General features: G+C 38.1%; 6 protein-coding genes, 3 non-coding genes and 1 pseudogene across 27 annotated transcripts; 6 read left to right on the top strand and 4 right to left on the bottom strand.

Annotated features, from left to right (window-relative positions):
- Positions 1-271: 271 nt before the first annotated feature.
- On the bottom strand, positions 272-999 carry LOC100458600 (dnaJ homolog subfamily B member 6-like; annotated as a pseudogene).
- Positions 1000-11263: 10264 nt separating this feature from the next.
- Positions 11264-11389, top strand: LOC112131457 (U4atac minor spliceosomal RNA). Its single transcript, XR_002913525.2, has one exon. It is a non-coding gene; the product is annotated as a U4atac minor spliceosomal RNA (small nuclear RNA).
- A 1716-nt stretch (positions 11390-13105) lies between these two features.
- IL23R (interleukin 23 receptor) lies at positions 13106-137030 on the bottom strand. 3 transcript variants are annotated; one of them, XR_008514362.1, is made up of 12 exons: positions 136743-137030; positions 108016-108114; positions 106578-106874; positions 93280-93403; positions 75197-75357; positions 71758-71903; positions 59165-59321; positions 42273-42362; positions 38773-38875; positions 23080-23170; positions 18447-18549; positions 13106-13218 (listed from the first exon to the last, which is right to left on the bottom strand). XR_008514362.1 is itself a non-coding variant. In XM_002810718.5 (11 exons), the coding sequence occupies exons 2-11, from the start codon at positions 108083-108085 to the stop codon at positions 19896-19898; spliced, it is 1890 nt and encodes a 629-aa protein (XP_002810764.1). In that variant the 5' UTR covers positions 108086-108114; positions 109643-109730; the 3' UTR covers positions 19063-19895. The 3 variants fall into 3 exon arrangements, 1 of the variants encoding a protein (XP_002810764.1); XR_008514361.1 differs by having other exon boundaries at positions 13106-13284; XM_002810718.5 differs by lacking the exons at positions 13106-13218; positions 18447-18549; positions 136743-137030 and adding exons at positions 19063-20546; positions 109643-109730.
- Positions 79875-79978, bottom strand: LOC112131109 (U6 spliceosomal RNA). Its single transcript, XR_002913261.1, has one exon. It is a non-coding gene; the product is annotated as a U6 spliceosomal RNA (small nuclear RNA).
- A 3856-nt stretch (positions 137031-140886) lies between the features above and the next one.
- Positions 140887-189646, top strand: C1H1orf141 (chromosome 1 C1orf141 homolog). Of its 7 annotated transcripts, none has more exons than XM_054533322.1 (10): positions 140887-140974; positions 144678-144763; positions 148618-148709; positions 149982-150139; positions 165718-165830; positions 169596-169663; positions 178765-178909; positions 185827-185896; positions 186728-186914; positions 188546-189646. In XM_054533322.1, exons 3-10 carry the CDS (start codon positions 148635-148637, stop codon positions 189143-189145), a joined length of 1416 nt encoding a protein of 471 aa, XP_054389297.1. In that variant the 5' UTR covers positions 140887-140974; positions 144678-144763; positions 148618-148634; the 3' UTR covers positions 189146-189646. The 7 variants fall into 7 exon arrangements, with proteins under 7 accessions (XP_054389297.1, XP_024088705.2, XP_054389329.1 ...); XM_054533333.1 differs by having other exon boundaries at positions 140906-140974; positions 178804-178909; XM_054533327.1 differs by having other exon boundaries at positions 140912-140986.
- Positions 179369-179503, top strand: LOC112131372 (small nucleolar RNA SNORA31). The gene has a single exon (XR_002913455.1). It is a non-coding gene; the product is annotated as a small nucleolar RNA SNORA31 (small nucleolar RNA).
- A 32140-nt stretch (positions 189647-221786) lies between the features above and the next one.
- Positions 221787-276614, top strand: SLC35D1 (solute carrier family 35 member D1). Of its 2 annotated transcripts, XM_024243811.3 has the most exons (13): positions 221787-222400; positions 223245-223278; positions 223376-223462; positions 224148-224215; positions 225720-225791; positions 226382-226450; positions 228871-228973; positions 233920-234012; positions 254618-254685; positions 255749-255827; positions 267040-267122; positions 271774-271906; positions 272204-274907. In XM_024243811.3, exons 1-12 carry the CDS (start codon positions 222198-222200, stop codon positions 271880-271882), a joined length of 1068 nt encoding a protein of 355 aa, XP_024099579.1. In that variant the 5' UTR covers positions 221787-222197; the 3' UTR covers positions 271883-271906; positions 272204-274907.
- Positions 276615-288543: 11929 nt separating this feature from the next.
- Positions 288544-350413, bottom strand: MIER1 (MIER1 transcriptional regulator). 10 transcript variants are annotated; one of them, XM_024246368.3, is made up of 16 exons: positions 350132-350247; positions 348987-349087; positions 346281-346354; positions 336075-336099; positions 335905-335941; positions 329901-330046; positions 317977-318138; positions 317216-317348; positions 316462-316526; positions 312941-313013; positions 305189-305340; positions 304404-304485; positions 303174-303268; positions 299453-299580; positions 294285-294424; positions 288544-291634 (listed from the first exon to the last, which is right to left on the bottom strand). In XM_024246368.3, exons 1-16 carry the CDS (start codon positions 350196-350198, stop codon positions 291306-291308), a joined length of 1809 nt encoding a protein of 602 aa, XP_024102136.1. In that variant the 5' UTR covers positions 350199-350247; the 3' UTR covers positions 288544-291305. The 10 variants fall into 10 exon arrangements, with proteins under 10 accessions (XP_024102136.1, XP_054389380.1, XP_054389370.1 ...); XM_054533405.2 differs by lacking the exons at positions 335905-335941; positions 350132-350247 and adding an exon at positions 349693-349828; XM_054533395.2 differs by lacking the exons at positions 335905-335941; positions 350132-350247 and adding an exon at positions 349693-349828 and having other exon boundaries at positions 346281-346357.
- Positions 350396-464084, top strand: DNAI4 (dynein axonemal intermediate chain 4). The gene is given in 18 exon segments (XM_024246372.3): positions 350396-350474; positions 350477-350564; positions 369819-369993; positions 381788-381972; positions 383751-383863; positions 399966-400122; positions 406963-407102; positions 416208-416363; positions 430752-430946; positions 438716-438918; positions 441597-441683; positions 443461-443612; positions 445090-445247; positions 445533-445654; positions 451310-451408; positions 452172-452398; positions 454456-454612; positions 462786-464084. Coding segments are annotated over 18 exon segments (2544 nt in total). The 3' UTR covers positions 462837-464084.
- A 10236-nt stretch (positions 464085-474320) lies between these two features.
- INSL5 (insulin like 5) lies at positions 474321-477795 on the top strand. The gene is made up of 2 exons (XM_002810722.4): positions 474321-474550; positions 477290-477795. Exons 1-2 carry the CDS (start codon positions 474376-474378, stop codon positions 477520-477522), a joined length of 408 nt encoding a protein of 135 aa, XP_002810768.1. The 5' UTR covers positions 474321-474375; the 3' UTR covers positions 477523-477795.
- The last annotated feature ends 3730 nt before the right edge of the window (positions 477796-481525 follow it).

Consider the following 481525-nt stretch of genomic DNA (forward strand, 5'->3'; position numbering starts at 1 on the left):
CCCAAAGTGCTGGGATTACAGGTGTAAGCCACTGCACCTGGCCTACAATAATTTTAAAGACAAAAAAAAAAAAAAATGGTCCTATTATGGGTCCCAACAATAAACTCAAAAGCCTGTGAGAAATAGAGGTTCCGATTCGCTGTTTATGAATACTTGAGGTGCTATTATTCTGAAAGGCAAGTTCCCTTGAAATCTACAAAAAAAAAGTTTCTGTTAATTCTCAGATGGTTCTTGTTATAGTTTAACATTTCTGTTAAGTGGGTGCCTTGAATTACTTGTTATCCAAGTGCAGCAGCTGCTCCTTAACATTCATTGTTAAAGACAGTAACTGGCCGTCTTCTTCAACTTCTACTCTTCCTTGACCATTCTTGATAATTCTCTTTATTGTGATTTTTCTGCCATTAACCTTTTTAGTAGAAGTGTTATCGATTTGAAGTTGCCCATCCCACTACCAACAAATGATGTGGAAGAAAATGAAGTGAGGCCCCTGTGACCTAGTGACCCAAATGAAGTATTAATAAATCCTATATCAAAACAAGAAAATCCACTTCTAAAAGATGGAAATCCACTGAATGTGGAGAAAAACTACCCCGACCCTTGGCTTCTGCTTCCACGGGGACCCCTTTGATTCTGAAACAAGTCCTCGAAAGAGTTCTTCAAAGAAGTCAAATGAAAGTGGGTCCCTTCCACCAAAAAATTCCCTGAAGACATCATCTGGGTTACAGAATGTGAAGCCAAACTCAAAAGGACTGTCAAAACGACTTCCACCTCCTCCTCCACCATTTAATCCTTCTTTGCCATATTTGTCATAGACGTCCCGTTTTTTAGCATCTGACAACACCTCACACACCTCAGCTACTTGTTTGAATTTTCTCTCTGCTTTTTATTCTCAGGATTTTCATCTGGTTGCCACTTCAGTGCCAGTTTCTGGTGTGCCTTTTTAATATCCTCGGGTGAGGCCTCTCTCCACACTCCTAGAATTTCATAGTAATCCACCATGATTTTGTTTGTTTGAGACAGAGTCTCGTTCTGTCACCCAGGCTGGAGTGCAGTAGCACCATCTTGGCTCACTGCAACCTTGCATCTGGGGTTCAAGACATTCTCCTGTCTCAGCCTCCTGAGTAGCTGGGATTACAGGCCTGTGCCACTATGCCCAGCTAATTTTTATATTTTTGGTAGAGATGGGGTTTCAGCACGTTGGCCAGGCTGGTCTTGAACTCCTGACCTCAGGTGTTCCACTTGCCTCGACCTCCCAAAATGCTGGGATTATAGGCATGAGCCGCCATGCCCAGCCTAACCCATCATGCTTTAAGAGATTGCTGGAACAGGTCTGAGGATGGAGGTGGCTTACGGCAGATGGGAGGCAGGGGCAGCGGCCAGGATCTCCTCCTGGCTCTGGCACTGCTGCGCTGGTGGTGGTGACTACTTGTGCTTTCCTCTCAAGCCTAGTTTTTTTTTTTTTTTTAAATTATTTATTTTTTATTTTTTAAATTTTTTAAATTTTACTTTAAGTTCTGGGATACATGTGTAGAACGTGCAGGTTTGTTATATAGGTATACATGTGCCACAGTGGTTTACTGCACCTATCAACCTATGCTCTCCCTCCCCTTGTCCCTGACCCCCTGACAGGCCTCGGTGTGTGGTGTTCCCCTTCCTGTGTCCATGTGTTCTCATTGTTCAACTTCCACTTATGAGTGAGAACATGCAGTGTTTGGTTTTCTGTTCCTGCATTAGTTTGCTGAGAATGATGGCTTCCAGCTTCATCCATGTCCCTGCAAAGGACATTAGCTCATTCTTTTTAATGGCTGCATGGTATTACATGGCGTATATGTGCCACATTTTCTTTATCCAGTCTATAATTGATGGGTATTTGTGTTGGTTCCAAGTCTTTGCTATTGTAAATAGGGTTGCAATAAACATACATGTGCATGTGTCTTTATAGTAGAATGATTTATAATCCTTTAGGTATATACCCAGTAATGGGATTGCTGGGTCAAATGGTATTCTGGTTCTAGATCCTTGAGGAATCACCACACTGTCTTCCACAATGGTTGAACTAATTTACACTCCCACCAACAGTGTAAAAGCGTTCCTATTTCTCCACAGCCTCACCAGCATCTCTTGTTTCCTGACTTTTTAATGATCACCACTCTAACTGGCATGAGATGGTATCTCATTGTGGTTTTGATTTGTGTTTCTCTAATGACCAGTGATGATGAGCTTCTTTTCATATGTTTGTTGGCTGCATAAATGTCTTCTTTTGCAAAGTGTCTGTTCATATCCTTCACCCACTTTTTGATGGGGTTGTTTGTTTTTTTCTTGTAAATTTGTTTAAGTTCCTTGTAGATTCTGGATATTAGACCTTTGTCAGATGGGTAGCTTGCAAAAATTTTCTCCCATTCTGTAGGTTGCCTGTTCACTCTGATGATAGTTTTTTTGCTGTGCAGAAGCTCTTTAGTTTGATTAGATTCCATTTGTCAATGTCGGCTTTTTTTGCCATTGTTTTTGGTGTTTTCATCATGAAGTCTTTGCACATGCCTATGTCCCGAATGATATTGCCTAGGTTTTCTTCTAGGGTTTTTATGCTTTTGAGTTTTACATTTAAGTCTTTAATCCATCTTGAGTTAATTTTTGTATAAGGTGTAAGGAAGGGATCCAGTTTCAGTTTTCTGCATATGGCTAGCCAGTTTTCCCAGCACCATTTATTAAACAGGGAGTCCTTTCCCCATTGCTTTTTTTGTCAGGTTTGTCAAAGATCAGATGATTGTAGATGTGTGGTGTTATTTCTGAGGTCTCTGTTCTGTTCCATTGGTCTATGTATCTGTTTTGGTACCAGTACCATGCTGTTTTGGTTACTGTAGCCTTGTAGTATAGTTTGAAGTCAGGTACCGTGATGGCTCCAGCTTTGTTCTTTTTGCTTATGATTGTCTTGGCTATTCAGGCTCTTTTTTGGTTCCATATGAAATTTAAAGTAGCTTTTTCTAATTCTGTGAAGAAAGTCACTGGTAGCTTGATGGGAATAGCATTGAATCTATAAATTACTTTGGGCAGTATGGCCATTTTCACGATATTGATTCTTCCTATCCACGAGCATGGAATGTTTTTCCATTTGTTTGTGTCCTCTCTGATTTCCCTGAGCAATGGTTTGTAGTTCTTGAAGAGGTCCTTCATGTCCCTTGTAAATCATATTCCCACATATTTTATTGGCTTTGTAGCAATTGTGAATGGAAGTTCACTCATGATTTGGCTCTCTGCTTGTCTATCGTTGGTGTATAGGAATGCTTGTGATTTTTGCACATTGATTTTGTATCCTGAGAGTTTGCTGAAGTTGCTTATCAGCGTAAAGAGTTTTTGGGCTGAGCTGATGGGGTTTTCTAATATACAATCATATCGTCTGCAGTCAGAGACAAGCTGACTTCCTCTCTTCCTATTTGAACACCCTTTATTTCTTTCTCTTGCCTAATTGCCCTGGCCAGAACTTCCAATACTATGTTTAATAGGAGTGGAGAGAGAGGGCATCCTTGTCTTGTGCCAGTTTAAAGGGAATGATTTCAGCTTTTGCCCATTCATTATGATATTGGCTATGGGTTTGTCATAAATAGCTCTTATCATCTTCTCAAGCCTGGTTTTTAAACAATTTATTACTGCTGAATCTCAGCATGTTTCACAGATATGTCTTTCGTAATTCGTCTATTACACGCACCTGCTGACCTTAATATACTCTTGAGTACAACTGCTGTATTCTTGGGATTATTTCTTACCACCAAGAAGGAGCCTCTAGTCTTTCGCAACAATTTAAAGACACAAGTTAAATACCAGTCCCCATCCCTTGAGGAATTCATAGTACAGCACAGACACATAGGGTGCGAGTGAGGTGAATACATTCAAAACCAGCTCCACCACTTATGACCTAAGTGGTGCTGGGCAAGAAAAAGCATCTCTGTGACTCAATTTCCTCAGTGTAAAATGGTGATAATAATATCTACCTCACAGGTTGTTTGGAAGATTAAGTTAAATAATGTGTGGGAAGACCCCAATATGAATTCATCGCAGATACATTTTCTTTGTGCACTTGAGATTTAGTTTCTGTCGAGTTTGTGTGTTCGTGGTTATGACACCCCTAAAGGCTATTCACAGCAGGAGATGTGGGAGCTGACACTTAAGTCATTTCTTCCCCAGTTTATGACAAGGTTACCTGGTTTCCACTCAAACACAGATAAAGGTGCTTTCTCTTTTACATGCTACACCACATCAAACTTAGTATCGTGCAAAAGAGTTTTGCTTACACAGTCATAGAAAAGGAAATTTGCATCAGTTTGCTTGAACATTTTGGTTAGCCATACTTTACTCACATTCTGAAACTCAGTCATGTAATTCAGAGGGGTTTTTCTCTTCTTAGATGATTTGCAGTATATTTATCCAGGAATAATTGCTGAGATGCAAAGATGACAATTATAAGCATTTATACAAGTAAAAGTATTAGAATTTTAGTTCTACTTTAGACTTCCAAATAGGATGCACAATGAGTTGATAAGGCAATCTAGTGGTTCTTCACAGGTTTCTAATATTTAGGGTGTTTTCTTCAAGCTAAATTGCATTTATTGCCAATTCTTCCCTCTGCCATTGCAAAGAGGGTGATGTAGGGAGGAATTGTCAGGATAGCAAGAGGTTTAACTCCAGTAACAATTTACTGAAAATAACATCAAATATTTATTTCCACTGTAGTACCTACCCAATTTCAGATAATTTAGTGTACAAGATAAAACAAACACCATTAGTTGTTGCTAATCATTATTAAAAGAAAATAACGTGAGTTCTAAAAGCCTAAAAATACAAAGCTTTTTTTCTTTTCTTTTTCTTTTTTCTTTTTTTAATTTTGGAGAGTTGTATTAGCTAGGGTTCTCAATTGAAAATAATAGAAGCCCAACTCTAAGTAGCTAAGGAAGAAAGAAGGCTGTATTATAAAGTTTCTCATGGGTCATGAGTCATGAATATGATTGAACCTTATTAACAATTAGAGCAAGGGATTCTAATGCGTTCAGGGTTCTCATTTCATCTCTCCTCTGTCCTTTTCTGTGGATTGTTTATTATTCTTCTTATTCTGCATCTATGGGCCATCTTCCTTTCATTCTGGCCACATGGAGAGAAACAAGACTGACAGCTTCTGAACTTGCCACCTAACACTCTGTCACTGGAAGGAGTCTGTCTCTTTCGCAGGCCTAATTGCAAAATTCCTAGGGAAAGCCTTTGATTGGCCCAGCTTGGATCAGGTGTATACTTCACACCAATCAACTGCTGCTAGCTAATCAGAGTGATACTGAAGCAACATGTGGACAGGAGGAAAAGAGCAGGTCCTAGAAGATGAAAACTGGCAAGACAATAGATGACCGCTGTTACGGACAGAATTGTGTACCCCAGAATCCATATGTTGAAGCCTCAAGTCCCAATGTGACTGTATTTGGTGATAGGGCCTTAAGGGAAGTAACTAAGATAAGGGCGGGGACCTAATTCGATAGGATCAATGTCCTTATACAAAGAGAATGAGACAGCAGAAATATTTCTCTCTCCTTCTCTCTGCATGAGCCTAAGGGAAGGCTATATGACATGGTAAAGAAGATGGTCATCCACAAGCCAGAAAGAGAGGTCTCACCAGACACCAACCCTGCCAGCACCTTAAACTTAGACTCCTAGCCTCCAAAACTGTGAGAAAATAAATTTATATTGTTTAAGACAACCAGTCTGTGGTATTTTGTTATGGCAGCCTGAGCAGACTACTATAACCACCATAGGCATGTACTCCATCCATTCTCTGAAAAAATAATTTCTGATTACCTATTACATCCATTAGGATCAATTCAATTACAAATAGCAGAACCTGCAAGAACAGTGATATTAGAACATTACTCTCAGGTAAAAGAAGTTAAGGAAAGTGATCCAAGGCAGCTCCTCAAAATCATCAGAGATGTGGGCTTTTCTGTCTTCTGCTCACCGTACTCAGCACACAACTTCTATCTTCCAGGTCACCTTATTGTCTCAGATAGGGGCTGGAGCTCTAGATGTCATGCTCACTTCCCAGTCAGCAGGAAGGAGGAAGAGGGAGGAAAATATTCTCCATTTGTCTGTCACCGCTGTTTAATAAGACAGCTTGGAAATCCCTCTAACAGTTTCTGTGTATATCTCATTGGACAGAATTCAGTCACATGACCACACCTAGCTGCAAGGGAGGCTAGAAATGTATCTTTTTACTGAGAGAACTGCTATCATCAATGACATAGGGGTTCTGTTAGGAAGTAAGAATTTGAGAACGGAAGTTGAACAGACCATTAGCAGGCTCTGCCACAGTTACTATGAGCCAGACACTGTGGTAAATGCTGTATTAGTCCATTTTCACGCTGCTGATAAAGACATACCCAAGACTGGGCAATTTACAAAATAAAGAGATTTAATGGACTTACAGTTCCATATGGCTGGGGAGGCCTCACAGTCATGGTGGAAGGCAAGGAGGGGCAAGTCACATCTTACATGGATGGGGGCAGGCAACGAGAGAGAGCTCATGCAGGGAAAGTCCCATTTTTGAAACCATCAGATCTTGTGAGACTTATTATCATGAGAACCACATGGGAAAGACCTGCTCCATGATTCAATTACCTCCCACCAGGTTCCTCCCACAACACATGAGAATTCAAGATGAGATTTGGGTGGGGACACAGCCAAATCAATCAAATGCCAATTACAGCTTCATTCAGAAAATTAGCAGGCTAGAAAAAAACAAAATTTAATAGCATTTAAAACAATAATAAATAAAATTACCCCCTGTGGATTATCTCTAGCTAACTATATCAAGTAAAATCATCTGTGATTTATAATTGAAGTGACACATTATGCCAAACTTCCTACCAGCAGTTTATGATGATGATGATGATGATTATTAAGATATTTGGCTGGGCATATTGGCTCATGCCTGTAATCCTAGCACTTTGGGAGGCCAAGGTGGGCAGATTACTCGAGCCCTGGAGTTCAAGGTCAGTCTGGACAACATGTTGAAACCCCGTCTGTACAAAAAATTAGCCAGGCCTGGTGGCATGCGCCTGTAGTCCCAGCTGCTCAGGGGATACTGAGGCAGGAGGATTACCCGAGCTTGGGAAGTGGAGGAAGTCAAGGCTGCAGTGAGCCAAGATCGTGCCACTGCTCTCCAGCCTGGGCAGCAGAGTGAGACCCTATCTCAAAAAAAAAAAAGACATTTAATTAATATTCTGTAAGTTGATTGCACCTGTTTGTTTGCTCATTTTCTTTAACATGCTACACCCTTTGTCTGCCCCATTATCAGCCAGAGAGCTATCTAATTAGTGTGGTGGCTAAAAATATCTCCCCCCAGAGAAATGAAGGATAGTGTTTGCCCACTGAGGTGTTATTAACTCTGCCACATGAATCTATCTGAAGAAACAGTTTCAGTCAACAGCAAAGAAGACGGTTGAAAATGACTGTCATTTCAATGACTCCAATAACTATTGGAATGGTCCTAGAAAATAAAACAAAGCTACATAAATGAAAATAAAAACACATAATTTTACATTATGTCGTTGCTTTCTTGTCAATTATAGAGTGGCAGTTTAGAGAAAAACAACAATGGTGATGATAAAATAATGGAGTGTTGAGGAAGAGCCTCAGAAAACACATTGAAGTCTGAAAGCTCTTTGCCTTCGTGAAGTACTGTTTTCTGTCTTGTGAGAAGTAGATGGAATGAATAGATTGGGCCATTATCTATTGTTCATTCATTCAGTCAACAAATATTTATTGAGCACCTACTATGTGCCAGGCACTGTTCTAAGCATTAAAGGTTTATAGGGAACAGAGTAGACACAATTCCCGTCCTTCTGGATCTTACATTGTAGTGACTGACAGACAATGAACAAGATTAATGAGTAAGATGTGTAGTATGTTCAATTTTAGATGGTGGTGAGTGTTGTGAAGAAAAGCAAAGCAGAGGAGACTAGAATGCATGGGGGTGGAGGTTTGTTGTTTACATGGAGTGTCTGGGGAGGGCTGAATAGGAGGCAACAGGAATTCCGAGAGGTAGCGTGCTAGTGAACAATTCAGAAGGGAACAGCAGGAGCAAAGACCCTGGGGTGCTTACAACGTTTCCAGTGTCTGGAGCTGAGTGATTACAGTGGAGGATCCTGGGACAGAAGAGGTAAATCAGGTGGGGCCTCCTAGGTCATTGTAGTGACTCAGACTCCTGTCGTGTGTGGGATGGAAAGCCACTGACAGATTTGGAGCAGACAAGTGTGGTTGTAGCAGGATCATCTGGCTATGAAGACAGACCTTTGGGAGGCTTTTGTAATAACTAAGGCAAGAGATGACTGTAGTTTGAGCTAGGCAGTTGAGATGAGGTGGTAAGAAGCGATTCAATTTCTGAATATATTTTGAAGGTAGGATGGATAGGGTTTCCTGATGGAGTAGATGTGAGGAATGAAAGAAAAAAGTCAAGGAAGGCACCAAGATTTTTGGGCAACTAGAAAAATGGCAACACTATTTACTGAGATGGGACATCTGTGAGAAGAGAAAGCTTGGGTCTTAAATACCTTGATGATAGACAAATGAAGATGCTAGTAGACAGTTGAATCTGAAGTTGAGTCTTGAGTTCAAAATAGATGTTGGGTTAGCCTGTTCTTATAACATGTAGATTGTGTTTAAAGCCACAAGAATGGACAAGATCACCAAGGGAGAAACCAAGGCCTTCACTGTGGGGCCTTCAACATTTAGGTGGCAAAGAGACTAGAAGAAACCAGAGAAGTAGACTGAGAATGAGTGGTCAGAGTAAGAGGTCAGGGGTGTGTGGTGTTCTTGGTGGAAGAAGTGTTTCAAGGGGGAGAGAGTCAACTCAAATTTTCTCAAGCAAGGTACACCAAGATCAGTATCCCTGTCCCAGAAAGTAGGACAAGGAGAGAACATGAAACTCCAGTGATTGTCCAACATCACATACTTGGCATGTAGTAAATTTGAAATTCAAAAGCCCAGATTGTGGCTAGGCATGGTGGCTGACACCTGTAATCCCAGCACTTTGGGAGATCAAGGAAGGAGGATTGCATGAAGCTAGGAGGTCAAGACCAGCCTGGGCAACATAGCGAGATAACACCTCTACAAAAAACAAAAAAATCAGCCAGGCATGTTTTGTGCACCTATAGACATAGTTATTCAGGAGGCTGAGGCAAGAACATCACTTGAGCCCTAGAGTTCGAGGATGCAGTGAGCCATGATTGCACCACTGCACTCCAGCCTGGGCGACAGAGCAAGACCCTGCCTCTAAAACAAAACCAAACCCAAAATCCCCTCCGATTGTTTGACCTTAATCCAAGCTCTTAAAAGGAAAAAATAAAAGAAAGTTTAGTCTACCTATTTGTAATATCAGTTACATTTGTAGTTCCACATGCTTTTCTGATTTTTTTTCTAACTGAAGATTTCTACTTCTTAGTAAAACAAAAGCAACAAAATGGAAAAGACAATGTAAGAGTTTTAATAAGTGCCTCAAAAACTATCATTTCATTAAAGCAATGAAGATGGGTTGAATCTATTAATATCATTTATTGTGTTTGCAAAGTGCTTCTGTTTTTTTGTTCTTTGTTTTTCTTACATTAGAATTGCTTTTCTTCATTGCTCTGGGCTTCAGCAGCCTCCCTCCTGTTCTTCAAAGGGTTCTGCATGGGCTGCCTCTATTCAATCAAATGGAATCTCCAAAGTAACACATTGAATGGGATGTGCAACGAATACTAAAAAAAGAATGAATCTGCAAATACTTAGCAGCTGGCAGTTTCTTAAAATCCTAATCTCTTCATTTGGTGAAATACAAGTGATTTCCAATTTTAGCAACTAAGATAAAATAAATCTTCTATATTGAACCGCAAAGTAAAATAAATGCTAAACTTTGTTTAAATGTAGATAAGACTGGGTGCAGTAATCTCAGCACTTTGGGAGGCTGAGGTAGGAGGATTTCTTGAGTCTAAGAGTTTGAGACCGACCTGGGCAACATGGAGAAACCCCATCTCTACAAAAAATATATTTTAAAAATCTAGATAAGAAGAGATTTGCAATAAGTATCACAGCAACCGATATCAAATGAATATCAAATTTTGCATATTTACTATGAGATCCTGAACACTAAAATGAAAGATCAGGAGTATGACAGAAATTTAGGGTTGTGCTATTTAATAGTTGGACAAAAACACTTCTGCACTACCTAAGTGTGCATGCTTTTAGAGTTTTCTAGTCCTGTTTCCTCACCTCTTTTTCACTCTACTTAGTCCACTGACATTTTCTGCCTCTCCTCTCAGGTACCTAGTATTCCTATTCTCACTGTATCAAAATTCCCCCAGTGCCTACTTCATGCTAAGCACTCTGCCAGTGCTTTCTTCTTTTCTTTTTTTTCTTGACACAGGATCTTGCTCTGTTGCACAGGCTGAAGTGCAGTGACCCATCTCAGCTCACTGCAACCTCTGCCTCCCAGGCTGAAGCAGTCCCCCCACCTCAGCCTCCTGAGTAGCTGGGACTATAGGCACACACCACCACACCCGGCTAATTTTTTGAAGAGATTGGGTTTTGCCATGTTGCCCAGGCTGGTCTCAATGTACTGAGCTCAAGTGATCCACTGGCCTTGGCCTCCCATAATGCTGGGATTACAGGTGTGAGCCACCGTGACCAGCCTGCCAGTGTTTCCAAATATTATTTAATTTAATGTTCTCAACGAATGGCCAGAGGAAGATATTAATAGGATCTTTTTTAAGGAAAAGGAAACTGAATCCTCCTGGTTAAGGGTTTGCTGGAAACCACATAGCCAGGATCTGAGAAAGGTGGATTCTTTTTATTTATTTATTTTTGAGACAGAGTTTTGCTCTGTTGCATAGGCTGGAGTGCAATGATGCCATCTCGGCTCACTGCAAACTCTGCCTCCCCGGTTCAAACGATTCTCCTGCCTCATCCTCCCAAGTAGCTGGGATTACAGGCGTGTGCCTCCATGCCCAACTAATTTTTTGTATTTGTAGTAGAGACAGAGTTTCACCATGTTGGCCAGACTGCTCTCAAACTCCTCACCTCAGGTGATCTGCCCGCCTCAGCCCCACAAAGTACTGGGATTACAGGTGTGAGCTACCACATCCAGCCAGAAAGGTAGATTCTAATCTGATCTGTGTCTTCTAATGCCCACTGTTCTCCCATTGCTTAATATCACCATATGTTAGGCTGTTCTTGCATTGCTATAAAGAAATATCTAACCATCCTTTTCTTGGAGTTGCACTACTGTCTAATGAGTGCATAATGAGGGCAGTATTGCTAATGCCTATACAATGCACCTGCATCAACTAGAACTTCGCTTTAACTTGGTACAATTTTTGGAAAAATGAAAAACCTCTTTTCCATGAAATTGAAAAAAAATGTTTTTGAAAAGAAAAAAAAAAAGAAATACCTGAGGCTGGGTAATTTATAAAGAAAGGAGGTTTAATTGGCTCACAGTTCTGCAGGCTATACATGAAGCATGGCACTGGTAGCTGCTTTGCTTCTGGTGAAGCTTTGGGCTGCTTACAATCATGGTGGAAGGTGAAGCAGGAGCAGGCATCTCACGTAGGGAGAGCAGAAGAGAAGAGCAAGAGAGAGAGAAGGGAAAGGTGCCACACACTTTTAAACAACCAGCTCTCTTGAGAACTCACTTACTACAAAAGAGATGGTGCTAAGTCATTCCTGAGAGATCTGCCCCTGTGATCCAGTCACCTGTCACCAGGCCCCACCTCCATCCAATACTGGGGATTACAATTCAACATAAGATTAGATGGGGACAACATTCAGACTATATTACACCACTACATGTTCTAGCGTAAATACATATTTTACTAATGTTAAATCAAATGTATAATAGATCCTGTACTAGGCCCAACAGACAAAACCAAACTGGAGTCAGTCATGCTGAAGTTCCACACTAACCTGCTGAAACTAAGATCTTTATCTGACCTTTCAACAAATCTGGACACAGAGATAACAGCCAAATCCCTAAACAGGCAAGTTTTCGCCAGAATGATAAGAAAGTTCCTTAAATCAACCTCCTCTGCTCAGCTCATCAGAACACTCACTCTGTTTTATAGTATGAGGTGTTGCCCGATTCTAGAATTGCAAATAAAAGACAATTAAAATTTTTAAAAAATATTTTTTAAATTCTTTATTCTTTTTAATAGTGATAGGGTCTTACTATATTGCCCAGGCTGGCCTTGAATTCCCAAGCTCAAGCAATACTCCCACCTCAGCCTCCCAAAGTTTTGGGATTACAGGCGTGAGCCACAGCACCTGACCTCAGTTAAGATCTTTTTTTTTTTTTTGAGATGGAGTCTCGCTCTGTTGCCCAGGCTGGAGTGCAATGGTGCGATTTTGGCCTACTTCAACCTCCACCTCCTAGGTTCAAGCAATTCTCTTGCCTCAGCCTCCTGAGTAGCTGGGATTACAGGCACGTGCCACCATTCCCAGCTAATTTTTGTATTTTTAGTAGAGAAGGGGTTTCAGCATGTTGGCCAGGCTGGTCTCGAACTCCCGGCCTCAGGTGATCCACCTACCTTGACCTCCCAAAGTGCTGGAATTACAGGTGTGAGCCACAGCGCCCAGCCCCACATAAGATCTTTAAACTAAATTTGTTGTGATTTTGTCTTTTGACACTAAACATGATACCCAGTCTAGAAGTCATAAAAAAAAATGGCAACAGATTGACTGCATACAACTTTAAAACTTTTGTTTGGCAAAAGAGAACATGAAGATAAAAAAATAACACACAGGCTGGGAAAACGTATTTAGAACATATATAACAGAAAAGATTTATATTAAGCACTCCTGCAAATGACTAAGACTATAACCAACAACTCAGTAGAAAAATCACCAAAGAATATAACAAAGGTGAACCAAAAAACAAGAAATACAAAAAAGCAATAAACAAATAAAATATTCAACCTCATCTTCTAAAAAAATGCAAACAAGATATCCATCAGGTTGGCAAACATTTTACCTACTAATAATATTGGCAAACTCTTTTTAGAGAAATAATTGGTAATACTTACCAAAATCTAATTTTTTTTTTTTTGAGACAGGGTCTTGGTATATTGTGAAGCTGGTGTTGGACTCCTGGGCTCAAGCAGTCCTCCTACTTCAGCCTCCCAAGTAGCTGGGATCACAGGTGCACACCACCACACCTGGCTGCAAAATGTAAATGATTTTATCTTCCTTTCTTTCTCTTGACCCAGCAATTCCACGTTTAGGTATCTGTCCCCAACAACCCAACACACAAAATTCTTATATGTGTATAAACATATGTACAAGAGGAATTATTAAAGGAATAGGTATACTAGTGAAAAATTGGAAATAAACTAAATGTTCATTAATAGATTAGGTAAATACGTTATTGAAATTTATTCTATAGATTATTAGGGCAATTGTTTAAAAGAATAAGGTAAAGCTACATATAATGACATGTGAAGATTTCTGAGACATATTGTTAGGTTAAAAATAGCATGTCATAGAACAATATCATATTTTATCATTTAAATAAAAATACTGGGAAAAACCTCATAACTTGTTGAGAGTCATTACCTTTGATGATGGGGTAGGAGTGGGAAAAAGAGGGGTGAAAAGGAACTGCCACTTTTCACTCCATTTACACTGGTATTCCTTTGATTTTTAAAAAGTGTGTTTTCATGAATTACTGTGTAGTTTAGAAATAAAAATGCATTCCCTTTATTTTACTGTTGTATTCTTTCTCTCTTGCTCTCCTCTAATACAATTCTCAGGCAGGATGTGAACAAAAAGAAAACAGTAACGTTTATTGACTTCCGTATCTCACACTTGTGTTCCAGTGTTTGGCTATTTATGATTTCCTTCCTGTGCTCTGACAGTCTCTAATTTTAGGTATGACTTTATGGTTAGAAACAGCATTTTGTTTCGCTTGAATTTTTAAATCAACAATCTCAGGAGAAAGAGGTTATGCTTCGGTAACACTGTTGTTTAGGGTTTTTTTCCCCCGTCTCATAAAACTAGCCCAGAATGCTTTTACTACCCCAGACAAAAATGGACCATTTAAGTTCCTAATCTGTTGCTAAATGCTAATTATGAGAATTAGATAATAACTTGCATTCCTGAAAATAAGCATAATGGGAATGCATCTTCGGGAAATTGATGGGAATTCTGGATATAAAAGGTGCAGTGCAGTTATCTTAAGTTGAAAAGTGAAATTAGCAAAGTGGCTAAGAAAGCCTTAACATAAAACATTAATTGGGGTTTAATGATGTAATCTTAGCAGTGGGAAAGACACATAATAACATTCTATCAAACCTTTGTTAGACTTTCTTGTAATTTTGTCTTAACTATAGCATCGAACAAAGTTGTGTACAATTCATTTTATGAATCAGAATCCATTTTTTTATATTGTTTTCATTCTTTTACCCGAGAGAGATTCATAAGTTGTTTTTAATCACTTCTTTTATTTTAAACCAATAGTGTCTGCCATATGGGTAATATTTCCCATTAAAACATTATCTTCTATAACTGGTATAATTGCTTCATAAAGAGATAAACCACAGCATAATTCCACAGCCTTTGGGTTTATAAAATCTAATTATGTTCACAACACAGTATTTTATTCTTAGTGATCTTAAAAAGAACATAAACTTGAACAAAGCCCAGACATTTATGGTAAAGTAATTGGGAGAAGCAAGTTAATTATTGCAAATAGAACTGCCTCTACTAGCAGCCTCTGAGAGAAAGCCATTTTTGCAATCATTAATCTGAGTATAGGAAGGTTTGGTTCTAGTCCCCTGAGCCTGCGTTGACAGCCTGTGGCTGAAGTGCAGAGTAAGGTTCAGTCCTAAAGTACAGGCTTCTCAAGGTTGGTCCAGGGTCCCAGTCTCCTAAGTATAGAAGAGCAGAGCTCCTAGCCTCAGCTTTTCATGTTGCTTCAGAGGCAAGTGTGGAGAAGAGAGAGGGAGAGGCAGAGGGCACAGGTATGACCTCCAAGGTCTGTTTCAACAGGAGATTTGCTTTCATCCATTTTACATTTGAGGATTCTACAACAGATGGCTTTGCTTTTTTTTTTTTTTTTTTTTTGCAATGGAGTCTCGCTCTGTCGCCTAGGCTGGCGTGCAGTGGCACAATCTTGGCTCACTGCAACCTCCACCTCGTGGGTTCAAGTGATTCCCCTGCCTCAGTCTCCTCAGTAGCTGGGATTACAGGCAGGCACCGCCATGCCCAGATAATTTTTGTATTTTTAGTCGAGATTGGGTTGCACCATGTTGGCCAAGCTGGTCTCGAACTCCAGACCTCAAGTGATCTGCCCGCCTCAGCCTCCCAAAGTGTTGAAATTACAGGCGTGAGCCACTGTGCCTAGCCAACAGATTGCATTTGGAGAAAGAGAATCAATTGCTAAAATTTATCTTTGAAAACTTTTGCTCAATGCCATAGTCATGTGCTGTCTCTATGTCAAAGGGAGAATGACTAAATACATAAGAAATAGCCACTCAAGGGAACACACTGGAAGGCCAAACAGCAACCCACATTACCTGAGAACCACACCTTAAAAACTCATAAGCCTCTCTTCAATACTATTTATAACTAAAAAGAAATCCTAATTTTAGTCTGGGTGTAGTGGTTCATGCCTATAATTCCCAGTACTTTAAGAGGCCAAGATGGAAGGATTGCTTGAGCCCAAGAGTTTGAGTCCAGACCCGGTGAGACTCTGTCTCTACAAAAAATTTAAAATATAGCTGGGTATGGTGATGTGCACTTGCTACTCAGGAGGCTGGGATAGGAGAATCGCTTGGACCTGGGAGATTGAGGCTGTGGTGAGCTGTGATTGTGCACCAGCCTGGGTGACAGAGCAATACCCTGTTAAAAAAAAAAAAAGGAAAGAAATTCCAATTACACACACACACACACACATACACATACCTGCACACATACCAAGCAAACACCCCTAAACTGTACTTGACTTGCACCTCCTCCTGTGGTTTTTATGTAAGAAAAGGGAGGGAGAGGGAGAGAAAGATACTAGAGCAGGAGGAAACGATATTCCTTAATCAGCATTAGTGTTGTCCAGAACTATGACACTCCATTTTGCTTCAGCATTCCTAAGTATCAACCTGCCTTTCTTTGTGTTTCTCTTCCCTTCCTCCCTCTGATTGATACCTTGAGAGGCTTTTTCTGTCTTTTTCCTTCCTCTTTACCCATACCAAGAAGCAGGACATGCCCCTTTAGGAATCAGCGACTTAAAAGATTGTGAGACTCAGAGAAAGAAAGTTAATAATAGACACAAGAGCTAGATAGAAGGATGAAAAGGTATGCACTTGTCCTCAGAATCTGCAGAAAATTCTGGCTTAAGAAGGTAAAGATGGGAGGTGGGGTGTGGTCAGGGTGAGAGGTAATCAATGTCAAGTTGTACAGGAGGGAAAGAAGTAAAGACATTAGCCACTCAAGACTTTCTCTATAGAAGGATTTGTCAGTGGCAAGCTGGCTCTTACCTGAGACTCAGATGAACATCAGTATCACTTCCTGGGAGTGGTCTTTCCTGACCACCCAGTGTAAAGTGGCCACCGAGTTGCTATCCACCACATTATCCCATTTTACCTCTCTAGACAGCACTTATTATCTGACATTTTCCTTTATTTTTTTCTGTCTCTCTCCACCCCCTACCTCTGGCCTCTTCCCCACTAAAATGTAAGCTCCTTGGGGGCAATGACTTGTCCTAATTTACTGTCTGTCTCTTTCCCCTAGGATATAAGCCCCAAGCCTGCAGGGATTGACTGGTTTTGTTAAATCCATATCCTTCAAATGGCCTTGCACATATAACAGTAAGGGCATTCAATAGTTCAATGAATCCTTCTTGAATACAAGAAGTATAGAAAGAAACCCTTTCTCCCCTGCGAAGGTTGCATTGTGATAAAGCAGCTTGAATTTTTCCCCTGAGTTGGGACAAAGGCAGGTACATTGCTCCCATTGCAGGTATGTCTCAATTTCTAGTCCATTGGGACCAACAAGGGCTAATGGCAAAGATAAAATCAGAAGTGTCTCCTTTGTGCTGAATAGTGATGTGGGTAAGACACCCCAGAATGAGAAAGCGGCTTCCTTCCCACTCTAGGGGGCGAAAAGGAGGCACTCGCTGCAGTGGAAACATTTGCAGAAGATCAAACAATGCTGTAATCCTTTAAGCTTGATAAAAGCTTTTTTCATGTGTAATAGATTACAATTATGGTGAAACGTACTATAAAAATATTCTTCACATGTTACCAGATGTCTTCATCAGGTTTGCAAACATCAAAGATTTATCTTAGTCTTTTGTTATTTCAATCTCAAATGCTACCTCCTTCTTGGCTTCTTTATGATTCTCCTTTTGCAAAAGAATCAAGTAAAGGCATACGGCAATTTACAAGTCAAGATATTTAAGATTAGCGTTTCATTAGTGATTTAAAATATATTCCTTTCAGAATATGAAAAGTACAAAAAATATATACATATTTTAGGATAAACAGAATAGAGTTTATCTGGGGGATAACTATTCTTTTTTTTTTTTTTACACTATGTAAAAGTATCAGGGGATACTTTTTTTTACACTATGAATAGCAATACCCTTTTGGAGCAAAATGGCCTTAGTAAATGATAAAAAGTAAAATAAAGAGGATTGTCAGTGCAAAAAAAAAAAAGATAAATTTCTGATGAATTACTTACATGCTGGACATTAAGTAGTCTTGAGTGACCATATGATTTATTATCCAAATAAGGGATGCTTCTGAGAGTGAATAAGGGCAGTTACTGGTCATAATTAACAATGGGACAATGGACAGAAACCAGGGCAAACTGGGATATACAGTCAACCTCATTTCAGGGATACTTAATGACCATAAAATTGCTTTTAGATTTTTATAAAAAAAAAAAAAAGTAAAACAAAATAGCCTGCTCTTTTGCTAAAGACGTAGTAAGCAATGAGTCTTTTTAAAATTAACTGCTTGATTTTTCATAATAAAATTAAATGACTAAATATGAGTATAAATTCACAACTGTTGGAGGAGAAAAAGAAATTCAGTGGGTAATCTACCTATTTTAATGAATGAATGAATGAATATTTATTTATTTTTTAGAGATGGGGTCTCGCTCTGGCACATGATCATCGATCATAGCGCACTGCAGTGTCTAACTCTTGGGCTCAAGTGTTCCTTCTGCCTCAGCCTCCTGAGTAGCTAGGACTATAGGCATGAATTTACATGCCCTGCTCTACCCTATTTTAAACTGTTCTGATCATTCGAAAAGGTTGTCCTTGCCCATAAATATTAATCACAATAGTCTGCTGGGTAACATTTCTCAGCTTAAAATATGCATTTCACTTTCAAAGATCAACCACTTTTCCATATTGACCTCATTGGTAGATAGATTTAATCTCCTACCCCAGTCCTTATGGATTGTGGCCACAAGGAACACTGCTTGGGAGGCTTCTGAGGCCACTTGCACAGCTCAGCAGAAAGGCCTGTTCTGATTGGCTGGTGATATCTGCAGGAGACATGGGATATGGGGCAATGGTAGGTTCAGCAAGTATTTGCCATCAAAACAGGTACTGAACATATACCTGTTTTAACAATAATTTTCTAACGTATATCTGGTTTGTAACCAAAAAATTACATCTTGCTGATTCTGCATCTGTTACCTCTCATAGATTCTACTATAGTGTAAATAATATCCCAACTATGCCACAGGAAAACAAGGCCATCACTCTTGACTTAAGTGAAGACAGCAACTCATGATTCCACACATTATTGTTTCACAGCTCTGTTAGTCCCAAATCACACTAAGATCAAATCCCTAATACCTGAATGGAGAGTAGGGGAAAAAAATAATATAGCAAACGCCTAACTTCTCTTCTGTTTCTATTCTTCACTTACTTTGTCATTTGGGGCTATATTTTTATCTACTCAAGAGAATTTTAAGTGATAAAATGAAAATTAAACTTGCCTCTCCCTTTGCAAGCAAATATTAGTTATTCTTTTTTTTTTTTTTTTTTTTTTGAGACGGGGTTTTGCTCTTGTTGCCCAGGCTGGAGTGCAGTGGCACAATCTCAGCTCAATGCAACCTCTGCCTTCCTGGTTCAAGTGATTCTCCTGCCTCAGCCTCCCAAGTAGCTGGGATTACAAACACCTGCCACCATGCCCAGCTAATTTTTGTAATTTTAGTAGAGACAGGGTTTCAGCATGTTGGCCAGGCTGGACTCGAGCTCCTGCAGGTGATCCACCTACCTCAGCCTACCAAAGTGCTGGGATTACAAGCATGAGCCACCACGCCTGGCCTAATGATTCTATTTTAAAGGAAAATTTTCAGCATTTATTTTACTACCAGGTATTTTGCATTATTTACCCTTTCTGTACACAATAGAGAGCTGTTTTGCATCTTTCAATGAGGGAAAATAAAGAGGAAATAGTTGACTCTTTATAAAAAATATATGAGGCGTCCAAATAATGCTGTTTTTGTGCTTGTATGTGTGACCATGAGGCATGTTCCACCTTCGGAACCTTAATTCTCTAATTTTAAGAAATCAGGCAGAAGAATGGCTAAAATTAAAAGGGCGTGGAGCTCCTGGGAATTCTTACATGGGGATGGTAGGAGCACAGAAATGTCACTACTCTGGAAGCAAGATTGGTAGAACTGAAACATATGCTTATCATATGGCCCAGCAATCCCCTACCTAGGTATTCATCCAAGGAAAATGAAAACATGTGTCCACATGAAGATTTGTATGTGAATACGTTTTTTTCAAAAAGAGGCAGAATTCAATTTCTATTGCAGGGAAAACCCAAGTTCAGACTGCAAGGCAGCTTTCTCATATTGATTTTGACCACACGGCTCTACTTTTCCAAGAGTGAAATCCTATTGAAGTGGCTTTCCAAAATATTTTGTGGAAAATAAGTATTAATAGATGGCAACTCCTCATTCACGATCCCCAAACAGGAGACAAATTCATCAGGAAGCAGGGTCTGTTCTGGAATAGTTTCATTGGGTGAATCGTTTTCCAAAAGCATGGTGGTTTCCTCCTCTACTGAGTTTTGTATGTCAGGAGAACTGCATTCTCCTTGATTTAATATGAGGCTTAATTCTCCAAGAAATAGTGTGTTGCTTAGTGAATTCACACTTGAAACAGAAAAAGCAAAATTAGGATGCTTTTGTAACCTGGGATTATTTCCTGAGTCTAAGGAATCAACTGGTGATTTAAGTGTTAAGGAAGTAATTTCATTATTATTGCTGAGATGGCTTCCTCCAGGCAGAAAATTTGAAATTTGGGGTTTATATCCAGTGTTGAGATCAGGAATATATACAACTGTAGTATTGTCGAATAGCGAGTTTTGTAGGTAGTCTCTTGTCTCCAGGGGTCCGGTATTCTCCTTCTTGTAGTCTGTAGGCTTGTGTTCTGGGATAAAGATTTCTTTTATCTCTGTAATCATGGGATCAACATATAGGACCTGCTCACTGGAATTATTATTCATAAGTTCACTATTTTCCTAGGAAAAAAAGACATCATTTTATTTTACAAAAGACATTTAAAAGAACCAACTGGATAATTGAATGAGGATTGGAATTTTGCTTTCTTTCAACTTTCCTTTCTCCCTCCATTTTCTCATATTGTTTATCTTCCCATATGATTTCCTCCTTTTGTCTTTTGTTATCCTGCTTGCTTCCAAATCTTTATTAAATTTGCATGAGAAGACTGAAGAAAAGGAATAGTAAAAATAATCCACTTCTTAAGCACATTTCTCGGTTTAAAAGTTTTAAAGAGAAAAATTGAGTCTTACATATTAACTTATTACTTATTACTTAATTTTAGGGCCTTTTAAAAGTTGGTCTTCTGAGGCAAGAATATTAATATTAATATTTCTTGTTACAAGAAAATACTTTGTTGCTTAAATAAAAAAAGACTGGGGAGAATCCTATTTTGCTCACATACTGAGAATGAGTGTGTGACAAATGCTTGGTGTTGAGGTTCTAAAGGTGGATAAGGCCTGTAATCCCAGCACTTTGAGGCCAAGGCAGGCAGATCACTTGAGATCAGGAGTTCGAGACCAGCCTGGCCAACATGGTGAAACCCCGTGTCTACTAAAAATACAAAAATTAGCCAGGCATAGTAGTGCAAGCCTGTAATCCCAGCTACTCAGGAGGCTGAGGCAGGAGAATTGGTTGAGCCCGGGAGGCGGAGGTTGCAGTGAGCTGAGATCATGCCACTGCACTCTAGCCTGGGTGACAGAGCAAGACTCTGTCTCAAAACAAAAAACAGCAAATAAATAAATAAATAAATCTACTCACAATTCAGACATGTTCGTGATGATCAAGAGGGTGGGTGAAGGTTTTAGCCTGATGACTTTTCTGGGCAATAAATGGACTTCAGGCCTTCCAGCAGATGGCTGGCCTTCCTGGGCAAACTGTCACCCAACACAATTATAATATTATAGCCCCCTGTTATGGACTGAACATTTGTGTGCCCTCTCCCCAGCCCCCCTCACGTTGAAGCCAATGTGATGTTATTTGAAAGTGGAGCCTTTGGGTGGTAATTAGGTCATGAGGGTGGAGCCTTCATGAATGGGATTAGTGAAGAAGAGACAGGAAAGAGATGATCTCTCCCTCTGCCATGTGAGAGCCCTCGCTAGCAAGTGAATTGACTGGCTCCTTGATCATGGACTTCCCAGCCTCCAGCACTGTGACAAATCAATGTTTGTTGTTTAAGCCACCCAAGCAGACTAAGCATTCCTTAGTCTCTTGGGCAGAAAACAAAACCTTATCTGAGGGAAGCCCTAAGGTTTGCCTCTAATTCCAGGAGCCCAGAATAGGAAAGGAGTTTAGCAAAGAGGGAGATCTTGAATAAACAGACATGAAGTGTCATTCCAATTTTCTTCAGCCCCAGCCTCCTTAGGGATCTTGCCAGGTTTGGGCAAGAACAGCACATTGGGTATTGCTTCATCAAAAATCTTGACATAAGGAGTGGCTGGAGTAAAGCTGGAATGGTGAGTGGATCAGATCACAGAAGTCTTGTGTTACAGAACTCAGACTCTATTCCATTGACCAGTTGTTTTCAAACTTTGAAAAAGTATTTTATTTTTAGCCTAGAAACCCTTTGTTCAGATGACATGAAGTTGAGGAAAGAGTTAGCTAATAGGCTTACCAGAGCTTGAAACAGAGCCATTTCTATTTGTTTTACAAACACCTCATCTTCTTACCCAACATGCTGTTCTAACCCCCAGGGGTCCCCCTGACTTTGAATTCCCTCTGCTTCTCCCGAGCAGCTCCTCTCCTTTCAGTGTTCCCTCTCCACTCCCATCACATGTTTGGGCTCGTTTCTATCATTGCACTTACATCACTGCATTGCGAGGCTTGGATGATGTGTCTGTCCCTTGGACTGGGTTTTGAGCCCCTTGACAGCCAAGCCCGAGGGCCAGGGGTTATCAGGAACACACATAACTTGTTCCTTCCCTCCTTTATAATCAGTGATGTCCCTGTACCCTCAGGGGCTTCCTGGTGTGTGGCCTTCTCTTTGCCAGAATGGAAACCTAGCCCACCCCTGTGACACTATTGTTCACAGTTCTCTCATATTGCTTTTCTCAAATTCCACTGGGTTTAAAGAGTAAAATGATGCCCTTCTTGGGCTCCACCTGGCTCTCCATCTCATGTGAAACAGAAGCCCTTTGAGTCTTTGAGGCTTATTTCATTGAGCTTTTCTTCCCTACTCCCTTTGTTCCTGAAGACATCTACCAATTGTTTGGTCACCAGGTGACTCGTGCCCAAGGCCCACAATCTTCCACTTCACTTTTCTCTTTTGAACAAGTTTGTTTCTTTATTTCTTCTCTGTTTTCTTTCCCCCAACTCTATTGTCTTATCTCTTTTAAGTATGGTTTGAAACAGGTACAATTTTGTTTTTATACGTCTATATAATTATGTTAATATGTGTGCACATTTATTTATTTGAATGGAAATTCTATTCTAATTATTAGACTGCACTCTTGGTCTCAATTGCCACTCAGTTTTTGTTGGATAATGTTAGGTTACCTGTAGCATTTTCACAACATTGCTGTTTTTCATATTAGGAATATCTTCATAAAGCCACTTTGGTATTAACAATAAGATCCTTCTTTTAATCCTAAAAAACAAAAATGACACGTTTGAAGAAGCAGGCAATCATATAGGAGATTAGGAAGTCAACTAGAATAAAATGTATGTTAAAAATCAAATTGCCTAGGTCGGGCACAGTGGCTCATGCCTGTAATCCCAGCACTTTTGGAGGCTGAGGTGGGAGGATTGCTTGAGTCCAGGAGTTCGAGACCAGCCTGGGAAACATAGCAAGACTCTGTCTCTACAGAATATTAAAAAATTAGCTGGGTGTGGTGGTGCATGCCTGTGGTCCCAGCTACTTGAGAGGCTGAGGTGGAAAGATCGCTTGAGCCTGGGAGGTCAAGGCTGTAGTGAGCTATGAACGTGCCACTGCACTCACTCTGGGCAACAGAGTGAGACCCTGACTCAAAAAAAAATTAATTAAAAAAATCAAACTTCCTGATGCAGAAGCTAAAGTTTTCATCTCTTACTTAATGAAAATTAAGTGGGAAATTGTGTCATTATCTTTTCAGATTTTCCTCTCATCTCTATTGCTCTGCTTCTTTTCAATGAGCAGAAACATTTCAAAACACTCACACTAGATTCAAGATAAGTGGGAGAACCACCCTAGCAGTGAAACCATACACATGTAAAATAGAGCAAACTGTTATAACCAGAAGATTCCCATGTGGGAAAGTTTGAAAAACTTAAGGGATATTTTGTAGAACTTTCTAAGGTGACCATAACTACCGAATATTTAAAAAGAGAATGTTATGTAATAAAGCCCTAAAATTTAAGCTGTTCTGATTCTAGATTTTGTAATTATTTCAAATAGGGTTGTAATGATGGTTACAGCTCCAAACTTTCTTGATGTGGATGGAGAAGGAGGCTGGGGAACATGTCTTGCAGTTGTGTGGCATAGTGAGAACTGGTTTCTACCTAGACTGTGTGCTTATATTAAGGATCAGTGGGGTGGGGCTTTGGAAAGAAAAGGTACAAGTCATAAACATCCCACTTTTTCCCCCAAGCTATCTATTAGCACTGCCATTGTGTTTAAAAACACTCTCTGCATTGATAGTACAAATTGGTTTGGGCAAAAAGGTTGTACCAAGAACTTAGAAGAGACTAAGCTGATCTCAGACACCTTTTTACATATTAACAACGGATCTGTTAGCAACAGATCAGACTTATTTGTTTAAATTGGTTCTCTAAGGACCTGTACTAAATAACAACCAAAATGGCTGAGTGAACTTTGCTAGCCCAATTTGACCTTGGACTTTAGGGTAAAAATTATTTCTTTACTCATCTTTATACAATGTTTTATGATTCTGTTTTTTTGGTTGCTGTTGTTTTGTTTACTAATTCACACTCTCTTCTGTATTTAAAATTAGACCAAATTAGTAAATTCAGGCTATTGGAGTAAAGTTTTTATACAGCACACCAACACCGTGAGAATATATATATATACACACACATATATATGTGTGTGTATATATATATATATGTATATATTTACCCACTTTGGGTTTTATTATATTTAAAATGTTTTGGGCCAGGCACGTTGGCTCACACCTGTAATCCCAACACTTTGGGAGATGAAGACAGGCAGATCACTTGAAGCCAAGAGTTCAAGAGCAGCCTGGCCAACATGGTGAAATCCCGTCTCTACCAAAAATATAAAAATTAGTTGGGCATGGTGGTGTGTGCCTGTATTCCTAGCTACTTGGGAGGCTGAGGCATGAGAATCACTTGAACCCAGGAGGTGGAGGTTGCAGTGAGCCGAGATTGCACCACTGCACTCCAGCATGGACGATAGAGCGAGACTCTGTCTCAAAAAATAATAATAAATAAATAAATGAATAAATAAAATATTTTGCTTTCTGTTGCTCACTTCTGTTTCGGAACTAAGGCTTTTATAGATAATGAATAGTTGTATTAAATAAACGTATCTGTTCAAATGTAAAATAAATATATTGGAATTATCTCTTGTTTTATCTTTTTAAAAAGAGTACTTATTTAAATAATTAAATGAGCAAAGAATTGCCCTAATTTCTTGTTATGAACTGAAAATTAGTTTTTAGGTTATTCTTAGTTATGAACTTAGTGTTACTTAAACTTTTACACTAGGACATGTTTAAATAATAACACAAATATTGATTTTTTATGGGGCATTAATTTGAACATTAAAATATTTCAAGGGACTTTATAATCAAGTATATTTTAAAACAGCCTCAAATAAAATTCCATATTAGTTTGCCCTCCTCACAAGGGTATTAGGAATATGTTTATTAATGTGTAATTTAAATCTTGAAATATTAAGTTCTGAGCAAAAACCCTATGTAGATAAGAAATCATTAGTAGATTTTATAATAGCTCATTTAAAATCTTTCTACTGCATTTGATTATAAGTGTAAACGAAAGAAAGATTATTTCATGAAGCAAATGATGGCAAGAAGGAGAAACTCAGTGCCAATTTGGCAAAAAACATTCAAGTCAAAATTTGTGAGCAACTGGACACACCGGGGAACTGCCACACCAAACAACTCTAATCTATCAAGCAGCTTAGAAATACACAATGCATGAGTAAAATTTAGAAATCCAAGGGTCTTGCTTTTCTCAAAGTCCCATTTTAAATAACTAACCATAGATCTTTACTAATACCATCACTGGAGGGAAAAAACTGAAGGGGGCCAAGAGTAAGGGACTTTGGGGCTGAATGCTAAAACACTAAAACAATTGGTAAGGAATTGACAAATTTAAAAATTGTCACACTTCTCTTCACGCTGATTCAAGCTGATTTGTTTGGGTGGAATTCAAGTGTTAAAGCAAACTAAATATGGCCTGAGAAGGACTTCATACCTCTATATTTGAATCCCTGTGGATGAACTGTAACCTAGCTTAACAAGCAGACAAGAGCGAAAACCTGACTTAGGAGTATGTGCCTGTAACAATAACTGAGTCTTGGCCAATCCCAGTGGACCATACTTCAACCACTCATAGATGGCTAAATGTTCAAACTGTGTTCAAATAAGACAAATGCCAACCTGTAACCAACCAGCTGTTTCTGTACATCACTGCCAATTTCTGTATGTCACTTCTCTCTTTTTTTTTTTGTCTATAAATTTGTTCTGACAACAAGGCATCCCTAGAGTCTCTCTGAATCTGCTGTGATTCTGGGGCTGCCCAATTCACAAATTGTTCATTGCTCAATTAAACTCCTTTAAATTGGCTGAAGTTTTTCTTTTACTAGATGGTGTCAGAAGCGGGATATGAATTAGACCTTCTAACGACCCCCAGGAGCACTGAGTGAACAAGCAAGGAACCTGTTGGACCTACTTGTGTCCTTTGATCTCTCAGAGTGGCTGGGGATCATGGTAAGTTCTCTTTTGGATTTCAGAGCTCCACGGATTTGTGTTTTGAACTCTCCAAGTTTCTTTGAGCAAATTTCTGTTCCAAACTGGGTTCAGAAGTCACAACGGAAACTGGACTGGGTCCAGGATTGGATTTGATCAGTAATTAACAGGCTTGGATCCAATTAGAGGCCTCTTAGATTTGACTAGGTCAGAAAGAAACTGGTAGTAAATGGTAGTATTGCAGGGGTTGTAAAATTTGGCATTTGGAAATTCACAGGGATTTTTTGTTTTCTACACCTTTGTTTCATTTTTCTTGCACACTTAGGTAGGAAAAATCATTGGCTAAGTTCATCAAGGGAACCTGAAAGCAAAGCCAATATTTCAGGTAAAAAAGAGATCCTTAATTTCTGAAAAGCAGAGTTCCTTCCAGTTTATACATTAGGCTTGGGAGGCAGCAAAGTCTTACAGAAATAGCAAAATCTTACTAAAGATAACTTACAATGGAACGTTCCAAATGAACAACAACACACTGAAGTGCATTAAAAAAAAACTGGATGAGGTCTCCATCTGTTTTACATTCTTGGGAGCTTGACTTTGTAACCATGTGGTGGTACTTTTTCTTGGTCTCTGCCTTCAAGGGAACAGGAATTTTAGGGTTCATGTCACAGTTAGCTCAAAAAATTATGTTGAGTAGTTAAAAGCTTTTGCAAGCTCAAAATTAAGTACTCTAGAGTCCTTCTGGGAAGCACAATGGAGACTGCCCAGTACTGTAGCTCAGTAGCTAAAGTTTTTTACTTTCACAGTGGTGGCCTGGGTTCGATTCCTGGGTTAAAGAATGAGTCCTTTCTGGTTTGATACCTGTGGGAACTTTATCATTTGCTGATTCTCTTCCCTTCCATGAACTGTCTTGAATTTTCCTTTCTCTGAGCACCTGGGAGGTAAAGTTCAAAAGCCAGAAATATTGGCCACTTGGCATGGCTAAAGTTGGGTAACAAGAGATTTAAAAGGATTTTTTAAAGAACACTATAGTTAAGAGTCAGCTTAATTAAAAGTGGATATCCAAGCTATAGGTATATTTAAAAGGCCTTTATGTCTTTTCCTTTTTTTTTTTTTTTTTTTTTTTTGAGACGGAGTCTCGCTCTGTCACCCAGGCTGGAGTGCAGTGGCATGATCTCAGCTCACTGCAAGCTCTGCCTCCTGGGTTCACACCATTCTCCTGCCTCAGCCTCCCAAGTAGCTGGGACTACAGGTGCCCACCACCACACCTGGCTAATTTTTTGTATTTTTAGTAGAGATGGGGTTTCACCATGTTAGCCAGGATGGTCTTGATCTGCTGACCTCGTGATCTGCCTGCCTCGGTCTCCCAAAGTGCTGGAATTACAGACATGAGCCACTGCGCCTGGCCACCTTTATGTCTTTCCTTTTTGTGGATCTTGTTTTGCTGAAAAAGGTTTTTTCTTCTCAGTCGACTGAATTATTTTTCTCCATTTTGTCTTGTCACTCTTAAGGCACACATGAGCAGCCCTAAGATAACTTCTGATAGCCTAGGACTCCTTGGGAAAAATAAAGAAGGTGCCACTGATCCTGTTTTGGAAAAAACCCTCTGTTTTCCTCATGGAACCTCAAGAATTAAAAGCAAATAGATCTCTCTCAAAATCCATTTTGCCTTCCAGCTGTGCCTGCTTATTAGACCCCAGAAACTGCATGTTTTCCTAGCCATTTCTTGATGGGCTCCACCCCAAGGTCAATAATCCAATGAAGAAACTGGCAAATGAAAAATCCTACAACTACTGGATCTTATTCTCTGTGTAGTTATATATGTGTTGTATGTGTGATGTTTATATAAAAGAGCTCTAAGTAATTGGCTTAAAGAAAAATAAGTGCTTACATAAAACACTTTTGGAAGAAAAAATAAAAACTGTAATGTCTTAGTTCAAGTAACTTTAGTAATCTTTGGGAAATAAAAATGGCTTTAAAGATTATTGGTAAAATAAAGGCATTTTGTCTAAATTAGACAGGTCAGATATTAGGTTTACTAATGCTTTAAGGTCATAAACTGATTTGACTTTTGAAAATTGTTCAATTTACCTACCTTGGAGGCATTAGATTCTCAATAAGGCCTGGGGACATGTGAAATTAGCTATGCTCCCCTACCTATGCAAAAAAGGTTATAAAGAAAATAGATTTTATATAAGAAAGGAAGCTCTATGGTAAATTCTTGTCCTAAAGTAAAATAACTGGTTGCTTAAAAAGAGGGATGATTAGGACAAGTCAGAAAGTCGAAGCATGTCATAGATAGTGTGCATAAGTCATGAAAGGATACATGAAAGGAAATTTAGGCACCAAAATTAAAAGTTGCTAACAGTTGCCATTACAACATGTAATCGAGACTACTGAAAATAGATTTACATGCAAGGTGTGTAAGGAAACTAAAATGCGTTTTTACTAAAAGGTTATAAGAAGGCACAGGAATGTAAATTTTTGCCTAGGTTAGAAGGTTAAAAGATTGTTTTAAATTAGATTAAAATAAAGCTAAAGGCTTGAATACATTGTGGAAGGTTTATGAAAAGTTAATCTTATAAAAAGAAATTCTGTGTGGACATTGGCTAAAGATAAAGGGGTATTGTTAAGTTTTTCTGTAAATTAAAATTGCAATAAAAGCACAACATGTTTTTCTTAGAGCACTGATCTGCTTTTTAACAAAAATTTGTAAAGGGTTACAAAATGTTTACAAGAATCTCACCTCATGGTCAAACTGGTTAAGTATTATATTAAGTGTTTTAAACCTTTAACATATTTCATAGGCTTCCCAAAATGAAATTTCAGCTTCAAAATTGTCTTTCTAACCCCCAACTTTTGGATGCTACAGAGGGCCCTTGGAGCATCCAAAGGAGAGGTAAACAGGATTATCTGACATGTTTACTTACATGGGATTGTCAAAATAAAACCAATGTTTAATCTTCTTCAGGTTATATTTTAATGAATAATATTAATATATGTTCCAAAATTGTATAGGATTTCTAAAATTCTAATGTCTGAGTATATCCCTTCAATCATAATTAAGGTTATTATGTTAAGTTATCACAGACCACAGAGATAACCACATTTCCTTGTGAATTGTGTTTTTAAATATCACTATTTAAAGTCATTACATTAAGTTAATTACTTAATGCTAATGCAATTTCTGAAAACTTCACAAACACGCAAAATCCTAGAATATGGTACCTTTTAGAAAGTTCATGAAAGAATAAAAAGGACCCTAAAAAGCACTCTTGAATACAGGTTTCTAATAACTTTAAATTCGTATCATTTAGACTGGGTAAGAATCCCTAAAACTTTAATAAAAAGACTAACTGGTTTATAAAACTGCTAACCGAAGTAGAACAAAATTAATTAACTACCAAGAAAATACTCTGCCAGATTTTCATGCTAAATCAGCATGAAAAATCAGCATGCTAGAGAGCTGGCAAGATGGCTGAATAGGAACAGGTCTGGTCTGCAGCTCCCAGAGAGATTGACAGAGAAGGTGGGTTATTTCTACATTTCCATCTGAGGTACCAAGTTCATCTCATTGGGACTGGTTGAATAGTGGGTGCAGCCCATGGAGGGTGAGCCGAAGCAGGGTGGGGCATCGTCTCACCCAGGAAGCACAAGGGGTTGCGGGATTTCCCTTTCCTAGTCAAAAGAAGCCATGAGAGACTGTACAGGGAGGAATGGTACACTCTGGCCCAGATACTGTGCTTTTCCCACAGCCTTCACAACCAGCAGATCAGGAGATTCCCTCTGGTGCCTGGCTCAGTGGGTCCCACACCCATAGAGCCCAGCAAACTAAGATCCACTGGCTTGATTGGGAGAAACCAGCACAAAAAAGCTGAAATTTCCAAAAACCAGAATGCCTCTTTCCCTCCAAAGAATCACAACTCCTCGCCAGCAAGGGAACAAAACCGGATGGAGAATGAGCTTGATGAATTGACAGAAGTAAGCTTCAGAAGGTGGGTAATAACAAACTCCTCCAAGCTAAAGCAGCATGTTCTAACCCAATGCAAGGAAGCTAAGAACCTTGAAAAAAAGACGAATTGCTAACTAGAATAACCAGTGTAGAGAAGAACATAAATGACCTGATGGTGCTGAAAAACACAGCACAAGAACTTCGTGAAGTATACACAAGTATCAATAGCCGAGTCAATCAAGTGGAAGAAAGAATATCAGAGATTGAAGATTAACTCAATGAAATAAAGCAAGAAGACAAGATCAGAGAAAAAAGAATGAAAAGAATCAAAGCCTCCAAGAAATATGGGAATATGTAAAAAGACCAAATCTATGTTTGAATGGTATACCTAAAAGTGACAAGGAGAATGGAACCAAGTTGGAAAACACATTTCGGGATATTATCCGGGAGAACTTCCCCAACCTAGCAAAACAGGCCAACATTCAAATTCAGGAAATACAGAGAACACCACAAAGATATTCCTGGAGAACAGGAGCCCTAAGACACAAATCATCAGATTCACCGAGGTTGAAATGAAGGAAAAAATATTAAGGGCAGCCAGAGAAAAAAGTCTGGTTACCTACAAAGGGAAGCCCATCAAACTAAAAGCGGATGTCTCAGCAGAAACCCTACAAGCCAGAAGAGAGTGGGGGTCAATATTCGACATTCTTAAAGGAAAGAATTTTCAACCTAGAATTTCACATCCAGCCAGACTAAGCTTCGTAAGCGAAGGAGAAATAAAATCCTTTCCAGACAAGCAAATGCTGAGAGATTCTGTCACCAGCAGGCCTGCCTTACAAGAGCTCCTGAAGGAAGCACTAAACATGGAAAGGAACAACCGGTACCAGCCGCTGCAAAAACATACCAAATTGTAAAGACCATTGACACTGTGAAGAAACTCTATCAACTAATGCGCAAAATAACCAGCTAACATCATAATGACAGGATCAAATTCACAGATAACAATATTAACCTTAAATGTAAGTGGACTAGGCCGGGCACGGTGGCTCATGCCTGTAATCCCAGCACTTTGGGAGGCCAAGGTGGGTGGATCACCTGAGGTCAGGAGTTCGAGACCAACCTGACCAACATGGAGAAACTCCATCTCCACTAAAAATACAAAATTAGCCAGGCGTGGTGGCACATGCCTGTGATCCCAGCTACTAGGGAGGCTGAGGCAGGAGGATCCCTTGCACCTCAGAGGTGGAGGTTGCAGGGAGCCAAGATCATGCCATTGCACTCCAGTTTGGACAACAAGAGCGAAACTCCATCTCAAAAAAAAAAAAAAAAGTGAATGGGCTAAATGCCCCAGTTAAAAGACACAGACTGGCAAATTGGATAAAGAATAAGACCCATCAGTGTGCTGTATTCAGGAGACCCATCTCATGTGCAAAGACACACACAAATTAAAGAGATGAAGGAAGATTTACCAAGAAAATGGAAAGAAAAAAAAAAAAAAAAGCAGGGGTTGCAATCCTAGTCTCTGATAAAACAGACTTTAAACCAACAAAGATCAAAAGAGACAAAGAAGGCCATTACATAATGATAAAAGGATAAATGCAACAAGAAGAGCTAACTATCCTAAATATATATGCACCCAATACAGGAGCACCCAGATTTATAAAGTCAGTTCTTAGAGACCTACAAAGAGACTTAGACTCCCACACAATAATAGTGGGAGACTTTAACACCCTACTGTCAATATTAGACAGATCAGTGAGACAGAAAATTAACAAGGTTATCCAGGACTTGAACTCAGCTCTGGACAAAGTGGGACCTATAGACATCTACAGAACTGTCCACCCCAAATCAACAGAATATACATTCTTCTCAGCACTACATTGCACGTATTCTAAAATTGATCAGATAATTGGAAGTAAAACACTCCACAGCAAATGCAAAAGAATGGAAATCATAACAAACTGTCTCTCAGACCACAGTGAAATCAAATTAGAACTCAGGATTAAGAAACTCACTCAAAACTGCACAACTACATGGAAACTGAACAACCTGCTCCTGAGTGACTACTGGGTAAATAATGAAATGAAGGCAGAAATAAAGATGTTCTTTGAAACCAATGAGAACGAACACACAATGTACCAGAATCTCTGGGGCACATTTATAGCAGTGTGTAGAGGGAAATTTATAGCACTAAATACCCACATCACAAAGCTGGAAAGATCTAAAATTGACATCCTAACATCACAATTAAAAGAATTAGAGAAGCAAGAGCAAGCAAATTCAAAAGCTAGCAGAAGACAAGAAGTAACTAAGATCAGAGAAGCACTGAAGGAGATAGAGACACGAAAAACCCTTCAAAAAAATCAATGAATCCAGGAGCTGGTTTGAAAAGATCAACAAAATAGATAGGCTGTTAGCCAGACTAATAAAGAAGAAAAGAGAGAAGAATCAAATAGACGCAATAAAAAATGGTAAAGGAGATATCACCACCAATCCCACAGAAATATAAACTATCATCAGAGAATACTATAAACACCTCTATGCAAATAAACTAGAAAATCTAGAAGAAATGGATAAATTCCTGGACACATACACCCTCCCAAGACTAAACCAGGAAGAAGTCAAATCCCTGAATAGACCAAAAACAAGTTCTGAAATTGAGGCAGTAATTAATAGCCTACCAACCAAAAAAAGTCCAGGACCAAACGGATTCACAGCCACATTCCACGAGAGGTACAAAGAGGAGCTGGTACCATTCCTTCTGAAACTGTTCCAAACAGTAGAAAAAGAGGGAATACTCCCTAACTCATTTTATGAGGCCAGCATCATTCTGATACCAAAACCTGGCAGAGACACAACAAAAAAGAGAAAATTTTAGGCCAATATCCCTGATAAACATCGATGTGAAAATCCTCAATAAAATACTGGCAAACGGAATCCAGCAGCACATCGAGAAGCTTGTCCACCACAATCAAGTCGGCTTTATTCCTGGGATGCAAGGCTGGTTCAACATAGGCAAATCAATAAATGTGATCCATCACATAAACAGAACTAATGATGAAAACCACATGATAACCTGAATAGATGCAGAAAAGGCCTTTGACAAAATTCAACAGTCCTTCATGCTAAAAACTCTCAATGAACTAGGTATTGATGGAATGTATCTCAAAATAATAAGAGCTATTTATGACAAACCCACAGCCAATATCATACTGAATGGACAAAAACTGGAAGCATTCCCTTTGAAAACCAGCACAAGACAAGGATGCCCTCTCTCACCACTCCTATTCAACATAGTATTGGAAGTTCTGGCCAGGGCAGTCAGGCAAGAGAAAGAAATAAAGGGTATTCAATTAGGAAAAGAGGATGTCAAATTGTCTCTGCAGATGACATGATTGTATATTTAGAAAACCCCATCATCTCAGCCCAAAAACTCCTTACACTGATAAGCAACTTCAGCAAACTCTCAGCATACAAAATTAATGTGCAAAAATCACAAGCATTCCTATACACCAGTAACAGGCAAACAGTGAGCCAAATCATGAGTGAACTCCCATTCACAATTGCTACAAAGACAATAAAATAACTAGGAATACAACTTACAAAGGATGTGAAAGTCCTCTTCAAAAAGAACTACACACCTCTGCTCAAGGAAATAAGAGAGGACACAAACAAATGGAAAAACATTCCATGCTTGTGGGATAGGAAGAATCAATATCGTGAAAATGGCCATATTGCCCAAAGTAATTTATAGATTCAATGCTATCCCCATCAAGCTACCATTGACTTTCTTCACAGAATTGGAAAAAACTACTTTAAATTTCATATGGAACCAAAAAAGAGCCCACACAGCCAAGACAATTCTAAGCAAAAAGAGCAAACCTGGAGGCATCACGCTATCTGACTTCAAACTATACTACAAGGTTACAGTAACAAAAACAGCATGGTACTGGTACCAAAACAGATATGTAGACCAATGGAACAGAACAGAGACTGCAGAAATAACACCACACATCTACAACCATCTGATCTTTGACAAACTCGACAAAAACAAGCAATAGGGAAAGGATTCCCTATTTAATAAATGGTGTTGGGAAACCGGCTAGCCATATGCATAAGGCTGAAACTGGATCCCTTCCTGGCACCTTATACAAAAATTAACTCAAGATGGATTAAATACTTAAACATAAGACCTAAAACCATAAAAACCCTAGAAGAATACCTAGATAATGCCATTCAGGACATAGGCATGGGCAAAGACTTCATGATGAAAACACTAAAAACAATGGCAACAAAAGCCAAAATTGACAAATGGGATCTAATTAAACTAAAGAGCTTCTGCACAGCAAAAGAAACTATCATCAAAGTGAACAGGCAGCCTAGAGTATGGGAGAAAATTTTTGCAATCTACCCATCTGACAAAGGGCTAATATCCAGAATCTACAAGGAACTTAAACAAATTTACAAGAAAACAAACAAACAAACCCATCAAAAAGTGGATGAAGGATATGAACAGACACTTCTCAAAAGAAGACATTTATGCGGCCAACAAACATGCAAAAAAGCTCATCATCACTAGTCATTAGAGAAATGCAAATCAAAACCACAATGAGATACCATCTCATGCCAGTTAGAATGGCGATCATTAAAAAGTCAGGAAACAAGAGATGCTGGTGAGGCTGTGGAGAAATAGGAATGCTTTTACACTTTTGGTGGGAGTGTAAATGAGTTCAATCATTGTGGAAGACAGTGTGGCAATTCCTCAAGGATCTAGGATCAGAAATACCATTTGACACAGCAATCCCATTACTGGGTATATACCCAAAGGATTATAAATCATTCTACTATAAAGACACATGCACATGCATGTTTATTGCAGCACTGTTCACAATAGCAAAGATTTGGAACCAACCCAAATGCACATCAATGATAGATTGGATAAAGAAAATGTGGCACACATACATCATTGAATACTATGCAGCCATAAAAATGGATGAGTTCACGTCCTTTGCAGGGACATGGATGAATCTGGAAACCATCATTCTCAGCAAACTAACACAAGAACAGAAAACCAAACACCACATGTTCTCACTCATAAGTGGGAGCTGAACAATGAGAACACATGGACACAAGGAGGGGACCATCACACACTGGGGCCTGTCAGGGGGTAGGAGGCTGGGGGAGGGATAGCATTAGGAGAAATTCCTAATGTAGATGACGGGCTAATGGGTGCAGCAAACCACCATGGCACATGTATACCTATGTAATGAACCTGCATGTTCTGCACATGTACCCCAGAACTTAAAGTATAAGAAAAAAAAAAAAGAGAAATCAGCCAATACTAAAATTGCTTAGATACATAATTTGAATAAACTCCATGATCTAAGTCAAATTACCTATGATAACCCATCAGTTATCAGTGCTATGCACCTAAATTGGAGAAGCAACTGGTATTCAAGAGGACATAAGTCCATTTTTAAACATGGACTCATAGAGAACCAAGACAGCCACCTTGTCCTTCCAGAGTCCTTAAGGCTTTCATTATTAAAAGTTCTGCATTCCACGACTTGTAATGGAAAAGATAAAATGATCCAAATTAAATATGTTTGTGTGGTGACTTATAAACTACTAAAATAGCTATAAACAATATTTGGTTTGTCAAACCCATATTCCTGGGAAAACAATCAAAGCTTCAGGTACATTTGGCTACCTGATTGGACATTTAAATATTTATAAGGGATTTCATTCAATTGTCACTTTCAATGCATGTTTTCTGGTTGTATGAAAGCTTTCTCATGTAAGAAGACTGATGTTATAATAGTAGATTATTATGCTACAGTACGTTTTTACATGGTTAAAAAAAGCTGTTTATGGTTCACTGAGGACAATCAACCCCTTCACAATCTAGAACCCAAAGAATGAATCTTCTGAGAACATTAGAGAAAGACTGTCCTTGCCATCCACACTACAGCAAAACTTTGGGACCTTGAACTTTTGGTTTCAGAGGTCCCACAACTTTCATAATCTCACAACTGAGGAGGGTCCCTCCACACTCATTGGAACCCTTAAGGTAAAGCTAACCAGGACAGGTTCTCCCCAGAAGACAGCATCCTTAATGTGAACAGCTTATCCTAAAATCATGGATTAAGACTTCTCTACCATCATGAGACTCTTATCTTTGAATATTTTTTTTCTTGCTTATGCCTCTATGAACAATAGAAGTGAAAAGGGGGTCTGTTATGTGTATATTATGGGGTATATGTTTATTTGTGAAGGATCTTGCAGCCAGCCTTATACATGGATAATGTTATACTTTGATGGATAAAAGATGAAGGCCCAATGCAGGTAAGAAATCTTAAGGGTTCATATATTGCCTCATAGTCAGAAACAGAACATTGATTTATTCCTCTTAAGCCACATCATGGGCTAAAGAGAACATTGCCAGGAGGACTTCACTCTTCTAGAAGGGCATCATTTGTTAGGTCTTTTTTCCATAGTTTGAAGTAAAAGAGGCACTGATTAGAAATGTATCCCTCATGATAGGTTCTATAGCAAATTCTACTGTAAAGCCTATGGTTACACAAAAAACTTTAAATTCTCTTGTGAAAGTTACGTGAAATAATAGAATTGGCCAAACAGAAAAGTATTGCCTAAACAGCTGCTGGCACTTATGACGTATGGAGAAAACATCGGGTATTATAGTGATTCAGTTGTAGGGGATTAATGAAAAAAAATCACTTAGTTAAGTGAGTAGACTCTTCATCTAGCTCATTCTTTGATCTATCTGATTTTAGATGGTTTGGTTTGGTTTATGAGGACCCTGGGTAACGAACGTAACCCAAACGCTTAGTATTATTCTCCCAATAGTCCTAATAGTAATCTCCCTGGTATGCCGTATTCTCTCAAAGATTTTAAATGTTTATAAGCAGCCATCTCCAGAATGTCAGATGGTCTCTCTTCAACTGGAATAACAAGAGCTAAAAGAAATGTGTGACCATCGGGACACCATAACCTATGAATTACATGCTGAGAATAGAAACCCAAAATGATGGTAACTGAGAGTGGCACCGAGGCCCTAAGTTTTGGTCACACTCTCACCTAAGTGAGAACCTGATCAAAAAGGGGGACTTTTTTTTAAACAAAATTATGGGAGGCCATTGTTTGGGACTGAGCTCATGCACTAGACTCCAACAGACCAAACCAAACCACAATGGAGTTGTTCATGCTAAATGTGACATAGTCAAACTAAGACTTTAAGGAAACACATAGATCTTAGAACAGACCAGGTTTTGTTTCTCTCCTATAAACAGGATGTTCCAGCATAAGGAGGTACCTTCTACTCAGTCCTTGTTCCCACCTTACAGAACCCACTCTTCTACTGTTTCCCAGTGGGTTTAAAGACCATATAAGTACATTTACAATGGTGATAGTGACATCAATGACTAAAGTTTTGGTCAATCTGTCAAAATTGAGAAAATCACCAAAAGGGGGGAATTATTAAAGCAAACTAAATATGATCGGAGAAGGACTCCATACTTCTATATTCGAGTCCTTGTGGATGAACTGTAACCTAGCCTAATAGGCAGACAAGATTGAAAACCTAACTTAGTAGTATGTGCCTGTAACAATGGCTGAGTCTTGGCCAACCCCAGCAGCCATACTTCAACCACTCATAGACTGCTAAGTGTTCAAACTGTGTTCAAATAAGGCAAATGCCAACCCATAACCTATCCAGCTGTTTCTGTACCTCACTGCCAATTTCTATGTGTCACTTCTCTTTTTTTTTTTTGTCTATACATTTGCTCTGACCACAAGGCATCCCTGGAGTCTTTCTGAATCTGCTGTAATTCTGGGGGCTGCCCAATTTGTACGTTCATTGCTCAATTAAACTCCTTTAAATTTAATTTGGCTGAAGTTTTTCTTTTAACACAAGGCAATTTGTGACTTCACCACTCTCAAGAATCTAGGCACTGTAGGTAAATTTGAGGCACAATGGAAAAGGCCGTGAAGTAAAGGAGATAAATGGGCTTTGATATCAGCTGTGTTTGGACTCAGGGTTTAGTGTTCAGTGATTCTGGGCTGAGGACTTAGCCTCTTTAAGCCTCATTTAAGTCACCTGTAAAATAGGCCAGGAAGCTTTTCTGGCAGGGTCATTTTGAGGATTAAAGGAAAGACATTTGTAGAGAGTTTGGCATGGGTAAGTACTTATTAAACATTGTTCCTTTCATTTTCCTTTATCTGAATAAAAATGTTTACAGATTTTTCTAGTAAACAACTGAAATGACTAAATTTTGGTGATACATATACATGTAGTCTAAATCAGAAAACAGAAATTCTGCAAAAACCTACCCAGTTCGGAGTGATCTGTTAAATATTCCAATCAAAGAAAGAATTGACAACATAACAGCAAAGACGATCATTCCCAATAAAAGTCCAATGTCTTCTCTGTTGTCTAATGAAAGGAAAGAAAAATAATTTTAACCAAGCATTAGTCTTCATGTGATACCAGAATTACTATTCTCTTTACTGTGCTCAAAGCAAAGGTCTCAAAGGAGAAAGGGCGGGGGGAAGCAAAATTAGCCTTTACCTTGGGCCACAGAGTGACCGTTTTTCCAGAGTGCACAACTACCCCAGGAAACAACTTTTTTGTTTGAGAAAGTTGGGCTACATGTATCTGATGTCAGTGGGTTTTTAGAAGTGCATCTCTGGCAAATGTGGTCAGCTTGTGCATGCAAATTTCATATAAATTCTTAGTGGTGAACTTCATTTGGCTTGTCTGACACAGGTGAGAATTCCCAATTGCTGTAACAATGTCTAAAGCTGGTCACAATCATACTGATTTTTTTTTTTAACTTTTTGTGTGAGATAGAATGTGTGCAATTTGTCATCATTCTTCAAAATCTATTGCTCATGAAATTTTTCCTGCTGAGAAACGACATCCACTTTACTTAGAACAATATACGTGATAAGAAAGAAATCATACACTGACAAGTTAAGATAAAAATAAAAAATAAAAAAAGAAGGAAATCAAGATTGCCTTTATCTTGCACTCACACTTAGTTAAAAAACAATGCTGGTTGGGCACAGTGACTCACACCTGTAATCCCAGCACTTTGAGAGGCCGAGGTGGGAGGATCACTTGAGCTCAGAAGTTTGAGACCAACCCGGACAACAAAGTGAGAACCCCATCTCTACAAAAATTACAAAAATTAGCTGGGTGTGGTGGCATGTGCCTGTAGTCCCCACTACTTGGGAGGCCGAGGTAGGAACATGGCTTGAGCCTGGGAGGTGGAGGTTGCAGTGAGCTGAGATCGTGCTGCTGCACTCCAGCCTGGGTGACAGAGCCAGACTCTGTCTCAAAAACAAACAAACAAACAAATAAACAAACCAACAAAACCAATGCTTTTCTTGCATGTCGAAGTTGAGTTAATCTCCTAAAATATTTAAATAATTAATATAATTTATTGAACATATATTACCCACCAGGCTCATCATGCTTTCTCCCTGGTACATGAAAAAGCCCTATTTTCAAATATAGAAGATGGTTGAGACATTACTTATCACATTGGAATTTGTTCTAGAGCCATGTTGGGTATTGGCTTCCCTTCCATCCTCCTTCCTCACTCCCTCCCTTCCTCCAGCAAATGTTTATTGGGCACTTACCATGTGGCAGACACTGTGTTTGCCTCACCCTAGTTATTTCACATACTGGGGTCTCCGGGCTGCCCGGCCCTCTTCTAAAGCCAATCAGCAGGCAGGAGTCTGAGTAACTCTAGCTCACTGCAAAATCTTGATGGGATATGAAGTTAATGTTTTCCCAGGGCTAAACAGCTATTTCTGACTATTTCAAGCAACTAATGCGGGGTACTGGCTGCCACACATCCTTGGGCATTAATTAGTGCATGGAAGAGGATAGACAGCCCTCAAGTCAACACAGTGCTTGGCGAAGGGGTCTAAGCAGTAGAGCAGAATGACCAAGAGCGTGGCCTGATATACCTGGGTTTGAATTAAACTCTGCCTCTTATCAGCTCTGTGACCTTGGGGCATAATTATGAACTTGCTGAGTCTCAGGTTTTCTCTTTTGGAAAATAGAGATAATAATACTTATCTAACAGAGCTGCCATGAGTTCCTAACCTCCACTGTTCCCACAGAAATATCAAGGTGTAGGTGGGTCTGTGTAGGCATCTATAATTAGGGAACTGTACTGAACCTAAGCACTTGGCTTGTAATTGATTGATAATTCAGAGTGCCCTTACCTTGCTTCATGTTTCTTTTTCTTTTTCTTCTTTTTCCTCTTTTTTTTTTTTTTTTCTGAGACAGGGTCTTTCTCTGTTGCCCAGGTGGGAATGCAGTGGAGCTCACTGCAGCCTCTATCTCTGGTGCTCAATTGATCCGCCCGCCTCAGCCTCCCAAGTAGCTGGGACTACAGGTGCATGCCACCACACCCATCTAATTTTTGTATTTTTTGTAAAAACAGGGTTTTGCCATGTTGTGCAGGCTGGTCTCAAACTCCTGGACTCAAGCAATCTGCCTGCCTTGGCCTCCCAAAGTGCTGGGATTACAAGATGTGAGCCACCATGCCTACCCACTTCATGTTTCTTTATGACACTTCACCACCACCTGACTTTTCTTCTTGTTTTGTTTGCTGTTTTTCTGCCCTGTCTGGCTAGAATAGAAGCTCCATGAAGACAGATGCTTTGCTCATTGTTTTCACTGCTGATTCCCCAGTACCCAGAACAATGCCTCGCCCACAGGAGTTGCTTAACGAATATTAAATAAATGAAGGTGCAAAGAATAGCAATACAACCTGCAAAACTTCTTATACTATTCCTGCCTGATTTCTACACAAGGAGATAAATGGTCTGTCAGTGGTCAATGGTGAAATAGTCATGCCTAAAAGTTTTCAACTGAAAATTTCTATTTAGAGTTATGTTTACCCATTGTACAACCAGATCTCAATTTTTTTATGCCTAAAACATTTAGGCAAGCTCATCAATACAATAAAAGTCATGTTAACAACTAAAATGGGAGCTGGTTTGTATAAAAGAAAGAGCAGAGACTCCAGGATATTGAAAGAAAATGATTTGAATTTTAGTCTGTCACTTAGCAGCTCTATGACCTTGAAAAGGTTCCTCAACTACTCTAAGTTTCAGTTTCCTCATTATAAAATAGATGCATAACACTTATCTCATGGGTTGTTTTGAAGATTGAAGAAGATGTCTAGACAAGTCCTAGCACAAGATAGGTAAGTAATTTGTTTTGAAAGAAGTTTTTGTGTCTTGAGCCCTAGCAGCTATTAAAATAAAAATGTGGCCAGGTGCGGTAGCTCACGCCTGTAATCCCAGCACTTTGGGAGGCTGAAGTGGGTGGATCACCTGAGGTCAGGAGTTCAAGACCAGTCTGGCTAACATGGTGAAACCCGTCTCTACAAAAATGCAAAAATTAGCTGGGCATGATGGCGGATGCCTGTAATCCCAGCTACTCAGAAGGCTGAGACAGCAGAATCGCTTGAACCTGGGAGGCGGAGGTTGAAGTGAGCCGAGATCGCACCATTGCACTCCAGCCTGGGTGACAGAACAAGGCTTCGTCTCAAAAAATAAAAAAAATAAATAAAAATTTTAAAAAATGTATACAATCTATTGCAAAAGCCGGCAAAATCCACCTAAGCCACTTCTTACATTCAGTTTTAAGCAGATCTTTGTACTTTGTCTATTATTTTCCTATGGAAGGCATAAGGCATATCTTATTGTCCAGAAATTTAACACCTGATGTGATTTTTTCAGTATGATGGGTTAAAATGGGCAATTACTAAAAGACTACTCAAAAAGCCTAAGTTGCATTTTCTTACCAGAAGTAAGGTGTCCTGTAGAGATGGAAACAACTGTTAGCCCAGAATTCCATGTGTCATGTTGGAATGATTTTGATGTGACCTGGGGAACTTAAACCAAAAGGAAAGAGCATCAGTTTCTTACATTTTGCACTCTGCTTGCCAAATTTCCCAACAGAGTTTCTTCCCTTGTTTAGAGATGACTAAAGTAACCAATAACTTTAATGGGCTTGAAGGGTGGAATAAAAGCAATGGCTTTGAGTGTGTGTCTTTTCTTCTTTTTATTTAATTGGGTACATCTCAAAGGAGGAAACACTGCAAGGGCAATTATAATCTACCTAGGCTGTAAAACTTCAAGGTGTGTCCATTAATTTCATGAGGCTTCTAGGCAGCAAATACCAAGGAGCTTTATTTTACTCAGCCAGAAAAAATGCACGATAACTAATCTCTATTTGATTCCTTGCAATTGATGGAGCAATAAGGTTCAGATTTCCCTGAGGGTCTCCAAGATGTGTCACTTTTGCCTTTGCACAATCTTTGGGATGCTGTTCACCTTCTCCTGGCTTCTCACAAGAAACATAATTTTGGTTAGCAGGCACTTTGGTGTTGTAACACCTGGGTGGGATGTCACCAATGACTTCTCTCTGCTCTTTTCCCACTGGCAAAGATCCTGGCAGACTAGTCTAGTTATAAAAGCTGTCAGGAAACTGCTAATGAGTGCTTCTGACCAGGGTGGGGTGAGCAACCCTGGTACCTAACTTTCAGTCTGAACTCAAAGAGGTCCTGGTGCAGCCTTGCCGGTCTCCTCCTTCCTGATAATTAAAAGCTGACAGAAGTGGCTTCAAGGACACAATTCTCCCAACTGGCAGAAGATATTTCTGAAGATGGCTCTAAGTCTTGAATCCCTGAGACTGCTTCAAGCCCTATGTATTCCATCATTCTGATTTCAGTGCTCAAATTTTTCTTTTAAAAAAATTACTTTTGGGGGCAGGGAGAAATCACAACTTGAGGCTGAGATATCACAGACTTGTATAAGGAGCAATGTGGCCCATGTGACTGTCTTTGAGAAAAGGATCCTACATTTCCAATGAAAAGGTTCCTGTGGGGCTTCAGAAAGTTTTGAAAAAGGCTGGTCTGGCCAGATGCAGTGGCTCATGCCTGTAATCCCAGCACTTTGGGAGGCCGAGGCAGGTGGATCACTTGAGGCCAGAAGTTGAGACCAGCCTGGGCAACATGGTGAAACCCTGTTTCTACTAAAAATACAAAAATTAGCCAGGTGTGGTGGTGCATGCCTGTAATACCAGCTATTTGGGAGGCTGAGACGGGAGAATCACTTGAACCCGGGAGGTAGAGGCTGCAGTGAGTCTAGATCGCGCCATAGCACTCCAGCCTGGGTGACAGAGGGAGACTCCATTTCACAAAAAAAAAAAAAAAAGAAAAAAGAAAAAAGGCTGCTCTGGGTGCAGGCATAAGCATGAGGAGGGTAGTTTTCTGAGAACAATGGGTGAGGGATTTTAGAAGATGAAAACATCAGAAAAGCCAAAAGTTATTTCCTGTGTTTTTTGTCCTGGCTTCTCTACAGCAAGAGGAAAATGTTTCACCGGGAATTGTGACAAAACAGAAATTTTTTTTGGCTTCTCAATGCCTCGCTAAGTCTCTTTTGCTCCATGGGTATATGGTTCCACCAAACTCTGAGGGAACAAGGTTATGCCCTCATGGCCAACAGTCAGGTTTATTAATCTAAAGTGGTATCTTTACAGGCCAATGTTCATTCGCAGGGAGCTCAGGCAGGAGTCTGAATCTCCATTATTTTGAAATTTTAAGAATAAAAATACTGGCCAGTTGCAGTGGCTCATGCCTGTAATCCCAGCACTTTGGGATGCTGAGGGGGGTATCAGGAGTTCAAGACCAGCCTAGCCAATATGGTGAAACCCCGTCTCTACTAAAAGTACAAAAATTAGCCAGGCATGGTGGCAGGCGCCTGTAGTCCCAGCTACTCGGGAGGCTGAGGCAGGAGAATCACTTGAACCCAGGAGGCAGAAGTTGCAGTGAGCTGAGATCACGCCATTGCACTCTAGCCTGGGCCACAGAACAAGACTCCATCTCAAAAAAAAAAAAAAAAAGAGTAAAAATACTATATTAAAAGGTAACACAATTTTCAATTTAGCAAAATCATGGGCTTATAGCATATGCTGCTGTAGTATTTTTGTTTTCACTTTTATTATTTTAAAATTAGCATTTTTAATTTAAAAGTAATATATGGTGTTGTTGACTTTTAATACAGGTTAATGTAATTCTGTTGTATAAACTACAGGTGGTTATTTGGCAATGAAACTTCATTCAGTTATTAATTTGCATTATATAAAAACAATTTTCATATCCGACTAGGGTTTTATTAGCCCTAACACGGAATAAATACAATCTTCCTTTAGAGTCTATTTGTTATCATAGTTCCAAATCAAACAGGTGCATTAAATTAAAGTCATTTATAAAAGGTACTTAATTCTCAGAGGGAAATTTCACAAGGAATCAGTTATCTAAAATAAGACAATTTATAAACAAAATCGTCAGAGAAGAAATCAAGCCAATCTTAGGCATAGGACTGAAACAAAGCTATGTAGATTACATTCTTCATGGAATACTGCCACCACGTGGCTACGTCATTTCTTTTTAAATTATACTTAACATCTTTGACTGTAAAAGCGATAATTAAAGTACAGAAAAATTTTCAACAGGAGAAATTAAAAGGAGAAAAAAAGAACCATCCCTAATCCCATCCTTTTAATCCACCTGCTATTAGTGCTTTATGGTATTTGCAAGTATTTTAACATACAAAAGCATTCACAAGCACAGAATCTCACACACACACGTGCACACACACACACACAGCCTTTATGACTGGAAACTGTTGTTTATATCAGTTCTGTCATCAGTGCATTGCCTAATTTGCTAAAAAAAAAAAAAACCTCATTATATCTTATTGTATTTGGTGTTTGTGGTATTACGTCCATAATGAGACAGTTCCATCCTTGCAACAGAATATTAACTTATGCCTATTAATCTCACAGGACATACTTGAATATACTAAAAAAATCCAAATTATCTTTAATTTGGGAAGAATTTTTATATAACTTGTACACACTGGCATCAAACTTTAGTCTTACAAGAAGACAATGTGCCTGTGGAAATTTAGAGCAATCTCAAATGAGAAATATGGTTTCTTATTATTGGACAAAATTTAAAGCATCACAACTATATTTTTTGGCCTACCAAAACACCAGGCTAGTTTAATCAAATCCACTCAAAAGGACCTGGTTTTAGCAATAATGTATTCCATCTGTATCTTAAGGATGATGCCAAATCATCACCTCAGCTCTTCTTTCTACATCAACCATACTAGTCTATTTTCACACTGTTATGAAGACATAATCAAAACTGGAATTTTTTTTAAGACAGAATCTCCCCTGTTGCCCAGGCTGGAGTGCAGTGGCATGATCTTGGCTCACTGCAACTTCTGCCTCCTGGGTTCTAGCAATTCTCATGTCTGAACCTCCCAAGTAGCTGGGATTACAGGAGCATGCCACCATGCCTGGCTTTTTTTTTTTTTTTTTTTTTTTTGGTATTTTATTAGAGACAAGATTTCACCATATTGGTCAGGCTGGTCTCGAACTCCTGACCTCAGGTGATCCACCTGCTTCAGCCTCCCAAAACGCTGGGATTACAGGTGTGAGGCACCACACCTGGACAAAACTGGGAAATTTATAAAGAAGAGACTTTTAATTGACTCACAGTTCCATATGTTTGGGGAGGCCTCAGGAAACTTATAATCATGGTGATCGGGGAAACAGGCACGTCTTACATGACGACAGGCCAGAGAAGTGCCGAGCAAAGGGGGAAAAGCCCCTTATAAAACCATCATATCTCATGAGAACTTACTATCACAAGAACAGCATGAGTGTAACCGCCCCCACCATTCAATTACCTCCCACGACTCATGGGGATTATGGGAACTACAATTCAAGATGAGATTTGGGTGGTGACACAGCCAAACCGTATCATCAACCATGGGGCAAAGTATGTTTTGTCATCCTTTTAAAGTGACCATTTAATGAGTATTAATTATGTCGCAGGTAACATGCTAAACTTTACATGTTTTCTCTCATTTAATCCTCACAACAACCCAATCACACAGACAATATTATTATCCTCATTATACGGATAAGGAAACAAAAGAGTAGAAAGGATAAATAACTTGCTCAAAGTCACCTAGGTAGAGGGTGAAGAGTGGAAATTCCCATCCAGTTCTGACATGTAGTTTGTGCTGGTCACTGATCTCATTAAATTAATAACCTCACTTCCACAGCAGGATGGCTCAGGGTGGGCAGCAGAGTCAGCCCTGCAAGCAGCCTCTCCCAGGATGAGACTTAGCATTGCTCCACTGAGGACTCACCATGGTGTGCTGGGGCTGCCTGGCCTTGTGGGGCTCTGGACCCCACAAGCCCTACTGTGCTAACCCATTTAGCACTGATGCTTTAAATCTTCTAGCGTAGAGTTATTTTCTTCTTAAAACCGACTACTTTCCTTTATTACACAAGTAATACACGCTAGTTACAGGATGCTTGAAAAGTATAGAAGGGTATGGAGAAGATAATACAATTTTATATTTGTTTGCAAACTAGAAATTATTATTTAAAAAAATATGTTAACAGTCTTTTGTGTATGTCGGTAGCCTAGTGGAGATCATACTCTTTGTAAATGTTTTGTCTTACCTTTTTTATTCAATTTTTTTTTTTTTTTTTTTGAGACAGAGTCTCACACCATCACCCAGGCTAGAGTGCAGTGGTGTGATCTTGGCTCACTGTAACCTCTGCCCCCTGGGCTCAAGCTATCCTCCAGCCTCAGCCTCCTGAGTAGCTGGAATTACAGGTGCACACTACCACGCCCAGCTAATTTTTGTACTTTTAGTAGGGATGAGGTCTTGCCATGGTGGCTAGGCTGGTCTGAAATGCCTGACCTCAGGTGATCTGCCTGCCTCGGCCTCCCAAAGTGCTAGAATTACAGGCGTGAGCCACCACACCCGGCCTTATTCAATATTACTTAATAAAAATTTCCTCATTTTATTAAAAATTGTTCAAAACATCATGCTAGGGCTAGTTAGTATTTCATCATGTTTTACTGTATTTATTCAATCATACCCTATTGAGAAACTGTATAGCTTGGTGGTTTCAAACACCAACTGCAGACTCAAACAAAACTCAGTCCAAGTCCTGGCTCTACTAGATGGAGTTCCATGGCCCTGGGCAAATTGCTTAACCTCTCAGTGACTCAGTGTCTTCATTTGTAAAATTAGATAAAAGCAGTGAGGTCATGAGGTTTGATGAGACAGTTCATATCAAGCACTTAGTACCATGTTTTACACAAATAAAACCTTAATAAGCACTAATTATTGCTATTGTTGAACTTTTAGACTGGTTCCAAATTCTTACTATTATAATTAGGTTTTGGATGTATATCATTTTACATAAATTTCCTTCCACTGATTATTTCTTAAGGCCAGATCTCTACAAGAGGAATTACTGAGCCAAAGGGTATAGACATCTCTAAGGTTTCTTTATTTACTTTTGCGCTTGCCAATCTTGATGTCAAAGCCACACTAACAAAGGCCTGCATCATAAAGGCTTTGATTAGAGCAGACACATGGACTTTTCTGGACCTTTCAGGGGTTCTAGATATTCAAGAAAGAGGAGTCATATTAAAGGAGACAAAGGATGTGTTTTTTTAAATAATTGGAGATTTGCCCCCACCCTCCCTCCTATTTTTCTCAAAACCCAAATACCTCCTTTTTGCTTCTCTCTTTCAAATCTCCTTTTAATAATTCAGCTGTTTCACAGCATTTAAGTGCCATTTCTCCAAGCCAGGCCAGTTTAGCTCTGTGGTCAGAATTCAACATTATCGGGCCAAGGGTAAAGAGTTGAGTATGTCAATTAGCAAGGCAAAACTAATGCCAACATATCAAATAGGCACCAGAAGCCCAGGGCAGGGAAAACAATGTGTCAGAACAAACTCATTACCACACCTTGAAAAACAAGTCAAGCAATGAATCATTTAGTGGACTATAGTGTCAGTGGTGTATATAAGGGTAGCGGGGTACACACAGACATACTCAAGGGTTTATCTTCCTTCTTGTATTCTTGAGCTTTAGGTACTTGGTATGTAGGGAGAAGGTAAGAAATCTACATACGGCAGTCACATTGTTAAAAAGAAAGAATAAGAGGAGGAAAAGGCAAAAAGCAGTAGCCACCCAGGAAATTTTCCTAAATGACAAGGACCATACAGAGAAGGTCTGATGTCAAAGTGTAGCAAAACTCTATATGAAAGAATGGACAGCTTCCAAGTCTACACAGTGGTCAACAGATTCCTCAGAAGTACACCCTTGCTCTCCAGGCATAGCATCTTCCAATCTGAATAGTCTAGCGGACATTTGCCATGTTTTATTTGCCCAGCACTAGGATATACTTCCTTGTGGGCATCCTAAAAAAGCTGAGAGGTAGTAGGGCTACAAGCAAATGGCCTAAACCTCGCCAACCATATGCCCCCTCCCCTAACACCGAGGCTGTGAATGTGGACGGGGTGACACAGGGCTTCCAGAAACCACTTAGAATCCAATGTAGGCACCATAGCTGTATCCAGGGTACAGTGACAGTGGCACCAGGGCAGGCAGTGGCAGTGATCAGTGTCAGCTGCAGGGTCCTCGCCAGACTTTTCCTAGGCTGTGATTTTGGCTGTGGTTCTGGGTCCTGCTCTCACTTGGATCCTGTTCATGCCCATTTTGCCAGGCTTTCTACTGATTTTCAGCTACCTAATAATTCTCTTTCTGCTTAAGATAACCAGCCTTGATTTATTTTGCTTACACCTAATCATCCTGACTAGTAAAAACTGCAATTGGTGGTAGTGGTTGGGGAGGTGGGGAGATGTAGTAGGACAAATAATGGCATCATAAAGATGTCCGTGTCCTAATCCCTGGAATCTGTGAACAGGTTACTATAATATTATGAAGTACATATTTTGTCTTCATCCTGGTTTTCTGGCATTCAAGTCCTAAAATCCTTAGAATGCCCAAAGTGGTAACGGTGATTTTGTATGCTAATGAGTTGACTAGTGGCTGGCCGCCCCTATGTAGTTTCAGGATGGGGGTTGTTCAGAGGAAAGATCAAGGCACGATTAGAAGGTTGGGATTTTTCAACCCATCCCCAACCTCCAAGAGGGGAGAGGGGCTGAAGATTAAGTTGATCACCAATGGCCAATGATTTAATCAATCATGCTTACGTAATGAAGCCTCCAAAAAAACCCAAAGGCCTAAGTTCTAGGAGCTTCAGGATAGCTGAACACATGGAGGTTCCTGACAGGTGACGCACCTGGAAAGCTTATGGAAGCTCCATGCCCCTCCCCACATGCCTTGCCCACTGCATCTCTTCCATCTGGCTGTTCGACTGTATCCTTTGTAATGCTGTTTATCATAAACCAGTAATCATAAGTGTTTTCCCAAGTTCTGTGGGGCATCCTAACAAATTGATCAAATCTGAAAAAAAGATCATGGAAACAAACTCTAATTTATAGCCAATCAGATGGAAGTATAGGTAACCACCTATTACTTGAGACTGGCATCTGAGGTGGGAGTTGTAGGATCTGACACTGTCTAGGCAGATAGTGCCAGAGTGAATTTACTTAGAGGACACCCAGCTGGTGTCCCTCAAAGAATATGCCAGAGAATTTGCTGCCGAAGGTGAGAAATCCCCATACACATCTTGGTAATCAGAGGTCACAGAAGTCACCTGTGTTGTGAAAGTACTATATAGCAAGAGAAATTGAGTATGTTCTTTCTACTCAGTTACCTTATAAGGCAAAAGGGAATTGAGAGGAAGTGGCTGTCCTAGATTATATGGGTGGATCTGGTAAAATCACAAGAGTTCTTATAAGCAGAAGGGAGAAGGGTGAGAGTCAGAGAAAGATTGGAAGATGCTATGCTTCTGGCTTTGAAAACGAAGGTTGGAGCCATGAGCTGAGGAATGTAGGCAGCCTCTAGAATCTAGAAAAGGCAATGAAACTGATTCTGTCCTGTAGCCTCCAGAAGGAACATAACCCTATTGACACCCTGATTTCAGCTCAGTGGTTGTGATTTTGGATTTCTCACCTCCAGAACTAAAAGATAATAAATTCATGTTGTTTTAAGCTATCAAGTTTGTGATGATTTGTGACAGTAGTAATAGGAAACTAATATAGAAGATGATGACTTCAAGAAAAAGCATAATCATAGGCCAGGCATGGTGGCTCCTGCCTGTAAACCCAGCACTTTGGGATGCCAAGGTGGGCAGAGTGCTTGAGTCCAGGAGTTCAAGACCAACTTGGCAAACATGGTGAAACCCTGTCTCTACCAAAAAAAAAAAAAAGGAAGAAAAAAAATTAGCTGGGTAAGGTGGTGCATGCCTATAGTTCCAGGTGCTTGAAAGGCCAAGGTGAGAGGATTGTTTAAGCCCAGATCTTATGAGCTGAGATCACACCACTGCACTCCAGCCTAGGTGACAGAGAGAGACCCTGTCTAAAAAAGAAGGGAGGAAGGGAGGAAGGAAGGAAGGAAGGAAGGAAGGAAGGAAGGAAGGAAGGAAGGAAGGAAGGAAGGAAGGAAGGAAAAAGAAAGAAAGAAAGAAAGAAAGAAAGAAAGAAAGAAAGAAAGCTTTGTTCTGTAGTAATAGGTTGCAAACTTCAGGGAGATTATAGAACTCTTCTGAATTCTTTCCTATTCCACAGAAACTTGGTGGTTTATCAGAGGCAAGACCTGAAGAAAGTTAAATAAACCCAAATGAAAAGTCTAAAGTGATTAGAATTTCAAGAAACACTGTGTCTGTTTAACATGGGTTAGTAACCAAGAGTCTACAAGTTCAGAACCCATCTCTATGTGGACAATTCACAAATGTCTAATTACACATAATAAAATATTTGAAAAATACATTCTGTGTGCCATCATCTAATTTGCATTATATTTAATAGCACTGATATTTAGTTCCATTAACATAATATTTGCTTTTTCCCTTTCAGTCACTTAAAAACCTGAAAAATTAATGAGCATCTTCAAGGAGTCACTGGCAGTGCAACAACCAATACTGTTTTGTGAGAAGAAAGCAAAATGTTGTTTAATATCTTGCTCATACTTGCCTTCCTCTGGAAAACTGTCAAAAAAAAAAAGAGTAATATGAGTTCTCTGGGAAACTTTTCTATGGCAAGCAGCAATTCAAGCAAGTTAATTAGTCGTCATGAAATGAGACTGCTCTTCCCTCAGGCCTTTAACCTGTTATTAAAGGGATTATAGAACCTGTGTCTTTTCTTTGTTAAAAAGGGATCTATACTACAATGCAGAATTGAAAAAGATTCCTGGCTAGCCATTGTTGTTTCACCTTTTTTAAGTCAGTAGTAGCAAATTTAGACGACTGACTTATACATTTTCAGTGTTGGTTTTCTACAATGACAAATTGTCTTTTCCCCTTTGGGGCTCTTTCCGCACTGCTGAAAGACCCCAGGATAACAGTGGCTATCAAGGTTGGTGGATCAGAAGCTCTAACTTCAGCAGCTCTCAGTGGTTCTCATAATCTCAGCTGAAACCTCACATTCAGAGACAGGGTGAGTTCTAGGCAGAAGAGGGTCACGTGTGATGTGATGGTTAATTACGACAACAGTCCTGTATCCTGTGCTTTGGGGGGTTCCTGTAATGCCCAGGTGGGCTGGGGTGGTCAGTGACTCAGGAGAAATAGGAAACAGAGAGGTGACCATATAGTACTAGAGATGATGGCCTAAGATTCTCACATGCCCACTCTTTTCTGTCCCCCAAACCACTACTACTAAGGCGTTGGTGATACAGACAGCAAACAGGAAAATACTGAATAAATGAGGGTGGTTCCCTGGCAGAGGTCCCACCCTCAAGTTTGGAAACCCACAGCCCTAAATAGAAGCAAGCATTCTTGTTTTCGTGCCCAAAAGTTGCCTTTTGGCCCGCTATGCCCCGCTATCCTGTACCCACATAAACTCCAGACCCCAGGTTCCAGAAGCAGACAGAGAGATAAACAGAAGAGCAGAAGAATGGCAGAATGGCTCGGCAGGGAAGGAGAGAAGAAAAGGAGCATCTGAATGCCGAGAGAAGTTCCGCTGGGGATGATCGGAGAGGAGATTGGCCACTGGACAGCCAACTCCTGGGGAAGATCATCTTCCCGCTCTATCCCCCTTCCAGCTCCCTATCTATCCCACTGAGAGCCACCTCCACCACTCAATAAAACCCCCACATTCATCCTTCAAATCCATGTGTGACCTGATTCTTCCTGGACACTGGACAAGGACCTGGGTACCAAGAGGGCACTGAGCTGGTTAACAGTTAAGCTGTCTGCAGACAGCAAAGCTAAAATAGTACACTGTAACACATTCCCACTTGGGCTTTGGGAGTCACAGGCATCCACCCCTAGATGCTACTGTGGGGCTGGAGCCCCAAGGTGCTCACCTCAGCTCCTGCACCTGTCCATCTGTGTGCTCCCCCTCCCATAAGGGGTTTGAGCATGTGCCTTGGCAGAACAGATGAGCCACATGATATGCGACAGGAGTCAGGGAACTCTCCCATTTCAATGGCTTGGGCAATCATATCCACACCGCCTTTCTGTCCACATTTTCTGTCCATTCCCTATGTTGCCTTTTATGATGACACTTCCCTCTCTTTAAGAGTGTGTCTGACCTCTACAACAATGGTTCTTACACTTCACTGCAGAAGTATCACTTGGCAAAGCGCTCAGGAATCTCTACTTTAAGAAGCGCCCAAGCTTTCAGGCCAGGCACAGTGGCTCGTGCTTGTAATCCCAGCACTCTGGGAGGCCAAGGCAGGGGGATCATTTGAGGTCAGGAGTTCAAGACCAGCCTGGCCAACATGACGAAACCCTGTCTCTACTAAAAATACAAAAAAAATTAGCCAGGTGTGGTGGCACATGTCTGTAGTCCCAGCTACTTGAGAGGCTGAGGCAGGAGAATAGATTGAACCCAGGAGGCAGAGGTTGCAGTGATCTGAGATGGTGCACTACACTCTAGCCTGGGTGACAGAGCAAGACTGTATCAAAAAAAAAAAAAAAAAAAGTGCCCAAAAGTGCCCAAGCATTCTTAATGTAGATTGTCCGCAGACCCTACTATGAGAAAGAGTGCTTTCTAAACAGCAAATAACTAGCTGGTAAAGCACATGATGAATTGCCCATGATGGTCCTGTCTTGGCTAAGGCCGCCTTTTTTACCTATCCTTCATCCTCATCTCAGACTGCCCCTTCCTTACCTATTCTATCAGAAACCTCCTATAGTACTATGGTTTCATTCTCATCATCTACCCCTAATCTGCTTCCACATCTTGTATTCATGCCAAAGTAGCAGTAGTCAATAGCATCTTCTGGTTCTTTTCTCATGCGTTTGCATTTCCATAACAAACACTGCATTAGAAATGAAGCTCTGTTGGCATAGTTTTATTACTAGCTAATGTGTAGAGAATGATTTTGTTTCGCAGGCAGATGCAGGACCCTCCTAGGTCTCTTAGGAAGGAGACTAGCAGAGCTATAAATAACATGGGTGCTGGAATCCCATAGCCTGAGTTAGACCCTGGCTCTACTGTTTACCAGCCTCGTAATGTTTGACAAAACTGCTTGGGCCATATGGTTTCATCTGTGCAACTGGGATAATAATTATACTCCTTTTATAGAGCTGCAGTGATAAATAAAGAACAATTCATATGTAAAATGCTTATCAAAATGCCCAACACTTAGTAAGCATCCAATAAATGTTAGCTACTATTATTTATTATCCTGAAGTCACCCTGGGATTCAGTCTGTTAATTGGCCTCTTGCTATTATACCAGATAGAATAAATGGGTATTCTGGAGGATTGATTTTCTTTTTCAGTATAAGGCTTTGTTTGTCCTATTAAAGTCTAAATACTCTAAGTCAGAAAAAGAGAATAAGTCATTAAACTTGATTATAAGTGAGTTGGTTTGGTTCATTTCTGAGACCAGGTTTTTAACGGCCAAGCCAGGCACTATTCAGAGGGAAAGCAACAGAAAAGAATAAGAATGCTGAGGCTGCAGGACAAGCCATACCCACTTCAGGATTTGTCCTCTGGTCTTAGCTGGGCAGAATTTTGCAAACACATTGTATTGAGATGAATCAATTCAGTAATACACATGTCAGAGTTTTAGAGACTAACTCAGGAAAGTACTGCTTGGAAGAGGCGTTATTGCCTGGGCTGTGTTTCTTCATAAATAAACCTTTAAGCACTGAAAAAGTTTGGCTGGCCAAAAAACCTCATTATCAAACAAGTTGGTTAAATAAATAATTACAGAAATGATATCATTTTATTTTTTCAATTGTGAGGCAATTCATACTTCAGCTGTGAAGTCTGATTCTTACTGCTTTTATTTACATCTTTATGTATGATACAATGTAATTTATGTAATTATTATGCTTGATTTTTACTGTGTGTCTTCTCCAGAAGGAAACTTCTCCAAGGCAGGGAATTTTGTCTCCTTTGCTCACTGAGGTTCTGCAAGGATCTAAAAATGCCTGGCACATGGTAGAGGCTAAATGAGTATTTTGTGAATGACTGTCTTTTCATTAGGTCCCTTTTTAAAAAGCAATCAATATTAAAGATTCGATAAAAACCAGTTTGACAACATACATCAGCATCTTAAAAGGTGCTTAACTCTTGATGCAATAATTCTTCTTTAGAACTAAAGGAATAAAGACCATTTATATACAAAGCTATGCAAAGAAGTTTATTGATAATGGATAAAATGGAAATGACCTAGATGTTATTTAGGTAGGGAAATGCCTAAATAAATTATAGTACATACATAAACAAGAATGCCGTGCAGCCATGAAATCAGTTTTTAAAAACTTAACAGGGTAGATTAAGTAAGAAAATCAGGATATAAAATAGTATATATGTCATAGCCCCAACCATTAAAAAAATGCATAGGAAAAACTAGTATTAAATTAAATAAATGTAAATAGTGGCTGTTTTTAGGTTGCATACTATAATAAACTTACATTGCTTTTACACACAGAAAAAAAGGTACATTTTCAAAGAGATTTAACATGAGCACTTTCCCTAACACACTTTTACTGTTTCTCATGTAATGTGTCTTAGAAAGGAATTTGTACCAAGAGAACAGTCTATGGTTTCTCTTAGCTAACATGTTAAACTTTGATAAATCCAAGTTTTCAGGGATACTTAATTTTAATTGGTATTTTTGTCTCTTAAGTGATTTTTCTCCTTAGGAAACAGACTTTAAATTTAAACTGTGGTGTTCCACGTGGACACAGGAAGGGGAACATCACACTCTGGGGACTGTTGTGGGGTTGGGGGAGGGGGGAAGGATAGCATTAGGAGATATACCTAATGCTAAATGATGAGTTAATGGGTGCAGCACACTAGCATGGCACATGTATACACATGTAACTAACCTGCACATTGTGCACATGTACCCTAAAACTTAAAGTATAATCATAATTAAAGAAAAGACAAAAAAATTAAAAAAAATAAAAATAAATTTAAACTGTGGTGTTCCTATTTCCTTCTACCTGTAGCTTAAGACTTTTATCTTTATTTTACTTTATTTATTTAGAGACAGAGTCTCGCTCTGTCACCCAGGCTGGAGTGCAGTGGCATGATCTTGGCTCACTGCAACCTCCACCTCTCAAGTTCAAGAGATTCTCCTGCCTCAGCCTCCCTAGTAGCTAGGATTACAGGCACCTGCCACCACACCCAGCTAATTTTTGTATTTTTAGTAGAGACGGGGTTTCGCCATGTTGGCTAGGGTGGTCTCAAACTCCTGACCTTAGGTGATCCACCCGCCTTGGCCTCTTAAAGTGCTGGGATTACAGGCGTGAGCCACCACACCTGGCCAAGACTTTCATGTTTAAAGAAGAACATTTGTAGTCCTATACTTAGAATACTTAAGTAAGTTGCTCCTTTGCTTCCCTGAAATTAAAGAATGAAATTGCTGAGGGATGGTGGGGAAAATGCACAGTATTTTCACACTGGGATCAAGAGCCTCATACTCTACCAACTGAGCTAGCCAAGCAGTTCAATATTTTGAATAAGAAAAGTTTTGTTATAGTTTAGCTGTCATTACCCACCAGCAATGTGCTATTTAGCAAGTCATGCCCAGTTTCTGCTTTTGTAAAGTAGCGCTAATTACACTACCAAATGTGGTTGACATCATAATCAAACAAGCTTATACACAGTAGTACTTCGTAAATGATAAATGGTAGTTATCAATTTGCATAATCTTGCTAGGCAGTTATAGAGTTCATTAAAAAATAATGGGTTATCAACTAAATTCTACTATAAAATAGCATCTAAAGTCCACGAATTGTTAACAGTATCAACTTGACAGAATACCTTCAATTAAAAACTAACTTTTAAAAAAGAGAACTGATACTGAAAATAATCTCCTGGCTGGGTGCCATGGCTCACCCCTGTAATCCCAGCACTTTGGGAGGCCAAGGCGGGCGGATCACCTGAGGTCGAGAGTTCGAGACCAGCCTGCCCAACATGTAAACTCCGCCTCTATTAAAAATACAAAAATTAGGGTTTGAACTCCTAGGCTCAAGCAATCCACCTGCCTCCATTTCCCAATGTGCTGGGATTACAGGCATGAGCCACTGCACCTGGCCAAAGTATTTCTAAGATTTGGGCAGTAGGAGATACCAGAAGAGCTTTGCAGCAAGTCATGCTCTTTGCTCCCTCTACTAATTTGGCAGCCATCAATATTTATAATGTATGTCAAAGTGCCTTGAAAACATAAAACACAATTCCAGAATGTTATAATAATGATGCTATTCATACTGGGATTATAATAAAGTCCTTCAGTTCTGAAAAGAAAATGTTAAATCTAGTGTATAAGGTACCTACAGTAGGGAGACATCTTTAGGTTAATGGAGCCATTAGGAGTATTCTTACAATTACAATAGATTCATTTTATTATGTGCTTCAACTGAAGTCTATTTGGCTAAGATGTTATTGAATGGCATGAGTAAATGACTATAAAATTAAACTAATAATATTAGAAGTAGGAAAATATCTAAAGATAAACAATAAATCAGCTAAATCCTGTTGAGGAGAAGAGAATTATGTGTTTAGGAGTTTTAACTTTCTGATTGCTTTGCATATGGTAGATAATGTTTATTGATACGATTGTTTTCTGTCTCTTTTAGGAGAATATGTTCTTAATAATATTTTCTGAGATGGAGTCCCACTCTGTCGCCCAGGCTGGAGTGCAGTGGCGCGATCTCGGCTCACTGCAACCTCTGTCTCCTGGGTTCAAGCCATTTTCCTGCCTCAGACTCCAGAATAGCTGGGATTACAGGCATGTACCACCATGCCCAGCTAATTTTTGTATTTTCAGTAGAGATGGGATTTTGCCATGTTGGCCAGGCTGGTCTCAAACTCCTGGGCTCAAGTGATCCAACTGCCTCCGCCTCTGAAAGTGCTGGGATTACAGGCTTGAGCCACCACACCCAGATAATATTTTTCAAAACAAGTTCTTAGCTTATTGTATGGCTCACAATTGCCCAGGATGTCACCCAGGCTGGAGTTCAGTGGCGTGAACATGGCTCACTGCACTCTCGACTTCCCAGGTTCAAGTGATCCTCCTGCCTCAGTTAGCATGGTGGACCGCATCTGTAGTCTGAGCCACTTGGGAGGCTGAGGCAGGAGGATTGCTTGAGCCCAGGAGGTAGAGGCTTTAGTGAGCTATGATTGAAGCCTGTTTAGATCAATAATTCTTCCTGTAGTCCCCAAGTAGCTGGGACTATGGGCGTGGGCCACCATGCCTGGGTAACTTTAATTGTATTTTTGGTAGAGATGGGGTCTCCCTATCTTGCCCAGTCTGGTCTTGAACTCCTGGGCTCAAGCAATCTTTCTGCCTTGGCCTCCCAAAGTGCTGGGATTACAGGTATAAACCAGTGTACCCAGCCTCCCAGATGGTTTTTATGCCCAGGAATGTTTGAGAACCATTATATAAATTATAGTAAGCCTTAAGAAAATCAAAGCAAAATGACAATTTAAATGTTACCATCTGCCCTAGAATAGTTTTGTCAATTTTGGTCGAAGGGAAAGAGAAAAAAAAATATTTTGTAGCTTTATTTTGTTTTTGTTTTAAACTTATTTATTATCATCATTATTATTATTATTATTATTATTATTATTGAGACCAAGTCTCGTTCTCTTGCCCAGGCTGGAGTGCGGTGGTACAATCTCAGTTCACTGCAACCTCCACTTCTTGGGTTCAAGCAATTTTCCTGCCTCAGCCTTCCGAGTAGCTGAGATTACAGGCACCTGCCACCATGCCCAACTAATTTTCATATTTTTAGTAGAGACAGGGTTTCACCATGTCGGCCGAGGAGGTCTTGAAGTCCTGACCTAAGGTAATCCACCCGCCTTGGCCTCCCAAAGTGCTGGGATTACAGACATAAGCCACTGCACCTGGCTGTTTTAAACTTTGTAGGAAACAGGGTCTTTTTCTGTCCTCCAGGCTAGAGAGCAGTGGGATGATCATAGCTCACTGCAGCATCAAACTCCTGGGCTCACGCGATCCTACTACTTCAGCTTCCCAAGTAGCTGGGACTACAAATGCATTCTACCACCCAGGCTAATAATAATTATTATTTTTTTTGTACAGACTAGGGTCTCACTACGTTGCCCAGGCCAGTCTCAAACTCCTAGGCTCAAGCAATCTTCCTGCCTTGGCCTCTCAAAGTGCCGGAATTATAGGTGTGAGCCACTGTGCTCAGCAGAAAAGATATATAAAGAAAAGCCCAAGAGACTAAAATATATAAGTACACTCACCTGTTTCAGGTGTTTTATGAAAAAACGGTGAACTCCAAGGCTGCCAGTACCTTTTGCCTGTTTCTTGACATCTCACTTGAAATACGTACTTAATGTTTGGCTCCAAGTAGAATTCTGACTGTTGCACATATGTAAAATTGGTGTCAAATTCTTTAACCTAAAATGGATGGGTAACAATAATAAAATGTGGTGTGCTTTTAAAACAATTATTTTATTTAGCAGAAATGTATGGAACACCTACTATGTTCCAAGCTGTCTTCTAGGCTCTAGGAAAACAAAGTGTTCTTTATATAAAACATGGCTGTACATAATCAAATACTGTCTCAAACATTAAAACTGAAATACACACTGCTTTTTTTGAGATAGAGTCTCGCTCTATTGCCCAGGCTGGAGTGCAGTGGCTCGATCTCGGCTCACTGCAACCTCCGCCTCCCGGGTACAAGTGATTCTTCTGTCTCAGCCTCCCAAGTAACTGGGATTACAGTCATGCACTACAACACCTGGCTACTTTTTTGTATTTTTAGTAAAGACGGGATTTCATCATGTTGGCTAGGCTGGTCTTGAATTTTTGACCTCAAGTGATCCACCCGCCTTGGCCTCCCAAAGTGTTGGGATTACAGGCGTGAGCCACCGTGCCCAGCCCATACTGCTTTATGTTTGACAACTGTCTCAAATCTCCAGAAAGTCCAAATGTGACATTACATATATGTGTATATATATTTATTTATGTGTGTATATATATTTATTTATTTATGTGTGTGTGTGTGTATATATTTATTTTATTATTTTTTTTAGATAGGGTCCCACTCTGTTGCCCAGGCTGGACTGTGGAGTGCAGTGGCTTGATCACAGCTCACTGCAACCTCCACCTCCTCCTGGGCTGAAGTGATCCTCTTGCCTCAGCCTCCCAAGCAGCTGGGACTACAGGCATGCACTACCATGATTGGATAATTTTTTAATTTTTTTGTAGAGACAAGTTCTCATTATATTGCCCAGGCTGGTCTCCTGGGCACAAGTCATCCCTCTGCCTTGGCCTCCCAAAGTGTTGAGATTACAGGAGTGAGCCACCACACCCAGCCTTAATTTTGGAATATATTCTTAATTTTGGAATATATTCTTTTAATGGGGTGGGGAAATGGTAGCTGATAGCAATTGTCTGAATTCCCCTCTCCCCTGAGGCTGGATATTTAGATCAATAATTCTTCCTGAATGATGAAATAATTTTATTCGCTAATGGTGACTTTTAGAAAAAAATACCTATAAGCTAAGCTGTAAGTTGGTCCTCATTGCAGGTTATTGCAGATTCTACAAGGCCCAATAATACATATATATATATATACACACACACACACACACACACACACGTATATATATGTGTATATATGTATATATGTGTATATATATATGTGTCAGAGAAAAATTAAAATATTAAGAATGTTGAACTGAGAAATCCAATGGAGGATAAAGAAAATAGCTGAGGGATAAACGCAAAAATCTTTTTTTCCCTGGAGCACTACACCCTGCTATAAAACATAATGAAAAATGAGCCCCAAACAAACTGTTTCAGTTGGCAGAAAGAAACCAAGGCATTTGTACAGCATCTTCAGTATGTTCTAGTAACTGATTTACTGGAAAAAGTGAAGCATGATTGAAAGGCAGACATAAAATATGTCAATATGTCTAGAAATGCATTTATGCAACAACTAGGTGAAAGCAGTTATCAGATACTCATGAAAGAAAAATTTAGAACGATTGAGATTAAAAAAAAAAAGAATGAGGTATCAACCTCATTCAGGGATACTTCCATTTAAAACCCAACCTTAACATTAATCCTTAAAACTTGCAATGCACTGAAAATGTAAAATTCCTGAAAATATTTGTTTGGGGGATGTCATCTGCCCTAGAATAGTTTTGTCTATTGAGACATGTCTTATGGAAACTCTGAATGATATTTTTCAAACTCTGCATGAAAGATATCTTTCAGAGTTTCCATAAGCCACGTCTCTATTCATGGCCCTGGAAATTTTCTGCAATGTTAATATAACTGGAGAGTGTCTGAGGTCTCCTGGGATCTAGAGAAATTTTACTCACTGTGCCAAAGATTTGACTTTCAAATGTACTCTGCTTCATATTAGTGTCTCTTGTAAGGAAGCTGTTAGTCTCCAATATGTTTCCTGCCATTACATTTATAGATAATCCTCTTAAAGGAAAGAAATACCCGAAAGTATAGCCAGAATTCCGAAATAGTAAGAAGAATGTTATGGAACTGTTATCAGTTGTTTAAACCATGAGGCAAACCAGGTGGCTGCTTAGGGCCCTGCAAGTACAACATGATACCTCAGGATGATATCTTTGGAGGCTAAAATGAACATTGAAAGAGCTGGACTTAATTGAGTGCCTCTGTAAATAATATAATTTCAAGAGTGCAAGAAATTTTGAAATAAGTCCATTTCTACTTAGAGCCTCAACTCTGAAGGTTAGGGGTCATTGAAACGTAATGTTCTTCGGTTTGAGATCTCTTTTCTTACGTTAAATATAAGTTCCTGGGAACATCCTTGGGTGGAGGGAAGAAAAATCTCCAACCTAGTTAGAGTTCTATAATCCCTACCTTCCCCAACTATCAATATGGGACATGGCACTGGATGAGAGGGTCCTTGGTAACCCACCAGTGTCTAAACCCTTGGTTTCTCCCTTTACCCTACAACCTCCTCCTCTTTCTGCCCAAGTAATTTTTATCTAGTGTTTGGTAGAGGAGGGAAATGGGGTGGTGATGGAGAAACTTATTTGTGACTAATCATACATTTTTCCACATTTTCTGTCTTATACCAACCTTCAGACTTGGAAATGCCAAAGCCAAGGATTTGTCTTTGCTATCTGTATGCTGTTCTATCAGCCCTTTCAAGAAAAGAATAAATACTTGGTTTTGTGCAGCCTAAGTTAAGAATGGTTTTCTCATTTTTAAATGGTTGAAAGAAATTTTTTTTAAAAAAAGACTATTTCATGATGCATGGAAATTATGTGAAATTCAAATTTCAGTGTCCAAAAATGAAATTTTAATTGGAACAGACTATGCCCATTCATTTACATAATTGTCTATGACTGCTTTCACGCTACAAACACAGAGTTGAGTAGTTGAGACAGAAATCTTATGTTCTGCAAAGGCTAAAATGTTTACCATTTGGCCCTTGAATAAAAAGTTTGCTGAGACCCTGGTGTAGCTTAATTAGAGAAATGAGTCACCAACAGTCCACTTACTTGAACACATAGCTAAGATTTCCCTGCCTCTGTCACTAAAGCTGGACACCATTAGACAAATAATAATAATAATAGTAATAGCTAATGTTTCAAAATATTATCCACATGAACTTGACATTATAAAAATCAATGGAGATGCAAAAAATGATCATGGCACATCTCTGCCTTCCATGAGTTCACAGTTAAAGAGTAGAGAAATAGAAGTGTAAACAGGCAAGTATACACAATGTGGCAAATGCCCTGAAACAGAGTATACGGAAGTAGATGTGGATTGCCGTTCGCAACTGGGAGCTCAATTTTTGACATGAATTTGAGGGGCCTAGGACACAGCCCATAAAGATACCAACAAATAGTTAGAAATATAGGTCTGACTTTCGTGAGAGTTGGGAGGGCTCCAAGTTCTAGCCTACATACAGATGTAACTGAGGCCTTGGGAATAGGTGAAAGGAGTAAGAAAGAGAGGAGACAGTGAGATGGTAGGTATGAAGGGAATGTCAATGTTTAGGGAATTGGCAGAAAAAATAATTTACAAAGGAAAGGGCATCCAGAAATATTGATAGAAGACTAACACATTCTTGAAATGGGAAAACCAAGAGGATAGACATTTTCAGGACTAAGTGGTCAACAGTGTCAAATGCTAGAGTAGGATGAAGACTGCCAAGGTTCTTGGTCTTTGTTGTTTGGAAAGATGCTACCATCTTCTTCTCCTCACACAAACTGGTTCCAGCAGCAGGTGGAGAGTCTTGATGACATTTTGAGGTGGATTGCAATAATGCCCAGGTAATTTCCCTGCCCTATATCCTGGCTCTTTACCATGAGCCATTTGAACGTTCTCCAATTCTGGCTCTGGTTTGTCCATGTGGCTTGCTTTGAGCCAACAGACATTGGTGACCCTGATATAAGCAGAGGATTGAAAGACACTGGAGAGATTGGGCCTTAGGTACTCTTGCCCTCTGCCATCACCATAAGGACATGCCCAGGCTAGCCTGTTGATGGCAGAAAGAGGACCGGGAGACATGTAGAAGAGAGCTCATGCAAAGACATAGGAGTGAGCCAGCTGAGCTGCAAACACATGCCCAATCCCAGCAAAGCTCAACTTAGACCAGCTGGACCCCACTGACATTGAGAAATAAATGTTTATTGTTATATGTCCCTTCAGTTTTTGTGGCAGTTTGTTACACATTATTGTGTAGCAGGACGAGCCGCAGATGAAACCTCTCAGACACCGAGTTGTAGAAGGAAGGGCTTTATTCAGCTGGGAGCATTGGCAAGCTACTGCCTTAAAATCCGAGCTCCCCGAATGCACAATTTCTGTCCTTTTTAAGGGCTCACAACACTAAAGATTTCACATGAAAGGGTCGTGATTGATTTGAGCAAGCAGGCGGTACGTGACAGAGGCTGCATGCACCAGTGGTCAGAGAGAAGCAAAACAGGGCAGGGAGTTTCACAATGTTCTTCTATATAATGTCTGGAATCTATGAATAACATCAGTTTCTAAGTTATGAGTTGATTTTTAACTATTGGGTTTTGGCCAGGCAGGCCCAGGCCTGGTTTCGGGCCTGGTGCCGGGCTGCCTGTCTTTGCTTTTACTTCCTTGTTGTTTTTTCTTAAAACAGGTACTGAGTATAAAACAATATAAAACAATATGAGAGGGTCTCTCTCTTCCCTCAATTGTAGCAGTAGATAGCCGATATACCAATCCCTCTTATTTCATGTAAATAGGAGTATGTAATAGACTAGAAAAATGTTTAGAAAATAGAAAGGAATTATATTACCAGTGTCTCTGAATAAGTTTTCAGAAACCAACTGTTTTCTGGTTGAAACTCTTATTCTCTGCTCCCCCTGGTGGTGCTACATAGGCCATCTTGGTAACAGGTACATTTGAGCTCACTTTTCAAAACCTTCTCTTTGTCAGAAGTGGCAAATGGAACTGAAATAATATTTGTTATCTCATATGCTCTTCATAACAATCTTTTGTGATAGGTAGTATTAGCTCCATTACATAAATAGGGAAATAGAGTTTGAAAGAGGTCAAGCCAGATTTTTTTGAACTTACACCGTCAGTAACTAAGTGCCTCTCACAGACTCTACATCACTTTAAAGACCACATAAATATTTAGAAAATGAAAAGACAGGTTTCAAACCAACTTTGAAAAGCTAGTTATATTTTGTAATCAAGATTACATAGTAGGTGGTTTTTCTCCGAGATGTTTATTTTCTTTCTTTTTGTAGAGATGGGGGTCTCACTATATTGCCCAGGCTGCAGTGCAGTGGCTATTCCTGGCGGGATCATAGTGCATTACAGCCTCAAAACCCTGGCTCAAGTGATCTTCCTGCCTCAGTCTCTCAAGTAGCTGAATATAGGCTTGTACCACCTCTCCCAGCTGAGATTTATTTTCTTCTTGCTATCTCTGAGCCTTTACTAAAATCTGTATATGTTCCAACCTGGTCTAAGCTAGACTGCTAGGGAATTCAGAAGGGAGAGAGGAGAGGTGAATGAGGTGGGAGCAAGATGTTTGTAAATGTTCTCCCAGAGGCAGCTGTGTCTCCAGAGACAAAATCTGAAGCTTTGACCTGGAACCATCTTTCAAGAGATAACTAGAGTCATGTGTCACTTAACGACAGGGATACATTCTGAGAAATGCATCGTTAAGCGATTTCATCATTGTATGAACATCATAGATTGTAATTACACAAACCTGGGTGGTATAGCCTACTACACACCTAGGCTATATGGTATAGCCTATTGCTTCTAGGCTACAAACCTATAAAGCATGTTACTGTACTGAATCCTGCAGGCAATTGTAATATAAATCACTAGGTGACAGAAATTTTTCAGCTGCATGATAAGTTTATGGGACCACCATCATATATGCCATCCATCATTGCCTGAAACATGGACTGCTGCGTGGCACATATTCTCCTTGCCTCGTCAGCCTAATTCCCTTAGATACTTCACAGTCTGTATGTACCTTAGCTAAAGGGGCTGAAAAGCACCCTCAATACCATGACTTTCAGGTGGATTCCTTTGCTCTACTATCCCTGCTGCATGGCTTCCCTAGAGGCTAGAGAGTAACATTACTAGCTAGCCTTTAGTGAACAATTACACTATTCCAGGCTTGTAGCTAACTTCTTACATCATTGGATCTCCTTTCCCGCAACAAACACATGATATAAGTGCTTATCTTATCCCCATGTTATGTATGGGAATAATGAGGCACAGAGAAGATAAGAAACATGCTCAAGATTGCATGACTAGGCCAAGTGCAGTGGCTCACACCTGTAATCTCAGCATTTTGGGAGGCCGAGACAGGCAGATCACTTGGGATCAGAGATGGTGAAACCCCATCTCTACTAAAAATAGAAAAAGAAGCCAGACGTGGTGCCCGATGCCTGTAATCCCAGCTACTAGGGAGGCTGAGTCAGGAGAATCGCTTGAACCTGGGAAGTGGAGGTTGCAGTGAGCCAAGATCACGCCACTGCACTTCAGCCTGGGCAACACAGTGAGACTCTGTCTAAAAAGAAAAAAAAAAAAAAAAGATTGCATGACTCAGCCAGGAGCAGTGGCTCATGCCTGTAATACCAGCACTTTGGGAGGCTGAGGCGGGATGGTTGCTTGAGCTCAGCAGTTAGAGACCTTGACACTAGCCTGAGCAACATGACACAACCCTGTCTCTACAGAAAAATTTTTAAAATTTAGCTGGGCATGGTGGCACTCTCCTATGGTCAGCTACTTGGGAGACTGAGGCAGGAGGATTGCTTGAGTCCAGGAGGTCAAGGCTGCAGTGAGCTGAGATTGCACCACTGCGCTCCAGCCTGGGCAGTAGAGCAAGACCCTGTTTCAAAAGGAAAAAAAAGAAAAGATTGCATGACTAGAAAGTAGCAGAGCCAGGCTTTGAACTCTAGAGCCTGTGCTCTTGGCCACAAGGCTTTCCTGCCACTTTGAAGTAAACTCCCCACCTCCAGCAATATCTAATGGAGGCAATGTCACCACGGGGCTGAAGTGGTAGAAGAGACCTGTAATCTTTGGTATCCTCCCACTCCTCTTGACTCTGACTTTCCTGTCTTCCTACAGACATGCAGAGACAACACTTCATGCATGACCCAGATGAAATTGACAGTAGCAAATGTAAACAAAGCTTCATTCTGGCTGCAGTGACTTGGCTTGAATGACCTAGATAGAAATGGTAATTCACTTTTTCTGTGTTAGTGGTTGTGTTTAAAGGAAGCATGGTAGATTGAGAGAGTCATGAGTTTAAAAAAACTTTTTGAAAAAAATAATGGTGGAGGAGACAGAACCTGGCTTTGGATTGAAACCTGTCTTTTCATTTTCTAAATATTTATTTGGTCTTTAAAGTGATGTAGAGTCTGTGAGAGGCACTTAGTTACTGACGGTATAAGTTCAAAAAAATCTGGCTTGACCTCTTTCAAACTCTATTTCCCTATTTATATAATGGAGCTAATACTACCTATCACAAAGGATTGTTATGAAGAGCATATGAGATAATAAATATTCTTTCTATTCTATTTGCCACTTCTGATAAAGAGAAGGTTTTGAAAAGTGAGCTCAACGTACCTGTTACCAAGATGGCCTATGTAGCACCACCAGGGGGAGCAGAGAATAAGAGTTTCAACCAGAAAACAGTTGGTTTCTGAAAACTTATTCAGAGACACTGGTAATATAATTCCTTTATATTTTCTAAACATTTTTTCTAGTCTGTTACATACTCCTATTTACATGAAGTAAGAGGATTTGGTATCCTTTTTTTTTTTTTTTTTTTCTCTGGAGACAGAGTCTCACTCTGTCACCCAGGCTGGAGTGCAGTGGCTCCATCTTGGCTCGCTGCAACCTCCACCTCCCAGATTCAAGCGATTCTCCTGCCTCAGCCTTCTGAGTAGCTGGGATTACAGGCACACACCACCATGCTCGGCTAAATTTTTTGTATTTTCAGTAGAGACGGGGTTTTGCCATGATGGCCAGTCTGGTCTTCAATCCCTGAGCTCAGGTGATCCGCCTGCCTTGGCCTCCCAAAGTGCTGGGATTACAGGCATGAGCCACTGCAGCTGGCCTAAGAAACTCAGTATTCTTTAATATCATTCTATGACTGTGATACTATACAAGGACCCCAGGTGTCTTATTAGGATAAAACTCCATTAATTCAGAATCTAAGACTTGAGAATTGTACTTGTGTTGTTTCGAAATTTATCTAAATTCTGCATATGCAAAAGGAATTCAGCAGGATCTTCACTTGATTATCAATCAAATGATGCAGAACATGGATCCCATTTAAGTGTAATGCAAACGACCATAAAGTTCACATTTATGATTTGAGTGAACAAAGGTAAACAAGTTGACATAAGGAATTTATTCTTAATGAGTAATTTTTAGGGTATATAATAAAATTAGTATAGTTTTACCCTCATCTTCTTGATACTTTTAAGATATATTACTCTATAGCAAAACTGATATTCAGAATCAGTCTTAAACAGTAAAAGGATTTGGAATCATGCTTAGCACCAAAGAAAAATTAAGTTATGTTTAATGTATTTTAGTGTTAAATATATATCATTTTATTTAACTCTCTGAAAACTGGTAATTTCACAGCTGATACATAACTGTTAATTAAGAAAAGCCAGGCCAGGTGCTGTGGCTCATGCTTGTAATCCTAGCACTTTGGGAGGCTGACGAGAAAGCTAGGGGGAAGATTATTTGAGGCTAGTTCGAGACCAGCCTGGACAACATGGCAAGATCCTACAAAAAATAAAAATAAAAATAAATTAGCCAGGCACAGTGGTGAGTGACTGTAGTCCCAGCTATTTGGGAGGCTAAGGCGGGAGGATCACTTGAGCCCAAGAGTTTGTGGCTGCAGTGAGCTATGATTGCACCACTGAACTTCAGCCTGGGTGATGAAGTGAGAGCCTATCTCTAAAAAAAAAAAAACCTTAAAAAAGTATCTGAAGGAAAAAAAAACGGCCAGAAACTATTTCTTAATTAGTTGGACTAAATAGCAGTTTGTTACACTTAAAAATAATATATCAAAATTGGAACTTCTTCCTAAATCAGGCTAGTGTTCCTCCACAGTTGAAATTACTGAGTTTTTATTACATTGTTCCCAGGTACTGTTATCTGATATGACTTTATTAATGAACCTTGCAGCTATGCCTTTCTTAAGACACTAGATAATTTATCCTTGGCATTTAAGGATGGTTAGTTTGTTTCTCTAGACGTTCACTTTTTAAAACTCATCTTTACTCAGATTATCATCATTTTAAGCTCACCTAAGACTCAGGCCTATACTGGTAATAAATATTACACTCTGAACTATACACTTTTCACTTAAAAAGAAACATTCATAAATCTTAGTTCTCCTTTCCGAACAATTTTTGTTTCTCTGGATGCCTGTCAAATTTCAGCACAGAATACTTAAATTTTTTATCCATGATCACTGATATAAATTTCACCCTAGGAGACACTGAATTACAAATAGCTAATTAGATTCCTCTTAGTTGGAGCTTTGTCTGTTTAGCAACTAATAAAAGGCAAGTGGATCGTTTGAGGAAACAGCTCTCTGTTTGCAAGCATGCAATAATCATTATTAAAGCTAGAGTGGTTTTCCTAAGCGAATTAACACAGGAACAGAAAATCAAATACCACATGTTCTCACTTATGAGTGGGAGCTAAACACTGGGTACTGCATTAGTCTGTTTTCATGCTGTTGATAAAGACACACTGGAGACTGGGAATAAAAAGAGGTTTAATTGGACTTATAGCTCCATATGGCTGGAGAGGCCTCAGAATGATGGTGGGTGGTGAAAGGCACTACTTACATGGCAGCAGCAAGAGAAAATGTGGAAAAAGCAAAAGCGGAAACCCCTGATAAATGCATCAGATCTCATGAGACTTATTCAGTATCATGAGAATAGTACGGGAAAGACTGGCTCCCATGATTCAATTACCTCCCCTGGGTCCTTCCCACAACATGTGGGAATTCTGGGAGATACAATTCAAGTTGACATTTGGTGGGGGCACAGCCAAACCATGTCATTCCATCCCTGGCCCCTCCAAATTCATGTCCTCACATTTCAAAACCAACTATGCCTTCCCAATAGTCCCCCAAAGTCATAACTCATTTCAGCATTAACCCAAAAGTCCACAGTCCAAAGTCTCATCTGAGACAAGGCAAGTCCCTTCCACCTATGAGCCTATAAAATCAAAAGCAAGTTAGTTACTTCCTAGATACAATGAGGGTACAGGTATTGGGTAATACAGCCATTCCAAATGGGAGAAATTGGCCAAAACAAAGGGGTTACAGGGCCCATGCAAGTCCGAAATCCAGCAGAGTAACTTTAAAGCTCCCAAATGATCTTCTTTTATTCCATGTCTCTCATCCAGGTTATGCTGATAAAAGAGTTGGGTTCCCATGGTCTTGGGCAGCTCCACCCCTGTGACTTTGCAGGGTACAGTCTCCCTCCCAGCTGCTTTCATGGGCTGGCATTGAGTGTCTGCAACTTTTCCAGGTGCATGGTTCAAGCTGTTGGTGGATCTACCATTCTGGAATCTGGAGGATGGTGGCCCTCTTCTCACAGCTCCACTAGGCAATGCCCCACTAGGGACTCTGTGTGGAGGCTCAGACCCCACATTTTGCTTCCACACTGCCCTGCCAGAGGTTCTCCATGAGGGCCCCGCCTCTGCAGCAAACTTTCACCTGGCCATCCAGGCATTTCCATACATCTTCTGAAATCTAGGTGGAGGTTCCCAAACCTCAATTCTTGACTTCTGTGCACCCACAGGCTCAACACCATGTGGAAGCTGTCAAAGCTTGGGGCTTCCACCTTCTGAAGCCACAGCCCAAGCTGGATGTTGGCCCCTTTGAGCCATGGTTGGAGCAGCTGGGACACAGGGCATCAAGTCCCTAAGCTGCACACAGCACAGTGACCCTGGGCCCAGCCCATGAAACCACTTTTTTCTCCTGGGCCTCCAAGCCCGTGCTGAGAGGGGCTGCTGTGAAGGTCTCTGATATGGCCTGGAGATATTTCCCCCATGGTCCTGGGGATTAACATTAGGCTCCTTGCTACTTAGGCAAACTTCTGCAGCTGGCTTGAATTTCTCCCCAAAAAATGGGTTTTTCTTTTCTATTGCATAGTCAGGCCACAAATTTTCTGAACTTTTATGTTCTGTTTCCCTTTTAAAACTGAATGCCTTTAATAGTATCCAAATCACTTCTTGAATGCTTTGCTGCTTAGAAATTTCTTCTACCAGATACCCTAAATCATCTTTCGAGTTCAAAGTTTCACAAATCTCTAGGGCAGGGGCAAAATGCTGCCAGTCTCTTTGCTAAAACATAACAAGAGTCACCTTTCCTCCAGTTCCTAACAAGTTCCTCATCTCCATCTGAGACCACCTTAGCCTAGATTTTATTGTCCATATTGCTATCAGCATTTCGGGCAAAGCCATTCAACAAGTCTCCAGGAAGTTCCAAATTTCCCACATTTTCCTGTCTTCTTCTGAGCCCTTCAAACTGTTCCAATTTCTGCCTATTACCCAGTTCCAAAGTTGCTTCCACATTTTTGGGTATCTTTTAAGCAACGCCCCACTCTACTGGTACCAATTTACTGTATTAACCCATTTTCATGCTAATGATAAAGACATACCCAAGACTAGGAAGAAAAAGAGGTTTAATTGGACTTACAGTTCCACATGGCTGGTAAGGCTTCAGAATCATGGTGGGAGGCAAAAGGCTCTTCTCACGTAGTGGTGGCAAGAGAAAATGAGGAAGAAGCAAAAGCGGAAACCTCTGATAAACGCATCAGATCTCGTGAGACTTATTCACTACCACGAGAATAGCATGGGAAAGACTGGCCTCCATGATTCAATTACCTCCCCCTGGGTCCCTCCCACAACACGTGGGAATTCTGGGAGGCACAATTCAAGTTGAGATTTGGTGGGGATGCAGCCAAACCATATCAGGTACTCATGGACATAAAGATGGCAATAATAGACACTGGGGACCACACTAGAGTGCGGAGGAAGGTAGGACGGCAAGGGTTGAAACACTAATTATTGGTAACTATGCTCAGCACCTGGGTAACAGGATCAATCATACCCCAAACCTCAGTACCACGCGATATATCCAGGTAACAAACCTGCGCATGTGCCCCTGAATCTAAAATAAAAGTTGAAATTATTTTATAAAACAACAACTAAAGTGGCTTGAATATCATGCAAACAATCAGATTAAAAACATGTAAAATAGACATAATAAGTCCACTGTAGCCACTGATGGTTGGCTTTTAAGTCATTCATTCACATGCTAAAGAATAATGAAAGTTGAGCTTACATTCCAAGTTTGGTTTGTTGTAGCCTTGTATCTCATTTCACAGGAAACCTTTTCAATTGTTGTTTGACTATCCCAATAAATTATGGTCTTGGGCACCGTAGCATTTATAGTCTCAGCTCTGGAAATGATGGATGCAGAAGGTATCACTAGAAAAAAAAAAAAAAAAAAAAAAAAAAGACGTGGCTGTTTAAAACTTGCCTAGGGAGAAACTGGCATCTTTTCATCAATATCTAGACATGAAAAAGCTCAAAGTAAAGAAATAAAATATAATTCATGGTCTAATGAGCAATTAATGAACATTTTCTTATTCGCTAATTTGTTATATAGAAGAAAACTGCTTTTAAGGAAAATTCTATTCAGCCCATTCCCCATTAAAAAAAAAAAAAAAAAACTGAACTCTAATAGTCCTGTCTTTCCCCCACCTTCCACTCCCTTATCCTAACTAATAAAATTCCAGAGCCTAGCCTTGTTAACAAAAGAGTATAAAAATGAGATAAAGGAGCTATCCCCTCTTCCCTGCATCTGTTCAGGGAGAGATGATATGCACCCAAATTTAGTTCAGATGATCAGATTTGAAAAGATGTTAAATTGAGCCAGGTGTGGTGATGTGTGCCTGAAATTCCAACTACTCAGGAGGCTGAGATGGGAGGGTCACTTGAGCACAGGAGTTCAAGGTTGCAGTGAGCCATGATGGTGCAACTGTACTCCACCTTGGACGACAGAATGAGAGCTTGTCTCAAAAAAAAGAAAGAAAGAAAGACTGGGCATGGTGGCTCATGTCTGTATTCCCAGCATTTTGGGAGGCCGAGGCCGGCAGATCACTTAAGGTTGGGAGTTTGAGACCAGCCTGGCCGTCATGGCAAAACCCTGTCTCTACTAAAAATAGAAAAAATTAGCCCATTGTGGTGGTGCATGCCAATCCCAGCTACTCAGGAGGCTGAGGCAGGAGGATCGCTTGAACCCGGGAGGCAGAAGTTACGGTGAGCTGAGATCATGCCACTGCACTCTAGCCTGGGTGGCAGAGCGAGACTCTGTCAAAAAAGAAAGAAAGGAAGAGAAAGGAACGGAAGGGAGGAAGGAAGAGAGAAAGAAAGGAAGAGACAGAAAGAGAGAAAGAAAAAGAAAGAAAGAGAGAGAAAGAAAAAGAAAGAAAGAAAGATGGATGTTCAATTCAGATCTTTTATAACAATAATCTCCTTCTCTTGTGTATTAGGGAAACATGAATATTTATATCTATTGCTAACTTGTTTCGTTCTCCTTTAAAATAAATCTTCCTTCCTTGAAATTTTATTTGAAGAAAGCAGATCTCATAAGACTCTAAGGCTTTGTAAATTGTTGGCATGTTGTATAATAATAACCTTCAAATAAGGAACTGAAATTCTGATTGGTTATTTTATTAGTTGTTTTGTTACAGTAGGAGGTATATAGTTGGAATCTCTATGTTTCTAAACTGTGTAAATACTTGTAAGTTTGTTTTGTCTGAACAGAATAGAATCATTAACACTTTCCATTTCTCCCCTAAGGAACAATGAAAACCTATGAATTTGCTAGCTGTACTATTTAACAAAGAACTCAAGGGCCTGTAGGCATGGTTTTAGAGACCACTATTACAGGTTAATATTCTCTATGAATTAGTTTATTTTCATTTATTCTAGATTTATAAAGCTTTCTTTAAGAAAATTATTGTTTTACTACAATGACTATTATACTATTATTATCTAAAATTATGTGCAAAGGTAGATGATTTACAGAGAAAAATAAAAATTAAGGATTTGCTGTCTAGTAACACAGTCCTGTAATAAAATTTGGGGGGCTATATCTGGCGTAGAAGTAGCAGGAGCTTTAATTTAGTTAACAAGTTTACTGTACTCAACTTTTATCATCTGAATTCCATAGCTGATTTCCTTTTGCTAGTGCAAGCTTCTTGTATAAGAATCAGTATTCAGGCTGGACGCAGTGGCTCACACCTGTAATCCCAACACTTTGGGGAGGCCAAGGTGGGCAGATCATTTGAGGTCAGGAGTTCAAGACCAGCCTGGCCAACATAGTGAAACACCTGTCTCTACTAAAAATACAAAACTTAGCCAGGTGTTGTGGCAGACGCCTGTAATCCCAGTTACTTGGGAGGCTGAAGCACAAGAATCACTTGAATCCAAGAAGTGGAGGTTGCAGTGAGTTGAGATCATGCCACTGCACTCCAGCCTGGGTGACAGAGCAAGACTCTGCCCAACCCCAACCCCGAAAAAAAAAAAAAATCAGTATTGAGATTCTTGAGTCAAGGGCATGGATCCCTGGGGCTCTGAAATTGCTTAGGACCATTTTAAGCACCCTCAAGGGCATAAATTTCCCACCTCCTCCTGTCACCTACCTCCACCTCTGAGTTTGGCTTGGCCACTGTTACAGCAGCACAAGCATTCTAGGACCCTTTTGGCAAAAGAATTATTCTGAGGAGAAAGTAAAAATCTGTTTAGTCTTATGAGAAATGCAGATAGCACAGTAAGAATCACAGCATAAAGCAGGTCAGTGCAATCCAGATTTAAGTCTTTAGGTTTGAATGAGTTCATATTTTTGCAAACTGGCATTTATTATATAACACATACTTGAATATTTAGTTTGTTACACTAGACTCAGATGTTGAATTTTTATTCTTACTGATTAGGTTTCACGTATTTCCACCAGATCTTACATTTTAAAAAAGTATCGGGAAGTCGAGGCGGGCCGATAACGAGGTCAGGAGATTGACACCATCCTGGTTAACATGGTGAAACCCCGTCTCTACTAAAAATACAAAAAATTAGCCGGGCGAGGTGGCTGGCGCCTGTAGTCCCAGCTACCCGGGAGGCTGAGGCAGGAGAATGGAGTGAACCCGGGAGGCGGAGCTTGCAGTGAGCCGAGATCGCGCCACTGCACTCCAGCCTAGGGGACAGAGCGAGACTCCGTCTCAAAAAAAAAAAAAGTATCAATTTTATTATAGATGTCATATTTTTAAATTCTACTCGTATTGAAATAAAAGAGAGATTATAGCCTTTTAGCATCTTTCCAACACATATTTATCCATATTTATATAATGGGGAGAATTAATATTCAAAATGGCAGGCAGAAAGCACAGCACTTTCTGTACCTGAATTTATTTCGAAATCCTGACCTCAAGTGATCACCCACCTCGACCTCCCAAGATGCTGGGATTACAGGTGTGAGCCACTGGGCCCAGCCACATACAACAATTTAGAAATAAGACTGGAAGGATATACAACAAAATGGCAGCAGCACTACTCATCTCTAAGTTGCCTTGGGCAAGTAGAATTATGGGTAATTTCTGTTTCTTTTATCACGCTCTGCAGGAACTTTAGGGGAACTTCTTTCAGATCTAGACCTCATTTGACTAGGTCAGCACAAACTGGTTATTATTAAAGACATTACAGAATTTCTTATTCTTTACCTATATCATCCAGGTGAATTTGCAGTTGTTTTGACTCTTCCATGCCTAGTGCGTTTGCTGCTTGGACCCAAACCAAGTACTTCTTGCCACCTTGTAATGAATCAGTGGAGATGTTAATATAGCTTGAGGTGAGATACTGTTGCTCTTCTTCTGTCTCTAAACTTAAAAAAAAAAAAAAAAAGATAATCATAAATTGTATTTAGTTTGAATTAATTGGCTGGGCATGGTGGCTCACACCTGTAATCCTAGCACTTTGGGAGACCAAGGCAGAGGGTGGATCACCTGAGGTCAGGAGTTCGAGACCAGCCTGGCCAACATGGTGAAACCCTGTCTCTATTAAAAAAATACAAAAATTGGTGGCATGTGCCTGTAATCTCAGTTACTTGGGAGGCTGAGGCAGGAGAATTGCTGGAACCCGGGAGGAAGAGGCTGCAGTGAGCCAAGGACATGCCATTGCACTCCAGCCTGGGCAACAGAGTGAGACTCTGTCTCAAAAAAAAAAAAAAAAAGAAAAGAAAAAAAGTTTGAATTAATTATTCCAGATTTTTAAAATGTTACCTTTTTTAAAAAAATTAAAATTTATGGCTCACGCCTGTAATCCCAGCACTTTAGGAGGCCGAGGCAGGTGGATCACAAGGTCAGGAGATCGAGACTATCCTGGCTAACATGGTGAAACCCCATCTCTACCAAAAATGCAAAAAGAAATTAGCCGGGTGTGGTGGCGGACGCCTGTAGTCCCAGCTACTCAGGAGGCTGAGGCAGGAGAATGGCGTGAACCCAGGAGGCGGAGCTTGCAGTGAGCCAAGATCGCACCACTGCACTCCAGCATGGGCGACAGAGCGAGACTCCGTCTCAAAAACAAAAACAAAAACAAAAAATTGAAATTTAACTTTCTAAACAGTAGAGACAGGGTCTTGCTGTGTTGCTTAGGCTGGTCTCGAACTCCTGGACTCAAGCAATCTGTGCATTTCAGCCTTCTAAAGTGCTAGGATTACAGGCATGAGCCACTGTGCCTGGACAAAAACGCTAACTTTTTAAGCCTGCTTTCAAACATGCAACCTTTTATTGAAAAATATTTCAAAATTGATTTTATTTTCATAATTTTAAAAAATAAATTCAAATCTGACAAGGGCCACAGTATGACTTCAATGGGCCCTGAACACTTCTGCCTTCATGGACCCTTTCCTCCATTAAAAAAACAATGAGTGTATATATTATATAAATATATAAAATACACAAAAATATACACACATATACATAGATGTATACATATGCATGCCATATACATGCATATACATGAACATAACAGTTATTTTTCTCTTCTGATTTTAAGTAAAATTAAACATTTTCATGGACTCCTAAAATTATTGTGGGCCCTAGCCACCGTGCCTACTGTGCCTATTAGTGAAGTCAGCACTGGACATAGCTTGGAATAGCCAGAATAGCTGCCTTTGGAAAGGAGCACTGCATTTTGGTTCAGTGCAAGGACTGTGAAGTCAGACATTTCCATCAGGATATAGGGTGAGGATGGAGTGGTGGGGAGGAGTCAGGATGGGGTGAGAGATTGCGATGGGGTAGGGGAAGGCCAACCTCCTGGACAGAGACAACCAGCATGTTCTGAAACAAATACATGAAACATGACACTTCTGAGAAGGTTCAACAAGTGCAATAGCCTGGATCCTGAAAATGCAAGAAGAAACTTGTAGTGGAGCAGGCCTGTCAGAAGACCTTCCATGAGCTACTGATGGATCAGGACTGTATCACGTAAGTGATAAAAAGAGAGTGCATATAGTGAGATTCACACTATTTTGAGGGTCTCTGGGGCTGTCTAGCACCTTTACGGAGGATTGGTGGGAAATGAAAGTTGGTGGTAGTGGAAAAATCAAAAGGCTATACAATAATCCAGAATCGGATTATTAGTCTGAAGCAGGTAGAAGCCAATGGGGGTGGATATGAAGGATTTTGAGACAGGGTCTGGCTCTGTCACCCAGGTTGGTGTGCAGTGGGGCCATCTTGGCTCACTGCAACCTTGACCTCCTGGGCTCGAGTGATCCTCCCACCCCAGCCTCCTGAGTAGCCGGGACCACAGGCATGTACTACCATGCCCAATTAATTTTTGTATTTTGTGCAGAGATGGGGTTTTCCCATGATACTCAGGCTAGTCTCCAACTCTTGAACTCAAGCAATCTGCCCGTCTTGGCCTCCCAAAGTGCTGGGATTATAGGCATGAGCCACCTCGCCCAACCCATGAAGGATTTTGAGTGTAGAACTGACTGGACCTAATGACAGGTTTGATGAGGGGAAAGGGAGTCATGCACTGTGGAAGAGGATGGAAAAGATAAAGAGGAAAGATCTAGTTTAGAATAGGGGAGTAGAGAGGGCTATTAAGTATCATTTCAAAGCATATTTATCTAAGTATTTATAATTGAATGAGAATCTCCAAGTAGCCCAATAAACTTGGTAGAATTCCAAATGATATCTGTTAATGCCAGAGTTTCAAATTGTTTTCACTGGCTTTGGACAGAATGTTTGAGCCTCTGTTTTTAAATCTCTACCCCTAAATAATCACATGGTGTTTTTAGTGGATGAGGGTTGGAGGCAGTGGTGAAAGGAGTGCTGGAGAATGCTTCTTTGCTCCTCTGATTTCTGTGAAGAGATTTGATATTGTTTCCACCCTCATCCTCTCCAAATCTCATGTCGAAATGTAATCACCAGTGTTGGAGGTGAGGACTTGGGAGGCAGACCCTTCATGAATGGCTTGCTGCCCTCCTGGCAGTAATGAGTGACTTCTCGCTCTTGAGTTCAGGCAGATCTGGTTATTTTAGAGAGTGTGGCACATCCCCCCTCCCTCTGTCTTGTTCATGATCTTCCTGGACAGCCTGCAGAACTGTGAGCTGAAATAAAACTCTTTTCTTCATAAATTACTGAGCCTCAGGTATTTCTTTTCTTTTCTTTCTTTCTTTTTTTTTTTTTTTTAAATGACAGGGTCTCACTCTGTCACCCAGGCTGGAGTGCAGTGGTGTGACCACAGCTCACTGCAGTCTTGACCTCCCAGGCTCAGGAGATCCTCCCACCTCAGCCTCCTGAGTAGCTGGGACTACAGGCATGCACCACCACTCTCAGCTAATTTTTTGTGGAGACAGGGTTTCGCCACATTGCCCAGGCCAGCCTCGAGCTCTGAGCTCAAGTGACCCTCTTGCCTTGGCCTCCCAAAGTTCAGGGATTAGAGGTGTGAGCCACCACACCTGGTGTAGATATTTCTTTGTAGCAAGGCAAGAACGGACTAACACAGGAGTGTCCTCAAATCTCCTAGCCTCTTGTCCCACCCCTCGTTCACTCATTCTTCTGCAGAGATGAATAGGGCCCCCCTCAGACTCCAAAACACAACATAATCTGTAATCAGATTCATTTGTAACATGGAAGTATTTTCACTAGAATTTCCTCAGTTCCCATTTCTTGAGCCCTTCTTTGAACTACGTACTCCATTATTTCATGTTCTTAAGCTTCTCAGATTTTCTACCTCCTTAGTAACTACATCCAACTTATTCCCATTTAGTCTTTAGTCCTTTTATTGTGGTATTTGCCGTTACTTTTCCTTGAAACTGCTCTTTTAAAATGGTGTCCTTTACAAGGTGAAGTCCTTTGAATCCTCATTTAGGCATTTATCCCTCTTGATTGGTTATAATTCTCACTTCCCTTGCTACCCAAAGCCTGTCTTCTGGGTTAGAGGGCCTTCCTCTCTCACACCTGCTTAGTGACATGTCCCCCTCCAGCCTTCCACCTGGGTTTCTCTCCCTGCTCTCTGAGTTCACTCACATTGAAGGTCAGCCCTAGTGTGTTTGCCTTTTCCCTGACCCCTTTTTCTGGGCTCACTCCCTTCTCAGCTTCAACTGCTGTTTCACATGTGTGTCTCCCACATACCTGTGCCCTCACTGGGAGCTTCATTTGGATGTCTGACTGGAACCAGAACTATAGAAAACTAACAACTAAATTATCTTTCCATGCAAATCAGCACTTCTTGCCAGTATCTTCATTGTTGTCAAAGGCATGCAGTCCACCTTTCTCAGTTTGCCATTTTTAACAACTTTCTCTTTGTCACCTTTAAGAGCCAACCAATTACTAAAGAAGGTTAAGCATTTTTTTAAGCATTAAAATATTATTTTCTTATGTTATCTTTTTTCCCTGTTTTGATAGCTATGGCAATGGTCTAGGTCTTTATTACCTGTTTGGTGTATTACTTTCAGACTCCTAAGTTAATTGTATTACATCATGAAACTTAACTTGATATAGATATACTACTTTAGAAGGAAAATAACCTTGAAGTCTGAACAATGCTGGGAAGCCAAGTAGCCTACATTCTTGTTTTATTCTATTTTTTAGAGACAGGGTGTCACTCTGTCACCTAGGTTTGAGTGCAGTGGCACAATCATAGCTCACTGCAGCCTTGACTTCCTGGGCTCAAGTGATCCTCCCACCTCAGCCTCCTGAGTAGCTGGGATTGCAGGCATGTGCCACCAGGCCCAACTAATTTTTTTATTTAAAATAATTTTTTTTTTTTAAGAGATGCAGCCTCGCTATGTTGCCCAGGCTGGTCTCGAACTCTTGGCCTCAAGGGATCCTCCCACGTGAGGATTACAAGCATGGGCCACTGTGCTCAGCCATATACATTCTTATTTGTATCAAATGGAAATACTTCACAAATTTGCATGCCGTCCTTGATCAGGGGTCATGCCATCTTCTTTGCCTTGTTCCAATTATAGTGTTTGTGCTGTTGAGGCAGACTCTAACCTGATTTTTTAAATCTAATACCATCAACTGCCCTCTCTCTCAGGGGACTGCCTTGATTGGATTTGTGGAGAATATAGAGCTTAAAAATCACTGTCCCTCCACCAAGGCTCCACCAAGTCCTGTTACTACTATATATCTTTTCAGCAACTCCTAAATTTTTCTAGCCCCAAAATATCCCACCAGCATTAAACTTGCCAGCTACTTACATCTTTTGGAATCCAAGAAACATGCTTGCTGAGACGCAGAAAAAAGGAACCAGCCTTATGCTATTAATACCAAGCAATAAGCACATGTGTGCATCTAAGTACTATAGAAATTCTATATTTTATAAAATTTATATAAACTTATTGCTACTATCAGAACAAGACAACCTCAGCAAGTGGTCAAGGAATCTCTCTAAGGCTGATAGTCATTGGAGGGGTGAGGAGCAACTCCTCCTGTTCAGCTCAGGTTTTTCAGTTCCAGTGCATTTTTTCTGTGTTACCTCTTTCGTCATACCAGCGTGAGATCACTATGAACACCAGGAGAGGACTAGGAGGATATGTCATGGCGACTAAAATCACAGGGCTTGGGTTTTAGAGACAGACCTACCTTCAAATCCCAGCTCTGCCCCTTGATAAGTTGTAAGACTTGCAGCAAGTTACTTAAGCTCTATACAGTTCAGTTTACTCATCCTCAGTATAGGAATGATAACGTTGTTGTTATCATGAGTAAATGAAATAAGAAACAGAGTAGATGGCTTCCCACATAATGAAGGACTCATTAAACAACAATTATTCTGAATTAAGAGATACTGGCTGAGGCCAGGCATGGTGGCTCACACCTGTAATCCCAGCACTTTGGGAGGCTGAGGCAGGCAGATCACTTGAGGTCAGGAGTTTGAGACTAGCCTGGCCAACATGGTGAAACCCTGTCTCTACTAAAAATACAAAAATTAGCCAGGTGTGGTGGCGGGCACCTGTCCTCCCAGCTACTCAGGAGGCTGAGGATTGCCTGAGCCTAGGAGATGGAGGCTGCAGCGAGCCAACAATGCACCACTGCACTCCAGCCTGGATGACAAAGTGAGACTATGTGTCCATTTAAATAAAAAAAGAAGATATTTGTGGTATGTGACTTTGACACATTCTAAAGAATACAAATGACACTTTTAAAATTGCTATATTTCTTACCAGTAAAATTTCTCTTATATCACTGTATCTTAAGTTAAATTATGCCATTAAATTGAGATGTTTACATAGTTACCTTATATTCTTTCTGTAATAAGATGAAACGTAAATATCTTAACAGAGAACTTGTTATAAGGTATGTTAACCTCGCGCTAAGTAAGAATTCAAACGTGAAAACAAGAAAATGGCAACTATGTGTAAGTGGTAAGTAGGACATCTTTGAATATTTTCCAGTTAGAGAAAACCACATTATATGTTCTTCATTGGTTTGTGGCTAATTCTTTTACCACATATACTGAGACCACAAGTCAAAATGGAAATGTATTTTCAAACTGACAGTAACCATAGTTACTAAGTAATTTAATTCTGCTTTTAAAGTCTACCCCATATTAGCACCTAGACCACAAAGCACTGTTTTAATTGAAGAATCCAATAATAATGACTAATTACACCTTAGGGTTATTTTTATATAGAACTTGTGATATTGTGACATAATAAGAAATATATATTTGGTCTCTGTCTGGTTCCCAGCACACAGCTCTTAAAAGCCTTGGAATCTCCAAAGTGCTAATGAGATGACTGATGGCTGGGGGCTCCTGGATAGGCTCAGGGTAGGGGCTGGTTGCCAGGGGAACCAACAATGTGATGAGAAGATTGAAACTTTCAGTCCCCCAACCCCCTTGCCCTTTCACCCACCCCCATCTCCTGGGAAGAGAGAAGGGCTGAATGATCACCAATGGCCAATGATATGATAAATCGCGCTTATGTAATGAAGCCTCCATAAGAACCCAAAAGGACTGGGTTCAGGGAGCTTCCAGATATCTGAACACATGAGGATGCCTGCAGGGTGGTGTGCCCGCATGCCTTGCCCCATGCATCTCTTCCATCTGGCTGTTCATCTGTAGCCTTTGTTATATCCTTTATAACAAATGGATAAATATAAGTAAAGTGTTTTCCTGAGTTCTATGAGACACTCTAGCAAGTTAATCAAACCTGAGGAGTGTATCATGGAAACCCCAATTTTTAGCCAGTTGGTCAAAAGCACAGGTCATGACCTGGGGCTTGTGATTGGCATTTAAGATAGGGTTGAGTCTTGTGGGACTGAGCCTTTAGCCTGTGGGATCTGATGCTACCTCCAGGTAGACAGAGTCAGAATTCAATTAAATTAGAGGACATCTAGCTGATGTCTGCAGGAGAATTGATTGGTGTGTGAGGAAAATCTTCCCACATCTGGTGTCAGAAGTGCTGTTGAGAGTAGAAAGCAGAACAACACTTTGGTTTTTCCTCTGTCTTTTACATAACTGTATATTACAAAGTTTTTGAATATCTTATTTCCATTTCTTTTTTTCATGGGCTAATACATGACAGATGATTTGTTGAAGGGAGTTAGTATAATTCATATTTTTCTGATGTTCCCTGAGCACCTAGATGTAGTTGTAATTTATAGATTTTCAATAAACATTGCAGATTTATGTTGATAATGGTAGTGTCTTTCATTCATTTAATCACTCATTCAATAAATATTTATTTAACACTGACTATATTCCAAGTATATTTTTAGATATTGGGGCTACAATGAACAAAACAGATAAAGTCCCAACTGTCATGAAGCACACATTTTGGTGGAAACAAATAAATATAGAATCTGATCTATGTATGGTGAGAAATGTTCAGAAGAAAAATAAAGCGGAGTAAAAAGGTTAGGCAGTTCTGACAGTAGGGGTGGGTTTTAAGGTTTTTGTGTTTTAGAGAGATGAGGGAAGTCTTATCTGAGAGGGTGACATTAGGGCAATAAAGAAACCCTGTGGCTCTCTGGAGGAAGAGCATTCTAGGTAACATGCAAAGGCCCTGAGGCAGGACCTTGCTTGGCCTGTTCAAAGAGCAGCAAAGAGGTCAGTGAGGTTTTACTAGGAAAGGGATTAAAGACAAAATCAGAGAGTTTTGCAAGAGGGGAAAGTTTAGAAGACTTGTAAGGTCACATAGAGTCCTTGAGGGACTCTGGCTTTGATCTCTGAATGAAATGGGAGGTTCATGAGCATAAGGGTGACATGGCCTGAGGTGCATGTGAAAAGGATTACTGTGAAACCTCATGAGTAAGGGACTCTGGAGGAAGCGAGTGGACCAGTTAGAAGTTCTTGTACTCCCAAGTGAGCGATGATGTGGCTTGGATTGCAGTGTAGGTGGTGAGGTCATTTTAAAAGATAGAGCCGGAAGGTTTTGCTCATCAATTAGATGAAGGGCATAATAGAGAGGAATCCAGGAGGATCTACCTGATTTTGACCTGAAAAGTGCAAAGGATAGAGTTGCCATTACTGAAATGGAAAATGCAAGTCTGGGGAGAGGAAACTGGGTGTTTGGTTTTGAAAATGTTAACTTCAAGATACCTTGCATGACAGGTTAGAAACATGGCAGCTGTATTCAGTGGAGATATTTAGACACAGATATACATTGAGGAATTTTAAACCACAAATTTGAAGGCTATCCTTTAGGTAATGACTGTAGATAGAGATAATAAAAGGTCCTAGGTGTGAAAGTTGCACATACCAGGATGAAATCACTTTTGTCAGACCCAGACAAAATAGGGCAAGAAAGGCCTGAAGGAGAGGAGGCCCACGCTTACATGTCTGAGATAAGAACTGTTTCCAAGGACTTTCTAAAAACCTTTCATTCATCCCCTGCTTTGATAAAGTTTATCACTAGACATGCTTTAGGACTGCAGTAATCCAGATAAGATGTTCTTGGAAGACCGCTTACCCAGTAATACATCTCCACTAATTAATTGACAATCACTCTGGCTTTGAGCCTCTGGAACTAATGAACTCTGTTCCTAAATAGCTCACATATATTCCTTTTTGGTAATAAAAGCTTCCCTTTATCCTTTCCCTCACCAAATGCACTGCTGGCTTGCCATGTCATGCATTCTGTATTATAATCCTTATTTATATTCTCAAGTAAACCCAACATATTTGAAGATAATTTTCCCTAGTGTCTTTTTTTAGGCTGACAAAATATAGAGCTCTAGGTCACTATGAATTTATCTGAAATGAAGATGAATCAGCAAAAGAGACTGAGATAAAGCTTCCAGGAAGGTGGGAGGAGCAGCAAAAGAGAGTCCTGTCCTGGAAGCCAAAAGGAGGAAGTGAAGAGCTACATTAAATGCTCGGATAGTAAATGTTTCATAAGTAAGATAAAGACTGAGAATAAACCATTCAATTTGGCAATGGGGAAATCATCAGTGACTTTGATAGGAGCTGTTTCAGTGGAGTGGTGAGAACATAAAACATGACTAAACTAGATAAAAGAGAAGAGAGAAAATAGAGACAGACAGTACAGACAACTCTTTTGATTTTTTTCATAAAAACAAACAGAGAAATTGGGTGACAGAGGTCAGGAACAAAGGGAGGGTTATATTTTTCAAAGGGGCAAAGGCTACAGCATGCTTAAAAGCCAATGGGAATGATCCAGTAAAGACAGAGACAATGACAATGCAGAAGGAAGAGAGGAAAGTTTTGGAGCAGTGTCCTCCAGTTGGCAGGCAAGATAAGATCTAGTACCCAAGTGGAGAGCTGACCTTAGGGCAATGGTAATTCATCCATAGCAATAGCAGGAAAGATCAAGTATATGGGTACAGATGTCAACGCATTAGTCAATGAGGGAGGCTGTGGTATTTTTCATTGCTTCTGTTTTCTCAGGAAAGTAGGAAGCAGGTCTTCAATAGAGAGTGAGGAAGGGAAGATACTGGAGAGGAGAGATGACAGGAAAAGTGATGAAGTAATGACCTGGCTTAGCAAGACAGTGACCTGGCTAGTGAAATGTAGTAGGATTACTGTGTGGCTCTCTGAGCCCAGCTGAGGTTAGTAGTCATGAATATAAAGCAGTATCAGTCAGCAAGGTTCTGTTTGTGTCCAGCCACAATTAGCTCTCTGGGCTCATAATCAGTGAGGAAATGGATTCTAAAATATAAACTACATTTTGAGTCCTAAAGGAATTACTGAAACCTAACATAGCCTTAAAAATAGTATTTGGAATCACACCTAAGAACTCTTTCTGGTTATTAAAAATATGCACGTAGAGAAGATGTGGCAAAAACAAACAGGCCTTATGAATTGGCAGAGTAGGCCGCTGAATTTAAGGGCTCTAACATGATATTGCATCTGAAAACATTTGCCTTATTGGTCTTCCATGGTGCGTGAAAATCCCAACATTGGTGTTATTCTAAACTGTTTATGAGCTTGTCATGCACAGAGATGGTGTCTTTTTTTTTTTTAATATCTACAGTTTAACACAATTCCAGGAAACCATCAAATGCTAAATAAATATTTGCTAAGATGACTTGAATGGAACAGAATGCAGGGCTATCATTCATGCATTTTTATTCAACAAATATTTATGGAGTAGAATACACTGAGCCAGACATTACCAGTGTTTCCAAGATAAATAAAAAATATATTTACATGAAATTGCTGAAGATAGTGGGACCACAGTAGGGAGATGGTTATTAGCACAGGTGTTTTTTTTTTTTTTTTCCCCCATCATTACCCTTTCAAACAGCAAAGTACAAGAGGTAAAAGAAGGTATGTGAACAGTCAGGAGGCTCTGTCTGGTGAGGCCACCACAAAGGAGCTGGGAAGAAAGAAAGCTCTTGAAGCACAACAGACAAAATTCTACTTTACAACTTCACCCCAACGTGAGGAGGCCTGTGATGGCACCTATGTTGCCATAGGGGAAACACTGCCTTTCTGCAACTGGAGAAATGAGTAGGTGGTCTCAGGTAAAAAGCTTCTCTCTACGTGTGATTTTACTGGAAAACGGAACCACATGAGTTAGAAGTGAAACCTTGCACATGCTGATCTGTACCTAGTTGCCAATGTGGAAAATACCCTAATAACCGAATCTTTAGAAGAGCTTCTTTAAGCATACTACTACCTCGACCACAACATTCATTATAAGTCAGCTTTCTCCTTGAGGGAAAGATTTTTTTTTTTTGGTAGTTAGAGAAATTGACTTGCTCTTTTCTTTTCTCTTTTCTTTCTTTTTTTCTGAGACAGGATCTGGCTAAGTCGCCCAGGCTGGAGTACAGTGGCTCACTGCAACCGCTGCCTCCTGGGTTTAAGCCATCCTCCCAAATAGCTTGGACTCCAGGCACCCGCCAACACGCCTGGCTAATTTTTGTATTTTTTGTAGAAAGTTTTGTATTTTTTGTATTTTTCGCCATGTTGCCCAGGCTGGTCTCAAACTCCTGAGCTCAAGCAATCCACCTGCCTCAGCCTCCCAAAGTGCTGGGATTACAGGCATGAGCCACTGCGCCCAGCCCTCTTCTCTAATTTTTTTCAACTCATTAGTTTGTTTGTAACTAGTCAATAGATAAATAGGTGTTTGTTTCCTTTTCTGACCTGTCTATATTTATAAGCTAGTCCTTTGACTTTACTAGAGGAGAACATTCATTTTTATGCTAACCTTTTATATCTTTTATGTCCTCTTTAAAATGTAATAAAATCCCATTAATCTGGCCTCCATCAATTCAGAACTTGGTTAGGTTTATCAGAGTTTGGTTATAGTTTATTGTTGGATTTTAAGAAAGAAGATGGGAAAAATAATTTATAAAATATATATGACCTCATATTATTACTTAACTAGACAGTGAAAGGGAGATTCAGGAAATGTCTTCTAGTTATCAACTGGAATAATTACTCAACAAATATTTATTGAGCATTTACTATGTGTCAGGCCCCATTCTAGATTCAATCAACATAGCAATGAACAAATCAAACAAAAATCCTTGCCCACATTAAGCCTGCATTCCAGTTTGAATGAATAAATGTACTATTGACATATAAAAAATAAGTCTTTCTTATTAGAGCACACGCAACATCTCTTTCTAGATTTTTCCAAAATTACTGTATTACTTAAAAATATATGAATAAAATTATCTATAATATCCTATAAATAATAATTTTTATGGCTTTACATTAATATTTCCCTCAATAAAATCAGTCAGGTTTCTCTTGGGCCATAATATTATAATATCCTTTGCTATAGTCTGAATATTAGTGTACCCTCAAAATTTACATGTTGAAACTTAAACCCCAATGTAATAGTATTAAGAGGTGGGGCCTTTAGAAAGTGGTTAAGTCATGAGGGCTTTACCCTCATGAATCAATTTAGTGCCCCTATAAAAGAGGTTGAAGGGAGCTGCCTGGCCCCTTCTACTGTGTGAGAACATATAGAAGTCACCATCTACGAGGAACAGACCCTCGAAATCTGTTGACACTTGATCTGGGACTTCCTAGCCTCCAGAACTGTGAGCAATGAATTTCTGTTGTTTACAAATTACCCAGTCTAGGTATTTTGTTATAGTCGCCTGAAGGGACTAAGACACCATTTTGTGTTGTACTTAATTCTAAGCATTTCCTATATGCAAGTCACTTCCTATAATTTGCTTTTTTATAAGCTTTGTGGCATTAATTATCCTCATTTCACAGGAGGCTGAGGCTCAGCGAGGCTAAATAACTTTTCTAAGATTACACAGCTAGCAACTATGGCAGATACTGTTGGATAACGGTATCAAACTCCATTTACAATGCCCCTTCTGCCAGGTTCCCATCCAGACAGAGTAGACATGTGACACTGTTGTGGCCAACTCAATGTAAGTGGAAGTCCACTGGAGGAACTCCTTTGCTCTTTACCACTTTTCCTGCCTGGAACTTGGATAAGAAGCCTGGAGATACAGCATCTGAAGATTAAGGTCAACACACTGAAGATGGCAGAGTAGAAAGACGAAAAGAGCCTAGATCCCTGGGGTATTACTGAATTATCATGCCACCTGTTACTACATATAATTGTGACCTGATATAAATAAGGTCATGTCTATTTAAGTGACTGCACTTGAGTTTTTTTGTTTTGTTTTGTTTTGTTTTTGTTCTTTTGTTTTTTGAGATGGAGTCTCACTCTGTAGCCCAGGCTGGAGTGCAATGGCGTGAACTCAGCTCACTGCAACCTTCACTTCCCAGGTTCAAGCAATTCTCCTACCTCAGCCTCCCGAGTAGCTGGGATTACATGCCCTGCTAATTTTTGTATTTTTAGTAGAGATGGGATTTCACCATATTGGCCAGGATGGTCTTGAACTCCTGACCTCAAGTGATCCATCTGCCTCAGCCTCCCGAAGTGCTGGGATTACAAGCGTGTGCCACCGTGCCTGGCCTGCATTTGAGTTTTCTGATATTTGTATCATAAAAGACACCTGACAAGTTTCAGAACTGGAAATTAAATCTAAAACTCTAAAGCCCATGCTCTTCGCAATGAATATTTCTAAAAGCATTCTCTTTAGTAAACTCATTCTTAATACTTTCAGAGTGACTTTTTGAATACTGAGAACAATCTTAGTACTCATAACTACTACAAATATTCCTTACTTTATAAAGTGAATGTGTTCCTCAAAAGTCATGTGTAAATAAATTTAAACATACATAATTTTGAACACATTAAAGGATTTTAAAAGAAATATAAAATACATAGTTGTATAAAATATTCAGAAAATATTTTTATGATACTAAATAGGAAATTAGGTGGGGTTAGCAGGTTTAAAATTGTATCCAACAAATATATTTTTTCAAATCGTGGTTCATCTGTCCGGCATTTGCAATGCAGTTTTACTATCAGGAACCTCAGAAGGCAGGTAAGTCAGGCTTCAAAGAATTAACCTGCACCCACTAGGATGGCAATAACCAAGATAAAAACAAAGGTTGGCAAGAATGTGGATACTGGAGCCCTTACACACTGTTGGTGGGAATGAAAAATGGTGTGGCTGCTTTGGAAAACATTATGGCAGTTGAACAAAAGATTAAACATAGAGTTACCAAGAGACCCAGGAATTCTATTCCTAAATATATGCCCAAGAGAAATAAAAATATGTCTACACAAAACTTGTACACAAATATTAATAGAAGAATAATTCATAATAGCTGAAAAGTGGAAACAACCAAAAAGTTCATCAACCAAGGAAAAAATAAATAAAATGTGTTCCAAATAATGGAACATTATTAAAAAAAGGAATAAAGGGCCAGGCGCATTGGCTCATGCCTGTAATCCTAGCACTTTGGGAGGCCGAGGCAGGAGGGTTGCCTGAGCTCAGGAGTTCCATACCAGCCTGGGCAACATGGTGAAACCCCGTCTCTACTAACATAAAAAAAAATTAGCTGGGCATGGTAGCGTGCACCTGTAATCCCAGCTTCTCAGGAGGCTTAGACAGAAGAATCACTTGAACCCGGGAGGCAGAGGTTGTAGTGAGCCGAGATTGCACCATTGAACTCCAGCCTGGGCGACAGAGCAAGACTTCATCTCAAAAAAAAAAAAAAAAAAGAGAAAGGAATAAAGTATTGACACATGTTACACCGTAGATAACCTTGAAGACATTATACTAAATGAAAGAAGCCAGTCACAAAAGACCACATATTATATGATTCCTTTTATATGAAGTGTCCAGTGTAGGCAAATCCACAGAGACAGCAAATAGTGGTTGCCATGGACTGGGAAGATTGAGGAGAAATAGGAAGTGACTGCTCATGGATGTGATTTTTTTTTTTTTTTTGGCATGATGAAAATGTTCAATATTGATTGTAGTGATGGGTGGATGTGATTTTTTTGGGCGTGATGAAAATGTTCAATATTGATTGTAGTGATGGGTGCTAAAACTCAAGGAATGATATACTTTAAATAAGGTGAATTGTATGGTAGATGAATTATACTTAATAAAGGGTTATATTAAAAACAAAAGAAAGAATGAATTAACCAAACAACCAGGATAAGCAGTTCAGGAGATCCTTCCAGGTTCTGGGAGATAGTGAAGATCCTCAAGACCCTAGGCTCTCTCTGTCAATCTGGCACTGCCTGGTTTTTCTGTGTGCTTGAAGTGCAAAGTTTGCTGCCATACTGCCCTCACCTTCACATTCCTAGAGTTGACTTAGCAATGAGACTCTAGTTGTCTTGCTCTCATGACTTTTCTACTTTACCCTATAGGCAAGGGGTAGAGGTTTAGTCTCCAATGGTGTAGCCAGAGAGATCCCCGTTAGAATCCCTGCTCCTTTACTTCTTAGTCAAGTGACTTTGGAGAGGTAATGTGAGCTCCCCAAGCCATCCGTAAAATGGGAACAATAACAATAGTTCCCTCACAAGTTTAAGTTGAGAATTGAAGATGTCATGCACGTGAAGTACAGAGCACAGTACTTAGCATATTGCATCTCTTCAATCAATTCCACCCATCCTTGATATCAGAGTTTTCATCATCTCTTTGGTACCAGAATATGCCTCTGTTTAACTCTTGTTCAGAATGAAAGGTGTACACCTCTTGCCCATGGCATGCAGCTGGTAACTCTAGGCCTGGCAGTGTGTTCATAAAATCTGTCTAGTTTCTACATGGACTTTCTTGACTGAAGAGGTGTTTCTTTTTAGGTTTCTTTTTGATTAAGATCAAAATTATTCTGAGTATCCAACAAGTGGAGAGAGAGAGCAAGATTAGGTTATTCTCTTCCATAGAGACCAGGCTTGGTGGCTGGGAGAATTGCTTGAACCCAGGAGGCAGAGGTTGCAGTAAGCTGAGATTGTGCTACTGCACTCCAGCCTGGGCAACAGAGACCCTGGCTCAAAAACAAAAACAAAAACAAAAACAAAGCAAAACAAAAACCCTATAAATAAATAAAGATTTTTTTAAAAAAAGAAGGTTATTCCCTTCCATAATGATTAGAACTGAATAGAATATCTTAAATATGCCCTGCGATCTGGTCCTCCACACACCTTCAGCAGAAAATAAGACAGTCAGGCAACCTATGTTCAAATTCCACCTCTCCTTCTCTGTGGCTGTGTGGTCCTGGATACATTACCTGACCTCACTAAGTCTCAGTTCCCTTGTCTATACAAATGGGAAAAATAATTGTATGCATCTGTCTTAGTCTCTTTGAGCTGCTATACAAATAACTTAGACTAGGCAATTTATAAACAACAGAAATTTATTGTTTACAGTTCTGGAGGCTTGGAAGTCCAAGATCAAGGCATTGAGGGCTCACTCTGTGCTTTATAGATAGCACCTTCTGGCTGTGTCCTCACAGGGTAGAAGGGCAAACAAGCTCTCTTTCAGGCCTCTTATGGAAGGGCAATAATTCCATCCATGAGGGCTTTACCCTCATGACCTAATCTCACTTCAAAGGCCCCAACTCTTGTTACTATTGCATTGGGGGTTTGTTTCAACATATGAATTTTAGGAGGATATAAGCATTTCACTATCCCAGGGCTTCACATGGTTGTATAGGGTATTAAATGAGGCAGCATTTATAAAGCTCTTGGCCCAGTGCTTGGCAAACAGTAAGGGTCCAATAAATGCTTTAAAAAATGGTTTGTGAAATTTTTAAGAATTACTGACAGGAAAAAAAAAGCATACTTCAACAACACCACAGAAGGCTATTTTATTTTATATTTTATTTTATTATTTTATTTTATTTTATTTATTTTATTTTATTTTATTTTATTTTATTTATTTTATTTTTTGAGATGGAGTTTCCCTCTTGTTGCCCAGGCTGGAGTGCAATGGCACGATCTTGGCTCACTGCAAACTCCGTCTCCTGAGTTCAAGCAATTCTCCTGTCTCGGCCTCCCCAGTAGCTGGGATTACAAGTGTGTGCCACCACACCTGGCTAATTTTTGCATTTTTAGTAGAGACAGGGTTTCACCATGTTGGCCAGGCTCGTTTCAAATTCCTGATCTCAGGTGATCCACCCGCCTCGGCCTCCCAAAGTGCTGGGATTACAGGCAGGAGCCACCGCACCCAGCCGGCATCTTATTTTATTTTATTTATTATTATTTTTGAGATGGAGTCTCGCTGTTTCACCCAGGCTGGAGTGCAGTGGTGTGATCTCAGCTCACTGCAACCTCTGCCTCCTGGGTTCAAGCAATTCTCCCTGCTTCAGCCTCCTGAGTAGCTGGGATTACAGGCGCCCACCACCACGCCCAGCTAATTTTTGTATTTTTGGTAGAGTTGGGGTTTCACCATGTTGGCCAGGCTGATCTCGAACTCCTGACCTCGGGTGATCCACCAGCCTCAGTCTCCCAAAGTGCTGGGATTACAGGCATGAGCCACTGTGCCTGGCGTGGAATTTTATTTTTTAATAAACTAAACAAAACAAGAAACACGGATAAGGTGAGCAACTTGTCCTAGTTTGCCCACAACTTTCCAGGTTTTAAAACTGAAAATCCTTTGTCCTGAAAACCCCCTTAGTATGAGGCAAACAGGAAAGTTGATCAGCTATGTAGACACTAAATTTAAGATCTGAGGGTCATTATTAACAATACCGTCCATGAATTTAGTGGTAACATGGCATAATTATACACACTTTAAAAGCCAAATTCCACTTAATGAATTAGAACAAACCTGTGTGTTAGGTTTTATTTTTAGGCCCATTTAAAGATTAAAAATAATAGCAATTTGGGGAAATCAAGTTGTTGAAACCCTACAAGAAGAATAGAGCAGGGATTTAAGCAATAATTTATTATTTTATTTTATTTTTTGAGATGGAGTCTTGTTCTGTCGCCCAGGCTGGAGTGCAGTGGCGCAGTCTCGGCTCGCTGCAACCTCTGCCTCCCGGGTTCAAGCAATTCTCCTGCCTCAGCCTCCTGAGCAGCTGGAATTACAGGTGCCTGCCACAATGCCTGGCTAATTTTTGTATTTTTAGTAGAAACCAGGTTTCACCATGTTGGCCAGGCTGGTCTCAAACTCCTGACCTCAGGTTATTCGCCCACCTTGGCCTCCCAAAGTGTTGGGATTACAGGTGTGAGCCACTGGGCCCATCCTAAGCAATGGTTTAAAACTGCACTGGGCTGTACCACCATTAGGCCCCTGCTACCAGTTACCTACTAATGAATAAAAAGGACAGAAAGATCATAGAGCACTTTGCCTGCCAGAGTGAAAATATTAATGGCTTGAAAAGGGCTTTGCTAGTTTTGCTGATCATAAGTAGGAAATAAGGGATAAATCAGGGTATATATTTAATGTTTGAGGCTGATTTCTTGGATCTCTGCTGGAGGCAGAGCTCTGGCTGAACTGGGGTGGAACTGCTTATATGAAGCCGTGAGGAAGGGACCTACCTCTTCACATGCACCACGTATTTTGTGTCTATGTAGGTGAGCTTCCCAGCATTCCAGGTGCAAGTCATGTTGCCTGAATATTCATAAATGACACAGGTTACCTCATCAGGAATATCTGGCGGATCTGCAACAAAACATATCACTTAGGAGCTGCTGTAAGAAATATGAAGTTCTCTGGTCCCGAGACAAGACGGCCGAATAGGAACAGCTCCAGTCTACAGCTCCCAGCGTGAATGATGCAGAAGATGAACGATTTCTTCATTTCCAACTGAGGTACCAGGTTCATCTCACTGGGGATTGCCAGACAGTGGGTGCAGGACAGTGGGTGCAGTGCACTGAGTGTGAGCCGAAGCAGGGTGAGGCATCGCCTCACCCAGAAAGTGCAAGGGGTCAGAGAATTCCCTTTCCTAGCCAAGGAAAGGGGTGACAGATGGCACCTGGAAAATCAGGTCACTCCCACCCTAATACTGCACTTTTCCGACAGTCTTAGCAAATGGCACACCAGGAGATTATATCCTGCGCCTGGCTCGGAGGGTCCTATGCCCATCAAGCCTCACTCATTGCTAGCACAGCAGTCTGAGATCAAACTGCAAGGCGGCAGCGAGGCTGGGGGAGGGGTGCCCGCCATTGCTGAGGCTTGAGTAGGTAAACAAAGCAGCCAGGAAGCTTGAACTGGGTGGAGCCCACTGCAGCTCAAGGAGGCCTGTCTGCCTCTGTAGACTCCACCTATGGGGGCAGGGCATAGCCAAACAAAAGGCAGCAGAAACCTCTGCAGACTTAAATATCCCTGTCTGACAGCTTTAAAGAGAGTAGTGGTTCTCCCAGCACACAGCTTGAGATCTGAGAACAGACAGACTGCCTCCTCAAGTGGGTCCCTGACCCCTAAGTAGCCTAACTGGGAGGCACCCCCCAGTAGGGGCAGACTGACACCTCACATGGCCGGGTACTCCTCTGAGACAAAACTTCCAGAGGAACGATCAGGCAGCAACATTTGCTGTTCACCAATATTTGCTGTTCTGCAGCCTCCACTGCTGATACCCACGCAAACAGGGTCTGGAATGGACCTCTGGCAAACTCCAACAGACCTGCAGCTGAGGGTCCTGACTGTTAGAAGGGAAACTAACAAACAGAAAGGACATCCACACCAAAACCCCATCTGTACGTCACCATCATCAAAGACCAAAGGTAGATAAAACCACAAAGATGGGGAAAGAACAGAGCAGAAAAACTGAAAATTCTAAAAATCAGAGCGCCTCTCCTCCTCCAAAGGAATGCAGCTCCTCGCCAGCAATGGAACAAAGCTGGATGGAGAATGACTTTGACAAGTTGAGAGAAGAAGGCTTCAGACGATCAAACTTCTCTGAGCTAAAGGAGGAAGTTCGAACCCATGGCAAAGAAGTTAAAAACTTTGAAAAAAGATTAGACGAATGGCTAACTAGAATAACCAATGCAGAGAAGTCCTTAAAGGACCTGATGGAGCTGAAAACCATGGCACGAGAACTACGTGATGAATGCACAAGCCTCAGTAGCCGATTCGATAAACTGGAAGACAGAGTATCAGTGATGGAAGATGAAATGAATGAAATGAAGCAAGAAGAGAAGTTTAGAGGAAAAAGAATAAAAAGAAATGAACAAAGCCTCCAAGAAATATAGGACTATGTGAAAAGACCAAATCTATGTCTGATTGGTGTACCTGAAAGTGACGGGGAGAATGGAACCAAGTTGGAAAACACTCTGCAGGATATTATCCAGGAGAACTTCCTCAATCTAGCAAGACAGGCCAACATTCAGATTCAGGAAATACAGAGAACACCACAAAGATACTCCTCAAGAAGAGCAACTCCAAGACACATAATTGTCAGATTCACCAAAGTTGAAATGAAGGAAAAAATGTTAAGGGCAGCCAGAGAGAAAGGTCGGGTTACCCACAAAGGGAAGCCCATCAGACTAACAGCTGATCTCTTGGCAGAAACTCTACAAGCCAGAAGAGAGTGGGGGCCAATATTCAACATTCTTAAAGAAAAGAATTTTCAACCCAGAATTTCATATCCAGCCAAACTAAGCTTCATAAGTGAAGGAGAAATAAAATCCTTTCCAGACAAGCAAATGCTGAGAGATTTTGTCACCACCAGGCCTGCCTTACAAGAGCTCCTGAAGGAAGCACTAAACATGGAAAGGAACAACCGGTACCAGCCACTGCAAAAACATGCCAAATTGTAAAGACCATTGAGGCTAGGAAGAAACTGTATCAACTAATGAGCAAAATAACCAGTTAACATCATAATGACAGGATCAAATTCACACATAACAATATTAACCTTAAATGTAAATAGGCTAAATGCTCCAATTAAAAGACACAGACTGGCAAATTGGATAAAGGGTCAAGACCCATCAGTGTGCTGTATTCAGGAAACCCATTTCACATGCAGAGACACACATAGGCTCAAAATAAAGAGATGGAGGAAGATCTACCAAGCAAATAGAAAACAAAAAAAGGCAGGGGTCGCAATCCTGGTCTCTGATAAAACAGACTTTAAACCAACAAAGGTCAAAAGAGACAAAAAAGGCCATTACATAATGGCAAAGGGATCAATTCAATGACAAGAGCTAACTATCCTAAATATATATGCACCCAATACAGGAGCACCCAGATTCATAAAACAAGACCTTAGAGACCTACAAATAGACTTAGACTCCCAAACAATAATAATGGGAGACTTTAACACCCCACTGTCAACATTAGACAGATCAACGAGACAGAAAGTTAACAACGATATCCAGGAATTGAACTCAGCTCTGCAGCAAGCAGACCTGATAGACATCTACAGAACTCTCCACCCCAAATCAACACAATATACATTCTTCTCAGCACCACACCACACCTATTCCAAAATTGACCACATAGTCGGAAGTAAAACACTCCTCAGCAAATGTAAAGAAACAGAAATTATAACAAACTGTCTCTCAGACCACAGTGCAATCAAACTAGGACTCAGGATTAAGAAACTCACTCAAAACCGCTCAACTACGTGGAAACTGAACATCCTGCTCCTGAATGACTACTGGGTACATAACGAAATGAAGGCAGAAATAAAGATGTTCTTTGAAACCAATGAGAAAAAAGACACAACATACCAGAATCTCTGGGACACATTTAAGGCAGTGTGTAGAGGGAAATTTATAGCACTAAATGCCCACAAGAAAAAGCAGGAAAGATCTAAAATTTACAACCTAACATCACAATTAAAAGAACTAGGGAAGCAAGAACAAACACATTCAAAAGCTAGCAGAAGGCAAGAAATAACTAAGATCAGAGCAGAACTGAAGGAAATAGAGACACAAAAAACCCTTCAAAAAATCAATGAATCCAGAAGCTGTTTTTTTGAAAAGATCAACAAAATTGATAGACCACTAGCAAGACTAATAAAGAAGAAAAGAGAGAAGAATCAAATAGATGCAATAAAAAATGTTAAAGGGGATATCACCACCCATCCCACAGAAATACAAACTACCATCAGAGAATGCTATAAACACCTCTATGCAAATAAACTAGAAAATCTAGAAGAAATGGAGAAATTCCTGGATGCATACACCCTCCCAAGACTAAACCAGGAAGAAGTTGAATCTCTGAATAGACCAATAACAGGCTCTGAAATTGAGGCAATAATTAATAGCCTACCAACCAAAAAAAGTCCAGGACCAGACGGATTCACAGCCAAATTCTACCAGAGGTACAAGGAGGAGCTGGTACCATTCCTTCTGAAACTATTCCAGTCAATAGAAAAAGAGGGAATCCTCCCTAACTCATTTTATGAGACCAGCATCATCCTGATACCAAAGCCTGGCAGAGACACAACAAAAAAAGAGAATTTTAGACCAATATCTCTGATGAACATTGATGCAAAAATCCTCAATAAAATACTGGCAAACCGAATCCAGCAGCACATCAAAAAGCTTATCCATCATGATCAAGTGGGCTTCATCCCTGGAAGGCAAGGCTGGTTCAACATATGCAAATCAATAAACGTAATCCAGCATATAAACAGAACCAATGACAAAAACCACATGATTGTCTCAATAGATGCAGAAAAGGCCTTTGACAAAATTCAACAAGCTTCATGCTGAAAACTCTCAATAAATTAGGTATTGATGGGACATATCTCAAAATAATAAGAGCTATCTATGACAAACCGACAGCCAATATCATACTGAATGGGCAAAAACTGGAAGCATTCCCTTTGAAAACTGGCACAAGACAGGGATGCCCTCTCTCACCACTCTTATTCAACATAGTGTTGGAAGTTCTGGCCAGGGCAATCAGGCAGGTGAAGGAAATAAAGTTATTCAATTAGGAAAAGAGGAAGTCAAATTGTCCCTGTTTGCAGATGACATGACTGTATATCTAGAAAACTCCATTGTCTCAGCCCAAAATCTCCTTAAGCTGATAGGCAACTTCAGCAAAGTCTCAGGATACAAAATCAATGTGCAAAAATCACAAGCATCCTTATACACCAATAACAGACAAACGGAGAGCCAAATCAGGAGTGAACTCCCACTCACAATTGTTTCAAAGAGAATAAAATACCTAGGAATCCAACTTACAAGGGATGTGAAGGACCTCTTCAAGGAGAACTACAAACCATTGCACAATGAAATAAAAGAGGACACAAACAAATGGAAGAAAATTCGATGCTCATGGGTAGGAATAATCAATATCGTGAAAATGGCCATACTGCCCAAGGTAATTTATAGATTCAATGCCATCCCCATCAAGCTACCAATGACTTTCTTCACACAATTGGAAAACGCTACTTTAAAGTTCATATGGAACCAAAAAAGAACCCACATTGCCAAGTCAATCCTAAGCCAAAAGAACAAAGCTGGAGGCATCACACTACCTGACTTCAAACTATGCTACAAGGCTACGGTAACCAAAACAGCATAGTACTGGTACCAAAACAGAGATATCGACCAATGTAATAGAACAGAGCCCTCAGAAATAATGCCGCATATCTACAACTATCTGATCTTTGACAAACCTGACAAAAACAAGAAATGGGGAAAGGATTTCCTATTTAATAAATGGTGCTGGGAAAACTGGCTAGCCATATGCAGAAAGCTGAAACTGGATCCCTTCCTTACACCTTATACAAAAATTAATTCAAGATGGATTAAAGACTTAAATGTTAGACCTGAAACCATAAAAACCCTAGAAGAAAACCTAGGCAATACCATTCAGGACATAGGCATGGGCAAGGACTTCATGGCTAAAACACCAAAAGCAATGGCAACAAAAGCCAAAATTGACAAATGGGATCTTATTAAACTAAAGAGCTTCTGCACAGCCAAAGAAACTACCATCAGAGTGAACAGGCAACCTACAGAATGGGAGAAAATTTTCGCAACCTACTCATCTGACAAAGGGCTAATATCCAGAATCTACAATGAACTCAAACAAATTTACAAGAAAAAAACAAATAACCCCATCAAAAAGTGGGCAAAGGATATGACCAGACGCTTCTCAAAAGAAGACATTTATGCAGCCAAAAGACACATGAAAAAGTGCTCATCATCACTGGCCATCAGAGAAATGCAAATCAAAACCACAATGAGATACCATCTTACACCAGTTAGAATGGCGATCATTAAAAAGTCAGGAAACAACAGGTGCTGGAGAGGATGTGGAGAAATAGGAACACTTTTACACTGTTGGTGGGACTATAAACTAGTTCAACCATTGTGGAAGTCAGTGTGATGATTCCTCAGGGATCTAGAACTAGAAATACCATTTGACCGAGCCATCCCACTACTGGGTATATACCCAAAGGATTATAAATCATGCTGCTATAAAGACACATGCACATGTATGTTTATTGCAGCACTATTCACAATAGCAAAGACTTGGAACCAAGCCAAATGTCCAACAATGATAGACTGGATTAAGAAAATGTGGCACATATACACCATGGAATACTATGCAGCCATAAAAAATGATGAGTTCATGTCGTTTGTAGGGACATGGATGAAGCTGGAAACCATCATTCTCAGCAAACTATCGCACTGCATGTTCTCACTCATAGGTGGGAACTGAACAATGAGAATACATGGACACAGGAAGGGGAACATCACACACTGGGGCCAGTTGTGGGGTCGGGGGAGGGGGAGGGATAGCATTAGGAGATACACCTAATGTTAAATGACGAGTTAATAGGTGCAGCACACCAACATGGCACATGTATACATATGAAACAAGGCTGCACATTGTGCACATGTACCCTAAAACTTAAAGTATAATTTAAAAAAATTAAATAAATAAATAAATAAATAAATAAGCCACTGGCCAGAAAAGTTGTGATGCAATTATAAACATTGATTGCTTACCTTAATCATTAGCTTTACCTGATTAAACTTATCAACTTTTCACTGAAAAGGGAATTTATTTTAAATTAGTATGTCTCAACTTGTCTGAAAAGATAATAAATTTGTAATGGAAGAATAAAAAAAAGAAATATGAAGTTCTCTATAGTCAGTTGAGAAACTGACAATTTTATTTGAGAAATCAGGCCAATCAGTACTCAGCACCTCCCTGCTCCTCATTCCATCCCTACTACCTTACCTTGCAACCCACTTTACCATCAAATATCCATTCCTCTTCTTCTTATACTTGACTATATTATCCTAAATTCAGTCTCCCCCAGCTACTCCTGTATCTTTCTCTTTTTCTTAACAGCTAAACACTGTTAAAGAGCCTATTATTCTTCATTTCCCATATGCTTTTAAACCCAAAACAATTATAGTTCAGCCTCCACTATTACACCAAAACCACTGTTGCTAAGGTCATTGATGACTTTCTCTTCAACAGACCCCATCTCTGGTCATTTGTCATTGAGTTTGATCTCTGCAGCATTTGATATTTTGCTCACTCCCTCCTTGAAAGCTCTCTGTTTTAAAGCTGGGTGTGGTGGCTCACATCTGTAGTCTCAGCTACTTGAGAGGCTGAAGCTGGAGGGATCCCTGGAGCCTAGGAGTTTGAGGCTGCAGTGAACCTATGATCAAGACACTGCACTCCAGTCTGGGTGACACAGTAAGACCTTGTCTCAAAAACGAGACAAGAAAAGAAACCTCTTTGCCTTTGGCTCTTGCGAATGGGTTCTTTGTAGTTTTCTTCTACTACTCTGGCAGACTATCTTCTTCTCTTGCACATTTTCCACTACTCATTTTAAAAGTTTGGTGTTCACACATGCAATAAAATATTATTCAGCCTTAAAAAGGAAGGAAATTTTAACACATGCTACAATGTGGATGAAACTTGAAGACATTATATTAAGCGAAGTAAGCCAGACCCTAGAGGAAAAATATTGCATGAACCCTTACACAAGGTATCTGGAATAGTCAAACTCGTAGAAAGTAGAATGGCAGTTGCTGAGGTTTGGAGGAGAGGGAAGTGGATATTTGTTTAAAGGATACAGACTTTCCATTTGCAATAAGAGGGTTCTGGAGATAAATGGTGGTGATGGTTGTACAACAGTGTAAATGTACTTAGTGCCACTGAACTGTACACTTAACCATGGTAAAAATGGTACATTTTATGTTATGTATTTTACCACCGCCACAAGGTTTTTTAAAAGTTTGTTATTCATGCAACTCTATTTCAAGGCTCTTTTCCCGTCACTCCACTCAACTCATCCCACCCCGATTCCTGCCCAGCTCTTTCTCCAGGTGGCCATGTTATGGGGAACATTTTTATTTTTCATTGGCTAGCATCTTTCCCTCTTGAGAACTGACATCCCCTCCAGCCCCTCACTCCAATCTCACCCCCACCTCAACCCCAAGACCTGTCAATCAAGAGGCTCTCCACAGAAGTGTGCCTTTGAGGTAGGCTGACTAATAGGAGTGTGCCTTTGGGAATGAACATATGACTCAAGATGAACCAATCAGAATTCTCCAAGGCACTTTTTCTAAACCATTGTAAAAGAAGCACACTCTTTCCTCCTGAAACTGCTGTCTCTGAGTAGCATGCGAGCTGTAAGTTGCTGGTGGCCATCTTGCTGTCATTGTGAAACAGGCTTTTTCACAGTCTTTAGTCTATTTAAGAATGAAGCCAACACAGGGGAAAACAATACCTAGCAGACTGGAAAAGATGAGAGAGTTCTGATGACAGGAGTTTTGGGGGCCTCTAAAACCTATGAAACCCCAACAACTATAGAATGACACCTAGAATTTTCAGTTATATCATTCAATAGTGAATAAGATTAAGATTTTTTTAAGTATAGAAATATTGAGTGTTTGTTAAATATTCACTTTTCAGGTGTGGGTCTCTTAGTTCATCCCTACGTGTGAAATACTGCTGGGACACTTGACTGCTCAGAGAATGACAAGACAAATGGAAGGATAGGGGCTCATAAAGAATGAAAATACAGACATTTATGCATCTGAAGTTACATCCAAAGATTTATCTTAAGTACATATATGCTTTCACTTCACCTGCAAATTGCTTACCAAAAATATTGCTTGCAAAATAATAAGCAAATATTTTAAAAATTTTATTCTCACTGCAAATCAAGGCAGTACTAGATGTCATTTAAACCTATCAAATTAGCAAGGATTTTGAAAAATGATAGTACACAGTGTTGGAGTGGACTCATGGAAATCCTCTAACACACTTCTGTTGGAAGTACAAATTGGTACAGCCTTTATGGAGAGCACTTTACATATCACAATCTGTAAAAGCAGGTATAATATTTTGCAATTCAGCAATTATACATCTAAGAATGCATCCTTATTGAAATGTTCATAGATATATAAAATATTTGGCTTAAAGGGTGTTCCCTTAAAGTATTGTTCATAACAATGAAAAAATTGTAAACAAGCTCAATTTTCCAAAATAAGGTTAAATAAACTATAATACAGTCCTAAACACATCCAAAAGCAATGTTGAAGAAGACAGTTTAAGTACTTGGCCTTTGGAAGGAATTAAAAGTATATTTAGTGAAGTCATGATCATATGGCAAAGTGAAAAAAGCAGGTTGCAAAATGGTTCAATTAGTGGTTTCATTTAAGTGAGAGATTGAGAAAGACAGGGTCTGAAATTTCAAAGACATATTCCAAATTATTAAAGAGGGATTATGGTTACTAGTAAAGTTATGGTTTTATGGGAATGATAGGTATTTCTTTTTTGCTGGTCTACATTTTAAAAACTCTCTATATTGAATGCAATTTGATTTTATAATTAAAAAACTATTTTCATATATCGAAGGTCTAATATCCTTTTAAAAAAACCTGTATTCAAACAGTAAGAACACACTAAAAAGTACTTTACAACATTTTGGTGACTTGTAGCATTGAGTTACAATGGAGAGAAACTGGGCTCCAAGTAGGGTAAAATAAATCTTTGTTTTAATTGAGCCTTAAATGAAGTAGGTGGGGAAACATAAATTTAAATCATTTTGGAGTTTGAGTTGTCGTCCCTCATTGATTACAATGATTTGTGCTGGAGTTATTTCTTCCTCTGGTTTCAGATAGAGAGTGTCATTGATTTGGCTATCAGATCGTTTGGGCTGTGTTACTCCACAGCATCCTACATGAAGTGAATTCTCGGGGTTACAAATGTCTGGTGGTTAATTAACTTTGCAAAAGATCAAAAAGATGACTATACACACATGCAAATAAGTGTTTGTTAACATGAAGCAAGGTAAAGATGGGCCTGTGAGTATGGTTGTGATAATAACATCAAGTTGTTGTTAGGCCTCATTGCCAGGTTATTCAATATCCAAGAACAAAACCTGGCTATACAACTAGATACTAGAGAATACTCTGAGGTATACAAAAGAGGGCTTATGTTTTTGCTCTTTCCCGCCAATCCCACCCCTCCCCTATTATTGGGACACTCAGGAATCACAGGCCAGGTTTCTTGTTAATTCAGAGTCTAGCCAAGGATCCTTTTCTACTGAGAGCTTCTTGAAAACAGTCTGTGATTTCCTGTTCTTTGTACTTCTAGCATTTAACACATTTTTGGTGCATAGTAACCACTCAATAAAGTTTATTCCATGAATTGATTGGCTTGATTAAGATAATAACATGAAGGATTAAAATGGAGAGAGATGCAATGCTTCTGGCAAAGATCACTCTACAATTTCTTACTCAAGCAGGGCACAGGCCAGCCTAATTGTTCTGTAATCATACTTAATAGCAATGTTAGAAACAAATATTCAGAGGCTTTTATTGAATAACAAATGTGCTTTCATCATTGTAAATAAAGTCCAAAGGTTAAAATTTAAAAAGTCAAAGATACTTAAAATTTTAAACAAATGATTAAGTGGAAACATGACTGTTTGTGCATGGTTTAATTTGGTATTTTTAAATGAATAAAGACACCTTGTATTTTATCCCATGATTGGTGTGGCCTCATTAGAACAAATTTCCCATAATATGTGTGCATTTAATCTTAGATAAGAATCTAAGAAGTGTTTAGGATTGTGGCTAAAAATGGAAATTGTGATAATATGGTTTATATTTCACAAATTATACATTAAAGCACAGCACTTTAAAATATATTTGGATAGCTTTTCAAGGAAAGCAATGACTCATTTATCTTGTCTTTTACAATTTGTCTCTAGTCTAAAAAAATACATATAATCATTTTGTTCAAAGCAGTGATGATAAGTTGACATAATAAATCTCACATGACAAATATCCTGTGATCGAAGTGGTCCAGTGAAAGCAATGTGATTTCTAGAATGCCACAAAACCCTCAGAAACCCTTTTTTGACCTACTTAAATAGGAAGTTTTGTTTGCTAAGAATGTAGAGCTCAAGAAGACATTCAACTTGAATCCAGGGGTTTGAGTAAATTCTCACCTGGCAGTTACATTTTTACACTCATAACCAGAGGCCTTTGTAAGGAGTTACAATTCACAAACTCAAAAGTTAAATAAGTGGAAAGAGTGATGTTCTTTCTAAGCAGCCATCAGAAATAGAGAATGTATTTCCATTAGGCTGTCCTGGAAGAGGAACGAAGTCCATTCTCTTACCTTCTACATTGCCTGGTGTTGGGTTTGGGGATGGAGGCCCCCCAGCCAACACTTGGGAGGGCTTTTGGGAGTAATCAGTTATACAAACTGCAACACATGGAAGGTGGTGTTAAATAAAATGTATAGGAGACCATTGTTTTGGACTGAGCTCCTGCACTAGGCCCCCACATACCAAACCAAAATGAAGTCAGTCCTGTTAAGTGACATATAACCAAGCTGAAACTTTAAGGAAGCAGGTAAAACTCCCACAGACTAGTTTTTCCTGAAAACAGAAAATTCACAGCAACCACGTAGGAGCCCAGGCAACCTGAGCAGGGATGATAAGGAAACCCCCTCTGCTTTAACCATTACAAGGAAAATAACCTGAAGTAACAATGTTAACCAATCTGGTAGTTTTTATAAAAATTTCTATTTCTTGTTCCTACCTTACAAAAACCAACTGTTCTGTTATAATAGTAGAACCCAAACTAAGTATATAATTATACAAGCCAGCCCGTATCACTATAGTAACTTAAACACCTCCAGGACACTCAGAGCACATATCAGTTTTTTAGAACGAGATGCTGCCGATTCATGAATCACACATAAAAACCTATCAGATCTAAAAACTAAATTTGCTGAAATTTTGTTTTTTAACAGAGACAATGTTTATTTTGCTTCCTTTTTTTCCTCTGGCTTAAATTAACAACTAACCTTTTTCTGTAACTGTGAAAGTTGCTTATTTGCCCTCCAAAGAAATTGTATAGTCTCTCTACCCCACTCCCACCCCCAAAGGATAAATAGTAAAGTATTTAAGCTTGAGGTTTGGTTATGTTTCCTGAGGATGTGGACAAGCTAAGGAGATTTCTTACATCAGATAAGATGTCTGCCTGCGGTTTAATTTCCACAATTTAGGGCAAGTTTAGCAGCTTTAAGGCATCAGTTTAAGGTAGGTTTATTCTTTGACTCCAAAACCTATGACTTTCCTTCCTCAACTCACCTCTACAACTTTCTATAGTTCCTTCTCTTGAAAAGCTTGCAAGATCAGGTGCTCAGAGTTAAGTAGGACAATGGCCTCATTATAGAGCAAGGAAGCCTCTTACTTTCCAAGCAGCCACAATGGGGTCAGGTGGTAGTGGTGATATGGGTCTGCCCCCAGCTAAGTTGTAAAGGTGAAGAAGAAGCAAGAACTGAGGCTTGATTCTCAAAAATATGGAGGACGGGAACATGGCAAAGACACAAATTCCTTTATTTTTTACTGAAAATGGGTTCAAGTGCCATAGAGAATGAATATCTGAGTTAAAACAGTGCTGAACTTATTGATTTACACCCTTCATAATAGTAGAACCAAAACTAGGTATATAATTATACAAGCCAGTCCATATCACTATAGTGATTTAAACACCTCCAGGACACTCTAGAGCACAAATTGAATTTAGCGTATATTTTTAAGATTAACTTGATTAAACTTTTAGATAAATTAATAATTATTCCCTTCAAGGTGGGTTTTAAGAAAAAGAACAAAATTAATAGTTACAATAACAAACACAGTGATTCTAAATTGGAATAGTGAGATTAGGAACAGGATTGTAGAAGACTCTCCCTATGTTTTATGAGAACGATGCGTTTTTAAGGATTTGTGTACTGTTGTACTTTAAACTTTATCATACGCTTCCAAATAAATTATTGAAATTAAGTGCATAACACAGCCTGTATAATTAGCCTCCTTTTACAGGCGAGGAATTGAGGCTTAAGCAACTTGCCAAAGGTCACAAACCTAGGAGTACAGTGGGAGCACAAAACTGGTTTTGCAACTCTCCCTAAACCTTGGCCTCAAAATTTCTCAATGGGATCTGCTTCAAGGTTAATTATATTAGTTTAGAAAAATAAAACAAGAAGATTAAAAGAGCAACATTTTAAATCTAAGGGTGCTGGCCCTCACATGTGCAGTGTTTGTTCAGGGTAGAGGTGAAAAATTGTTTTTTGAATGTATTGGCAACGTTTTCAAATTTAGAGAGTACACATTAAAATTTTATATTTCTGTCTTCCTTTGAAGAGCCAAAAGATGTAGGAATACTGGGCACCTGTGATTACTGGATCTGGGCAATGGCTACAGTTCATATAGTTCACCAACCTGGCCCTGGAGACATTTGAGTTTGCAGCTCCTGTATGAAACTAATCTAAAAACTGAACTATACTATTTTGTCCCTATTTTTAGAGTAGTGTGGTAATGACCAGTTAATTGTTAGACTAGCTTTTGTTTGTATTTCAAATGTGCCCCAACACTTACATCCAGAAGAAATGTCTTTTCCACATATCAGTGTCTCTTGAAAATGTTTGGGACATTCAGCAGTGCAGTACATAGAAGCATGTGGTTCCAGAAAGTTTTTATACCAAAGCCGAGCTGTTGTTTTATTAATCCTTGTGATTTGAAATCTTTCTTTGATGCCATTTTTATAAAAATGAAGTTTCCTTGGTTGGCAGTTCTTAATTGCTGCTTGGCAATATATAGAGATATTCATACCCATCTTAAAAATTGTGGCTGGTTCTACCCAGATGTGGCCAGAGCAGTTTATATTTGTAATTCCTAGAAATAAATGGAAAAATAATAAATTACATGTAAAACATTAAATCAAGAGATTCAGAAGAATATGCTATTGCATTTTAAATTTATTATTTCTATTAATTAAATGATTCCATTGAAAACAGTTTTAGGACTAGATGTATCTTTTCATAAACTAGCCTATTACAGTGTGTTTCTGTTAGGCTTTTTTTTTTTTGAGACAGTCTCGCTCTGTCACCCAGGCTGGAGTGCAGTGTCGTGATCTTGGCTCACTGCAACATCTGCCTTCCAGGTTCAAGCGATTCTCCTGCCTTAGCCTCTTGAGTAGCTGGGATTACAGGTGAGCACCACCACGCCTGGCTAATATGGGGTTTCACCATGTTGGCCAGGCTGATCTTGAACTCCTGACCTCAGGTGATCCCCCCGCCTCGGCCTCCCAAAGTGCTGGGATTACAGGCATTAGCCACCTCGTCCGGCCTCTGTTATGCTTTTATTGATGTTCAGCACCATGACACAAGACTAGAGTCAGCCTGGAAGCTTCTCTAAGTGTCTAAAGAGCAAATATAATTAGCTCTCCTACTTTAAAGTAGAGAACCGAGAGATTATAAAGCTACAGTATTTTTCAAAGGTAAGATTAGAAATAACACTGGGCACTGTAGAATCTGAACCCCATTCTCTAGCTACTCAACCAATCTTTTGTTCTGTTTTAGATAAAGCCTACTTTTTTCAGTAAAGTTTGAATATAATGAATAAAATCATACTCTTGCCAGTGGCCCACATAGTTACTATGTGCCTGGCACGTAGTAACTATCAATAAGTGGTTTGTGAAATAGAATTGTATTCAAATGTTTGACAGGTTATTATATAACAGTTATAATAGTTTGACGACAGAACATGCCAACTCAAACTAATAAGCTCCTTTGTGGAAATATTCACATGTGAGTAAGAGGGCTGTCTAGAAGGGAAATTTGAGAAAGAAATCCTGCATTTGGAAGGCGATTGGGCCATTTTTATTTCATTCTATGTAATTTTTATGCACACATTTTTTCCAGTCTAATAATATTTGTATTCTTCAGAGATTCTAACATAACACCATGAAAATGATAATCACTCAATATTCCATTTGTTGAATGAAAGATAGCAATAGATACATAAAACACCATACCTCCATGACACCAGCTGAAGAGTATGTAAAGGGCTATTACTGCATCCCATTGAATAGTGACCTGATTCATGTCTAGAAGCAGGAAAAGACTGTTTCCCTCTGCAAAAAAAATAGGAAAAATGTTTAAATTGTAGTATTTTAGTAAAATAATAAAAAGCATAACATTTTTCCCCAAGAATTATTGTATTTGATGGGAACCTTTGATTAGGAAGACAGGAAGAAGGAAGGAAGGAAACAGAGCAAAGAAATGTTACTGGTATATTTAGGAGATATAACAAGAGATGGAGAAGTAAAGCCAATAAATGGAATTTTATACTCTTCAAAAGTCACTATGAATTAACTCAGTAGGGCATTTGATCCATTACAGTTCCCCTAATCTAGCCTTTCTCATCAGAAACCTCCTCCTCTGAGTTCACTTCTTCTTTTATTTTATGTTTTAAATTTTTTTAGAGACAAGGGCCGGGCTCTGTAGCCCAGGCTGGAGTGCAGTGGCATTATCATAGCTCACTGTAACCTCAAACTGCTGGGCTCAAGCGGTCCTCCCAACTCAGCCTCCCAAAGTGCTAGGATTACAAGCATGAAACACGGTGCCTGGGCTGAGCTAACTTCTGGTGATGAATTCTTCTCCCTGCCAAAGTTACGTACTTATCACACTCCAGAAATACTAGTCTTTGATGAGCTAAACTTGGGAAGAGCCAAAAATTTCAGAACTCCCGAGAAAATGGATTCAAAATGAAGAAAAGTGAAGTGAGATTAAGCAATATGTGCTCTCACCAGTTAGACTGTAAAAAGCGTTTCGTCTGGGGAGGCGTGGTGGCTCATGCCTGTAATCCCAGCACTTTGGGATGCAGAGGCCGGTGGATTGCTTGAGCCCAGGAGTTCGAGATCAGGCTGGGCAACATGGTGAAACCCCGTCCCTACTAAAAATACAAAAATTAGCCCAGCGTGGTGGCATGTGATGGTCATCCCAGCTACCCGGGAGGTGAAGGTTGCAGTGAACCATGATCACACCATTGCCCTCCAGCCTGGGCAACAGAGTGAGACCTTGTCCCCCGCACCCCCCAAAAAAGAGGAAAAAGCCTTTCATCTGTAGAGAACACAAAAGGAACACATTTTAGAAATTCCTAATAATACCGTTGTTAGTTTACAACTAGAGTTACATTATTCAATTAATCAGTTACATGAATTAACTCATTTACTCAACAATCAACATTATTCAGTTATTTTATCTGTTTAATAAAACCTGAGCTTTTTCTATAAAACAACAAGAGAATGCAATGCATGGCTCATCAAATCGCATAAAATATCTAGTAACATTTTAAAAAACTGGGGTCCCCCGGCTCAGAAATATAGGGATCCCTTTCATAATTTGTTAGCAATAGTAATTCTTCTCTTCATAAGCAACAGAAGCCCTAAAAATGTTCCTAGTTAGAAGTTAACTGATGGAAGTATGCAATAATTATTATTTAAGATGATGTGATGCCATATAATATTATAGATTCCCTTTTCATCAGTAACCACTGCATGGAATATCATGAGAACTTGCAAGAGAAAACAACTTGGCCCATGTATTTCTAAAAGGAAATACAGCTGTCTTTAAGTATTTGGATGATCGCTGCCTATTTACCTTTCAACCTGTTTGAAGCACATAATTCCACTTCAGAGCCAGGCTGCCACCCTTGTTGGCTGTGTCATGTCTTCTTTCCTCACTGCCTGCCTGTCAGCGCTCACTTTAGATTTTTACCTCTGAGGTCAATGGAAATGTCAGCAGAGCCCTGACCTACATTGCAGACTCTTGAAGAGGTACTCAAACTGTCCAATTTGAAATGACTGGCTCTCGTGTCACTATTTGGGGAAATCCAGATTACTGAAAGTGAACTATTTTGTCAGTACTTTTTTTTTTACAGCTTAATTTAAAATTGTCTCATCCAAGAGGCAGAACACTTATACATGTTTTCTTAAAAATGTCAAACATTTTGACACCAAAAATATGACGCTTAGTTTTAATTTACAACCAGCACTGTTATTAATTATGCACTTGTTTCTTTTTATAGTTTTCCAGCTTTGTTGAAATATAATTGATGAATAAAATTCTACAATTTGATGATATACAACATGATGATTTGATACACACATATTTTGTGAAATTATTATCCAATCAAGTTAGTTAATACATCTTTCATCTTATTTAGTTACTCTTTATTTTGCAGAGAGAACATTTAAGCAAATTTCAAGTATGCTGTATAATTCAGTATTGTTAACTATGGTCACCATACTGTATATTAGATCTCCTGAACTTACTCATCTTATAACTGCAAGTTTATGCCCTTTGACCAATAGCTTCCTTTCCCTCCACCACCCTCTAATCTTGGTAACCACCGTTCTATCATCTGTTTTTATGGGTTCAACTATTTCAGATTCCACATATAAGTGAGATCATGCAGGATTTGTCTTTCTCTGTCTGACTTAGTTAGCATAATGCCCTCAAGTTGCATCTATGTTACCGCAATGGCAGAATTTCCTTCTTTTTTATGGCTGCATAATATTCCTGTATAGCCCACAGTTTCTTTACCAATTATTCCACTGATTGATAGGCACTTACGTTATTTCCATGTTTGGGCTATTTTGACTAATGTTTCATGAACATGGGAAGGCAGATATCTCTCATGGTGCTGATTTCATTCTGTTGGGGGGCTATAGATCCAGAAGAGGGACTGCTGGATCCTAAGTTAGGTCTATTTTAATTTTTTAAATAAAATTATTTTTATTTCACACTGTTTTCCATGATAACTGTACCAATTTACATTCCTAACAGCAGTGTACAAGGCTGCCCTTTCTCTGTACCCTCATCAATACTTATATCTTGTCTTTTTATCATAGGCACCCCAAAAGGTGGGAAGTGATATCTAATTGTAGTTTTGTTTTTTGGTTTTGGTTGTTGTTTTTGTTTTTGTTTTGAGACAGAGTCTTGCTCTGTCGCCCAGGCTGGAGTGTAGCGGCATGATTACAGCTCACTGCAACCTCTGCCTCCTGGGCTCAAGTGATCCTCCCATTTCAGCTTCCTGAGTAGCTGGCACCACAGGCACATGCCATCACACCCAGCTAATTTTTTGTAGTTTTGGTAGAGATGGGTTCTCACCATGTTGCCCAAGCTAGTCTCGAACTCCTGAACTCAAGCAATCTGCCGGTCTTGGCATCCCAAAGTGCTGGGATTACAGGCGTGAGCCACCACGCCCAGCTCATTGTAGTTTTGATTTGTATTTATCTGATAATCAGTAGAGTACCTTTTCATATACTTATTGGCCATTTGTCCATCTTCCTTGAAAAAAAAATCTATTCAGGTCCAGAATCGCCTGACGACACATTTCTTAGAAGGTATCCCAGTCATTAAGCAACACATGATTCCAACACTGTGTGGAGAATTGATTGAAGATGAAGAGCCCAGTTAGGAGGCTATGGAAAATCAAGAGCTGATTTTTGTTTTATTTTATTTTATTTTATTTATTTTATTTTATTTTATTATTTTATTATTTTATTTTATTTTATTTTATTTTGAGACAGAGTTTTGCTCTGTTGCCCAGGCTGTAATGCAATGACACAATCTCGGCTCACTGCAGCCTCTGCCTCCCGGGTTCAAGCGATTCTCCTGCCTCAGCCTCCCAAGTAGCTGGGATTACACATGCGCCACCATATCCCGGTAAATTTTTTTGTATTTTGTAGGGATGGGGTTTCACCATGTTGGTCAGGCTAGTCTTGAACTCCTGACCCCAGGTGATCCTCCTGCCTTGGCCTCCCAAAGTGCTAGGATTACAGGCATGAGACGCTGCATCCCGTCTGGTTTTTTATATTTGTTGTAGAGATAGGGTTTCGCCATGTTGGCCAGGCTGGTCTCGAATTCCTGACGTCAAGTGATCTGCCCATCTCAGCCCCCCAAAATGCTGGGATTACAGGCGTGAGTCACCATGCTCAGCCCAAGAGCTGATTTTTAAATCAGATTTTCTGGCCTTTATTGTTTTTGTTTCTGCTATTGAGTCATTTGAGTTCCTTATGTATTTTGGATATTAACCTTTTATCTGATAAATGATTTGCAAATACTTTTTTTCCTTTCTGTAGGTTGTCTTTTTATTTTGTTGGTTGTTTTCTTTGCTGAGCTTTTTAGTTTGATATAGTCCCACTTATTTATTTTTGCTTTTGTTGCTTGTCTTTTCAGTGTCGTATCTAAAAATATTTTTACCCAGACCAGTGTCAAAGAGGTTTTTCCGTATGTTTTATTCTAGGAGTGTATTAGACTGTTCTTGTGTTACCATACAGGAATAACTGAGACTTGGTAATTTATAAAGAAAAGAGGCTTAATTGGCTTACAGTTCTATAGCCGGTGCAAGCATGGCACCAACATCTGCGCTTCTGGTGAGGCCTCAGTACGTTTACAATTATGGCAGAAGGTAAAGCAGGAGCAGGTGCATCACATGGAGAGAGCAGGAGCAAGAGGAGCAGGGGGAGGTGCCACACACTTTTAAACAACCAGATCTCACTTGAACTCTAAACAAGAACTCACTCTCATCATCAAGAGGATGGCACTAAGCCATTCATGCAGGATCCACCCACATGATCCAAACACTTCCCACTAGGCCTAACCTTCAGCACTGGGGATTACATTTCTTTTCTTTTCACTCTTTTTTTTTTTTTTTTTTTTTTTTGAGACAGAGTCTTGCTCTGTGGCCCAGGCTGGAGTGCAGCAGCATGATCTCGAGTCACTGCAACCTCTGCCTCCTGGGTTCAAACAATTCTCCTGCCTCAGCCTCCCAAGTAGCTGGGACTACACACACCTGCCAACACGCCTGGCTAATTTTTGTATTTTTTGTAGAGACGGTGTTTCATCATGTTGGCCAGGCTGGTCTCAAACTCCTGACCTCAAGTGATCTGCTCACTTTGGCCTCCCAAAGTGCTGGGATTACAGGCATGAGTCACCACACCTGGCCACATACATCTTTTGACTCATCCAAAGGATGGTATCTGCAGCAGCTGCTCTTTTCTTCTCAGTGTCAAGCACCTCATGGCTCATTCAGCTTTGTTGGAGAAAAGAGATTGAATCATCACCACTTCCTGTGAGGTGTGCATTAAAAGCCAATGTTGACTTATTTCCTAAGAGCTTCTTAGAGACTTTACAACGCCAGTAAGTGAAGGTAAATTCAAAACCTTCAACATACAACTCTAGCTCTTGAAGACTGCGTGCACACCTTTAAGGAGGTCAGTTTTCAGATTCTCAAATTCCATATGTGCTCTTTCCTAAATTTGATCTCCTCGAAAATGAGCCGGGGTTCACAGTAATCATTCTCTAAATTCATAGTGAATAGTATCCCTCCATCTCAAATCTCATATAGTTGCCTTGGGTGTAAATAGCTCCAGAATATCAAACAAATGGATAAATGGAAATACTGGTTTTAGGGAGGGCTCCTTGGATAATTAATCAAGGCATTTTAAACATCCAAGACTTTAAGCCTTTTCCTGTCATATAGATATATGTGAAGCTTACTAAAATATTTCTATTTCAACCAATGCTGGGATACTCAGAATTTTAGCCAATTCAGGGATATTTGAGCCCATTTTGGATCTCTGAATCTAGGATATCAGAAGGAATATGGGAGACTTATGGTTATCCTCTTGGACATATATGGGATTTTTTTTTTTTCTTTCTCTGTCTCCCAGGCTGGAGTGCAGTGGTGCGATCTCGGCTCACTGCAAACTCTGCCTCCCAGGTTCAAGCAATTCTCCTGCCTCAGCCTCCTGAGTAGCTGGGACTACAGGCATGTGCCACCATGCCCAGCTAATTTTTTATATTTTTAGTAGAGACAGGTTTCACCGTGTTAGCCAGGATGGTCTCAATCTCCTGACTTCGTGATCCGTCTACCTTGGCCTCCCAAAGTGCTGGGATTACAGGAGTGAGCCACTGTGCCAGGCCATAAATGGGATTTTTGATGAACCATTACTGTTTTTTTAAACATTGAATAAAATTTATATGTAAAATTTTACTTGATTTATTTCAGATTTGGTTAACTTTATTCAATAAGATAGTAAAAGGCTATTTTATCAAATCATATCATGGCATATCTGTTTCTGTAACAGCCTAGTCTTAGTTTTTTCATCTTTGAAATGTTCAATCACTCTATTATATTTAAAAGAAAGTAAGTTTATTTAGAGCTTTAAAAATATTTTGGGCCTGGCGCGGTGGCTCATGCCTGTAATCCCAGCACTTTGGTTGGCCGAGGCAGGTGGATCACAAGGTCAGGAGATCGAGACCATCCTGGCCAACATGGTGAAACTCCATCTCTACTAAAAATACAAAAATTAGCCGGGCATGGTGGCTCATGTCTGTAATCTCAGCTGCTTAGGAGGCTGAGGCAGAAGAATCGCTTGAACCAGGGAGTCGGAGGTTGCAGTGAGCCGAGATCGCGCCACAGCACTCCAGCCTGGCGACAGAGTAAGACTCCATCTCAAAAAAAAAAAAAAATATATATATATATATATATAGTATTTTAATTCTAAAATATGCAAGGGAGTACGTAGTTTGAAAATCTTCTTTTAAGAAGACTCACGGAAAACATTTGAAAGACCACTGCATTGAAGCTCAACTTTATAAGCCAAACAAAAACTATATGTAGAAAAAAGTACAACAAACTATTAATAGTAGTTTTCTTTGGATTATGGAATTATGATTTTTTTCTTCCTTTTGCTTTTCTATAACTTCCTATTTTTAGGAGGAGTATATTATATGTGATAATTTGTAAATAATTTAAAAAATACTGAACACATTAAAGACAAGAAAAACTTCAAGGAAAGGAACGTAAATAGAGGATTCTTCCTAGTCAATTCTAGAATATGAGACAGCTGCAGGGAATTACTGACTGGCCTACTGATGTACAGATTTCACTTAGGCAAATTCAACTGTGAGTGGAAGGGGAGAGAAAGATTTTATCCCATTAACTTCCCCTTCCCGCTTGTTCTGTCTGCTTCAAAATTGACCTAGAGCCTCAGTGACTCTAAGTAAAAAAGGCCATATCAGAAATGCAATGATAATAGTTATTGTTAACAGTGACACATTATTATTATTTATTAGTATTATTGTTTGGATGGAAAATTGGTATCAATTGCTATAAACAATAGCTGATGATAAGGCAAATAAGGTTTTATTGATTCACTCTTGCCAATCAATAAGAAAAAAATCTTATGAAGTCTTTCATAATGTCCTAAATACTTTTAGAGAATTTTTCAGATAAAGAATAGAGCTCTGCTAGCTGGGCGTGGTGGCACACACCTGTAGTCTTAGCTGCTTCTCAGGAGGCTGAGGCAGGAGTATTGCTTGAACCCAAGAGATAAAGGCTGCAGTGAGCTATGATCATGCCACTGCACTCCAGCCTAGGTGACAGAGCAAGATCTTGTCTCTTAAAAAAAAGAGGAACAAAAAAGAATAGAGTTCACATGATCAAGGTGCACACCCAACATTCTGTTTTGCAGATCTTCTCATTCACTTGGCCTTCACATATAATGTAAGTGTGCATTCTAATAGTGATTGTACGTTGTCCAAATTAACAAAGATATCAATAAGATAGTCTGGTTTACAAATCTATTCATACAAACAATTCTAAAACATGAGGATTTTCTCCAGAAAGATTTAGGGTGCCATCTATTCAAATGAAAGAGTGAGGATCCAACTGCATGGAAGCCAATGGTTTTCAGTGGTTTTTACAATTCCATTGGCAATTTGAAAAGCACTATTTAAACACCTCTCTCCAAACTTCAAGTGCATTCTCAGGTATTTTCTGTTTTTGTTTTTTGCTGGTGTATACAACAGTGACTAGATTGTGCTTTCAAGCAATCATTTTAATACTTTAGTACTCAACAATTGTCAGCTTCTCAAAGTCGTATTTCAATTTAGTGCTGAAAATAATGCAGGAATGAGCTTGAAAATTCAGTTCATGAGAACGTACCAGGCTGGGCACAGTGGCTCATGCCTGTAATCCGAACACTTTTGGAGGTCAAGGTGGGTGGATTGCTTGAGTCCAGGAATTTGAGACCAGCCTGGGTAACATGGTGAAACCTCATCTGTATTTTTTAAAAATAAATAAATAAATATTAAAAATTTAAAAACATACTAGTGAATAGCATCATCCAAGTTATACATTTTTATGAACAGTTACAGGAGAAAATTCAGTCCCTGCAGGTTTATGACAATCATGGGCAGGCCTGAGTCTTCTTCTGTAATTAATGTGTTGTACAGATTACTACAGCTCTGCCTGCTTTAGCGTCATCCTAATAAGTCATATCTAGAAAATCACATTTGTGATATGCTGTTTTATTTTTCGTGATACACATTAAAATAAGCATATGGCTATTAAATAAGAATGTTTATGTAGCATCTATCACAGGCACTATCATAGCATGCTGCAGCCTCAAACTCCTGGCCTCAAGGGATCCTCCAACCTCAGCATCCCAAGTAGGGACCACATGCATGCACCACTGCGTGAGAATTATTCTTTATCATTTTGGTCTATCCATCTTTGTCCTGACTTATATACTTGTATTAGTTTGTTCTCACACTGTTATAAAGAACTACCTGAGACTGGGTAATTTATGAAGAAAAGAGGTTTAATTGACTCAGTTCTGCAGGCTTAACAGGAAGCATGACTAGGAGGCCTCAGGAAACTTACAATTATGATGGAAGACAAAGGGGAAGCAAACACCTTTTTCACATGGTGGCAGGAGAGAGAGCGAGCAGGGGAAAGTGCCACACACTTTTAAACAATTAGATCTTCTGAGAACTCACTCACTATCACTGATAGTGATAGTATCACTATCAGGAGAACACCAAGGGTAAAATCTGCCCCCATGATCCAATTGTCTCCCACCAGGCCCCTCCTCCAATTTCACATGAGATTTAGGCTGGCACACAAATCCAAACCCTATCAATACTTATCTACTTTTGAGGTAGGAGATGGTACTTCACTCCAGAGGCAGGACTTGGACACCAGACCAAATTGAGGACTAGCTAAAACAGGTCCAAAGCAAAGTAGCTTTCCATAAGACACGCCCACCAGCATGCCATGTCAGTTTACCATTGCCATGGCAACACCTGGAAGTTACCACCCCTTTTCATGGCAACAACCTGTGAGTTGCCACGCTTTTCCTAAAAATTTCTGCATAATCTGCCCCTTAATTTGCATATGATTAAAATTGGTATAAATATAAGTTCAAAACTACCTCCGGGCACATTGCCTACGGAGTAGCCCTACTCCACAAGGAGCAGTATCTCTGCTGCTGCTGTCCACTTCTACTTCAATACAAGTTTCTAGTGAACACCTCCAGATCACCCTTGAGTTCTTTCCTGGGTGAAACCAAGAATCCTCCTGGGCTAAGCCCCGGTTTGGGGGCTCACCTGTCCTACATTACTTTTACAACATTCATTTATTCAAAAAATATTTCTTTTTTTTTTTTTTGACATGGAGTCTTGCTCTGTTGCCCAGGATGGAGTGCAGTGGCACAGTCTCGGCTCACTGCAAACTTAGCCTTCTGGGTTCAAGCTATTCTCCTGCCTCAGCCTCCCAGGTAGCTGGGATTACAGGCCCCTGCCATCATACCCAGCTAATTTTTGTATTTTTAGTAGAGACGGGGTTTCACCATGTTGGCCAGGCTGGTCTCCAACTCCTGCCTTCAGGTGATCCACCCACCTTGGCCTCCCAAAGTGCTGGGATTACAGTCATGAGCCACCGTGCCCAGACTCAGAAAATATTTCTTGAGTGTGTAATATGTTCCAATAATTATTCTAGCACTGAGGATAAAGGGGTAAACAAAACAGATAAAAGTTTGGTCCCCATGGAGTTTTCATTCTAGTCTGAGAAGAGAGACAGAAAGTAAAATACAGTATTAGATGGTGATAAGCAGTTGGAGAAAATTAAGTGGGAAAGGTAGACAGTAAGTTTAATATGCTCAGAGAAGATCACTCTGAAATACAATATTTGAGCAAAGATCTAATAGAAGCGAGGAAGCAGGCCATGGAGTTAATTTGGACAAGAGCATTTCAGACAGACAGGAGATGGTGAAGAGTAAGAAAAAGAGTTCAAGGATCAGTAAGGAGGCCGGTGTGGGAAGAACAAGAAGAGAACAGTAGCAGATGAATAAAAGGAAATGAGGGTCAGAGACGTAACTGCAGTGAAGAGTAGTGGACAGTTGTGTAGGGAAGCTCTTTTGATGGTTGAGATGGGAAGCTGTTGAAGGGTATTAAGCCAAGAAGTGAAAACAATTTTATTCTACAGATTCTGGCAAAAGTAACTAGAAAGGTTGGGTAAAGTGGCCATTAACTGAGATGGGTAAAACTTTAAAAGGAATATATTTCATAGAGGAATGGGGAAGGAAATGAAGAATTTGTTTTGGAACATGTTAAATTTGAAATACGGGGAGGGGCCAAGATGGCCAAATAAAAACAGCTCTGGTCTGCAGCTCCTAGCAAGACCAATGCAGAAGGTGGGTGATTTCTGCATTTCCAACTGAGGTACCCAGTTTTTCTCATTGGGATTGGTTATGCAGTGGGTGCGACCCATGAAGAGAGAGCAGAAGCAGGGTGGGGCGTTGCTTCAACTGGGAAGTGCATGGAGCAGAGGGACGTCCCTCCTCCAGCCAAGTGAAGCGGTAAGAGACTGTGCTACCTATCCGGGGTGCTACACTTTTCCCACGGATTTTTTGCAATCCACAGATCAGGAGATTCCCTCTTGAGCCTACACCATCAGGGCCCTGGGTTTCAGGCACAAAACTTTGCGGCTCTTTGAGCAGGAACTGAGCTGCAGGAGTTTGTTCATACTCCAGCAGTGCGTGGAATGCCAGTGAGACAGGAGAACCATTCACTCCCCTGGAAAGGGGGCTGAAGCCAGGGAGCCAAGCGGTCTCGCTCAGCAGGTCCCACTCCCATAGAGCCCAGCAAGCTAAAAACCACTGGCTTTAAATTCTCACTGCCATTTCAACAGTCTGGAGTCCGCCTTGGGATGATCAGTTTGGTGCGTGGAGGGGCAGCTGCCATTACTGTGGCTTTAGCAAGCGGTTTTCCCCTAACAGCCCTAAGGAGACTGGGAGGTTTGGACTAGACGGAATTCACCAAGGTGCAGCAAAGCGACTGTGGCCAGGCTGCTTCTCTAGATTCCTCCTCACTGGGCAGGGCATCTTTGCAGGAAATACAGCAGCTCCAGTCAGGGGCTTGTAGACAGAACTCTCATCTTCTCCCTGGGACAGAACACCTGGCGGGAGGGGGCAGCTGCAGTTGCAGTTTCAGCAGACTTAATCTTTCCTGTCTGCTGGCTCTGAAGAGAGTGGCGGATCCTGACAAAAGGGATTCTCCCAGCACAGAGCACCAGCTTTGCTGAAGGACAGACTGCCTCCTCAAGTGAATCCCTGACCCCTGTGCCTCCTGACTCAGAGAGACCTCCCAACGGGGGTCGACAGACACCTCATACAGGATAGCTCTGGCTGGCATCAGGCCAGTGCCCCTCTGGGACAAAACTTCCAGAGGAAGGAACAGGGAGCAATCTTTGCTGTTCTGCAGTCTCCACTGGTGATACCCAGGAGAACAGAGTCTGGAGTGGACCTCCAGCAAACTGCAGCAGACCTGCAGAAGAGGGATCTGACTGTTAGAAGAAAAACTAACAAACAGAAAACTACAACATCAACAAAAAAGATGCCCCCACAAAAACCCTATCCAAAGGTCATCAGCTTCAAAGATCAAAGGTAGATAAATCCATGAAGGTGAGGAAAAACCTGTGCAAAAACACTGACTATTCCAAAAGCCAGAAAGCCTCTTATCTTCCAAATTATCACAACACCTTTTCAGTAAGGGCGCAAAACTGAACAGAGCATGAGATGGACGAATTGACAGAAGTAGGCTTTAGAAGGTGGATAATAACAAACTGCCAAGATAAAGGAGCATGTTCTAACCCAGTGCAAAGAAGCTAAGAACCTTGATAAAAGTTTACAGGAGCTGCTAACTAGGATAACCAGTTTAGAGAGGAACATAAATAATGTGATGGAGCCAAAAAACACAGCATGAGAACTTAATGAAGCATACACAAGTATCAATAGCCGAATCAATCAAGTGAAAGAAAGAATATCGGAGTTTGAAGACCACCTTGCTGAAATAAGACACACAGACAAGCTTAGAGAAAAAAGAATGAAAAGGAATGAACAAAACCTCCAAAAAATATGGGACTATGTAAGAAGACCAAACCTATGATTGACTGGAGTACCTGAAAGAGATGGGGAGAATGGAACCAAGTTGGAAAACACATTTCAGGATTTTATCCAGGAGAACTTCCCCAACCTAGCAAGACAGGCCAACATTCACATTTAGGAAATACAGAGAGCACCACTAAGATACTCCATGAGAAGATCAATCCCAAGACACATAATCATCAGATTCTCCAAGGTCAAAATGAAGGAAAAACTGTTAAGGGCAGCCAGAGAGAAAGGCCGGGTCACCTACAAAGGGAAGCCCATCAGACTAATAGCAGATCTCTCAGCAGAAACTCTACAAGCCAGAAGAGAGTGGGGGCCAATATTCAACATTCTTAAAGAAAAGAATTTTCAACCCAGAATTTCATATCCAGCCAAACTAAGCTTCATAAGTAAAGGGGAAATCAAATCATTTCCAGACAAGCAAATGCTAAGGAATTTCGTTAACACCAGGCCTGCCTTACAAGAGCTCCTGAAGGAAGCACTGAATATGGAAAGAAAAAAACCAGTACCAGCCACTGCAAAAACATGCCAAAATATAAAGACCAATGACACTATAAAGAAACTGCATCAACTAACTTGCAAAATAACCAGCTATCATCATGATGACAGGATCAAATTCACACATAACAATATTAACCTTAAATGTAAATAGGCTAAATGCCCCAATTAAAAGACACAGACTGGCAAATTGGATAAAGAGTCAAGACCCATCGGTGTGCTGTATTCAGGAGACCCATCTCACATGCAAAGACACATTGGCTCAAAATAAAGGGATGGAGGAATATTTACCAAGCAAATGGAAAGCAAAAAAACAAAAACAAAAACAAAACTAGGGCTTGCAATCCTAGTTTCTAATAAAACAGACTTTAAACCAACAAAAATCAAAAAAGACAGAGAAGGGCATTACATAATGGTAAAGGGATCAATACAACAAGAAGAGCTAACTATCCTAAATATATATGCACCCACTATAGGAGCACCCAGATTCATAAAGCAAGTTCTTAGAGACTTACAGAGAGACTTAGACTCCCACACAATAATACTGGGAGACTTTAACACCCCACTGTCAATATTAGACAGATTAATGAGACAGAGAATTAACAAGGATATTCAGGACTTGAACTCAGCTCCAGATCAAGTGGACTTAATAGACATCTAAAGAACTCTCCATCCCAAATCAACAGAATATGCATTCTTCTCAGTGCCACATGACACATTCTAAAATAGACCACATAATTGGAAGTAAAACACTCCTCAGCAAGGCAAAAGAACTTAAATCATAACAAACAGTCTCTCAGACCACAGTGCAATCAAATTAGAACTCAGGATTAAGAAACTTACTCAAGGCCGGACGCAGTGGCTCACGCCTGTAATCCCAGCACTTTGGGAGAACGAGGAGGGCAGATCACGAGGTCAGGAGATTGAGACCATCCTGACTAACACGGTGAAACCCCATCTCCACTAAAAAATACAAAAAAATTAGCTGGGCGTGGTGGCAGGTGCCTGTAGTCCCAGCTACTCGGGAGGCTGAGGCAGGAGAATGGCGTGAACCTGAGAGGCGGAGCTTGCAGTGAGCCAAAACTGCACCACTGCACTCCAGCCTGGGTGACAGAGCGAGACTCCATCTCAAAAAAAAAGGAAAGAAACTCACTCAAAACCACACACTACGTGGAAACTGAACAACCTGCTCCTGAATGACTCTTGGGTAAATAACAAAATTGAGGCAGAAATTAAGAAGTTCTTTGAACCCAGTGAGAACAGAGAGACAATGTACCAGAATCTCTGGGGCACAGCTAAACCAGTGTTTAGAGGGAAATTTACAGGACTAAATGCCTACATCACAAAGCTGGAAAGATCTCAAATCATCACCCTAACATCACAATTAAAAGAACTAGAGAAGCAAGAGCAAACAAATTCAAAAGCTAGCAGAAGACAAGAAATAACTAAGATCAGAGCAGAACTGAAGGAGATAGAGACACGAAAAACCCTTCAAAAAATCAATGAATCCAGGAGCTGGTTTTCTGAAAAATTAACAAAATAGACCACTAGTCAGAGTAATAAAGAAGAAAAGAGAGAAGAGTCAAATAGACACAATAAAAAATGATAAAGGGAATATCACCACTGACCCCACAGAAATACAAACTACCATCAGAGAATACTATAAACACCTCTACGCAAACAAACTAGAAAATCTAGAAGAAATGGACACATTTCTGAACACATACACCTCCCAAGACTAAACTAGGAAGAAGTCAAATTCCTGAATAGACCAACAAGAAGTTCTGAAATTGAGGCAGTAACTAATAGGCTACCAACCAAAAAAAGCCCAGGACCAGATGGATTCACAGCCAAATTCTACCAGAGGTACAAAGAGGAGCTGCTACCATTCCTTCTGAAACTGCTCCAGACAATTGAAAAGGAGGAACTCCTCTCCAACTTCTTTTATGAGGCCAGCATCATCCTGATACCAAAACCTGGCAGAGACATAACAAAAAAAGAAAACCTCAGGCCAATATGCCTAATGAACATCAATGCGAAAATCCTCAATTAAATACTGGCAAACCGAATCCAGTAGCACATCAAAAAGCTTATCCACCACGATCAAGTTGGCTTCATCCCTGGGATGCTAGGCTGGTTCAATATACACAAATCAATAAATGTAACCCATCACATAAACAGAACCAATGAAAAGAACCACATGATTATCTCAATAGATGCGGAAAAGGCCTTTGATAAAATTCAACATCCCTTCATGTTAAAAACTCTCAGTAAACTAGGCATTGATGGAATATCTCAAAATATTAAGAGCTATTTATGACAACCCATAGCCAATACCATACTGAGTGAGTAAAAGCTGGAATAATTCCCCTGGAAACCGGCACAAGACAAGGATGCCCTCTCTCACCACTCCAATTCAACATAGTATTGGAAGTTCTGGCCAGGGAAATCAGGCAAGAGAAAGATATAAAAGTATTCAAATAGGAAGAGAGGAAGTCAAATTGTCTGTTTGCAGATGAAATGTTTGTATACTTAGAAAACCCCATCATCTCTGCCCAAAACCTCCTTAAGCTGATAACCAACTTCAGCAGTCTCAGGATACAAAATCAATAAAAATCACAAGCATTCCTACACACCAACAATAGACAAGCAGAGAGCCAAATCATAAATGAAGTCCCATTCACAATTGCTGCAAAGGTAATAAAATACCTAGGAATACAGCTTACAAGGGATATGAAGGACCTCTTCAAGGAGAACTGCAAACCACTGCTCAAGGAAATCAGAGAGAACACAAACAAATGGAAAAACATTCCATCCTCATGGATAGGAAGAATCAATATTGTGAAAATAACCATAGTGCCCAAAGTAATTTATAGATTCAAGGCTATTCCCATCAAACTACCATTTACATTCTTCGCAGAATTAGAAAAAACTACTTTAAATTTCATATGGAATCAAAAAAGAGCCCATATAGCCAAGACAATCCTAAGCAAAAAGAACAAAGCTGGAGGCATCACACTACCTGACTTCAAACTATACTACAAGGCTACAGTAAACAAAACAGCATGCTACTGCTACAAAAACAGACACATAGACATATAGACCAATGGAACAGAACAGAGACCTCAGAAATAACACCACACATCTACAACCATCTGATCTTCGACAAACGTGACAAAAATAAGCAATGGGGAAAGGATTCCCTATTTAATAAATGATGCTGGAAAAGTTGGCTAGCCATATGCAGAAAATTGAAACTGGACCCTTTCCTTACACCTTATACAAAAATTAACTCAAGATGGATTAAAGACTTAAAATATAAAACCTGAAACCATAAAAACCCTAGAAGAAAACCTAGGCAATACCATTCACGACATAGGCATGGGCAAAGACTTCATGATGAAAACACCCAAAGCAATTGCAACAAAAGTCAAAATTGACAAATGGGATCTAATTAAACTAAAGATCTTCTGTACATCAAAAGAAACTAGCATCAGAGTGAACAGGCAACCTACAGAATGGGAGAAAATTTTTGCAAGCTACCCATCTGACAAAGGTCTAATATCCAGAATCTACAAGGAACTTAAACAAATTTACAAGAAAAAATCAACCCCCTCAAAAAGTGGTCAAAGCCTATGAACAGACATTTCTCAAAAGAAGACATTTATGCAGCCAACAAACATGAAAAAAAGCACATCACCACTGATCTGTAGAGAAATGCAAATCAAAACCACGATGAGTTACCGTCACACACCAGTCAGAATGGTGATCATTAAAAAGTCAAGAAACAATAGATGCTGGTGAGGCTGTGGAGAAATAGGAATGCTTTCACACTTTTGGTGAGAATGTCAATTAGTTCAACCATCGTGGAAGACAGTGTGGCAATTCCTCAAGGATCTAGAGCCAGAAATACCATTTGACCCAGCATCTCATACTAGGTAGATACCCAAAAGAATAAAAATAATTCTACTATAAAGATACATGCACATACGTATGTTTATTGCAGCACTATTTATAACAGCAAAACATGGAACCAACCCAAATGCCCATCAATGATAGACTGGATAAAGAAAATGTGGTACATATACACCATGGAATACTTTGTGGCTTTAAATTCCATCTATATGCAGATGACACTCAAATTTCTATATCCAGCTTGGTCTCTTCTCTGAATTCCAGGTTCATATGACCCAACTGATTCAACAACTCTATCTGGATAACAGGCATTTCAAACTTTTTTTTTTTTTTAACTTTAAGTTCCAGGATACATGTGCAGAACGTGCAGCCATAAAAGAAAATGAGATCATGTCCTTTGCAGGGACATGGATGGAGCTGGAAGCCATCATTTTCAGCTAACTAACACAAGAACAGAAAACCAAACACCACGTGTTCTCACTCATAAGTGGGAGTTGAACAATGAGAACACATGGACACAGGGAGGGGAACAACACACACCGGGGCCTGTCAGAAGGTGGGGAGCAAGGGGAGGGAGAGCATTAGGGCAAATACCTAATGCATGCGGGGCTTAAAATCTAGATGACGGGTTGATAGTTGCAGCAAACCACCATGGCAAATGTATACCTATGTAATGAACCTGCACATCCTGCACATCTATCCTGGAACTTAAAGTAAAAAAAAAAAAAAAGTTCGAAATGCCTGTTATCCAGATAAGATGTTGAATTGGTTGGGTCCTATGACCCTGGAATTCAGAGGAGAGACCAAGCTGGATATAGAAATTTGAGTGTCATCTGCATATAGATGGTATTTAAAGCCACAAGCATGAACGGGATTACCAAGAAATTAGATATAGACTATAGATAGAAAAGGAAAGAAGTTCTAGGATTGAGCCCAGAAAATTCCTATGTAAAGATATCAGAAAAATAAACCTAGGCATTTCTTTTTCTTTTTAGCTGAGCAACTCAGAACCAAAGAAATTTTTCGACTAACTCTCCTTAAGAGGGTTACCAGAAAATTTTTGTATTTACAATTGGAAAAGTAGTTAACTGTATATACCATGAAACTATGGAATCTTGAGACTAAAATAGACCTTAACCTAAAGGATGATAAAATTCAACTTGTTGGTTCTTCAACAGCAAATACTTTGAACTTTAAAAAACTAGCTTACTGGGTCATTCATCCAATTTCAACTTACGGATTTAATTTTACTCAAATTATGGGAAATAATTGAAAAATGAACCTCCAGTATAAAGTAGGTAGCTTAGAGTACATATGGACATGTTCAGACAAAGGAGGAGGATCTAGTTCTAACTCAGGGATTTGGGCAGGGGGACCACTTTAATTCCACAAGTATTTATTGAGTGTCTATAACATGTAAGACACTTGACAGAGTACTTCGGGAAATACAAATGTGAATGAGACCCTGTCCTGTTCTTCAGAAAGATTACAACAGAAATAAAGGGGAAATAAGAGAAGCAAAATGCGATTAAGAGCCATGGAGAAGCCGAGACAGGTCACGGAGGTTCAAGCTGAAGTGTGGAATAACTGCAGCTAGGAACTCTAAAAAGCCCCTAGGTATCACTCTCCGCCTCCTGACTTGTCTTCTTTTTCACTGCAAATCTGCTTTCCCCACGGGGTGGCCAACAAGGCTAACAGCTCCCAGGTCTCACACTTCAGACTTTCTGCCACAAGAAAGAGTCCCCAATGCTCCCCCTCCAAGTACAAAATGCTAAGAAATGCACCCAGGGGCCCATTCAGCCTCTGGACTAACTGATGACAGGAAAGAGGATCTGATCGTGTAAAAAGAACCTGGTAAATTGTGTGGGAACCCTATGATTAGGAGTGAGTGGGCTGGGGTGGGAGGTATATCAGTTAGGTTATTATCACTACAATGTTCTATAACAAAGTGCCCCAACTAGTGGTTTAACACCACTATCATTCATTTTCACGAATCTGACGGTTGGCTAGGGCAGCCCTGCCAGGCAGTGATGACTAGAGTGGCTGTACTCCATTCTAGTGGAATGGTAGGTCTTAGGAACCCAGATCTCACTCCTCCTGGGCCCCTAAGCTAGACAGGGAACACAGGAGCCTCTGAAGTTTAGGCTCAGAGCCGTTCTAACACTGCTGCTATTGCCTGACCAAGCCATTGGGCAAAGAAAGTCACATGACTGGACACTAAGTCAAGGGGAAAGAAATACCTTCTGCCCACAGTGAAGCTATTGTTAGAGTTGGGGACAGGGAAGCAGGAAGGGTGGCACCAATCTTTTAATCTACCACAAGGGGTTAATGTGAGAACTAATTCTCAGAAGATAGTGAGAGACAGGACTAGCTGGATTTCCTAGGCCGACTAAGAATTCCTAAGCCTAGCTGTGGAAGGTGACCACACTCACCTTTAAACACGAGGCTTGTAACTCAGCTCACACCTGACCCATCAGGTAGTAAAGAGGGCTCACTATTATTTTTAGCCTAATACCTATTTAGGCTATTAGGCTATTTAGGCTATTAATTAGGCTAAATAGGTATTTAGCCTAATACCAATTAGGCTAAAAGCAGGAGGTAAAGAAATAGTCAAATCCTCTATCGCCTGAGAGCACAGGGGGAGGGACAGTGATTGAGATATAAACCCAGGAATTCAAGCGGGCAGGGGAAATCCCCTTTGGGTTCCCTCCCATTGTATGGGAGCTCTGTTTTCACTCTATTAAATCTTGCAACTGCACACTGTTCTGGTCCATGTTTGTTCTGGCTGGAGCTGAGCTTTCGCTCGCCGTCCACCACTTCTGATCGCCGTTGTCGCAGACCCACCACTGACTTCCACCCCTCCGGATCCGGCAGGGTGTCCACTGCGTTTCTGACCCAGCGAGGCACCCATCGCCGCTGTGGATCGGGCTAGAGGCTCGCCATTGTTCCTGCACGGCTAAGTGCCCAGGTTCATCCCAGTCGAGCCGAACACTAGTGGCTGGGTTCCACAGTTCTCTTCCGTGACCCACAGCTTCTAATAGAGCTATAACACTCACCGCATGGCTCAAGGTTCCATTCCTTAGAATCCATGAGGCCAAGAACCCCAGGTCAGAGAACAAAAAGCTTGCCACCATCTTGGGAGTGGCCTACCCCATCTTGGGAGCTCTAAGAACAAAGACCTGCCAGTAACAAAGGGATGTCGGGTAAACAAAGCAATAGGTATCCAATGTAGTATTATTACATTGGATACAAACACAGTAAAATGAAGTAGCTAGTAGATTTTATCAGTTCCAAAATGCTAGAGAGCAGTACGAAGAGAACTAGTTAGCCCCTACAATCTTTTCTTTTCTTTTTTTTTTGACAGAGTCTGCTCTGTCGCCCAGGCTGAAGTGCAGTGACATGCATGATCTCGGCTCACTGCAACCTCTGCTTCCCAAGTTTAAGCTATTATCCTGCCTCAGCCTCCTGAGTAGCTGGGATTACAGGTGCCCGCCAACACGCCAGGCTAATTTTTGTAGTTTTTAATAGAGACAGGCTTTCACCATGTTGGCCAGGCTGGTCTCGAACTCCCGACCTCAGGTGATACACCTGCCTCGGCCTCCCAAAGTGCTGGGATTACAGGTGTGAGCCACCACATCCAGCCAGAAAAGGTATTTCTATCCTTCTGTTGTGCTTATATTTGCAATAGTCCAAAGTTTTTTAAATTGTAACTGACAGAAATTCAACTCAAACTCACTATGTGAAAAAATGGGAATTAATGGAAGAAGAATGGGGCCTGTTATAGAATTGATGGAATTTCTGTGGGGAGAAGGTAACTTCAGGTATGTCAGGGAGAGAAATTTCAAACTTGACAGAACCAGCACTCACTCGTGCTTGCAACATCCACCTCTCATCTGCTTAAGTCTTCTGGGCCTCATCGTCTCCTCTAGGTGTTTGCCCCATGGAAGCCCAGGATTACAAACTTCTCACTCAAGAAAGAGTCCCTTCCTAGAAAAAAAAAAAAAATCTCAGAGAAGGACTCTGAATGTTCTGTCTTGGGGCCTGTACTCACCCTTTAGAACAATTCCTTTCCCTAGAGAACTGAAGTTCTGTGATTGACCAGAACAAGATCATGTGCCCATCCCCATGGACTGGGGTGGAGTGATGTACTATAACCAACAGTCCACCCACAACTACTTGGAAAGGGGGAAGAGCAATTTCTCCAAGAAGAAGGGTATAGCTGTTAGCAGATAATGGTGAAGACAGGGGAGATATTATGCACTGATAAATGTCTCTAGGCTTAGATTTACTTGTCTGGGCATGTTGAACATCTTGGTTTTTGTCTTCTCTGGGCATGTCTAAAGATCTGGTAGGGTTCATATTCTTGGATCTGATTACATGAAATACCTTGGAGTTTCCTTGCAAAGACTTGAATCCAAGGGAAGAGAATGCCATGGCACAGAAGCATGCCTTAAAGATAATGGGCCAGGATAAAAGGAGTAAGGATTATGGGTGTAGCACTATTTCTGTCTGTCTGTCTGTCTATCACTCATATTATTTATTGGACCAGTCCCCATGAATTCAGGCCTGAGTCCTAGAGTGAAGGGGGTTCAATAAAAATATGGGTAAATATTGAAGGCTGTTTCACAGCGATCTCTGTGAGACTCTAAAGGGCAACAGATCAGCAGTATTCATGACAACAGTTTCTGTGGTAACCTGAGACCACACCCCAGTGTAGAGATCTGCACCCTCAACATCAGGTACCAGCGGCATTAGCATAGACATCGACAGGCACTGTGGCGGTGGCAGACTTTGCAGGTCCACAAAATTATCACTTTTGACATTGCATGCACATGAGACATGATCACATGAAGCCGCAGTAGGAGAGGAATTGACTGGGCTCAGCTGAGAAGCTCTTTTGGCCTACATGATGTTGACTGGGGCTGCAGTCATCTGTTACTCAAATGGTCTGGAATATTCAAGATGGCTCATTCAAAGGCCTGGCAGTTCATGCTGACTGGCACCTGGGAAATCAGCTGGGGCTGTTGACCCTCAGTTTTTCTCCACATGGCTTCTCTGTGCCTTGGGCTACTCACAGCATATTGGTTGGTTTCCAAAAACAAATATCCCAAAAGGAGAGAAATTGGAAGCTGCAGATACCTGAAGCCCAACCTTAGAAACTACAAAATATCACTTCTGCCACATTCTATTGATTGAAACCAACCACAGAGCTAGCCCAGATTCAATGTGGGAATGGTTTCTACAAGAATATGTGATACTGGGAGGCATGGTTCATTAGGGGCCATTTTGTAAATGAGCCACCACAGCCAGACAATGCAGTTTTGTGACTCTTTTAATGATCCTGTTTTCCCCGTAGACTATCTAGGAAACATATTATTGTTAAAATGTTATTCACTCAGTTATGTATTCATTAATTCATTCAACAAATATTTAGTTATCTAATGTATGCCAAACACTGCACAATAGTGAAGATGTTAAAGTGAATATGACATGGTCACTGAAATGAACATAGACATGGGAACAAACAGCAACAATGCAATGGTATGAGGACCAGAAAAGAGGTGGGAAGAGGGTACAGGAGCACAGAAAACAGGCTTCTTTTGATAATTAAATTAGCTAATTTACACAAAATACTTAGTGTTAAGTTCATACTTAGTGTTAAGTATTCATCCTACCATATTAGGATATGGTAGACATTCAATATTTTATGTACATATTTGAGACAGGGTTTTGCTCTTGTTGCCCAGGCTGGAGGGCAGTGGTGCAATTTGGGCTCACTGCAACCTCCGTCTCCTGTGTTCAAGTAATCCTCCTGCCTCAGCCTCCTGAGTAGCTGGAAATTACAGGTGTCCGCCACCAAGCCTGGCTAATGTTTTGTATTTTTAGTAGAAATGGGGTTTCAGCATGTTGGCCAGGCTGTTCTTGAACTCCTGACCTCAGGTTATCCACCTGCCTTGGCCTCCCAAAGTGTTGGGATTATAGGTGTGAGCCACCACCCCCGGCCTTCTATACACCACATACCGGCATGTATGCTAATGCCGCTGGTACATGATGTTGAGGGTGCAGATCTCTACACTGGGGTGTGGTCTCAGGTTACCACAGAAACTGTTGTCATGAATACTGCTGATATGTTTAAATTCATATTTAAACAATTCAGTATTTCATTCTCAGCGACTAGGTGAAGAGTGAAAAAGGGGGCTGAGATGGAGCAAGTTTGGGAAGGAATATAAATTAACACGTAGACATGTTGAATTTGCAGTGCCTGTGGGACCCCCAGTGGAGATGTTTGGTAGCAATCACAAAATGAAACTGGAATTTCAGAGATAGATCAGAGTGAGAAATAGTAATCCAGGAATTATCAGTAAGTAGGTAATAACTTAAATTTTGGATATGGGTGAGATGATGTAGGGAAAGAGAATAGGTTGTGGGAAGATAGAAATCTGAAGGGAGAACCCTGGAGAATACCAGCATTTAAGAAGCTAGAAGAAAAAAAGAGCCCACATAGTTACAACCAAATCAGTCAGGAGAAATCAAAGGAATTATAGGAGGACTTTGACAGAGTATCAATCATTCTAGAATTAATGAAAACTTATCAATATTTAATTTCACATTTAGTTCAAAGATAATAATGGTATTTGACATTAACTTTCAATTAAATTTTGTTCATGGGGTTTTAAAATAAAACATTTTAAGTAGCTTAAGAAGACATGTGACTGTAATACAAGACGTGAATACAGAAGAATGGTTATAGTTATCAGCATGAATAATCCTTTTTGTCAACATTTGAATTAGGAAAACAACTCTTCTCTTACAAAATTTCTTTTTTAAAAAGGATCTTCCTGTTTCTATAAGGAATGCCAATATAAAAGAGACAAATCAGGCCCCAGTAACAGTGAAAAGTAAAGAGATATACAAAGTAAGAAAGTGGTTTAGGCATTAATTCAAGAGCTTCACTGCTCTGTAGTAATGATTTCATGAATCTAGAATAGGTGTCAAGATGGGCAGGATTTGAAGGAGAAGCCAAGTGTTGAAAGAAAGAATCATTCTGAAAACTCACCATATAGTAACAGTAGCTTCACCATCAACTGGAAAAGGGCACATTTGGGGAAAGTTGTTTTGCAGCTATTATCAATATTTGTCATCATTTCAAGTCATTATTATTTTTTATTTTATTTATTTGTTTTTTAGTTTCAAGCACCTAAACTTTGGTATGCTGCCATCAAGTGGTAGGAGGGTCTATAAAAGTAAGAGAATATAGTTTTCTCTGCATTTTACTCTTTTTGAAACTACTTATGAAATTGCATTTTATTCTATTCAAGCTGCACACACATACACACACAAACACACATTTACTTATTATTGATCCCTGTGGCATATTCTGCTGATATCCTGCCTAGATTCCCTCAGTCCATTCTCAAGGTCACCTACAGCTTCATAGAAAAATTTTTTACATGCAAGGGCATCTTACTTCAAGCACCTGTGTCTCTCTGCCTAAGGATGGTTTCTGGTCTCAGGAGTGTGCTCAGTCTACTTGTAGGGAAGGCTGGAAGTGCCAGAGACATAATGTCCCAGAAACAACCATCAATTCATGATAGATGGGATTTGCTGAATAAAAGCACTCCAGCCTCCTCACCCATTGAAGGGGCAGTTCTGCACTGTGTTCTACATTAGTTCCATCAACTCTTAGATGCTACTCTGAGAAATTGAGCCCCAGTTTCCCACAGCAGTGACCCACTAATTAATGCATTGACATTTCATCTTTCCTTGCTTCACTTCGTCACACTTTCTGGGATCACCTGCCAGATAAACTCCTTATGCTCAAAATCCTTGTTTTTGCTTGGTCTGCTTTTGAGAGAGCCAAAAATAAGACAATAGTATCCTTTGTCATGATATTTATATATTCATTATCAATTCACCTTTAATTTTACTTTCAAAGCAAAAATCCTCCCCAGCGCTATATTAAAAGCCATGCTACTTATTTTCAAACAGTCTAAAGATTTTTTTCTTAGCCGCTTGTAAAATGTGTCTTGAGTCACAGACAGGATATTTACCCTAAGTTTTCTTTGGGGAGCACATGCATAGCCTTTGATTTTGTTATGCTGTGAGAGGAAGTGGAAAGATCCTGGGCTTTGAAATGAAAAAAAAATTAATCTCTCACTATCTAAGAAAGTTGTCAAGTTATTTAATCTCTCTGAGAATCAGTGGTCTCATTTATGAAATAGGCATAGTTATACCTACCTCTTAAACCTACAGGGAAGATTAAGTAAGGTTATACTCTGAACACAAGGTCCAATTAAAGTGGTTTATTCTGTAATGAAATTTTGTAGACCAGGCCCGACACAGTGGCTTATGCCTATAATCCTAGCACTTTGGGAGGCCGAGGTGGGTGGATCACCTGAGGTCAGGAGTTCGAGACCAGCCTGGCCAACATGGTGAAACCCCGTCTCTATTAAAAACACACAAAAAAATTGGCCGGGCTTGGTGGCACACACCTGTGGTCCCAGCTACTTGTAAGGCTGAGACAGGAGAATCGCTTGAACCCAGGAGGCGGAGGTTGCAGTGAGCCGAGATCACACCATTGCACTCCAGCCTGGGCAACAAGAGTGAAACTCTTTCTCAAAAAATAAAAAATAAATAAATTTAAAAAAATTTCTGTGTTGCTGTATTTATAAAATACCTGTGAGAGCAAGCCAATGGGAGAGGCTTCAGCTCTGCATAACGCAAAAATGTTTCTGCCATTCCTTTAGGTAAAAGTGCCACAAAACTGGAATAAAGAGTAGAGAAGCATTTAAAATGGGATGGCTACAGAATTTTCTTTTATCCATTCTGAGTTTTTCCATTTTTCATTGGTTTATCTTTTACTTTTAAACTCACCAAATTATTGTTTTAGTCTTTAGCTTTATATAATTTGTAAAAATGTTCTTTTGAATTTAAAAAAAATTTAAATTTTTTATGTTTTACTTTTTTGAGACAGGATCTCACTTGGAACAGGAATTAAAAGAAATTTAAAAATGTGTAAGCAAAAACTCAATTGTATGTAAGAAAAACCAATTCCCCCTGAGGAAGAGAAAGAGCTGAAGTCCTTTAAAAATTGACTGCCTGTTTTTCTGTGGCTAGTGAGCCTTATCTCTCCCTTTCCCAGACATTGTGAAGACTCTGTTTCTCTAGCTGTGCAGCTGCAAGGTCGCTAAACAGATAATCTCAAGTCATAAAACATGTTGTTCCTTAAAAAGTAAGAAATAATGTAATGCATGTCTTAATTGAATAATGGTGTTTGTTTCTCGCTTCTGTAATATGCTTCCCCCTGCACAAATCTCCCCCCGCCCCATGAAATACTTAAAAGGTAGCTTAACTCTGTTGGGACTCAGTCCTTTGGATGTTGATCTGACTGGGTCGGTGCACGTAAATAATTAAATAATTCCTCCTCAACCCCTCGGTCTCTCTGATTCCTTAATTATCCCACTGCACACTCTGTCACCCAGGCTGGTGTGCAGTGGCATGATCTCGGCTCACTGCAGCCTCAACCTCTGGGGCTCAAAGGATCCTTCTACTGCAGCCTCCTGAATAGCTGGACTACAGATATGCATCACTACACCCAGATAATTCTTTTTTAATTTTTAGTATAGATGGGGTCTTGCTGTGTTGCCCAGGCTGGTCTTGATCTCCTGGCCTCAAATGATCCTCCCACCTCGGCTTACCAAAGTGATGGGATAATAGTCCTGAGTCCCTGGACCTGACTTGTAAAAACTTTTTTGAGCGCCCAATGGAAAGAAATTTCAAACTTTTTTTTTTTTTTTAAGAGGCTTTTGACTTTTCCAGTCTCACAAGAAGAAAAAAGTCTTTTGGCCATGTTGAAGTGTTTTAATAACTTCTTGGCTGCAAAAATAATACATTAACAGTTTCTACTATGAATTAGTCTGTGCATTTAGAAAATACAAAAGTATACAAAGTAGAAAAATATTTCGAAGACATACTTTACCACCCTAAGATAACTATCTTTTAAGGATGCTTTATTACAGATCTTTTTCTTTGAACAGAGACTCATACTTTGTCTTAAAAGAATCATTCTGTATATAAAGCTTTCTAACCTTATCATTTTTTCAATTAACACAATATCATACACATTTTCCTATGTTATTACGTATTTCTTCATACCACTTGTAATAATAGCTGTATCATATTTATCATCCCATGGCTAGACAAAAATTTTGACAAGAAAATCTAAAAATAGTAATTCAGATCATAGGCTTTGGAAAAAAATATAACTGGGTTTAAATTCTGAATCTGCCATTTACTAGATTAATGATCTTGATCAGAATATTTAATATCTCTAAATTCATTTTTTAATCTATAAAATGAAGAATAAATGAGACAATGTATGTGAAAATGCAATAGTTGACACATAATAAATCCAGTAAGTAAGAATTCAATAAATAGATGATAGATGTTATTATCCACTTTTAAATTTTTTACCATTATAAAAAATATTAAATAAAAATCATCGTTACAAATTTTGTTCATTTCTCTGACTAATTTCTAAATATTAATTTTTGGAAGTGAAATTGCTGAGTCAAAGATTAATGCATATTTGAAGGTTTTTATATAAATTGTAAATTCCCATCCTAACAATGTACTGTTCAACCAGTAGAGCATAGATGTGCATCTTTCTCTGTTCCTTTCCCCAGCTTGCCAAGATGATAAGAAAAAGATTATATTTTATTGGCTTAATGCACATGACTTCGACTATGTCATTGAACATCAAAGATATAATTAATGATCATTTGTAGGTATTCTTTTGTAAAGTGACTATATTCAGCATACATTCTTTTTCATTATGGTGTTTGTCCTTAGTGATTTGTAAAATTTTAAGATACTCTTTGTTTATACACATTTCCAAGTTTAACCTATTTTACATTTTTAATGACTTTTTTGACATACAGAAATTTTAAATATTTATGAAGTCTGATCTAACAATTTTTTACTTTAAATATTTTGCTTTTGCATGTATAGTAAGTGAAGCCTTGCAAGATGCTTAGTCCATTTTCTGTTGCTTGGAACAGAATATCTGAAAATGGGGAATTTATAAAGAAAAGGAATTATTTCTCACAGTTATGGAGACTGAGAAGTGCAAGGTTGAGGGGCCACATCTGGTGAGGGCCTTCTTGCTGCTGGGAGGTCTCTGCAGGGTCCCACGGTGGCATAGGGCATCACATGGTGAGGGGGTTACGCTTGCTCGCTTAGGTTTCTCTTCCTTTTCTTATAAAACCACCAGCCCCACTCCCGTGATAATCCATTAATCTGCTAAACCATAATTCGTTAATCCATTCATAAGGGCTCTGCCCTTATGACCCAAGAACCTTCTAAAGGCCCACTAAGCTGGGTCTTGCCTATAGGACAGCTACTGGAGAGGCTGAGGTAGAGGATGCCTTGAGTCCAGGAGTTTGAAACTAGCTTGGCCAACATAGCAAGACTTCATCTTTATTTAAAAAAATATAAATTAAGGCCTCGCCTCTCAATACTGTCACACTGGAGATTAAAGTTCAACATGACTTTCGGAGGGGACAAATATTCAAACTGTAGCAGATGCTTTACAAATGAATATGTTTACTGTTGTGATCTTTAAAAACATAAGTAAATATTAAGTTGTGGTCTTTAATAGAAGAAAAAGACTTATGGGGAAAAAGCCTAGGACTGAAGAAGTCAAATTTTTGTGAATATGAGTTTTCTTAGAACTTATAATCAAGTTCAGGTAGCAGTTTTTGAGCTATGTTGTGTGGATTGTGTGGTGTCAGGGAGAGTGCTGGAGGCATAGAAACATAATGAACGTTTCATGTACCTGCTTTTTGCTAGGCACTGTGCTTGGCCTAGCAAAAGTAAATGACTAGTAAATCATTTACTTCTCAGACCAGCCCTCTGAGATAGTTAAACTCTCCATTTTATGGTTTCCTTTCATTTGACAAATATTTGTTGAGCATATTATCAGTCTCTAGGCTTACTTCTATAGAAAAATAAATCAGACTGGTTTATACACAAAGAGAACTTACTGGATCATGTTAGCTGAAGAGGTCTAGAAGTAGCTGTAAGTTCAGTGATCACTTGACCCTGGGCTCAAATGATATTGCCCAGGTCCAGCTCTCAGTTTGCTTCCCCTGGATTGACTCCACTCTCAGGATCTTCACAGTGACTCCCATAGCATAAGGCTGAAATTGTCATACCAGGCAGACTAGAAGAGGAAGTCTTCTTCCCTGAAGGCTCAAAGTCCCGGAATAAAATTTTCTGGGCCCTGACTGGCCTCCCATTAGTCACCTGCTTCTCCCTGAGCCAGTCACTGTGGTCAGGGTGTTGTGATCTCATTGGCCTAACATAGATAACTTTCTCCATCCTTAGAACCAGGGGGCTGCAGAAGTTCTGAAGTCCCTGTGCTGAGGGAACGGCATGAAAAGACACAGATATAAAAAGCCCAAAACTTTGTAAAAATTCCCATTAAGTTACAAGGTAGTCACTTTCTGTACCATGGGTTTGCTGGAAAGACAATCAGAACTCAGTTCAACATAGAATGGGCTCAGATGGTAGAAGTTCTATATTCTATGCTGCATGGTTTTGACTGAATTTTGAAGGGAATGTCAAGCCTAGGAAGGAAACAAAGGGAGAAAAAAAAACACACACACAAACAAGAAAGAATCCCAGGGTACAATGATATTTACAATAGGCAGAGGAAGAAAAGTAGGAGAGAGTTGTGTAGTTGAAGCCAAGGGAAGGGAATGTTTCAAAGAGCCAGAAGTAAAACACGTCCAATTCAGAAGAATTGTCAAGTAACATAGGACCTGAAAGATGTCCATTGGATTCACAAATAAAAGAGACAGAAGGTAATTAAGTGACCAACCAGCACATTACCTAGAATAAGAGAGGTAATGGGCAGAAGTTATAACAGGTAGTGATCAGAGAGGACTTGTTAGAGCTTAATATTTCAGAGTTAGAGGATAATGAAGTAAAGATAGCTTTAATCTGGAAAGATAATGAGTTTTGAGGCAAAACTATTGGCTTAATGGATTTAATATGGAAAGGAACATTGAGAAAGTCCCCAAATCTGTAAAAGTGAGAAATGCCTGGGAATTTGTTAGTAAATATGTATGGGGAGATAGTTGTCATGAACCTCAGAAGAGGTAGCTTTTCCTAAGGAAGAAGAAACCTAAAGATGTGAAAGGAACATTAGGAATGGTGAAGAATACTGACACTTCTCCCAGGCTTCATGGTTTGTGTAGGGCAAGGGGAAAAAAAATGCTCTTTTCTCAAGAGAGGACAGAAGGCAGGGGTGGGGAATCACAGGATTTTTTCACCATTTGGGGATGATTCAGTACAAATTTTGATACTTTCTAAACCTAGTAGGTATATAGTAAAGAATTTATAGGAAAGACCCTCTTGCCCAAAGAAAAGAAAGTCTGGCCTTTGCCCTTGCCTTCTGAGATATAATCTCTGGGCCCTAGGAATGTTATGCCTGATAGAAAGAGCTTTATTTGCCTGGAGACCTTGAGTCATATGGGATAGTCTAACAATGTGATTTAGGATAGGGAGGTGGCCTCACATGCATAGTCTTAGAGTAGGGACTGGCCACTCCAGAAAGATCAACAATGTGATTTAAGGCAAGGGCTTGGGTCACGTGGTATCCGTCAACTTGGAGATAGAGATTAACCATGTGGTTAATCAACCGATTATGCCTGTGTGATGAAGCCCCACTACAAACTCTGAACACAATGATTGGGTGAGCTTCCCTGGGTGGCAGATCTCCATGTGTGCATTGTCATTCAACAATGCTAGGGAGTAACCTGTCCTGACTCCACAGGAAGAGGACAATAAAAGCTCCACATTTGTTATTTCAGGACTGACTCTGCCCTGTGAACTTCTTTCCTTGGCTAGTTGTAATCTGTAACCTTTCCCTGTAATAAACTATAACCCCAAATACAACAGCTTTCAGTGAGGTCTGTGAGTCTTTCTAGCAAATTATCGAAACTGAGGGTTCTATTCAGGGTTTTGACGGCCCCCTGAACTTGGTGTCAGAAGTAAGGGCACTTTTGGGGAATGTGCCTTCTAACTTTGTAGTTGGCCTACTTCAAAGGAAGTAGGAAAAAGTCTGCAGATTTTATTTTCTTTGCTTTCTTATAGTATACAGTTTATATTTTAAGAAATCGGTATACTTTTAAAATAAAACATTCATTAGGCTCCTTTACCCAGTATTTATCTATAATAGGTTCATGAACTCATTCAGTAAATACTGAATTTAACTGAGAGCAATTAAAGCAGTTAGGAAAAAATCCACTTGAATTCTTTTTTGTGTACATTTACCAAACATTTGTTATTAAAGAGAAAATACTTCTTACTTTGTGTTATATTAATAATTGTATTACTAATTATAAGATGCTGGGCAAATCACATAGTTTCTTTGAATTTCAGTCAGGTCTTTTCTAAAATCAAAGATAATACCCTTTCCATAGATACAAATTAAGGTTTAAGAATGAAAAGTAAAGGATGAAATTAGAACTATTTTAAAGTTGTAGCCTAGTACCTGATATGCAGAAGGTGTTCCATAAATATTAACTGAGATAATGATAATATTCTAAGAATTTCATAAGAATCATGTTTTACAAATTTTATTGACTGAAGATTAATGAGTAGCTAACGTTTCTGAACTCAATTCTTTACTTAAGAAGCTAATTTTCACCTCTGTGCAAGTTTTTGAGCTGAAGGTATTATAACAATCTTAGACAAATCACCACTATCAACTAGATTGCAGTTATCAATTCCATACAAATCATTGTTCCTGAATGTATATGGCATAAAAAATATAATAGAATCAAGCTTCCTTGGCCAGTCGTAGTGGCTACTCACATCTGTAATCCCAGCACTTTGGGAGAACAAGGCAAGAGGATCACTTGAGGCCAGAAGTTCAAGACTAGCCTGGGCAACATAGTGAGACCCCTGTCCTTACAAAAAAATAAAAATAAAAAAATTAGCCTGGCATAGTGGCATGAACCTGTAGTCCTAGCTACTAGGGAGACTGAGGTGAGAGAACCACTTGAGTACAGGAGATTGAGGCTGCAGTGGGCTATGATCACACCACTGTGCTCCAGTCTGAGCAACAGAAAAGAATCAAACTACCGTCTACTTTTAATTATTGTATTTTTGTTTTTTAAATATTTGAAATAAATTGATTTCAGTGTTTTCATGCATTGACTATTAATATCAATTTGTAGCCAAATTTGGATTGCTACGTAACTATACTTTTTTTTTTTTTTTTTTTTTTTTGCAGTTTTGCCATTGCCACTAGCACGGACTTGTGATGATTAATGCTGGTGTTTTTTTTCCTTTTCTTCTCACAGATGTTGAATGCTGTTTTTTAAAGCTTTTCCCCCTATTTTGATGCATCAGATAAGGTACATTCTTGGAATGATGAACACCCCCTGACTTAAAATTTAACCAATGTTGTGAAATTCCCCATCATTTTAAATTAAATACAAGCTGTTTTCAAGTCAGTCATTTTTAGATTATGGCTCTAAAAATAAATGATTACCATGGCCTTAGTGCATTTTCTGCTCACACAAGTGAGCAATAAGGACAAATGATTCCTTAGGATACAGTAAATACAGCAGAATTTATGTCAGTGTATCTCCATTATGTCTCATAAAAATGCTAAGTGGTATGTGTGTGTGCAGCCAAGTCTGCTATACAACTTGCGTAATACAGTGGTGATTTTACTAACCACACAGGAGGTTTCTTGGCTTTGGAAATAAGAATGGTTTTTTGTTGTTGTTGTTTTTAATATCATAAGCTATGAAAGCAATCTTCCATCAAATATTCAAATGTAAACTGTTGACTTGCATTCAGACCTGCAAGCTGTATGGTGGACTTTGTAAGCTTCTTTTTGAAATTCGATGTTTCCAGGAAAGCACAAAAGGAGAAAGGAGGTACAATAAGGGGAAACAAAGTCACTGTTCCCCAGTTCTTTTTACTTGATCTTCTTCCTTTACTTGACTTTCCTTCCACTACTTGAGCATAATCGGTTTTAATATCCGTAAGCATCTGGGGAGTCACCTGGGCTTTTAGTGACAAAAGTCTGTGGGCGAAGCCCCTCTGAGAAGAGAACTCTGCTCTCTTGGCCTTTCAGAGGTAGGCAGATCTCGGCAACCGGTTTCTATGGACCGAGGACGCGTTGCTAAGGGACTGAAGGGTGGGGGCGGGGCGCGTAACCCGCGGAGCCAGAAGAGGGAGGAAAGGAGATGAGGTTTGTTTCAGGGTGCGGAAGCGCTGGAAAAGCTGAAAATCAAAATTTGTACCAGGGTGGGAGGCGAAATAGGAAAAACATCGTTTTACGTAAACGGCCTTTCTGTCCCCGGAGTCGATGGGACGTTCTCCAGCGGGGCCTGGACGGGGAGAGTGTGGGTGAGGTCCGGCAAGTGTGGGGCCGCGGCGGGAGGCGGGCCCGGGGGGCTCTTCCAGGTTCGCTAAAGAACCTCCGCATCTTCTAAACTAAATATTAATGAACTTCCTCAATGTTGCCCTTAATTTTGCTTTCCCATGAAACGACCATAGGCATTGAACGTTTGAGTCGGGCTGCCTATGTTTCCAGCGAGATGGAGGCGCCTGGGGGAAGGTGACTCGGGCGGGGCAAGAGATGCGAGGGGCGCTGGGGGCCGCTTAATTGATACATTTCCAAATTGACGACTCCCAACCTCCTGGAATGGATGGTGGAAGCTGATTACCCCTGCGGTAATTGTGCTGGGATTTCGAGCTGGCTAATCAATTCTTCCAATCATTATCTGATTAGTCGCCCATAATAATACTCCACAGTCCACGTACATCATACTTTTACAATTCCTTAATAGTTTTTCATATAAACTTCCCTTCCAGGCCGGCGCGGTGGCTCACGCCTGTAATCCCAGCGCTTTGGGAGGCCAAGGCGGGCGGATCACTTGAGGTCAGGAGTTAGAGACCAGCCTGGCCACAGGGGCGAAAACCCGTCTCTACTAAAAATACAAAAATTAGCCAGGCATGGTGGTGGGCTCCTGTAGTCCCAGCTACTCGGGAGGCTGAGGCAGGAGAATCGCTTGAACCTGGGAGGCGGAGGTTGCAGTGAACTGAGATCGCAGCCACTGCACTACAGCCTGGGTGACAGAGTCAGTGAGACCGTCTCAAAAATAAAAATAAATAAATAAGGGACAAGAAAATTCATAATGCGGAACTAAGCACATAGGTCGGGTTTTTAAATTAGTTCTCAGTGCCTGGGCTGTACTAGCTTGCTGGGACTGCCATGACAAAACATCACAGACGGAGTGGCTAAACAACAGAAATTTGTTTTCTTACAGTTCTAGACACTAAAAGTTGGAAATGAAGGGGTGTGCAGGGTTGTTTTCCTCAGAGGCCTCACTCCTTGGCTTGGGATGGTGGCTGCCTTCTCACTGAATCTTCACAAAGACTTTCCTCTGTGTATCCTCGGTGTCCCAATCTCCTCTTCTTATATGACACCAGTCATACTGGCCAGAGGCCTACCCTAACAACCCCATTTTAACTTTACTCTTTAAATGCTGTATGACCAAATACAATCACAGTCTGAGATCCTGGGGCCTAGGACTTCAACATATGAATTTAGGGGCAACATAATTCAGCCTATAATATGGGCCATTTATCAACATTTTAGATTTAAAGAGAAAAGATTCCCCTAAGTCTATCCTTGGAATGTGAGATGGAGATAACTCAGCCAGCTATCTAATTATTGAGTACACATTAATCATTTAACAGATGAAGTGAATCCTTACTGTGATCTCAATAGTGGACTGGGTCAGATAAAAGTGTAAGCAGTGGCCTCGTCCTCAAGGAGCAAGCATTTGAACTGATAAAGCCACATAAGGGAAGTGAATTTTAATTTAAGCCTGCATTTTCTAGATAATTTCTCAGGCCTTTAGTTTGTGACTTTAGAGATTCTTAGTTTTCCTGAGTTGTTTAGAACTTGCTGAAGAACTCTCAGCTGAGCCTATTATATTGACGACACTGGGTTTTGTCATGTTTTGTTTGTTTGTTTTTAGTCCCAAAGGTGCTGTTAAAATAAAATTGTTCTCTTAAAATATTTAAGACATTTTTATTTTAGATATGACTTAGTCTCTGATATGCTAATAATATTGACCTACAATTTTTGTTGTGAGCAAGTCTTTGCAGTGAGGCCTGTAGATGATTCACTGTGAGAGTAATTGGGAATTCATTCTGCCCCAATTGGCATGGCCTCTATTTCATTGTGTTCTTTAAAAACAAACAAACAAACAACAGCAAAAAACTGTCACTACTGAGCTGGAAATTAAGAACATAAATCCAAGTTTCCTTTCAAAACAGTTTTACCAACTTTAGATTGGCAATAACCCCATTTTATAATAATTCACTCAACTTTTTATTTCATCTTCCAGTAAATCATTATGAAGTAACATCATTTATTACAGATAAACTAGGATTACTCTTCCTAAAAATTTATATTCAGAGACATCTCCAAATTAAATTGTAATTTTCAAATCCCCGTTAGATGTAAAACGCTTTGCCTGAGGCTGAGAGTCGGAGGTGGGTAAGTCAGTTTTTGCTTTAAATGAGCTTTCAACTCAGTGAGGAAGAGATCTGCCAAAGAGTAAACCTCTTTTTTTTTTTCTGAGATGGAGACTTGCTCGTCACCCAGGCTGGAGTGCAGTGGCACGATCACAGCTCAGTGCAACCTCTGCCACCTGGGTTCGGGTTATTCTCCTGCCTCAACCTCCAAAGTAGCTGGGATTACAGGCGTGCGCCACCATGCCCAGCTAATTTTTTTTTGTATTTTTAGTAGACACAGGGTTTCACCATGTTGGCCAGGCAAGTCTCGACTCCGGACTTGAAGTGATCCACCTGCTTCAGCTTCCCGAAGTGCTGGGATTACAGGCGTGAGCCACCACGCCCAGCGAGTAAACCTCTTAAAACCTGGTGTGGTGGCTCTTGCCTGTAATCCCAACTACTCAGGAGGCTGAGAGGCTAGAGGATTGCTTGAGGCCAGGAGCACACAACAAATAGACTGTCACCGAGACAAGGAATGAGATGACGCCAAGGAAAGTTTCATAGAAGAAGTAGTCATGACTGGGCACTGTAATCCCAGCACTTTGGGAGGCTGAGGTGGGCGGATCACAAGGTCAGGAGTTTGAGACCAGCCTGGCCAATATGGTGAAACCCCATCTCTACCAAAAATACAAAAATTAGCTGCGTGTGGTGGCGGGCACCTGTAATCCCAGCTACTCAGGAGGCTGAGGCAGGAGAATCGCTTGAACCTGGGAGGCGGAGGTTGCAGTGAGCCAAGATTGTGCCACTGCACTCCAGCCTAGACTGCGAGACTCCATCTCAAAAAAAAAAAAAAAAAAAAGAAGAGGTAGTCTTCATACTGTATTTGATAAAGAGTAGGCTTTTGACTGGAAGACATGTGGGAGAACATTCTGAGTAGAAGGAAATCCATGAGTGAAGGGTGTGCTTGGGAAAAGAGCAGAACGTGTCCAGGAAGTAAGAGTGGTAGAAAATGGTGGAACAGAAAGGGGTAGGATGAATAAACTAGAAAGGTGGGTTGAGCCAGATCCTGGACTATCTTTTCTTGAATGGTCTCATATGTCATCTGAAGAGTTTGGGTATTCTTCAGGTTATGAGAGCAAGCCAAGATTTGTGGGCAGGAACTGGTCCTGATCAGTGTCCTGTTTAAGAAAGACAGCTCTGATGGCATTGTGTTTGTTTGTTTTTTGATTTTTGAGAAAGAGTCTCGCTCTGTCACCTAGGCTGGAGTGCAGTAGTGTGATCTTGGCTCACTGCAACCTCCACCTCCCAGGTTCATGGGATTCTCCTGCCTCAGCCTCTAGAGTAGCTAGGATTACAAACATGCACCACCATGCCCGGCTAATTTTCTTTTCTTTTCTTTTTTTGTATTTTTCTTTTTTTAATAGATTTCATCATGTTGGCCAGCCTGGTCTCAAACTCCTGACCTCAAGTGATCTGCCTGCCTCAGCCTCCCAAAGTGCTGGGATTACAGGTATGAGCCACTGCGCCCAGCCCATTTAATATCGTCTTGATTCATTTTGCATTAAAAGATTAGTAGTTTATGCAAAGTAGTTGGGGAACACCATCATATTAGTACTGATGTTCCTTTGCTCTGAGCATTTATTTGAGGAGACACAAAATAGGCCCTTGATGAACTTATGAAATATAATGATGAAAGCAAGCAAGTTAATCTATAGTGTTTCCTCACCTCCACTTTTTCCCAGGGCCATTTATCCATTAGGCACCATTGGCACATTGCCAAAGACCGATGGGAGAAAATAATTTGCAAACTGAAAAAATTGTATTAGTTCCAAAATATGAAATTAATACTACAAAACTAGCATTCAGTCAATTTCATTAGCTGTCAAATTTAGTATTCATAAAACTGTTGTTGACCTTGAAAATAATTGGTTAGTTTTTCTCACTTCAAAAAAATTCATGATCTGCACAGTGATTTTCCAGAAATCATTCATAGCCAAATAAATTACTCTTAGCAAAATATTTTTAAAGCAAAAACATAAAAATTATTTCATGCTATGGTTAACTGTATATAGAAAAATACAGCTGTGTGTGCATGTGAGTGCGTGTGCGTGTGCGTGTGTGTGTGTGTATAATGGGGTGACATTTTGCCTCTTAAAATGTCCTATGTGGTATTGAAGACGGGGTGACTAAAAGTGAGAGGTGTAGGACACCTTACTCTAAAAATATCTGCTTTCTGTTCTTTCTCACAAGTGAGCAGCATTGTTTCAGCTGGCCCTCATGTAGTTTATACCTTCCCCAAACTGGGAAACTCATGCACCTCAATACATTGATTCTTCCAGTTATTTACCTGTGTCTTGCTGAAAAATAGAAATCTTTGTCTCCAGTAAAATAAACTTAGGTGGGGAATATGAGAGCCTTCTCCCTCCCCTTGAACTCGTATTATGTTTAAGGGAAACACAAAAGCTAAAACTCCTTGGAGAGTTTTAGTTTAGTTTAGTTTTACAAGAGGGACGTCTCTTGGGTCTGAAAAGAAAATATGTCCACATAATCATAATGTATATTCTCTTTCAAAATCTGTCCCCTATTGTCCTGTAAGAAACCCAGAAAGTCATCAGCATTCACATTATGCTAATATCTTTACCCTGTCAATGTGAAGTAAAATATAGAGACTAATCTCTAAAATCAAAATGTTTATTTGGGAGGAAATAATTGCAATTAGGGCATACACACAGAGCAGTAGTCTCCAGTATATTCTGAAGAACAAAGAATAGATTAGAGGTTTTATAAAACCAGGAAATGTTACAAATTGGCACTAGTGAGGTTTTGAGGCACTGACAAGATTGGTAAGTGAAGGCTGTGGGCAAAATTGGTTTAGAGTTGCCACAGGTCTTTTCAGTAGCTATTAGATACAACTGGTTTAGGTTACAGCAGTCAATTTCAGCTGCCAGACTTGCAGAAGGGCTGCATTTTTGGAGCGATGTTCTGTGCCCTGAGTGTTTTCTCTTACCCTGGCTTCTCACTGTGTTTTAGTTAGGTACCGCAAGAGTGACCCATTTGATATGATCAGCTTTCAGAATCCTGGATCTCTCCTTCCCCAGTGTGCAACCTGAGGTTGTGTGGTTCATCACAAGGCAGGCTATCTGCTTGCATCCCCATGGCCCAGAATTTCCTCTGTGTAATTTTTTTTAAAGAAATGGGGTCTTGCTCTGCCTGTCACCCAAGCTGGGGTGCAGTAGCATGATCATAGCTCACTGCAGCCTCAAACTCCTAGACTCAAATGATCCTTTTGATTCTCCCACCTCAGCCTCCCCAGCAGCTGGGACTATAGCTGCATGCTACTGTGCCTGGCTACTTTTTTTTTTTCTTCTGGAGATGAGGTCTTGTTATGTTGCCCAGAGTGGTCTCAAACTCCTAGGGTCAAGCAATCCTCCTGCATCAGCCTCCCAAGTAGCTGGGATTATAGGCATGCACCACCACACCCAGCATGTCTGTATAATTTCTTTATCACACTGGACTACATCATGTGATGGAGGGAAAATCTGGATGTAGTGATGTGATACAAGGCATGCTGGGATGGGATGTCACTCAGTGCATGAAGAATTCATACTCAGGGCAATGTATGGTGAAGGAAAAAAGAGTAAAAAAAAAAAAGCTGAAAGAAACCAATTACAAAATAATGTAAACTCTTGGCGTAGGATCCTGAATCTTTCTCCTTTCATGAACTGTTGTCTCCATGTGGCATTGCTGGAATAATATACAATATAGGAGAAATATCGTAGATTCTTTTGAGCTGGAAAGAACCTTAGTATTAACATTAATGTTCATTGAAAACATTGGTGATTCTGTGCTTTCTGTGAACCATGTAACTTTTACACTTAAATGCCACTGGAGCCCATTTAATTCAGTGAGCAAAAATATACTGACTGCATGGTCATCTACACATTTTTTTTTTCTTTTTGAGACAGAGTCTTACTCTGTCCCCCAGGCTGGAGCACAGTGCCGTGCCATCTTGGCTCACTGCAACCTCTGCCTCCTGGATTCAAGCGATCCCTCCTCAGCCTCCCAAATTGCTGGGATTACAAGCATGTGGCACCACGCACAGCTAATTTTTGTATTTTTAGTAGAGACAGGGTTTCAGTATGTTGGCCAGGCTGGTCTTGAACTCCTGACCTCAAGGGATCTGCCCACCTCGGCCTCCCAAAGTGCTGGGATTACAGGCATGAGCCACTGTGCCTGACCCATCTACTCAATTTTTAAAATAAATAAATAAATAAAGGGAGTTTTGGGTTGATATTCCTGGATTCTTGCCTCCACTCTGCCCTATTTCTATTACACTAATAGGGTACTCTGTGGCCTTCAGTTTTCTCATCTGAAGACGTAATAAATTAGACCAGGTTCTGATGTCTCATACAGCTCCCTAAGCTTAATATGGACTGCTTGACCTCAGATGAGACTATTAGCAATATTAATTAACTAGGAAATATGAACTATTATGGCAATGGGACCTAACCAGCTTAGTTGCTGCTACTTATGTGTGACTAATTGCCTGCTACATGCTGTTAACAGTCTTGGATCATTGACCAATTTAATTTGAAGCAATTAATTATATAAATATGAGTTCCTTGTGTTTACTTTCATTAAAATTATATCATGACAAAAAGAAAACAGATATGTCCAAAGTCCTACTCCTGGCCAGGCACGGTGGCTCATACCTGTAATCCCAGCATTTTGGGAGGCTGAGACAGGTGGATCACTTGAGGTCAGGAGTTTGAGACCAGCCTGGCCAACATGGTGAAACCCCGTCTCTACTAAAAATACAAAAATTAGCTGGGCGTGGTGGTGCACACCTGTAATCCCAGCTACTCAGGAGGCTTAGGCAGGAAAATCACTTGAACCCAGGAGGTGGAGGTTGCAGTGAGCCAAGATCACACCACTGCACTCCAGCCTGGGTGACAGAGTAAGACCCTGTCTCAACAACAACAACGACAAAATTAAGTCCTACTCCTAGCTTGATATATTTTTAATTAAAAAAATTTAAAAAGAAAATAGATATAAGTCAAGCCACATGGTCTTGCTTCAAGTATAAGTCACATATGGTTCTCATGGTAATCGTGAACTTTCTCCCCCTCACCTTTATCATAAATTTAAAAATTCATGGGGCCTATACATATCTGGGAGTTCTGATCATATAGCCTTCAATTGAAAAAACTTGGGTACATTTACAATTCTATGATTTACTGTATGATTTAAACAATTCTATTATTTACCTAAAACAGTAATGTAAAAGTGAGTCTTTTGAAAACTTATGCCTAGTTATATGTTTAAATTTGAATTGATTTATTCTTCTTCCTCATTTTAAAATAGGAATTTAGTGATTGACGATGGCAGAAAAAATCTTAGAGAAGTTGGATGTCCTTGATAAGCAAGCAGAGATAATCTTGGCCAGAAGAACAAAGGTTTGTGAAGTATAAGCTACAATTCAGTTTAATCATTAACAGGTTAACATTTCAAATGGGAATAATTTTACTTTTTAGCTAATGATACATTAATATGATATAAACTAATTTGTAAAAAGCAACTAATTATACTGGATGAAAAGGTAATGTATACAAATATAAAAATTTTATTGCTGAGTAGTATTCCATTATATAGATGTACAAAGTTTCAACCAATCATCCAATGAAGGGCTTTCGGATTGTTTTCACGATTTTACTAGTAAAAATAAAGCTGCTTAAAAAATAAAATAAAGCTGCTATGGACATTTGCATCCAGGTTTGTATGAACATGAGTTTCCATTTCTCTAAGGTAAATGCGTGAGAGTGTGATTGCTGGTGCGATCTTTCTCTTAACTTTAGCAAGATCAAAGCCGCAAGATTTGGTTTGAGTTCCTCCAGTCCAGTGGGTTTCTCCTCCCTGCACCTCAGCCCCGAAACCACCTCCGGGAAGTAAGCTGGGCTATTAGAGGGTGGACCTCAGTTATTTCCCTTCTTTCAGCGATCTGTCCTACTCTAACAGCTGGGGGCAGTTGTTTTCATATATTTTGCCTGAGCTCCTAGTTGTTGAGAGCAGGAGACTAATTCCCATAGTGCTTCATCTATTGGCAGAAGCAAAAGTCCCCCATATCCTTTGATTTTGCTTTCAGGGTTTTCATCTCTTTATTCTTTTGTGCTATGCTCTGAGATAATTTTTTAGAGAAAACTTTCAGCTCCTTTACTCACCTTTTAGCTAGATCCTTTTTCTTCTTCAATCCATTTGTATAAGGATTTTAACAAAGTCCTCTTTTGATTACTTTCTTCACTCTGTTTCTGGCTCTCACAACTAGAGGAAGATTGGTGTGATTCATCATGTGTGTGGCTACAGGAAGAGGAGCAGGCTGGAGGGACATGCCTACTATGGTTCCAAGAACTCTATGTATCTAAATATGTAGGTCTTACCTTAAATTCTGTACTTTAGAATTAGGAGGGAGCCTTAATAATCCTCAAGTCCTACCCCCACATTTTACAGATGGGAAAAGAATGACTCAGGTCACACAGCAAAGGCATAAAAACAGTTGGTGCACTAGACCCCCAATTTTCAATCTGTACTATTTTTCCATTATTGCCTGCCACCTAAATTCTGTGTGTGGGTGGTGCGTGTGTGTGTGTGTAAAGTGAGACTTTTTTTCTTTCCACCTAAGATTTTCCCCATATAAAAAGTACTTTTTTTCTTCACTTTCGGCTTTGCTGCAGATAAACAGGCTTCAGAGTGAAGGAAGAAAAATGACTATGGCTATACCCCTGACATTTGATTTTCAGTTGGAATTTGAAGAAGCTCTTGCTACATCCGCATCTAAGGCAATATCAAAGATCGAAGAAGACAAGTCATGCAGCATTACAAAATCAAAAATGTAACTATCATAACCACCTTAAATTTTCGGTTCAGAATTGTTTGTTTGTTTGTGAAACAAGGACTCACTCATTGCCTAGGCTAGAGTGCAGTGGTGCAAACATGGCTCACTGCAGCCTCAACTTCCCAGGTTTAGGTGATTCTCCTACCTTGGCTTCCAGAGTAGCTGGGACTACAGGCATGCACCACCATGCCCGGCTAATTTTTTGTATTTTTAATAGAGATAGGGTTTTCCCATGTTGCCCAGGCTGGTCTTGAACTCCTGGCCTCAAGAGATCCACCCACCTAGGCTTCCCAAAGTACTGGGATTACAGGCATGAGCCACCTCACCTGGTCCAGTTCAGAGTTTTAAAACATTACTTTATGTCTGTCTTAGATTATGCAATGTATATTAAATGAAAGTTTTATGGCATATTTTATAAGGGTTATGAGTTAAAATATACTAGATTAGCTTTTTGAATATTCCTAGTTTATAAAATATTTATTATGTATAATATTTTACTAGTGTAGATGGTAATTACAATTGTGAATTTTTAAAGGAAGGCTTTTCTTGAGCTCAATTATATTGCCCCAAATTAATGTCAGGATTTATTGCAAACTTTAACTGATATGCTTAAGAAAAAGTCTGCCTAGAAAACTAAGTAAGGCAATTTCTCTGTGCACTTAAAAGGGATAGCCTAAATATGTCATACTTGGTCTTTCACTGGCGTTTAGTACATGCATAATGCTATAAAATTTTTCCAAGCACATCAGAATTGTAAAGGAGAGTTCGGAAAAAAGAAGTACAAAGATGTGGAATCAATAGAACTTCAAATTAATTGGACATCAGTAGTAGTGTGGATACTGTCCTTATCTCATTTATTCTGGGTAACAAGTTTTCCTCACTTGTTCTCTGCCTAAGTACAAAGCACTACTGTGCACCCAGTTACCAAGCCCAAAAACTCACAGTCATCGTATTAAATGGGGTACAGTAGTGATGAAGAGCACAGGCTCTGAAATCAGACTGCTAAGGTTTAAATCCAGCCTTGCCACTTGTTAGCTATGTGACCTTGATTTTCACACATAGTTTAGATAGGCAGCAGCTATGACACTGCACTAGGCAGCCCACATGAGCACTATGACATCTGTGGGCCGGGCATGGTGGCTCACGCCTGTAATCCTAACACATTGGGAGGCTGCGGTGGGCGAATTGCCTGAGGTCAGGAGTTTGAGACCAGCCTGGGCAACATGTTGAAACCCTGTCTCTACTAAAATATATTTTTAAAAAATTATCTGGGCTTGGTGGTGCATGCCTGTAGTCCCAGCTACTTGGGAGGCTGAGGCATGAGAATTGCTTGAACTCGGGAGGCAGAGGTTGCTGTGAGCTGAGATTATGCCACTGCACTCCAGCCTGGGCAACAGAGCAAGACTCCATCTCAAAAAACAAACAAACAAACTATGACATTTGCATCTAAGACCACTCCTACTTACTTACATTTTCATGTAAGTATTCTGATTAAGGCCTACCACCCGATTGTCTCGAAGTAGCTTTCTTCATGCAACAGTTTTGTTTGCTCAGAGTGAAATAAACTTTTTTAGCCCAATGCTTTAGTGCAGTTTTACAGATGAAAAACCTAAGTCTGGGTGAGGTTAAACAATTTGCACAAGGTCACACAGCTGACAAATTGCAAGGCTGGATTTGAATGTTAGAAGTCGGATTTCAAAGCCTGTGTTCTTCATCACTACTGTACCCCATTCAATAGGATGCCTGCAAGCTTTGGGACTTGGTAACTAGGTGCGTTGTAGTGCTTTGTACTTAGGCAGAGACCAAATGAGGAAAAGGAGATTGGGGTAGATAAGAGGATCAAAGTGAGAAGGGCTGGGATTTATTTTGTAGATGTTAAGTTTTAGATGCCCATAGGCATCTAAACATTCAGGTAGAGATATCTGGAAGAAAGCTGGACAAACAAGTCTAAATCTAAAGTAAAAAAACCATTATTTGTATAGCTAATATCTGTCATTTTCATGTAAGTATTCTGATTATGGCACAAAATACAACTCACTCAGATTTTTGTTATTTATGATTTACCAGGATATCAGAACATGTTTCCATGTAGAAATGTAAGATAAGAAAAAGAGTTTGTTTCTAGCACAAGTAAATACATATCAGTAGTTTATATAATTTAGCTTTATCACAAACTTCTTACATTATTACCTTATTTCTTATGTAGACACAGCCAATAATTCTGCTTCCAAATAATTTATAGAACTATCCATAGTGAAATGGAATATTTTAGAAATACACAGAAAAACATTGCATAAAATGGAAGTTGAGAATGTGGAGAAGGGAAAATGTATGTCATATTATGATTTTTATATTTTATATTTACATGTTATATATGCCTTTGTGTAGCAGTATAGTATATGACTAATGACTCATTAGACACATTTAAAGGTAACATGCAATGTTTTATGGCATTATTTCCCAGGATTATACTGTTGCTACCCTTTCCTGCCTGATAGGATTATTTTCTAAGTAACTTATACAGGCATCATTATCTTGTGTTACTGACAATATAACTCATCAATAACCGAGTAATGCTCGTTTTAAGTGTAACCAGGATGACTGGGATGTTTGGGACTAGAGGCAAAGCCAGAGTCTTAAGTATAAAAAACAAACAGGCACATATTTCTAAGATTCAAGGACCAAGTAAATTCTGTTTGATCAATATCCGTATGTTCAACACCAGCAAAAACCATGTGTCCAACCCCAGAAAAAAAAAAAGTACATAAAACATTCAAGAATTTACACAAGAACTAGGGTATAACTCTAGCCAAAGGAAATAAAATTTGTTTGAAATAATTGAGACGATGATCTTGAATATGTAGCTAAGTCCAAGCAGCAGCCTATCTAAACTATGGCATCTGCATCTAAGACCACTCCTATCTACTACCTGCCTGTCTCTCAGTAGCTTTCCTCATGCAGCAGTTTTGTACTATTCCTCAGACTGAAACAAACTTCCTTAGATATTGGTGAATTCAACCAAAAGATACAGTTCCTAGTAACACTCATAGTTTTAACACTCCCTGTATAATTTTTGTTTAATAAAATAGAATGCTTGGCTGAGTGGCTGTGGCTCACACCTGTAATCCCAGCCCTTTGGGAGGGTGAGAAAGTAGGATTGCTTGAGCCTAGGAGTTTGAGACCAGCTTGGGCAACATAGTAAGATCCTGTCTCTACTGAACACAATTTTTTTTTAAATTAGCCAGGCGTGGTGGTGCGCACTTATAGTTCCAGCTACTTGTGAGACTGAGGCAGGAGGATTGCTTGAGCCCAGGAGTTCGAGGCTACAGTGAGCTATGATCACACCACTGCACTCTAGCCTGGGCAACACAGCAAGACTCTATCTAAAAAAAAAAAAAAACCCAAATACAACTCTTTAAAATAGCAAAACATATTAATTACTTGCTATATTTAAAAATATAAAAACCCAATTAATTTATGCAAAAATGAAGAAATATAACAGATGTTGTAAATTGCTGTTTAATTCTCTGGACATATCAATCATTGTTATTTTATGTAGTCCCCTGTGGGTCTCTGTCTATTACCTTTTTTTGTTGTTTAGAAGCTTATTGTATTATCTCCTCACATGACTGGTTATTTTTCATTGAGAATGAGAAAATGCCATTGTAAAAGTATAGATATTTGAAGCTCTAGATGGTTTCTTCTCCAGAGAAAATTTGTGCTGGCAAATGACTAGGCTGGGGGCATCAGCAATCCTAGATTCGGTAGAGATCGTTCAAAACTAGACTTCTATTCTTTTGAGGGCTTGTCTATATATTGCTCTCCATTAAATAGGTTACGAACTATAAACCTTTGGGGTCCCAACCCAAGTCCGAAGGGTATTCTAGGACCTTTCTTCAGTGGGCACTGAATTTCAGTTTGTTCCCATAGCCCTATAAGTTTGCTAAAAGCAACACAGGGCTTTTCGATCTCTCCTGCTGATTTGGAATTGGCAAACATTCAGGTCCAAATGCCATTCTTAACTGAGCTTCACTCTTCTTACAGCTCTTGGCCCCTCAAATCCTTACTGCTTTGGGAGCTCTCGGGTACATTCAAATATTTTGATATTTTGTCCAGCTTTTCTAGTTGTTCTCAGCGGGATAGCTAGTCCAAATCACCAGCTTCTATTTCCAGAAGTGGAACCCAAATTGCTATTTAGTGTAATATAGTTGACCCTTGAACAACACAGGTTTGAACTACTTCGTTCCATTTATATGTGGGTTTTTTTCAATAAATACATTCAGGCTTCCATATCAGTAGGTTCTGCATCTACAACCAAACACACATTAAAATTAAAAATACAGTATTTGCAGGATAAGAAACCACGTATATGTGGAGGGCCAAATTTTATTATTCAGGGGTTCTGTAGGGCCGACTGTGGGATTTGAGTATGCTGAATTTTGGTCTGGGTGCAGATGTGTTTTCTTTTCTTTCCTTTTTTTTTTTTTTTTTTTTTTTTTTTTTTTTTTTTTTTTGAGACGGAGTCTCTCTCTGTCACCCAGGCTGGAGTGCAGTGGCATGATCCCGGCTCACTGCAAGCTCTGCTTCCCGGGTTCACGCCATTCTCCTGCCTCAGCCTCCCGAGTAGCTGGGACCACAGGCACCCGCCACCATGCCTGGCTAATTTTTTTGAATTTTTAGTAGAGACGGGGTTTCATCGTGTTAGCCAGGATGGTCTTGATCTCCTGACCTCGTGATCTGCCCGCCTCGGCCTCCCAAAGTGCTGGGATTACAGGCGTAAGCCACCGTGCCCAGCCTGCAGATGTTTTTTCAAAGCACTCCATGTGATTTTAATACACAGCTAGCAGTTTAAGAAGCACTACTACAGGCCTCTTTATTTCTCGCTCCCTCAATCAAGAGATCCCAATATGACAGCCTATTTGCCACTCATTCACTGCAAATGGATCATCTCTGTCACTGTCTGATATTACCTGAGACTGAAATAGCATGAGTTTCTGAGATGTGGAAGGAATCTACACTTGCCATAAAGAGCAGTCAAAGAGAAATCACGGATCATTGAAGGGGACTCTTATTTGAAGGAGGGAGATGAAGCCAAACAATCAGAACAGGTGGCTCCTAATGAGTCTGACTTCATGGAAAGAACAGAAGAAAACTTTAGACAATATGTCTCTTAAGGATAGAAATAATCAGGGGAAGAAAAAGGACATTAAAAATAAGCATTTCTGAATCAAAAACTACAAAGAAAAATTAAAAATAGAATACAAGCTGAGTATGGTGGCTCACACCTGTAATCCCAGCTACTTGGGAGGCTGAGTCAGGAGGACTGCTTGAGCCCAGCACTTAAAGGCTGCAGTGAGCTATGATTACACCACTGCACCCCAGCCTGGGTGACAGAGTAAGACCCTGTCTCAAAAAAAAAAAAGAAAACTTAAAAAAAAAATAGAATATTGGTGAAAACTGGGTCAATAACGTAGAAGACCAAATAGAAGCACAATCTAGCAAAAATACAAAAAAAAAAGGAAGTCATATTGAAAAGAAACATTTAGTATGGTTTTGGGATACTCAATATGTAAGTATGTACTTAATACATAAATTAGAAGAGAGAGAAACAGATGGTTAGGAAATAAAGTAATATTAGAAAAAAAATGCCCATAGTTTGAAGATAGACTTGAAGTTTCAGATCAAAAGGGTCACCAAGTGCTAAACTTAAGGTAAAATTACTTAATTCCGAAAAACAAGTTAATTACAAAGGAAAAGAAATAAATTCAGTTTTATAGATCTCTCTGCACCTCCGAGGCTAGAAAACAGTAAATTATTTTCAACTTTTGAACAGCATGGCAATTGAGGAATTCTCTGTTTGTATGAAACATCATTTATGTATGAGAACAAAAGAGATTTTTTTGGACATGAAAGGTTTTAGAAAGTAATCTACCTATGTATTTCTTTTTTCTGAGAAAATTACATGGAAGAGTATTTTCCCAAATTAAAATTAAATATGAATAAAATAAAGATCCCAAGCTGGGTATCTTATTACAGAAAAAATATTTTAAAAATTATTCTGCGGTGCCACAGTGAAAGCTCTGGGATTCTTTCTCAAAGCGGCTTTCCTATAAAAACATAAAACATTCCAAAGAATTTCCAGCGAAGTAATCCATAAGCAATTTCTAGTTGGGAAGGGGGAGATTTCAGAGCAACCCCATGCTTCCATCTGAGCTTTACCCTTCCCGTGGGTTTCTTCCCTTTGCATGAAAGTGCCATTTCAATGACCCATCCCAGTGATAAGCAGTCACCTTCCTATAATTCTAGCTTATGCAACTCAAAATCAAGGCCTTTATGTATATTTCTCTTAGTTCAACTAAGACAGGGTATAATTTCACAGGGATTTTTTTTTTAAATGTAAGAACAAAAACGAGCAGAGGGAAGAGGGGATGAATTTTTTTAATGCAAAAGGACAAACCATTAAAATTTACAAAAAACAAATTTATGATGTTATACTGGTGAGCCCACCAAATTTATAATTCCAAATTCTATTTCTCATTTTCTATGAGAACCTAGAGCTAGGAACATTTTTTTTTCCCATAGGTTATTGGGGTACAGGTGGTATTTGGTTACAAGAGTAAGTTCTTCAGTGGTTATTTCTGAGATTTTAGTGCACCCATCACTTGAGCAGTATACACTGCACCCTATTTGCAGTCTTTTATCCCTCATCCCCTTCCCACCCTTTCCCACAAGTCCCCGAAGTCCATTGCATCATTCTCATGCCTTTGCGTCCTCATAGCTTAGCTTCCACATATCAGTGAGAACATACGATGCTTGGTTTTAGGAGCAAAATTTTTATTCCTAGCGCAGAGAACTGGTGCAGAAGATGATAATCTGGCTGCTCCTTTTTTTCTTTTCTTTTTTTTTTTTTGAGACAGAGTCCTGCTCTGTCACCCAGGCTGGAGTGCAGTGGTGTAATCTCGGCTCACTGCAACCTCCCTTTCCTGGGTTCAAGAGATTATCCTGCCTCAATCTCCTGAGTAGCTGGGATTACAGGTGTTTACCCCTGCGCCTGGATAATTGTTTGTATTTTTCATAGAGATGGGGTTTCACCATGTTGGCCAGGCTGATCTTGAACTCCTGTCCTTAAGTGGTACACTCTCTTTAGCCTACCAAAGTGCTGGGATTACAGGCATAAGCCACCATGCCTGGTCAGTATGGCTACTCTTATTGTTGAGTAATTAATAGTCCTTTGTCTCTGATCCAAGAGTCTCGTATCTTCTGCCAGCATTGATGAAACTGGCAGGCAAACTTGTTAGCTCGTAAGTAGGGTCAAATCTCAGACTCTTAGTGGTTTTTAACACCTACTTCTAGGGAAGCTTAGGAGTAGAATAACTGATACTTGGATCCTCCTTAAAAACTGTGGTAAAAGTAATTGTAGCTCAGTCCTCAGTGAGTTATAGAACACCCTTATCCAGGTCCCTGTCAGCCTAGAAGGAAACTTTATATCCATTTTATCGATCTTACAATTCTATCTGCTTCTAGATAGCAGAATTTATAATTTAGTTATACCTCAGCCAAATAAAAAACCTTAATCTATATAATAAAATGGAAACTTTAAAAAATATGACAAGAGACTATATAAACTAGAAAAGAAAGTCAAGATCAGTTGAGGACAGGATTTGTGTATAATTAATCTTATAAATCAAATGTATAATAGTTTTTAATTCAATACATTGCTTATAAACCATGTTAAGTATGCATTTGTTGGAGGACTAAAAAAAAGAAAAGCTGTCAATCTCCCAGTATGTTCACCAAACTTTGGCTTTCCTCTCATAAGCGCACTGAACTTTTTTTTTTTTTTTGAGATAGAGTCTTGCTCTGTTGTTGCCCAGGCTGGAGTGCAGTGGTATGATCTCGGCTCACTGCAACCTCCCTCTCCCGGGTTCAAGCGATTCTCTTGCCTCAGCCTCCTGAGTAGCTGGGACTACAGGCATGTGCCACCACACCCAGCTAATGTTTTGTAGTTTTAGTAGAGATGAGGTTTCACCATGTTGGCCAGGCTGGTCTCGAACTCCTGATCTCAGGTGATCCACCCGCCTTGGCCTGCCAAAGTGCTGGAATTACAGGTGTGAGCCACTGCACCCGGCCTAGCACACTGAACTTTTAAGAGTACTTGGGAAACTTAGTATGTTTAACACCTCCCAAAAGAATGTTAAAATGACCACAGTTTGCAAAATTGAAGAGAAAACAATGGCAACATAAAGGCACAATATTGGTAATGAAGAAGAAGCTATAGCCATGGATATGGAAGACATTAAAATAATTACAATGAATGCTTTGTGTAACTACATTGCTTTGACACATGGGTGCAGTAATGGATGAACTTTTGGGAAAATATGAAAGGGAAAAATCTCAACAAAAAAGAAAACATAAATAGATCAATAGCTGTAGAAAAATTTGAGGAAGCAGTCAAAGAATTCTTTTACAAAAGTACCACTTTGAAGCTGTGTCAAGGGTGAGTTTCTTTGTAGTTTCAAAGAACTATTTAAATAGTTTTGGAACATAGACAAAGGTGGAACAGTTCTCAGATCTTTTTTGCAAAGGTAGATTTGATCCTTAAGTCTGACCACAGGAATAGAAAGCAAATATAGATTTTTAAAGAAATATAAAATAAAATGTTGGTTTTAACTATTTCATTGCTTATTCTTGATTCAGGGACATAAAAACTTAAAGCAGGCCAGGCATGGTGGCTCACACCTGTAATCCCAGCACTTTGGGAGGCCGAGATGGCCTGATCACCTGAGGTCAGGAGTTCAAGACCAGCCTGGCCAACATGGTGAAACCCCATCTCTACTAAAAATACAAAAGTTAGCCAGGCATGGTGGCAGGCTCCTGTAATCCCAGCTGCTCAGGAGGCTGAGGCAGGAGAATAGCTTAAACCCTGGAGGTGGAGGTTGCAGTGAGCTGAGATTGCACCATTGCACTCCAGCCTGGGCACCAAGAGTGAAACTCCATCTCAAAAATAGTAATAATAATAAAGCAGTTTTATATTTCTCTAATTTCATCCTGATCACTTTGGTTAGTAAAAGTCTGTCCAACTTAGCATTTTGATTTCACCCCTCGTCATGGCTTTCCCGTCCCTATACAAGCCAGTCTGATGACACCGGGAGCTGAAATGGAGAGGAGTATGGCCAGCAATTTGATTATTCCTGTTCCCTCAACTGAGAGTAGGAGGTTGATATGGCCTTCTTCTAGCACAACTCCTCCTCACTCTTCTTCTAATTTCTTTTTTCTCTTATATGGGTACAGTGGTGTGCTAAAGCCAGCTCCTACCAATTCATTAGAGCTGCTTCTTGAATTTTCAGCAATTTTGTGAGATGTTTATTAAACACTCACCACTAATAATTAAATTATGTAAACTTAAAATTCAATGGCATACTAAAAATAAAGATAATACTCAAAACTCATCACTTCCTAATTATTGTACATTTTACTATTATCCATGGTTTTGAAGTTATTTACATCTACTATATCCATATGGTAGAAATTTGTATAACAGTATGCTACTACACATCTCTTCCAAATTTCACATTTAATTATATCACATTGGTAGAAATTGACAACAGAAGTATTTACACCACAGCAATTGGCAAACACTACAAATCAAGGCTTGAGTCATTGTCTGTCTAGATTTAAGAAAGTGAGGAAGAAAATGTTAATGATGAACATTAAACTTAAAAGTAAGTCTTACCAAAAAAAGTATGCCTTACCTATAGCCATTATGCTTTGAATAGCATGAAAAATAAGGAAATATTCAAAAACTATTATTTGGTTCAGCAAAGAAGTAGCTTACACCATTGATGAATGAGTAAAATTCCACATTAAAACTACACCCAAAGGCAAGGTTATTAAAAATTTACCAGCACATCCTCCTGTATGGGAGTAAAGGAGGAGGGAGAGAGAAGAAGACAAAATTTCTTATTTCTTTCTGGACACTGTTTCCAACTTTTCCCTTAGTCACCAATCATTTTCTGGCCAACTTTAGTCATAAAGAGCACATATGAGAGATCCTCAGAGGAACACATTCTCCAACCAAGGAGTGCAGCTACAACTCTTCAAATTCTCCATCAACTCCCATACTCTCCAATATACTCCACAATGTCTTCTGTGAAGGATCCCCAGGCTTGCAGTCAGCAATCTGGGTAGAGTATCAGCAAATTGACCCAAACACAATTACTACCTCAGTATCCATTTGATCCCCTATATTAGTCAGTTCAAGCTGCTATAAAGAATACCATACCCTGGGTGGTTTAAATAACAGAAATTTATTTGTCATAGTTCTAAAGGCTAGGAAGTCCAAGATAAGTGTCTGGTGAAGACACTCTTCCTGCTTTGCAGGCAGCTGTCTTCTTCTTGTATCTTCATATGGCAGAGAGAAAGAGACAGATAGCACCTCTCTCATGTCTTATAAGGGCACTAATCCCAATCATGAGGCTACACCCTCATGACCTAATTGCCTCTTAAAGGCTGTACCTCCCAAAACCATAACTTTGGGGATTTAGACTTCAATATATGAATTTGAAGGGGGGATGCAAATATTCAGTCTGTAGAATTCCACCCCTGTCCCCCCCAAATTTACATCTTTCTCACATGGAAAATACATTCATCCCATCCCAATAGATCCAAAAGTCTTAACTGGTTCAGCATCAACTCTAAAGTCCAAACTCTCATCTAAATATCATCTAAATCAGATATGGATGAAACTTGAGGTAAGAGTATCCTGAGACAGAATTTCTCTCCAGTTGTGAACCCGTGAAGGCAAACAAGTTGTTTGTTTCCAAGCTACATTGATGGGATAGGTGTAGGATAGACATTCTCATTCCAAAAGGGAGAGATAAATAAGAAGGGAGAAATGACAGGTCCTAAGTAATACTAAAACCATGCAAGCAAACTCTATGAGATCCTGAGGTTTGAGAATAATCCTCTTTGGTTCAAAGCTCTGCCTTCTAGATTCACTAGACTAGTGGTCCTGCCTCCAGAACGCACTCAGGCAGTGTTCTCACCTCTGAAGCTCTGCCTGGTGGGAGTTGCACACCCATGGCTCCACTGGGCAGGGGTCTTACCCTTTGAAATAGAAGTGGAGGCAGCCCTGTCCCCTGAGCACATGCCCTCTGGGCCTGTTGTGGGAGTGGCATCCCTGATCATCTTTGAATTGCTTTTGAGGTCCTTCTTCCCTTGTCTTGAAAAATAGTGCACAGTTATAGCTGAACAGCTGCATACAGTAGCTCTATGATCTGGTCCTGTAGAATCTAAGAAGTTCAACAGTTTTCTTTCATTTTGTCCCACTTTCTCTGTTTCCCTTAGTGCCAGCTGGCAGTGTTTCTGCTGGTATAATCCCATCTCTATTGCTGGCTTCTGTTGAGATGGCTGATTTGGTCCTTGGTACACATCCACACTGACCTACCTATCAAACAGTCAACTTACTATACCTTTAGTGTTCTCTCCCAAGCATACTTTTTCATTTTTTTGTTATATGGGCAGGCTGAAAATTTTTCAAATCTTTAACTTCTGGTTCCTTTTTCCTTAACAATTTCATCTTCAATTCATTTCTTTCCTCTTGCATTTTACTATAAACATCAGTAGGAACCAAATCACTCCTCAACACTTTGCTTAGAACCAACCTCAGCTAACTATCCAATTTCATTGCCTGCAAGTTCTACACTCCACAAAATACTAAAACACAAACACAATTAAGCCAAGTTCTTTGCCATTTTATGACAAGCACCACCTTTCCTCCAGTTTCCAATAACATGTTATTTACTTCCATCTGAGATCTCATCAGAATGGCCCTTACCATCCATATTTCTACCAACATTTTATTCATAATTATTTATGGATTCTCTAAGAAAATGGAAGCTTTTCTGTTTTCTTTTTGAGCCCTCACCAAAGTCATCTTTAATATCTCCTTCATGGCAATGTCAGCATTTTCTAGCATGCACTTCCAAACTCTTCCAGCCTCTACCCATTAACAAATTCCAAAGCCACTGCCACATTTTCAAGTATTTGCTACAGCAGCACCCCACTGCTCATTACTAATTTCTGTCTTAGTATGGGCTGCTACAACAGCACACCATAGCCTGGGTGGATTAAACAACAGAAATTTGTTTCTCACAGTTCTTGAGGCCAGGAAGTCCAAGATCAAAGTTCCAGCTGATTGGGTGTCTCATGAGGGTATTCTTCCTGGTTTGCAGACAGCTGTTTCTTTGTATCTTCACGTCATGAGGAGATAGAAAGGCAAATAGAGAGAGGGGGGAGAAGGAGTTAGACCAACTCTTCTTAGAAGAACACAAATCCTTTTCATGAGGCTATACCCTCATAACCGAATTACCTCCCAAAGCTCTCACTTGCAAATACCATAGCATTAGAGATTTAAGCTTCAGCGTTTGAATTTGAGGGGGATACAAACATTCAGTCCCTAGCATTTCCCCAGAAACTCAAGTATCCTGGCCATGCCAAACAGTGTGGTGCAGGGTGTCTACTTTACTTGCTTATTCCACTCACTCCAAATTTGACATAGGGCAAATCAGCAAGTGTGGTGTCTAACAGATGTGCAACAGAGGAATAAGATGCCAGTCTCTATGAGTGATTCTTTGGGAATTCCCTCATCAGTTTTGTGGAGGAAGCATCCCTGCCCCTCCCACATTGAGAAAAAAGGAAAAAGCCACAGCAGACCCTAACAGGTCAATGACTCACATTCTGATATTTTTCTTTTTTCCCTCACCAGTTTTCTTTTATTTGAAGGCCTAAAAGAATCTCTTGCTCCAAGTATTGGTGGATCTTTGTAGAATACAGAGTATGTATTGCTCCTTTTTACTCAGCTGTGGAGTAAAAAGTCACCTGGTCACCAATTTTAAGGCAATGGAATAATTGCCACTCAACAACTTATTTTAACAAAATGAAATCCAACACTATATTAAATAAATATTACTCCACTATGACTAAGTGGAGTAAATTTCAGGAATAAGAAAGAGTATCCTCATTTATTTTTATGACATTTTGTTGATCACTTTCTAAACTTTATTTTACATAATTCTTACAACAATCCCTTGAGGTAACTATTAACCTTATTTGACACATGAAGGACTGAGATTCAGAGTATTCAATATTCTATGGAAGTTCACATAGAGTCAAGATGCAAAGTAAGGTCTAACTTCAAAGCCTATGCTCTTTGGTTCACCACAAGGAAATTCACATCTGAATATCTTTATATATTCTGCAAATGAATTTGAAAAACATACTTTAGCAACATAAGTATTTTTAAGATAAGGATAAAATATTACCTCCTTAACAAGACTATATAGCCAGCATCATCCTTAGAAACCCTTGACTCATTCAAGTTAGAAACAGACCAATGCCCATTCTCACTAGTATACTACACTCTTCTAGAAGTCCTCCCCAATGATATTAAATAAGAACATAAGATACATTTTTTGAAAGGAACAGATACATTATTTTATGGAGATTACATAATTATTTATTAAAAGAGAGAACAAACTGAAAACCCATTAAAAAGTATAAGATGATAAGAAAGTTAAATAAAAATTTACCAAAAATCTTATGCATTCAATAATTTTTTTCTCTTTTGAGACAGAATCTCTCTCTGTCACCCAGGCTGGAGTGCAGTGGCACGATCTCAGCTCACTGCAACCTCTGCCTCCTGGATTCAAGCAATTCTCCTGCCTCAGCCTCCCCAGTAGCTGGGACTACAGGCACATGCCACCACACCCAGCTAATTTTTGTATTTTTACTAGAGATGGGGTTTCGCCATGTTGGCCAGGCTGGTCTTGAGCTAGAACTACTGACCTCAGGTAATCCACACCCCTCAGCCTCTCACAGTGTTGGGATTACAGGCATTAGCCAACGTGCCCGGCCTATTAGGCATTCAATGAATATTAAACATGTACTATGTACCATTCATGCTATAGGTGCTAAAATACCACAGTGAATAAAACACATAAATAGTGTGCCCTCAGAGTTTACAATCTAGGATAAGATGGGGAGAGAAATAATAAACTAAATAAACAAATGAATATATAATATAAATTTACCAGTGATGACTGCTATAAAGGAAAATATAGTAAATTAAGGGAATTAAAATCAACAGGGATTACTATTTTAGATGGGGGAAGTGAGGTGGGCTTGGAAGATCTTTCTGAAGAGGTGGAAATGTGAGTGGAGACTGAAATGAAAGAGTAGGCCACGTCAACCCCTTGTGGGGAGAATACTACAGGCAGAGGAAAGAGCAAGGTCCTTAAGTGGAGCCTAAATTCCTTTCCCTGAACCAAACAGCTAGAAAATTTGCTCAGCGTTCATGTGGAGCTGAGAGGTGAAGGGGTATGCAGACAGAGGCCTGGAGTGGCATTCAGTGGAAATTCTGCTACTTAGAAATGAGAACGGGGGAAAAGTTTCTGTCTGTTAGGGAGCATTTTGAATTTTAATCAAGTCTGATAGGAAACAGTTGAAGGAAATGATAGTCACATTTGTATTTTACAAGTGTTGCTATGGATGTATTGCGAAGAGAATGTTGAGGACAAGTGTAATATCAGGGAGAGCAAACAGAAGGCTAGAGACATATGGAAGGGGTTCAGATGAAAAATAAAGGGGTCTTGGATTTGGATGGGGGCAATGAGAAAAGAGGTGTTTGGATTTGGAATCTATTTCAAAGAAAGACACAGTATTTGCTAATAGGTTGGGAGTGGAAAAAGAGAGAAAGAAAGAAAAGACGTCTGCAAACTTTTTGGCCTAAGCCTCTGGTTGAATGGAGATGGGTGAGGAGAAGATCAGGAAGGGGGTGGTGGAATCAATAATTTGGTTTTGAGTATGTTAAGTTCGAGATACTTATAATTAAGCTAAGTGCAGGAGTCATGTGGGCAGTTGGATATATAAATCTGAAGTTCAGAGAAGAGGTTAGAGTCTGGACTATAAATCTGGGACATTGGCCTATAGACAACAGTTACAGTGTGGGACCAGCTTATACCAACTAAGGGTGAGTATCTGAGGTCTGAGGGCTGAGTCATGGGTTGTTCTAGCATTTCGAGGTCAGAAAGAGCATCAATCATGTAATACTATTAATTTTCTAATATACCATCACTAGCCAGTTAACAAATTTAGAGGAGGATAATTTGTCTTTACAATAAATAAATGCTGTGATCCTTTCTAGTATCTGAATTCCCTAACTCTATGTCCCACCACTTTGATTCAGATCCAGTAATGTCCTCAATGTCTCATTGAAGTAATTTCCAGCATATTTTTCTGAAAGGGTTAATCAGCTTGTGAATAATAGTTTCTTGGAGTGCCCTCAATCCTATCACAACAGCAAATAGTTTTCTGTCCCCCTACACTTTAAATGACTAAAACTAATGTTTTCAGCTCCTATTTAATCAGTCCAATGTTTCACACTTTGTACTATGACAACATTAACATAACATCCCGTCTGTGTAACTAGGACTTCACATTTCTCCAAATTTATTTTTTAGATTTATTTTGTAATTTTTCTCATTATTTTAATTTAAATTAATTTTTATTTCTTCCAGGCATGTCTCTTTCAAATGTGAGCCTGAACCTAGAAAGAGTAATTTTGAAAAGTCAAATATAAGACCATTCTTTGTTCAAACAAATGTAAAAAATAAAGAAAGTGAGTCAACAGGTAATGCTTTGTGTAACATATATACTTCTTTGATTTATTAATGGGTGCTTTATTTATTTTATTATTTACTGATGTGTGTCTTAAAAGTTATTGATAATTTGATCTCTGTCAAAAGCATTTCCATGAACTATAAAAAAGAACTTACTAAGAAGAAGAGATGCTAAATATCAGAATGGACAATTTATACAATTCACAAAATAGGAATATATTTTTATGTTTATAGTGTTATGTGTTTTTTTCTTCTAGAAAGAAAATCTCTTGAGTTTCCTTTCAGCTCAATGCTGAGAATTTCCTTGTTATTGTTTTTTAAAAGTCAAATATGAACAGCTTGCTTAATAGAAACTTACTTTCAAGTTAGAAATTTTAGGAATCTGGCTGGGTGGGCGCGGTGGCTCACGCCTGTAATCCCTGCACTTTGGGAGGCCGAGGCAGGTGGATCCCCTGAGGTCAGGAGTTCGAGACCAGCCTGGCCAACATGACAAAACACCATCTCTATTAAAAGTACAAAAATTAGCCGGGCGTGGTGGCACGTGCCTGTAATCCCAGCTACTCAGGAGACTAGGCAGAAGAATTGCTTGAACCCAGGAGGCAGAGGCTGCAGTGGCTGAGATCGTGCCACTGCACTCCAGCCTGGGTGACAAGAGCGAGACTCCATCTCAAAATAAAAAAGAAATTTTAGGAATCTGTGAGCTAGGAATCAGCATTATCAGTTCTCAGAGAATTTGAGCGTTTCCTGTTGCCTTTGTTTTTCTCTTTCTCTCCATTATCAAACAATCAATCATTCAATTGCATAATTCTCATCAACCTTCTTAACTGAGGTTTCTTGACTTCACATCACCCCATATTGCTTAATTTCTCTATTATGCTTCATAACCTGATTTCTCAAAGGATTTGTTATACACATTGTTATTTTATTTCTCATTATTCACTTTCATAATGTCATATTTCCTTATGTGTCTTATTATCTTTGAATGTGTGCTGGACACTACTTGGAAAATTATTTATAGGAACAATTTGAGAACTAGGGTGATGATACGTTACTCCAGAAAAGATTTTTTTTTTTTTTTTTTTTTTTTTTTTTTTACTGTTTATGCCAGGTATCTGGAGGCAGTACTTGTCAGAACATATCAAAACATTCAAGGCTTCACTTTCCGTAAAACATCCAGGTGGCAAGCTTAACTATTCTAGTTCACCCTAAGGTTGTAACACTTTTGGATCCCAGGTAAAATGAATAGGTGTGGGTTTTTTGTGTGTGTAGGGGAAAGGAAATGGAGAACATTTAAATATCAAAACTTTGGACCTTTGGTCAGCGTTTTGTTTTTTTCTATCTCAAGCCATGAAGCTTCCAAAACTTGATCTTACTTTCACATCACAAATACTCTCAGGGAAAACGTGGCTTGGCATGTTGGGCTTCCCTATCTGAGTTCTTATCTTCTCCTAGATTTAAGACCAGGGGTCCCTTATCATCTTTTAAGTCGATGATTCTCTTTAGACTTTAAAAAATATTACATCTAGCCTTTTAAGATGTTTTCAGCAGGAGGGCTGGTACTAACTACCTGGCCTTCCATAAGGGTAGCAAAAATCTCTAATCCACTTTTTTTCCTTAAATCATATAGTGATCTTTTAAAAGTAGGCTGATCCTGATTAAAGCCTCTTCAGTGGATTCTCACTGCACTTAGTATGAAACTTGTACTTCTTACAAAGACCTGGCCGGGCACAGTGGCTCATGGCTGTAATCCCAGCACATTGAGAGGCCAAGGCAAGTGGATCACTTGAGGTCAAGAGTTTGAGACCAGCCTGATCAACATGGTGAAACCCTGTCTGTACTAAAAATACAAAATTAGCTGGGCATGGTAGTACACACCTGTCATCCCAGCTACTTGAGAGGCTGAGGCAGGAGAATCCCTTGAACCCAGGAGGCAGAGGTTGCGGTGAGCTGAGATTGCACCATTGCACTCTAGCCTGGGCAACAAGAGTGAAACTCCATCTAAAAAAAAAAAAAACAGAAAGAAAAGAAACAAAGACCTGTATATTGTGACCTTTGTGTGTGTATTCAGCCTCATTCCCTACCTCCCTGGCCTTCATTTAAATTGCATCTTCAACCAGGCAGGGTGGTTCACACCTGTAATCCCAGATCTTTGGGAGGTCAAGGTAGGCAGATCACTTGAGGTCAGGAGTTTGAGACCAGCCTGGCCAACATGATAAAACCCCATCTCTACTAAAAATACAAAAATTAGCCAGGTGTAGTGGTGCAGATTTGTAATCCCAGCTACTTGGGAGGCTGAGGCATGAGAATCACCTGAACCCAGGAGGTGGAGGTTGCAGTGAACTGAGATGGTGCCACTGCACTCCAGCCTGGGCGACAGAGCAAGACTCTATCTCAAAATAAATAAACAAATTGCAAATTCATTAGCCTCTTTTCAGTACAACTGCCAGATTGCCTGAAAGGAATATATATTTTCCCCTCTGCTTAGACACACTGATACTCTATTCATGCAGCTTATAGCTCATTTGCATATTTTGGTTAATGTCATCTGTTCAGAGAGGCCTCCTCTGACTACCCTATCAACAAATATACCTCTTTTATGGTTCTCCCTCACCAAAGTGTGTTTATTTCTGTTACAGAATCAATTTCAATTATTCACCCCTTGGTTTTTTGGTTTTTGGTGGTTTTCTTTTTCTGACACGGTCTCACTCTGTTGCCCAGGCTGGAATGCAGTGGTATGGTCACGGCTCAATGCAGTGGTATGGTCACGGCTCAATGCAGCTTCGACCTCTCTGGGCTCAGTAATCCCTCCACCTCAGCCTCTTGAGTAGCTGAGACTACAGGCACACCACCACACTCAGCTAATTTTTGTACTTTTTTTTTCGAGACAGGGTTTCACCATGTTGCCCAGGCTAGTCTCAAACTCCTGGGCTCCAGTGATCCACCTGTCCTGGCCTCCCAAAATGCTGGGGTTATAGGTGAAAGACTCTGCACAAGTCCAATGTCTTGTTTTTTTGTTTATTTATTTTCCATATTACCCACTAAAATGTATGCATCATTGGACAGGAGTCACAATTCCAGAGTCCATCAGTGTCTGGTATATAGTAGTTGCTCAACAAATAACTATTGATTGAATGACTACCAGACTCCATATTAAATTTGTTAGATCTATTATTTCATTTAACTCTGAAAGTATTTCTATAAGTGCTATTGTTTCCAGTTAACAAATGAGGAAAGTAAGACTCACAGATGTTAAGTAACTTTCCTATGGCTATGGCTATGCAACTCACACAAAAAGGTGCAATTTGGACCCAGGCTATCTAAGTCCAAAGTCTGTATGCCTGACCCCTGCACCATACTTACTTTAAGAATATCCATTGGATGATAATTCAGATTAATAAAACTCATAACTGAATATGAGAGAAATGCAGGTAGAAGGGACTATTTCTATTTCTCTTTTCAAAGGAATTAGCCAAAATATTTTTTGAATAACACACATGATTCTATTTTATTTAGAAATCCATCATTTTCCAGGACAATATAGCTTTATCGTATAATAGTAAATAATTGAAAGTTATAGTCTGTTAATAGAAATTCACTTTTAGGGCAAATTATTCTACAATAGATTTAGCTCTAACCATGTACAAGCAATGCATATGTAAGTAAATAAAATTATTCATTTACATTTCTTAAAAGTTTACTGCAGTGGAGAAAATGGTTGATTGAGTTTAATTAGAAGTAACTTAATAGCATGGAAATACTTATGTTTGTTTCTTTAGAGCCAGTAGAAGAACATCTAAAATCAAGATCTATTAGACCCTATCTTTATCTTAAGGATACAACTGAGGTAGGTGTAATTTGTATACTCTGTAATTACTTAATAGAAATTCAAATTAGTCCTAATAATTTTATATATGCTCCTACAAATCAAAATTAAAGTGAATTTTAAGATTCAAAATGATAAAATGTTAAAGTGATTTCATCTCTGATATTGTGTAAAACTTTATATATGGAGACAGTAGAGAAGACAATATATTCTTTGTTGGAGATATTTCAATACAGTAGAGATTATTGAACATGGTAAGGACTAGCACTTATAAAGTCAGTTAAGACAGAGCATCATAAAAAACATACATGTATAACTTAAACATTCAAATTTATCAAATAAAAATATATATCAATTTGTTAATCTTTTAATGTGTAACCAAGACCTTTTTTTGTGCATGCTATCTATGGTGGTTAATCAAATTACATAATTGCAATAGCAACTACCACAAACAGGTTTGGAACCAACACTATTGACTCTTGATAATCACTTGAGCAGAAGTTCATGGGCATGCTGAGGAGTGACTAGCTCTGAGCATTGAGTGTGCCTTGGACATCATTCAGTAGTTTTTATATAGGGAACTATAGAGATAAATTAAACCAGAGAATTAGCAAGGGAAAGTCACTTTAGAGAGTCTCTTAAGTATTAATTTTTGTATTTTATATATATATATGATATATATATATATAAAGAAATATGGAGAAATACAGACTTACAGCCATAATTAATAACAAATTTTTGTTGCATATTGCTACATTTTATAATTTAAAAAATATTAAAAGGATTATCAGTTTTATCTTCATCTACATGGTTTATTTAATTTCATGTTTTATTTAGGTTCATGGTTAACAAAAGTCCCCCAAGATATGTATTACAACATAACATCACAATCAGGTTACTTATCATAATACATTTACTAGCATCTTATGTAAAAATTGTAAAATTTTAGTTTTTTAAAAATAAAAATACGCATGTGATATTTTAAATGCAAATAATAGAGAAACACTAATAAGAACACATAGCCCTTTCATTCTCTGCTTCCTCTTCTGATTTCCTCTTTTCAGAGGCAACCAAGTTTAACCTTTTTGGGTTTCAGTACTTTATAAGATTAACTCCATATTTGTAAAGAATGAGTTTCTACTGCTGATTTTAATTTATCAACTTTAAACATTATCTACTGAAAATCAATAACAAAGATTGTTTATACCACTCTGCATCCTGCCTCTCCCCACTTTCCTCTTCTGGATCTTTGATAGTTACTTTTTTCCTTTCTTCTATTGTTAATTTTTGCAACTTGAAATAATATATGTAACTTTTTTTCCCATCATTTTTAATCACTAACTCCTGATTCCCCTTTATATACGATGAAGATCTTAACAGTTTTATCCTGTCTTCCAACTATCTTCCACACTTCTTCCCTAGGTCAAGTATATATTTACTTTTACATTTTTTAGGTCAACTATTATATTCAGCTTTGAACTCTGATTAGGCCTTTATGTTTTGTTTGTAGGTTAATTCTAGAACTCAAAATACTATTAACAGCATTTATATTATTGTATTGTAAAGAATCATTTCATTTACATTATAGTAATGTCTCTGTAATAATCGTTACCGAACAGAGTAATGTGCTTGGATTACCTTTCTTCTCAGTGGGTACAATTTAACAACAATGGACTCTTTTTTCCCTGTTACTAAAAAAATGCCATGTTTTAGTTTCCCTCATATTTAGACCTTAACTGTCCAGTACACTTTTATGTTTTTTCTTGGAATTTCTAATGGCCTTTCTTTTTTCTTGTGGGAAATGATGATAATAATATCAAACATATAATTGCATATGTGCCTCAAGCACTATTCAAAGAAAAATTACATCCTCAACAACCCAATGACGTAAATACTATTATCCCTGAGAAAAAAGAGGCACAAGGAAGATAAGCAACTTGCCTGGGATCAAATAGTATATGACAGAACCAGGAAGAACCCAGCAGTTTGATTCATGCTCATTGTCACTGAGATCTGCAGCCTCCAAAAACGAAGCATGTAACTTTCTTATCATATGTGAAAATGATCACGTTTTTCATTCATTCTCTCTATTGTGTGGAATCCATTCCAATGTTCTTGGAGGAATTGTTCATGAAGCCCAGTGACTTCTTGTTCTAAATTTGACCTGTTACCTATAAGCCTACTTTTACGTTGTCATTCCATTCCTTGGCTCAGTTCCTCAGATTCTAGTACCCCATGTCTTCTTATTCCTTTTTTTTTTTTTTTTTTTTTTTTTGAGACAGAGTCTTGCTCTGTCGCCCGGGCTGGAGTGCAGTGGCGCAATCTCGGCTCACTGCAAGCTCCGCCTCCCGGGTTCACGCCATCCTCCTGGGACTACAGGCGTCGGCCACCACGCCTGGCTAATTTTTTTGTATTTTTAGTAGAGATGGGGTTTCACCGTATTAGCCAGGATGGTCTCAATCTGCTGATCTCGTGATCCGCCCGTCTCGGCCTTCCAAAGTGCTGGGATTACAGGCGTGAGCCACCGCGCCCGGCCTTCTTATTTCTTTTTGGATTTCATCTTTATTTTCCTAGAATATATTTTATTTATTTTTAAAATTTTATGTCCATAGTTTTGGGGTAACAGGTGGTTTTTGGTCACATGGATAAGTTCTTTAGTGGTGATTTCTGAGATTTTGGTGCACGGATCACCTGAGCTGTGTACACTGTACCCAGTGTGTAGTCTTTTATCCCTCATCCCCCTCCCACGCTTCCCCCGAGTCTCCAAAGTCCATTGTATCATTCTTATGTCTTTGCATCCTCATGGCTTAGCTCTCATTTGTAAGTGAGAACATATGATATTTGGTTTTCCATTCCTGAGTTACTTCACTTAGAATAATTGTCTCTAACTCCATCCAGGTTGCTGCAAATGCTATTATTTCATTCTTTTTTTATGACTGGGTAGCATTCCACGGTATATAAATATATCGCATGTTCTTTATCCACTTGTTGGTTGACGGGCATTTAAGCTGGTTCCATATTTTTGCAGTTGCAAATTGTGCTGCTATAAACATGCATGTGCAAGTGTCTTTTTCATATAATGACTTCTTTTCCTCTAGGTATATACCCAGTAGTGGGATTGCTGGATCAAATAGTAGCTTTACTTTTAATTTTTTTTTTTTTTTTTTTTTTTTTTTAGACGGAGTCTCGATCTGTCGCCCGGGCTGCAGTGCAGTGGTGCCATCTCGGCTCACTGCAAGCTCCGCCTCCTGGGTTCAGGCCATTCTCCTGCCTCAGCCTCCCGAGTAGCTGGGACTACAGGCGTCAGCCACCATGCCGGCTAATTTTTTTGTGTTTTTAGTAGAGACGGGGTTTCACCGTGTTAGCCAGGATGGTCTCGATCTCCCGACCTCGTGATCTGCCCACCTCGGCCTCCCAAAGTGCTGGGATTACAGGCGTGAGCCACTGCGCCGGCCTACTTTTAATTCTTTAAGGTATTTTCATACTGTTTTCCATAGTGGTTATACTAGTTTACATTCCCACCAACAGTGTAAAAGTGTTCCCTTTTTACCACATCCATGCCAAGGTCTATTTTTTTTTTAATTTTTAAATTATGGCCATTCTTTCAGGAATAAGGCAGTATCTCTTTGTGGTTTTAATTTGCATTTCCCTGATAATTAGTGATGTTGAGCATTTTTTCATTTGTATATCTTATTTTGGAAATTATCTATTCATATCCTTTGCCCACTTTTTGATGGGATTATTTGTTGGTTTTTGTTGTTTGTTTGTTTTTTTGAGACAGAGTCTCACTCCATCACCCAGGCTGGAGTGCAGTGGCATGATTTCTGCTCACTGCAACCTCCACCTCCTGGGTTCAAGTGATTCTCCTGCCTCAGCTTCCTGAGTAGCTGAGACTACAGGTATGCACCACCATGCCCAGCTGATTTTTGTATTTTTAGTAGAGATGGGGTTTCACCATGTTGGCCAGGCTGGTCTTGAACTCCTGACCTCAGGTGATTGCTGATTTTTATCATATGTGGTTGCTGTGGTCTGAATGTGTACCCCCAAAATTCATATGTTGAAACTTAATAGCCAATGTGATGGTATTAAGGAGTGATGCCTTTAGGAGGTGATTATGTCATGGGGCAGAGCCCTCACGAATGGGATTAGTGACCTTATAAAAGAGATTCTAGAGAGCTGTTTGCCCCTTCTACCATGTGAGGACACAGCCATAAGGCACCACCTATGAATCCGAGAGCAAGCCCTTACTAAACACCAAATCTGCTGATGACTTGATCTTGGACTTCCCAGCCTGAGAATTGTGAGAAGAAAACTTTTATTATTTCTATTACCCTGTTTAAGGGATTTTATTATAGCAGCTTGAATAGAATAAGGCATTGGTACATTTTTATTTGTGATATTTAAGAATGAAGATGGGGTTAATTTTTCCAGGAAGCTGCCACTAATTTTACAGGTAAGTCTATCCCCAGAATGAAAACCTAACTGTTCTGTGTATATGGCAGAGTTCTCAACCACCTTACTTTAGGATATGAGGGCAGGGAGTAGGCAGTTTGCCTGGTAGCCTTTTTTGCAGATGCTACCATTAAGAGAATTTTGCTCTCAGGAGCTAAAACCCACACTAGCATGAAGTTTATTAAGAGAAGGGCACTCTTTGTTTTAGCGATCTCGGATCACTGCAACCTCCACCTCCTGGGTTCAAGCGATTCTCCTGCCTCAGCCTCCCAAGTAGCTGGGATTAAAGGCATGTGCCACCACGCCCGGCTAATTGTTTGAATTTTCAGTAGAGACAGGGTTTCTCCACATTGTTCAGGCTGGTCTCGAACTCCCCACCTCAGGTGATCCACTCACCTCAGCCTCCCAAATTGCTGGGATTACAGGTGTGAGCCACTATGTCAGGCCAGATGTCTATCTTACCTGGTATTTATAGAACCACTGCAGCCTTCTTATGCATCCCATTTACATAGTATATATTTTTCCATCAGTTTACTTTCAACTTATATTTATAGTACATTTTTTATACACAGCATATACTTGAGTCTTGCTTTTTAAAAAATCTATTCTGACAATTTCTTTTAATTGAAATGTTTATTTCATTAATGTTTAATGTAATTGGTGATATGGGTGAAATTAAGTCTATCATTTTATTCTTTTTTGTTTGTTTGTCCCTGTGCTTTTTGTTTCTCTGTTCCTTCTTTCCTGCCTTTCTTTGGATTATTTGAATATTCATCAAAATTTCACTTTAATATATCTGTTGGCTTTCAGTTATGTCTCTTTTTATTAGTTTGGGATTTTTAGTGGTTTCTGTATAGATTAAAGTATACATCATCAACTTGTCACAGTCTACTTAGAGTAAAATTGTACTACTTCACATAAAGATGTAGAAATCTTTAAATTGTATAGTTCCATTTACTTCCCCAAACCTTTGTACTATAGTTTCTGTATGTAATACTATAAACCCTACAGGACAGTATTATAATTTTTGCTTTCAGCAATTTGTTGTGTTTTAAAGAAAGTAAAGGGGACAAGAGTCTCCCTCTGAGGCTCTTATTAAACATGTCAGACTTTTCATTATTATCTTACAGGTTCCTGAATCTCTATTTTTTCATATTAAGTAATTTCTATTGATCTATCTTTAAGTTCTCAGATTCTTCCCTCAGATATTTTCACTTTGTTTTAAGCTCAACCAGTTAACAGATATTACGTGTTTTAATTCTATAATTTCCATTTTAAAAAACAGTTTCTGTTTCTCTGATAAGATTCCCTATGTTTTTCCTTTACTTTGAACATATTTTACTTTTTTCATGAAGCATAGTTTTTGTTTGTTTGTTTGGTTGGTTGGTTTTTGTTTTTGTTTTTTAGATGAAGTCTTGCTCTGTCACCCAGGCTGGAGTGCAAAGGCGCAATCTCAGCTTGTTGCAACCTCTGCCTCCCAGGTTCAAGCGAGTCTCCTGTCTCAACCTCCTGAGTAGCTGGACTATAGATGTGTGCCACCACTTCCAGCTAATTTTTTTTTTTTTTTTTTTGTATTTTTAGTAGAGACAGGGTTTCACCATGTTGGCCAGACTGGTCTCGAACTCCTGACCTCAAGTGATCCATCCGCCTCAGCCTCTTAAAGGGCTGGGATTACAGGCGTGAGCCACTGTGCCTGACCCATCAAGCATAGTTATAATAGCTGCTATAAAATCTATTAATTCCAATATCTGGGTCATTTCAGGCTTGGTCTTGTTGGGTTATCTTTTATGTTAACACTAGGTCTCACTTTCTTGGTTCTTTTAGGTCAAATTGGATTGATTTTGGGCATTGTGACTATTGTATTGTGAAGACTCTGCACTCTCTTGTTTTCCTACAAAAATTATTGATGTTTTTGTTCTAGCAGTCAGTTATCTTGATTGTACTCAAAATACAAAATGACTCGTGAACAGCAGCTCAAATTTTAGTTCAATTGTTTTATCCTTAGCTGTGTGCTTGCAGGAGTTTCTAAACGTGCATGGTTTAGGGGTTAACCAGAGACTTGAACAGGTAGTCTCTTACACATAGGAGTCTCTCATGCAGGGAATGGAGCTGCCATTTTTGGCTCTCTTCTTTCCAGCATTCCTTTCTCACTTTCCAGCAGCTTTGTTTGCCCTAAATTTGTCTTCTGGTTCTTCCGGCCAGAAACAACATGGTTTTCCTAGCAGAATTTTAGATGCTCCACGCGATGCCAACTTCAGTCTGCCTTCAAGCTAAAAGCTATACAAATAGCAACTCCACTCCATGCAAGTCAGTTATACCAAGTGTTAATACTTTTTCTTTGCCACCTGCTTTTGTTTATTCTCCAGGACCTTAAGGTCATGTGTGTGCATGCACGCATGTGTGTGCGTGTGTGTGTGTGTGTCTGTGTGTATTTTGTCTAGAGCATTTTGTCTAGAGTCGGTGGTTTTTATCTGTGGGAGGGTAGGTCTGATAGAGTATTACTCAGCTATGTTGAATCAGAATTCCCCAGTCTTTACTACGTATATTATCTTTTCCTGTTGCATTACTGGGTACTCCCTAAAAATTTTTAAATAATTGTGGTGATAGATGTTACTGTTGCCATGTCATAGACTAATATATTACCATTAATGATGATGTTGGCTGTTACTTTTACATATATATATATTTTTTAAATTATGTTTGAATATTCTATTTTTTTTTTTTTTTTTGAGACAGAGTCTCACTCTGTTGCTCAGGCTGGAGTGCAGTGGCTTGATCTCAGTGCACTGCAACCTCTGCCTCCCAGATTCCAGCAATTCTCCTGCCACAGCTTCCCGAGTAGTGGGGACTACAGGTGTGCGCCATCGTGCCCGGCTTATTTTGGATTTTTAGTAGAGACGGGGTTTCACCATGTTGGCTAGGCTGGTCTTGAACTCCTGACCTCAGGTGATCCACCCGCCTCAGCCTCCCAAAGTGCTGGGATTACAGGCATGAGCCACCATACCTGGCCAATATTCTTTATCACATTAAGAAAGTATTATCTCTATGTAGTTTTATTGTAGTTCTTATCAATAATAGTTGTTAAATTTATCAGATTTATCAGTATTGCAGCTATTAAAATAATTACATCATTTTAATCCTTTTTGACTTATGGGTAATTAGTTATAATAACATATAGAAACCTTTAATTTCTCGATGATTTTATTTGGCTGTTGTAAACTTGTACTAGTCTAGTGTTGATTGGTATTTTATTTTAAATTTGTGAAAAATCCTGAAGTCATAGGTAAGATTAGCTTGTAGGCTTCTTTATATTTTTTCAGACTTTGGCTTTTAAGACTATGCCAGCTTATGAAAAGAACTGAAAAGCTGTTTACTTTTTAATTTAATTGATATTATATTGCATGAGAACAATTTGTTCCATGAAAGCTTAAAACAACTTATTTGTAAATCTATCTGGGGCTGGTTACTCTTTTAAACTATGTTTTAAAGGTAGTTATTTGAAACTCCCCTACATTCCTTTTAAGAATTATTGATATGCTCCAATTTTCTATTCCTCATGACAATTTTGTTAATTTTTCTTTAGGATAAAGTTGCTTTATTTGTCTTACAAGACATCTGTGGTCTATCCCTCTCACAACTCGTCTTCTTACCTATGTGAACTTATCTTTTAATCCCAATAAACAATAAATGCCTTCCTACTATAAATATGCTATTTTTCTGCCTGTCTTATGAACATTCCAGGCTTATGCTGTTGACCTCGCCTGAAATGCCCTCATCTTTTAAATCTTAGCATTTTCTTCTTCCTCTATGAAATCTTTCCTGTCTATTCTAGTCTTCATTGATATCCCTCCCTTTTAAAACTCTTTGTCATTTGTAGATTGTATTGATTGGTTTGCTTTTTAGTAATATTACTCTATTTTATTTACTACTGTTTTGTGTATGCAAATCCTATCTATACCATAAAAATGTGAGGTCTTTGTGGCCTAGACTTTTGTCATATACCTTATTTTTATTTCATATTATCCAGAACTAAATATATTCTGTGCCTAGTGTGAAAAACATATGGGTTCTAAACATTTATTTGTTTAGCTCGTTAACAGAGAATCACAAAGTATTCAGTTTATATTAACATGTGCATGTGTATATTTTGAGTGCCTAGATATGTGCATTTTAATAAAAAATGTATGGACCCAATCTGCCAATCTGATACTCTAGCTTAGGAAAAGCCGGATCATTGTTTTTCAGTTTCTTCTCTACTCAGAACTGATCTGCTGTACCTACTCTATGTTAGAGAGAGTGATAGTTTGTCAAAACAGAGAAGGCTTTATTTCTCAGCATTTGAACTTTAGACTTCCCCTGAACTTAGAGAGATAAATTTTATGTGAATATAGAGGCTAAGTTTTATAGACAAAGAAAATAAAAATTAGTAAAAAATGTGAGCATAAGCAGATCTTTTAACTTCTGAAGGTTTGTTTTCTTATTGATAATGCCCATCTCATAGTAGGTTTTTTTGAGAATTAAATAAATCACATTTGAAAATATTTAAAGAACCAGACAGCTGTTAGTTATCATAATTCAATATTGCAAATGTGAATACTCAAGCATAAATTATTAATATACATGGAAAGAAATAGTTTCTAAGATAATTTTCCATTTTTCCTGATGTTTAGATGGAAAATGCAGGGCCTTTGAATGTTCTATATTCACAGCATAGACAAGCATGTAGAAGATCACTGGGTTCTACAGACTTTTCTCCTACATTCAACATTCAGTCTAATGCTCACAAAAAGGAAAAAGACTCTACTTTATTTACAGGTATACAAATTGCATGTTTACATTGAAATAACTGAAAGTTATCTGCATCTAAAATTAGTGTGTAAGCATTAAGAAAATCTTTAACCAAGGAATATTAGTCTTTGATCACACTAACATAACGATCTTTCTCCAGCCTTCTTTTCTTCCTCTTAAACCTATCCATACCACACTGATTCTAGTCATATTTAATAGGCTGTTTTACTTAGTTAACCAAATTACTGTGTGATTTGATTCATTGTCCGTTGTCTATGGTTAAAACATATGTTTTCACCTGATGGATTCCTGATTGTCTTTAATAGTTAAGAGATTTTAGCCCTAAGTAACAGAAAATCCAACCGCCTGTAGCTTAAACAGTAAAGATATTTATTATCCAAAAAAAAAAACAAGAAGTCCATCAGAAAGGTATTTGCAGGGTTGGCTCATTCAGGGGCTTTATAATGTCATCAGATATTCAGTTCCATGCATCTATTTGACAGACCTGGAGTAGTTACTGTCTGCTGCTAAGGTTTCCACTACAGATGCAAGAAAAAAAATATTCTCGAGTTTTCTGTCTGTCTGATTGTGGCTGCTGAGATTGAATAGAGGAATACAGTGGGGGAAAAAATGTCCAGTTCCTCTCTCTTTCCTCAATGGTCTTAGCAGGTAGCTTGTCCTCCTATCCTTGCTGTACAATATGATGACAACTATTCAAGATAGCTTGTGTGACTGGAAATGCTTTTTATGCCTTGGTAAGAATGAAAAAAAAATGTTTTCCCAAAGCCGACCCCCCCTTATGTTTCTTTGACTCAAATAGCCTCATGCATCCACATCTAAACCAATAAATCATCATTGGCTTAGATCACTTTTTCCAACTTTTAACATGGCCACAGCAAGAAATACTTTTTGTATTACACACACACACACACACACACACACACACACACATATATATGGAGCAGAAGATTCAGCTTCCTAGAGTCCTAATTATCTCTTTTTCTGTCAGTTGAATTTGATTGTAGTATTTCTGTATTTTGTACAGTAATTACTAAGGATCCAGATGATACATTCTGTTATACTCTATTCTACCTCATTTTTCAAAATGCTGTTCAGGATACACTAAATTGATTTCACAAGACATGAGCGGTTTGTAGCTCACCATTTTGAAAAACACAGCTTAGATTACTCAATATTTACTCTATTGAGCCAGGAAAGATCCCGGCCTTCTTTGAAGGATGTGGTTGCTTGGAAGGAGATAAGATTGGAGTGCTGTTAGTAAAGAAGGGCAAAAAACGACTGTGAAGTAGGCAACCCTCTGTTTACTACATTATCCTTTAAGGTTCCATTCAGATGCCACATCTTCTCTGAAGTGTTCTCTGAAGTGTTCCCTGAAAGCAGTGACAGGATGTTCTATTAGTTCACAAAGCAATCTCCCTTTAGAAAAGTTCTTAAGCCTCTCTAAAGAAGCATTTTATACTTTTTATCAAAGTCTCAAAGTAAGACTTCTGGGAAAGTTGTCAACATAAATACAAGTTCAGTTCATCCTGGCCAAAATGAATAACACTGAAAATAGAGAAGAAAAATTTATCAAATTGAAAGTGGGACATTTTATCCCTAACTCAAAGAAAATCTGCCTCATATTATAATATGAAGCAGTTTGACAGAATCTTCCAGAAGTCAGTGCACAATTTCATTTCTTAGGAGAAAGGAATAACCATTGAAAGAGCCAGTGGAGAATATTCTGAAAAAAAAAATCCCCTATTATAACACCTGCTCCATCACACACACACACACACACACACACACACACACACAGTCTTACATTCAACATAAAACAATAGAGTTTTATCATTATCAATGATAGGTCAGAGAAAGATGCGAAATTCTCCCCCTTGGGATTACTTTCCTCATTGTAAGTCAGCAGCATTCAGAGTCCGTGTTAGCAATATTTGGAGAGAAATGTAACGATCATAACTTGTCACTTTTTTTCTCTGGCTTCCTCGTATGCTTTAGATGTACTCAGAGCTAGGGTAAAAACCTCCTAACTTGAAGGAGCAGGGACTTGAAAGGAGGGTTGATAACAGAAGAGACAAAATACAGTTTTCTAGGAACGATTTTTGGATTGTGACCAACGATAACTGTGCAAAGAAAAAACATGATTCCATCAAATAGCCTGTGAGCCATGAGGCCCTTACTTGACTAAATTCCTCCCCCCAACTACCAAACTAAGTTGCTTACCCCAAGAAAGAGATAAAAAAATGAAACCCAAGTGACACCTCACACATAAACAGAGTACTCACCACCACCACCACCCTGGGGTCATGAAAAGGTTTCACAAAATATACAGTGCCCAGAAACAAATTTCTCCACAATCTTCCAGGGCTCCAGCTTCCTTAGCAGCCTACTCAGGTAGCTGAGTGCCTGAACTCATAATATAAGGTAACAACATCTGGATTTACATGTTAATTTCTAAGGGGAGAGTTTAACAGTGCCCGAGTAAACAGGGAGAACATCAAAAAAATGTACATCTGTTGTTTTTGGACAAATAATAAGCCCAGATTTAAGTGATCTGATTCAAAGTTGAGCAGAAAGAAAATAAGAACAAAGCATGAGACCTATGAAAAAGTTCCGTAGCAAAGAGAGGTCATACTTTAAAAGATAGCTTATGGTCACATTTTGGCAGAATTTGTACCCCATGAACCAGGAAAAAACTTAAACAATAATTGTTCTATATGCTGAAGGAGTTAAAGAAAATCAGAATTTTATGAAATAAGATTTGGAAATGTAAAAGATAATCATCAAGGATGAAATGATGCTACCAGAATTTAAAAATATTTTTAAAGAAACAAGTAATGCTAATAGGTAACTTAAAATTGTATTAAAAGCAGCAAAGAGTAAAATGAATGTTGAAGTAAACCGAATTGAAATCTGAAAAGCAGGTGTAGGAATATATACAGCGTGCAGTGTAAGGGGACAAAAATATGACCACATTAGACAAGATATTGAGGGAAGAAAACAGGTATCCGACACTGAGATAACCAGTGTGTCTGAAGGAAAGAACAAAACAAATCAAATGAATTGACTAAATGGGGGCAGGGGAAAACGATCTGAGAATAATGGAAATACTCTATATCTTGATTTTACTTACATGAGTGCATATATTTATCAATGTTTATCAAACTGTGCATTACATTAAAATATGTGTATTTTATTGTATGTAAATTATACCTCAGTAAAGCAAAGTTAAAGAAAAAAACAAAAGGCTGACATGACAGAAGTCTAAAACGCCAAAAATACAATAGATTAAAATAACTGCAAAAAGCTTACACAAGTGCAGCAAATATTCACAATATTTCATTTAAAATACAAAATACTGTTAGTTTTTAAAGACAATGCCGATTAAATACATAGTAGTTTATCAAATTCTGTGCTCATCATTGACTCCTGTATCCTGCCATTTGTGGTTTATTTATTTATTTCTTTTGAGACAGAGTTTCACTCTTGTTGCCCAGGCTGGAGTGCAATGGCATGACCCTGGCTCACTGCAACCTCCGCCTCCTGGGTTCAAGAGATTCTCCTGCCTCCTCCCACGTGGCTGGGATTACAGGTGTGCACCACCACGCCCGGCAAATTTTGTATTTTTAGTAGAGATGGGGTTTCACCATATTGGTCAGGCTGCTCTCAAACTCCTGTCCTCGGGTGATCCACCTGCCTTGGCCTCCCAGAGTGCTGGGATTACAGGCGTGAGCCACCACACTCAGCCCCGTCTGTGTTCTATTACATTTTTCCTGAAGAACATGTGTTAGTCATTCTTTCAATGGTGACCTGTTGGCTGTTAACTCTTTTCATCCTTGTATATCTGAAGTGCCTTTATTTTGCTGTCACTCTTGAATGACAGTTGAGTTTATGTAAATTTCTACACTGTAAATTATTTTTTCTCAGCACTTTACAGATAACTTTATTATCTTCTTGAATCATTCATAGATTAGAATTCTGTTCATGGTCCAATTGTCATTCCTCTACAGACAAAATGTTTTTAACTTTCTGTTAGTTTTAGGATTTTTCTCTTTATTCTTTATGATCTGCATTTTTAGTACAAAGTATCTGGATATAGATGTATTCTGTCTGTCATCTTCAATCCTTGAAATACACTTCTGTCAGTTAGAATTATTGGTTATTATCTCTTCAAATATAGATTCTTTACCATTTCCTCTATTTTCTTCTTCCAAAGCTATTGGATAAATGTCCAAGACTTGCAGTCTGTTTTTCATGATTTTGAACTGTTCTTTCAGGTTTTTTATTTATCTTTCTGTGCATTCTTGGCAAATCCCTCAACATTTTTTCTCAATTTGTTAATTCTCCCTTTGTCCATGTAATCTAGATTTATATTTCTTACTTCCAAGATTTCCGGTTTTTAAAATATTGACCTGTTTTTATTTTTACCTTAGTCTGTTTTTATCGAATACTAGCTTATTCTCTAATGTGAGTATTTTTTATTTATACCTTGAAATTTCTAAATATATTTCATCAAATCTAAGATGTCATCAATTGACACTGTTAATTAAACTATGACACATGCTAATATACATCTTAAAATTGAGGTGTGTGTCTTAAGATGGCAAGCGTTTTCAGGTTATTTTTAGATTCTTCTATTTAACTGTATTGCTGACCCTCTTGTAGATTTTGTTGGCTGCCTTTCTAAAATTTATATTTTTCATATTTTTTTATTATAATTTTTTTTTCTTGAAACTGAGTCTCACCCTGTCACCCAGGCTGGAGTGCGGTGGCACGATCTCCACTCACTGCCACCTCCGACTCTGGTTCAAGCGATTCTCCTGCCTTAGCCTCCCAAGTAGCTGAGACTAAAGGCGTTCACCACAGTGCCCAGCTGATTTTTGTACTTTTAGTAGAGATGGGTTTCACCATGTTGGCCAGGCTGGTCTCAAACTCCTGACCTCAAGTGATCCACCCACCTCAGCCTCTCAAAGCGCTGGGATTATAGGTGTGAGCCACCGCAACTGGCAATATTTTTCATAGGTTTTAGAATTTTAGAAGGTTCTCTGTGTCTTATTCACCACTCACTATATGTCACTCTTTCCTTTCCAGAAGTTTTGCAGTTGCCATTACTCAGACCTCCTGACCCTCAGGCCAGACCAGATTTTAGAGTTGTGAATGGAATTCCTCTGCCGGGGTGACAATTGGGGATATGGCAGATTGGCAGATTCAGTCATCCATCTCTGGTGTAGTTTGACTTAGTTCCAGGTTAGCCAATTGGCAATGGAAAGGAGTGATTTTTATTCTCCTTTCACAAGCCAGGGATCCTTAACCCAGCACCTTGTTTCAGTCAGTGGGCCTGTTTTTCTCTTACCTATCCCATTCCTGCAAATGGGAAAAAGTTGGATCTCCCTCTAAGTAGAAACTGAAGCCAATGATTTCCCACCACTTACACTGCTACAATCCTTATCGAGTCCACCAACATGTTCATCTAGACAACAGCAACAGCCTCCTAATTGGTTACTCCATTGCTGCTCTTGCCACCCACATTCCCCCTTCTCCCACAGACCATCCATCTCTGAGCAAGCAGAGTGATCTTTCTAAAGCATAAATGAAACTGCATTATTGTTCTGTTGAAAACCCTCCTAAGGATCTCTATTGTAACCAGAATAATATCTTAACTCTTCACCATGGCTTATGTGACCCTAGATGACTTTGCCCTGCTACATGTTTCAACCCATCTTACTCTGCTCTCCTCCTAATTCACCACACCCAAGCAACACTGGCCTCTTTGTTCTTTCAGCATTCCATGCTGGCTTCACACTGAGACCTCCACACTTGCTATTTCCTCTGCCTCTTTCTCTTTACTCAGATTTCAGCTCAAATATCCCCTCTTAAAAGAGGCCTTCTATAGCCACTCTAGGTGAAGTACCATGTTTATATTCTTCCATAGTACTTGAATGCTGCAAATACTTCCAAATTATTCGAAATTATATTATACATTCATTTGTTGGTTGGTTTACTTGTTTTTGTTGTTGTCAGGTTTTTTTTGTTTGTTTTTGTTTTTGTTTTTTTGAGATGGGGGTCTTACTATACTGCCCCAGCTGGCCTCAAACTCCTGGCCTTAAGCAGTCCTCCCACTTCAGCCTCCTGAGTAGCTGGGATTACAGGGGCACACCACCATGCCCCTTGTTTACTTGTTTATTGACCATTTCCTCCCTCTAGAACAGAGCTTCCCAAATAGTACTGTGGTAACCTGTTGTGCTTGGAGGGGGTTTTAGGTGTGCTGAAATATTGATTCCTTGGCCATCAAGGCTGCTCAATTGGCCCTGTGGTAGCCTGCCCAGACTCAAGCATTTATTCCAGTATACTGTACAAATAATATTAATTAGTATGCTTGCCATTATATAGGAAAGACTGGGAAGTACTGCGCTAGAATATAAACTACTTGAGGACAAGGAAAAAGCTAAAACTGTTGCTAATAGCATGTGTATCTAGAAAAATGCTGGAGTGGCCACCAGACATATTTGGAAGAGATCAACCTTGGATGATGCTTACTTCATGCCACATGGCAAGATCTGTTTGATATCTGCAAACTGTCTTCCCTGCCTACCAAGTGATAACCGTCTGAAGCTTCCTACTGGTTAATAATGACTCCATATATCAGAGAGATTTGAAAATTTAGGAATGTCTTTCTTCCACAAAAAAATCTCCAAGACCACTTTTATGTTTGATCTGTTTTAGCCAAATACTAGGGCTTTGATCTCAGTCTTTTCCAGTTCTATCTAGTTCATTCAAGAAATATTTACTGGGTAGCTACTACAGACCAGGCACTATACTTGGTGTTTTCCATATGTTATTTTAAATTGTAAAATATTTTGTGCAAGATATTTTCCTAAATGTCAGAATATCTATGTGTCTTTTATGAAAATCTTTTAAAATTTCAGCTCAAATTGAAAAAAAACCTAGGAAACCATTGGATTCTGTTGGTCACATAGAAGGTGATAGAAATAAAAGGTAATTTATTTTAAAATGCTTAATATTTTGTTCTGTTTAATGATGTTTCTAGTAGGACACATTTTATAATTGACAAGAGTAAATTTATTCTGCCTTATTATTTAGTTCCATAGCACAATCCAATGAATGGTCCAAGACTGCTTAGCCACTAGATATCACATCCAGACCTTGAGTATTGTCAAATGGAGAGAAAGGCATGGAAAAATGAATAGAGGGAATACAATTTTTTTTTTTTTAGTAAATACACACATTTACTTACATGACAACATGGACATGAAAAAGTAGCTTTTCTTTGGATAAAGTTCTCATTTTTCTCATGAACCCTTCAATCTCTATATAATGAAAAAAATCATTAATCCAGTGTGTTTCAAATTTTGTTTGAATCAATAATGAACAACCACTTTAGGTTTAACTCAGTTTAAAAACTATATCCTGTCTCTGCCTGACCACACTATTCTATCCTTTTAACAAAGCTGGGGCCACCCTGTGTTGGCATGAAGCTGCCCTGTGAAGCTTCTTCCAGAATTTCAACATAGGACGTTGCAAATACCTCTCTACCTTTGGTGTTCTCCTCAACCTACGTAATTGTACAACTCATCCCCACTCAAAATCCAAAGAGGCATATATATGACTCTCTTGCTTCCACTCCTACTCTTGCTGTTTTCTCCCACAAACCAGGCAGGACGGGATGATCTTGTCAGTTTGAAAGTCTGTGGGAGAGAGGTTGGTGCAGAAGTTGGCAGTGACTTCCAGGGATAAAAGGAGGCAGACAAAAACTGACAAGCTGTAATCAGCCCCATGAACATTACCCTGAACTGTGTTTATTTTCAGAAAAAAATCTTCACAGATGAATGATTTTAATATAAAAGAAAACAAATTGGTCAGAAATTATCAATTAAGTAAGTATAGGTCAGTAAGAAAGAAAAGCTTGCTCCCGTTGTGCTTTGAGGATGAATTGAAAAATCCACATGCCAAGATAATCAACGTTAGTCCAACAAAGACAGTAACTTCTCACATGGTAATAAGCATATCATCTATCGTTAAGTAAATATGTGTAGTCATATGACTCATGGGAATCACCCATATATTTTAGTGACCAGAATCTTTGATAAATCCTTCTTACCTCTTGGTTTCATATTCCAAAGTGATAACAGCACTTAAGTTCTTAATGCACTTTGCACAACCCCCAAACCGAGGATTCCTTCACACCAGCTGAAAATTCAGTGTTTTTCTTTAAGAAGAAGGCTTTACCAAATTTGCTTGATTATAATAGAACTGTAGAATAAAAAGAATTTTTTAAAAATGGCTGTACCAATCTAGCAGAATGCAGTGGTGTGCACCTGTAATCCCTGCTACTCTGCAGTCTGAGGCAGGGGAACTGCTTGAGCCCAGGCATTTGAATCCAGCCTGGGCAATATAACAAGACCCCAGTTCTAAAATGATGGGACCATGACCATGTGTCAATTTTTCTAACAATCTGTTTTGGCCTTTTCAACCAGAAAGTGCATTTATTAAAGGCTATTTAGTAACTCATGCTCTCTAGAGAGGCAGTATGGCTCGAAAGCTGCCTAGTCAGGAATCACCTAATTATATAGCCCCAGACTGCTCCACTGAGGCCCAAGCTATTGTCACAGATAAAAGTTTACAACTCTGATGCTGAGCAGGGAATACTCTAAGACATTTGCTACTGCTGTCATTCAAGGCTAGATGTAACTCCTACCACCCTCACTAGAATAGTTTTCCCAATACTTTTTCACAGTCCTTGCTTTCTCTGAACTGAAGACTTCATAGGTGTATCTGAATGGCACAGCCTAGGGCAAATGCCTATGTCCTAACTGCAAAGAAGGTGACAAACATGGTTCTTGCCTCTACCTAAGGGTACATAGACTTGTCAAGTGGAAAATTCCCTAAGGTGTTGGACAGACCAAAAACATTACAAACATCCATTACTATGGCTAAATAGGTAATATTGGCCTCACCAGTGGATTGCAAAACTAGATCTTTGTCATCTTTTCAGTAATCATAGCAGACTTGGATATTACTGCGATAAAAATGATCTATTCTTAAGTCAATCTATTACTTTGGCTATTTTATTCCACAAATATATATTGAGCACTTTTTAGGTGTCAGGTATTGTGCTAAGTATTAGGGTACAATAATAACAGTTGTAGAGATAATTTTTAATTTTTTGAATTATTTACTAGAATATCCAGATTTGTAATTTTGGCCTGTAATCAGTTATGTCTCTTCTGAACTTTGACTCAATCCATTTTTTGGTATGCTTTTTAATTTCTAGAACATGGAAACCTAAGAAATGCCAGAACAACTACCTTATTTCTCAATGGCAGTACCTCAGATATTTAACAAATATATTAAGTTTTTCATATTCCAATTTATTTCAAAAAACATTTAAGGCCAAAAGTTCAAGTTTTATCACTAACATCTCTATAGAATATTAAGATAAGAAGGATGTATGTTACATACATGTACAGTATTTTCATGTATTTGAATAATGCTACTGTTCATATTAAATATTTGTATGTAGTCATTTTTAGAATATTTTACAATTTTATTTACATGTTTTAAAATATATGGAGCTTTCTTGACTCAATGAACTTACAACTAATTATTCTTTTCTTTAATCTACAGGAACAAAAGGACACAAATCCCATAATTTTCCATGACACAGAATATGTACGAATGTTACTTTTGACAAAAAATAGATTTTCTTCTCATCCTTTGGAAAATGAAAACATTTACCCACATAAAAGAACAAATTTCGTTTTAGAAAGAAATTGTGAAATCCTCAAATCTATAATTGGCAATCAATCTATTTCTCTTTTCAAACCCCAAAAAACTATGCCTACAGTACAGAGAAAAGATATACAGATCCCCATGTCTTTTAAAGTGGGCCACACAACCGTAGATGATAAACTAAAGAAGAAAACTAATAAGCAGACACTAGAAAACAGATCTTGGAATACACTCTATAATTTCTCACAGAATTTTTCTAGCCTAACAAAACAATTTGTGGATTACCTTGATAAAGCTGTTATTCATGAAATGAGTGCCCAAACTGGAAAATTTGAAAGAATGTTTTCTGCAGGAAAACCAACGAGCATACCCACATCCAGTGCCTTACCTGTCAAATGTTACTCAAAGCCTTTTAAATATATATATAAACTAAATAATGTAACACCACTGGATAATTTGTTAAACTTGTCAAATGAAATTTTAAATGCCTCATAAAATATCATGTATGCAGAAATATTTGAGTAACAAAAAGCAAATATCCAAGTTCCAAAATTATAAAAGAAATTCTTACCCAAATAGTAATGTTCTAATTGATCATATAAGAAAGCAAAGCATAGACATTAGAATTACAAGTCAGCAGTGGTCTGTTCAAGAACAATCAACATTTTTAGAAAATAATAGGACAAAATTAGGAAATAATTATCACCAAGAGGATCTAGTTCATGACTTTCTATTATCTCAATTAGATTGCTCAATCATCAGCCTTCCTATACTAAACTCTGATTCAGGACCAAGAAAGGCATAGTCTGACTCTGGAAATGCGCTGTTGGAAGCCAAATAACATCAATACTCTTGTCCTATAATTGAATATCAAATAAGACAAATTACCATTAATTTAATGACTGTGGAGTTAATTGTATATCAGCATTTCAGCAAATCATCAATAGTATTACATTAGCAATTTATGCAATTAAAAAGGCTTTGTAAAACTTTGAATAGTTTTTTATTGTTGTTAGTAGATGTTGGAACTTCATTACTATATAATGTTTTTGCAAACTTTAACTTTTTTCTGAATTCTTAAATAAAAGAATAACTATCCTTAATCTAAATAATTTTGGTAGCAAATCCTATAAGGTATTAAACATTTTAAAGTATATTATTACATTGCTATTTTACTGTTTCTCATTAACCCAAACAGTTTAAAGGCAGAATTCAACTTAGAAATAAGTTGCATTTTGAAAGTTTATTTGTAATCCATTTGTTTGGAATTCAGAAATGTATTTCACATAAAAATAATCTTGGAAGTAATAAATTCCAAAATTAACTAACAAAAGCTTACTTAAAATTTTATCCCATAGAGCTTATGTGAAAATCGTAAAAAGCAATAATTTTGTAATTCCAATAACTAATAGAGAAAACTGAGTAAGGAAAGAATTTTTCAATCTTGACTACTTGAAGAGAAACAGATTGAATTAAATGCATTTAAGTTAAGAAAAGGCTTTCGGGGGTCTTTTGGAACATTTAAGGGTGAGGAGGGAAACTGGTTTAGGTTCCTCTGCTTCTACTTCAGACTGGAGATTTTCTTTACTGTGCATAATCATCAATACCATTCAGGAGCATCTTCACAACGAGAGGGAGGTTGGACTCTCAAAAAGAATGACAAGGAGAGAAAAATGGAGATGGAGGAAGAGAGATGTACCTGGAGATTGTGTGAATGAGAGAAGAGAAACAGAGAAAAGCTTCGAGATAAGGTGTTGGGCTCGGGTCTGTAGGAGGTAGGGAAGGGGCATACCAGGTTCCCTTGCTTCCGGTTGCTGGCTGGGAAAAGGAGAAGCTGCTGCAGCTCCAAGTCATGAAGCTGTCTTTCTCTTTTCCCCTTCATTCTTTTCTGGTTGCTGTTATACGTTCTCCCCCTGTTTTCCCTCCATCCAGACTTACTGCAAAGCAGAACAGCTTCCCTAACTACACTGCCAACTCAGAACATAAAACACAAACCCTTTTTAAGCACTAACGATCAGAATAACAAGAATTAGAAAATATACCTAATATTAGTACTAGTCATTATGGTAGTTTGTGTTGATACTTAGTATCAGAGAAACAAGTTTGGGCCTTGGAATAGGGCAGATAGGAGCAAATTGGGGCAAATAATGTAAATTATCTGTGCTTCAGTTAAATTGTATCTCCACCTTAAAATGGAGATAACAATAATTTATTACACTGCTATTCTCAGGATTAAATAAAACAGCATCTAGTGCTTTGAGCCTTGTAGCGTTCAGTAGAAATTTCCTTTCTACTCCCTCCCTTTCCCTGTAAGCCTGCTCTTAATGTAAGTGTGATTTCTTTTCTTTCTTTTTTTTTTTTTCCTTTTTGAGATGGAGTCTCGCTCTGTCACCCAGGCTGGAGCGCAGCAGTAGCGCGATCTTGGCTCACTGCAACCTCTGCATCCCGGGTTCAAGCCATTCTCCTGCCTCAGCCTCCCAAGTTAACTGGCACACACCAGGTGTGTGCCACCACGCCTGGCTAATTTTTGCATTTTTAGTTGAGACGGGGGTTTTACCATGTTGGCCTCAAGTGATCCACCCACCTTGGCCTCCCAAAGAGCTAGGATTACAGGAGTGAGCCACCATGCCCAGCCAGTGTAATTTCTAAAAAGATACTCCCAAAAATCTCTCACTCCAATCTTTTCTAAATCAAATGCTAAAAACTACAGTATTCAGATTTTAACCCAAGGTGGGCTGAAACTACTACTGAGAATTTCTGTGTTAGTTATTTTTGGGAGTTTCTGCTTGAGCTTGTGAGCTTTATCCTTTAAGAAGGCACTAAATTAACTTTAAAATTACATTTGGCTAAGGATTCTCCATTAAAGCAGCTCAAGAACAAGGAGCAGTGGATTCTGAGAAGATGACAACCTAAGCTCTACTCCAGCTTTAATTTATCATCTCCTAAACTAAACAGCTACTAGGGTCTTCAAGCAGCAGAGTGCAAGGCCAGACTTGGTTTCTATTCTGATACTGAGATCTGAGTATGACCTTGGAGGCCAGTCTCTGTTCCAGGCAGAGGATGGAGTTTGTGCTGTTTCCTGGACTAATTGGGATCTGTGGATTACTCTAGGTAAAGGTTGTCTTTGTCCCTCTGTAAATGTTCCTGGTCTTACTGGCCCCTAGGACGCCAAAAAGGAGCCACTATGTCTATAAGATGGCTGGGAAACCAGAGATCCATGAATTTTCTTTCAAATGCCTCATCAGGGGACTGTGGTCTGCTTACTTCTGTTAAATTAAATAAGCAGGAGGCCATTTGCCTGAGGTTGTCTCTGTACTTTGAGTTTTCATATAACAAACTGCAACCTAATTTCATACATAAGCAAACTGAAACTTAGGAGTGTAACAAATAGTTGAGTTTCATCTGATCACAAGCAGCCAGATTTCAGCCAGGTTTCTGCCAATCATAGGCAGCCAACTCATCACACCAAGCCCAAATTAGGCAGACACTTAGCTGTAGCCAATCAGGTGATTTCTCTATTTTGCTTCTGTGTTCAGCCTATAAAAGCTTCCACTAACAATGCTAAGCAGAATCCTTTGTACCTCTTCTGGTTCTGAGTGCTGCCCAATTCATGAGTTGTTCTTTGTTCAGATAAACTGTGAAATTTAATTTGTCTAAAGTTTTTCTTTTAACATTTTTATAGTACCAGCCCACAGTGGGCAAGGCATTTACCTACCACCCCTTACAGAACTATGGTCACTAAGGTACTGCAATAAACAGAGCTGAGCTTCCCTGAGCCAACTAGAAAAAATAATAACCCATGTAAAGGACCTAGCAGCCAGATGTTTTTATCTTGACATATAATGGTCTTGGAGTTAATTAATATGATGATTAAAATGTATTTATCTGAAATAAGAACCCCTGGCTACAAAATTAACACTCTTCACCAACACTCCTAGGAGAAGCCAAAAAGGCACAAAACTGAAGCAATCTCAAAAGTTAGGAGCAAGACTTCCCTCGTAGCTGCTCATCTCCTTTCCAAGGGGTGATAGATAGACCCTGATTGACCATAAACTTAATGATTAAGATCAAAAGGTAGGGGAAAATTAGAACGAACATTTATTTCCCCACTCCTCTTGTTTCCCATTGGAAGAAAGTTTTATCTGTAGAAACACTCATAACCTCCACCCCATCTATTACTTACTTTTCCCCACTGATGAGTGTGAAATCTGATTTGGGGTGACAGCAGTTAGCCCGTTTCTGAACTGTAAGACTAATTTATTAAAAGATTGTAAGCACTAGACAATTGATTACTTTCTTCCCTTTTTGTCCCAGTTTAGAGGGAGCAGCATTCCTTGGTTGATGTGTGCATTCAGTAGACTCAGATGGTCTACTGAATCTCCAACTGGATGAGCAATGCCATACTTGGAGATTGGGAGGCAGAACAGTGTCCTAAACAAGTCCATTCATCTTTGAACCTAAGCCATGCTGTGCAAACATATAACTATGTTATAATTGCTGTCAACATACCTGCTGCATCTATCAATTGCTTTCAAATTTGGGTGGTGAAGACGGGCATTATTTTTTAGTCCGCTCAAGCCCCAACACATATCTTCCAATGTGCTTTCCCAAAAGGCCTCTTGTCAAAGATATTGATTTCATTACATAATATTTAAGATTTAAAAGATCACTCAGTTGATATTGTCAGAGGTAGGAAAGTCTTGTAGGGCAGATCTATGTCTTACTAGTGATTTTTGGATCCCCAGCATCTGACACAGGTAGTAGCCCACAGTGAGTGTGGATGGGGTGGCAGGGAGAACCACTAGAGCAATTCAAACTGTTTACAAGTCATCAATCTTCCCTTCCTTGCTGAGCCACACTTTCCTGGAACTGAGATTCTGGTAACCTGGGCCAGCCTCACCCATTTCCATACCTACACCAGCTCTTAAAGCACCAGCCAGAGCAATGGCTCACACCTGTAATCCCAGCACTTTGGGAAGCTGAGGCAGGTGGATCACTTTGAGGTCAGGAGTTCAAGACCAGCCTGGCCAACATGGTGAAACCCCATCTCTACTAAAAATACAAAAATCAGCTGGGCATGGTGGTGCACACTTGTAGTCCCAGCTACTCGGGAGGCTGAGGCAGGAGAATCGCTTGAACTCAGGAGGTGGAGGTTGCAGTGAGCTGAGATCGTGCCGCTGTGCTCCAGCCTGGGTTACAGAGCAAGACTCTGTCTCAAAAAAAAAAAAAATTAAAAATTTAAAAAAAAAAAACAGCCAAGGCTGAGCATAGGCCTCTACTTGTTCTAGCATGGGGACTGAAATTTAACATGGGTTCTCTACCACAAAGAAGGCCTTTTATGAGAATATTGCACAGTTAAATCTGAGATGACATTTCACCATCTTGATCATACTCTAGGCAGCACATCCGGAAACTTTTTTCTGTTACATAGAGTACTAAGTTCTTAGCATATCCAAGTTAAATCTATACCTGAACACAAGACTGGTATACTCTTACTCGGAGCACACAGTTAGGTAGTCACATTTTTTAAAAGCAGACCTAAACATTCACCAATTTTGACACATTTTGTTACTGGTGGATCTTTGTTCTTAGAACTCCCACGATGGTGGTGTCCACTCCCAAGATGGCAGCAAGCCTTTTGTTCTCTGACCTGGGGTTCTTGGCCTCACGGATTCCAAGGAATGGAACCTTGGGCCATGTGGTGAGTGTTAATAGCTCTATTAGAAGCTGTGGGTCATGGAAGAGAACCGTGGAACCCAGTGACTAGTGTTCAGCTCAATTAGGATAAACCCAGGCACTTAGCTGCACAGGAACAATGGCGAGCCTTTAGCCCAAACCGGAGTGGCAATGGGCGCCTCACTGGATCAGAAAAGCAGCGGACACCCTGCCAGATCTGGAGGGGTGGAAGTCAACGGCGGGTGGGCGATGGCGGCAAACAGAAGTGGTGGACGGTGAGCAAAAGCTCAGCTCGAGCCAGAATAAACACGGACCAGAAGAGTGTGCAGTTGCAAGATTTGATAGAGTGAAAACAGAGCTCCCATACAATGAGAGGGGACCCAAAGGGGGTTGCCTACTCCCAGCTTGAATGCCTGGGGTTTATATCCCAATCATTGTCCCTCCCCTGTGCTCTCAGGTGATATATGATTTGACTATTTCTTTACCTCCTGCTTTTAGCCTACTTTGTATTTTATTGACCCCTCTTTACTACCTGATGTGTCAGGTGTGAGCTGAGTTACAAGCCCCGTGTTTAAAGGTAGGTGCAGTCACCTTCCCCAGCTAGGCTTAGGAATTTTTAGTCGGCCTAGGAAATCCAACTGGTCCTGTCTCTCAATTTAATCCAGCAAAATCTCTCCCTCAATTTCAGCCCTCTCTTTTACTAACCTAGATGTCTCTTCCAGACCATCAACAAACCTCCCTTGGCTACGTATATGATAACATGACAATATGTTTCTCCTTTCTGACATTTCTCTTTCCCAATCCCCATCACTCCTGCATACAACACACACGCGCGTGCACACACACACACACACACACAGAAGCAAGATAGCTTTTTGTAGACCTATGCAGCCTCCATATTTAGAAATCATAATTGCACAGTTTTGCCTTCTCCGAGAGCAGAGAATTCCTTCATGGCACTAGTGTCTTCTGACCATCTAGCCTTGACTTGAACACCCCTGGAATGGAGTGGAGTCACTTTTCTAAAAGCAGCCCATTCTATTTGCAGGCCTTGCAACAGAAATCGGGTGGTACAAAAGTGGAATTTAATAAGGGGCCATTGTGTGGGAAAACCACAGAGATAATGTAGCTAGCAACCACCCCAGGCCTACCGAACTGAAGAAAAGAAGAGATTACAGGAATCCTAAAATAGACAGCAGCATGTTGCCCATCCAAGGCAAAATCCCACGGAGGAATCTGGAGTAATAAATACCAGAACCTCACTCTCCCCTTGCCCTCTTGAACCTGTGCTACCTCCCATTGGCTAAAATCGACCAGAAGTTGGGGGTTAAGACAAGGCTAGCACTACTGTGAGGCTAGGGAGGTAAGAGGCACCCGGGGCACAATTAAGGAGCACTTAATCCAGGAGCAACAGCTGACCAAGTTAGATTTCTTCTAAATATACTTTTCAAAAAGTTAAAAAGCATGACTCTCATAGAAATATAACATGAATGGGTCAAAGATTTTATTCCACCCATTAGTGAATAAAGAGTAAGATGTTAAAACTAGTTTGAAGGAAAATATAAAGACAGATTTATGTAGTCAAGGCAGTCAATACTAAAGTGAATATGCTAATATGTGCAAAACTGGCTAATACCCTATAAGGTGATAAATTGAAAACTTTAGAATTATCTTTTCTACTGGGGAAAATCAATTATATCTCTATAGATAAATTCCATTTGCATTGCTATGGGCAAGAATCATTTGCACTGCTATTGGTTTTCCACCAGTTAACCTCTTCCAAATAGAGAGTCGATCAAAGGTGCACAAACTTATAGACTTAATTCATTAAGTATCCATCAAACAATTGCCCAGCATTCCACTGAAAGGACCTTCAGTAATCACCTCTCTTATTTCTAAGTACTGGATAATTTTTTAAAACATTTATGTTCTGCCTGGAAGCTATTCGGATATTTTAAAATACCAGAGACATCTCATTTTTCTCCAGAAATCAGGTGCCCAGGATTGGATGCAGGTGTGGTATGAGCAGGAAGGTGTTTTATTTCAGCACTCAAAGGGAGAATTAAAACCAGTCTTTATTAAAGCTGAGGGGATAATAGTAAATGTAAATCCCATTTACTCTCTATTGCACTCTAAAGTGTCTGCCAAGAAAAGAGGTAAGACTATGCATTTATAGCTATAACAGCAGGATAACAAGAAAGAAGCATAGGATTAGTGAGACAAGTAACGCACAGCAGTAGATTACAAAGCAGCATCTAGTTTGTCAACGAGCCCACAGAGAGACCATAGTTCATTTGATCCAAATACCACACTTTTGTGGGAATAATAAATGCAGAATCAAAATATGAGCTTTCTATTTCAGTAAAGAACTATGCAGGTTTAAGTGCTTTAATCGGAAATTAATGCCTCAAAGGCAGTTCTATTTTATTTTTTTGCTTATTTTTTTCATTGTCTTTTTTGTCTTTCTAGTAAGGATAGTAAGATTTATCCTTACTATCTTGCTGTTTTTATTGTTTCTTTCACTGTTTTGCTTAGGACCTCAGAGGTAAAAAGAGTCTTGAAAATCTTCTAGACTAGAATTGTCTGATAGAATGATGATTAGAAATGTTCTATTATCAGAGCTGTTAATAGCTACTAGTCACAAGTGACTACTAAACACTTAAAATTTTTCTAGGACAGGATTTCTCAAACTCAGCATTTTTGAAAGTTGGGACTAGATAATTATTTATTAAAATTCCTCTACTGGCTGGGCCTGGTAGTTCATGCCTGTAATTCCACACTTTGAGAAGCCAAGATGGGAGGATAACTTGAGGCCAGGCCAGGAGTTCAAAAGCACCCTGGGCAACATAGCAAGAGCCCTCTCTCAAAAAAAAAACAAAAAAAAAAAACACTAAAAAACCAGCTGGTTACAGTGGTGCATGCCTGTCACCTGTCATCCCAGCTACTCAGGAGGCTGACATGGGAGTATCACCTTAAGCCCAGGAGGTCAAGGCTGCAGTGAGTCAAGATGCCACTGCACTCCAGCCTGGGTGACAAAGCAAGACTTTCAAATAAATAAATAAATAAATAAATAAATAAATAAATAAATCTACCATGCTGAGTAACTGGTCCATGGGCAGTCATCCTATTCAACTTCTTCCTCATTCTTCCAGCCTTCAACAATCTTCATATTCAACTCCTATTGTCTTCTCCTCACACATTCCACAGTGGCTCTTCCAAACTTTCCTACTCTGCTCAAACTCTTGACCTCACCCTGCCCACCAGTTCCAAGAACAGGAGCAAAGCAAAACAGTTGCAGCTGTTATATGAGATTACTTCCTTGTGTAACTCTGATATTCACTTAAAATTTTCAGTTCCTACAGGGTAATAGAGAATTGTGCTCATCTCTGAATTTCTCCATGCTGTGAGAAATTTGTACTGGGGTTACCTGTCTCCTTGGATCTGAGCGGAGAAGCCCAATATAGGGGAAAAAAAACACTGAATGAAGATACAAGAGGCCAGGGTTCTGCAACAGATCCTGTTAATAACTCATGGTTTCTGGGCAAGACCCTCAATATTTCAGGCCTCAGATTCGCTACTGCATAAAAGGGAAATTTTTTAAATAATTTTTTTCTAAGATTTTTAGATGATCTTTTTCAGGTCTAGAACTTTAAAGTAGACACACAGCTATGTGATTTATCAATAACACTTGCCTTTCCAGAGTCACCAGGAGAAGACTTCAGGAACCCAACATTTCTTAGAGGTGCTTTCTTGGATTTATGTGTGTATATAAACCTTTAATCATAACAGTAATCTTCTTTACTGTTCAACTTGTAAACAAAAAATGTTTGTAAGTGTTTACTATGTTCCATCACTGGGCTAGCTGCTAAAAATGCAACAGTGACTAGAAGAGATTTGTTTTCTGCCCTCATGTAGCATTGTGGGAAAGCTGACTACCTGTCCAGTGCTCCACCCTAGGAAAGCCCAACCCTAGAGAGCCATCAGTCTAAGCAAATGATTGTATTGCTGTATTCCTAGGCTAACACACGGGGTACCAAAGAGTGAGACAAGACCTCCCCTTACTTCATGGTTTCTTCCATACAGCTATGTTGACTGCTCAGTAGAACCACAGAATATATGCAAATGACTCAACAATGAGCACAGTAAAGGTGTCAGCCTATTAAAACAAACTTATGGATGAAGCAGGATTTGACCCTAGACTTACTCTTTTAGTTGCTGGGGATCTAGGGAATTCCAGATTAGGGGCTAGGGTGACCATGGCAGTAGGTCAAGTCTTGAAGGAGCTGGGGAGATTACTCTTTCCCAGCTCTTATGGAAATATTTAAATATTCCAGCTGCAGGATGGCCATACCAGTATGTTGCTACTGAATATCAACCCTAAGTAGAAATGATGAGCCAATGTAGACACACAGCTATGTGATTTATCAATAACACTTGCCTGTCCAGAGTCACCAGGAGAAGACTTCAGGAACCCAACATTTCTTAGAGGTGCTTTCTTGGATTTATGTGTGTATATAAACCTTTAATCATAACTTTAGTTTCTTCTTTTGACTCTATCCAAATTTCTTCTACCCAGTACTCCACTCTCCTGGGCCATATCATAGTTCTTCCTTCTTCTGAGTCCAAAGTAGGCTCATCCATTACCTCCTTGTATTGACTTGTTCTCTTAAAATGTGGTGCAGCTTAGGGTCCTGGACTACCTCATGTGTCCCAGTGTAATGTTCTTCCTTGGAAATAGTGTAACACTAGTTATTTTCCGCCAAGTGTAGGAAAACCATGTTATGCTTCCATAACACAAATTATGCAAAGTACTATTCCACATCTTCCCTTCCTCATTCCCTTCCTCCCTTACTTCCCTTCCTTCCTCCTCCCACTCCTTTGTTATTTATTCATTTAAAATATGTTTATTGTATACCTACTTCATGTAAGGCACTATTCTAAGTACTGAGAATATAGATGTAACCAAAAACAAAGTCTTCTACTCTTAGGGACATGGATGAAAAACTAATGAAGTTTAAGCTTCAGGGCTCTTCACTTGCATGAGATTTTTCTTAGGCCCCAAGAGGGGCCCTAGCAACTTATTCAACTCATTTATATATTTTTTAAAAATTATGAAATCTGCAGAAGGTATTTTAGTTGCAATTTGTTAACAATGCTGTCTTCACTCCAATTTTTTCACCATTACACTTCTTTTTATATCAGGTAATATTTGAGTGGCAGAAGATATTTTTTGGACTCCATCTAAAGGAGAAGTTGGGTTAGGAATAGATCTAATCTAGGCTTAATAGGATGTATATAGGTGGCATGCAGTTACTTCTGTATGAAGTTATTTAGTTGTTCTCATGTAGGGATAGCTTCCAAGGTTACTACCACTGCCTATTGTACTAATTTACCAACTGTGTGACACAACAGTACAGACCCAAAAAATATACCATGAAATAAAATTGTCCTACAGAAACAAGTTCTAAAAGTCTGTAACCAGAGTAGGAGAAGCAAGATTGAAACAAGATTTGAGTCAGAAGCTAGTTGTGAAACACTCTTCCAGTCATTAGACAAATATAATTATTACAGAGAATTTGAGTTACATTAATTCTTACTCAAACAACTTCTCTCTTGTTGGCAATATACTCAATAAAGTATACAGTTATAAATGCACTATACATTTCTTAATGGGAATTGTACAAAATAGAATTCATTAGAATTCCTGTGTTTGTAGGGCACAGATTTGTAGCAATATTTCAGTAGGCTTGTCTGGGTGTTAGGATGCATGTTTTGGAAGTTCCATTTATCAATAATAAAAACAAACTGGCCAGCCAGGCGCAGTGGCTCATGCCTGTAATCCTGGCACTTTGGGAGGCCTCCACGAGTGGATCACCTGAGGTCAGGAATTTGAGCCCAACCTGGGCAACATGGTGAAACCCCGTCTCTACTAAAAATACAAAAAAAAGAAAAAAAAATTTAGCCCGGCACGGTGGCTCACACCTGTAGTCTCAGCTACTCGAGAGGCTGAGGCATGAGAATCGCTTGAACCCAGGAGGTAGAGGTTGCAGTGAGCTGAGATCATGTCACTGCACTCCAGCCTGGGCAACAGAGTGAGACTCAGTGTCAAACAAAACAAAACAAAACAAAACAAAACAAAACAAAACAAAACTGTCCAAGTGCTAGAAGAAAGACTGAATTATGTTTCTATTATCAGAAATATATTGCAAAATTATTTTCACATACAGAGACAGTCAAATGAATATGTAGCCCCAAACAGAAAAAAATAGAGAAGCATGACAGGTGCTGAATTAATAAAAATATTGTATTAATTTTTTGCTACCTAGATTTTTAAAAAGTCTTTGTTCTGATTTCTTTTCTTATTTTAATTAGACGTATGTTTTGTACCTCATTTAACATTCTTTATTTTTCTTATATAGGGCTTACAAAATCTTCTTGTTTGTGAATCATAAAACTTGGATCCACTCCTCATAGAGCTGATATTTTGTTGGGAGAAGACAAACAATAAACAAATATAACATAGTCAAAAAGTGGCAAAGCTAAAAGGAAAAATAAGACAAGGTTAGAGGACAGGAAGCCCAGGAAGTACGACATTTTAGATAGATTGGCCAAGGAAGAGCACTAAAAAAAAACAAAAACAAAAACAAAAAAAACTCAAATTTTATTTGAATCACATCAGTTTTTCTACAATGTCCTTTTTCTGTTCCAGGATCCAATTCAGGGTATCCCACTGAATTTAATCATCATGTCTCCAAACTGTTCTCCAATCTGTGATAATTGTTCAGTCCTTTCTTATTTTTATGACCTTGAAAGTTTTGAAGAATATTGGCCAAATATTTTGTAGAAGGTCTATCTGATGTTTTCTTATGGTTAGACTGGGGTTATGAGTTCTGGGGAACAATACTATAGAAGTGAAGTGTTCTTCTTATCACATCATATCCATTAGTACATGTCAACAACATAATTTTACTGGTGATATTAAACTTGATCACTTGGTTAAGGTAGTGTCTTTCATGTTTTTCTGTTGTAAAGCTATTATTTTTCCTTTTCCTTACTCTTATTTGTCAGAATATTTGCTAGAATCACTAAAAGTCAGCATGCATTCAAGGGTAGGAGAAATAAGCTCTACCTCCTGAAGGAAGAAATATCAAGTATTTGTGAACACATATTGTAATAGGTGTGTAGTGGTATTTCATTGTGGTTTTAATTTACATTTTCCGAAAGAGAAATGATGTCAAGCATCTTTTCACATATCTATTTTCTAACTATATATCTTCTTTGGCAAAGTGTCTATTCAGATGTTTCCCATTTTTAATTGCTTATTTGTTTCTTATTAATGAGTTGTAAGAGCTCCTACATTCTGGATAGAAGTCTTATACAATATGTAATTTACAAGTATTTTCCCTTTGTCTATGGCATGCCTTATCATTCTCTTAGCATTGTCTTTGGCAAAACAAAAGTTTTTAATTTTGATAAAGTCCAACTTACCTGTTTTTTAATTTTATGGAATGTGATTTTGGTGTTGTATCTTAAAACTCATCATAAGAGGCTGGTATCAGCAATATGGCACAATAGGAAGGCAGAGAGCTTCCTTGGCCTGACAAAGACACCAACTTGCAGCAACAATGCATGGATCAATTTCATTTATGAGAAATCGAGAAACCCCTTAAGATGCCCCTGCACTCCTGAAGAGCATGAAACCAGCTGCGTCAAAGCCAATGTGAAAATTTGTGCCACTCACTGACCATAGTCCTCTGCCTGGATCAGTGTGGTAGGATCAGGATAAAATTCCTAGCTTCTGCCTTCTCCCTGTAGAGAGAAGGTGAAGATTGAAGCATACTTTAAACATTTGATTTTTGGGGGTGGTTGATCAAGGGACTGGTTTCTGTCTTGCCGAAATCTAGGTGCTAACAGGAAAGTCTGTGAGGATGGGGACCACTAAAGGTGACAGTGTGAAGTAGCATGCACTTATTCATCATAATTCCTCCTGTTGGCTCAGTGCAGAACAAGTGGAAGAAAACCCTCAACTCCTAGCTTCTTCCTGGGAAGGGAAAGACTTGGAACATGTATCCAATGTTCTGGCTTTTCAGGGGACTGATTTCTGTCTCTCCTACCTCAGAGCATGGGCAATATGTAGTATGTTATAGATACTTTGTTGTCAGGGCCACTGACAACAAAAGATAGCTAGACAGTTTGTTGCTGCTCCAGAGGATTTGTGCAACAGCAGACAAAAGTCATACAGCTCAGCAACCTCTCCTTTAAAGATAGAAGGAAACAGTGAATTATACATCCAACGCTCTGGCTTTTAAAGGAGCTGCCCAAAGAACTGGTTTCTGCCTTACCTGACTTGAATTGCTGATAGGATTCAACATACTCTAGAAGCCTAGGGGGCACTGAGAAAAACCAAGAGCTGAGTGGCTTGCATAAGCTCTAGAGAACCAACAGCACTACAGACAGACACCAAAGAGAGCAAGAGATAAGGGCTCCTGAAAAAAAGAAACCAGTAAATCCTTCTATTTGGGAATTTATATGCACAACTCCAGAGAAAATGCATCCACAGAAAAGGTTTGAGAAACCCTCACAGTCTTTAGCTGGGCTGCTTGATGAAGGCCTTTCTCTGTATGAAGACAGTCCATGAAGACTGGAAGGGGTGGTGGTTGTTTGTTTCAGTGTATAAATGTCAGCACAGTTATAACACATTAAGAAACAGGGAAACATGGTCCACTTAAAGGACCAAAATATCTCCTAAATTAACCTTAAAGAGTGTAATTACCTAAAAAACTCAAAATAGCTGTTGTAAAGGTGTTCAACAAGCTCAGGAAAATGATTCATCAACAAAATGAAAATATCAACAGAGATAGAAAATATTGAAAGGAACCAAACAGGAATTTTGGAGCTGATGAATACAATAACTGAATTGAACAATTCACTAGAGAGATTCAACTGTCAACTTAATCAAGCAGAAGAAAGAATCAGCAAAGACAAAGACAAGCCATTTGAAATTTTCCATCCAGAGCAACAACAACAACAACAAAGTAGGATGGGTTAAGAAAATCTAAGGGACTAATGTGACAATAGCAAGTGGGCCAACTTATGCGTATGGGAGAAGAGAAGAGAAGGAGAGAGAGGCAGAAAGTTTATTTGCAGAAACAAAGGCCAAAAATTTCACAAATCTGGAAAATGAACATCCAGATTCAGCAAGCACAAAACACTCCAACCAGATGATTCCAAAGAAGTGTACACTGTTAAAGCAAACTAAATATGGCCTGAGAAGGACTCCATACTTCTGTATGTGAATCCTTGTGGATGCACCGTAACACAGCTTAATAGTTAGACAAGATTTAAAACCTAACTTAGGAGTATGTGCCTGTAACAATAACTGAGTCTTGGCCAATCCCAGCGGCCATACTTTAACCACTTCTAAACCGTAAATTGTTCAAACTGTGTTCAAATAAGGCAAACACCAACCTGTAACCAATCCAGCTGTTTCTGTACCTCACTGCTGATTTCTATATATCATTTCCTTTTTTTTTGGTCTATAAATCTTCTTCCACCGTGTGGCTGCACTGAAGTCTCTGTGAATCTGCTGTGATTCTGGGGGCTGCTCAATGTGTGAATCATTCATTCTCAATTAAACTCCTTTAAATTTAATTCAGGTGAAGTTTTTCTTTTATCAATACCAAAATATAATCAAATGTCAAATGGCAAAAAAAAAAAAATAATTTTGAAGACAGCAAGAGAAAAGCTACTCATCATTTATTAGGCTATGAGTGAATTTCTCAGCAGAAACATTTGCAAGCCAGAAGGAGGGGGGATGAATGTTCAAAGTGCTGAAAGAAAAAAAAATTGTCGGCCAAGAACAGTGTAACTGACAAAACTATCCTTCAGAAATTAACAGAGCTGCGGACAGTGTTGTGCACCTGTAGCCTCAGCCATTCAGGAGGCTGAGTTGGGAGAATCATTTGAGCCCAAGAGTTTGAGGCTGCATAGTGCACTATGATATCACCTATGAATAGCCACCGCAGAGCCACTGCATTTCAGCCTCGGTGACGTAGTGATACCCATTTCTAATTAAAACAAACAACAACAAAAAAGGAAAAATAGAAACTTTCCCAGGTAAACAGAAGCTGAAGGAATTCATCGCTTTACAAAAAGTGCTAAAGGGAATTCTTTAAGTTGAAAAGAAGAATGCTAAACAGCAACATGAAAACATATGAAAGTAGAAAACTCACTTATAAATATAGATAGTGTAATACTGAAATGGTAGTGCATAACATACTTTTAATTTTGGTATAGAAGTTACAAGACAAAAGTATAAAAATAACTGTGACTATAAAATATGCTAATGTTACATATTATAAAAATATGTAATTTGTGACATTAATAACATAAAGTGTGTGAGGGGATTAAAAGAGTAAAGATTTTGTATGCAATTGAAGTTAAACTGTTAGCAACTTAAGATACATTGTTATAAGATTTTTTATGTAAGCTCCATGGTAGCCACAAAGAAAATACCTATAGAAAATACACAAAAGAAAATGAGAAAAGAGTCACAACATGTCACTAAAAAATCATGGAAACACAAAGGAAGACAATAAGAGAGGAAAAGAGGGACAAAAAAGTTATAGGACAGACAGAACACAATTAACAAAATGGCAATAATAACTTCTTCCATGTCAGTAATTACTTTTTTTGCGGGGGCAGGGGGATAGAGTTTTGCTCCTGTCACCCATGCTAGAGTGCAATGGCACGATCATGGTGCACTGCAATCTCCGCCTCTCAGGTTCAAGTCATTCTCTTGCCTCACATCCCAAGTAGCTGGGATTACAGGTGTCTGCCACCATGCCAAAAATTTTTGTATTTTTAGTAGAGACAGGGTTTCACCATGTTGGCAAGGCTGGTCTCAAACTCCTGACCTCAGGTGATACGCCCTCCTCCACCTCCCAAAGTGCTGGGAACAGCACCCGGCCAGTAATTACTTTTAATGTAAATGGATTAAACTTCCCAATCAAAAAACAGAGTAGCACTGAATGGATTTAAAAAACAAGTCAACTATATGCTGTCTACAGGAAACTCACATTAGAGTTAAGGACACATATAGGCTGAAAGTAATGAAGATGGAAAAAGATATTTCATGCAAAAGGTAACAAAAAAGAGCAGAGATAGTCATACTTATATCAGAAAAAAAGAGACACTAAGTTTAAAAAGTCATAGGAGACAAAGGACGTTATATAATGATACAATGGCAAATTCATCAAGATATATACAATGATAAATACATATGTGCCAAACATCAGAGCACCCAAATATCAGACTCAAACACTGACAGAATTGAAGAGAGAAATAGACAGCAACACAATCATAGTAGGATAATTTGATTATCCACTTTAAATTTAGTGGATAGGACATCCATATAGAAGACCAATAAGGAAACAGTACTTGAACAACACTAACAGAACAACACTAACAGAAGCATAGGGGAAAATCTCCATGACATTGGTCTTGGCAATAATTTCTGACACCAAAAATACAGGCATCAAAAGTACAAATAGACCAATAGGACTTTAAAAAACTTCTGTGTAGCAAATAGAATAATCAACACAATGGAAAGACAAAATACAGAATGGGAAGAAATATTTGCAATTCATATATCTGATGGGGTTAATATTAAAAAAAAGGAACTTCTATGACTCAATAGCAAAAACAAACAAACACAAATCCTAGATAACCCAATTTTATAAATGGGCAAAGGACTTGAATAGACATTCCTCCATAGAAGACATACAAATTGCCAACAGGTATATAAAAAGGTGCTCAATCTCACAAATCACCAGGGAAATGCAAATTGATTCCACCTGTTAGGATGGCCATTAGCAACAAGATAGAAAATAAGCCAGGCATGGTGGCTGACGCCTGTAATCCCAGCACTTTGGGAGGCTGAGGCAGGTGGATCATAAGGTCAGGAGATTGAGACTATCCTGGCTAACACAGTAAAACCCCATCTCTACTAAAAATACAAAAACTTAGCCAGGCGTGGTGGCACACACCTGTAGTCCTAGCTACTCGGGAGGATGAGGCAGGAGAATCACTTGAACCTGACAGGCGGAGGTTGCAATGAGCCAAGATTGCACCACTGCACTCCAGCCTGGGTGACAGAGCGAGATTCTGTCTCAAAAAAAAAAAAAAAAAGAAAATAACAAATGTTGGCAAGGATGTGGAAACTTTGGTATTCTTGTGCACTGTTTTTGGTAATATAAAATGGTGCAGCCACTATAGAAAACGGTATAAAATTCCTCAAAAAATTAAAAAATAGAGCTACCATATGATCTCATAATTTTACTGTTAGGTATATATCCAAAAGAATTAAACATAAGAACTTGAAAAGACATTTGCACCTCAATGTTCATTGGCAGCATTTTACAATAGTCAAGAGGTAGAAACAATCTGTGTGTCCATCAATGGATGAATGAATTAAGAGAACGTGGTATATATTTACAATGGAATATTATTCAGTCTTTAAAAAGAAGGAAATCATGTCATATGCTACACCTTGGATGAAACTTGAGGATATTATGATAAGTGAAATAAGTCAGTCACAGAAGGACAATCATTGCATGATTCCACTAATATGAGGTATCTAAAGATGTCAAACTTTTAGAAGCATAAAGTATAATGGTTGTATTAGTCCATTCTCATGCTGCTCATAAAGACATACCCAAGACTGGGTAATTTATAAAGGAAAGAGATTTAATTGACTCACAGTTCTGCAGGGCTGGGGAAGCCTCAGGAAACTTACATTCATGACGGAAAGGGAAGCAAACACATCCTTCTTCACATGGCAGTAGCAAGTAGAAGGGCCAATTAAAAGGAAAAATAGGCCAGGTGTGGTGGCTCACGCCTGTAATCCCAGCACTTTGGGAGGCCAAGGTGAGCAGATCACAAGGTCAGGAGATCAAGACCATCCTGGCTAACACGGTGAAACCCCGTCTCTACTAAAAATATAAAAAATTAGCAGGGCATGGTGGTGGGCACCTGTAGTCCCAGCTACTCGGGAGGCTGAGGCAGGAGAATGGTGTGAACCCTGAAGGCAGAGATTGCAGTGAGCTGAGATCATGCCACTGCACTCCAGCCTGGGAGACAGAGTGAGACTCCATCTCAAAAAAAAAATAGCCCCTTATAAAACCATCAGAATTTCATGACAACTCACTATCATGAGAGCAGTATGGAGGGAACCACTCCTATGATTCCACTACCTCCCACCAGGTCCCTCCCATGACACATGGGGATTACGGGAACTACAGTTTAAGATGAGATTTCAGTGGGGACACAGCCAAACCATATCATTCCACCCCGGCTCCTCTCAAATCTTATGTCCTCACAATTCAAAACACAATCATGACCTTCCAACAGTTCCCCAAAGTCTTAACTCATTACAGCATTAACTCAAAGTCCAAGCCCAAGGCAAGCCCCTTCCACCTGTGAGCCTGTAAAATCAAAAGCAAGTTAGTTACTTCTAGATACAATGGGGGATACAGGCATTGGATAAGTACACCCATTCCAAATGGGAAAAATTGGCCAAAACAAAGGGGCCATAGGTCTTATTCAAGTCTGAAATCCAATAGGGTAGTCATTAAACCTTAAAGTTCCAAAATGATCTCCTTTGACTCCATGTTTCACATCCAGGTCATGCTGATGCAAGAGGTGGTCTCCCAGGGCCTTGGGCACCTCCACTCTTGTGGCTTTGCAGGTTATAGCCCCCCTCCCGGCTGCTTTCACAGGCTGGCATGGAGTGCCTGTGGCTTTTCCAGGTGCCCAGTGCAAGCTGTCAGTGGATCTACCATTCTGGGGTCTGGAGACAGTGGCCCTCTTCACACAGCTCCACTAGGCAGTGCCCTGGTGGGGACTCTCTGTGGGGGTTCAAACCCCACCTTTCCCTTGTGCACTGCTCTAGCAGAGGTTCTCTATGAGGGCTCCCCTGTGCAGCAGACTTCTGCCTGGACATCCAGGCCTTTCCACACCTCCTCTGAAATTTAGGCAGAGGTTCCCAAACCTCAATTCTTGACTTCTGCACACCCACAGGCCCAACACCATGTGTAAGCTGCCAAGGCTTGGGGCTTGCACCCTCTGAAGCAATGGCCTGAGTTGTACATTGGCCTCTTTTAGCCAAGGCTGGTGCTGAAGCATTTGGGATGCAGGGCACCATGTCCCAAGGCTGTACACAGTAGGGATGCCCTGGGCCCAGCCCATGAAACCATTTTTCCCTCCTAGGCTCTGGGCCTGTGATGGTGGGAGGTGGGGGCACTGCTATGAATGTCTCTGACATATCCAGGAGACGTCTTCCCCATTGTCTTGGTGATTAACATTTGACTCCTCATTACTTATGCAAATTTCTGCAGTCAGCTTGAATTTCTCCTCAGAAAATGGGGTTTTCTTTTCTATAGCATTGGCAGGCTGCAAGTTTTCCAAACTTCTATGCTCTGCTTCCTCTTGAATGCTTTGTTGCTTAGAAATTTCTTTCACCAGATGCCCTAAATCACCTCTCTCAAGTTCAAAGTTCCACAGATCTCTGGGGCAGGGGCAAAATGCTGTCATTCTCTTTGCATAGCAAGAATGACCTTTACTACAGTTCTCAACAAGTTCTCCACCTCCATCGGAGACCACCTCAGCCTGGACCATTGTCCATATCACTATCAGCATTTTGGTTAAAGCCATTCAACAAGTCTCTAGGAAGTTCCAAGCTTTCTGGCATTCTCCTATCTTCTTCTGAGCCCACCAAACTGTTCCAACCTCTGTTTGTTACCCAGTTTCAAAGTCACTTCAACATTTTTGGATATTTTTACAGCAGTGCTCCACTCTGTGTGGTACCAATTTACTGTATTAGTCTGTTCTCACACTGCTAATAAAGACATACCCAAGACGGCATAATTTATAAAGGAAAGAGGTTTAATTGACTCACAGTTCCACAGAGGCTGGGTAAGCCTCAGGAACCTTACAATCATGGCAGAAGCAAATGGGGAAGCAAACACATTCTTCTTCACATGGCAGCAGCAAGGAGAAGTGCCAGACAAAAGGGGGAAAAGCCCTTTATACATCAGATCTTGTGAGAACTCACTCACTATCATGGGAGCAGCATGGAAGTAACCACGTCCATGATTCCATTACTTCCCACTGGGTCTCTCCCACAACATGTAGGGCTTATGGGAACTACAGTTCAAGAGGAGATTTGGGTGGGGACACAGCCAAATCATATCAGCATGTTTTTTAATGAAAAAACACAAAATTCATCATCAAATTCATAGAGATTTTCTCCTGTTTTCTTTTAGAAGTTTTATGGTTTTAGGTTTTACATTTAGATCTATGATCTATTTTTAGTTAATTTTTATATAAGCTGTGAAGTATATGGTGAGGTTTCTTTTTGGCATATGAACACCCAATTATTCCATCACTATTTATGTAAATGACTATTCTTTTTCCATTGAAATTGTGTGCCTTTGTCAAAAATCAGGCAACCATATTTGCGTATTTGTTTCTGGGCTCTCTATTCCACCCCACTTATCTATATGAATATCCTTATGCTAGTACCACAGTCTTAATTACTGTAGCTTTATAGTGACTCATGAAATTGGGTAGTGTGGGTTCTACAAGTTTTTTCTTCTATTTATAATTTTTTGATCATTCTATTTTCTTTGTCTTTTCATATACATTTTAGAATAATCTTGTCATTATCTATAAAAAATCTTGCTGGAATTTTGATAGGAATTACCTTAAAACTGTAGATAAATTTGGAGAGAATTAATATCCTAACAATATTGAGCATTTCTATCTACGAACATAGTACAGCTCTTCATTTATTTAGTTCATTCATTTCTTTTTTCAGTTTTGAGAAGACCACTTTGATAAGGAGACATTTGAGTTAAGACCTGAATTAAGTGAGGAAGTGAACCATCTGTAGAAAGAGTGTTTCAGGCAGGCAGTATAATAATAAGTGCAAATAGTGTTTCAGGCAGGCAGTATAATAATAAATGCAAAGGTCCTGAAGTAAAGTGTGGTTGAAGTAGTCTAAGAACAGTAAGGAGGCTAGAGGAGGAGGTGGAAAATTCTTCTTGTTTGATTCCTGGTAGCATTACTCCAACAATTATTTCTTCACCCCAGCAGCAGCAAGGTCTTCCCATAGCAGTAGCTGAATGGAGTCTGCAGTTCTTCTTGAATTTGCAGAATTGGCCTCATTCCCACACCACCCCTGCCACTTCCCCTACCACCCTCATTAGTGAACAGCACCAACCAGTGGAGTGGAGTGAAGTGGTGTGAAGAGGAGTAGAGGATCATATCACAAAAGTAACAAAAGGCCAGATTATATAAGGTCTTACAGCCACTGTAAGGCATTGAATTTTATTCAGAGAAAGAACAGAAGTGACTGAATGTTTTTGAGCAGAGGAGTGATGTCTGACTTATCTTTTAAAAGATCATTCTGAGTGCTGTGTGCAGAAAGGATTGATGGGAAAAGATGAGTCCAAGATAGAAGCAGGGAACTAATGATGAGACAATTACAATATTTCAGCAAGAGCAGATGGTGGCTTGGACTAAGGCATGTGTACAGGAAGTAATAAATGTTGGAATATAGATCTATTTTAAAGATAGCACTGATGTGAGTTGCTGAGGGTTAGATGTGGGCTGTGAGAGAAAGAAAGGAATGAAAGGTTTTTGTTCCAAGCAACTAGAAGGATAGCATGTCCATCAGCTAAGTTGGGGAAGACTGTGAGAGTAGAGGTTTCAAAATTGTTTATCTAGTTTAGAATGAATAGGCAGGGGAAAAAAGATTCTAAAATATTTATTAAATATTTATTAAATTTTAAGTACAGGATCTAAGAACCTGCATCATACATCTTAGTACATTCTAATAGCAACCATCCAGGATAAACAGCAGCCTATGCATTATGGCTTGAATGTGAATGGTGAGGGTAAGGCAATAGGCAGAGGGGAGGAAAATAATATTTTAATTAGTAACTCAAGTTATTATGCCTCTAAAGGAGCATGTAGGAATGATATCTAGGGCTCAGGAAGACCTCACTGAAGATTATGTACTTTACTTGAGACTTAAAGGAGTTAGCCAGAGGAGGAAGTTGGAGTTTGTAGGAATGGGAGGTTAGTCCATAAGCCAAGTGATGAACAGATGCAAAGGTCCAAGAATGAGAAGATGTGTTTGACAAAGTAAAATAACAACAAGCATAAATAGAGAAGGGAGAGCCAAATTGAGAGTATTGTGAAATAAAGCAGGAGATAGATTTTATTCTAATAACAAGATCTGCATTTTTTTTTTTTTTGAGATGGAGTCTCACCCTGTTGCTTAGGCTGGAGTGCAGTGGTGTGATCTCGGCTCACTGCAACCTCCACCTCTGGAGTTCAAGTGATTCTCCTGCCTTAGCCTCCAAAGTAGCTGGGATTACAAGCATCCGCCACCATGCTCAGCTAATTTTTGTATCTTTAGTATAGATGGGGTTTCAGCATGTTGGCCAGGCTGGTCTCAAACTCCCGACCTTGTGATCCACCAGCCTTGGCCTCCCAAAGTGCTAGGATTACAGGTGCGAGCCACCATGCCCGACCCAGATCTGCATTTTTACAGAATGAATTGGAGGGGAAGAGTCATCTAGCCTGAAGACTAGTTAGGATGTCATTGCAGACATCTTGATAATGATGGCTATGGTAGTGGATTCAGACTTGAGAGATATTTAGCAGCTTATATATGGCAAGTTAGAAGAGACAGGCTCTGAGAATGACTACTAGACTTCTAAGGTGGCAACTTGGCATATGGCGACACGTTTACTAAAATGGGTGTGCCACATATTAATTGTTTCTCAGCTGCAAACCTACTCTTCTGTATTCTACTTTGTGAAGCTGATGCTTGTATTTTGCAAACACATTTCTGCTTTGCTGGCTGGCTGTATGTAAACTCTTCCATACATGGCACTAGAGGGATACTGGGTAGCTGGAGGAGGAGAAAAGAAATGCTTTTTCCCGTGTGCTTCCTGGTAGCATCAGTCTAGCAATGATTCTTCGTCCCAGAAGTAGCAATGATTGTTCGTCCCAGAAGTAGCAATGATTGTTCGTCCCAGAAGTAGCAAGTTCTTCCCTTAGCAGTAGTTGAATGCAGTTTGCAGTTTTCCCTAAATTTAGAGAACAGCCTATATCACAACACTGTGTTCCCATTCCACTCCCCCTCCTACCCCTCTCCCCTACTCCCCTCCCACCGCCATGTGACACTGAGCCCACAGCACTAACCAGATAGTGTTCTCTCTTCAAAGGTCTGAATTTCAGGCTTATGGGGATCCTTTTTTGAACCCAAAGACCCTGGAATCACTTGAGCAGCATTTCTTCCTCAGAAGTCTGAGTTTTAGCTATTGGAGTTCCTCCTCTAAGTTTCTAAGTTTTGATAATTCTAGCCTCTTTCCTTTGTTCCCTCAGCCCTTCCTGCAGTTGCTACCTCCATGATATCTTATGGTTTGGGGGGCTTTTGAAGTGTTTCTTTTTAAGCTTTCATTTACCTAGTTAACATTTTTTAATGTAAAATTATCTCTAATCAAATAACGTGTGTGGTTTCTGTCTCTTGACTGGACCTTGATTGATATAGAAATTGGTTCTAGAAAAGACTTTAGAAGTTGGGATTTGGGATTTGTTTGGTTTTGTCCTTGAGCTTGAATGAAGTGCTGAGCTCCCCACTAATGTGAAATAAATTCTGGTAACCCATGTCATGCAGAAGTATCATGATTCATTAAATTGTCACCTGCAGTTAATTGTGATGACATTCCTACTGAACCAAGTGCCTTAGGAGCATGGGCCTGCTGCATCTAACTGTTAGCAGTAGTAATGACTGTGAGGACTGTGGTGTGGGATAGATTCTTGAGTTTAATAAAACACATACAGAAAGAATAACAAACTCAGGTCTTTACATTCTTCATAAAGTCTCATTAGAGTGCCAAAATGATTCTACGGCAGTCCTAGAAGAATCTCTCTTTTCTTGCAGTCACAGGGCTGATATTGTTAAAAATAAAAAAAGGCTTAATAGGCCAGTTTACAATTTTTACAACATCAGTTGAATTTACAACCTTGCTAGGTCTCTCATGTAGAAGTTAAAAAAAAGGAAAGAAAATGACCCTAAAACTTGGAATGAGTACACATTTGTTTGGGCTTAAATGGGGTTAAGAATTTTGAGTTGTCAAGTCATTTTGAGCCTCTTCTGAGAGTGGGAGCAGTTAGTCCTCCTGTGTCTGAGAGATTAGCCTTCTCTTGCTTGAAAACTCTACCCACTATACCCATAACTAGGTCAGATATCAACATACCCTAAAGAGCCAGCATGAAGTTTAATTTAGGAGGAAGCAGGTGGTAAACCAAAAGAATTGCAAGATTTTTCTAATTTATATCACCATCAACCTAGGGAATATGTATAGGAATGGAGCTTAAGGAAGATTAAATATAACACTGGATTGGGCCATATGTATTGATAAGGGTGTACTTACCTGAGGTTCTGGATTTAATGTGTTGGCTCATGCAGGTGGAAGCATTCTAACAATTTAATATGTTGGTTTACTGACAGTTGGGCACAACAGCAGCGTCTATTTAATGAGGTTGAGATACCAGAACTTTCCATATTATAATGTTGAGGAAAAGATTCCAGTGCTTAGGGAAACAGGAATGGTGAAGCATATTTATCACATGTAATCTACACACCCATCCCTCAACAACATCCTTGAGAGAATCCAGAGGAAATCCCATAACCGACATGTGGAGAAACACACTTGTGTATAGACCATGTACATCCTTGAGAAGTTCTGTTGTGGCTGTGCTCTGTAAGCTAGGTATAATGGGAATTTTCAGTATTGAGATGGGCTCCGCAATTTAATAGAGATGTTGGAAGTTCTGGAGTATCAGAGGCAAGCAGTAGTACTTAACCACAGAAGACAAGGTGGCGGGCATATTTATTACAAAAGGAAAGCAGTAACATAGTGGTAATCATAGTTTTGAGCCGTAGGAATTTTGGGCAGTATCCTATTGATTATAATGTCCCTAGAATGAAATAGTTACACAACCTAGTAAAATGGTCCTTAATCTCTATAACAGTAAAAACCAGACCTGACAGCAAAGAAAACTGACTGGAATCTCAGAAATGGACAGTCACGGTCTTTTATTCAGTTTCCAGACCTAAGCTATGTACAGTACGAGAAGCTCTTGGATTGAAGGAGAGATCAGGTCTCTTTGAGGAAGGCCCTATATCATAGCCACAAGTGTATACTGTGTATCTTCTTTCAAGTCTTCCTCAAAGGAAGCTGCAGCCATTTACTAGGGTAACTGTGTAGTAACAAAAGGGAAATACCCAGACCTTTTGTGGGATTATCAAACACTGGCCAACCGATACTAATTCCTGGGCACTCACAGCCCTGCAGTCTACCAGTTAAACTGGGGGCTTATGTAGTGTCTTAGTCAGTTCAAGCTGTTTTAATGAAATATTATTGGGTAGCTCATAAACAACAGAAATTCATTTCTCCCAGTCGAAGGCTGGGAAATCCAAGATCAAGATGCAGGCTGATTTGGTGTCTGGTGAGTGCCTGCTTTCTGGTTCATAGGTGGTGTCTTCTAGCTGTGTCCTCATGTGTTGGAAGGCATAAGGGGTCTCTCTCAGGGCTCTTTTGTAAGGGTACCAATTCTTTTCATGAAGTCTTCACCCTCCTGACCTAATCACCTCCTAAAGGCCTTACCTCCTAAAACTATCACCTTAGAGGTTAGGATTTTGTGAACATTGTCAGATTCAAAATGTAGTCACTTGTGTCAAACCCTAGCAAAATGGAGCTAGGGAAGGCTATGCTCCTGATAACAATTTGCCTGATAACACAAACTATCACAAGACATTTTTCCAAACCACAGTTTACTACGTGAGTCACACAAAGACAGCTGGCAGCACAAGGACAGCTAGCCGCTTACACAAGAACACAGGCCTGACACACTGACTCACAAACCCAATTCTAAATGTAAAGGCCTAACTGAAACTCCAAGAATACAAGTCCTCCCTAAGGACTACTGACATTCACATATCAGAACTCTCCAGCTCTTGTAAGATGCTGCCAGCATCAAAAAACTTTCTTTTAAAACAACTTGCATAAATCTCCTCTTTCTCCATTAAAATCCTAACCTTTTACTCTGTTCTCCATATATACTGGAGGCCATCCTGGTTTGTATATATGTCCCAAATTACAATCCTACTTCTCGTATACTATTCCCAAATAAAACCTTTTTACTTAGAGATTAATCTCTATTTTTACATGACAATTTCAATATATGAATTTGTTGGGGGACACACACATTTAGACCATAGAAGTGAGTCAGGTGATAATTGGAGACCTAGCCCAACTTTGAAACATGATGTGCTCAGTAGGTCCACAAATCCACTGTGTTTTTGTCTCCAGCTCTTGAACGTATAATTGGAAGAGACATATGTTTAGGCATAATAGATATGCTTGGCAGCTGGTAAAATCCTCACAGTGTCTACGTGACCCATGGAATAAGGACCACGATAGTAGAAAGAGGAAGCCTCTGGAGCTTTCCTTCCCTTTCAGGACAGTACAAAAAAAGATATACCACATCTTTAGAAGAGCTGCAGAGATTAGTGCCATCATCAAAGACTTGAAAGATGGATGAATCCTATCACATCTCCATTTAAGTCACCTATTTGTCCAACGCAGAAGAGAAATCTTAGCAAATAACTGAGTGTGGTTATAAACTTAATCAGGAGGTGACTCCAATGTTAGTTGATGCTCCAGATGTAGTGTTACTAGGACTAACCACCATGACATTTCCTGACACCTAGTGTGTGGCTATTAACATCGCAAATGTTTTGTCTCTATATTAATTTATAGGGTCCAACTAAAACAGTTTACCTCTTATATGTCAGGGCCAGCAGTGTAGCATCACTGGATTGACATCCAATCTTTTACTCTTTGCCATAATATAGTTCACAGAGATCTTGATCATCTTAATATTCTCATACAAAATAAACTGGTTCAACACATTGATTAAATTATGTTGTTCAGATCTGATAAATGCAAAGCAGTAAGTATTTTGGATGGGAAAATAAGACAACTAGGATCTCAACTGTCAGGATTCATTACCTGATAACAGTAAAGAACAATAGAGAAGCAGAATGTTGGAGTAAAAGGGATAATGACAAGATTAGTTTCAGGCATGTTGAGCAGCATACCAGAGAGTTATCCAAGTGAAGATATTCAGGAGGCAGTCAGACACATTAATCTGGAGTTAGAGAGAACATAAGTAATGTAGATTTGGTAAGCACTGGCAAACAATAAGTCATAACTGAAACCATGGAATGGAATAAGATTTAGTAAGAATACATAGCATAGAGAAGACCCAAGACTGAGCCCTAAGGAATGTAAAACTTTAAAGGTCTGTGAGAAGAGCAGGAACCAGCAAAGCAGGATGAGAAGGAGCAGCCAGAGTACCACGAGAGGTTTCAGAGAGTATGGGGCTCCAGAAGTCAAGGGAAGAGAGTGTAGCTAAAAGAAGGGAGAATATCAGCAATGTAAATGCTGTAGAGTGGTCAAGCAGGATGACTAAGAGTGTTCATTGTGTTTAGTCCCATAGAGGTCATGGGTAACTTTGCAGTGAACAGCTTCAGTGTAGTGGAGGCGGTAAAACTAGTTTGGCGGGGGTTAAAGAGTGCTTGCAGGGTGATTATAGAGAGATCAGAACCATGGTAAATAGGTGGATAGTGAGGTCAATTCACTAAAATTGGAGATTCAAAGAAGCAACTTATTTGGGAGATATTTATATAAAGTTCAGTTGGAAATATATTGAGCTTGAAATGTCTTTGTATTTCCAGTGCCTAACTTGGTGTCTGGTATGCTATTTGTGAATGAGTCACGATTGACTATGACTTCAACACATTACTGTTCCTTTATCCTGCTTATCCTTCTTCATAGGGTTGATAAACACTAAACTTGGTCATTGAAGAAAGCATTGACGTTGCCAGAACGTCTTGTAAAAGTAGGTCTTGTCCATCTGCCCCAAAGGAGGCACGAGTGTCCAGTGGAGGAACACAGAATAAATGCTAAACAAACCTAGGACCAAATCTGTACACAGTCACTTAGAGCTGTGGGATGCAGTGTATGTCTAATACTCCCTCTCAGCCCTTGTTTTCCTGTTTATATGTTGTTTCACCATACCTGCTTCTCACAGTGGTTAGGGTGAAATGAGATAATGAATTACAAGAGTAGCACATTGTGAGGCTCATCATCAGTGGTCAATAAGTTCATTCCTTGCAGTCCAATACAGAAAAGTACAAGGCACTGCAGAAAAGCTCCATGCTCTCTGATTCTCAGAATTTTTAGAGTATTGTTCAAATAGGAAACATGTATGACCTTCGCTCCTTGACTATAAAGTAACCAGCTGTGCAACACAGCAGGTCACTGGGTATGATCTAGGTTGGCAGTGAAATAGGAAACTGGTGAATGCAGGTGGATAACAAAAGAGGCCTATATACATTCCACTATGAGAGGAGCAAGTGGGCCAAGGGAAAGGGAGAAGTGTGGGGAAAATAAGTAATATAAGCTATGTTTTAAAAAACTGTGTACAGAATCAATATTCCCTCAATGAAAAACAGGATACCTAAAGGCAATGTTTTGATAAACAGACATCATTTAATACTAAGAAGAGTTTTTGCTAGTAATTCTACCCAGTAAGATGTAAAAGTTATCAACCCACAAAGTTGACCTTTCCAAATAGAGTATACTTGTACCTAAGTGAGAACATTTAATTCAGTCTTTCTTATCTTGAACAACTTTTTAAGATATATTTCAATATTTATTCAATTTCACCCAATGATGTATAAATACTCCATATATAATTCTGTGATTAATATTACTGAGGTTAGGAAACAGATCTGAGGACCTACAATACCAAAATTTACCCCAAAGTCTAAGTACCTATAACATGGGAAAGAGATAAAAATCCCACTAGAGATGGCACCTATCTTATCTTTGTGAGTACCTAATGAGAATGCTTGACTCCATTAAACTCCATAGCATTTTACTGAGGGTCTACAGCAACCAAATCATTACTGGGGCTGAGAAAATCCAACGCAGTTCATGGTCTGTGATAGGTCTTAAATATTTGTTAATTAATAAAGTAATCATGCTGAGAAAAACAGTAGTTGCCTGGATCAGCACTCTTATTTTTATTTTGTGTAGTCATAACTTATGATTTTGAAAATTTGTACCTGGCATTTCATATTTCCACAGGGTAGAACTTGAAATATTAAGTTTCTTCCATTGTTCTCCATTGCTGCCCTCTTGACTTTATAAAAGAGGGTTTCATTTTCATACCGTGTTAGCAGGAATAAAAAATGAGTATAAACTCTTTGGAGGTTGTTAATTTGGAATTTCCTCAATTCTATTAATTTTTTTATTAAAAAGTAGCCTTAACTAAGCAATTCTACTTCTAGAAATTTATACATGCACAAAGTTGAATGGACAAGGATTGTTTGTACACTGAAAAATGGTAATAACTTAAATGTCTATAGTGTTACATGACGATGCATCCAACTAATGGAATACTCTGAAGCCTTTGAAAAGAATGAGGTTAAGTTTAAGTGTTGCCACAGAAAGACCATCAAGGAATAGTAAGTGAAAAGAGAAAGATTGCCTAATAATACTAGCGATAATAGTAATTATAATAAACACTTATATTATGTTCTAAGCACTTTACATTCATTAACTCATTTAATTCTCATTGTAACTCTATGAGGTGGGTAATATTGTTATCCCCATTTTACAGGTGAGGAAATTGAAGCACAGTGATGTCTAGTAATTTGTCCAAGGTCACAAAACTACTAAGTGTCAGCGGCAGTGTGTGGCTTGAGGATTAGTGTTCTTCTCTGGTTCTATTCCAGATATGTTTTTTAAAATGTGTAAAAATGTGTACATATGTATATATTTGCTTTTTATTATGAGGGGCATTGTTACTTCTATAATCTTTTTTTACAAGGATGTTTCTTAAAATACAATGTTTTAGTTCTTTTTCCTTTTGAAGCTAGCAGTCAAGGAAAAAATTTAATCATTTTCCTTGTTTTCATTGATTCAATCAACTAAAATATCTAAACTGTGTTAGGCATCCTTGCCTGCCCCTGTCCTCAAGAAGCAACTGTCTAGTAGAAGACAGTGATATGTAAACATGTAATGCAGAGCCCCTTTGCTATGGTCTATATGTGTCCTCCAAAATTCATATGTTGAAACTTAATCACCAATGTGATATTATTAAGAGGCAGGCCCTTCAGGAGGTGACTAAGTCACGAGGGCTCTGCCTTTGTGAGTAGGATTCATGCCTTATGAGAGAGGTTTCACACAGTGTTTGTCCCTTTCTGACCTTCTGTCCCTTCTGCCATGTGAGGACATGGTGTTCTTCCCCTTCAGAGGATGCAGTGGTTAAGGTAGCACCCTGATCTTGGACTTCTCAGCCTCCGGAAGTGTGAGAAAATAAATTTCTATTTTTTATGTTATCCAGTCTCAGGTATTTTTTTATAGCAGCAGGAGTAGATGGACACTCTATAAAGGGGGTATATAAAGATGCGGTAGGAGAGGCACAAAGGAGAGAGATCAATTATGTAGAGGGAAGTGGGGGGCAGTGTGAAGGAAGGCTGCCCAGAGAAGAGGTAATGTTCTGCCAAAATACGGAAGGAAATGTAAGAGTTTTTCAGGAGCTGGGTGACAGGAGGAAAAGAAAAAGCAGCCCAGATGGGGGGAATAATGAGAGTAAAGACACAGAAGCCGGAACCCACATTGTTGATTTATCTGCACCTTAAGGGAGGGAAATGTGAATAGTGCCTCTGGAGATGTGGGTAGGAACCACATTATCTAGGACCTTGTAGGCTACGTTAAGAACCTCATCCTGTGTGCCAGTTTTTTGAGGAACACTTGAAGAACATAGGTGTTCTCAAGGTAACTCAAAAGATGTAAACCAATTATACACATATAATTGAATATTATTCAGCCTTAAAAAGGGATGACATTCTAACATATGCTACAACGTGGCTGAAACTTGAAGACACTATGTTAATGAAGTAAGTTCATCACAAAAGGACAAATACTACATGATTCCACTTTTATGAGGCACCTAGAGTAGTCAAATTCACAGAGACAGAAAGTAGAACACTGGTTAATAGCAGAGAGGGAAGGAAGTAGGGAAACAGGGAGTGATTGTTTAAAGGGGAAACAGTTTCACTTTGGGATGGTGAAAAAGTTCTAAAGATGGATTAGTGATGATGGTTGCAAAACGATGTGAATGCAGTTAATGCCATGCAATTGTATACTCAAAAAGGGTTAAAATGATATTTTATACTTTGTATATTTTGCCACAATTTATTTATTTCTTTAAGATGGTCTTGTGCTGTTGCCCAGGCTGGAGTGCAGTAGCATGATCATAGCTCACTGCAGCCTTGACCTCCTGGGCTCAAGCCATCCGCCCACCTCAGCCTCCTGAGTAGCTGGGACCACAGGCGTGCACCACCACATCTGGCTAATTTTTTTATTTTCTTGTAGAGACAGGGTCTCACTTTGTTGCCCAGCATGGTCTCAAACTCCCCGGCTCAGGCATTCCACCTGCTCCCAAAGTGCTGGTATTACAGGTGTGAACCACTATACCTGGTTTACCAAAATATAAAAATAAAAAAATAAAAAAAAGAAGAAATTTAAAAAGATACAGACCAAGCACTTAGAAAAATAATTCAAAGTTCTTCTTTCCTAATCTATTAAAGTTCAATATGTAATTTCTTTGCTTAAACCGATCATAATGATTTGCTTCTGTTATACAATAATGACTACCATTTACCAAAAACTAGCTCTTTGCTAGCTACACATCCACAGAGATCAGGTTCAGGGAGGTCATCTAATTGGTCCAAGACACACAATAAAGAGTGTGTGTGTCGGGGGTGGGAGGTCGTTATTTCTAGGAATCCTACCATTGGAAATCAAGTCTTTTAGGCTCCAAACACCTTGTGCTTTCACCAATCCCCAAGCTGCTTATCTTGCTACTTTTTGGGATATGTCAACATTTTTCTTAAAACAAACAAACAAAACTTCTCAATCTGAAAAGAAAGTATTGTTTGGTGTTTTCTGGGTTCAGAAAGTGTAAGAAGCCCGAGGCATTGCAGAATGAAATTTCGTTGAGTGTTTACTGTTGATCCATATCTGATACTTTTGAAGGGTTTTTAACCCCTCCAAGAGAGACTAAAAGAGCATTCAAAATCAGTCTAGACGCAGTGTACTGTAACTACTTGGCCGGCCACCTGTAACAGAGGGGAGGAGGATCTGCACTTAGTTGCGGCAGTTATCTGGAGAATACGGCCTTCCAGCCCCTCTGCCACCAGACTCCCCCGCTCCAGGTACGCGCCCCGCGGAGAGACCCAGCGCGTGCTCGTGCGCAAGCGCACGGCGACTGTCACCCGGCGTCTGTGGTTTGTCACTCGGCGCTCTGGTGTCTCGATGTAGTTCCCCTGGCTTCTCCTTGTCCGCCTCGGGCAGGGGGGTCGCCACTGCCCCTTCTCCAGGCTCTCTCCAACCCCTGCCCAGGCTAAGCCCGGCGCGGCCCTACCCTCTGACCTCGCGTTGCACAATGCCCGAGCAAAGTCTCCAGGGGTGTGAACCCCGGCGTCCCTGCCCCTGGGCGGGGACGGGCGGCGGCCAAGCGGGGAGTCGAGGCGGCGAGCGCGCAGCTGGCCTAGTCTGCGGTCCCCAACTCCTCGAGTCCCCTGGGAGCCGCCGCTGCAGGCCCCCGAGCCGCTAGGCCCCGCCGCCAAGCCAGCGCCGCTGCGGCAGCCATGGCGGAAGTTCATAGACGTCAGCATGCTCGGGTTAAAGGAGAAGCCCCCGCGAAATCCTCCACACTCCGAGATGAGGAGGAGCTGGGGATGGCGTCGGCCGAAACGCTGACCGTTTTTCTGAAGCTGCTGGCCGCCGGCTTTTACGGCGTGAGCTCCTTCCTGATCGTGGTGGTGAATAAGAGCGTGCTCACCAATTACAGGTAGGGCCGAGGCGGCGGCGGCCGAGGCCGCGGAGGAGGAGCGGGCGGCTGCGGCGGCGGCGGCGGCGGCGGGGAGCCGGCTCCCTGGACTTTGACTGCCAAAGTTAAAGCCGAACAAAGTTGGGCGGGAGCTGGGGAGGGCGGGCGGCTGACGCGCGCGGCCGGGGCAGCGGAGCCCGCCTGGCGCGCAGGCCTGTGGCAGGGGTCCGCTCCCTGCGCGGAGCTCCGGCCGGCCCGGCGCGTTTGGGGCTTGCTTGCCATGCCCTGGGCTCACCGCCCCGAAAACCCTGCCCTTCAGAGAGATGGAGCAAAGTGACTCGCTTGGTGACTTTTGAGCCCTTATGCCTGTCGATCAGGGAGGAGAGCGAGGGAAGCCTCCCTCCTCCGCAGCCTGGACAGGGGGCCGGGGCTTCAGTGTCCCCTGCACCCGCTGACAGCCTCTGGGGACGTACGCATCCTCACCCCCGCGGACAATTATTCCCTTGCTAACACTGGAACCCAGAGGCAGAAGTTTTTTTTTTTTGTTTGTTTGTTTTTTTAAAGGTATGTGAAACCGTTGCAGAGGTCTGTATCTGCACTGCCTTGAGAAATCCTTTGCAGGCAGCGGACTGAAATTGTAGACTCGGACAAGATGAGACAAGCGGCCGCCCGAGGCTACATCAGCGGGGTGGCCTGACAACCAACAGGCAGGGAATTTTCTCCCAAGATTTTTGTTTGATTTAGGGGCGGACGTTGGTGTGGCTTGTATCGGAATGCCTTATTAACGTTGCCGATGTGCAAATTGAATTCACGGAGCTAAGTTAGATTTGTTCTGATCTTGTTTTTTTCTTTGCCCTTTTTGTAGATTTCCCTCCTCACTATGTGTTGGACTTGGCCAGGTTAGTTGGAATCCTCACCATTACGTGGTTTATGTTGTTAGAACTTCTGTGTGTGTCTTTATGTGTAGAACAGTGAATCTGTGTTCTCTGTTTACAGATGGTGGCCACAGTGGCAGTTCTCTGGGTGGGAAAGGCGCTCAGAGTAGTCAAGTTTCCTGACCTTGACAGAAACGTACCTCGAAAGGTAAAAGAAGAAAAGCGATACTTTATTTTGTGAAATGAAGTCAGTATGTATTCACATATTTTATCAGTGCCTTGCGTATTTAAAAATTGCAGCCTCAAAATTGCCCAGTCTAGAGTGGTTATAATGAATGTAAAGAATAAAAGTAGTGATATGTGTCAAAGAAGGCCTACAATCTCTTTAAACTTAAGAGAAAAAATAACCTAGGAATATTCTTCTGTTTTTAATTAATGCACACTTGTTGAGGTACAATAGTTTTGCAGTTTCTCTATCCATCTAGCCAGTGTATCCTGCATTCATTATTCTTTGGGCTTATTTTATACTGTCTGCCTCTGCTTGACTCCAAACGAAGATGAAATGCCTTTACTTTTTCTGCTGACATTAGAGCTATGGGCTCTAATACATTATCATATTTTACAGCAAATGATGTTTCTGTCTCACATTGATCATATTCATATTTCTGTCTTTTCTCCCTGCCTTCCTCCCTTTCTTTCTGCTATAGTAATGTTGTTTATCCAAGCATAAGTGTTGTTTGGGTGTTTGGGTGTCAAAATTGTGTATGATAACTAATCTTATGTTTTAAGTGGAAAAAGTTTTGATCATATAAACAAAATTGTTTCTGTTTGAAAGGACCTTGTTTTAGCTGTCTTTATTATTGAGTTTTGTTATCCTTTTTTAAATTTTCTAGACGTTTCCACTACCTCTACTATATTTTGGGAACCAAATCACGGGACTGTTCAGCACAAAGAAACTGAAGTATGGATAACTTTATTTTACTACTGAGGTTAATGTATTCTTAAAATTGTACTTGAATGTCAAATATTTAACACATTGTTATTGATTCTGGAAAAAAATGAAAGGACCAGAAAGCTTCTATTACTACTAAATAATGAAGGTGGTGCCAAAGGTTTTAGTTTATAGTTTATGCTCTTTTCTTTGAAGAGAAAGAGAAGTTTTTTGTTTTTGTTTTTTTACCCCTCATTTTGATGTTAGAAGTCTTAAAATGTTATAAAATGCTATGATAGGAAATTTTTATTATTTTTCTAGAGCTACAATAGTGAAGATATGTACTAGGCTTCTGGGATTTCAGTTCTTTAATATAGTTCATAAATATTTTAGGCAACTTCCACACAGCAAAATTAGAGGGTAGGCACAAGAACTTTTGCAGTTTTTCTTTTCATGTGAAGTAAGGTAACATCAGCTAGAACCCTGATAAAAATATTATTAATATCTTACCCATGGCATGTAACTGTAGAGGCAACATACTTATTTTCAGAAAGAAGCAATAGCTCTCCTCTCCGTGGTAACACTGTCTTTCCCTCTAACCTCCCGGTTTCTGGCTTCTGCTCTTGTTGTAGTGTACATATTGGTTGTGTGTGGTATTAAAATGACACAAATAGAGAAAGCATTTAACAGAAACCCAGTGGCTTCACCACTACCACACAAGCTGAAACCCTGGCATTGTAAAATAGAATGGAGAGATTTCTGAGGATCAGGGACAAGGTGTTTTTCATTTCTTCCTTTAAAACCCAAGAAACCTGACAGAATGACCAAGATGGTATCTCTGAAGAGGGTTCCAAGGAAGTCAGATTTATCATGGGTGGCACATTTTTTTCCATTTCATTACCCACCAGGAAAGAAATGCAGGCCTTCTGCAAAGTGCTGCTTGTGTAGAGTTTGCTTTTTTTCATCCATCTCATCCAGCCATTCATTCACACCTATCTTTGATTGCCAGCTAAGTATAAGGCACTTTGGAGTGAGATAAGATATATTCAGAAATAACTATATTGCAAGAGGCTGTATGTTTGATTAGTACAAGCAAAATGCTCTGGGAATTTAGATGAAGACAAAATTACATCCACAAAATGACAGTCAAGGCATTTCATGGGGTAAGATTTTCATAGATGGTTTTTGGCTGGTCTAGGGGTGGGAAGGGAGGTTAGACTAGTGAAAAAATGAGAAGGAAGCCTTTTTCTATTAAAAACTGACATATTTACAGCTTAGGGCTTTGCATAATTAGCAGAATAAAGTTTTGTAGTTAATTTAACGTTTCTCACTTCTAGTAGTTTTTTAAAAGCAACTCTTATAGGCTTTCAAGTAGGAATTGTTTCTAGAGAAAAGCAGGGGTTTAACCATAAATGAATCAGTATGGAATTTCCATAATGGAAGAATAGCATTATTTTAACTACCAATTTGGAACATCTTAGTTTAAAACAAATTGTTAAATTCTAGTTTACCTAATTATCTTTTTTTTTTCCAGCTTGCCAATGTTTACAGTTCTGAGAAGGTTCTCCATCCTGTTTACAATGTTTGCTGAAGGAGTTTTACTCAAGTGAGCTAAGTTTCTAATATATCTGTTCTTTAAATCACCTTGAAAAGGTGCCCAGCATATGTGAGATATTAAATTATTTGTCTTGTTCCTACCTTACCTTTTGAGAAGTTTAAGCAACCCTCTCTCTTGGCTGCTGGAATTGATAGTTTGTGGGAGTGGTAGTTGGGAAGGTTATGAATTGGAGTTGAAAATCTTACCTGAATGTGAGATTTACTTTCTAGAATTTCTGTACTACTGCCACTGGGAGAAGCTGGATCAGAATCATAGGTATAGGTTTTAAATAGTGTTCATGTCTTAGCTGCTTTTACTACAAATGAATGTGACATATTTCTGTTAAAGAAATTCTGCCTTACAAAATTCAAACTCACTAATAGTAACAATAGGTGAAAATTTTAAAAGTGGGTGTAATAACATACAACAATAAATTTTTGCTTTATCAAAGGGGTTCTTTTAAATATCCAGTTTCTCAGAAATGTTTAAAATATGATTGTTTATAGCTTTTGAGAAAGCATATCACATTTTTTGCTTCTGTTGTAAAATGAGTGTGGGAATAAAGTCATGTGTGTATTTTAAAATTTTTTATTTTATAGGAAGACTTTTTCTTGGGGTATTAAAATGACTGTATTTGCAATGATTATTGGAGCCTTTGTAGCTGCCAGGTAAGATGTGGGCCTATTACTAGCACATTATAAATTGTCAATAATTATTGATAATAAATGATTACTTATCAATAACAATTCTTTATAGCCTAAATAAGAATTATATCTTTGAAAAGCATCTAGAAGACTCTTGAAAAGGTTAAATCTTTTTGGCTGTATTAAGATAAAGGTTGACAAAAATAAGATTCTTGGGATTGTTAAAATTTAAATTGATGTAATTTAGAATTTGTTACTGTTGTTGTGCTGAATACATAGCATGTGCCACACAATATGTTTGGCATTTTACACATCTTATTATGTATTCTTCACAACACCTCTGAGAGGTATGGGTATAATTTTCCTATTTTATAGTTGAAGAAACTAAAACTTCAGTAACTTGCTTAAGGTCACAGAGCTAATGGCAGAGCTGAAATTTGAATCTGTGGCTTTCCTCAGAGCCTGTGTGTTTTTGTAAACCATATGGCATTTCTTTTTTTTTTTTTTTTTTTTTTTTTGAGATGGAGTCTCGCTCTGTCTTCCAGGCTGGAGTCCAGTGGTGGGATCTCGGCTCACTGCAAGTTCTGCCTCCCGGGTTCACGCCATTCTCCTGCCTCAGCCTCCCGAGTAGCTGGGACTACAGGTGCCCGCCACCACGCCCAGCTAATTTTTTGTATTTTTAGTAGAGACGGAGTTTCACCATGTTAGCCAGGATGATCTCAATCTCCTGACCTCGTGATCTGCCCGTCTTGGCCTCCCAAAGTGCTGGGATTACAGGCGTGAGCCACCACGCCTGGCCTGGCATTTCTGAATTTTGCATGCTGCTAAAGAAAAGCATGTCTCCTCTTCTGTGAGGTGAGGAAAATGACTGTGAAACATTTGCTTGCCTTTTCGAATAATGAATAATAACATTGCTTTAATTGGCCTCACATAAGATATGTCACAAATGCCATAACTTAGATATTCTATTAGGTTATTAAAGCTTTTCCCGTTTTTCTTAAGTTTTAGTTTTAAAATACATGAGGGAAATGTATACCTACAGACTGAGAAAATTATAATGATTGCTAGAAGTCTTCTACAACATTTTAATCAGCCTAGGGCATGCATATATGTATTTGCTAATGCCACATATTCTGCCAGACTTATGTTTTCCATCCAGGAGTTCCAGTGTACTTCTTGAATTGACTCATTTACCTTCATCACATTCCCGTAGTATAAGTGGAAGAAAATATTATCAGTCCAGTCCTATTTTACAAGTCCAGTCTCCAAGTAAAATTTCATTCTAAAAAAAAGAGAGTGGCATAATTGGTTACTAGAAATTGGCTATATAGCTAACTGCTTTTCCTTTTATGTCATATTCCCCCCTTGGAGAAAAATTCTATACTAGCCTCCTACCTTTCTTTTTAGAGGCGCCCTGCTAGTCTTTGAAACATTTCCTTGAAGCTGATGGGACCCAAAATTGTACCAAACAACAGGGGTTCCTCAGGGCTTTCTTGGGTCTACAGAAAACTTCTGAAAAGGATTACTGTCTGGACCAGCCTTATCTGGTTAGACCCTTTGACTTGGAAAAAGATTGAAAGGAAAGGAACTCAGACCTCTGGAGTCAGTCAGAGGTTGTTAGACTGCTTGGGGTAGGGAGTGTGCATTAAGTTAGGCCTGCCTAAAATTACAGTGGCATAGAACTCATTAGGTAAGTCTTGGTTCCTATACAGTATCTCTGCAAAATCATAGTCTGTGGAGCCACTATTTTAGCTATGGTGCTGAAGTATGCTGAAGGCGTACCTTTCTCAGATTTTCATTTATTCTGTTTAATTTACTAAATTCTTACCTTGTGCCTGGTACTCTAAGTTCCAGAAATTTTCAGTTTCCCTAAACCCCCAAGTTGTACTTCACAGGTTCATTGAGCACTATTTAAGTATTTGAGTTCCTGCTATGTGCTTAGACATTGTTCTAGCTTGATCTCAGAACTAACCATGATCCACACTTCAGAAATTTCACCCAGGGGCCCAACTGCCTATGTAAGATAGTCCTACCTTTCATGTGGACCTTCAGAAAATGACTTGTTAACAGCCTCGTCCTTTTGGTTTTCTTGTCTATGAAATTGAGCTCTGCCTGCTACTGCCTGCTTCACAGATGTACTTAATGGTAATTTGGTGCTTGTTGTCATCTGGCTTTGAATGCAGAGCAGTGTGCTATTAAATGACATGAATGATTGTTGCTAATTATATGTTTAAATGTTAGTGCCTCTTATTTCTGAGGAATCCCTTATTGAGGTGAAATTGCAAACTATGACCAGAAATCAAGAAATACTAGTAGCTGATAAAATGCCTAATATTCACTTCCCTAGATGAGAATATGTTCTTGTAAATATTTTAGCTCATATCTATTTAAAATTAAATGCGTGTTCTTTAAGTTGTTCTTAAAGTGTTGCTTATGTTTTGCAGCTCTGACTTGGCATTTGATCTGGAAGGATATGTTTTTATTCTGATAAACGATGTCCTGACAGCAGCAAATGGTGCATACGTAAAACAAAAATTAGATTCAAAAGTAAGTAGCAATCTAAAGCTTTAACAGATGTGTACTGATGTTGGAATGTCAATTCATCGGAGAAAAAGTGGGGAATAAAGAAAGTACTTACCAGGGATGAGAAAGACATAGTGGCTCTCTGAGGGTAAAATTCCTGCACTTTGATGTTCATATAAGAAACTTTATTTTTTAATTAATTAGCAATTAGGTTTTATTCCAGGCTTTTCTGGGATTGCGTGAATTTTGACTTTGTGTGGGGTAGGGAAAGTAAAGCGTGTTCACTGCAGTGTCTTTAAATGTTCATAGCTGTATTCAAGAGGACTTTCCAGGGGACCTGGGAGGCAGAAAGAGAACTACCTGGAAACCTTTGGGCAGACTTGAAGGGAAATGAATGTTGGAAGGGGCTGCAAAACAGAAATGGCCTTTATGTATTTGCCCTATAAATAATGGGAAATTTTAGGGAACATTAATATCTCTGTCTCTCTTAGGGGCAACACAGTGTTTCCTGGCCTTGGCTTTACCAGATATTGTTTGTTTGTTTACTATATACTTTAAATATATTATTTTTGGATCAAGCCAGATTATTAGAAAGCTGAGTATTTGAATCATATTGCTTTTGCAACATTATGTTATGAGATTACATTACTGTAAGAAACAACTAAATGAACCTCAACTTTATATATCCCAGGGTTGCTAATTGAAGGAATTGTCCTTGATATCATAATGTATCCTATCTGAGGACTCATATGAGATACTTATCTTAGATGTCACCATAGTTTTTCCTGAGCAGCTGGTACATTTTTATCTCATAATTACATCTTGTAACTGACCATGACTTTATCTTATTTTCCTACCCATATTTTCTCTTTAGTCAGATGACTTTAACTGCTTAGTTTTTAGTCTTTTCTATAATGCGTAGAATGTTTCTGAAACTACTTAAGCTCTTTTTTGGGAGCTTAGATAATAAATAAATACAAGTACTGCTTGATAGTACTATTGGTATTGAATTGACCTTGCCTTGGCCAGGGGCTTTGTCTGCTCCTCTAGAAAACAAGTATAGATTGAATGTCTATCCCAGTAGGTTTCATTATTTTGCAGAGAGTTTTTTGTTTGTTTGTTTGTTTGTTTTTGGAACAGGCTTGAAGAACCAAGGACGGTGTTGATTTGTTTCCAATCCATTTTCTTTAAATATACATGTCTTGGCCTCCATTTATTTGCTTTGATGAATCTATATGATGGTTGCTTTTTAATGGAAGCTACTAGTAAGAATTTTTATCTTTTTAAAATAGCTAGAGAAAAGATAGCGGTTAGTGATTGATCTTACTCTTTTCTTCAGCCCATTTGCTGTTTTGGAAAATAGATACTATTAATGACATTTTATTTGTCCAGCAGCTTCAGTTGTCTAAAACAGCACTGTTAATAGAATTTTCTGTGACATTGGAAATTTATATTTCTGCTTTCCATTAACTGGTCATTAGCCATGCATGACCCTTGAGCACTTAAAAATAACTGAGAAACTGAAATCAGTAGTTTTATGTGATTATAATTAAATTGAAATAGCTACATGTGGCTAGTGGCTACCATATTAGTACAATCTATAGTATATCCTAGAACCTAGAAAAAAAATCAAGAAAGTTTCTGAGTGTTTTATTCCTAGGAGAGCCCTTCAGTTTCTCACTTAGAAATGACTATGACTTATTTGTACTAGAACTTTTAAGTTCCTTGATTACTTCTCCTAGAGCATATCTTACAAGCAACAAACTAGAAGGTAGAGTTCTATTTAGAGGCAGAGATGTTTACCAGCAGTATAAAAGGTCAGCTAACAAGAGAAACAGTCAGATTATAAAAGACAGAAATACTGAAAAAGAAAAAAAAGATGTAGGGTCTATTAAACAGCAGTAAGGGCAACACTGAATAAGAACATAATACATAAACATAATAATACAGATTCATGATGCATAACAATGTATCATAAGACATAATAATACATGTTTATGATGATGCCCTAAATCTAGTTTTAGTCAGTGTACTTTATTTGAGAAGGCAGGGAGAAACACATTCAAAACAATTAAAATGTATAAAGAAAAACAGAAGTTTTGGCATTTAAGTTTTTGCTGTTTGTCAGTTACTGGATGATGTGTATTTGTGTGTATGTGTGCCTCCATGCATATCCTCTACTTCCTGGATAACACTCATGCCTCTGGCTGACGGGGCACCCTTCTTAAAGGCAGTCCCAGTATGGCTTTTTTTTTTGCTGCCGTACATATGAGGCACACCTTTACACTGATGCTTGTGGTGACCATAAGCAATCAGTTACTTGGTTTATCCCAGAGGCAGTAAGGCAGTACGGCCATGCTGAGGTGCTTTTTAATACATCAGGAGTTTTCTTCTTTTCTTTTGTTTTTAGAAGTAGAGAAACAAAAGAATGGCTACTCCATAGGCAGGGCAGCCAGTCAGGGGTTTTATTACTGATAATATCAGGACTGCTTACAATCATAGTCCATTGAGTATGAGTCATATGGCATAAAGATTTTGTGCTGCATTTTAGACCTGAATGTGGCTATCGAATTTAAAACTTTTTAACTTTAAAATATTACATAAAATAATGCATGTTTATGATAGAAGTAGTAGAAAACATGGATAAGCAAGAGGAAGAAAACATAAATCTCCCTTAGTACTATCATAGAGCGAGAAGCACTGTTTTGGTGGATATCCATTATTTTGTGTGTGTATGTGTATGTGTGTGCACACTTATCTGTATGTTAAAATTTTAAGCAAAAGAGGGATGATATAGTTTCTAACTTGTATTTTTCGCTTAATACCATTTCTTGAACACCTTTTTATGTCAATCAGCATCATTAAACATTTTTAGTGGCTGTGTAATGTTTCATTGTACAGCTAGTTATAGTCTAATCATCTAATCAGCTAGTTTTCCTTTGTTTTTTTTTTTTTTTTGAGATGGAGTCTCACTGTCGCCCAGCCTGGAGTGCGGTGGCACATCAGCTTACTGCAACCTCTGTCTCCTGGGTTCAAGTGATTCTTGTGCCTCAGCCTCTTGAATAGCTGGGATTACAGGTGTGCACCACCACGCCAGGCTAATTTTTGTATTTTTATTAGAGACGGGGTTTCTGTATGTTGGCCAGGCTGGTCTCAAATTCCTGACCTCAGGCGATCCGCCTGTCTTGGCCTCCCCAAGTGCTGGGATGACAGGCATGAGCCACTGCACCCAGCCTAATCAGCTAGTTTTCTGTTGTTGGGTATTTATTTCCAGTTTTTCAGTGCTGCTTTTGAGAAGGCAGTTCGACTTTTCTCATCAGTCAGTAATCTTTCAATCACAGGAGTTAGGCAAGTGTTATGCCCTGATCCTTACCACTCCCTCACTGTCCCCACTTCCCACCTCTCAAACCCTGGCCTGCATTTTCAGGAGACTGCTTCATGCTGAATGTCCCAGAAGTGTGTGAATCAAAGGTGGACTCAGAGTTCTTATAGGCTTCCTGTGTTTGAAGATGTGTGTTGTCCTTTGTTGCTCCCTAGTAGCTAAGAACCCAGTGAGTCATATCATGTTCTAGGAGTTGTAGTTATAGTAATCTTAATCTTCATTGTACTTCATGTACACATTTTCGGAAATACTTCACTGAGAAGTGCTGTCTGTTGGTATTGGTCTAGGCCTGAGTCTGTGTGTCTGAATCTGGCCATCTTTTTTTTGTTTGTTTGCTTTGTGCTTTTTGTTTGTTTTGTTTTTGAGCCAGGGTCTTGCTCTGTTGCCCAAGTTGGAATGCAGTGGCACAATCAGAGCTCACTGCAGCCTCCCTTGGATTCCTGGGTTCAAGGGATCCTCCCACCTCAGTCTCCTGAGTAGCTGGGACTACAGGTGTACACCACCATTCCTGGCTAATTTTTTTTTTTTTTTAATTTAAGATAGGTTCTTGCTCTGTTACCCAGGTTGGAGTACAGGGGCATAATCTCGATCTTGGCTCACTGCAGCCTTGAACTCCCAGGCTCAAGTGATCCACCCACATCAGCCTCCGCAGTAGCTGGGATTTACAGGAACGTGCCGCCATGCTCGGCTAGGTTTTTTTTTTTTTTTTTTTTTTTTGAGATGGAGTGTCTCACTCTGTCATCCAGGCTGAAGTGCAATGGCAAGATCTTGGCTCACTGCACCTCCACCTCCTGGGTTCAAGCGATTCTCCCGCCTCACCCTCCCAAGTAGCTGGGATTACAGGCACCCACCATTATGCCCGGCTAATTTTTGTATTTTTGTAGAGACAGTTTCACTATGTTGGCCATGCTGGTCTTGAACTGATGACCTCAGGTGATCTGCCTGCCTCAGCCTCCCAAAGTGCTGATATTACAGGCGTGAACCACCGCGCCTGGCTGTTTTTGTATTTTTTGTAGAGACAGTGTTTCACCATGTTGCCCATGCTGGTCTTGAACTCCTGGGCTCAAGCAATCTATCCGCCTCAGCCTCCCAAACTGCTAAGTTTACAGGTGTGAGCCACCGTATCCGGCCTCATCCATCTTTCTTAAATGACACCGTGCTAGGCTTCTGAAAAGCCCAAGACATACTCAATGACTCTTGATTCAGTTCTGGAAAGAGAATGGCTTCAGAGAGATGTTTTGATATTGCTGTGTGTGTGTTTGTGTGTGTGTGTATGTGTTCAAAATAACCTCTTTTCTACTTGCTATTTTGAGGCAGCCAGTAGTCATTTTAATTTCTCTGATCTTAAGCACTTGAGGAATTTATTTCAAGTAAGTATAAAATTTTGTAAGTTTGCTTTGTTTGATCATGAAAGTTTAGATTATTTCCTAATGTTTGCAAAACTTCTAACTTAATTCATTTGCTGTGTATGTTGTAGGGGAGGGTGTGTGTGTTTGTGTATTTGTGTGTGGTTTGAGTGGTAATTTGTACAGTGTTGTATCTGCTAGAACCAAATGCAGATGAAATACCTAATTATTTACTGTCCTAGGAGCTGGGAAAATATGGACTGCTCTATTATAATGCACTGTTCATGATTCTGCCCACCCTGGCCATTGCGTATTTCACAGGAGATGCACAAAAGGTAGGACTTTCTAATTATGGTTTAATGGCTTATGTTGATGAACTGCATTATTATTTATGATGAAAAGATAGACTTCGTTGTTCAAAAGAAATATGCTTATTAAGTGACCAAAAACTGAGCATTTACTCTTTCAATTGCTAATGTCATGCTAACCTCTTTTCTTGGCGTAAACATTGGATAGTACTAAGATGACTCAAAATAGCTTTGCTGTCAACATAAAAATAGTGCTTGCCAGCTAGTGTCCTTTTCTTACATGCCAGAAGGATAGAGGAAGGGAATTTTTACATTTCTGCTAAACTATAAAATAGGAATAGTAGTAAACTATCCTTGAGAAACAAAAATCTTGAAATAGTAAAATTCTCCAAATCCTAAACAAAATGCTAGGCATTGCTAGAAGTTCTCAGTTTTAGTGTACAGTTGTCATCCTGGTTTAACTCCCAACTTGCTTTTTTTCCTCAGGAGATATTTAGCATTGTGTGACACCTTAACCGTATAAAGAACAGCTAATATAGTAGTTTACCAATTTTCTGCAAATGTCTAGCTAAATAAATACAGAATAGAGTAGTAAAATAAATCTGGAGAAGAATTTTTCTCTAAAACAAGCCCATATAGGAGGCAAATTGATAACATATTGTTAGAATTCACAAAATTCTGCAAACTAAATGGAAATCCAGAATTATGGCAAGGATTTCTGTACCAAGATTCCTTCTAATGATTCCCCTGGCTAGTAACTTCTTCAGAATAAGTATGTTGGTCATTTACTCTAAAGACCGTGATTTTTACAAATTTGTGGGAGCTAAAATAAAAGAGATTTTTAAAAGCAGTTGGACTATTAAATTGTTCTTGAACCAAAGGCTGGAGACTGACAGCGTATGAAGCTGTTTCCCCCCCGCCCCCCGCCCCATCATACCTCTTTCTTTTAAAGAACTGGTCCAGGTCATCTTGAATATACGTGTAAATGTTTTAATGAACTGTGACCTACCTGCCAGCAGGCTTAAAAATGACAGCAAAGTAGGAAACAGCTATTTCTCTAATAAAGAGTATTGAATAAGTATTTTGTGGCTGTGAAAAAAAATGGGACAAGAAACTAACGTTTATTGAATCCCTATTATGTGTTAGTCACTTTATATATTTAATATAATGTGGTTTTTGTAACAGTCAAGAAAATTTTAATTATACCTATTTTACTAATGTGGAAGGAGAGGTTCAGAGAGACTAAGAAACTTGTCCAGTATCATACTATTGGGGAATAGTGGAGTCAAGATTTAAACCCAAGCCTGACTCCAAAGGCTGTGGGCTTTGGAGCAGACTAGCGACTAGCAGAAGCACCCCTCACTCTCCAGCTTTGGGACAAGAATATGGTGTGATATATGGTTCTAAATCTTGAAGCCAATCTGAGAAAGCTGGAAGAGTTAATTTGCTTGGGGAATGTATAAAGTTTCTTTTAGCAGACATTGAACCAAATGGACTAAGAGAGCAATTTGTGTGGCCCTTTGGAGGGAGACTAATCTAGGTCGAGGAACAGCAGGTTCCAAGTCCTGAGGTGAGAGTGCTTCGCGTTTTTTAAATGGGCAAATACCAGGAAAAGTCAAAGTGGACCTTGAAGAATGTGGAGGAAGAGAAACAAAAGGTGCATTCCAGATAGAACTAACAGCATGAGCTCAGGCACACCTGCAAAGACCAGACTCTTCAAATTAGAAGATAGAAGTCAAAGACCTTAGAAACATTAGCAGAGGCCTTAGAGAACATCTGGTTTGAGCCTCTTATTTCATAGTTGGGGAAACTGGGCCCCAGAGAGGACTAGAACCTAAATTTTTAAATTCTAAGCAGGTGTTATTACCATTCCCACCATACCACACCCTGATTCCTTCTAAATTAGGACCAATGCTAGACACAAGAATTTGACATTTACTCTGCAGGTAGTGACAAGTCCTTAAAAGTTTGTGACAAAGGGCTGGGTGCAGTGGCTCCCGCCTATAATCCTAGCTCTTGGGGAGGTGAGCAGATTGCTTGAGCCCAGGAATTCAAGACCAGCCTGGGCAACATGGCAAAACCCCATCTCTACAAAAAATTCCAAAAAAATTAGCATGCATGGTCGGGTGTGTCTGTAGTCCCAGCTACTGCGGAGGCTGATGTGGGAGGGTCACTTGAGCCCAGGAGGTCCAGGCTGCAGTGAGCCATGATTGTGCCACTGCACTCCATCCTGGGTGACAAAGCAAGACCGTGTCTCAAAAAAAAAAAAAAAAAAAAAAAATTGTGATGTAAGTGGTACAGTGGGGAGAATTTAGGGCTCTCAGAATGCAGAAAACTAGCTACCTCCAGTTCTGTGCCTGACCACCATCTGACTTTGGATAAATCCCTTCTGCTCTCCCACCTAGCTTTATCACTTGTAAAATGAGTCTCTAGATACAGCCCTTTCTGGGGTTGAGACAGAGTTTCTGAGGAGTAAAAGCCATGTCATTGTGGAAACAGGCAGCTATTCTCACAGCTGGCATGAGCCCACTACTCCCCGATAATCAGTGCTGATAAACTGCTCTCATTTGTTGGACTGCAGACTTTCCTGACCCACTTTGAATGGGGGCCACTTTGAATGGAAACTTTCTGTGTATTGAATGAAAAGATCTCCAAGATAAATGGTTAAATGAAAAAGCACAGTGCAAAATGGTGCATATAGTATCCTACCTTTTGGGTAAAATAAAAAGAAAAATAAGAATACCCCCCATGCACACACGCACACACACACACACACACACACACAATTTTTTCACTTATTTAAATAAAGAAAGTCTGGAAAAATATACATGAAACTAATAAATAATTTTTGTGCATATTGTGGGAACAGGGTAAGTAGAACAGGAATGGGAGGGAGACTTCTCAAACTATTCAACTTTCTATATTTTTTTGATTATAGGACCATGTAAATGTATTTAAAAACTATATCAAAGGAACAATAAGGAAAAGATAGTTTTTCTATAAATGACTAGTATCCTGTGATTAACCCTAAATTTGAAAATAACTGGGGACATGGCAAGTCAGTTTGTTATTATCCTAAGTTGCAGACTCTTGACCCACATTGCAAACTGAAGCAAAATTGATGCAAATTATTCTGAAAGTCTCACTGTTAAATTTAGTAGGCAGAATAAGGAAAACTTCCCTTCGTTAGGACAAGAATCCAGCAAGGGGGCTCTGAAAGGTCAGCTCCCCGGAGAGGCAGGAGTTGGATACAGCAGTTGATGGGGTTGATACAGCCTTTAAGCAAGAGTTGGAGGCCAAGGATGAAAAAAACGAAATTATAATACCATAAAAATGTAAAGGAAAGTTCCATTTGAAAAACTCATCCCGGTGAGCACATAATGCAAGGTCTTGGCAAAGCATTTTAAGAAACCAAACTAGTGTGTGTGTGTGTGTGTGTGTGTGTGTGTGTGTGTGTGTGTACATATTTAAAGTTTATCCAAGGTTCTCAAAGTTCTGGGTTTACCAGAAACCAAGGAACAAATAAATATATTCAGCACTTAGTTTTTAAAACATATATCTTCTAACTTAAAAACATTTTTTTAAACTATACCTCATGCAAAAACCAGCTTACTGTTAATAAAAGATACCTAGTTAACATAGATAAAGGCAGAGTGGACATCACTTAACCAATGACTTTCCAAAGCATCAGTACAGATTGTGTTTAAACTTACTAATTGCTACCTCCAGATGGGATTTTTTTTTTTAGTACAAAGCCAGTGATTCAGTCACGGGAGTTGGAGCTTGGCTTTCTGGCAGCACACCCTGCTAGGTGTTCTTACATAGGGATGGAAGAATATACCCCTTGCTGTAGATCTCACAAGGCTAGTTCTGTGGTACGCTGTATAATGTCTCCATTATATCACTGGCTAGTGATATGGTTTAGGGGAGTTACAGGAAAAGTTGCTGTACAAATTGTCTGCCTGGAGGTGTCTCCTGCTAAGCATTGCTGACTAAATAATGAAGAAATTTTAGGCTGTTAAGTTAGCCTGTTTAGAGTTATTCATCTTTTCTGGATTGCTTTGTGGACCATACAGATTGATTTTCAGACTCTGAATTATTCTCACCACATAGAGACAGATTCCTTCTGTTTTCTGGGCCTTGGTGTTCCCATATGTAAAACAGGTGGGTTGGATCAATTATTCTTTAGTTATGAATGAATAGACCTTTCTCTTTGCCAGTATATTATTTGACTGATACTGTTATGTTTTTAACCATTCTTACCTCTGAGATATCTCTTTTCAAATAAGAGCAAGTGACCTACTTGGCAAGCTGGAATGTGTAGTTTTGACATGATCTGTAGGTATTATTTTATATAGGTGGCACCACTGACATTATCTTCTTTCTGCCTTAGCAAGTTTCCTAACAGTTTACTTTCAGATAAGGATTCAATTTTTTTCTTAGTAATTTTTCAAGGAAAGAATTTTTGGAATAGAATATCATTTATTAATCTTTTTTCTTTACCATGACATGCAAACTCAGTGGTTTATTTTTAGACTTCATGGTAAACAGAGATGTATCAAAACACTAAGAAACTATCTGTCACATTTTGGATTTTAGTTCAGATTTCAAATGAGTTGATGACTCAGAAATGGGGAATGGTTGCCTCAAGTGGACATTGAAATTTTTCCATACTTCTGACTAGATTAGGGTTGGTAAATTGTAAATTGGTGCTAAGTTATCCTGTGCTCGTTGTAGACATTACCAAGTAGTCACACCACTTTCTTGCTATGCTTACACATAGCCTGAGACTGTTTACCAAGACAGGAGTTTAGACAGCCAGAATCAGTTGATCAGAGCTGGTACAAAAGACAAAATCTGATTGCATCCCTGGATGAGAGTTTACCCTTTGTATTGATTGTGTAGTTTTTGTGCTAATCTTACTCAGATACTCCCTTTCTCTCTTAATTTCCTTAACCTAGGCAACAACAAAAACAAAATTTTTAAAATTAAAAATTTTTTCAAATATTTTTATTTAACTAAAAGTTTTCAACAAAATGTCTACTTATACACTGTAACTGTGGTATGTAAACTACTCTTATTTTACATATAAAGACAAAAAGATGAACCCATCAAAAATAATACCTACAACAACTTTTCAACACATTGACAGTACAATAAGATATCAAGAGAAACAATAGAAAGTTAAAAAGTGAGGGGATGAAATTAAGGTGTAGAGTTTTTATTAGTTTTCTTTTTGCTTGTTTGTTTATGCGCACAGTGTTAAGTTGTTGTCAGCTTAAAATACTGGGTTATTAGGTTGTGTTTGCAAGCCTCATGGTAATGTCAAATAAAAAAGCATACAACAGATACATAAAAAATGAAAAGCAAGAAATGAAATTGTACCACCACAGAAAATCACCTTCACTAAAAGGAAGACAGGAAGGAAGGAAAGAAGGAGGAGAAGACCACAGAGCTACCAGAACAAAATGGCAGGAGCAAGTCCTTATTTAACAGTAATAATATTGAATGTAAATGGACCAAATTCTCCAATCAAAAGACATACAGTAGCTGAATGGATAAAAAAAGAAAAAAAAAAAAAAAAGACCCAGTGATCTGTTGCTTACAAGACACACACTTCACTTGTAAAGATGCACATAGACTGAAAATAAAGGGATGGAAAAATATATTCCATGCCAATGGAAACCAAAAAAGAGCAGAAGTAGCCATACTTACATCAGACAGTATAAATTTTAAGACAAAAACTGTAAGAAGAGACAAAGAAGGTCACTATATAATGATAAAGGGGTAAATTCAGCAAGAGGATATAACAGTTATAAATGTATACGCACCCAACACTGGAACACCCGGATATATTTTAAGTTAATATACATTAACTTAAATTAACCAAATAAATGAAAGATCTGTACAGTGAAAACTATAAAACACTGATGCAAGAATGCACCGATATATAAAACAAATACTACTAGAGCTAAAGAGAGAGATAGATCCCAATACAGTAATAGCTGGAAACTACAACACCCCAGTTTCAGCATTGGACAGATCTTTCAGACAGAAAATCAACAAAAGAAACATTGGATTTAATCTGCACTGTAGACCAAATGGGCCTAATAAATATTTATGGAACATTTCATCCAGTGGCTGCAGGATACACATTCTTTTTCCCAGCACATGGATCCTTCTCAAGGATAGACCATATGTTAGGTCACAAGACAAGTCTTAAAACATTCAAAAAATTGAAATAATATCCAGCATCTTCTCTGACCACAATGGAATAAAGCTAGAAATTAATAACGAGGAATTTTGGAATACATGGAAATTAAACAATATGTTCCTGAATGACAAATGGGTTAATGAAGAAATTAAGATGGAAATTAAAAAATTTCTTGAAACAAATGATAATGGAAAACCAAAACTTATGGTATACAGCAAAAACAGTACTAAGAGGATAAGTTTACAGCTGTAAATGCCTACATCAAAAAAAAAAAAAAAAACTTCAAATAAACAACCTAATGATACATCTTAAAGAACTAGAAAAGCAAGTTCTTTTGGGTTCCAAACCCAAAATTAGTAGAAGAAAAGAAATAATAAAAATCAGGCAGAAATAAATGAATTTGAAATGAAGAAAACAACACAAAAGATTAATGAAACAAAAAGTTGGTTTTCTGAAAAGAAAAAATTGACAAACCTTTAGCCAGACTAAGAAAAAAAGAAGACCCAAATAAATAATATCAGAGCTAAGAAAGGAGATGTTACAACTGATACCACAGAAATTCAAAAGATCATTATTGGCTACTATGAGCAACTATATGCCAATAGATTGGAAAAGCTGAAACAAATGGATAAATTCTGGACACATACAACCTGCTAAGATTGAATCATGTAGAAATCCAAAACCTGAATAGACCAGTAGCAAGGAATGAGATCAAAGCCGTAATAAAAACTCTCCAAGCAAAGGAAAGCCTGGATATGACTTCACTACTGAATTCTATGAAACATTTAAAGAAGAACTAATGCCAATCTTACTGAAACTATTCCAAAAAATAGGAGGAGGGCACACTTCCAAATTCATTCTGCAAGGCCAGTATTACCCTGATACCAAAATCAGACAAAGATGCATTACACACACACACAACACAGAACTGTAGGCCAGTGTCACTGATGAATAGTAATGGAGAAATCCTCAACAAAAATACTAGCAAACCAAATTCAACAACAAATTAAAAAGATGATTCATCATGACCAAGTGGGATTTATCCCAGGGATGCAAGGATGGTTCAGGATACACGAATCAATTAATGTAATACATCATATCAACAGAATGAAGGACAAAAACCAAATAATCATTTCAATTGATTGATGGTGGAAAAAAATTTGATAAAATTCAAAATCCCTTCATGATAAAAATCCTCAAAAAACTGAGTATAGAAGGAAAAACAATATATGACAGATGAATGGGTAGTGTCATACTGAATAGGGAAAAATGGAAAGCCTTTTTTCTAAGATCAGAACACAACAAGGATGCCCACTTTCACCACTGTTACTCAGTGTAATACTGGAAGTCCTAGCTAAATCAGTCAGACAAGAGAAAGGGCATCCAGATTGAAAAAGAAGTCAAATTATCCTGGTTTGCAGATGATATGATCATGTACTTAGAAAAACCTAAAGACTCCACCAAAAAACTGTTAGAACTGATAAACAAGTTCACTAAAATTGCAGGATACAAAATCAACATACAAAAATCAGTGGCATTTCCATATGGCTATAGCAAACAATTTGAAAAGGAAATCAAGGAAGTAATTCCATTTATAATAGCTACAAATGAAATAAAATACTTTAACTTAAAATTAACCAAAGAAGTGAAAAGTCTCTACAGTGAAAGCCATAAAACACCGATGCAAGAAATTGAAGAGGACACAAGAAAATGGAAAGCTATTCCATGTTCATGGATTGGAAAAATCAATATTGTTAAAATGTTCATACTTCCTGAAGCAATCTACAGATTTAATTCAACCCCTGTCAAAATATCAGTGAAATTCTTCACATAAGTAGAAAAAACTATCCTAAAATTTATGTGGAACCACAAAAGACCCAGAATAGCCAAAGCCATCCTAAGCAAAGAGAACAAAACTGGAGGAATCACATTACCTGACTTCAAATTATATTACAGAGCTATAGTAACCAAAACAGCATGGTACTGTCGTAAAAACAAATTTATAGATCAGTGAAATCTATGTGTCTGAATAGAACACAGAACTAAATCCATACATCTACAGTAAACTAATTTTTGACAATAGTGCCAAGAACATACACTGGGGAAAGGACAGTCTCTTCAATGTATGGTTCAGGGAAAGCCGGGTATACATATGCAAAAGAATGACGCTAGATCCCTATCTCCTGCCTTGGACAAAAATCAGATCAAAATGGATTAAAGACTTACCTAAAACTTCAAAGTATGAAACTAGTAGAAGAAAATATTGGGGAAAGTCTCCAGCATATTGGACTGGACAAGGATTTCTTAGTAATACCCCACAAGCACAGACAACCAAAGTAAAAATGGACAAATGGAATCACATCAAGTTAACTTCTGCACAGTGAAGAAAACAACAGTCAAGAGACAACCCACAGAATGGGAGAAAATATTTGTAAATATTTGAAAAACAACTCTATAGGAAGAAATCTAGTAATCTGATTAAAATAATTGGCAAAAGATCTGAGTAGACATTTCTCAAAAGAAGACATACAGATGGCAAACAGTCATATACAAAAAGTGCTAAACATTGTTGATCATCAGAGAAATGCAAACCAAAACTACAATGAGATATCATCTCACCTTAGTTAAAAAGGCTTTTATCCAAAAGTCAGGCAATAACAAATGCTGGCAAGGATGTGAGTAAAAGGGAACCCTCATACACTCTTGGTGGGAATGTAAATTAGTACAAGCACTATGGAGAACAGTTTGGAGGTTCCTCAAAAAACTAAAAATACAGCTACCATACAATCTAGCAATCCCACTGCTGGGTAAAACCCAAAAGAAAGGAAATCAGTATATTGAGGAGATACCCCTATTTTTATTGTAGCACTATTCACAGTAGCCAAGATTTGGAAGCAACTTAAGTGTCCATCAACGGATGAATGGATAAAGAAAATGTGGTACATATAAACAATGGAGTACTATTCAGCCATTAAAAAAAAGGAGATGCTGAAATTTGCAACAACATGGATGGAACTGGAGGTCATTATGTTAAGGAAATAAGGCAGGCACAGAAAGACAAACTTCATGTGTTCTCACTTATTTATGGGAACTAAACATTAAAACAATTGATCTGATGGAGATAGAGTAGGTGGTTTACCAGAGGCTGGCAAGGGTAGTAGGGGGGTGTGGGAGGAAAGCTGGAAGGGTTAAGAGATACAAAAAATGGTTAGAAAAAATGAATAAGAACTAGTATTTGGTAGCACAACAAAATAATTGTTCATTTCAAAATATAGCTAAAAGAGTATAATTGGATTGTTTGTAATACAAAGGATAAATGCTTGAGGGGATGGATACCCCATTTACCCTGATGTGATGATGATGATGATGATGATTATTTTGAGACAGAGTTTCACTCTTCTTGCCCAGGCTGGAGTGCAATGGTGCGATCTCGGCTCACTGCAACCTCTGCCTCCTGGGTTCAAGTTATTCTCCTGCCTCAGCCTCCTGAGTAGCTGGGATTACAGGTGCACACCACCACGCCCAGCTAATTTTTGTATTTTTAGTAGAGATGGGGTTTCTCCGTGTTGGTCAAGCTGATCTTGAACTCCTGACCTCAGGTGATCCGCCTGCCTTGGCCTCCCAAAGTTCTGGGATTATAGGTGTGAGCCACCGAGCCCAGCCCCTGATGTAATTATTATACATTGCATGCCTGTATCAAAATAGCCTCAAATAACCCATAAATATATACCTACCATGTACCCACAAAAAATAACAATTAAAAAAATTTAAAAAAAATAAAAGCGTAATTATAGGTAGTGGTAGTTCCATATAACATTTGCTGTCTCCCGTTGATTATGGGACATTGTTTTCACTCCTGGGGTATTTAAATTATACTGCTGGCACCTGTAGCACTAAAGACTTTATTCAAAACAGAAGGAAAGCCTAAGAAAGCATCTTTGTATATTAAATCTGTAATCACAGCTACCAGTCAGCCAAGACCGAAGATTCCAGGCCTTGTGGCAGAGAGCCTCTTTAGTTCTGTGTCACACACAGAATGACCAGGTAGGTCATTCTCTTCACAATGGCTCTTTATCAGAACTTTCTCTAGAAGCAGAAGTTTTGTTTCATTTTAAATGTTTTGTTTTTTTCCTGATTGACAAAATGTATGTTCACCGTGCCTTCTATTTCCTATCTTAGGGAGAATAAAAAATTCACTTGCAAATCTACCACCAAGAGATAACAGTGGTGGAAGTTTAAGCAAATAATTTCTTCTGTATGTAAATTCTGTCTACATTTAAAGTAACTGCATTTTAGTCTCTCAGTTGATCCTCACAGGAGGCAGACAGAGCAGACTGTTTTCTACATTCATAACATAGGTAGAGGCTCACTGATGTTAAATAACTATCATGGCCACATGGAAAGTTAATGGCAGTTAGAATTAGAACTCCTGCTATTTGACTCACTGATTGATAACCACGTGGAGCCATAAAGGAAAAAAAAATTGAGAACATGTTGTTGCCTTGCCTTTGTTTTTTTTCCAGCAGTACAGATGGAAAGACTATAGGCTATGGAGCTGAACAGGTATTTACTGGCTAGATAATTTTGGAAAAGTTACTGAATGTTTCTGAGCCTGGTACATAATAGGCACTTAATAAGCAGCAGTTTTTATTTTTTTTAATGCTGTCTTTATGGCAGGGAGAATGGGCTCCTTTGCACTGTAGGGACTCCCAGGGTTCTGTTTTTCCTACAGCTGTACTTTCAAATGGCTGCTGCTGCTTTTGTTGCAGCCAAAGATCTATTCCTGTGGCAAAGCAGAGGAATGCAACAGCGTTCTTGTGCCATAGACTGACTTTCTCCAGAGACAGGCCAAATACTTAGAGAAATTAAAAAAATCCCATGAGAATTATTTTTCTGTTTTTGATTTTTATCTGGAATCATATCCATGAGATTTATTTTAATATCCTGCAGATATCATTATTATGTCCCCAAAGGAGACTGTGCAGTATATATTTGGGGCATTTTTCTGAATCAAATGTAACATTCAGTGTAGACAGCCTTGGGGCTTAGCGTATGTAGACTCATGTTTACCATATATAACCTGTGTGACCTAAAGTAAGTTATCCGTCTTCTGGGTATAAGATCTGGCCTTTCTGTCCCAGAGGTTGTCATGACAATCAAATGACATGATACATGCAGAAGCACTTGGTAAACCATAAAGCACTCCAAAAATGTATGGCAGCACTTTTTTAATCATTTGCTCCTTGATTATCAGGAAGCCTGATTAAACCATCTTTAGCATTGTGCCTCAAAGCCTGCCTGGGGCCTGGCACATGGGACTTAATAGATGTCAGAATTGTACACCAAAAGCAGAGGATATATTTAGAGCTAAAGGAGAGAAGAAACTTAGGTTTATGAGAGGTTTATTTGAGGTCATTGCCAAATAATTCTGATTACTGACCACTGATTAGGTCACTGATAAAAAAAATTAAAAATAATGATTATATATAGTAGCTGACATCATTTATTGAGCCAGATTCTCTCCATGTCAGTGATTGTATCCAAATATATATTTTTTGTAATTCTGATAACAACCCTGTAGGTGAGGCCTTACTATTCCTCTTTTTACATATGTAGAAACTAAGGTTCAGAGAATTATCATTGTCCCTTATAACAACTTATTCTCTATTCTTAATGACTTTGGGGTAAAAGAATAGCTTAGCCAGGAAACGAAGATAATTTAGAGTTGGAGGAAACGTTTTAGGGCTGAGATTTCTTTTATGTGTTTTAGCTTGAGTAAAATAAACTCTCTACTTTTCAAGCTGATCTAATACTCTTGGCACAACTGGAAGAAGCCTTAATACCCGTGCAGTTCACTTTTACAGAAGTTCAGTCTAGCATAATGAAGCAGTGGTGAGGTGGTACAAGATACCAGGCTTCTGAATTCTGGTCCACCTACTTTTCTAGGTGCAATGGCTTTTCTTGCAGGGTATGCGTAACCTTTCCATTGCCTAATTGTTGGTTTACTGGGTTATGCCTTGTCTGTTCAAAGAAAAAAACAAAAAACAAAAAAACTTAGTGCAAAGCTAATGAGTTATATGCAGTTCAAATGACCTTTAATTATTAGAAGAAAAGTTAAAATTATATATTTTGTTAACTATACCTTAATAAAGCTGGGGGGCGGGCAGGAAACAGGGCAAACTGAAAGTGTAAGAAACAGTTAAAATGTGAACAATTAAAATGTAAACATACTTGAGATTCTGGTCCAGTTTCAGATAAATGTGAAATAAAATTTTTTTAAAAACAAATTATGTAGATTTAACATTCAACTTAAATACAGTTAGTAGCATGTACAAGCAGGTGTGTGGGTATATTAAAAAGCAAAGTTCAGAGGGGGTCAGGGATTAAAGAAAAAAAAGCAAAGTTCAACTCATCTGTGTGTAGAAAATGATGCTGGGCCACAGATCATGGATGTTTAATCCACTACCACTAGTATTTGTGCTTAGCGCTTCTAAGTGCATGGAACTCTGCAGAAATGACATGTAATACATTTCCTGCTCCCAAGGAACTTATAATCTTGCCAGCAGAAGCTGGTCTCCTGAGTCGTAGGCCAGTTCATTGTGCATTACTGATTTTTCATCAGAGAGGAGGTTGTGTTTACAGGTATGAAAGAGCGTAGCATGAGATTGTATGCATGAGTTCTCATATCTTCCATTCATCCAGCAAACAGTTATTAAACACCTACTATTTTCTGATCACTTGTTAAATACCATGGATACAGTGATAAATCATCAAGGTATTTGCAGTGTCTGTCTGGAGAGATAGTCACATACATAAAGATGTCCATATATGTACACATGCTCAGTAAGGAACCTGATAAAAGTAGCATTTACTCTTCTGTTGAGCTTGGCAGGAAAGATACTAATGTGCAACTTAGGTTTTTGTGAAAGCTTCCTAGTAGAAGCATCATTTGGTACAGGTTTATAATTCAAATCAGGAACTGAATGTGGTCTTTCATTTCCTAGCCATGATGGAATAACACGGACAGGGTTTACCTTCCTGCATTAAGGTACTAGAAAATCTAACATTTATCAAACAACATTTTTCAGTCTTTGGATGACAGGCTGTGAAGGATTGTTAAGAAAGGACGAGAAGAGAAAAGAAAGCTATAAAAAAAGACTCAATTGGAACTTTTAGGGATGAAAAATATCTGAATTGAAAAATAAAGTGGAAGGAATGAAACAGATTAGGAGAAAAGATCAGTGCATTAAAGACAGTAATGGAAACTGTCCAAGATGAAGCGTATAGAGGAAAAAAGATTGTAAAGCAAATGAACACAATATTAGTGACCTGTGGGGCAATATCAAGAAGTTTATGAAGGATGGGGGTGGAAATTTTTTTTCCCCAAATTGGATGAAAACTTTAAAGGCACACACACAAGGAGCTCAGTAAACATAGAATGTAAAGGAAACTGTACCATAAAGAGGAACATTTCATAATGATAAAATGGGTTAATTCCTCAAAAGGACATAATGGTCCTAAGTGTATATATTCTTGATGAGAGAGCTCCAAAATATATGAAGTAAAAACTGATAGAACAGAAAGGAGAAATAGACCAACCCACAATTACGATTGGGATCTTAATATTTTTAACTCAGCAATTGATAAAACAGTGAAACTGAAAGTCAGTAAAGTATAGAAGACTTGGATAATACTGTCAACAAGCTTGATCTACTTGACATTAAAGAACATTCCACTCAACAACAGCAGCGTACACATTCTTTTCAAGTTCACATTGGGTATATACCAAGATAAACTATATTCTGGGCCATAAAACGAGTCTTAATAGTTTAAAAGAATTGAAACCATACAAAGTATATTCCCTGACCAGAACAATATTAAGATAGAAATTAATGGCATAAAGATATTTGGAAAATCTCCAAATATTTGCAAATTAGCACACCTCTAAATAATTCATAGACGAAGAAAAATCACAAAGAAAATTAGAAAATATTTTGAACTGAATGAAAATCAAAGCACAACATAGTGGCTGGGCGTGGTGGCTCACTCCTGCAATCCCAGCACTTTGAGAGGCTGAGGCAGGTGGGTCACTTGAGGTCAGGAGTTTGAGACCAGCCTGGTCAACATGGCAAAACCTCGTGTCTACTAAAAATACAAAAATTAGCCAGGCGTGGTGTCTCACACCTGTAATCCTAGCTACTTGGGATACTGAAGCACGAGAATCACTTGAATCCAGGAGGCAGAGACTGCAGTGAGCCAAGATAGCACCACTGCATTCCAGCCTGGGCAACAGACCCTGGCTGTTTTTGTGTCTGTCTCAAAAAACAAAAAAACTACAACATAGGAAAATTTCTGGAATGCAGCCAAAACAGTATATAGAGGGAAATCCATAAAATTAATTATATAAATTAAAACCCTAAATGTTTATTTTAGAAAAGAAGAAAGATCTAAAATGAGTGATCTAAGCCTCTGTCTTAAGAAAGTAGCTGGGATGAGGTGGCTCATGCCTGTAATTCCAATGCTTTGGGAGCCTGAAGTAGGAAGATTACTTGAGGTCAGGAGTTCACAGCCAGCCTGGGCAATATAGTGAGACCTGTCTTTTAAGAAGGAAGAAAAAAAAAGGAAACTAGAAAATTAAACCCAAAATAAACATAAGAAATGTAAGATTATAAGATAAGAATAGAAATCAATGCAATGAAAACCAATGAAACTAAAAGCTAGGATTTAAAAAAAAAAAAGATTAATAAAATTGCTAATTCATAGCCAATTGATCAGACCAAAAAGTGAGTTTACATAAATTATCAATATCAGAAATTAAAGAAGGACCTCATTACAGAGCAGGTATATTTTAAAAGAATAGCGAGGGAATATTATGAACAATATTATGCCAATAAACTTGACAACTGAGACAAAATAGATTCTTGGAAAAGACAAACTATGTACCAAAGCTCACTCAAGAAGAAATAGGTAATGTATGAATAGCTCTACTCTGTTAAGTAATTGATATGGTTTGGCCGTGTCCCCACCCAAATCTCATCTTGAATTGTAGTTCCCATAATCCCCATGTGTCATGGGAGGGACCAGGTGAAGATAATTGAATCATGGGGGGCAGTTTCCCCATCCTGTTCTCGTGATAGTGAGTTCTTACGAGATCTGATGATTTTATAAGGGTCTTCCCCCTTTGCTGGGCACTCATTCTTGCCACCCTGTGAAGAGGTGCCTTCTGCCATGATTGTAAGTTTCCTGAGGCCTCCCCGGCCATGCGGCGCTGTGAGTCAATTAAACCTCTTTCCTTTATAAATTACCCAGTCTCAGGTATTCCTTTATAGCAGCATGAGAGGAGACTAATACAGTAATTAAATAGTTCTGTTTAATTGAAATTAATCATAAGCCTTAATTAATAATAGGGCTATTATAGCCCTATTTATGTTAAAGAAATTGAATTTGTAGTTAAAAACTTTCCTCAGAATAAAATTTCAGGCCCCGATTGCTTCACTGGAGAATTTGACAAAAAATTTAAGGAAGAAATAATAATTCTACATAAATTCTTCCAGAAAATAGAAGATAGAACACTTCCTTGTTGATTTTATATGGCTAGGATTACCTTCTGCCAAAATCTGACAAAAACATTACAAGGAGGGAGAAAGTACAGTACAAAAAAATCCAGCAATATATTAAAAGGGCAGTATATCATGACCATATTGTGTTTATCTCAGGAATTAAGGTTAGTTTAACATTTGAAAATCGATCAGTGTAGTTTACCATATTAACAAGAATATAGTAGAACTATCCTAAATAGATGCAGAAAACCTATTTGACAAAAGGTGACACCCACTCATGAGTGTAAAATTCTCAATAAACTAGGAATAGAAGGGAACTTTCTCAGCATAATAAAGGACATCTACCAAAGAATCTATTGCTAACATATTTAATGGTGAAAGAAAGACTGAATACTTTTTCACTAAGATTTGAGAACAAGGCAAGGATGTCTGTACTCATACAGTGTTCTATTCAGCGTTATGTTGAAGAACTCCATCTGTATAATATAGATTTGAAAGGAAGAAACAAAACTGTGTGTATTGAAAACATGATGATATATGTAGAAAATCTTAAAGAATCTAGAAAAAAGTTATTGGAACTAATTAGCAAGTTTGCACAGTACAAGGTCAATATGCAAAAATTAACTGTAGCTCCACACAACAGCAGTGAACACTTGGAAACTAAGTAAAAAATACCATTTATAATAGCTTCAGATTATAAAGTACTTGGGGATAAATTTAACAAAGTATGTTACCTGTATGCTGAAAACTACAAAACACTAGTGAGATAAATTTTAAAAGACCTAAATAAGTGATTTTTATGTTTATTAATTAGATGGTTTGATATTAATTTGTCAGTTCTTATCAGATTCATCTACAGATTCAACACCACCCCAACTCTATCAGAAGATTTTTGTAGAAATTGACAAGCAGATTTTAAAATTTATGTGGAATTGCAAAGGACTTAGTATAGTCAAATCAGTTTTCAAAAATAATAGCTTTAGAGGATTTATCCTACTTGATTTCAACACTTCTTATAAAGCTTCAGTAATCAAGACACTGTGATATTGGATTAAGAGTAGACAGACCAGTGAAACAGAACAGAGAATCTAGAAATAGAAATATACCATGTGGGCAATCATTTTTGTCAAAGGTGTGAAAATAAATCAATGAGGAAAAGATAATGTCTTCAACAAATGTTGGTAGAACAATTTGACATCTGTATGCAAAATAGTGAACCTTGACTATGACCTTGTGGAATGTACAAACATTAATCAGGAAAGTGTTATAGGTTAAATTGTGTCCCTCCCCTTCCAGATTCATATATTGAAGTCCTAACCCTTAGTACCTCACAATAAATCTTATTTTAAAATGTGATGATTGAGGTGTAATTAGTTAGGATCAGGTCATACGGGAGTAGGGTGGGTCTCTAATTCAATATGACTGGTGTTCTTACTAAGAAGGGAAATCAAGGGCCAGCAGGGTGGCTCACACCTATAATCCTAGTGCTTTGGGAGGCCATGGTGGAAGAATCACTTGAGGCCAGAAGTTTGAGACCAACCTGGGCAACAAAGCAAGACCCTGTCTCTACAAAAGAACTTAAAAAATATTAGCCAGGTATGGTGGTGCACACCTATAGTCCTAGCTATTCAGGAGGCTGAGGTGGAAGGATTATTTAAGTCTCGGAGTTCAAGGATGCTGTGAGCCATGATCACGCCACTGTACTCCAGACTGGTTGACAAAGCAAGACCTTGCTTAAAAAAAAGGTGGGAGGGGGGTGGGAAATTAGGACACAGGTATGCACACAGGGAGGACACCATGTGAACATGAAGTTAGACATCAGGGTGATACCTCTACAAGCTAAAAAATACCAAAGATTGCCAACAAACCACTAGAAGCTAGGGGAGAGGCAAGAAAAAGATTCTGTCTCTCACTTCTTAGAAGGAGCCAATCCTGTAGACACTTTGATCTTGGACTTCTAGCCTCCAGAATTGTGAGACAACAAATTTTTGCCATTTAAGCTACTCAGCTTTGTGGCTTTGTTACGGCAGCTCTAGCAAACTAATATTAAAAGGTTCATAGACCTAACTGTAAAAGCTAAAACCATAAAACTAGAAGAAAAGATAGGAGATCTTTGACTTTTGATTACACTCAGGTTTCATTAAAAAGTTATAAGCAAGAATTATAAAAGACAATATTGATGTTAGACTACATCAACATTAACATTTTATGCTCTTCAAAAGACACTATTAAGAAAATGCAAGGTGAGGCCGGGCACAGTGGCTCACGCCTGTAATCCCAGTGCTTTGGGAGGCTGAGGCAGGAGGATCACTTGAGGTCTGGAGTTCAGGACCAGCCTGGCCAACATGGCAAAACCCCATCTCTACTAAAAAATACAAAAATTAGCTGGGTATGGTGGCATGCACCTGTAATCCCAGCTACTTGGAAGGCGGAGGCAGGAGAATCACTTGAACCCAAGAGGCAGAGGTTGCAGTGAGCTGAGTTCGTGCCACTGCACTTCAGCCTGGGCGACATAGTGAGACTCTGTCTTAAAAAAAAAAAAGAAAATGGAAGGTGAGTCACAGACTGGGAAAAAATATTTGTATTTTATATATGTGTGTATATAGCATATGTATGATTAAGGACTTTTATCTAGAATATATTTTTAAAAACTTGTGCAACTCAATAATAAGACAAATAATGTGAATAAAAATTTGGCAAAAGAGGCTGGGTGTGGTGGCTCACCTCTGTAATCCTAGCACTTTGGGAAGCTAGGGCGGGTGGATCACTTGAAGTCAGGAGTTCGTGACCAGCCTGGCTAACATGGTGAAACCCTGTCTCTACTAAAAATACAAAAATTAGCCGGGTGTGGTGGCATGTGCCTGTAATCCCAGCTACCCAGGAGGTGGAGGCAGGAGAATCACTTGAACCCATGAGGCGGAGGTTGCAGTGAGCTGAGATCACACTACTACACTCCAGCCTGGGTGACAGGGTGAGACTCTGTCTCAAAAAAAAAAAAAAAATTGGCAAAAGATTTAGACAGACACTTCACCAAAGAAGAAATGCTAATGTCAAAGATTAAAAGATACTCAATCTTGATAGTCTTTAGGGAAATGCAAATTAAAATGACAAAATACCACTTAGCCACTTATTAGATTGGCCTGTAACAGTCACAAGTGTTGGTGAGAATATAGATCAGTGGGAACTCTCATATAGTGCTGGTGAGAATACAAAATTGTGTAGCTACTTTGGAAAACAGCTTGGCAGTTTCTTACGAAGTTAAAGATACACCTAACCAAATGAACCAGCAATCCCATTTTCTAGCTATTTACCCAAGATAAATAAAAACATGTCAATTGGGAGACTTGTAACCGAAGGTTCAAAGGTTCATAATACCTTGTGGAAATAACCCAAATAAATGTCAGTTACCTGGTGTTTGGATAAGCAAATTGTGGTATACCCATAAGATAGAATACTAATTGGCAATAAAAATGAATGAATTACTGATACATACATAGGATGGATGAGTCCTAGGAGCATAATGCCAAATGAAAGAGAGGGAAGACGCTAGAGTACATGCTATACTTGTAGGAAATTCCACTTGTAGGAAATTGTTGAACAGCGAAGTTATAGTAACAGAAAGTAGATCAGAGGTTGCCAGGGGCTAGAAATGGAGGGGAGATTGACTCAATGGAGAGGAGGGAACTTTGGAAGGAGTTGATTTCTTTATCATGATTGTAATGGTGGTTACATGATTATACATTTGTGACTACTCATTGAATTGAACACTTAAAATTAATTTATTTTTCATGTTTTCTACCTCAACAAAGAATTATAAACAAACTGTCAAGCACTGTTAGGAATATGATTAGATAAATGTGATGTGGGTCCTCCCTTCAGGGAGTTCATTCTGTAGACATGGTATAAAAAGATTTACAGTTCGAAGAGACAAGAGCTCTAGAGAGGAGTACTGAGGCACAAAGGAAGGAGTACTTGTTCAGGGAAGGCCCCACAAGGGAGCCTTGAGTTTTAATTTGATGGCTGAACAGGAGTCAGACGAATGTTGAGGGGAAGGACATTCCAGGCAAAGGCATGCAAGTAAGAAAGTGTATGGTATGTTTTATAAGCCACAGGGAGCCTGGTATTGTTGGAGCCCTGGTGCCATGAGATTTATGTGGAAGTAGCAAAAGTTGAAGCTGGACAGGTTGGCAGAGATAAAAGGTGGAATGTTTCTCACATTTGCTTATCAAACTCCTATTGCAAAAACAACTAGGTACTTGAGAATCCATTCCTCTTGGACAAGAGATGAGATGATCAGTGTACCCTTTCATTTCTCTTTATTCCTTTCCTTTTGGCTTAACACAGACAACAACAACAACACAAAATACCTTGTTTTTAGAATGAACCGTTTTAAAACAGTAATTCTCCTTGAATAGACCTCAGCTGAATTTGTATAACTAAGGCTGTATTTAAGCTTTCACATGTTACAGAAAGGAAACATGTTTTAATGTTTGAGAAAGCCTTTAGTACTAGCACGTTAATAGCCATCTGAAAGAACTGAGATTAGCCAAATGTGGCTTGTGCCTTCAAGGAAATATCAGTTTCTTTGCACCAATAGTGAGAAGTATAAAATCCCCACGTTACATTTTGGATGGGAGAAAATCTTATGAAACTGCTTGCTAGTTCAACTCTGTATACATGAAATCTTTGAACATCACTCTCTACCCTTGGAGTAATTCAGGGAAACATATACCTGTATGTGTGTGTGTGTGTGTCTGTGTCTGTGTTGGAGGCAGACTCATAGAAGGATTTACATTAAAACGGGATAGCTGATTTTGAAGGCCTGGTCTAAAATTTAATGCTTTCTTGTGTGTTGCAGGCTGTGGAGTTTGAAGGCTGGGCTGACACCCTGTTTCTTCTGCAGTTCACCCTCTCCTGTGTGATGGGGTGAGCCTTTGTTACCTTGTTAGCAGATAGTTTTCCTAAAGAAATAGGTTAGAGAAATTTGCGTGCATCTTTTCTCAATATCTTTAGGTCTCCTGAGTGTGTCAGCCTAGGATAATTAAGCCTCCAGATTCAGGTGGTTTCATAGCTCTTGGGAATGTGCTGTTAGGGCTACTGAATTGATACCTTAGAAGGATGAAGAAAAGAAACAATTTACCTGATAACCTGCTGTTTAGTAAGCACCATTATATTTCAACATGCATTATATAGTTTTATCTCTATACTGACCATTTGACAGAACTTTAGTGAATTGTCTAAATTTGCGCAGTTTGTAGGTGGCAGTGGCAGCATTTGAATTTGGGGCAGTTTGACCCCTCTTTACCATGTTTTCTTCCTCATAGGAGAGAATATATAGAGGTTGAGAGGATACCTGCAAACATGCCTCTTATCCTCATGTCCATATTTCTCTAATGTGTTTTTTTTCCTCAGCCAGTCAGTTTAGTTGCTATTTGTGACTGGATCTGGCGCACAGTGAGCAGGTGCTTCAAAATAAAGTTGACCTGATGCCTTGGTACTAAGTCAGGCTCAGAAGCCTCAGTGCAAATCAGAGAGTTCCAACTGCTGCCACTTAGTTGTTAAGTGAAGTAGTTTTAATTTGGTTTTCTTCAATATTCAAGGATCTCTCGTCTTCCTCTGGCCCAGAGGACATGTTGGCCTTATGGAAGGTGCATAACTGCATTTTAGGGTCTGTGAGCTCTGAGCTTTCTGGCTGGCTTAGGTGTATTAGTAGGAAGCATGATCTATAAAAATAGTCATGATTGTAAGAGATGGTTCAGGGTTTTGGTGAGGGCAGCAAAGAAAAATTCTTGGTAAGGAGATGAATGTGTTTCTATTTAGTGAAATTTTAAAAATTCTGAAGCTGCAGTATAAGAAGCAGTGAGGTGGGGAAAATTCATAGCTGGTCAGTGACTAGAATGTGCTGGCTTGGCCAGTGCTGATTGTTTATCTTGGCTAGAGATTACTATAAAGTGAGAAACTGGATTTTATACCTCTTTCTTCATTCTAGGTTTATCTTAATGTACGCCACAGTACTCTGCACCCAGTATAATTCTGCTCTTACAACTACAATAGTTGGCTGCATTAAGGTAAGTAGAAAAATACTGTTACCTTTTGGTACCTGCGTTATTTGAAAATTGTTCCTTTAAGATAAGAGTCTGGTGATGGCCTTAAGACCCAAATCGTTATTTCCTCACATACTTAGTTTGACAAATTGTGGTGACAGTTTCTGAAATATTCTTTAAGAATGCAGGGAGGGCATAGTCTCTACTTGGAGGCAGCTTAGCTCTGAAGAGCATGGGAAAAGGAAAATGTATTATCTGAATAGAGGAAAGAGTAGAATTAGGTCTATTTCTGACAGGGCAGATTAATAGCTTGGTAGTGATAACCTTGTCCCTTTAACCCCCAGTGAGAACTGCTGTGTTCTCTGCCTCACTGAGATCTGGCTGTTTTGTAGGGAAAGGATGCTGGCCAGAAGCTAATTGGGGGAGTTTCCCTATGCCTGAGCCAAACCTTAAATGGCTCACTTCTGAAAGCTGTGTCTGACATTTCCAATGATCTCATTTCCTTCTGATCCATTTTATTTGAGGCAGACTAATTTGTCTTCAGCCAGGAGAGCCAAGTTGACTTGAATATTGAGCTAAAGTTGGTGGCTTGAAGCCTGAGGCCTCTTTCATCTGACTTTGTGATTCTAGTGCTTTATGATTCAAGAGGCCACAGCTTGTCTGAATTCCAAATGAATTAGCCAAGTGGGCCTGCTTCCTTAAAAAGGCAAAACCCAGAGAGGTAGGTCCTTAACGTTTGGGGAAAAGAGGGCCATTACCCTTGTGACTTCCTTTCTGATGCCCCATTACTCAGTAGTGAGGGAAGGGATTTCAGAGAAAGGTCAAGTTTTTACTGCTCTGCTGTTTATCTTTGTAGTCTCAATAGAGTGGTGCCCACCTGATCTCATTTTAGAAACTAGATTGGGTTAAAATCCAGAAAGTCTGTGGTTTCAAATCATGAAATTGAACTGTTTGTTGTGAATAGAATTCCAAATTAAGCTGTAACAGGTCAATTTGTGTGAATTCCTTTAGAAAGCTAGAGACAATCTATATGCCAGGGATTGGGCTGGCTGAGACAGTTTTAGGCCCCTCCCCCAAATTAGCTCTAGCTATGTTTTGGTTTTGTAAAGTGAATGCTTCAAGGGCAAAGTGGATGGCTTTCGTCTTGACCATAAGAGCAATGAGAATGTGAGAAATAGGCCATGTTTTTAGTTAAGGAGAGGGATGATGCAGGAAAGCCTATGTTTAATTTTAATAAGTAAACCTATTTGCCTGGAATTTCTTAGTGTACTTTATCATTATCAACATGGGATACAAATAAAGTCATTCTTGCTTATATAAAGTTTATACTTTTCCTTTTGATATATGTTTCTCCTCACAGTAGTCCAAGAACTCCATGGATTTACTCATTCCAGGGTGATTAATTTTACCTACAAACTCCACAGGGAGGCAAAAACTGAATTGTCTGATTAGTTCACTACTGCTCTTGCTTCATACTGGTGCAGGGTATCACTGTTGAAGGATGGCTTGCACATGCAGACAGCTGGGAATCTGCTGATAACCTTGCAGGGTTGAAGTCTCACAGGACACAGTGCAGCTTCTGTCATTAGCGTCCCAGTTATAACCCGTTTAGCTCAGCCATTCCTCCTACAAGAGGCTTTAAGCTTCCTTCTGTGCTTGAGAATCCCCTGCAGATCCTTAGGTCAGCATTCCTTTTTCTCTTCAGCATGGTGGGAAAATCACTTAGGATAACTCACTAAAGTAGAAATTCCAAGGCCTACCCAGATAGACTCAGTCAGAATCTCTAGAGTAAAGCTTAGAAATGTTTATGTTTAGCAGGGTTTCCAGGCAGTTGTCGGGAATACTAAAGTTTGAGAATTGCAGTCTTAGTTTTGAGCTATCATGACTCTTCTGTACTTCTTGATAATTTCTTTTTTGAAGACGTTAGTGTCTTTTCTTGATAGCCAGCCTTGCTTAGGATACCCTAATATATACCTACAGGTTTTCCAACTTCTGATTTTGAGCAGCATGGGTTGGATTCTCTGTCACCTTCATTTCTGAAGTTCCCTGGGCAACTTATGTAAATTAATCCACCTCCCTGGATCTTTGTATTCAAATGAGGTCCTGTTATACACTTTCCTAAGTTGCCTGCTAGCCTCGTTTATTGTTACATGATACTTAATTTTATTTTTTCCCTTCAAATAATAGGAAAATCCTTTCTAAGGCAACCTCCTGTCTTCATCCTTAGGCCTAGAAGAGGCTGACATAATTTTGAAGGTTCTCTCAAAGGGCGTTTTATTAGAAAAATAATTTTGAAGTTTCTTTTTGGCCTTTTTCACTGTGTCAATTTACTTTGTGTCTCATAGGCCTAATCTAGAGGCCTGTGAGAAATAAGTCAGATAAATATATTTTGGGGTAAAACATTTTAATTTCCTTCAGTTCTTACTTTAAAACTTCAGAAAGTTTTATATATTAAAAGCCATTTGGGCCAGAGGTCATCAGAGATAGACTAAGAAGTGAAAAAACAAATTTAGATAAGCAGAAAAGAGTAAATTTAAATGTATTTGCCCCATATCTTTTTTAGTCATAGTCCTAAGAATGGATTAAACATTTGTGTCCCATTTTAGGAGGTGGCATTGTAGATACACTAGGCCTCTACGTATGATGAAGGGAAACAGATCTTTAATAAGAGATGTTTTTGTGGAAACAGAAGAAAAAACCAAGGTTAATGTCTGGAGTAGTGTATAGAGTTTTTTAGAGTCCTTGAGGTATCTTCAGATTGCAGTGGCAATCTGACAGATTTTACTGGATTATAGTTCAAATCAGTATTGAAGTGAACTTTCTGAGTATTCTATACATCAGTAGGCATGAAGGCTGTTTGTGTGTAACGTGTGATTTTTCCTGAAGTTTACGTTGTCTAGTTTCAGTTTGTAGGGCTTTAAGAAAAGCACAGTTTCAACTTTCAGTGGCTTAAAGTCAAAAATGGAAGAAAAATTTGAAAATGTTAGTTTGGAAACTTGTAGCCAGGAAAGAATTTAGGTTTTAGTCTAAATATTAGAGAAGTAATAAAAACAATAACAATTAATGAGGCTAGAATCTAATTTAAACAGATGTGCTATAGTTTTATTTGAAACATAATTTTTTTCCTCTAGTCTCCCATTTTTACCAAAGATAAATCATAGTAGGATCAATTTATTTGTAAAATAAATTTTAGTCTTATTATACTTGGCCTGCTTATTTGTATAAAGTGTAATAAGAATAGCGATTGGCCATATAGGCTCTTCTTAGATTAGTTTTATTGGAACTTTTTAATAAGGAATCTTAGATTATTAGACTTTTAAAAGCCTCAAGGCCAGGAGGCTAAGCCAAGGATTTGCCACCAGACTCTAATACCTGTAACAAATTGGGTGAATCTTTCTCCTTTTGATATCATAAAATAACTCGAGGTCCCTTGGTCTGTCAGAAAGTTACATTTTTTATCACAGGTCAGGAAGCTTATAAAGGAACTGTGTAGACAAGGGTCTTTTTATTGGCTTTATAAAGTCAACTTTAATTTCTTAAAGTAGTCTGGTCATATCTGCAAGTATGTTATTTTAGTCAAAGCCTTGGTAAAATAACCAGTGTCCTGTTACAAAGAAAACAGATGCGTATTGAACTTATCTAAATAATTATATTCTGATAAGTTAAGAATATTTATAAATAGTTTTTAAATTTGGAGAAATTAGTTAGAAAGATGTTTTAAATTTGTTCACAAAGTATATTTTACCCAATCGTTGTAAATTATAAATAGTTTAAAAGAAAAAAAAGTTTTTTGACTCTGGAAAACACAGCATTTTTTTTGAAGTCATAAAAATTAGTCTTTTACTAATGTAATTCTGTGTAATTAATTCTTATTCTGCTGGATGTTAGGTTAGCAATCCTCATGAATATATCAGTTTTTTAACTAGAGTACTGAAAGTTTTTACCTAGTCTAATGGTCTGATCAATAAAGTTACCAGAAACCTGTATTTACAACTACTTATCAGGGTCTTTTTTATGAATTTCTCCAAAGAAGAAGCAAATTTTGGACTCTACCGATTGTAAACTACATTTTGAGAAGAATCAAAGTAAAACAATGATTGTCAATGGAAAACAAAAGTCTTAGAATAGTTAACAATCGACAAGGAAATTTCATTATTTCATTGGCATATACCAATTTAACATAATCATAATTATTACTGATAATATATCTGAAGACATTTCAAATCTTTAGGAATCTCATACAGGTTTAGAACATAATAACACATTTATATAAATATAATGCAGAGAAAGTTAAGCACCATTTTTTTAAATGATTTCCATTTGATTTTAACATACTAAATAAGGCTAATATGTTTCTCTTGGACTTCTAGGGGCCCTATTATCTAAAAAGTTAGTTTGAGGTCAAAAAAACTGAATTTGAAATTTTGATTTGGGGAAATATGTCAGATAACAAAGGTTTAAAACAGGATTACAGGCCACTAAAAGATATCATTTATTTGGTCAACGTGATAATTTAAAGATTTTAAAAAGCAAAACCTTTTACTCTTGGTGGAGACTTATAAGACATAAAGATACCATGAGTCATACTGAATCTGTTTTTCCCTCTACCCCCTCTTTGTTTTTCGTAATTTATTTAGAAGGTAAATAAACTTTTAAAAATTATTTTTTATTAATAGTACATGAAAATTTTGTTTGAAAGAGAAAACTGCCCGGGCTTGGTGGCTCACGTCTGTAATCCCAGCACTTTTGGGAGGCCAAGGCAGGGGGATCACTTGAGGCCAGGAGTTTTAGACCAACCTGGCCAACACAGTGAAACCTGTTTCTACCAAAAATATAAAAATTAGCTGAGCATGGTGGCATGCGCCTGTAGTCCCAGCTACTTGGGAGGCTGAGGCAGGAGAATGGCTTGAACCCAGGAGGCAGAGGTTGCAGTGAGCTGAGATCATGCCACTGCACTCCAGCCTGGGCAACAGAGTGAGATCCTGTCTCAAAAAAAACCAGAGAAAATTAGATTTTATTTTTGTATTAGTGTATTATTAATGTTAAAGTTAATTTTTAATAAAACCTTGTAAATAAAACTATTTAATTTTAGTTAGTTTAACCACAAGATTTTTGTATGTTTTTAAATAGCCTCTTAAATTTAAACATTTTTTAAAATTTTTATTTTTGTTTTTTTAATTGAAAACTTTTTAAACGTTTATACTAGGCAAAATCTTTTTTTTTTTTTACAAAAACACATTTTTATGTGTTTTATAACCTTTTTTATGAAAAACACATTTTCCTTTTTGAATATACTTTGCATATGGAATTGTTTATTTTAATATCTAGTAGTTTAAATTATATATTAATTATGATAGTATCTCTTAGTAACTTACTTTTAGTGAAAAACCTAGGAAATAATTAATTTTAACTATGTGCAGTGCAAGACAAAGAATAGAGCTGTGAACACAATGCCTGGAGGAGTTAATCCTTAGTATGGCCAAGAGACATGGTTGGGCTAGGGAGGGCAGGGCCTGGGTGTTGTCCCCAGACCTTTTTGTCTAGACATTAGAATCTAAAGTCTCAAATTTGCAGACATAAGCTTACAGATAAATTAAGTAAGCATTAAAGATATTATAGAAGTAACAGTTCTGTGACCTTAAAACATTTAATAGAGACAGTATAAACCTGTCTGATCAATCCAACCAGGCCAAAAAAAAAAAAAAAACTAAAAATTTGAAAATATTTTAATTTTATTTTACTAATAATTTTTAAACTTTTAATTTATTAAGGATTACTAAAATCGCAATGACTTGAAAATTATTTGGGCTTATTTAATTTGTGAGTACTAACTTATAAATTAATTTGATATTATGTAGACAGTATATACATATAGTCATGTATATATAAAAATATAGATGGAAAGAAATAAAGACTTTATAGCTTTGGTTTTTAAATTTTAGCCATAAGACCAGTAAAATTCACTAGTTTAAAAGAACAGTTGGATGTTTAAAAGTTTAAAAGAACTTTGTCTTTGTAAGTGAAAAAGATTAAAGTTTATCTGCCTCACATGGCCCAAGCCCTTATTGTGTTTTAGAGAAAATAGGGTAGTAAATTATATTTTAAAGTGCAGAGAGAGAATTTACATTTTTTAAAAGGAGTTTAAATGTGTTAGTGGAAGATTAAAAACGGATGTCAAGGTAACAGACTTATAGGAACTTATAGGATTTTATAAGGGGACTAATTTTATTTAGAGGGGCATTGTAAAATTTAGTCTGTTTTTTAACTGGATCACTGAGCTCAAGGCAGAGCCCATTAAGCAACAGAGTCAACAAAGTATCTGTAGTTTTTAAGGCCTAATAATTAAAATATGTGGAAAGTAGTCACCGTTGAAAGGCAGAACATATAGAGCTTTACAAATGTAGAATTTTACTTTTACATTGAATCCCACATCCCCAGAAAGAAAAATGCCATGAAACCAGGTTATGCCGTGCTTGTATAGTGTACTTTGATACAAAGACATTTTTAAAAGTATTTAAACTACATCTTCTAAATCTAAACTCACAAAGGAACAAGTAGTCTCTTGTAGTAATAATCGTTTACTGTAAACAGCTGTTACCAGTCACCTCTAAAACTGTAGCTCTTACCGTGGTGATGACTCACCACTCATCTCACACACACACAAGTCACGTTTCTCCCACAGTACAAGAAAAAGGTAGATGGCACCTTTTTTTGTGTTTCTTAAGGGATCTGAATCATTAGGAGTCCCCTCTATTTTCTTTTATGTTGTACCAAAGACAGCAAAGAGGAGGAAGGAGGAGTAGGAAGGAATAAGAGTAAATGGGAGAAAAATATATATTTTTTGAGACAGGGTCTCACTCTGTTGCCCAGGCTTTAGTGACACAATCATGGCTCACTGCAGCCTTGACCTCCCGGGCTCAATTGATCCCCCCATCTTAGCCTCCTGAGTAACTGGGACTACAGACACCTGCGATCATGACTGGCCAACTTTTATTTTATTTTATTTTTTATAGAAACAGGGTTTTGCTGTGTTGCCCAGGCTAGTCTTGAACTCCTAGGCTCGAGTGATTTGCTTACCTCTGCTTCCCAAAGTGCTGGGATTACAGGTGTGAGCCTCTGTGCCTGGCCCAATTTCTAAGAAAGGAAGTAAAATTTAAGAGTCTAATTTTAAAAACATAATTTTAAAAGAGTTTTAGTCTACTGAAAAAAGATTTAAGAACAGGATATATATATATATATCCAGGATATATGTTCTTAAATTATATATGCATGTATAATTTGAATATCAGTTTTTAATTAAGCTGACTTTTAACCACAGAGCTCTTTTTAAAAAATCTTTTAAAATCTATTATCAGATTTTAGCTGGGGGGACAAACAGATGATATTTTTGCCTTTTGAATTTTTTTTTTATTGAAGATACCTTCGCAAGTGAAACTAGTAAGACTTAACCAAAGTTATGACTTAACTAAAGATGCACCTGGCATCTCTGAAGAGGTGAATGGGTACCCCAAAAAGTCAAAGTCACATGAATATTGAGCCAAAAGGGGCTGATTCTCTGACCAGGAATTGAACCCAGGCTATGGTGGTGAAAGTGTACAACTTGAATTGCCAGCCATAAGGTACAGCAGCCTTTATTGTGAATCCCACAGGGGATTTAAAGCAGGGAGTGTGAGCTTACAAAGGATTTTAACTTTGTTTTAGGTCAGATTTTTGCTCTTTTAATTTTGTCAAGAGAAAAATTTTTAAAACTAACCGTGACACTATTATGTGTCTTCTAAAAAAAATGTGACCTTCTCATCAATTGTTTAGAATAAGAAATCTCTTAAAATGTTTTTTTAATTTAGGAGTCTAATTTAAAGGATCCATCTTTTGGCTGTTGAATTTTTAATGGTGTACTTATTTTAATAGTGACTCAATCTAATAGTCTCTTTATGGAAAACCTAGGATGTAATTTTTTAGGTTTAGAAATGTTTTCTTGGAGAGGGCATAGAAGAGCCTATCCCAAAGTTCCCATGCCCCACCCCCCTGCCACCAAAAATGTATTGCCAGGGATAGGCTCAGATAGCGAAAGATTCTGATTATCATAGACGGTCTCCGGTAACCCACAAATATGTGGGGTACCACCAGTCACAGACCTGTTAATCTGTGACAATAGGTAGGCCCTCATGGGACTGGACTTTTTTAGTACTAACCAGGCAACAAAGGTTGAGATGACAAAAACCCCTTGTAGGTGAGACTTTTTATGACAGACTGTCCTAAGAGCTTGACACATTTGGAACAAAGTCTTGGGTTTCTAGCCATTTTTAGACTGGCCACCTGACGTGACTCAAAAATCATGCCCCCAGATGGCAGAGACCAAGAGAGAGTGCTTCCACTTGATCAGAAGTCAAACTTTCAAGGGCATACAATGACAAGAGAACCTCAAGCAGTACCCTAATTTTTATGACAGAGCAACACAGACAGAGATAAAGGAAAAGACTATTTTGGGGAAGAAAGGAATCAAACAATTTGAGTATTCATGCCACAGAGAACCAAAAGCTATAACCAAGACTTGTCACGCAAATCTTTTTCTCCCATTAATCAAGATTTGGGCTCTGTGGCTCTATGGGTGGGTGTGGTGGCTCACCTCCTATAATCCCAGCACTCTGGGAGGCTGAGGCGGGTGGATTGCCTGAGCTCAGGAGCTCAAGACCAGCCTGGGCAACATGGTGAAACTTCATTGCTACCAAAAATACAAAAAATTAGCCAGGCATCGTGGTGCACACCTGTGGTCCCAGCTGCTTGGGAGGCTGAGGTGGAAGGATTGCTTGAGCCTAGGAGGCAGAGATTGCAGTGAGCTGAGATTGTGCCACTGCACTCCAACTTGAGAGACAGAGTGAGACCTGGTGGCAACAAATTAAAAAAAAGATTTTGGAGAGGAAAAAGAAACTGATTGTTGTTTTACCATCCACTTGACCAGATTCCACAGGGAGAAAGAGGTCTGGAGCCTGGCTGGTAAGAAATTTTTATCCTTATGCTGGCTGGTGAAGTCCTGGATTATCTTTGCTGCAGCTTCCAAAAGAGCAGAACAGCTTTGGTGACCCTGCTTACTGCATCAAAACTGTAGGGATGAAGGGAAAATTTGCTTAAAAATCAGCTCACAAAAGACAAACTAGTAAAAGAAAAAGTATCTAATTTATTAATGTGTATATGGAGAATATTGCAGAGTGACTACCTAAACCCCCAGTGGAGTGTAGAAGCTTATATACTATCTTGAAGTTACAGAAAGAATGGGGGCTTAGATTGGGCAAAATAGGTTATAGGAGGGAGAGAAGAGGAGGCTTGGCTAGCAAAAGTGGTCTTGTTATACAGATGAAACCTCACAGGTAGCAGCCCTTGGAGAGAATAGATGATAAATGCTTTTTTAGACCTTGAAAGGTGTCAGACTCTCAGTTAATGTGTCCTAGATCTGGACAAGGGGAGGCCTGGCTGCAGTCAGTGTAGATTTTTCTACAAATGTAAATTTCCCTCACAAAAGACAGCTTTGCAGAGCTACTTCTGTTTGCTGGCTTTCTGACTGCTATCTTAATTACTGTATGTTAAAGAAATATATTTGGGAGTAAAATTTTTTGATTTCTTGCAACCCTAAATCTGAAATCCAAAATGCTTGCTCCAAAATCTAAAACTCTTTGAATGCCAACATGATATTCAAGGGAAATAATCATTGAGGCATTTGGATTTTTGAATTTGAGATATTCAACTGGTAAGTGTAATGGAAACATTACAAAATTTGAAATCTGAAATATTTCAGGTCCCAAGTATTTGGGACCCTGATAAGGGATATTCAGCCTCTAGTTTAAATTTTAGAAACTTATTTTTTGTTTTTATGGTCTTAGGATAATTAAAAGGGAGCCAGAAGATGTTTGCACCTGGGAGTGTCAGAAGTGATTTTAGGTATAATATCTTGAGATGACTTCCCATGTGTTTTCTTAAGATACCAAGGAAGATTCCTCTAAAAACAGTCATTATATTGGTAAAGTCCCCACCATTCCCTTTTTTCCATTTTAGAAGAAGAAGCAAAGATATTTTAGGTTCTGGGGGTGCATGTGCAGGTTTGTTATGTGGGTAAATTGTGTGTCACTGAGGCCTGGTATACAAACGATCCTGTCACCTAGGTAGTGAGCATAGTACTCAACAGGTGGTCATCCAACTCACACCCTCCTTTTACCCTCCTACCTCAAGCAGCCCCCAGTGTCTATTGCTCCCATCTTTGTATCCATGTATATTCAGTGTTTAGCTCCCACTTTCAAGTGAGAGCAGGTGGTGTTTGGTTTTCTGTTCCTGCGTTAGTTTGCTTAGGATAATGGCCTCCTGCTGCATCCATGTTGCTGCAAAGGACATGATTTCTTTCTTTTTTATGGCTGCATTGTATTCCATGATGTATATGTACCACATTTTCTTAATCCAGTCCATCATTAATGGGCATCTTGGTTGATTGCATGTCTTTGCTATTGGGAATCATGCTGCAGTGAACCTAAGAGTACATGTGTCTCTTTGGTAGAACAATTTATTTTCCTTTGGGGATATAACCCAGTTAGTGGGATTACTGGGTCAAATGGTATTTGTTTTAAGTTCTTTGACAAATGTCCACACTGCTTTCCACAGTGGCTGAACTAAATTTACATTCCCCCCAACAGTGTATAAATAAGCATTCCTTTTTCTCCCCAACCTCGCCAACATCTGTTGCTTTTTGACATTTTAATAATAGACATTCTGACTGGTATGAGATGGTATCACATTGTGGTTATGATTTGTATTTCTCTGATGATTGGTGATGAGCCTTTTTTCATATATTTGTTTGCTGCATGTATGTTTTCTTTTGAGAAATATCTGTTCATGTCCTTTGCCCATCTTTTAATGGGGTTGTGTTTGTTGAATTAGGTTGCTTATCAATTCTGGATATTAGACCTTTGTCCAATGCATAGTTTGTGAATATTTTCTCCCATTCTGTTGGTAGTATTCTTCAGTATTGGCAAAAGCGTTTATCTTCTGGAGAAATCGATTGGGAAGAGGCTAATGTCACTGATTCCTTAATAGTGTTCTTCCTTATACTATACTCTTATTAGGGTTGGTGGGTTTTCGTTGTTTGTCTTTTATTTGTTTTTGTATTTTAAGGACAGATATTTGGATGAGTTTATATATATTTAAGAAGCTCAGTTAAACCTATGTAACAGTATATTACTATTTTTATTTTTAGAATATATTAATAACTTATATTGGAATGGTCTTTGGTGGAGATTATATTTTCACGTGGACAAACTTCATTGGTTTAAATATCAGGTAAGTAAAAATATTTAATTAAATTGCAAAATCGGAATCGGATATTCAAATAGTGTCACAATAAAGTTAGGCTATTAAATTAATGGAACATTTATTCATTATTAAACATATGTGGAGTGCCTTCTATATGCTACATATTTAATGTCTCTACATAATGCTTTTTAAGAAGCAGGGAGAGGTCAGGCATAGTGGCTTATACCTATAATCCCAACAGTTTGGGAGGCTGAGGTGGACAGATTGCTTGAGTCCAGGAGTTTGAGACTAGTCTGGGCAACATTGTGAAACCCCGTCTCTACAAAAAAAATGACAAAATTACCTGGGCGTGGTGGTGGACGTTAGGACTGTTGTTCCCTGGCCACGGGGTTGCTATATTGAAAGATTTTTAGTGTATATTTTTGGAATAGATATCTCATTGTCAGGGGCTAATGAATATGTCCATGACTGTAGGTTTAGGAGAAGTAGACTGTTTGCCTTGCTTTTGAAGATCAAAAGTGGATCAGAGCAGATGAAGTAGATTTAGTAGATTCAATCGATTAGGAAGCAGTTCGGCACATTCCAGTCAGATCTGAAGTATTCTAACAAGGCTCCTGTCTCAGGAACTGTAGCTTTGTCTTTTTCTTCTGGTTGTCTCCCAGCTGTGTCTGCCACAGAAGTCTCTGTGAGTTAAGAGTTGGTAGTGCCACTTTGGGAGGCTGAGGCGGGCAGATCACAAGGTCAAGAGATCGAGACCACCCTGGCCAACATGGTGATACCCCGTCTCTACTAAAAATACAAAAATTAGCTGGATGTGGTGGCAGGCACCTGTAGTCCCAGCTACTCAGGAGGCTGAGGCAGGAGGATCGCTTGAACCCAGGAGGTGGAGGTTGCAGTGAGCCGAGATTGCGCCACTGCACTCCAGCCTGGCAACAGAGTGAGACTCCGTCCCAACAAAATAAAAGAGTTGGTAGTGCTGTTGTTTGAAGATTAGACAGATGGAAAATTGCTTGAAAATTTTTTAAAAGGCATAAACTTAGGCTTGCATAATGATTCCACCTTATTTTCAATATGCATGTTTTAACTTTTTAAAAGAAAAATCTTGTTGACCAGTACTAATACCAGGGATTCTGCTTTTGAAAAATGAATATTTAGGATGATCTAATGTATTAACACCAATTTCATAGTACTAGAAGGTATCAACTTTAATGTGAATATTTATGGGGGGCCAATAGATTAGTTAAAGGGTCTCTGTTTGAAGTAGTAGAAGATCCTGATTTAGAATCATTTGGTAGTGATGTATAAAAATTCAGATATAACCCCTCTCTCCTTCAAATCTGGGCTTTTCCTCATTTTCCCTTTCCCTTCCTTCTAGTTTTCCCCTTCCCCAAGGCTGCTAGAGAGCAAATTATAGTTCCTTTCCAAAGCGTTTACTCATCACTGCGTAACACATAGTATGCTCGTTGATGAATATTCAGTTCTCTTCAGGTGGTTCATGAATTGCCCTTTCTGTAAATCTATATTTGATAATGATCGAGTCAGTAATAAAGATGAAATTAAAAATATTTTATTGTTGCCTCAAGTTACAACCATGTGGCAATAGTGTGCCCCCTCTTTCATAATGTTACATTTCCTTGCTGTATGGTCTGAATGTTTGTGTTCCCCCAGTTTGTTGAACTCTGAACTCCCAAAGTGATGGTATTAGGAGGTAGGGCTTTGGGAGGTGATTAGGTCATGGAGTTGGCATCCTCATGAATGAGATTAGTGCCCTTATGTAAGAGATCCCAGAGCATGATGAGAAGATACTGTCTGTGAACCAGAAAGAGAGCCCTCTCTAGATGTTGAACCTGCCTTGATCTTAGACTCCCCAGCCTCTAGGACTGTGAGAAATAAATTTCTGTTGTTTATAAGCCACCATTTGTGGTATTTTGTTATAGCAACCCAAATGGAGTAAGACGTTTATAAATTATAGTACCTTACCTTTTGTTAGCAGTACATCTCCCCTCTGGTCTGTCAGTGTCAGGGCTGACAGGGAAGGTAGGGGAGAAGAGAATGAAGAGAAGATTATCCGTGTAATCTCATTTAATCCTCAGACAAGCTTAGATAGATAACATTATTCTTACTTGATGAATACAGAAGTGGATTAATTAATTTGCCCAGGGTCACATAGCTAGTGTAGATTGAACATCTATGATCCAAAATGCTCCAAAATCTGGAATTTTTGAATGCTAACAGGACGCTCAAAGGAAATGCTCTTTGGAACATTTCAGATTTGGGATTTGGATGCTCGGCTGGTAAGTATAATGCAGATATTCCAAAATTTGACATTGGAAACACTTCTGGTCCCAAGCATTGTAGATAAGAGATACTCAACCTATAGTACATTCAGGATTTGAACCAAGACCTAACTGTAGAGTCAATGTTTTTTCAATACACTGACTATGCTGGGAATATAGGGTCTGGAATTATCATTAGGGCTAAACCTGGAATAAATTCCAGGACATTCTTCGTCTTCTTCTACCCTGTGCTTCCCCAGTATTCCTATTCAGTTTAAATAGGGTTAATATGAACATCAAAGATCATCTTAACAGGAAAAATAAGAAAGCATTTTTATTTTTTAGGTTGTTGTGGGAAGGGGAAGCTAGAGGAAGGTAGGATGAAAGAAAGGAGAGGTAGCCCTTCTACTTTGTTTTGGGGTGGGTTTGGAGGCAAAGGGAAATTGACTGTCATGTGGATGGATGTACATGTGAACCTTAAAGAACTTTTAGCTTCAGTCAAAAAAGACTTCAGTAAGCCATCTTCTTGGGTCCAGGCCAGCTAGCAGGGAAGTAATCTACTTGAGGGACTAGAAAAACCAGAAAAGTTTCTAGGAGAGTCATATCAAATTCCAGAAAAAAATTAAATGGGAAAAAGCTGCTAGATGAAGGAAAAGATGAAGCTCTCTGAACATTGGCATAAGAATTGGGTTCATGCTAGGCGTGGTGGCTCACACCTGTAATCCTAGCTCTTAGGGAGGTAGAGGCAGGAGGATAGCTTGAGCCCAGGAGTTCACGACCTGCCTGGGCAATATAGCGAGACCCCATTTTCCACAGAAAGTGGGGAAAAAGACAAAAAAAAGTGTAAGAATTGGGTTCATGAGGCCCCCTTTCCTCAAGTGGGGTGATAGGGGATACTCAGTTCAGCAGTTACTTATTGTGTTGCTAAGAAGTGCCAGGCCAATTGCAAGAGACTCTGTACAGCTAAAAGAATTAAGGCCATGGGAAATTAACAAGATGATAAGGACAAAGTGAGGATGGATAACTAATATTCAGTGGCACAAGGGTCATAAGGGAGGCAGCAGTTGGAGTGGAGAAAGACTGACCTAGGTTTTATTCTGGTCCATCATTAGGATGCTTTGTGACCCTGAGCAATTTATCTTATGACTCTGGGACTTTCCTAATCTATAAAATGGACACCTTGGAGGGATAGTGTACCTTGCAGGAATATTGCAAAAACAGGAAATGTATATAAAATGCTTGACAGGTAGACTTTAATAATTTGATTGCTCTTAAGTGCCGTGAGGTGCAGATGAGGAAAAGGAAGAATCTGGTTGGGAAGGTTAAACTGGAAAAGGCTTTATTTTGGATTGATTGGAGTCTCAGAGAATGGCTAGTATTATGCGAGCGTGTGCAGTAAAGAACAAGCGCCAGTGCCTGATCCCGCTTTCTTCCTAGTGGGAACAAGAGCTAGGCATCTCTCACCCTTCTGCAGCTGGTCTGGGGCTGATGTCAGAGCCCAGAGGAGAACAGAATTGATTTCAAATAAGCAGCAAGTTCATGAGTCAAGTGGTCAGGCAGAAGATGAGGGCCAAAACCAGGGCAGAAGAATTGGAGCCCAGGTCAGGCATCCAGCTGGCTGGAATCCAAGGGAGTCCTGGGTGGCAGTCTCAGTGGAAGAGCCAGGGAGGGCAGGGCAGGAGTGGTCGGATCTGTGAGCTCCTCCAGCCTACTTTCCACTTAGTGAATTGGGTAGGAGGCTGTGTATCCTAGGTGAGTTTCAGGTCCCCACAGAGAATGGACCAAGTAATCATTGTCACCAAAGAGGGATCCTTCCTGGTGGTAGGTGCGATGGATAAGTGAGGGGTACCAGCAACCACCTGTCATAGGCTGACGGCCCAGATGATAAGTTCCCCACTGTGAACTTGCTTTTAGTCAGAGAAAAATCAGCTCTGTTGAATCTCCTAGGGTCTGCATATTTAACTAATTTGGGATGTTTCCTATTAACGCCTATTTTTCAAAATGTAAAAAAAATACAAGTAAAAATTTACCTGTATTGTCAGCATCCAGCTGCAACCACTGTTAATATTCTTGGTGTGTTCCTTACAGACTTTTGTCTATTCCAGTGCATACTGATGTACATATTCATGTTCATTTAAATAAAATGGGATTAGACAATGCTTGATGTTTTATGATATATTTTCTCATAAAAATTTAAGCTGTCTTATAAAATTTAATGTGTCAATGCCTGTTTTTATTTTATACCATTTTAATAGATGCATAGTACTTCGTTGTATGAATTTCCCCACTGTGAAACTTTACCCTTCATCTAATTTTTTGGCGTTAAGTTTTTTTACCGAGTAGAGTGTTTACACTAAAACCTTCCCTTCCTCCATCTCTGATAGTGACTTTCTGTTTTGCAGCATTGCTGGGAGCCTGGTGTATTCCTATATCACTTTCACTGAAGAGCAGCTGAGCAAACAGTCAGAGGCTAATAACAAGCTGGATATTAAGGGGAAAGGAGCAGTGTGACCGGAGGATTGCTTCATCTGATACGTAGGCCTAAGTTTTTAATCAACTCAGAACACTGGCAGTTCCTACACAGACACTGAGGTGTCTTGATTATGGAGGAAATAACCATTCCTTTGCACTTGTACAATCTGAGGATTGATTGCTGCCTTTTAAAATTTTATGAAGAGAGAAACTTATAATTGACTCTATTTTAAATACATTGTTTGAATTAATTTATATCAGACTGGAAAATGTACTGGGCTTTTTAATTTAATTTTTTTCTATGCCGACAGTGAAACATCAGTGTTTTGAAAGTATTTTATTTCATAATTTGATATCCAGGTGTCCCTGAGAGCTGCATATATAATGTTTGCCAACTGGAGCTTCATCATTCAAATTGTTGCTGCATCTGGAGGCAGTTTAGCCTTTCCTCTGCTGGAAATGCAGACGAATATGTGAAATTTCTCTTCTCTGAATCTTATTTCTTATGATTGCATTGTCTTCATCATATCATCATTCCATTTGCCAAGGAAAACAACTTTGGCACTATAAAAATATGTGGGGTTTGAAGTGTATTGCTATGTTGGCTTCCCTGATTTTCATAGGATGAGCAGAGTGCATTCCTTGAAAACGTTCTTTTTTTGTTGTGTAGAATGGGGATAATGAAGGGGGTGAGAAAGTAGGCCTTTTACTAATTTTTCATCTATTTGATTTATTGATTCAACTAAAATGTTTTAAGTATATGTGCCAGGCATTGTGCTAAATGCTGGAGATACAGAGGTGTTTGCAGAGGTAGTTGAAACATCTCACTCCTGCCATAGTGACTGAGGTAAGGTTGAGAATTTAGCTCTGTTAATCCATTCAGAAGATGTCACTAGAAGTAAGTTGTTTCAGCACTCAAAAGCCGCAAATCTGTAAATTGGATTAAAAACACCTGCCCTACCTATCCAGCAATAGTGTGAATCCAAATGCTGCAATGTGAGATGAGGTACAAGTAAAGAGCTGTGTTTTGTAAACCAATGCAGCTCAGCATTGACTCCCTCTCTAAGTGAAAATTGCAGACAGGCAAGTCTGTTTTCCCTTGCCTCCTTCCTTTGGGTTTGGTTGCTCTTTAGATGAATATGATGAGATCCCACATTTCTGAATTTATTGGTTTGAGGGGAAAGGCTGGTTAGATGTCTTTGTATTGTCAATGGTTGGTTTTTGTCTGGCAGTGTCAGTGTTAGAACTATCATCTTCCTTCTTAAATGGCATGAGCAATGAGCAAACTTCCCTCCTTTCAACATTCTCACCTACATCATATGCCCCTTGGCTCACCTACTGAGCTTGCCAACTTCTCTCAAAACCAGTGCTGCATTTTGGGAGAGCAGCTGTGAATGGGCACTGCCTAAATTGCCTCTTGGGGTAATCTGGAGGGTGGAGGTGTTAACTCAAACATAATCGTATGACTTGACTCAGAGATATCCATTGACTTTGAGGATTAGTGTGTTTGCTTAGGCCAGTTGTGCAGCCAGTGTGCAAGAGATTTGGTACCTTTGCACTAATGCACACACCAGTGTCTATTTCATTGGGTTTGGAATCCACTGAACTCTGTTGACCTAAACAGTTAGGGTTTTGATTTTTTTTTTTTTGATTTGCAAATTTATATTGAGATCATTTTCATATTCCTGTCTTTCTCTTTTGGTTTGTCTTTACTAAAGCTTGGCTGGTGGTGCTATGTCCCTAGAATTATCCCTGCAGCCAACTCCCAAGTTACAAGCTTCATTAAGAGCCTTAGACTCACTTTTTTCTAGCATCTTCTGACCTGAGAAAATTCCACTGGGAGTAAAGGATATTATCTTGTGTCATATGCGTCTTACTCTCCCTATTTTACCAATGAGAAAACAAAACTCAGAGAAAGATGACTTGCTAATACATCAAACCCATTTCCTTTTTATTGAACTATGCTGCCATTTAATTAACCGCCCTTCCCCTCTGAGGGAGTAGGGAAACAGATCCTGAGTTCACTTGAGCACTTTCAAAAAAGCAAGCAGTTGATTGAATTTGGTGTCAGAGAGGAGCATACTTTGCAAATCAGGAAGAGTGACAGGTTACCCTGTCCTGGAACCCTTATCCCACTTCCAGGCTGACTTTAGTTGTTAATGCACTTCTGGCTGTAAATGTTGCCAACACTTCCTGGTTTTGCTTAGGTACAGTGAAAGGGCATAGTGAGAGCTATTTTTAGTGATTCTGTTCCTTCTGTCAGCAACATGAAGGAGGGATGTTTGAATAATTTTTGTTGTAGAATATTTCTTCATGAAAGGCTTTTGGGTGTCTTTAACAGGTGTTGGGCTAGAGCCCCACCAGGAGTTGAACTGCCTTTTGGGGGTCAGGTTCCCTAGGAGATCTGTCACCTCTTCAGGAGTATTTGAGAACATTGTGTAGCTACAGCTTCACTAAATGCACCTGACAGGCTTCTGTGCCTTGGGAGCCCTGGCTTATGCTGAAACTTCTGGCTGACCAGAGCAGTACAGCAACTTCTGCCCTGTCTGTGTTCTGCTTCCTGGATGCCTCCTTCAGCTGCTAACCAGCATTGCAGGATGGAGCAGGGTGAACAAGCTGGAGACTGAATAGTCTTTTGGATTTTGTGTTTTGATTATTGCAGGCCTGTTATAATATACTGGTGATTTACCTGGTACTGTGGCACCTCCCAGAAAGTCTGGTTTTTGCCCCATGTTTGATATTTACTAGGCAGAAATTCTTTGTCCTGTTAACTGCCTCCTGGGAGAAAAAGAGGCAATATAGAGTTAAATCCTAAATTTGCCCACTGAGACAGATGAGCTGTGGTATTCCAAAAGACAAATTCTATGACTAGTGGCTCCTGTTCAATGTAAGTGAGACCCTCTTTGGCCAATCTGCTTCTAGTCAAGGCTAAATGGATTGGAATAACCCTAGTTGGCCAGGCTACAAATTGCCAACATGTCCCGTTGAGTTTTAATTGCCCCATGTGGCTGTGGACTTTATGAGTCAATCATTTATAGGCTCCAGTTTGCACCTAGTTTTTTTTTTTAAAAAAGTGCATTTATACGCTTTTGGTAGTCCTCTTTTATCAAGAATCCATGGAGGGTTTTGGTCAGTACAGCTGGTGCAGGATCCTCACAGAGAAACAGTGGAGTTTCACATTGAATTGGTTTGAAATGGCACCCCAGGACTTTGGGCCTGCCTTACTTTATAGCCTCGTTCAGTGAGCAAAAATTTAGTGAGCAGCTGTTGTATGCCAAGTATTTTGCTAAGCTCTGGAAAAAAGATAAACAAGACATGGTTCTTGCTTTCAAGGAGTGTGTAATTCTTTAACCAGATATGGTAACCTGGACCCTGAGTGGGAGAAAGGAGACAGATGAAAGGAGTCCCTGATTTTGTAACCAAGAGCTGCCTGCATAGTTATGAGTATCACTGATTTTAGGGGCATCCCACAGAGCTAAAGCATTTTTTTAATCTGAGAGGACTTTTGTAACTCATATTAATCTTCTAGCTCTGAGATAGCAACACAGCTCTTAGAATTCTGTAAGTAGCTTGAGGCCTTCTCCTCTACTGTACATGTTCTTGCTTTCCCAAAACTGTAAGTTTGGTTTTTCCTATGAACAGGACTGTAATTGATTTTTCTCTCCCTGAGGAAAAAAGTTCAGAATAAATGAGACATGGATATGAAACTACTTAGCACAATGCCTGGTACATATTAGGCACTCAGCAAATGTGGCTACCGTGTCATTATTTCATGGTGAGACTCAAGGCAAAACAAGATTCTTAATTTATGCTCTGTAAATGCTAGAGGCTTGGGCAGTATGGTATATCCTGAAAAACAGGACCCTGTGTCTCATTGCCTCTAGAATCCTTAGGTAGCAGTTTCTGTTCACTGTCTCTTCTTTTTTAAAAATATCTGCTGGACACAATTATGGCCATTACATGATGCAAGTGATTCTACCTATTTTTAAAAAAGAACAAAATTGCTTTTATATTGTGACGGTACATTTTAATAAAGGAAAATTATTTTCTTCCCCCTCCTCCCCCTCGTTTTTTTTTTTTTTTTTTTTTTTTAAATAAACAAGGTCTTGCTCTGTCGCCAGCCAGGCTGGAGTGTAATGGCGTAATCATAGCAGCTCACCACAGTCTCAAACTCCTAGGCTCAAGTGATCCTCCTGCCTTAGCCTGCTAAGTAGCTACGACTATAGGCATGTGCCATTACGCCTGGCTCATTTCTTCCTTTTTTTTTTTTTTTTTTTTTTTTCTGGTAAAGACAGGGTCTCACTGTGTTGCCAGACTGGTCTCAAACTCCTGGCCTCAAGTAACTCTTCTGTCTCAGCCTCCCAAAGTGCTGGGATTACAGGTGTGTGCCACATGTCCGGCCAGGAAAATTATTTTCTATCTTAAAGAAAGATAATTACATTTTAGAATGGCAATTCAGTTAAATCTTTCTCAGTTTTTTACCTTAAGATGGCTCCTGGAAAGGCCAGCGTTCCTTTTCCCCTCTCTGAATTGAAAGCACTTGACCCCATGCTGCCCCTGCTTGCAGGCCTGTCTCAGTTGTCAGATACTGTGAGTCCCTGGCACCATTACTGTTTTCTAAGCCAGTCTTCTAGGTCTTACTTTCAGGATGCTGCTTCATGGTATGAGGATATAGTTTACAGTGTTGTAGTTTTGTTTTTTTTTTAAAGCTTTGTTCTTTGAAAATACTTTTTAAAAAGAAATCTACTGGTTAGATTTATTGTCTCACAAAAATGTTTTTAGAGATTATTTTTTTCACAAATGTTTTCTTTCTCATGCTGATGATCAACTGATTTTTGTCTACAGGTGTTAGCTTCTCACAGTATTTTTTCATTTTAGAGTCTATTTACCAAATGACCATTTTTAGTGTTAAAAGGTACTGAGGAATTGAGATATGTAAATCAGGTGACATAAACATGAAAATTATGTGCCTAAATATTTTTGTAATGGTGTAAAATAAATACTTTTTCCTGAAAACAAGTATTAAAATTCCTTTGTAACTGCATACAGAGACTAATCCAGAGCCAGAAGTCTGCCCATATTTTAGAGGTTGGCATCCTGTTAGTTGAGACTCCATATGTAGAAAATACTGTTTTATATACAATTGCTTTTATGAATAGTACGTATGACTGAATATCCAGTGTCTTGTGGCATACTTGTGGTAAATTAGAAGGAAAGAAGTGCTAATCTTTCTGTTTTCAGGGTATTTCAACTGCATTATCAGGTTTCCAAGCTTCTGAGTAGCTTTACTCATCAAGTAGAGGCATTTTGGTACAAGCAGACTCAGCAGAGGTGGAAGCACATTAAGTTGTGTCAGAGGGAGAAGCATATTAAACCTTTTTTAAAGAAAAAGATTGTGGTAAAATACACATAAAATATACCATCTTAGACATTTTTAAGCATACAGTTTAGTAGTGTTACATATATTCAGTTGTTCAACCAATCTCCAGAACATTTCCTTGCAAAATTAAAACTCCATACCCATTAAACAGAAACTCACCATTTTCCCCTCACCTCAGTCATCAATAACCACCGTTCTTTACGTTTCTATGAATTTGACTACTCTAGGTATTTTATATAAGTGGAATCGTACCATATTTGTCTTTTTGTGGCTGGCTTATTTCACATAGCATAATGCCCTTCACGTTATTCCATGTTGTGTAACATATGTCAGAATTTCCTTCCTTCCTTAAGTCTGGATAATATTCCATTGTAGGTGTACCATTTTGTTTATCCAGCCTTTGGTTGATGGGTACTTGGGTTGCTTCTACCTCTCGGCTATTGTGAATAATCCTGCTATGAACATGGGTGTACAAATACTTTTCAAGATCCCACTTTTTTGTGTGTGTTTTTTTAGACAGAGTTTCACTCTTGTTGCCCAGGCTGGAGTGCAATGGCACCATCTTGGCTCACTGCAATCTCGACTTCCCGGGTTCAAGCGATTCTCCTTCCTTAGCCTCCGGAGTGACTGGGATTACAGGCATGCACCACCACGCCCATCTAATTTTTGTGTTTTTAGTAGAGACGGGGTTTCATCATGTTGGTCAGGCTGGTCTCGAACTCCTGACTTCAGGTGATCCACCCGCTTCCACCTCCCAAAGTGTTGGAATTACAGGCATGAGCCACTGTGCCCTGCCAAGATCCCACTTACTTTTCTTTTGGGTATATACTCAGAAGTGAAATTCCTGTATCATATGGTAATTCTAATTTTTTTGAGAAACCACTAGACTGTTTTCCATTATGGCTGGCCCATTTTAGAATCCCACCAAGAGTGCCCAAGGGTTCCAGTTTCTCCACATCCTCACCAACACTTGTTATTTTCTGTTTTTCAGATTGTAGCCGTCCTAATGGATGTGATATAATCTTGTTCTGGTTTTGATTTGTATTTTCCTAATGATTACTGATGTTGAGCATCTTTTCATATGCTTGAGGTGATGTTTAGTTGTAAGAATTCTTTATATCCTGGATTTTAACCCCCTTAGATATATATGTCTAAGGATATATATATATATATTTTTAACAGTAACATATAATGTATAAATAACAATATTTATATTATTAAATTAATATATATATTTAAGGATTATATATATATTTAACAGCTTTCCTCGTGTTTTCTAAGAATTTTGTAATTTTATGTCTTAAATTTAGATCTTGAATATATTTTTGATTTCTGTATATGTTGTAAATACATATTTAACCTCTTTAGATATAGGGTATCTGCATATATATACAGATACATCTTTATACGTCTCTATATCTGTGTGTGTATATATATACACACAGATATATCTATATCTAAAGGGGTTATATATATATATATACACATATATATATATATAATTTTTTTTTTTTTTTTTTTTTTTTAAGCACAGGGTCTCACTTTGTCACCCAGGCTGGAGTGCAGTGGCATGATCACAGCTCACTGCAGCCTCAATTTTCTGGGCTCAAGAAATTCTCCTACCCTAGCCTCCTGAGTAGCGGAGTAGAGGTGCATACCACCACACCCAGCTAATTTTTTTGTAGAGACGGGGTTTTGTCATTGCTGCCCAGGCTGGTCTCAAACTCCTGGGCTCAAGCAATCTGCCTGCCTGGGTCTCCCAAAATGCTAGGATTCCAGGTATAAGGTGCTGCGCCCAGCCCCTTTATCAGATATATTATTTGCAAATACTTTCTGTCATTCCACAGGTTACCTTTTCACTCCTTTGATTATATTCATTGACTTTGATGCACAGCAAAGTTCTGAATTTTTATGTAGTCCAGTTATTTACTTTTACTTTTGTTGCCTGTGCTTTTGGTGGCATATCCAAGATATGCTGCCAAATCCAATGTGAGTTTTATAATTTTACGTCTTAAATTTAGATCTTGAATACATTTTGAGTTAATTTCTGTATATGTTGTAAAGTAAGGGTCCAACTTCATTCTTTTGCATGTGGATATTTCATTTTCCCAACACCATTTGTTGAAGAGATTGTCCTTAACACATGTTTTAATCAACTTTAAAAAACCCTCTTAGAGTCTGATTTTTTTCTAATTTGTTGAAATTAGAATTCATCTTTTTGATAGCTTCTTGTCTCACTTGGCTTCCTTGAAGCATAGGCTGTCAGTATTGGGCAACACTATAGATGATGCACTGCTGAGAGGAGAATGCCCAGAGCTGGTGCCATTGTGTACCCGCAGTAGGTCAGCAGTTACCAGGTAACTTCAATTCTTCTTTCCTACAGTTCTCATCACTTGGGGCCTATGTATCCATTGGTTCATCCATCCATCAAGCCAGACTGAGTTCACTGGGGCCAGCACCCATCCTCTAGTAGAGGCCTGGCATCTACAGATGAAGCTCAGAGAGGCACACTTGCCCGGTGTGGTCAGGGAACCCGCATTCAAACCCCAATCAGTCTGACTTCAGACACCCTTGCTCTTCACCACCATGCTAGGTTCTCGTTTCTCTTAAGTCTGTCTGTAATAGACTTGGCAGTACCAAACTCATCACCGCTCTATACTTGTCAAATACTATTTTTCATTCATTGTTCACCCACTGTGGATTTAAAGCTTAAGCATGAGATGGTGGCTGGTTTAATCTGAGAAGGCAAAGCAGCCATGCTTTTCCAGCTGTGCTAAAAGTGCCCTCTTGTGGCAACACCTGCTTTTGGCAGCTAAATGATGGAAAGCAGTTTAAGAGGAAGGAAAAGCAGTATTTACTGAGGGCCGACTGTGTTTTCACTGGGTTGGGGCTAGAATGTGCCTTCTCATATTTGGTCCTTCCAGCACTTTACTGGTGCATAAATGGTGGCTTTAGCCAGGCTAAGGAATTTGTCCAACTTCACTCACATGAGAAATGTAAACCTGGACTTTGATTCCAAAACCCCTTTCTTTCTGAAGAATATATTTTATATATCATCCCTCGTTGTTAGAGAAAGAAACAGGAGGGTTTCATCAAGAGTGCTTTATCATATCTGCCTATTTATCTTTCAGATAATTTTTTTCAGTGAATATTTTTGAGGACAGTGTCCACAAATGATGACAGAATTATGAAAGTATAGCTGAGATATGCATATGAATGTATGGGAGGAGGAATTTCATTCCACCTGGGAATGGTAGGAAAGGTTTCCTTGGAGAAATGGCATTTGAGCTGATTCCTGAAAAACAACTAGGATTTGCCTGAGAAAATACTGGTGGGGACAGCCCACCCACCTTCTAGGGCCTCTGTCCCACTCCTTGACTGGAGTGCATCTCTCCTTATAGTACGTGCCCTCGTCTCTGTGGGTCTTCCTTGACCAGCCTATCTGAAATAGGCTCCCCTGCCCTCACCACACCATGTTCTCTTCTCTCCCTTATTTCATCTCCATAGCACTTCAGGCTCTATGAAGACAGAGGTTTTGGTCTGTTTTTTTAGCATAGCAGGGCAGAAGCATGGCCTCATTTGCATTTTAGAAAGATCACACCAGCTGCAGTATTTGGATTGTATACTGTATGTCAGAGGTTAGCAAATTCAGATGTCGCACAGGGGCCAGGTGTGAATACCTAGAGTGAGTGGTGGGGCTTGGGGTACATACCTGCTCAAAGGCATTGAAATAAAACAAAAAATCTGCCAGCTAGACTTAGCCCACTGGCTACCAGCATGACTAAGTTGAACTACTACAGATGAGATTTGCACTATGACAGGATCACTGGGATTGCTGCGTGGATGACTGTCAGGTGGGGATCACAGAAGGGCAGGACTGGAGGTGAGTGTATCAGATAGAGCAGGCTGTTGCGCTAGTGAGAATGATGAGGTCCTATAGTACAGTTGTTTCTTTTTTCATAGAAAAGAAGGGATTTGAGTTATTTTAGGAATTAGAATTAACAGGTGATGAGACTTTCTTTTTTTTTTTTAAGTAAAGTTGTTTTTTTTTTTTTTTTCCTTTTTTGCCTAAATTTGTCTTCAGGAGACCATTTTAACTTTGGGAACTTTTTTTTAATTAAGTATTTTATTTAATTATTTTCAAGAAACCAACTTAAATACTTAATTAAAACTTGAGGCCTATATTGAAAACAGGTTTCCTGATAGTTTCCAGAACATTATTTGAAACACCTGTTTCCTCAACTAAGATTTAAAAATTTAATAATCCACTGTAGGATGCTGAATAGACTTCACCCATTATCACTTTGGATTTTTTTTCTTTTTTTTTTTTCTTTTTGAGACAGAGTCTCGCTCTGTCACCCAGGATGGAGTGCAGTGGCGTGATCTCGGCTCACTGCAACCTCTGCCTCCCGAGTTCAAGTGATTCTCTTGCCTCAGCCTCCTGAGGAGCTGGGGCTACAGGCTTGTGCCAGCACGTCTGGCTAGTTTTTGTATTTTTAGTAGAGACAGGGTTTCATCATGTTGGCCAGGCTGGTCTCGAACTCCTGACCTCAAGTGATCCACCCGCCTCGGCCTCCCAAACTGCTAGGATTACAGGCATGAGCCACTGCGCCTGGCCTGGACTTCTTGATATCTTGTTGTTTTCATCATCCATCAGAATTACGAGTTCAGCTTCTCTCTGGACTAAACTGGCAGTTCTCAGGGTGCTGCGGCGCTAATAGTGACGAAGTAGACAAGATGGCCACATGACACTGACAGTGAAACCAATCATCTCACCGGAGTCGTCAGGTGAGCGGAACCTTTCCCTAAGGGCTCATGGCCCACCTGTGCTAGGGCTGAGAGTCCAGTGCTGCACATGGCCATCCCATGACCTAATGAACATCTAAGCATGCATGCTTGCAAACCTAAATGTTTTTAAAGCTGATTTTGATCTACCAATACAAGAATGCTGATTGTCCTGCATTTTAGGTAAGCCAGTAAGTTTTGATCCAATTATTTTAACTTACAAAACATAATGGTGTACTTTCACCTAACCTCAATGCTTTCCGAGTATAAAAGCAGTAACGTTTTTGAGGTGACTAACTTACGTTTCCAAGAGTTTTCCAAAAAGGTAATATTTGAAGTGTAGCAAGAAACAGTGCCTGCTATACCACAGTAAAAATACATTTATTGAGCCATTTTTACATGCTACACAGACTTTTTTTTAGCACCTTGCGTAATGACACATTTTAATCCTCTAAACAATCCTTTAAAGTTAGTCCTAGTGTTATTTTAGAGGTGAAACAAGCATGGGAAAGTTTTATTGTTGGACAGTGGTATTTGTGAGACAGTCTTTGCTTAGAATATAAATTGGTCTTTCTGTAAAGCCTATCTTTTTCTCTGAGGTCATGGAGCTTCCTAGAACAAGCAGTAAAGTATATGATGTTTGAGGGTGAAAGAAATGTCACAGTACATATTATTTTATATCAAAATATATCTGAGTCCCCATCTTGCCACCTACCAGGAAATTCAGTCCCAGTTCTTCGCTAAGGTTACACAAGATCCAAGAGAATTGCCTGTGCACAGAAGATACAAGAGGGACTCTTGTCTTCAGTCCATCATGCTCACTGCTGAACTCCTTAGTGACCAACTCTAAGGTGTCCTTTGAAGGCAGATGGTACAACAAATTGCAAACTTTGCCCTGGTGATAGTTTCTACTACTGGAAGTTCCAGTGCCTAGAGTCCAACCTGTTTTGTACTCCATGTAGTCATTCCTCTGATGTCTTTCTAGAGAATGAAGCTCACATTCCTGCCATTCTCAGAGCCTACTAACATCTTTTTTCCAACTGGGGGAATTTCTCTTTTCTAGAGTTCAGAGTTGTGGGAAAAAGCTAGGAGAAAGATTGTTTGCAAGCAGCATGTTTTCTATTCTACAACACACATCTTCCCTAAACACAAAGACCTGACTTAGAAAAATAGGTAAACAAAATCCAGATCATTGGAAAGAGCAAGTCTTACAACTTCTCAAGGTAGCTCAGTTTTATTTGTAAATTGGGGAAAATGACGTTGTGAAGATTGTTTTATAATTAGTGCCGTGCTTTTAACAGCAATCACTTAAGAATGGTAGATAATATTTGCAGTAGACTTGTTTTATCTGCCTAATAGTCTTTCTCTGTGACCAGCCTATTTTCCTTTTGAGGGAATGCATCTTCCCCAACTGTTGTAGCCAAATAAACCCAAAGGGTGCTGCCATCTTATGATGAAGACCTACCTGCCTAACCGCACAAAGACAAGTTGGGTAAAGGGTAGCTAATAGTATCCTACTTCTCTGGCCATCGGGATTGACTGGACAAGGGTTAAGCCCATGGCTCTAGCCATGAATACGTGTGAGCCATTAAGTGCCATGAAGGAAAAGGATACAGGCATCCGACATTGTCAAAGAAGCTCAGTCTAAAGTTGCTGAACCTCGGGACAAGTCATTTTTCCATTTTCGGCCTTGGATTTTCCCTTCTGTAAGACAAGAGGATTGAGTGAGAGATTCCAGAAGGACCGCATCTGGGCTTTGGCAGCCTATTCTCACTCACCTGCTTCATTTATAGGCTTCCGGTTGCTCTGCAGAAGGCTCAGAGTGTGCAAGGTTCTTTGTTGCTGCTATACAGGTTAGAGTGCACCTGCTAATTTTTCTCTTTGCCAGTTATATAGAAAGTAAAGGCAGTTGGGATCAGCTGCCAAGTGAGCACCAGCAAAAATTTGAAAGCCACTACAAGTTTGCAATTCTGAAATCCACAGGGCTCTGAAAACCAAGCTTTTTCTTGTCGAATTTGGCTACAAAATCTGACCTGAAGTTCATGTCAATACATTTTATTGTGGCCATATATCCAGCCGTAGGTTTGAGAATGTGCTGTGGATGTGTTTTGAAATACCGCTAGCCACAAGGGTTTTGGATAAGGGATTGTAGACGTGTACTATTACCTACCTGGTCATTAGCCAGCACTCTCTAGGGACAAAATATTTTCCTATAAGGTGTCTCATTTATAATCTCAACAGACCTACTGGCACATTGGTATCCTTATTTTACAGATGGCCAGTTTAGAGGTTTTGCTTACCACAGATTATACAGTAATGGCCAGATGAAGAGGAGAAATCTTGAAACGTGGCTGAATTTGGATGAGTGGGTATGGAAAAAGGTGGTATGATATAAAAAAAGCTGTAAATATTTTGATTGGGAGGATTCTGAATAAAATAATATTTTAGGCTATCCCTTGGTTGAAATGGAGGAACAATATGAGGTATAGTTGGAGATAAGGAAATGCAAGGCCAGGTACTGTGGGCTTTCACTCTTTGTTCTGGAATATTTAGAAGAACTAATAAACATTTAATGTGGCTCCAAGCATCAGATGAATCCACTGCTTTCCCCATTAGACTTATAGGATATACCTTGTGAAGACTAGAATGGATATAAATGACAGTGGTTCAGAAACACTTCCTCAGTTTGTCACATGGATGATGAGTTGACTTTTTGACAAACTTTAGGGAAGGAAATAAAGGGCTCTGATACCGCTAGTATTCATGCCACAAAAATGGGACTGTGACTCTCTGTGGAACCCAGAAGGCAACTGGGACTCAGGCTAGCAATGTGGTCACTGACATCCATGTAATTGTTTCTTCTCTTCTCCCCAGCCTCCCCCAAATCAACAGGTTTTAGAGAGTGGGAGAATGTGTAGGTATAGGATTACACAAGCAATGGGAGATGCTGTTTTCCATAATTTAACCAGGCAACCCTTTGAAGAAAGAAAAGTTTTCAAAAATCCTAGAGTCGGAGCTCCCCCAAAAAGCAAGTAAAATGGTACCCTCTACCAGTGATGTAGTAACTGGATGAAAACACGTTTATACTACTACTCAGATGGAAGTGAAGAATGGCGGCGGTACAAAGGGCAACTCAAGATGTATCCCCAAAGGCAGAATAGAACAGTCACTGCAAAGAGTAGCTAGAATTAGGCCCTAAGCAGGAGAGACAAATGATTATAGGCTATGCTATAACCTATATGCTAATATGTTCAGTGAGTAAGGGAAGAGGCATGGTGCTTGGATGTGGGTGTATGATAGTGAGGAAAACAGACTCGACCCTCCCCCTCAGGAGGCTTACTGTCGGAGGGGGAAATAATCATGCAAAACCAAATGACACCTGGGACAAGTGCTATGAGACTTCTTTAATAAGGGAGTCTGACCACTTTAAGTCCACCACGTTTGGCATATGAGCTTCATTACTTTTCCTAACTATACATACACACGAAAATAGATCCCTTTGCCAAAACTGGTATCATTCTGTTCAAAGGTATCTACAACAACTCCCATCTGCTGCAATCCTAAGGGAGCTGTTTTATTCTAACCTACTAGCACTAGCTACAAGAATTTTGTGGCCAGGTGTGGTGGTCACACCTGTAATCCCAACATTTTGGGAGGCTGAGGCAGGCGGATTGCTTGAACCCAGGAGTTTGAGACTAGCCCTGGCAACACAGCAAGACCCTGTCTCTCCAAAAAAATAAAAATTAGGGTGTGGTGGCCCACACCTGTCCCAGCCACTTGGGAGGCTGAGGTGGGAGGATCCCTTCAGTCAGGGAGGTTGAGGCTGCAGTGAGCAGTGATCATACCACTGCACTCCAGCATGGGCAACAGAGCAAGACGTTGTCTCTGAAAAAAAAAAAATTGCAGATGTAGTCCACGTATGTTCATAGTGTTTTTTAAATGCAAAGATTTGTCTACTAAACAAACACTAGAGGCAAATGCGTAAGACAACAAAGGGGGCCACACAGCAAAGCAGTTCACAAAGCTTGTAATTCAGGATGTTTGAAAGCTCAAAACCACCAGCCACCCAAGTAAATTTCTGTCATGTACAAATATGTGCTTAGAGGGGATTAAGGGAGTACCTTTCAAAAATAATAAAAAAGGATATACTCAGAATGACTGGCACCACTATTAGCTCCTAAGCAGAACTAGTTTCTCATGTTCACTCAGCTAAAGCACAGATGGTGACAAGAATAGACTAAGGAATTTGAAAAGCCGCTCTTGGGAACAAGCTCTTAACCTAAATCTAGATTTTCTGGTCAAGAATTTAAAGTGGCTCAGATCAATCTATTCTGATGCAGTTCTCTACCTGATCTTGTTTCTGGAAGGAACCGCCCCCCAATTCAAGGCCCGTATGTTTTCTTTTTAAAAATGTTTAAGCTCAGACATGGTGGCTCACGCCTGTAATCCCAACACTTCGGGAGGCTGAGGCGGGAGGATCACTCGAGCCCAGGATTTCCAGAGTGGCCTGGGCAACATAGACCTTGCCTCTACAAATAATAAAAAAAAATTAGCTGAGCATGGTGGTGCACAACTGTAAACCCAGCCACTCAGGAGGCTGAGGTGGAAGGATTACCTGCGCCCAAGGAGGTCAAGGCTGCAGTGAGCCATGATCTTGCCACTGCACTCCAGCCTAGGCAGCAGAGTGAGACCGTCTCAAATAATTTTTTAGAAGTTTATATATTCCTCATATTAATCCAAAGTCAATTTCAGGGATCATCTAATTTTGCTGAGTGAAACCATTTATTTTGGAACTACCCGAACTCTACAAATTCCAGTCAGTGTGCAGAACACCACAGCCAACTCTCTACATTGAGTCAACCATTCATGTTAATTAACAACGATGAGAATACCAAAAAGTGAATGTTCTATAACCAGGCCAAATTTGCATTAGGCCTCCTCTCTTCCAAACTTCAGAAAATCAGGAGATTCTCCACCTAATAGTAGTGCTCTTGGGACAGTGAATGACAAGAAAAAAGGGATGAGTCCTAAATAATCCACAGCTGTTACGGTAGGACTGGCTCTGCAGGAAATCTTTGTTTTAAAAGACAACATTTCTTAGGGAAAATCATGCATTTCATGTTGGTTAATTTCCAGCAAATACGAAGTTTGACAAAAGAAAAATATTTAGTTAGACTTATATGGCAAAGAGGAAGGTAAACTCATTTTCTTGAGATCGTGCCTATTCCTCTTTTTGCTGTCTCTGTACTCAGAATATACTTCTACCATTAACACTTATCTGCTGCCTTCTTGAAGAATAGGGCATGCCACATCTCTGAAGCCACAAGCCAAGCAAGCATGGTACCTGGTACAAGTATAGGCCGAAATATTTGCTGGATATTAGAGTATATGGAAACATAATGAAAGCTTGTCATCACTGACATTTAAATGTGAAACTGTCACCATCAGTCTGGACAATTAGAACCCATCTCGTTTACATGGCAATTCTTCGATATTCTTCACAGAATAAGTAGCCTTTAAAAGTGTGTTCAAATTACTTCTTACTCAAGAGCAAGCAAAATGGCATTTTAATTACATTATACATTCTATAATTCTTTATACAAACTAAAGACAAACTGAAATTAAAAATAATCATATTCAGAAAAGGAAAATCTCCACGTCCGTATAGTTGGCAAAAGATCAGCACAATACTAAGGGTACATGACAAGAGTTTATGGAAAACTGCTATTAGAAAAGAAAGAGGTTAATCAGATATTCAGATACATGAAATCAGTCTGTAAGTGGGTGGATGGATGTGTGGAAAACCTTTTAAGATTTTGCAAAGGACGAACTTGATATTAAAGAAAATAGTTAATTTTTATGGTAAAAAGTTGTATCAGTAGAATTATGTGATACAGAAAAAGTCATTTTGAGAGAAGAAAGTTATTTTTAGAATAAAAGGTTAAAATTTGGAAACTCCTGTTCTGTATGTTACATGGTTTTCCACACTGGCATTTTTCATGAATATGGATTATAGTTGGGAAAACCTTACTATCTCTGATTTGGTATTTAGTTACATACCCCTAGGGTCATCAGCACACATGTAAATATTGCCTATTATATTCACCAGCCCTCAGTTATTCCAAGTGCCCACTCCTAATTATCCATCGATAGCAAAGAAAATATTGTGACAAAACAAGTTTTATTTTGCAAAACATAATGTTATATGAACTCCACTACAAAATACGGGAACAAATTATTTTTAAATTATATAATCCAGCAGAAGAGAAACAGAGTGAATGGAGGTCTAGGGACTGAAAGGATCTCTTGTGGCGAAGGGGAAGAAGACAAAAATACATCACCCAAGATGCGGTAAAGGGGACCAAGAACCACTGAAAAAGTAGTGCAATATGTCTAGGAATAGAAGAAACAAACAGACTGTGTATATATATATATATATTTGCATTGTCAATAACATGCATCATTCAAACAATCTCTAATAAAATCTTAGTGAATTAATCTAATGAAAATATTCACACACTATTATGTAGGCAAATATGTTTAAAAAAATATTTTAATAAGCATATTCAGAATGGCAGACAAAGAATGGGAGAAGGGGATTATTTTACAGTGCAAAATTACTATGCATAAATTTAACATCTAATTTGAAATTTTAAATGCCTATTTAAATATTACTTCAAATACATTTTAAAGCTCAACAAACTTGTGTTGAACTGAATTGCAGATCCTGAACTCTATTTAAAAGTACATCATGAAACAGAAAATACCCATTCCAAATGAAAATGATAGTGCTTTGTTGGGGGTGGGAATGAGGCGGGGAGACTAAATCACTATTAACAGACTTCTTTTCCCAATGCAATTTGTCAAAAGTTCAAAAGTTCTGAAATGTACTAAATCTTAAGCAAATTAAATTCATGATATTACTAAAACTTTTTAAATAGTGCAATGACTTATCAAGTTATAGTGGCTGCATTAAGAACAAATTATTGTGTGAAATACCTGTATAAACACAAAATACAATTAAATATTTCTTTACAAAAAGCTGAGCATTACGCATAATAGTGGAATGTCTTTCATTAGGTGTATTTTTTGAAGATTAACAAAAGTAACATTTCCTAAAATGTATACATGTGCCATATTTTTGCAAACATGCCTGAGAATTTACTTAAAACGTTTCTGTAGTAAGAGTTTGCAAGAACTTCACAAACCTGCAAATAAAATGCATCTTTTTAAAAAGGTGAAAATGGCATCTCCAACACTGCAACAATTCAAAAAGTACAGCATCGCTAATCTTTAAAAACATTTCTATAGACCATCTTTGACAAAGAGCTAGGATACTTTGGATTCATTTAATAAAAAATGATTTAGAAATCAGATTGTGACCATCTGCTTGCTAAAGCTACTGCCATTCTGGATAAATTAAAAGTTTTAACTAAAACAAAACAAAAACAACAAAAAACTCATACTTCTCAACACTTCCACCCAAAACTTTGATTTACTTAGATATGTATGTAACAACAGTGAATGTCCATTAAGATGAAGTCAAGTGTTGCAAAGTGGCTTTTAACACTGTTTGGGAAAAAAAGTTGTTCACATTGGTGAAGGGAAGCAGTCTGAACATATGTTAACAGTAATACTTCATGGGGGTAAGGCCTGAACGCTAATTTCTCAGTGCAAACCTTCACTCAATTGCATCAGACAGTTGAGCCATTAAAAACTAAGACGACAGAAGCTTTAAAAAGGCATTGGCTCTTGAACTGATGGCTGAAAAATGAACTGGAAGAAGCATTTGGAGTATGCCTGTGTGAGAAAAACAAGAATAATTAATATTTTATAAAAGTTTGGATATAGGTTGGTCTATCAGCTATATAAAACTACATTATTTAACAAGAATTTAGCACTAAAAATAAAATGGCACTTTTACAAGGCTATGCAGATGGATAATCCTATCTGTAATCACACAGAGCAATGATTATTGTGTATCTTATTTTCACTTTGGAAAAGCATTATCAAATCTGAAAAATTGGATTGTAAACAGTAAAGTTTGAAAAGTTTTCAAACTTCACTTTCTCTTCATAAAATCGATACTGCCTGCCAACAGTTGTTCCTTGTGTGTGCCAATATCTAAGTATCACTTGACCTCCTCCTTTGTTTATTTAATGCAGAAATGGGAAATTTTATGATGCATATAAAAATAACAGGATTCTGGTCAGCATGATATATTTAAGCACTTAAGCTGACATTAAACTTTTGTCTTGCTTCAAAAATAATTTTGAAAATTATAGCAAATGCAAAACAAACTGCAATCTAAGCATCATGCTTAATTTCAGAATTCTCAAATTACTTGCCCTTAAGTAGAAATCTGAAAAAAAAAAAAAAATTTTATAATCTTTTATGAATGCTTTTACCACCTGGATAAGAAATACGACTTAATTACTACACAAACACTTAAAAATTCATTAGAAAAACCTTAGCAAAATAAAATGAAAGCTGACAGACTCAGAATAACAATTCCTCTCATAAAAGTTTACCAACTGTACAAGTTAAGAAAATTATACAAGCTTTTGTATTAAGAAAGGACAGCTCAGTCAAGACATATGTACTGTAAAAATCTTTCAAAGGCTACAAAGAATCTGGAAAAATACAGAATGTATTTCTTAAGCCCAGATAAGAATATGGAAAGACATCATTGATGTCAACAATTTTACATATACAAACCTGACCTGGTTTATTTTTAAACTTCTATATATAAAAAAATCATGCTAGCATAATTTTCAGGATTCGTAAGGGTTTCCTTAATAAAGATACTCAAACTGTTTGGTGAGAAAAATCTCTGTTTTAAAGACATTTCAAGAAACGCAGAGAAATTGGTATTAAGCAGAAATTTGGACTTGAGTTTTTTCCCATTCATCCATCAAACTAAGCAAAAATTACCTTGTAGTGAAATTTTATGATTAATACATCAAATGAGAAGGTACAGATATATCTTTAGTTCATTCAAATTTACCAAAATTAGTGAATTTGAATGAACTAAAGATACTCAAATGAGAAGGTAGAGATATATCTTTAGTTCATTCAAATTTACTAATTTTTAAAATACCCTTAAAAGAGTCTGACAGCTTTAAAGTAAAAAAATCTGCAAAAGGCAGAATTATGAAACCTCATTTCCTAAAATTAAGACTCAATTCAAATTTTCAAACTGCTTCAAGGAAATCAACTTTTTAAGGTAACCCATCAACCCTGAAAATTTTAGTCACACCAGAATTTACTCCAAAGAAAGTAAAATAGGTCTAAAATTTAGTCATCTGTGTTTTCAAGTTCTTCAAATTTCCCATGTGAGACTGCTTCTTGGAAAAATTCAGAAGAACCTGGACTTTCTTTTCCATTGCTGTTTACCCTTCGCCTTTTGGCAGGTCTCTCACTTTTTTCATCAAAATCATTTTCATTTCTTGCAGTCATATGGGCAAGTTTTGGGTCAGTGGTAAGGTTATCTGTTTCATAACCATTAGTATCCATATCTGCATGAAGTGGTTTCTTATTTCCACCTGTTGGTCCATTAATGTGTAACCCTTCAACTTTTACTTCCTCTTTGTTTAATATTTCACCTGGTCCATTAGATGACACTCCTAAGTTGAAAGAAATATATATGAAACCACAATTAGAAAAAAGTTAAATTTGCAAACTATTATAAAACAGCTTATTGTAGTTACTGTTATCAAGGAAGCAAGGTATCAAATACATAGTCCAAATTCTTGCTCTATTATTAGCTATGTCGCCTTAGGCAAATTATTTACTCTTTCTGTATCTCCATTTCATTACATATATACAATGAAGATCATAATAGATATTCCTCACAGGGTTGTTGTGAAAATTAAATAAGTTAATAAATGTAAAGAACTAAGAACAGAATTTGGCATATATTAAAAGCATAATAGGTATATGTGACAGCAAATAAGCACTGGATCCAGCAGTCTAAATAAGCTGAATTAATGGAAAATGCAATAAATTACTCAGATTTAACAAAAGGTTTTCAACATTCTAAAACCAAGAAAAAGCAAGATGAATGCTCTTTCTTAAAAAAGCTTGAGTAAACTGCCATATAAAGGCAAGATGTCATGACTTTCTTATTCTTCATGTAAATCTATGGGAACTGTACTTTAAAAGATCACACAAGGCTGGGTGCAGTGGCTCACGCCTGTATTCCCAGCACTTTGGGAGGCCAAGGCAGGTGGATCATGAGGTCAGGAGTTCAAGACCAGCCTGGCCAACAGGGTGAAAACTTGTCTCTACTAAAAATACAAAAATTAGCCAGGCGTGGTGGCGTGCACCCTGTCTCCCAGCTACTCAGAAGGCTGAGGCAGCAGAATCGCTTGAACCCAGGAGGCGGAGGTTGCAGTGAGCCGAGATTGTGCCACTGCACTCCAGCCTGGGTGACAAAGCGAGACTCTGTCTCAAAAAGAAAAAAAAGAAGATCACACACTATTTACCTAAGTAGACTTAAATAATCTGTCATAATGTTAAAAAACTAATGCCGCACTATCCAAGCATATACTTGAAAGTGCTAAATTATTTACTTAAGTAAATACAAATTACTTAAAAAGTAAATACAAATTCTATAATAGGTGAGAAAAGTAAAAGCAAAATTATTCTAATAAAATAAAACAAAAGTTCATTTTAGACTGTAAAATGGAATGCAAATTTTGGTGATAGGAAGTAAAATATAGGATGCATCACTGAATAATTACAATTTAATTGCTTGAAAAATATTCAGCATAAAGGATGAGCCTCAAATACTGTATTCTGATCAAAGAAAATATTCTATTTTGACCAACTCAAAAATGCACTCAAATCATGAATGCACATGGGGATTATGCATCACAATATATTGAAGAGAACAATTCTGTAGGAACAAGTCCAAAAAGCTAGCTGAGACTGTGATTAGGTCAAAAATAACTAAGATTTCAAAAGTACTAATTAAAGCCCCATATAAAAAAGTAATATAATATTGGGATGAAAAGTTCCTTCCTTTCTTTGAAAAAGCTGGCAGTTTTGACTGTACGTAATGTTGAGTGGCTTTTGAGCTACAAGTAATTTATAAGTAACTTATGAACACTTTCCTAGCCTAACAGCATGTTCTCATCAAATAATTTTTTAAAAAGGAAAAGAAAATGATTTATTTGGTGTTAATGTTAAGAACAAACAGGAAAAACAGTAGTAGTACCAACTGTCTGCCTCCCTTGAGCCCATACCGTTAGTCCCAAGGTCAGAGTCTCAGCATCTTATTCTACTTCAGAATGGATGTGACAGACATTAGACATCAAGTCAATAAACCTTCTTGGACCAGGACATAGTTACTGGGCCTTAAGTTTTGTTTGTTTGGTTTATTCTTAGAAGTAGTGAGGGAACAGAGAGGGGTCATGAAATGAACTAAGCATATACACTCCAGCAGTACCAATGTGAGACCAAAGGTCAGAAGAGGATCAAGGCTTTCACACTGTTTCTCTTCCAGTTTCTGTCAGGAAGAAGTCAGCTCTTCACTGGTACTCTCCTATTACCAGTTTCCTCACAGGAGCTGGGGGTGGAGCTTATCACTTTCTTCTTGGAACTCTTTTACTTAACAAGATCATTTAATCAAAGAAGAAATCAAAATAATTCTCTGGCTCTTACTACTGATCAGCACAGTGATCTCTGGTCCACTGTATATTTTAAACGGAAACACTATCTGAACCTCAAACAATTGGTATGCCTTTTTCTTCTCTTTCTCTTGGAGAGAAAAACAAGTATTTCTGTAGAATATTAATGTACAGGTTGATAGCGGCTTTATCTTTTCTCATTCTTCAGGTTATTATGCTATCAAAGAGAACTTAAATATTCAAAACAGTGCACTTGTTACCTTACATCAAGGTATTTCGCAATGATCTGTATATCTCATGTGAAACTGCAGGGTTTTGACCTAAGAGTTAACATAAATACTTGTATCTAGGCATCAGCCCAACTAGATAGACAGGAAAAGAGATGCTACTGAAAAAGAACAAATTTCTTACAAGAAATAGTCACTGTTGATAGTATGCTTTATTAAAATTACTTTTTATTGATGTCCAATCACTTTGTATTCTGTTAGTATATATGTATGCTGATGTTATGTTTGTCTCATGTGTTATCATTTTTTACTTTCTGCTCTGGAAGTTTAACAGAAACCCAAACTGAATTTCCCAAGTCACTGAAAGAAAGTGTCCCTTATTATGAAGAAAGAGAAATGTTTCTCTGGTTGCTTACCATTTTGATTAGTAGTGCTTACAGTGCCATCTTCTTTCTCAGACTGGCTGTTACTACTGTTTGATGCAGTTGGGGGAGGGGATGGTGCTCGACTAGATGCAGCACTTTCACTTTCATCTAGAAGACGATCCATGTAATCCCTTAAAATTAATAAAACAATTTTTATATTAAAAAGAGCTGAAAATTAAAAATTAGTTGAGGTTAAATTTAGAAGGCTTTCTTAACAAATATATCCTAATATTCACTTAACATTCATTCCAGTGCTTCATCTATCATACCAGGATCTGAGTATTTAAATGAAAAGCTCCTTTTGGTTACATGTTTATAGGAAAAATGCATAAAGGCTTTAAAGTAACAAATTTTAGAGACCCACAGGAAATTTTAAAGCTTGTAAAGTTGTAGGCAGGTGCTCAGAGTGGCCCAACTAGAACTGGAAGATCTCTTAACTGAAGTGATAGGGGTGATGTCTAGCAACAGTACAAAAGAATTTCTGTACAAACACAGATTGAATTTTAAAGCTCCTAAAGGCAATACCTAAAAGACAAATTTGAGCCCAAAAAAAAGGACTGATTACCTCCTAAAACCTTCCTGGATATTTTTGGTATTATATTTCTGCCAGATCTGAGCTATAAGATGCTAACTAAATTCCTGGGATTATCTGCTGGTTTTATCCTGTCACTTTCTCATTGTATGTGAGCTCATTTCTTCTCTAAATCATTCCTGAACTACGTAACTGTGGTTAAGTGACATTGGTGAGCAGATCTGGGATAGAGAGACTTGTCTCTCTCAGGTTTAGTGTATTACCTACAAAATGTAGATAAATCATACCTCTATCTAACACACATGGCTATTGCATTATACATGTACATGAAAATGTTTCATAATCCAAAAAGTGCTACTAAACCACTAGAATAAAAGTCAGCCAACTATAGCCTGTGGGCTGGCCATCTGTTTTTTGTAAATAAAGTATTATTGGAACCTAGCCACACACATTTGTTTACATAGTGTCTATGACTGCTTTCCTGCAACAGCTGCAGAACTGAGTAGTGTGATTAAGTCCTTTCTTACTACAGAGCATAAAATATTTATTCTCTACCTGTTACAGAAGAAGTTTGCTGATACTAGATACTGCACTAGAATTCCCCAAGGACAGGAATTTTTAGTCTATTTTGTTTATACCTGCACCACTGGTACCTAAGTTGTGCAAGGCACAGAACAGAAAGAAACTCAATAAAATTTTAATTGTGTTATGTATCTTAAAATTCCTTCAGCATAAGTATGATAGAAATATTAAGACAAATCTCTTAGAATTTTGTGAGCAGAGTAAATAAGAAGGAAACAGTGGAAGCTCTGAGGAATTTTCTGAAAGTCTGTGTTAATAGTCTATAATATGCTATTAATTGTAGTTATCTCAACCTATATGGTCATCATTGTCTCCTAGGTTATAGGGATTTAACAAATATAGAGATGTGACACCTGACTTCAAGAAACTTCTAATAGTCTGAGGTATAAAACTAATACATATCACAGAAATGTATGTGACCATGACCTACTCAATTTACATTCTATGCCTTATTTTCCTCATCTGTAAATGAAAGGAATTCAATTAGATGGCCTTGAATACCTATAAATCTATATAGAATTAAATTAGATAGTCTTGAAGACTTCTTCAGCTTTATGCTACTCATCATAATTATAGAAAAATTACATAACAAATTTGAAGCACACAGAAGTAAGTGTGGTTGAGTCCCAAAGGGACTTCAGGTGCTAAGGCTAATAGAAGACACATGATGAGGAATTGTTGGAAATAAATATGTTATAGTGGGAATGGATAATATGAAGGAAGTTAAAAGCCAAAGAAGGCCGGGTGTGGTGGCTCACACCTGTCAACCCAGCACTTTGGGAGGCCAAGGCAGGCGGATCACCTGAGGTTGGGAGTTTGAGACCAGCCTGACCAACGTGGAGAAACCCTGTCTCTAATAAAAATACAAAATTAGTCGGGTGTGGTGGCGCATGCCTGTAATCCCAGCTACTCGGGAGGCGGCGGCAGTAGAATCACTTCAACCCGGGAGGTGGAGGTTGCAGTGAGCTGAGATTGCGCCACTGTACTCCAGCAGCCTGGGCAACAGGTTGAGACTCCATCTTAAAAAAAAAAAAAAAAAGCCAAGGCAAAGGAAACAAGAGTTGATATCAAAATTATTTTTAATTTCTGGATACAGTCATAATTCTGTGAAAGGATAATAATTATCATTATTTCCTAAAGATTAATAGCATCCAGAATGTTCAGGAAAGGGCAGAATCAGACAAACCATCCAGAAAGCTGGAGCAGCACTCAGGTAACCAAAGTTATCCTGAGTTAATTTTTAGTTTTTGGAAAAATTATTTGGAAAGCTGAATATTTTACAATGAAATCTCCAATAAGGCTCCCAGTTCTTCCAGGTAGTAAATAGGGACAATGTGTAGCAGAATCTTTCAAAGGCTGTTTGTAGGCAGAAAAGGGGAAAATGTGTTTCATTCTGGTGAACAAATGACTTTCAGAATAATGTGCTCTGAATTATGGATTTTGACCTAAAAAGGAGGATGAGAAAATTCACTCAAATTTCTCTCTAAACACATTAGCTTAATGTTTTATGAAGTCACTTAAAGTGCAGCTATTAACAGAAAGAGATGGTAATGGAAGCAAATCAGAAAAATTTATCCCCATCTGGAAAGAAATGTACTGTTTGGTCACTGCTTCTTACAGAAGACATAACACAGCCAGAAGGGAAGAGTCTCAGTAAAAAAGTATGATTCTTTCACTTAAATAAACTTTATTAAAAAAAACAACCCAGTAGGGCTACAACGGAAGCCTACAAAACCATGGTATTCCTGCCTAAGGGAAAAAACACATTAGTTCACGTCATACCATTATACCAGGTGACCACTATTAAGATATTGTTTACTTTTAACTGTGGCCACTCTACCTACAGAATATTTAACCTTAAGAGTCATCAAAGTTACAGATAAAAGTATCTTCAAAAAGTTTTCAGAAGCTACGGGGAGATCAATAGAGAAATTAGAACATTTGGTGGCGCATCCCTACCTAACCTGTTGAGCTTGACATCACAGAGGACCAACTAAGCCAGCCCACACTTTGGTGATGCTTTCTGAAAGAGAAAACTGGATGAACCATGGGTCTGACCCAGCATGGCCATTCTTATCTTGTTACTGCTGATGATTACAGACTGAATGTAGCTCACGTGTGAACATTATTTCTGAAATGGTTGAAAAAAATAAAAGATGTTACTATTGCTTTTCCCTACATAACAGCTTGAAAATCATGACTATTTTAAGATATATCTGCAGACTAGATGCTATATCTAATTCTGTATTATTATGCTTGAATACTACCAATGGAAAAAAAATTAACTATAAATTTAACGTTAAATTAAGCAATTAGATAAAATTTGCAATACTGGTATTTATGAAATTCTACTTTAGCAGTCACCAGCTTTGAATAATGGGGGATGATGTACACACTCCACTGTCCCATGATTTCCAAGGGTGAATCATACCCATTTATTCGGATTATTTTACTGTGGGCTTTAGAGCATTTGACCTTCTAAGGAAGTGACCAGCAGAGACACCTATAAATGAACTTGACCAAGAAACAGTGCAGTTTAGGAGTCTGAAGAGCAAGATCAAATAAATATACAAGCACATCTTTTTTTTTTTTTTTTTTGGAGACGGAGTTTAGCTTTGTTGCCCAGGCTAGAGTGCAGTGGTTTGATCTCGGCTCACTGCAACCTCCGCCTCCTGGGTTCAAGCAATTCTTCTGCCTCAGTCTCCCGAGTAGCTGAGACTATAGGCATGCACCACCACATTGGCTAATTTTTGTATTTTTAGTAGATATGGGTTTTCACCATGTTTGTCAGGCTGGTCTTGAACTCCTGACCTTATGATCCACCCGCCTCAGCCTCCCAAAGTGCTAGGATTACAGGAGTGAGCCACCACACCTGGCCCAAGCACATCTTTCGAAGGTAATTATTTGGTCGCTTTAAGAACATCTTTACTGGAGTACAATGACAAAGTCACAGCTTTGCATTATTTTTTTATTCTGTAAACATTAGGGAATAATTAAGGATAGTACTGTAAAGTTAATTCCACCATAACAATTAATCATCATTTTAAAGCAATTCATGAAAGACACGGGTTCAATACTCTTTCTATTTAAGTAACAAATTGCCAGTGGTAGTGAAATGTTTCACTCCAAAGCTAGACTGAATGAGGTGAAGACAATAAATTCTCTTAATATGGGAATAAATTAGGCATATCAGACATTTTACATAAAGAATGGATACAACAACCCATATCTGTGTCACTGGGACTATGCTAGAGTTACATTACTAATTCTTAAATATTACTTGTTAGAGGAAAGATTCAGGAAAGCTAGGAAAAGGAAAGTCACCATATACATGTTTTTTTCCTCTATAAAAACACTGTATGCCAGGTACAGTGGCTCACTCCTGTAATCCCAGCACTTCAGGAGGCCGAGGCAGGTGGATCATTTGAGGTCAGGAGTTCAAGACCAGCCTGGTCGACACAGTGAAACCCGGTCTCTAATAAAAATTCAAAAAATTAGCCAGGCGTCATGGCAGGCACCTGTAATCCCAGCTACTCGGGAGGCTGAGGCAGGAGAATCGCTGGAAGCCGGGAGATGGAGGCTGCAGGGAGCCAAGATTGCACCACTGCATTCCAGCCTGGGCAACAGATTTGAGACCACATCTCAAAAAAAAAAAAAAAAAGATTAAAACTGTATGTGCTTATACTGAATGGAACTGAATTTAAGAAAAACATGCTTTCACAGCTGTTCTGATCCATTTCTTCTCAATGGTGTATTAAAAATATACATTCTAAATCTTGCTTTAATGATATGCTTGTCTCATAATATGAACTGTAGTTTACAATATTTCATAAGACACTGAAAAGTCTAAATGCCTTATTTGTGAAGATATAATAGATGGTAAAGTTTAATGGATATTATAAAAGCAAGATTATATCACTCTTGGCCTTCTGGTTAAGATCAAGTATATAAAAGCAAGATTATCAAAATAATAATTAACTCAAGAAAAATCTAGAAAAGCTTAGCAAAAATGTATATATAGCTCTTAAGGAAAAAATTAACTCACGTTACACCAGGATGAAGATTATATTTCTTTTTTCCAAATCGTGTTTGCTGAGCAAAGAAATCATAACGTTCAGATTTTTTCCACATGTAATAGAATGCTACACATTCACCAACTGACCTTGTTCGGACCTATAAGAAACAAATGCCTGTTTTTAAGAATCTACTTTTTAACAAAGTTACTTCATGATAAACATCTGAAGTTTGAAAATAAATTTGGCTAGTCCTTAACTGAAATATAATCCTATATATAACATACAACACTGTAGCAGCTATGTTGAAAGCTATTCTTTCTAAACGTCTATTAAGAGAAATAATATATTGGCAACAGGTCTTCAGGTATACAGCACTGTGCTTTTTAAAATGCTACCATCATCCTAATTTACTAGAAAAATATATTCCTGTATTAAAAATGCTTGGAAGTTGGCCAGGCATGGTGGCTCATGCCTGTAATCCCAGCACTTTGGGAGGCTGAGGGGGGTGGATCACGAGGTCAGGAGTTCAAGACCAGCCAGGCCAAGATGGTGAAACCCCATCTCTACTAAAAATACAAAAATTAGCCGGGCATGGTGGCAGGCGCCTGTAATCCCAGCTACTCGGGAGGCTGAGGCAGGAGAACACTTGAACCCCAGCAGGGGGTGGGGGTGGGGGCAGAGGCTGCATTAAGCTGAGATCACACCTCTGCACTCCTGCCTGGGTGACAGAATGAGACTCAGTCTCACAAAAAAAAAAAAAAAAAGGCCTGGAAGTGGCATTCAGGTTAAAATAAATGTTATAAACAGTTTGCTAATACTTTTACTCACAGAGTACGAGTACCTAGGGGGTGTATCTTTAAATTCCCTTTTGAAAGATCCTCTTACTAGTCCCAACAGCAATCCAGACTCAGTTAATTTACTCTCTAGAAAGTCTGGGAAGATGCCACTGTGAGTTAAAAGTATCATAATAATGCTAATGCTTTGTTTACTAAGTTACTCTTGCGGCTTACTGTGCTGTACCTATTTTTGCAACTGAATGGCTCCTCTCACATAATGTTAAATGCCTACGGAATTAAATGATGCTGACAGAATCCCTTTTTGTTACTTAGCCGAGAGAACTGATGGTAGGGTTGATGTATCTACATAAAATACTGAGGATTTAGGGCTGATGTATATAAATAAAATACTGTTAACTTTTTTCCTTTTTTTTTTCTTTTTTTTTTTTTTTTGAGATAGAGTCATGCCCTGTTGCCCAGGCTGGAGTACAGTGGCACCAAACCGCTAACTGCAGCCTTGCCCTCCCAGGCTCAAGCAATCCTCCTGCCTCAGCCCCCTCAATAACTGGGACCACAGGTGCATGCCACCAAACTCAGGTAATTTTTCTATTTTTTGTAGAGATGGGGTTTTGCCATGTTGCCTAGGCTGTTCTTGAACTCTCGGGCTCAAGCAATCTGCCTGCCTCAACCTCCCAAAGTACTGAGATAACAGGCATGAGCCACTGCACCGGCAATACTGACAATTTAAAAAGAAATCCAGTGTCTATATGTGTTCTGGATGCAATATACTTCTTTATCCCATAAATTTCTGCTCTTGAAGTAAATATTCTGTAGCACTGATTGCACCTAAAGGACAAATGTTGATGATACCCTCCCTTACCCAACATATATTTTGCTTTCTTCCCGTTTGCACTTTACAGCTCTGATCCATATTGCTCTGAGACTGACAGCAATCAGGACTTTAAAAAAATCATCCTCTCAAGCTCTTTTTTGTCTCCTCTAGGATCTTATTTCTAGATAGATTCGAACTAAGTCAACTGTACTTTACTCAAAGCAAAAAGATAAAGTCATTTTGGGGCATGCAAAGTTAAGATTATGAAAAATCTTCAACAAAAGCCCTCAAAATAGAACTTATGATTAAGATCTGAACTTTAATTCCAGATATAAAAACAAACTCGATATTCTCATTAGAGTACTCTTCTCCCTTTTAAAGAATTACTGTTGTCTTTTTGTGCACTAGAGTAATTTAGTGTATTATGTAGAGGTCAGCTGACTTCTACCTTGTAACATTTAAATGCCACTGTCCCAAATATTTATGAGAAATCAAGGTTATACTTTTAATACTTATGTTACTTGGCTCTAAGTTTCAAGTCACCTATAATTTCTCAACTCCTTTAAAAAAATCATATTGGTCTGGGTTGTTGCTGCTGCTTGTTACATCAGCTATCATTCCAGGGGTCCCTTCCTTAGGTAATTCAGCGTGGTTTGGTTAAGAGTGTTTTAATTCAAGCAGAAGTGCTAAAAAACAACAACAACAAAACCTCATCCAAAAATGTTGTCCCTTTCAACCATGAAACAATGAACTTTTTTCTTTTTTAATCAAAAACATACACGGCCAGTCACATAATGCACTCCTTTTCTTGAATGTTAACTATATTTGAGGTTATCAGATGATATGAACACAATATTAGGGGTATACATTTTTGAAACTAATTACATTGTCTTCTAAGTTATCCTAAATGCTAAAACTAAACATTTCTCTATTAGTGTTATCTGTGGTAAACTGCCAACATTCAACAAAATAATTAAGAATGAACTAATTGGGAGTGGGGCTCTTCACTGCCCAGTTACCGCTTAAAAAAAAAAAACAAAAACAAGAATAAACTAGTTAATGCATGACAAAATTTAAGAAATGAACCCACAGGATTTGTAAATATTTTATTAATAACAAAAAATACTAAATATGTGTCAAAAAAAATCAACTGGATACAATCCAATCACATCCAAATGTATAAAAAGAGAGATGTGGTAGAAGACTATTCAGAGCCTCAGACATAAGCCCAGGTACTTTCAACAAGGTCCTGGACAAGCTACGACACAAAACTTAGAAGCTATCTTTAAGGAATTACATAAACCAATACCCTTGTCATTTCTACTAACTAAAAATAATGTGATAATCATAAGCCTAGGAATTAATTTCCTACATTTAATCTCCAAGACTTTAATTCTGCCTGTCCTAATCTGTTGTCCTAATGTGTTGCTCATGGAAACAACATATTTTTCTATTCTATATAATTATATAGTTACTATTAAAAATCGTACCTAATTTCAGTTATAAGAATTAAGCCCCCAAACAAATCTGTAAGGAAGTATAAAGTTATTTGGAGTATAAATTACATGACTGATATTATCAACATGAAATGAGAAATGATTATGTTAAATAAAATCCTCAAACTATAACTATAAGAATATAAAGCTGATTTATCGACACAGAAGCTTCTAGAAAATTAAATGTTGACTAAAACTAAGTTAAATATTAAGTATTTGATTTTAGACCACTCAGGACTTAAGCAAATGTAATAAATATTTTAACTGCAAATAATGTCATGTTGAAAGTGCTTCAAAGTTTCCAAATTACTTCAAAGGCCCTCCATAAAATAGTCACAGACTGTGGAAAACAGCTATAAAGAATTGCATTGCACATACACACCCCAACTAGAAGTTGATTAACATGCTTGTAAATGAGTACAATTCTTAAACACCTGCAATATGATGCACTGAAAACAGTCACCAACAGGTAATTATAGGTTAGGAAGTATAGGCAGCCTTACTATAATTACTCACTAAATACCAAAATATTGTCATATTAATTATGAAACCTTTAACACTAGACAATATAACAAATTAAGATACATGACCATTTGAGTTGTTCAACTAAATTTCTTTTTGCAAAAAAGAGATTATCATTACTTACTTTATTAGCCTGAATCAAATGAAAATCCTTTCCATAGGCCTTCAGCCCTTGTTCAAAATTTCTACACTCTTCCTCTGTCCAAACAGATAATTCCTCTGACAAGATGGGAGGAACAAACTGTTAAGCAATATTCCCCCAAATATTGCATATAACAAAACTACAAATGAAAACTTAACCTTCTGGTAAAAATGAGGGAAGCATTTTACTCCTGAGCTCCATTACTAATTGTTGCAAAAGATAAAGTGACAACAATTCCTTATTTAATAAGATTTTGAATGATTTGGTCCCTACCTCTCCAGCTTCAACTTGTGCCACTTTCTTCTTAATTCTTACTGATCAAACTATCTTAGCCACCTTTCAATTCCTTAAATTTGCCATGTTCTTTCTTACTTCAGACTTTGTGCATGGTGTCTCTCCTTTGCTTAGAATTATTTCCTGCCTCATCCCCTTTCACTGAGATAATTCTTTTGCATCCCAACAAAAATATTACTTCATTCTGAATGCTTTCCCTAAAAGCACTACCCTCTCCGCAAATACGTTAAGTCCCATTACTACAGGTTTCAATAGCACCCTCTAATTTTCCTTGAAGAATTCATCAGCTATTTTCCAGTTTCCCTACCTAAGCTCTAAGCACCGCAAGGGGAAGGGACTTTGTTTATAGTTACATCCTCAGAACTCAGAAGGCACTCAAATTTTTGTTAAATAAATATCTCTCATTCGTTACTTAAATAAATAAATAAATATATATATATGTAGTACTCTTAGTGAAGGGGGGTAGGAGCCAGATATAGTATAAAAAAGAAAAATCCGAATTTTAGTCATGGCTTCATTACTGATGAATTATGTTTGCTTTCGCCAAGTTACTTTAGTTCAGAGGATCTGAGGCTCATCAATTTTTACCTTTAAGTAAAGGTATTATCTGTCATACTACCTAGTTCATAAGGCAATTATCAAGATCAAATAAGAAAATATTTATAAATATGCCTTGAATGCATAAGGCAGTATAAATTTTTACATTTTTACTTACATGATTGTATTTTCCAACAAAGAAGTAAGGGACAATCTTAATCCCACTCCCCATAATGACTTGTGTAATACTTGGTATTTTGTAAATATTTATCAAACTCAGAAAAATCAGTATTATTAAGTTTAGGCTATACCTAGGTAAACTGAAAAGCTTAATTTTAAAATTTCTGCCAAATCATGAAAATGAATAAAAACTATACTTACCTCTAGCTGCTTTTACATTAAATCTTAATCTTCTCAATGCTTCTTCTGTATCAAAATTGCATTTAACCAATTCATATAAAGCCTAGAAAAATAAAAGGCTTGAATATGTGACAAGGACTATAAACAGTTCAATGCTACAATTTCTTAAGAGTAAAGGTTTTTCAAAAATCCAGTGTTTTCAACCTTTTTGAGGGCAAATAACTTTAGTGAATGTTATATATAGAGAACTCCAAAGAAAAACAAATATGAATTCGATCCTGATAAATCAACTACCTTTAAATATGTACAAAGTAGGATATGTAAAAACTTGGTGGCCATAGTATCCTAGGAACTAAAAAGAATTCATTTTATATCAATGAAAATCCCTTCTTTGTGGCTTGAGATTCCTATAATTTTAAACAAATCAGAAAAAAACAATGATTAAAAAGGTAAAAAAGATAGGTTCATGGTAGGCACTGGTGTTACCATGTACATAACATAATCCGAGGTGAGAACTCCAACTTGATATACACAGATTCTTAGGGATAGCCAAAGGAATTTTAAAAAGCCTAATGAAAAGTATATACAGGCAAAATAAAACATCAGGTTTTTGTTTCGTTTTTGAGTTTCACACCAATGAAGTCACTGTGCTAACAACGGGTATCTTACAGGGATTATAACCTCAGATTCCCTGTCAATAATGTTATACAAAGTTTGGTGGACAGAATAACAACAATGCAAGTGACAGCATTTACATGTATAAATGTGTATGGCAAAGTTCTAACAGTTGTTTCTTATTCACAGACCTGTTCATTGTCTTTTATGTGAGATCCTTCAGGAATTGCTTCTACACCCTTCTCATCACCTGTTCTTCTAGACGCATCTTTAAGAAATATAATCACTTTATCTTCTGGTAAGTACTCAGGGTCCCACAGGAGCTGATCATCATTTTCATATACTAAATTAGTAAAAGACAATGTTAAACAAATTTCTAAAAACTGATAGAGTTTGTGTTAAAACATATTACTAAATAAACAACTCAGAGCCAAATGTTGAGAACTGAGGTACAGTGTGGTTCTACTACTTGCCTGACTTCATTCTTGGGCAACAACTATAGTTTAAGTGAATTAAACAATTTAAACAGAGAGGAGGTACCACTTTATGCCCCCTGCAGATCCAGTCTGACTTTATCTTGAGTTTACCAAATTCCAAGCTCTCTTGGTTTGAATACCGTCTCTACTAGTTACTACATGTATGATGACCTTGGGCAAATTATTTCCCTTCTGTCTCATCTGTGAAAGGAGGTAACAATAACTCTACCACACAGTTTTAAGGATTTAAAGCACTTTACAATCATTCTGGCACATATTAAAATCCTGTAATTGTAACTGTAACTATTATTTTTGAAAAAATGTCTAGAAGAATGCTCACCAAATGTTAACACTGCTTAATTCCTGGTGGTGGGATTTGAGGTAAATTTTACTTTCTTTATGTTTTCTGTGATGCTTGAGTTGTATAATGTATATAAATCACTTTCACAAAAACAAGTCATTACTTTTTTAAAGGTATTTAAGTTTCATCATAATTTCCATTATAAGAAGATGAAAGCCTAAATCTAATTAAAACTCAAAAAGTAATGAAAGGAGGATGACCTAAGACAAAGCCTGTGGAATTCTAAATGATAAGAAGAAAACATGGATAAAATTCAAAAGTCACAAACAGAAGAAATACCAAGAATGTAACATCACAGATGCTAAGGGAAGAGAGTGTTTCAAAGAATAGCTTCAAAGACTGGTTAAATTCTGTTGAGTGATGAGGATGAAAATTGAAAAAGGTTATGCCAGCTTTACTAACAAGGAGGTGAATGTTGTGAGAACTTTCTATAGAGAGATGGAAACAGAAGCCACATTGGATAAGATTGAAGAATAAATGGAATGTGAAGAAATAAGACTCTTGAAAAGTTTAGTTATGATGGTGGAGATAGGGGAGTAGCTAGAGAGTAGAGTTGAAGAAAGTTTTTATGTTGTTTTGGTTTGTTTGTTTTCAAAGATGAGGCAAACATGTAAATGACAGGAAGGAGCCAGCCTGAGAAAGATTATAAGAGACAAAGAATAACTAATAGCGTCAAAGTTTCTTTCATTATGAAAAGAAATTAACAGCTAATTAAGCATATCCTACATACCAGGCAATGAATTTTTTTTTTTTTGAGACGAAGTCTCGCTCTGTTGCCCAGGCTGGAGTGCAGTGGTGCGATCTCGGTTCACTGCAACCTCCGCCTCCCAGGTTCAAGCAATTCTCCTGCCTCAGCCTCCAGAGTAGCTGGGACTACAGGCATGTGCCACCATACCTGGCTAATTTTTTGTATTTTTTAGTAGACAGAGTTTCACCGTGTTAGCCAGGATGGTTCTCGATCCTGACCCCGTGATCCACCCACCTCGGCCTCCCAAAGTGCTGGGATTACAGGCGTGAGCCACTGCGCCCAGCCATATTATTTTCACACGAATTACCTTGTCCCCTCACCCACACACACTTCAAAACCTTCTTCTATCTTTCCTTGTTTCCCAAAATAGATACTTTTGTTTAAAGTACAGCCCAAAGGAAAATATTTAGAAAATTTTCCTTAATAAACATCATTCCTTTTCTAATCTGCTGGTACAATCCTAGTTATATCCTAAATTATAAATACAATAAAACTACCATGATAAAATGAATCTGGATATACTGCTATTGACTTCTATTCTCTGCTCAGCCTCTGTTCTCTGCAGACTAAAGTTCTTATATTCTTGCGATCTTTGGGGTAGACAAGGCCATACAAGGAAACCCTAATTCGGAAATAATTCACCCACCTATTCACTTAGGCACCAAACGTTTACTAAGTGCCTATGAGGCAAGGATCGACCTACTTACCAGTAAGTCTACAAAGATGAGTAAACAAAAGGTTAAAATACACTGTGGTTAGTATAAATGATAACTTACATGAATTCAGGAAAAAGTTAAGGGTAGCTCAGGAGATTTTGTAACCAAAACAGATACAAGTCCAAAGGAGCATGCCTGGAATGTTATGATAACTAACGAATCATGTTTATTTAACTGTTTGAGAATTAGGAGTGCTAACCAATGAAGAATATATAATCTGCATGGCGCCTAATAAAAAAAGTTGATGGCAGAGAGAAAAAATTTGTCAATGTCTCTCCAAGATACTAGGTAAGGAGGTTTCCATGTATCAATGAAAAGGAGAATTCTGATCTATCCATTAAGTAATCCCTACAATAAAGATATCAGGATATCTTAGTTTTGTGGCACTTAAAACAAAAAGTCTGTGCTCACAAAACTGATGAAAAATATCCTGTGAAATGTTTTCCATAAGAATGTACTAATCAGCACTGTCCCTTTGACAGGTTTTATTTCTAACAGCATAGTTTACCTAATAGTTTCATGAATTTGGTTTGTGGTATAGGGTATCCTAAGAGGAGACAAATTCTGGGTATCCTGACAGAAGTTTGAATTTCTGTAACTACAAAGCTGAGGAGTGCCCCTTTACCACAGTAATCCCTCCAAAGCAATCTCATTCTGCTAAGTTTAGTCTGATCCTCCTTACACAAACAAATATACTTAAATTCTCAAAATGAGAAAGCTTCATAAATCACTCATCCCTGAAAAAAATTACACATGTATAATTACTTCTAAAATCATGTTAAAATGGAAAATATTAAGTTAGAATTTAAACCATGAAAAAATCAGAACAATTAGACAACAGAAAGATATAAAGGCAATCCAAATTAGAAAGGAAGAAGTCAAATTATCCCTGTTTAGTGATGACATGATCTTGTATTTGGAAAAACCTAAAGACTCCACACAAAACTATTAGAACTGACAAATTCAGTAAAGTTGCAGGATACAAAATCAACATACAAAAATCAGTAGCATTTCTATATGCCACCAAGTCAACATTCTGAAAAGGAAATCAAAAGACTAATCCCATTTAAAATAGCCACAATAAAATCAAATACCTAGAAATTAACCAAAGAAGTAAAAGATCTCCATAATGACAACTATAAAATATTGACAAAAGAAATTAAAGAGGTCACCAAAAAAAAAAAAAAAAAATGGAATGATATTCCACATTCATGGATTCAAAGAATCAGTGTTGTTAAAATGTCCATACTACCAAAAGCAATCTACAGATTCAATGAAATCATTATCAAATTACCAATGACATTCTTCACAGAAATAGAAAAAAAGTTCCTAAAATTTATATGGAACCACAAAAGACTCAGAATAGCCAAAGCTATCCTAAGCAGAAAGAACAAAACTGGAGGAATCACATTACCTGACATCAAATTATACTACAGAGCTACAGTAACTAAAACAGCATGTACTGGCATAAAAATAAGACATACAGAACAGAACACAGGACCCAGATACAAGTCACATACCTACAGTGAACTCATTTTTGACAAAGATGCCAAGAATGTACACTGGGAAAAGACAGTCTCTTCAATAAATGGTGCTGGGAAACTGGATATCCATATGCAGAAGAATGGAACTAGACCGCTATCTCTTGTCACATACAAAAACCAAAATAGATTAAATACTTACATCTAAGACCTCAAACTATGAAACTACTACAATAAAATACTGGGGAAATTCTGCAGGACACTGGACTGAGGGCAAAGACTTCCTGAATAATACCCCACAAGCACAGGCAACCAAAGCAAAAATAGACAAATAGGATCACATTAAGTTAACAAGCTTTTGCACAGCAAAGGAAACAATCAACAAAGAGACAACCTACAGAATGGGAGAAAATATTTGCAAACTACCCATCTTAGAAGGCACTAATAACTAGAATATATAAGGAGCTCAAACAACTCTATTGAAAAAAAGTCTAATAATCTGATTTAAAAATGGGCAAAAGATCTGAAGAGACGTTTCTCAGAAGAATACATACAGATGGCAAAAAAAGTGTCCATCAACAGATGAATGCATCAAAACTACAATGAGATACCATCTCACACCAGTTAGAATGGCGATCATTAAAAAGTCAGGAAACAACAGGTGCTGGAGAGGATGTGGAGAAATAGGAACACTTTTACACTGTTGGTGGGACTGTAAACTAGTTCAACCATTGTGGAAGACAGTGTGGCGATTCCTCAAGGATCTAGAACTAGAAATACCATTTGACCCAGCCATCCCATTATTGGGCATATACCCAAAGGATTATAAATTATGCTGCTATAAAGATACATGCACACGTATGTTTACCGTGGCGCTATTCACAATAGCAAAGACTTGGAACCAACCCAAATGTCCATCAATGATAGACTGGATTAAGAAAATGTGGCACATATACACCATGGAATACTACGCAGCCATCAAAAAGGAGGAGTTTATGTCCTTTGTAGGGATATGGATGAAGCTGGAAACCATCATTCTCAGCAAACTATCACAAGGACAAAAAACCAAACACCGCATGTTCTCACTCATAGGTGGGAACTATTAGAACACTTGGACACTGGAAAGGGAACATCACACACCGGGGCCTGTCATGGGGTGAGGAGAAGGGCGAGGGATAGCATTAGGAGATATACCTAATGTACATGATAAGTTAATGGGTGCAGCACACCAACACGGCACATGTACACATAGGTAACAAACCTGCATGTTGTGCACATGTACCCTAGAACTTAAAGTATATATAAAAAAAAAAAATGTGGTACTTATACACAATGGAGTGCCATAAAAAAAGAATGAGATCCAGTCATTTGCAATAACATGGATGGAACTGAAGGTCATTATGTTAAGCAAAAAGTCAGGCACGGAAAAGACAAATATCCCATGTTCTCAATTATGTGTGGGTTCTAAAAATCAAAACAACTGAACCCATGGAGATACAGCAGAAGGATGGCTACTAGAGGCTGGGAAGGTCAGTCCGGGAAAGGAGTAAGAGAGAGGTAGGGATGGTTAATGGGTACAAAAAAACAGAATGAGTAACCCCTAATAGTTGACAGCACAACAGGGTGACCATAATCAATAACTTAATTGTACATTTTTAAAGAACTAAAAGAGTATAACTGAATTGTTTGTAACACAAAAGATAAATGCTTGAGAGGATGCATACACCATTTGCCATGATGTGGTTGTTACACATTGCATGCGTGTATCAAGACATCTCATGTACCCCCTAACTATATACACCTACTATGTACCCACAAAAATTAAAAATTAAAACTAAGCATAAATAAGAGAATGTGATCATTATTCACTGTTGATATACAATACAAACATATTAAAAAACAAAGTATACTGCAATAAAACTATTTTCAACTATAATAAAAATTTATAATATAAATACTAAAATATAAATATAAAATAGGCACTATTATCTTTCATTGTCAAAATTTAAAAGAAATTTAATAAAAACAAATGTCTTTCAGTTCATTTATTTGCAGAAAGAAAAATCTCAATGCTGAACATTGCTAACCACTATATGAGTAAAGCACAAAACTGACATTTCAATTACAAAAATAAATACAAAAGCCAACAGATCATTTATTTTGGCACACAATTATGCGTTCACAGAACATATCATATGTACAGAATTTCTAAATGTAATAAAGTCACTCCATACTGCTAGCTTCAATGTTCCTATATCTTGCAGGAATTACCTCGAGAAATAGGTGGTAGCTATTAAACATTTAAATGATGTATTAAAACATATTGCTATCACAAAAAACGTACTGGCCTGTGATGTTCCCTTGACTGCCTCTGACCTGCTGCTTGCCCTGAGAGTAGGTGCATACTTAGAATATAAAGTAAGTTTTTTGGAGAGAATGCTAAAAGAAATAAACAACAAAAAACTTCTATTAGTACAACTCCAAAGGCCTTCGTGTATATTAAGTTGAAATGTGAAGAAAACTGAAATAAAGATTTCTAGTCCTGAGTGATGTCACACTGCACATGAACTCATTAAATGCACACATACGGCCAGGTGCAGTGGCTCATGCCTATAATCCCAGCACTTTAGGAGGCCGAGGCAGGTGAATCACCTGAGGTCAGGAGTTCAAGACCAGCCTGACCAACATGGAGAAACCCCATCTCTACTAAAAATACAAAATTAGCTGGGCGTGGTGGCGCATGCCTGTAATCCTAGCTACTTGGGAGGCTGAGGCCAGAAGAACTGCTTGAACCTGAGAGGCGAAAGTTGCAGTGAGCCGAGATTGAGCCATTGCACTCCAGCCTGGGCAACAAGAGAAAAACTCTGTCTCAAAAAAAAAAAAAAAAAGCACACATACACAGCATTCTTTCTGGAACTCAAATGAGGTGAATAATCTGAAACAGACTCTTTAAAAAAAATCTTCAGCCAGGCGTGGTGGCTCACACCTGTAATCCCAGCACTATGGGCAGCCAAGGTAGGCGGATCATGAGGTGAGGAGTTTAAGACCAGCCTGGCCAACATGGCGAAACCTCATCTCTACTGAAAAACACAAAAAAATTAGCTGGGCGTGGTGGTGGGCACCTGTAATCCCAGCTGCTCAGGAGGCTGAGGCAGGAGAATCACTTGAACCCAGGAGGTGGAGGTTGCAGTGAGCCGAGATCATGCCATTGCACTCCAGTCTGGGCAGCAAGAGCAAGACTCTGTCTCAAAAAAAAAAAAATCTTCAAATATTATATGTTATTGGAAGTATGACTTACTTTAGGACTTTCAAATGAAATGAAATGAAACAAAAAAAAAACATGTAAAATTTAAGTATACAAGTTGTTTTCCCAAATTATTTTTAAAACACAAGCATCAAAGTAATCCATTTTTTTTTTTTTTTTTCCAGACAGAGTCTTGCTCTGTCACCCAGGCTGGAGTGCAGTGGCGCCATACTGGCTCACTGCAACCTCTGCCACCCGGGTTCAAGTGATTCTCCTGCCTCAGCCTCCTGAGTAGCTGGGATTACAGGTGCGTGCCACGACGCTGGGCTAATTTTTGTATTTTTAGTAGAGACGGGGTTTCACCATGTTGGTCAGGCTGGTCTCGAACTCCTGACCTCATGATCCGCCTGCCTCAGCCTCCCAAAGTGCTGGGATTACAGGCGTGAGCCACGGCACCTGGTCCAAAGTACTCCATTTTAATAAGCATTCCATTTTGCTCACTGAAAGTTTCAGGAGCAAATAAACTTTTTATATCAGTTATTTACTCTCGTTTGTTTTTATGCCTTTCATTGATATAAAATGGACTTCTAAAAACTAAATTATAAAGATTAGAGAAGGGTTAAAGTTTAGAGCACTGAAAATACGGGGAAAAAAGTAAAAAAAACTGTTGAGACATTGTAAGTCACTTTAAAATGAAAAAAAGCATTCACTTTTTCCTTTTTTGGCTAGGCTTCTATAGACAAAGCTGAAAAAATGAGTACGCATATTCTTCTCACAGAAATAATGAAGGGTTCTCTTTCACAAACCAATGGGGTTACTTAGTAGGCTGTCATGTTCTTATCACATTTTACATATAAAGTAACAGTTCATTACACTGAAAGCATAAATTCAGCTATGTAACTTTACTAATAACCCACCTTTTTCATTTTCTTTGTATCTACAAATGCCAACTGGAATTTCTGCTTGAAACATGGAGCCCACCATAATCTCCTATTTTAAAAATAACATAAAACATTAGTAAGATCTAGTAACAGATTTTATATCCATTTTCTAGCCTTACCATCTTAGTAAACTGTTTCTGGTTTCTCTGTCATAAAATACAAAAACAACCAATTAACTACCTCAGCGGTACCTTTGTGAAGATGAATGACAAATAATGACTGGATGAAAATATTAGTAATAATAATGAGGTGAAATGCAACGTAAACAATAAATACAAACTTTATTTCAAAATATAGAGACAAAGAAGTGAATTCTGATAATTCCATTAGTAAGACAACTGCAAAACATGTAAAACACATAGTCAAATTCAGATATTTTCAGAGTATCTACACTTAAGACAGTGGTCTTAAATATGATCCCTGTATGAGCAGCATCAGTGTCATCTATGAAATTTTTGTTTTTTTGAGACAGGGTCTTGCTCTGTCACCTAGGCTGGAGTGATCATGGCTCACTGCAGCCTTGACCTCCCAGGCTCAAGCAATTCTCTCACCTCAGTCTCTGAGTAGCTGGGACTACAGGCACATGCCACCACACACAGCTAATGGGAAACTGTTAGAAATGCAAATGCTCAGGTCCCACCCCAAACCTGCAGACCTACTGAAACTCTGGGGACAGGACTCAGTCACTGGTACTTTAACAAGCTCTCTAGGTGATTCTGACATACACTGAAGTCTGAAAAACAGAGCTTCAAGGTAAGAAAAATAACAAAAAGGGTTTGTATAAAGCTCAGTAGGGGCCAAATGAAAGAAACTCTAAACAAAATAGATAAGCAGGTTATGGCTTGACTTTCATTAAAACAATACAAAATGAAAAAGTAACCTCCTCCCACAAATATAATTAAATAGGAAATCCAGTAATCATATCTATATAGTCAAATCACAGATTAGGTGAAACTGGCTGTTCGCAAAAGCAACTGGAAACTACCACTGGTGAAATTTCATAATGCAAGGAGACCAAGATTACATGAACCCTCTTGTGTGTGATGGCTAAATGTTAAGAATACATTTACTGACATTTTCAAAACTGGGCATGAAAGGTACAAAATCATGGTCTAGAAGTTTTGATAACTCTTAGGATTTGGAAAGTCTCTCTCCTGCTATTGTTACCCCACTGATGTGAGGATCTCATTTTATCCAGTACAACTTCAAAGACGTGCTTTATGTAATAAAGTTATTTCTATACCTATAAGAAAAACCAATCTTTCTCATGATCAGTTTTCTAAAAAGAATCAAACTTACAACAAATTTTCTCTACTCTTACAATGGAATTCTCTTTATGTCTTCTACTATAAAAAGAGTCCTTTATTGTCACATCTTGTGCCTCTTTTAACTTAACTCACCTAGGCCTACCAAAGAACATTGTCAAGTTACTAACCCTGGCTGGGGTGCTTCTAAACCATCAATGCCTGGATCCACTGCAGGACAATTAAATTAGAATCTATGAATGAAGGCCCTCATAGTCAGTACGTCTAAGTTATCCAAATGATTCTAACATAAAAACAGGGTTGAGAACATCTGGATTAGTATAAAGATAGGTACTTCCTTTTTCCTGTTCAGTTCTGAACATTTCTTTTCATCTGTTAACTTGTTCTGTAGTACAGGGAAGGGAAGGGAAATAGCTTTGAAGATCATTATGTGTAACATATCATACATGCAATTTTCCTTTAATCTTTCAGCAAGCCCCATAAGGCTGACATTGTTATTCCCATACTATATGTAAGAAGATGAAGCTCAAAAATTTGATTTTCTCAGGAGCACACAATTACTAAGTTCTAGAGCTAGAACTAAAATTCAGGTTTGACTTCAAAACTGTTTCCCCTACCTTAAGTTTCTATAAAAACTCAATTTCATCTTATAAGTCTTAAAAAAAAAAAAAAAATGAATCTCCGAACCTTGACAATTATTTAAAACAACAAAATCATACTGAAAGAAAACAATCTGCATTTACTCTGGCCTGCTTTATTACATAATTTTTTTCTGAGAAAGGTGTGGTTAATTAATACTCTTTCTGAGTAAGGTGTGGGTAATTAATACCCTCCAGCAATGAAAGGTGTTCTACCTCTGAGGTTTTGTTCTTTCATTTAAAAAACAAACACTGAATGCTTAATTCAAATACTCTACTGAACACTCCAGATTAAAAAACAACATATGTTGAAGATACATAAACTTGAATATGAAGTGGGACAGCAATTTATAAGGACTCCCAAGGTTTCTAACTTTTTTCATCTTAATTTCTGCACACTGTAGGAATCAGATTAAAAACAGGATGAAAGAACCCTTGCCCAAATAGGCCACACAAATTTACTTTTGTGATTCTTGTTTTCTGTCAAGTCCCATCATTTGCTCAAATTAACACATACCATACACTGGGCTAATCTTGTCTAACAAAAATAACTATTTCTTTTATATAAATTATTTGTTTTAACCAGTTCTACACAAAAATTTTTTTGAAGACATGGGGTCTCACTATGTTGCCCAGCCTGGTCTCAAACTCCTGGGCTGAAGTGATTCTCCCTACCTCAGCCTTCCAAGTAGCTGGGACAACAGGGGAAAACATCACTGCAACCAGCTAATTCTACATAACATTGTGATAGATTTTCCTAAGAGCTCAGTTCTTTTACAATAACTTACAATTCTTTAACTTAACTGTATGATTTATTATATGCTATATGATTTTATAATTAAAAACTAATCTCAATATATTATCTTTAGATTCATTTCAGATATTAAGTTGTATATAGTTATGAAGAAGCCAAATCTGTTTCTTCATATAATAAGCTTATCAGTTATAAATGTCAACATTAAATTCAATCATTTGGAGAGTTTTCCTTTTATAAAGTAATACACAATGAAAAACTTGCAATATGAACTACTAAACAAAATTTACTTAACAAATATCAAAGCCTCCACAAATGCTTTCCATAATATTGAAAAATATATACGTGATACTTTTTACAGGGCAACAAATGCCTAATTCAGCAATAGTTCAGGACTAAATCAGATATGTGGATTTTTGTTTTATTTATTTTTTGTTCTGTTTTATAAAATGAGACAGGGTCCCGCAACGCTGCCCAGGCTGGTCTCGAACTCCTGGGCTCAAGCGATCCGCCTGCCTCAGCCTCCCCAAGTGCTGGGATTACAGGCGTGAACCACCGCACCCTGCCAGAAACGTAGATTTCTAATCTTAGTTTGAGTGCTGACTTCCTCAACAAAAACCAATTCTTTGAATTCATTTTATTTTATAAAAAGATAAATATATCTCTAACCTAGATGTGTTAAGAAGGAATTTGAACATTTACTAAACATTTAAATGTCATAAAAGGGCTTACATCGATTTTATCAATATACATAGTTAGTAAAAAAAAAAAATAATTACACGAGGCTTTTTTAAAAAATATTAATTTATCTAAATTTTGGGAAAATATTGTTCTAACTACCTTTTTCCAGTCTTCTGATGGAATATAATCTTCATCTTCTTCAGATTCTTCTTCTACTTCACTATCTAGAATAAATAAGACACCAATACTATAAAATGACTGCTCATCCTGTCTACATCTACATATTATTTTTACATCTACCATCAAATATTTGGATATGCTCAAAGGTATCTAACGAATCAAGCCAAGATATTTCTAACCAAATAATTAACACCCTATCACTTAAAAAAACAAAACCAAAAAACCATAAACTTTCTACATAATTGTATTCTCATGAAATGATTTCCTATAAAAACTTAGGGGAAAAAACTGATTTAGAATAAAGATAATATTACCTTACTACATATTTCATGACAGTTTATTTTTCTTCAAGTGTTTTTCTTCTTTTTAAAGTAGAGAAATTTAGGTGTATTTTGAATATACCTAAAAAAGGCTAAGAGGCAAAGAAAGTAAAAAATGGAAACTAAGGGAAAGACTATGAGAAACAAAAAGATGACCATGAAACAAACATTTAAAAACAGGGCAAGGAAAAAACAAATACACCCAAAGTAGTACATGACACAATTACTGTAGTATATTCACTAACAACAAGGACCCTGCATTGCTAAACTAATAACTTAAAACAAAATCCATTTACTGTTGAAAAGAATTTCAGACTAAATGAATTCAAAGACCAGTTTAAAAAATGACGATTTTAGGTAATACCTAAAATAGTAAAAATTATATTCAAATATTATCAACCAGTAACACTTACTTGTATCAAAATATTTACATCGACGTGGGCGGATTATTTCCTGGGCATCTTGAGAAGCAACAGATTGTGATGGATCATCATTGGAAGACTGAGTTTCATCCTCCTGACCTGATGAATCCTTTATATTCTCCTCCTGTGGAATAATAAATTAAATTTCTTTAAGATGTAAGGACAACAGTTGCAGATGAAAGACCACAGCATATAAATTTTGTTCTAATATACGCAGAAGACTAAAATGAATATACTAGATGTAATATTGTCCTCTGGGTTGGGTTCTGCAACAGGAGAAAGTACATTAGCAGAAAAACTGGTATAATTCAATCTGTAGTTTAGTTAATAGCACTGTACCAAGATGTTAACCTTAGCAGAAATTGAGGTAAGAGTATAACTTTCTATACTAACTTTAAACCTTTTATAAATCTAAAATTATTTCAAAATAAAGTAAGAAAAATAAACACAAACTGCCATTAGCCTTTATTATTTAAAAGCAATAGCATTTTTTAGAAAGTTGGTATAAATTAATTAGAATAAGCACCGGAAAAAAAGAAACCTGAAATGACAAGACCAAACTGTTACCTCAGGAGTAGATTACAGGGGATTTCCAATTTTTATATTATGTATTTCTGCAATATCTTAATTTTTAACACTTTTAAAATCAGGAAGAGTAAAGATTATAAAGACAAGTAATCAAAATATATTAAGAAATTTTAACTTCAACAAGAATAAAGACTACAATCTTAAATATATGTATATAGACTTACTTTATTTTCCCCACTACAGCCACTGTTGTCATCATTATCAGCATCTTCATCATCTTCACCTTCTTCTTCCTCTTCTTCCTCTTCCTCATCTTCTTCAGGTAGTCGAACAGTACTACCATAACCATAAAGGCTGAGAAGTTCATGAATTGGCATGTCGCCTTCCTAAATAAATCAAAATAAAAGTTAATCTCTGAATCAGTGATATTTCTGATTCCCAGGCTATAATCCACAAATCTGTGGAGTATTCATTCTATACTGAAGAATAAAAGCTGTATTACAAATTCTCAGATCATAAAAAGTAAAACTGAAAATATTTCTGAAACCCAGGAATATCCCAATCTTTTAAGTATTTCTATAAAATGAACCAATTCTAATTGCTGACAACAAGATCTTTAAGTATAATTAAAAAGTGGCCTTGGTCTAACATGGACTATTCTTTTTGCAATCAATTCAGTATACGACAGTTAACGCTATGCATGGATGCCCACTCTTAATAAGAGTACCATACTTAATTTGAGGGTGGAGAAATAGAACAATGAGAAATAGACTATAAGTTAACAAACCCAGAAAAGCAGCTGAAATTCAGAGCTCAGCCCGAACACATAAAAAAAAAAAACAAAACACACACACACACACACAAACCAACCAGTAGTAATATACAGAAATGATAAAGGACTACATTAACCATATATTCTTTTCTATGGTTATCTCCATTTACATATAAAATCATCTCATGCAATCCTTACCATCTATCATACAGACTTGTTATATTACTTCCATTTCATAGATGCGAAAACAGAGGCTGACAGGTTAAGCATTTCTTCAGAAATCACACAAGTTACAAGTAGTAGAGCCAGATTTAAACAGTCTAACTCCAAAAGCCCATATTCATATCAATACACCATGGTGCCTTGGCCAGGGACTTCCCTCAATCTCCACAAAAATCAGACCCTCCATGGATGAAAAAGAAATGTCCATACACAATGAAATGAAATCAGCTTTCTATACAAACTACTCACTCTAACCAGTAAACAAGAAATGCATAGCATCAGGGAAACATAACAGAATTCTGATTATAAAAAGAAAATTTAATCTAAATCATGTGAACATTTATACACTCATGCACACCTACATACAATGCACATGGTCTGAAGCAAAACAGAAAACCATCAGTTTAGAAGCTAGAAAAAAAGGGTAATCATGAAATAAGACATGGTTTATATTTCTCCAGCAGTCATGGAAAGACGTCTAACTCGTGTGTTAAACACATTGCTACAATGGATATGGGTAAATCAGACTGGATTAGATGATACAATTAACCTGCATCACTCAAAATCCATGTGTGAGAAGAAATTAATGATTATAATTTGAAAAGATTTTCTTATGAAGAACTAGGAAGAAATTGTCATCCAAAACTTCTATTTCACATTACAAATGGATATTCTGGTTATAAATGAGTTTGTGAATCTATTTCTGAAAGATAAATCAATTCCAAGACCCCTAATGATTTGCAGAAGCTACAACCTGAAAAGTGGTAACTTTATCAAGGCAAGGTATTGCCACTCTAGCTAAATAACCAGTTGGCAAACAAATGCCAGCTCTTACACTGTGTTTCTCAAAGTACAACACCAACAGTGCTTTAAGTGTTCAAGTATCTGGTCCATGTACCAAGAATCTGGTACAGGACATTGGTATTTGGGAATCTGGGGAGTCAGTACTCAGGAACTAAAACAAAACTTCAAAATAAGAGATAGAAGTGTAGTAAGAGAAATATAATGAAAAGGCTAGATTTATTTTTTGAGACAGGATCTTGCTCTGTCACCCAGGCTGGAGTGCAGTGGCATGATCACAGCTCACTGCAGCCTCAACCCACTGGGTTCAAATGATCCTCCCACCTCAGCCTCTCAAGTAGCTGGGACTTTACATGTGCACCACCATGCCTGGCTAATTTCTGTATTTTTCATAGAGAAGGGTTTTACCATGTTGCCCAGGCTGGTCTCAAACACCTGGATGCAAGCAATCTGCCCACCTTGGCTTCCCAAAATGTAGGATTGGAAACATGAGCCACCGTGCCCAGCCTAAAGCTAGTTTTATATACAAGAATAACAAATAGCTGTCATAAAGTATCTTCTATGTGTCAGGCATTTGTGATAGGTGCTTTGATTTCACTGTCTTTTTCTCTTGCAACAATGAAAGCAGTGTCAAAACATACAATTTCATTAGATCTTTAGAAGTACCAAATGGAGTGCTTGCTACCTTTATTTGCAAATAAGGAAACCAGGCAGAGAAACATCATGCACTGATAGAGACTTTATTATAATACCCAGACCTCCTAATCTCAGGTCATGTAACTTTTCTTAAGCTCATATCCTGCACCCCAAAATCAGAAGCAAGTTTAGCAACTGATCACTATTGTGAATAAAAGCCACTGAAGTCACTAGTATGAATAAGGGCCCCAAAAGGAAAAAAACATAAGCGTAACAGTTTGCAACTGAAATTTACATAGGCCTTAAGAGTTCATGAAAAGCTTGTTTCATTATTTATTTGATCCTCAAAACTATCCTGTTAACTACTACCTTTAATTTTTATAACCGTGTTATAACTAATCCTTTGAAACCACACAGCTAATTACACAGCCATGCTCTATTTTGAACTCATCTTCTGACAAGATCATGGTACTTAGTTCACTCCAAAAAGAGGTGTATTATCAACCAAATAAATGCCCTCAGGGTCTCTACCATTGGTCTGTCTTATTAAGGGTATCAGAATTACCTTGAGGGCTTACTAAAACGGGCTGCTGAGCCTCACCCAAGTTTCTGACCTAGTAAGTCTCCAGTGAGGCCTGAGTACCTGCAATTAAAAAAAAAAAACAAAAACGAAAACAAAACTCAGAACTCAGGTGATGCTAATGCTGCTGGTATGAGACCACCTTGAAAACCACTGATCTCACAGGTCTGATCTCACCCTTTCCAATGGGACGTAATAAAGCTTGACCATTAACTTTAATAAAGCTTATCATATGACATATGATATCCAGCTCAAATAGTTGTCAAAAGGATAGGTGACATACTAACTCCATGGAAAAAGAATTTTTCTTTTCTAACCATTATCAAGAATGTAGAATGTCTGACAATCATAGTTGGATTAAGGTTTTTCCCCCCTGGATATACAGATGAGAAGTGTGACTCACTTTATAAAAGTTCATTTCTCAGGCCAAGCGCAGTGGCTCATGCCTGTAATCCTAGCACTTTGGGAGGCTGAGGCTGGCAGAACACTTGAGGTCAGGAGTTCGAGACCAGCCTGGCAAAACCCCATCTCCACTAAAAATATAAAACAATTAGCCAGGCATGGTGGTGCACACCTGTAGTCCCAGCTACTCAGGAGGCTGAGGCAGGAGAATTGCTTGAACGCAGGAAGCAGAGGTTGCAGTGAGCTGAGATCGTGCCACTACACTGCAGCACTGCACTGCAGCCTGGGTGACAGAGTTGAGACTCTGTCTCAAGCAAAAAAAAAAAAAAAAAAAAGGAAAAAAAAAAATTCATTTCTCTAAGAAAAATTCTCCAACACCTCCAATATTGACTAAGCAGAGAACAGAGAGAGTCAAAACTAGCCTGATCACAGTGCATTTAGAGGGGAAATGCTTGAATTCCAATCGTAATAGAACTGGCACAGATGGAGAAAAGTCATTCAAGTCAGAGCAAATAACAAATGTACGGTACAGCAACAAAAATGAATAATCCAGTCACCCTGATTAGAGAAGACATACCATTTACAGTAACTAAAAAAAAAGTATCATTTCAGAAGGCCATACATTACTGAAAGATCAGTTATAGATTAATGAAAGTCAGGATTACTATTTTTACCTACTTTCTCTAGTTTTACATAGTTTTTAAAGGCTTCTGTTATACTCCTGACTCAATTTGAGCATACTGAATAGTTACTGACACTATGGAAGTATTTAGGGGAAATTACACACACAACAAAACACTCAACGTGAACTTAGGCAGGGGAAGATTTAGTTTGCTTGCCAAGTGGGAATCCACTGCTATCATTCACTACACATTCACCTGTATTATGATCAGAACCTAAATTAAATTAGTGGTTGTGGAAAAGAAAAAATTGAAGAGATGCAACAGGATTCAACCAGGGATTAGGAGAGATGGAGGTCCTGGTGATGCCAAATCCCTGGTTCCATATATTCCTTGTACCCAACTACACTTTCATATACCTTCTAATAGTTTATTTTTACACAACGTTATTTTTAGATGGGCTTTATCACATGGAAACAAAATACCCTTACTTATTCAATCAAGAAAATGCTTACTTATGCTGGGTGCAGTGGTTCACACCTGTAATCCCAGTACTTTGGGAGACTGAGCGGGGCAGATCACTTGAGGTCAGGAGTTCAAGACCGGCCTGGCCAACATAGTGGAACCCCAACTCTACTAAAAATACAAAAGTTAGCCAGGCATGGTGGTGCGGGCATGTAATCCCAGCTACTCAGGAGGCTGAGGCAGGAGAACTGCTTGAACCCAGGAGGCAGAGGCTGCAATGAGCTGAGATTGTGTCACTGCATTCCAGCCTAGGCAACAGAGTGAGACCCTGTCTCAAGAACATTAAAAAAAAAAAAAAAAAAAAAGGAAAAGAAAATGCTTGCTTACTAGTACTAAACTTGTAACTCAAGCTGTCACCCAATATCAAGTGAGTAATATCAGCTTAGTAAGCAACAAAGAAAAAATCATCACCACCAAAAATACAAGTTGAAGCATGACAGTATAAAAAGTCTCTTATTTAATCTAAGGTAAAAGTGAAAATCTTGCAGCAAACTGGGCTACAACTACAATAAAAATCAGAATCAATTTTGCTGAGGAATCCTGTTTCAAATTGCAATAGCATGTATTTGTGTTCCTGCTTTGTGCTAACTGAAGTAAAGATTTAGCAAGCATAAACAAGCATCATGTAAGGATTATTTATTATTTCCCCTCCAAGCCTCTCCTACTCTCTTCTACTTCTGTACTTGTCTTCTCACATGAAATGTTCTTTCTTCCATTCCAAGCACTTATTTTTCTTTAAAGTTCACCTCCTTGACCACAGTAGCTGACATAATTGGAATCACTGTATTCCCTGGCCATAGATTTGGAGTGGGCACATGACCCAAGCTTGTCCATACTTTGTTTCTGGAGTTTTATCAACAGCAACTTAAGAAAGAAGCATAGACTATCTCAAGTAGTAAATGTGGGAGACCTACAAACTGACAGCATCATATGAAGAAAGTTGGTCTGAAAAGACAAGTCAGGTGGGACAGGGTGGCTCACGCCTGCAATCTTAGCACTTTGGGAGGCCAAGGTAGGCAGATCACTTGAGCTCAGGAGTTCGAGACCAGCCTGGGCAACATGGCGAAACACTGTCCCTATAAAAAATACAAAAAGAATTAGCTGGGTGTGGTAGCGCATGCCCGTAGTCCCAGCTACTAGGCGGGCTGAGGCAGGAGGATGGCTTCATCCAGGGAGGCTGAGGCTGCAGTGAGCCAAGATCGCATTGCTGCACTCCAGCCTGAGTGACAAAGTGAGACCCTGTCTCAAAAACAAAAAGAGGTAAACCATGTAGAAAAGCAGAAATAGAGAAAATAAATTCTGGTGGCACCTGAGTCCCTGGGAGCAGATATATCCCTCCTTTAATGAAATTCCATGAGACTTACATGAAATTCTTCATTTTGTCTAAACTAGTTTGAGGTTTGACTGTCTGTAATCTAGTTACAGATTTCTGTCTCTGCACCCCCAAATTCTGATGCTATAAACAGTAATGATATCGTGTAATGCAAATATTCCATTATTTCCCTCTGAAAAAAGATTTAAGGCTGAATAAAACTTGGCCAAAAGTAGTACACTATTATACCAGGGCTTGTCAGTCACCTGTTCCAGAGAATTTCTAATTAGTTTATATTACCAAAGTCTGCATTCTACCAGTTACTCAAGGGCTTACTTCAACTTAAATTGAAACATCATAATAAAGTGGCACAATGTTTTATTCCCATTCACGTAAGTGTTAAGAGTATAAAAAGGCGAGAACAGAGTGAAAGAAAAAATTATGTGTCAAGTTGTACATTTTCAGTTATAGGTCAGAGACTTTTTTGAGAATCTTATGAATGACATTAACTACTAAGATTTATTTTGTGTTTATTATGTGCCAAATATTATGTTAAGTGCTTTAGATATATTATTCTTGTAATAACATCTGAAGTTTAACAATGTTAAGTAACCTATCCTAAGTCCCACATTGAAATAAGTAGCAGAGCTGGATTACAAACCCAGGCAGTCTAACTCACTGCTTTACACTGCCCTTCTGTACATATGCATATATACTGCCTTCTTCAAAATCTAACGTCAGGTTAAGTATACAGCATCCTGTTACAATGTGAAATAAGAGGGCTGAAAAACTGAGAAAATAAGGAAAGTGGGCATAGTACATGATGAATAAAATACAGGAATGTAGCCAGGCACAGTGGCATGCACTTGCAGTCCTAGCTACTCAGGAGGCTGAGGCGAGAGAAAGGCATGAACGCAGGAGGTTAAGGATGCTTCAGCTATGACTGCACCACCACACTCCAGCCAGAGTGACAGAACGAGACCCTGCCTCTAAAAAATTAAATTAAAAAAAAAAAAAAACAGGAATACACACTATATTTGCAGACTGTATTTTAAGAAATGAGTTGTCTTACACTGTAACAAAAGGAAGGGCAATCATGTCTGCATAAGCTAAAGGAAGGCTGGCTGAAGGCGGGAGAAATGGACTTTTTAAAAACATAAGCCGACCAGACTCGGTGGCTCACGCCTATCATCCCAACACTTTGGGAGGCCGAAGTCGGAGGACTGCTTGCACACAGGAGTTCAAGACCAGCCTGGGCAACAGAGCAAGGCCCCATCTCTACAAAAAATTAGCTGGGCATAGTGGTGCGCATCTACAGTCCCAGCTACGTGGGAGGTAAGGCAGGTGGATCGCATGAGCCTGGGGAGGTGACAGAGTAAGACCCTGTATCAAAAAGGATAAACACTATATACTATATCTCAAGTTAAGTCTGCCCTAATTTCAAGACAATAGGGTAAAGTTATCAAACACCAACATATTATAAGGTTGGAGTGGCATTCAACTCCTAGCTGCAGAAGAGGTGCTAGTTCCTAGCTCCTTCTCCCTCACATCAGGAGGTTAGTCATTAAGAAATGGCAGATGCTGACCTTCAAGTCAGGGCCATTTGGTGGATGTAGATAGTACTCTTACACCTGTTGTACCCAAACTGACTTACCAATAAAATGCTAATGAAGATAGGAAGAAGGAAAGAGGCAGATTTCCAGCCAAAAAGGCCTAAGGGACCACATCCAGACTGAACTAGAGAGATGGTTACTAAGGTAACCAATCTCTTGGGGCTGGGGCTTGACTGGAAGATAAAACTATATAAGAATGAAGGCACTGAACTCTTCTGTATAATCCCCACACTGAGATTTCTTTTCTATCTATATAATTAATGTTGTGTGTATACTTCAAAATACTGCAATCTCTCACATTTTAATCACACATTTTAATTATTCTCTAGCTCTGGATGGAACACATATAGCACTTTAAAAGTATATATTAAATACTGATACTGTTATAATGTGATTTTTATAAAATATATCTAAATACATATATATATTGCAATCTTGATCTTTCTTTTCCCAAATGGACTGCCACAATTGTGCCCACTTAGAGTCTCTGAGTTTAAAGAGTTCATTTGGAAAACAGAGTTAAACTCGAGTGTTTCTATTTGTAGCAAACAAAAGTGTATCTACAGCCAGGTGCAACAGCTCACACCTGTAACCCCAGCACTTTGGGAGGCTGAGATGGGCAGATCACTTGAGGCCAGGAGTTCGAGACCAGCCTGGGCAACATGGTGAAACCTCATCTCTACTAAAAATACAAAAATTAGCTGGGCTTGGTGGCACATGCCTGTAATCCTAGCTACTCAAGAGGCTGAGGCAGGAGAATTGCTTGAACCCAGGAGGTGGAGGTTGCAGTGAGCCGAGACAGTGCCACTGCACTCCAGCCTGGGCAACAGAGTGATACTCTGTCTCAGAAAAACAAAACGAAAGTCTATTTATTTACTATGAGAGTGATTCTGACGTTCCCTCTAAGATCACCACAAAAAATAATAACCTATACACCCAATTTTATTAAAACACTTAACTATCTTTTATATTGCCATAATCCATGCATACAAATGTAACAATACACATCAAAACTTCTATCGAGTTAGTTTTCACTGAAAAATTCTAGAATTCAAATTGAATGAACTTAAAACCATATGCTATAAAGTTATTGATATTTCCTGAATGAATGTCAGAGTTCTGCCACAATACATCAAAAATTCATTTCATGCAACCAAGGTGTAAGGTGAAAAGCACTTTATCAATCCCTGACATAACTAATGTTTTGCTTCTATAAAAGCAAATCAATAATCAACACAACAAAATCTTATTCACTTTTTAAATAAACCCAACAAGGATTTTGTTTGGTTCATACCTAAAGAGTTAATAACTCTAGGAAATCCAACAAATTGGCCCCGAAATATTGCTTAGCTTCAGGTTATAGATGAAAAGCATTCTATGCTACTTAAAGCTTTAACTGTTTCTGGGAGAAGTCAGAGAAGAATCTGAGAAGGTATAAGGCTGCCTAGTTGAAAGGATGATAAAGGATTGGTTCAACTGTCTTTTTTTCCCTATCTCTATAAATAATTGTATTTTAACTTCTATTTCCTAAGGCAGGGTCACTTGAAAGCAAGTTTTAAGGCACTATATGGGGCTGGGCAAAGGAATAGGAGAGAGAAACAGGAAAAGGCAATGATATAACCAAAATTTTAGCACAGCCCATTAGTAATTTTCTACTAATTAAATGTAATAAATACCTCATTTTCTGAAATAGAAAAAAAATCACTCTAACTCATAACCCATTATGAAAACTACTTATTTCCTCTTGCTAATCAATATTTGAGCTAATATAGAATATAAGACAGAAAATGCAAGATTTTATTACTGTACCTTTTATCCCACAGATGGCTATTCAGAAGCAAAAAATATAAAGTGATAGATCTTCTCTGAATATAGGCAAACTGAAAATAATTGTCTTCTCACTTCACAAATACATGAAGTGACTATGATTGTTAAATCAACTGTTTCCCTTATAACTGTTTTTGAATCGCTTCCCAGCCTCCTACTTTTAAACAATAGTTCTGACTCCAAGTTCTCCAAGTGCCCTGTTTTCAGACACACAGTCTCTGAAAAATAAAACAGGGTAAATAGTAGTAACATTTTTACTCTGTCACCCAGGCTAGAGAGCAGCAGTGCTATCATAGCTCACTGCAGCCTTGGATTCCTGGGCCCCAGCAATCCTCCCACCTGAGCCTCATGAAGCGTTGGGACTACAGGTGCATGCCACCATGCCTAATTAATCTTTTTAAAAAATTCTTTGCAGAGATGGGGGTCTCAGTATGTTGCCCAGGCTGGTCTTGACCTCCAGGCCTCAAGTAATCCTCCTGCCTTGGCCTTCTGAAGTACTGAGATTACAGGTATAAACCACTATGCCCAGCCCTTCATATGCTTTTTAACCCATTCTTGAAAGACTTTTGTGATAGCCAATATACACCTTTGACACATTAAATTATTCAGACATCGTGGATTAAGTCAGCTGTAATCACTAAATGATCTAATCCCAAAGCCAGCTCTAATCCCACAATGGCATCACCTGACAAGATTTGAATAAACAGTAATAGAACTCCTTTTTGAGCTCTTTAAATGTATACTTTAAAAAGTTACAAACTAAAATTATGAGACATAGGTCTTTATTACCATAAAAGTATAAGCATTCATTTTCCATGACATTATGTATTCCAAATCCTTAAAAAGACTGGCACTATGTCTTATTTGTTATGTTCTTTTTATCATGGAGTACAGGAAATCATATGCATGATAAATTTTATTAGAATATATCAGACTGATATATCCATTCATTCATACAATACTTTTGAGTGAACACTCTTGCAAGGTACCATGAAATACACTGGTGAATGACACAGTCATTTTATTTCATTTTATCTTCTTAAAACCAGTGGAGGTACAGACAATAAATTAAAGAAACAATTGTGTCCTAACACTAAAGAAAGCATTGAATAGGATACAGTGGTTAAAAAATAATAATAAAATAAAACAAAAAACTAGTTAAAAGCTAATTAGGGGACAGGAAAGGCTGCTATTCTGAGCAGGCGACACCGAACCCAGAGAATAAGGAGCCAGCCTTGGGATGCATATACCAGAGTGAGAGTGAGCTGAAAATCCTTGAAGCAGGAAGAAACTCGCTTATTTAACAACAAAAGCAGCTAGTGTGGCTATAACAGAGGTAGTTTGATACACGGGTAAGAGGCCATTATCATGCAGGTGGCCTTGCTGGCCTGGTTGAGGAGTTTGGGTTTTCTTTGGATATAACAGGAAGCTGGGAGGTTAATATAAATTGATTTACATTTTGAAAAGAAGATCACAGCTGCTGAGTGGAAATGTATCAGGAGAAAGATGGTAAAAGAGGAAATGGGGAAACCAGTTAGGAAGCTACTGCAATAGTCTAGGCTAGAAAGGATGGTAATCTAGGCAGCAATGGAGCAAGAGTTGGCTAAGGGATATTCTTGTGGATACAAATGATAGGTTTATTTAGAAATAAGATATTGAAAGAGAAGGAAAATGACTCACTGGTTTCTGACTTAGGCAACAGGGTAAATAGTAGTACCACTTTTTACTGATAGGACAGGGAAAGAACAAGTAGAGAAAAAAACAACAGTCAATAGTTCTGTTTTGGACATTTATAATTTAGAGATATCCGTTGAGATAAGCAAGCAGAAATGTCAAGGTGGACAAACAAAACTGGAGACGGGAAATAGGTTAATGCTAGAAATATAAACTGAAGAATACTAAGCATATAGACACCATGGGAATAAATTAAATCACACAGCTTAGTGATTTTCAAATTTGGTGTACATATAATGCCAACTTACTTAATGAAGATGTGGATCTGAACCCCACCTCCAGAGATTCTGATTCAGTATGCCGGGGGAGAGGTCTAAAAATCTGCTTTTTAAAATAAGTACATGGTTGATTCTGATGCAGCTGACCCTCATACTACATTTTGAGGAGCACTGATCCAGACAGACAGGAGAGAAAAAAAGAAGGTCCAAACTGAGAATTACGAACTGCCAACATGTAAACCTTGAGTAAGGGAAGAAGAGTCTGCAAAAGATACTGAATAGGAACAAAAACATAAAGAAAATCAGAGAGTGGTGTACTACAGAATTCAAGTAAAAGAAGGGAGTGTTAAACTATATTGAATACTGCTGAGAAAAAGTAAGGTAGTGAGAGAAAAGTGAATATAACAATGGATGTAACAAGGAAAGTTCACTGGTCACCTTGATAGGAAGAGGTGGAGATAATCTAGAGCACTTTATGTAGTGGAGATAATCTAGAGCACTTTATGTAGTGAATGGAAAATGATATTTCAAGAATTTTTGGCTCTGAAGGAGAATAAGTAAAAGATATGGTAACTGGGGAAGGACAAAGGGTATATAAGAGGCCATGTAGAATCCTTTTATAGTCCATTTTTGACCAGCCCTTTTATAGCAGAATCATTTAACAGTCTATGTTTTACCAAAGTAACTATGTGAATTCTGTTATTTCACATAATGAAGTTATTGTTTTTAAAAGCCTTTCATTTCAAACTTTAAATATCCCACTAAATTTTTCAGTCATTAATATATAACACAATTTCTCTCCTAATCAGATAATCAAAATTTCAGATCTTCCCTTTCCACAAAAAAGTCATAACCAATTCATACCCTAGCTCTACATGTTATTTACCCTTGCAAGATCTTCTATTTCAGAGCTGAAGTTTGTTTCTCCTTCCATCATTTCTTCCTCTTCTAATGTTCGTTCATCATCAAAATCATGAACCAGCATGTCAGCTGATGGATCAAATTCATGGTCATCTGATGTTGCTGAACCTCCTGGTAAGGAATATTTCAAAAAGTTTGGTAAACCAAATTAAGTGGATCTTATTAATATTAATGTATATATTTTTATTTGATGCTGGATGTAAGTCAAAAGTACCAAGAAAAAGCTACGCACAGCAACTATTATGTATTGCTTTTTAATAGTTACAACAGCAAAATGGGAGGAAAATGTTTACAGCTTTGAAAGTGTTTATGATGTTATAAATATGAAACAAATTGTAAATAATAAATGGTCATATCAAATAAGAACAGGCTTTTCGTGTGGAAAAAAGTCACAATTCTTTTTTTTCTTCTTCTTCTTTGAGGCAGGGTCTCGCTGTGTCCCAGACTGGGGTGCAGCTCACTGCAGCCTCGACCTCCTAGGGTCAAGCGATCCTTCTACCTCAGCCTCCAAAGTAGCTGGGACTATGACCACAACACACAGCTAATTTTTTAATATTTTTTTGGTAAAGGCAGGGTCTTGCTATGTTGCCCTGGCTGGTCTTGAACTCCCAGGCTCAAGCAATCATCCTGCCTTGGCGTCCCAAAGTCCTGGGATTACAGGTGTACCCGGCCCTAAAAATCAGAATTCTTAACCGTTTGATTAATGTTTGATAGAACCAATGAGTATGAACTCCTCTGGCCCATGAGGAGACTATAAGTCAGCCCTCCATGTCCATGGCTTCTGTGTCTGTGGATTCAACCAACAGCAGACTGAAAATATTCAGAGAAAAAAAAAAACAAAAAAACCTCTGTCTTCAACATGTACAGGCGTTTTTCCTTGTCATTATTCCCCAAACAACACAGTATAACTATTTACACAGTGTTTACCTATGTTAGGTATTTATATATATATATATATATATATATACACACACCAGAGATTATTTAAAGCATGTAAGAGAAATGTGCATAGGTTACACACAAATACTATGCCATTTTGTATCAGGGATTTGAGCACCCACAATTTTGGTATCCGAGGGAGGTTCACAGATATTGAAGGATGACTGTATAGTCACGTGAAATATACAGTCATCTGAATATACAGTCTAGTGAAGACACAGCTGCACTCAAATATTATTATTCTATAAGTACTTCCTTGAAAATACATTCTAGTGGCTGAATGTAGTTGCTCATGCTTTAATACCAGCACTTCACGAGGCCAAGAAGGGAGGATCACTTAAGCCTAAGAGTTTGAGACCAGCCTGGGCAACATAATAAGACCCTGTCTCTACAAAAAATTTAAAAATTAGCTGGGTGTGGTGCTGTGTGCCTATCATCCCAGCTACTCAGGAGGCTAAGGCAGGAGAAGTGCCTGAGCCAGGGAGGTCAAGGCCACAGTGAGTCATGATCACACTACTGCACTCCAGCCTGGGAGACAGAGCGAGGCCGACTTAAAAAAAAAAAAAAAAAAATTTAATATTTGAGTAGCTGTCCTTAACTTAGTGGATTTTGATCAGAAATAACGCAAAAGACTGAGTAGAAGAGCAAAATTTATTAAAACTGCATAGAGAACTCTTATCAAAGGCATTAGAAATAATCTAGTCTAATAAACATGTCTAACTGACACGCGGTTGGGGAATATTGCTGGACCCTATAGGGTCAAGCTTTGTAATAGTAGAATGCAAAGGCTGGGCATACATAGTCTGTAAAATATTGTCTGTAAAATATTGTACTACATTGGCAGTAGTAAAACTTGGGGATATTTTACAGACTATGTAAAATATCCCCAAGTTTTACTACTGCCAATGTGGACCTAGATTTGCAAAAGCATTGTTTACTAATAAACAAATGAGTTACTGAACATCGAAAAAATTAGCAATTTTTAAAGTTTTAACTGTTGATGGTTAGACATTAATAGATGTACCTATCATCCTTTCATTTCACTCCAGAAAGATAAACAATAAGTAAAGCAAAGAGATAGAGCTGACTTCTTGAAAATCCAACTATTATGAATAAGGGAGTGCCCAAAGCTTAGGGTTCTTCAGTTACTCACAACAATTTTCAAAAGAATCATTTTTTTGAGTGCTTACTATATGCCAGATAGTATGTTCAAGCATGTCATATACATTATCTCAATTAATCTTCAAATAATCCTACGAAGTAGGTATTACCATCCCATTTAACGAGGAAAAAAACAAAATAAAAACTCAAGGCTTAGAGATTTTAAGTAGCAAGTCTAAACTTACAAAGCCAGTAGATGGCAAAGACGGAATTTGAATCCTGGGTATACTAATCCCAACACCTATGCTTTTATTGGACTCCAAGCCTCCTGTAAATTATTTTAGTATACTGCCTCAAAGAATACTTAAGGAGAGTCTATGTACTAAGATGAGTGAATGCAAGCCAGGTCACATGGCAAAGCACTTAACATCATTGTGCCCTTTCAGAAGCATTAGAAAATATTGGTATTAGGCCAGGCGCAGTGGCTCATGTCTGTAATCCCAGCACTTTAGGAGGCCAAGGCAGGAGGATTGCTTGAGCTCAGGGGTTCAAGACAAGCCTGGGCAACACAGTGAGACCTCATCTCAAAAAAGAAAGGAAGAAAGGAGGAAAAGAGGAAAGGAAAGGAAAGGAAAAGAAAGGATAGTAAGGAAAGGAAAGGAAGGGAAAGGAAAGGAACTGATATTAAATAGAAAATAACTAAAAACAAATTATATGCCAAGTCAGATACCTTATACCAGATTATAGTAAAAATGAATTAACACTTATCAGAGTTTTAGAATAATTTAAATAAAAACATTTAGAAAAGCATATTATCTTAATTTTCTTCCAGAAATTAAGAAAAGCTTAGTACAATTTTAGCAGTGCATCTTAGTACTGCTTGAGGCAATGGACACAAGGGTTCCATAGGAGCACAATTTGAGAAACATTAATATACGTGTAGTTTTCTGTCCCAATCCTTTTCTCTTCTGAGTTTTCAAGAGAAAACTCTCCTTAAACTTTTTAGTTCACCCAGGAATCTTCTGGGATACTGAGTAGTCAGTAATCATGTATCCCTACAAATGATGCTACACTTTTCTCCCTTGCAGGCAGAAAGACCCTAAAAAATCCTTTGTATACTATTATCCCAATCAGAGTATAATTGTAATTAGACACAAGTATTATCAAAAATAATTATGCTTAATTCCTTGTTGTACTTGTTATACTCGACTTTAAAAAAAAATTCAAGTTCATAGGTATATAGCATCAAAGCATGTGTTATAACTCACCTGAAGTCCATTTTTTGTTATTATTTGCAAAGCCAATTACATATGAAGACTTGCCATTTCACTCCCTTATTACATCAAATAACAAAGTGTAGGTGAACTACTTCCTGTCTCACTCCAATTCCTTTCCCTATATGCACACTACGCTTTTTTCTATAAACTTTCAATTTTCAGTTTTTCTCTTTCCTTAATCTGACCTGTTTTATCTGACTTCTTTTTGCCTTGTTCCTTAGAACGAACTAACCATCTTATTCTTGTCAATAGCTAGGCCCACCATTAGGCTGTCTCCTAGGAAAAAAAAAATCCCAATAAGAAATCATTAGGGGTAATGGGTCTGGTGCTTTGTATAAATTAAGTATTTTGCATCAGAGTTAGGGAAATGTGACTGCTTTGTCATGAAATCCTATCCTACTGCAGAAAAGGTACCTTACATCTTTTCAAAGGGAAATTCAGTTTGTATCATGTCTACTCATTTAATCACTTTTTAAATTATCTTCACCTCCATTAATTCCCCACCTCTAATGGCTACTAGTCTTACAGGTAAAAAGCCTTACATTGTGCCTCTACTTTGTCTTACACTGGTGGAGACTACAGACAAAGCAATTAATGTGGTCATGTGACTATTATTACTAGCATTGATTGCGAAGTACAGATGCTACAAAGGATATAGCCTTTTCACTAGGGGACCAAAAAATTTTTTACATGAGTATTCCTAATTTTCTCTACCAACTTTTATAACTGGCTGTAATGAACATTATAAGAACAATAAACACTGCCCTGGGCAGAAGCCTCAAATGACAAATACTGTCTAACTCAAAAGATCTATTTCAGTCTGAAAACAAGCTAAAAAAAATATAAACATTCAATCTGTTAAGTATTCAACAAGTAGCAAAGCTATCAAAGACTTTTTTTTTTTTTTTTTTTTGAGAGAAGGAGTCTCGCTCTATAGCTCAGGCTGGAGTCCAGTGGCATGATCTCAGCTCACTGAAACCTTCACCTCCCAGGTTAAAGGATTCTCCCACCTCAGCCTTCCGAGTAGCTGGGATTAACAATCATGTGCCACCATGCCTGGCTAATTTTCATATTTTTAGAAGAGATGGGATTTCACCATGTTGGCCAGGCTAGTCTCAAACTCCTGACCTCAAGTGATCCACCCGTCTTGGCCTCCCAAAGTGTTGGGATTACAGGCGTGAGCCACTGAGCCTGGCCAACATTTGTATTCTTCAAACTCCATTATTCTTCCAGTTCAGCCTAGGCTGATTCAAATGTAATGGAAACTGAGAAAGCCACTTACTAATATCGCTTTCTGAGTAATTATTTTATATATCTATGTACTATCGGATGAATGCCTCAAAAATTCATCAGAAATATCTAAATCTCCTCAGTTTTATTTGCAATATCACAATACTATAAAAAACAAGTAGAATCTATTTTTTCTATGAAAACAATTTCTGTGTTTGAAAAAAAAAATCGGAAATAATCGCATGTCCTAAAAATGAATATGGTGATCTAACACTTATCTAAGACCAGATTACTCCCAATCTTAACCATCCAGGATATACTTGTAAAACAGAAAGTTCAAAAAAAATTGAGTTTCAGAAATGCACAAAGCCTAATGTACTTTACTCTCAAGCATATTAAAAAGAGTAAGATGTTTTCAGCTGAAATCAAAAGGACAAAATCAACATCAACGGAGCACACTAGTCATTTAAAAGGGATGTAGATGTGATCTAGTCCAACCCTCAGAGTCCAATGATTCATGTTCATAGAAAGGACCTTGCACCATGAAAACAGGCTTATCTTATGTTAAGCATTTTTAAAAGCTTTCTTCCTAAAACTTTAAACACAGAAAGGTGATTCCTTCAGTAATACAGAATACATCATATCTAAGTATGCAATACATGTGAGATGTTTTTAAATAAAACATTACTATGCCTCAGAGGGTTCACTTTCTCACTCTTCTATATTGGACTACTCTTTAACCCACATATCCCATGCAGAAGGCAGTCCCATTTCTCTTGACAGTCACTGGACACTGAGGATAAAAGACTAGTACTTGACTCTTTCCTCACTGCTTCAACTCCAATGAATTACTGCCATGTAGAACTACTGTACCCAGTGGTGCCAGACCATGGGAACCCTAAATCCAGATTTCATATATAAAATATTCTTATTTTTAAAGATCACTACAGTGACCAAAAAAAAAAAAAAAAATTTGTGGCACAGATCTGATTCAAAGATCACCAGTTTGCAATCTCTAAGTTAGGAAAAAATGAATATGTACTGTATTTGAGAAAGAATACAAAAATCCTAGATGTGTGGTCAGAACCTAAAACTTGATCCTATTCAAATCTAAGAATGATTTCCTTATTTAGAATATTCCTTATTTACATTAAATATTCACTTGTTGAATTTTTTGCTTACTTTATTTTTCCGTTCCCTCTGTAATGCACTAACAATTTTTTCTCAAATAAAAATACTTTGAAATCCCTACACAAGCAAATATTTCTAAGCTAATGATTCCTTTTTAAAAAGCACACTTTATATATATACTACAAGTCAAACAATAATGCAAAACTGTGAGAAATACATATGGCAACTCACCAAAAAAAAAAGAAAAACCCAAAAATAGTCATTTTTAGGATGAAATCACAGTAGCCTCACCTGTACTTTCATGGGCAGTCAAACATTTCATCCATTTCTTTTTCCCCAGAGAAAAGAAGCATTCAGAAGAAAAGCAAGTCAGATAATAGTCTAACTCCTCTAGTCTTTATGCAACTAGTAGGACAAATGTTACTCAAATAGAGATTATAAAAAATATGGAAAATACTTACCTGGACTTGAAGATTCAACAGATGGCTGAGAAGGGGAGAAAAGAGGAAAAATTAGTATTTCTGTATAATGTATCTTCACAAACATTACCAAAATTACTCAATGACTACTATGATGCCAAAAACTACAGTAAGTTTTAATGTCTGCATTTTCTAAGACAAATTAAAACTTCCCATATAATCCCTTCCCTTTCATTATATTTAAGCATAAAGAAAAATTCCAAACACTCCTGAATCCGGAAATAAAGACAATAATATAGAATTCAGATTTTAAAGGTACATGTGGGCTTCATAACATATATGGTTTAAGTAGTATGATTTTAGATCTTGGAATTTTCTGAAATAGATTTTCTCCTATCAACACAGAACTATGAACAAAGTTTGCTATCAAGCTGGTCTCCGACTTAAAAAAAGTGAGTGTAAGATGCGAGACAGAAACAATTTAGGACATTATCTCAAATAAAAATTAAGTTGTAACAAAGCAAAAGGAAAAACTAAAATTCTATTTAAGCACCAAATACTATATGAGGTTAACTTTACAGATAAACAATATATTTTTAAGTTATAACAGAATTAGCAAGCATTCAAGCTAAAGCCTAGAGAGTTTAGGTTATCTGATGCAAGACTGCACAGATTTCCAATTATAATGCTCCTTCCACTCTACCATTCTACCTGTCATAAATTTAACCATAAACAACTTGAAAATTTAAAGATAAAATTGGTAGCAACTTATTTTAGTAATATTACTGCTTGACAATGCGCAGTTGTGTTTTATCTTAGTTCAGTTAATTCACAATTATAAACAAATCATCTACAAACACAAGACTCCCACAAAACAAATATTAAAAACTCAAAAGATGCTTCAAATAACATGAACTAAAACTTCACCAATTCATTCAGAATTATCTATTTCATGCCCATTAGAAAATACAGATGGTGGGAGGCCAAAAGCACTAGCAAAGGAAAGATAGGGATCTTGCAGTATTTTCTTTCTGCTAAGTAATGGGGAAGAGAGGCAAGAAGAAGAAAACAGAAAAGAGGGAAATTCTCTATTTTTCAAAAACGATGTGTCTAAGACAAATTCCTATAAAGTATTAAAATTTCTGTTTTTAAAACTGTACATATTATGTAATTGTAGTAAGTATGGGATTCTAGATTCCATATGGTGACTCACATTCTTTTGTGGCACACTTTTTCAAACGTCTTACTTTTTCTGTTAAATTCTTATAAGAGAATAATTCCTTCCTATAGCATTGTCTAGCAAAAATCTGACAATAACCAGTATTGCATATTTCCAATGATACACCACTATCATTATTTTAAAGTTACTCTGCCAGAACAGAGTAAATACAGTGCTACTTTTAAATCTCATTCCTCTAATGGGAAACTTGGAGAGTAGGGTGACATGGCAAGAGTAATGCAACCACAAAAAGGGTTTCTAGCTTGCTTAACATCTTTTGGGCAGAGCTACACATTTCTGGCTCAAAATGGAGTTAACCACCACACAAATTATTACATAGTAAATCAATATTCTAAAATATTAATCCACTTGTGTTTCAGGCAGTTATACTTCCCAACTGTAGGCACAACCTTCTCTGTAAGGCTACAAGCAATGTTAATGATCATCTTCATCTAATCCTAGGCTCACTATCCACACAAAATAAGACTTATGAACATTGGAATAATTATTCCATTTAACAGTTTTCTGATTTAAAAAAAGGCTTTCTAATTACAAGTTACTTTACTGAAGAATAAAATTACATTTTTATTGATGTTAGATATCAACAATAGAGATTTCGAATTGTAAATGGTGTCCATATATTTCAGTTTGTAAAAGACCTCAGGAGCACTGAATGCCAATAAATATCTTACTGATTGTTGCTTCATTGGTAAATAGTTAAAGTTCTGAAAAAGGCTGCAAACACTTTCCAATGATTAAAATACCAAATGCTTGAGGACTAGCAGCATTTGTAAGCATAGCTGATACAGAGTAGAACACCCAGTGTTCAAAGGTAACATTAGTGATTATGTCAGACATACTAGAATGTTTCAGTGACTGATTTAAAGGCACATCTAGATTAGCACAAGCAGAGAACTAGGAGTGGTCTGTCTACAGATACATTTAGTATCCATACATATTTTAGTTTATATTTAGAGAGATGGAGTCTCGCTCTGTCGCCCAGGCTGGAGTGCAGTGGCACAATCTCAGCTCACTGCAATCTCAGCCTTCTGGGTTCAAGTGATTCCCCTCCCTCAGCCTCCCGAGTAGCTGGGACTACAGGCGCATACCACCACGCCTGGCTAATTTTTTGTATTTTAGTAGAGACGGGTTTCACACATGTTGGCCAGGATGGTCTTGATCTCCTGACCTCGTGATCCGCCCGCCTCGGCCTCCCGAAGTGCTGGGATTACAGATGTGAGCCACCGCGCCCGGCCTCTCTTTTTTGAAATGATTTTCATCAGTTCAAAGTATGTTTAAAATGTGACTGCAAGTAGTCATCTGTCATGTCAGACTGTCATCAGTCTTCAGAAACTGTTATCTTAATAATACCTTCCTGGAAAACCCACAACATCTACCATTAATTACTACCATAAACTAGAAAGGCGAAAGGAGAGAAAAACAAAACTAAGGGTGGGCACGGTGGCTCACGCCTGTAATCCTAGCACTTTGGGAGGCCGAGACAGGCAGTTCACCCTAGGTCAGGGGTTCGAGACCAGCCTGGCCAACATGGCAAAACGCTGTCTCTACTAAAATACAAAAACTTTTTTTTTTTTTTTTTTTTACAAAAAATTTGGTGGCGGGCACCTGTAATCCCAGCTACTTGGGAGGCTGAAGCAGAAATGCTTGAACCCAGGAGGCGGAGGTTGCAGTGAGCCCAGAAAGCGCCACCACACTCCAGCCTGGGCAACAGAGACTCCATCTCAAAAATACAAAAACAAAACTAAACTAAACTAAAGCTAAGTAAGTGCTTATTTATAACAATACCTATTTTTAGAAAAAATACCTTTTTTAGGAAAGATGATTTAAAATTGGGTATTAAAATATATTTAACATGTACTCATAACGTTATCAGTAGAAAAAAGTTATGTCAACCACACTGATCATTTTGCTAACATGAACTTATCCTACTGATATACTTTAAAAAAGACACCAAGACATATATATATAAAACATTTACCACCACGAAATTGTTCATAACAAAAAGTTAGAAAAACATTTAAAGTCCATCCATTAGCTGATTAGAAATGATACACAGTTCTTCCATACATAGTTCTTCCAAACAATAGAACATTATGACTCCATTAAAAATAATGAGATATCTGTTTGTGTTGATAGAGAAATAAATGCCAAAAAAATTAGGAGTATAAAGAAAACTGTAGAACAGGGTGTAAACTGGGCTGGAATATGAAATAATATGGAATAAATTTTTTTTCCTCAAAAGGACATACAAGAACCTGTTAACAATAGTTACCTCTAGGGAATGGGGTCAGGGAGAAGAGGCTTTTTTCATTTAATGCCTTTCTGTACTGTTGAAATTTTCTAACCACTTTCATGCACTATGCATTCTTTCTTAAAATGAAGTCACTGAGGACTGATGATCTTGTGGAATTATGAGACATTTTCATTTTCTTCCTCTAAATTTTGATTTTTAAGAAAACCTAGTACTTGTTACTATTTTTTAAGTTGTAATTTTGAAAAATTCAGTGTTTTAGGGGGTACATATTTATCTGAGATGGAAAACCACACCAGAGAGACAGAAAGACTGTACACAGAGTATGAATGGGCTAAAACAAATTAAAAACTAACTCTAGCAACTTTTACAGCAAGTTGACCCTCACCCACATATTTGTATGATTTAGTTGATAAAATTGCTAATAGTTGTAACGAATATTCAATGCCTCAGATTTGCTGAAATAATTCTCTTTTATATTTTTCTAGAACATGGTGGGAAACGTCCCACACAACAGAAAACTATAATTTGAGAGAGAGTAAAGAAATAACTAACTACAACATTACCATTATTTTCACCAAAAAAACCCTAACAACAACATAGTAAAAACATGAAGTAATTACTAGATTTTTTTATTCCAGGCACTCAAAAGCTTATTTTCAATGAGTATTACTGTCTGAACAAATTTTTCCCCTCAAAACAATTCTACCCCCATTTCTTTAAGTATTGCCATCATCTACTTAGTTATGTAGACTCTAAGTCAGAGATTCTCACAGCAATGGAGATGGGGATAGAAGCCTGGAAAGAGTTACGGGTCCTACTTCAGGGTGAAAGATGGTTACTGTGCCAAGGGCTCACCATCCCCCTCCTCCAATAAAATTAAGTTACTTAACTTTGTTGTTACTCTCAGGAACTCTGGGGTATAAAAAGATTAAGAACGTACTGAAATTAAAATTAGCAATTTACTACAGTAGTAATAATTCAGAAGTAAAATGGTATCATAGAAAATAAGGACCGGGAACAGTGGCACACGCCTATAATCCCAACACAAGAGGATCACTTAAGGCCAGAAGTTCAAGACCAGTCTGATCAACATATCGAGACCCTGTCTCCACAAAAAAAAAAAAAAAAGCCGGGCATGATGGAACATGCCTATAGTCCCAGCTACTTGAGAGGCTCTGAGGGAAGGATCGATCACCTGAGCCCAGGAGTTTGAGGTTGTAGTGAGCTATGATTTGCGCCACTGCACTCCAGCCTGGGCAACAGAGAGAGACCCTGTCTCAAAAAAAAAAAAAAAGAAAGAAAAAGAAAACAAGCACTAGGAATCTAGGAATACAGAAGGCTGGGTTCCAGTCTAAACTGTGCCATAGATGAATTGCACGACCTAGGACAAACTACGTAAACTCTCTGCTCACTTTCATTTTCTCTATGATCAAAAGATTTAGATTTCTTCAAGACCTAACTTTACTTTTATTATAAATTGCTCTAGAAACATAACACTACTAAGGAGTATGTAGCTAAATGCATGGGATATGTTTAAATTTATTTTTTTAAATCTAGGACTGTTAAAAAAATCTCAATCTGCAAAAACATTTTTGGGGTGCTAATTCATGAATTTCATACCTACATAATAACAGTTATTGTTCTAAGCCACAGAATAAGACAAACAGAACGAGCCCCAAGCAATGACTGGTACTTGAACAATTTAATCACTGCAATGAATTTTGAATGAACATCAAGCCAGGCAGGCATTTCTAGGTAGCTGATTACTTTTCATAAAGACATGTTTAAGCTTCAATGGCAGTGTTTTATTTCTGAATTATTTAGAAAACTCGCTAGTCTCACTTACCAGAATTATCTTAAAGTAATTCACTTATTTGTTTCTCCCACCAAAGCGAAATTCCCACCTATTCAAGTACCCTGACTCTTAACTGCCAATGAGTTAAGCTTTTTAGGACTCTCACGCACTGGTGATCTTGACTACTTTTAAAATCTTAATAGCTCTGAAGTATAAACACGAAAAAAAATTCATTATTAGTGTCGAGAATTATTTGAAGCTTAAATTCACTGCAGTGAAACACATTTTGCTTAGAGTAGAAATTAACGTTTTCATGAGTAACATTTAACATAATCCTTCCTTAAAAAAGAAAATCCAAATACACTCAAAAAATACTAAGCAAGGAGTCCATTTTAAAGAGAAATGGATAGGTGTCAAAGTGAATAAACAGATTATATACCGTCTTTGAAAGTACTAAAATACTTAAATAGAAAGAAGCAAATCCATTAATTTTCTCTTTATATCACAGAAATGTGGCCTAGGTGAAAAGATAGGTCTTGAATTGTGCCATGGATTTTTTTCCTTGAGAAGAAAGTCCCTTACGTGTTTACAAACACTAAAATAAAAGACAAATTGTTCGTTCCCAAAGGTCCCTAGCACATTCCTTTTAAAACCCAAAGGATTAACTACTTCTTCCTCTTATTTTTTCTCTCATTTTCCTCTTATTTTTGCAGTTAGTAAAACTGCAGCTATCCTGTAATTTCCTTCCTTTAAGTGTGACTATGAGAGCGTCCTTTCAGAAGGTTGGTAAATAATTTTAAGGGCTAATAAGCAATGAGAAATATTGCCAAAAAGTATTAAGCAAGGGAGCATATGCCATTTATTCTAAGTACATTAAATACGGCTTTAATGTTATCAAAACTGAAGAACCAATATATACTTCCTATTATGGACTAAGATAATCAGATCAAATATAAAAAATTAGTATATCCTATTCTCATCTAAAGCACTTTGTATTCAAGAATTAAATATTTTTCTGGAAAAACATGGTCAGGGTCATGCTCTTGTAGGAAGCATCATTTTTTTTTTTTAAAGCCCAGAAGCATAATACCTACATTTTTCTCTGGAGACATACTTCTTCAATAACCTGTTTTCCCCCTCAGATTTAACAAATAGATATATACTGTTGCTTTGCACTTACTGTTACTTCACAAGTTATCCTTAAATCCTCAGATTTATTTGATCAAAAGCACAATAATTCAGCATCTGGATTATTTCATCACATGCTTTTATATTGGCTTCATAAAGCATGAATCTACTGAGAGCTCAAAGTAAAAGCCAACCAAGCATTTCTCCTTTGTCTAATTTTTTAAAACCACTGGTCTCAAAAATCATAATTATTCAAGTATTGAGGCCAGGAAAACTATAAATCAATTGTACTTTTCACTTCTTCACCTGTCTTAGATTTTTTTGTAGGACACAGATCACGAAAGTTCCTCTAACTCTTCTCCAATTCACTATACATGAAACTATCTACAAGTAACTGAAGAATATAGAAGACAAATTGTTTAAAGACACCAGGTCATTAAATAAACACTAAAAACAAAATAAAAACAAAATTCCAGTTCTTTCCTTCTTGAAGTTGAACCATCCATGCGTTCCTACAAAACATTCCATTCTCCAACTGATAAAATGTTTAAGAAAACTAAAACATACATTAGAAAATATTAGGAAATGACTAGTGAATCAAAATATTTTTTTCTTTATCTTACAATAATGCAACCATCTTTAATTTTTAAAACAAAAAAGTTAACATAATTTCTTTTACATATTAGATTTCTTAGTTCCCTCGGCAATAAAATTTATTTTTTAAAAACACAGAAATTTTAAATTTAAGTTTTTTTAACTTAAATTTCTCTGTATAAGCTATTTTCCTTCAGTAATATCTTGCCTTAGTATATGACTACACACCTCAAAGCTCAAACCATCCTGAGCAACACCATGAGAGAAGAAACCACATTACCTATGTAGCACATTGCTGCTTACCCGATATTCACTGAAAGGGGTCCACTGAAGACACTAACTGACAAAATGTACAAATCCAGCTACACACAACTCCTTAAAGATGAAGGAAAGAAACACTTAAGAATAAGAACCTCACCAGGACTAAAATCCAGGTACCGATTCTCAGTCTACTGGAACAAACGCAGTCACATTTTGGGGAAACAGAAAGTACTACGTTCTCCAATTCATGTGCCTGGAAATACAATTCTTTAACCACCAAGAGCAAAAGAAATGAAAATAAATCTAAGATCTAAATTTAGTTGTAAATTAGAGATATTGAATGTTTTAAAAAGAATACTGGCAGCAAACAGTCCTGTCTGCTACAGCAAAATCTCACTCTCCTTCCTAAATCTGTTTTGGGGTGCCTGTGAAACCATGAAAACGGCAATTCAAACAAGAGAAATGCCTTATCAATCAAAATTTACAGTGGCTTATTTCAAAGGAGTCATAAAAAAATCCAAATACATCATCTCCAACTCCCAGGGATAAAGAATACTGAAATTCTTCCACGGGTAAGGAAAAAATGAAACAAAACAAATCCCCACAAAACTTCAGATATTTTAAACGTTTTTTAAACTTCCAGTTATTTAAAGTTCCAGTAGCGTATACTTAGTTCCGATTAATGATAAATCAACAGCAGTTGTATGCCCGCCAACTGTGGCCCAAATATGTAAAATTTAAAAAAGGGGCTTTAGGAACTTGTTTAGTATAAAACGAGCAAAAAGAAACAAGAAAAAGCTTCTCCAATGGAAGAAAAATTAGAAGAGAAAGAAGACAAGAATAGGTAGCCTTGATTTGGAAAGGGGAGGGAAAAGCCTGGAAAGTGAAGGTGGTGGGGGAGGTGGAAAAGCAGCTCAGAGGTTGTACCTTGGGGAGCGGGAGATGGAACTGTCTGGATAAATGGGCAGACTCCCCCCAGCCTGGAGGGCTGGATTGCGGCTGGCCAGGTTAATTTATCCACTCTCATTTTACCACGATCATGAAAATTACAGAGTTAATCAAAGGCCGTCAGCCTTACGTTTTCCCCACTAACACAGACTGGGATGTCAGTCGCAAATGGATGGGGGTGACGCGGAAGGGCGCAACAGCATCTCGGTTAGAAAGGGAAAAAACTTCGCAAGAGGAAGCAGCAGCTTCTCTCCTGGCCCCTAGCACCGGCCGGCGAAGTTGCGCCACAGGCACCCCTTCCCCGGCGGGCGCCCCCTCCCCCTCGCCCCGCACTACTACGCTGCACTACCCTTCAAACTGCCCCCGAAGTCGAAGTACACCTCCGCTTCCTCCTACCCCCGGACCCATCCCAACTAAGTTCCAGGCGAAGCTCCCGCCCAGAGCATGGCCTGTTCCGGACAACAGGTGGGCAGCGGCGCCAGCAGGGCCGGGCCTCTCCTGGCCAGGCCCACTCCACTCCTCCCCGGCCCAGGGCCGGGGGCGCCCGGCTCCGGGACAGGGAGGGGGAGCTCGCTCCCTTACCTCCGCCATATTTGCCGTACTGCCGGGTCACATCTCCGCGGCGGCCGCAGCTGGGTCACGGCCAGAACCCGGATGTGAGACTCAGCAACGGGACTCCGGCCGCTGCCGTCTCTGCCGCTCCCGCCGCCACTGCCTCGGCGGGAACGCGCAGGAGCCGCCCGAGCGCGCCCACCACACCCCACTCCGCCCCCTCGCGGCGCCCCGGCTGGGCTGGACTGGAGGGAAAAGGCCAGCGAGCACGCGCCGGAGCAGGGGCGCGCGCGCGGCCCCGCGGCCAGCCCTCCCCGGGAAGAGCGGAGGGGGCGGAGTCAAGGTGGGTGTGGGAGGACGTGGGCAACCGCGCGGGGCGCTTCGCTGGCTCCAGCTGATCCGCCACTCCAGGCGGAGTGGGTTGTCTACGGATCAGAGAGGTCAAGGAACAGTGCCAAAGGAGCCACATCCAGCATTGACACAGCAGGGGAAAAATACGTAGTATTTTACATGTAGGTCGTTTTTGAAATGCATTTGCTGAAAAACGGATGTTGCTGTGATGCAACGGCGGCAAGAACTGTGCTTTGAAAGCGGTTATGCCTTGACAAATATTTCTCCATCAGTAGATTCCCGACAGGAAATGTAAAATTCTATATCCCCAAATCTCTAGAGAGGTCAGAGCAAAAATTAATGGAAGGGGTTGTGATAGGCAGTCTGCCATCCTCATGTCATTTGCGTTTTCTCACACACTTCTGTCATGCCAGTAGCAACACAGTTATGTACTGGTTGAATTTTGCACAACGAGACAAAATTTAAAATACTGAAAATTGACTGTTTTATGGATATCATCTATTTAGTAGTATGGAGGGAGAACCTACTTATTTGCAATGCCTGAAATGCCGGTAACTTGAAAGTTTATTTTAACGTATTGGCCTACAGCTGCCAATTGGCCATGATGCCAATGCTGATGATGGCCAGAGCCAATGATTTCAAAGTAACTAACATGTTTCACTTCCATTATACTAAGGCACATACTGAATAACACAAAGGTGACATTAAAACAGTCACTAACATATTTTACTAAACCAGTTTGAAAGTCTTTATTTCAAAAGACTGGGATTTTTTTCCTAATCTTCAAAGGTTCCTCTTAATGCAGTTTCAAAAGTGGCTACCAAAATCAACCATTTAAATACGAGACTTATTCATTCCTTCCAAATAATGTGAACCAATGCTAAAATATATTGCATGAATGTGTACATATACAATTTTTCTTAAAGTTTATACTTAACTTATAATGCAATATAGGGGAGGCTATTAAATTATTTATATTCCCTTAAAATTCTAGACTCTATCAAGCATTTTCCTATTTCCAAAGATTCAACGTTAATTTGAAACTGTTATGTCCAATAATAATCTGTGCATGAATAAACTGCATTTACAGATATATGAAGTAGCTGCTAAGCGAAAGGACATTACCTGGTAATTTGACAGGAAAAGAGTCCACAGACAGTCTGTAAACCAATTAAACATAAACATCTGATGCACATTTTCTACTGAAAGAAAAGCAAGGGAAAGAAGAGAAAGGAAAACTTTAAGGTTCCCAAATCTACAAACAATTTTTACCATTAACTGTACTGTACAGTATTTTCATTTTTTTAGAAAACTTCTATAAAAGTGTTTTTCAGGATTCCTTGAGGGAATAAATATTTTAGCAGAGGTATATAGTTTCTAAGAGTTACCCTGTTGAATTATGTCAATCCTTTGGACTTGAAATAAAAATGACTTTTTAAAAGTGTCAGTTCATATCCAAATAGTTTTCAATCAATACACTTAATGAAAAGAGCTGAAGGCAAAGAACAATGGATATACGTGGACCTGAGGTGGGTACAGACACAATTAGGGGCCTAGAGGTACAAACTCAGGCTTTATACCATGGAGATGAAAGAGGGTTTTCCATTAACATATGAAAGCTAATTTATGAAATTTGGCTACCAAAGGAAAATTAAAAGTGTTACAATACAAGGTACAGGAATACCTTGCTTGCTTAAGTACACTGAATCTTTGATTCTTCAGTTAAACTACCAACAGAAATCCCAACTGTGATAAAGAGCAGGGGATCATAGTCTATTAACCTACCGAATGAAGCCTAAACTTGTCAGGAAAATGGAAGTCTGAAACATTTCTGAATGGGTATCTATCTTACTGTTAAATAACTTTTTAAGTTTATGAATATTGTGTATCAATATTACTAGCTTTAAATGGTATTATTATTATTGGGGGAAAAAAATCTCTCTACATTTTTCCCCTTCCCCTTTTTATAAATGTGGATTCAGTGGGTTTTTTAGGTTCAGATATTATAAAAAAGAAACAGCTCTAATACTGCAATTCATAGGTAACAAATTACCACTGAATTCAGTATCCTTCCACTATTATTTTATTTTAGTGATACACTTAACTGTAAAATTTTCAGGAGCCACCTTAGGGAATGAAAAGTCTTTCTCAAAACGCTTACTTACCTCTTCAGTATTAAATATATAAAAATTAACTATTCACTAGTTATAGAATTTTAGTGTTGGATGGGACCTTAGAGATCTTTTAGTCAATTCTCTACCCTGTCAAGATAGTAATCTCTCATCATGCTTCTACTACCAGGCTTTCTGCCTATGTTTAAACACCTCCAGTGACTCACTATATCTCATAAAAAGGCTGCTCTTTTCAAAAATTTCAAATGTTTAAAACATTCTTTCTTTTATTATGCCAGAATCTACCTCCTTGTTGTTTCCATCCATTACCCATAGTTCTTCAGCACTTTGGATTAATTCAACAGATATCTTCTTTGCATCCAAATGCAAACAGTTAATATTTATACTTGGGTTAACAAAAAAAATTATTTTTAAAGCCTATTCATACTAGAAGAGTTGAAAATAGGACATGAGAGAGCTAAAGGCATGAGAAAATGCACCATTAATTGTGTCTGCTTAAAATTATTACACTTTGTTATTAATGTGATACCCAAAACAGTAGTTCTGTTGGAATTGTGTATAAAATCTTTAAACTAAAAAAGTGTGGTGAATTCCAATTTTATGTGAGGTTTGTGATTAATGTCCCAAAACAAAAAACCACTATACAAAGCCTGAATAAATGCCTCTTCAGCTCCTATTTCCCACCTAAAAGCCTCCTTATTTTCAGGCAAACTAACATTAATTTTTATGACATTAAGCTACTCAAAACTGCTATTATATTGATAAATCATTTGTAAGCAATTTACTGAATCTTCCATTCAAAAGTTATTAAACAATTCTGTAGAGGCTATAAGGCGCACGCACACACAAACCCCTCAGTTATTATTATGCTTTTAACAAAAGCATTTAGGATCACAATCTTACTTCAACCAGTACCTTAAACGAACCAATGAACAAACTTCTTTGGCAATTTACATATACCTAAGAAATATAACCTTTTATTCAGTACCAACACCTGATTCAAATACAAGTAACATATATATATACTATATAAACCTGTTATGCAATCCAAAAAGGTACCTCTCAAAATGCACCAAGAAAATACTGTACTTATAACAATTTGGACTCTGGGGATAGCTGACTGAAATAGATTAATACAACACATCCAAAACTAAAAAATTCTATATCTAACAATTTTCAGTGTCCATGAGTCTCTTTTGAGATTAGTTTATAAACTATTTCCTGAAATTTTTATTTAAAAGCAACAGCCTACACCATGTCTTTATGATGTGGTGGTAAAATTTTATGGATAATTACTAATTTGGTTGAAAATACCGAAATCTAAAAAACAGCCTATTACATTTGGAAGCCCCACATCTATAGTGACAATCAGCATCATCTTTTCGTTAGTTTCATTTTTTATTATTAATGCCACTCTAAAACACTTATATAGGCTTTTGGTTCTTCAAATAACAGTTTTGGATTTTCTTTTCATAATTTTTACAATTTTATCCAGTGGCCCCATTTTATCAGAATATTACAAACTATGATTATGGTTTTTACACTGATGACATGTTATTTTTATCTCACCCAAATTCTGGAAATTTTTGGCCCATCAGTTCTCAAACACTGGAACTTATAAGAAAAGTAATATAATCTTATATTACTTGAGGGAGTTTGGATTTTCCCTCCCTTAATCTCCAAGTGTACCCCTGCCTACCAGCATCACATCCGTCTTGTCTGCATTGAACCTCAACCAGTTGGTTCTTAACCACGTCCGAAACTCAGCCAGGCACTGGGAGAATCGAGCGACCACACCATCTGGATCAAAGGAAAGAGAGCCTCAGTAGCAAGGAGACAGAAACGATGATACAAGCTCACCATCCACCGTTTTGCATTTTTAAAAAGATGGTCGGGAATCAGGACAAGGATCCCATTACAATTTTAGAAAAACATTTAATGAGCCTTAAGTCATGCAATTTGTAACTAATGATAAAGGAATAAAAGCGACTCAATAAATAGGTCGCCTCATTCCGCCCATGAGTGAAGAAGGTTCAGTCAACTCCGGGTCATCTTGGTGAAGCGGCCTCAATAGCCAAGTCAATCTTGTAATTACATAAGTTATTCTGCAGAAATACAGAATTCTAGCGTTGGAGGAAGCTTTAAATAGGGAAAACTGAAGCCCAGAGAGGGATAGTGACTCGCTCAAGGTCACACAGCATGCAGGGACCACAGATAGGCTCCAGGCCAGGGACCTAGCCACTACAAGCTGAAAGAACAAGAGTAAAGAGCGGCGGGCATCTGTCTCAAGGGATCCTCCCACGCGCTAGGAAGACCTCGTTTCCATACAGTAATACCCTATTCGAGTCTCTCCTCCCTCCCTGACTCCATCCGAAAAGGGCAAGTTGGCCCAGGGCGCTGCTCACCATAAAGGCTGCAGTGCAAGCGGGAGCCTCCCGGGGATGGGACACAAGTGAGGGAAATACAGGAGAAAGAGGCGGAGCCACAGCAGGGTGGTCAGCTTAGCCCCACCCTGACTGGGATCAGGGACCGAAGCGAACGGGGCGAGGCGAACTCACTCCGCAGCGGATTCCCAGCGCGGCGCCGCCACCGCGAAGGCAAAAAGGCGGCGCTGGGAGGGAGTCGGCGGCCTGGGGGACGGAGCTGCGCATGCGCCTTCGGCAGCCAGCGGCGAGCAAGCCAGGCGCGTTCTGCGGCAGCCCCTCCCCGGAAGTTAAGGGTCTTCCGGGCGGTACACTGCGGTGGGGGAGGGGAAGGAGAGAAAGGGGACTGAGGACACCTCAGGAGCCCCTCATCCGAAACTGGAATAGAAGGGGAGAGATGGCTTGTAGAGGCTGCACTTACAGCCGCTGCCGCTGCTGCCGCCGCCACCTTCGCTGCTGCCGCCACCGCCTGAAGAAGCCCCATCCATCCGCCTGCAGCCGGGAGACTCGGAGCCTGGGAGGGGCCTGAGGCCCGGGCCGCCCGCCTCCTTCTTCCAGTCGTCGTCCGGAGCTTCCTCCAGCTCCACCAACCCTCTGCCCTCCCCTCCGCCTCCGCCCTCCTCCTCGGCCTCGTGCCGCCAGCCAACCGCGCGGCCGCTTGTTGAGTCAGGGCTCCACCGTCGCCATGACGCCCGGCAAACATTCCGGAGCTTCGGCCCGAGCCGCTAACGCAGGAGCTTGGGGGCACAGGGACTTCAGAGGCGGCCAAAAAAGGGGTGGTGGACCACTCCCCAGCTGGTCGCCACCATGCCAGTCTCTCCGGCCGGCAGTCACAAGCAGCAGAACTTCGGGTTGTAAGTTCCGGCGCTAAAACCGTAGTCCATCCCCCTGGGATCCGGAGGGAGACCTTCTATTAATAGATACCATTTCTGGATTTGGAAAGGGGCCCTACCCTAACTGGGTTCAGTCTGTAGACCTCGAAGCTCCTAGGCCACAATGGCTCCTTTATCAACCTACCGCAGTCTTTAAAAAAATCTCTACTGGGCTGGGCGCGGTGGCTCACACCTGTAATCCCAGCACTTTGGGAGGCCGGGTGGGGGGTGGATCACCTGAGGTCAGAAGTTCGCTTCCAGGCTGGCCAACATGGTGAAACCCCGTCTGTACTAAAAATACAAAAAGTTAGCCGGACGTGGTGGCGCATGCCTGTAATCCCAGCTACTTGGGAGGCTGAGGCAGGAGAATCGCTTGAACCCGGGAGGCGGAGGTTGCAGTGAGCCGAGATCGTGCCGTTGCACCCCAGCCTGAGCAACAGAGCGAGACTCTGAAGATAAAATAAATCTCTACTGCTGTGCTTGCTCTGTGAGAAAAGACCTGGTTTAGAACCATCCTCCTAGCACTTCTAGTTTGTTAAGGCCTGCAGTCTCTCAAGCTTGATGCTTTCATGCTGTACCCAGACGTTCAAGAGCCTCAGCTTCTGTGAGCCACCAGGCCGAACATTGCTGTGCTCTGTAGTAGAGGTATTTTATTGTCGTCTCGTCAATACCATCTTACCTTAAAACTAATTCCTGTTTCCAACATTCTACTGTTATGCAGCAGTTGAACAAGACTGGAGAAAAGCACACAGCTATGTGGACTTGTCTTACTTTAAATGGTTCCTTAGCGCTGCCCGTAATGCTGCCCACTAAGTTCCCCCAAAATTCCCTAATTAATTTGTTTTCTTTTCCCCTCTCCAATCTCCTCCACCTCAGCTAATCTTTCTTCAGCGGAACTTGTTGAGAGTTCTTGGGAGACAACCTTGCATTTTCTCTTGAATAGGGTACTCACGCTTTTGTCCATCCTACCACTCCACCAAAACAGCTTCTATGAAAGCCAGCAATAGCCATGCAACCAAATACAGTGGCTGATCCACAGTTTCATTCTTTTTGAATGAAGCAGCGTCGGTCGGGTTTATCGCTTCTTGAGCTTTGAAAAGCTTTATTTGGGTTCTGAGAAACCACTCTTCCTAGTTCTTGTCTTGGTTCATGGTTTCACCTTTTCCAGATCCTTTGCTGGTATCTGTTCCTCACTACCATAACTAAATACAGTCATGCATCGATGGTGATACCTTCTGAGAAATACCTTGTTAGGCAATTTCAGCATTTTGCAAATATCTTCTAGAGTACTTACACAAACGTAGATGTATGGGCTACTATACACCTAGGCTACAATTGTACAGTAGACTGTACACCTAGGCTATAGTAGGCTATACATCTAGGTTTGTGTAAGTACACTAAATGGTGTTTGCATAATGATGAAAATGCATTTGTTGCTTCTAGGCTACCAACCTGCATAGCATGTTACTGTACTGAATACTGTAGGCAATTGTAACACAATGCTAAGTATTTGTGTATGTAGACATAGAAAAGGTAATGTCTTGTGCTTGAATGTTGTGACAGCTACAACGTTGTTAGACAATAGGAATTTTTCAGCTCTGCCACCAGATCACCATTGTATATGTGGTTCATAGTTGATGATCCAGGATTGTATTAGTATTGCTGGGTCAGTCCATAAACCTCTTCACTCTGATGTCTTTAATATCACCTATAATGATGATTCACAAATGTTAATCTCTGGCTAAGACCTCTCCCAAGAAAACAGACTTTAAGAAAAAACACCTGCACTTAAGTTAATAAACATCTCAAGCCAAATATATAATATTTTCTGTCTTTTCTAATTAACTGCAATCTTTCTCATTTTAGTAAATGGCAAATTCCACTCTTTCACTTACTCGGGAAAAACCTTGGGATTACCCTTGACTTCTATCTTATAACCTGACTCCATAAGCAAATTTTACCATTTCTACCTGCCAAATAAATCCAGACTACCACTCCCATGTAAATCACTGTGTTACATTGTGATACCCACCTAAATAGTCTCCTTGCCAACACCCTCCAGGTAGTAATCAATGTGGTTCTGCTCAAAACATTTCTCAAGTTTTTTCCATTTCACTCAGTAAAACTCTTTACAGGGCCCCACAGGATCTCACTATGGACTCTTCCCCTTGCATAATTACATCCCACATTGTCTCACAACACATCAGGCACACTATATTCCCCCTTTGGAGCCTGTGCATATGCAGTTTTTTGGAATATTGTTCCCCCAGATAACCTCATGACTCACCTCCTTTAGGTGTCACTGTGTCAAAGAGTCCTTTAACCACCCCATATAAAGTAATAATACTTCACCCTTGGAGCTCTTCAATCCCTCACCTTTGCTTGAATTTTTCCATAAAATTTATTCCTGCCAGGCACAGTGGCTCATGCCTGTAATTCCACCACTTTATGAGGCTGAAGTGGGCAAATTGCTTGAGCTTGGGAGTTCACAACCAGTGGGCAAATTGCTTGAGCTTGGGAGTCCCCAGCCAGCCTGGGCAACATGGCAAACCCCCATTTCTACAAAAAATTGAGCCAGGTGTGGTGGCATGTGCCTGTAGTCCTAGGTACTTGGGAGGCTGAGGTGGGAAGATTACTTGAGACTGGGAAGGTGATATTGTACTCCAGCCTGGTCGACAGAGTGAGATTACATCTCAAAAAAAAAAAAAATTTCTACAAGTTTATTGTATACCTGCTTATTCATCCATCTTCACCTAAGGATAGTACTCCAAAAGGGCAGAGATTTTTGTTTTGTTCACTACTGTATCCATTGCCTAGAATGAAGAAGGTGCTGAATAAATATTTGCTGAATGAATGTTTACTTTAGTAACATTGGTTACTGCTTATCTTGTATGGTTTTTGTTTTCACCTTAAGGTATGGAAATTTTAACGTAAAATTAAACAGTTTATTAAATTGAAAAATACAAAAACTGTCCAACTCTTATAGTATGACGTGTAAGAAAAATTCCTTTGGGAGTTTCTTAAATGTTGACAATTTCATAACATTATCTATTAAGGAAAGAATGGGGTGGGAGACGGGAAGTAGTATAACCTTCACTTTTTGCAGTAGCCATATTATCTAATTAAAACGAAGTTTCAAAGACAAGTTTACAACCTTTTGGTTTGGCCTAATTTGTTATTTCTCATCTTCCTTCTTTTAGGACTTAATCCTGACCTTGGAAAGGATCTCATGAAGCAAATATTTGTCAGTTTTCCACTTTCTCTTTTCCTGTGTTAGATTCTTGCCTTTAGCTTTACAATACTGGACAAGTCTCCCATTGCAATAAAAATAACTGCTGATTCTTTAACTCTTTATCCTATTTCTCTGTCCAGTGCCTTTATATTCCTTACATGTTCTTGTTTCCTTTTGATTCTTATTTAATGTTTTTATCTCTGCTTACATTACTCACCTGTTCTTGAATGTTATCCATTTTTTCCATTAGAACCCTTAGCATATTAATCACAATTATTTTAAATTCATAGTCTTACAGTTATAAAATATCTGTCATATCCAAGTGTGGTTCTGATACTTGCTTTGTCTCTTCACACTGTTTTTTTACCTTTTGATATGCCTTACAATTTTTTATTGAAAGCTGAACATATTGTATAGATAATATGAACTGAGATTAAATAGGCTGATAGTGTGTTTTATGTTTGTGTGGCTAGGAATTAGGCTATGTTTACTGTTTAGTTGTAAATGTGTAAGGCATCAGTTTCCTCTACTGTCCTTGTTTCTGTCTTTTACAATTTCCCTAGGGACTCCTTAAATAGATTCAGCCTTGCAGTTCTTTCCATTGTAATCTAATTATTATACAGGAGCCCTGTAGATATGGTGGTGAAGCAGGATAGTGACACCTTCACTGGCGGGAACTGGAGTGCACAGGCGCTGGCAGGGGTGAACTCCACTCACTCTCTGCTCCACCCCTCGAGGGAGGTGGAGCACAGGTGAGTGGGTGCAGGAGCCAGGGTGAGTGCTTTTGGGCACCTTCAAGAGCGAACTGCATACTCACTCCCCAACAGTATCTAGGGGAGGGTACCCACAATGCCCGAAACCCCAGAGGAGGTGTTATAGTGCCCTTTTAGCTTTGCCATCTACAGACAGCGTAAGTGTTAACAGCTCAGTGGAGGGTCAGCATGACAGCCTTTTGCACCCACATTCGTGGCACCTGAGTTCTTGTCCAGTGTCCAGGAGGAATGAGGTCACATGACAGTTGAAGCCGGTAAATGCAGGGGATTTTATTGCGATGAAAGTGGTTCTCAGTGGGAAGAGGAGCTGAAAAGGGGATGGAACGGGAAGGTAATCTTCCCCTGAAGTTCAGCCGTCCCGAGCCAGATTCCTCTTCAAAGCTGCACCATGAAGCTGTCCCTCTGAAGTCAAGCCACTTCTCTCTGACTTCCAACGTCCAGCTGCTTCTCTTTCTGCTGGCTGAGCCTCAGGTTTTATGGGCACAGGATAGTGGGGCAGGGCGGGCCATGGGTGGTTTTGGAAAAGGCAGCATTCAAGCAGGAAAACACATATGTGTGTTCTCACTTTGGGCCGTGATTCCAGGCTTGAGGGTGGGGCCTTCTCCAGGGACCTGCCTTTTTCTGTCCAGAATTTCCCTGCTTCCTATTCCTATCAGTGGGAAGATGTAGGGGGAGGGGAAGGGTTGGACAATCCTATGATTAGCTCTTAGTGTTTTAATGGGCCCTTGTCCCTGGGATGAGACTTGACAAGTGCTCTTCAGTACATTTTTTCTTTTGGGGGAAAAGATGGCTATTGAGGGCCAGAGTTGGGTATTTCCTTTCCCCCATGTCAGTTAGGCCCTGATAAAACTCTAGTTAGGCTCTGGTAAAGTAGTTGTCCTTGAGAGCAGGTGTTTGTTAAGGAGAACATAACATTCTAGGTGTATTTTAGAAAGATTACTTCCTATCCACCTGCTAGAACCATGAGGAAATTTTTCTTTAATCTTTATCCTGAGAACTTTGTGGGCACATAGAGGTAAAGCTCATGAAAGTGTAGGAGCCCCCCATGGGATCCCCAGAATATTTTCTCTCTCAAGCTAGTCTACACTCAAGTCTTCAGTAGTTAGCTAGTTGTCTTTTAAGTTGCTGGCTTCAGTGGCATTTTCTGCTACCAGTAGGTTGTGATTCTCTGTTTTCAACTTGTCTCCAATTTCCAAGGTAGTTGTTTGTCCTCCTTAAATAGAGGAAGAACTGTTTTATCAGTTAATGTGAGATTATTTTATTGTCCATATATTCACTTTGAGATGGCTGTTAGACTAGAGCTATCTAGTAGTCAATTATTCATATGAGTATGTGAACCTGAGAATTTGAGACAGGTCTCAGTTAATTTAGAAAGTTTATTGTGCCAAGGTTCAGGATGTGTACCCGTGATACAGCCCCAGGAAGTACTGGCAACATGTGCCTAAGGTGGTCAGGGCATGGCTTGGTTTTATACATTTTAGGGAGGCATGAGACGTCAATCAGTATATGTAAGAAGTACATTGGTTCCATCCAGAAAGCCAGGGACAACTTGAAGCAGGGAGGGGGCTTCCAGGTCACAGGTAGGTGAGAGACAAATGGTTGCATTCTTTTGAGTTACTGATAAGCCTTTCCAAAGGAAGCAGTCAGAATATGCATCTATATCAGTGAGCAGAGGGGATGACATTGAATAGAATGAGAGGCAGGTTTGTCTTGAGCAGTTCTCAGCTTGAATTCTCCCTTAGCTTAGTAATTTTGGGGCCCAAAATATTTTCCTTTTACATTTCCCCCATTTCTTTTATAAGAAAGTCTTTTGGAGAAAACATTTTAGAAGAAAATGAGTCTCTGGTCTCAGGTTTTATCTGATTTCTTATGGCTAGGACAGTTTGTTCCTAGATGGGTTAGGTCACAAAGCTCATTTTTAGCAGATTGTGAAGTCTCATGTCCTATGAAGAGGAAGCAGGGAAGGAAGGGAGAAAAACAACAACAAACAAAAGAACAATCCTGGAAAAATTGATATAGGGTATATTACTCTGAAGTCCATACATCAGTAAGTAGGTATGAAGGTGGCTTATGTATGTAAATAGGTTGCTGTTTATTTTCTTCTGAAGTTTAAGTTGTCTGGCTTCAGTTCACAGGGCTTTAAGAAAGCACAGCTTAGTTTTCAGGGACTCCAAATTAGGAAAAAAGGGGCAAAAAAGAAGGAAGAAAATTGAAAACATTATTTTGAAGACTTGTGGCCAAGAAAAATTAGAATTTGGTCCAAACTGTAGAAAATAATAAACATTGAGAAAACATTAGGAAAGACTAGAATCTAACAACAGGTCTACTATAGTTTTGAAATATAATTTTTCTCTCCAGTTTCCCATTTTTACTAAAGACAAATCATGGTACGACTGGTTTGCTTTATTATACTTGGCCTAATTATTTCTATACAGTGCAACAAGAAAATTTTTACATAGGCTTTTAAACTGGCTTTTTTGGACTTTCATGGGAGAAATCTCAGATAAGACTCTTCTGAAGCTGAGCCCAGCCATGGATTTATGCAATCAAATACCTATGAGTTGGGTGAATTTCTTCTCCTCTTGAGGTTTCAAGATAAACCTGAGGCTTCTGGGCCTGTCAGAAAGTGACATTCTTCACTTACCACAGGTCAGAAACCCTGTACAGGGACTATGTACACAAAATATGAGGCCAGTTTTTCCAAGGGCTTTATTGGTTCCATAAGTCACGTTTGATTCCTTAACAGAAAGCACACCATTTCAGTCAAAGCCTTGATAAAATAACCAATTTCTCCAACTGTGTCCTGTTACAAATTAGATTCTTATTGCACTTGTGCAAATAACTGTATTACCATAAGTTAAGAATACTCACAAATATTTCCAAGTTCTGGAGAAATCAGGTAGTGAAAAAACAAATATGCTCAAAATTTTGTTCATAGGAGTACACTAAACTCTTAAAAGCTGTCAATAGCTCAAAAGAAAAGTTTGAAGACTCTAAAAAACAAAGGATAAGCAACATTTAAAGCAAGAGTTAAAAAGATTGCTTTAGTCTCCTGTCAGTTCAGTTTATGGAGTTAACTCCTGTTCTGCTTGTTAGTCATGAACACTTCAGCTCTCCATGAGAATCCTGCAAGTTTTTTTCCCCCTCTATTCTAATGTCACAATCTGCAAAGTTATCAGAAACTTGCATTTAAGAACACCTGTTAGAGTTCCATAGTTGATTATAGAACCACCTAAAAAGGGCCAAAACAAGACAATTGTCCATGATGACAAAAATTTTAGGGCAGCCATAATCAAAGACACAATTGACAAATGTGTTACCTCTGTGGCACACAATAATTTAACAACAATTATAATTACTGATAATGTACACTAAGTTAAATCAGAATTATAAGAGTTTCCCATCATTTTGGAACACATACCAATAACATTTATACAAATATAGCCCAAAGAAAACCAAATATCATTTCATATTTGACAATGCTTCCTGTCTAATTTTTATACCAAATAAGCCAAATTATGTTGTTTTTGGACTTTAGGGGACCTAATATCTTAAAGGATTAATTAGGTCAGGAAAAGACAATTTTTTGTAAAATATCAAAGGTTTAAAAGACTTGATATCATGAAATAGGATCATAGGTCATTGTAAAATAAGTCATTCATTTAACCAAAGTGATAAGGAATTCAAAAAAAAAAAGGCAAAAATATTCATTCTTTGAGAAAGGAGACATAATTTTCCGAACAAGCCCTAATTAAAACAGCATGAAGCCAATTAAATTTATTTTTCAGAATTTTATAAACTATAAAATTTTAATTTTGACCATAACATAAAGCAATACAGCTTCCAAATGCCTTTTATAGCCTTTATTAAGGAGTTGGTTAATGCTTCAAGAAAACCCTGTTAATCTGACACAGGGGTCCATATACTGGTCTTGCATCAGTGTGCCTTTGACATTAATGATTATAGAGAAACTGAACTTATTTTCTCTCTTAAAATCAGCCCTTAAAATCCCACATTCCAACCTCTTTCACAATAGTCCCGGGACCTTGAAGAGTTGAATGGCTTTAATTATTGGCCCTGTGTCTCAGGGATGCCGTTTATTTTGATTAGCATCTTCTATGGGGCCTGGAGATAAGGCTTTAATTGCTGTCAGTGTTAAGATTTAGCAGGACTTGTCCTTTTAGACCCAAGAGTCAAAACCCTGTAACTTAATGTCACAAGTACTTTAGGAGCACATAACAGAAAGATACATGGATGTAATAACCTTAATTAAAAAAAATTTAATCTCAGTTTTTTATTCATAAGCAAACCAAAACAATATGACAACTTGATCATGTAAAAGTTTTTTTTTTTTAAATAAATCCTCTTATTGTGATTTACACCGATTATTCATGACATGCTTGAACTTTCTGGTTTGTCCTGAATATCCCTCCTTCTTAAACAACCAGTCATTTTATTTTAGGACTAAATTTATCATATGGGATTCTTTTTTTTTTTTTAAGACAGAGTCTTGCTCTGTTGCCCAGGCTCCACCTCCTGGGTTTAAGCAATTCTCCTGCCTCAGTCTCGCAGGTAGCTGGATTACAGCTGCACACCACCATGCCTGGCTAATTTTTGTATTTTTAGTAGAGATGGGGCTTTGCCGTGTTGGCCAGACTGCTCTCAAACTCCTGGCCTCAGGTGACCCGCCCACCTCAGCCTCCCAAAGTGTTGGATTACAGACATGAGCCACGGTGCTTGACCAAAGATTTTTTTTCTCATATAAAATTACTCTCTTTAAGCTTTCTTACCACACAAAAACCTCTTTATTTTTATAAGTTTCTTTACATTTCTGTTATTTCCTGGTTCCTTTTACCTTGTTTTATATATAACCTTTAAATTTTGAATTAGACAAAACTTGTTCACCGTTTTTTTAAAATGATACACTCTTTTTTATTTTTACCAAGAATGTTTTTCTACAATATAAACTTATTGGAAAATACTCAAATAATGAAATACCAATTACTGAATTTAATGTAACCTTAGATTCTAAATTATGACAAGTTTGTCTACAAGTATTTATCCCATTACATTTACCTAATTATTTTACCTATATGACTTATGAAAACTGCAATAGTCATGATTTAAAGTTATGAAACCACCATTGCAAAATTATAACTGAGACAGTGAAAAAGATATGACCTAAGTGACTCCATCTTGCTTCTAACCTCCAAGCTGTCCTTGTTCATTCCTGGGCACAGGCAAAAGTAATTTTGGGAGGTACTTAGTTTATATTTTAGCTTTGAAACAAAGATGATAACAGTTCTTTCCCAAAACAAACCTCCTTATTGCCTGTGGACTAGAATGCCTAAAGCCACAGGTTTAGAAGTTATGGTAATCTTACTAAATAATTCAAGATGTAGCTATTTTAATTAAGCCAATATTGTCTTATTTGTTAAAGATTACAGAGCAAAGGTCATTCTGTCTTAGGCTGGGTTTATGGTTTTATAAACCCTTTGCCAAATTTTGACACCTTATAGTATTTGTCAGGGATAAGTATGAAATTGCTTGATTAATAAATGCAAACAAAATGTATGCTGGCAATTCTTAGGACATTTCTAATGTTACTTTACCAGTAATTTTAAAGCTAGCTTATTTATTAAAGATTTTACTTAAGTTACATAAACTCAAAAAAGCATTTGACTAGTCTTTTCCTTTTTAGTACCTGATTTAAGTGCTTTTATTTCTTAAGCCAGTTAGAGCTCTTTTATATATTTTTAGTAGTGAAACGTTGTGTACACAACACATAAATACATAGACATATTAGGCATGCAAATAGAAGTACATTTTATAGATTCATAAAAACCTTTTTTTTTTGTTTTTTCCTATCTTAGATTTTCTGATTCTTGATAACCTGTTTCACAACCCTGGGCAGTTGTCAGCTAAATAGCCTTAAACGTGCATGTTAAAGGAAACAACTCAGGTGAAAGTCAGATAGCAAAATTTACATTATAAGATGCGGAGAGAAAAAGTTTTATGTGCTAGAAGGAAATGAAAACGGATTTAATTGCCATTAAACATAAAATTGTAGAAATTATAAAAGTCTTTTTAATGCACATACACACAGATTCTATAGCTTTTACTTCAGAACTTTTAGCCATGAGATAAATACAAATTCACTGGCTTGCTAAAAGAACTTGTTGGATCAAAACTGGTTTTTATCTTAATAGAAAAGTAACAGCAGATTTAGAGCAGGCAGAAAAGGAAAAAAAAAAATAGAGAAAAAGAGGACTTAGGAACTCTATAGTTTGCAGGTTGACCTTGTAAATGTGCACAAAGACCATATTATTTCCATTTTACGTAAACTTTGGCAAGTAGAGGTGCTGTAAAACCTATGGAGCGCCAGAAAGATGCATTCTGCTTGTTTTCACCTCACTCTTAGATTATTTCCCACTTTTTATTTATTTTTTATTTTATTTTATTTTTTTCTAAAGGAGGAACAGAGCTGTGGCCTGGGGTTTTTGTGTGGTGGATTGATATGTGCTGTTTATGGACAGGACTCCACTGTGTGTCACCACTGAGTCGTTTCCACCTTCTTTTTTTTTTTTTTTTTTTTTTTTTTTTTTGAGACGGAGTTTTGCTCTGTTGCCCAGGCTGGAGTGCGGTGGCCAGATCTCGGCTCACTGCAACCTCCGCCCCCGGATTCACACCATTCTCCTGCCTCAGCCTCCCGAGTAGCTGGGACTACAGGTGCCTGCCACCACGCCTAGCTAATTTTTTGTATTTTTAGTAGAGATGGAGTTTCACCATGTTAGCCAGGATGCTCTTGATCTCCTGACCTCGTGATTCGCCTGCCTCGGCCTCCCAAAGTGCTGGGATTACAGGCGTGAGCCACCGCGCCCGGCCTCCACCTTCTTACTGTGTCTCAGTTTCTGTCTCCAGAGGTCTGTGACCTCAGGGCTCAAAATGCTGGGTCATCAGCCCTTATGTATATTTCCTGGACAAGCCATTTTTAAAATTAATTTTTGTTGGGGATTTCCCTTCAGGGCCACAACTGCCCAGATACTCCCACGAGGCCCCAGAGTACTCAGGGGCACCTTTCAGCTTGGAGGAGCAAATGCCCTTTTCCTTTGAAGCTGAGAAAACTCAGTCTCTCATTAACATATGAAAACAACAGTTCAGTTCCTCATCCAAATGCACACAGACAAACCGAATTAAGATTAAATTTGGGAGAAAAAGCAATAGAGAAAGACTTTGTAGAATGCATCTTTGAACTAGAATTAGGATCCTTAAACAACAACAACAAAAATCCCCAACAATATCATCACTGAGCGTTCTAATTGTAAGGAGAAATTAAGACCAGCTGGTTGTTAATCTTAACTTGAGCCAAGGAAAACCCCAAGTCAGTTACTTACCTAGGGATGGGTCTCAGGCTGAAGACTGCTTTCTACCATCTTAGAAGCAGGAAGGAAAAAACAAACAAAAAAACCCTCATTTTCCCTGTTGGAAGCAAGCTCAAACTCCATAAAGGAGTTACCTGCCTTCCATCGTCACAGAAGCAGGAAAAACTTGCCATTCTTGTGTTGGAAGCAAGTAAAACTCCAGAAAAAAAAAGGGAGTTGTACAGCAAAATAAACTTTAGATCTCTAGCAAATTTTGGGAGATCAGGAATTCTCTGGAGGGGGTGCTCTCAGACCTCAGCAAATGACCCTATTGGTTTGAGCCATAAAGTTAGCTCATGCTGTTAACAAGCACTGATAGGAAATTTGTCAAAGGTCAGGGGCATCCACACTCAGAATCCCTTCGTGGTTACCAAAATGTGAACCCCAAACATTTGAGATAGGTCTCAGTTAATTTAGAAAGTTTATCTGGCCAAGGTTGAGCATGCACGCCTGTGACTCAGCCTCAGGAAGCCCTGGAAACGTGCCTAAGATGGTTGGAGCACAGCTTGGTTTTATACATTTTCGGGAGGCATGAGACATCATTCAGTATATGTAAGAAGTACATTGGTTCCATCCAGAAAGGTGGAACAACTTGAAGCAGAGAGAAGGCTTCTAGGTCACAGGTAGGTGAGAGACAAATGGCTGCAGTCTTTTGAGTTTATTTATTTATTTATTTTGAGACACAATCGCACTCTGTCGCCCCAAGCTGGAGTGCAGTGGTGTGATTTTGGCTCACTGTAGCCTCTACCTCCCAGATTCAAGCGATTCTCCTGCCTCAACCTCCCGAGTAGCTGGGATTACAGGTGTGTGCCACCACACTCAGCTAATTTTTTTTTTTTGCAGACATGAGGTTTCCACATGTTGGCCAGGCTGGTCTGAAACTCCTGACCTCAAGTAATCTGTTCCCAAAGTGCTGGGTTTACATGTGTGAGCCACCGTGCCCAGCTTCATTCTTTTGAGTTTCTGATAAGCCTTTCCAAAGGAGGCAATCAGAAAATGCATCTATCAGCTGGGCGCGGTGGCTTATGCCTATAATCCCAGCACTTTGGGAGACCAAGGTAGGCAGATCCTGAGGTCGGGAGTTCGAGACCAGCCTGACCAATGTGGCAAAAACCTGTCTCTACTGAAAATACAAAAATTAGCCAGGTGTGGTGACACACACCTATAATCCCAGCTACTTGGGAGACTGAGGCAGGAGAATCACTGGAACCTTGGAGGCAGAGGTTGCAGTGAGCCAAGACTGAGCCACTGCACTCCAGCCTGGGCAACAGAGTGAGACTCTGTCTCAATGAAAAGAAAAAAATATGCATCTGTCTCAGTGAGCAGAGGGATGACTTTGAATAGAATGGAAGGCAGGTTTATCCTGAGCATTTCTCAGCTTGACTCCTTCCTTAGCGTAGTAATTTTGGAGTCCAAGATATTTTCCTTTCACAAGTATGAAGAGTAAGACAATATTTTGAGTTGGATATAATGATTTGGAGATTATTCATTGTTTCAATAATGTATTAAACAGCCAATGTATTATGTACTGTGATATTGTAAAATAAATATTTATTTGGTCTTTGATCAAATGGTCTTTATAATCTCCCGAGTGTTGTCTTTTTGTATGCTAATGAGTTGACCATGGCTAGTACCTTCTAGGTAGCTTCAGGATGGGGGTTAGTCATCTGGAAGACGAGCATGATTATAGGGTTGGGACCTTCAGCCCTACCAACCAAACCTTCAGGGAGGGGAGAGAGGCTGAATGTTAAGTTGATCACCAATAGCCAACAGTTTCATCAGTCATGCCTACTTAATAAAACCTCCATAAAAACTAAAAGGACTGGGTTCAGAGAGCTTCTGGATAGCTGGGCACATGGAGGTTTCTGAAAGGTGGTGTGCCCAGAGAGAGCATGTAAGCTACTGGCTCTTCCCTTGCCGTATGCATCTTTTCATCTGTATCCATTGTAATATACTTAACAATAAACCAGTAAAAGTAAGTGTTTCTCTGAGTTCTGTGATCCACTCTAGCAAATTAACTGAACCCAAGGAGAGGGTTGTGGGAACCCTGATTTTATAGCAGGTCGTTCAGAAACAGGCCACAACCTATTTTTTCAACTGCCATTCGAAGTCAGAGATAGTCTTATGGGACTGAGCTCTCTGCCTGTAGGATCTGAGGCTATCTTCAGGTAGATAGTGCTGGAATTGAATTGGAGGACACCCAGATGGTATCCACTGCAGAACTGATTGTTTAGTTGGTGTGTGGGGAGAAACCCTACACATTTGACCACAGAAATCTGTATTGACTGTTGTGGTGTGAGAACAGAGCAAAATAGTTTATGTTTTTTCCACAATCGGGTACTGTTGTAAGCATTAGGGATACAACAGGGAATGAAAGAGCCTAAAGTTCCCACCCTCGTGGAACTTAGATTCCAAGGGGAAGCAATAACTGATTCACAAGATAAATAAGTTAAAGATATACTGTGTTAGATAGTAAAAAGTTCTAAGGAGAAAAATAAGGCAAGAAGATATGAAGTACTTGAGAGAGAATTTTGAATTTTAGAAAGGGAAGCCAGGGAAGGCCTGAGGCACAGGGGCTGCACCTGTTGTTCTGGCATTTGGCCATGGGGTGATTAGGGCAGGTGAGGAGAGGGTAGTTTTTCATTAAAGACCTAAAGAAAGTGAGAATGCTAAGTATGTACCTGTATGAGAAAGCATTTCAGGCAAAGGAAACATAAATTCAAGTCTTTGATATGAAAATGTGCCCAGCATGAATATAAAGGATGCCACTATGGCTGAAGCAGAGTAAACAAGCAAGAGATCACGAAAGATGAAATCAGAGGCCTAGCTGTATGCGTGTAAGACTTTTTAAGTCATAGTAAGGACTTAGGCTTTTATTCTGAATGGGATGGTAAATGAAGGATTTCGAGTAGTCATATTTTATTTATTTTTATTTTATTTTATCTTATTGTTCTATATTTGTTTGAGACAGGGTCTCGCTCTGTTGCCCAGGCTGGAGTACAGTAGCATAATCACAGCTCACCGTAACCTTGAACTCCAGACCTCAAGCAATCCTCCTGCCTCAATCTTCCAAAGTACTGGGATTACAGGCATAAGTCACTGTGCCCAACCCTTACATGTGTTTTAAAAAGGTCATTGTGGTTGTTATGTGGAGGATAAACTTAAGGGGATCAAGGTTAAGTAGGAAGATGAAGCGAAAGGCTATTGCAAGAATCCAAGAGAGATAGGATAGTGTTTGGACCAGGATGGTAGCAACAAGAGTGGTGACAAATGAATGGATTCCAGATGTATTTTGAAATTTTTTTTCACCCAAGCAACTGGAAGAGTAAAGTTGCCCTTAACGAAAATAGGAAAGAGTGCAAGAGGAGTGGATTTGCTGGATGGGGTGAGGGTGATGTGGTGGTGGTGGTGGTAGTGGAGGTTAATGTCAGGAACTTAGTTTTGGACATGCTAAGTTTCAGTTAGTGATGTCAAGTAGGCAAGCAGATATATAGAGGAGAGGTCTAGTTAGAGGTATACATATATTTGAGAATAATTTTCACATAGATTACTTTTAAATCATGGCATTAGACGAGTTAACCAGACTATGAATGTAAATAGAAAAGAGAAGTGCAAGGATGATTGCCACAGAAAAGGGAGGAGGAAAACCAAGCAAAGAGTGTCCTACGATCCAAGTTAAAAAAAAAAAAAGAAAAGAATAAACAGCTGGGTCAAATGCTGCAGATAAGAAAGATGAAAACATTGAAATGACCATTATTAGAGTTAGTATTGTGGAGGTGATTGGACTTTGGTAATAATCCTTTTGATGGAATGATAAGGGCAAAAACCTGATCAGACTCTATTCAAGAGAGACTGTGTGTGTGTGTGTGTGTGTGTGTGTGTGTGTGTGTGTGTGTGTGTGTGTAGAGAGAGAGGTGGAAACAATAAATAGGAAATTTTTCCCAAGGGGTTGCTATAATTAAAGGGAACATGAATGACTGATAGCTGGAAAGACAGGTGAAGTAAAGAGAAGTTTCTCGTTTGTTTAAGATGGGAGAAATAACAGCTTGTTTACATGCTGAAGGTAATAATCCAATAGAGAGAGAAAAGCTTATGTTGCAGAGAGAGAACTGCTAGAGCAATGTCCATGAATAGGCAGAAAAGAAATGGAATCTGGTATGCATGTAGAGGGAGTGACCTAAACTGCAATAATAGAGAATTCATTCAGAGTAACAAGAAAAAAATAGAGAATATAGGCACAGATATAGGCAAGTGCATAGATGTGACAGTGGGAGTATTTAGAAGTTACCAGATTGCTTCAGTTTTCTCATTCAGATGGCTGAGACTGAAAATCTGAGAGGAGGTTTTCATATTTGAAGAAAGAGAAGGTATAAGACAGCCTTAAAGAGTGTAGTAAAAAATGGACCAAGAAAATACAGATTGCTGGCACATTAAGGACCTTGATTAAGTTAATGACCCATAATTTTAAGTGAGACCTGTCATCATAGTTGGGTATTTTTCTTCCAGTTTCATTTAGCTGCACAGGTTGAGTTAAAATATAGTGTATTATTACAAAATTTAGGGTATAGTTAGTCTAATAGATAGGAAGTCATTGCCATTGAAAAAATAGTTTATTATTCACAGTTCCAAGGAAGAGGGGGCCCACCACACCACAGGGGACTACCCAGAAGTAATGAATGAGGCAGCGTAGACAACTTTAGGATTAGCTACTTTGAATAATCTCAGTAGGTTCTGCGGCACAGTAGCTTCCCCTCTTGGTCTGACATTTGGCCATGGGGTGATTAGGACAGGTATAGTGGCACAGAGTGTGAAAACCCCATAATGGTGTGGATTCGGGATTGCTTAGTTTGCATTTGACAAGTGCATGCCTGGGAGGAGGACTCCTCTTAGGAAAGAGGATGGGAGGCAAGAAGAGAGGCCAGAGGCCAAGACAAGGTAACTTAGGCATAGCATCAGGTTGTCCAGAATAGGGCATGTGTTTGACCCATGCATGTAGGTCAGATGTTACAGTATCAAATTTACAGACACTATAAACATGGTTAATACACAGGTATAGGCTCAAAGTAAGAGGATAATTGGAAATAACCATGATTTTGGTTTTGCCAGCAAGTATGCTGAAATGAAGGGAAAGGTATGGTGAGAATGTAAGTAAAGAATGATTATAATAATTAACTATCAATTAAAGTAACTAACCGTAACCTCAAGAGGGAAGAGATGGCATGAGAAAGATGGTAGAGGAATAAAGCATGGTAGAATCAAGGGCCTGAAGGTCATAATAGGGTCGAAGGATTGTTGAAGGATTGGAGTTTGAGAGGGTATATAAGCTGGAAAAATAGGAAATGCTGATTGACCTTCTAAAAACAAAAGCCACATGTATGACCATGGGAGTAAGTGTCTGAAGTAGCAAGGCAGGTAAAATTATTTATGTGAAAAGATTTCAGGGAGCTAAGAGATCAGGGTATTTGAAGGATTACCTTCATGGATATTGAAATGCTCAAGAATTATGCCAGAAGTAGCTATTAGAGATAGAGCCAGTGACTTAGGATATGAAATCTTCAGAGGATGGTAGAAGAGAAAGGTAAATGCCATAAGAAAGTAGAGTATTTGTGATCATTGAAACCATGGAATTTACTCAGGGATAGTGTATATAGTGAGAAATCAGGTAACTAAGATTTGAGCCTAAATGTAATCTGTAAAAGGGGAGCTCAAAGGAAAAGGGAATGAGAGGACCAGATTTTGTAGGGATAGTAGGGCAAAATGTTAAGGAGGAAGAGAATGAGAGAGTTGAAGGTAATGGCAAAAGAGTGACTCAATTGATAAATTGTGGATTCAAGATTAATAGAGAAAGGAGAAATCTAAAATGTTCTGATTATTTGGTAGAAATGGAAAGGTTAGGTGATTAGAGGTCTCAAGGAGGTTGAAGAATAGTCTGTGGTATGAGAGAAACGAATCTGAGAAGTCAATTTTAAGAAGGAATGGTCAGCTGAAGAAGAAAGTAAAGCTAGATTGTAGTTACAGAGCAAAAAGAGAAGTCACGTAGTAGGCAGTATTACTGACTAACATTTTAAGAAGTTGGACTGAAAGGAAGGAGAGATATAGTAATAGGTAGATGAAGACATAGTTAAAGGAAGGATTTTTAAGTTGAGGAGATGATTGGGGCATAATTTTGTGCTCACAGGGAAAAGACAGAAAAAAATAAGATAGGAGACCTGGAATTATGGATGGAGAAGAGTCCCTGAGACACCAGTGACAGGTTTCAGAGTTCACATAAAAGGTTAGTCTTAAATAAGAATGGCAACTCTTTTACTGAGAAAGGAAAAAAGAGGTAAGTAAGTTTGTAGGAGGTGGGAGAAGAATTTAAAGGAGGTGGTGAAATAATTTGAAGGAATTTTTACATAAATGATCGGTTTTTTTTTTTTTAGAGATGTTGGGGGTTAAGTCCTTAGAGATAGAAGGAGAATAGGGTAGGATACTTAAATGTAAATTTGAAATAGTGCACAAATGGAATTCATTTACTCATATATTTTTAAAATATTTATTAAGTGTCCATGGTATACTAGGCACTGTGCTGGGTGCTAGGGATACAGCAGTGAACAAGACAAAGTTTCTACCCTAAACATGCTTATATTCTGTAGAGGGATAGACAACAACAAAATGTCAAGTAACAATAAATGCTGTGAAGAAAAATAAAATAGGAAAACTGAATTGATCGTTATTTAAAAATATTTTATTCTTGTCAGATTTTTTATGATTTAAAAAGTAAATGTATTATTTAAAATGTTTTCTTTGGAAGCATATTTTTATAATCTCAGGGAGGATCATCCCCATTTTATAGAAATCCATATTACAGAGTACTAGAAGGAATAAAATGATAAGGTAAGTCGTTATCTTAAGGAATTTACAGGGTAAATCCAAAAGTGAAAAAATATTTTTTCATGGATATAAATATTTTGATTGTAACTTCTTATTAAAAAGGGCACGGTGGCTCATGCCTGTAATCCTAGCACTTTGGGAGGCTGAGGTGAGACGATCACGAGGCCAGGAGTTTGAGACCAGCCTGGCCAACATGGTGAAACCCTGTCTCTACTAAAAATGCAAAAATTAGCCAGGCATGGTGGTGCACACCTGTAGTCCCAGCTACTTGGGAGGCTGAGGCAGAAGAATCGCTTGAACCCAGGAGGCGGAGGTTGCGGTGAGCCGAGATCACGCCACTGCACTCCAGCCAGGGTGACAGAGCGAGACTCCGTCTCAAAAAAAAAAAAAAAAAGTAGTATATAATTCAGGAAGGAACATGCTATTCTTTCTCAGGCTTTATTAATCATGTTTAAATCTGCCTATGTAACTGCACTACACACTTATGTGTGCTTCCTATGTGCCAGGGACTTACTAACCATAATACAAAAATTAATTTATTTAATCCTCATAATAACCTATGAGTTAAGTACTATTATTATCCTCATTTTGCAGACAAGGAAACTAAGACCCAGAGAAGTCAGCATGGACTTAGGATCTGACTACCTGGGTTCAAATCTCAACCATTGTAGGAATGTTTCCCCTTAAAGCCTCTGTGGCTTTATACAAAATAATATTAATAGCAACCTCTTGGAATTATGAGGAGAAAGTGATGTAATATATGCCAACTCTTTAGAACTATGTTTATACATAATAAGATTTCAAGTAGCTATCATTATTTCTTGTTGTATGTTTAGATTGTTCACATGTTTTTAAAGGAAATCTACTTTTTTATTGTTGGTTGATTTTTCTTTTCAATCTTGAATCCTTTGCATTATATTTTATTTTCCTTATATAGGAACAATGCCACACAACCAAAGAAGTCTATTAGCTTTTTTGCTACAATGAAACCAACTTCAGTGAAAGGATATACTGGTGCAAATCAAAGCAGAATGGCTGTATCCAAAACCGTGCTTATTCCACCTGAACTGAAAACTGTAGAAAAAACAAATCCCAGTATAAAGACAACACAGGTAATATTCTTAGAATTCTGAGTTTATTTGAAAATGGCACTATGAAAAACTCAATTGAAATGTTAAAGATAGAAAATATGCTGCTTTCAGATAATCACTCGTAATTTTGAAATACTGATTTTGTTCATTTTTACCACATATTATTCCATACAACATAATATTGACACTTGGCTCCTATAACTAGTTATTGATAAGAAGAATATTAGAAGAACATTAGAGAAAAGTCTATTCATGACCTTAAGAACTATTTGCTTGTGGTATTAATTATATACATTACAACTGTCTTTCACTGTTGTCAGCAATATAGTCTTGAAAATACAATAAAATTATTTGTCATAAAGTCAGTTATTTTGCCTTATTAGAAGATTTATAATTAAGAATTTACTCTTTTACACTTTTAATCAAATGATTATATATACAGAAAAGCATATAATATATAATTTTGAATGGGTTCAGCATTTGTTTAGATGGGACATTAAAAGCAGAGTCCATAAAAGATAAAATTCATAAATTGGACTTCATCAAAATTAAAACTTTTTCTCTTTGAAAGACATTGATAACAGAATGCAAAGAAATGTGACACACTGGGGAAAATTATTTACAAAGCATATTTTGATAAAATACTTATAACTAAAATGTATAAACAACATTCGAAGCAATATTAAGACAACCCAATTTTTAAAAATTAGCAAAATGCTTGAGCTAACACTTCACCAGAGTAGATAAACAGATAGCATGGGAGCACATGAAAAGATTATCAGTATTAATTAAAAACCATACAATACTGCTAAGTACCATTAGAATGGCTAAAATTAAAAGACTGATCATATCAAGTATTGACAAGTATGTGGAGGAACTAAAACTCTCACATGGCTGGTAGACATGGAAAATAGAAAACAATTATTTGTCAACTTATTAAATGTTAACATATACCTACTATATCATCCAGCTATTCCATGTCTAGGTATTTACCAAGAGAAAAGAAAGTATATGTTTATATAAACACTACTACATGAATGTTCATAGCACCTTTATATATAATGGCAGAAAACTAAAACAACTCTCATTTTATTAAACAAATACTATATATTTGCACATACGTATTTCACTTATTTATGTGTGTGTATATACACATATACATATATATGAATACATGCATTTAAATATATATGCATGTGTATGTATACACAAATAAAGTATATTTCATTTATTTATATATATATATAAAATTATTTTCTCCAATGGTGAAAATATTTATTATATATGTATATTTTCTCCAATGGTGAAAGACTGAAAGCATCTCTCCTAAGGTCCAAGAACAAAAGGAGGATGCCTGCTTTTACCACTTCTCTTCAACATAGTAGTGGCAGTCCTAGCCAGGGCAATTGAGCAAGGAAAAGAAATAAAAGGCATCCAGCTGGGCATGGTGGCTCATGCCTTTAATCCCAGCTCTTTGGGAGGCCAAGGCGGGCGGATCACTTGAGGTCAGCAGTTCAAGACCAGCCTGGCCAACATGGCGAAACCCCGTCTCTACTAAAAATACAAAAAAATTAGCCAGCTGTCATGGCAGGTGCCTGTAATCCCAGCTACTTGGGAGGCTGAGGCAGGAGAATCACTTGAACCTGGCAGGCAGAGGGTTGCAGTGAGCAGAGAGAGCGCCATTGTACTCCAGCCTGAGGAACAGACCGAGACTCTGTCTCAAAATAAATGAAAGGTACCCAAATCGGAAAGGAAGAAGTAAAGTTCTCTCTGATGTGATCTTGTATGCAGAAAACTGTAAAAATTACACATACACACACACACAACTAAAAAATGAATTCTGCAAAGTTGCAGGATAGAAAATCAACAACACAAATTAGTTGCATTTCTAACAATGAATTTCGAAAAAGGAAATTAAGAAAAAGATTGCATTTACAATAGCATCAAAAATAATAAAATACTTAGGGATAAACATAACCAAGGAGGCCAAAGATTTGTATGCTGAAAACTACAAAACACAAAAGAAAGAAAAGAATACACCAGTAAACAGAAAGACATTTCTTGTTCATAGATTGGAAGGCGTAATAGTGTTAGGATGTCAATACTACCTAAAGTGACTTACAGATTCAATACATTCCCTCCAAAATCCCAGTGATATTTTTTCAGAAGTAGAAAAAACTATCCTAAAATGTATATGAAATATCAAGAGATGCAAATAGCCCAAACAATCTTGAATAAGAAGAACAAAGTTGGAAGTCTCATACTTCCTGATTTTAAAACTTATTACACATCTATAGTAATCCAAACAGGGTGGTAGTGGAATAAAGACAAACATACAGTATAGACCAATGGAATGGAATGGCCCAGAAATAAAATTTCACATATATGGTCAAATGGTTTTGACAAAGAAGCCAAGATTATGCAATGGAGAAAAGACAGTTTTGTCAACAAGTCTTGTTGGGACAACTGGATATCCACATGGAAAAGAATGAAATTGGATCCTTACCTTATACCATCTGCAAAAATAAATTCAGAATGGATCAAAGACCCCAAATAAGAGCTAACTCTATAAAATTCCTAGAGGAAAACAGGGAAAAGAAATTATTTGCCAACAAGTTCTTGCATATGACAACAAAAGCATATGCAGCTAAAGAAAAAATATATATATTGGACTACATTAAAATTAGAAATTTCTGTCTATCAAAAGACATTAACAGAGTGAAAAAACAACCCACAGGATGGTACAAAATATTTGCAAATTGTATATTTGATAAGATGCTAATAACCAGAATATATAAATAACTACAAATTAACAACAAAGAAACAGCCCAATTAAAAGAATGGGCAAATAACTTGATTAGATATTTTTACAAAGAAGATGTACAAATAACCAACAAACACAGGAAAAGATACTCAACATCACTAAACATTAGGGAAATGCAAATCAAAATCACAGTAAGACACCACTTCATACCCATTATGACAGCTACTATTAAAAAAAAAACAAAAAACAAAATAAGTGTTGGTAAGACATGGAGAAATTGAAACCCTTGCGTACTGTTAGTGGATCATGAAATGGTGTGGCCACTGTGAAAAATGGTATTGTAGGGCCAGGCATGGTGGCTCACACCTGTAATCTCAGCACTTTGAGAAGCTGAGGCAGGAAGATTGCTTAATGCCAGGCTCAGCACTTTGGGAGGCTGAGACAGGAGGATTGCTTGAGGTCAGGAGTTTGAGACCAGCCCGAACAACATAGCAAGACCCCATCTCTATAAGAAAATGAAAAAATAAATTAGCCAGGTGTGGTGGCAAAAGCCTTTAGTCCTAGATGCCTAGATGCTCAGGAGAATCATTTGAGCCCAGAATTTCAAGGCTACGGTGAGCTATGATCGTGCCACTGCACTCTAGCCTGAATGACAGAGCTATATCCTTTCTCAAAAGAAAAAAGGAAAGAAAAACAGTATCGTGGTTCCTCCAAACTTTAAAAGTAGAATTACTATATGATTCAGGAAGGAGTATATATCAAAAGACTTCAAAGCAGAGTTTGAAACATATTTGTACAACCATCTTCATATCAGCATTATGCGCAATAGCTAAAAGGTGAAAGCAACTAAAGTCCTCATCCACAAATGACTGGATACACAAAATGTGGTATATATACACAATGAAATATTCAACCTTAAAATATGAAAAATCATTGATGAAATTAAAATCTACATTAGGAAAATATTCACTAATAGAAATAATGTACTATTGTGATGGTGATAGGTAAATAATCAGTAAGTTAAAGAAGAAATTAAAAGGAAAATCAGAAAATATTCTGAGATGATAGATAATCAAGACACGACATACCAAAGCTTATGGGATACAGCTAAAGCACTGCTTAGAGGGAAATTTGTAGATATACATTCGTATTAGAAAGAAGAAAGATCTCAAATAACTTACCCTTCCAACTGAAGAAACTGAAAAAAAGAGTGAATAACACAAAATAACATGAAATAAGCAGAAGGAAGGAAATAAAAAATATTAGGGTGGAAATTAATGAAATATTGAATAGAAAAACAATAGAGAAAATCAATGAAAACGAAAGCTGGTTCTTTAAAAAGATCAACAAAATTGAAGGAAAAAGCATTTAAAAAAATCCAGCGTCTTTTCATGACATAAACACACAACAAACTAGGAATAGAAGGGAATTTCTTCAACTTGATAAAGGATTTATAAAAACCCCACAGCTAACATTATACTTAATTGCACTTAATCTCCTTATGATCAGGAACAAGACAAGTCCTTGCATTGCTATTCAACATTATCATGGAGGTTCTAGGCATGGAAATTAGACAAGAAAAAGAAATAAAAGGTATCCAGTTTGGAAAGTAAGAGGTAGAAACATCTTTATTTGCAGATGACATGATGTTATATATACAGACTCCTAAGGAATTCACGAAAAAACTATTAGGACTTGCAGATGAGTTTTGTAAGGTTGCCGGATACATGATCAATATGCAAATAAATTGTATTTCTAGACACATGCATAGAACCATTTGAAAATTAAGAATGATTTATTTCACAACAGCATCAAAAACAGTAAAATACTTAGCAATAAATGTAATAAAAGAAGTGCAAAATGTATGCTCTGAAAACTATAAAACATTATTGAAAGAAATTAAATAAGATCTAATTAAATGGGAAAGTATCCCATGGTCATGATCAAAAGACCTACTATTGTTAAGATTGTTATACTCCCCAAACTGATCTGTAAACTTAACACAATTGTTATCAGAATTCCAGCTGACTTCTTTCTACAAACTGATTCTAAAATTCATATGGGGCTGGGCACAGTGGCTCACACCTGTAATCCCAGTACTTTGGGAGGCCAAGGCAGGTGGATCACCTGAGACCAGGAGTTCGAGACCACCCTCAACAACATGGTAAAACCCCCATCTCTACTAAAAATACAAAGTTAGCCGGGTGTGGTGGTGCATGCCTGTAATCCCAGCTACTTGGGAGGCGGAGGCAGAAGAATCGCTTGAACTTGGGAGGCAGAGGCAGTAGAATCGCTTAAACTTGGGGGGCAGAAGTTGCCATGAGCCAAGATCGCACCATTGCACTCCAGCCTGGGCAACAAGAGCAAAACTCTGTCTCAAAAAAATAAAAATGAAATAAAATAAAATTCATATGGAATCACAGGGGACCCAGAAGAACCAAAATCATCCTGAAAAAGAGCCAAGTAGGATGATTCACACTTCACTGTTCCAAAAGTTACAAAGCAATAGTAATCAAAATAATGTGTTATTGGCACGAAGATAGACATGTAGATCAATGGGATACAATTGAGAGTTCAGAAATAAACCCATTTACCTAAAGTCAACTGATTTTGTATGAGTGCTGAGATCATTCAATGGGGAAAGGATATTCTGTTGAACAAATTGTGCCAGGATAACTGGATTGCCACCTGGAAAAGAATGAACTTATACCCTTACCTCGTATTTTCAAACTAATTCAAAATTTATTAAAGACAGATTTAAGAGCTAAAACTGTAACACTCTTAGAAGAAAACATAGGGGTAAGACCTTGGATTTGGCATAGGATTCTTATATGTGACACTAAAAGCATATGTAACAAAAAAAGTAGACAAATTTGACCTTATGAAAATTTTTAAGTGTTTGCATCAAAAGCATATACAGAGTGAAAAGATAACCCACAGAAATAGAAAATATTTGTGAAACATATATCTGATAAGAGCATGTATCATATATAAAGAACTCTTATAATTCATTAATAAAGACAAATAATTATTGATCATACAATCTGAATGCTCATTTCTCAAGAAAATATATACAAATGATCAAAAAGCATATGAAAATATGGTGGACATTGTTAATCATCAGAGAAATTGAAATCAAGCCCACAATGAAATATTCACTTTATACCCACTAAGATGGCTAGAATCAAAGAGTCACATAACAAGTGTTAGAAGTAAAGAAAGCAGAACCCTCATACACTGCTTGTGGGAATATAAATTGGCCACTTTGTAAAATAGTTTGGAAGTGCCTCAAGAGGTTAAGCAGTGTTACCATATGAACCAGCAATCCTACTCCTAGGTGTATATACCCAAGAGAAATAAAATATATTTCCACACACAAAGGTATATACAAATGTTTCTAGTAGCATTATTCATAATAGACAAAAGGTGGAAACAACTCAAATGTCCATTAATGGAAAAGTGGGTAAAGAAAATATTGTGTAGCCATACAATAGAATATTATTCAACCATAAAAAGGAATGAAGCACTGATGCATGAATCTTGAAAATATGCTAAGTGAGACAAGCCAGTCACAAAATACTGCACCGTATATGATTCCATTCACTATCAAACTCCTGAGTAGGGAAGTCTATAGAGACATGAAGATACTAGTGGTGGCCTAGGGCTGAGAGTGGAGATGTTAGGGGACTATCTTAATACGTTTCCTGTTGTTATTATATAACTGAATGCTCAAGAGTGGGTAATTTATAAAGCAATGTATTTCTGACATTTCTTGAGGCTGAGAAGTCCAGGGTCAAGTGGGCACATCTGATGAGGATCTCCTTGCTAGTTGGGGGGACTCTGCAGGGTCCTGGGGTAGAGCAGGATATTACATGGTGAGGAGTGCTTACAAGAGATGGAGAAACTGGCTTTTATAACAGACCCCTCTCATGATAACTAATCCATTCCCTTAATAACCTACTTTTATTTATGAGGGCAGAGCCCTCTTGACCCAGTCACCTCCCAGAAGTCCCACCTCTCAAAAATATTGCATTAGAGACCAAGTTTCTGACATAACTTTTAGAGACACATTTAAACTATAACTTTCTGCCCTTGGCCCCCAAATTCACATCCTTTTCACATGTAAAACACATTAATTCCATCCCAATAGCCCCAACGCCTTAACTCATTCTAACATCAACTCAAAAGCCCAGAGTCTTACTTGTGAGCCTGTGAAATCAAAACAAGCTATTTACTTCCAAGATACAATGGTTGGACAGACATGGGGTATACATTCCCATTCTAAAAGGGAGAATAGGCCAGAAATAATAGGTCCCAAAAAAGTCTGAACTCAGCAGAGCAAACACCAAACCTTAAAGCTGGAGAATAATATCTTTTGACTCCATGTACTGCCTTCTGGACACACTGGTGCAGGGATTGGGCCGCCAAGGCCTTGGGCATCCCTGACCCTGTGACTTTGCTGGGGTCAGTCTACAGTATAGCTCTCCCAGGTTGGCTTTGCAGGCTGATAGCTCTGTAGTTCTGGGGTCCTGTGGCAATCCTGCTCCCATGTCTCCACTAGGCATTACCCTTTAGGGGCCTTCTGCAGTGGTTTTGCCCCTGTGATAAATCTCTGCATAGACTCCCAGGCCATCTGATACATCCATTGGAATTAAGATGGATCTTAATTCCTCTACAGCTTTTGCTTTTTGTAAGCCTGCAGAATTAATGCCACGTGGATGCTGCCAAGGCTTATGACTCACATCTTCTGGAATAGTGGGTACAGCCCCAAAGGGGGTCACTTGTGCCACAGCTGGGGTGGCTGACTCCTTGCCAAAATTTGGGGACCCAAGGTAGCTCTGGGTAGTGAGCTCTTGAAGGGCACCCAGGGCCTGTCCCCTGAAACCATTCTGCCCTCCTAGATCTCTGGGCCTGTGTTGGGATGAGCCACCTAGAAGATCTCTGAAATGCCTTTGGAGTCTTCTTCCACTGTCTTAATGATCCCTTCTATCTGTACTAAACTCCTTAGCAAATGGTTTCTGGGCCACACCCTTGGTTCATTCTTTACATGGCCAGGCTGAGACTTTTCCAAATCTTTCTGCTTTGCTTCCCTTTTGATTATAAATTGTTTTTTTTTAATCTCATCCCTTTGTTCTCGAATCTCACTGTAAGCAAGCAAAAGCAACCATGCAGCATCTTGAACACTTTGCTTAGATATTAATATTTATTTTGCCAGGTATCCTAGTTTGTCACCTTAAATTTTGCCTTCCATAAATTCTGCCAGGTTATTTACTACTTTATAACAAAGACAGCCTTTATTCCGATTTCTAATAATAATTTCTCATTTCTGTCTGAGACCTCATCAGAAGTCTTTACTATTCCCAATTCTACCAGTATTCTGTTCACAACCACTTAAGCAGTTAAAAAGATTCAGACTTTCTCTAGTCTGCTCTTCTAAGCCCTCACCAGAATCACCCTTAGTGCTGTTTATGGCAATGCAGCCTTTTTCTAGACTGCTTCTCCAAGTTCTTCCAGCCTCTATCCATTACTCAGTTCCAAAGCCACTTCTACATTTTCAGGTGTTTGTTATTAGTCCCACTTCTTGGTATTAATTTTTTTAGTGTGTTTTCTGTTTCTGTAAATGAATACCTGATACTGGGTAATTTATAAACAAAAGAATATTATTTCTTATAGTTCTGGAGGCTAGGATGTCCAGGGTCAACGAACCACATCTGGTTAGGGCCTTGTTGCTAGCGGGGACTCTGCAGAGAGCTGAGGTGGTGCAGGGTGTCGCATGGTGAGGGGAGTTTATGAGAGATAGGGAAACTGGCCTTTATAACAGACTTCTCTTGTGATAACTAAACCACTCCCTTGATAACCCATTTATCCATTAATTCATGAATGGATTAATCCATTTGTGAGGACAAGCTTTCATTACACAGTTACCTCCCAAAGTCAAAGCTCTCAATACTGCATTGGGACCACATTTCCAACACATGAACTTTTGGTGCACACACTTAAACCATAGCAGGGATCATAATGGATACAGAGTCTCTTCTTGAAGTGTAAAAAGGTTCCAAAATTAATTTTGGTGCACATATATGTGAACATGTTAAAAACTATTGAATTGTGCATGTTAAAAGCAATTTAAAAAGCAAATTAATGCATATTATGTTATTGTATTCCAATTTTGAATTTTGAAAATTTAGGTAAAATGTAAAAAACTTTTAAAAAATTACACTTTACCAAAGCAGACAAACAAAAATTAAAAACTGGAAGCTATTAAAGAAATTTATGTGAGTGATTTAAAAACCTTCCTTCAAAGATAATTCCAGATTCAGATGACTTCAGTTGTGGTATGTGTCAAACATACATAGATGAAAACAGAACACTAAAAGTGGGTATACTCCAAAACTCATTTTATGAGGCTAGCATTACCTTGATATTAAAACCTGAATACAGTATGAGAAACAAATATTATATGCCTATTTCACTTGCAAACATAGAGAAATCCTCCATAAAATATTATCCAATAAAGTTCAGTAACAACAACAACAACAGATGCCTAATACATCATAAGGAAGCTTGGTCTGTGCCAAGAAATCAAGATTGGCTTAACATTTAAAAACCCTTAGTGTAATTTACCACATTAACAGCTTAATGTGGTAAAAAAAAAAAAGCGTATGATCATTTCAATATAGACATAAAGTATCTGATAACATTTAATATTCATGATTTTAAAAATTCTTATGAAACTGAGAATCACAAGGAACTTTAAACATCTTATTTAGGCTATCTATAAAATCCTACAGTAGTGATCATGTCAAATGGTGAAGCATTTCAAAAAAGAGCCCTCTTTTATTCAACATAAATCAGTTCAAATTGGTAAGAAAAAGAAATGGAATGTATAAGAATTGGAAAGGAAGAAAGAAAATGTTGAATATTTGTGGATTGAATATTTATTAGCAACAAATAGTTCAAAAATTAGATTTTTTTTATTTGAAAAAAATTTTTTAGAGATGAGTCTTGCTCTGATCATGCAGACTGAAAGTGCAGTGGCACAATCATAGCTCACTATATCCTCAAACTCCTGGGCTTAAGCAGTCCTCTTGCCTTAGCCTCCCATGTGGTGTGGGCTACAGGTGTGTGCTAATTTTCTCAAATTTTTGGTAAAGACGAGATTCTGCTGTGTTGTCCAGGCTGGTCTCAAACTCCTAGCCTCAAGCAGTCCTTCTGCCTTGACCTCCCAGAGCACTGGGATTACAGGCATTGAGCCACTGTGCCCATCCAAAAATTAGATATTTTTAAATGATACAATTTATAATAGCACTAACATGTATCAAGCACTTGTGGAAAAATATAACAAAAGATGCATATACCAATATTTTTAAAACTATAAAAGTTTATTGGAAGACATTAAAGAGGACCAAAACAAAAGGAGATATAGACGTATTTGTGCATAGAAAAAGTCAATATTTTAAGATCAATTATCCTAAATTTTGATTTATAGATTCTTTGCAATTTTAATCAAAATCTCAAGTTTTAAAGTTATTTTTTCCAGAAACTTTTCAAGATAATTCCAAAATTTATATCGAAATGCTAAAGGCTAAAAATAGCCAAGACACTTGCATAAAAACTCAGTGGAAGCACTTGCTTTCCTAGATACCAGGCTTAATAAAACATATAATATTAGCAAATTAGAGAGCCTTCAAATGACCTGAGCACATATAAACACTTATTTTATAATAAATGTGAACTGCAGAGTAATGGGGAAAGGACAGGATTTTCAAAAACTCTTGTTGAGACAATTCGATGTTCTTATAAAACAAAAATATATTGGCTTTCTTATCCTATATATAAAATTAATTCTGGGTATATTATAGACTTAAATATGAAAAGCAACATATAGGACTTCAGGGCTGGGAATGTTTTTTTTAAGGAGATGTCTAAAGCACAATCCATAATGGAAAACATGATACAATTGACTATGTTAAAAATAACTCATATTCATCAAATATACCATAAAGAAAATAAAGCCATAGAGTGAAAGAAGACGTTTGCAGTTCATACAACTGAAAGGACTCATACATTACCAATAATAAAAAAGTCTCAATAAAAAGTGTGCAAAGGACTTGAATAGGAAATTCTCCCCCTCCAAACGGAAATCAAAATAGGAATAAATATATAAAAAGAGTTCAACTGTATCAGTATCTCTGTTTTCTGCCTCCACATTTTGTCCCACTGGAAGGTTTTTTGGGGGCAGTAATATGCATGGAGCTGTCATCTCTTATAACAATATCGTCTTCTAGAGTACCCAATGAAGGACCTGCCCGAGGCTGTTTTACAGTTAACTATTTTTTTTAAGAAATAAAAGGAGTACACTGTAAAATATTAAAAAGTTTAGTTTCGTAAGCACATAAACCAGAAGCATAATGTATTATTACTATCAAATATTATGTACTGTGCATAATAGTATTGCTATACTTTTATATGACTGGCAGTGCAGTAGGTTTGTTTATACAAGCATCACCACAAATTTGTGAGTAATGTGTTGTGCTATGACATTATGATGACTGTGATGTCACTAGGTGATAGGAACTTTTCAGTTCTGTTATAATGTTATGGTACCACCGTCATATATGTGGTCCATTGTTGACTGAATCATTTTGTGGTGCAGAACTGTAAACCAAAAGCATATAATAACTTGGGAAATGCCTATTAATGAAATGTTAAGTGAAAAATAGTTTTCTTTAAAACGTATACATACAATTTACATGCACCAAAATATTAACAATCTGGATGAATTATCTTTCCACCGTTCTGATTTTCCTAAAGTTAATATATATTAATTACATATAGATAAAGCACAAATAATATTTTAAGAAAGTTTTTGCATAACTAAGAAACTTTCTAAGCATGACATTTTAAAGCATCCAATTTTTCATGTTTATCCTATTATAGGAACATTATACTTATCTTTTTTCTACCATATTTGTTTCTATTTTCTAGCAGCTGTTACTTAGAAGCCCTGTCTTTTTTAGTTATTTCATTTTAAATAACCATTTTTAACAGGTGTTTGACATAAATGGAACTGATGTTACTCCCCGACCTCTTTACCATCCAGATCCACTTACTGGTACAGCAAAGCCAAATAAACTCTTGACATCACAAGAAGGATCACTTGGATCAGAATTTATATCTTCCTATAGCCTTTATCAGAATACAATAAATCCTAGTATGTTAGGGCAGTTTACAAGGTAGAGTATACTATTATATAGTTCCTTTTTTCTATCATATATATTGCCTTTCCATTTAAATTGCACATGTGTATCTTAGATATCAGTTGTCTCCAGTCTCCCAGTTTCTTTCTTTCTTTCCTTTTTTTTTTTTTTTTGAGACAAGTTTCACTCCTGTTGCCCAGGCTGGAGTGCAGTGGTGCCATCTTGGCTCACTGCAACCTCCACCTCCCGGGTTCAAGCAATTCTCCTGCCTCAGCCTCCCGAATAGCTGGGATTACAGGCGCCCCCCAACTACACCTGGCTAATTTTTTGTATTTTTAATAGAGACGGGGTGTCACCATGTTAGCCAGACTGATCTGGAACTCCTGACCTCAGGTGATCCACCCACCTAGGCCTCCCAAAATGCTGGGATTACAGGCATGAGCCACCCAGTTTTGATTATCATCCTAGTGTTCCATCTCTATGTTCCTCTCATGTTTTAAATTAAATGCAGAGCTCTTAATGTCTTCAGAGTTTCCATACACTCAAAACAAAACATTTGTGAAAAATATATATATTTCACTCAAGACTTCCTGAGCAACCAAAAGATGGGACTAAAATCACATACAATTAATTTCAAATTCCCATTAGACATTTTTCTTCAGGTTTCTTCAGCTTCTTTTGAGCTGCATTTTACAGGAAGAGATGGCTTTCCTTTTTTCCCCTCCTCTCCCATGCAAATCTCTGTTCTCCTAGAGTTTGATTTCTCTCTCATTTTATAATACACAGCAATTATGCTTCTCTGGAGCTTGCCTCTGAATTTGCCTACAAAAATATAGGAGTACCTGGTAAAATAGGATATTCCAATAAACTTTACATCCTCTTTTGATGGGCAGTTGAGACTATAAATAGGAACAAAAAAGAAAGTATGTAATACCATGGAGTAGTGTCACGTTCATATGTTTAAGGAAATTATTTTTGGATTCTTCCACTTATTTCTTTCTGAGTACATATATTTTAGTTAAACCTTGAGAAGGCCTTTATAAAATGAAATAAATCACATTTTTAAGATGACATTTGAACAGTGAACAGAAACCAAGTGAAAAATGAAAGGAAGAGTATTCCAGGCTGAGGCTCTGAAGTTAGAGAGCTCTGTAAGACTGAGGAACTAAAAAAAGAAAAAAAGTAAAGGAAGACTAATAATGAAGATGAATATGCTGGGTAGGTTGACTGTATTTTGGATTTTTGTACTAAATGTATTGGTAATTCACCGAAGGACTTTAAGCATGTTTAACGTGTCTTTCTTCTAAAATACATTTTGGCTGGGTGCGGTGGTTCACACCTGTAATCACAGCACTTTGGGAGGCCGAGGTGGGCAGATCACCTGAGGTCAGGAGTTCAAGACCAGCCAGGCCAACATGGTGAAACCATGTCTCTACTAAAAATACAAAAAAATTAGCTGGGCATGGTGGCGCAAGCCTGTAATCCCAGCTACTCAGGAGGCTGAGGCAGGAGAATCACTTGAACCTGGGAGGCAGAGGTTGCAGTGAGCAGAGATCATGCCACTGCACTACAGCCTGGGTGACAGAGCGAGATCCCATTTCAAAAAATAAATAAAGATACAAATAAATTTTAAGTAACTTTTTGTTTAAGAAATATTAAAAACCAACTCATTGTTTAAAAATTAATGTATCTATTTTGCTTATATGATCATAGTATATTTGATTTCTCCATCTGATAATATGTTCTAATTTGTATATGTAGTTTCCTATAAGGACATCTAAATAAATGAGTAATTTTGTTATTCATTATTAAAGGTCAGTTTTAGGAAGCAGTACAGTTTCTAAGTCAAGTGTATCAGCAAGTGAATCAATAGCAGAAGACCTGGAAGAACCATCCTATAAAAGGGAAAGATTGACTAGTTTCACAGGTAATGAAAATATACTTGTTTATTTCAGTAACAGTCCATTGTTTAGTCAATATGCTTATTATTGGTTGGATACCTGAGATAAAAGAAATATGGTAATGATTTCCAAATGCTGGCTTGTGAAGTCGCTTCAAGAGAATTACCAGGGGAATATCTATTTTTTTAAGTTCCCTGGGTGACTTTTTTGAATCATCAGCCTGAGGAACCAATGGTGCTTTGTGTTAGAGCTCAGCTGCTGCTTCTGCTGCTGCTGCTGCTGCTTCTGCTTCTTCTTCTTCCTCTTCCTTTTCTTCCTCTTCTTCCTCTTCCTCTTTTCCTCTTCTTCTTCCTCACTTCTTCCTCCTCTTCCTCTTCTTCCTCTTCCTCCTCCTCTTCCTCCTCCCCCTCTTCCTGTCCCTCCTCCTCCTCCCCCTCCTCCTCTTCTTCTTCTTCCTCTTCCTCCTCTGCTTCCTTCTCCTCTTCCTCTTCTTCTTCTTCCTCTTCTTCTTTCTTCTTTCCCCTTTTTTTTTTTTTTTTTGAGACAAGAGTCTTGCTCTGTCACACAGGCTGGCATGCAGTGGCACAATCTCAGCTCACTGCAACCTCCTCCTCCTGGGTTCAAGCAATTCTCCTGTCTCAGCCTCCCAAGTAGCTGGGATTGCAGGTGTCCACCACCATGCCTGGCTAATTTTTTTTTGTATTTTTAATAGAGACGGGGTTTCATCATGTTGGCCAGGCTGGTTTCAAACTTCTGACCTCAAATGATTCGCCCACCTCAGCCTCCTAAAGTGCTGGGATTACAGGCCTGAGCCACTGTGCCTGGCCTCTTCTTTTTTCTTCTTCTTCTCAGGGTCTCACTGTGTCACCCAGACTGGAGTGCAATCTTGGCTCACTGCAACCTCTGCTTCTTGGGCTCCAGCGATCCTCCCACCTCAGCCTCCCAAGTACCTGGGAATACAGGCATGTACCACTGTGCCTGGCTAATTTTTTGTAATTATTGTAGATTCAGGTTTTCACTATGTTGACCAGGCTGGTCTTGAACTCCTGGGCTCAAGTGATCTGTGTGCCTCGGCCTCCCAAAGTACTGGGATTATCAGTGTGAGCCACCAAGTTCAACTTCTAATTGGAGACAAATAATTCTGATACATTTGTGATTAGTTCCATAATGACATATGTGGAACGTCATGGGAACACTTAGAAAGGAGTGATTAAATCCTTTGAGGTAAAATAAAAAAGGCTTCACAGAGAACATTATTGACTTTTGAATTAGGTTTTTAAAGATTATTAGTTAATTGTCTGGAGAAGAAGTAGGGGAAGCCCAATCCAGGCAGAGGGTAAAACATGAGGTAATAGAAGGGATTATGAAAATGAAGATACAAGAATGAGAAAATAATAATGGATGATCAAAAGTGCTGGGAGAAATGGTTACATACTTGAGGGGTACTTGATTTGGAGTGCAATAAGGATTTTTTTCCTTTAAAATGATAATGAGGGACTGGTGAAGATATAAGGTTGGAAAAATGGTGCTTTATGGACTTTTATTTTTGATGTTGGGGGATGTAACAGGAATGACTGACCGCAAGTAACAGAATACCCAACTAACAAGAATTGAACAAATATTTACTTTTCTCACATTAAAAGAAGAGATAGCTTTTGGCTTTGATTTTTTTGGCTTAATTTTGTCAGAATTTGGATTGGCCGTTCTGCTATTCTCTTTCCTAAAGCCTTTCTTCTTTTCTTATGGTCTCAAAATATCTTCTCCAGCTCACTCTGGGCATTTTATCCACATTAAAGACAGAAAGGAGAAGGGCAATAGCACCATCCTATCTCTCTCATTTTTCAGGAAGGTAAAAAATTTCCCAGAAGCCATTCCGCTTCCTTTATATTTCTGCTTTCATCTCATTGGCCAGAACTGTCACATGACCACCCTTAGCTTTAAAAGAACCTGGAAAATCAAGTATTTAGCTTTCTATTAATTATATTATTTCTATTAAAAGAAAGAGGCAAGGAAAGAGAGAAAGGGTTTGGAATAAAAACCTAACCAATCAGCAATGTCTGCTGCAGGAGAGACCCTCATTCTCTCAGGTGGAGGCAGGGAAAACTGGATTATTGTCATTACCTCCCCCAACTTTCTTTACAGATATTCTTGCCACCTTCCAATCTATTTTTCCAAACTATATTCAGAATGATTTTTTTAGAAACACAACTAATTGCATCCTCTTTTGCTTAGAAACTAACTCTTCAAAGGATTTGCATTACTCTTAGCATAAAGACTAAATCTTTATGTAACAATTTGCCTTGAAGCCTTTCTTTGCTTATCTACATCAAAAACAAACAAAAACAAGTAACACAAATTTACCTCCAGAAGACTTGAAAAACAATATAGATATTTATATCATCTTGGCCAGTTGCTGGTGAATTTTTTTTTTTTTTTTTTTTTTGGACGGAGTCTTGCTCTGTCGCCCAGGCTAGAGTTCAGTGGCGTTATCTCAGCTTACTGCGACCTCCACCTCCCGGGTTCAAGTGACTCTTCTGCCTCAGCCTCCCGAATAGCTGGGAATACAGGCGCTTGCCACCACGCATGGCTAATTTTTGTATTTTTAGTAGAGATGGGTTTTCACCATATTGCACAGGCTGGTCTTGAACTCCTGACCTCGTGATCTGTCTGCCTCGGCTTCCCAAAGTGCTGGGATTACAGGCATGAGCCACCACGCCCCGCCGTTGCTGGTGAATTCTAACTACAAAGTAACCTCTAAAATGAATGACACCTAAACAATTCTACTACCCACTGGCTTCTTTTTTAGACTAGAACAGTGTTTCCTCACTCTAGAATGCATATTAAAGTCATCTGGTATGCCTTTTAAAAATTCCCATAGTTGTGTCTCAATTCAGGTCAATTGAATTGCAGTATCTGGGACTAGGGTTTAAGCCTAAGCAGTAAGTATGCTGATAAATGTTTTACTACCTACACAGGTGGCAAGGAAACCTTTATTTGCAGCATTTGCCAATTTCCATGTTATAAATCCTCTCATCACAGCAGATTTCAAGCTCCCAACATAAATTTTCTGAATGAGAAGTTACAAATAGATACTTAGTAGCATACACCATACAGATACAATAGATATTTTAAATAACTGCAAGAATTAGGTAGCAGTAGATTTCTTTTTTTTTTTTTTTTGAGACAAAGTCTCGCTCTGTCACCCAGGCTGGAGTGCAGTGGTGCGATCTCGGCTCACTACAACCTCTGCTTCCTGGGTTCAGGTGATTCTCCTGCCTCATACTCCCAAGTAGCTGGGATTACAGGTGCCTGCCACCACACTCAGCTAATTTTTGTATTTTTAGTAGAGACAGGGTTTCACCTTTTTTGCCAGGCTGGTCTCGAGTGATCCGCCCGCCCTGGCCTCCCAAAATGCTGGGATTGCAGGTGTGAGCCACCACTTCTGGACAGTAGTAGTAAAATTTAATAGCATAACTAGGAAGTGATGATCCTTGAGTAATTATTATCTTTGTTTTTAATATGATTTATTTAATAATTTTATATAATTTAATTTTGAGTAATGTCTACGTTTAACAACTGACTCACAAAATTCCTGAAATTAGCCTGTTCTAATATACTTCTAGATAAAAATATATTTAAAATATGTTTGTAACTTCCCCCCTCCCAGACCTACTGAATAAAAAATTCTGGGTGGACTTCCAGTTTCTGTTCTCATATGTAGAGAGTTTAGAAGTCATTACTCCTGTCTTATAACAAGAAAAAGTTGGACAAATGGAAAATTAACAACTTTTCTTGGGCTCATCAGAGAACTGTGGTGACAAGGCCTAACTGCCACCTTAAGATCTAGAGAGACAGACAATCCAGAGAAATCCAGTTCCCAAGAATTACTTACCATAAGCTGGAGGAACACATGAATGATTATTTTCATGAATTGCTGGAGGCTGAGTATTTTACTAGTATAAGAGTAAAAAATTCATGGGGGAGCACAATCGTGGGAAAGAGAGGGCCCACACTTACATGGGCTTCATTCTAGGAATCCAGTGGATTCTTTCAGTGAGGATCTGAGCTAAGGATCTGAGCTGAGGATAAGCTAGTGGCCTTGGTAGGGGAGGGAAAGAATATCTACCTTAAAACACTCCTGCCTCTTTTTTCTAACAAAGACTTAGTCTGGGGATTGGGGGTGGGGGAAATTTGCCAGAGGGTAATTTTGAAACTATAGCCCAGTTAGGGTAAGGGAATTCTACTCTAGCACCAGCCTTTATTTCTTAACTAAGGAGGAAAGATAACAGCGTTTAAGGAATTCCACTGGGAATGTTGCAGCCAGGGAAGGGAGTAGGGGCAGGGATAAGACAACTATACCCTTGAAGTAGGAATAGATATACTTGTGAACACTGTGTCTCCAAGACACAGGTTAACTAAGTCTGAGACTCAATCAGATTGTAGACTACTTCCCTTCTCCACACTTACTACCAGTGAACCTCCAGAGTAACAATACTGGATTGCAGATGAAAGAATTGCAAGACATAGCCTTTCTCTAAAGCAATACAAAGAGAAGCCTGAAAGCTGGGAAGGGAAACAAAAACAAGAAAGGTTTTGATACCTGTAGCTAAAACAGCATTAAACACAACCAAACTGCTACCCTCAGTACTATCAATTCTTCTGCGGAGGGCCTTATTACCTCAGCACCTGTTACAGGATACAACATGTCTGGCTTTTAACAAAAAGTCATTAGGAGTGCTAAAGGGCAAGAAAAAAATACTTTCAAGAGATCAAGCAAGCATCAAACCCAGACTGTTATGATACACATTTAAAAACTATTGGTCAGGGCATTTTAAATAATTATGATTAATATGTTAAGAGATCTAATGGAAAAAGTATACAATGTGCAAGGTGTGTAATGTCAGCAGAGAGATTAAAATTATATGAAAGACTCAAAATGACATGCTAGATATCAAAAACACAGCAACATGAATGAAGAATATCTTTGATAGCCCCATTGACTTCACAGGGTTAAGGAAAGTATCAGTTAATTTGAAGGTCAATAAAAACTTCCCAAACTAAAATGCAAAGAAAAAAAATAATGAAAATAGAACAGCCATCCAAGAACTGTGGGATAATATCAAAAAGTGTAACATATGTACAATTGGAATACCAGAAGAGAGAATGGGATAGAAGAAATGCTTGTAGTAATACTTGTTGAGAACATTCCAAAATTAATGTCAGACACTAAACAACAGATACAAAAAGAATACCAAGCAAGATAAATATCAAAGCAAAACAAAAACACAAAACCTAGGAATATTATATTCAAATTGCAGACAACAAAAGACAAAGAGAACATCTTGAAGGAAGCCAGAGGGAAAAAACATCTTACCTATAGAAGAATAAGGATATATTTTTTATTGTTTTCTTTTTTTCTCTTTTATTTTTATACAGACAGGTTGTTGCCATGTTGCCCAGGCTGGTCTTGAACTCCTGGGTTCAAGTGATTCTCCTGCCTCAAGCCTCCCTAAGTGCTGGGATTATTATAGGCATGAGTCATCACACCTGGCTAGAAGAACAAGGATATAAATTACATTTGACTTCTCATCACAAACCAAATAAACAAGAAAAGAGTGAAACAAAAATCTTTAAAGTGTTGAAATTTAAAACTGGCATTCTATAATTCTATGTCCAGAAAAATTATCCTTCAACAGTGAAGGAGAAATGAAGATTTTCCCAGATAAAGAAAATTCTGAGGTAATTTATTGCCAGCAGACCAGCTCTGAAAGGAATGTGGAAAGAACTTCATCAGGCAAAAGAAAAATGACATGGGTCAGAAACTTGGATCTACATAAAGAAAGGCTAGATGGCATTCTGTAGACCACATTCTGGGCCATAAAACATACTTCAACAAATCCAAAAGAATAGAAATTATACAAATTTCTATTCTGAGCTATTGTGCTCAGGTGACAATAGCAATAAGCTAGAAATCATAACAGAAAGATAGCTGGAAATTTTCCAAGCATTTTCAAATTAAACCACAAAATTCTAAATAACCCATGGGCCAAAGAAGTCTCAAGAGAAATTTAAAAACAAATAATTTGAACTCAATGAAAATGAAAATACAACTTATCACAATTTGGGGATGCAGAAAAAGCAGTTTTTAGAGGAAAATTTATAACACCAAATGCATATGTTAGAAAAGAAGAGAGATATACAATTAATAACTTAGGTTTCCACTGTCCATTGAGACAACTGGCTGTTCTCTGCTATCAGGCAGAGCTGCTGACAGGGTACTTTGATGGCTTCTGGTTAATCTGGTCACAGGATGTATTCCTTGGCTAAGCAGTTACGCTATTTGGTATCTGCAGTTGGGCAGGGCTGTGGTTGGGGTCTGAAGGGGGAACATTTCCAAACTAATTTTACAAGGCCAGCATCACCCTGATACCAAAGCTAGACTAAGACATTACAATAAAAAATCATGGGCCAATATCCTTGATGAACATGGATGCAAAAATCTTCAACAGAATATTAGCAAACTGAATTCCACAACACATTGAACAAACTCATCCACCATGATCAAGTGGGATTTGTCCCTGAGATGCAAGCATGCTTCAACATATGCAAATTAATAAATATGATACATCACAATAGAATGAAGGACAAAAACTGTATGATCATTTCATCAGATACAGAAAAAGAAGGGAACTCTCATACACTGTTGATGGGAATATAAATTAGTATAGCCATTATGGAAAACTGTAGGTAGTTTCCTCAAACTAAAAATAAAATTACCATAAGATCCAGCAATCCTACTTCTGGGTATTTACCCAAAAGATTTGAAATCAGTTTCTCTGACTGCATCCCATGTTCATTGCAGCACTATTCACAGTAGCCAAGTTATGGAATCAATCTATGTTCATCAACAGATGAATGGATAAAGAAAATGTGGTATATACACACAGTGGAATACTATTCAGCCTTAAAAAGAAGGAAATTCTGTCATTTGTAACAACATGGATGTAATGAATTAGAGAACATTATGCTAAGTAAAATAAACCAGACACAGAAAGACAAATACTACATGTTCTCAGTTACATGTGGAATCTAAGACAATTGATCTCATAGAGGTGGAATGTAGAATGGTAGTTACAAAGGCTAGGGATTTGGGAGATTGGGGAGATGATGATCAAAGGGTGAAAAATCCTAGGAGAAGTATGTTTTTTTAAAAAGTCTATTGCATAATGTGATAAATATAGTTAATAGAATATTCTATATTACAAAATTGCAAAGAGAGAAATTTCAAATGTTTTCACTACAAAAATGTTGAGGATTTGAGGTGATGGATATGTTAACTAGCTTGATTTAATTATTCTACATTGTATTCATAAACCATCACTCTGTACCCCATAAATGTACACAATTATAAGTTGTCACTTTACAGTTTAAAAATTGTATATTCCTATAAAATACAACATATTTAAAAGTATCTTCCTAAAAAATATATTTTAAAAATTATGTCACAGGCAAAATGAAACTAGGTTTACTTTTTTAAAAAGGAATAAAGTTGATGCAGATTGGGCCGAGCATGGTGGCTCACACCTGTAATCCCAGCACTTTGGGAGGCTGAGATGGGCGAATCACCTGAAGTCAGGAGTTCAAGACCAGCCTGGCCAACATGGCAAAACCCTGTATATAGTAAAAAACCAAAAATTAGCTGAGTGTGGTGGTGCACACCTGTAATCCCAGCTACTCAGGAAGCTGAAGCAGGAGAATCACTTGAATCCAGGAGGTGGAGGTTTCAGTGAGCCCAGATTGCACCATTGCACTCCAGTCTGGTGACAAGAGCGAAACTCCATCTCAAAAAAAGTTTATGCAGATTGGAAGGCAAGAAATAAAACTGTCTATACTTACAGATGACATCATTGTCTATATAGAAAATTCCTAAGAATCTACAAAAAAAAAAAAATAAGAAAACTTACTGGCACCAATAGGCATGTATCCTGCAACATTGCAGGATACAAGGTCAATATATAAAAGCAAACTGCCTTTCTGTTTGCCATCAACGAACTACTAGACTTTGAAATTAAACTACAACAACAAAAAACATTAAAAGTAGCATCAGAAAAGAAGAGGTATAAATCTAACAAAATATTTACAGAATCTATACACAGAAAGCCTCAAAACAGGGAAGAAAGAAGTAGAAAAAATAAATAAGTGAATTTCATATGCATGCATTGGAACACTCAGTATTGTAAAGATATCAGTTATTTGTAATTCGATGTATAGATTCAATCCAATCTTAATCAAAATCCCAGCAATCTTTTTTGTAGATATCAGCTAATTTATTCTATAATTTATATTGAAGAACAGAGGATTTAAAACAGCCAGCCCAACTCTGGAAAAAAAAAAACCGAAGGACTCACATTACCTGATTTCAAGCATAAGTATAGAGCTATCATAATCAAGTACACTGATAAACAAAATGGAATACAGAGCTCAGAAATAGACCCACACTAATATAATCAACTGATTTTTTACAAAAATACAAAGGCAATTCAATGAAGAAAGAATTCTCTTTTCAATAAATGTTGATGGAAAAATTGAACATCCATATGCAAAAAAAAAGAGAGAGAGAGAGCATAGACACAGACCTTACACCTTACTCAAAAATTAACTCAAAATGGATCATGGGCCTAAAGTTAAAATGGGAAAGTATGAAACTTTTTGAAAAACATCAGGAAAAAATCTGTGTGATCTTGGCTTTGGTAATGGAAATTTAGATACACAAAAAGCACAATCCATAAAAGTAGAAATTGGTAGAATTGGACTTTTTAAAAATTTTTGCTTTGTGAAAGAAAATGTTAAGTGAAAGATAAGACAAACCACAGGCTGGGAGAAAATTGTTTGCAAATCAAATAGATCATAAAGGACTTTTATCCAAAGTACATAAACAATTCATAAATTTCACAGTAAAAAAAAACCCAACTGTATTACTCTCTTTTCACGCTGCTGATAAAGACATACCCAAGACTGGGAAGAAAAAGAGGTTTAATGGACTTACATTCCACATGGCTGGGGAGGCCTCACAATCATGGTGGAAGGCAAGGATGAGCAAGTCATATCTCACATGGATGGCAGCACGCAAACAAGAGAGAGGTTGTGCAGGGAAACTCCCATTTTTAAAACCATCAGATCTCTTGAGACTCATTCACTATTACAAGAACAGCACAGGAAAGAACTGCTCCCGTAAGTCAATCACCTCCCACTGGGTTCCTCTCATGACATGAAATTGTGGGAGTTACAATTTAAGATGAGATTTGGGTGGAGACACAGCCAAACTATATCATTCCACCCCTGGTCTCTCCTAAATCTCATGTCCTCACATTTCAAAACCAATCATGCCTTCCCAACAGTCCCCCCAAGTCTTAAGTCATTTCAGCATTAACTCAAAAGTCCACCGTCCAATGTCTCATCTGAGACAAGGCAAGTCCCTTTTGCCTATGAGCCTGTAAAATCAAAAGCAAGTTAGTTACTTCCTAGATACAATGGGGGTACAGGCATTGGGTAAATACAGCTGTTCCAAATGGGAGAAATTGGCCAAAACAAAGGGGCTACAGGCCCCATGCAAGTCCAAAATCCAGCAGGGCAGTCAAATTTTAAAACTCAAAATGATCTCTTTTCACTCCATATCTTGCATCCAGGTCACACTGATGCAAGAGGTGGGTTCCCATGGTCTTGGACAGCTCCACCCCTGTGGCTTTTCAGGGTATAGCCTCCCTCCTGGCTGTTTTCATGAGTTGGCATTGAGTGTCTATGGCTTTTCCTGGCACATGGTGCAAGCTATCAGTGGATCTACCATTCTGGGGTCTGGAGGATGGTGGTCCTCTTCTCAAGGCTCCACTAGGCAGTGCCCCAGTAGGGACTCTGTGTGGGGGCTCCAACCCCACATTTCCCTTCTGCATTGCCCTAGCAGAGCTTCTCCATGATGGCCCCGCCCCTGCAGCAAACTTCTGGCTGGGCATCCAGGCGTTACCATACATCTTCTAAAATCTAGGTGGAGGTTCTCATACCTCAATTCTTGACATCTGTGCACCCACAGGCTCAATACCACATGGAAGCTGCCAAGGCTTGGGGCTTCCACCCTCTGAAGCCATAGCTTGAGCTCTACCTTCATCCCTTTTAGTCATGGCTGGAGTGGCTGGGATGCAGGGCACCAAATCCCTAGACTGCACACAACACTGGGACCCTGGGCCCAGCCCATGAAACCACATTTACCTCCTAGGCCTCCAGGCTTGTGATGGGAGGGGCTGCCATGAAGACCTCTGACATGCTCTGTAGACATTTTCCCCATTGTCTTGGTGATTAATATTTGGCTCCTCGTTACTTATGCACATTTCTGCAGCCAGCTTGAATTTCATTTCAGAAAATGGGATTTTCTTTTCTATTGCATTGTCAGGCAGTAAATTTTCCGATCTTTTATGCTCTGCTTCCCTTATAAAACTGAATGCCTTTAACAGCACCCATGTCACCTCTTGAATGCTTTATTGCTTAGAAATTTCTTTTGCCAGATACCCTAAATCTCTCTCAAGTTCAAGTTCCATGAATCTCTAAGGCAGAGGCAAAATGTCACCCTCTTTTTGCTACAAGAGTCACCTTTGCTCCAGTTCCCAACGAGTCCTTCATTTCCATCTGAGACTACCTCAGCCTAGACTTTATTGTCCGTATTGCTCTCAGCATTTTGGTCAAAGCCATTCAACAAGTCTCTAGGGAGTTCCAAACTTTCCCACATTTTCCTGTCTTCTTCTGAGCCCTCCAAACTGTTCCAACCTCTGTCTGTTATCCAGTCCCAAAGTTGCTTCCACATTTTTGGGTGTCTACAGCAGCACCCCATTCTACTGGTACCAATTTACTGTATCAGTCCATTTTCATGCTGCTGATAAAGACATACCTGAGACTGGGAAGAAAAAGAGGTTTAATGGACTTACAGTTCCACGTGGCTGGGAAGGCCTCACAATCATGCCAGAAGGAAAGGATGAGCAAGTCACATCTCATGTGGATGGTGGCATGCAAAATAGAGAGCTTGTGCAGGGAAACTCCCGCTTTTAAAACCATCAGATCTTGTGAGACTCATTCACTATCAAGAAAACAGTGCAGGAAAGACCCACCCCCTTAATTCAATCACCTCCCATTGGGTTCCTCCCATGACACGTGGGAATTGTGGGAGTTACAATTCAAGATGAGATTTGGGTGGGGACACAACCAAACCATATCACCAACCCAGTGAAAAGTGAACAAAACGTAGGAACAAACACTTCGTCAAAAAAGATATACAGATGGCATATAAGCATATGAAATAATGCTCAGCTTCATATGTCATTAGGAAAATACAAACTAAAAATGAGATAGTACTACATATGCATTTAAATGGCTAAAAAAAACCTGATAATACCAATTGCTGGCAAAGATGTGGAGAAACAGAAACTCTCATTCCTTGCTGGTGGGGATGCACAATGGTACATCCAGTTTGGAATATAGTTTGGCAATTTCTCATAAAACTAAACATACTCTTACCATATCATCAAGCAGTTGTGTTCCTTGGTATTTACCCAAATGAACTGAAAATTTATCTTCACACAAAAATCTGCACTCAAATGTTTCTAGCAGCTTAATCATCAATGCAAAAGACTAGAAGCAACCAAGATGTCTTTTAAGTGGTGAATAGATAAACAACAGTATGTCCATATAATGGAATATTATTCAGCAATAAAAAAATGAGCTATGAATCCATGCAACAAGATTGATGAATCTTAAATACTTATTGCTAAGTCAAATAAACCAGTCTGAAAAGACTATATCCTGTCTGATTCTACTTATATGACAGTCTAGAGAAAGGCAAAACTATAGAAACAGAAAACAAATCAATGGTTGCTAGCAGGGCCTTGAAGAGAAGGGAGAATTGAATAGGTGAAGCATAATGAATATTTTTAGGACGATAAAACTATTCTGTATAGATACTGTAATGGTGGATACATAGCACCATGCCTTTACTAAAACCCATAGAATATTACAGCACAAAAAGTGAGGCTTATAATTTGGGAGGTTTTTTAAAAATCACAATTAAGAAATAGGAGGATCCTACAATAGAATACAGATTGTAACAAAAGAATCAAACTGCCTTACAAATGTATAATATAACCCTCCAGAAGGAGTGGGAGGAAAGGGTATATACCTAAATAATATTGAAAATGAGTAGAGGCTATAAGATTAAAGACAAAAGGAACTGCAAATAAACACTCTAGTTTATAGTCATTTCCCATGGGGGTATGGGTTAATAATTCTGAGTCATTGTACATGCATGCTGGGATTGAACATGTAAGTAATTGGAGGGCAGATGGTAGGAACTCACCATTGTTGGAGTGGGAGATTACAGAAGGCAAGAAGGGAAGCTAGAATTATTCATGTGGTATTGAACCAGTATCAAAAACATTAATATAAACTCATGTTTAGCTCAATAGAGATATAGATGAACATAGATGTATAGATATGTTTGTATATACAAGTTAGTATACATACAAATATTTCTTAGCTCTGTCCACTAAGAAGGCCTAGAAGCAATGACACCCCAGAAGCAGCAAGCACTCTCAGTGCTCAGATTTTGGTTTCTAATTCCATTCTCTAATAAAAGTAACTAGAGCTCTTTGAAGAAATGCCTGATTCTAGAGTTGGTGCAGGGATACAAGATGAGCCAGAAAGTAAAGAAGTGCTCAAACAAAACAAAATAGAACAAAACTCTACAATAAACAAACAACAAAAAGGGGTATTTGAGAGGAACCTAGCAGCCAACAGATAGAGCTCACAATGGCAAAAGGTAGAACAATTTCAACAACAAAATAAATAGTGTAGAATTGGATTATAACCCAAATTATAAAATAAATACCCATGAGTTCATAGTAACACAAACTAATATTGAATAAATGAAGAGGAGAGAATAGACAAATCTTTTTACACAAGAATTCCAAATAATTATATAGATATTCTTCCCTCAAGAAGGTGGGTCTTAACTTCCCATTCTACAAGTATGGGCTTTGCATGTTGACTTTCTTCTAAACAGTACAATATGTAAAGGAGAGGGGGGAAATAACTTTAAAGCAGAGGATATTGACAGGTGGTCAAGATTAACACCATCAATGATAAGTTATGATGTTAGCATGTATCTTTGATATATGATGAGAATTACACTTTACCTCTGTAGTCTTCCTCCCAGAAACCCATAACACTTGTTTAATATCAGAAAATCACAAATTGAAGGACATTCTACAAAATACATGACTACTACTTTTCAAAAATCTCAAAGTCATCAAAAACAAGGAAATTCTGAGAAACTGTCACAGTGTAGAGAGCCCTAAGGAGGCATGATGACTAAATGTAATGTGGTGTCTTGGATGAGATCCTGGAAGAGAAAAATGATGTTAGTTAAATTTAAGGAAATTAGAATAAAATATGGACTTTATATGACAATAAAATAGCAATATTGTAGTTGTACTAAATCTACCAAAGTAATGTTAACAATAGGGAAAACTGGATATACGGTATACAGAAACTCTAATTATTCTTACAACTCTTCTGTATACCTAAAACTATTCTAAAATACAAAGTTTACCAAATGTTGAAAAAAAGTCTAGAGGTAAGTCCAAGCAATTATTGCTAAGCCCTTGGGTGATTCTGTTGCAGGGTAAAGTTTGAGAACCATTGCTTTACCATATAACCAGAAGGAGTTTTGTGCTTAGAAAAGTTTGTGGTTTTAATTGCAAGGTAGGGGCCAAACAGCATCTCATGCACAGGTTGTCTCTGGATGCTCTCAGTTAATAAATAAGTCACTAATAGATACCTTTGACAAGTTAGGAGAAGGGAGGAAGAATAAACTGCTTTTGTGACTCAATTATGCTGTAATTTTATTGGGCCCATTGAAGCTAAAGTAGAGGCCAAGGAAGGCTTCATAGGTTGTTCTCTACTGGGGTCTCTGAGAATAGCCAAACAATTGCATCCCTTTTCCTCACCCTGTTCTGAATTAATTGAAAAATATGATAAGGGTAAATATGATGAATTGGAGCCAAAATATCACATTATGGATAAAAGTCCCCTGTGAAACCCTCAAATTTGACAGACTTACCCACCTATTCATGAAAGGTTCTAGACCACTTCAGGACTCTCCTAACCCTCTCAAGGGGATTCATGAGTAAAGGTGTGGAGAGGAGCCATGATTGTCATACTAGGCTAGAGCTCCCTCCTCTGGGAAGAACCATCAGGAGTGTAGATGTTCCCTCCATCATTGGCAGTCAAGAGAAGCAGGCAAAACAGATTGATAGAATTGTGACGCTTTTCTAGGTGGAGAGAGAGGTGTACTCAAAATCTGTGGTACAGCCAGTCTAAAGTTAGGGGATCTGACCCATGAAATAGACAGATTCTATAGGTAAAGAGTGTGGTTTGGGGGTAGTTTCTGAACATATATTAAATTCAAGCAACATTTAGGAAATGGGTGATACAGAACTCCAGGCAAAAATCCTATTTGCCATCCTAGGGCTTTGTCTATGAATGGTAGTTCCTCTGCCATCAAGAAGGTTGACTAGACTATTACTTTTCCCAACCGTGTCATTTATTTTTATAATTAGCATGTCTGTGCCACAATGCTACTTTGAAGTTTATATAACTAAATTGCAAAGGAAGATCTGGTGGTCTAACAATAAGAAACCTCAGAGAATCAAGAGCTTAAATCACTAGTCTTAAAATTGTTAGTATTCCTGTGTGGACTTTTCACTTAACCTCTGTTTTTTTTTTCTTCATTGACAAAAAGTTTGGACTACATATACCTCAAATTTTGTTCTTGTGAATAACTAATTTACTTCTTTACTCATTTTGTCTGTCTTAGTCAAATTTACTTATATAAATAAAATATTTTACTTATTTTTAAAATTTATTACACAAATAGAAAAACATTAAAGAATATTTTAAAAAAGAAGAATCACCCAAAACTAAAGAAGATTTGCAACTTAAAAATTTCTGTTTCCTGACCTTGTTTATCTGCATAATATTTTACATTCTTATTACCATAGTGCAGATCATGTTCTGGGCTGCTCTGTCATTTAACATTTTAGAACATATTTTCAAAAATTTTTATTATTACATTACTTACTATTTAATAGTCATAGATGGTATGTCATAATTTATTTAGCCATTAAAAATGTTGATGATTGATTTTTGGAATTAATAACTTGTATTTTCTTTAGATTATAAGGAAGGTGTTTTTCTGAGTTCTGAACCTTTTTAAGAGGAGACTGAGACGTTTTTAAGTTTTCCTAAAGCTGTCCAAGCTTTACCTATCCCAAAGGCTCATGAATGTCTGCTGTATACCCTGTTGCTGATAAAAAAACATTGAACTCTCACTTATATACTTTCTCATGGCTGTTACCCACATAACCAATTCCAAACTCTCCCAGCTGTGAAACTCAATTCTCAGTGGAATTTTCCAAGGACCTTGGATCAAGTTCTGACTGTCCTAAAAGTTTATGACCAATTATTTTCACTCTATTATTTGCATAGACATTGGTTCCAATTTTATTTCTATAGTCAACCAGGACTAATATAGTAGAGCCTTTACCCCTGGTGAAGATGATTAGAGGTGGAATGACATCTAAATTAAAAGACAGCTAATAAGGAGAGCAAAGGAAGGATAAAAGTTTGCTAAAGCAACGAATTAGAAGTTAACTTCACGGCTCAAAGAAGTGTTGCTTATTATACCCCCTAAATATGCTTGCCTCCATATTCTTGAGTAGTACCAACAGTCACTAACCCCAGTTCCCAATTAATATTGTGGGATAGTTATAATGGAATACCCTTAGAGTTATGACTATAGGTGTTAGACTGGGGTAGGCTTGTTATGTCAGCAAGGAAGGCTGTTTATGGCCTACAAGATCCAATTTGGCTTCAGAAAGGTTGAATATACTACATCTCACAACCTGGCCTGTTCCTTGACTATATAAACCACCTGCAATATATTACCCATTATGGTATTTTGGTGACTAGAAGGAAAAATGTAAATTAAAAATAGCAATTAGTAAATGATTTTAATTAAGTCATGTATTTTAGATTTGCAAGTTATAAGGGCAGCACCTGAAAAAATTGTAACAAAAGAAGACCTGGAGAAGAATATAGAGATAATACTCACAGAGACAGAAACACTGAGATTTTTTGACTTGCCCACAGTCATCGTCTCTGTAGAATCTGAAGAAGCTGAGAAAGTAACGTATGTATGGTTCAGTTGTCTACATTGTTTCTGTAATTGAAATGCTAAGCCAAGGGTTCTTATCCTTGTTTCTGTGAAGGGTCCTTGGGGATTCTGGGGTATACACTATGGGGTTTGGGGGGAGACTGTATATTCCCTACAAAATTATATACAAAGTTATATAAGTGCCATGTGAACATTTATGTTCATGTTTTTGTTGTGTGTAAATTTTTCTAGAGGAAGAGGCCATAGCTTTACCATATTTTTAAATAATTAGGCGAACTTCTAAGCCAAATAACAAAATAAGCTTCCAAGTCTCTAAATAGGTTTTAATTATTTTTACTTTTATACATATATAGATCATTTCCAATTTAAAAAGAAAGAACTGACATTTTTATAGTAATAGCCAAAACTGCAATTACTTTTGCACCAACCTAATATTTAAAACTTAGGAAGGCAAAATATAGGTAAATAAATGAATTTACTATATTAGAGAAGTTTTCCATTTCTCTTTATTAATGAATATAAATAGAGTTAGTTTTGGTCTCAAGTATTTTGACAGTCTGTTGTTAGGCAGATACACATTTAAGGATTGTTACGTTTTCATGAAGAATTGACCCCTTTATCATTTTGTACTATCCCTCTTTATCCCTGATAATTTTTCTTGTTCTGCTCTCTTCTGTCTAAAATTAATATAGCTACTATAAGTAGATTATTAATAGTTATTCTGATTATTTTACCTAAAGTATTATTTGAATAGGATTTATGGTACTAAAAACTCCACTAAAATAATTAGGGTATTATTCCTTCTCAAAATATAAAATATTATAATATGGTTTGGACTATAAAACATAGTACATATTAGATCATGAATAGTGTACCTTTAAAAGCTCATAAGAAGGAAGGGAAAGTTCCTAGGACCAAAAAAAAAAAAAAAAAAAAGGGAAAGAGAGAAAAAAGAAAGGGATAGATAATTGCTTTAAAATCAGAAAGGGAGAAATGCTGGGAAGAAATGCTAATTAACATATGGATCTGGAGACCAGTGATGAGTCTTGGGTTCTCCCAACACTTACACTGAAAGAGCTGAAAGAGAGATTCCTGTGTTAAGCCAAAACTCTCAAAAGGAGCTCGATTATCTCAACTGATCCTAGGCCAGTAGAGTCAACTCCCTACTGTCAGAAGCAAACACAAATCTCTGGAGCAAAACATACCACCATTTTGGCTCTTAAGATTCCCTCAAATCAGCTGGGTGTGGTGGCTCATGCCTGTAATCCCAGCACTCTGGGAGGCCAAGGCAGGAGGATGGCTTGAGCCCAGGAGTTTGAGACCAGCCTGCAACATGGCGGGAGCCCTATCTCTACAATTTTTTTTTTTCTTTTTTGATTAGCCGGGCATGGTGGTACATACCTGTAGTCCCAGCTGCTCGGGAGGCTGAGGTAGGAGAATCACTTGATTGATCACGGGAAGTTGTGGCTGCAGTGAGCTGTGTTCACGCCATTGCATTCCAGCCTGGTCAACCGAGAGAGACCATGTGACCATGTCTTAAAAAAAAAAAAAAAAAAAGGAAGAAGAAGATGAAGAAGAAGAAGAAGAGGAGGGAGAGGAGGGAGAAGGAGAGGGAGAAGGAGAAGGAGAAGGAGAGGGAGAAGGAGAGGGAGAAGGAGAAGGAGAAGAATTCCCTCAGGTTGAATTTGGTATAGATCCTGAAGACTATAGATAATTATATTATCAGATATAGAATATAAAATATGTGTGAAATGTTTAAACAAATAAGAGACAGAGTTAAAACATGACTAACATTAAGAAACTGTCAGGCCGGGTGTGGTAGCTCATGCCTATAATCCCAGCACTTTGGGAGGCTGAGGCGGGCGGATCACTTGAGGTCAGGAGTTTGAGACCAGCCTGGCCAACATGGTGAAACCTTGTCTTTATTAAAAATACAAAAATTGGCTGGGCATGGTGGCGGGCACCTATAATCCCAGCTACTCGGGAGGCTGAGGCATGAGAATTGCTTCTCCAGGAGGGGAAGGTTGCAGTGAGTGGAGATCACCCTGGGCAACACAGTGAGACCACATCTCTTATTATTATTATGTATAAATAAATAAATAGATAAATAAGAGCATTGGAATATAAAAGTAATTTCTTTAAAAAGTAAAAATAGAAAAAATATTTTTAAAAAACATGTCACCTGCAGAGGAACAATTAAACTGACAGCATTATTAGGGATAAAGTGTACTTCATAATGATAGGAAGGTATAGTTATCCTGAACTTGAATATTCCTAATAAAATAACATGGGCCAGACACGGTGGCTCACGCCTGTAATCCCAGCACTTTGGGAGGATGAGGTGGGTGGATCACCTGAGGTCAGGAGTTCATGAGCAGCCTGGTCAAAATGGTAAAACCTTGTGTCTACTAAAAGTACAAAAATTAGCTGGGCGTGGTGGCTTATGCCAGTAGTACCAGCTTCTCGGGAGGCCGAGGCAGGAGAATCACTTGAACCTGAGAGGCGGAGGTTGCAGTGAGCTGAGGTCGTGCCACTGCACTGCAGCCTGGGTGACAGAGCAAGACTCCGTCTCAATAAATAAATAAATAAATAAAATAACCTGAAAATATGTGAAGCAAAAATTGGAAACTTGATACATATCCTGTTAAAGCAGGAGATTCAAACACACCTCTATTAATTGTTGGTAGGTCAACCAGAGAACACATTAGTATGGATATAGAAAATTTGAATAAAAACTTAATGGTCAGATACAGACTTCTGTACTCAACAATTAGAGAACACATTCTCTTTCAGCACACATGCAGCATTTATAAAAAATTAATATACATTTTTTTCAGCACCACACCACACCTATTCCAAAATTGACCACATACTTGGAAGTAAAGCTCTCCTCAATAAATGTAAAAGAACAGAAATTATAACAAACTATCTCTCAGATCACAGTGCAATCAAGCTAGAACTCAGGATTAAGAATCTCACTCAAAACCGCTCAACTACATGGAAACTGAACAACCTGCTCCTGAATGACTACTGGGTACATAACAAAATGAAGGCAGAAATAAAGATGTTCTTTGAAACCAACGAGAACCAAGACACAACATACCAGAATCTCTGGGATGCATTCAAAGCAGTGTGTAGAGGGAAATTTATAGCACTAAATGCCCACAAGAGAAAGCAGGAAAGATCCAAAATTGACACCCTAACATCACAATTAAAAGAACTAGAAAAGCAAGAGCAAACACATTCAAAAGCTAGCAGAAGACAAGAAATAACTAAAATCAGAGCAGAACTGAAGGAAATAGAGACACAAAAAACCCTTCAAAAAATTAATGAATCCAGGAGCTGGTTTTTTGAAAGGATCAACAAAATTGATAGACCGCTAGCAAGATTAATAAAGAAAAAAAGAGAGAAGAATCAAATAGATGCAATAAAAAATGATAAAGGGGATATCACCACCGATCCCACAGAAATACAAACTACCATCAGAGAATACTACAAACACCTCTATGCAAATAAACTAGAAAATCTAGAAGAAATGGATAAATTCCTCAACACATACACCCTCCCAAGACTAAACCAGGAAGAAGTTGAATCTCTGAATAGACCAATAACAGGAGCTGAAATTGTGGCAATAATCAATAGCTTACCAACCAAAAAAAGTCCAGGACCAGATGGGTTCACAGCCGAATTCTACCAGAGGTACAAGGAGGAGCTGGTACCATTCCTTCTGAAACTATTCCAATCAATAGAAAAAGAGGGAATCCTCCCTAACTCATTTTATGAGGCCAGCATCATCCTGATACCAAAGCCTGGCAGAGACACAACAAAAAAAGAGAATTTTAGACCAATATCCTTGATGAACATTGATGCAAAAATCCTCAATAAAATACTGGCAAACAGAATCCAGCAGCACATCAAAAAGCTTATCCACCATGATCAAGTGGGCTTCATCCCTGGGATGCAAGGCTGGTTCAATATACGCAAATCAATAAATGTAATCCAGCATATAAACAGAACCAAAGACAAAAACCACATGATTATCTCAATAGATGCAGAAAAGGCCTTTGACAAAATTCAACAACCCTTCATGCTAAAAACTCTCAATAAATTAGGTATTGATGGGACGTATCTCAAAATAATAAGAGCTATCTATGACAAACCCACAGCCAATATCATACTGAATGGGCAAAAACTGGAAGCATTCCCTTTGAAAACTGGCACAAGACAGGGATGCCCTCTCTCACCACTCCTATTCAACATCGTGTTGGAAGTTCTGGCCAGGGCAATTAGGCAGGAGAAGGAAATCAAGGGTATTCAATTAGGAAAAGAAGAAGTCAAATTGTCCCTGTTTGCAGATGACAGGATAGTATATCTAGAAAACCCCATTGTCTCAGCCCAAAATCTCCTTAAGCTGATAAGCAAATTCAGCAAAGTCTCAGGATACAAAATCAATGTACAAAAATCACAAGCATTCTTATACACCAATAACAGACAAACGGAGAGCCAAATCATGAGTGAACTCCCATTCACAATTGCTTCAAAGAGAATAAAATACCTAGGAATCCAACTTACAAGGGATGTGAAGGAACTCTTCAAGGAGAACTACAAACCACTGCTCAAGGAAATAAAAGAGGATACAAACAAATGGAAGAACATTCCATGCTCATGGGTAGGAAGAATCAATATCTTGAAAATGGCCACCCTTCCCAAGGTAATTTACAGATTCAATGCCATCCCCATCAAGCTACCAATGACTTTCTTCACAGAATTGGATAAAACTACTTTAAAGTTCATATGGAACCAAAAAAGAGCCCGCATCGTCAAGTCGATCCTAAGCCAAAAGAACAAAGCTGCAGGCATCACACTACCTGACTTCAAACTATACCACAAGGCTACAGTAACCAAAACAGCATGGTACTGGTACCAAAACAGAGATATAGATCAATGGAATAGAACAGAGCCGTCAGAAATAATGCCACATATGTACAACTATCTGATCTTAGACAAACCTGAGAAAAACAAGCAATGGGGAAAGGATTCCCTATTTAATAAATGGTGCTGGGAAAACTGGCTAGCCATATGTAGAAAGCTGAAACTGGATCCCTTCCTTACACCTTATACAAAAATCAATTCAAGATGGATTAAAGACTTAAACGTTAGACCTAAAACCGTAAAAACCCTAGAAGAAAACCTAGGCATTACCATTCAGGACATAGGCACGGGCAAGGACTTCATGTCTAAAACACCAAAAGCAATGGCAACAAAAACCAAAATTGACAAATGGGATCTAATTAAACTCAAGAGCTTCTGCACAGCAAAAGAAACTACCATCAGAGTGAACAGGCAACCTACAAAATGGGAGAAAATTTTCACAACCTACTCATCTGACAAAGGGCTAATATCCAGAATCTACAATGAACTCCAACAAATTTACAAGAAAAAAACAAACAACCCCATCAAAAAGTGGGTGAAGGACATGAACAGACACTTCTCAAAAGAAGACATTTATGCAGCCAAAAAACACATGAAAAAATGCTCACCATCACTGGCCATCAGAGAAATGCAAATCAAAACCACAATGAGATACCATCTCACACCAGTTAGAATGGCGATCATTAAAAAGTCAGGAAACAGCAGGTGCTGGAGAGGATGTGGAGAAATAGGAACACTTTTACACTGTTGGTGGGACTGTAAACTAGTTCAACCCTTGTGGAAGTCAGTGTGGCGATTCCTCAGGGATCTAGAAATAGAAATTCCATTCGACCCAGCCATCCCATTGCTGGGTATATACCCAAGAGACTATAAATCATGCTGCTATAAAGACACATGCACACGTATGTTTATTGCGGCATTATTCACAATAGCAAAGACTTGGAACCAACCCAAATGTCCAACAATGATAGACTGGATTAAGAAAATGTGGCACATATACACCATGGAATACTATGCAGCCATAAAAAATGATGAGTTCATGTCCTTTGTAGGGACATGGATGAAATTGGAAATCATCATTCTCAGTAAACTATCGCAAGAACAAAAAACCAAACACTGCATATTCTCACTCATAGGTGGGAATTGAACAATGAGAACACATGGACACAGGAAGGGGAACATCACACTTCGGGGACTGTTGTGGGGTGGGGGGAGGGGGGAGGGATAGCATTGGGAGATATACCTAATGCTAGATGAGGAGTTAGTGGGTGCAGCGCACCAGCATGGCACATGTATACATATGTGACTTACCTGCACATTGCACACATGTACCATAAAACCTAAAGTATAATAATAATAATAATAATAAAACCTAAAGTATAATAATAATAATAATAATAATAATAAAAATAAATAAATAAATAAATAAGTTTATTTAAAAAATTATTCATAAGGCTATGAAGCAAGGTCTCAAAAATTTCAGAATAGAATTACACAAATGAAAATTTCTGGCCACAATGCAATAAAGTTAAAAATTAATAACTTAAATCTCAACTAAAACAGACACATTTACATACACATTTGGAAGTTCAAAAGCACATTTCTAAATTCCTCATGGGTCATCAAAGAAGTAATGGAAAATCTAAAAATATTCAGAACTAAAACCTACTTGGAGTTAGCACTAGCATGTTATTGATAAGGTACCGAAAGTAGTAGGGATGTTGGGAAATAGACACAGTATAAAAGAGTCCTCTGGAGGTCATTTAGTGCAGTCTTTTCCTAAGGCTTTTTTTGAACTCTCACTTCACTTTTTGGTGCAAGCCACATTAATGAAAGTAATTTTAAGGAAAAGAATAATATAAAGAGATTATATATGTGGTGATGATTCTTATTAATGAGTTGGATACACTTTATTTTTTACAGTCAGAGAAACAAGAATTATGAAGTCCTTTGTAGAAACAGATTAGGCAACGACCTATATGTTGAAAGGATGATGCAGACTTTCAATGGAGCACCAAAGAATAAAGATGTTCAATGTGATAAAATCATAATGGAAGATAAAGGTAATTTCTTTCATTCTGCTTGATAAACTATAATGTTCTAATATACGTTCTTTGAGTCTGTCAATCAACAAGTGAATATTGAAATATATAAGGCAAAAATAAAAATAATTTGGCCAAACCACAACAGTACTTGGACACTGTGTTCTATAGCTTTCAGAATTTGACATGTTAAGTAATAAATATATAGATTTGAATAACATAATTATTCATCTTGATTTTTATGCATACTATATCATAGAACTTTATACTCTTTAAATGTTTATATAAACTGATTATTTACTATGTCACAAAGAATATCAGCCATAACTATTAACATTTTAAATGTGTCAGACACTATGTCCTTCACATATATTAACTGGTTTAATTTTTACAGCAACCCTATGAGGTAGATACTATTATGCTTCCCCATTTTATAGATGAGGAAACAGGCAAAGAGAAGTTTGCTAACTGTTCTGGTTCTAGAGCTTGTGCACTTAACTACTATACTTACCACCTCTCACTGTGTACAAATTAACAAACCTGAGCACATTGCATAGCCAAAATCTGTAGGGTGTAGCCAAAGAAGTAATTACAAGCGAAGTTATATTCTTCCTTTTTTTTTTTTTTTTTTTTTTTGAGGCAGAGTCTCACCTTGTCACCCAGGCTGGAATGCAATAGCACAATCTCGGCTCACTGCAACCTCTGCCTCCTGGGTTCAAGCAATTCTCCCCCTCAGCCTCCCAAGCAGCTGGGATTACAGGCACCTGCCATCATGTCCGGTGAATTTTTGTATTTTTATAGAGATGGGTTTTCACCATGTTGGCCAGGATGGTCTTGAACTTCTGAACTCAGGTGATCCGCCCGCCTCAGCCTCCCAAAGTGCTGGGATTACAGGCATGAGCCACTGTGCCCAGCGAGTTATATTCTTTTTCTTTTTTTTTTTTTTTGAGACACAGTTTCGCTCTTGTCACCCAGGCTGGAGTGCAATGGCGCAATCTTGGCTCACTGCAACCTCCACCTCCCGGGTTCAAGCAATTCTCCTGCCTCAGCCTCCCGAGTAGCTGAGATTACAGGTGCCCGCCACCATGGCCAGCTAATTTTTGTATTTTTAGTAGAGATGGGGTTTCACCATGTTGAAGGCTGGTCTTGAACTCCTGACCTCAGGTGATCCTCCCATCTCGACCTCCCAAAGTGCTGGGATTCCAGGCATGAGCCACCGCGCCTGGCCACGGCTGGTTTTATTCTTAATTGCCTTTATTATGCAGCAAAACTATGAGCTAGTTTTTACAAAAGATTAACAGAACAAACCCCTAGCAAAAAAATTAACCATTGCTTTTAATCAAAGAACATACATACATCTTATTGGTGAAAGCATTTATTCCTTACTCCTAATGTTTTCTTTTATGTGGAAGAACACGAGTGGATATCTTTATCTCCATCTCTTTCTGTTCTCTCACTCATTCCTACTTAGGAGTGGAGGTATGACTTACTTGATTGGTAAATAACCTTACATGGGGATGTACGGTTATTCCCCTGCTTTCCCTCTTCTGGTAGCCTGCTGGCAGAAAGGAATACAAATTCTGTTTGGTTTCTCCATGCTATAAATTTTATAGGGGGAGGACTCAACATTGTTAGGCCTGTGGTTATCAAGCTCATTGTTGCTGCACATCTAAACTGTATCAGCCAATCTAAACATTATCAGTAATAAAGGTAATTTTGATCTCTGTTTTATTCTTTGTCAGTTTCTTAATTGGTGCAAACTTGGATGGACCCAGAAAAGTGAATTCCTAGATGATATTTAGTAACTTTTTCTAGTCCTTAACCAATTCATATTAAGAAACCTATTCATATTTTTTCCAAATATTAATATGTAGTAAAGGGTTTAAATATTTTTAAATGGATTACTGTATGTAACTTTAGGTTTCCAATTCATATTAGGAAACCTATTCATATTTTTTTCCAAAAGTAAAGGGTTTAAATATTTTAAATGGATTACTGTATGTGACTTTATGCTAAAATATTTGAAAATAAAAAAAAGAATGATTCTTTATGGAACTCAAAATTATCAAAACTTCCCAAGAAGTAATAGAATTACACATTAACTCAAAGAAATGGGAAAATTTTACCAAAAATACCCCTTTAAAATGGCCTAGATCAAGGTCAAATTACTTTAGAGGTTTATTCTGTAAATGTGAGAATACTTTATAATATTCATGTGTATTAGGATTCTTCAGAAAAACAGAACCAATAGAATATGTATATATATATTCATATCTAGGATTTATTTATTTATTTATTTTGAGACAGAGTCTCGCTCTGTCGCCAGGCTGGAGTGCAGTGGTACAATCTCAGCTCACTGCAACCTCCGCCTCCTTGGTTCAAGTGATTCTCCTGCCTCAGCCTCCCAAGTATCTGGGACTACAGGTGCGCCACCACACCCAGCTAATTTTTGTATTTTTAGTAGAGACGGTATTTCACTGTGTTGGCCAGGATGGTCTTGATCTCCTGACCTCATGATCTGCCCACCTCGGCCTCCCAAAGTGCTGGGATTACAGGCATGAGCCACTGCGCCTGGCCAATTTATAGTTTATATCTAGTATTTATTTATAAAGCGATGTATTACAGGGCATTGGCTTATGTAATTATGGAGGCTGAGAAGTACCATGATCTGCCATGTGCAAACTGGGGACACAGGAAAGCTGATGTGGTAGTTTGAAGCCCTGAGAGTTGAAGAACCAACAGTATCGATTCCAGTCTACCTCTGAACACCTGAGAACCAGGAGCACTGAGGGCAGGGGATTGACGCCCCTACTGAAGTAATCAGGCAGAGTGAATTCAACCTTCCTCCACCTTCTAATTCTATTCAGCCCTCAGTGTATTGGATGATGCCCACCACATTGGAGAGAGCCATCTGCTTTACTCAGTCCACCAATTCAAATGTTAATCTCTTGTGAATATACCTTCACAGATACACCCAGATACAACGTTTAACCAGCTAGCTAGGCATCCTGTGCCCAGTCAGGTTGACATATAAAGTTAACCATCACACCATGTTATTTAAATTGCTCCAAGTTATATAAAACATGAGGATATTTACTAGTTTTTAAAACAAGGTTAACAAAACATTACAAAGAAAATATAGACTAATCTCATAGATATGTGGAAAAATTAAAAATATAGTAGTACTAAATTTGAAGCCTCAAGGCATTAGGAATCCCTATAGCAACAACTTATTCTAGGAGTATAAAGATTATTAAATATCAGGAAACCTATGATTCATCATTACAAAATCATATTCATAGGTTTAATGTAAAACAAGAATGGTAAATGCCAAAAAGAGCAGTTGATGCAATTCAGACTTCATTCCTGATGAAATTATCTGTACAGGAATGGTATGGATCTTCTTGATAAAATATTTAAAATAAAAAGCAAAATTTTTGCTTGCAGGTGAACCACTAGAGATAATAATTGCTATGATCCATTAAATATAAGAACCAGAACATAGTGTCACTTATCACAGTAACTCTTCAAGTTTGTTTTGGCAGTTCCAACTATTGCAGTAAGACAGCAACAGATATAAGATATTAATATTTATAAGGATTCAAAACCAAATAGTCATTATTTGTAGGTGACATTAGTGTCTACTTAGCTACCTCAGGAGCATCAACTAAAAAAAATAGTTCCAGGATGATGCAACAAAAATGGCAGAGTAGGTAGTTCTGACAACGTGTCGCTCCACAGAAATGCTCCTAAAACAGAGCAAACGCTGTCAGAATCTGTTGCATTCATGGAACAAGAACAGAATGTTCTTTAAAAAAAAAAAATCCAAAGAATAAAAGGATCTTGATAGCTTAATAAAATGTTTGGAAGATAACAAAAAAAAATTCCAAGAAGTAGAGAAGAAAAACAAAGAGATGGAAAATCTAAGAGAAACAATAAAATGAGAGGACCAATCCAGAAAGTTCAATAGTCAATAATGGTTCCTAAAATAGAAAATGGAGGGGAGGAGATAATTCAGTAAAACCTCTCAGACTTGAAAGTCAAAAGTTGGAAGATTGAAGGGGAACAACAAGTGCCAGCATATTACCAATAAATGAAATTTTAAAATGTGGGGGACAGAAAATGTCCACAAACTACCAGAGAGAAAAATAAATAGGTCAGTGTGGAGAACAAGACATCAGACTGGTTGGAAACAAGAATGAAATGGAACACTGCTGATATGCTTGGCTGTGTTCCCACCCAAATCTCATCTTGAATTTTAATCCCCATAATTCCTACATGTTGTGAGAGGGAAGAGGTGGAGATAATTGAATCACGGGGGTGGTTACCTTCTTGTTGTTCTTGATAGTGAGTGAGTTCTCATGAGATCTGATGGTTTTATAAGGGGCTTCCCCCTTCGCTCGTCACTCGCTTTTCTCACCTAGTGCCATGTAAGACATACCTTCCACCATGACTGTGAAGCCTCCCTTGCCATGTGGAACTGTGAGTCAATTAAAATTCTTTATAAATTACCCTTGGTAATTTTTTATTTTAATTTATAATTAATTTATAAATTTATAATATAATTTATAAATTACCCTTGGTAATTTTTAATTTTAATTTATAATTACCCTTGGGTATGTCTTCATAGCCGCATGAAAATGGACTAATACAACTGCCTTCAAAATTTAGAAGGTAAATAATTTCCAGTCTACATACTACATCCAACCAAACGTCAAGTCTGATGGTAGAATAAAGACATTTTCATATATGCAAAGTATCAAAATAATTTACCCCTCCTGTATATTTTTTCAAGAAGTCAAGGATGTGCTCAACCAAAACCACTGTGAAACAAAAAAAGAAGAAGACAATAAAATACATTGAACAGGAGGTCTGACATAGGAGTGAGGTGATAGTAGTTCCCAGCAGGATAATGACTGGATAGCCTAGAATTTCAGCTGTTCACCAAACATAGAAGGCAACCTATCTACATTAAAACTTGAGATTGACATATTGATCACTACCATAACCTAGATGCTTGCTGACATTATACAATCTCTTTAACCTGAGGACAGAATACTTAGGTACATTATCGTTCTGAATTCTTTTCTGCATCTAGCTTGCATTTACCATTCTTTTTTTTTCTTTTTTTAGGAGACAGTCTCATTCTGTCGCCCAGGCTGGAGTGCCATGGTGCAATCTCAGCTCACTGCAACCATTGCCTCCTGGGTTCGAGTGATTCTCCTGCCTCACCCTCCCAAGTAGCTGGGATTACAAGTGCCTGCCATCACAACCCGGCTTATTTTTGTATTTTTACTAGAGACAGGGTTTCACCATTTTGGCCAGGCTGGTCTCAAACTCCTGACCTCAAGTGATCCACTGGCCTCAGCCTCCCAAAGTGCTGGGATGAGGCATGAGCCACCACACCGCGTTTACCATTCTTAATCCAGTTCCTGCTTTCCTTTTCAATAGGCCTCCATAGTTAAGTTGAAGCTCAATTATTTGAAATGCCACCTTTATCATAAGTGACTATATGTATACTGTCAGGGAAAACTTCCTCCTCCCTTTTTGTGAAACTTTACAGAAATAACTTCTGCTAAATTAACACTTTTGGCGTCTCTCTGTACATTATTTACTCATTCCCAGGAAAAGAGAAGTGACTAATTTGATGAGAGAATTTAGGAGAAGGAATGAAGCTCAGTCATTTCTGGCTGAGGCACTTTTTGTTAAGTCTGTTCACTTGCAGAAATCATGCGATCTGGGCTGTTCTTACCCCTGTGGAGGAAGTCTGTGCTTGTCTAGCTGTGACAGTTACTGGTTAGTAGTTCTTCCCTATATTCTGGAAGGAAGAATTAGCAAGTCCATTTAGTTGCAGATTTAAGGCTACATTTTTCAATTAGACTTATCAGTAATAAAGGTAATATTTTGACCTCCATTTCTCTGATTCTTGTATCTCTTCCAGTTTCATCCAAAACCAGGCAGGGAAAAGGTACACTTTTATTGATCCATAAAATCTTTTTGTTGTTGTTGTTTTGAGATGGAGTCTTGCTCTGACACCCAGGTTGAAGGGCAATGGTGCAATCTTGTCTCACTGCAACCTCTGCCTCCCAGGTTCAAGTGATTCTCGTGCCTCAGCCTCCCAAGTAGCTGCGATTACAGGCACGTGCCACCACGCCGGGCTAATTTTTGCATTTTTAGTAGAGATGGGGTTTCATCATGTTGGCCAGGCTGGTCTCAAACTCCTTACTTCAAGTGATCTGCCTGCCTCGTCCTCCCAAAGTGCTGGGATTACAGGTGTGAGCCACCATGGCTGGCATCCATAAAATCTTAATATTTACTTAATTTGCATCTAAATTCTTTAGTGTAAACTGTCTTTCATTATTTAACAACTTTATTATGAAATATGTACTGCAAACAGAAGAGCATACAACACATACATGTGTAGTGTAAAGAAAAAATCAATACCATGTACTCACCAGCCAGGATAAGAAATAGAACATCCCCAGTTGATTAGAAGCCCCCTGTACACTGTCCTATCACAACCCTCTTTCTTCTAGCCACCTCTAACAGAGGTATCCACTCACCTAACTTTTGGGTTGATCATTACCTTGCTCTTTTTTGAGACAGAGTCTCGCTTTGTTGCCCAGGCTGGAGTGCAGTGGTACGATCTCGGCTCACTGCAACTGTCGCCTTCTGGGTTCAAGCGATTCTCCTGCCTCAGCCTCCAGAGTAGCTGGATCTATAAGTGTCCGCCACCATGCACAGCTATTTTTAGTAGATACAGGGTTTCACCATGTTGGCTGGCCAGGATGGTCTCGATCTCTTGACCTCATGATCTGCCTGCCTCAGCCTCCCAAAGTGCTGGGATTACAGGCATGAGCCACTGCGCCTGGCCTACCTTGCTCTTTTAAATGTTTTTTTCTTTTATAGCAGAGGCTGTAACTGAACTGCCCATATCACCTCTGCATTACCTCTTGCTAGCCAATCTCCATCTGTTGACACCTGCGTTTCTTTGCCTTTTAACAACTATTTAAACATATATTACACTGAGAAATGCTTAAAAAAAAAGGCACAGTTTGGAATGCTTCTTTTCTGATACCATTTAAAATAAGCTTTCTTTAATAGCATATAATTACAAAATTGAGAAGTCACAATCATTCATTATTACCCATCTTTTACATAACAGTAGGGCATGAATTTTGAGACTTTATTTTTTAACAGCTTTATTGAGTTAGAATTATATACAAAACTGCACTTAATAATGTATACAATTTGACAGGTTTGAAAGTTTTTTTCTTAGGTTAATTAAACTTGTTCAGATGAACAAAGGTAACTATAGTACCCAAACTAAAATGAGCAGTAATTTGTTATTTACAAATAAGAGTCAACTTTTAATTATCCAAACATATTGTATTGCTTATTTATAATAGGCATATTTATTTATGTAACAATTATTAATGACCATGTAACAGTATGTTCCTATATGCTAAACTTACTAAACTTTCAGTTAAACGAAAGAAAAAGAAAGTTAAGTAATTCAGTTTTCAAAGATGTAATTTCTAAGTTCTCTTCATGAACATGGAAAATGTACTTTTTTCAATTGAGCAAAATATACTACGTATTCTGTGCATGACTTTGTTAGATGGCCTTATGATGAGTTCATTAAGATATAAATATCATTAAGAAATTTGAGTTAACATTCTTACCCATTGAGGCCGGGCATGGTGGCTCACACTTGTAATCCCAGCACTTTGGGAGGCCAAGGCAGGTGGATCACTTAAGGTCAGGAGATCAAGACCAGCCTGGCCAACATGGTGAACCCCATCTCTACTAAAAATAAAAAATTAGCCAGGCATGGTGTGGGTGCCTGTAATCCCAGCTACTTGGGGAGGCTGAGGCAGGAGAATCACTTGAACCCGGGACACATAGGTTGCAATGAGCTGAGATTCTACCACTGCACTCCAGCCTGGGCAACAGAGCAAAACTCTTAAAAAAACGAAACAAAACGAACAAACAAAAAACCCGATTATTACCCATTGAAAACACTGCTTTACTAGAGCTCCTCCATTTTGTATTAGGAAAATAATAGTTGTAGCAATTAAGAGGCTGCATTTATTAGATCCACATTCTGTTTTGATTTTTAAGGAAAAAAATTATGTATTAAATCACTATCCTTTAACTGAAAAATTGGTAAATTTAGCATGTACAAATATATTGTTATATGATCGCTGATAAAATAATTGCTGCATAAACATAAATCAGCAGTGAAAGAGACTTGGAGTTTTTAAGTTATTATTTAAAGATAAATAACACTGCCAATATTTGTTTGCAAACCATTGTTATATTTTTGATGATTTGAATAAATTTAACCTAAACTATAATTTTAAAAGAGACGATAATAAACATACTATTATACAAGCTTCTTGAGATCAGAGTCTATCAATTTTCCCAGCAGGGACAATCTTTTCACATAATAAGTGTATAGGAAATTTTACTTGATAAAAATGGAATCAGATGCTTGCAAATATCTGTTGACAATATATTATGTATTAATCATAAGTAAAGGAACATAAAAGTTTTTTTATAACATATTTGTCCAGATGCATATCACCAAGGCAGTCCTACAATGACAGACTAATGAGATTATGCTGTACAGGTGTGGGATAGAGGGAAGGGAGGTGTGATGGTCAGAAAATATTGTGAAGATAATTTGGAGTTATCCTTAAAGCATTAAAATGTTTGTAGATACTAATAGTGTGATGACTAAGGATCTCTTGAGGTATCCTCATGATGTATTTCTTTGTCATTTCTATCCACTTCCTGTTATATTGTAAAACAATAGTGTTTTTAAAAATAAACAGTAGATTCTTTTTTAATTTTTAATTTCTTTAAAGAGAGGGTCTTACCATGTTGTCTAGGCTAGAGTGCAGTGGCTATTCTCAGGTGTCATCATAGCACACTACTGCCTCTAACTCCTGGCCTCAAGTGATCCTCCTGCCTCAGGTGGACCAAGTAGCTGGCACGGGCAACTGCATCAGGCAACAGTAGATATTCTTATCTTAGCTTTTTCTGTGAGTAGTTTTGTATAAAGCTAAAATGTTGGAATTTGGTTTAAAACAATTTTTACCTTTCTGTCTCTTTATCTAGGCATAATGTCCACTGCCTGGGATTTGTATGATTCTTACAATGCTATGGAACTTTTATCTTTATCAGTAAAACAATCTGTGGTTGAGTCAAGTAGTAAAGCAAATGTACTTCCTAAAGATCAGGACCAAAGATTGCCAGGGAGCACTACAGAAAAAAGTAAGATTTCATTTATTTTAATTTTTTTTGAATGACTTTAACATGGCATTTTTAATAAATTCTTTTTTGGCAGTTAACAATGTTTTCTTTCTGATGGACCATGAAAAGTACAACTTTTACTCAGAGATAGCACTATTACTCTATCACATGGTCTTGGACTTAACTGAAAAATTTACATTTTTCTTGGATATCTGTCAAGAATTTTCAGTTTGTCTCTTTCTCTAGTGCACCTTTACTTGCTCTTAAGCTCTCTTTTATACATGTGAGTTCCATCATTTTCTATCTCCCTTTCTTTTAATTAGATTACTTATGAGAAAAAGGATGTATACTAGCTCTATGACAACTTAAAATGGATTTATACATTAACAACAGTGGCTCTTAATTTGGGGCTATTTTACTTCCCCTGGGGACATTTGGATGTCTGGAGACATTCTTGTTTTTCATGACTATGAGGGCATCTACCGGGGATACTGCAAAAAATCTTTCAGTACACAGGACAGTCCCTGCAACAAAGAATTTTCAACCCAAAATGTCAGTACATGTACTGCCATGGTTGAGAAACCCTACATTACAACTTTAGCTTCTAGTATTTTAATTTTTAAGATGAAATGTTATAATTAAAATCAATACAAAGTTGTAGCTTTCCAAATAAACTTTGCAATGTAGAAGAACCTTTACTAAGTCTAGTTTTGAGAAGTTTGTTCAATTCCACTTCTGAATAGTTTATGGTTATCTACTTTTACTTTTCCTAATCTGAAATGTTGTATCTTTTTCCTACAAAATTATATTACTGCATTTAGGTGATGGTCCTCATTTTAGAATAACTAAAACCTGATACTTTTTTTAAGTTTTGGCAAATTTTTAAAATTAAATGGAAATGTTCCTACTTTCACTAATTTTGACCCAAAGACAAATGGAATATTTTCAAGTTCAGTAAATCAGTAAGTATAAGTATTTCAAAATAACAAGTTTAAAGAGAATTAATAATTTCCAGAAAACAATTCCCTTATTTATAATTGACTACATTTCCTTAGGAGACTATAGATCCCAAAGACCTTTCAACTTGTTCCTTTTTTAAAATCTCATTTTCTAGTCTCTTCGAATCTTAACTTTTAATAAGTGATCTATATTCCATAGTTCTTTAACTATGTTTATGGTCATGTAGACTAGAGCTATGTTTTACTGAAGGTTGTTTATAATGAGGAATACTTAATTTTCTAAGAGAACAATGAAGGGGAAGAATAAATTATTTAATATTCGTTATCACTAAAGAAACATTGTTTTTGTCTATACAATAGGTTTGCTTGTAGAAGCTATTAAAAACTGCTCAGAAAAATCCAATCTTAGACTGGAAATTACACTGGGAGTTTATATTAGATCGATCTCTTCCACACCATTAAGGCCATTGATCTACAAAAATGTGCGAGTGCAAAGTCCCCCACAAAAAATAAATCTCAATTTGTGAATCTTTCAGAGTATTTCATGTGTGTATGGGTGTGCTTTTAAAAACCAAAAGGGATAATAAAACCATATTCAATAACTACAATAGTAAAATAAAGATATACTTTATTTTACTATTGTAGCCAGTCAAGGGAGTAGGGGAAACTAGAACTAGGAAAAGAAAGTTAAAAAATAGAAAAAAATAGGTAACAAAGCTGAATAATCAGATTTACTGAAAATGTAAAGGAAATTCAGATCAAAACTAGGACTAGTTACCTCTAAGGTCCTTTTGACTCTGAGGTTTTTATAGTAGAAACAGAAAGGAAAAAAAAGTTAAATATGGTCCATATTTGATTTAAGAAATATTTTTATTCTATTTAAACTTTGAATGTATTATACAAGTTGCATTTAACCTTCTATTTATCATACTCAAGGGGGGAAAATGTCCAGTAATATTTGCCTTTGAAAGAAGACTATATCTCAGTTGATAGAGAAAAATTATTTTTTCTTCTGAAATAGTGCTGTAGGTTTAGAAAATTGATTAACAGAATTTTCTAGTACAGTTTTAGATTTACAGAAAAATTGAGCACATAGTACCAAGAGATCCATAAAATCCCTTCATCTCTCTACTTTCTGTGCACAGTGGCCCCTATTATTAATATTTTGCACTAATGTGGTATATTTGTTACAATTGGTGAACCAATGGTGATACATTATTATTAATTAAAATCCATAGCTTACATTAAGTTCCATTCTTTGTGTTATATAGTTCTTTGTATTTTAACAAATGCATAATGGCATGTTTCTACCATTACAGTTTTATACAGCAAAAAATTAATAGTTTCACTGTCCTAAATATCGCCTGTGGACCACCTATTCATCATTTCTTCTTTCTCTTGTACCCTTGATAGTCACTGATATTTTTATTTTTATTGTCTTTTAGTTTCGTCTTTTCCACATTGTCATATAGTTGGAGTCATACAATATGTGTAGCTTTCTGAGACTGGCTCCTTTTACTAAACGATATGCACTTAAGCCTCCTCTATGTTTTTTCATGGCTTGACAGCTCATTTATTTTTGTCACTGAATAATATTCCATTAGATGAGTGTACCACAGTTTGCTTATATATTCACTTATTGAAGGACATCTTGGCTGCTTCAAATTTTTTGTAATTTTGAATAAAATGGTTATAAACATTCATGTGCAGGTTTTTGTGTGGACATAAGTTTTCAACTCATTTGAGTCAATATCTAGGAGCCTGATTTTTGGATCATACAGTAAGAGTATCCCTAGACTTTTACGAAACTACCAACTGTCTTCCAAAGTGGTTGTACTATTTTGCATTCCATTAGCAATGAGTGAGCATTCCTGTTTCTCATTCTTGCCAGCATTTGGTATTGTTAGTTTTTTTGGATTGTAGCCACTCAAATATATATGTAGTGGTAGCTCATTATTGTTTTAATTTACAACCCCCTAATGTGATATTGAGCATCTTTATATCTTTTTTGGTGAAATATCTATGTGGATGTTTTGCCTTTTTAAAAATTTGGCTGTTTGTTTTCTTATTGAGTTTTAAGGGTCCTATGTACAATTTAGTTCTTTATCAGATATATGTATGTACTTTCTCCTAGTCTATGGCATGTCTCTTCATTTTTATTAGCAGGGTTTTTCACAGATGATAAATTTTTAATTTAAATAAAGTCTAATTTATCAGTTTTTTAATTTTTTACATTGTGTTTTTGATGCTATATCTAAAAACTTATCTCCATTTTCTCCTGTATGAGAAGGGATATCCTAACCTTATTACTGATCTTAGGGGAAAGTTTTTAGTTTCTCACCGTTATGTATGATGTTCATTGTAGGTTTTATATAGCTGTTCCTTATCAAGTTCAGGAAGTTCCCCTTCTCTTCCTAATTTACTGGGAGTTTTTATCATGAATGTGCAATGAATTTCGTCAAGTACTTTTTCTGTGTCTATTGATGTATTTTTCTTTTTTAGCTTGTTGATGTGATGGATTACATTAATTGGATCCTGAATGTTGAACCAGCTTTGCATACCTTGAAAAAATGCCATTTGATTATGTTGTATAATTCTTTTTATACATTGGTGGATTCTATTTGCTAATATTTTGTTGAGGATTTTTGCCTTTTTTTTTTTTTTTGAGACGGAGTCTCGCTCTGTTGCCCAGGCTGGAATGCTGTGGCCTGATCTCGGCTCACTGCAAGCCCCGCCTCCCGGGTTCACGCCATTCTCCTGCCTCAGCCTCCCGAGTAGCTGGGGCTACAGGCGCCCGCCACCACACCCGGCTAATTTTTTTGTATTTTTTTTTTAGTAGAGACGGGGTTTCACTATGTTAGCCAGGACGGTCTCGGTCTCCTCACCTCAAGATCTGCCCGCCTCGGCCTCCCAAAGTGCTGGGAGCCGCTGCTCCCAGCCAATTTTTGCATTACTTTCATGTGAGATATTGTTCTGTAATTTTCCTTTCTTGTAATGTCTTGGAGTTAGGGTAATGCTAGCCTAATAAAACGAGTTGGAAAGTATTTTCTCTTCACCTATTTTCTGAAATAATTGTATAAAAATGATATTTTTACCTTTAGTGTTTGGTAGAATTCACCAGTGAAAGCATGATGCTTTCTATTTTGGAAGGTTATTAATTATTGACTCAGCTTCTTTAACAGATATAGGCCTATTCAGATTATCCATTTTTCCTTGAGTGAGTTTTGGTAGTTTGTGCCTTTTAAGGAATTGTTCCATTTCAATCTAAGTTATATATTTTGTGGGCAGAAGGCCGGGTGCGGTGGCTCACGCCTGTAATCCCAGCACTTTGGTAAGCTGAGGCAGGCGGATCACCTGAGGTCGGGAGTTCAAGACCAGCCTGACCAACATGGAGAAACTCCGTCTATACTAAAAATTCAAAATTAGCCGGGCGTTGTGGTTCATGCCTGTAATCCCAGCTATTTGGGAGGCTGAGGCAGGAGAATCGATTGAACCTGGGAGGCAGAGGTTGCGGGGAGCCAAGATCGTGCCATTGTACTCCACCCTGGGCAACAAGAGTGAAACTCCATCTCAAAGAAAAAAAAAAAATTTGTGAGCAGAGTCTTTAACATGATTTCTTTTTTTTTTATTTTATTATACTTTAAGTTCTAGGGTACATGTGCACAATGTGCAGTTTTGTTACATATGTATACATGTGCCAAATTGGTGTGCTGCACCCATTAACTCATCATTTACATTAGGTATATCTCCTAATGCTATCCCTCCCCGCTCCCCCCACCCCACAACAGGCTCCAGTGTATGATGTTCCCCTTCCTGTATCCAAGTGTTCTCATTGTTCAATTCCCACCTATGAGTGAGAACATGCGGTGTTTGGTTTTTTGTCCTTGCGATAGTTTGCTGAGAATGATGGTTTCCAGCTTCATCCATGTCCCTACAAAGGACATGAATTCTCTTAGGTCCATGGAATCAGTAGTGATGACACTTCTTCCATTTCTCATACTGGCAATTTTAAATATTCTTTCTTTTTTTCTTGGTTAGCCTGGCTAAAAATTATGAATTTTATTGATATTTTCAAAGAACTAACTTGTGATTTTATTAATTTTCTCTAATGATGTTTTGTTTTTGATGTCATTGATTTCGAAGTTTTCTTTTTTTCTGCGTGCTTTAGGTTTATGTTTATTTTATTTCTCTAGTGTCCTAAGGTGGAAGCTTATATTACTGATTTTAGATCTTTCTTCTTTTCCACTATATGTATTCAATGTTAAAATTTTTCTCTAAGAACTGTTTTTGCTGTGCCACACAAATTTTGATAAGTTGTATTTTCCTTTTCATTTAGTTCAAAATATTTTAAAATTTCATTTGAGACTTCTTCTTTGACCTATTTGTTATTTATAAATATTTTGTTTAATCTCCAAATATTTTGGGATTGTCCAACTATCTTTCTTTTATTTAATTCTAATGTAATTCCTTTGTGTTCTGAGGCTGTATGTGATTTCTATTCTTTTAAATTTTTCAAATGTGTTTTATGACCCAGAATATAGTCTATCTTGGTGAATATGCCATGTAAGCTTGAGAAAAATGTTTATTTGTTGATAATCGATTAACTATTTTATAAGTGTTATTTTTTTTTTAATTTTTATTTTATTTTTTTGAGACGGAGTCTCGCTCTGTCGCCCAGGCTGGAGTGCAGTGGTGCGATCTCGGCTCACTACAACCTCTGCATCCTGGGTTCACGCCATTCTCCTGCCTCAGCCTCTCGAGTAGCTGGGACTACAGGCGCCCGCCACCATGCCCGGCTATTTTTTTTGTATTTTTAGTAGAGACGGGGTTTCACCGTGTTAGCCGGCATGGTCTGGATCTCCTGACCTCGTGATCTGCCCACCTCAGCCTCCCGAAGTGCTGGGATTACAGGCTTGAGCCACCGCGCCTCGCCTATAAGTGTTATTTAGATTCAGTTGATTGCTGGTGATGTTCAAGTGTATCTTTGGCCAGGTGCGGTGGCTTACCCTGTAATCCCAGCACTTTGGGAGGCCCAGACAGGCAGAACACCTGAGGTCAGGAGTTCAAGACCAGCCTGGTCAACATAGCAAAACCCCATCTCTACTAAAAAATACAAAAATTAGCCGGGTGTGGTGGCGGGTGCCCTTAGTCCCAGCTACTTGGGAGGCTGAGGCAGGAGAATCGCTTGAACCCAGAAGGTGGAGATAGCAGTGAGCCCAGATCGCGCCATCGCACTCCAGCCTGGGCAACCAAGAGTGAAACTCTGTCTCAAAACAACAACAACTACAACAAACCTATATCTTTACTGATTTTCTGTCTGTTGATCTGTTAATTACTGATATGGAGGAGTGTTAAGTCTCCAACTATAATAATGGACTTGTGCTTTCAACTCTATCAGTGGGCTTTACATATTTTGTAGTCTTGTTTTTTGCACCATAAGCATTTAAGATTATTATGTCTTCTTGGAGAATTGACCCATTTTTCATATGTAATGCCCCTCTTTATCTTGGATAATTTTCTTTGCTCTGAAGTCTGCTTCATCTGTAATTAAATATAGCTACTCCAGCTTCTTTAATTAGTGTGTAGATAGTATATCTTTCTCCATTTCTTTAATTTTATTGTATTTGTATCTTTATATTGAAAGCAGACAACATTGTTTTAAAATGTAGGTTTTGTTCTTATTGAGGTATGGCAAAACCAACAGATCAGGAGATGATTGCCATTGCAAAGATAGCTTATTATTATACTCAGATCTCAGAAGGAGGCATTTCATGCCATGAACTACATCTATAAGTATCAGAGTTGGTTAGAAGGCAAAGAGAGTGATGTGGAAAACATGGGCAAGAGCCTTTATTGTGGTTACTAGGGAAAGGAATGGTGAGGCAAGGTAGGCAAGTTTAGGATTGGCTAGTCTGAGTAATTTCAGTGGGCTCTGGGGTTTAGCAGATATTCATACTTGTCTTGTAGCTGGCCCTGGGTAATTAGGGCAAGGGAAACTAGTGACTGAGTGGGAAAGCTTTGTTAAGGAGGCAGTTGGGTTATGGCCTCTGGTTGATTGGTTTGCATATGGAAGGTATGCTATCAGGTGAATCCTTTACTATCTTTAGGAATTGGCTAATGCTAGTGGGGGCAGTTCCTCCAGGGTTAGCAAGGCCCCAGGATATCAAAGCATTAAGTACAAAAAGAATTGATATCTTTACTGTGTTAAGTCTTTCAATCTGTGAACATGGAATGTCTCTCCATTTATTTAGATCTCATTTATTTAGATCTTTGAACTTTTTAAATTTTTATTTTTATTTACATATTTATTTTGAGGCAGAGTCTTGCTCTGCCACCCAGGCTGGAGTACAGTGGCATGATCTTGGCTCAATGCAATCTCTGCCTCCTCCCGGGTTCAAGCCATTCTCCTGCCTCAGCTCCCGAATAGCTGGGATTACAGGTGCACACCACCAAGCCTGGCTAATTTTTGTGTTCTTAATAGTGACGGGGTTTCACCATGCTGTCCAGGTTGGTCTCGAACTCCTGATCTCAGGTGATCTGCCTGCCTCCGCCTCCCAGTGCTGGGATTACAGGTGTGAGCCACTGCACCCAGCCAAGATCTTCTTCAACCTTTTTAAAATCAGCATTTTGTAGTTTTCAGCGTTCAAGCCCTGTACATGTTTTGATAGATTTACACCTAAGTTTTTTTTTAAGCAATTGTACATAGTATTTTGTTTGTTTTGTTTGAGATAGGGTCTTGGTGTGTCACTCAGGCTGGAATGCAGCAGCACAATCATGGCTCACTGCAGCCTCAACCTCCCAGGCTCAAGCAATTCTCCCACCTCAGCCTCCCAAGTAGCTGGGACTACAGGTGTTTACCACCACACTCAGCTAATTTAAAAATTTTTGTAGACACAAGGTCTCACTATGTTGCCTAGACTATTCTCAAACTCCTGAGGTCAACTAATCCTCCTGCCTTGGCCTCACAAAGTGCTGGGGTTACAGGCATGAGCAACTGTACCCAGACAGTATTGTGTTTTTAATTTGGTGTCCACCTGTTTATTGGTAGTATTTAGAAATACAGTAGATTCTTGTATGTTTTTCTTGTATGTGGTGACCTTGCTGAATACACACATCAGTTCTAGGAGTACTTTTGTATTCCTTGGGATTTTCAACATACACAATCATGTCAACTGCATTTAGAGACAGTATCATTTTTTTTCCTCTCTGATCTGCATGCCTTTCATTTCCTTTTTTTTGGCTTTATTGCTCTGCTAGAACTTCTATCACTATATTGAGTAAGAGTGGTGACAGCAGACATTCTTGCCTTTGTTCTTGATTGTAAGAAACAATTCAGTCTTTTGCCATGAAGTATAATGTTACCAGTAGTTTTTTTGTAGATGATTTTTATCAAGTTGAGGGACATCCTTGTCTTAGTCAGTTTGGGCTGCTGCAACAAAGTACCCTAGGCTTGGGGGTTTATAAATAACAGAAATTTATTTTTCATGGTTTAGAGGCTAGAAGTTCAAAATCAGAGTGCCAGAATGGTAGGGTTCTGGTGTGGGACACTTGTTGGAAATTTGTTTAATATAGTTGCTGCCTTGGCATTCACTGTTAGGTCTGACATAAGTTGTTTGAAACTGTGTTGTACCCCCATCACCTTTAGCCTAGTTAAAACTTCCCTTTGCTATGTGGTTGTGTGCCATAGAGCCCATTTGTTCCTCATCTCACAGGCCTAAAACTCAATATACCCTACAGCTGCTGACCATGATAAAACCTAATGGTCAACACTAGAATCATGTAAGTTCCCTGACTCAGGCATGTTTTCTTTAAGCTCGTCAATCCATAAACCTGTGGGAAAGCCTAAGGGGTAATGCCCATGAGGCATAGTTCTGCATGTCTTCTCTCTTTCTCACTCTCTTCCTGGTGATTGAATTCTTTGCCTCCTCTGTGCTTCTCATCAGCTTCTTGTTAGGAGAATAATAAAACAATAATTTCTCTGAGAGCTGTGAGTAATACATTTTTGCTGTTTTGTGCATTTTGGTTTCACTTCCTCATGGTGTCTCACCTGACCAACACACCTGAATTTACCATTTCTCCTGGTCAGGGCCCTTCTAGAGAGTAGCTATCTTGGCCTATAGCTACTTGACTGAGAGAGCTCAAGACCAAATTAGAAAGAAGTTGTAACAATAAAAATCATAACATCCCTCTTCCATGTTGCAGATTGCTAACTTCTTGTATCCTTACATGGCAGACACAGAGCAAAAGAGCTCTCTGGGGGTATCTTTTTCAGGACACTAATCTCATTCATGAGGGCTCCACTCTCATGAATTAATTATCTCCCAAATGTCCTACCTCCTAATCACCATTATATTGGGGGTTAGAATTTCAACACATGAGTTTATAGCGACACAGTCATTCTGTCCGTAACACCCTGCTTGTTTCTATTTTTGAGAGATTTTTTTTTTTATAAATGGTTGATTTGTCAAGTGATTTTTCTGCATTGATTGATATGATCATGTGATTTTTTTTCATTGGCCTAAACATATGGATTACTTTGATTGATTTTTTTAATATTGAAGAACTCTTTTATCCTAGAATAAACTTCAGTTGGTCATCGTGTATAATAATTCTTTTTATATATTGCTGAATTCTGTGTTGTAATATTTTGCTAAGGATTTTTATGTTGATGATGATGAGAGATATTGATTTGTAGCTTTCTTTTTTGCACTTTATCTCACTTTATTATAATAGTTTCATAAAATGAATGAGCAAGTATTCTTTCCTTTTCTATTTTTGGAAAAGGTTATGTAGAATTGGTGACAATTCTTCTTTAGGTTTCTGGTTGAATTCTTTAGTGAAACCATCCATGCTTGGTGATTTTTTGTGGGTGAGTTTTTTAAATTACACGTTTAATTTTTTTAATATTCAAATTATATTATTAATAGTATAATATAATTTGTAATAGTTGTTTTTAAGTAATTGGTTTATTTTATCTAAGTTGTGAGATTTATGTTATGTAGAGTTGTTTGTTATTATCACTTTGATGTCTGTAGAATCTGTAGTATCTACTATCTTACTCCTGATTTTGGTCATTTATTTTTTCTCTCTTTTTATCTTTGTCAGTCTGCTGGAAGATTGTCAATTTAGTTAATCTTGTCAAGGAAGAAATTCTTTATTTCACTGACGTTTCTAATTTCATTTACTTCTATTTTCTTCCTTCTCATTGCTTTAAGTTTATTTTGCTCTTTTTTCTCCTCTTTATTCTCAAATTGGGAACTTAGATTATTGACTTGACTTTCCTTCTTTTCTAATGTATACATTTAATGCTGTAAATTTTCCTCTCAGTGCTGCTTTATCTGTATCCCACAAATTTTGATATGTTGTGTTTTATTTTCATTATTAAATACATTTTTTATTTCCCTTGAGACTTCCTCTTTGACACAGATTATTTACAGCATTTTGTTTTTTTAAGATTCTAAGTGTTTGGTGATCTTGCTGTTGTCTTTCCATTATTGATTTCTAGCTTGATTCCACTGTAATTGGAGAAGACACTATGATTTTTCTTCTTTTAACACACTATGATTTCTCTTCTTTTAAATTTGTCAAGGTTTGTTATATGGCCTGGGATGTGTATTCTGCTGTTATTAGGTGGAATATTATATAAATGTTAGTTACATCTTTTTAGTTGATGATGTTGTTGAGTTCATATATACCCTTGCTGATTTTCTATCTCTTTATTCCCTCAAAATTTTATGTAACCATTATTTCTCTTTTCAGTTCTAGTAATTTTTACTTTACATATTTTATAGCCTTGTTTTTTGCATAAATATTAATTATTGCTATGTCTTCTTGGTACAATCATAACATAATGTTGCTATATATCCCTGGTAATTTTCTTTGTTCTGAAGTCAACTTTATATGATATTGATATAGCCCCTCCTGCTTTCTTTTGGTTAATGTTTGCCTGCTATATCTTTTTTTATTTGTTTACGTTCAACCTATCTACATTGTATATTTGACATAAATTTATTGTAGACATCATATGTTTGAGTCATGTTTTTTAATCCAATTTTTTTTGCCAGTCTTTATCTCTAAATTGGTATATGTAGACCATTTGTATTTAATTTTTTATTGGCATGTTAGCCCTTAAGTCTGCTGTTCTTTTCTGCTTATTCTATCTTATCTATCTTATATTTCACTCTTATCTTCTTCCTGCTTTCTTGCTGCTTTTCCAAACATTTTTTTACCATTCTGCTTTAATTTACCTGTAGTGTTTTGAGTTTATGTGCAGCTTTTTTATTATTTAATTTACATATTCCATTATGCATACACAATAGTCCATAGATGTTGACGTTTTACCAGTTCAAGTAAAGTGTAGAAACCTTACCTCCCTTTAGATTCCAACCCCATTTACATTTGCCTTAAATATTTAAAAAGATATTTAGATACATAAACATTTACATATACATATTTAGATACATATTTAGATACATAAACATTTAATATTTAGACATTTAAAACTATATCAGACAATGTAATAATTTTTGCTTCAACTGTCAATTGTAATTAAGAAAACTCAAAAGAATAAGAAGTATATTCTATTTATCCTTATTTTCTCTCTTCCCATTGTTCTTTTTTCCTTTCAGATGTTCTAAAATTCCTTTCTCATTTTCTTCGTGTTTAGAGAACTGCCTTTAGCCATTCTTTAGGGAAGACTTTTTTTTTTGAGACAAATTCTTAGTATTCCTTCATCTGATAATACAATATCTTAATTTCCTCTTTATTCCTATAGGATAATTCACTGGGTATAGAATTAGTCCCATAGGAAAATTCACTGGGTATAGAATTCTGCATTGACCATTCTTTCCACTCAGAACCCAGAGAATGTGTGCCACTTTTTTCTGGCCTCTAGGGTTTCTAAAGAGAAATCTGCTGCTGTTCAAAGTATTTTCCCCCTAAAGAAAAGGTGTCATTTCTGTCTTGCTGCTTTCTAGATTTTTTTTTTTTTTTTGGTCTTCTGTTTTTAGAAATTTTAGTATAGTGTGTCTTGGTGTGCATTTCTTTGAGTTTATCATCATTGTGATTTATTCATTTCTTGAATATGTTTGCTGTTGTCCTTTGCCAAATTTTGGAAGTTTTCAGCTATTATTTCTTTAAGTACTTTTTCAGGCTCACCCTGTTCCTCCAATTCTCGGATGATAATGATATGAATGGTACATATGTTGTTATGGTTGCAGAAGTTCTTGAGACTCTTCATTTTTTTCAGACTTTTCTGTCTGTTTTAAAGATTGGGTTATTTCCATTGTTCTCTCTTCCAGTTTACTGATTTATTTCTCTTCCATTCTGCTGTTGAGCCCATCTATTGAGTTTTAAATTTTAGTTACGTTTTTCACTCCTAAAATTTCCATTTGGTTTTTCTTTTCATTTGCTAAGACTTTCTATTCATTAGCTAAGACTTTCTATTCCTTTGATGATACTTTCTATTTTTTCATTTGTTTCAAGTGTGTTCATAAATACTTGTTGAAGGATTTTTATGATGTTTGCTTTAAACTCTTTGTCAGATAATTCTAACATTGATGTTAGTGTATAGGGACTTTTTTCCATTCAAGTTAAGATTTTCGTGGTTCTTGGTATTATGAGTGCCTTTCAATTGAAACCTGGACATTTGGGGTATTGTAAGAGTCTGGATCTTTTCTAAACTTCCATTTTAGCAGGCTTTGTTTGACACTGTTCTGGCAGGGGAAAGTGGGAGTCACTGCCTGATTATTTCCAGGCGGGAGTAGAAGTCTATATTTGCCACTTGACCTCCAATGACATCAGGGGAAGTGATGTCTTCACTACCGTGGGGCAGTGATAGGAGCTCTGGTTTCCATTGACAACACCATGGCTAGGAGGTATAAGAATGCTTCATTAATGCTACACATGTGGCCTACACTGACACAACAGAGTGGAGGTTGTTCTCATTACTGCTGGGGAGTGATAAAAGTTTTGACTCTTCACCAGTCCACCTCTGACTACTCCAATGGGAAGAGGGAGGTATACTTTGTTACTACTGGATAGGTTGGAATTCCAGGATCCCCAGCTGGTCTCCACTGACACTGTAGGAAGGGGACCACTATCATTATGTTTGGTAGGGATGAAAGTCCTGCCTGCCTGCTGGGCCTTCTCTGACACCATACACAGTGAAAAGTCAGGGATTTGGGATACCTTGTTACAGCCTAGTGAGGGTGGAAGACTAGGCTCCCTCTTGGCCTTTGTCACATGGGTGGGGCTACAATTTTTCTGTGCTTGGCTGGAGTAGAATGGCTGCCATCTAAAAGCTTTCTTTCTTTCAAGGCTACGCTTTTCCTGGTCCTTTGGCTAAAGAGAGGAGGCTTCTCTTGGGGATTTTTTTCTTGCCTGTGCCCATCAGTGTTCCCAGGTTGCTGGCTTCTTCAGCTCCATATCTGGAATATATATATACCTATTCCTTCTCTTCCCCTTTCAAAGACTGCTTATGTTTGTTGTTTTCTAAAATTTCCAGTGTTTTTAGTTGAATTTAGCAGGAAGAATAGGGAAAAGTATGCTCCCTCTATCTATAAAGATAAAGAAGCAAGAGTTTCCTTCATTCTGTTTTTAAAATAAGAGTTTACTAAGTAGTGCGGTAGGCAGAACAATAGTCCCAGAAATTTGTGCACACCCCAATCCCTGGAACCTGTGAATGTGTTACCTAACATGGCAAAAGAGATTTTCTGGATGTGATTACAATGGGGATCTTCAGATGGAGAGATTATCCTGGATAATCTTATTGGGCCCAGTCTAATCACATGGGGTACTAAAAAGTAAAAGACCTTTTCCAGCTGTGGTCTGGGAGAGAGATGTGATGACAGAAGAAGGTCAGCGGGAATGCAATCAATGTTGCTGTCTTTGAAGTTGAAGGAAAGGTTGTGGTGGCCCCCAGAAACTGAAAAAATCAAGGAAACAAATTCTCCTTTAGAACCTTCAGAAAGGAACAAAGCCCTATCAGCTTCTTAGTTTTAGCTCAGTGACATCTGTTAGGCCTCTAATCTACTGAACTGTAAGATAAATTTGCATTGTTTTAAGCCACTGTGATTTGTTACAGCAGCAATAGAAAACTTAATACAATAGTATAGTATTTCTATATAGCAATAATCAAGTCAGACCTTTTTCTGAAGGCTGATCATCTTATTTCAACTTGAATTTTAAAAGAATAAAGACAAAAATTACCTCTGGAGGTTATCATTGCCTATCTTCTGAAAAATAGTACAGTTTTTGATGGTTAAGAATTCTAAAATGAGATATGTGCATCATGTGCTTGGTACATAAGATATTCAATAAATGTCTATTAAAGTTGTTGGAAACTGGAGGAAAATAAATACAAATGATGAAATGTCATTTTTAAAATCTTTAGAATGTATGAACCATCCATTTGAGTATTTTATCATTGTATCATGTTTGTATTTTGTAGACAGTGAAACTAGTTCTCTAATGGACATAGAAAACATAATTCTGGCAAAAATCCATGAAGATGAGGAAGACCACTCAGATGCAATATTAAAATCTGACAAATTTCATCAGGACTTATTTTTTATGGAACGAGTTCTAATGGAAAATATATTTCAGCCAAAACTTGCAGCTTATCGTCAGCTTCCTGTTTTAAAAGGTATTTAAAAAAAATAAACATGTTTAGGCTGGGTGCAGTTGCTTATGCTTATACTCCCAGTACTTTGGGAGGCTGAGGAAGAGGATTGCTTGGGCCCAGGAGTTCAAAGTTGTAGCAAGCTATGATCATGCCACTGCACTCCAGCCTGGGTGACAGAGCAAGACCTTGTCTCTTAAAAAAAGAAAAGAAGATATCATGTTTAGACAAACTCAAATAATTTTTAAAATGTAAGGGTTTTAGTATATATTTCTAAATGTAATCTCCAGGTTGAGTTATCATTATCAGAGGACATGTTTCTAAAGCTTTCAGCACTAAATGCATGAGTAGCACTAGAGTCCAGACTAGGATGCCCACAGAAGCAGATTGTCTCAGATTCAAAACTTCCTAAGCATCTATAGCTCTTTGTTCTCCCTTATTCCTGCATTCAATTACTTATTCATTTTTACAGTATCTCTCATATTCAACCTCTTCTTTTCCATTGTCATTGTTACTTTCTAAGTTCTTACTTTTATTACTACTCCCAAATCTACTGCAGGAGCATTCTTCCTATTCTCATTGCTACAAATCCCATCTCATATGATCACAGACTATTTTAAAGGATTGTAGAGATTATCTTAATCAACCTTTAATCATGTATTAAAAAATACATGAATGAAGAAAATGAAGGCTATAGAAACTTTGTGAGGTTAATAGTAAGTGGAAAAGCTAGAAATTCAACCAAGGTCTTTTGATCTTAAGTTCCAGTTCTCTTTCTACTTTATCAGCCCACTTTGCTGATGTATCCTAAACCACTCAAAAAACCTTCTGTGGGGAAAAGCAAGAGAGATCAGATTGTTAATATGTCTGTATAGAAAGAAGTAGACATAAGAGACTCCATTTTGTTCTGTATTAAGAAAAATTCTTCTGCCTTGAGATGCTGTTAATCTGTGACCTTACCCCCAACCCCGTGCTCTCTGAAACACGTGCTGTGTCAAACTCAGGGTTAAATGGATTAAGGGTTGTGCAAGATGTGCTTTGTTAAACAAATGCTTGAAGGCAGCATGCTCCTTAAGAGTCATCACCACTCCCTAATCTCAAGTACCCAGGGACACAAAAACTGCGGAAGGTCTCAGGGACCTCTGCCTAGGAAAGCCAGGTATTGTCCAAGGTTTCTCCCCATGTGAGAGTCTGAAATATGGCCTCGTGGGAAGGGAAAGACCTGACCGTCCCCCAGCCCGACACCCGTAAAGGGTCTGTGCTGAGGAGGATTAGTATAAGAGGAAGGCATGCCTCTTGCAGTTGAGACAAGAGGAAGGCATCTGTCTCCTGCCCGTCCCTGGGCAATGGAATGTCTCGGTATAAAACCCGATTGTACGTTCCATCTACTGAGATAGGGAAAAACCGCCTTAGGGCTGGAGGTGAGACATGCGGGCAGCAATACTGCTTAACAAAGCATTGAGATGTTTATGTGTATGCATATCTAAAGCACAGCACTTGATTCTTTACCTTGTCTATGATGCAAAGACCTTTGTTCATGTGTTTGTCTGCTGACCCTCTCCCCACTATTGTCTTGTGACCATGACACATCCCCCTCTCTGAAAAACACCGACAAATAATCAATAAATACTAAGGGAACTCAGAAGCCAGTGGGATCCTCCATATGCTGAACGCTGGTCCCCTGGGTCCCCTTATTTCTTTCTCTATACTTTGTCTCTGTGTCTTTTTCTTTTCCAAGTCTCTCGTTCCACCCAACGAGAAACACCCACAGGTGTGAAGGGGCGACCCACCCCCTTCACCTTCAATGCCTTCCCATTGCCTAGAATAAATTACAAAGCTCAAAGTGTATCATTCAAAAGATATCTGCAATATGGCCACAGATTACTTTGTGTTATCATATTGCTTTGGAGACTCTAAAAGTTAGCTATATTTAGACTTATCTGGTAATCCTCAAATAGAACCTACATTTTCCTGCCTTAGTACTTTTAGCTGGAATTTGCTTGACAGTCTACCCTTATCCCCACCCCATGTTTGCCTATTGTATACCCAGCTTTCAAAGATGGATTAAGGAAACTTTCTTTATGAAATTTATCTTGATTCTTCAAGTCAAAATTAATCTATATGGTTACATTTAAAAAGAAAAATGTTACAGAATAGTATGTGTGACAAATGGTTGTAAATCTTTTTGCCTGCATGCATATAGAATATTGAAAAACTGTTCCTTCTCTCATATTAGGTTGATATTTAAAGATTTTTTATCACTTATATGTATAGATTTTTCATCCTGTATTTAAAGAGTTGTAAGGTTGCAATTCACATAGTACTGTATATATTGACATTTACAAAACAAAATGTAAATGTAACAATGTAAATGTTACTGTTGGCACATCACTTCTTTCAACACATCTAAGAAATAAAAATACCATAGCAAATGTTTTATTGAGGTAAGATTTATATATGATGAAATATATATTTTAAATTGTATATAAAAATACATTTTGAAAATGTATAAACAAGAGTTACCAATACCCTAATCAAGACAGAGGACATATCTATTAACCCTAAGAGTTACCTTGTGCTATTTTCCAAGTAAACCTTAACCCCACCCCGCAACCCCCACCACACACACACAGGCATTGCTCTGATTTCTGTCAATATAGATTAACTTTCCCTATTCTGGTATGTCATATAATATAAGGGGGTTCATAAAGTAAGTATTCTTTTGAGTCTGGCTTCTTGCATTCAATATTAATGTTTTTGAGATTTCCTAGGTTGATGCGTGTATAAGTAGTTCATTTTTTCCCCTAGTAATGCTCTAGTATATGAATATACCATAATGATTTGTTTATCCATTCACACGTTGAGGGACACTTGCATATTTTCAGTCTGGGGATATTAAGAGTAAAGCTGGTACAAACATTTTTGTGTGAGCCTTTTGGTAAATGAATGTTTTAATTTTTCTTGTGAAAATATCTACAAATGGGATTATTGGATTATTGGGTAGATGTTTAACTTTTTAAGAAACAGTGAAATACTTTTCCAAAGTGGTTATACCATCTTATACTCCCACAACAATGTATAAGAGTCTCAGTTGCTCCACATTCTTTATAACACCTGATGTTGGCAATCCTTTTAGTGTTGTTCTAAAAACTGAGTTCTTGTTTATGTGGTTTATTTTGGTCACTTGAATATCTTCTGTTTACTGTTTGGTCAAGTCTCTTACCAATTTTAAAATTGAGTTGCCTTTTTATTTTTTTATTTTTTTTATTTTTCTTTTTATTTTTCTGAGATGGATTTTTGCTCTGTCACCCAGGCTGGAGTGCAAAGGCACGATCTTGGCTCACTGCAACCTCCACCTCCTGGGTTCCAGTGATTCCTGCCTCAGCCTCCCAAATAGCTGGGATTACAGGCGCCCACCATCACACCCAGCTAATTTTTGTAGTTTAGTAGAGACCGGGTTTCACCATGTTGGTCAGGCTGGTCTCGAACTCCTGACCTCAGGTGATGTGCCCTCCTCGGCCTCCCAAAGTGCTGGGATTATAGGGCATGAGCCACTGTGCCCAGCCTGAATTGTCTTTTAAAAAATCAAGTTGTAAGAGCTTATTTTTATATATTCTGGATACAAACCCTTTGTCAGTTACATATTTTGCAAATATTTAAGTCTATGGCTTGCCAATTTATGTTCTTAAAATTTTTTTGATGAACAGAAGTTTTTTATTTTTGTGAAATCTAATCTGTCGATTTTTTTCTTTAGTAATTAATTCTTTCCATGAGCTCTCTAACAAACCTTTGCCTGCCCGAAGTTTGCAAATTTGTACTTCTCAGTTTTCTTATAGAAGCTGTATAGTTTTAGCTTTTATGTTTAGGTCTACTATCTATATTGGATTATTTATTTATTCATTTTTTTAGACAGAGTCTCACTCTCTGGCCCAGACTGGAGTGCAATTGCCCTATCTCAGCTCACCACAACCTCCACCTCCCGGGCTCAAGGGATTCTCCCACCTCAGCCTCCCTAGTAGCTGGGATTACAGGTGCATGCCACTACCACCTGGCTAATTTTTGTATTTTTAGAAGAGATGGGGTTTCACCATGTTGGCCAGGCTGGTCTTGAACTCCTGACCTCAAATGATCCACCTGCCTCAGCCTCCCAAAGTGCTGGGATTACAGGCGTGAGCCACTGCGCCCGGCCTATTTTTATTTTTAATAAATTTACTGTGTATATTTAAGGTATACAACATGATGTTTTAAGATAAATATATATAGTAAAAAGATCATTATAGTGAAGCACATTAACATATCTATCATGTTATCTATTTTGAATTAATTTTTTTTATGAATGGACTAAGGTAAGGTTTAAAGATTTTTTTTTTTGAATCTCCAGTTGTTTCAGCACCATTTTAAATAAGAGTTGTTCCCACTCTGGGATTATAGATATGAGCCACTGTTCCTGGCTCCTTTTCTAGTTTCTTAAAATGGAAAATTGGATCATTGATTTCACTTTTTTTTCTTGTCTAATATAGGTATTTAATATTTCAAGCCTTAGTATAAAGCTATCGTGGTCAAGACAGCATGCTATTGGCAAGAGAATAAACAAAAATATAGAATAGAACAGAATAGAGAGCCTAGTAATAGATCTGCCAAAATATAGTCAGCTGATCTTTGACAAAAGAAGAAAGGCAATATCATAGAAAAAAGATAGTCTTTCAACAAATGGTACTAAATACGAACCTAGACATAGACTTTACACCTGTCACAAAAATTAACTCAAATGGATCATAGACCTGAATGTAAAATGCGAAACTATAAAACTCCTAGAAGATAACATAGGAGAAACACTAGATGACCTTGGGTCTTACAATGACTTTTAAAATACAACACCAAATGCATGATCCATTGAGAGACATAATTGATAAGCTGGGCCTCATTAAAATTAAAAACTTCTGCTCTGCAAAAGACACTGTCAAGAGAATAAGAAGACAAGTCACATACTGAAGATAATATTTTCAGAAGACATTTCTGATAAATTACTATTATCCAAAATATATGAAGAACTCTTAAAACCCAACAATAAGAAAATAAACAACATGATTAAAAATGGGTAAAAGACCTGAAGAGATACCTCACTGAAGAAAATATACACATGCCAAAGTAGCATACAAAAAGATACTCAACATCATATTATTATTTTCTCTTCTTCTTGTTCTTGTTCTTCTTCATCCTCCTCCTCCTCCCCTCCACCCTGCCTTTTTTTTTTTTTGAGACAGAGTCTTGCTTTGTCACCCAGGCTGGAGTACAGTGGCACAATCACGGCTCATTGTAGCCTCAGCTTCCCTGGCTCAAGCGATCCTCCTGCCTCAGCCTCCCGGGTAGCTAAGACCACAGGTGTGCATCACCACACCCAGCTAATTTTAAAAAATGTTCTGTAGAGATGAGGTCTTGCTTTGTTGCCCAGGCTGGTCTTAAACTCCTGAACTCAAGCTACCCTCCCACTTTGGCCTCCCAAAATGCTGGGATTACAGGTGTGAGCCACTACACCTGACCTTTCAATATCAGATTTCATTAGGGAATTGCAAATTAAAACAACAATGAGGTATCACTACACACTTAATTAGAATGGGCAAATCCAAAACACTGACAGCACTCAAAGCTGGTGGAGATGTGGAGCAACAAGAAGTCTCATTCATGCTGATGGGAATGCACAATGGTATATCCACTTTAGAAGATTGTTTGGCAGTTTCTTATAAAGCTAAACATACTCTTGTCTGGGTGTGGTAGCTCACACCTGTAATCCCAGCACTTTGGGAGGCTGAGGTGGGCAGGCCACTTGAGGACAGGAGTTCGAGACCAGCCTGGCCAACATAGTGAAACCCTGGCTCTACTAAAAATACAAAAAATTAGCTGGGTATGGTGGCAGGCGCCTGTAATCCCAGCTACTTATTAGGCTGAGGCATGAGAATTGCTTGAACCCAGGAGGTAGAGGTTGCAGTGAGTCGAGATGGTGCCGCTGCACTCCAACCAGGACAACAGAGTGAGACTCTGTCTTCAAAAACAAAACAAAACAAACAAACAAACAAAACCTAAACATACTCTTACCATATGATTTAGTAATCATTCCTGTTGATTAACTAAATGAGCTGAAAACTGTGTCCATACCAAACCTGCACATGGGTATTTATAGCAGTTTTACTCATAATTGCCCCAACTTAGAAGCAACCAAGATGCCCTTCAGTAGGTGAATGGATAAATGAACTATGATACATCCAGACAATGGAATATTATTCATCACTAAGTTATCAAGCCAGAAGCAGACCTGGAGGAAATTTGAATGCATATTACTCTGCAAATGAAGCCAATTTGAAAGGCCACATACTGTGTGATTCCAACTATATGACATTTTGGGAAAAGGCAAAATATGGAGACAGTAAAATGATCAGTAGTTTCCAGGGATGAGGGACCAGAGAGGGTTGAACAGGAAGAACACAAGCTTTTTAGGGCAGTGAAACTATTCTGTATGGTACTACAATGGCAGATACATGTCATTATACACATTTGTCAAAGCTTATAGAATATACAATACTGTGAGTGAACCCTAAAATTTAAAATGTGGAACTATGGACTTTGAATGATAATGATAGTAAACCAGAAGCTGTAGCACATTCTTGGAGGGACTTCAGAGATTACTGCCACTGTCAAGGACTTGAAATATGCAGGGATGTTGATACCCACCACATTTCTCATTCAACTCACATATGTGGCATGTGTAGAAAACAGATGGATCTTGACCAAGTGCAGTGGCTGATGTCTGTAATCACAGCACTTTGGGAGGCTAAGGCATAAGGATTGCTTGAGGCCAGGAGTTCAAGACCAGCCTGGGAAATATAGTAAGACCCCCGTCCCCCCATCTCTAAAAAATAAAAATAAGTGAATTTAAAAACAGATGGATCTTGGATCTTGGAGAATGACAGTGGATCATTATTATAAACTTAACCAGGTGGTGACTCCAATTGCAACTGTTGTTCCATAAGACATTCATTAAGGAAATTAAGACATCTCCCTTGTACCTGGTGCATAGCTATTGACAAGGCAAATGCTTTTTTCTCCTGCAATGTCTATTGGTAAAAAACAACCAGAAGCCATTTACTTTTAGCTGGTTAGGCCAGCAATATACCTTCATTGTCCTACTTCAGGGGTGTATCAGTTCTTTAGCCCTGTATCATAATTTAGTCTGCAGGGCTCTTTCCCTTCAACAATATAACACACTAGCACATTAAATGGATGATATGCTGGTTGAACTTAGTAAACAGGAAGTAGGCTTCAGTAAGACATTTTCCTGTCAGAGGGTGGGAAGTAAATCTGACAAAATTTCAGGAGACTTCTACCTCAATGAAGTTTCTAGGTGTCCTGTGTATGTGGTGTGGGATATGTTGAGCTGTATCTTTTAAGGTGAAGGATAAGTTGTTGCACCTGGCACCTTTTACAACCACAAAGAAGCACAATGCCTAGTGAGTCTCTTTACATTTTAGAGACAACATATTTGTCATTTGGATATGCTACACTGGCCCATTTACTGAGTAAACAGAAAAGCTGCTGGCTTTGAGTTGGAACCCAGAACAGCAGAAGACTCTGCCACAGGTCCAGGCTGCCCTTCATGGTGCCCTGCCACTTGCACCATATGATCCAGCAGATCTGATGGTGGTTGAAGTGTCAGTGGTGGGTAGATATGCTGTTTGGAGCCTTTGGCAGGTCCCTATAGATGTAGAGGACAATGATCTTTTTATTTGATTAAACTTTAGAACCTGAACCTGAAGAGCCTGAAGATGTTTTAGAAAGTGCAAAACATGAAGAGGTAGAGGAAGAATCTAAGAAGGAGGAGGAAGAAGAAATACATGCAGAAGAATCAACAATACCCGCCAACTTGGAACGACTTTGGTCTTTTTCCTGTGACTTAACCAAAGGCCTCAATGTGAGCAGCCTTGCCTGGAATAAAACAAATCCAGTAAGTTATCAAACATTTGAACAATTCTGTTTCTAGCATTGAAGGGAAATTATGAAGTTCGAATAATGAAGAATTGTTTTCCTTAGATATGGGACAAGGAATTTAAATTGACCATAACTTTTGAGTTTTAGAATGCCCCTAAAACAAGTTCCAGTTTAAAAAGGGGGAAATGCAAATAGCTACAAAATAATGTTTTTCTCCTTTAATATAGTAAACACTTAATATGTAAAACATTACCATATTTATTTTAGGGTATCTTCTTGGGACATGGCATTCTCTGAATTCATGTTAGATATGGATAAGTAAACTATAAGATTGGTAGATTTATTTAATGTATACCAAAACTCATGGGCCCAAATTTATATTAGCCTCAAAGTAGTCATATTTGGAAGTGTATACTTAATCTAGTGACCCTACAAGTGTGCAAAATAATTTTGAGATTCCTTAAAATACTGTTACCACCAATATTAGCAAGTGCTTAAACAGCACTTAGTATGTAGCAGGCACTATTGTGTTTTAACTGTACTAACACAACAACCCTATGAATTAGATACTATTATTTTTCTCACTATGTTGAAAGGAAACTGAAGCACAAAAAGCGTAAATAATTTGCCCAAAGTCACACAACTAGTAGATGAAACAGCCAGAATTCAAATGCAAACATCTGGCTGCATAGTTCTTGCTCTTAACTACAGCACTGACAAAAGTCATCTTGAGGCAAATAAGATGAATTGTCAAGTTGGAGAATTATATGTTTGGTTGTAAAAAAGAGATAATTATAGAGTAATTAGACTAATTTTCTTCTGGGGTTTATAAACTGGTTCTGAAGATATTTCCCAGTTAACAATTCCAACAATTTTTCAGGTAATGGCAGTGTCTTTGATATAAATATTTATATCGTTGAAGCAGTCAAACGAATTTATTTAAATTATATTATATTTTGTATGTTTAAGAATTAGCCTTATTATTTTATTGCCACACCTTATCAGGTGCTATGTGCAAACATGACAGTTGTCATAGTTATTAAAAAACAGAAAGTCTATAATCATTTCCATTGAAACCTAAATAACACATTATTTTAATTATGTGTAGTATTTGGTAACAAAGTAAAGTACTTTTATTATGAATTTATCTTTATAAAACTATATTTGGGACTGTCTTGTCGATTAGTGGAATTAATTTTAATTAATTAATTTTTTGGAGAGATGGGGGTCTTGTTTTGTTGCCAAGGCTGGTCTTGGACTCCTGGTTTCTAGTGATCCTCCCGCCTTGGCCTCCCAAAGTGCTGGGATTACAGGTGTAAGCTACCATTCCTGTCCTGTAAATAGGATTTAATAAATCTGTAATAAAGATATATTAAACATTTTTAGAAACAGAATATACTAGCATTTTAAAGATTAATGCATTGCTATGGAGATTAAATTAAATAATTTTGAATGAGCCTAAATACAAACATATTACAGATGGAGTCTATAATGTTTATTAATTCATTGTATAAATATTTATTGAACTTTAACTCTGTGCCTGGCACACTGTTAAGGTGCTAGAGATACGGTAGTAATCAAGCTATACATAGACCCTGCCTATATAATAATTTCGAATGTGCTATGATGAGGAAAATAAACGGTGCTGTGGGGACACATACAAGAAGCTCTTGAATGTTTCTTAGAGAAAGCAATGCCTCTGCAGAGTCTAGAAGAGATAAATAGGGATTTGTCAATGTCAGGGTGAAAGGGTATAGTAGTGAAGACTGTTTTTAAGACAGAGGGAATTGTGGAGAGATTATGTTGGCCTGAAAGTAAGGTGGTGATAAGAAAATATAATATTCTAAAATTAAAGGTATTCTGGTTATACAGCAGAGGCCGGATTTTTTCAGTTATTAAGCTTTTGCCTATTTGTATTTACATATGCATTTCTCGAAATGACCTCCTGTATTAGGTAGCTCATACTGCCGTAACAAAATATTATAGACTGGGTGTCTTAAAGAATAGCAGTTTATTTTCTCATAAATCTGGAGGCTGGAAAGTCTAAGATCCAAGGGCTGCTGATTCAGTTTCGGTGAGAGTTCTTTTCCTGGTTTGCAGTGGCTGCCTTTTCACTGTGTCCTCACATGGCAGAGAGAGACCTCTGGTGTGTTTTTCTCTTTTTATAAAGTCACCAGTCCTGTCACATTAGGACCCCATCCTTATAATCTCATTTAACCTGAGATTCCTCCTAAAACCCCTATCTCCACATGCAATCATATTGGAGGTTAGGCCTTCAACATATGAATTTTAAGGGGACACAATTCAGTCTATGGCAGCTACCTTTAACTTAAGTGTCCTTTATTTTACATTTGAAATAATTAAGTCATCCTCAAAAACTCAAAATATATTATAACCTATTAATACAATCTCAGAAGACTACCTCAATATGTAAAAGAACTTGTTAGCAATTGGTTATTTTTAGGTGCTTATCTTTCAGTCTGCAAATGAGAAGCATTATACTCATTAGTTTTTTTTTTGCTTAGGAATATGGAGGTATAGAGTAAAAACAGATGGTGCACTGGCATTTTTTCCTCTCAGTTGAAATGTCTTACTTCTATTTTTAACACAGCTCATTAATATATATCTTTATACATTTACCAATATTTTAATGCTATCTTCTCTTATTTTTAAATGTATTTTTCTGGTTTTCAGGATCTTTTGGCTGTTGGCTATGGGCACTTTGGATTTAAAGAGCAAAAAAGAGGATTGGCTTGCTGCTGGTCAATAAAGAATCCCATGGTAACCCAAACAAGAATAAGAAGCATTTTCATCTGGCTGTTGACAAAATTCTCATAAAGTATATAATTACATGTAATAATTAAATAAAGTCTAGAAAATTTTATCAATCAAGACTATTTTCTTTGGTTTAACTTCATAACAATTAAAATTTGTTCTTGTTGACATAGGGTAAAGATAATTCATTTATTAATTCATTCAGTAAATATTTATTGAATGTGTACTATATGCTGTTATATACAATGATGATAAGTTGAACCATTATTGATTTTCACAGCTAATTATTAAAGAAAACATGAATCTTAAATGAAAATCCTTTGAAAATTATGGGTTTTTTTTTTTTTTTTGAGACAGAGTCTTGCATTGTCGCCTAGGCTGGAGTGCAGTGGCGCGATCTCGACTCACTGCAAACTCTGCCTCCCGGGTTCAAGCGAGTCTCCTGCCTCAGCCTCCCAAGTAGCTGGGACTACAGGTGTGCACCACCACACCCAGATGATTTTTGTATTTTTAATAGAGACGGGGTTTCGCAATGTTGGCCAGGATGGTCTCCATCTCTTGACCTCGTGATCCTCCCGCCTCGGCCTCCCAAAGTTCTGGGATGACAGGCATGAGCCACCGACACCCAGCTGAAAATTATGTTTTTTAAATACCTGGTTGTTTCTTAATATGTGAATACCTCCTTATCACCTGACTGTTATTCTTAACAGATATAAAATAGATTTATATGACCTTCTTACGGTCATACATTTTTAAAGAGTATGAATATAAAGAATCATAGTAGTAATTTTGCTAAAGAGCCCTAGTCAATCTGTTACTTTAAAGTTTTACATTTAGTTTAAATTCACAACTGAAATGCAAAGTGGAAAACTTAGAGAAGGGCCAGAAGAGCATATAAAAATGACTAAAATTTTTATAAATAGCTCTAGTCTGTAATATCTGTAACAGTGTTTGAATAAACTTAGCGATATGTCATATAGATCTGAGTTTATATAGTATAAAAGAAAAGAAGCAATTTTAAATGTGGAGGGATTGACATTGGATTCATCATCAGTAGTCTGTCTTCTTTTTTATGTAGGTGGTTAAAAACAGGAAAGGATTTAAATTACACATTCAAACAAAACAAACTCTTCATGAGGTTGTAGAACAGAGTAACTTGGGGAGTTTTGGAACTTTTTCTGTTCATTCTTTAAATAATCCAATCATCTGAAACAAATACTAGAAGACAGGAATATATGCTAGATGATTAGTTTTTTTGTTCCCATAAGAAGGTAGACATGTGATGGTAATACTAATCCTGCTGAAAGATTACCAAAATATAATTATTGTAGAAGGCTGTGCTGTACTTCCCTTCCTACTTTCCTCCCTCCCTCTCTCCCTCCCTCCCTCCCTCCCTCTCTCCTTCCCTCTCTCTCTTTCTTTCTTTCTTTCTTTCGAGATGAGGGTCTTGTTATGTTGCCCAGGCTGGTCCCAAACTGCTGGTCTCAAGTGATCCTCCCACCTCAGCCTCCCTAGTAGCTAGGATTCCAGGAGTGAGCCCCCATGCCCAACACTCTATTTCTTAAAGCCACTGAGTGCTGAGGATTCATACTTGTATCAGAGGAAATGACCAAGTGAAGTTTTATTATTTTCTATACTGGAAATTAGGAAGACAGAAGTAACTGAATGTGGGCTAACTCTGCTCACATACCCACTGCCACCAAACTAAATCTCAGCCACCATTATATTCTGCCTTACTGTGGTCTACAAAAACAAATTGAAAATGTAATTTTTTAAAATTTAGTGGCCAGAACGTATTTATCAGAGTCCATATGGAGTTACTGCTGTGGATTTTTCAATTGGAGCACCTAACCTTTTAGCAGTTGGCTACCACAATGGCACAATTGCAATTTACAATGTACGGAGCAACAGTAATGTTCCAGTTCTGGATAGTAGGTAAGAATCTGAGAATTAGATAAATGTATAATACATGCTTTTTCAGGAGGATTTACTCTAATGTTATTTAGTTTTGAGTAAATATTTATGTTGTTACTGAGAGTGATACCATTATTTTTGAAACATTTAATAATCCCTCATATTGTCTTTCCAGCTGGAATGGTCTGTCCTAATAGCTCCTTCAACTTCTTCTCTGCCCATCTCACTAACGAACTTCCTCTGGCTTGACAGTTTATGCTTATTCTTAAACTATTGCTTTGGTTTCACTTCTTCCAGGAAATCTTCCCATTCCTTTCTTTTGTGCAACCTATACATACCTTTATCATAGCGCTTATCACACTATATATAAAAATTATTTATGTGTATATATACATAAATCTATCTTTATCTATCTATCTATCTATCTATCTATCTATCTAAGGAGGGTATAAGTTCGTTGAGAGCAAGGATTGAATCTTACATACCTTTCTATCATCAGCATGTCATATAATATTGGACATGTAACAGGAGTCCAGTAAGTGTTTGATGAGTAATTGATGAATAAATGAGTTATATGAGGAAAGCCAAAAAGTTAGAGGTGAAAGATATTAAAAAGGCTAGGATTTTGTAATAGACAAGGTATCAATGGGGCATGTTTGTAAAAGTGTTTGAATAAACTTAGCTAGAACTAGAAATAACCATTAAAGCAGAGGTTCCTAAACTTAACTTTCAAATTATTTGCAGTTTTGTAAGCATAGGCCTTTGTGCTTGTTTCTGAGAAGAGGGTCCATAATTTTCACCAAAAAATCAAAGATATGTATGATTTTAAAAATGTTCAGAATTGATTGCATTGGAGGATTTGTATTAAAAATCAAGGTAGTCAGTACCATGAAAAGAACATCACGTTAATCTGATAGGAGAAGCGTCAGTAATCTGAGAAGTGAGTTTAATTTTTCAGAAAAATTTTAACTCTAATCCATAGAGAGAGTCAAACCAATGGGCAATCTTGAAGCATAGGAGGAAGAGCGAAATATAGAAAGAAGAATTGTTTACCTGGATAAGATTTAAATGATTAACAACTTAATTCATAAAAACATCATGAAGATGAAAATACTTATATTCCATGTGTCTAAAATAAAGTAAAAGTCAGAATTTATACAACTAAACTAAGAAAGAATTAATGAATAGAGTAAGAAAAGTAGATTCTGAAAAGAAAGAACATTTTTGCTTTTGTATTCCTGTTATGATAGCTAGTATAAAGACCAGTACAATTTTTCTTTTGTAAGAAGTAGAAAAACTAACAGTGACTATTAAGTAGAAAAGTGGTTGTCTTTTCTATTTTTAAAAATATTTAACAAAAAAGTCTATTTTTGAACAATAAAAGGATTATATAAATAGATCATGATCTTCTAGAAAGCTGACCTTATCACTTATACTCCAAGGCCTTTAAGAAATTATTACAATGATTATATGTTTAGTATTTTTTTTACTGTTTTAGTGAATCACCTCAAAAACATTTGGGACCTGTATGGCAACTACAGTGGATAGAACAAGATCGAGGAACAACAGGAGATGACAAAAGAGAAATACTAGTTTCTATATCAGCAGATGGAAGAATCTCCAAATGGGTTATACGAAAAGGACTAGACTGTTATGGTAAAAGAAAAATCAAGTTATCTTTTTCTTGTTACGTGCTGAATTAAAATTTTCTAGTTAACCATGTGTGAAAGGTGACAAATTTTGGTTTGGCCAATAAGAAAAAAATTGGGCTTGGTCATGGTTTTTCTAAGCAGCTAGTTCTGGTGTGTGCTAATTTTAGCCTAATTACATGCAAAAGTTGACAGAACTAATATTATTATTTGCAGGAGAAACACACATGATATTTGCGGTACTCTTTCATGTGGTCAATAACAAGTTATGTATGTTTTTCTTTAAATACAGATTTGATGCGATTAAAGAGAACTACAGCTGCCAGTAACAAAAAAGGAGGGGAAAAGGAAAAGAAAGATGAAGCTTTGATATCTCGACAGGCTCCTGGAATGTGTTTTGCTTTTCATCCCAAGGTAAATTATTTCACTCTTATTTACCACAGGACATAACAATTTCCAAAAATTGAAGTGTATTAAGTCATAAAACAAGACCAAATATTAGCCTGTTAATGAATACTGTGCCTAATATATTACAGACAGAAAGTAGATAAATGATCGCCTGGGCTAGGGGATGTAGGTGGAAGAATAGGTGAGGAGGGAGGGAAAAATAGGGAATGACTTACCAATGATGATAGAGTTTTTGGGGGGATGATGAAACTGTTCTAAAATTGATTGTGGTGATGGTTGCACAACTCTGTGAACAAACTAGAAACTATTGGATTATATACTTGACATGTGTGAATTATATGATATGTGAATTATATTCCAATAAAGCTTTTTTTAAAAATTGTGCTTTGTAAGTGAAAAAATAAGCACAGATTTAGCTGCTAACCTAAGGTGGAATGGTACATTCCAGTTGGCTATACTATGATCTTTATCTGCTTTTTCAGATAGATAGATGAAAGGTATATATTTCTGAGGAACTATGGAAAAATTCTCTTTACAACTTTGTGCTTAACTCAAGTGCCTCTCCTTGCCCCCCTTGGCCACTCTGCTGCTCTATCATACTTACAGAAACCTAATCCACTTGTATATAGTCTTCTACATTTCAATTCGCATGGTGACTCTCAGGATTTGGGGATTAGAAAGACTACTTAATTTCATGTTTACTAAGAATCAAATCAGAGCACAGTTAATGAAGTCCTCCTTTTTCTTTTATCTGGAGATACTTTGTTTTTTATTTTTAATTTTTATGAGTACATAGAAGGTATACATATTTATGGGATACACGTGATGTTTTGATACAGGCATGCAATGAGTAATAATCACATCATAGAATATGGGGTATCCATCCCTTCAAGCATTTATCCTTTGTGTTACAAACGATCCAATTATACTCTTTTAGTTCTTTTAAAGTGTACAATTAAATTATTATTGACTATAGTCACTCTGTTGTGCTATAAAATACTAGATGTTATTCATTCATTCTATTTCTTTGTACCCATTAACCATCCCCACCACCCCCCTACCCCCAACTACCTTTCCCAGCCTCTGGTAACCATCCTTATACTCTCTATCAGTCTGGAGATACTTTGGAATCAGAATATTCAGCCACTATGATAGGCTTTTTCAGAACATGTATTCCATGTTTTCTGTTGCATGTAATATGATCATCTCTTTGGTGACACCATCATCTACCTCATTATGCAAACCAAAACTTGAGCTCCTCTATTCTACCTTATCATCCAAATGATACTTAAATTTGATTGTTCCATCCCTTCCAGCCCAAGCCTGCTATTGCTAATGTAGTTCAGACCTTTCTTATTTTTTACTTTTAGTACTACAGCCATCTTCTAACTTCCTTCATTCTCAAATTCCTTTAATTCACCTTAACTTTGACTCTAGTTCTCAGTGTGGGCAGGGAGAGGAGAATTTTCCCATTAGGGAACATTTGGCAATGATTGGAGATATTTGTGGCTGTTGCAGCTGTCAGGAATTGAGGTGAGGGTGGGGAAGTGCTACCGGTATCTCTGGGAAAGATGCCAGAGATGTTGCTAAATATCCTTCAATGTACAGGCAGCCACCACCCTCCCAGTGCACTCCAGTCCCCAACAGAGAATTATCTGGCCCAAAATGTCAATAATGCTTGGTTGAGACAACCTAGTCTAGTGTCCTGAAGTGTCCTTGGCATAAGGAATTCAAGATGATCATATGGTCTGTAAATAAAAACAGTTTTACTTCTTTCTTTCTAACCTGGTTGCCTTTATTTCTCTTTCTTGTATGATTGCACTGGTTACAACCTCCAGTACAGTGATGAGTAAAGATGATGAAAGCATGCATTCCTGTATTGTTCCTGATCTTAGAGGAAAAGCATTTAGTCTTTTACTGTTAGATATGGTGTCAGATGAAGGCTTTTTGTAGACACAATCAGATTGAGGAAGTTCCATTACATTCCTAGTTTGTTGGGTGGTTCTTATTCGGAATGGATGTTGGATTTTGTTAAACGCTTTTCCATATGTATAAAGATGATCATACAGTTTTTCTTTTCAAGTTTGTTATCTGGTGAATTAGATTGATTTTTTGAACGTTTATACCTGGAATAAACTTTGATTGTTGTTTACTACCCTTTTAATATACGAATACATTTGATATACTGAAATTTTGTTTAGAATTTTTGAATCTTTAGTTAGAAGAGAGATTGATCTATAGTTTTCTTGTGACATCTTTGACTTTGCTATCAGGGTAATCGTGTCTGCATAGAATTCCTTTTAGAAAAAATTTTCATAAAATTAGTATGATTTCTTCATTATATACTTAATAGAATTAGCCATCTGGGCCTGGAGTTTTCTTTGTGGGGAGATTTTTAATTTTTAACTACAAATTCAAATTTTAATATATGTAGAGTTATGGTTATCTATTGCTTCTTGAGTGAGCTTTGGTAATTTGTGTCTTTTAAGGAATCTGTCTATTTTATCGAAGTTGTGGAATCTATTGACAGAATATTCCCTTAGCATCCTTTAATAACTGTGGAATATATAGTAATCTCACCTCTAATTTTTTTTTTCTTTTTTTTGGCGACAGAGTCTCACTCTGTCATCTAGGCTGGAGTGCAGTGGTATGATTATAGCTCACTGTAACTCTAAACTCCTGGGCTCAAGCTATCCTCCCACATCAGCCTCCTAAACAGCTGGGATTACAGCTACACACCACCATGCCTGGCTAATTTATTATTTTATTTATTTTATTTATTTTTTTTTTTTGAGACAGGTTCTCACCCTATAGTCCAGGTTGGAGTGCAGTGGAGTGGAGGTTGGACTGCAACCTCCGCCTCCTGGGTTCAAGCAATTCTCCCACCTCAGTCTCCTAAGTAGTTGGGATTATGGGTGTGCACCACCACACCCAGCTAATTTTTTGTATTTTTTTTAGTAGGGATAGGGTTTCACCATATTGGCCAGGCTGGTCTCAAACTCCTGACCTCAAGTGATCTTTCTGCCTTGGCCTCCCAAAATGCTGGGATTACAGGCTTGAGCCACTGCGCCTGGCCTAATTTATTTTTATTTTTATTTTTGTAGTGATGTAGTCTTGCTATGGTGCCCAGGCTGGTATCAAACTCCTAGGCTCAAGTGATCCTCCTGCCCTGGCCTCCCAAAGTGCTGGGGTTATAGGCATAAGCCATGACACTGCCCTGTGATTCCTAATATTAGTAATTTGTGTCTTCTGTCTTTTCCTGATTAGTCTGACATGTTTATCAATTTTATTAAATCAAAGAAATGGCTTTTGACTTAATTGGTTTTCACTATTTTTTTTTTGGTTTTCTTTATCATCAATTTCCACTTTGATCCTTATTATTTCTTTTCTTCACTTTGGTTTTAATTTGTTCTTGTTTTTCTAATTTTTTAGAATTAAAGTGGAGGTCATTGATTTATGACTTTTTTCTTTTCTAATGTAGTTATTTGTGCTATAATTTTCCCCTAAGTACTGCTTTAGCAGCATCCCAAAAATTCTGATATGTTACATTTTCATTTTCATTCTGTTCAAATTACCAATTTCACCCTTGATTTCTTCTTTGATGTGTGGGTTATTTAGAAGCTTGTTATTTAGTTTCCAGATATTTGGGGATTTTCCAAAGGTCTTTCTGTTACCAATTTCTAATTCAATCCCACCATAATTAGAGAAAATACTTTTTATAAACTGAACTCTGTGAATTTATTAAGATTTGTTATAAAGCCCAGTATGTGGTCTATATTGGTAAATATTCCTGTATACTTGAGAAAAATATGTATTATGCTTTTCTTGGTTAGAATATTCTACAAATGTCATTCAGGTTAAATTGGCTGATAATGTTGTTCAAGATTACTTCTCTTTGCTAATTTTCTTCCTACTTCTCTCAATTATTGAGAAAGAGGTATTAAAGTCTCCAACCGTAATTGTAGATTTGTCTATTTTTCCTTGTAATTCTATCAGTTTTGCTTCGTGTATCTTGATGCTTTCTTATTAGGTACATACATATATTTAGCATTATTATGTCCTATTGATCAATTAGCTCCTTTATCACTGTGAAATGGCCCTATTTATAACTTCTGATTTTTTTTACTCTGAAATCTACTTAGTATGATATTAGTATAGCCACTTCAGCTTACTTTTAACTGGTGTTAGCCTGGTTTATCATTTTTTATGCTTTTTCTTTTAACCTATTATCTCTTTATACTTAAATTTTTTTGTAGGTAGCATATAATTGGGTCTTGCCTTTTTATACAATCTTAAAATCACTGCCTTCTAATTACGCTGCTAAGATCATTTACATTTAGTTTGATTATTAATATGGTTAGGTTTGAGTCTAACATCTTGCTTGAAGGGGGCATATATAAAATATCTGGCTTCCTTATCTTGAGACAGGACTCTGAAGGGCCATCTTCTCTCCAGAGCTTCTTATACTTTGGACTAAGCCCTTGATTGCAACTGTGTCACGGCTCAACTGAAATATCTGCCCATTCCTGTTTCCCACATAGAGGTTGTTCCTGAGAGCACTCCCTAACACTCTGGCATGAAATCTCAGAGTTTATTTGCTGGGAAACCCAACTTTCAACAGTGACCTTGAAGATCGCTAGTGAAAAATGACCACTTATAAATGGTGTTAGAATAATAAGTATCCATATTAAAAAAGGAATTCGATTTCTATCCTATCATACAGAAAAGCCTTTCAGAAGAAAATGTAGGAAAATATCTCTAGGACCTTAAGGTAGGGAAAGATTTCTTAAAGCACAAAAAATGCTAAATATAACAGAAAATGAGAACTTATGTTCATCAAAGACAGTAAAAAGAAAATAAAAAGGTAAGTCATACACTGGGAGAAGATATTTATAACATGTTATAGACAAAGCAATAGATTCTAGAATATATAAAGAACTTATACAAATGAAAAATAAGAAGACGTATTATTACTAAAATTATCGGGACACAAAAGAAGAGGAAACACAGTGGCCAATGAACATAAAGTGCTCAACCTTATTGATATTCACATAAATAGGAATTAAAAACAGGTGATATAATTTTACATCTAATAGAATGGCAACATTTAAGATTTCTGATGTAACCAACTCTTGAAGAAAATGTGAGTCAGATAACTTTTATATATGACTGTCTGGGAATATGTATTGGTAATACCAATTTGGGAGAAATTATACTTTATCATATAGTTTATTCTTTTCTTTTTTCAATATCATGTAGTTTAAAAGTGTATATCTGTCTTTTCTTTGACTAGTTGTAATGAAAGAGCACTTACTATTTCCCTGGACTGCTAGTTCCATCGTCAGGTAGCTCTAAATGTTAGAAAGTTTCTTATTTATTTTAAGCCAGTGTTTTTCTATGTAATTTCCATACAGGATATTAAATGCTACCCTGATTCCAGCAAATAACCAATTTATATTTTCTTTTGCACAATAGTCTCTCAGGTAGTTTGATTATTACAAAATCATGACAAAAGAAAAAGACAAGATTGGTATATTCAAGATAGTGTTTTTATTTTGGGTTCTTGAATTGATTTTCATAGATCCAGAAATATCTAATCTTCTGTTTATCACACTTACTAATGTATCACAAGCCAATGCATTTCGATGTTTTGTGTTGTAGGACACAAATATCTATTTGGCTGGCACTGAAGAAGGTCATATTCACAAATGTTCTTGTTCATATAATGAACAATACCTAGATACCTACAGAGGACATAAGGTTAGTTTAATTATAGTAGGTTGGAACATTTATTTTGTATTTCTGAAAAAATAGTACCATTATACACAGAATATGTAATATGCAGTAAGTTTACAACTTCAGAGTTAAAAATATCATCTCGAATTAAGTGTTTTCTTCTATGGAAACCACCAATAATGTACGGGACATTTTATTTGACTTCTACATATCCTTGATTTCTTCTTGAAAGTTTGGAAGTTTTGTTTCTAAAATACTTTGCTTATGATAACATGCTGATCCTAAAGTAAAATTGTCTTTCACCCATACCTAGTCTCTGTAGCTTATTTAAAAAAAATTTTTTTTAAGAGATGGGTCTCACTGTTACCCAGGCTGACCTTGAACTTCCACTTTATCTTCCACTTGATCTTCCCACTTTAGCCTCTAAAGTAGCTGGGACTACAGGCAAACACCACTGCACCTGGCTGTATATCTTGTCATGATTGTTTCAGCCACATTTTCTTCATTTTCTCCCTCATTTCTTTTTTTTCTTAATACTCTTTATTTTTTCAAAGTATGCATAATATGTGTTAAATTTAGTGAATATTGTAGCGACTATATTTTTATGTTTCTAAATGTAATAATTTAGGGAAGATTCAATCTCTGATCTTATTCTCAGCTAAAATAATGCCCACACAATAATGAATAGTGTGAAAATCTAGAAATCTTAGCATTTTTAATTTGCTGGTCAAGTTTAAAATAAAAGATGTTAAATATTATTTACCTATGTATTTTTTTTTATTTCTAGGGTCCAGTGTATAAAGTGACATGGAATCCATTTTGTCATGATATATTTTTAAGCTGTTCTGCAGATTGGGGTGTTATTATATGGCAACAGGAGAATGTCAAGCCATTTTTGAGTTTTTATCCAACTACTTCTGTTGTTTACGATGTTGCCTGGTCTCCAAAATCATCCTATATATTTGCAGCTGCAAATGAGAACAGGGTGGAGATTTGGGACCTTCATATCAGCACGTAACTGTTACTATTTTTTTTGGGTATATTTATAGTAGAAGCAGTTCAAACTAAATGATATCTGATAGTTTTGACACCAGTTAGAGGGTACTGTAGTTACTTTAAAAGAAGTAATAGTTTATGAGAGTCCTTTATGAATAAAAGTAATGCCAGGATGCTATATTAATGTCAATTATTTATGCCGTATGTGGTTTTAAAAATATTTGAATGAAAGTAATTTACCTTGGCTGGGCGCAGTGGCTCACACCTGTAATCCCAGTACTTTGGGAGGCTGAGGTGGGAGGATCACTTGAGGTCAAGAGTTCAAGACCAGCCTGGCCAACATGGTGAAACCCCATCTCTACCAAAATACAAAAACTAGCCAGATGTGGTGGCATGCACCTGTAGTCCCAGCTACTTGGGAGCCTAAAACAGGAGAATCATTTGAACCCAAGAGGCAGAGGTTGCAGTGAGCCAAGATTGCACCAGTGTAGTCCAACCTGGGCAACACAGTGAGACTCTGTCTCAAAAAAAAAAGAATAAAGAAAGTAGTTTACCTTACTCATCTCCTCAAACTTTTATAGGATGATATAGGATATAATAGCTATCTTGAGTTCTTATTCATTGCCTACTTTAGAGAAACATACAGAGGCATTTTTACATTTTTAACTAAAAATTTTCTACAATAGAAAAAAGAGACAAAGTAATTATTTTTGCAACATTTACTTATGCTCTTACCTTGTTTCAAAAATATTCAAAGGGGTATGAACTTAATTAAAATTTTTGATTTACGATATTACACCAAAGTTATTAGAGGATTGTCTAAATTAATTTATTCTTCCTAATATGAAAACTTAATACAATGTTGAAATAAAAAGGTTAATGGTTCTACTTTTTCAGTTGGAAATTATATCTTTATGCTAGTTTTTAGCAAAAGCAGCAGGAAAATAAATTCTTGTCTGAAAGAAATGATGTCAAATTCAATGGATTTATTCTTCATGAGAAAATGTTTTGCTAGAAATTAATAATTCAGTAACTTTAAAATTTTATCCTGGTTTGTTTTATAAAACAGTATGAACCAAAAATCAAGGATTACAAGTATGAGGTGACTAATGTATAAAGTGGCTTCTTAAATAATCCCACCTCTGATTTTAATTTTTCTGGAAAACGTGTAATTCCCAGGACAACACATTTTTAAAAGATGTATACAAACTTGCTACTTGTCTTCTTTTGAGGACACTAGGTAGACTGCTTTAGATGATGAAGACTAGGAAAACTTCTTGTTCAAAATGTACTTGTACGTTCCAGAGGTTCATTTGGATAAAAACATTATTCTGTTAAAAGACAGTTATTATTTAAGAAGTTGTGTTAGGGGTCTCCAGAGAAACAGAACCAATAAGATGTATGTATCTACTTAGATCTATTGTTGTCTCTGTCTCTATATATCTCTATCTTTATATCTATCTCTTGAGAGAGAGAGAGAGAGACATTTATTTTAAGGAGTGGGTCCTATCAAGTATGAAATCTGCAGTGCAGGCTGGCGGGCTAGAATTTCCAGCAGGAGTCATGTTGCAGTCTTGAGTAGAAAGGCATTCTGCAGGTAGAATTTTATTCCACTTTGGTGGATATCATTCTTTTCTTTTAAGGCTTTCAACTAATTGGATGAAGCCTACCCACATTATGGAGGGTAATCAACTTTATTCAAATTCTAGTGAATTAAATGTTAATTGTATTTGAAAAAAAATACCTTTACAATAGACTAATGTTTGACCAAACAACTGGATATCATAGCCTAGCTAAGTGGACACACAAAATTAACCATCACAGAAGTTTAAATTTATGAGTTCACATCTTAATTGTGAAGTACTTTAATTTACCTGGTTGAAATTAGTTCATTGAAGAAATGAAGGTTTTGATTGAGTAAGGAGTGAGGAGCAGTTATTTTGAGTTTGGAAACACTTAAATAGGCTTATGGTTTTTGTTACATTTAATTTAAAAAACGTCAAATTTTTCTTTGTCTATTTAAAAGACCATATTAACATAACAATTGAATTTACAAATAAAATATTTCATTACAGTTTGGACCCTCTGATTGTGAATACTGCTAACCCTGGAATCAAGTTCACAACCATTCTCTTTGCCAAACAAACAGATTGCCTTCTGGTAGGAGACAGTGATGGACAGGTTTCTGTGTATGAACTGAGAAATATGCCTACTGTTTTGGAATCTGGCCGGGTAAGACTCAAGAGTAAAAAAATTTGTGTCATTTTATTAGTCTATTCAGTTATACTTTTGTAGCGTGAAAAGGATTTACATTTCTCAATATCTTGAGTGTAATATAATAAAAGAACATAAATTCCAAGAGTCGCTAACTTCTAGACATGATACCTACTAGGGTTATTTTTTTTGTTTTCCAGCCTCGTCTTCTTTATCTGTAAAAGATAATGAGAATAATAATGTTGGTGAGCAAAATAATTGTAAATATTATATGGGAGAACCTAAAATTGTGCCTAGTATGTAACTGGGACTTAATAATTCTTAGATATTCAAAGAAGTTTACGTCATGTATTAAAAGATTCTTACGTAAAATAATTGTATTTTTAGATATTTTCCAATGTTCCTGAAATGGGCATTTATTTCTGTTGGTTTAGCATTATCATATTCTCTTATTCCACGTTCTTCAAATACCCAAGTTTTGTGTCAAACTTTGACAGACAACTCAGTGTCAATAGATGCCTATTATTTAAAAAAAGTTTTCAATTTAAAATTTTCATTTTTTCTTTATTTCTTATGTTTAAATTGTTATTATAAACAATAATCTGGTAAATATTAGCACAAATATGATAAATATGTTAAAATATTAAAAATATGCACAAATCAATATGAAAAAACACCGAGACTTCAATAAAAAAATGGGCAATGGTCGGGAACAGGTCATTCACAAAAAATGACTAGTAGATATGTTTTAAAATCCAACCTCACTAATAATTTAAAAGATAAAATATTATTAAATTCAAATAGCATTCTCACATATTAGATTTACAAGGTTTATTTAAAAATAATTTTTTAATAAGACTACTCTGTACTGGCAAACATTTGATGAGTCCTCTCATACTGGTGGTTGGAATAGAAATTGGTATAACTTTTTGGAAGCAATTTGACAATCTGAATCAAGACAGTTAGAAATGTTTAGAGAAGGCTGGGCACAGTGGCTTATGCCTGTAATCCCAGCACTTTTGGAGACCAAGACGGGTGCATCACTTGAGGTCAGGAGTTCAAGACCAGCCTGGCCAATATGGTGAAACTCTGTCTCTACTAAAAATACAAAAATTAGCTGGGTGTAGTGGCGGGTGCCTGTAGTCCCAGGTACTCAGGAGGCTGAGGCACGAGAATCGTTTGAACCTGGGAGAGGGAGGTTGCAGTGAGCTGAGATGGCGCCACTGCACTCCAGCCTGGACAACAGAACAAACTTCTGACTCAAAAAAAAAAGAATAAAAAAGAAATGTTTAGAGAATATTGATTCCTTTTAACTAGTAATTCCACTTCTGAGACTAGCCTATAGAAATGTTTATAAATGTAATAAAATAAATTAACTATAGCATTATTCATGAGATGATAAGAAAAGAAAAGGAAAAGGAAAACAGAACAGCATAAATATCCAACAAGAAGGAAATGTGGCCGGGGAAATCAGATGGTTGATTAGATCTGGGTCACATGTAGGAGGTAGAGTTCTGTCCCAACCATACAGACTACAAATGTTAAATAAGTAAATAAATAAAATAAATAAAATGCTTGTCATTTCCCCAGCCTAAAATTCACAGAGCTTATTTCTTTACTTACTTTAAATCTTTGCTCAAGTGTCACTTTCTCAGTGAAGTCTTTCCTGATCATCTTATTTAAAATTGCAACCTCTACTATCTTTCACATTCCCTATTCAATACTCTTTCACAACTTATTTCTTAAATAACATTTACCACCTTTGAATATACATAAACTTACTTATGCATTTTATATTTATTTATATATAAATTTATGTATGCATTATAACATAATTTATTTATATATTTTGTTAATTGCCTGTGTCCCACACCTAGAATGTTAACTCTATGAAAACAGTGATTTTTGTCTCTTTTTTCTGGGTTGTATTGCCATGGACTAGTATAGTGTCTGGCTTATAGTAGTTATTCAATAAATGCTTGTTGAATAAATATGCATTGAAAAACTAGAGAAAAAATTAACATGCTTTGTATTACAACTATTAGTTATTAGTGGTGGAGTCATGGATACATTTTAGTTTTTCTTTTTACTTACCTGTTTTCCATATCATCTGTATTTTTTTCACAAAATGCATTGGTTTTCTTACATAATAATTTTAGTCTACTCTGAGGAATGTAATCCTAATGGCTTTTTCATGATATTAAACATGTGTTCATTTCTCACACATTTATTGAGTATCAGATATTTTAACAGGTACTGGGATATTTATCTCCACCATTGAAACTTGCCTAAGATGCACAACTCAATGACCAAAAGAAATTAAAAGAAAATTCCATTCTTATTCAAATGTCTTAAAATGTTTAAGTGAATCCAAATACATAGTTTATAGTAATCTTTTTTTCTTCTTTTGTCCATAAGCCTCCAATTCTAAATGTAGCCTCAAAGCCTAAATTCATCTTTTTTAAAAAAAAAAAATCTCTATGATTCTCTTAGTCCATCTCACATGAGCTCTAAGAACTTGCCCACAAACTCTGAATTTGCGGTGGTTGGGAGCGGGAATTGAGTTGAGTTGTTTTAAAATTTTTGTTATTGTGTGTTGGAGATAGTGGTGGAAGAGAAATCTGTGAGTATTGACATGTTGATTCTTTTCTTTTCATTGAATGTATGTACGTATTTGTGTGTGTATATTATATATATATGAAACCTGTCAAGTGTGACAATAATCTATCAATATAAGTTGCAGTATTTTGTATACTTATTTTTCTTACTAGTTTGAGCCCCTTGGAAACATATATGTAAGTGTCTAGCACAGTACTAGCACATAATGGGCATTCAGTGAATACTGAATGACTACCTGAATGAACAAACACACAAGCAAAAGACATGGTTTCTAAGAAAGGGACAATAGATATTCAAGAAACTATAATCAAGTCATAAAGAACAGAAATAATGAACTACTATAGAATCACAGAGCAGGAGAATAATTGACTTTTGGAAGGTGAATGGGAAGAGGAAAAGGAAAATAAGAGAATGCTTTTGGGAAGGTTTTCACAAAGGAGATTAAATTTCAGCTATGCTTGGAGGTTTAGGATTTTTCCTTGCAGATAAGGAAAAAATGGGATTGTTATTCCCGACTGAGGGAAAAGCTCGAGCAAAGATAAGGAATTGGAAAGGTTCATGTCATCTTAAGGAACTGGTAAGTTAACTTTTTTGACTGGTAAGGAAGTTGCTTGAGAGAAAAGTGGCAAAGGGGCCAGTATAAGAGTAATTTAATAATTTATATACTGGTAATAGAAATTAAAATAGCCTCTTCAGAAAGCAATGAAATAAAATGGAAAATTCAAATACCATACAAGCCATAGAGAATCACATCTTACACATGTACAATAGGAGACATGTATAAGGAAGTATCAATGTGAGGTGCTTTTAAAAATTTATTTCTTATTTCTTTTTTTGAGATGGAGTCTCACTCTTGTCGCCCAGGCTGGAATGCAGTGGCACGATCTTGGCTCACTGCAACCTCTGCCTCCCAGGTTCAAGCAATTCTACTGCCTCGGCCTCCTCAGTAGCTGTCATTACAGGCTCCCACCACCACGCCTGGCTAATTTTTGTACTTTTTTAGTAGAGACAGGGTTTCGCCATGGCTGCTCTCGAACTCCTGACCTCAGGTGATCCGCCCACCTTGGCCTCCCAAAGTGCTGGGATTACAGGCGTGAGCCACTGCACCCGGCCAATTTATTTCTTATTTCTAATGTTCCCTACGGTAGCCTTTATATGTACAACAGATTACTCAGTCTGCTTTGATTTTAAAAATTCATATTCAAATGATATAAGATTTACAAAAAACGAACAGTTCATCTTAAGTTCTTACATTTAGATTATATATTTTGTTATTCTCTTTTTAAGTCTAGCAGATTTTAATACATGCTAAGTGAGTTTTTGCAACTTAATTATATTTTCTTAAATATTTTAAATCTCATTTATAAATTTAATATATTGGACTTATAAGTACTTCAATTTTCTTATGGACAAACAAGTCTCAGATACTTAAGGAATTCTTATTAATTTCATAAATTAAAAATTTTAAATGTGATGAATATTATATTTTCTTAAATATTCCAATGCTGTTTACAAATTAGTAAGATTTCAATCCATGATTGTAAGTCTAAATCAATTACCAAAATTACACATTTATATAAGAAGCAAATGTTTCTGTTAGACATTCCAGTATGGCAACTTCTCATATACATAATGAATATTTAAAATATTAAAAATATATACATTCCTTAATGCCGAAAATACTAAAGTTATCTGTTTGATTTGCTGCATCATTTTTGTACACAGTGTTTATTCTTCTCAGGGTAAAAAAGATTAACATTGTAAGTAGTTTTGAAGATTATTTTCACAACTAGCCAAGATGCATCTTGACTTAAGATTTTAGCCAGGGAATGAGGCCTGACACTGTGAACATTTAAGGGGATTTACCTAATTACCTTAGCTGCCAGCCTGAGCCCTGTTTTACTGTTGATTTGTCAATGCTCCAAAGCATTTGTCTCCCAGCCCATGTCTCCTAAAGTCTAGTTACACATTACCTAAGTCCTCCATCATCTCATGGAAGTCTGCAACCCTGCCCATGTTGCTGGATCACTTGATTGACTTCAGTTCATTGATTTACTGTATCATTAAATTCTAACTTATTACATTTTTCCTATTCAGTAGGATTACAACTTTTGTAGATGTTTAAATGCCATCTGATTAGATTAGATTCTATCCGTTTTTTTTTTTTCTTTTTTTCTTTTAGAAAAGGTCTCACTCTGTTGCCTAGGCTGGAGTACAGTGGCCTGATCTTGGCTCACTGAAGCCTCAAACTCTTGGGATCAAGCAATTGTCCCACCTCAGCCTCCCAAGTAGCTGGGACTACAGGTGCATACCATAATGCCCAACTAATTTTTGTATATTTTGTAGAGATGGGGTTTTGCCGTGTTATCCAGACTCATCTCGAACTCCTGGACTCAAGTGATTTGCCCGCCTAAGCCTCCTCAAGTGCTGGGATTACAGGCGTGAGCCACCAGGCCTAGCCCAGATTCTGTACATCTTTAGGGCTTTGTTCAACTCATGGGTAATGGTGTGAAAAATATGCTAATGAGAAAACAATGTTTATAGTAGCCTTGTTTGTATACTGACAAATTGAAAACAACCCAAATGATTATCAGTAGAAGACTGGATAGATAAAATATGACATTTTCACATGTGTAATTACAATACAGATATTTAAATGACCTATATCTTAATGTGTTAATATGACAAATTTTGAATACATTTAAAAAACAGTGTTGAGTGATAAAAGCAAATTTCCACAAGGTAAGTACAGTATGTTATAATATATGTAAGTATTATTTAAACACAAAAATAAAAACATATTCTTAGTAGACACATTTATATTTGGTAAAAGCATAAAATATAGACTGGAATATAGAAGAAAAATACTTAATTTTTGTGTTTGGATTTGAATTGGTTACGCAATCTTTTAATTTGAACAGTATGCTCTACAAACAGAAAGCTAAGCTTAGAGACTCTGAACATTTTTGGCACACCTGTGTGTGTGTGCGTGTGTGTGTGTGTGTGTGTGTGTGTGTGTGTGTGTGATTTCAAGGCTGGTAAGAATAATTTTCTTAACAAATCAATTCCATATTGTTAGTAAATAAATATAATTTTCGGATACAAATATGTTTTTCATGTTTTTGGTCACTATATTTGAAAAGCTTAGGGTTTTTTTTGGGGAGATTAAACAACAACAAAAAACCATTAATTAGTTTTTTTGTTACTTACAGCCAAATGTTAATGATACACCTTTTCTTTCTTAGCTTATAGAGAATTATAGTCATAATAATGATTTGAAGTTCCAAAGTAATGTCAAAAACTTTATTTCCTACCAAGATATCTTGTCAAGTAACATTATGACCTATAATTTTTTCATTAATTTTAACCAAGAGTGAATCAAAGTTTTGGAAGCCTTATGATTCATTCTGTATGAAAGATGTGCACCAAATTTATGATAAAGGCTGCCCCTGGGACGTGAAGGAAAGGGAAGAACAGTATTAGGAGGTATACAAAGGAAACTATCTTTAATCAGTGCCTTTCAGGACTCTGGTTAGTATCACTTTTTCTAATTGCTACTTTTAATTTTTTTAACTTTTAATCTTTAAAATTTATTTTAATTTTTTGTACAGACAGGGACTTGTTAATGTTGCCCAGGCTGGTCATAAACCCCTGGCCTCAAGTAATCTTCATATCTTGGTCTTCCAAAGCACTGGTGTTACAGGTGTGAGCCACCATGCCTGGCCCTCTGGAGGTATTAAGTGACATGATTTCTGAAACTCTGGCCCCTTCCTGATGACAGCAAGGACCAGAATACTTTTGTGGTAGGATATGGCCAAAGGTTGGCTCCAGCCCTGTCCTACCAGCTTAGGGTTCATGGTTAGGGGTAACACCAGCCTAATGTCTGGCATGAACAGGAGACTGGGATCCAAGGCTTCCAATTGTAACTTTGTGATGTAGCTAACTGTTGGCAGGAGTTACCACTGCATTAACATTCATGACTGGGGAAGCACCAGCTCTTCTACTGGCATGATGAGGATTGCTGGTGGTCTACGTCTTGAGCTGTAGAGAATTATGGTTTAAGCCCTTGGGAGAAGTCAGTTTCAATGGAGAGTTACAGAAGCAACTCCTTTTCTGCAGGCAGCCTGTAGAGAGTCACTCTTGGATACTATTTTTACTATTGTGGTTCATTATACAAATGTTTACCATGTTTTTCTCTGTGTTCTTGCTGTTTACATTTTTCCAAATTGAAGGAAAAATAGAAAGATAACTGAAATGTTCAAAAAAGAGTTTTAGAAGCATGAATCTGTAATATATGTAAGAAATTAATGCTGATAGACACTGAAGGCAGAAAAAATAAACCATTGATTTATTATTCAACAAGTATTAATATTTATTGAGTATTTTTACTATGTGATGGGGTCTCAGGATACAACATTGAACAAATTTCAACAAGTATTAGTATTTACTGATTATTTACTATGTGACACGGTCTAAGGATACAACATTGAACACATTTTTGTAGTGAACTCTTACATTTGCCCAAGTGAGAAACTGAAGTAGAAAGAGATGAGTTTGAGAAACATATTAAGGTTAGAATTGATGGACCTGGCAACTGATTTGGTGTGCATGGCTTGAATGATGGGGAAGTGCCAAAGATAGCATAGTACAGGCTAAAAGATAGGAACTGACTTATGTTACATTATCTAAAGATTTCAATGATTTTCTCAAGATTATATTTACTATGTGATAGAGAAACTCTTCTGCTTCCAGCTCCTATCTTTTCATTATTCTGTCTTGCTTAAAAACTCACCTCCCATCTTTGATTTTCATCCTCTTATATATGATCATTTTACCCATTTTAGTGCAAATATCAGTACCACTAAATGAAAAATAACAAAACCCACATGGAAATTGAGAAGTTCTACTCTCTAAGTCAAACATTAATAGATCAGGAAAGAATTTAAGATATCAGTAAGTTTAACAGGTATTTTATAAATAAAGAAGTTTAGGCTTAAGCATTAAGGTTAAATAGGAGCTGCCCAAATTTTCTTCTTACTGAATCTTTATAAAATTATTTATTGGAATTCATTAAAAGAGTCTTTCGGCCAGGTGTGGTGGCTCATGCATGTAATCCCAGCACTTTGGGAGGCCAAGGTGGGCAAATCATGAGGTCAGGATATCGAGACCATCCTGGCTAACACGGTGAAACCGTATCTCTACTAAAAATACAAAAAATTAGCTGGGCATGGTGGCACGTGCCTGTAGTCCCAGCCACTCAGGAGGCTGAGGCAGGAGAATTGCTTGAACCCAGGAGGCGGAGGTTACAGTGAGCCAAGATTGCGCCACTGCACTCCAGCCTGGTGACAGAGCAAGACTCTGTCTCAAAAAAAAAAGAGCCTTTCATGGAAAGAGTAGGTTTATACTAGGAAATAACTATTACTGTTTAAACTTACCTTTGCTTGTTTCCCTTTTACAATCTTATTGGATATGTGTATCACTAACTTATAAATTTTAAATGGCATTTTAAAGACTACTTTACCTTTTAATTTGCATTTTATTGCATTGTAATTGTGTGACTTTTTTTTTTCAGGGAGATATAATGGATACTTTGCTTGGATCCAAGTCAAACCAATCAGCATAATTCATCATTCCTAATATTTTTCTTGTAGTTGTTTTAAAAAAGGAATTAACATCCAATATTCTGTATTATATACTGTACACCAGATTTTGATTTCAGAAAACAATATTTGATGTATAACTTCCACTTAATTTAAATTTAATAAACTTTTATTTCAGAGATATTTGATTAGTTTACAATCTAAGAGTTATTCTTAAGAGTTTCAGTGGAATTTTCTTAACTTTTCTAAAGATATTCCTACTCTCTTGATCATATTCTAAGTACATATGAGTACATGTACATTCTTATACAATGTCTAAATGGGTTAGAAAATTATTATACCTATAGAAGCGAAACTTGGAAATTATTAGAATCACTTAAACCAAAATCTTTATAAGACACAATTCTATTGATTTTAAAGCTTCTGCTTTCCAGGCTCTGTTTTCCAGAGTTTATAATTACGTAGTTTTTAGTATGATGAAAATAATGGATTCTTATACCTAACATTTTATCCTCTTAGATCTAAGAGCCGAAGCTATAGAACTTTGTTAGACTATTTGGCAAGCAAAATATATGACATTAAATATCAGAATTTTATGGTTTGGCCAGCGCTTATCACATTCCCAATTCAGTGAGAAAAATTATTCTGGGACACAACAGGTACTCTCCTCTGTTTGCCCAGAATCAGCTCTGGATTTTAAGCCCAGACTTCAGTGGACCCAGATAGAAAATATAAAGTCTCTGATCTATAGGCCACATCAGGATGTTATTTTATGAAGAGTTCTAGAGCAAGGTTGTGGAAATCGGGATGGAGATGGGGAGCAGTGACTCTTCCAAATATTCATTGCTAACAGGCTATTCTATGCAGTTTGTTTTAATAAATCCTGGGTTAAACTGAGGCCACAGGACATTATGGGCTGTTCTATAAAGCATTCTAAGTGGAGAGGAGATGATAGGGCATATGAAATTCACTAAACTGTCTGGAAAAAAAAATATATGTATATATTAAAAACCAAGACTGGAATCAGTGCAACAGTGGGAACTACCTTTTACAAGTATCCATTGCTTCATAATCTCCATTTGTTTGGAGCCATCCCTTAAATAAAAGCCAGGCAAATTTTACATGGATTTAGAGCCTAGGTCAGGTTATAAGGATTATAAATTTTCCACTGGTATGTCATTGTGATTATCTTTGTTTTTGTCTTTCTGAAAGATTGGACTTTCTATAACACCTTGTGTAAGAAAATAAAAACTTGATCTAACTGAAAAAAATGTCTTCCTTTTTATTATGTACTTTTGATCTTTACAAATTATTCACATATTTTCCCCATTGTTCTTCAAGCCTGCGTATAAAATAAAGCTATTTTTTTTGGATCCTGGGAAACTGATCCTAAAGCACTGAACCTATTTTATTCTACCCTTCTCACCCCTGCTTCTGCAGCCTGAAGTGATTTTCCCATACTTAATAGGTTAGCATCAAATTTTTAGTCTAAGATCTTTCCTCCTGGGGACTTCAGAAGGAATTATTTTGCTTGCTTTATAGACTGGCTTTGAATCTTTACTAGTAAACTCTGTTTACCACACATTTTTAAGAATTGGGTAAGAATTCTGTCCTGCCATTAGCCATCTTATGTTATCCTTAAACACACACACACACACAAACACACACACACACACACAGACACACACACACATACCCTAGTGTGCTGGTTAGGGATCTAAGGAGAGAGTGGTGACTGTGCTAACTTTAGGCTTCTATTTTGTGCTAGGTATTCATTACTTCATTTGGTCATTTTCTACCAAGCATCTCTCATATAGAACTTATATTATTGTTGTCTGATAGTAAATTGTTAGCCGCTCTTCCAGTTGAGGCAGAAAAGGAAGACTGTATTCACTACTATATAATTGTGTATCATATTTAGTGTGTTCACTTGGTTCACCTCTATGTAGTTACATATAATTATAAGTGAGAAAGTGGAACACTTAGTATTTGCCATTTTATCTCAGGAGGAGTCTCTTTAAAAGAAAATATTGAATTTTACTGTGAATAGATTTAGTTATTAACGTACTAATTATGCACATGAAAGTTTTTACCATTTGCCAAACACTTTCACATCCATTTTCCCAGTATATCATCACAGCAATCCTATGAGACTAATGGGGCATGTAGTTGTAATATATCATAATCTGTATTTTCCAGATGATATAATTAAGGCTTGAAGAGGTGATACAATATGACATAGACCATACAACTTATAACTGGTCAGGCTTGAACTCAAGTCCAAAGCTCTGACCAGTTCTTACACACTTTCCATTTTGGCATAATAAATAGTTGATGCCTTATATAGTTTGCTGAGGCCTCATACACCAAAATACAAGTGTTATAATCTATAATTAAGATTTTATCCATAAATGATAATGCTCGTAGATTTGTTTTTTTTTCAATGTTCTCTCTCTGTGAGGCCTTGCCACGTGTATCCTTTCTGTTAAGAACACCCTCCTCCCCACTCCTCACTCTCCTTCAAAACATTAACTCTTTACATGGCTTTCAGATCCCAGTTCCTATCTCATCTCTTCAGAAGAACCCTCTCTAAGCTCCCTCTCATAGGACCTACCACCCAATCAAATTAAATTTGGTTCCTTTGTTAACTCTTCTCAAGTCAGCATGGATTTCCCTTATAGCATTATTTCAGAAATTATTGAGAGATAATATTAAGAGATATATTTTTAATCCTTATTTTTCTTCATTACCTTTCCCTTCTCAAGTTAGTAGCTCTATGTTTATAAGTTGAAGGAGACATATAAAATGACAGTAAATCAAATACATCCATTTTTGTTCTATAAAAGCATAGGATTTAGAAAAGGTATTTGAGACATAGACCAAGTATCTTAAACATAAAGAGAAATGTGAAGTTTCCTCAGGGATGGAAAGGGTGGGGGGATGAGAAAAAGAGGGAGGCCTGTGGATCCTTAGAGCAGAGGAGATCCATGCCCTACTTCTAAAAACCATTGTCCAGGAAGTAGTAAGAGCTGTGAGGGACCACAGGAACTCTGAAAGCTATTCCTGATGCCATGAGTGATGTGCAACAGCAGCAGCAAAGAACCACTAGAACTAAAGAAGCCAGACAACTGAGGAGGCACCAACACTTTGATGACAGAAGGGCCTTGCCACACCAGAGTAAGATGCTCTAGTTATGTCCAGGGAAGAGGAAGGAAACCAAGCCCAAGTTGGACTGACATTAACTTGTTTGGATGTTGTTTATTTCTGCCAGCTGAGTGGTATGGAAACTTGGAGTCAAAAACTGAACAGAATTCTAGCAAATATATTTCTTGGATAACTGAGTTTCTAAATGAAGATTCGTACCAGCTGTGCTAAATGTTTATTTGTACAATCATTTGCTTAGTGCCTGTCTCTCTCCTAGACTGTAAGTTCCTTGAGGGTAGGAACTATGTGTTTCACTCACTGCACTATATTTACAACACCTAGAGCAGTGGCTCACAGAGTAGTAATGCAACAAGTATTTATTGAATAAATGAATTATCAAATTAATGGGGAAATGATAGGTTCATGCTTGCCCTTTATCACAAGATGGCATAACATTTTAAATTAAATTTTCTAAAAATCCTAACAAAATATCTTGACCATCAGAGAAGGAAAAGAAAACATTTTAAGTGTGGAATACATAAAACATAAAATCAGCCTGGAAAGTTGGTTAACACAGTCATAGTTGTCTTTGATTCTACAGCAATATAAAATCAGTTTTTCCCTTCAAGACAAAAACTAACCTATGATCCCTTTCTTTTAAAGAGCGAGTATTGCTGCTACTTTGTAAGACTGTGTTCCTGCCAGCCATTTGGGAAACAATTTATCTCTGATGTAAAGCACTAGCAAAATGCCTGGTACATGGTAGGCACTCAAAAATGGCAGCTGTCATTCTGATTATTCCAGAACCACATCCCCATGTCCTGGTCTGAGAACCTCTTTGCCCTTTGTGGTTGACTGGGTCTTTGCCAAGGCTCCACTCCTCCTGCAGACTATGTTGATGACCTCATTTGTTCCTTCACACAATATTTAGGCTTTTTTTTCTTGTTTGTTTAGGATTTTGTACAATGTCAAATCCACCCTCAAATCCATAGAACATTTACTAGGCTATTAGTCTTCATTTCTTTAGGTTGACATATCCATTTAGTGATAAAACTAAAAGGCTGACAGTTTACATTAAACGAATTCCTGGGTTAAATAGAAAGCATAATGTATCCCTTAACTTGGAACATATAAAACATTGTTATGAATCTTAGAAAAAAGGAACACTGCATTTTCTAAATGGGTGAGACATTTATGCAACATCCAGAACAACTAATGAAAAATGTACTTTCACCATGTCTGTATTTTCCTCAAATAAGTCAACTATTAAAAGACATGGTGCCATTATACTAGGAGAACAGAGGATTCCAGGATGTTCTGGCGGTTTTAAATCAGAACTCACTGATAATAATTTTATTGAATTTTCCAATTATTTATTGAGTCTTTATTTCTAAAAGCCTAAAATGACAACAAAAACGTAAGAAAGCTGCTGCTCTGTTCATACAAAATAAAGCTTTAAATATAAATTATTGTTTTTAAGATATATTTTAAAAAATATTTTTAGTTGCTCATTTTATTTTATTTTAGGTGTATTTGTTTTGGATTTTCTCCCAGCTTTATTTAAAGTGTAATTAATTCACAAATAAAAATTGTATATATTCCAATTGTACATTGTGGAATGATTACCACAATTAAATTAATTAACACATCCATCATCACATTTAGTTACCTTTTTGTGCATGTGTGTGTGTATGTGTGTGTGTGGTGAGAACACTTAAAATCTGATCTCTTTGTAAATTTCAAGTAAACAATACAGTATTAACTATAGTCATCATCGTACTGCATATTAGATCCCTAAAACCTATTCATCTCATAAGTGAAAGTTTTCCCCCTTTGACCATCTCCCCATTTCCACCATCTTCCAGCCCCTTGCAACCACTGTTCTACCCTACACTTTTATAAATTTGACTTTTTAAAAAAGATTCTACATATGTGAGATCATACAGTATTTGTCTCTCTGTGTCTGACTTCTTTAACTTAGCACAATGTCCTCCAGATTTATCCATGTTGTCAGAAGTGGCAGAATATCCTCCTTTACTTATGGCTGAATAATATTTATCTGTGTCTGTGTGTATCACATTTTCTTTATCCATTCATCCACCAGTGGACATTTAGGTTGATTCCATATCTTGGCTATTGTGAATAATGTTTTAATGAACATGGGAGTGCAGATATCTCTTCGACATACTGATTTTATTTCTTTTGGGTATATACCCATAAGTAGAATTGCTGGATTGTATGGCAGTTCTGTTTTTAAATTTTTGAGGACTCTGTATACTATTTTCCATATTAGCTGTACCAGTTTACATTTCTATCAACTGTGTGCAAGGGTTCCCTTTTATCTACATCCTTACCAACATTAGTCTCTTCTCTTTTTGATAATAGCCATCCTAATAAGTGTGAGGTAATATTTTGGTACTGATTTGCATTTTCCTGATGATTAGTGATGTTCAACATTTCATATACCTGTTGGCTATTTTATGCTTTCTTTGAAAAAAATGTCTATTCAGGTCCTTTGCCTATTTTTTATTCAGGTTATTATTATTATTATTGCTATTAAGTTGTATGTCAGCTGGTCATTTTAATCCTTACTGATACTGATAGGGCATTAAAAAATCACTGTAATGAGTGGTAAAAAAGTTTAATCTATAAAATCATGCAAAAAGTTTTTTAGATAATGTTATTTCAATATCCCTTCCACACATATTCTTCATAAGTTAACCAGATTTAAAAAGTCAAGGGAAAGGAGTTTCAGATGGGGAAAAAGAGAATATGGAACTTCAATATCTGTAAGGTGTTTGATATAACTGGACCATTTAGAGTTCAAGGATATCTAAAACCTGAACAAGTAGAGAGAGGCCAAATCATGAAATGTCTTGCAGGTCATATTAGAGAAATTTGGAAATTTTCTTCAGGGAAACTGTTGGAGGGTTTTAGAGATGGGTGATAATCATGAGTTTCAGAAAGATCATTCTGTCAGCAGTATGGAAAATGGATTGATGACAGGGCCAACTGAGAGGCCATTGCAGCAATGCCAATGAAACTTGAGGTCATGGTAGAGGGGATAGAGAGCAGTGGTGGATCATAGAGAAATTTAGAAGGTAGAACCAAAGAGACTTGGTGATTTAGTGGATGTTTGTGTATGGAAAAGGTTTAGTCAATGGAGTGTCAGAGAAAATGAGGAGTTGTGAATGACTTCCAGGAAAAGCTGGACGAATCGTCGCATCTTAATGAAAACTCTGTCTAGAAGCATTAAAAATAAGTATTAGCCAACGATGAGCAGCTACTATCTGTGTCAGAAAATAACAAAAATAAATTAGTATTTGCTAATGAATTTATATATAGTGATATCATAATCATAATTATCATCAAATAATTATATGTGATATGCTTTATAATTTATCAGAGCTATAATTAACATTACCACAATTGATCCTGTGATACTTTTCAATGTAACAAATCAGGAAACCAAATTATAGGTTAAATACATCCTCAAGGTCTCTTAGCTGGAAACTAGAGTAGCAACCCTAAAAGTCCAACATTCTAACACCAAGGCTCTATTTGGGGGCATTCCCACCATTATAATTACCGTCAATGATCAGTCTACTGAAAGTTTCCTTGTGCTAGAGACTCTGATCAGCACTCTTTGCATCATTTAATCCTTACAATTAGCCTAATGAAGTTCGTATTATTATCTCTATTTTACAAATGAAGAAACTGAGATTCAGAGATTTTAAGTATGTCTTAAAATCTAAAGTATTAAGATCACATAGATATTAAATGGAAGAACTGATATCTGATTTCCAAAATCCAGTGCCACGAACAGTATATACAACTCATGCCAACCTACTCCAAACACCATCTATTAAGTATACTGTCATCATAGTTCTTTGATAAATGGTATATAAGTGAGTAATATATTTACTGAATTCATCGTTTGGTTGTTAATTTGGGTTTTTGGTACACATTAACTGTAGGCCTTCATATAATCAATCATATTGAAAATGTGGTAATTAATTCCAATTGTTAAGGCCAAATAACTTATTTTGCTTTAATCTAGAAACTTGAATCATTATAAACATTCTCTGCATCTGTAACATGTAAATAACTGTAAGATAATTATACTAGTCAGGATAAGCCAGGTTATGTTGTTATAACCAGCAATCTCCAAATCTCAGTGACTTCAAATGATAAAGGTTTCTTTTCCATTCATATTACATATTCATTACAGATCAGTGGGCAGTTATGCTCCATATTGTTCTGACTCAGTGATTAGTTTCCCACATCAGGAATGTTGTTGGTAACCACAGCCGGGGAGAGGGAGAACTGGAGGATCATACACCAATCCTTAAATTTCAGGCAGAAGTGACATATGTCACATCCACTCACATTTTATTTGCCAAAATAAGCCACATGGTCTTGCCCAATTTTAAAGAGCAGAGAAATACAACCCTACCATGTGTCAGGACAGAGGAGAACTAGAAATACGTCTACTCTAGAAATTCATAGCAATCCCAGATGTTAATCAATTTCACAGTGGAGTTATTTCCAACATCAAATAAGTTGTGAAAACATTGAATTAAACAAAGTTAAAGAAATTTCATAACTATAAGTCTTCTCTGGGCTCTACTATACTAGTAGGCATTATTAATCTCAAAGAAAGAGACTACTATCATGGAATCCTTTTTAAAAAATATTCAAAGACCATCTGCAAAGACTCATGTTCTGAAGAAAACACTTTAAGAAACAGTACCGTAAGACCTTTCTTTATTAGAACTTGTTTGTGGAAGGATGAAAGGAAAGAAGAAGGCAAGGAAAGGATGAAGGAAGGGAGGAAAGAAAAAGACTACAGCGGTGCAAATTTATGGATGGTTTTGAGATTAAAAGTTATACAGAAAAGTCATCCATAGTAGCTAGTCCCAACCAAAAATAATATTTTATAATCCCTTGTTCATGACATTGTTAATTTATTATTTATTGAATTATATATTATGCTAGGTGCTGTACTCATGTTAACTCATTCTGCTTCACAATAACATTATAAAATACAGATTATCATCTCCTCATAGATGGAGAAATTAAAACTCAGAGCGGAAAATTACATATTGTGTCTCTTATGTTGAAATCCTAACCCCCAAGGTGATGAAATTAGGAGATGGGGTCTTTGGGAGGTGAATAGGTCATGAAGGCAGGACCCTCATGAATGGGATTGATGACCTTAGAGACCCCAGAGAGCCAGCTTGCCCCATCTTCTGTGAAAGGACACAGAGAGAGGTCCTAGAATCCGGACCATGCTGTCACCTTCATCTTGGACTTCCCAGCCTCCAGAACTGCGAGAAGTAAATTTCTGTTGTTATAAGCTACCCAGTCTCTGGTATTTTGTTAGAGCTACCTGAATGAAACCTGAAATAAGACACATAATAACTGCCACATAGATAGTAAACTGAGTTACAGACCAGAATGAGGAAGAAAAATCACATCCATCTCCAAATGAAAAGGATTAAGTGCTCCTGTGAGAGGTGCAAACAAGAAACTGTGGTTGGTCAAAAGACGGAAAGATTCCTTTTCAGTTGGTTAGCTTTTCATGGACCTTGAGGTATGTGAAAAGAGTGATGTTTGGGTACCTGAGCGGAAAGCATTAAATGTCATATTGTTTGGATTGTCTTCTGGAGCTAATGGTGAGCCACTGAAGGTTTGTGAGGTGGGAGTAACATAATCAGACAACTATAGCAAGACTGATAATTTCAAGTGCAGAGAAGACTTTTAATAATTAAATCCAACCCTTTCAATATACAAATGGGGAAAATAAAGCCCCCAAATTTCAGGCTTCACATCTAGGGCTTTTATTATTGTCATGAGCTTTTTCATCTGGGTAGCTACTTGGCTGGCTAACTTGCCTCCATTAGGTCACAGAATGAGCTCAAGTGTTGCCAGCCTTTCATCCCAAATTAAATGAGCCCTAATGAGGTATTAAGAGGTGGCAGAAGAGGGGACTACTTTGCACCTAGGGGCATCAAGTGTGGTGATAGCAGGATCATGCCAGAGTCCATCTGACATCCAAGGTAGAGATCATCCCTTGGCTGAATATCCCTGCGGTTGTGCAGAAGCCCAATCCATAGCCACTGACAATAGATCTACTGCAGTGCTATGTTAAAACTGGCATTGTCAAGATACGCAGTATAAGTCTGCAAAGAAGGGAAGACGTTTGGTAATACATGGCTCAATAGCTGTTATGTTGTGGGTGTGCTAAGCGTGGTAATACAGATGTCCCTCCGGAGTTGATGAAAGACGCTGATTTTGACCCATCCAAAGATGGAGTAGCTTTGTCTGATGACAGAACCATTTCTACTTCTTTGGTCCCTTTCTTCGCAAATGATCCCCCTACCTCCCAGTTGAACAAGCCAGAAATCGAGGTATCATATTTGACATCTTTCTCTCCATTGCCCCGATACCCAGTCAGTACCAAGCCCTTCTATATTTTGAATACACATGTGCCCTATCCTCTCTGCCATGGCCTTAGTTTAGGCCACCATCATATCTAAATTATTGAAACAGCCTTTTTCTGTTTTTCCTTTCTCAAGTTTTGCCTTTCTTAATCCATTCTTCACACTACAGCCAAAGAAATGGAGAAAGCAAGACTCTTGGAAATAATTTTTATTTTTTAGAGCAAAAAATGCTTTCAATTAGAGAATAGATTATTTTGTTTTATTTTCCAGCTTCCCTACAGAAGAACAGTGATTTCACAAGAAGTACAAATGATATGATCATGGCCACAGACTTAGCAATTTTTTTCCAACCAGGAATCACAGACAAGGATTTCACAGAATCAACTGAACCATTATTTGTTCAATTTGCCAAAACCTGAGTCAACAGTTCTTTAAGATCTCAAACTCTGGGATTCTCAGTTTAGGTAAGACCTTTGCACGAACTAGTGCTTTCAGAGGTTTTACCAAAAGAGAAATTTCATTATTTAGCTATTTGGGATATGGACTCAGCTTTCTATTATCATGGATATATGTGTTGAGAAAAGTGTACCTAGGTCATAGGTGAAGGATAACAAGATCCTAGTCAGGTAAAATCTTCTGAATTCTGAAGTTATCTTTTCTAGTCTTCTCTTCTGATGGTGAGAGGAGAAGCAGCTAATAATTAGTAGCTGTTTTTTTTTGTTTTTGTTTGTTTGTTTGTTTTTGTTTTGAGACGGAGTCTCGCTCTGTCGCCCAGGTTGGAGTGCAGTGGCGTGATCTCAGCTCACTGCAAGCTCCACCTCCCAGGTTCACGCCATTCTCCTGCCTCAGCCTCCTGAGTATCTGGGACTACAGGCGCCCACCACCACACCCGGCTAATGTTTTGTATTTTTAGTAGAGACAGGGTTTCACCGTGTTAGCCAGGATGGTCTTGATCTCCTGACCTCATGATCCACCCGCCTCGGCCTCCCAAATTGCTGGGATTACAGGCATGAGCCACCGCGCCTGGCCTATTAGCTGTTTATTGTACCAAGTGGGACACACATTATCACATTAGCTCTATGAGGTAGTTACAATCATCAACACTATTTTACAAAGAAGGATGCTTTAAAAAACTTGCTTAAGAGTCTAGATCTGGTAAGTAACAGCCAGGTAACAACAACGGCCAGGATTCAAACTCAGGACATAAGAAATTGCCTATTTAAGTGTGATATCCCATTGTTCTGACATTCATGTTGCTTTCAATATTCAAAAAAACCCTTGTGAGATGGGTCTTCCCATTCTAGAGACATGGTTATTGAGGTTCAAAAAAGTTTTGTTTGTTTGTTTGTTTGTTTTTTTTTTTAGAGACAGGGTTTCACCGTCACCCAGGCTGGAGTACAGTGGCACTGTCATGGCTCATTGTAACCTTGAACTCCTGGGCTCAAGTGTGCCATTGTGCCTGAGTAATTTTTAAATTTTTTGTAGAGATGGAGGTCTCGCTATGTTGCCCAGGCTGGTCTTGAACTCCTCACCTCAAATGATCCACCTGTGTTGGCCTCCCAAAGTGCTGGGGTTACAGGTGTTAGCCACAAGGCTTTGCCTCAACTCAAAAAGTTTAAAACTTGCCTTATGTCACTCAGTAAGTAGCAAGGCTGAGATTGAAACTCATTCTTGGCAACTTTCAAAGTCCATGAGTTTTCCATAATGCCTTCCAAGAGGGCATCTGTTTTTATCATCTCAGAGATGTGTTGATGGTATTAAGGAGTGACTGAATAGCTGGCAATAATCATAAAACCACATTTTCAAAACTTTACTGTGTAACCCTATGTGCTTAGCAAATATTGTAAAAATGAGGTTCTGACCAATGAAATGTCAGGAAAGTTAGTATAAATTGGTCAAGAGAGTGACAGTCACTCCAGAATTTGATTTGACCATATTTGCCATATCAGATTCTCATTCAGTCCTCAGCAAAATGAAGGGCTCCATTTTCACTCTGTTTCTATTCTCTGTCCTATTTGCCATCTCAGAAGTGAGGAGCAAGGAGTCTGTGAGACTCTGTGGGCTAGAATACATACGGACAGTCATCTACATCTGTGCTAGCTCCAGGTGGAGAAGGCATCTGGAGGGGATCCCTCAAGCTCAGCAAGGTAACAGTAACTCATGTGTCTCCTCTATTTTCCTTTCACATGTCTCTTATTTTTTCAAGCTGTGTTTTAAACCATTATTTTATGAAGTGTTTCTCTAAGTACTGTTGAGGCATTTTTAATGTCAATTTAAGGGATTAATGATCAAAATACACCGAATTTGGCTTGGGAAAGTGATGAGCATGCTACCTTTCAAAAAATAAGGACCTCAATTTTTAGTCCCCTGCTTGAAATCATTTGATTGCATGACTACTTCAATGAGCTCAGCATCTGTGGAAGGTACTTTGGAGGCTACGGCGAAGCATGTGATTTCAAGGAGCATGTTGAAGTAGCAAGACTTTCACTCATGAATAATTGTACAATATGATAAGTTAGAATTCAGGCAGTTGTTAAATATGGATGGAAGGAAAGAAGCTGACCTTAATTGAGCACTTTTATGTGCCGGGAAGTTACATGTGCAACATTTCATTCAGCTTCCTGATAAGGATCCTGGGAAGCAAGCAAAATTACCACCATTTATCATTTTACCAAGAAGAAAATTCTTCTCCCAGCTGGTGAAAATGTGGTTAGGTAGCAAACTGGGTCTATCTGGCTTCAAGAGCCAAGGTCTTCACTAATTCCACATTGAGTCTCGGGTGGGAAAGAGAAGGTGGTGGGCTTTTGTAATAGGTGACAGCATCATGGAGGTGGTGGTTACTGACAGAGGCCCTGAAGGATTTGGGGATTATGAAAGGTTGGTGGGGGAAGCAGGGTGGGAATTCTAGTGATAGGAATTGTCTGATCAGGATTTTGAAGGTAGAAATGAACCAAATGTCTTTCAGAAATGGTGAAGTAACTGACTTCACTCTATTTCTTTATTACTCAATTCAACTAACTTAAAAATTTGACTGAAATTCTTTCTGTTGATTCCATATTAAAGTATGAGGCAGAATTTATTTAAAATCCTATTTTTAAATTTTTATTTATTTATTTGATTAGAGACAGGGTCTTGCTCTCTCACCCAGGCTGGCACAATCATAGCTCACTGAAGCCCCAAACCTCAGCCTCCTGAGTAGGTAGGACTACAGGTGTGTGCCACCACATCTGGCTAATTTTTAAATATTTTGTAGAGTTGAGGTCTTGCAATGTTGCCCAGGTTGGTCTCAAACTCCTGGCCTCAAGCAATCTTCCGTCTCGGCCTCCCAAAGCACTGGGATTACAGGCATAAGCCACTGGGCATGGCTGAAAATCCTATTTTTAAAACTATTTTTTTAATTGGTAAAAATTATATATATTTATTGTGTACAACATATTGTTTTGAAATATGTATACATACAATATACATGTAGAATAGCTAAATCAAGCTAATTAACATATGCATTACCTCACATACTTATGTTTTTGTGATGAGGACACTTGAAATCTACTCTTTCAGCAATTTCAGGAATACAATGCATTGTTATTAACTATAGTCACCACGTTGTACAACAGACTTCTTGAAATTATTCCTCCTAACTGAAATTCTGTACTCTTGACCATCTCTTCCCCAATCATCCCCCTCACCCTCACTCTCTGATAACCGTCATTCTTCACTATACATTTTTGAGTTTGACGTTTTTAGATTCCACATATAAGTGAGATCTGTGGTGTTTGTCTTTCTGTGCCTTGCTTAAGAGTCTATTTTAATAATTGGTTATATTTGCTTTGTTTTATACTAAAAAGTTAAAAAGGAAAAATGTGATTACATAATAAATGTTGCGACCATATGTATGATTGTTAAGGTTTCCATTTAATTTAAAATGATGTTGGTAATAAAAACATTTTAGAAAATAACCTAAACTGTTCATATTTGAGTGGGCTAATGTATTGAAAAAGCATGCATTTTCCATTTTCACTACCACTTTAATATTGAGGTTCATATGACTAGATGCTAACAAAAATTATATGGGTTTTTAACCTGAAGAGAGTAAGCATAATTTACCAGGATTTACAACAATCTCTGTAATAGCAAACCAAAATGCACTATAAAATACATTTGGGATATCTCTGAAACACATAGGGCAGTGGGATGGATATCTATAAGGCTAGCTCTGTTGGACATCACTGAAATCATACTACTACTTATTAAATCTTTCTCAGACTTTCAGTGTTTTCTCTTACATTATTTTTCTGATCAATTACTGGTTTACTAACCAGCAACCATTCACCTAATTTTTCATGGTGTCTGCTGGTGTGCTAAGGCACTGATAAGTCAATTTGAACTAAATTAAAGTGGGAGAAGCTTATATGTGAACTTTGGAAACAACTCTTAGGCAAAAACTGTGAATTTCACTTTTTATTTTCAGATATAGAGGTTTAAATCTCCATTTCCTTCTTTACTGATCAAGATTGCAGGGCATACACAGGGTTTTTTTTTGTTTATATGATTTTGTTTATAGCACATAACTAATATTGGAAGCTGCTGGTCATCCAGCAGAGGTAGCGAGTAAAAGAAGTCAAGTCCTGACTAGCTGAGCGACACAGGCTGTCACTCCTCGTCTTTGCACTCAAGTTTCTGCCTCTGTAAAATGAGGGGAGTGGAGATGACTGTGCTCTCCCCAAAATGTCTGATCTCTCTGAAATCAGGCCAACATTTAAAAAAATTATGTGTAGTATTCTATTTCATTTCAGGGATCCAGTTCATTTCCCCAAGAGTGGAATGTGGTTGCTGCCTTCTTTGTAGGAGCTGTCTAAGGATGTATTATTTTTTTCTCTTCCATACAGCTGAGACAGGAAACTCCTTCCAGCTCCCAAATAAACGTGAATTTTCTGAGGAAAATCCAGCGCAAAACCTTCCGAAGGTGGATGCCTCGGGGGAAGACCGTCTTTGGGGTGGACAGATGCCCACTGAAGAGCTTTGGAAGTCAAAGAAGCATTCAGTGATGTCAAGACAAGATCTACAAACTTTGTGTTGCACTGATGGCTGTTCCATGACTGATTTGAGTGCTCTTTGCTAAGACAGGAGCAAATACTCAATGGGTGGCAGAGCTTTATCACATGTTTAATTACAGTGTTTTACTGCCTGGTAGAACACTAATATTGTGTTATTAAAATGATGGCTTTTGGGTAGGCAAAACTTCTTTTCTAAAAGGTATAGCTGAGTGGTTGAAACCACAGTTATCTCTATCTTCTCCCTTTGCCAAGGTTAATGAACTGTTCTTTTCAAATTCTACTAATGCTCTGAAATTTCAAATGCTGTGCAAAATTGCAATAAAAATGCTATAAACCAAGCTCACTGTGCTGTTTTCTTTTTAAAAAATTGTAAACAACTTTTAAACTGTAAACCGAAAATGCTGGTGATAGGAAAATCTAAAAATATACATAAAAAATAAACATTGGCTATTATCTCATCATCCAGAAATAACTATTCATTCTTAATGTTTGGGTTACTGTGTATTGTTACTGAAAACTTAAACATTGATTCATAGTGTAAGCCAAAAAGTATCTGAGACAGCTCTCAAGCAATTTAGAAGTTTGTTCCCAAGGTTAAGGATGTGCTCCCAGGAGACAGGTCTGTGCCTTTCTCCAAAGATGACTTTGAGGGCTGCAATATTTAAAGGAGAAAAGGTGGATATTGGGGAAAGAGGAATAACTGTTTTTTGAGACGGAGTCTCGCTCTGTCGCCAGGCTGGAGTGCAGTGGCGCAATCTCGGCTCACTGCAACCTCCACCGCCCAGGTTCAAGTGATTCTCCTGCTCCAGCCTCTCGAGTAGCTGGGACTACAGGAGCGCACCACCACACCCAGCTAATTTTTGCATTTTTAGTAGAGACGGAGTTTCACCATGTTGGCCAGGATGGTCTAGATCTCTTGACTTCGTGATCCGCCTGCCTCTACCTCCCAAAGTGCTGAAATTACAGGTGTGAGCCACCGCACCCGGCCGAGGAATACTTTTTAAAATGTGGGGGTAGGTGAGAAGCAAAGGGTTGCATTCTTTTGAGTCTTTCATCAACCATTCACATGTGATAGGGGAGTAGAGAAATAGTAACTTGTGCATTAATCTAGCTCAGTGAATCTGCATTTTTACATAAGATAAACATAGGAGAGAGGAAGCAATCAGACATGCATTTGTCTCAGGTGAACAGAGGGATGATTTTGAGTTCTGTTCTTTGTCCCACATCTGTGAAGATAAGCTATCAATTTACATTGTCAGAGTGAAATTTGACAGAACTGTTTTAGGGTAAAGATCTTGGGGCCCACAAAAAATTTCCTAGTGGGCAAATTGTGAGGGAGGTATGTAGCTTGTTAAATCTTTGTAGTTATGTTAGGAATAAAATGAGAGGAAGGTTTGCCTGATGCAGTTCCCAGCTTGACTTTTCCCTTTGGCTTAGTGATTTTTGAGTCCTGAGATTTATTTTCCTTTCACAATAGTCAAATCTGAGAATCTAAACAAAGTGCTTTTCTCAAAGGACCTTACAGTGCTCAATAAATGTTTCCTAATATCATATAGTCCTTCAACATTATATTTCAGAATAGCCGGGGGCATATATGTATCCACCAGGTCCCATAAACAGCTGAAACCCAGAGTATGTTTAAGTAATAAGCTTCTTCCTGTAGTATGGGCCACCTTGGTTTTGCCTTTCTATTGCATTCTATTCTCATTCTGGAACTTGTGAAACAAAGACCCAGATAACCAAGTAATTGTTATGCAATTGGATGTCTTCCCAGATAAAATGACAGAAGACCAAGTAAGGATATCACAAAACTATGCATTTATGTCTAACTCTGACAGCGAACTCCCCCAGTGGGTTGTACCAATAGGTAGAATCTAAAGACACATGCACACGTATGTTTATTGCGGCACTATTCACAATAGCAAAGACTTGGAACCAACCCAAATGTCCATCAATGATAGACTGGATTAAGAAAATGTGGCACATATACACCACGGAATACTATGCAGCCATAAAAAAGGATGAATTCATGTCCTTTGTAGTGACATGGATGAAGCTGGAAACCATCATTCTCAGCAAACTGTCGCAAGGACAAAAAAACAAAGACCGCATTTTCTCACTCATAGGTGGGAATTGAACAATGAGAACACCTAGACACAGGAAGGGGAACATCACACACCGGGACCTGTCGTGGGGTGGGGGGAGGGGGAAGGCATAGCATTAGGAGATATACCTAATGTAAATGACGAGTTAATGGGTGCAGCACACCAACATGGCACATATATACATATGTAACAAACCTGCACGTTGTGCACATGTACCCTAGAACTTAAAGTATAATAATAAAAAAAAAACTCTGTTCATCTAAGTGCCACTCTTATTAATACAATAGTCCATATTGGAAATCTATCTACTAAAAACTGGGCACTTAAATTGTGTCAAGGCATTATGCATGGAATTTAAACACTTTCCTTCACACATTTGTTGCAGGAAATGTATGAGGGTGTGAAAGTACTTTGCCACCATTTTGTAGATGAGGAAACTGAGGCTCAGTAGAAGTAAGTAAATGTGCCCTAAGTCACACATGTTAGTGGATGGTGTTACTGGATCCAAACTTAGGCTGCTTAGTGATTCAAGACAGTTATACCAACCTGTACTAGTAGTCAAAATATTCTTTACTTCCAGGCATTGTGACTTTTAAAAGCAAGTCAGTTTCACTGAAGAATATCCTTGATGAAGCAGTAAAAATTACATTAATCGCAACCCTTGAGTACATGTCTTCTCAATATTCTGGGTGATGTAATGGGAAGACTGGATGAAGCATTTCTGCAGCATATTGAAGTATGATGGTTGTCTCAAGGATAATCATTTATGTATTTAAATTGCAAACTTAAAATTTATGTAATTAAATTGTGAGCTGCTTTTTCCATGAAGCACTGTTGTTTTCTTTTTTTTTTAAAGAAAGTGAAAATTTAGTTATTCAGATTTTGGGACTTGAAATAAGATTTGAAAAGTGAATGAAGTGAAACTTTCATTTCAAGGAAAACAACTGACAGTATTTGTTGCTGATGATAAAATTTAAGTTTTCGAGAAATTTTGGGAAACTCATCCCCTACCATCAGCATCAGTGATGATATTAATGAATTTGATTTTTTGACATTGTGTGTCAACATTTGGAAGATACGCATAACTTAGCAAAACAATATTTTCCAAATGATCAATGCATGATATTATAAAATAATGAGTGGGTAAAATATCCACTCAAAGCGCAAAACAAAATTTTTAATCTAACAGTACAAATGATTCATTGATATGACTTCAGATTTACATGGCAATCTAACTATAATAAATAACTGCTTGTTGAGTTTGGGGATATATCAAAAAAAGAATTTAAAAACTACCTGAAAATGTTATTAAAATAATCTTCCCTTTCCAAGTAAATATCTATATGAGGCTGGATTTCCTTCATGTATGTCAACCGATACCACACACAGCAACAGATCAAATGCAGAAACTGGTATGAGAATCAAGCTGTCGTTACTAAGCCAGCCATTAGAGATTTACAAAAATCTGAAACAATGCAAGTCTTCTTACCAAATTTTTTTTTTTTTGTGAAATATAAGTAGTTTTTTGTTGTTGTGATCGTTGCTGTGGTTTTTTTTGGAGATGCAGTCTCACTCTGTTGCCCAGGCTGGAGTGCAGTGGCATGACCTCAGTTCACTGCAACAGGGTTCAAGTGATTCTCCTGCCTCAGCCTCCCTAGTAGCTGGGATTACAGGCATATGCTACAAGGCCTGGCTAATTTTTGTATTTTTAGTAGGGATGGCATTTAACCATGTTGGCCAGGCTGGTCTTGAACTCCTGATCTCAAGTGATCCGCCTGCCTTGGCCTCCCAAAGTACTGGTATTACAGGCATGAGCCATCATGCCTGGCCAAGTTTTTATAAAATGTGTTATTTGTGTTAACGTGTGGATTTATTATTTTTAAATGGGTTAATAAATTTAAATTTCTTTTAAATTTCAATGCAAGAAATATTCATAGATTCAACCCACATAAACAAAAGTTCT

This window comes from Pongo abelii, chromosome 1 (assembly GCF_028885655.2).
Source record: "Pongo abelii isolate AG06213 chromosome 1, NHGRI_mPonAbe1-v2.0_pri, whole genome shotgun sequence".
Taxonomy (NCBI): Eukaryota; Metazoa; Chordata; class Mammalia; order Primates; family Hominidae; genus Pongo; species Pongo abelii.

What these genes read in the sequence shown, in the direction of transcription:
- IL23R (XM_002810718.5), bottom strand. Translation starts at nt 108,085, where the DNA reads ATGAATCAGGTCACTATTCAATGGGATGCAGTAATAGCCCTTTACATA. An exon ending in AATTCACCTGGATGATATAG is followed by an intron (nt 71,904 to 75,196) that starts GTAAAGAATAAG and finishes TTTTTTTTCTAG; the next exon opens with TGATACCTTCTGCATCCATC. An exon ending in AACAGATCACTCCGAACTGG is followed by an intron (nt 23,171 to 38,772) that starts GTAGGTTTTTGC and finishes TTTGTTTTTTAG; the next exon opens with GATTAAAAGAAGGATCTTAT.
- C1H1orf141 (XM_054533322.1), top strand. Translation starts at nt 148,635, where the DNA reads ATGGCAGAAAAAATCTTAGAGAAGTTGGATGTCCTTGATAAGCAAGCA. An exon ending in AGCATTACAAAATCAAAAAT is followed by an intron (nt 150,140 to 165,717) that starts GTAACTATCATA and finishes TATTTCTTCCAG; the next exon opens with GCATGTCTCTTTCAAATGTG. An exon ending in GAAGGTGATAGAAATAAAAG is followed by an intron (nt 185,897 to 186,727) that starts GTAATTTATTTT and finishes GTTTATTTTCAG; the next exon opens with AAAAAAATCTTCACAGATGA.
- SLC35D1 (XM_024243811.3), top strand. Translation starts at nt 222,198, where the DNA reads ATGGCGGAAGTTCATAGACGTCAGCATGCTCGGGTTAAAGGAGAAGCC. An exon ending in GCTGAAGGAGTTTTACTCAA is followed by an intron (nt 225,792 to 226,381) that starts GTGAGCTAAGTT and finishes TTTATTTTATAG; the next exon opens with GAAGACTTTTTCTTGGGGTA. An exon ending in CAATAGTTGGCTGCATTAAG is followed by an intron (nt 255,828 to 267,039) that starts GTAAGTAGAAAA and finishes TTTTATTTTTAG; the next exon opens with AATATATTAATAACTTATAT.
- MIER1 (XM_054533373.2), bottom strand. Translation starts at nt 350,413, where the DNA reads ATGTTTGCCGGGCGTCATGGCGACGGTGGAGCCCTGACTCAACAAGCG. An exon ending in CGCTGGGAATCCGCTGCGGA is followed by an intron (nt 349,088 to 349,845) that starts GTGAGTTCGCCT and finishes CCTTTGATCCAG; the next exon opens with ATGGTGTGGTCGCTCGATTC. An exon ending in TAATGTAAAAGCAGCTAGAG is followed by an intron (nt 303,269 to 304,403) that starts GTAAGTATAGTT and finishes CCATCTTGTCAG; the next exon opens with AGGAATTATCTGTTTGGACA.
- INSL5 (XM_002810722.4), top strand. Translation starts at nt 474,376, where the DNA reads ATGAAGGGCTCCATTTTCACTCTGTTTCTATTCTCTGTCCTATTTGCC. An exon ending in GATCCCTCAAGCTCAGCAAG is followed by an intron (nt 474,551 to 477,289) that starts GTAACAGTAACT and finishes TCTTCCATACAG; the next exon opens with CTGAGACAGGAAACTCCTTC.